This window comes from Bos grunniens, chromosome 16, assembly GCF_055505025.1.
Source record: "Bos grunniens cultivar Pamir isolate PY7600 chromosome 16, Bosgru_T2T1.0, whole genome shotgun sequence".
Lineage (NCBI taxonomy): Eukaryota > Metazoa > Chordata > Mammalia > Artiodactyla > Bovidae > Bos > Bos grunniens.
The window spans coordinates 7,229,840-7,660,294 of record NC_141180.1 but is presented as its reverse complement, the minus strand read 5'-3'; the positions used below and the strand labels follow the sequence as shown (position 1 = coordinate 7,660,294).

Sequence of the window (430,455 nt, the reverse complement as noted above, 5' to 3'; positions counted from 1 at the left end):
CTCAATATTGATGACATTTCCCCTCGGATTAGAATGCATAATTCTCCTCACCAACACTGCCTTTTTTTCTTTCCCCTTAAGTGCTCCACAAATACTAGTTGGGACATTTGTGTCATTACTGCTGGACAATATCATATGACTTAACTTTCCAGTGTTTCATATGGCTTCTTTGTTATATAATTTTACTTATTTATTTCTGGCTGCACTGGGTCTTCACTGCTGTGCAGGCTTTTCTCCAGTTGCAGTGAGCGGGGACCACTCTCTAATTGCAGTGCATGGGCTTCTCTTGTAGAGCATGGGCTCTAGGCTGTGTGAGCTTCTGCGGTTGTGCCACACGGGCTCAGTAGGTGCAGTTCTCTGGCTCTAGAGCACAGGCTTAATAGTTGTGACACACGAGCTTAGTTGCTTGGCAGCATGGGGAAGAGATCTTCCCCAGACCATGGATCAAACTCATGTCTCTTGCATTGGCAGGCAGATTCTTTACCATTGAGCCACCAGGGAAGCCCTCATATGGTGTCAGAGTTTGCTTAGCAGCCACTTGGAATTGAGATTTAACTTCTTAGATACTCCTGCAGTATGCCATGGGTTTGATACATTTAATTTGGGGAATGTCAATTATTTATAATTTAAATATTTCAAATTTTATCCATCACACATCCTACCCAATGACAAGACATTTTTCTAATTTTGACCATATACTTCTAAGTAATCTTTAGTGTATACACCTTTACACTGTAGAGGATGTTTTAAAAATGCTCATTTTAAGTTCTTCATTTTCCTTATTAATGAATTATTTGAAGAATAGTTTTCAAACATGTAGTGCAAGCAATTGCCCAGTTTCTTCATCATGTGTTGTGGAGAGATAGTTGGGGCTGAGATGGGAAAAGAAAAACAAAAGAAGTCAAAAGTAACTCCTTTTCTTTTGACTAGTAAATGGGAATATGTTTTTGGTATTTTAAGTTTCCACTCAATCTTTCACGCACATGATTTAAGATGATAGTTTGACTTATGGGAGGCCACAGTGCTTAATTATCCAGTGTGTGGCTGAAACATCCATAGATGAAGGTGTGAAGGTGAATTGTGTAGAAAGAACACCTCAAAGAGGAAATGAAAGGTAATTGTACCTATATTAGTTAAGTGGTTTTTATGTGCCAACAAAACAATCTACCACTATTAATAAAAATACTATCTTGATGAAGAGTCTGTTCCAAGTTACCAAAGTTCCCACTGTACTTCTAAGAACCAAATGATTTTTCAAGTTGGAAACTTCCTTTATTTAAGCTATCCAACTGAAAAAAATCAAAGCCATTAAAATAATGGAAAAAATATATCTAGTAATATATTTTATTCTAGTATATATAATTAAATAGATGCTTAATTCTAGTATTATGTATTACCTATATAAAAATGGAGTCTTAACAAATACCTATACCAAAAGTATATTTTGGAAAATTTAATGTGTTAATTATGTTGTCCAGGAATTTTGAGGGTTTGAATAAGAGAGATACTTTTGAACTTTAAGTTTTATTAGCAGTTGCAATTGTCTGAGAAGATGTAGCTGGATATAAGGACCTAATGAAAATCTAGTTAAAACCATTAATATTGCATTTCTTTCATGAATCACAATGTTGTGGAAACAACTATAATATTAGTTATTTACCCTGATAACTTTTCCAGTGAGAGCAACTCAACTTGAAGTCGCTTAAGTAAAATAGAAAGTTAATTACAAAGATATAAGCATAGAAATAAAGCTGGGCCTCAGCTTTAGCAATCTTGGGAACCTAAATGCTAACACTATATTTTCTGCTTCTTATCTCTAACTGTTCTGCATGCTCATTTTTTGCTTGCTCACCACAGGCTAACTTTTTCCCAATGATGGAAAACATAACCCCCGAGAAATCCCAGGCTTTATGGATTCTGCCAAATTTCTAGGTCTTAACTCCATAAATCCCAAAAAAGTAGAGTGTCACTAACTGTACTTAAGATAAACTATCCCAGTTGGCTTGAAACTCAACATTAAAAAACTAAGATCATGGCATCCAGTCCCATCATTTCATGGCAAATAGAAGGGGAAAGTGGAAGCAGTGACAGATTTTCTTTTGGGGGACCCAAAATCACTGCAGATGGTGACTGTAGCCATAAAATCAAACTAGGCTTGCTCCTTGGAAGAAAAGCTAAGACCAACCTAGACAGCATATTGAAGAGCAGAGACATTACTTTGCCAACAAAGGTCCATCTAGTCAAAGCCATGGTTTTTCCAGTAGTCATGTATGGATGTGAGAATTGGACCATAAAGAAAGCTGAGCACCAAAGAATTGATGCTTTTGAACTGTGGTGTTGGAGAACAGACTCTTGAGAGTCCCTTGGACTGCAAGGAGATCTAGCCAGTCAATCCTGAAGGAAATCAGTCCTGAATATTCACTGGAAGGACTGATGCTGAAGCTGAAGCTCCAATACTTTGGCCACCTGATGTGAAGAACTGACTCATTGGAAAAGACCCTGATGCAGGGAAAGATTGAAGGCAGGAGGAGAAGGGGACGACAGAGGATGAGATGGTTGGATGGTATCACTGACTCTATAAACATGAGTTTGAACAAGCTCCAGGAGCTGGTGATGGACAAGGAGGCCTGGCGTGCTGCAGTCCATGGGGTTGCAAAAAGTCGGACACGACTGAGCAACTGAACTGAACTTGGGACATATAAGGCTGAACAGGGGAGAGGGGAAAATGGTTCCTAGAAAGAGATTCTTGGACAGAGAAAGCTTGAGTGATGTCTGCAAGGATACTCTACTTCAGTACATTTCTCTGGGATTCTCTTAAAGCAAAGCTGTTCAAAAGAATTGTCTGAGATAATGAAAACTGTCCATTTGTGCTGTCCAATGCAATGGCCACCAGCCATATGTGGTTGGGTGTCTACTGTATCAGACAGCACAGCCTCAGAGCCACAGAAATGACATGGTGGGGTTCAGGGGGCACTTCCAGAGAAGATTGCTTAATGGATACTTGGTGGGGCAAACTGTGATGTCTCTAATGAGAAGAGAATGGTAATAACTTTCCATGTATTGATACTCTACCTGATGGACTGGTACAATGAGAAGTGTATCTGTCATGCTGTGTAGAGGTAATTAAAGATGGAAATGGAAAGAAAAAATAAAAGTAAACATAAACCAAAACAATTTTTTTTCTCTTGGATTTCCTCCACCAATTATTTTCTTCAAGACTTGTCACTTACTCCCCTATAGGCAGCAAAGTGATAGCTAAGAGAAAAAAGGAAATGTGAAGCATTCTAAAATTGTTTTTATGCAGTTAGATCAAATGGTAGTTTTCCTTCTTGCCCTCTAAAGCTTTAGAGCTATCACAAGCTCTACCAAAGAAAAGAGAAAAGAGATCTAATAGCACTGATACTAATTTACTACTCCACACTTACGTTCCATTACATTTTCTAAGCCTTTCATGCAGACTGAAGAGCCACCTACATGCGTCTTCCCTTCTGTCTCTAAATACGATGCTCTCCTGTATAAAATCTGTTATAATATCTTATTGATCAGTGAAGCTATTGCTGTTGGCTAAACGTATGGAGCAGTACACTGTGGTTTATTGACATCGTTACAACACAGCAGGATACTGGTCTGTCATTGTGGAGGAGTGAACACAACTTCAGAAAACATAGAGCAATTTTACACAAAAATGTTCAACAAGTACATGCTCAGTGGGATACAAACGAAATTTAACTCCAAGTTTTTTATTCACAACAAAGAAGTATATTACTTTATTCTACATAGGAGTACTTAAATATATTTAAATTTTTTTCACAGCTGGATGCTCCCATGATAATGACAAGGGACAGTTATATAACAGTTTTCACTCATAGGTCAAAAAATATGCTACAGACTGTTTCGATGATGGAACTATGTCACACAGCTGTAAATGCAGCCACCTACCATGTAGAAAGCAGAAGGCAACATGTAGCAGGTCTCAAGAACACACGTATGTGGGAAGGAAATTGAATTCTACGCAGACAAAAATAATTGATAACCTGAGTTAGATGAGAAAATCTGCTGTCACAAAAGCCATTCAGGTCTCCTTAGTTTATGGAACTATAAATATGTGGGCCTGATTCAGAGAGGGTCACTAAGAGCTTTGATTGCTTACATTTATCAAATACACAAATGACAAGCTTGAATTCTGTGTCAAACTCAGTGAAGAGTGAGGACCAAATTAAGTCATTTAAGGAATGCATGGATTCAAAAATTTATTCTCATGCACATTTGTTTATTTTTTAGATTTTAACTTGAAATAGCCCAACAAAATGAGAACAGAATCCTAATCCATGAATACAACGAAAAGAACCCATAGCATAACAGTTGAACATTAAGCCTAGAGAGCAACACATTTAAATTAGAAAAGAAAGTCTGAAGAGGATGTTCAGGGAGAAAATTCTTTCCATTCAACAACTATTAACAATATATTACAAAGCTGGAAGATATTATCATGAAAAAGGTTTATTTTTATATATTTATAGAAAAAAAGAAAGGCAATTAGGTAGTCAGTGGGGAAAGCCGTATAGTCCATGTAAAGCATTAAGTCTTTCAGTTGAGTCTGACTCTGCTACCCTGGGGACTGTAGCCTGCCAGGCACCTCTGTCCATGGAATCCTCCAGGCAAGAATACTGGAGTGGTTTGCCATTCCCTTCTCCAGGGGATCCTCCCGACCCAAGGATTGAACCTGGATCTCCCATGTTGCAGGCAGATTCTTTACCATCTGAGCCACCAATCCATCTGATCCTGACACTGGATCAGCACTCATTTAGCAATAGAAAATTACACTTTCTAATCATATAACTTGCATCACAATAAATAAATTTATTCAATCATAATATTATAAAATATCACTTATTTGTTCTAAGGGGTTGGAAAAGGTACAGAATATTTACCATAAAGAACAGAATGTAAATGTTAGCAATACTGACAACATCAAAGTAAAGATAGAGCCAATAGGAACTACCTGAAGCTAGAGTTTAGGGGCTTCCCTCACGGTCCAGTAGTTAAGGAGTCCACCTTGCAATGTAGGGCACAGTGTGGGTCTGGAGGGATCCCACGTGCTATGGAGCAACTAAGCTGGAGCGCTGCAACTACTGAAGGCCACATGCCCAAAAGCTTGTGCTCTGCAACAAGAGAGGCCACTGCAGTGAGAAGCCTGTGCACAACTAGAGTCGCCCCTGCTAGCCGCAACTAGAGAAGACCTGCACACGGCAACGGAGACTCAGCACAGCCAAAAACGACTGAGTAACTAAATGAATTTTTTTTTAAAGAATAGTTTTCAGTTCAGTTCATTCAGTTGCTCAGTCGTGTTCTACTCTTTGCGACCCCATAGACTGCAGCACGCCAGGCCTCCCTGTCCATCACTAACTCCCGGAGCTTGCTCAAACTCATGTCCATCAAGATGGTGATGCCATCCAATCATCTCATCCTCTGCCAGCCTCTTCTCCTGACTTCAATCTTTCCCAGCATCAGGGTCTTTTCCAATGAGTCCATTCTTCACATCAGGTGGCCAAAGTATTGGAGCTTCAGCTTCAGCATCAGTCCTTCCAATGAATATTCAGGACTGATTTCCTTCAGGATGGACTGATTGGATCTCCTTGCAGTCCAAGAGACTCTCAAGAATCTTCTCCACCACCACAGTTCCAAAGCATCAATTCTTTGGTGCTCAGCTTTCTTTATGAAGCTTTATGAAAGCTTTATGAAGCTTTCTTTATGAAGCCAACTCTCACATCCATACATGACTACTGGAAAAACCATGGCTTTGACTAGATGGACCTTTGTCGGCAAAGTAATGTCTCTGCTTTTCAATATGCTGTCTAGGTTGGTCATAGCTTTTCTTCCAAGGAGCAAGCATCTTTTAATTTCATGGCTGCAGTCGCCATCTGCAGTGATTTTGGAGCCTAAAAAAATAAAGTCTCTACTGTTTCCATTGTTTCCCCTTCTATTTGTCATGAAGTGATAGGACCAGATGCCATGATCTCCATTTTTTGAATGTTGAGTTTTAAGCCAGTTTTTTTTTTTACTCTCCTCTTTCACTTTCATCAAGAGACTCTTTAGTTCTTCTTCGCTTTCTGCCACAAGGGTGGTGTCATCTGCATATCTGAGGTTATTGATATTTCTCCGGGCAATCTAGACTCCAGCTTGTGCTTCATCCAGCCCAGCGTTTCTCATGATGTACTCTGCATAGAAGTTAAATAAGCAGGGTGACAAAATACAGCCTTGATGTACTCCTTTCCCAATTTGGAACCAGTCCGTTGTTCCATGTCCATTTCTAACTGTTGCTTCTTAACATGAATACACATTTCTCAGAAGGCAGGTAAGGTGGTCTGATGTTCCCATCTCTTGAAGAATTTTCCATAGTTTGTGGTCATCCACATAGTCAAAGGCTTTGGCATAGTCAATGAAGCAGATTTTTTTTCTGTAATTCTCTTCCTTTTATCTATGAGCCAATGAATGTTTGCAATTTGATCTCTGAAGAATAGTTTAGGGATGGTAATTTTTCTCACCTTACATAAAGCAGAATTAGAAGTTTTCATTTTTAATTGCTGGAAGATAATTATAATTTTATATATTTTTGATTGATATAAAAGACAAATAGAACATGTGTATATATTCTTTTATTATTCAAATATTGTATAGTATTGAATACATATTTAAGTATTAAATATGTATTCAATATTATTCAATATGTATTCAATATTCAAGTATTAAATATGTATTCAATACATAAATAGTATTGAATACATATTTAAGAGGAGAAGGCAATGGAAGAAAAGGTGGGAAATAGTACAGATAAGCCAAATTCCTCTTCTTTCATAAATGGGAGTAAGTAAATTTTCTCTGAACTTACAAATAAAAAAAAGAATTATAAATATATTCTTCCAAATTACGATGATAATCACAAGAATCGAAATCAGAAACATTTAAAAGAAGCTTACCTTTTAAGAATATGCTGGGTATATGGGAAGTCTCAATTAGAAAATATTTATTTTTATTTTGCTTTATATCATTCTATACATAAGTATGTTTTATTGAAAACAAAAGCGTAAGTTAAGTGGCTCCCACTTTCACTACTCTCAGAATAAAATCAATACTTACAAGGTTCTTGACAATCTAATTCTAAATGACCTTTTCAAGCTTGTCTCCCAGAATTCATGGATCTGATTATCTCAGTTTTTCCTGAATGTCCCCTGCTTTCTCACCCTTTCATGCATGTCTTTTGTACACAGTTATCTTTCTGTCAAGGTGGAAGCGAGAAATCTTCTTGGACAGGGAAATTTCTGTTAATCATTTAAGAATAAGATCAGCAAGAAATCATTTTAAAAGGAGAAATCAGACTAGATAAAAATTTATGACTTCTTATAGAAGAAAGACACTATAAGTAAATGCTCAGTTGTGTCCAACTCTTTGGACTGTAGCCCACCAGGCTCCTCCGTCCATGGGATTCTCCAGGCAAGAATACTGGAGTGGGTTGCCATTTCCTTCTCCAGGGGATCTTCCCCACCCAGGGATTGAACCCAGGTCTCCCACATTGCAGGCAGACGCTTTAACCTCTGAGCTACCAGGGAAGCCCTTAGAGGTAAATACAAACTGGGAAGTGGAATATTTGCAGCAGTTGGAAGGCAGAAAAGAAAGTGGTTCGAGCATGTCCTCCAGAGCTCGCATGTCTACCCCTAACCACTGGGTGCACCACTTTGCTCAAGGCCTCGGGCAGGTTGTTTAACTTTCATGTGCCTCAGTTTCTTCATCTGTAAAATAGCAATAATAATAGTACTGACTTTATAGCGTGTTTTTGAGGAATAAATTAGTACTATACCATTTAGAAATTGGCCTATACTGAGTGGCATATAAATTTTAGATACTATTATATTGTTGAGGATTTAACAGTGCACTTATTCTCCAGTAGGCAATTTATTTGCAACGCTTTGTTTAACTTCTGTCACGACTCTGTAAGGTATATCATGTTATTAGGTTAGTCTTACAAACAAGGAAACAGAAATTCAGAGCCATTTGGTGACTTATCAAGTTTACAACTCAAACCCAGGCCCTCTGATCCTGAAGCCCACATACTTAATGTCAATATAGGTTGGAGGCCAATTCAGATGCTTTGAGCCATTTATTTTATATAATAAAAATATGCAGCAATTTTATGTATCAACTTGACTGAGCCACAGGAAACCCAGATATTTGGCCAAACATTATTCTGTTTGTGTCTGTGAAGGTGTTTCTGGATGAGATTAACATTTGAATTGATAGACTAAGTAAAGCAGATTGCCCTCCCTAATGTGAGTGTACCTCACCCCATCACTTGAAGACCTAAATAGAACAAAAAGGCTAAGGAAGAGGAAACTCATTTTGCCTGACAGCCTTGGAGCTGGGACATTGGTCTTTTCTTACCTTTGGACTTAAACTGAAACATCAAGTCTCCTTGGGTCTCCAGCCTGCCAGCTTCTGGATTGGAACTTACACCATCAGCTCTCCTGGGTCTCAATCCTTTGGACTTGGACTGGAACTATATCATCAGCTCTCCTGGGTCTCCGGCTTGCCAACTGCAGATCTAAGGACATTTTATAATGATGTGAGCCAGTTCCTTACTCTCTCTCTCCGTCTCACTCTCATTTGTATTATATGGATAGGTGATACAGATAAAGATACAGATATCTGGACACACATACACACCATTGGTTCTACTTCTCTGGAGAACCCTAACACGTATATAATAACGCATTTTAAAGACACTGGAGTGTTGGACAGATACACATCCAACTGTTAACATTTGTCTCTTCCAGGGGCTGGAAGCATGGGACAGACTTTCACTTTATGTTTTGTCATTCTGTGGTCTTTAAAGGTTTCAGAAGGAGTAAGAATAGCATTTAAAATTAAAAGTATATCATTATATTCTGAAAGTTAAGTTAAAAATGGCTCCTCCCCCTCTCTGTGATGCCACCTGACTCTCTTCCTCCTCAATCAGAGGTAAGAACACTCCTGAGATTTTGCATTTACATTTATTATAAAAGTTAGAGTATCTCTTCATAATTGAATGGGCCTTAGATTGAGTCCTGCATTAGGAATGCTGTTGCATTCATCTTCTTGGCCCCTTTTCACTAAAATGGGAAGTTCCTCAAATAGACTTGGTTTAAGCTGGACAAGGCAACCTAGCCTGAGGGAGGAGGTATGTATTCAGCTTTGCCTGTGCTGTCCTTCTCTTTGTTTTCCTGGAAAGGGTTTTAATGCTCTCTGTTAGGGGCCATTCCCTTTTGACTTAGCCTCCTTTTATGTCTGAGGCTTAGTTACATAATCATGCGAAGTTCTTTATTTTCTCCAAATTTCCTATGTAGGGCTTTTCTTTTGGTGCTGGTCATTGGGGAGTTACTTAATGTTCTGAGCTGTAGCTCTGCAGGATGAGAGAATCTAGATCCAGGCAATAATTTTAAAGAAAAATTTGGACAGGGATATCAAGGATCCATAGCCCAAAGGAACCCCTGAGGATAAACACCTCCAAACCGGGAGCAAGGCTTGGATTCATATGTGTCTCTTTTCTCTCTTACTGTCATGCAAAGACCTAGGAAAGACCTCAATCGTGTATTCTGACCTCCCTCATGCTGACCATATATGACTGTCATTTTCCCCAGGGTACATTAAATAAGAGTATATGCGTGTGTGTTTGTGCCCATTATAAAAGTACTAAGTCTAAAACTCTGTAGTTAAAATGACCAACACCTGAACTAACTATCCAATCTATGTTCTCAGATTAGCCAAAGTGATCAACTGGAGAGGGGAACTGGCTAAGAACTCCACCCAGAATACTACGCTATTAGTCTCGCACTTGCACAAACCCAAAAGTGAGTGCCTCCTTAAATTTGGCACCCTAGACGTTTTGCTTATCTCCCTCTCAGTCCTAACCCTGGGTCCTGCCATCCCCAGTTTCCCTTGGTCACAGCAATGGGAGAGGATCCTGCTGCTGCTGCTAAGTCGCTTCAGTTGTGTCCGACTCTGTGTAACCCCATAGACGGCAGCCCACCAGGCTCCCCCGTCCCTGGGATTCTCCAGGCAAGAACACTGGAGTGGGTTGCCATTTCCTTCTCCAATGCATGAAAGTGAAAAGTGAAAGTGAAGTCGCTCAGTCGTGTCCGACTCCAGGACCCCATGGACTGCAGCCTACCAGGCTCCCTAGTCCATGGGATTTTCCAGGCAAGAGTACTGGAGTGGGGTGCCATTGCCTTCTCCGGGGAGAGGATCCTAGTAGTGATAAATCTTTCCCACTCCCACTGCCAAGCCCACAGTGGTTCCTCGTTAACAAAATGTATCAAATTAATTGAATGAAAACAGGAGAGATGAGACCTAGGTCAGAAGCAGCACAAGTGGAAAGGACATGGAGTTTTCATTGAGAGTTAAGTTTATATTTCATACACAGGGTACCTACTAAAATTATTAATGTGATTTTAGGCTGCTGTTTTAGATGCTTATTATCTATCATAAAGGAAGCAGTAAACCCACTCTTCTTTGCCCTGGGAGGAAGCTACTTGGAGTGAATCCAGCAGCAAGGTATTTCTAATTATACTCTATGAGAAAAGGTTAAAAAGCTGATAATGTTTAGTCTGAAAGAGGGATGACTCAGGGACTCCATGATAATTGTTTTCAAATATCTGAATGTTTGCCAGATGTAAAGGAAGCAGGCTTATTCTGCATGATCGCAAGGGTTAGAGCCAAAACCAGTGGGTGGCAGCTGCACAGAAACAGATCTTGGCTTGTTATAAACCCTGGTGCCCAGATGATTATTGTTACAAATAATCACTCCCAGTTTAACGTGTAAAATAATTGGATTTTTTTTACCACAGTAAACCAGATCATAATCATACCCTATAGACAAGCTCATTGGAATAGAATTATGCTAACAAAAACATGGGATGGATGGCAGATTTGAGAAGCTGCCTTGTCTCCTTCCTTCTGTCACTTTCCCCTCTTACTCAGTTGGCTTTTTTTCTTCATCTTGTGCAAAGTTTTCCCAGGTGGGCTCTTCCTGGGGAGTTCCCTGGTGGTCCAGTGGTTAGGACTCGGCCCTTTCCCTGCCATGGCCCACCCAGGTTCAATCCCTGGTCAGGGAACTAAAATCTTGCAAGCCAAAAGAAAAATGAAAAACCTCTTCCTGAAGCCCATCCCACACTCTGTCTATCCCTTCCTCTCCCAAAGTCCAATTCCCCCAGCAGTCTTCACTGTACCCCAGCCACCTGGGATAGAATGGCTTTGTCACATGGACAAAACCTTAGATTTGCATGCCTCATCCCATCCATTTCTATCTACCTCATCTCCCTTCTCTTCATTTATGCTTTTGATTTAATTCCCAAATATGCACCTCTAATCTCCCTAAGGTCAAGAAGCTAAAATGAACTAATGCCTATATAGAGACTTTCCATTTTTGAGATTCTGTGATTCTAAGAAAAGGCTGGGATATAAATGAACATGTTGTGCTTGAAGGATGGTGATATTTGCCAGATATAGGAGCTGTATTAGGGAATCATAAGGGTCATCTTGGAAGGTTATGAATGCCAGAGAGAGAGAGAGAACCCTCCCAAACCTTGTAGTTCCTTGCAGTAAGATGTTGTACTATGTTTTCCAAGCCCAAATATAGTATGACATCCAGTGCCCCAGTGATTGGTCCAAGGAATAGGCACATGGCCCAGGCCGGACAGAAATTAATAAGAATGCCTTACTGAGACTGGCTAAATTTAAAATGGAGGCCAAACAGTTTTTCTTTCTGCACATTGAGCTGTAGGCATGTGGCATCAGGTCTCTTCCTGGTGCCCAGCCTTGTGAAAAATAGAAAACATAGCTCTCCTCTGATAGAAAGAGTGCATTCTAGTACCACTAGTTTGCTGGTTCCAATTCCAGAGGTTCCTAGACCTGTCCTAGTGCCTGTACCACTTTCGTGGATTCTGTGAACTACCACTGGATCTTTCCAGCAAATTCCCTTTTTTCCTTAAGCTAGGTGGAGCTTCAACCCCATTAGGTCTGCTGCTCAGGTGCTCAGTCGTGTCTGACTTTTCATGACCCCATGGACTGTACCTCACCAGGCTCTTCTGTTCATGGGATTCTCCTGGCAAGAATACTGGAGTGGGTGCCATTTCATTCTTCAGGCGGTCTTCCCAACTCAGGGATGGAACCTGCATTTCTTACATTTCCTGCATTGGCATGTGTATTCTTTATCAGTAGCATGACCTGGGAAGCCCTCAATCCCATTAGCCCCAATCCAATTCAAACTCCATCATTTGCAAACCCCACCCCAAAACACATGACAGATACAGGATTAAGTACTGAAAAAAGCAAAATTAGTTCTAATTCTTTCTAATGTTAGAAGCATGAGGCCAAATTATGATATTATTCATAGAAATATGAGGATTAGAAAGATTTTATGGGAGATGATTGTGTTGCAAGATGATACTCAAATAAAAATGTATTGTAAGGTACTGAGGTTAATAAAGATTGGAGCCTTAAGGAGAGGTCTCAGGAATGAGATGCAGGTAAAATACAGACTTGCCACTTGGAATTAGGAGGTAAAATCAGTTTACTAAGATAGTACATTGGGCTTTTACTATGTAATGAGATGACCACTTCCTCGATTTTTATTTTGTATATATTTTATAGAATCAATATGAAATTGTTACTAACATACAATTTCTTTGTTACTGTAATTTGGCAATTAGTTCAAATTAACTATATTTTTATTTGTATGACAAAGGTTAAACAAAGTCAAAGCCAAAATAATATTTAACACAAACAATAGCATGTGCCCCCAGAGATGGAAGTGGCAGCCCACTCCAGTATTCTTGGCTGGGAAATCCCATGGACAGGGACCCTGGTGGGCTACAGTCCATGGGGTCACAAAGAGTTGGACACGACTAAGCAACAATTAAAAAAGATGTTGAAGTCAACAGAATAAAGAAAATAAATAAATCCATGGGTTTCAACAGATTATTTGGGTGTGTTTCAAGGATATATAAGAAAAATTTCCTCAGTGAGCTCTGAGCCCAAGTCGTCTGTTGCCACATCTTATTGGTCACCAAATTTTGTATATATTTCTTCTAATAACTACTAAATGTTTGGCCTTGACTCTAATACAAATGTTTCAATTATGACTCTAGTTCTTTGTCTTTTTTGTAAGTCTTATCTTCCTTAAAGGTCTTGATTCACTTCTTCACTGTGGTAGAGGAAACATGGGGTGGGAAAGAAATAATTATAAAACCTAATAAACACATGTTTTCCAAGTTAAAAAGAACCATGGCATGTACCTTAAATACTTCTGGATGTAATTACTTCAAATAATAATTTCATATATCTAAAAAATGTGAATGAGGAGCAAGAAGAAAGTATCCTCCTGATGTGTCGTTACAGCTTTAAAAAATAGTTAGGAAGAGGAGAAATTTGATTGCTAACTCATTCTCAAGCTAAGTCAGCAGTGACTTAAGTTTTTAAAATTTTTCCTTCATGAATCCCATTTCTGAGTCACAAGACAACATATATTTCACTTTTCTTAAAAATTTTAGGTTCAGAGTCATTGTTATAGCAGTGATACATTTGAAGACACAAAGAATTTTAAAGCATATGATTTCTCTTTAAGAGATAAGAAACCTCTTTCCCAGAAAATTGATTAGGCCAGTAGGTGATGAGGTGGCTGTGATAATTATGATACTGTGCCATGCCCTCAATGATTTGAATTCTCAATTTGAATTTTTCACAAAGAACTTTTGGCAGCAATCTTGTAAGTCTTGCCAAGAAGAGTTGTCCCTGGTGGCTATTCAAATAAGTGAGTTAAGTAAACTTAGGTATTAAATATTCAAGTTTCTTTAAAATACCTGCTTCAATGAATTCATGTATTTTCTTGACTCTTGAAATAGAAATCAGATTTTTCTTTTTGTGTGTAGCATAGCATGAAAAAGGCCTTCTCCACATGTGCTTCTTGAAGCATGGTTCTTAATTCTGTATCAGTACCAGCTGAGACTTGTTAGATACACAAACTCCCAGGCTCCATCTCACATCAGGCAAATTAGAACCTATGGAGGTACGGCCTGAAAATCCACGTTTCTTAAAGCCTGCCCTCGGTGATTTTCATGAGAGGCAAACCCTTACTCTATAAAGGCTGAGTTTTTAATTTTAACTCTTTTATTAGGTGTGATAGTGTCGGTCTTCCTCACGCTGGGGATCTCTGTCGCATCGTGCAGGATCTTTCACATGGCACACGGACTCTCTAGTCGCGGTGCCTGGGCTCTGGTAGCTGTGGTACACAGGGTCTCTGGTTGTGAAATGCAGGCCCCAGGGAGCATGGGCTGTGGCACTCGGGCTTAGCTGCTCCATAGCATGTGGGATCCTAGTTCCCCGACCAAGGACTGAACCCACATCCCCTGCATTGCAAGTGCAAAATCTCAGCCCTTAGATCACCAGGGAAGTCCCCGAGATTGATTTTATTTATTTATTTATTTTTTCCTGAGATTGATTTTAAATGCAGAATATTTCCCCCTTTCTAGATGACTTTAAGTTCAGGAATCTAACACATGTTGAAGTTTTTCAAATTTAAAAAGTACCAAAGAATACTTTCTCTATGCCTCAGAAAGAAAGACTAAGGGAACAAATCTTTTGGGATATCTTCCTATTCCATGACACATGTTCCCTTCTCTGAGAAGTTTTCCCAGCTAACAACGATGAGACCCTGGGAGTCATGCAGGTGTAGTATCCTTAATCTTTGGTCATGATTGATTGGGTCAGGGTAATACCTAACCCAGGTGGGCCAGGAAATCTCAGTCAACCTCTTTCTCTCAGTTGAACTGAGAAAGTAAAAGAACATAATAGTTGGCAACTGTCACCTTAAAGCTTAGAATGAAATTCACTGACTCTTGACACCAACGTCCCTATTCCCATCCTTAACTTAGGCCTGAGACAGAAGATATTTCAACTGTGAAACCAGAACAAAACAAAACATCTACAGTACACACACAAACATTTTTTTGAACTTAAAAATAATATAAATTAAGTCTCAATATGAGTTGAAAGATACAGTTGAGGACATATCCAGAAAGTTGAGTAAATTGACAAAGATACAAAAAATAGGGAAAACAACACAAGGGGACACAGAAGTCTCAATATACAAATGAATGGAGTTTCAGAAAAACAGAGATCATCAATGAAAAATCCAGGAAATTCCTCATATCTGAAGGACATGATTTTAAGGACTGAAAGGGTCTCTGAGTGCCCAGGACACTTGATGAAAAGAGAGCTACATGAAAACACATCTCATGAATGTATGGAATACTGAGGACAGCTAGACGATCAGAAAACAGACGTATCATAAGGGTAAATATAGGACAATCTGATTACATAATAGTTGCTCAATAAATTGAATCAGCTTGGCTTTGCACTTTGAAACAGCAATCCTATAAATTACAAGGAACTAAAACAATGCCTTTGGAATTCTGCAGAAAATATGTTTCCTAAACCTCTATATTCAACTAAGTTATAAACAAAGCAGAAAAGTAGAATGAAGATATTTTCAGACCTCTATGATCTCAAAAAAAAAAAATCTTATATCCTATGCACCCTTTCTTGAATAATTATTTGAGACAGTTCTCCAACACAGTAGTGAACGAAACCAAAACAAAAAGGAAGACATGGATTATAGAAAAGAGGATGTCTAACATGTAAGAGAAAGTCTTAGATCCCCGGGGGATATATGGACGAGCATAAAAGGCAATGAATTCTAACAGACCAAATCAGAAAACCCCAAGAGAGAGACTTGTTCATGAAGATGAATTTGACAGAACACTTTGAGTTGCCTGAATATCTTGAGAGGGTATTTAGACACTGGGACTTGAATTAGTGATAGATACATAGAAAATGAAGAAGTTTTGTTTTTTAAGTAAAAACAAGACAATGATCAACTTCAGTTTGCCGAAAAAAATGTAATCATTGTTTCCTACATTGCTTATCTCTGAATAGCAATCATTTAGTCATCACAGTGTAAACACTGAATATTGATCCAGCCAAAGTATAATTTAACCCTCTTGGAGTATAAAAACTAATAATAACCCAAGTCTCCTGTGTCTCCTGCGTTAGCAGGTGGATTCTTCACCACCGAGCCACCTGGGGAGCCCCTTATTATATTACAGAAGTCTTATATCATCTTTTTAAAAAAACTCTGACTGCACTGGGTCTTCACTGGGGCAGATGGGGATTCTCTTGCTGCAGTGCCCAGGCTTAATCGCCCCCACAGCGTGTGGGATGTTAGTTCCCCAAGCAGGGATCGAACCCACACCCCCTGCACTGGAAGGAAGATTCTTAACTACTGGACCACCAGGGAAGTCCCAGTCTTATGTTCTCTTGATATTCAGGGTCAGTTACCCCTGACAGATGGTGACACCCTTCTTTCCTGCTGACTCCTGGACACAGGAAGCCAAAGTACACAAGTGCAGTTTTCACTTATAGTTCAAAGGCCCTTTGGTGGGCCAAGGTCTGTAAACCTGCAAAGCCCAGAATTATGGGAGTAGGAACTGCAGAATCCCTCTGTGGGTCATGAGAAATGATGATCAGTGGGGCCACTTATGCTTCCACCCCTTCATTCCCAAGCCATAAACAGAAACCTGGTTCAGTGAAGTATACATATTGTATCTCACAGGATGTCACTCCCTCCTTGCAAACTGTTTCCAAGCTGGCATTTCAGTTGTAACTTCAGCGGGTCTTTCCAATGTGCTATCAGATCTGCTATTTCTGGATGATGGTGAGAGGTGATTCAAGCAGTAGGCCTGGTCGTCTTGGGCCCCCTCCTGCAAGTTCCTTGCTGTGAAGTTGATCCTCTGGTTATTGGTATACTGTGAGTGATTCCATGCTCATGAGTCAGGCACTCCATAAACAGTATCATAACGGTGCTGGCTGAGACTGCAGGCTGGAAAGGCAAAGCTGTACCTGGAATAAGTTTCTTTTCCTGAGGATGAATCACTGGCCCTTCTTGGATGGAAAGGACCCAGTGTAATAAACTTGAAACCAAGCAACCAGTTGGTCTCTCAACGAATATTGCCATACTGTGAGCTCAACATTGTTCTCTGTTGCTGATAGACCAGACATTCAGAGGAAGCGATGATTATTGATTATATAGGCCTTGACATGTGGGACTCCACCCTGCTGGGTTCACGCCTGGCCTCTACCTCTGACACCATGATCACTGCATTTACACGCCCACTGTGCCCGTTCTGGGATTCCTGATGGTAAAGGCTGGCTAATGTCGACTGGCTAAGTTATTTTATCTACTTAGTCATTCAGTGCTGCTTCCACGCTGGATGGGCTGCATATGCCACAGCTGTAACGTAAGGGCCATGATGAACTTTCCGGTTTCTAGTTTAACTTAGTGTCTTCATCCAGCAGTTCTCAAAATATCTGGGCGTTCTCCTTTCTCCAATGTACAGCCACCTGAGTGAAGTGGCTGAAGGTCCCTTTGGGAAGGCACTAAAAGAATCTTTACTGTACATTTCCCCTAGGGACCTATTCACCTTTTGAGTTAATAATAATTTGGGGGTCTGAAAATTGGCGTAAGACCAATTGGCTTAGAAATTGAGCAAAGGATCACAACTTTTTATTGGAGCAATCGCCCCGAGGCTTCTCTCACCCATTCTTGCATTCTTTTGATTGTATTAATATAAAGCAGCTTTGGGGGGGGGGTGTCCCATTTATTTGTCCCTAGGGATGTCATTTCACTAAATTATCTCCACAGTGCCCTTGTAGATTAAGTTCCCTTAGGGATCTCTCCAAATTTACCATTCTTACTTGTTTTCTCCTGGGTTCTGGCAGTCAGGTGCCACCAACCAGCCTCTATTGTTTCATCATCCTGTCATCCCCACTGCTATTGATGAGCCCGGTTCTGTGATTGCATTTCCTGCCATCAGCCCTGGTCTACAGAGAAGAGCCAATATTGATCTTGGTGATGCTGACACCCATCTCATGAGCAAATTACCCATAGTTTGGTATTTTGTGATGTGACTTTTAGACCCTTCTGTGGAACGCAATCCTCTGGTAGGTCTTCTTACTTCACATATTATATATATTCCAACATGCTCATTTCCCTGATACTTTTTTTAAATTAATTTTTATAGAGTATATGTGCTTTACAATGTTGTGTCAGTTTCTGCTGTACAGCAAAGTGAATCAACTCTACATATACACATATCCCCTCTTTTTTGGATTTCCTTCCCATTTAGGTCACACATAGCACTGAATAGAGTTCCCTGAGCTATACAGTGGGTTCTCATTAGCCATCTATTTTATACATAGAATCACTACTGTATATATGACAGTTTCAGTCTCCTAATTCATTCTACCTTCCACTTTTCCCTCGGTGACCATATGTTTTTCATAACTTCTGTGTCTCTATTTGTTTCGTAAATAAAACCATCTTATTCCTCTGATGGGCTTCCCAGTGGCGCTAGTGATAAACAACCTGCCTGCCAATGCAGGAGATGTAAGAGATGTGGGTTCGATCCCCGGGTTGGGAAGATCCCCTGGAGGAGGGCATGGCAACCCGTTCCAGTATTCTGGCCTGGAGAATCCCATGGACAGAAGAGCTTGGTGGGCTGCAGTCCATGGGGTTGTAAAGAGTCAGACACAACTGAAACGACTTAGCATGTGTTCTCTTATAGTTTAAATCCCTCTGTCACTTAGGTATTTCAACTCAACCAAGTCTGAGCCATCACTTTCTCCAGGTTTCTGAGAACCAACCACTTTTCCACTTAGGAGTGTCCTCAGGTTAACGAAATCTTGCTTATTTTCTGGCTTCTGTGATAGAGCACCCCAGATCCTGCCAGAACATGCTAGCTGAATTCTTGCAGCCTCTTTGGGGTATAAGCTCTTTCCTCCCTTTGCAGGTACAGTATGTACCAGCTGGACCTGCTAGAATATAAGCCTTGTGATTAACCTAGCATCAAGAAGAGGAAGGGGGAGTGCTCCTTGGGGGGCTCCTGTTGCCTCACTGAGGCAAGGACTCTGCACTCTCTTCCCACATGCGGCACAAGCTAGCTCTGAAGAGCTGGGATGGGTCACTTTAGCAGGCCAAGCCACTTCTCAGTTCTCTTTATGAGTTTTTTTTCTGATAATTTTCTCTAGAATATTGATATTTCTAAAATTCTCTCCATGAACTCACTTGATAACAAAATTTTTATTAAAAAAATTCTTAAAAACACCATGAGGATAAGAAGAGAGGAAATAAACTGGGAGCTAAGTAATTGTCATTGCAAAATACATTATAAAGGTACGTTCCTACTGATAAAGATTTTTCTGATTACCTCAGTACTCTGCTACCTGCTGTTATCTTATACCACAGTTGCCTAATAAAAATACTCTTCTTGGATCTTTGTTTTTTTAGCAATTCATACTATGACTGCTAGAAAAACAAATAGAATGCATTAGTACCAAGTATTCCTTTTCCTCCTCATCCTGCTAACTTGAACAGCTCTCTAGCAAACATGCATATATTAAACGACCTACAAATAGGTCTTTTTTTTTGCCATAGAAATAATGAACCAAAGTCAACATGACTGTGTGGTCACAGGGAATTCTGATGACCTGTCTTCCCAATGTGTGCAAGTGTATTCTGAGACAAGGGTAAAATAATATGAAAGTTTCACATCATATTCACTGGCCCTTTATCCCTGGTCCCGAAATTCCACTTTGCTTTTCAGTTTACAGTCATCATGACGTTAGCCCCGCTATCAAGAACTGGAATAACCATAGGTCATTATCGCTCCTGTTTGTCATCGTCCTTCTACTGGGGTAATCCCTGGGCCTTGTGGGGATGTGCTCTGAAATTTTAGTTCTCAGTGGGGTATAATAATAGCTATCATTTATTGAACACCTAATATATATTCCATCATTTAACTCTCAACACCACATAGATAATATCTATTACATCAATGAGGAAATAGAGGATCAGAAAAAAAAAATAATAATTTACTTGTTCAAAGATGCTTAACTTGCAGGTAGCAATCTAACTGACCAAAAAAGCATATGCTCTTAATTTTTTCAGAATATTGGTGCATATTATAAATGCTGCCAAAATAATCCAGCCTGGTCACTTCTTCGATTGGTTTCTGCCTGATGGGATTTAACCTTCCCCAGACCTACTATGGGGCTTCCCTGGTGGCTCAGATGGTGAAGAATCTGCCTGCAATGCAGAAGACCTGGGTTTGATCCCTGGGTTGGGAAGATCCCCTGGAGAAGGGAATGGCAACCCACTCTAGTATTCTTGCCTGGAAAATTCCATGGGCAGAGGTGCCTGGCAGGCTACAGTCCATGGGGTCTCACAGAGTTGAACACAACTGATCAACTTCCAGACCAACTATGAATCAATTATGGTCTCTTCTTTTCCCTCTACTACCTCTTAAGTACACACAGATAAAGAATAAAGAGATGGGAAAAGAACAATGATTAATAGTTACAGCTCAGTCTCATCTGATAAATGCCCATATTGCATAAAACAACATGTATATGTTGTTGTCCATACAATATATAGAAATATACTGCATTTGCCATTAACAGCATGAAGGAAGTGAGAGCAAAGCTCTCATGACAAAATGACTCCACATGGTAATTTGAATCCACAGGAACAAGTGAAGAGAACCAGAAATTATAAATAAGAAGACTGATATAACAAAAGTTATAAATACACACTTTCTCTCCTTTTTTATCTTAGCTTCATTTTAAAACACAAAATTATAAGTTAAAAATGATAACTATGTATTTCTGGGTTTACAACATTTATAGATGTAATATAGACTTATTATAATAATACCAAGAAAGGTATTATAACAATAAAAGGGAGGAAAGATAATAGAGCTAAATAGGATAGCATTCTATATCTCACTGAAATTGTTAGTACAAATTTGAAGCTGTTAAGATGTATATTGCAAGCCCTAGAGCAACCACTAAAAAATCCCTCGAAACAGTGTGGTGAAAATAAGTGAAATAAGCCAGACACAAGAGAGCAAATAATATATGATTTCACTTATATGAGCCAAAAATAGTCATATAGGTAGAGACAGAACAGTAGTTTCCAGAGACCAGGGGAGGGGCAGAATTATTGCTTATGGTACAATTTGCAGTTGGAGTGATGAAAATTTTTGGAAGCTGAAAGTAGTGATGGTTATACAGCAATTTCCGTGTACTTGATGCCACAAAACTGACTTCAAAATGGTTTAACTGGCCAATTGTATGTTGTGTGTATGCGTGACCACAATCTTTAAAAATTAGAGGAAAGAATGAAGTATCCATGCATGCTATCATCTGGAAGAAACATGAAAACTTTATGCTAAGAGAAAGAACCATTCACACACAATCCCAGAATAGGGAAATGTGTTTGTGAATGAGACAAAGAGTAGATTCAGTGGTTCTTAGGGCTGCGGAGGATGGGGAAGTAGGAGGATACAGATACAGGAGCTTCTTTTTGAGGCAATGAAATGTTCTAAAATGGACTTTAGTGAAGATTCCATATGTCTGTGAATATCCTAACATCTACTCAATGGCACACTTTAAATTGGTGAACTTTAAGGTATGTGGATTATGTCTCAATAAAGCTGCTATTTTAAAAGTTAGCAGTAAGGCGAACGTCCACCATCACCGCTTCTACGTGGCACTGCACTGGGGAACCTGGCGGTGGTGGCGGTTTAGACGCTCAGTCGTGTCCGACTCTTGCGACCCCATGGACCACAGCCCGCCAGGGTCCTCTGTCCTTGGGATTCTCCAGGCAAGAATACTGGAGTGGGTTGCCATTTCCTTCTTCAGGGGATCTTCCCGACCCAGGGATCGAACCCGGGTCTCCAGCACTGCAGGCAGGTTCTTTCCCAACTGAGGTATAAGGGAAGCCAGGGAATGTGCCGTAAAGATTGAAATGGAGGGACTTCCCTGGCGGTCCAGTGGTTAAGAATCGCCTGCCAGTGCAGGGTACACGGCTTTGATCCCTGGTCCAGGAAGATTCCACATGCTGTGGGGCAACGAAGCCTGTGCACCATAGCTACTGAGCCCACGTGCTGCAACGGCTGAAGCCCGTGCCCTCGGCCCTGCTCTGCAACGAGAGAAGCCCCGCACGCCGCAGCTAGAGTGCAGCTCCGGCTTGCTGCGACTAGAGAAAGCCCGGGTGCAGCAGTGAAGACCCAGCACAGCCAAAAATAAATTAATAAATTCTTAAAAAAAAAAAAAAAGATTTAAAGGGAAATATACTGAACTACTCTATAAAATTGCAAACTTCTCGAGGACTCTGTTTTAATCGTCTTTGTATCCTTGGAAGTGCCTAGAATTCAACATTTTGTAAGGTAAGCCTCAAAAAGGTTTGTGTTTAACTCAACTGAAATTGAAACCAGTTTGCAGTAGATTGTCCAAGCTAGACAATCTCTCATTTTTAACATTATTCTGTAGCCAAAGTTGACCAGATACGAGGTGCGTCCAAGATGCAAGGGAGACCTGCAGGAGCAGTGAAAGGAGCGCTGAAGGAGCACAGTGCAGAAAGCAGGGTTTTTAAATTCTTACAATTAATTTCTCAGAGAGGAAAGACACAATATTTATCTATAGGGGGAAAAAATAGATTCCTATTTAAAAAGTAGACCCGAAAAACAAGACAGAACTCTTGGAAGTTAAATATCTGATAGCTAAAACTAAAAATTCAGTATCATAACTGGAAGACAAATAGAAAAAAAAAAAAAAAAAATGATGAACAAAAGGAAAAAAAATTCGAAAATCAATCCAGGAGATCCAATTTGTCTCCTACAGGATTCAGAAACACAGAACAGAGAAAATGAAGAGAAAGAAATTATCAAGGAAAGATTATCATTCTTTAATTTCCCACAGTTAAAAGGGTTTTTTTTAATTGAAAAGGATCACTAAGTGCCTGGAGGGAAGGAAAGAAGAAGGAGAAAAGGAAACGTAAAGTAAAAGGAATAAAATGATGTTAACAAAACTTCACCAGGAATAACAGATCCTAAATTTCTCAAGAAAGAGAAAAGGTTCACATGCAAGGACCAAGTATCGGTGTTGTAGTTACCTACTGCTGCATTATAAACCACCCGACAACTAGTGGCTTGAAATCACAACAAAAATTTATTTAATTCATGAATTGGCTGAAGAGCTCACTTCCAAGATGGTTCACTTATGCGAACGGCAAGTTGGTGCTAGCTGTCTGACTGGAACTGAGGGCCAGAGACCTGGATTCCTCTCTGGGGTTGGTTTCCTTGTGGGCTGATCGGCAGCCAAACAGAGCAGTGGATAAAACGATCTCTATGTGATGTGATTGGAAAAGTCTTTGTACTTAATTAAAGATAATACCAACTAATTAAAAAAAAAAAAATGAATGGTGCTGTGCTCCCAAAGCAAGTGTCCCAAGACATAGGGAGTAAAGATTTCCCGTTTCTACTATCATACATGTCAATTCTACCACATTCTATTTGTTAAGAAGTCAAAGAGCTTGGATTCAAAGAGACGAAATACAGGTTCTACCTCTTAATAGGAGGGCTGTCAAAGAATTTGGGGCCCATGTTTTAAAACTGCCAAAGGGTCCTATATCCTTACCTGTGAACAAGGGAATGCCACTGATTGTTACAAGAGAGATGACATCGCCCTAACTAATTTAGAGTAATCAATTTGCATCTGGAAGTGGGGTCAATTTTTACAGTCACATGAGTGAGGAGGTAGGAAGAGGCTGGTTGCTACATGGTCAGCAAATGCCACCACACTGGGGGGGGTTTGTATTAAGTTGGCTTTCCTATTTTTAAAAAATTTTTATTTGCATTTGTTTTTTGTGGTGTTTATTCCTGGGCCAGAAGTTTTGTTTCTTCGGTTTCTTATGGAATACCTTTTCTTCTGTGCAATCTCCTCTTCTGGTTTAGGAACAATCTGTTCTTTTTCAGTAAGGGTCATCTCCATGGGGCAGGGAGAGCCCACGTATGGGTCGATTCGACCATGAGCTCTGTAAATCCTGCATGGCATCTTAGGGGCTTTGTTCACCTGGATATGTTCAACGACCAGAGAATTGACCTCTAAGCCCTAAACTCAGCATTACTCTGCATTTGTGAGCACGTGCAGGAGAAATTCAGCACTGCTTTCGTGCCACGGACCCTGCGTCCAGCCCCGCTGCTTGGCTTGTGCACACGAGCCGACTCCACCATTATAGTGTCACTAATTTAAAGTTACATCCTTCAGATACTTGGTGGCTTTTCGGATATGCCTACCCTTAATGGCCTGGGAAGTTTCACGAGTGTTCTTAAAGTGAACATGAAGATATGAACCTCTTGATTTGCATGATTTTATGGGGTTTTCTGGGTCAAGAGAATAGCATACCATTTTCAGAGGTCACCTGGGGAATATTTATAATCTAATTTCAAGTAGAAAACTGCAGGGAGTAATCCATTGTATAGATAGACTTATGCAAAATATATTCAAACAAAATGCAGATTTTATAAAAAATATACAGACTAGATTGTTTGATAGCACTATTTCAAGGCCTTAAGAATGACTCTAGTAATACCATATCATTATATTATAAAGCATGAGAATTTATCATCATATCCAGGATATAACTGAGACTTCTTTCCACTCACTGATTTTAAGTGACATATTAAATATTCCTCATCCTGAATTTGTTCAGATAATTAAACTTCTAATAGCCAGATATTTAGTTGCTATAAACTTTTATCTCCCCCAAAGAAAATGTAGTTATAGCTTATAATGATATTAAAAATAAAGCAAAAATAGTCAATTCTCTGGGATGAAAAATGTCTCAAGGAGGCTTTATTCATTGCTTGATGTATAATTCAGCCTATTAATTGAAGACCATTTTATCTTCTTTGTATAAATTTCCTTTCATTAAAAACTAATTGAATACTGTACAAAACTGCAGGATATAACTTTATATGACATTTATGAACATTTACATTTATTTGCAGACTAAGAAAATTAGTCCATGAATAAACCTTTGAAAAACTGAAGTAGCAACTTTTAAAAATACAGAATGTTTTGCAAGATGACTATTTTGTTCATTAGCATTTTAAGCGTTTTAATAAATTAAAATGATTCCTTCTCAGAAAAAGTTAGTGTTTTTCTATGTAATGTGAATTAAAGGATAAACAGCAATTCCATACCTCATTTTTTCTTTTATTTATAGAATTCCCGGCAGTAGAAAAGAAAAATAAGGTATGCTGTTTTGTGGTGCCAATTTGGCATATGCATTCTGGATTGGCCTCGGGGTAGTGAGGCAGTTTGGCTTGTTAAAGCTAAAAAATAGATGAAAACACAGAACAACACAAATATCCTGAGAGAGCTGCTAGAGAGCAGCTCCCCACACCATCCCTGCATTGGGCTATTTTTTAGGAATTGTAGTCCTGTATGTACGTACTCTTTTTTATTTTGCTTTGTGTTTATGGTAATGAAGACTATGAACTGTCCCTGTGGTTAGTTTTATTTTATTTGTTTGTTTGTTTGTCAGTATTTGCCTCCCACCACTCTAAGCTCAAGCCTTCCCTGGCCGCTCAGCGCTTAAGAACCTGCTTGCCAAGGCGGGAGACGCGGCTTCAGTCCCTGGTTCTGGAAGATCCGCTGGAGAGGGAAATGGCAGCCCATTCCAGCATTCCTGCCTGGACAGTCCCTTGGACAGAGGAGCCTGGCAGGCTATAGTCCGCGGGGTCACAAAAGAATCAGACACAACTTAGCCACTAAACAACGACTCCAAGTTCAATCGTAGTGCCCGTCTGAATCTCTGCAGGCCCCAGACCCAGGCGACACTGACTCAGACCGGCCTATTGCTGGTGGTGGTTTAGTTGCTAAGTTGTATCTGACTCTTGTGACCCCATGGACTCTAACCTGCCAGGCTCCTCTGTCCATGGGATTTCCCAGGCAAGAATACTGGAGTGGGTTGCCATTTCCTTCTCCAGGAGATCTTTCAGACACAGGGATCAAACTCAGGTCTCCTGCATTGCAGGCGGATTCTTTACTGACTGAGCCACCAGGGAAGCCCTGGCCTCCTGGGAATACCTGGAAAGAAACCCAAGATGAGCAGTTGACTCCAGAAGGCTTATCTGAATACACATCCCTAAAGAAACTGAGGAAGGCTGGAAAGCTGAGGGAGAAGGTGACCCATGGGGTCTCAGCTGATACCAGCAGGGAACCTGGATCCCAAATCAAGGCACAGGAGGTTGTCTTTTATATCCCCTCATTCAGCCAGTCACTGGTGATGTGCCACTCTAGGCAAGTGATGGACCCTTGGATGAGGTACTTGTCTGCAGCTGAGGGTACTTTCACAGTTTAGACAGTTCCGAGATAGCAGCAGCTAGTATGCTTAGAATAGAAGGCAGTGGCACCCCACTCCAGTACTCTTGCCTGGAAAATCCCATGGACGGAGGAGACTGGTAGGCTGCAGTCCATGGGGTCGCTAGGAGTTGGAAACGACTGAGTGACTTCACTTTCACTTTTCACTTTCATGCATTGGAGAAGGAAATGGCAACCCACTCCAGTGTTCTTGCCTGGAGAATCCCAGGGACGGGGGAGCCTGGTGGGCTGCTGTCTACAGGGTCATACGGAGTCGGACATGACTGAAGCAACTTAGCAGCAGTATGCTCAGAAGCTGGAAGATGAATCCCTCTGCCTTGAAGAGAGGATCCGGATGGAAAACATAGTATCCTACAACACTTCACTCCTAGCTTCACTCAGATTCCTAGAGGAGGTTCTCCCTGGCAACAGCTTCTCTAGAACTGATGAGTTACAAAGTTGTTAACTACGTACCAGAAAGGGTAAAAGAGATCTCTAAGGTACCATGAAGTGAGCAAGAGCAGGAAGCACTACCACCCTAGGGCTGAGCAAATGGAATATTTGAAATTATGAAATCTTAGAAACTTAGGAAGAGCGGCTCTGAGGATCTGAAGCTCAGACCTGGAGGAGACACTGCTTGACTAGTGCTGGGGTCTCTGACTTGGGGGGAGGGGCTTTGTGGGCCTTGGACCCAAGCTTGAGAAATCTGACTGATGCTGGTGTCTCTGAGACAGCTGTGATAAAAGCTACTCCCCAATTGTTGGAAAAACTGCAGACTGGGTATGTACACACACACACACACACACACACACACACACACACACACACACAGTGGAATATTACTCAGCCTTAAAAAAGAGTGAGATAATGCCATTTGCAGCAACATGGATGGATCTAGAGATTATCACACTAAATGAAGACGTCAGAGAGAGAAAAACACATAGATGATATAATGGACTTCCCTGGTGATTAGGAATCCACCTCCTAGTGCAGAGAGCACGGGTTTGATCCCTGGTCCAGGACAATCCCACATGCTATGGAGCAGCTAACCCCTTTCACCGTAACTGCTGAAGCACAGAGCCCGCACAGCAAGAGAAACCACCGCGACGAGAAGCCTGCACGCCGCAACGAAGAGCAGCCCCCGCTAGCCGCAACTAGAGGAAACTGCATGCAACCAAGCCGAAAATAAGGGAGTAAAGATTTTAAAACGCTATCACTGATAAGCAGAATCTAAAAAATAATACAAATGAGTCTATCTACAAAACAGATGCAAACTCAGAGACATAGAAAACAAACTGAAGGGCAAATGGACAGGAGGAAGGATAAGAGTATGGGATTCACAGATATAAACTACTGTATATAAGATAGATGAACAGCACCTAACGCAGAGAAAATAGTCACTCTCTTGCTATCTTGTAGTAGTCTATAATGGGAAATAAGCTGAAAAGATACATGTTTATAAAATTGAATCACTTTGCTGTACACCTGAAACTAACAGTATTGTAAATCAACTATACTTCAATTGAAAAAAAAGAGAAACTGTGAATTGAATTTAGCTACTGTTATGGGAAGGGACCTCTGCTGTCAAGGTAAAGTGCTGTAAGGTGATACTCACAGAACTTAAGCTCTCAAAGGCGGAAAGGGTGACTTTCCTCTCCTTCCTGCAGGCTTGGGTTCTCCATCTAGCGCCCCGATGGACAGAGCCCAACAAAGACCCAGCTGGCAAAGCAGAATGTGGTTTGCAGACTCCCAGTTCCAGCACCTCCGAGTGTAAACAGTGGGCTTGGAGAGAAAAGCAAGAGCTTAATAATGAGTACAGAAATGCATAGGGCGGGGTGGGGGACTGATGAGAGACACGTTCCTTGTGGACACAGGTTTTGGAATCAGACAGACTCAGGTTAAAAGTTCTGTTCTTCTGCTTGGTGGTTGTGAAGTTTAGTGATTATCTAAATTTTCTATGTTTCAGTTTCCTCATCTGTAAAACGGAGCTAATAGTATCTGCCTCATGGAGTTGTTTTGAGAGATAATGTCTATAAATCACCTGGCCTTATGGCAGTTTGCCTGGCTGGTGGTAGTTTCTCAGTAAATGAGTTGTGATTATTACCCTGGAAAAGTTTGCAGGCAGAGACCCCTGTGGGATACAATTTTTGCAGCACAGGATTTAGCATTAAAAACTGAACTAAACTTGTGGTAGTGGGAATAAAAATAATGAGATCGACGGAAGAGCCCTTTGAGATAAAGAATAAAAAGAATTCAATGACTAGATGTCAACACATTTGACATTGATTCCTGTGGAGGATGAAAGATGGGAGAAATCTCAAAATAGGTGACCTATTCAAATAGTCTCCTTATTCAAATGGAAATGCCCATGTCCCCTCATGAAGCCTTGTGGTGCTTTGTGCCAGCCTAAAGAGATAACCTCAGTAATCAAAGAAATACTTATGAAGCCAATGTGGAGGTACTGTTTTAATTATACTGAACCATCAATTATTTACTTAGCAGCTTACTTTTCTTAAGGGTAGTCAAAGTTGTGGTGAATTTGGTCTATATTGATATGTGTATGCTGCTGATGGCATGGTAAAATTAATACAGCTCATTTGAAAAGCAATATAGGATAGTTATCAAAAATAGTTTAAATGTTTATTGGATTTGCACTCCAGGAGTCTTGTTTGAAAAATCTCATGGGCAGAAGAGCCTGGCAGGCTACAATCCACAGGGACGCACAGAGCCAGACACAACTGGGCAGGCACATATGCATGCATGCTGTTGACAGTACTTTAAACATTAAAATTCATCAAAAGAAGTTAGGAAGGTACAGAGTGCGTCGATAACCTTGGATGATAATCTTAAGGGCAGCTACTACTGATCCATGAAGTGTCCTTCGGCAATGAAACTGGTTTGACCCACGATGCCATGTTTAATGTGCCCTTATCCTTACTTTTGACCCCAAGTCCTGCAAAGGAACTGATGACAAGCACTCTATTAAGCAGTTAGACAGCCAGTCTCCAACAGTAGGCACCCTTCCTCCAGCTTCTTGTCTGTATGATTAATCATTGCCCTGTAATTTATAAGTGTACAGGTTCTCTTAGTTAAACTGTATGCTCTCCTAGAAATTATCATGATGGATCCACTTTTAAAAAATCCCTGGATTGATGGTTGGTTCAAGCAGATGTGGTAGGGAATTCCCTGGTGGTCCAGTGCTTAGGACGCAGTGCTTTCACTGTCGAGCACCTGGGTTTGATCCCTGGTTGGGAAACTAAGATCCTGCAAGCTGTGGAGCACAGCTCCCCCCAAACGCAGAAGATGCGGATGGTACATATGATGGACTATTACTCAGCCATAAAAAAGAACGAAATATTGCTATTTGCCACAACATGGATGGACCTAAAGACATCATACTAAGCCAAGTAAATCAGACATGGACAAATATATGATACCATATGAGCTAGAATTTAAAAAATAATACAAATGAATCTGTATACAGAACAGAATTGCTGCTGTTAAGTCGCTTCAGTCGTGTCTGACTCTGTGCAACCCCATGGACTGCAGCCTACCAGGCTTCTCCATCCCTGGGATTCTCCAGGCAAGAACACTGGAGTGGGTTGCCATTTCCTTCTCCAGAAACATATTTACAGACATGGAAAACAAACTGATGCTTACCAAAGGGGAAAGGGAGGAGGGGATAAATTAGGAGTATGGGATTAACAGATACAAAGTACTATATAGAAAACAAAAAGGATTTACCATATAACACAGGGAAATATATTCAATAATCTTGTAATAACCTATAATAGAAAATAACCTGAAAATATATATATATAACTGAATTGCTTTGCTATACACCTGAAACTAACACAATACTGTAAATCAATTATACATCAATTAAAAATGTGCCTGAATGGCTCAGGCCCAGCCCTCACAGGCCAGCAGCATTAGGTCCACTCTGGGCTACTTCCTCCTTTTGCCCTCCTGGGGTTGCTTCTGCTTCTCTCATAGCAACGTGGCTTTTCTTTCTTTCTTTTTTTTTCAGCTTACAAAACCATCAGCTTCGGTACAGCCCGGAAACCTTTAATCAAAACTTCATCCTGACACCTTATCATAACTATTCTTTCAGCTGTTGCTCACAAACCTCTGTTGACACTTATGAAAAAGTAGGTCAAAGGAGTAGAAAGGATGCAGTAATCATCCAACACGGCCCAAGTATTGCCACTGAAAAGTTTGTTCGTGGAATTTTAAAATGTTTCTCAAATTATAGTGAGGGTACGGTGGAAATCTGGAAAACCTGCTTCTCTTTTTAGACGTGCCCCAAATCCCTGCCCTCTTATCCTGGCGCCCTGTCCTCTTCAGACGGTGAGAGGCACTGTCACTTTTCTCCGAGTGTGTAAGTTTGCACAGACCTTTGTTAGAGCAGTTCTTCTTCTGAAATGATGCTGTTCCTATATTTCTGTTCCCTTCTGTGCTACGAGCATCTCAAGGTACTGTCAAGGTAACATTTTACCTCTACCCCCTCAGGGCCAGATGAGTCTAAGAATTAAGTTGACATGGCAGGTTAACAGGAGTAGAGTGTACATGTTTTATTTAATATGTTTACATGTACATGGGGGTCTTCATAGGAAAATGAAGACCCACAAAGCAGTTAGGCTTAAGTGTTTATACACTAGGTTGAACAAAGAGTAGCAACTATGGGAGAGTAACCGAAATACATGGGAAGACTAAGGAAGATAAGTGTTACTTTAACAAGGGCTGTCGGTAAAGCTTTCTCTTGGCCCCAACTCCCCATCTCTGGGGATAAGGATGTTCTTTTCCTCCTGGTATAGGAAGGGCATCTTTCATATGGAGTTTCATCTACTGCTTTAAAGGAGAAAAAAAGGAAACCAGAGCACCTTTCTTGCATCTGCTCTTTTAAAAGTACCTTTAGCTCACTACAATCAATATGTTAAGGCGGCATATTTTTCTCCCCTTCAGTGGCGTCCATTAGGTACTGAATAAGTGCTTGCTGAATGTTTGTTGATTCCATTTATCTCCTTGTGCAACTCTAATACTCAGTCAGCTTCCAGTTATCCATGCTAGTGGAGGAGAGAGGAGGCTTAGGATGAAATAAAATAATTGACAGTTCTGAGATCCAAATCCTTGAGTTGACAGGCTCTGTATATTCAGTGATGCAATCACACCTCTGCACACAAACAGCTAGACAGCTAGGAAGATTTTAGAGGGAATCAACTGATTCAGACTCTACAGGGTGGCTTAGCTATTCACGGGAAACAGCGAAACCAGCAAGGTGGAATTTGCTCTGCCAGAACGCCTTTGCAGCAAATCCCAGTGGTCAAATGTCTTTTCCTGTCACAGCTGCAGACCAGCAGCTTCACTTCATTAAAATTGCAGGTGATTCGTTTTATCCTGTATGCTGCGGTGCCAGTTTAAGCCTAGGAGGCATGGAAAGTAAGGTTGAAGAAGTAAGCTGGCCTTGCCTGTGGGGAGGACTTGGAGTTGGAGTGGAGCCACTGAAGAGCAGGAGAGGAATGTGCAGAGAGGTGGTTTACTGAGCATCCATCCGAGGACAGCACGAACAGGGCAGAGGGAGGCAAGGGAAAGTCATTTGAGAAGGGGCTGAGACAACAAGTGAGAAAAAAAGTCTGTGAATGTAAGTAGGGTATCAGTTCAGTTCAGTTCAGTCGCTCAGTTGTGTCTGACTCTCTGCAACCCCATGGACTGCAGCACGCCAGGCTTCCCTGTCCATCACCATCTCCTGGAGCTTGCTTAAACTCATGTCCATTGAGTCGGTGATGCCATCCAACCATCTCATCCTCTGTTGTCCCCTTCTCCTCCTGCCTTCAATCATTCCCAGCATCAGGGTCTTTTCAAATGAGTCAGTTCTTCACATCAGGTGGCCAAAGTATTGGAGTCTCAGCTTCAGCATAAGTCCTTCCAATGAATATTCAGGACTGATTTCCTTTAGGATGGACTGGTTGGATCTCCTTGCTATCCAAGGGACTCTCAAGAGTCTTCTCCAACACCACAGTTCAAAAGCATTGATTCTAAAGCAGAAAGGGAAAAGCGATAAAGGACAGTAAATTAAAGCAAGGCTCGGAAGCAAAGAGAGCCCATTTTAGATGACCTCCAATTTCTCAGGTCTGGGGGAAATGTGAGGAGAGGAGCATAGGTTTCATCTTTGGATGGCAGTTTGGATTGACATGGGCATCATGGGGAATTTGAGGGGTCGACTGAAGTTAGTCCTCTGAGGCCTTTTTAAGCCAGCGAGCCCCGCCACCTCCCAGTGCAACCCAGAGGCATCTGCTTTGGAGAGGAAGTGAAAGAAGGCAAACAGCAAGTCTCTGGGACCAGACACGACGACTGTGCACCTCTCTGGGCCCCATGCATGTGTCTCTTTGCTTCTCTGAATGTCTTTCCCCCTTTTAAGCACACAGCAAAGACATACGGAGAGCTTTGCAGATACTCTGTTTTTGTTTTTCACAAATTGGAGATTTGTGGCAGCCCTGCAAAGAGGAAGTCTATTTTGTTTTTGTTTTTTTTTGCCAGCAGCTTTGTTTTTAATTGAGGAAGGTACTTTGTATTTGAGACATAATGCTATTGTGCACTTAACAGCGTACAGTAGACTGTGAACATAATGTTGACGGGCACAGGGAAACCAGATAATTTGTGCGGCTTGCTTTACTGCGATATTCAATTTAGTGCAGTGGTCTGGAACCCAACCTGCAGCATCTCCCAGCTCTGCCTGTGTTCAACATTCATTCATTCAGTTTGTGTTTATTCATTCATTCGTTCATGCAGTTTGTGCTTATAGAGTGCCTAGTATACACTGTTCAGGGTGCTGGAGTTAGAGCAGTGAACAAATCACACGGGTGAACCAATCTTGTTGTCCAATGTCTCAGTGGGGAGACAAGTGAGAAATAAAAAAAGAGTCACAGTTCCTCATCTCTTTTTTTTTGACCATGCTGCACAACATGTGGGATCTTAGTTCCCTGACGGGAGATGGAACCCATGGCCCTGCACTGGAGAGTCTTAACCGCTAGACCCCCAGGGAAGTCCCTGCTCATATTGATAAAGGCTATAAAAGGAGGAAGTCAGGGTTATTAGGGGAAAGGTTCGGAGGAGGCTTCGTTTGAGCTGGAAGGTAGGGGATGGCCTCTCTGAGAGACAGTCACTGAGCCAAGATCTAAGACAGAAAGCTCCAGCTGTGAAAACCCAAGGCAAAGCCCTGCTGGGTGGCAGGGAGCAAGTGCACTAGCTTCGAGGTGGGAATGAATCCAGACCCTGCAGACAGTCGCAGGGGAGCCAGTGCGGCTGGGATGCAGGCAGGGGTGGGCGTGGGGTGGGCAGGGAGGAGAGGAGGTGAGTCTGAAGCAGCAGGAAGCAGACAGGTGGGGTCACCAAGGCCCCAGCTGAGGCCTTGAAAGGTTGCTTTCTCCTGTGCGCTCTGCCACCGATTTCCTGTATGGCTAAGGACAGTCATCCTGGGTCTCAGTTTATTTGCTGCAAGATGAGAGGCTTTGCTAAGATGATGCAGCCGGCCACAGGGGAGCACTTCATGTTGTTTGTTTCAGAGGAAAAATCTTTAACGTTCTTGGCAGTGTGTTCTAGGCCCAGCGCTGCTCGGGGCTGATGACCACTCTCTTGCCAGCTGGCTCCAGGTTCCCTTTCGAACAGCATTTCCCCAAAGGTCGGCTGTTAGGACGCCTTTGCTGGGCTGCTCTCCCTGTCTCGAGAACACAGCATTCTGCCCACCTCCCTGGATCTGCTTATGCTCAACGCCCTCCTCACTGTTGTCCCTTTGTTCATCCCTCAGCTACTTTTGAATCGATGCTTTTGAACTGTGGTGTTGGAGAAGACTCTTGAGAGTCCCTTGGACTGCAAGGAGATCCAACCAGTCCATCCTAAAGAAAATCAGTCCTGAATATTCATTGGAAGGACTGATATTGAAGCTGAAACTCCAATACTTTGGCCACCTGATGCAAAGAACTGACTCATTTGAAAAGACCCTGATGCTAGGAGAGATTGAAGGCGGGAGGAGAAGGGGACAACAGAGGATGAGATGGTTGGATGGCATCACCGACTCAATGGACATGAGTTTGAGTAAACTCTGGAGGTTGGTGATGGACAGGGAAGTCTGGTGTGCTACAGTCTGTGGGGTCACGAAGAGTCGGACACGACTGAGCAACTGAACTGAACTGAATTGAACAGCTACTTTTTGGGCTTCCAAGGTGGCCCAATGCAGGAGACACAAGAGACACGGGTTCAATCCCTGGGTCAGGAAGATCCCTTAGAGGAGGGCATGGCAACCCACTCCAGTATTCTTACCTGGAAAATCCCATAGACAGAGGAGCCTGGTAGGCTGTAGTCCATAGGGTCCCACAGAGTCAGACGCCACTGAAGCGACTTAGCACATACCACACATCTACTTTTAAGGTCTAGATTAAACCCCACCCTGTTCATAAAGCCTTCTTTGAGCATGCATCCTCCTTGGAGACCCAGGTTCAATTCCTTGCTAGGGAAGATCCCCTGGAGAAGGAAATGGCAACCCACTCCAGTATTCTTGCCTGGAGAATCCCATGGACAGAGGACCCTGCAGGCTACATGGTCTTGGGGTCACAAGAGTTGGATATGACTTAGCAACTAAAGCACCAACCACCTCCTTAAATCCAAGACAGTTGATTCCCTCCATTTATGAGCAGTCACATGTTATTGGTTGTTTTCCTTTACACACATTTTAATCTTTCCAACATTATTCTAACCTCTGGGTGATGTATTAGTCAGGGTTATCCAGAGAAATAGAACCAATAAGGTGTGTGTATATGGTGTGTGTCTGTGTGTACTGAAAGATACTTTTTTTAAGGAATTGGCCCACACAATCTGGGGGGCTGGCAAGTCTGAAATCTGCAAGGCTGTTGGCAGGCTGGAGACCCATAGAAGAGTTGATGTTGCAATCTTGAGTTTGAAGACACCCTGGAGATATTAATAGAACTGTCTTTGTTCTTAAGCCCATCAGCTAATTGAATGAGGCCCACCCATGTTAGGGAGGATAATCTGCTTGACTCAATATCTACTGATTTAAATGTTGATCACATCTAAAAAATACTTGCACAACAATGTTTAGACTAGAGCTTGACCAGACAACTAGGGCCATAGCCTAGTCAATCCTAAAGGAAATCAATCCTGAATACTCATTAGAAGGACTGGTGCTGAAGTTCCCACACTTGGGCCACCTGATGTGAAGAGCTGACTCGTTAGAAAAGACTCTGATGCTGAGAAAGATTGAAGGCAGGAGAAGGGGGCGACAGAGGACGAGATGGTTGGATGGCATCACCGACTCAATGGACGTGAGTTTGAGCAAGCTCGGGAGATGATGATGGACAGGGAAGCCTGGCATGCTGCAGTACATGGGAACTTCGAGTCGGACATGACTGAGCGGCTGAACAACAGCAAATAGCCTAGCCAAACTGGCATGTGAAATTAGCCATAATAGGTGAGGGTGTAGCCTTATAAATCTATGTATTCTTCAGTAAACTCAGCATAAATGCATTGTGTGCAGTAAATACTTGATAAAGAGATAACTAAAGGGCTCTAATTAGTGTGTGTACCCCTTCATTTCACAAACACTGTGTTTAATGAGCACATACTTTGTGCCAGGGAAGATCCCTTGGAGGAGGGCATGGCAAGCCACTCCAGTGCTGTTGCCTGGAGAATCCCGTGGACAGAGGAGGCTGGCAGGCTACAGTCTGTAGGGTGGCAAAAAATTGGGACTAAAGCAGCTTAGCACCCATGCACTTTGTGCCAGGTACAGTTGTAAGGGGTAGGGAAATACCAGTGGGCAGAATTGAAAGTAATTAGATCTTGTTTTCTGTTCATACGTTTTGACATCTTGTAGACCCAGTCTGAGAGGGTTTTTATTTCTCTGCTTTTAAGTTTTTGTTTTGTGTTTAGTTAGCTGATGCTGTAAAGTTATAGAAAGTGAAATCCCTTTAAAGCTCTGGTCATCAAAGCTATCAGAGTAGAATCCTAAAAAGCTTATAGAAGTCAGGTAATTTGCTTAATTGTGTTAGGTGTGACAGGAAGAATTGTAAAAATGGCCCCTCGACATTCTTATCCTCTGGCGATTCAGTCAAACACTTGTCTAGGAAATGCTGAGAAAAGATTTTGCAGATATCATTATAATCCCAAGTCAGCTGACCTTGAGATATAGATATTATCCAGGTGAGCCTGACCCAAAAGACGCATCCTTTAAAAGCAGAGCTACAGAAGAGGAAGTCAGAGGCTCAAAGCATTCAGGGGAGTCGATAAACCATTGCTGGCTTGCAGAAGAAAGGGCCTGTTTTCCAAGGATGGGGGCAAGCTTAAGGACCTAAGAGCTGCCTGCCAATAGCAGCAAGGGAATTGGACTGAGTCTGGTCAACAACCTAAATGAACTTGGGAGCAAATTCGCCCCTAGAGCCTCCCGAGAAGAGTCTGTTGGCCAATTCCTTGGTGTTGACCTTGTCAGACTCCACACAGAAAACCCTGGTGGGCTCACACAGACTTCTGACCTATAGAAATAATAAACAGATGTTACTTTAAGCAGCTAAGTTCGTGGTACTAGGTTAGGCAGCAATAGAAAACAAATACAGAGTGCATTGCTAAGTAGTGATTTAGCCTGTTTTAAAATCTTATTTTTTAAGTGGTGGAGAAAGTAAAAAATTTTTCTCATTTCAATAAGCTTTGACATGTATTTGTATAAAAGAAGAATATTTTCTTATGTGGTCAGTAGTATTTATTTACGAAAATACCACAAATCTAAGACTTACCAGTGCTGCTTTGGGTGGGGAAAAAAAAAGTCTGTGGCTAAAGTATTAAGTTATTATGCTAAAAGCAAAATAAATTAATGAGGATCCATAAGCCGTATCTACTGTCATTTGTGTGAAATATTTAGTAGCATCTTTATCATGTGTTATGAGAATAAGTAATAATATGGTCAAACTCCTGGTGTTAAGCACCCTAAGGACTAAAGAACTTATGAAGAAAATGAATAATTTGTTAATGCTTTGGAAATGAAGGCTTTAGGCAAGCAAAGCTGAGTTTCCTGTTCTTAATAAATGTAGATGGAAGTGTTTCATGATAATTTAATATGTCTGGAATAAACTCCCACTTTGCATCTGGCAAGTTTCTCCCTTTTTATTTATTAGATTTTTGTTTTTTTCTCTCTAGACTCACTCATCTCCCAAAACCTCTTAGAACCACCAACACACGCTGAAGGCAATCCAAGCCCGAATACTGATTTGGACTATAAATAGAATATGGGAACAGGAAGGGTGTCAGGAAAGATCTGGATCAAACATCCACAGTTCAGGTGAGGAAATTGGGCCCAGAAAAGGGCCTTGTCCAAGTCAGGGACTTGGGTGGTGAAGTTGGGGCTAAAACTGTTTTTAAGATGGCAAGTAGAAATCCAAGGAAAACTGCCCAGATCAATACTTGTCAGAATTAACTTGGTTAACATGCACGAGCTACCTGGGCAGTTTTCAGTTTTGAATTCTGGGTCCCTAAACAAAAATAACCAAAAAAGTCTCCATCTTCCTTATATTTGTTAACTGTAAAAGGAATAGACTTCTGTACTAGGTCATCTTTGAGGGCTGTTAGATAGTATTTATGTATATGTACATTTAAAATTACAGAAGAGTCCCACAGTTTAGCTGATCTATGAAAATAAGGTTAGCTTTGATATGCAACAGACAAAGAAGCAGAAGGCAATGCAGAAAGTCCCTGACCTAATAATGGAGCCAGGAGTCCTGGCTCCGCAATGACTTCTGAACTAGGACTGTTAGATAACATGTATAAGAACCACTAGCCAAAAGGGGACAAGAATATCAGCTTTATTAATGACTTGGCAAGGATCCGATAATCTCCCCAATGTGGGGGAAATCTATGGTGCAACTTAGACTAGAAAATCTACTTAGAACTGATGCCCTCCCTTCTGCCCTGGACTCTGAGCCTTGGGAGAAGCAAGAGGATCCCAGGGGGCGCTGGGATGGGGGCTCTGGATCTGAAGGGAACCCACTGAAGCAAGGCTGCCAGGTGGAGGCCCGGATCACACACAGGACCGCAAGCAGGGTAGACAGCGCTCTTTGCTGCACAGACAAGGGCCAGGCCCTGGGCTCCGCTTCACCTCCGAGAACAGACATGGAGCCTGCACTCTGCAGAGGACCTCTGGACCCATGCTTGTTTTGGAGGCCGATAACCCTGCCCACCATAAAGAGTCAGGAATTAACCATTTTTTTCCTATCTGGGATTGAGCCAGGTGAGAGTTGGAGATTTGAACAGTTGGTGGCAGTTTCCTCCTCTGGGAAGAGGTGAGAAGGAAGGGAGTGTACTAGGGAGTCTCCCTCCAACTGAAAATGGTGATTCCTCTTTAGACAGGGTTTGAAATCAACTTTGTTTCAATATTTTAGAGACCTCTGAAGCAGAAGAATTATTGACTGAAACTTCTGAGAAATTGACAGAGCAGATAATTGCTCCTCACCTTGGCCTGGCATTTAAGATGCCTTGCCAGCAGAGCCTAGGGCCGGTGGAAAGAGACGGTCGGAGGACTCCACTGCTTGCGGGCTGTACGGCCCTTGGAAAGTTCTCTCCCCTCTGAGTCATAAAATGGGGACCAGCTAATCTGCCATAAAGGGTTGTTAGAAGATTAATAGTCCATAGTAGACACTTAATAAATGGCATTACTAACAGCTCCTAATTTTTCCACGGGTATGGATACTAAGAGAATGAAAGGAGAAAATACATTCAGGCTAACTGGAGAAGAGAACATTCTAGCTAAAGAATAAGATTAGGCTTCCCTCTGTCCAGATTTTAAAATAAAGACTCTTAGCTGGGATCTATGGGTCTCTCTCTGTCTATATGTACATGTATGTGTGAGAGTAGCTGCTCTAATATTGCTCTGATTGCTCTAATGAGAAATACTTAATGTATAAAAATATTCAGTACGTACCAGGTACATCAGTAAACACTGTGTGTATATTATTTTATTTCTACCAGGAACCTGGCACGTAGTGAAGACTCCGTAAATACATGTTGATGAAATAAATAAATGATCCTCACAAGAACATTATATGTATCTCTCTCTTGCAAATGAGAAAATAAAGTTAGGTAGGCAGAGTAACTTTTCCGAGGTCACATACCCATCAAGCATTAGAGCTAGGATTGGAAACCAGTTCTGTATGATTTCAGGACCTTGCACCACTGTATCACACTACCTCACACACACACACACACACACACACACACACACACACATGCATGCTTACACACGTGTTCATATGATAGAAACTCCTGACTTACACACATTTCTTTACTCACACAAAGGGACTCTCTTCATGCTGCTGTGGTATGCTAATATTGGTTTTCGTTTTTAAACCACTGCCAAGTTTAGACAGACAGACACATAAGGGTTCCATAAGGGATAAATAAGTATGACAGTTAATGTCATTTTTATCACCAGGTAAATATTTATTGTATTAGGCCCCATGGAAGATACAAAGATAAATCAGCCTGTACATACTGGATCTTCAAGGAACCTCCAGTTTAGTGGAGGAAATGATACCTAGATATTTATGGTTCAAGGTGGAAAGACATGAACGCCACAGAACAGACACAGATAAAGTGTCATAGAAGAAGAAAGAAACTGAATGCAAGTTAACCAGGAACATGAGATTAGAATTTGTGAAGGAAGTTAGGTGAATGGGCCTTGAGGATGTGTGGATTCAGGAAGGGAATTCCAAGATGGTGAACAGCATGAGCCAAGGGCAGAGGTAGAAAAGCATGAGGTCTGTCTAAGAAACTGCACTTTCAGAAGGGGCTTCCCTGGTGGCTCAGACGGTAAAGCCTCTGCCTACAAGGCGGGAGACCCAGGTTCGATCCCTGGGTCGGGAAGTTCCCCTGGAGAAGGAAATGGCAACCCACTCCAGTATTCTTACCTGGAAAATCCCATGGACGGAGGAGCCCGGTAGGCTACAGTCCACGGGGTTGCGGAGTCGGACATGACTGAGTGACTTCACTTCAAGAAGGAAAATGGAGAATGAAAATTAGGGAGATGGGGCCATATTGTGGGGAGGAATGACGTTAAATAGTAGGCCAAGAAGTTTCGATTTGGTGATGGGAAACTGGTGAAGGACTTTTAAAAACGAGAACTACTTGATCCTAATGCTGTTATAAGACATCAGCCTGACAGCGATGTGTAGGATGAACATCCCGGGGGGAGCCTAGAGCCAAAGGTCCAGCTAGGAGGTTCTCACAGCGCACTCAGTGGGCAGTCTCGAGGGCTGGGCATGAATGGGGCAGCATCAGGGGGACAGGATGATGGGGTCAAGTGGACAGGACCATAATCTGGGGGAAGAGGGCCGGGTTCCAACCTGTAACTGACATGAGACAAGGTATACCCAGTGATAGGTCTGGACACAGCAGCCCCATGAGGTGCATGGTATTATCCCTGGTTTACACTCAAGGAAACCAGACTCAGAGCAATCTGTCCGAGGTCATGCCCTAGACCTCCCCAAGGTCATGGCCTAGACCTCCGGGGGCTTCAGTTTCCTCATCCATGCAATAAATGAGTGATGGGCTAGGTGGAAGATTCTTTCTGCTCTCACATCAGGTGGAAGTATGGCTCTGACCCCGAGGGTGGTGGTTTCGTTGCTCAATCCTGTCCAACTCTTGCGACTCCGTGGACTGTAGCCCACCAGACTTCTCTGTCCATGTGATTCTCCAAGCAAGAATACTGGAGTGGGTTGCCACCTCCTTCTCCAGGGGATCTTCCTGACCCAGGGATCGAACCCAGGTCTCCTGCATGGTAGGCAGATTCTTTACTGACTGAGCTACAAGGGAAGCCCCTGACCCTGAGGGAGGTAACACGTAGAATCAGCAAGCCTTAGAACTAATTAGGCGTTAGAGCAGGGAGGGTTGGAAGGAAGTACCCCTTTAAGAAGACACATATTTCCAGACCTGGGTGACTGGGGGAATGGTGAGGTCAGTAACAGAAACTTCAGCAACAAAGAAGGCTCATGTCTGCGGAGGACCTGCTGCGTCTTCAGATTTGAACATGTTGAATCTGGAGTGCTAGCGGGACATGCAGACGTGCGTGCACTAGTGGGAGATTGCATAAGAGCACATACCTGCAAACGGGCTCATCTGTACTGTTGGCAGGGCAGGAACAGAGGCCTAGACGTAGAGAATGGGCATGTGGACACAAGCGGGGAAGGGGAGGGCGAGACGAATTGGGAAATTAGGATTGACATTTATACAGGGCTTCCCTGGAGGCTCAGACTGTAAAGAATCTGCCTGCAATGTAGGAGACCCAGGTTCGATCCCTGGGTCAGGAAGATACCCTAGAGAAGGGAACGACAGTCCACTCCAGTATTCTTGCGTGGAGAATCCCATAGACAGAGGAGCCTGGTGGGTTACAGTCCATAGGGTGGCAAAGAGTCAGACACAGCTGAGTGACTAACAGTTTCGCTGTAGACATGGCCACGTGGAAAAGAGATGGCAGGTGGGAAGCTGCTGCACAGCACAGGGAGCTCAGCTCAGCGCTCCGTGACTGCCTGGATGTGTGGGTGGGTGTGCGGTGGGAAGGAGATCCAAGAGGCGGGGATACGTGTTATACTTAGAGCTGACGCATTTCATTAGACAGCAGAAACTAACACAGCGTCGTGAAGCAATTACATGCCAATGAAAAGGTTCACACCTGTTCCTAACTCCTTCGTTAGTTGAACGTCTCCCTTTCTTTGTCTCTTCAGACTCTTTGCATTCACTCCTTCCCCTTTCTCCCTCCCTTCTTTCTGTTTTTTTTTTTATTTCCCCTCTCATTTCCTCTTCTAATCTTTTTAATCCTTTCCCTCTTTTTCTCAACTGAGTTAAAACATGCAGAAGTCTTTTTAAACTGAAAAGCTACAAAAATATAAGGAACTAATACTGATATTCTTTTTCTTCTCTAACAAGAAAAAGAATATTAGTATTAGTCCCTTATATTAGAGAACCACTCTCTAACAGTGGTTCTCAACTGGGGACGTTTTCCTCTCAGGGGACTCCTGGCAATGACTGAAGACATTTTTGTGTGTCATCCACTGGAAGGGTGTGATCCTGGCACCTCATGGGCCGAGGCCAGGAACACTGCTCTCCAACAATGCACACTCGCCTCCCCTCAGGTGTCAGTAGTGGCACGGTTGAGAAATCCCACTCTGTACCCTAGGTCTGGCAGTGACCACTGCGGCCTGGCTGAGTTCCACCTTGGCTCTAGTTCAAGCCAGGGAGATTGGCTTATTCAGTCAGAAGTCCGGCCGTTGTAGATGGAGGCATAGGAGAATCTGACATTTTTGTGATGGATTGTTTTTCAAATGTGAAAATAAGAACTAACCTTTATTGAGCACTTACTATGTGCTAGGCAATGGCAACCCACTCCAGTACTCTTGCCTGGAAAATCCCATAGACGGAGGAGCCTGGTGGGCTGCCGTCTGTGAGGTCGCACAGAGTCGGACACGACTGAAGCAACGCAGCAGCAGCAGCAGCAGCAGGCATTTTTCAAAATGGTTTATACATATTTACGCAGCTATTCTTCCCAACCATCCTTTCAGGTAGGAACTAATTCACACAGGAAGTAGGTAGTTAAGCCAGGAAACAAATCCAGCCTAGGTCCTAAACCACACTCTTAAACACGTCACCCTGTTGCTCAATATAGCAAAAATGAGACTCTTAAGATGCTTGGCCTATTCTTTTAATGGTTTTCCTAATAGAGGCCTAGATTATAAAACTCCATTTATATTTTCTCACCAAGGCTTGCTTTTCTTAAGCTACTTTTAATTTTACAGTGACTAGGTGGGCTATGCTTCCATGGTCATAAAAGAGAGATTTTCATCTCTGCAAAGCTAATTACTACTAAAGGATTTAATTCAGCCTCACTAGCAAGACAATTGCTTTGTGCCTCAGTTTCCTCATCTGTAGATAAAAATATTAACTACATCATAGGATTTTTCACAAGGGTTAAATGAGCTAATAAAACCTCTTTAGCATATGTGCTCTTCAACATATGGTCCTTAGGTGGGTGCCAGTTACTGGTACATAGGAAGATAAGTATAGAAATTAAGAGTAAGAACTGAGAAACTTTGACAGCAATTTGCCAGAGTAATTTTATCTCTGTTAAATCTAACAGTTAAAAAAAGCTTCATTTTGCAATTTTTAATAAAAATTTCACTTTTCTAATAATACATTTTTATTTTACAAAACTGTCCATAACAGGTAGGAAATTAAAAAAAAAAATACTGGTTCATCATCACAAATAGTATGCCAAGAACTGAATTAACATGTGTTGAACACTTAAAATGGCTCCCGACATTGAGGAAGCACTTAATAAATGTTAGTGAATAGTAATAATAGCACTAGATTCTAACAAAATGAGCTATCTATCCCAAAGATGTATGTTCCTGAGATTTATCTTCCACGTCATTGTAAGTTCATCCTCAGTTCTATTAAATCTCTTTTCCACAGTGTGAGCCATTAAAGAAAGTGCTACTCTACTCCTCACTCATTTATCATATATTATCAGACACTAAATATTTTAACAGCTAGTGTCTGCCACTGGTCCCAAGGGGAGCATCACCAGCATCCTACACAGCTATTCTGGCTGCTCTTCTGCCACAAAAGGTGACATAATCTTACACTGAACCCCAGCTGCCAAGGGATCTGTCTCCCTGACTCATCATCAGGCTGATGTCAGGAAGACCAGAGCTGGATGGCAGTCTGTTCTTGTTGTTTAGTTGCTCAGTCATGTCAGACTCTTTTGTGACTCCCATGGACTGCAGCTCACCAGGCTCATCTGTCCCTGGGTTGCCATTTCCTTTTCCAGGGGATCTTCCCGACCCAGGGATAGAACCCATGTCTCCTGCATTGGCAGGCAGATTCTCTACTGCTGAGTCACCAGGGAAGCCCCTGTGTTGTGCTGTTCTTGGTCGCTCAGTCATGTACTACTCTTTAAGACCCCATGCCAGGCCCCTCTGTCCATGGGGATGCTCCAGGCAAGAATACTGGAGTGGGTTGCTATGCTCTCCTCCAGGGGGTCTTCCCAACCCAGGGATCGAACCCAGGTCTCCAGCATTGCAGGCAGATTACTTACCATCTGAGCCACCAGGGAAGCCCCTAGACAGTAGTCAAAATAGATTCTACTCAGGATTATTGCAAAGTGAGAAAAGAGACCTTGGTATTGAAATGGGCAGCATTTCAAATACAGCATGGACAAGAGGGGATTTATAGTTGAGGAGCATTTGGGGGTCAGTGGATGGGAAATTACTAAGAGCAAACAGCAGGGGTCAGGAGATTCTGCTAAGATGACCTAACAGGATTCTTGCTGAAGACAAGTTACGTGATCAGCTATCACCTGTGAAAGCTGAGGAACATTCCCCACCCACCCCATCAGATATCAAAGGTGATCAGATGTTAAGGGCCAGGTGTTCTTGATAAAACTGGATTTTAGAAGGAAGTGCACAGACGAGCCTGGGCTTTCTAGGTGGCTCAGTAGTACAGAATCCTCCTGCCAACGCAGGGGAGGTGGGTTCAATCCCTGGGTCGGGAAGATCCCCTGGAAAAAGGAAATGGCAACCCACTCCAGTATTCTTGCCTGCGAAATCCCATGGACAGAGGATCCGGTGGGCTTACAGTCCATATGGTCGCAAAAGAGTCTGACATGACTTAGGGACTAAACGACAATAAGCACAGACAAGCCTAGGGAGAAGGTCCAGGATCCTGACTAAAGTTTGGTGGAGCAAAAAGTCTTGGTCAGAGGGAGAGCACTGAGTCACCCTTCCTTCACCATCCTGGCATGGTCTGGTATCCCCTCCTTGAGAAGCTACACTCTCATCAGCCCAGGCACTATTAGATCAGTGTTCCTCAGTTTCCGTCAATACGGCATCAGAGGCACATTTCAAATTCCTGAGTCATAGAAATATTACTGTGGAATAGTTATACCTCTCCCTGATGCTGTTGATTGCCTACCTATTTTCATTTAGAAGATAAATGAAAGGGGTGTGAGAAGTAAAAAGAGAAAAATCCATTGCACGCAAGTGGTCCAGCTCATCTGAGCAGAGTGCACACTGACTTCTTCAAATTAATGTTTGCTTCCTTCCCTGTGACCTACTCTGTGCAGCCTATTTTCTCTTAAACCATTACAGGCGTATCGCCTGCTCTTCTGAAAGCCCCAGAGGTTTTACAAGGTCACGGACAGGCAGGTCCTGACTCTCTCCAGCCTCATTGTTCTTCCAAATTAATGCTGCCTGATACCCTCTGCTTCAAGAATCTCTTGAGAATCTGGTGATGCCCATTAGGATAACCGAAAGTGTGAGGACTTATTGGATATCAACACAAAGGTCTAAAACAGCTTTCCTGAAGACTCTCGCGGCTCACCAGGCCAGGTGCCAAAATGAAACTTCTTACGGAAGAGTGTTATATGAGCCCTTTTCTCCAAGAGCTTTTCCTCTGGAGTGGGAGTCAGGGCCCTTGGAGAAGCAGGACGCAGGGCTCACATTTTCCTCTTTATTGAAGCTCCCAGGGAGGGCTTCTTCTCCGCTTAATCATTCACATCATAATAAAATCTCTTTGCCCCAGAGGAACGTGACTAGATTTCTTTTGTTAAAATCTCATTAAAGACTGCCTCAGCCTGTAATAATTTGTTAATAGATGGCAGTGCTACTTGGCTGCTATCGGTTTCCTTTCATCTCTTCTCTGGTCTCATAATTGTTGCCTTATCTCCAAGGCATTTGGTTGTCACTGTAGTGTAAACGACGCTACAGCCACTGCAGACCGGGGAGCCCACGTTATCTGTGAGGAAAGGGACGTTGCTCCTCTTTTTCCCTTTTTAAGAGCCTTCCTCTCCAGTTGAAAAATGTGTCTCTTCTCATAAAGCCAGGCCAGATGCCTAGTATTTCCCCTGTTCAGTGGTGAGTTAAGCTTACCCACTGAGGGTCTCTCCCTTGGGTTGTGTCTTCACAAAACCATCACAGGCGGCAGTTTAGATTTTTTTAAAAGGTGCTTTCTTAGTGTGCCTCCAAATGGCAGCGACGAATGCATTTCCAGAGGCATGTGACAGATCCTGTCTGTGGGTGGGGAAGTTAAAACCTCAGGGGGTCACGGTAGAAGTCACAGAGGGTTGTAGAGGTGGATACGCTTTATAAAATCTAGCCCCTGGAGATGGAGGACCATGAAATGATTTGGAGTACCTGGCCTCTGGCTGAATTGTGGGAGGCTCTGGTGCAGTAAGTTTAAATAGAGGCACAAAGTACTTGTACCCCACACCAGATCTACTGGGCTAAGTATTCCTTCATATTTTATAAAGCAGGGTGAGTGAGGAGGGATGGGTTGGTGTTCTCATTTGTACTGCTGTATCTGTTGATCAGTTCCTGCCATGAATGAAAACATAGACATGATGGCTGAGTCACATAGCCATTCCCCTCATCTCTCCAGTAGTTATAAGGGTAAAAATTCTTCTGATGATTTGATAGGGCATATGGAATTCCACAGAGAAGGAAATGGCAACCCACTCCAGTATTCTTGCCTAGAGAATCCAGTGGACGGAGGAGCCTGGTGGGCTGCTGTCCATAGGGTCACACAGAGTCAGACAGGACTGAAGCGACTTGCAGCAGCAGCAGCAGCAGCATGGAATTCCACTATTACTACTACTAACAACATCAATAGCTAACATTTACTGAATACTTCCTCTCCACCAGGCACTGTTCTAAGATCAAATATCTTTACTTGTGTTTATTCCTTTACCCGGGCTTCCCAGGTAGCACTAGTGGTAAAAGAATCTGCCTGCCAACGCAGGAGACGCAGGAGATACGGGTTCAAACCCTGGTTCAGGAAGATCCCCTGGAGTAGGAAATGGCAATTTGCTCCAGTTTTCTTGGCTGGAAAATTCCATGGACAGGGGAGCCTGGCAGGCTATAGTCCATGGGGTCGTAAAGAGTCAGACAGGATACACACACACACCCACACGGAGGTGGGGGGCATGGGGATGAAGCAGAAGAAACTGTCTGAGAAGGTTTCCAGGTTTGGCGTTTAAAGTGATTGGGTGGATGCTGGAGCCAATATAAATAATTCAGGTGGAAGAACAGAAGAGTCTTACTAAGTTCTGATTTGCACGTGCTAAGTGGGTCTTGAGTGGAGAACACTGAACTAAGACTGTTGAACCTGCCATTGGAGGTGAATATTTCTTGCTCAGAACAAGAGCTGAGACCAGAGACAAAGACTTGGAAGGTTTCAGCCTAAAGATGGCACAAGTGAGATTGTGTGATTATCCAGATCTGAGGCAAAAAGGGTACAAGGATTGAGCACTTAGGGAGGACAGTGTGTGGGACAGTGTGTGGAAGAGCTCATACAACTCTGGAACCTCTCTGCTAACGCCATGTTGGGAACGTCTTGGTACCCTGGTTGTTTCTTCCTGGCGGCAACAGGATAAAAACAAACAAAAGAGCCCTTCTGTTTGCCTTTGAGGATAGCAAGGAAGAGTGTAGTTAATGAGGAAATAACCTCCTAAGAAATCAGTCCTGAGGAGAAAAGAGGCCTGCGAAGACTAGGTATGAAGGACAGCTGGTAGAGTGTGGAGGGGCTTCTGGGAGATGAAGGAAGGGGATGCAAGGCCCCTGGAGCTGGGCTGAGAGAGTGCTTGCCTGGCGGGAGACCTCCGTGTTTTCTGACCTGGTGGTCTGAGCTGAATGGACTTATCGTCTTCCAGGCAACATGGATAATGTCGCCAGATCACGAGAAGCTGACTGCTATAAATGCCAAGTTGGTGCCAAAGGGACTTTGTTCTCTGGTAGACATGGCTTGAAAGGCCCACAGAGGAATGGGCAGTCATTCAACAAGATCACTTCGGGTCCTCTGTGCTGAGAAAGAAGAGGTGGGTTTATCTCACCTCAGAATCTTCACCTTCGTGTATGCTTTTTCTTTTTCCTTCTCAAATAGAAGAAAATCTACCATGAAGACACCCTGAAGGCTGTTAACTTGGTCTTGTGGAGACCAACTGTCTGGGCTGTGTGAGATGTACCATTCGGAGTGTGCAGGTTTGGAAGCTCCTTAATGACAAGGACTGGAACTTCTACTTACTAAATTTTCCTTTGTCAGACTATGAACTGGCAATATCGTCTTCAAACCCACTTTTTTTACTTTCTGGAACCACAGTCATCCTAACTCTACCACATCTATATTCTATTTTCACTGGGTCCCAGGGCCTCCATCCAAACTCATTTATGAGAAAGTCTCAAATCTCTTATGCTGATAAGCGCTTAACAGAGCTGCCATATACAACCTTGCAGACTGGCACTGTGCAATTCTAAGAGGCTTAATGGGTGACACTTCCTGGTGATACCTTGCACTAGGCAAAGGCAAATCTCCAGCCAAGGAACAAATCTGAAATGTGGGATCTTAGTCATCACTTGAGCAGAAGAGGGGCTTCTGAGAAGGACCAGGGACACCTCCCCCAGTCCCTGAAATCAAGTAAGTAGCTACTTCTTCCAATGACAGAAGACAGTTCTTGCTCCCAGAGTAACCTCAGAGGCCATTAAGTCAATCTCCTGTTGCCAATAAAAAAAAAAACAACAATTGACATTATGTTGGAAGACAGCGTGTGTCAGCCATTTGCCTTCTCTGTAGACCTCCAGCGTTTCTCCTCCACTAAGGCTAACTTTCCCACAGAGATTTTTATATAAGGCAAAGTCATTTTTGCTCATTGAGCTTGTGGGATTTTTCTACTTCTCAAGTAAATACTTTTGGTGAAATAGGTCCAGCTCTTTGGAATACAAATCCTTAGCTCGAGGTTGCTTGAGTGGAAATTTTTAACAAGCCATTCCCTCAGCTCCAGAGCCATGCAAAATGTGACTTTTCTTAATGTGTGTGTTCTTACAGAAGCTAATAAATGGACATTCCTCTGGTATGGACGCATCCTGTTACTCAGCTTGATCCTAATATCACTGGCAAAAGCCCATTTGCTGCACTAGCAAACAGCTGAATTCATTATGTCCAGCCACATGAATAATCCCCAGACAGATTCTTGTTGACACAGACAGAACGCCCGTCGCTGAGGGATGACAAGGCTGCCAGGTGGAGCAGTCTGTGTTGCCATGGTCCCTCCTGCTGCTCCTGAGGTGTCCCACTAATAAGAAGTCACCACTTGCTGCTGATACAGTGATGGATGGCAGACTCATGACATCTCATTATTTCTGAGACAAAGGGGGTGTGGGGGAAAGGACACTAGGAAGGAATGAATAATCTCCAGGTTTGGGCTGGGGGGTGGGGATTGATGATCAGCAGAAGATGAAAGAGTTGAGTTAACCATACGTGCAATCACTCAGGGAGCTGAAAAACAGGCCTTCAGTATGCAGCCAGTTGCACAGGGTAATCCTGGATTTTCAGGTTGATTGGGCTCCCTGAAGGACATCTGGTCTCCTCTCTGCCTTGGGGCTGAATCATCCCCACACCCACACCTGCCTAGGTTGGGAAGACTTCACTGAAAGGAGACTGCATGGTCACCCCATCACTCATTCAGCACATCCCATAGAACAAATTTGAGAAGGACTGCTGGATTCAAGCATGACAACCCTTGAGACAGAAAGCACACATCATGTCCTGGGAGAATTCCAACGGTCAGCTGAGCCTTGCCTTGTGGAGCATGAACAACCCTGCAGGCTACCAGGCAGTCTTCTCAGAAACCCTTTCGTGGCCCCAAGCTACCTCTATTTTCCAGACGATTCCCAGACTGGTCCGTGGAAGGTAAAAGCATACCACCAGTCCACACCAGCACATCTGATTGTACTTCCCATTGTATTCAAGAAGGAGTTAATTACTGGCGTCTTCATTCTTCTAAGTGTTACTGTCCCAGATGACTGTGTCCCTTGCTGGTTCTCAGGAAAGTTATTTTCTTCTTGGGTTGTCCTTGAACGTCAGGCGTCTAGTCCCCTACCTCTTCACTGAAAAACCTTCTCCATGAAGCTCTTTCCAAAACAAGCCTTCAGCCCAATGTAGTTTCCACCACCTTGTATTCCTATAGCAGTTTGTATGCTACTGCTACTCCACTCATATCCCATGGACAGAGGAGCCTGGGGGGCTACAGTCTATGAGACTGCAAAGAGTCGGACAAGACTGAGCATGCGTGCATGCACCACTGTTACTCCACTCATTCATTCATTCATCCAGCTAGTACCTACTGGATACTTACTATTTGTAGACCAGGCATTGTTCTAGGCCAAGGGGACATAGTTATGAATAAGACAGATGACATCCCGATCTCACGGAGCTTACAGTCTAGTGGGGGAGATCTTCAGTAAACAAGTCCCATCGACTGTGGCTGAGAGTCAACAATTTTTACAGCCAAAGAAACAAAAATTATAAGCCCTCCAAATTCTCTGATTCAGTCCTGGTTCAAATCATAACAACAGTTCACAGCAATGTTTGACAAGCCTTGGTTTGAAACAAATGTCTATCTTAATAAACAGTGTCTTTACACTGTTTGAAGTGCTTTCCTGAAGCTGCCAATCTCCAAAATTATTTTATGATCCCAAATTCCCCACTTCTCCTTCTCCAACCAGAATCTTTATTCTTAGAGGGCAGCTGCTTAACTAAGTATGAGAAAGCAAGCAAGTTTATTGAGTTAATTCTTACTAATGTGTGAATGACTAGTTTGCACATAGCTCTCAAAGTGTTTTTGACATTTTGTGATAATCTTTACTGACCCTAAATAATATCTAGACTTTTTCAGTCCTTATTATAAATTGGAACAGGGAAGGCAATATAAGCTGTGAGTTTTCTTGAGAACAGAAGCCATCTCATTTTGGGGTGCTCAGTTGTCTAGCCCAAATGATTGGGAATTAATCAACATTTATTGAATTCAAAAGAATGGAGAAACACAGAGAAAGATGATAGGAAGAGAAAGGCAGAGGGTAGGAGAGCAAGAAAAGTGAAGAGAAGGAGAAAAAGAAGAAAGGAAAGAGAGGAAGACAAGAAACCCAGAAGGAGGGAGAAAGAGAACCAACAGAGCCCAGATTATTTCTTCTGTGGTCAAGCCCCTCAGAGAAACTGTAGCAAGGAGGAGTCTATTCCAATAGAAAAGGAAAAAAACTGCTGCTGCTTCAGAGAGCCAACAGGAGAATGGAGCCAGGAAATGCCAAGCCCTAAGGATAGATATTGATCAAAGCCATAAATTTCTCTTTTCCAGCACGATACAAATGACTCATGACAGATGACTGGCCACTGTCAATTAGCCTCCCTGAGGGGCCCCTGGACCCAGAGGAATGGATCCATTATTACCTAACAAGCACAGGAACTCAGGAACTAACCCTGTTAGGGTTATAAAAATTGATCTCTGTAAATTCAATATAATTAAAGAGTCTGCATTCATCCATAGAAGGCCGCAGTGGAATTTTCCACTGAACCTGAACTAAAAGGGAAACTTGAGAGAGAAGTGGAAGTAAGGAGGCAGGGAGCCAGGACCACCAACTTTCTTTTGGATCTTAGGAAATAAGAGGAGAAATCATTTTAGACGCTAGAGAAAGAAATGAAGCAGCAGAGTCTGGAAACAGGGCACCCAAGAGAGCACATACTCCAGCATTCAGAAAGAGATGGGCTCAGGCACTCTGCACAAGAGAATCCTGGAGAAAGATGAGCCAAAGGGAGTTGCCATTGTCTTTGCTAAGATACACCTCTCAAAGTACAATCTGTATGGTCTGTGGTGGGTCTTCTCTAGACAGGTATACAAGAATAGGTCTGCTCAGTTCACAGCCAATGAAAGTATATGCCTTTAAATGTTCACTTCGATAGGCACCAAGAACGAAACCATGATGCCTGGATTTAGAGTCAAGTGGAATCCTGATCTGAGCACTCACTAGTTTTATGACCTTGGTCATAAAATTTCTCTGTTCCTTAATTTCTCTACTCCTCCATTTCCTCGTCTGTAAAATGGAGAAAATGCCCTCTCTGTCTACCATTTAATGAGTTTTCTACTGCCAGATACCACGCGGTCTAATAATCTTTACTCTTCACTACCACCCCAAGAGGTAGGTGTTATTATCTTCTGTTGACAGGCGAGGAAAACAAGGTTTAAAGAGATTGCAGCAACTTGTCCAAGGTCACAGAGCTGCGAAGTGTTGGAACCGATACTCCGTCTAACTTCAGGGTCTGCAGCCTCACGCTGGGTGGCATTGCCCGTCCAGTTGTCCCAAGACCATGGAGATGAATGAAGAGGGAGGTTATCCACATTTCTGTTTAAACACAGCTGAAGGAGTACCCCTTTCCCCCATCCCAGCAAGATCTATAGAAAACAGGGGTCCTCTCCTGCTTCTTTCTCAGTTAACAGATGGCATGGAGGCTTTTCTTCTAGCTGGCTTTGTTTTGGCTTAGTGGCACAGATCGTTCTAAACTTAAGGGCTGGGAAACATGAATCTCAGCCCCAAGGTCTCCAGTGAACAGAATTATTACGAGGAATTGCCATTTGTCAGGCTTCCTCATTACCCTCCACAGGGCGAGGGCACTGCTAAAGCATGGACCTGTTTCTATGGACCATAGGCAACTACAACCTTGGAATTCAACCTCTCCAGCTTATTAGGACAACAAATTACCCAGGATGAGAACTGCAGTGCATTCAGATGGAAAATGCTGTCTTCTTTTTAATGAAGTGATTTAATTAGGAGCCATTTCCCATCAGCTGGGGTGTCAGAGCACAGCTCGGGCAGCCACTGAGAAAAGCACCAGGCCTCTGCCTTGCCAGCTCCCTCCTTTCTGCTGCCGCCTCTCGGAGAAGGAGGAAATTGAAGTCACTTTAGGAAAGCACAGTTCAAGCTGGGAAAGGAGGCAGATCAGGCCTGAGGGCCATGTTGTACGGTCTTCGAGAGAGTCGATTGTCTCAGGCTGTGCTTCTCCAATCTGTAGCGCCCTTCTCCAGCACAAGGATTTTTCAAGCTTTTTTGCTTCTTGTGCTTCTGCATTCTGCTCCTTGCCCCTAGTCATGACCTCCTGCAGCTCTGGTGGCTGAGAAAGCAAAACAATTTGCAAAGAGATCCTTGCTGAAAGCCTATGACTCTGAAGGATGTTCAGGGTGGAGAACTGTGGGAGGTTGAATCAAGTTTGGTCTGTGCTGTCCAGAGCCTGAAAAGTCTCTAATGGCATTGGCAATCTAATTATAAGTACATATAAAAGCCCATGTTCCAGGCCTTCCCTGGCAGTCCAGTGGTCAGGGATCCATGCTTCCACTGCAGGGGTCACAGGTTTGATGCCCGGATGGGGAGCTCAGATCCTACGTGCCTTGTGATGCCCCCCACCCCCAGCCCCAAAGAAAGCCCGGATTCCATTCTGGACAAGCTTGACTTGCACATTTTTGGTGCACTGCCATTGTATTTTCAGCACTCAAATATGCAGAATTTGTATCTTTAGGCTATGTCATTCTGCATCATCCATCAGAGTCTCCAGCCGTCTCTCACAGAGCTGGGAATAAGCAGGGTGAGAATCTCCCAAACCCCAGTGGGAATTTTGTTTTCTTTGCAAATTCCTAGAAGGAAGAGGATAAAGATGAGGTTTAGGATTAGCGACCGCAAAAATGTACAACAGTGCTGAGAGGCTCAGAGCTCCATGAGTTTAGTCAGGAAAGAACTCATGGAGAAAGAGAGCTTTGAACGTGGTTTGAAAATCTTTGACAGATCTGTGGCTCCCTTTATGCATATTTAAACTTTTTTTTTTTTAACCTAAGAAAACCCAATAGTCCCAATTCTTTTCTGCTCACTTATGGAATGTGGCATACACATGTAATCTTTCAAAGGGAAATATTTGCTCACACTGTTGTAAGAAAGTATTCCTTTTTGTTCGATGTGCAGCTGTGATGGCTTCTGAGTAATGCTGTCACCTAGAGCAGTGTTTATCAAAAACTGAGCTGAGCTGAGACCTTTTAGTGGGTTGTAAAGGTCAACTGAGTGGGTCATGACCAGCACTCCTTAAAAGGAGATAATCGAATGGAGGAGAAAAAAATAGCAAATAATTTAGGACTGTAGGTGCGCTCTTGCACAAATACTGACTCACATTATAAAATGCACTTCTTACAGCCTAAATTTGGCATCAGAAGACCTAGGTTCTAATTTTGGTTCTTCTATTAACTGGGCTTTCCTGGTGGCTCAGCTGGTAAAGAATCTGCCTGCAATGCAGGAGATCCTGGTTCGATTCCTGGGTCAGGAAGCTCCCCTGGAAAAGGGCATGGCAACCCACTCCAGTATTCTTGCCTGGAGAATCCCATAGATAGAGGAGCCTGGCAGGGCACAGTCCAGAGGGTTGCAAAGAGTTGGCCATGATTGAGTGACTAAGCACAGCATTTACTCTGCAACCAGAAGCAAGTACCTAACATCCCTTCCCTAAACTTGACTTTCAGGATCTGTAAAATGAAGGGCTCTGGTAAAATTCTATGCTTCAGTAATTCCATAAAATAGGAAGAATAGAAATTTATTCCTGCACAAATGTACTACAGCCCAAAGTCAAGTAGAAATGGGTTGAAGGTTGTTTTTTTGGAGTATAGTTGCTTTACAATGTTGTGTTCATTTCTACCGTACGGCAAAGTGAATCAGCTATATGTATATATATATCCCCTCTTTCTTGGATTTCCTTCCCATTTAAGTCACCACACAGCACTGAGTAGAGTTCCCTGTGCTATGCAGTAGGTTCTCATCAGTTATCTATTTCATACATAGCAGCAATAGTGCATATATGTCAATCTCAGTTCTCCCAGTTCATCCCACTTCCTTTCCCCTCTTGGTATCTGTTTGTTCTCTTTATCTGTGTCTCTATTTCTTCTTTGCAAATTGGTTCATCTGTAACATTTTTTCTAGATTTCACATATATGCGTTAATATACAGTATTTGTTTTTTCCTTTCTGACTTACTTCACTCTATATGCCAACCTCTAGGTCCATCCATGGCTGCAAATGGCACTATTTCATTTCTTTTTATAGCTGGGCAATAGTCCATTGTATATATGTACCACATCTGTTTTATCCATTCATCTTTTGATGGACATTTAGGTTGCTTCCATGTCCTGGCTATTGTAAATAGTGCTGTAATCAACATTGGGGAACATATATCTTTTTGAATTATTATTTTCTTTGGGTACATGCCACCCAGGAGTGGGATTACTGGGTCATATGGTAGTTCTGTTTTTAGTTTTTTAAGGAAGCTCCATCCTGTTCTCCATAGTAGCTGTACCAACTGACATTCCCACCAACACTGTGGGAGGGCTCCCTTTTCAGTAGCAAGTGTTTTTAATTATCTGCACGTGGCTCCTTCAATGACATCTATATGGCCACTCAAGATTGGCTAAGATAAGCCTTCAGATCCATCTAGCCACACTGTCCAAGGAATGCTAAACTTACTGCAGGTTTTATGGAAAGATATCAAATTATGATAACATTTTAAAAATAAGTATGTCAAAGACAGAAATCCTAGTACAGGATTGCTTGTGGTCTAAGCCTCTCCTCTACCAAAACTTCATCTCCCTGAAAAAAGAAGCATAACAAGAAACTCAAAGCTTTGTGGAGCGGAGACCATGCCGTGTGAGGGCTGATACTCTCCCTGTCGGTCCCCTTTCACACGCAATGTCACGGATGCATTCCGGAATGAGAGCTTCCCTTTACATGTTCTGCACCCCGGGCTCCTCCTCAGTTCTCTGCAATTGACCAAGAGGCTGACTTTCACCGTCACTGGCGACCCCCAGGCCACAGTTTGTCAACCCCAAGTCTAGGTGATCCCCAAAGTCTCTTTAAGTTTCAACAGTTCCTTTAGGTTAGAAGTGAATTACTAGGATACCAGATACACAATACATTAAATGTAAGATCCTAGATGTAAGAACGCCAGCAGTTTACTTGTTTTTTAGATCGCTTTTTTCTCTGGCTGTCAGTCAGGCCTCAGGTGCAATCCGCCACGGCATTGCTCTGTGGATCAGTCCTAGCCTGAGTCAGGATTTTGCTGAGAATTCATGACCATCAGTTCTCACAGGCACACATTTCAGATGGCCCAGCCAATTTCCTGTATATCCTACACATAGAGCATTGCAATGTCCTTGAACCTGTTCCCCTCTAACCTCTGAAAATGAAATGTAATGGAACTTGATTTAAGTCCACATAGTTGATTACAGCACAATAATTGTAATGTTTTGTAATTATGTAATTGTTTATCTCTTTCATTACACGGTGAATAACTTGAGGTGCACAATTTTGTCACTCTATGGTGAGATTCCCCTCCAGCAAGAGCAGCTCTGGGCACATTCCAGGCTCTCAATAAATGCAACTGAAACTCAGCTCATCACTGGGAAGAGAAAAAATGGGATCTGAAAGAACAAGTAGACTACTGGAGTGCCTACATCTGGGATCTTACATTTAAATGCATTGTGTATCTGGTATCCAAGTAATTCACTTCTAACCTAAAGGAACTGTTGAAACTTAAAGAGACTTTGGAGATCACCTAGACCTGGGGTTGACTATGCCCTGGGTGTCAAATTCAGTCTCCCACTTGTTTCTATAAATCAGGTTCTGTTGGAACATAGCCATGCATTGTCCACAGCTGTTTTGTCCTACAGCTGCAGAGTTGAATCATTACAACAGAGACCGTATGACCCACCAGGCCTGAAATACTTATCTGGCCCTTTACAGAAAAGGTTTGCTGGCCCCTGATCTAGACAGAACACCACTCTAATTTTACATGCAAGGGCACTGAGGTCAGGAAGAGGAAGTGACTCATTAACAGCACGCTCTGTGTCTCCACACCCCTGTGTCATCTTCTTCATTATCTCACTCTTCCTTCACCTGAATAACAAGAACTCACTTGGGAGATTTGATTCAGAAGAGCCAGAAAACTGTTGTGAGTTCCTCTGCTTTGCCAAGGAAACATCCCTGAGCCTCTCAGAGCTGCCATGTGATGTCCTCTTTTCCCACGCGTGTCCATCTGAAGCAATGGTAGGGTTTCCACCTGAACCTGAACTCTGTCCACCCTGGATTCAGACAGTGTGAGTTTGGAGAATCACAGCCCTGGGCCTTCTAAGAGGGCTTAGAGTTTGAAGAATCATAGCATGGCCTCCCAGAAGAGAGTTCATCTTATGGGCTTCCCAGGTGGCGCTAGTGGTAAAGAACCTGCCTGCCAATGCAGGAGATGTAAGAGTCGTGGGTTCCATCCCTGGTTCGGGGAGATCCCCTGGAGGAGGGCATGGCAATCCATTCCAGTATTCTTGCCTGGAGAATCGCATGGACAGAGGAGCCTGCCAGGCTACAGACCATAGGGTCGCACAGAGCCGAACACAACTGCAGCGACTTAGCATGCATGCATAAGGAGCAAAGGGTAGAGTTGCACAAATCTGGGTCCACGTGGGAGGAATAGAAAACACAGGTGTTCTTCCCTCCAGGTACTCAGGACACCTGCCCGAGCTCCAGGGAGAAAGGCTGCAACAAGGAAAGAATTAAAACTAAGTGAGCAAGATTTCCTTGGTGGTCCAGTGCTTAAGACTCCATGCTTCTATTGCAGGGGGCACAAGTTCGATCCCTGGTCTGGGAACTAAGATCCCATATGCCACCTGGTGCAGTCAAAAGAATAACAACAACAACAACAACAACAAAACCCCTAAGTGAGTGGTTCCACAGCACCTGGCAGGGCACCGAGGGTGTAAGACAGACGGGATTTGTGACCCCACTGCAGGAGGCTGTGGCACAATGAGTGGTGGTGTGGTTGCCTCCAGGCAGCTTCATGGGCACATGTGAGCTCTCTCACAGAACCCAGCCCAGCAGGCTGGGGCAGGACTGGAGAAAAACTATGGATGTTAGTGATCACCCAGCGGACTCTTCTATCTGCGCACATGAGATGCCCCTTGGGGACCCCTAGAACCACGGCGGGGACTCTGATGAGGCTGGAGGGTTCATAGCAGCAAATGGGACTAAAAAGAAGAAATGCTATTGTTTCTAACCCTGGCCAGAAGAGCAGGTAGCACTGCGCGTGACTACTGACGATCCCCCAACCTGCCCCAGCTGGTGTGAGAGCGCCTTAGAGGGCGAGTCTGGACTCTTCCCAAGTCATATCCTCGGATGTGGACAGTTAAGCCTCCCGAGCTCTGCTGTTGAGTTCATTAACCCTGGTTCAATAGGGCAGGGATAAACTCCAAGTCATCTAACAAGCAATTGCCTCACTGTCAGTTGCCGCTGCCTATAAATATAGTCAATGCAGTTGATGGTATTGGCACAGCCAACCTAAACTTGAGTGGGATCCAAAGGAAATGCTGTTGGCCTGTGAGGGGAAAAGCGAAAGAGAACAAACACTTGCTTAACAACCGTGATTCCCATTTATAGTAGGACATATTGGCTCATAAATAGCGCTTAAAATAAGTTATTCACTCCACTTGAGTTTTTACTGCCACAAACTAAAGACCATGGAGGGAGGTGTAAAAATGGCAAGACTGAGGGCAGGGAAAGCAGGCAGCGTCTGCAGTTTGGGTTCGATATAATTTCTTTATATAACGCCTTTATATATATATACATACGGGCTTCCCTGGTGGCTCAGCTGGGAAAGACTCCACCTGCAATGTGGGAGACCTGGGTTCAATCCCTGGGTTGGGAACATCCCTTGGAGAAGGGAAAGGCTACCCATCCCAGTATTCTGGCCTGGAGAATGCCATGGACTGTACAGTCCATGGGGTCATATAGAGTCAGACATGACTGAGAGACTTTCATTAAGTCTTATCTAAGACTTAATGACTTGCTTTATATATAAAGAATGTATGTTCTTTAGGTATTCTTTATACATATATTTTATATTAAATAAAATATTTATTTAAAATATAGACTATGTATTTGGCTGCGCCTAGCCTTAGGTGCAGCACACGGGATCTTTAGTTGTGGCATGTCCAGATGATCTAGTTCCCTGGCCAAGGGTTGAATGTGGACCCCCCTCCACTGGGAGCATGGAGTCTTAGCCATTGGAACACCAGGGAACTTCGGGTTAGATAACTTCTGGGAACGATTTTCTAGGCTTACCCATGATCATATGTGGTGAGTTTATTTGTATGCAAATGATATGAAGAAAAATTACCTAAAAGTTGGAAATAAGACAAAAAATATTACACGTGCCCTTTAGTGTCATGCCATCACACTGTCTAACAAGCCGACCTAAGGGCCATCTGATGCTCAAAGAGAAGTAACCTAGTTAGACTTACGAATTATTAATGATCCAGGCCCAGATTCTCTAGGAGACATTAACTTCAGAATATTGCTAGGCTACAAATGGCTTGTATTCAGTAGAAATGCAAATGAATTCTGTCAGCTAGAAAATGTAACCTCAAAAGGTCTGATCTTATTGCCACACGTGACATTAACTAGCTTTATCTACTGTGCAAACTTACTTCCACATCCTTTCTTTTAAGGATCAGATGAAACAGCCCCTTGTATTCCCCTGTGATTGGGCTTTGTCATCCTGCTGATTCTCTAATGAATTATATAAATCTTTGACTATATGTCTGTATGAGAATCTTGGTTTTTAATCTATTTATTTTAATTGCAGGCTAATTATTTACAATATTGTAGTGGAAAATCCCATGGACGGAGGAGCCTGGTGGGCTGCAGTCTGTGGGGTCGCTGAGAGTCGGACACCACTGAGCGACTTCACTTTCACTTTTCACTTTCATGCATTGGAGAAGGAAATGGCAACCCACTCCAGCGTTCTTGCCTGGAGAATCCCAGGGACAGGGGAGCCTGGTAGGCTGCCGTCTATGGGGTCTCGCAGAGTCGGACACGACTAAAGCGACTTAGCAGCAGCAGCAGCAGCAGCAGTGGTTTTTGCCATACATTTTATAGAACCGCACCCCCCCCAAAAAAAAAATCACTGTGGGCTTCCCTGTTTGTAATTATCCATCTTACTCTTGGTGCATCATAAATTGGACTCATCTGGCTTTCACTTCTCAGCTGGCAGTTTAGACAAACTTTTTTTTGTTTTTTTAAAAAATGAAAGTTCCTTTTATTTCTACTATGAAGCTAATTCACTTCAGCAGGTTCCTTAGTGACCTTTTGGGCCCAGCGTTGTACTGGTTACTCCATGAATTACAGAAGAAAGGTCAGAGCCCTCTCCTTAGGTATCTCACAGATCAGTTGAATAGATGAATCTTATGCATTTTTAAATAGTCATCAGCGTTGAGACATGCCTGTGATAAGCTCAGACCAACTAGCTACCTTGAGCTCTGAGGCTAATCTAATTTTACTCAAGGATCCAGAAAAAAAGGTAGCAAGAAAGATGAGTGTGGCTGTGACAAGTTTCTGCCTCTCTTGGCTCTCGCCCAACTCATCGGCCTGGGAGATTGATTTCCCCTCCAGCCAGCATCTTGTTCAGCATTTCTGCTCATCATGCCCCTGGCACTGCTTCCTCAGAGGACTGTCCATCATCCCTAAACCATCACTGGTCCTCTTGATAGATCAGCAGACAGATGCTGGGGATACAGATGGAAATTCAGAAAATATCACCTGATTCACAGACTCATTCCTTCCTTCTTGTTACTTTGCTTGGCTTCTGACATCAGAGAGAATCATCAGGCAGTCTGGCAGTGAATCAGGAGGAGTGTGTGTGTGTGTGTGTGTGTGTGTGTGTGAAAGATAGGGATGGGAGCACCTGGACTAAAAGGGAGAAGATTTCTGGTATGAATTTGAAGGAAGAAAGCTTCTAAATGGGGTGTCCTCTAACTTCTCTGAATTTTTATAAGTCCCTCTTTTAGAAAGGTTTTAGAGAATGAAGCTGACAGTACAGTCTCTTCAAGGTCAGAAACAAAGGCCAGTGTGTTCATTGTTGAATCAAACAGAGAAGGGGTGGAGAGTGGGCTTCGGCACCCACATGTCCATTGGGATGAAAGGATAAGAACTGGGTGGGGTTAAGTGGGAAGGAGGCAGAGATACCACAGACACTTTTGGCCAAACTTCCATTAAACAACTTTATCAATGAAACCTAGCTGGGGTCTCCCAGTCCCTTCAGATCCAGATAAGGTCTGTTTGAAATGTCTGCATTATTCCAAAGTGGGAGCCCCCTCCCAGATTTCTGTGAACTATTAGGGGCTGTATACGATCTTGCCCATCTCTGGCTCTCACTTTCTGCCCCTGCTGAGTTCGTGTTGTCTGCCCTACCTCTTACGACTGTTCCTTCATTTTCACCCGGCTTTAACCCAAACATGGAAGAAGAACTTGGTCCCCTTTCCATAAAATAACCATTCACACAAGGAGATGAAAGAGATTTACAGGCAGCAATAGAAACTATTTAAAACTGAATAGTGAAAGTCCCTTGGCCACACTGCCCTATTGCCCTGCTAGCTCCTAAATCCTCTTGCTCTCTTATGCAAGGCAGTGTGGTATAGTGGTTTTAGGGACATGAAGGCTGCCTGCTGGAGTCCACATCCTAGTCTAACCCTCACCAGCTCTATACGTTAGGTAAGTCCCTTCACCTCACTGTGCCTCAGTCTTCTCATCTGTAAAATGGAGATAATAATCCACTTACTTCATAAAGTAGTGAGAGCATGAAGGAAGATATATATGCAAAAGCACACTGGAGAGTGTATGGCATCACTGGGTACAAGATAAATGTAAATCCAAACCACAAGGAGCTACTACTTCATACCTGGATGGCTAGAACTGAAAGTTCAGATAATAACAACTGTTGGTGAGGATGCAGAGAAATCTGATCACGTTACATCCGAATGTGATGTGAGATGGGTCAGCTGTTTTGGAAACCAGTCTGGCAGTTCTTCAAATGGTTAAACGTAGATTTACCACACGTCTCAGAAATTCTACTCTAAGAGAAATGAAAACACAATAGCTTGTACCTGAGTGTTTGCTGTTTAGTTGCTAACTCTTTGCAATCCCTTTGTCCATGGGATTTCCAGGCAAGAATACTCGAGTGGGTTGCCATTTCCCTCGCCAGGGGATTTACAGAAGCACTATTCATAATAGCAAAACGTGTAAACTATCTAAATGTCTATCAGCTGACGAGTGGATAAACAAAATATGGTATAACCACATAATGAGGTATTATTCAGCCACAAAAAGGAATGGAGTATTGACACATGCTGTAATGTGGAAGAATCTTGAAAACATTATGCTACACAAAAGAAGTCAATCACAAAAGCCCACATGCTGTATAATCTTTTCAAATGAAATGTCCAGAACAGGGAAATCTCCCGAGAGTAGATTAGTAGCTGCTTAGGGCTGAGAAGTGGTGGTTGCTAAAGGAGTTTAGAGCTAAAGGATATGGGTTTTTTTGTAAAGTTGATGAAATGTACTAAGATGACCACAGTGATGTTTCCATATAACCATTAATATTCTAAAAAACAACTGAATTATATACTCTAAGTGTGTGGATTGTATGGTATGTGAACTATATCTCAATAAAGTTTTTTAAAAAGAAAAGAGAGAGGATGTACATTTATATTTACAGCAGTACCTAGCACATAGGAGGGGCTTCCCTGGTGGCTCAGATGGTAAAGAATCTGCCTGCAATGTGGGAGACCTGGGTACGATCCCTGGGTTGGGAAGATCCCCTGGAGGAGGGCATGGCAACCCACTCCAGTATTCTTGCCTGGAGAATCCCATGGGCAGAGGAGCCTGGTGGGCTACAGTCTGAAAGGTTGCAAAGAGTCAGGCACGACTGAGCGACCAAGCACAGCACATAGGTGAGTCCTGAGAGGAAACCACGCAAACATTCAGATGAGTCGTGTGTGTGTGTGTGTGTGTGTGTGTGCTTGGAATTTTCCAGCTAAGAATACTGGAGTGGGCTGCCCTTTCCTTCTCCAGTGGATCTTTCTGACTCAGGGATCAAACCCATGCCTCTTGCTTCTTCTGCACTGGCAGGCGCATTCTTTACCACCGCACCACCTGGGAAGCCCCAGATGAGCCCTGAAGGACGGATTAATGACAGGTCGAATCCCAAAGACATAGAAAGGGGAACTAACCAGGTGGGGTGTCCCGTGGGCAAGAGGAGGGACTCCAGAGAGTGAGCTGTAGCAGCAGAGGGTGGCCAACAGGAGCTGTGGTTTTCAGAGCCAAAGCAGCCGCTGCCTCCCAGCAGCCCACCAGGGAGAGTCTGGGAGAGGGAATGCTTTCTCATGGTCACTTCCCATCTGCTGGGACTCCCCGTCATCGGCACCCACAGGAAAGCCTGAGACACCCGCTGAGGAGACCACAGATGCTGTCCATCCAGACTCAACCATGTGGACCAATTTAGCCTTTCCCCCTTTCCTGGTGCCCTCATAACAACCCCACCCTAGGACCCATCTTTTAGGACCCAGCTTTTCCCACTATTGGCTTAATAACGTAGTTTCTTAATGATTGTTTTCTTACTTGGCTACTTTTCTGCAGCAAAATACTTGCTGCCTTTTGCAAACACAAACTTGCTCTTAGAAGAGTTAGAGAAAGGAAGCGAGAGCGTGAGAGTGCTTCTCCCGGGCTAATCTCGAAGAGTGGGGCGGGGGTCGGCGGACGGAGACCGACAGGGCTGGCTGCTCGCCCACCTGGAGGCCCAGCGTGCTAAGTCGCCTTGGTCGTGTCCAACTCTCTGCGACCCCGTGGACTCTAGCCCGCCAGGCTCCTTTATCCATGGGATTCTCCAGGCAAGAATGCTGGAGTGGGTTGCCATGCCCTCCTCCAGGGGATCTTCCCCACCCAGGGATAGAACCTGCATCTCTGATGTCTCTAGCTCTGGCAGAGGCATTCTTTACCACTAGCGCCACCTGGGAAGCCCATGGCCCAGTGCAGAAGTAGCAAGCGTACCTGTTGAAAAGAGACAGATTCTCAACTTCCCCTTCTAGTAAGGGTACCTACAGAGGCCTGTATTTATGCTTCCCAGGGGCTATTTTCTCCCGGAGGTGTGGCCCCTTCCAGGTAGTCTGGTGAATCTATATGTGGATTAAGGTCGGGGCAGAAAGTGGGTATGACTACCTGCTATTGCTACGGGCTGAATTGTGTTTCCCCTCTAATTTATATGTTGAAGTCCTAACCCCCTTGTCCTTTACAATGTAACTAACTTGGAGACAGAGACTTTAAAAAGCTGGTGAAGGTAAAATGGGTTTTATCAGGGTGGGCCCTAATCTACTACATTTACATCCTTATAGGAAGAAGAGATGAGGACATCGGCACAGATGGGCCGTATGAAGTCACAGAGAGAAAAAACTGTCACCCACAAGCCCAACACAGCGGCCTCGGAAGAAACCAACCTGAAAACACCTTGATTTTGGATGTTCAGCTTCCAGAATTGAAAATAAATGTCTGGGTGTTTTTGCTGGGTTTGTGTTTTTGGCTTGTGATGGGTCTCCATGGCAGCGTGCGGGCTCTCTAGCTGTGGCTCACGGACTCAGTAGTTGCATCACGTAGGCTTAGCTGCCCCATGGCATGTGGAGGCTTAGTTCCCTGACCAGGGATGGAACCTGCTTCCCTGGCAGAAGGCAGATTCCGAAGCACTGTCGGTCCCTCCTGTCAGCCTTCATCCCTGCCTCTAACACACGCGCAGTGCGGACGCCTCACTGTGTCATCTGTTTGGAAGGCTGTTCCTTTGGCCCCTGTATATCTGCTCCCCTTCTCTTCCCTCTCTCCAAGCCACCTGAGGATCTGCTACCCTCAGACTGGCACGTACGGTAGTTACTCGGAGTGACAGGATCAACTTTCCTCTGCGCAACCTCCAAGGAGCTTTTCTTGGGGGTGAGGGGTGGTTTGGAAAACGCAACGAGGAGTAAGACAGTGGTTGTCCTCAGCCTCATAGAGAGGCCATGATTGAATCTGATAGTGAATTGTGACGATTTCACTGAGATGATCATTTGAAGGGGGCCTTCAAAGAGGAGTACGAGTTCAACAGTGGTGACTGGGCATTCTGTGCAAAGGAAACAGGATGGCCAAAGATCTCAGCGCTTTGACCTTGCTCCATTTTCTTCCAGCCACCACCTGAAATTGTATTTTAATCTAGCTTCTAGTTGTTTCTTTTCTGTCTCCCGCATGCACTCTAATTCCCTGAATGCAGGAAGCAGGTCTGTCCTACGCGCCCCAAAGAATTTCGGGCACATGGTGGGTGCACGGTGCCTATGTGCAGCATGGATGAATCAACAGGCAGTCCAAGCAAAAGGGAGGGAAGAGGACTTTGATGAGATCTACAAGTACTTATGTCATTTCATTTCATCTGCATAATTCCACTCCCGAAGAAAGACGGCATTATCTCCATATTACAAATAAGGAAACGGAGGTGAGACAATGGCAAGCAACTTGCCAAAGGTCACACACCCAGTAAAAGGTAAATCTGGGACTGAAGCCTAAACTAGCAGGTTCCAAAGTCTGGGCTATACCAGGAAGAGGCTAACAGAGGCCTGAACTAAGTAAAACTGTGGGAAGGGAGTTGCGTTCACACCTAAGAGGTGTTGGCTGACAGAGTGGACCAGACATGGCCACTGGCTGGAAGAGAGAACCCTCTGCAGTTTCACCTCCATCTGAGCCGCTGGCCCTGGCCTTCTCAATCGCATGGGGATGACAGGGAAAACCCGTGGCATTGGCCATTAAGCTGGTTCACTTCGGAAGACTTAGATATCTACCTTCTCAATGAATGTTCCCCCACAACATGGGGACAGACACCAGCTTTACAGTTGTTTTGAGATGATGCGGGTAAAGCACCCAGGCCAGTTCCTGGCCCACAGGAGGTGTTCAATAAACATTAATTCCCTTCTCTTTTCCCCATGGCCTCCTGCCGTCTTTTTATCTCCTGAGAGGAGGACCAAAGAGGGAGGATGCGTAAAGAGCACATCTGCTCTGGGGTGGGTGGGGAAGCGGGCAGTCTCAAGAAGGAAGGCAGGGACAAGCCAGGCCCAGAAGAAGTAGGTGGATAAGAGACCAGGAAAATACCCCGCGGTTTTCTCTCCAAGGAAAACTCTGACCCTCTAGAAGGAAGACTCCAACAAGCCACCAGAATCCTAAATTTTGTGCGCAATCCTCCAGAGCCTGCTGCAGGAGAAGCCGGGGACCATGTGACTTGGGCCTCATATATACAGATTTGGTTGTATTTCCAAAGAAAGTTATTCGCCGAGTTATTATAATTTGGGGTTTGTGTTTAAAATGTTAATTTTTAACAGTTATTTGTGAGTTTAATTATGGATTGCACCTGGCAGTGATTTTCCATTTCTTAAAACATAATGTGCACTGCTCTATAAAACCTAGTTCCTGACATAAATATACTATTTGTGGGATCGTTTTTAAAAGGTGTTAACTCATAAACAATTAAATTATAGCACAAGATTTTGTAAAATTGTTTTTGAATTTCCATATTTCCTCTGTGTTGGAAATGTTTTTGTTTTTTTTTTTAAAAAAAAAAAAGAGGCTGGGTTTTTCGTCTCACAGGACAGCAGCCTCTCAGAGGCCGAGAGGGGAGGCCAAGAGCCTCTTACTGGGCTTGTTTACAGCGCCACCTGGTGTTTGTAACTCATTAAGCTCTAACGCCTCCTTGTCCTTAAGCCCTGAAATTTGCTGAGTAAAATCTCCACAACGACTTTTTGAAGCACTCCCTCTCTCAAAATTTTTAATTTACTTAAAAAGAGTAAGGGTTGTAAACCAAAATGACAGCTGATGCACGACGACTTTTGTTTCCTTCTAGCTGGCACCCCACTCCAGTACTCTCGCCTGGAAAATCCCATGGACGGAGGAGCCTGGTGGGCTGCAGTCCATGAGGTCGCTCAGTTGGACACGACTGAGAGACTTCACTTTCACTTTTCACTTTCATGCATTGGAGAAGGAAATGGCAAGCCACTCCAGTGTTCTTGCCTGGAGAATCCCAGGGACAGGGGAGCCTGGTGGGCTGCTGTCTATGGGGTTGCACAGAGTCAGACACGACTGAAGCGACTTAGCAGCCGCAGCAGCTTCGTATAAAAGTGGGAGGGAAGGTCTGTTTGTACTACAAGTTAAGACTGACTGAGCAGTGACTATGTGCCAGGGAGTGTTCTAAGTGTGCTGCATGGATTAAGTAACTTCACTATTATAACAATTCTAGAGACAGGTATTATTATTAACATGCCTATTTTACAGATGCCGCAACTGAGACATAGAGCATTTAAGAAATTTGCCCAAAATCACACAACTAGAAATCAGCAAAGATTTCAGGTCAGGCAGCCTTATTCCACTGCTCATGATTTTAACTACTTTTCCATGCAAGTGCATGTTTCAAGAAAAGGTATCTTCTTAATTTTTATTTGGCCTGATATTAAAAATTTAATTTCTCTGGGTAAAGTTTGAGGGACCAAGGATAAACAGAGAAACAAACAAGGTAAAAAATAATGCCTTCAATAATCCTCTGCTATATGAGATATTAAGCTTCTCAGAAGCATAGATTGCCCTTTAGAATGTCATGCAATCCAGAAGGATGGTATACAGAACAAGTTCATTAGTGTTTGTTCATAACACCTCCCTGCACCCCAGTCAGGAAAGTATTATATTCTCCTCAGTCTTTTTAAGAGTTCAACAATTTCAAATCTCTCCTTTAAAAGGGTAATAATAACAATAACAATAGATAGTGTATTGAGTGCTTTTTCTTGGTTTTTGCTTTAGAGAAGCAATGATCTAGTGAAAAATAATGTGGATTTGAAGGAATCGTACTATCTGGGCTCAAATCTTAGCTGTTATTGACTGCACAAGTTCCTTCACATAGCTAGGCCTTAATTTCCCCTACAGAATAGGGAAAATGATCGTGCCTGCTTCAGAAGAGTGTGTGAGGATGAACTGATTTAATTCATGTAAAGAGTTCAGAAGAGTTTCCAGCACGTAATGTGCCAGGCGCCATGCTAAACAGACGGGTGACAAGACCACCTTTTAATGCAAGGGTCTCTCTGTATAAACTGTTGGCTGTTAAAATTATTAATGCAGAAAGGAAACTGAGAGGAAACATACCAAGATGGTAATCGCTGCCACCAAGTGGGTGTACTTTCATTGTTTTTCACTGTTTGACTTGTCTGCCGAATAAGCATGGGTTGTTTTCTAAAAAGAAGACCAAAACTAAAGATTAACGAAAGAAAAAAAAAAATTCATTGAAGGAACTTAGGATAATTGACTGGGTAAAAGAAGTCTCATGGAGGACACAGTGTATGTCTTCAAATTGTCATTTCACTTCAAACTGAAACGTCTTCAAATTGCTGAGAGGTAACAAGTGGAAGAGAAAGACCTGCACTTCAGAGCGAGGACCGATGGGTGGAAGTTTCAGTCCCTAGTGAGCAAAGGGGACTGAAAAGCCACAGGGAGTAGCTCATCCTTGAAACATTCACCCGAGGCTGAGAACGCCTCTAAGAGACAAGGAACAGGCAGGCAACTCACGGTCAAGTGGCAGACTGGGTCATGAGACCTCTCTAGTCCTAACCTTTCATTTCCTAATGTTGCTCTGAAACACACCTGAAGAAACGAAACACAGGCGATCACCAGCTCGCAGAGAGCTGAAGTCTGCGTTCTTGCCAGGTATTTGTGTCCTACCATGTCTCCATAAGCCCTGTGAGAAGACACGTGTCTTCCCTCTTTCTTAAGGACCCAGTTGGATTGGAGAAGATGAAAGCGATGGCCCCAAACCAGCGACACCTTAGCGCCCATATCCCACCAAGTGCCGGACACCAGCCCTGAAGCACAGTCCCTATGCTGGTTACTGCAGAGACGAGATCAAGGAAAGAACAGGCAGGCCTTTGGCCCCCGGGACTCATGATCCCATTTCTGTCCTCTGCAGCAGTTAGGAGTTGTGGACGATAGAGCCTGGCCTCGGCGGCTGGAACAAACGAGGGTTCAGGTTTTCACAGCAGAGGCTGCAGGGAGGAGGACACGCAGAGCTGTGATGGCAGCTTTGGGATGCGGCTGGGGAGCCAGGCTCCTGCTGCCTTTCGGCGCCACCATCTGTTGGGCACAGAAGATGGGCACAGGATATCTTCCTGGGGAGCTTCGACCGTCACTTCTGTGTTCCAGGCAGGAAACAGGAAGCACAAGAGGCAAAAGAGGTGTTCTTCTCAAAGTGCTCTCCTAAGAATCTGCTCCAAAGTTGAATGCTTGCTTCTCTGGCCACACCTTACCACCACGGGGATCGGGCACTCTGGTCACCCAGTAAAACCCAGGGTCCCATTACTAGGGAAGTAGGAGGCAAGCACAGGCCAAATAGAAGCAGTGTCTGCCACCGTCTCTCGCATCCCTGTCAGGATGGCAGGGCTTGTCCCCCACTTTACAAAGACGAGACAGCTGAGAGGCAGCCAGGAGGACCTGTGCAGAGCTACAGCGGGGCGGTGGTGGTGACGGTGCTGGCACCCAGCTCAGGGCCGCTTTTGGAAAAAGACGAACACAGAAGGCAGAGACTCACGAACATCTGTGGACCAACAGCAGGTGTGAGCCCAGGGCCATCTCCCTGCGGGGAGTCCAACTGGCAGACGAGAGGGGCTGCAGAGGGCAGCGAGGACAGGGGCTGCAGGACTCCACGCTCCGTGTCATCCCCTGGTTGGCAAGAGCTAGACAGCTCTGGCCTTGGCTCAGCTGGGAGAACAGATGGGCAGGGATTCAGCACAGCTTCCAGAGCAGCCAAACGGCAAACCTGCCTTCCCTCCCTGTGTCAGCCGAGGTTACGGTTCCCACTGGGTCCCAGCCAGTGGCAGAGGCTCAAGCCTGAAGACCCTGACAGCTGGGCCAGGACCGTGCCATTCCCCGCCCACCGTGGAGGCCAGGACGAGGGCCAGCGAGTGCAGGGGCTCCTCCGGCAGCAAGGGGGACGCACCTGGGCGGAGAGGCTCACCAGATTCACATTTCCCTGTGCAGGGTGAGCAAGCCTGCCGCGATCCAATCTCAGCCCGAACTCCTTTGGGGCCCGGGACTCCAACCAAGGAGATGGCAGCCCATCCGTGTGGCGGAGGCCTGGAGCTGTTCTTCCACGTGTTCTGGTGTCCCACAGGAAAGACGGCCATGGGGCCAGAGGTGTAAAGGGGAATCCAGGAATCAGTCTGAAAAGTCAGCAGTGCGCATCTGAAGAAAGGCGGGTCCTCACAGAAACAAGGAACACCATGAGGGGATAGGAACACATGTCCAGCTTCAGGGAAGAAAAAGACAGAAAACGCACCGCATAGAATTTTATTGCAGCTCTGGCTGGAGCGTATCGTGTAAGAGGAAGAGACACAAGTCTTTAGAAAGACATGAACTTCCTGCTGTCAGCTGGACATGGTGGATGCATGTGGAAGGAACGACTAGGGACGAAAAGAGGTGTGTGTGTGGGGGGGTTCTTTCACATTCCACAGACGACATCAATGTGGGATTATCGGTGTTACCTACTCCCAGTTCACCGGCTCTGACACTAAAAGCGGACTGAAACTTGTTTAGAATTCTGTTTAGCTGGAAAAGCTTTTTTGCATGAGACTGAAGTTTGTTTAGATTTCTATTTAGCCAGAAAAGTCAGAAAGGCTTTTTTGAATGGTATGAAGATGACGACCAGAATGCCTTTGAAGAGAGCAGCTGGGGAAGAGATGGGAAGGAGAGGGGGGGCCAGCGGCGGGCCCCACCCAAGAGGCGGCTCCCTGCAAGAAGCAGGCTGTGCATTTCCATCACACTCTTCCTCCGGGAGGTTGGGCACCCCGCAGCCACCTGCAGACTACACAGTGAGGCTCTTTGGATGGTTATAAAGAACTCCCAACCCTGTTCCCTTACCCCTGGCCTTCTGTCATCTCGAGATTCTGGACTCATCAAAGTTACGCCCTGCGGCCTGAAGGTCTGCTCGTGTGGCTGAGGGCAGGCTGGGCAGCAGGCGGCCAATCGGGCTCCCACCCCGCCCGCCTCCCCCCTCTGTCCTCAGCAGCCCCGACGAGGGCACCATCAGGGCGGAGGCTCCACGAGCCCGCCTTGGCCCTCTGGGGTGAGAGGAGTCAGCAGGGATGCGTACCCACCCTGCCGGGGCCATCTGCACTCAATTACAAGCCCTTTGGAAGCCGGCAGAGGGCTGTTTAGCTGCCGCTGGTTCTCTATGATTAGCTAGTTCTTGTCTTTTGAATACTGCATATGGTGCAGCCAGCTGTAGAGGGCATTCATGATTCAAAGCTCTTTTCCCCTCAAAAAGAAAAGTGCTAAGCTAGTTTTATTACCACGGGAAGAGAAAAAAAGTTTAGAACTCTTACTTTCGGGTTAAGATCCTCTTCCTTCCTTAAAATTCTACCTCTCCCCAGGATTGGGACCATTCCATGTTCTACCAGCACGATACAGGTGCTTGTTTGCTCAAGGTGAGCCTTGTGAGGAAATATCAAGATCGTGTATAATTCCAGCTTAGGCGTTTTTATCCACAGTTCAGTAGACTCTCTCCTCTCCCTTATTTTTTATGGGAGACCTGATGTGAAGGTATCCTTGTAATGAAACCACTCCAGATTCCGCCCTCTGCAATCAACTGAGGAGCCAGGGCCACTGCACAGGCTTACTTACCTTCTTTCGCAGGTGCTGAGCCAAGAACAGAAGCAATACGGCTTTGTGCACACTTGATACTCTCGGTGTTCTCTGTGGGTAAGAAGCAGTTAGCTGGCTATAAGCCAGCATTAAAGTCAGCAGGAAAGCTTAATAAAATGTGTATTCCAGGGGCTACATCACAGACTCGAAATCCAGGCTCACGTGTGAGTGGAGATCCAGAGAAGACGGAGATTTGGGAGTCTTGTGACTAGTGATAACGAAAGCCACGGATCGGCTACAATTCACAGGGAAAAGAATGTGGAAATAGAAGATGAGGGTAATCAGAGTCTCTTCTCCCTCATTTCTCTGAACCAGGCAAATAATTCTTTTCTCATAATACACAGGCTGTCCGGTAAACAGTGGCACAAATATGCCAGTGACCACAGGGCACTCTATGGATAAAACAGCTCTTTGTAGATAAACGTGCATGTGTAACTGAGTCTCTCTGCTATACACCTGAAACTAACAAAACACTGTAAATCAGTCTTGTGGCTCAGCTGGTAGAGAATCCGCCTGCAATGCAGAAGACCTGGGTTTGATCCCTGGTTTGGGAAGATCTCCTGGAGAAGGGAAAGGCTACTCACTCCAGTATTCTGGCCTGGAGAATGCTATGGACTGTATAGTCCATGGGGGTTGCAAGAAGTCGGACACAATGGAGTGACTCTCACTTTCACTTTTAAATCAACTATACACCAATAAAAATTTAAAATATATGTCTTTAAAAAAAAAGTTCTCTGTAGTATGAGTTTGGCTGGCTTAGGACTATAAATTTGCAAAACTTTAGGAGCCCATCTATATATGGAATGAATAGTTGTACTCTCCATATTGGGGAAAGAGAGACATAAAAATGCCTATATAAATATTTAGCAGTAAGAGTACCCCTTACTCTTACTAATTTTACTTTTTTTTTTTTTACTAAGAAATTTCAAGCAGGTCCAAGAGGAACAAACTGTTCCAATTGTGGACTGTTCCACTGAGGATAATGGAGCCACAAGTCTCACTGTCTGAGAAGAAAATTACAAACGTGGGAAGGGAGAAAACAAAAGGCACCCTGTGCTGTCAGTCTGAAATGGAGGTTCGGGATAAATTCGTGGTTTTCAATATGGATACAGAAATACATTTTGATGTCATGGGCACACAGGTATGTGCATACATGTACTCACACGCAAATATTCCCAAACTCTGACCGCTGAGATGACCTGGGACCAGTGGCTCCACAATAGTATTGAGCACACAGCCCTCAAATCTTAGTTTTAAAACAGTGTTCCACTAAGGAAAGTAGCAGTAAAGGATCTGCCTACAATGGGGGAGACCCGGGTTTGATCCCTGGGTGGGGAAGATCCTCTGGAGAAGGAAATGGCAACCCACTCCAGTACTCATGCCTGGAAAATCCCATGGACGGAGCAGTCCATGGGGTCGCAAAGAGTCGGATACGACTGAGCGACTTTACTTCAAGGGAAGTAGGGCCAGAGTAATGACAAGTATGAGACAAAACTGCACTGGCCTGCAGTGTCAGAAGATAAAGAGAAAGGCCACGTATAGGGGAGACATGTTGAGAAGACAGGAGTCAGCTTGAAGGGGATCCTGATGGCCACACCTGAGATGCTTAAGCATCTAAAGGAATAACCGTGATAATCAATTATAACTCACTGGATACAGAAATGATTCCATACTCGTTATATAGTATAAACTAATAAATACATGGGGAATGAGCGACCCTATAGTGACCACGGCTGGCAAGCAGCACCTTAAGCAAGTGGCCGGTCAGTGTCACAGTGACGAGACACGCGGGAGCCACACGCCACACAGCGTGCGGGGTCTGAGTCCCCATACAGGACCGGACCCGGGCCACACCAGTGAACGCACCGAGCCCTAACCACTGGATGGGTTCCCTAACACTGGTTTTAAAAGTGCAACTTCTCAGTATAACAGACAAGTGACTACGGCAATGACGAAGACAAGTGGTGAAGATGAATTCATAGCATCAAGAGTGTCACAAAATTATTTCTTGAAATAGAGGAGAAGTTGTTATTTTATAGAATATGATTTTTAGGTACATATTTTAACAAAAACACTTATTATTATGAGTTAAAGAAAGATCAGTGGATGAATATACTCTTCTAGGTTGAATTAAAATAGAATATGTAAGGTTTAAAAAAGTTTGGCTGGGGAAAAATAACAGTTTTGCAAAACCTGTGCGATCCAAAAGATGACATTCAACAGCAAGAAGGATTCCAGTTTCTCACCACCAGTTCTCACAAGCATAGAAATGTATGCCTCAGCGTAAGAAGGTGTCAAACAGAAACAGGCAAATCTGACAGACTTTACCAAGCAGGATAAATCTGAGGTATAATCACAATAAAACAATTTACAGCTTACAAAAAGATTCACAAGTTGAGGATTCCTTCTATCGACTTCTCAGAGCCCCCACGAGCTCCTCCTGTTCTCTCAAAGACAGGCTGTACCAAAATCTGGTCTATGCTGAACTTTTCAGGGATACATGACCTGAAAAGGAAGAAGTGTCTGGGAAGACGCTGCCTGGTGCCCCTTCCTGCTAGCAGCCCTTCTCTGTAGAAGCGATCAGAGTCGGGTCCAAGCAGTGCAGAGCATCAAGCATCACGTGTCATGCCAACACTGTTTGCTGTCCGGCCAGTTCTCATCTTTCTCCGGTAATGAAGAGATGGACGTTCTTCTTGGACTGCAGCATCTGGGCCGCCCGCTCCACCCCGACCACAGCAGCCAAGCGCTGGGCGTCGTACTTGGAGTAGAGGACGGTGCAGGTCCAGGCGGCTTCCTCACCCCTGCTGGTGGCTCGCAGCATGTTACAGACTTCACTGTAGAAGTGCGGGTATGTTGGCAGCTCATAGAAAATCAGGTTCCTGATGCCTTTTATTGTGTATCTGCCAGAAGGAGAAAGAGAGGCTATGTCTATGGGAGAAATTTATGGAGAAGCCACCTCGGGATTTTACAGGGACACAGTCACTCATACCATTTCGTGCTCAAGGAGGAAGAACAATAAGAGACAGACCAAGGGCTACTCTAATTTGAGCTGGAAGGGCTCATTTTTTGTGACAACATGTTTGAATTCCTAATGTTTGGTTTAAGATAATGATAAAATGAATTTGCCTTTCCTGAGCCTGCTCTGAGGAGAATGAGGTAGGCGGGGAAGAATAGAAGACAAGGGTTAAAACTCAGTCATCCAAAATTTAAAAAGTAGACAACTTCCAATTTAACACTATCCTTATAATCAGGGAAAACAATGTTCTGTAACGGAGATGAGGTCAGATCCAGTACATAAAATAAACTGCAAATGTTCTCCCATTAAGTCTTTCTTATCACTCTGACAACATGTTAACTCCATGGCAGATGTTCCAAGTTCATCCATTTATAACACTGTGCCCAAGGACCCATCAGGCATTCTGGGAAGGCAATTAGTTTCAGGAGCTTCCTCACTCTTTCCCTGCCCCACAGGGCTGCACCGTGGTGGTGGGAAGGCACACCCTAGGGACTCGCCCGTGGTTAGGTCGAAGTCAAGCATTCCCTAACAAAAGATTCCACAGGCTGACAAGGTTCTGATTCCGACACATCTGATGTTAGACTTCCTCAGGAATTTTATTTTATTCGTGGAGGATAAGTTTTCCTGGTCTTTTTATCCCATGGCTCAGCCTTATCTCTCTGGAGACCCTCCTCTTCCAGAATATAACTGCAGTCCATTACTTGGTTCATTTTTCCACATCCCCTTTCTATAAAGGAATTCTAGCGCTAACGAGTGAAGTTGACAAGACACAGTTCTGCCTCAGCAGTTATCAAAACAAAAACACACAAACCCGGAGTTTCGCTTCTGCTTAGTATGTAGAAAATTCAAGAGAATACTGCTTCCATGCTAACAAGAAAAAGACCATCTACAACAACATTCCTCCTCTTGAGCCTAGACAGCTGATGTCGTGAAGTAAGCAGGTGAACTGATTCAGCGGCGCCCTGGTGTGTGTTTAACTGGTTCTCAGTGGGGGAGGGAAGGTGCTGTTGGAAGCACTTGCCAATTTCCGTGATGTAAACCCTTCATTTCAAGCGACCAATGTCATGCTCCTGGACTTGGAAACAGGGAGAGATGTGTGACCAGATCTCAAGAGCAGGTATGAGCCAGCTTCAGCCCATCACTGACTGAATTCCAGAGCAACAAGCTCATCTGAAGAAAGAAAGGGCACTTCACCTTAGGCAGAGCGCAGTGGGAAAGGGGGTGGCTGCCATAGAAGTGGGAAGGAAGAAACAGCCACACCTTCAACACGTTCTCAAAGGGCAATCATGGGTTTGCATGAGAGTTCAGGATCCCTGGGATTTCCGGACGCACCTTTACTTCATTTTTACGAGGTCCTTTCCACAGGCCTCCACTGGGAGCCCTGAAGACAAGGCAGAAGACCTGAGAGACCCTGCGGGCGGCGCAGACAGGAAAACTCACTCTTTCCCCAGACCCATGCTGTGTATGAAGCTAAAGCCTGAAGCCAGTGAACAGGACAAAGGTCAACTGCTGGGGTGGGGTCAGATGAAGCAAAAATCCACTACCCTAACGGAGCGGGGTTTCCCTTGTGGCTCAGCTGGTAAAGAATTTGCCCGCAATGCGGGAGACCTGGGTTCAATCCCTGGGTTGGGAAGATCCCCTAAAGAAGGGAAAGGCTATCCACTTCAGTATTCTCGCCTGAAGAATTCTATGGACTGTACAGTCCAAGGGGTTGCAAAGAGTTGGACACGACTGAGAGACTTTCACTTTCAAGGCAGGGGCATTAACTCCTTCACCCCATCCTTCCCCACCACAAGACTCACACCCAGTAAAAAGCAAGAGCAGTCTGTCCCTAAGCAAACGGCATGAAGCCTACGGAGCCCAAGAGCCTGTGCTGATGTAAGCAGAGGTTCGCTGCCAGTGGGGAGAAGCAGGAAACTCTTTTCAAGACCCTCACAGAACAAGGCAGAGAGAGGTCTGCTGCTATGCAGGGTGGTGTAGGAACCCTGAGAAAGCCCAGGGTGGACAGAACCTGCCTGCACCTGAGCTGGACGGGTCAGAGGGCCCCTGCCCCACTTCAAGCCTGTGCGGATGAGCGAGCAGGAGTGGTTGGAGTGGGGGAACCGGCAGCAGTGCAGGGAGAGGCTCTCCCTGGGCACAGGGGTGCAGGGCTGGGGGAAAGCTGAGAGGGGAGCCAGGTCCTGAGACAAGACCCTCCAGCAGGGCCCCGCGCCAGGCCACTGTCTGCTGGAGGAACTGCAGTCTGTGGTACCTGGATGGTAACCATGGGAACAACCGAATCCTCACTAGGCTCCCAACCCCCACTCTAGTGGCCTGATTCAAGAGGTGTGTCCAGGCCAACCACCCACTCAGGAACTCCATTCAACTATTACAAAAAACACAGAAAAGCAAGACAAAGACATTAAAACCATGAGGTATCATTTTGACTATCAAATTACTGGCAACAGGCAGGGTTTTACAGAGATAGGTTAATGGAGTATAAGTTATTGTATGTATTTTGGGGGGGAAAGGGAGAAGACGGGAGTTGCAATGTACAGCAAACATTAAATTGTGTACAGTTTTTGAACAAACAAGTTTTCCTTTCCAAATTTATCCCAAGGAAAATACCTAGGCAACCAGGCCATCAACTACACAGATGGATGCTCATGGCATTATTGTACATAATAGCAGAAAACAACATGCTTGTTAAAAGGAAACTGGGTTAATTATATACCCATTCAAAGTATATAACACTAAGTTACCATTAAAACGGATACTATGTACACCTCAGAGATTACTTACAATTAAAAAGAAAAGGTATCTTTACAAGGCAGAGATCTAGCAGAACTACCTTAACCAGGGGATTACATTTAGCATCACCCAAAATGGGATAGACTGACACCCTGTGCCTTCATGTAGAATTCTTACCAAAATAATGTTTAAATCTATGATTCCCAAACTTGGACGCCTGTTGAATAACCTACTTGTTTTTAAAAAATATCTATTATATAATTGGTCCCCATCTCCAACACTATGATTTAATTGATACTGGGGTATGACATGGGCATTCAGATTTTTTAAAAGCTCTACTAGGGGATTCCAATGTGTAGTAAAGTTTGGGAACACTGATCTAAATAATAAGGAAACAGGCAAATCCAGACTGTGGGACATTCTACGGGAAACCGGACTGGACTTTTCAAAAAAAAAAGTCAGTATCATGACAAAGAACAAAAGGAAGAGAATTATTCCAGATGAGGGTTTCTTAACTACAGTATTACTGACATTTTAAGCCAGATAATTCTTTGTTGTAGGGGCCATCCTGTGAACTGAAGGGTGAGTAGCAGCACTCAGGCCTTGACCTGTATGAACCACTAGAATAACCTTCCAGCTGTAGCTACCAAAAATGTCTCCAGATATTTCCAAATGTCCCTTAAGGAGCAAAACTATTCCCAGCGTGAAAACTGCTAAAATAAGAAGCATGTTAACCAAATGCAATGTATGATACTCAACTAAATCCTAAATCCTGGACTGCTGGTGGGGGACAGCTGTGACAGTCACTGGAAAGCAACTAGGAAAATCTGAACGTAGACTACATTTTAGATGATGTTATTGCAACCATGTCAAGTGGAATGTCAATAAATGACAGAATTTTGGTTTTAGCCACTTTACATGCTGAAAGATCTAGAAGTTAAGTGTCATGAAGCCGCCTATAATTTACTGTCAAATGGTTCAGGAAGAAAAAAATAAGATGTGGGAGGAGAGAGAGGAGAGACAGAATGTTAGTGCATGTGAACAGGGCAAAATGCTAATAGCCGGCCAAGTCTACGTGGAAGGAGTTAGAGACGTTCACTGGGATGGCTTTACAATGTCTTTTGAAATGAAATCTTCCCAAATAAAAAGTTGGTGGGGGGGAGGATGTGACAGAACCACATATAGACTTAAAAAGACTTAAAAATCCATATCCATAACACACAAGTATACATGCCAAAATGCTAACTTGTTTTTTTTCAATGAGCACATAAAACACTTAAGATAAAAGAAAAAAAAATCCCTATGTGTATATGGGGATCTCAATTTTGGTATTTTTTTTTTTAATTGCCTGTGTCTGTGTGCATGTACACAAGTTTTTTGACATTAAAAAGTCAGGGAAGAAATATACCAAAATGAGTATTTGTATCAGTGGGATTATAGGTGATTCCATTTTTTTAACCTAGATTTTCCAGGTTCTCTAACAATAACACTCTTATAATGAAAGTATTTTTAAAACAAAATAAAACAAAACCGACTCCAATAGGTGTTATACTTAAGAACTAAGAAAATCTCTTAGTGCCAATTTGTCTACAGTAGAGACACAGTAGAGACTAGGGCTTCCCAGGTCAGCGGTAAAGAATCTTCCTGCAATGCAGGAGATGCAGGTTCAATTCCTGGGTGAGGAAGATCCCCTGGAGAAGGAAATGGCTACCCACTCTAGTATTCTTTCCTGGAAAATCCCATGGACAAAGGAGTCCGGCAGACCACAGTCCATGGGGCCTCAAAGTCGGACACGACTCAGCAACTAAACAGTACAACAAAGAGAGGCTAGGCATCTTCTGGAAATAAGAGAACGTGAGCAGGGCCTCTTCAGAGGGGCTGCTGCTGCTGCTAAGTTGCTTCAGTCATGTCCAACTCTGTGCGACCCCATAGATGGCAACCTACCAGGCTCTGCCATCCCTGGGATTCTCCAGGCAAGAACGCTGGAGTGGGCTGCCATTTCCTTCTCCAATGCATGAAAGTGAAAAGTGAAAGTGAAGTCACTCAGTCGTGTCCAACTCTTCGCGACCCCATGGACTGCAGCCTACCAGTCTCCTCCGTCCATGGGATTTTCCAGGCAAGAGTACTGGAGTGGGATGCCATCACCTTCAGAGGGGCAGTCAGTACCAATTCCTGTAACCTTCTGCACCCCTTCCCCTGCCCTCCTCCTCTCCTGTACATGTTTTGTGTCTTCAATGACCCCAACAAATATGGTCTAACACTCTGACAGGACCTAAAATTAAGGACATTCCAGGTATCTATGCTACCTGCCAACTGTCAATGATAAATGAGGCACCCACAACTGACTTGAAAGGCTGGTTCTCCGTAGTCTATAAAGACTCGATCTGCTACTTCTACAGCTGGGGTTCTCACTAGGGCAAGGAGAACCCGGAAACACCCTAGGCAGCCTTTCCCAACTCTAGAAATCCCACCTCCAGAGCTTCTGAGTGTCAATCCTTCATGCTGTGCTTTCCCACTGATAATGCTCAGAGAAGGAGCTGTGAACTGTCCTCACCTCAGGAGTATTATGACCAAAGGCCAATCCAGCCCTAAGATTCTACTGGTTTCATCTCCCCAAAGAAAACAAATCTTCAGGTTGAAAATTTTTCATTAGCTCACAAATGAACTGCAGTATTTCTAACACTGTCTACTTCCTCAGAGAATACAGACACAGAATTTTAGAGTTGGTTACTAAAGTTGAAAACACATGTACTTTTCCCCACGGTCAAACTAAAAAAATCAAATCACAAAGACACTGCAGATCAAAATACCTATCATCACCTTCATGACCTCTCAAGCAAAAAACTCTACAGCAGGGAACCTTGAGACAACTGGCAGTTGCAAATCACTCAGATTCACATTTAAAACCCAATAACCGGATAAGGGTGTAAAGCAAGCGGCACGTGTCAGGTCTGTCTTTACCGTGACTTTGGGAACAAAACCGTCTGGTCAGTAAATGAACGGTGTAAGACGGGAGACTGTGCCACCTACCTAAGAGAAGGGGCTCCTCTTAACACCACGCCCTCTCCTTGAAGATCTGCTCTTTGAGAGAGGTCCTCATCCCAGCTTAATTCACAGTTGTGAGAGACAATCAAGTTGGGAAGTTTTCCAATTCATCCACTTCATTCAAAGGACTTGCTCTGATGTGTCAAGCTTTTGGAAAACTAAGGGCTCTTAAGACCTGCTGAATGCAAATTCCCTCCAAAATACCACTTTCCAATGCTAATGAAAACAACAACTCCCTGGAAGGAAGCAAATAATGATGCCGGGAAGCAGGCATCTGTTAAAACTCTTGGGCCAAACAGCCAAGAATGAAGCCCCATCAACACAGATGCAGTCATGCCTCGCCTCTCCGCTGGCAGATAACCGTTGTCAGCAGAATGCCAGAGGTCATGCCTTGCCAGCCTGTTTCACCCGACAGGCTGCTGGGTCTTCCTGGTGAGGAGACGGTTTCTGGGGAACATCATCCAATACCAACATAAACTAAAAAGCAATGCAATGCCAAGGTGCACCAACTAATAAGCTCCAAAGCCTAGAAGATTTCTGGCTTAGCTGTTAGAGATTCTCTGAGGAAATGTGTCCCTCAGTAGTCTATGACTGAAAATTAATAAGACAGTAAAGTCAGAACTTAAACTCACTGAACATTACTGTGAATCAGGAAAGAAAAGGTTATAGGATGCAATTTCCCTCTCTCTCTAGCTAAGGGCTTAAAGGAGGCTTTTACACTTGGCAGTAGAGAGAATTAGCAAAACAAGAAAATCGCCGAGCTCTGGGTGCATGAAGGGCTGCAGCTATCCCAAACAGTAACAGAAGGATCAATATTACTAACACTCTAATTAAAAAAAAGGTCAACCCAACATTTTTGTCAAAGTCACATGGTGGGGAAGCTAAAGCAAATGCTGAAGCTCTTAAAGATTCACCTTTAAGGCCCTCGGCCTTTTGCTCTTCATAAACATCAAGTGTGCACACCATCTCTGGACACATGAGAACTTCCTGAACACTGACACTGCACTCAGCGTCCATCTCCACACAGTCCCCAATATTTCATCTGTGCTTCTATGACAGGCTCCATCCACCCTTTGCTGTACTCACTTAAGTTGTCCCTGTCAAGAGCTGCTCAACTCTGTAACATCTTCCTTGAGGGGCATACCCTCAAGAAAGCTACTTAGGAAGTACCCTAAGTATGGATCCACTCCACATCTATATATAACATGCTGCAGTCACTCATTCATTTCTACAACCTTTTCCAGCAACACCCATTTTGCAAGAAAACCAAACAACCCATCAAGAAAAGCCTGTCCAGCCCCTAGAACTCTGGCGTCTCTCCAGGAGGTGGAATAGGGAGGACCACAGCACTGCAAAGCCCCCCGTACACTCAGAAGCAGGCCCTCCAGAGAGGATGCTCGAAGCCCAGCCCTACTTCTCACCTTTTGTAGAAATGGAAGCGCTCGGTGAGCAGCAGGAACTGCTTCTCCCCTTGAAGGAAGAAGTGTCTGGCCCTGGAGACCCCAGACTTCTGGGTGTACTCGCAGATGTGAGCAAAGTTCAGTTCCTCCTTCTTGAAGTAATTTCGGAGACGCACAAAGTCAAAGTAGGAGGGGACATAGATAAGCGTGTGGGACATGACTGCATCCCGATACTGAGGCAAAATCTTGTTCACGAAAAAGTTGAACCTGATTTGGAAAGGCAAAGGGCAGAGTCAGTGGTCTGGAAGTGAGCCCGTAGGGTCACTGCTAACCGTATGGCCCTGGGCAAGTCGCAGTCTCCCTCCACCTCCGCTAAGAGGCCAATCCGGCCTACTGCACTGCAAAGAGATTAAACTTGTTCAACACGTTAGAAAGTAAGCGCTAATACTACGCATCATAAAGTATGGATGTGACACTGGTACATCCCAGAGAATTATTCTAGGAAGTATATAACCATATCGCTCATTCATTCAGTTGTCAGTCAGTCAACAAACAATTACTGAACACCTACCATATACTAAGCACCATTCTGCTACCAAGGGTCCCCTGACTAAACACAGTGAGCAAACAGGAGAAAATAACATAGAGAATTAGAAAAGGAGTTCTTGCCCTGAAGGGCTTACAATTAAGTTGCTGACATGCAGCATTAAGCAATTAATGTAATTTTAAAATGCTGCCGTCTAGGGGAAAGTACCCGATTCACCAACTCTGCCACTAACTAGATATCAGAACTAGGATGAGGCATCGCCTCTCTGGGCTTCAGTGTCCTCCTCTGTCAATGCCATGATGGAGGGGAATCACCTCATTTCATCTGGCAAACAGTCATCGATAAAGCCAACATGGAGTCCAATTCTAAGTTTGAACGGCCAGATAAAAGCCGTGTGACTCCCAGGGTCCAGTGGGAAGGGTGGAGGATGTGGGTACCTGGCATCAATCACAGAAGCAAGGCTTTCCACTTCCATCCTCTGGAAGACGTGCGGGAGCTGCACCAGGACCTGACTGATGGAGCCTGTCATCGGGACGTTCCTCACGGCCACCTGCCAGGAGTCAGGGAGAGCATCAGGAGGTGAGCCATCCCTGCTGCTGACCAAATGTAATCCTCCCCTTCTGCCTTGTGACCCAAACAACACCCGACACTTCCCGAAGGTTCAGAGAAAGGGGAGACCCCACCTGGCCTTGCACATTGACGCAGTACTTGTTGAACACGGAGTTGATCTGGGCATCCTGCAGGGCCCCGAACAGCAGGGTCTGGCGATAGTACTTGGACCAATTGTTGAGGCTCCACATCCGCACTCGAGAAAAGTCCACCCCATGTGAATCCAAGGGCAGCAGGTTCATGTGGTTCATCAAATGCTGCGAGCAGGAATACTACTCCATTAGTACTTACTGAGCACTTACCTGGAGGGCATTGCTAAGCGCTGCATAAGCCTTTTGTCTTACTTAACCCTGAGAAATGCACACTATCATCTCCCAAGTTACAGCAAGAAAACTGTGGCTCAGGCAGGAGAGTGACTTGTCCATAGTCAGGTAAACATTCCCAACACGAAAATAAAGCTCAAACTGGCTACCTCCTGGATCTTTCAAAAAGGACTGAGATAGTATCTATGCAGTGTATTTCTGAAATGCCACCCTGGTTACTTTATAAGCAACCTGGCTCCAGACTTGGACAAGAAGGAAAATGACACAGAAAACAGAACTGCTGTCCTTCCATGACCTGGTTCTCAAAAAAGCTAAGAGATTCCTGGAGTGACTACATGTCAACAAATTAAATATGACTCAACCATTAGCTTCCCTCGTAGCTCAGTCGGTAAAGAACCTGCCTGCAATGCAGAAGACCTGGGTTCAGTTCCTGGGTCAGGAAGATCCCCTGGAGAAGGAAATGGCAACCCACTCCAGTATTCTTGTCTGGAGAATCCCATGGACAGAGAAGCCTGGTGGGCTAAAGTCCATGGGATCGCAAGAACTGGACACAACTTAGCAACTAAACCACCACCACAACTATCAACATGCCTTTTCTATGTTAATCATATTTTTTACCTTGTATACTGAAGGGTAACAAATACTATAAATTGATTCCTTACTTTATAAGTACTCCCCTTTATTTGCTGCAAACTTACTCTAAGTCCTGGAGTTGTAGAAAAGGTAAGTTCTCACTTGCCTTATACTGTCAAAATAAACCTATGGTTCCATGACGGGGACTGTTCCAAAGCACAATCCTAAACTTAAAGACACTGCAGAGTATGTGGAGAGGGAGAAAAAAATCACAGCACTAATTATGGTAGGAGGACAAAAACACCTCACATTTATCAGTAAAACATCACACATTAAGAAATCATGAGCAATCTTTTCCCAAACTCTACCAAACACTGAACAAAAGCAAATGAACATAAACTGCAGGAGGAATTATTTTTGATAAAGATATCCTTGGTGAGGAGGGATTTCAACCAACCAACCACATTAAAGCAGCCTATTAGTAGAAGCCATCTTTATAAGGGGAAGAACTCTTATCTGGTGATTTGAAAAGATCGACAAGAATTTTTTATCTTTCTGGATACTGACCAACCTGCAGCTAGCAGGGGGGACACTTCTCATTTGCAAACTGGAATATGTGGAACATTTCCATTTCCAAACTAACTGAGTTTTAATCTGGACTTGACTAATCCTTTCAGACTCAACCCACTGAGCTTCTTGTCTCTAAATGTGAATGACCAACATTACCAGGACATGCTCCCAGTTCTGCATCAAGTAAATGTCAGCTTGATCAATGATGAGCAGTTCGATAGAAGACAGAAAGTCAAAATCTCTCTTCTTCTCTCCTTCTCCACCAATGATGGTCCTCAAGCCCAGAGGGGAGGCGATGAGGATGTCCGAGGAGTAGAAGGGGGCGTAAAGTCGGATGCTCCTCTGCAGAATCGCCACCCCTACACACGAAACAGCCAAGGACACGTCAGTTCTTTAATCACCACAAGCCACCAGCTTCCACCTTCTCAAAGTGCCGCCCGCCCTTGCACCTTCCACAGCTCCCCCTTAGCATATAACTGGACTCAAATTGCTTTCATTATTAAAATCATCATCACCCCTCTTTGCTTTGATGGTCCCTTCTAGCCCCCACTCTCTCTTCCTTTTCTTCATTGGCAGATCTTCTCAGAAAATCATCTCTACTTTAAAATCTCCTCTTCACTCCTCAACGCACTGCAGTCTGCCTCTGATTCTCAGGACGCCACTGACATGACTCTTGCTAAGGTCACCAAAAGCTCTGGGTTACCAACTCAATGGCTCTTTGTTGTTTCTTGTCATTAATGCATAAGCACGTTCTCCTTGAAATGTTTTTTTCCTTACTGGTGGTTTCCATGACTTCAACACTTACTTTTTTTATCACTGACCCGGTCCTTATCTATCTTTCCAGATTCAGACAGCTCTTCTACAAATCCCTGGCTTCACCTGCAAGTTCTCTTTCACTCTGCATAAAGCTCTGGATAAATATATTCACTAATGATGGTTTTAACCCTACTGTCACAAAATTTTATATTTCCTGCCCACATCTCATTCCAGTTTGTAAAGAGACCAAAGCGTACGTGAAGGAGACTGACTTGCCTAACTGAAAGCATGTACCAGAGGGGCAGAAGACTGCTGGGGACTCTCTCTGGGGGTGGAATGCTGGTGGAAACCACTTTTACAAATGCCCTCTACCCTGATGACACGGGTGGGCACCATTTCTGCACGCTCAGTCTAAGCTGCCCACAGTGGCAGGGGAGCGCCCCTCAGCCCACCGCCTGCACTGCTTGCGGGCCGCGCTGGCAGACACCGACAGCGAGCAGCCCCGCCGACCCCCTCCCACGCCACCTGCAGGGCACCACCAGAGCCAACGATCGCGTGCAGCCCAGACAGGGGACACCCCTTGAGCGCCAGGCTCAGGCAGATGGCGGGCAGACTGCGTTTCTGGACTCCATGGGAGTGAAACAAGCAGAAGTTCGTGGGACAACCAAGAATTAGGAAAAGGTTAAACAATACAGTTCATCTCCCACACAGAGCCACTCCTTCAAGACAGGGAGCCATAACTGCTTTGCATAATATACAGAAACAAACAGCCAAGCAAAATGAGGAAGCAGGGGAACGTGTTTCAACTGAAGGAACCAGATAGAACCCAGAACAAAACTGAATGAGACCGATGTCAGTAGTTTATTTGATAAAGAATTCAAAGTCATGGTCATCAAAATGCTCACCAAACTTGGGAGATTATGAATAAACAAACATATTGAGAAACTCAATAAAGAGGAAATATTGAGAAAGTTCTAAAAGAACACACAGAGCTGAAGAATATAACTGAGCTGAAAAATATACTAGAGGGAATCCACAGACTAGACGATACGAAAGAGTGTCAGCGACCTGAAAGACAGGGTAGTGCAAATCACCCCGAGAGAACGGCAAAGGGAAAGTAAAAAAGTTTTCTTTAAATGAGGACAATTTAAGGGACAGCATCAAGGGGACTATCATCAGCGTTAACGAGGCCCAGAAGGAGAAGAGAGAGAGAGTCACTAACATCTGCATTATAGGGGCCCCAGGAGAGGGAGGAGAAGAGAGAAAGGGGCAGAAAACTTATTTGAAGAAACAATGGCTGAAAATTTCCCTAACCCAGTGAAGGAAACAGACATTCAGGTCCAGGAAGCACAAAGACATGGCATTTTATGGAGAAAACCCTAAAGACTCCACCAAAAAACTGTTAGAACAAATGAATTTAGTAAAGCTGCAAGATACAAAATTAACATACAGAAATCTGGTGCATTTCTACACATTCATAATGAACTATCAGAAAGAGAAATTAAGAAAACAATGCCATTTACAACTGTATCAAAAAGAATAAAATACCTAAGAATAAATCTAGCCAAAAAGGTAGAAGACTTGTAGTTGGAAATTATAAGGTCTTAAAAGAAACTGAAGACGACACAAACCAATGCAAAAATATACCATGCTCATAGACTGGAAACATTAGTACTGTTAAAATGTCCATAGTACCCAAGAAGACTACAGATTCAATGTGATTCCTATCAAAATACCCATGACATATTTGACAGCACTAGATAATCATAAAGTATGTTTAGAGCTACAAAACACCTTGAATATCTAAACTGATCATAAGAAAGAAGAACAAAGCTGGAGGTATCCCACTCCCTGATTTTAAACCACACTACAAGTCTAATAGTATTCAAACTGTATGGTACTAGCACAATAAGAACAGAAATAGAGAGCCCAGAAAGAAACCCATGTTTGTATAGCTAATTAATCTATGAAAAGCAGGCAAGAACATACAATGTGGAAAAGACAGTCTCATGAACAAATGGTGGTGGGAAAACTGGAGAGCTGCATGCAAAAGAATGAAACTGGACCACAAGCTTACACCAAGTACAAAAATCGACTCAAAATGGATTAAAGACTTGAACATAAGACCTGAAAAACCACAAAACCCCTAGAAGAAAACATAGGCAGCAACGTTCTTGACATCAGTCTTAGTGATATTTTTTTTGGATCTGTTCCACAGGCAAGGGCAATGAAAGCAAAATTAAATGGGACTACTTCAAGCTAAAAAGATTCTGCATAGCGATGAATACCAACAACAAAACAAAAAGGTGATCTACTGAACAGGAGAAGATATTTGCATATGTGGTAAGGGGTTGATATCCAAAATATATAAAGAATGCATGTGACTTATTATCAGAAAAACAAACAATAAAAACGGGCTGCAGATCTGAACAGACATTTTCTCAAAGTCATAGGGATGACCAACAGGCATATGTAGAGATGCTCAACATCACTAATGATCAGGGAAATGGAAACCAAAAACCACAAGGAAAAAAATCAACACTGCAATGAGGTACTATCTCACTCCAGTTAGAATGGCCATCATTAAAAAGCCTACAAACAACAAGTGCTGGAGAGGTGTGGAGAAAAGGGAACCCTCTTACACTGTTGGTGGGAATGTAAGCTGGTACAGCCACTACAAAAACAGAATGGAGGTTCCTCAGAAAACTCAAAACAGAATTACCATATGATCCAGTAATCTTACTCCGGGGGATATATCTGGCCAAAACTATAATTCAAAAAGACACATATACCCTATATTCATAGCAGCGCTATTCACAATAGCCAAGACGTGGGAACAAGCTAAATAGCCATCAACAGAAGAATGAATAAAGATGCGGGGTGTGTGTGTGTGTGTAACAGAATACTACTCAGCCATAAAAAGAGCACAATAATGCAGGGTGTGTGTGTGTGTGTGTGTATATATATAAATAAATATACATAATGGAATACTAGTGTGTGAGTATGTGTGTGTGTGTGTGTGTGAGATGCAATACTACTCAGTCATGAAAAGAGCAAACCAATGCCATCTGCAGCAACATGAATACAACCAGAGCTTACCATACTAAGTGCAGGATGAGGAAAGTTAGAAAGAGAAAGGCAAATACCAGACGACCTCACTTACATGCGCAAACTAAAAGAAGGCACCAATGAACCTGTCTACAAAACGGAGAGAGACTCACAGGCACAGAGAACAGACTTGCGGCTGCCGAGGCGGAGGGACAGGGAAGGCCTGGAAGTTTGCAGTTAGTTGATGCAAACCATTACACTTAGAATGGATGAACAACAAGGTCCTCATGCATAGCCCAACGAACTATATCCAATCCCATAATGGAAGAGAATATTAAGAAGAATGTAAATATACCTGAGTCACTTTTGCTGTACACAGAAATCAGCACAACATTGTAGATCAACCACACTTCAATTTTTTCAAAAAACAAATAATGGATCAGGTGGCTAATAAGTGCGATGATCAAAATGAAATAATATAACAGACTATGACACTGGAGTTATAGAATTCTTATAGCCATCATGTAAGTTGGTATTATCCTCATTTTACATTTGAATAAATCAAAGCACAGAGGAAAAGAGAAACACAATGAAGTATCACCTCACACCTGTCAGAATAGGTTTTATCAAAAAGACAAGAAATAACAAGTGCTGGCAAGGATGTGGAGAAAAGGGAACCCTTGTGCATGGTTAATGAGAACGTAAATTGGTGCAGCCGCTATGGAAAGCAGTACAGAGGTTCCTCAAAAATTAAAAATAGGACCATCACCAAAAAGGAAAAAAATAGAACAACACAACTGAGCAATTCCACTTCTGGGTACTGATGCAAAGAAAACAAAAACACTAATTCAAAAAGATATATGCACTCCTCTGTTCACTGCAATATTTATAATAGCCAAGATATGGAAGCAACCTAAGCGTCCGTAGGTAGGTGAATAGATAAAGCTGTGGTATACAGATATATACACACACACATATCATGGAATATTACTCAGCCATAAATGAATGAAATCTTGCCATCTGTGACAACAAGGACGGACCTTGAAGGTATCACCATAAGTGAAATAAGTCAGATAAAGACAAGTATCAATACCATATGGCATCTCTTAGATGTGGATCTAAGAAACAAAACAAAAAAACTAGACTGATAGATACAGAGAACAGACCAGTGGTTGCCAGAAAATGGGGGTGGGGGGTTGGAGGGTGGGCAACATGCATGGGGGGTGATCAAGAGGTACAAAACATTCAGTTATTAAGTGAACCGGCCACCAACATATCCAACATATGAAAAGGATCCAATGTATGCCAAAAGAGAATATAGTCAATAATATTGTATGGCAACAAATGGTAACTATACTTACTGTTGTGATCAGTTTGTAAGGTATATAGACACTGAATCACCATGTCGTACATCTGAAACTAGCATGTCAGTTATACATCAATTTAAAAAAGAGTGACTTATCAGCTGCTTGCTGGCCACCTGCACATGTTTAAAACTACACATCAACTCTCACCCCCTGCACCTCACACCAGCCGTGCTAAAGCCTCTGAGTCCGAGGTCATGCTGTTTATTCATCCTGATGTCTCTGCAGTTTCCTGTCTGAAACTTTTTCCTCCACTCAGATCTCCCTACTTCATTACTGGCTAAATCCTATTTGGGTTTCAACTTAGTACAGACAGTACATCCATCAGTAGATCTTCCCAAACAGTCCTGTGTCCACTCTGAGTAGGGATATTTGCTTTAAATACTTAAAACGGCCACTGCATCCTCTAACCATAACACATCTTTTATCTCATACTGTCCGATTTGCCTTTAGGCTGGACTTCCTTAACAGTAACTTTTAATCCTTCTAATCCTATAACCCCAGCGACTTTACAGTGCTTAACATAGTAGATGCTAAATAATAAATGAGCATATGTGACAATAAGTAGTCTTCAAGAACTTTTTCAATGTACAACCAACCAAATACATGGGAGCTGAATGCAACAGGCACACACGTGAAAAGCTGGGTGGAAGTCAGTAAGTCTGGAGTAGAGATAGCTCCCTATGGAGGCCGGAAGGAAGTCCACTATGCACAAGCCCTTCAGTTAATTCATCCTCCCCAGACTGACGCACTCTGCCCCTTCACCTCCAACTCCCTTAGGACCGCTGCAGCACCGACGATGAGCTACCGGCTATGGGTGAGCCGAGACATCTATTACACATGTACATACGCTTTTCACATATGCCTTTGGAGACGCTCCATTTCATTAGCCAAGCGTCCATCCAATTAGCCAAGGCAAGGCTCTCCCCTGGCAGAAGAGATGTCTCAAACACACCTGGTTCAGCCAGGAGTCTACCAGTGACCCTCTGAGAGAATGTCTAATTCCAGGCTTCTAGCTCCCAGTTATGTGTGCCTCACACTCCAGGTCCCTCGGGGTTTCAGTCTGGACAAGGAGGAATTACCGATCCTGAAGTGGTCATCGATGTTTCCGACAAACACAGCTTCATAGTCCTCAGGCCTCTTCAGGTTGGGTGGTCTCTCCTCAGGATTGGAACCGTACTCTCCATTAAACCTCTTTTTGTTGCTGACAATGATTTTCTTCTTGCTGTCGCCCTCCAGGAGGCTGATGAAGAGCTGCACCACCCGCAAAGCAGCTTCCCGGAACGGCACCACGATGAGCACCTGACAAGGCAGAGACAGCGGCCTTGGAGGGGCAAGGGGAAGGACGGGCAGCGCGAGCTGAGCCCGCTGGGGACCCGGAGCTGGCGAGTCCCCTGTTCCTCGGCCCCGGGCCAGGGATCACATCCGTGTCACCCCCCTTACACAGGGCCTGGCTCAGTACTGCAGGCTGAGTATCTTTCAGATGCACAGCTGTGTCCTATGGACTTCCATCTTATGGCCCCTGGGGGACATTCTTAAGCATAATGTGGAAATACCTTTTAGGATAACTCAATGCCTTTAACAGAGATATCTACCAGCAAAAGCCCATGGACATAAACAGACAAAGTTCTCTGAGGACAAGAAATGTTACTCATTTCTGTCTCCTACAGAACTAGTTCAGCATTGTGATTCATAAGAGCCAAGGAATATGCTGAATAAATGAATTAGATGTATTGGTAGAGAACAAATAACCTATCATTACTTCTCTAGTACATTTCCGGGTACACTTTTCAGAAATAATGATAAAGTATTTCTAAAGCAAGATCATATTTCAATGGGAAATAGATGATTCAGTTTTCCAAACGTTTCCAAAAATGTTTAGTATTAACTGTTAAGAAACAAAAACAGAAGATGCTTAACAAATAATTTCTAACTACCCTTGTGTACATGGGTTTTTTTCCTAACTACACTTGGCTAAGGCTTCCCTGGAGACTCAATGGTAAAGAATCCGCCTGCAATGTAGGGGTCATGGGTTCAATCCCTGACTTGGGAAGGTCCCTTGGAGGAGGAAATGGCAACCCACCACAATATTCTTGCCTGGGGAATCCCATGGAAAGAGGAGCCTGGCGGACTACAGTCCAAGTGGACACAAAAGAGTTAGACATGATTTACTGACTGAACAACTCAAGCCTTGTGTAAACCATACAATCAGTGGAAATAACCCCAGTCAGATCTGGCAGTTCACCAAATTCTAAATTGCTTCATTTGGGTGTTCTACCTCATACTCTGTTTGGCAGTTCTAAATGGAAACAGATAATCTTTTTATCCTGATGTTCAAGATTCTGAGGTGGTTTCCCAGAAGGGCAACCAGCACAGCCAGAGGGGTGCAGTGACTCAGTCTGGTACAACTCGGGGATGACTGATCACTTTTGAAGAAGGCCAAGTTACTGTCCTGCTGGGACACTAAGAGTCTGGTGGTTTTCCCCAGCTATCAAACAAGAGGGCTGGACTAAGAAATCTCTTAAGAGCTGCGTCATCTTAATAGCTGAGAATCCTATTAAGCTCAATGAGAAGTATCTAAGAAGAGGAGGCTTCTTCAATACAGAGACATGGGTGAGAGGGTTGGGTGGGACGGGAGGTACAGTATCTAGCTACACGACATCATGAAAAACGTGGCAAGTCCCAAGACATTTTCTGTGTAAGCCCTCAATCCACTGGCGCTTAAGCCTATGAGCCCACATAAATGTAATCATCACTTTAAGTTGCAATAATGATACAATGGGAAAAGAGGGGTTTTGTTTTCCAAGGTTTACATATTTACATGGCTTAGTGAAGAGAATCCTTGGTTTTAGTCCTGTCTGTGCTACTGTCTCCCTGGTTCTCTTTAGCAAGGCCCTTTATGAATCTGGGTCTGTGTCCACAGATGTAATATGTAGGGATCGAACAAAAAGTTCTTTAAGGACCTATCCAGCTCTGACAGTCACAAAGAAGAGCTTTACAGTGCAGTGCTACTTACACAGAGGATCAGCGTTTATCTTTAGGGAGAATTATCACGCAGGTGCCTCCTACTCAAGTTTCAGGTAGAGCCACTGTTAGAGACAGCCCACTGAGCTGTCTGCTGCACTACTCTAACACCACCCGGCTGATACGCTCAGTCTTGGACTTGTTCTTTACTCCAAGCATTAAAGCACCTGAGAACCTTCTAAGTGCCAGGGCCTAGATGGTGGTGCCTTACAGCCTCCTTGAGGGCAAAGTTCTGGGGCCACTCACCTTGGGCCTTGTCAGCCCTTGGTCCCTGAAGTCATCATCGTCACCCACCCCAAGTTTCTGGCTTCGGCGTCTGCTGTTGTTGCCAAGCACCTGGGCATTGGCTTTGAGGATGTGATTTATCACATGCAGGCAGTACACGTGTCGGATCTCTTCCCCATTCTTCAGGGCCGTCCTTTCTGGGTAGAACAGGTCCCGGTAAGAATTCATAATTAAGAAGAGCTCTTTCTGGAGGGGTGTGAAGGGGCTATTTGATTTTTGGGGACCAGAGAGGAATTGGCTGTTGGTCTTGATCCAGGTGGATTCCAGGGGCTTTTGAAGATGAACTGACTTTAAGTCAATGTCCTTTGGGGGTTTAAAGGTTTCCAACTTCTGAAACTTGGATGAAAAGACAACCTGGCCCAGGATGGGCCACTGAGGGAGAAAAGAATCAAGAAGTTAGAAATGAATGACAGTACCTTACATTCATACAGTACTTCATAACTTACAAAGGCCTTTGATGACTTACAGGTTCTCTCACTTAATCCTCACAACAACTGTGCAAGGTAAATGCTATAATGCTCTTCTTACAGTTTAGCAAACGCTGAGATTCAGAGGTTACAGGATTCAGACAAACAGGAAAGAACAGAGCTAAGGGTTAGAGCCCCAGGTTTATGACTTTAGAAAACTTGTGAGCTCTTCACTCAGTGGGTCACAGACTGTGCTGTGGACCACACTGTAGGAAGTCAAAATTTATTCTAGACAAAAAAAAAGGTACAGGTACCCAATGGTCAAGTAACTTTGAAAACACTATAAAACCTAATCCCCCTCAGGGAGAGTCACAGCAGAATAGATATGAAGGTTCTGCTGAGTCTTGTAACAAGGACTCTGTTCCATTTTGTTTAACCCAGAGTTTTCCAAATTTACCTGGGCACGGAGCAAGGTTTTTTTTTTTTTTTTGAACAAGGTTTTTGTTTGGGATTTTTTTTTTGGGGGGGAGCGGGGATGTTTGCACTCTAACAAAACTGCTGATCTTAGCAGTAAAGGATGACCTCTGTGATAAAAAAGAATTAACTACTAAAGATATGCCAACAAGTAGGATGAATTTCCAGGGAACTGTACTGAGTGAAAAAAGCCAATTTGTATCACTGTATTTCTAGAACACTTTTGAGATAACAAGATGACAGAAATGGAGAACAGATTAGCGCTTATTACCAAGGGGAAGGGAGGTGGGTACAGTCATAAAACAGCTCCAGAGAAGAGGAGGGATCTTTGCAGAGCTGGAAATGCTCTGGCTGTTGGCTGTAGTGGTGGAAATGGGAACCTACATGTGATAAAACAGTGCAGAACTAAGTAACGCACATAAATCAACAGGAGCAAAACCAAGGAAACCTGAACAAGACAAGGAGACTGGCTCAATGGAAACTTCCTAACTGCAATACTGTACTATAGTTTTGCAGGACATTACCACTGGGGTGAACCAGGCATCGAGTACATGGGTATCTTTGCATTATTTCTTACAACCACATCTGTAAGAACTATCTCAATAAAAATTTCAACGAACACGGAGCCTGGAGGGCTACAGTCCACGGGGTCGTAGAGTCGGACGTGACTCAGCGAGTGAGCACACGCCCAGGCTCTTCCAGCGTTCCTGTGTCCTGCTCCCCAAGTCATCTGCCACTGGTGTGTATCACACATTTAGGGAGATCAGTAGAACCCAAGATCACCGCTCCTCCCCATCTGTGACTGTGATGATGGAATGACGCTTACTTTTAGCTGGTGGGTAGTTTTGGGGTTTGTGGCAACAGCCTGGATTTCTTTTTCTTTCAGTTTTGTGTTCACATGTTGTACAAATGGATCTAATTCAGAAATAAAGAAGATTAGAACAGTTAGAGCAAATGACAGGGATTTTTCAGTCTTCCCTTTTAATGACATGATGTTCTTCATGATGTTAACTCGATTTTTTCCTCCACCTACTTCCCCCATCATTTATCCCAGTCTAGAGCTTAAAAGTTTCTGACACGTTCACTTCCCTAAAGCATTTCTTTAGTCACGTTATTTCCGAGCTCAAAAACCTCTGAAGAAAATTCTCAGTCTGAAAATCAACACACATCTCTAACCTACTTCTCCAATGTAATTTTTGAATGACATGGCTCTCAAATTCTTCTGCCACTGTGGTTTTCCTTCCTTTAACTGAAAATTCTATCCTCTCCTTCACCTCATTTTCATATATCCAAACAGGATCAGTTGAGTGTTACCCCTGACTCATGGTAAACAACTACTTCCCAGGAGGTTCCTGTGTCAGGACAGCGCTGGCTCCATGAAGAGGCCACCTCTGGTCCCCTACAGACAGTCATCACGCTCCAGACCCCCACCATCCACCCCAACACACGTGTGAATGCCCTACCTCATCTAATTAGACCTTAAGATCCCTGCGGGCAGGTTTCGTGTCTGATTTAACTTGCACTGAAGACACCTAGACATGCTCAACACCCAACCGAGGCGAACAAAGGCTCCGACGGCACCACCTGCTCTCGGGGTCATCCTCAGCGCTCTGCTCTGGCACCAGTCTGCTCTTCCAGTCCCACCCATTTCAGAAGCAAAGTTCAACGACCTATTCAGGACCCAGGCAGTAAAACCTCAAATGCAATGCACCTAACAACAAAACCTAAGATAAGGGTGAACAATAGGAAATCAGAATTCAAGGTGCTAATATATCTGTACAGGCAAAACCACAAGAGAAACTTTATGATAAGCTTCCTTATGAAACATAAGGGTTTTTTAAGTTCAGAATGGGGTTCGTGCCCAAATTCTCCCTGCTATTTCTCCCTCTTCTCCAGAAGAGCTAACAGAACCAAATGAGGCCTAAAATTTCAACTTCAGTGGCAGACCTGGTTGAAGAATGGCACTGAGATCAAAAAAGGCAGTCAGGACACGGGACTGAGACCAAGCTGACTTGCCCATCCAGGCACACGCAGAGACACGGACCCCAAGAGATGGCAGAGACCTGCCTCAGCCTTCCACAGGCGGGTCTTATCCAAGAGACTGCCACAGGGGCACAGGGCGGTCAAGAGGCCGAGAGAGACTGAGCGGATAAGGCAGAGCGTGCTGGCTTCCGAGGTGCTCCCTCGTAGTAAGGACCAACTAGATCAGCCACCCCAGGGCTCACAAACTGTAAAACTGCTGCTTACAGGAATTGAGAAGTGACGGGTAGAGAGAAAAATGCAAAGTACTATTCTCCTCCTTCTCTGCTCAGGGAAAAGAAATCAGGATCTTCCCCTGATCCCAGCTGCGAGAATGTCAGGTCTGGGGAATGGGTCTTCCCTGCTATCATTCTTCAACTGTTTGTTCTCCTGAACACCCTCCCACTCCCAACAAGGCCTCAGCCCTGAAAACCAGAAAATACCTTGGAGAAACATTTCTTCCCAGTTCCACTTCTAGCCGCTAAACTATCTGTTTTTATTGCTGCCCATTCCAGTATCAGGAGATGTAACACACGTTAGCCCCTACTTGGAGAAGGCAATGGCACCCCACTCCAGTACTCTTGCCTGGAAAATCCCATGGACGGAGGAGCCTGGTGGGCTGCAGCCCATGGGGTCGCTAAGAGTCGGACACGACTGAGCGACTTCACTTTCACTTTTCACTTTCATACATTGGAGAAGGAAATGGCAACCCACTCCAGTGTTCTTGCCTAGAGAATCCCAGGGACGGGGGAGCCTGGTGGGCTGCCATCTATGGGGTTGCACAGAGTCGGACACGACTGAAGCGACTTAGCAGCAGCAGCCCCTACCTAGCATCAGGTGAATTCAAACAATGTACACCAGGCTCTGACCTTGTGATGCTTTCAGAGAAGAGTCACCGCCACTTTCCTCTTCGAGAAAATTGGTTTCTAGGCTGAAGAGTGACTCATGTTTTGCATCTGTAAACTCCTCGGGGGACTCCTCTGATGTGCCGGGTGGCCCGTGCCCGTCTTTTCCCTCAGGGTCAGCAGGTGAGGCCACACCTGCAATTTTGGGAAACATTTTATAAAATTATTTACTGCTCTTGAATACAATTACACTTCTGTTGACAAATGAAATCTAATTCCTCAGTCTATACTGACACTTGGAGAAGGCAATGGCACCCCACTCCAGTACTCTTGCCTGGAAAATCCCATGGACTGAGGAGCCTGGTAGGCTGCAGTCCATGGGGTCGCTAAGAGTCGGACATGACTGAGCGACTTCACTTTCACTTTTCACTTTCATGCATTGGAGAAGGAAATGGCGACCCACTCCAGTGTTCTTGCCTGGAGAATCCCAGGGATGGCGGAGCCTGGTGGGCTGCCGTCTATGGGATCACACAGAGTCGGACACGACTGAAGTGACTTAGCATAGCATACTGACACTGACACCCACTGCCATCATTTACCTTTAAGCCAACTCAGGTTCGAAGACAGAAGTTTCAAAATTACACTGGACTGTTGACCCAGTACGTGTAAGGATGTTCAAAGCAGCACTAATTATAACAAATAACTGGAAAAATTATTTCATCATTTCTATTGATGGGGTACTAATTAAATTATCTTACAGTATTCACAATGGAATACTCTGTGATTAAGCTAATGTGAATCCAGAGTTACAAACATTATTAACAAAGAATAGGAAGTTACAGGAATACATGAGACCATACTCACAAATATATGTATAGACTTGTATTCACTCATATATCCATAAAAAAGTAGTCTGGAAGGCTATATACAATGTTAAAGGTGTTCATCTCAGGGTGGTACAAATACGGGTGAACTATATTATATTACCCTCTTCAACTTTTACAGTAAATATATATTACTTTTACAATTAAAAAAAAAACAACCAACTTTTCATCTGTAAAAACCCAAAACAAGAAAGAAAGCTGAAAAAGCAACAAAATTAAACAAGAAATCCCTAAGTCTAAGACAATGATTTATTTATCCCAGTACAAATGATGAATTAAAACACTAAGACTGGTGTGTGACACCTTAAAGTATAGAAAACAATAGTCAGGCAAACAGGTATTAAGATAATAGGGTATAAAAAGCTACCCAGACATATTCAGACAATGGACTACTACTCTAGCAACAAAAAGAAGTGAATTAATAATATGAACTACACGGATGAGTCACAAAAACATGAGAAGCCAAAGAAGCCAGACACAAGAGGGTACTTATAGTATGCTCTCATTCATAAGAATTTCTAAAAAAGACAAAATTAATAATATAGTGAAAGAAAGCTGGTCAGTGGTTGCCTGAGGCCAGCCTGGGAAGCTGACTGCAAAGGGACAAGAAGAAAACTTTTTGTAGGTATTGGAAACATTCTGTATCTTGATTTTGGTGGTGGTAATACAGACATATACATTTGTCAAAAGTTACTGAATCACATACTTGAAATGGGTATACTTTATTGTATGTAAATCATGCCTCAATAAAGTTGATTTTAAAGTTAACTTAAAAAGTCACCTAGATGCCTGAGTGAAGCAGAGTCCCTTTGGGTTTTCAATCCCAGCTCTTCTCTGAAGCCTTCCCTCATTTACTCTGGCAGCAAGTGACCACTCTGTATCTCTTCACCACCTGGTATCTATCTGTTCCACCTAGATCTGCTGCTTGAAATGTTTTGTATATTTCGTGTCTATCTTCCAATACACACAGTTCCTCTAAGGGAGGGGCAGTAATCTCTTTAATAAATTGAGACTGTTAACAAAAACAGAATTATGTTCCCTTTCCTGACAATCACGGGAACTTTAACTAGGACTGAAGTCTGGAAATCATGAGCAAAAATGTCACTTCTCCATGTTTATGGCCAGAGGGTCCTGTGTTTTCTGTCAGACCTCAAAGCCCAGACCAAGCCCAGAAAGGTTAAGAATCTCTGCTTTGAATCCATGTGCTTTCACCCAGCTCGTATAGCACAAGGCACCATAGCCCTGGGGCAATCTGTCTGTGGTCCCAGCAAAGATCTTAGACCCACACCAGAGACACTTACTGCTCTGCATGTCAGTAGACTCTGCTGCCATATCTTCCTCCTCGCTGATGTCACTATCGCCATCTTCAAGATTCATTTCTGTCTCATCCATAACACTGTCTTCTTCCTCTTCCTCCTCCTCCTCCTCTTCCTTGGAAACATTCTTTAATGTGGCAAGTAATCGATGGTAACCAGACACTTGTTCTGGTTCACTCTCTGCTTCACTTTCAGAACTTGAAGTATCTGAACTCTCTGACTGGAAGGAAAATAGGGATTTAAAAAAAAAGAAGTATACTGTTCTCATGACTACCCCATCACTATCATCAGGTCCACAGGGGAACAAGTTCAGATTTTTCTAAATTAAAATTAGCTTTTCTGTAAATATGCAATATCTTGCACCAAATTTATTTAAAATAGCTAACCTAGCTATGCTTCTAAAAGCTCTTCCTCTTCTTTGAACTGCTAATCTTCTATATGGGAAGAAAGCCGACTAAAGACAGTGAGCGTTAGGTTATAAGGCAATCTCACCTGGGTCAGATATTTGGCACTTTTAAAGGAGCAAGAGAAAAAAACTACAATACAACAACAAAAAAAATGTAGCAATTTTTCTGAGTTTGTTTTAATGAGTTAAGACCTTTGATGATTTTCCACTCTATTTTATGTTAAGTATACAAGATATTTCCTCAGGATTTACTAAGAGCCCTCTGGTATGCCTCCTTAGTTCTAAAATGCTAATCTCTCAGGACAGTTTCAAACTCTGTACTGTATTAGTTATCACAGTGGAATTTAAACACACATCCGCATTCAGAACTAAGCAATATTATGAAAATAATAGCTTACATCTAAAATCAAAGAGCGGAAATGTATTCAAACTTTATTGTTATATATAATCTCAGAGAAGTAACAGCCCAGAATCAACTATCATAAGGAAGATATAAAGCATTACCAGTTGACAAGTCTGTGGTTTTGCTTCCTTTCTGGAAACCCTGAGAAGAAACAGGTAATGTTAAACTCTAACTACTGGTATGTAACAATTAGGAAAAAGTCTAATGATACAACTTTAAATAAGCATGGCAGACTAGCAATACATTGTAACATAAATACAGTATAACTATACATTATAAATACATTATAACCATAGTCATGTAAAAACTCCATATGCACTTGGACAGGGATTGCAAGAAAACGCCAAATAGATGATAATCGACAAATGTAAAAGTTTAACAAGATCACAGGACAAATACCCCAGTCACACAGTAACTAGCTCTCATCCGAAAGATAGGAACGTTTGGCAAATAAAAGCCCTTGGAGTTCACACTTTTCTAGCAAGTTTCTTAATTAGGCCGTCCCTCTTAACTTTTTGATAAAGCGGCCCGAAGTGGCGGGTAAGAACTATGATCATAACTGAGAGTCTGGACACTCACAGAGAAAACCCACATCTACCCATACATCAGTTTCCTCACGGTCACGGAACAGACCGGTGATGCCGAAGGCCCCAATGTGAAGTCGCTCAGTTGCGTTCGACTCTTTGTGACCCCATGGACTGTAGCCCCCCAGGCTCCTCTGTCCACGGGATTTTTGAGGCAAGAGTACTAGAGTGGGTTGCCATTTCCTACTCCAGGGAATCTTCCCGACCCAGGGATGGAACCCGGGTCTCCCGCATTGCCGGCGGATTCTTTACCGTCTGAGCCACCAGGGTAGCCGCAAGCAAATCTTTATAAACATAAAAAACAAAACGATCTCAGAAAAATCTCTGACCATACAAAAACCAACCCCGACACCCGCCCCACTTTAGGTGTGTAGGGTCTGGCAGAAAGCGACCGGCTCAACGAAAGGCAGGCAGACGGGAGAGCACCGCGTCTCGGGCGGGACGTCGACAGGACGCCCAGCCCTGGCGGCGGGGGCGCCCTGTCACAGCCCCGGGGCGCGCGCGGGCCCAACGCCGGGACACGCGGGGTCCCTCTGGGAGAGGGGGTTGGCAGCGCGCGTCCCGCCACGCCCCTCCACACCTGTCATAGAAGGGGTGCTCCTCGCCGAAATCCCGAAGATGCTTCTTCTGCTTTTTAGTCAGGGAGCCGAGCAGCTGGCTCTGGCTCCGGCTCCCACGTTTGCCCATGGCGAGCACCGCAAGTCCGCCCACCTCCACAAGCTTCACGCCTGGAAGTAGACCTGTCGACGCATTCACGCGCGACCGCCGGCGGCGCTTTACGGCGGCAGGGGCGTGCCATAAAGCAGACCCGCTTTACGTCGCTCTTGTGCGACAGGCGTTGGAACTTCCTGTTTCCCGTTTCGCCCTCTAGCGGGGTTCTCTGGAAGCACGTGCTCGGCCAAAAGTAGGCAGGCAGGCCTCTGGCTTCCCCAGATAGGTCAATGGATGGATGTATTTTGTGTATCTCTTGTGGTTGTGAGAATCAGCCTGCGTGAACGTGCAGTAGCGGAGGTGGGTGAATGCAGTGTTTTATATTCAGTTCAGTTCAGTTCAGTTCAGTCGCTCAGTCGTATCCGACTCTTTGCGACCTCATGAATCGCAGCACGCCAGGCCTCCCTGTCCATCACCAACTCCCGGATTTCACTCAAACTCACGTCCATCGAGTCAGTGATGCCATCCAGCCATCTCATCCTCTGTCATTCCCTTCTCCTCTTGCCCCCAATCCCTCCCAGCATCAGAGTCTTTTCCAATGAGTCAACTCTTCGCATGAAGTAGCCAAAGTACTGGAGTTTCAGCTTTAGCATCATTCCTTCCAAAGAAATCCCAGGGCTGATCTCCTTCAGAATGGACTGGTTGGATCTCCTTGCAGTCCAAGGGACTCTCAAGAGTCTTCTCCAACACCACAGTTCAAAAGCATCAATTCTTTGGCACTCAGCCTTCTTCACAGTCCAACTCTCACATCCATACATGACGACAGGAAAAACCATAGCCTTGACTAGACGGACCTTTGTTGGCAAAGTAATGTCTCTGCTTTTGAATATGCTATCTAGGTTGGTCATAACTTTCCTTCCAAGGAGTAAGTGTCTTAATTTCATGGCTGTAGTCACCATCTGCAGTGATTTTGGAGTCCCCCAAAATAAAAGTCTTCCACAGTTTCCGCTGTTTCCCCATCTATTTCCCATGAAATGATGGGACCAGATGCCATGATCTTCATTTTCTGAATGTTGAGCTTTAAGCTAACATTTTCACTCTCCTCTTTCACTTTCATCAAGAGGCTTTTTAGTTCCTCTTCACTTTCTGCCATAAGGGTGGTGTCATCTGCATATTTGAGATTATTGATATTTCTCCCAGCAATCTTGATTCCAGCTTGTGCTTCTTCCAGCCCAGCGTTTCTCATGATGTACTCTGCATAGAAGTTAAATAAGCAGGGTGACAGTATACAGCCTTGATGTACTCCTTTTCCTATTTGGAACCAGTCTGTTGTTCCATGTCCAGTTCTAACTGTTGCTTCCTGACCTGCATATAGGTTTCTCAAGAGGCAGGTGAGGTGGTCTGGTATTCCCATCTCTTTCAGAATTTTCCACAGTTTATTGTGATCCACACAGTCAAAGGCTTTGGCATAGTCAATAAAGCAGAAATAGGTGTTTTTCTGGAACTCTCTTGCTTTTTCGATGATCCAGCGGATGTTTGCAATTTGATCTCTGGTTCCTCTGCCTTTTCTAAAACCAGCTTGAACATCTGGAAGTTCTCGGTTCCCTAGTGTTTTATATTAGACTGTAATAAAAATACTAACCAACAGTTAAGGGTGCTGGCTCGTCTTGATTCATCCTCATAACAGTACACAAATGCGACATGTTAATAAACCTGATATTGGAGATGAGAAAGCTAATGCTTTCAAAAGGTTACATGTACACTAATAAGCGAGGAGATGGAAGCCCAAGTCTGTGGGATGTGACCACGGGCTTTTCCCACTGGGACCTGAGACATGCCTGTGCCGTGTCTTGACACAGGGACAGTGGGGACACAAGGCTGAGATCCTTGCCCTTACCCTAACCCCTCATTTTCTGAAAGTATTGCAAGGGCCCCTGATAACAAATCTGTTCTGACTTTTTTTCATGTTCCAAGAGCAGAAACACATCCAGAGAGGTAAAATGACTTTCCTAAAAAACCCAGAGAGTCATAATAGAGAAAGCAGTAAAAATCAAGAGCCTCAAAACTGAATTGGGGCAAAGCAGGATGGAACACTTTTAAAGGTGAAGTAACTTTTCTCCACCTGGATCACGGGGTTGGTTACACCTTGTATACAATTACCAAAATTTATCAAACTGTACATTTAAAATGGGTCCATTTTAATGTAAGTAAATAATAATCTCAATAAACAGGAAAAAAACGAAAAGCTCAACTGGACTTAATACTCAAGAGACATGCAGCATATATGCAGAGCTACTTAAAAACCACTTGATAAAAACAAAGAGATGCTTTTTTCCTAATGGTAACTTAAAATGTCAGTTATAAGCCACAGCATTCGCCTGAATATTTAAGGTAAAACAGGAGTCATTAAAGACAGTGTTCACTCGCTCTGTTATTACTGACGCTTCAGTGGGAGCATTTGAACTTTGTACAATTCCACGTCACACCTACAGAAGTCGCACCAGAACTTTTAGAATCCTATTCTTGTGGTTCTAAGGACCATCTACTACTTCTAATTAAATTCTGGGAGGCTGGGGTGAGAGGGGTGGGGATAGGAGGGAGAATCAAGAAAATATGCAAACAGCAGGTAGAACCAGCAGCTGACCCAGCCAAGGAAGCCATAAACAAACAGACATCTGTCTTCTGTCTAATTCCAAGATAAAAAGTACAGTCACTTATGTCAACAAAAGGCTGTTTGCAAAATGTCATCATTTAGTTTAAGGCACTAACCACAGTATAACCTGGCTATAACAATAAAGTCATACTGTTTTTTTTCCTCCCACCCTATTCCAAGTGCCCCAGCTTCCCTCCCCAGAGGCAACCAGTTTCTTGGTGTTCTTCCAGAGATCTGCTATAAAAAGGTATACTCTTGAGCACTTCAGGTGACTCCTTACTCTCTCCTGGTTTCCACGTCATTGCAGTCCTATGGACAGGTCCAGACTGTTCCCAGGTCCAGAGAAAACTGTGTCCTAGCTCCACCCAAGCGGTCTCATCATTGGCTCAGTGAGCCTGCTTCTGAAAATATTTATTTATATTAGCCTTTGACAACATAAAAGGGGATGCTTTGTGCAGTTTTAACCCGAGAGTTTAGAACTGAAACGCTTTTCCCCTAGCCCCCAGTGCAAGTTCCCTTAGTAAAACCCACACAAAGAAGATGCGTGTGCCAACAAGTGAGGGCCCTGGGAAAAGTGTAACGAAGGCAGAGTGTGTTCTTCCCCTTCGTCTTCCCACACTTGACTCTTCTTCCCCCTCCTCCAAGGTTTCTTTTACCCTTCCCCTCAGGCTCTCAGTATTTTCAGTGGTGAAAACAGTGCAGGAAGTAATCTTTTATCCTAGTTTGTAAAGAGAGCTTGATGAATCAGTGTCACTTCTCCCCGGGTCCTTTCCATTTGGGGAGACTCCCTGGGATATTGATCCTTGGGGGTAGACAAGAATGACTGCCCCTTAGGACAAGATTGTTAGAATATTCATAAAGGTGTTCATTTTTCTTTGTTTGAAAACCTTTTCTTTGGAAAATTTCAATTAAGTGCTAAAGTAGTCAAGACAGTATAAGACACTCCTGTGCTTCCTTCTCTCAATTTCAACACAGGGCCATCTTGTTTTATACAATCACCCACCCTCTACCCCTGACCCCTCCAAGCCCCATCCCATATTATTTTTGAAGCCAGTCTCTGACATCGTATTATTTCATCTGTAAACATATATTTTAAAATATCTAAATGATAAGGGTTATTTTTTTAACACAGCCACAATAGTGCTATTTTACCTAATAAATTATTTAGTACCATCATATATCCAGTCAGTGTTCAAATTTCTCATAAATGTCTTTTTTTTACACAATTCATTTAATATATTCTTATGTTCTCTGGCATCCGGTCCCATCACTTCATGGGAAGTAGATGGGGAAACAGTGGAAACAGTGTCAGACTTTATTTTTGGGGGCTCCAAAATCACTGCAGATGGTGACTACAGCCATGAAATTAAAAGATGCTTACTCCTTGGAAGGAAAGTTATGACCAACCTAGATAGCATATTCAAAAGCAGAGACATTACTTTGCCAACAAAGGTCCGTCTAGTCAAGGCTATGGTTTTTCCTGTCGTCATGTATGGATGTGAGAGTTGGACTGTGAAGAAGGCTGAGTGCCAAAGAATTGATGCTTTTGAACTGTGGTGTTGGAGAAGACTCTTGAGAGTCCCTTGGACTGCAAGGAGATCCAACCAGTCCATTCTGAAGGAGATCAGCCCTGGGATTTCTTTGGAAGGAATGATGCTAAAGCTGAAACTCCAGTACTTTGGCTACTTCATGCGAAGAGTTGACTCATTGGAAAAGACTCTGATGCTGGGAGGGATTGGGGGCAAGAGGAGAAGGGGATGACAGAGGATGAGATGGCTGGATGGCATCACTGACTCAAAGGAGGTGAGTCTCAGTGAACTCCGGGAGTTGGTGATGGACAGGGAGGCCTGGCGTGCTGCGATTCATGGGGTCGGACACGACTGAGCGACTGATCTGATCTGATGTTCTCTCTATCTCTCATGAACACATTGTTGGATCTAGAACTTGGATCACACGTCACTGTAGCTGGTATTTTACACTTCCATCAGGAAACATACAACATCTGGTTGCCTTTCATTTTGCGATAGTGTCGGTCATAGGTAATCGGTGTCTAAATTTGTTAATTCATTAGAAAAGTGAAAGTGAAGTTGCTCAGTCGTGTCTGACTCTTTGTGACCACATGGACTGTAGCCTACCAGGCACCTCCATCCATGGGATTCTCCAGGCAAGAGTGCTGGAGTGGGTTGCCATTTCCTTCTCCAGGGGATCTTCCCAACCCAGGGATTGAACCCAGGTTTCCTGCATTGTAGGCAGACGCTTTACCGTCTGAGTCACCAGGGAAGTAGAGGTCACATTCTAATTCTATCATAGGGGGTGATATTCTAATTCTATCGTTTCTTCTTCACTTCCTTGTTGGACTATTTCTCTGAAAACGGGCTTTTCCTTTTCCTAAATTTTGTTTACCCAATGGTGCTGTTTGTATCAGGGACTTCTCCAATGAGCCAACTATTCGCATCAGATGACCAACAGACTGGAGCTTCAGCTTTACCATCAGTCCTATCAATGTATTCAGAGTTGGTTTTCTTTAAGATTGGCTGGTTTGATTTCCTTACTGTCCAAGGGACTATCGGGGGTCTTCTCCAGCACCACAGTCCCAAGCCATCAATTCTTTGGCACTCTGCCTTCTTTACAGTCCCTGATGCTGGGAAAGATTGAGGGAAGAAGAAGAGGGCATCAGAGCATGAGATGGCTGGATGGCATGACCAATGGAATGGACATGAACTTGGGCAAACTTCAGGAGATGGTGAAGGAGAGGGAAGCCTGGTGTGCTGCAGTCCGTGGGGTTGCAAAGAGTTGGACATGACTGGGCGACTGAACAACAACTGTTAGTGTAGGAAAGGCAGGAAAAATGCTTGATTCCCTCCCTTCTTTTACTAATTTTAAACATAAGGAATCAATTCAGTGCATCTTCTAATGCTGACCAAGTTGTTTTTTTTTTTTTAATTTTAAGTATTATTATGAACTCATGGAATTATACAAATCGATGTGTTTAAATCCCTTGTAAAGATTGTGGTGTATACGGTTGGCAAGAGCTTGTTTGATATATAGTGATGTGTTGAAAAGACAAACTATGTTGTAAGGCAAACCACACAAAGTGAGCAGGAGTCTGCCCGAGATTCTCAACAGAGCAGGAAGGGGAGGCTGCTGGGGAAGCATAATTTGAGGACACAGATCAGATCCTGGCGATGTTTGGGGTTTGAAATTTATGTGATAATACAGTGATAAGAAGGGCACATGGCTTCAAGATGTATTGACAGGGAGCCATACCAAAGGTATGACTCTAATGATGAAAGCTCCTACACCTCAGCTACTGATTTGGGAGGATTCTGGAGAAGGGGAGTGTGTCTCCTCCCGGAGGCCTCAAACCAGATGGTTTTCTACATACAAGACCGGCTTCTCCACCACGTGTCCACACACATGTCTATTTACAGCCTGAAGCAATCTAGCCTCTCCCTGAGAGTGCCGGCAGGAATCAGTCTCTCCCTACCCTTCTAATGAAATGAGCTTGTTTATTCATTTTTAAAAGTGTACTAAACACCATGGGCCAGGTGCTGGGCTAGCAGCTGAGGCTGGGAGAAAGAAGAGGGTGCATGCCAGCCTCTTCAAGGAGTTCTCAACCTCAGCCAGGCATGGATAAGTATGCAGACCATTGCGATACACCGTGATTAATGCTGAACTGACAGATGCTGGGTGCTAAGGAAGCAGGTAGGTCGGTCTTTCGGGGCCTGTGGGGGTCGGGGGCCGGGGGCGGAGGGTCACTTGCTGCTGTTGAGCATTTCTCCGTCTGTCACATTCACTGAACGTCAGTATTGAACTTGAGATGACTCTAGATTCTAGATCTTAGGCTGTAGGAGTTGTTTCTGCTGACTTCATGAACAACATGTGTGTGTGTTCAAGACAGGATATGAGGGATATAGGGCAACAGGAAATTAGAAAGCTATGTAGTCATCGGATTCCTCGGCGTTTATTGTGTAAGAGCAATGAGCTCTCTAGGTGGAGCATATTTTAGAAAACAAGATTATGTCTGAAAAAAGAGAAAGCTTTGTGATGCATTTCGGTGCACTCCACATAACTTGAAAATGTAAAATACTACTGTATATAGTGTCTACCCTTTCTATTCATCCGTACCCATAAGAACTACCCATTATCAAACACAGAGCCTGGCACAGAATGACCTTTAAATATGCTTCCTCAAGCTTATCGGAGGTTGATTTATATTAGACCTAGTCTAAAACTGAGATGGTTTATCAGATTACATTCATTTATTGAGAACAAGGTAAAATGCTCCTCTAGAGGGGATGGAGGGACTTCCCAGGTGGCTCAGTGGTAAAGAACCCGCCTGCCAATGCAGGAGACACAGAGATGTGGTTCAATCCCTGGGTCAAGAAGATCCCTTGAGTAGAAAATGGCAACCCACTCCAGTATTCCTGCCTTGAAAATTCCATGGACAGAGGAGCCTGGAGGGCAATAGTTCAGGGGGTTGCAAAGAGTTGGACAGACTGAGCTCGCACTCTTTGAGGGGATAAAGTTTTAATTCCTCCCTCTAGTGGAATGTTGGTATAGCTACACTCTTTTTTTTCACATTTTCTGGCAAAGGCTCGGCAGGCAAACATTCATTCATTAATCATTTTCTAAGCAGTTACCATGTTCCTGTTACAGCATTAGGCATTGAGGATTTAAAAAACTCAGATCTCAGACTTTTCCCTTGAAGACCTCACCATCTAGTTGGGGAGACAAAGCATGGGCTAAAAGCTGGATAAGAAGGATGCACAAAGGATTTTGTTAGTTGCTCAGTGGACTCTTTGTGACCCCATGGACTGTAGCCCGCCAGGCTCCTCTGTGCATGGGATTCTCCAAGCAAGAGTACTGGAGTGGGTTGACATGCCCTTGTGCAAAGGGTTTTAGGAGCCCAGAAGACAAAGAAGTTCATCCTGCTGTGGAGGAGAGAGGAAAGGTCATGGGAAGTTGCACAGAGGATGCAGTGAGTCAGAGTTTCCTGAGAAAGGACGTTCCAGGGAGAGGGGACAGCACGAACAAGGTGGGAAAGATGTGTTTGGAGAACTGCTTGTGGTTCACGGTGCTGAGGGGGGGTGCATGGGAGGGGAGGGGTTGGAGAGATGGGCAGGTGAGAAGTCAGTCTTCTAAACTGCTTGCTGGGGAGTTGAGGCCCAATTCCATGCAGAGGTGAGGGGCTGTTAAAGGATTTCAAGCATGGGGGTTATGTGATCAGATGTGGATCAGAGAAATCACAATGATGTCTGTATGGGTGGCGAGGACGTTAAACCTTCCTCTCCAACGCCTTCCTGGAGCAGTTAGTGCGCTGTCTTTTTTCAACGTTTTATTAATTTGTTTTTGGCTGCACTGGGTCTTTGATGCTGTGTGCAGGCTTTCTTTAGTTGTGGCAAGCAGGGGCTGCTCTCTGCCGTGTGTGCAGGCTTCTCACTGTGGTGGCTTGTTGCACAGCACGGGCTTGAGGTGTGGGGGCTTCAGTCGTTGTGGCTCACAGGCGTAGTCTCTCTGCAAGATGTGGGATCTTCCCAGACCAGGGATCGAACCCGGGTCCCCTGCATTGGCAGATGGATTCTTAACCACTGGATCACCGGGGAGGTCCCAGTTAGTTCACTCTTGATGCTGCCCACCTCCAAAATGCTTCCTACCACTTGTCAACGTTTCTCGAACCTAGTATTTCTCGTCTCTCCTGAGCTGAGACTGTAGTGAATTCAGTCTATGAAATCCATGCCATCCACGCTAGTTCCTTGCAGGGTGTGGATACAACATGAAGGAATCTTATGGTGCAAGCTAATGGGCCCTGCTCCCCATCACTGTTTAGCTGTTTCTGTTCTCCCTCTGCTTGCTCCTGTGGCTCAGAGATCCCTGTATCCATGCTGACAGATACTAAATGAATGTCTGGGTCAATATTACCTTGATGAGAACATTTTTTTTTTTTTTGCATTCTCACAACTGTAAAGTTTCCTTTCCCATCATTTTAGTGACCGATAATCCTACTGTAAACGTATTTGGTTTTTTGAAGCTCATAGAGTGTTAACATAATGCTGGAGCAGTATGTAAACTTAAAGTCATAAACAACGTCTATGCCCTTGGTAGACAAAAAATAAATGTCAAGATCATTCAAGTCACACATTAAGCCTGAGGTTTCTATTAGACATCCAACTGGAGAATCCAGGAGGTGGATACATGCACGTCTGGGACTCAGGTCGGGGTGGAGGGTGGTAGTCCAGGATGCCAGGAGACCCAAACGGGAGTGGTCAGCAAGGGAATGAGACCGAGTGAGATCCCATTGTGTAAATGCAGCCTGAGAACTGAGCCCTGGGGCCTTGTAAATTTCGGGGTGGGAGGTAGATGAGGAAGAACCAGCAAGTGATGGAGAAGGGGCAAACATTTGGGGAACAGGAAAGCTGGTATTGTCTCCCACTTACTGATCAATCCCTCTCAGGAAAGGTATGTTTGCAAAGGGGTTAAGCCCGAGGATACTGGACTCAGCTGTGTCAGGATTCAGATCTCAGTAACCATGTAAGTACAAAATGAGGTTACGCTTCATATATGCCACTAGGGCTAGTGTAGGACCTGGAGGGTATTTATTGGTTGAGTAATCATTGATTGTGCCCTCCTGCACACCGGGCATGAATTGAGTGCCAAGGGAGTTGATGAGAAAGAGTGAAACAAAGGCCCTGGCCTCAGGAAGCTCGGAGTCCAGAGGGAAGGGGAAGGCTTAGAAGCCAGTGATTCTCCGTGACATCACAACATGATACATTCTTAAATGAAAGTATGAGCCATGCACTGAGAGAACAGAGGAGGAGTGATTAATCCAGCCGGCAATGGCCTGACTTAAATGTGATGCATTTTTTTTCTCGCTCATCTTTTATGTGCCATTTTGCCTGTGAAATTCACAACTCTTCTAAGCACTGGTAATTAACCTACACGACAATTTGAGAATGTTTTTCTTTAGAAGGAAAGAAGTGGGGAAAAATCCTCGGGATATAGACTATGGTCCTACTTTAAAAAAAAAAAGAAATTACCATCTTGAATTAAATTGAATTTATAATTGCCTATTAGTCCAAACCAACAGCAGCTGTTATGTTGTCCCACTTTTGACTGTTAGCAAATCATTCCCCACTGTGGTCCTCCCATCACAGGCTTAATGGCGGAGTCTATTCCATCTGGTGCGGGAGGCTTCGGTGATCTTCATCTTTTTCCTCGGGCAATGGTTTGCCTTTCATTTGAGGGGCAGCTTTTCTTCTTCACACAGTGAAGCCCTACGCGTGTCAGCCTTTCCCATATTTAACTACCATAGATTTCTCATGAAGAAGATTTTCTAGCATCTTCTTGTGCTTTCTATTTGTCCTTGTTTTCCTCTCTGTGCATTTATTCTGACTAGAACTAAAAAATTTAAGAAGTAAGGTTTGCAACTAAAGATGTCCTTCATGAGTTTACCATAAATTCTTGCATTGAAAATTCCACAAAGGCAGATTGCAAAGCTGCTTGTAAGTTAATACCGAGGACAGTGGGGGACTATCCTCATTCTGCAAACTTAGAGCTCCTCCAGCCCTGCCTGGACAGGGGATTTTTTTGAGTCAGATGCATGCTTGCATCATTGTGTCCTCTGATCCTAAAGTGACTGTAACTGCAGTCCCTTTGATGACTGGAGTGGATGACATGACTGTATTTGGGATAAGGAAAGGAGATGACAGCAACATGGGTGAGTGTTGAGCATTGTCAGGTGGGATCCACAGAAGACATTCTCCCAGGAATGCACCCAGGAATCAGTGTTTGTTCTTCTGAAAGCAAAAAGACCACAAAGACGCATTAAAATAAAAGAAAGTTAGAGACTTTCGTAGCCCTATTCAAAGATGAAGAAAATACTAGCCTTTTCTTTTAGAAAAGATAGTTAAGGTTTATTTTCTACAAAGGGTACATGTTAATCTGGAGAATAATTGTTCTTCAAAGTTGTCCCTGTGATTCTGTCTTTTAACTAAAGGGACTGAGTCTCTTTTAAAGTAGGTGTCTGATGACACTGAGTCATTTCGGTTCAGTCGCTCAGCCGTGTCTGACTCTTCGAGACCCCATAGACTGCAGCATGCCAGGCTTCCCTGTCCATCACCAACTCCCAGAGTGTACTCAAACTCATGTCCTTTGAGTCAGTGATGCCATCCAATGATCTCATCCTCTTTCATCCCCTTCTTCTCTCACCTTCAGTCTTTCCCAGCATCAGGGTCTTTTCTAAATGAGTCAGTTCTTCTCATCAGGTGGCCAAAGTACTGGAGCTTCAGCTTCAGCATTTGTCCTTTCAATGGATATTCAGGACTGATTTCCTTTAGGATTGACTAGCTTGATCTCCTTGCTGTCCAAGGGACTCTCAAGAGTCTCCTCCAACACCACACTTCAAAAGCATCAATTCTTCAGTGCTCAGCTTTCTTTATAGTCCAACTCTCACATCCATACATGACTAGTGGAAAAACCATAGCTTTGATTAGACGGAGCTCTGTCAGCAAAGTAATGTCTTTGCTTTTTAATATGCTGTCTAGGTTGGTCATAGCTTTCTTCCAAGGAGCAAGCATCTTTTAATTTCATGGATGCAGTCACCATCTGCAGTGATTCTGGAGCCCCCAAAAATAAAGCCTCTCACTGTTTCCATTGTTTCCCCATCTATTTGCCATGAAGTGATAGGACCAGGTGCCATGATCTTAGCTTTTTTTAATGTTGAGTTTTAAGCCAGCCTTTTCATTCTCCTTTTTAACTTTCATCAAGAGGCTCTTTAGTTCCTCTTTGCCTTCTGCCATAATGGTGGTGTCATATGCCTATCTGAGGTTACTGATATTTCTCCTGGCAATCTTGATTCCCGCTTCTGCTTCATCCAGTCTGGCATTTCGCATGATGTACTCGGCATATAAGTTAAATAAACAAGGTGCCAATATACAGCCTTGACGTACTCCTTCCCCAATTTGGAACCAGTCTGTTGTTCCATGTCCAGTTGTAACTGTTGCTTCTTGACCTGCATGCAGGTTTCCCAGGAGGCAGGTAAGGTGGTCTGGTATTCCCATCTCTTTAAGAATTTTCCCACAGTTTGTAGTGATTCAGATTCACACAGTCTAAGGCTTTAGCATAGTCAATGGTACAAAGGACTGAATGCTTGTGTCCCCACCCCCCACCCCTCATTCCCGTACCTAAAGTGAAAGTGAAAGTTGCTCAGTTGTGCACAACTCTTTGGGACCCCATGGACTATACAGTCCATGGAATTCTCCAGGCCAGAATAGTGGAGTGGGTACCCAGTCCCTTCTCCAGGCGATCTTCCCAACCCAGGGATGGAATCTAGGTCTCCCACATTGCAGGCAGATTCTTTACCAGCTGAGCCACCAGGGAAGCCACAGCACCAAATTCACATGTTGAAATCCTACCCCCCAGTGTGACGTTAGCAGGCAGTGGGCCCCTGGAAGATGATTCGATCCTTATAGTGGAGCCTTCATGAATGGGATTGGTGCCATTTTAAAAGGAACTTCAGAGAGCAACCTCACCTCTTACACCGTGGGAGGACACAGCAAGAAGATGGCCTTCTAAGAACTTAGAAGTGAGTCTTCAGGAGACATCAAATCTTCCTGGACTTCCCAGGTTCCATAACAATGAGAAATAAATGTCTTTTTTTTGTAAGCCAGCCAGTCTGTGGTATTCTGTTACAGCAGCCCAGACGGACTAAGAGACCAAGTTTCTCCACGAGTAGATTAACAAGAAGTCCAGTCTTCCCCCTTGTTATGGCCAAGTCTGTCAATGATGCTGATCCAGCCCGAAGAGACACTCCTGGTTACATTCATTAGCGGTCACTGCTAAAGCCTGGCTGTGCTCCAGGAGACAAGAGCAGACATTCTCCTTGGCCTTCCCTGTGCCCTCCCCACGGCCCCCCTCAATTTTTTATACTCATTCTCGGGCATGCAACTAGCTCCCAGTGGAGCTCTTTAGGGTCCAGATTCTTCACTTGACAACAGCAGAGTCGTTTCCCTCGGCATGCCCATAAGTCAAGGTGGGTGGGTTGGAAGGAGGCTTCAGCAACAGCCTCAGGCTCTTCCTAGAGCCAGCTCTTCCCTCTGAGGGGCTCCGGGCCCTAGGTCATCACTGCCTTGTGGTGAAGGTCATTGCAGTGGCCTTGTCACAGCTGTCTGTCACTGAGCCTCTGTCAGGCCCCCTTTATTCACCTGACATGCTCCTGTGACTCTGAATCTCAAAGAGACTAGATCTACAAAGCTCAGGGTGAGCGTCCCTGTTGTTGAGCATTGTTTACTGTCTAAGCACAGGTCCCTGTTAAACTGAATGAAACAGTGTAGGGAGGAGTTGACTCTGCTGCTCCCAGGTGAGTGTGTGTGTGTGTGTGTGTGTGTGTGTGAGTCTCTCTGTGTGTGTACATGTGTGTCTGTCTGTATGTACATGTATGGGAGAGGAACAGGCTATAAAGACCAGGCACTGACACCTTATTCTTCTGAGGTCTAGGACTCTAGTTTTCCTTCTTGTGATCTCCTAAGAGAGTCTGGGGTAGGACAAATACAAAATTTTTGAAGTCAGGTTTGAGGCGATAGGAAAATTTTATAACCTCTCACTGATTTGCCATCATCAGAGTCAACTGTCTAAATTCTTGAAGCTTCAGCCGGTTTGGGCAGAGGGTTGTACTGTCAACAGTAACAGCAGAAAACATTTCTGTAAGTCTTTACAATCATATAACAGGCCAGATAAAAATCATACGGTAGGTATGCCAGGAAACCCAGAGCTAGCTGCTAAGAGCCCTGGGAATTCAGAGCAAGGCAGACATCCTTCTCTGGTTTATCACAAACTTTAATTTGGCACAACCCAATTCATAATGCTGAGTCTCTCCTCCGTGCTACACCTTTAGAGAATGAAACGCTCTGGTTCTTCCTGTGCAAGAGCTGATCACCTCCTTGGGGAAAGCAGAAGGGTGCACTTCTAGAAATAAATAATTAAGACAACATACTCTGGGCATGACCTCTAGCTGCCCTGGTTACCACTGTATGACTAGTTACCTTCAGAAGGAAACAGCTTACACACCTCCTGTGTGGTCACGCGGCACAGCAAGAACCTAATTCCTAGAATCAAAAAAGAGTTTGCTCCTAGTGGTCTTTCGGGTTGGGAGGAGAGATGGCAGCAGCTAGCACCCCTTCTCTCTGGTCCAGAGCTAGAGTAGCTAGCTCCAGGCTTTACCGATCATCAAAAAGGCACAGACATCTCCCCAGAGAGGCGGACTACTGTGCAGGGACAGTCGGGTGTCTTGCAGTGAAAAATCATCTGAACAGGTAAAAAGATGAGTCTAAGTCAGGTTGGGTCTTCCCTGGTGGCTCAGGGTAAAGAACCCGCCTGCCAATGTAGGAGACGCTGTTTCAATCCCTGGGTCGGGAAGATCCTCTGGAGGAGGAAATGGCAACCCACTCCAGTGTTCTTCCTGGAAAATTCCATGGACAGAGGAGCCTGGCAGGCTACAGTCTATAGGGTAACAAAGAGGCTGCCACGACTTAGCAACAAAACAAAAATGAAGTCAAGTTAGGTGGGAGCAGGGACTGGGGCTGGCAGGGACATCTACCCCAACACTGGATTGGAAGAGGTTGGCCATTTCCTGGGAGAGTGAGGTATCGAAGTCCCCCAATTTCCTACAGGGCTGTGAGCAAAATTGCTTTTAATTACGTTAATTACAACAACCGAGCATTTCTCAGAAGAGCTTTTCATCTTCAAAGGGACTCCAGGATGCTGCATACCAGTTGACATGAAAGGCCCTGGAGTTGCAGAACTACAGTCTGAAGTCCGAGGGGCCCCAGCTCTGTGGGAAAGGCAGGGCTCAAGGAATTCTCTCGCTTCAGGGTGGGGAGCAGGGATATGTGTCCAGACACTGGCCCTGGCCTCCTTGAAATTGGAGACCCAGGGGCATGGAGTGTCAACCTCAGTCTAGTCCTCCTGAACCCTGCCCTCTCTACTGGAGTTGCCAGATAAGTAGAGGACACTCAATTAAATCTGAATTTCAAATAAGCAAAAAGTGCATGGGTTCACTAAACGATTATCTGTTGCTTACACACACACACGCGCACACACACACACACACACACACACACACACACATATACTCACAGGCGCATGCATGCGCACATGCAAACCCGGCCCAGTCATATCAGAGGCTGGGCTTCCTACCCCCAGAGACGCCTACCGGAGAGCTCAGCGAGCTGGGGCGTGTTCCCCCCGGGCCGTGGGATCGGGGCTCTCCAGACCTGCCCAGACCCAGCCTCTCCTGTGGGAAGGTCCTTCTTTTAGCGATCCGAGGCGGGACTCAGGGTTGGGCCGTGGGGCAGGCAGACAGTCCAGCCTTCCCAACTTCTCTATTTGCCTTGGATTTGGGGATGAAACAGCCTCGGGGATGGAATGTCTAGAGCTCCCCTTCCCTTGATGCCCTGCTATCGACCCCAGCCCTCCGTAGCTTGAGGGAGAAGCCCCGTGGCCACCCACCTGCCCACATCGCCCTGAACGGCTGGAATGGAAATTCCTCTGTGACAAACCCCAGAAAGAAATGGTCCCTGGGCACTGAGGAGCGCCCTGCCTCGGCAGTGGAATCCAGGCCGCCGGGACGGGTCTGGGCCTGAGCTAGAAATACCTCTGGTTTCCCGGGCTGGGCGGGAGCCGAAGGCGAGCTGGCACTTGCCACAGTGCAGAAGAGCACCTGGGAGGCTGCCGGGCCTGCTCCGAAACTCCCGAAACTCTCGGGGCCTCCAGACACTGACGCCCTTAGAGAGAGGTTCCCAGGCCCCTAGAAAGCCCCAGATCCAGCCCACGGGTTCAAGTCATTCAGGGTCAAGGGCAGAGCCTCTCGTGCCTTCTTCACGCCCCCAGGACAGACAGATGGTCCAGGAGATCACTCTGGGCCCGTGGAGGAGATTTAACATTCGGCAGCTCGGGTTCCCTTCCATGACCTAATGGAAAGGGCACGAGGTCAGACAGGTCGGGCCTGGCCAGCTTCCTACTCACCATGTACCCCAGCTGAATGACCTCGGAGAAGAAAGTCTCTTTTAAAAATTAAATTTAAGAAAACTCCCCCCTTGAGTGGACTTGAAAATAAATCCATTTAAGGAAAATGAATGTGTGCAAGATGAATTGACTGGCAAACAAGGCAGCAGAAGGGGGTTCTGGCAGGGAAAGCAGAGCACTGAGCCGCGACCGTGCTTTCAGATCCGAGATCCTGGAAGGAGTCCAGAAACTGGCGGATTACTCTAAGAATTGTATAGGGAACAACAACAGCTTTCCCCAGCCAACTGTAATAGTTGGTAAAACATGCTAGTGTTTCCTTCTCACGTTATCCTTAATAAACTAAAAGTGAATAAAGTGTGACACACTTAGGTCATGGGCATCATTCAAATGATTACCTGCCAATTATGGGAATTTGTTGAACACTGAGGCTATGGTTTTTCCAGTGGTCATGTATGGATGTGAAAGTTGGACTGTGAAGAAAGCTGAGCACCAAAGGATTGATGCTTTTGAACTGTGGTGTTGGAGAAGACTCTTGAGAGTCCCTTGGACTGCAAGGAGATCCAACCAATCCATTCTGAAGGAGATCAGCCCTGGGTGTTCTTTGGAAGGACTGATGATAAAGCTGAGACTCCAGTACTTTGGCCACCTCATGCGAAGAGTTAACTCATTGGAAAAGGCTCTGATGCTGGGAGGGGTTGGGGGCAGGAGGAGAAGGGGACGACAGAGGATGAAATGGCTGGATGGCATCACCGACTCGATGGACATGAGTTTGGGTGAATTCCGGGAGTTGGTGATGGACAGGGAGGCCTGGCATGCTGCGATTCAAGGGGTTGCAAAGAGTCGGACGTGACTGAGCAACTGAACTGAACTGAACTGATCAATAAGTGTTCCTTGACTGAATAACCAACCTATGGTCTGATTTGATGAAGGGAGGAAGAGAGGAAGAAAGAAGGGAAGGAAGGACTGATTTTATGTCAACTGAGCGCGTCTTAGCAGAAATCCTGACTCTGATTTTAGAAGCCTCCAACACTGATATTCTATTTCCCCAAATTCCCCTTCCCTGGCTCTCCTGTTTTCCCACCTCCTTTCATTTCTATGTATGCAGCAGCTCTGCCCAGCTCTGCTGATAAATGTTTGTAAATAGTGATCGAGAGCAGGAAAAGCCTTGAGGCTACCTGGTACCCTTAGGGATTTAGTCGGCCAGACTCCTGGCCAGCAAGATCTGATGGGTCCTTGTTTGGATCTGAAAGGCCCCAAAGAGACTGTTACTGCTGGCAACTCAACATTTTACAGATGTCAGTGGGCTGAGGAGGGACAGGTGGGGAATGGGCTGCCTCATCTCCGATTCCTAGGTCTGAACAAGAGAGAGGGAAAACAGTCCCAGAGAGTGGGATGGGGAGTTCCCCAGCGGGGTCGAAATCAGGTGGAGGTGCGTGTAGGACATGGGGCTGTCCCCACGACCTGGGTAGGGGCTGGGGGCTGGCGGAGGGGTCTGATGAAGAGCTGTTTCTACTCTTCTACTCTTAAGCCGTCTCTCTTACAAGACATTCTGCTGATTTCCAAGTTCAGAGATTTGGCCTTGAACGTGACTGTGGCCTTTCCCACACCATCTATTACCCTCCAGGAGCCTCAGTTTCCTCACTGTAAGATGGGAATCCTAATACATAACCCATGCACATGCACTCAGCAAATGTGTTTGAACACTGACTCACTGCCAGGCCCTGTGGCAAGCTCTGAGAACACAGCGGCGCTTACTCACACCCCAGACAGTAGTCCCCAAAGGGCAGCTCCTGGGGGGTGGTTTACAGGCAATCAAGATTTTTGAAAAACTTGTTGCAAACATATAAACTGTTGGAAGATTGTATGTACGCATCTGGATTTCCCAGTGGGCAAAACTGGGCCGCCTTTCTGCACAACAACTACCAACCAGACTAGGGCTGTTTCCTTTCAAAGGAAATCATGCTCTCCAGGTCATCATTCCTTCCAAAGAATACCCAGGGCTGATCTCCTTTAGGATGGACTGGTTGGATCTCCTTGCAGTCCAAGGGACTCTCAAGAGTCTTCTCCAACACCACAGTTCAAAAGCATCAATTCTTTGGTGCTCAGCTTTCTTTATCATCCAACTCTCACATCCATACATGACTACTGGAAAGACCATAGCTTTGACTACATGGACCTTTGTTGGTAAAGTAATGTCTCTGCTTTTTAATATGCTATCTAGGTTGGTTATAGCTTCCTGCTTAATGCCTCCCTATAAATGATGCTGCTGCTGCTGCTGCTGCTGCTGCTAAGTTGCTTCAGTCGTGTCTGACTCTGTGCGACCCCATAGACAGCAGCCCACCAGGCTCCCCCGTCTCCAGGATTCTCCAGGGAAGAACACTGGAGTGGGTCGCCATTTCCTTCTGCAATGCATGAAAGTGAAAAAGGACAGTGAAGTTGCTCAGTCGTGTCGGACTCTTAGCCACCCCACGGACTGCAGCCTACCAGGCTCCTCTGCCCATGGGATTTTCCAGGCAAGAGCACTGGAGTGGGGTGCCATTTCCTTCTCCACTATAAATGCTACATGCCAGCAAACTGCAACTTCCTGACCATTCTGTGTGGTGCTTTGTAGTGCTATTTTCTTTGACTAAAATGTCTTTTGCTTTGGTTTTTCTATGCAGATAATTGATGTTCATCTTCAAGGGTCATTTTAAACATCTTCCTCTCCCTTTGTGGGTCATTCCTGTGAGGCATTGCTCAGAAGGTCACACAGTCTGGAGACCCGCAAAGAAATCAAATGGTTCACTTGAGAACAAAGAGGTGTCGATGGTTCTCTATGTTATGATTGGGCCCAGGGACCTTGTCATTGGCAACAACTTGTAAAAGACCTCAGCTTTCCCAAGAAATAGGGACAAAATAGAAACATTAAATGAAACCATGTCTGTAAGTGAAATTAGACAACACTTAAATCAAATGGAATTATGGATGCTGGATAAGCAGCAGCAATTATTCTGGTTGTGACGATTATTTCAAGCAGAAGCTGCTTCATCAAGGGTGATAGGTCAGCAGCTGCAAAGTGTGTTTTGGGAAGAAGCATCGATTAGGGTGGCAGGGCAGTGGAATAGTAAGAGATGCGACTGGACAAACAGATGAGGGCCAGCAAGAAGCCTTTCAACTCATCTCTCTGGCCCTTTTCTCCTTTCTCTCCACCTGAAACACAGCAGCCAGACTGATCCTGCAAAACAAGTCACCCCTTACCACTCTTCTGCTCAAAAGCCCCTAGTGGCCCCCTCCTCTCTCTCAGAGTGAAAGCTGCAGCATCAGATCTCAAATCTCACAGCCCAACAACCTCTGTTCTCTCCTCACTCTCTGCCAACTTCGGGCTTCATTCCAACCTCTCTGCTCATCCTTTATTGGGCAAATGTGCTCTCACCCCAGGGCCTTTGCACTTGCCAGCCCCTCTTTCTGGAACCATCTTCCCTCTGCTATCCTCAGAGTTCACGATCTTAGATTTTTACTCAGATTGTCATCTTCTCTCTGGTGGGTCTATCTAAAATTTTACTTCCCCCTCACCCCCTCTTTTTCCTGAAAGTGTGAAAGTGAAAGTCCCTCAGTCGTGTCCAACTCTTTGTGACCCCATGGACTATACAGTCCATGGAATTCTCTGGGCCAGAGGACTGGAGTGGGTAGCCGTTCCCTTCTCCAGGGGATCTTCCCAACCCAGGGATCAAACCCTGGTCTCTCGCATTGCAGGTGGATTCTTTACCAGCTGAGCCACAAGGGAAGTCCTTTTTGTTTTTAGAACTTATCACCAACTGACTTTACTTACTGTATTTGTTTATCTTGGTTACTCTGTCTCCACCACTGGAATATAAGTACTAGGAGAACAGAAGATTTTATCTCTCTTGCTCAATGATGTATCCCCAGCACCTAGAACAGAGCTTGGCCCACAGTAGATACACAGTAAACATTTGTTGGATGAGTGAATCAAGGTTCTTGACTCAATAAACATTGAGGAGTCACAGAAATGTTTTTAAACTTTTAATTTTATATTGGAACATGGCCGATTAGCAATATTGTGAGAGTTTCAGGTGAACAGCGAAGGGACTCACATCATACATGTACATGTTTCCATTCTCCCCCAAACTCCCCTCCCCTCCAGGCTGCCACATAACATTGAGCAGAGTTTCTTGTGCTGTACAGTAGGTCCTACTTGATTATCTGTTTTAAACATAGCAGCCTGTACATGTCCATCTCAAACTTCCTAACTATTCCTTCCCCCTGGCAACTGTAAGTTCCTCCTCTAAGTCTTACAGAATGTTTTCAACGAGGAAAGTAAACCAATTAGAGCTCACAAAGGACCTTAGGAGAGATTAGGGTGGGGATGGAAGCTGGGGAGGGGTGCACAATAGTAGGAGGATATATAAGTGAAAGTTTAAACAGAGGTCTTCAGTAGGAGTAGAGGAAGACAATAGGAGGCAGTAAGTTTCCTGAGATGTGGTTCAGGCTGTAAGCGCCCAGGGACAGCCTCCAGATCGGATGACCTTTTTGAAAGTTATACAGCTAAAGTTTCAAGTGATGTAAAAAAAAAGTTAGTGTGGAAGGGAGCCCATAGTGTGGAAATCAGTGTGCAAGTCCAGAGACGCTCAAGAGAGTGGAAATCCCTGTGGACACCATCTTTACCTTTTCTGCAGAACCCCAAGTAATTGAATAGGAGGCTAATCTAGGTTGAGGCCGGGTATGTGGACTCTGCTAAGAGATTCCCACAGAGGAGGGGAGGAGGGATAGAGGGGTGGAGGTGGGGCAGGTACTTGGTCAAAGAACCTCTCATTTATGCCCTCCCTTGTCTGCCCTTTAGTTAACGACATCTCCCCAAAGGAATTATTCACTAGGCTCAGACATCCACACTTGGACCTTGCCTGTAGTCCAATCAACAGAAATGAGGTGCTTCACTGTTCTCTCTGCCCCAAGAATAAATACACTGTAACTCATTTCTGTCATAGCTCAGTCGGTAAAGAATCTGCCTGCAATGCAGGAGACCCGGGTTCGATTCCTGGGTCGGGAAGATCCCCTGGAGAAGGAAATGGCAACCCACTCCAGTGTTCTTGCCTGGAAAATCCCACGGACAGAGGAGCCTGGCAGGCTACAGTTCATGGGGTTGCAAAGAGTCGGACACGACTTAGCAACTAAACCAAAACCAAACCAAACTCATTTCTGAACCCTCTGGGTTTTAACTAAGCCAATGCCTGGTGCCAGATCCCTGCCTAAAGGTGGGAGGTGCAGCAGTGGAGAAAAGGAACACTTGCTGCTTGACTTATGTCATTGAATCCTCTTGCCAGGTCTGAGACATGGGCAGTATCCTTGTGCGTGAGCTGAGTAAACTGAGGCTCAGCCAGTTCACACAGCCAGGAATTGCAAGAAGGGAAATTCGAGACAAGTTTGGACTAATTCCAAAGTACAGGTTTTTCTGAGGATGTCAGTTATGCCCATAGAACTTACCTGTGCTGCTGCTAAGTCACTTCAGTCGTGTCCGACTCTGTGCGACCCCATAGACGGCAGCCCACCAGGCTCCCCTGTCCCTGGGATTCTCCAGGCAAGAACACTGGAGTGGGTTGCCATTTCCTTCTCCAATGCATGAAAGTGAAAAGTGAAAGTGAAGTTGCTCAGTTGTGTCCGACTCTTAGGCACCCCATGGACTGCAGCCTACCAGGCTCCTCCATCCATGGGATTTTCCAGGCAAGAGTACTGGAGTGGGGTGCCATTGCCTTCTCCAAGAACTTACCTGTAGAAGTGGTTAATTGTTAGGACTAGAAGGCAACTGTGGGATTTGTTCAGCCCCCTTCAGAGGAAGAGGCTTGGGCTCAGACAGCAACAGTGACAAGCTCTGCTGTGACCAAGCACCAAAGAAAGATTTGACATCCAGGTCTCTCCTGACTCCCTGGGGCCCTTTCTCCTTTCTTTTGAAAGAAGTCCTCGTAATAAAATGTTTCTTAAATTTTATGTCTTGTCTGCTTTAAAATCAAATAGTACTGAAAGCTTTATAATCAAAATATCAGACCTCCCCACTCCTTGTTTTTGTTGAAATAATATTTCATCTCGTAATATTTTCTGTTGAAATCTTTCATCCCATCTTATCTCCCTGCTCGTGCTTTTGTCCTCTCTTAACCTTGTGGGTTAATACCCTTTCTTTAAATTCCTTCATTGTCATTTTACTGGAATGGCCTGGGGAGGGAGACAAGATAAAACACATTCGGTCAATCAGTCTCGTTGAACAACAACAAAAAAAACCAGTTTCTCACCACATTGCCCCCCAAAGATCCTGTATCCCCAGACAACTCATTTTTCTGAAGTCAACACATTGTCCTATGCTCCTGGAGTTTACCCTGCGCCTGGCCCTGTGCTGGGAACTCGTGGCTTACCAGAGTTTCTGTCTGGCCTGTGCCTTGCTGCCCCCAGAGACTTGACTGAGGCATAGAGAGAATGATTTACAGGAGGAAACAAAAAATAGATAATGGCAGTAAGAAGCCCTCCCACCCACTTGTGAATTTCAGAGAGCTTTCATATCCAGGATCTCTTTCACAGCCACAGATAAGCACAGGATCGGTTGTTTGGTGCTGACTGTGAAGTTAGAATCACAGCATCGCTCTATCCCAGCAGAGCAGCATATCTGAAATGCGGACTATGAACATTCATGTTCAAGGTGCTTGTAACTTATTATTCGGTTCTTTTGTCTCCAGGTCTAAAGCTTCCTTTGCCAGGGGAGATGGAAGTGGACTCTTATACTTCCAAGGGAGTTACTGAGTCTCGTTTTTCCTCCTCCTGCTCCTCTCATACAGACCCAAGTTTGTAATAAAGAAGGCTGCTTCTCTGAGAACACTTACCAGGGCTCAGCTTGGTCCATGGATAAAAAGAGTCAGAAACAAATAATCATGAACACTTTCTTGGGAATTCTCCTAAAGTCTCGAGCCAAAGTCTATGTCATTGTCTAGGTTGGAAAGTGAGATTCATTTATGTATTTATTTCTGCTGCAGAAATCTCAATGCTTCTAGGATTTGGATGGCATTCCGGGGTGCAGTCTATGGATGGAGAGGGGACAGAGGAAGAGGCAACACCAAAATGCATTACAATTTAGGCTGTGGTTCAGACAGTGTGTTAGGCTCCTTGTAGCCCTAGTCCCTTGAGACCCTTGATGGAGCCAGAGATAAACCAGGACATTGAAAGGACTTGAGGGTAGACCTGATGGGCTCCAGAATTGCCTTCCAGAAGCTGACTGGGGTCTGAGTTCCTCTGACAGAGCAGAGAATCGGACTGTTTAGCTTGCAGTCCCCACCCCTTCTTTAGCAGCCCCACGGATGCTCAGGCTCGTCTCAGAGCTTATTTGCTGTCACTGCTTCCAGGAACACTCTCCACTGTACTGAGCCACTGGGAAAGGGTCCAGTTGCCGTGCCCTCTGCCCTGCCAAGAAAAGAGTAGGATTTGGGTCACATGGCTTTACTGTCATGTGTTTCATACTGTAGAGGCTAAAGCTTCAGGGTCATGAAAAAGACCCCACTTCACCAGCTAAGGGCTTCCCTGGTGGCTCAGTGGTAAAGAATCCACCTGCAATGCAGGAGATGTGCATTCGATCTGTGGGTAGGGAAGATCTCCTGGAGGAGGAAATGGCAACTCACTCCAGTATTCTTGCCTGGGAAATCCTGTGGGCTGAGGAGGCTGGTGGGCTACAGTCCATGGGGTCGCAAAAGAGTTGGACACGACTGAGTGACTAAACAACACTACCAGCTAAGAGTTGCCTGGGAGCCAGAGAGGGAAATTCCCCAATTTCCTATAGTTGTGAATCAGGGCGCCTGTGCTGAAACATACATCCCACTGCCTGAAACTCAGACTCATGAGTGACTCAGCAGTGCCTCACCTGAGCAGGGACAGAGGGCAAAAGCCTGGGAACACTGCAGGTTCAAGCCGCGTTGGGGATGTTTGAATCCTGAGAGTGCTCTTTTGAGATCACAGAACAGATTCCTCTAGAGCCCTCACAGTTCAGGTCATTTCAGTCGCTCAGTTGTGTCCGACTCTTTGCAACCCCATGGACCACAGCACGCCAGGACTCCCTGTCCATCACCAAATCCCAGAGCCTACTCAAACTCATGTCCATTGAGTCGGTGATGCCATCCAACCATCTCACCCTCTGTCGTCCCCTTCTCTTCCCGCCTTTAATCTTTCCCAGCATCAGGGTCTTTTCAAATGAGTCAGCTCTTCGTATCAGGTGGCCAAAGTATTGGAGTTTCAGCTTCAAAGCGCCATCACAGGGACTCATAAGATGTTCTGATTCCTCAGACCAAGCAGATAAGGTTATGTCTCAAGCAAAAGAGACCTCAGGATGGCCTCTTGCCAGCTCTCATTTGAAGAGCCAGGAAGTTCCTCCTGATTTCTACCTTAATTCTTCTTGCTTCATTCCCTCTCGTTGGTTCTTTAGTAGGGTGACACAAGAGTTGGAACCATGGTTTGTTCACCATAGTATCAACAGTGTCCAGACGCATGGGTAACTTGCAACCAGTGCAGCACAGTCAGAATGCACTCTGGCTAGGGTGCTGAACAGGATCCAGGAGGAAAGAGCTCTGGGCTTGAGCTCTAGTCTTGGCTCTGCAGCTAATTTACTATGTGACCTTAAGCAAACCACTTGACCTCTCTGGGCCTCAGTTTTCTCACCTTTAAAAAAGGGATATCTGGACTAGAGGTTGCGAGGTCATATGCCAGCAGGATCAGGCAATTAAAGTAAATGAGTGAATCCAGTTGGGCGGGGTTGTCCCGACTGTTACATGTAGACTCCCTTTAAATGGGCAGCTGTTGCCTGATGGAGCTGCCAACCCACGCTGTCCCAGGCATTTAACTCTTTAAGAGATGCTAAGACTCTGGATGTTTTGTGAAATCTCCTGATGTTTAAACAATTTTGTGGGTCAAACAACATCTCTAATTCCCCCCTAAACTAGAGGATTTGAAGGGCCCTCCCAACTCACATTCTCTGCTTCTAAAATATACGTCTTCTAGGGAATTCCCTGGTGGTCTAGTGGTTAGGACTCAAAGCTGTCACTGCTGTGTCCTCAGATGTTCAATCCCTGGTCAGGGAACAAGACCCTGCAGGCCATGCAAAGGAGCCAAAAAAGAAGAAAAAAAAAGAAAGTGCCTTCCAAAGAAGATCACTAAGAAATCACCTTAGTTATGGTAATTTCAGCTATTGCAAAAGTAAGTGTCTGTGTGTGGGCTCATGCTTTCAGCTTTTGGTTCCCCTCAAACGACACTCTTCTGGTGGTCTTCCCCCACATCCCACTTATACACCTGCAGGGGATTGTTTGTTTGGTGTCAGGAGCCCAGCCCTGGGCCAGATGGAAGGTACAGCTTGTCCAATGAGCTCACCAGTGGTAATAGGCTGGCTGTGCTGATGAGATAGCCCTCCCCTTTCCCTGCATGAAGGTAAGAGTGGCCACAAGCAGTGGCTGATTCAGGCTCTGGACCTTGCTGCCTTTTCAGGCCTTTGCTGGCTGTGTCCCTAGGCTGAACTGGGACTAGGAATCCAGTCTGCATTATTACCAATCTGGAGCTCTCCAACCTAGCTATATTAGTTTGCTAGTTTCCAAATTAGTTTGCATTTGGAACAATGGAGCACAGACTAGGGGGCTTAAACCACAGAAATGTATTATCTCACAGTTCTGGAGGCCAGAAGTTCAAAACCAGGGTCTCAGCAAGGTTGGTACTTTCTGAGGACTTCAAGGGAGGGAAGGGTCTGTCCCAGGCTTCTCTCCTTGGCTTGCAGATGGATGTCTCCTCGCTGTGTCTCTTCACATCCTCTTCCCTCAGTGTCTATTTGTCTCTATGTCCAAATTTCCCTTTTGTATAAGGACACCAGTCATATCTGATTATGGCCCATTCTAATAACTGCATTTTAGCTTGTTTAACTCTGTGAAGACCCTATCTCCGAGTCAGAGCACATTCAGAGACACGAGGGGTCATCGGACCTCGACATCTGGATTTAGGGGACACAGTTCAGTCCATAACACTACTTCACCATGGTCTCTAAGTGCCCTGCTTGTGCCCCTTCTTCCCTGTGACAGCCCAGTGCTGCAGCATCCCACGTGCTGCTACTCCGCTCACTGTAGCATGCACTCTGTAGGGACTGAGGTTCTCTGCAGTGGGAAAGGTGAGGGGACGTTTATCGGACACCCATTAGGGGACATACAGGCCTTGCATTTCAAGTAATAGTAAGAGATGTCCACCAGTGGTCCAGTGGTTAAGAACCCACCTGCCAATACAGGGGACACGGCTTTGAGCCCTGGTCTGGGGAGATCCCACATGCCCTAGAGTAACTAAGCCCAGATGTCAATGCTGTTGAGCCCATGCACCGCAATTACTTAAGCCTGTGCTCTAGAGCTGTGCTCCGCAACAAGAGAAGCCACCACAGTGAGAAGCCCACACGCTGAACAAAGAGTAGCCCCTGCTCGCAACTAGAGAAAACCCACATGTAGCAAAGAAGACCCAGCGCTGCAAATGGATAAAAGAAACAATTTATTATAAATGAACCATTTATAATAGCTTATAATAATCATTCATAATAAATGAAAATATGTATTTAAAAATGAATAAATAAATAAATAAAAATTAATAGTAGGAGATTCTGTTTATTCAGTGAGACACTACCTCTATGGTACTTTTTATCTTCACATCGATAAAAATGGTATTCCCAACTGCAGTTGGGAAGTGCCAAATATCATTCCAAGCACTTTATATGAAGTAATTTTTTGAATACTCACAATACCCTTTTGAGGTAGATATGATTATTTACATCCTTCTACACATGGGTTTCCCTGGTGGCTCAGCTGGTAAAGAATCCGCCTGCAATGTGGGAGACCTGGGGTTTGATCTCTGGGTTGGGAAGATCCCCTGGAGGAGGGAAAGGCTACCCGCTCCAGTACTCTGGCCTGGAGAATTCCATGGACTGTATAGTCTGCTGCTGCTGCTGCTAAGTCACTTCAGTCGTGTCCGATTCTGTGCGACCCCATGGACGGCAGCCCACCAGGCTCCCCCGTCCCTGGGATTCTCCAGGCAAGAACACTGGAGTGGGTTGCCATTTCCTCCTCCAATGCATGAAAGTGAAAAGTGAAAGTGAAGTCTCTCAGTCGTGTCTGACTCTTAGCGACCCCATGGACTGTATAGTCTATGGGGTAGCAAAGAGTAGGAAACGACTCAATGACTTTCACTTTTCACAGATAAGACACTGAAGCACGGACAGCTTAGGAAAACTTCCCCAAGTCTATGGTACTGATGGAGTTGGATTTGAATCCCAATAGTTGGCTGCAGAGGCCGTGCTTTTAATCATTACCAGACAGTATTTGGAAAAGACAGAAGTATTATTTTCATTGAATAGATGCGGAAATCGAAACCAAGCATCTAAGGAACTTACTCAGGGTCACAGGGGTAAGGGGCAGAGTAGAAGCAGAATTCCTGCCCTGGAAGCCACAGGGCTTTCCTCAGAAGGGACCAAGTGTCCTGGGTCCCCTCCCCACACCCTGCTCCACTTACACAGGCCCACAGGTAACAGGGCCAACCCACAATCTCTAAACCCTTATTTGTAGTTAACCGTCTCCATGCATGCGTGCTAAGTCGCTTCAGTTGTGTCCAACTCTCTGTGACCCTATGGAGTTGTAGCCTGCCAGGCTCCTCCGTCCATGGGATTCTCCAGGCAAGGATACTGGAGTGGGTTGCCATGCCCTCCTCCAGGGGATCTTCCTGACCCAGGGATTGAAGCCATGTCTCTTATGTCTCCTGCCTTGGGAGGCAGGTTCTTTACTACTAGCACCACCTCCATACGGAAGGGGTGATTATTGGGCAGAAGGGAAGGGAGGCCCCTTCTCGAATTAGAGCTAAATCTTCTCGACTTAGATTTCCTCGCAGTCGCTTCCAGTGGACAAGCACACGAGCCCCGAGGGGTCAGGTCGAGACCTGAATCCTGGCGTTTACTTTCTCAGCCTGAATAAGAAGCAGGGCAGGGAGGTGGGGAAGGCGCTGCGAGGGCCTGGGCCTCCCAGGAACAGAGTATCATATTTATCGCGACCCGCCAATCCCGGATGTGGGGGCGTGGCCACACCTGGGAGGCGGGCCTACACCTGGGAGGCGGGGCCGGACGGCGGAGGTGGGGGCCGCGGCGTCTCCGGGCGAGGCGTTGACGTGAGCCTGGCGCACCTGGGCCGGGCAGGTGAGGGCCGGCGCGGGGCGGGGAGCGGAGCCCGCAATCCCTACCAGCGCACAGCCAGGCGTTGCTCGCCCTACGGGTCGAGGAGCGCGGTGGCGGCGGTGATCGTACCTGGGGACTTGGTTCGGAGGGACGTTCGCTTCTGGCAGCCGGATTGAAGACAGGTGGGAACGCCAAAGTCTGGAGACTAGCTTGGGGAAGGGAGGGCACGCCCGCTGGTGAAGGGTCCCCTCCAGAGCCTGCAGGGGTGAGGAGAGCTTGCTTAGGGACATCCGTGCGTCGGCCGATGTCCTCTAGGGCTGGATGCCCGTCCCTGTGGCCCAGGTGGCTACTGGATGGTCAGTCCCAGCTTGGGATCGCCGGACCCTTCCCGACCCCTCGCTTCGGTCCACTTCCTTTCCCTCCCCGCCCAGCGGGAGTGCGCGGCTCCCAGCCTCCACCCACCCACCGTCGGGGCGCGCTACGGCGCCTCCACCCCTCTGGTCCTACCGGCTCGCCACTCCGCCGGCCCTCGCTGCCCACAGAGGGGATTTCCCAGGCCGGCCACCCGGCCAGCCGGCCCTTGATCTTGGTGGGTGTTTTGGAAAATTGCGGGTCGGGGCAACCAGTAGCTTCGGCCAGTTTGTTTTCTCTCCTGGAATTTGTTTAGCACCGTCAGGCCCCTCGCCCTGGGCCTGGGAGACACCCGCGGATTTCCAAGTAGCCAAATGAGGTGCTGAGGAGGGTGGCGCCGGGTGTGGTTGCTCTGGGGGTGAGGCTCTCTTCGCCTGAAGGGGCTGGAGGGCGGGTGTGGAGAAATGGGGAAAGTCTTCCAGGCTGGGCTGGAAAGCAGGCCCGGGGTGCCACTGTTCACAGGGAGCCTGCTGTGTGGTAAAGGAGTCATCCCGACGCGCCCCTGCTCTCTTGGTGGCTGTCAAAAGTGGAAGCCAGGAAGGGAGAGGAAGAAGGCGCGTTTGAGCAGGGGTTGGTGACGGCGGGGTGCCGACCCAGAACAGTACTTTAGGCTTAGATGTTTGTATAACACTTGACACCAGCACCCCATACAGGGTCGCTAGCTCTCTCCAGCCCCCAACTTCAATCAAGCAGGGGGGAAGGGCATAGGAATCATGGGTAGAGGTTCAGAATTTACCCCTAAACAGGGCTGAACTAAATGGAGGAAAGACTGGGGAACTCGGAAGATGGCATTTCAGGTCCCTCCAGGAGGAGGGAGGAAAAAAGCAGGACCATCGCCTGAGGCCTGTCTGCAAGAAATGAGAGTGTGTGTGTTTTACTCTGAGCAAAATCAATGACAGCTGAGTCTCGGCTTCAGGGTGTTCCTGGAAAGTAGTCTGGGCAGGGGCTGCAGAGATGGCAGTGCGGGTGTTTCTAGGGGGCCTGTTCCCTGGACTGGGGGTGTGAGAGAGGACAGTTCATGCCCTGGGGAGGCTGAAAGCATCTGTGCTCAGGGCCCAGAGTGAGGAGAGTGATTGGGTGAGGATCTTTGTTCTGTGGCTGGTTGAATACCTGTTGGAGACTCAGGCCTTGAATTTTGCTATGATGGCGGCTAGAGATAAACAGAGCTGAATTCAACTAGGCAAGGGTTGTTCTGTGGGCCTTGGGATTTGGGTGGCAAGAGTGGTTTGAAAGAAAACTTTGGTTTAGGTGTGTTTAAGGGTGGGTGTCGTGCAGTCTCCTCCCTAAGCACTTCACTGGCCCTCTGTGCTGCTTGGATCTTTGTCGATGTTTTTGGTTTACTCTCGGTGTACAGAAGAAGGGAGAGACTTGGAGGGCTGGGTGCAGTGGCAGGTTATGGTACAGCGCACTCTGACTCAGAAGTACTGGGTCCAGGCCCCAGACAAAACACTTTGCTGTGCCTCAGTTAACCCAGCTGTAAAATGGGGATGATAACAACACTACTTCTAGATCATGAGGATGAGGTCAGACACATTAAGTAAAAGCGTACATGAAAACTATAAAGCCTATGTAGATATAGAGGATTGTTGTTACCATGGTTTCTATTAGCTGAAGGCCATCATCTTTTTTACCTCCCAGTGGCCAAGAAATGCCTTAGCTTCCTGTGGTTTAAAAAAAACATATATATATTACTTGTAGTGTTCTGTTTTTAAGTTATGAATCAAAACATGTCATTGTAGGAAAATGTGAATCATAAAAGTATGTAGGGAAGCGTGAAAGTCACCCACAATCCTACCATCGCTAAGGTAACTACTGGGGTAACGACTAAGAACTTCTCGTTGCATCGATATCTTATTTCTACCCCCTTTAAAAATTCTATGTGCATATATTCACAAGTGCATGTTATGTTACAAGATGGAAGAGATACTACCCAGTCAATATTGTATGATGCCTTTTCCCTCTTAAGTACATATATAAAGATTTTCCTAAATCCAATAAAAATTCTTCAGATGCCTCAATGTTAATAGCTGCTAGATGCTGCAGCCTATGAATGTCTGATTAGCTGTTTTCCCCTGTTATTTTGGTTGCCTCCCAATTTTCCCTCTCTGCCTTTTTTTGTAGTCTTAGTTACTGGGTGGCAGGTGGAGATACTGGTCGGCTTTGAGAAGATGGGGAGGGTTAGCTGTGATGGAGGTGGGGCAGGGAGGAGGAGGCTGGGCAGGGTTGCCCCTGCGTGCTGCCATCTTGGGAGAATGCTGAGAACACAGGGTTCTAGATCTTAATCACGGATCTCTATGGGTGGCTACTTCTCCCTCCCCATCACTCTGTGTGCCGTTCCTTGTGTTGGCTTGATTGCCTTAATTTTTTTTGTGATGTGCCGTGGATCAACTAGGAGGAACTCTCTTCTTCAAAGCCTGCAATCCTTCAAGGGGTGGATTTCACATGTCTGCCAGTCCTAGACACAGGACTGACCATATTACAGTAAGTGTGTTAGTCGCTCAGTTGTGTCCAACTCTTTGTGACCCCATGGACTCTAGCCCGCCAGGCTCCTCTGCGCATGAGATTTCCCAGGTAAGAATACTGGAGTGGGTTGCCATTCCCTTCTCCAGGGGATCTTTCTGACCCAGGGATCGAACCTGGGTCTCCCACGTTGCAAGCAGATTCTTGACCTCCTGAGCCACCAGGGAACAGTATAGGAGGGCTGACCATATTGCAGTAGATCTTCTCAAAAGCCCCTTACTAGGTTGGACCCGTTTGCCATCCATTTCCAGTTCTCTTGGTTCTTCCTTCGCCCCATCCCCCCCATCATCACAGGCCAGAACTGAAGAAGGGAAGGCTAGAACTTGCCCTGCGGAGGATATGCATTCCCTCCTCCTTATAAGGTAAATGTTCTCCGGGGTTTGATAGCTTGATTTGCTGCCCTATGGAGCAACCTACACCAAGGCCAAGAACTTGGGGGAGGAGGGCACTTGAACAACCCATGCCACCTCGCCTGCCCACGGGGAGCTCTGCTCCCAGGGGGGCAGGTTTCAGTTGCAGGGCTTGGTAATTGGGTCAGAAGGCTCAGGTGAGGGCAGGCTCTGCTTTGCTCTTAAAGTGCTGGTGACCCAGCTGGGTTTGCGTTTTCCCATTTGTTTGCAGGCTGGCCTGGGAAAGAAGTGACGCATTAGGGGCCACCCCCTCAGCTAAGCTCCTCTGAGGGGGAGATTTAAGCTGACTCAACTGGTTTGATTTCTGAACCACAGCCCCGGTGGGAATCTTTCTGGGTGGGAAGGTGACTTATTTATCTTCCTTTTCTCAGGTTCTTGTGGGGTTTGAGCAATTCCAGTGTGGATTTCTTCAGGCAGTCTGATGAAAACATTGTGTTTAATAACTGACCTCGCGCTTGTCACACGGTAGCTGACGAACAAATATTTGTTGAATGAACGTTGTTTTGCAGGCATCAATTTCTCACGTGAAAGTAAAAACAAAGTGAGATAAGAACACCAAAAAAAAAAAAAAAGTCTAAATGCAACATCCCAGGCAAGCAGTTCTCCAGGGATTGCTCTTTCCTGTAGACACCCAGTTGGGACAGGCCTTTGTTTCCCCCGATGGCACCAAATGTTATCTGCTAGGCTGTGCCGAGCCCTTCTATTTTTATGAGGATCAATTGCAGACTTTACCCAGGCTGGCTCCTGTAGCCAATCAGTTCCACTCAGCCTCTGTGGGGGAGATAAACAGACCTAGGTAAGGAGGCTGTCCTAACAATAGGGAGCGTGTCTCATGACTGTTTTTCGGACTTTAGGGTTAGGCACTGTGATATTTGATTATTCCGGGGCTTCTGAGCTCAGTTACAGAGCACTGGATTGTTCTAGGGATAACCTGCTCACACTCCCCTTCCCCCCCTTTCCCCGCCCTGTACAGAACTTTTGGGTGGCTCAGAGCAAGGAAACCTGACTTGAGGCGCAGCTCTCAGATTCCTGTGGATACACTGCCTGCTCATCTATGTGAGTGAGGACTTTGCAACCAGGACCCACCCCTTTGCCTGCTTCTCTCTCATCACGATGCTGTCATTCCGTAGTTGTCTAAAAAAAGAGCGCGCGCTTCAGTTCTTGTCTATCCTTTGCTGTTTCCATAACTTTTTTCTTCCCTCTCCTAAGATGAGATTGAAAAGGGCAATTTCCCTTCTGTTCTCTTGGTACTTCAGGAAGGACTGTGTTCCAGCAGGGATGACATCATCTTTTTATTTTTCTGCCTCGGGATTTAAATAGAAGAAATGTGATCTACTTACATGATAAGTCTGATTTGGCTGGAGCATGAAAAATAAATGGCTTTGGAATAAGAATCAAAAGAACCTTTTAACCTCTTTTCTTTTCTTCCCCACCTGGCACAGTTTATTCCCATATTTAGTTTCTTTGCTGTAATCTAATGAAACTGTAGCTCTATCATAGGGGAACAGTGGCTGGGAACTTTTCCCAGGGGCTGGCCTAATTCTCCTCTCCCCATTTCTCCCCTTCCCCCCAGCCCAGATCATGGCCCTCCACCCCCGCAGAGTTCGGCTGAAGCCCTGGCTGGTGGCCCAAGTGGATAGTGGTCTGTACCCAGGGCTCATCTGGCTACACAGGGACTCCAAACGCTTCCAGATCCCCTGGAAACATGCCACCCGGCACAGCCCCCAGCAAGAGGAGGAAAACACCATTTTCAAGGTAAAGGTCTTCTTTTACGGTCTCACTCGAAACGTTTTCCAGTTCTCAGGCCTTTCTGGTTTTTATTGTCTTGTTTTCAATTTTGGCGTGAAGAAGGTGCTAGATCCAAGATGCTGAGGCAGCAGAATGTCGTTGATGCGGGTGGGGGGACAGACTTAGCAGGCAGAGTGATTTCTCTTGTTGGGGCATGTCTGTTATTACGGTCGAGGCCGTTTGTTCTTTCCCATCGGTCCAAGGTACTCAGCTCACATCCCAAGGGATGGCACGTGTGACTGGCTATGCTCCTGCTAATTGCCTGTATGCTGAGGCTGTTCTAGAGCTCTGGAGGGTCAGCCAGCAGTCAATCTTTCATTCACTCAAGGTTCTTGCTCTGGCCTGGAAATGGCTATCCAGACCCAGGCAGAACTACTGAGTGGTAGCAGGCTCCTAACAGCCTGTAGAATGGGTGTTGAGGGCCCTCTGCAAGTTTCTTTTGGAATTAAAACATTTTGCCTCATCCACCTATGCATGCGTGCTCTGTCGTGTCTGACTTTTTGCGACCCCATGGACTATAGCCCTCCAGGCTCCTCTGTCTATGGGATTTTTTCCAGGCAAGAGTATTGGAGTGGGTCACCATTTCCTCTTCCAGGGGATCTTCCCAACCCAGAGATCGAACCCCTGTCTCCTTCATTGGAAGGCAGGTTCTTTACCCCTGAGCCATCTTAAAAAAATGAAAGGTGATTTAATTACAGGTTTTTATTCTACAAATGTTTTCTTAACTAAAGAATAGCTTGGATGTGAGAGTTATTTTGCTTAACTGAAAACAAGATTGAATCACGTAACACTTTATAAAATGTGAGTGAAACCAAAATCTAAGATGGAAGTCAGTGAGAAGGTAGTTGTGGGAAGGGCTATTATGTGGTTTGTAACTCTGGAGCCTGTGCCTCCACTCCAGACCGACTTCTCTGTGCTGGTCAGTCTTCTGTCTCTTGAGTAACTTTAGTTCCTGCACCTCCAAAACACGGAGAAAGGAGTTTCTCCATTTTTTCCCTGACTAGCAGCTGGAAGTCAAGTGAAATCCAGTCTCTATCCTGAACCTCTAAAGATTGATGCCCCAGGTTCTGGCTGAGATTGGGCCAGGAGAGGTGGACTCATACCTCAAAGGAGAGCCATCCTAGAACTGTTCTATTGGGTATAGAGACAAGAGGTAGAGAAAAAATTGGCCTGTGAATACTTACAAAGTAAATCAGTGCTTTTAATTTAAAAATTTAATAATGATATAAAAGTGGTAAGGAAACCATCTGGAAACCAGCACCAATTATTGGAGCTGGCATCAAGGAGGATGGGCCTGGTCTGGCCTCTTGCCTTGGCCTGCAGCCGGACTTGTTACTGAAGTGCCTGATGGTGGCTGGCCATGGGGAAAGAGGCTGGTTCCTGAAGGTTCCACTCACGAGAATGTTCTGAATCCTTAGGGCTTGAGGAAAAGGTGGCTGCGTGCAGCTGCTCTGTCCTAGTTATATCTGTGCATCTGTTTGCGGCATGCTAAGGGGAGGTCTGGGTGTCAGGAGGAGAATGAGGGTGCCTTCAAAGATCCCAAGCTCTGGCAGGCCTTTGGCAGCATAAGGGTGTCGAGGTGATGACCAGAATTAAGAGGGTATCTGCTCCACACTCTAGGAGTATTATCTCATTTAGTTCTCGATGATGCTGAAAAGAGGATGTTACCCTTCTGTTGTAGATGTAAAAGCTGAATCTCAGAGGGGCTACGTAACTTGCCCAAATCACGTAGTGGTGGGGCCAGGATTTGAACCCAGGCCTATCTGCTGCCCCTCCATTATCAGACAGCCCCTTCTGACCAGGAGCTGTGAGTCCCGGCTTCATATCCCACTACCGGCACTCGCGTGTGTGGTCTCGAACAAGTCACATAATCTCTCTGGGCTTTAGCTTCCCCTTTGGTAAAATCAGGATAAAACCAGTCTTGCCTGCCTCACGAGATTGTTGTGAGAATTGAGTGAAATAAACGTCTAGAAAGGGACTCATAAATTGCCATAAAAATGCAGAGACTGTGTCCGTTTTTGGAAGAGAAATAGGGACCTGCCCGGTGACCAGAATCTCAGAATGGGTTTGAACATGGGTTGTTTATGAAGACAATGGCTGTCACGTGGTGGATACCACCCTCTGCTGCATCAGCCTCAGGTCCTCCACAGGGTCTGAATGGGCCCAGGAGTGAGGCTGTGCTGTGAGCAGAAACGGCTCTGGGTTAGTCTGGCTGCTGTCCATGGAGAGGCAGGGATTCAGGGAGCCACAGAAATTTGCAGACCTGTGCCAAAGTCAGCACTGCCCAAGCCAGCTGAGTGGGGCCAGAAGTGAGTGGACCTGGAGGTCAAACAAATGGAGGGGAAAATAGGGAGAGGTAGCCGCCAGGCACCGCCAGGTGCAACTGGAGATAGGACTCTCTGGACACTGGGGGCCAGTGAGGTGGAGATCGCCTACCCGGGGCTGGATGCAATGGAGCCTGCTACGCTGAGGGCAGCAGCCTTGTCAGCTCCCTTCACTCCATACTGCACAGCAAGGAGGGGAGCCCCCTCCGGCCCCAGAAGAGGGTAGGAAAAAGTGAGTGCATCAGAGGATAAGGATTCAGGTTGGCTATTGGAAGAAGCTTCCTCGTGACCGTGAGGCTCTGCAGGGAATGACTGAGAGAGACCAGAGTACTCAGAGGACAAGGCAGAAAAACTCCGTCTGGGCTTGAGGAAGAAGTCCACAGTCAGGATTGGAGGCGGGGAGGTGGGCTGGACGAGCGACGGGTCCTGTCAGCTTGAACAGGCTGCTGTGTCCTTCCCGATCTTGAGTCCTCGGCAGACGACACCCCCGTTTTCTGCACCAGGACGTACTAGACAGGCCTGAAGAAAGCATGGACATGGAGAATATGTTCACGGTGGGGAAGGGCGGATAGCCCATGAAGCAGAAAGCTGATGCCTCTTAGACCTGGAAACTGAAAACCAGAGCGGCGAGGCCACAGTGGTTTTGGCCCAGGCCACCAGCCACTGGTGTTTCCAGAGAAATGTTCCCAATGTGGGAGTTTGAGAAAGTAGGGAAAGGCAGGCAGTGTGAGTTTATTAGGACTTGAGGGCCTCCGCCGCCCGCTGCGGCGAGTTGAATTCTCAGAGTGCATGTCCTGCCCTCCCACAGGCTATTTTAGTTCTAAAGGCGCTTGGTTTCTGCAGTTATTTGTGCATCAGATTGAAGATGGAAGGGGAGGGACAGCAAGACCACACGCTTCAAATCATATGCCATCTTCCTTTTTATTCTTGTTATATAAGCAACTCGTCAAAAAAAAATAAGTAAAACAAATTATCTGCATTCCTGCTTTCAAAGTTACCATTAGTATCTTAGTGTATATTTGTTTCAGATGTTTCTTTATTTTCAGCCCTTCATTATGGCCATTGTAGTCACCAACTGGCACCAATGCTTGAGATAAGGCTCCTCTTTGCACAAGATTATATTTGCATCTAGTTTAATCTCACTCCGGCCCTCCCTCGCCTGGTCCGTCAAGGTGGTGCTTCCTGCTGCAGCCTCTGTACACTGGGGTTGGTCCTCCAAGGTGGTGCTCCCTGCTGCAGCCTCTGTACACTGGGGTTGGGCCAGGCGGGCCCACGTGTGTCCGTGCCTGCATGCGGGAGGGTGGGCACACTTTGCAGCGTGTCTGGGCAACAGCAGGCATTCACTGCAGTTTCCTGTTCTTCAGGCCTGGGCTGTGGAGACAGGGAAGTACCAGGAAGGGGTAGATGACCCCGACCCAGCTAAATGGAAGGCCCAGCTCCGTTGTGCTCTCAACAAGAGCAGAGAATTCAACCTGATGTATGATGGCACCAAGGAGGTGCCCATGAACCCAGTGAAGATATATCAAGTGTGTGACATCCCCCAGCCCCAGGGCTCGATCATTAACCCAGGTGAGGCCCCAGCTGCTGGGGAGAAGGTGGACAGTGTGCTGGTTCCTGGCTAGACCCTTCAAGAGATAGTCGACTTGAAAATTGCCTTGCTTAGAATGTTTATGACTGCTGAACAAGAAATTCTGTCTCTGGAAAGGCTCAGAGAACAAAAGATATAAACTCACCAAGGTGTTCCTGCTCACTTAGTGGAACACTGAAGCCTTAGAAAATGGAGGGAGCATAGAGTTCTGTAAAAATAGCTTCTCTCTGGGCTCAACACTGAGAAGAGAGGCCAGGTAGTTTAGAAGGAGGAGGGATTAAAACTTGGAAGGTCTGAGTTCTAAACCTAGTTCTTTTCACTTCGCTACCATGGGACTTTGAATCAAGTCCTTTGACCTTTTGAGCCTCAGTTTCTTTCATTATAAAACCTGGGCTCTCATCTTTCCTGCCTATTTCAAAGGCTGTTCTAAGAATCAATTAACATGACATTCTAAAAGCTGATAAGTTCTCTTTATAAATGATGGGTGGATGTCATTGAATTTGTAGGGTAAGATCCAACTGCTACTGCTAAGTCACTTCAGTCGTGTCCGACTCTGTGCGACCCCATAGACGGCAGCCCACCAGGCTCCTCCATCTCTGGGATTCTCCAGGCAAAATCACTGGAGAGCCAGATGATTTAGACTTGACCTCCAGTGAATCTAGGGAGGCCCTGCCATGAGGGAAGGTTCTGTTGTCACATTAAGTTTACAAAGGAGAGAAGCTGTGATCCTTGGTTCCTTAAAAGGGATGTTAATGCATCAAAGTAGGTTTAGAGTAGAAGTTAAAAGTTTTCTAGGAGAAGGGAATAGGGTGTGCAGCTCCTGGATAGTGGGGGGGATGAGAGCTTACATTAGCGTTCTAGAGAAGGAGCTGGAAGGTGGGGGTGGTGAACACCTTCGGTCCCCACACTTTGGCTAGGGCATTGGGGGTGCACGCTGAACCCCAGGAGCCTCTGTGCTGGCAGTGGCTAGCTTGAACAGTGGGTCAGCTACCAGGATGACAGTGAAAAGTGAGTGGCTTGCTTGTGGGCTTGTGTGTCTGTTTTTTGGGAAGGATCCACTGGGTCTGCTCCTTGGGATGAGAAAGACAATGATGTGGATGAAGAAGATGAGGAAGATGAGCTGGACCAGTCACAGCACCACGTCCCCATTCAGGACACCTTCCCCTTCCTGAACATCAATGGTGAGTGGGGTGACGGAGGGGTGCGGAGGGGTGAAGAGGAGGTAAGGGGCTTTCGTTTTGCAACTGTTGACACTATATCGACCGCTGCCCTAGGAGCAGTGACTGGACCCTGCGGCCAGGCTGCCAGTCTGTTAGCAAGTAGGGGTCATAGGCAAAGGAATTCCTAGGCCCAGTTATCCCTGTGGGGGTGGCTTCTAGGCATAGAGAGCATCTTCTGAGTCTTATGTGATAATTCAGAGAAATTAAAAAATGAAATTCATTCTCAGTCGTGCATACAAATATACCAGCTGTTATAAATTTTGCTGATTTCCTTCAGGTCAAAGTGCAGATATCATTTTCATGAATTGTAGGCCAATTCTTCTGGTGTTTGTCTTGCTATAAATTTTCTGTCACTCCCTTAACAGGGTCTACTCTGCTAAGACTGTATCATGGGACCCTTGTGGCTTCTACAGCTCTTAATACTAGGCTCTGATAAAATTTATCTACTAGAGAGACTTTTATCTTTTTTTTTTTTTTAACCTTTTGAATTCAGCTTCCCAGGAAAAATGAGTTGAGAGGTTTGAGGGTCACTGTGTGACAGAGCAGGTACTGCATTTTCCGTTGTACCGAGGATTCTCAAACACAGGGCGAATTGTTCTTCTGCAGCATCTTTGCTTGAACTTTCCACTGACACGCTCCTAGTCACGTGACTTGCATTCAGTTGAGCAGCTTTTCACTGCCTTTCTAAGTTCCATCTGGCTGTGCGTGTGTGCTAAGTTGCTTCAGTCTTTGCGGCTCCATGGACTGTAGCCCACCAGGCTCCTCTGTCCATGGGATTGTCCAGATAAGAATCCTGGAGTGGGTTGCCATGCCTCCTCCAGGGGATCTTCCCAATCCAGGGATTGAACCCGAATCTCTTATGTCTCCTGCATTGGCAGGCAAGTTTTTTTTTTTTTTTACCACTAGTGCTACCTGGCTGCTATGGGTCAAATGAGATAATTTTGCCACCTAGAAAATTCAGTATAGCAAGATGATTCCTTTAGGATTTTGGAATACCGTACTCTAGATGATGCCCCTTCCTCGGAGAGTCAAGAAATGACTCTTACCTGTCTGCTTGTCTTCCTTCACTTACCCTGTCATTTATAACTTTGCAACCAAGTGATGAGTAAAGACAGTCATCATAGAGCTCGCTCAGGCTAATATTGCCACAGCTACATTCCCATTTAGTGAAATTTTAAGATTTGGACATTTGGAAACGTGAGATCCTTTCCCAAATCCTTGGCTGACTCATTCTGTTCTTCTCACCCCTTAAAAGGATACAACTCATTTCCAAGATATATATACTTTTTTTTTTTTTTTTACTATTTAAAAAATGTTTTTCTGATTTCCTATTTGTTTTCATGTCTTATTCAAGATTCTGTTCTGTGGCCTTATGTTACGGGCCACCTTGGATCCTTTATGGAAACATGTGAACATATATTAAAAACAAAAGTAAAATGGGTACATAGATTTAACCAGACTTGTACACAAAGGATCAAAGAAACATTAACCTCTGTGATTTCAGAGCTGTTGGGCAGAGAAAGAAGAATTGTTGAAGAATAGATGCATAAAAGGTGAGGTTAGGAGGAGAAATCTGAAAACTTTGGAGTGAGCCAACTTTGACAATAGCAGGGAAATAGGATGGGTTTTTCATTCTCTCAAGTTCTTTTCACTTTGCTACTATGGGACTTAAAATCAAGTCATTTGACCTTTTGAGCCTCAGTTTCTTTAATTGGATACTTTGGAATAAATAATACTCTTACATGGTTTAAATTCATAATGTTACAAAAAGGAAATCAGCTGAAAGATTTTCCTTCCATCCTTTCTCTAAACAGTTCCTTTCCTGGAGGAGACAGATCTTACCAGTTTCTTGAGTATCCTTTCAGAAGTTTCATGCATATAAAGTATTTGTTTGTTTTTAAATGAATTTCTATGTATTAACACTCAAAGTTAATCAATCAGTTTAGTTGAGTTTATTTTACAGAAGACAACCAACTTCTATTTAATTGCTGGGCCCAAATTTTGCAACAGGGAACCTCACATTCATACCCATTCTAATTTAATCCCAGAGAAAACTCACTTGTCTGTTAGTCATCAGCAAATGTACATTGTCAGAATTATGAGTTGATGCAAGAACTCACAAGCAGTTATAGAAGCAGGAGAACCTTGTTTCTTTTTGGTGTTTGTTGGGGGCATTATTGATGGGCTGCTACACTGAGTTGTGGTCCAGTGTTAGACCTTTAAGGTTTTAGAGCCTCCAACCCAGGTAGTATGTGAGTGGTACCCCGCCAGCTCACCCACAGCCTTCTGTTTTAGGTTCTCCCATAGCACCAGCCAGTGTGGGCAACTGCAGTGTGGGCAACTGCAGCCCTGAAGCAGTGTGGCCCAAAACGGAGCCTCTGGAGATGGAAGTGCCTCAGGCGCCTATACAGCCTTTCTATAGCTCTCCAGAGCTGTGGATCAGCTCACTCCCGAGTAAGTAAGCCTTGGTTTCCTAACTGGATCGTCAGCTCCTATTATAGTCCATTTCCTGCCCCACCTTCTGCCTCCATTTCTTTGCCTTGTATAGAATAGTCCCCCAGGCAGCCTCTGTGTCTGGTTCCTGGCTGGCTGATGAGTCACTGGGGAAGAAGTAAAGAAACATTAGCCCATACCTGCTTGCCCAAGAAGATCCTCTGATTGGCTGCTGTGCAGCTCTGCGTTACTCACCTCTTAGGTGGGTGGAAGGCCTGGGTTTATCAGTTTGCCTAGGATATTTGGGGACCAGGTTAGTTGTGGGAAAGGGAGGTTAATGACTGTGGATTTGGTCAAGGAGGCTCTTGGGTTTTGAGGGGCTTTAGGATCCAGAGAATCTCTCTTTCTGAATTGTGCACAAATCCATCTCAGTGAAGAATCAATGTCCTGCCTCTCCCTTTCACAATACACACGGTAGGGGGCGGGCCGGGGGTGGGGGGAAACTACCATTTTGTCCAAGAGGCTGATAGCTTTGGTAAGACCTATAGCGTTCAATAGACATTTGCTGAGTGAAAATTTACTTTGCTGTGAACTGTGTCCTTTTGTGATGTATTATTAGAACAGATCGACAGTGTGTGCTCATCTGTGTACTTTTCAGAAAGATGGCTTGGTATTTTTTATTGTCTCTCTGGTTTCTTTAAAGAGTGAGTCAAAAATGACAACACAAACCAGATGCTGCCTTAGTCTTTTCAGCTCCTTCCAACGCCTATTGATGTAAAGACTCAGTACAAAATGGGGAGACTAGGACCCAGAACTTTGGTTGGAGGAATTCTAGCTCTTAGGGAGTGGTGATTGAACCAAGATAGTATAGATGGACTCTGAACTGTTTGCTTCAAGGCAGCCTTTTGAGGGAATACTCCCAGGATATGTTGATGTCTCCCTGTGTTGCAGGAAGGATAACTATGCCAGTGGCCTTCCTGGACGCTGGCTGAAAGATGGCTTGATCCTAATGGACTTGCACGAGTCTTAGGGATGGACAGGCAGAGCAGTGGGGCAGGACTCTCACCGTCCCGTCTTACGTTGCAGTGACTGACCTGGACATCAAGTTTCAGTACCGTGGGAAGGAATATGGGCAGACCATGACCGTGAGCAACCCCCAAGGCTGCCGGCTCTTCTATGGGGACCTGGGTCCCATGCCTGACCAGGAGGAGCTCTTTGGTCCCGTCAGCCTGGAGCAGGTCAAGTTCCCGGGGCCAGAGCACATCACCAATGAGAAGCAGAAGCTGTTCACCAGCAAGCTGCTAGACGTCATGGATAGAGGACTGATCCTGGAGGTCAGCGGGCACGCCATCTACGCCATCAGGCTGTGCCAGTGCAAGGTGTACTGGTCTGGGCCATGTGCCCCATCACTTGTTGCCCCCAACCTGATTGAGAGACAAAAGAAGGTCAAACTGTTTTGTCTGGAAACGTTCCTGAGTGGTGAGTCTTTTTTCAGAGGATTGATGGGTGGGAACAGCTCCCTGCAAGTATGTCTTCCTTCTTCCTGCCCCGCCTCTCCTGGCTCTGCAAAGTTCTTAAAGAAACAGTTTCTTCAGCAAGAAGTCAAGGTAGAAGAGAACCTTGATTCTGAAAAATAAAAGTGACCGGGGCAGAAGGACGTTCCACTCCAAAGCTACATATTTGAAGCCAGTTTTAGGTTGGTTGTAGTTCCTTTGTTGGCAGAAGAGGGAGACAGCCTTTCATTGCTCCCCAGAGTCCACCAACTTATTTATCCTTCACTTTAGAAGGTGACCCTACTCATCATAATTGGTTAAACATATAGTCTTTTTGTTTGGGACATATTTGAGTGGCAAATTCAAGCAGGTATGAGAGGAATGAGATGTAAATTTTCCAGTGTGATTTGATTCCCAAGTCTAGTTTAAGTGGTATCCAATAAAACCCTCTAAAATGATGAAAATCTTCTATATTTGTGTTGTTTGGTATGTTAGTCTCTAGCCACATGTGGCTGTTGAGTATGTAGATGTTACTAATGTGACTAAGGAACCATTTACTTTTAGTGAATTTAAATGCAGTAGCCACATGTGGCAAGTGGCTACTATGCCAGACAACATAACATAAAAGCTGGTATTTACTGAATGGATATGGAATGACCCAGTATACCAAACTGCCCTTCCATGTTCTACAGATCTCATTGCCCACCAGAAAGGACAGATAGAGAAGCAGCCACCATTTGAGATCTACTTATGCTTCGGGGAAGAATGGCCAGATGGGAAACCCCAGGAAAGGAAACTCATCTTGGTTCAGGTGAGGAGATAAGTGTCAACAACTCTTTGCCTTTTTATCAATGCTTTAGCCCATAGGTCTGGGGTTGAGCTCTGAGTTGAGGTATCCATCAGCCTGTGTGGATTTTAATCCTATTAGATGGAGTAGCAACAAAGTTTTGTATATTGTACAGTAGAACCAGGCTGGAGAATAGAGGGTTGTCAAGGCAAATTACTGATTCACGGGAGACTTTGTTTTCTCACTGACTTTAGAGTCTTGCAGAAGCCTAATTTTAGAAGTCTTTTGAGCTACTTTAAGGACGTATTCTGGAAAGTGGCAACAAGACCACTTGGGTTTGGCTGTGAACAGATGAAATTTGGGTAAAAGTCTTTGTCAATAAGCAGCTATTTATTTAGGTATGTGATGTGATGCTGCCTCTCGATTCTTTACCTTCATCTGAACCAAATTCTAAAGTGAACCTTGGCAGGATAGTCCAGAGAGATAAAAGCATATTTTGTGTCTAGACATTAAAGTTGGGGACTTCCCCATGGCCTCACTAGTCCTTCCTTCAACCTTGGGTCCCTCCTGCTGGTTTTCTTTTTTTTTTTTTTCTTTCTCTGAACTTTTTTCTCAGAGGATACCTGTGTGCTCTGTGTCCTGAACAGGTCATTCCGGTGGTGGCTCGGATGATCTATGAGATGTTTTCTGGTGACTTCACACGATCCTTTGACAGTGGCAGTGTCCGCCTGCAGATCTCAACTCCAGACATCAAGGATAACATCGTTGCTCAGCTGAAGCAGCTGTACCGCATCCTGCAAACCCAGGAAAGCTGGCAGCCTATGCAGCCCGCCCCCAGCATGCAATTGCCCACTACCCTGCCAGCCCAGTAATCATGAATGCCTTTTTTTTTACAATATTGTACATATGAATATTTTTTATTTTTCAGATTTAACCAGCTTTCAAGCCTTTCTTCTTTCTAACAGCATTAGTAGTCTCTGACTCTCCAAGTATGTCTAGCTTTTAAAGTTGATTTAATTTATAAAAAAAATCACCCTTCATACTTTCCTCTTCTTCTTTAAACCTCCCAGTATAATGTAGTATCAATAGAAGGAGATTTAGCCTGGAGTCTGGACAACAGGGTTCTAACTGCAGCTTTGCTTCCAGGGGGGTGACCTTGAACCAAGTCATTGAACCTCTGGGCTTCATATTCGTTACTGTAAAGTGAAGGAGTTAGAATGATGCCTGAAATAATGCCAGCTTTAAGACTCTGACTTGATGACTTCATTCTATTTGTACAAGGCAAAACTGCCTAGAACAGAACCCTTCTGCCTTGTTCTTGCGCCATTTTTTTTTTTTTTTTTTTGCTTTCATTAAAGTCCCCTGAAGCACTGATTTGTCCAGGATTGATCTCCGTTTGACCTGTTATGCTAGTATAGTAGGCTGGTTCCCTGATGGGGGAAGAAAGAGGGAGGGGTGCCAGCTGGTTGCTTAGGAACTAAGCTTGATATCTAAATAGAAATAGGTGCCAAAGTCTGAAAGTCACCCAGCTTGTGGAGTAAAAGCTCACAAATTGAGCTTCTAAAAGGAAGCTGTTGACATAGAAAAAGGTTAGGGATTCTGTGGTCAGGTGTTCAACTTGCTACCACATACAGGCATACCTCGGCGGTATTGCCAGGCTAGTTCCAAACCACCACAATAAGGTGAATATTGCCGTAAAGCAAGTCGTACAGATCTTTTGGTTTCCCAAGGCATATAAAAGTTATGTTTACATTATGGCGTAGTCTAAGTGTGCAATAGCAGTATATCTAAAAATACAAATGTGCGTACCTTAACTAAAAAATGGTAACCATCATCTGAGTCTTCAATGAGTCATAAAGTTTTTGCAAGCGTTACATCAAAGATCACTTATCACAGATCACCATAACAAAAAAAGAAGTTTAAGTATTGTGAGAATTACCAAAATGTCACACATAGACATGAAGTGAGCGAATACTGTTGGAAAATGGTGCCACTAGTCTTGTTTGATGCAGGGTTGCCACAAACCTTTGATTTGTAAAACACAGTATCTGCAAAGTGCAATAAAGCAAAGCACAATAATAAAATGAGGTATGTCTGTACCACTCTGTGTGTGAGAGAGAGATGAGAGTCTATGACTCAGTGAGAGCCTTCAGAGAGGATAAAGCTCCCTTGTTCTTCTTTCCCTTCTTTGAGGAAGACTTGACACTGAGCTGGGCCCGCAGGACAAACGCCTCTGACTACAGAAGAGACAAGGACAGTTCGTCTGTGCATGGAGACGTTTTCCTCTCATTTGGATTTTTTGTAGTTGGGAAAAACAGGGTGTTGAATATGTTAAGGGCAGGGTGAAGAAGGCCTGGGCAGTGCTTTTCTGGAAAAAATGCATGTAGTACAAACCTGCACGTTTCCCTCCTGGGTGGAGGTAGGTGGGTTTGAACAATTAAGGTGAAGAGTGGTGCAGAACACTGCAGCCATGGCTACCACAAACTGGTATTCGCTTTCACTTTGCCCTTGACCCTTTTACTCTTTTTACGGTGAAATTCTACATAATTTAAACTCCACGCCCCAAATGGAAAACAAGATGCTAGTCTCTGGTTGCAGGCCCCAATCCTCCTGAATACTGAAACCTATTTTGGGCCATATCGTATTAAGAAAGTCCACGTCTGCTCTGCTATCCTTAAAGCCACCTCCTACTTGCTACTGAAGTTGAGCTAGCTAAAAAGTTGGGCTACCTTTATTTCAAAAACCATAAGCTCCCCTCAATTACAAGTAGCAATGGTACTTGTTTATTCGGAATGCTTAAGCTGTGGTTTTCGGGTCTCTAAGGGACCTAGTCGATCTACTGTTACTAAAGTATGACCAAGAGAAATCTGAGTGCTCAATTGAGAGCAGAAGTTGGGTTTCTAGAGACCAGGAAATATGCAAGGTATAGAAACTTTATACTTTGGGAGCATTTGAGTGGGTGAAGTGAGGGATTTGGAATTGACATCTGGCTGCCTCTGTGTCTGTATAGTTCAAAGTTTAAAAAAAAAAAAATCCACAGTAAATACATTGGGAGGACAACTGTTGGATCTGGGCCAGGCCCGTCCCCTTTTTCTACGTGATGCTAACAGGCTGCCCATCTGGATGAGGGCCCAGAAAATGTGAGCTGGCAAAGGGTGTAGAGCATAGTGTTTAGGTGCCAAGAAAGACTGAACTTTTAGTATGTAATGAACAGCTTATGAATATGTCAGAGGAATGAATGAGTGGTTTTATGAGGCCTTAACCCAATAGCAGAGTTTGTTGTTTATCCTTTGCAGAACACTGGGAGAGTGCGTGCAGGGCTCTCCACTGGTCTCACTCAGGGTTCCTTCTCTGGTCCTGCTGCCAGGTGTCCTTTCTTGGAAACTGAGTCTGCTCTCTCTTCGGTTGTTCCACCTCAGCCTCCCTGGGTGTTTTCTGCTTCCGCGCCTTCAGGCGGTGTCACCAGCGTTTGGTTTTCTTCACTGTCTACCCTTCTCCCCATTGGGTTGGTCACAGTCTGGATCTGCACGTCCTGTTCAAAAGCAGACTTTGGAACTGCCTGCACGTGGTTTGGGACACAAACCACATTATATTGATAAGCGAAACAAAAAAGAACATTTCTTCCCTCACAACCTTGAGGTGAAATGGCGCATGAAAACTTCTCATGGTGTCTCACTGGGGAAAAAAAACCCCAAAACTAGTTGTAGGTATAAATGAGAGGGCAAATGCTGGATCTGGGCTGGTCCCTTGTCATATAATTAGGTCCCTGGCTATATGTCCCCAGAGCACCCTACACTTATCTTTCAGAATAATCAATTCCCTAGTAATTGCTCAGTATCTGTGTCCTGCATGACTGCAAACTTGCTGGAGGTAAGGACTGTGTGTCTTGGACTGTGCTGCCAGCCCCAGCACAGTACCTGGTACATAGAATGTTCTCAAATATTTCTTGTCAGAATAAATGAATGAACTAAATAAGTCTTTCCTTTGAGAGACTGACTGCTAACCACTACGGGAAAATAAACCCAGCGAGGGAAAAAATTCTAAAATTAGTTTCTACTCTGACTCCCTCTGAGCTAAGAACATTAAAATGGAAGCCCTATAAGCCGGTCCTCCTTCCAAGTTGGCCACGCCTCCACTCCACAGTGGTCTCTCTTCACAGTCTGAAGACCTAAGGTACAGCCAGGAGTGAAACTTCCAGGGTAGGTGCCCGCAGTTCCCCTTAGCCTCTACTCTGCTCATGTATCAACAAGTTTGGGCCATTTCTTTAGATGTGAATTTCTCCCAAGAAATTATTCCCCTTCGTGGTATGGGTCATATCGCTGGTAAACCTTTCAGTGAAATAACGTTTTCTTCTTAACGACCTGATTGAAAAGCTTCTCCATCTCTGACTCCCATTTCTCATGTGAAGTCAGCAAACTGAATTCCTACAGCCTGGGCTCCACGAAGGCGGGTTTCTTGCTGTTTCCTTAGCTGCCAATACCTCCAGCGCCTAGAAGCATACATAGCACACAGCTGTTGGGAGTGAAAACACTCATGCCCTTCACGCCCTATTTAGAGATGACGAACCTTGGCCAGGACACTTGTCCACCCACTTCTCGGAATTCAGCCTTTCAGATTCAGGGCTTAGGCAGGTCAAAGTGAAAAAAAGCTTTACAGCACCACCTACAAGTGAAGATCTGTAAAGCACGTCGCTAATCTTGAGATGTTTCGTTTGGAGAGGAAAGTGAACTTCTCCAGAAACAAATCAAACGGTGTTCCGGAGCCGCGTGCTCTGCTTCTGCCCTCCGGGTCAGGTGCGACACTGGACTTAATAACACACAACGTGGGGAAGCGGCGGGACGCTAGGAGAGGCGGCGAACGACCAGCTTCAGCCGCCTGCTTTCCTCCACTCCTCCCCTTTCGGTTCCTACGCTGACGGGTGGGGGCAATGCCTCTCTGGCCGGAAAGGGCTGGGCCTCAGGCGCCCACACTTCCGGCTGGGTGGTTCTAACGCGAGGCGCGGGAGCCGACTGGGTGACGTCACAGAAGGGGGCGGAACTGGGGTTGTGTCGGGCATGCGCAACAGGCCGACTTCGCCGACTTGGGCCCCGCAGGCAGTGAAGGACTTGCCCATGCTGAGAAGAATTTCCAGCTTTGTTGCTGCTGAGGGCACGGGCCTCACGGCCTTCCTGCCAAGGGGCAGGAAACTGGAAGGAGTTCCTGAGCCCGCGAGCCTGCAGCGGAAGTAGGAGAACGTAGGTATCAGTATGTGTGAGAGACAACTCTGCCTCCTTTAACAAGTCAGGATGCTATGTTCACGAAACGGCGTGGGGGTTGAGGTGAGCCCATTGTCCTGGAGCCCGAAAATGTCCATTAGTAGGGCAAGGCGGGATCGTCAGAAGTTAAATTACAACCTTCTTACAATTCTAGCTGGTTTCATTTGTTTACTTTTATGTCTCGGTGAGATGCTTGGTGGCTTCCCAGTTGGCTGCAATGCAGGAGACGCGGGTTCAATCCCTGGGGGGAGGAGATCCCCTGGAGGAGGGCAGGGCAACCCACTCCAGTATTCTTGTTAGGAGAATCCCATGCACAGAGGAACCTGGCGGGCTACAGTCCATGGGGTCAAAAGAGTTGAACCGGACGGAGCAGGCACGCAGCGAGATGGTTGGTAGGCCACATTCTAGTGTGTGTGAGTTTAATTAGATTGGTTTTCTTACAGCTGTTCTTGGCTGGAAGAGAAGGAGGAGTTGGAAATGAAAGACAATGCCTTTGAAACCCAGAACTTTACTCAGAAGGCAGTTTTGGGTGAAATGCTCAGAATTTTTCTCAAATCTGCTCGCTCTCTCTTCTGTGCCCCAAGCTCCCTTAAGTTTGAAGCAGAGGAAGTAAATTACAGCAGATCAAACTTAGGATGGACGCCAGTTACAATATAAATCTAACCATAGGCCAGAAAGACACAGGAATTTGGGACTGATGGAGACTTGGGTCAACGAGTAAATCAAGTAGCATTGGTGACCCTGTCTTGTCTGGGCGGGGTTAACATTCCAAAGCAGAGGGGAAAACGACCTCTGGAAGATGCTGTAAGACTTAAGGAAAAGCTGTTGGCAGGTTTCCTGCTGAGTCACTGCTGCTGCTCCTAAGTTGTTTCAGTTGTGTCCGACTCTGTGCGACCCCATAGATGACAGCCCACCAGGCTCTCCCGCCCCTGGTATTCTCCAGGCAAGAGCACTGGAGTGGGTTGTCATTTCCTTCTTCGGCTGAGTCACTAGCTGGTGTTAATAATCCTCTGCTTTGTTTTTAGGCCCTTCTTCAAGTGCCTGGAGGTTAGAGAAGCAGCCCAGGGGAGGGAACTGTGGCTAGTTAAGAAGGCCCTGCTTACTGTCGCTACCAGATCTCATGTCAACACCAAGTCCTCAGTTGCTGGTGGCAGCTGCTCAGCAGACCCTGGGCGTGGGAAAGCGACGGGGCCCTCCCAGAGCTGTCTGCCTTCATCTCGCTGGAGAGGTGCTGGCTGTGGCCAGGGGACTGAAGCCAGCTCTGCTGTACGATTGCAGCTCTGCAGGGGCACCCGAAATCCAGAGTTACCTGGAGAAGCTGCGGGGCCTGGGCTTCCCAACCCAGGGGCTTCACGTCCTCGAGATTGCAGAGAACAGCCTGATTGTCCATCCTGAGTATGTGCGTCGGCATTTGGAGCAGGTGCTGCTTGGTAGTATAGCCTTTGTGGATGTTTCTGGCTCTCAACCTTACCCTGCCGTCTGCTCCCTGGACCAGCTTCAGGACTTGAAGGCCCTCGTGGTGGAGATCATCACACATTTGCAGGGGCTGCAGAGGGACCGATCTCTGGCAGTCTCCTGCAGCAGGCTGTGTTCCTCAGCCTGGAATCTCTGTACTGTGTTTGGGATCCTCCTGGGCTATCCTGTCCCCTATACTTTTCACGAGAACCAAGGAGAGGACAACTGTTTAGCCCAGACTCCACTACGAGTGTTCACTGCCCGGATCTCATGGCTATGCTGTCAACCACCAGTCTTGCTGTATTCCTTTAGTGTGCCAGAGAGCCTGTTCCTGTCCTTGAGGGACATTCTAAATACTTGGGAGAAGGACCTTAGAACTCGATGTAGGACTCAAAATGACTTTGCTGACCTCAGCATCTCCTCTGAGATAGTCACACTGCCGGCTGTGGCCCTCTGACTTTAACTTTTCCCGTGTGGAAGGTGCTTGGTAAATGATCAGCTGTAGGTCAGGGATGGCAACTGGGAATCATTTCAAGTGTCAATTGCGAGTATCTCAAGGACACTAGGGAAGAATACTGTAATCCATTTATCATTTCTGTGCTGAACTGGACTAGGGAGAGTAGACCGGGATGCTTCAGGAATAAACAGAGTTCTTCGGGACAGACCATCAGGTGAAATTTATTTGTTTATTTTTACAGCAGGTTAAAAAATAGTCATAAATCCTAGTTGTGTTGGGAAAACCCAGACCTTAAAGTACCCAAACCTGAGGGGTTTTTTTTCTTTTTTTTTTTGAATTTCTTGTTTCTGATTTTCACCCAGGGCAGCTGTCACCAGAGCATCAGGCTGTCCTTATTGGCCAGCATCACTGCCACCGCTATAGCAGCCAGCGCCATCAGCATCAGGAGCCATCGGCCACACTGCCTCTGTGAGGAGGGAGGGGGAGAAAAGAGAAAGAGGCCGTGGGTTGGTCAGAGAAGACACAGGCAAAAATAATCTTCCTCCTTCCCCTTCTAGCCCAGTAGGAAACCTTGGGTTGGTGGAGGAGAGAAAGCTTTTTGTATCACTGTCTCTGTCACTTTGCCACCTCTCTTGGGATACAATCACTTTACCAAAGGTCAGTGGACCAGCAAACCACAGCCAGCAGGGGCCAGGTACTTAAAAACTGATAGAAATCAAAAGTGGAAAACAATTGAGCAAAATTATATTATTCTCTGTTTATATTCCTCTTGCTTTCTTCACTCTGTTCTTGCCACTGTGCTCAAAATAGACTGAAAGTACACCCTTTCATACTTTAGCCAGTAGTGAGTTTTTCCCTTCAGGCTCAAGAGTTCCATGAAAATTAGGCTTGGAGGCATGAGCCTGTGTTTCTTTTCATGGTTGCTATACTGTCAGTACAGTGTAAACCAAGCTGAGCGGAGCAGGCTGGCCAGCTGTTGGCAGGGGCTGGGCAATTTTACGGGCAAGACTTGGGGGAGGGAGGAAGCATCCCACCATCATTTGGGCTCTGTGGGAGGTCGGACTCTTACTCTGGGGGGCGGCTGTTGGCTCTGACTGAGCTCTTCTCGACAGTGCTGCAGCTTACGCAGGCAGGAGAGGTACTCGTCACTGAGGTTGTCTAGTTCCGAATGCAGTTCTCTGCACTGTGGGGGAGAATACCACCAAGGTCGTCACCATAGTTCTGGACAGAGACCAGGGAGGGGAGAAGGCCCTGTGTAAGCTACCCTGTCATTCATGGTCATTTTTACCGCCATCCTCCCTTCCCAGCCTTTGTCAGAGATTTCAGTTTGCCTTTCGACAGTCTCGCCTAGCTTATCCATGATGTGTTCATTTAAATGCATATTTTACATTAAGTGTAATGCATATTATATATGTCATATATAATGCATATTATATTTTGTACTATACGTGTAAGTGCTTTTGTGTGATAGTTGTTATGTGCAAGTGCTTTGTAAATAGGGACACACAAAAGGGAAGTTCCTACAGCACAGATGACCTGGAAGTGATCTTAGTGCAAGCCTCTTTGGGGGAGCGAGTTGCATGTGAATACTTCCGGACATATGTATTTTGTAAGTATGTAGGTAGGAAGAGTTCTGTTATTTAAAAGACCCTGTGTAAAGTTTTAAGATACTCATTGTACCACAGAGTTTGAGGAGTTAATGTATTTATTAAATGTGTTGGAGTTTAGGTTGACTTTCTGAAAAGTAACTCTTTAGTAAAACCTTGAATTAAGATTGGTATAAAGAAGGAAAAGATTGACAAGCTGAAAGCGAAGACGTTTTTATACAGGCCAAGGAATACCTACAGGCATCTAATCACGACTTCAGCTCTGAAATGCCTGCTGTCTCACTGACTTCCAGCAGGTTCCCTGTCGCCGGAGGATGAGTCCCTCCTGTTCTGAGGTCACCACCTCACCTCCTTTTCCTTGGCCAGGAGCTGCAGAGTTTTCTTCTGGAGCTCGTCTCTGAAATCCAAGTGTTGCTCCTTCCCTGGACCCTCAGGCTCCACTTCGTTATGGGAGGGCTCTGGGCTCCTCACAGGCAAAGCCTGATCTAAAAAAGCAGCCAGATTCTCAGTGACAGTGAGGCCCACACCTCTGAGGAAAGGTCCTGACACCGAGAGAACCCTTTGGGGAGAGGGAAAAGGACTGGGGGAACAAGGAGGAGCCTGTCGCTGGCCACACTGCACGGCTGGCAGTTCTCTGATTTTTAAAGAACTCTCATTGGGACCATGCTCAGCCTGGACAGAGCGCTGGAATTGGAGCCCCTCGAGGGCAAGGTTGGTATCTTTTCTCTATCGTTAGTCCTGCTTAATGCCAGATGCTTTTAGAAAATGCTTATTTAGCTTCTTTGGTTGCAGGTCACATCTTTTAGTCTAGTGGGTTTCCTGGATGCTTCAGTATAACTCCATTTTCCTTCTGTCCTTGTTTCAAAATGGTGAGAATGGCAATCATAACCTAGACTTCATCTTCATGTAGTTAGCGCTGGTTGTTCAGCCCCTTGGCAGTCTGCATCTTGGGGAAGAGAGCCCTGGACTGGGAGTCAGAAATTCTGGATTGTTGTCATAGCTGTAGCCTTAATTTGTACAACCAGCTACCTTCATTGACCTTCATTTTCTTACCCATCCTACGTGGGCATACTCATTTCTGCTTTATGTGTTACCCAGTGATCGTGATGAGAAAACAAAGGGCCACGTGCAGGGAGTAAGGGAGGAGCTTTCGCCCCCTCCAGGTGTTTGGTGAGTTCTCAGGAAGCTGAGGCAGCAGACTTGAGGGCTGAGAGTGAGGTGACTGTTGTATGTGACATAGTTTCTACCTGGGGAGCTGGATCTGGTTTGGAAAGTCAAGGGTAAAAATTGACATAAAATCCTGAGTTCAAAGTCAATTTATTGAAATGTTCAATACAGACATATGTTTTCAGAGGGAGTAGAAATCCTGTCCATAGTTTATATACCTCTCAGAATAGGAGGTTAACTAGCTAAAGTGTTCTCAGAGCCAATCATGAGTCCTTAAAGTGCTCCTTTAGCTCCCTGACCTAAGAATCCCTGACACAGGGTCATGTAGTCCATCCCTCTGCCTCTAGGAGGGCAAGGAAAGAGCAATGTCTTAGAATTTGTGGAAAGGAATTTGCTGACCTTTCTTTGTTAAGAGTTTCTCCTGTTTTTGAAGCTGCAAGGATTGATTCTGAAGCAGACCTGTTGGAAAACACAAGGAACTTGTCTGTGCTAGCACATTTACTGCAAAGAGTATCTTTTCAGAACTTTGCTGAGATCTTAATTATTATGTTCCCATCTGTAGTCGGTTGAATTGCGTCACTCCCCTCCATCCCAAATTCATATGTTGAAACCCTGATTTCCAGTACCTCAGCATGTGACCCTATTTGGAGATGGGTTCTTTGCAGAGGTAATCAAGTTAAAATAGGACATTAGAGTCCTATTTTAATATTGACTAGTGTGAAGGAAATGGCAACCCACTCCAGTGTTCTTGCCTGGAGAATCCCAGGGATGGCGGAGCCTGGTGGGCTGCCATCTATGGGGTCACACAGAGTCAGACATGACTGAAGCGACTTAGCAGCAGCAGCAGCAGTGTCCTTACAAGAAGGGAAAATTTGGACAGACGTGGATGGGATGGAAGATGTGTGAAGAGATGGAGAAGATGGCAATTTCCATCTTGGACGGAGAAGAAGGCCATTTCCTTCTCCAAGCCAAGGAAAGCAGTCTAGAATGAATCCTTTCCCCAGAACCCTCAGAAGGAACCAACCCTGCCCTCCACCTTGATCTGAGACTTCAAGCCTCTAGAGCTATGAGAAAACCAATGTCTGTTCTTTAAGTCACCCAGCTTGTGGTGCTTTGTTACGAACACACCCTCCTTATATCTCTTCCTACCGTGTACCTTTAAATTTCTGCGTAAATGTTACCCTAGAAGAAGGACATTCCCAGTTGACCCTGTGTGAAATAGCAACTGTTTTCTCTTTAACCTGCTGTATGTTTTCCTCTAGCAGTTGTTAATACCTGACACGTATTTGTTCATAGAAACTCCATACTTCACTATAGTGTCTGTTTAGAATGTAGGCTTCATTAGGGAGGAAACCACGCCAGTTCTGTTCATTACCATATCCTCAGTGTATCTTGGTGCCTGGCATTTGGTAGGGTTCAGTAAATAAGCGCTGAATAAATAAAGGCATGATTTGGAAGTGACTTGCCCATTCAGCCCTGACTGTGTAGGAGCCCAGCTTTTGCTGGTGTTCTTTCTCCCTGACCCCTGAGGCTGCCTGGCTTTTATACTCCTTGCTCTCGGCATGAAACTTCTCTGTCGGGGCATCAGAGGTTAAGGTGGGAGGCAACCAGCAGAGCTGTGCACTGTTTCAGGTTCTCTAGCTTTTCAGAAATTGCCAGCTTTTCTTTGGAAACACCCCTTTTCCTCTTTGGCCTTGACATGTCACTGGGAAGTAGACTGAGCTTATTTTCTGAACCATTCCTAGTGACAGGTCTGTGTGACAAACGTGCATAATAAATTAGAATATATAAAATAAGAACTGCCTTAGAAGACACTTGGTGAAATATGCAGTTCTGGGGGAAATGCAGGTGGTTGTGGGCATGGAGGAGAAAAGTAGAAACAAACGAAAAAGCCAGAGGCTAATGTGGAACTTGTGAAGGGCTGTCAGTGACCTCACTGCCCAAGAGGAGGGTCTGAACAAGCGGAGGCAGAGGATCTGCCAAGGACTGGGCTTCCCGTCGCTCCTCTGGATGCCTTTTGTGGGGCAGGGGCCCCAAGAATGCCAAAAAGCCACCTGTGCTACTTTCAGAATCTGGAAAGGGACTTACTCTGCAGCTGCTGTACCTTGGTCACCAGGGCAAGTTTCTCCTCCTCTGACCTCTTTAGTTGATCTGACAATGAAATAAAACAAACCAAAATAGAAGAACCTGAGACTTAAAGAGCTCACCCCTGAGGCTGGAAATTAGTAACAGATGCTGTCTAGCCCATGGCCTCTGACCAGTGTCAAGTGGAAGTTGCTCTTTCTTCTGCTTGTCCCAGTTCTGAAGAGGTAAACCAGAACCCTACTGCCTTGGATTTCATCTGGGTCGACAGTGGGCTGAGTTAAGGCTTGTATGTGTATATAGGGTTTTCCAAGTGGCTCATTGGTAGAGAATCTGCCTGCCAGAGCAGGAGATAGAAGAGATGCCAACTCGATCTCTGGGTCAGGAACATTCCTGGTATTGTCCGGAACAATATCAGTTGCTGTTGTAGAAAACAGCAACCTGCTCCAGTATTCTTTCCCCATCCCCCTCTCCCCTGCTGCAGTATTCTTGCCTGGAGAATCCCATGGACAGAGGAGCCTGGTGGGCTACAGTCCACGGGGTTGCAAAGAGTCGGACACGAATGGGTAACTGAGCACAGCACAGCAGCATGTGTGTGTAATTTGGGGTCAGCTGAGAGGGGTCTCAGCTGACAGGGGCCGTGACTGGGAAACCTCTATGCTTGGTGTTTCTGCTGACCTTTCCCTTTAAATTAGGAATGCGGTCTTGGCATGTGACTGCTATGGGAGTAACTGCTCTGGCTTAGACGGATAGGCTGATCCTTTGTGTCTTGGTCTTGGATGATTAAAACAGCCCTGCCTTTTTCTCAGAGTAAAATTAAATCGCCAGGTCAACCAAGCAAACCAGTGGAAGACTGACCCCTTTCCACCCAAGCCCCCTTTCTCTGGGCTCCCAGAGGCCTCCAAAGCCTCCAGGGCGATGGGTACCTTGTAGGTGCTGGGTGTCCGAGCTGCACAGGTCTCTGTCCTCCTGCAGGCATTCAATCCTGGCCTGCAGCTCTTGGTGCTCGCTCTCCAGAAGTCGTAGGGCCTGGTTCATCTGTGAGTCTCTGCTGTCTGCTCCCTGGTGGGAGGGGGAGGGGCAGACAGGCAGGTCAGCGCTAGCTAGGGTGGAGGTGGTGGGCAGATCCCAAGGAAGAAGAAAACTGTAGGAAATTGTAGAGTTAACAGAGACAAAGGGAGTCTGAGGAAAGTGGAAAAAATAGGAAAAGTTTTAAAATTCTTCAGTTTGCTCTATTCCTCATGCTTAACAACCAATAAGGGATTCGATTTTTGAAATTCACAAGGGATTCCTTTGGATAAATGCCCACATTCAGTAATACCGAATCATGGCTTTTCTAGATGACTTCACTTTGTCTTTACTTCTCATTCTCACGCTATCGATTTTTTCAAGGCGGAGGGAGTAGGTGCATTTTTCACAAAGAATTAAGGTTGAAAAGGAAAGGGACTTGGTGAGAGTTTCCTGGTAGGTGATTTGAGGGAGAGAACAGTGAAGGCAGTGGCCAGCGAGGTTCTCTCCTGTGATAAGATGATTCGCTTGTTGTCTCTTGCCAAATAGGTTGCCTAGATCCCTGCTTCAGTAAAGGTGGGTCCTCAGAATTCCAATCCAACTAAGTAAAATTGATGAAAAACCTCACAACAGTCCTGTGATAGAGTACTATTACTATCCTCATTTTACAGATGAGGAAACTGAGGCTTAGGTGGTTAGTTAACTTCTCCAAGGTAACAGATCGGAAATGGTGAAACCCTTGAGAATGCCAAGAATCCACTATAATGGCTTAAAAAACACATTGGCAAGATGTGTGAGTTGATACTCAACCTGTAAGTAAACTGGTGACTTTTGTTCTGTGCCAACAGTGGGCATTTCTGAACTGGATGCCCTCCTGGGATGGGGTGCAGACAGTGGGTTTTTCCAGTCCAGCCCTTTGCATTTGGATGCTGTCATTCCAGTGAACACTTAGGTTATTTGCTTGAGCAGTGTCCTCGCTAAACCCAGATTTGGGGCCCCCAGCTGAGCAGGATCTTCTCTTGTCACTGCTGTCGACACCTCCGTCCCCTAAATCCTGCCTTCCCTCCCCACCTGCCTGCCCTCAGGGCCTGGTACCTGCAGTTTGGACTGAAGCACGTGGAGCTGGCTCTCCAGCTCTCTGTGCTGAGTGCCCAGGGTCCTCCAGTCCTCCTTCAGAGCCTCGTACTGTCTCTTCCACTCTTCACACTTCTGCTCGGCTAGAGCCAGGGACCGCTGAGGGAGAACAGAGGGGAGGGAGATGCATCAGGGCTTCCAGGGAGTCATGCCACCGGCTCCCTTGTGGCCCGACCGCCCCAGGGCTCCCAGCCCCAAGGATCACGGAGCATTCCCACACCTGTGTGCTCTGCAGTTGCTGTTCTGCACTCATTTTCTCCTCCAGCACCTTCTGCAGTGATTCCTTGGCCTTCTGCTCATAGCTGTTTTTCTGGTCTTCCATCTCTAATAGCACCTTTTTCATTCCCCAGGGGGAATATTTCTGTAAATTGGATGCAATTCAACAAAGACACATGGAGCTAATGTGTTTCAAGCCCTGAGCAGGGATGCAGAAGTGAAAAGAAATCGGTCCTTGCCCACAAGGCAGAGATGTCAGTAATCTGGTGGACTGCCTTCCAGGCTGGAGGCGGGCAGGGAGAGTCCTTCAGGTGATGTGAGAAGTGAGTGGGGATGATAAACTGCCCCGGACACGCTGAGCATTCTCCCCGGGGCCTTCCACAGGCACTTGACATCCATCGTTTCCCAGAGGAAATCATCTTTCCGAACCTGCTCCTATCTCAGTGAGCAGCAGCATCATCTACCCAGTCTCCCAAACCCGAAAGCAGGGAGTCATCCTTGATTTCTCTCTCACCTTCTCCAAGCAATCAGTTGGTTTTCAAGCTTTGTCAAGTCAGCCTCTCTAACAGCTCGTGCCTGTATCCTCTGTCGACTGCCACCTCCTTAGTTCAGACTCTAGTAATACTATTATATGGGTTATATAGCCTCCCTATCTTCAAGTCTTGCCTCCCTTCAAACTCTTTTCAGTCCTGCAGCTAGAGGTTTCTTTCTACAACTTCTATCTGACCATGTCACAACCTGCTTCAATCTCTCATTGGTTTCCAGTGTTCTAAGGTTGAAGTTGAAACTCCTTGGCATGGCATGGCTTACTTATGAGCCTAGACTTTCATTCCATGCTGCTCCAACCAAGCTGAACTGCTTGTAGGTCCCCTAAGCACTGTGCTTCTCAGCCTCTGCTTTTGCCCGTGAAGCTTCTACTTAGAGTATCCTGACCCACCCTTTCCACCTGGTTAACTTCTGCATATGCAAGATTCAGCTCAAGAATCATAAAAATTCTGATAAATTTGGCTAACCAGGTCTATCCCCCAACTCTTTATGGATTAGGTAGTTTTATTGGTGTTCACATAGTATCTATATTTCTAATCCATTGACCTATTTGCCTCCTTTAAGGGATTGTAAATTCCTTTGACGCAGGGAGCATTTTTTAAAAAAATAAAATTGTTTTTATAGCCTCAGTGATCTGAACAATCTTCAGTAATCTTAAGTTTTAAAAATTAATACCCTAGCATTTTTTAAATTTCTCCTGGCTTCAAGATCAAAAAGACACCAGAGCAGCTTTGCAAATTCACTTGCCCTTCCCATGCTTTTCATTTTTATGCCCTGTGATTTTGGGAAAGCCAGAAGCTTTTACTGTTGATTCTGGGTTACCCAACTGAGTAAGAGATAGTCTAGATAATGCAAATTTAGAGTTCATTATGAAATCATTTCCATTTAGCTTTGGAATCATCTGAAAATTTGGATTTAAATATTGAGTGGGTCTTTTCTTGGAATTGTCATTAGAAGCCAGATACAGGAGTTATTGATTGAGATCCTATGTCCAGGTTATTGGACTTAACCATGCTGGTCACTGGCCAGCTTTATTCCCCATTGAAAATGAGTAGACTGGCATCCTGAATTGTATGTCAGTTTCTTACAAGCTTGTTTGGCATTATTTTTTTAGTTAAGAGTCTGACAGAGTAGGTCATGCTGCAAAAATGAAAGCAGTGAATCAGCAAACCTATAGACTAGATAAACTGTTCCCTGAGAAATTCTAACTACATGGCCGCCTTATTTTCCACACATCAAGTGGGAGCAGTCTAGTTAGTCCACCTCATTCTCTTAACTTATCTCTCTACCTGTCAGAAATCTATCATTTATTCAGTGTGAAAACTGATTTTTTTTTTCTATCTCATATAATCCAAGAGCAGGGCAATCGAGATTACTGCAGGTGGATAACAATGCCACAGAAAGCCAGGAGTCACAGTCTTTTACTTGCTCCCAGGGATTGTTGCTAGATAGAAGTTGCCCGTGGGATGAAAATCATTTTGCGAGACTTCACTGTAATATCTAATTCATCTCTTCTAAAATTAGGGCCTGTGGAGTGCTACCCAGATAAGCTGAATCTTTACCAAGGGCCTCTCCCTGCTTCTCCAGGTATTCTCAAGGTTTCCCTGGAGCTGGCAAAGCGCTGGTGCTGGGCTTCCTTTCCCAGGGTGCAAAGGAAAGGACAGTGGGAGAAAGGGAGAGGAGGATAGAGAGAGTGAATTGGAGACCAAAGTGAAAATGGTAAAGGCCAGAGCTGGGTGAATAGGATGCGTGCATTAATCTCTAGCAGGTGATGTTTCTAGACTAGGCTTGAGGTTCAAGCACTGTCTCCCTTAATTTCAGACTCCTGGGCTAGAGGCATCCTCCGGAATGCTTACCTGGGTACAGGCGTACAGTTGGTTTTCTAAGGATCTCAGTTTGCCCTTCAATTTGTCTTCATTAAGCTGGCCCTGGAACAAATGGAATGAATTAGTGAGTTTGGGCCAAAATATAGCATGCAGAGACTTTTGCTGTGTATTCCCAGCCTACTGCCTATAATAAACAGTCTTTGTGGAACTGGGGTCCTTTAGGAGGTGGGGAGGGGGAAAGATGGCAAGGGATGTTTGGAAAGAGGAGCGTCTTTTCCTCTTTCCCTGGAATAGGTGAAGGAAGGATCAGACTGCTCCCCAAAGTCACTGTGTACCCCAAGGTTTTCTGTCACACGGCTGAGGGTATCATTGCAGGGGCCCGTTTGAAGGAAAGCTTCTAAGCTCCCCTTTTCTTCCCTCTTCACCTCTCCCCGGTCTGTCTAGGCACCTCTACTCCTCACCTCCTCTCAGTGTAGTGCATCGTCCTTTACTCCTAAAGGCCAGTAAGACTAAAGGGGTCTCTCCTCCCGGCGGGGGGACATGCCTTCCCTCCCTTACCCCCGACATGGTCTGAACTGTGCACCTCTGTCCACCACCCCCCAGCATTCATATGTTGACATCCTAACCCCCAGTACCTCAGAAGGTGACTGTATTTGCAGACAAGGTCCTTAAAGAGGTAATTCAGTTAAAATGAGGTCATTAGGGTGGGCCCGTATCCAGTATGACTGGTGTCCTCATAAAAAGAGGAGATTTGAACATCGGCATGCACAGAGGGAAGGCCATGTGAGGACATGGGGAGAAGATGGCCATCTGCAGGCCAAGGGGAGGCCTCGGAAGAAATCTGCCCTGTCGACAGCTTAATCTAACACTTGCAGCCTCCAGAACTGTGGAAAAACACATTCTTGTTGGTGAAGCCACCCAGTCTGTGATATTCACTTGCCCTAGCAAGTGAATGCTGTCCTCTCCTGGCCACACGCACACACGCACACACACACACCCACACACCCACATCCCCCTGAAGATGAGAAATTCTTTTAAGAAAGCAGGAAAGGGAGAAAGGGTGTTAAGGCAGGTTTTGTACGCGTGTGTGGTTGCGATGGTGAGAGGAATTCCAAGAAAGCCACGTTTTACTTGTTGACGAGCTGGATCTGTCTGGTGGCATTTGGGACACACCAAGAGGGAAGCTGATCTCAAGGGCAAGCGTGGGGAAAGGCAGGCAGGAGGGCCCGTTATGTTCCTGGTTTTCAGTATTTCTGCTGAGCAGCTAACAGCTTCCTTGTTGCTTTTTTCATTTCCCCACCTGTAGAGGGCTCCCTTTTTCCCAGGTAGGGATTTTGTTTTTCCAGCCCTGAGTATGATTTAAGGTTGTGTGTGTGTGTGTGTGTAGATGGGGGAGGGAGGAGTGTGTGTGTGTGTGTGTGTGTGTGTGTGTGTGTGTGTAGATGGGGGAGGGAGGAGTGTGTGTGTGTGTGTGTGTGTGTGTGTAGATGGGGGAGGGAGGAGTGTGTGTGTGTGTGTGTGTGTGTGTGTGTGTAGATGGGGGAGGGAGGAGGGGGCATGCCGTGGATGCCAGTTTCCCAGAGAAAAGGCCGTAGGTCTCGTTAGTGGTAACTGGTTTTCATAGCCTTTCCCTGGGCTGTTCCAGCCAGGCCCGGTGGGACACTTGTGAGGTCTAGAAATTGCATTTCTCCTCAGGCCTGAGTTGCCAAGGCCCCTCAGTCGTGCGGCTTGGCCATTTCCAACTCTTGTACCGTTTTTGGTCTGTAATGGCCAGAGGAGACTGTTCTGTGGTCTGTCTCCTCAGTGAGTTTCAGGGCACCTGGGGGAGGCAGGAAGTGGTATCTCACAGCTCCTGTTTTGATCTTTTGGCTGATTCCTCTAACACAGGGAGCCAAGGGGCGCCCCCCCCCCCCCCTTTTTGCTTCCTGTATTCCTCAGCTGGGTCTTGCAAAAGCAAGAAGGCTTTGCCAAAAATAATTTTTCAAACTGCCTTCTGCTATTAATGTTTTTCGTAATGTCTCGTGTGAGAGCTGAGAGTCAGGGATTTGGCATCTACAATAACCACAGGGCTTTGGGACCAATAAAAGAGATGGACAAAGACTTCCACTGTTCCCGGCTTTGGAGGGACTGGGAAAACTTACTCCCCTCAGTGGCCTGTTCATTGTTAATCCGAGGGTCCTGAAATCGACTCCCTCCACCCGGCACCCCAGCTCCTCCTCCGCACTTCAGGTCGTCAGACTCTGTTTTCCCCTACACAGTGGACATGAGTTTGTGCAAACTCTGAGAGACAGTGAAGGACAGGGAAGCCTGGTGTGCTGCAGTCCATGGGATCGCAAAGAGTCAGACATGTCTGAGTGACTGAGCAACAAACTCTTACTATGCAGAATGCAATCAAACCCACTGAGCTTGAAGGTTTATCTTGCAATAGTTTGGGAAGAAAACAAGTCCGTGGCGGTATTCTTACATTTCCCCCAGGCTCCTACTCTTTCTGGGTAGCTCCTTTCTCCTTCCTTAGTATGGTTTTAATCCAATATTTTTGCCTCTTCCAGCTGTTTTTGTATGTTAGCCACACCCCAGATTACTTTTCCATTCATGTTGTAATAGAAGACAGTTCAGGCTAGCTCCTTCGGTGGGGATGAAGGGCCACCCAAGTCTGAGGTTTGAACACATCTCTGGCCCGCAGCTCTGCCTTCCTCGACTCCCCAAGTCAGGCAGGAAAGTTGCAGCCAAGTTGTTGCAAATGAGGTGTGCAATTTCCTGGTCTGAGCCCTAGGTCTCCCTGTATGAAGCCCAGTGGTAACAGTATGGGGGAAAAAGCCCTTTTTACAGGCCAGCTGTGGGCTTTGCATCCCAGGAACCTGAGTTTCAGAGAGCAGAGTAGCCCCGGGTGTAAAAGGGAACGAGGTGGAGGCCATACACACCTGGTGCCGGTCTGAGGCTTCAGCTCCTGCTGCTGCTGCTCTGCTTCCCCCGCCTCTGACCTGCTCTCCAGAAATACCACCACCTCACGGCAGAAGCACCAGCCCACTTCTCGTCTCTGTGTTCTAGCAGAGGTTGCTTAGGGCCAATCCCCCGCTGCACTGTCATCTGAAGATCTCAGTTTCACTTTGCAGAACTAAAAACCCAAGTGTGCCCTGCTCGGGCCTGTATTGCCCAATACTGTGGGCTCGCTTTCTCTACCGTCCGGACCGTTTCTGCTTTGAAGCTTGGACCCAGCTCAGGAGTCTCTGCGGTGCCCCAGGGCCTGTCGCATCCAAAAGACCCAGCGTCAGCTTGGAGGCTGGAGGCACTAGAGGGAGCTGGTCCCTGGTGTTCTAACAGTTTGCAGGGAGCTGCCTGTGAAGCTGGGAGTTTAAATTAGGGAGGCCAAATGGAAACGAAGGCCTGAACGTAGCTGAATGTCAGAGACCCTGTTATGGCCACACTCTTCTCGTTACTTTTCCCCAGTACTGCAGTCTGAGACTTTCCTTCTGTTGAAGAAGGGGGGTGAATTGTTTGGGGGGAAGCAAGAGCAGTTAACTGAAAATCTGAGATGATTTTTCTTAAAAACAGGAAGCTGAGGGTTGGTGGGGAGGAAGAAGACAAGAAGAGTGAGTATTACTTGGGGAGGAAGGAGGAAGGGAGTAAACCACAGCCCCGGAGGAAGCCCTGCACCCTCCCCTGCTGTTGGAGTGTGGAGTGGAGCAGAAACTGCCTGGGAAATGTCTCTCAGTAAATCCTCCCCGCCCCCAAGCTCTGGTTGTATCCTACCTGGGATATTAGGAGAGCTTTCCCCACCCCTGCACCCACTCGGAGCCTGAGTGCTCACTGTTGTCAGAGAACTGTTTAAAATGCAGAGCTGATCCATCTCTTTCAACTCAGTTCCGTGGCTGTGTTATTTATTTATTGGCCATGTGGGGTCTTGCTTCCCTGACCAGGGATCGAACCCTCGCCTCCCTGCCTTAGCAGCACAAAGTCTTAACCACCGGACCTGCAGGGAAAGTCCCTGGTACATATGCTGCTAAGCGAGCACAACTCCACAGCTACTGGACAAACTCCTTCTCAGGATGGGGCGGACATTTCTAAGTGTGGGACTTCAGACCTGAGGCAAGCACCTCCCATTGCTACCCTGGTTACTGCCTGCAGCAGTGTTTCTGCTGGGGTGTCGTGCATTCTCATGATACACACACACACACACACACACACACACACACACACACACGTCCTTTAAAAGCGAATCCATGACTATTTAAGTTCGACATACCCTATTCAGCAGAAAATTTAAGAGCCATAATACTAGAGACCTCTCTGAGGTCTTCTCTTTGAAGCTCCTCTGACACAATCCCTTAATTTCCGTCACACTCGACCCTGCCCCACGCTCTGTTACTCCCAGGCCTGTTGTCATTTAGATTGCTTTATCGTAAGCACCCTTATCCTTTCTACTTTCTCTCCCCCTTCATCATTCCTGCTACTCTCTCTGTTGGGCTTCCCTTGTGGCTCAGCCGGTAAAGGATCGGCCTGCAATGCAGGAGACCTGGGTTTGATCTCTGGGTTGGGAAGATCCCCTGGAGAAGGGAACGGCTTCCCACTCCAGTATTGTGGAGAATTCCAAAAGCCTGGAGAATTCCATGGACTGTGTAGTCCACAGGATCACAGGGTCGGACATGACTGAGCGACTTTCACTCTGTCGTGATAAACTCCTCCTTAGTCCTTCTAGAGGCAACTAAAGTGGTCCCTTGCCTCTGAAGCCTATCCTGTTCCGCCACAGGCAGAAGAATCGCTCCCTTCTCTTCTGTCTGGGGGGTCCCTTTGTAGAAAGCACTGTTAGAGCTTGAGCACGCAGCAGTTAGGTTTATTTATGACTTGTCTTTCTCTTCCTGGCTGCTGTGGGAAATCTACTGCCTTCTGTGCCTGCCGCACCCAACCCAGCACATAGTCGGGACTTATCAGACGTCTGCTGAATAAACGAATGAGACAGTCTCAGTTTAGTTCAGCCCCGGAAAGCACCTGGCATGCACAGCTGTCTGTCTCAGGGAACTACTCTGCTATGAAAACCACTTCCTTAAGCAGCAGGAGCCCTGAATACAGACACCCAAATCCAGGTACAATGACCGATGGGAAGAGGGCTGGCTGAGCCCTGGAGGTCTCTGACATCACTGCGGGCTTCGCAGTTTTGCCCCATGCCTTCCTGTCCCGGGTGGGCTGGCTTTCTAAGCATAGCCATCTGCGTGGACGGTCAGATGCTCACAGAGGCCCGCGAGGCTCTGTGTTCTGCCTGTGCACCTGTGGCTTTCTGCTCTGGTGGCATTAAACTGCGTGAACATGCAGTCTAGGAATTTCAGTGGACCCCCTGGAATCCAGGATCTGCAAGGTCTTCCCTTTTCCAACTGTATTTCTGTGTAAGGTTAGATTTTCCTCAGGTATTTTAACAAAACAATGTATTAACAACAGATTGAATGCAGATGCAAATGTGGGAATCTAGCTGTCTTCTGTTCAGACATTAAAAATATTTGCATAAGTGTAAAGCACGGCCACTTCTCTGATTCATTTTGATATTTGGCAAAACTAATACAATTATGTAAAGTTTAAAAATAAAATAAAATAAAAAAAAATTTTTTTCAAACAGTCTATAAGTTCCCATGTAATCTGTCTACTGTTATTTTAAACTTAGTGCATATTTTAAAATTCCTGTTTTCACTTCTAAATGGTAAATATAAAAATTCTTTGGATTTTAATATTATTTTTTAATAGTAACGCTAATGTGGGGTCTTGGCTCCCCAACCAGGCTTTGAAACTGTACCCTGTTTCACTGGAAGTACAGAGTCTTAACCAGCGGACCACCAGGGAAGCCCCTGGATGTTAATAATTTTTAAAGAATATAAAGGGGTCCTGATAATAAAAAGCTGGAGACTATATCATGCCTCTGGTTCTTTGCCTGTGCTGTATCCCCTGACCAGAATATAGTTCTTGTTGTCACATTTGCCTGGAAAATACAATATGGATAGTCAATGCCTTGAAATATAACTATAAATACTTCCCTGGTTCTCCCCTTGTATTCTACTATATCCTGAAAACACCTTTTATTTCTCATATCTCTTCACTGTTTAGGCATCTTGTCTCCCTGAGAAAACCACAAGCTTTCTAAAAGCAGGAACCCTGTCTGGTTAATCTCATTATTTCTAGTGCTCAGTGCAGGGAACATGATCTGTGAATATTTGTTGAATGAATTAACTAAAATCAGGAGGTCTGAATTTAGTTCCAGTTCTGCCTCTGACTAGCACTGTGACTTTAGCAAGTCACCTGACTTCCCTGACAGTTTCCTCATGGGCAAAATGAGAAAATTAGACTAGGTAATCGCTAGGTCCCTTCCTGCTTTCCCATTCATGTCTGGGGCAAGAAGTAGGTGCATGGTGGCTGAAAGTTAATATTGATATGAATTCCATACAAAAACAGTTGATATTTACCACAGTCAGTAACAGGAACTGTATTGAGACCTTCTTTTGTTTCTTCCAACAAATTAAAAAAAGGAGGGCCTTTTTTTGATTCTGGGTCTTCCCTGGGTGAGTGGCAACATGGTCCTCAGCTGACGACCCTGGATTCAGCCAAGCTCTCCCATATATCTACTGTGACATGTTGGATGTCTAACCCTACCTTCGGCCTCTTCTGTAGTGAGAAAGCTCCTTCTCTTGGTGCAATGGTACGGAAAGAAGAACGAGATGGGCACATATAGAAGCCCCCGAGCTTTGTTCAAACAAAGGTTTCCCTTACCTTCCAAGTGCTGTCAGAGGCCTGAATCAAGGTAGACAGCAGGTCTTGGAGAATCACCATTTTCTGTTTTAGAATCAGCTCCCTTTGTAGGGCCTCCTGAGGGGCAAAATGCAAGTGGGTTAAAATTAACCTGGAGGAGACGTGAGCAGACAGATGGAGGAGCTAAGGGGAGAGTTCATGCTACTTACTTTGAGGTACTCAGAAAGCTGGATGATTTCCTAGAGAGAAAGAAAAAGGGTGTTTAAGAAGATTGTGGCTTCCCCGAAATCCTAGAACATGGAATCTGAGCCAGGATTGGCTTGTGCTAAGTGAATTTTCTTCCTGGACTCAGGGTCCCTCCAGGCTTCCTTGTCTGTGCTCATCCAGGGAGAGGATGCCCCATCCATCCCAGCTGAGTTTACCAATGAATTCCAGAGCTTGGAGAAGATTAGATGCCATGTGATTCTACACCTCCACCATGAGGATTTTCTTACCTTATCTAGAACTGCAACTCCATAACTGGAAGAGAAGAAAAACAAAACCGGCAGTGGATTAAAGACACAGGCGCGTCAGGAGGCAGGGCATAGATTCCTTCTCTCATCTCTTCTGGAGAGCCAGTAGGGTGGGGAAGGCCCTCCTTTTTCTTAATTAAGGTGGATGTGGAAGTTCCTTGTGTTCCACTCCACAAAATGCTGGGGGAGGGTATTCAAGTGAAAGCTTAGAAGAGAGGAATGGATGGGCTGCGGGGGAGCTGGGGCCAGGAACGTGAAAGGTACTCACTTGGTTTGCTGACTGGCATCATTCTTGATTGTTGACTGTGTTTCTCCTGCCTTTGTCTGAGTGCCTGAGAGGGAGGGGATAAGATGATTCGGGAGGCCTGGGAGAGGCAGTGAGGGGAGTGGGGAGGTGAGGGGACTCTCCACTGCCGGCGAGCTGAGACAGCTGGGGCAGGATACTCTGCCGGCCCCAGTGAGGGCGGGAGGCTCTTACCACGGTGGTGTTTGGGTGCCTTCTTGGTGGGAGAGGCCTGTGGTGGAAGGCCACCAGCCTGGGTGGGGCAGTGGCCAGCTGGATCCCTCCAGGCGCCTGAAGGAGGATGGTGCTGGGTCGCAAAGACCTCGCAACTGGTCCCTGACACCTGGAAAGCAAGTGGGGAGGAGGGTGTTGCTGCGAGCCTAGATAGAGCGTCTTAGAACAGGGTTCTCTGGCTGACTGCAGAAACGTGAGCCAGTGATTAAGTTTCGGGTCCAGAACACCAAAGGAAGCCATTCTAGTCTTCACAGCCCCAAGCTTCCCCCTGCTCCTGCCCTCACTGGTCCTGGCTGGTGGGATCAGCTCCTCCTCAGGCCAGGCACATGGGGAGCGGGGCTGGTCTCCAGTTAAAAGCATAAAGGCTTAGTCACTCGGTCGTGTCTGACTCTGAGACTCCATGGACTCCTCAGTCCGTGGGATTCTCCAGGCAAGAATACTGGAGTGGGTAGCCATGTCCTTCTCCAGTGGTTCTTCCCAACCCAGGGATTGAACCCAGGTCTCCCTCATTGCAGGCAGATTCTTTACCAGGTCTCCTGTTACTTTCTCTCAAAACCATGATCCCAGCCCCTTACAAAGCCCCCATCATGGCGCTGTGGAAAGAGAACTGGTCTGAGGAGGGAGTGAGGGGGACCGGGGTCGGGTCCTGCCTTCCCTTGGTCTCAGGCTCCTGTCTGTGTAGCGATGAGTTTGGAGTAGATGGTCGCCAGGGTGCCTTCCATATTCTAGAGGGGACTGCCTTCCTCTCAGCGCCAGCTGGAAGATGGCTAAGGGTCACTGAAGAGAAAGTAGGCCAGCAACAGGGAGGAATGTGTAGCAGTCGTCACAATTAGTCTGCAAATATTTTCTTCTTACAAACTAAAATCTAGTAAATTCTATGTTTGTAATGTAACACAAAAAGGCTAAGGAATGCCTATGGCAGCTAATCGTGCAGATTAAATCTCAATAAACCTTACAGAACTGACAGGTTCAGGAGGAGTTCTTTAGGCAACTGTGTGTGTGTGTGTGTGTGTGTGTTTTCTTCTTAAAATTTTTTTTTTTTCCATGAAAGCATTCAGAAACCTTCTTGCCTTAGAAAGTACACCGCTGGTTTTCTTTTACAGTTGGACTCAAGGATCCTTTTTCTGAACAGCACCTCCTGTGTTGGATAACAGATGCACTGGCTAAGAAAGCCTGATAGAACACCTACTCTGGGGACGGGACAATATCAGGCACCTCCAGGGACGTTAGAGGACCCGTCCCTGCTGTCCATGTGCTCACGGCGTGGATAGGAAGACACAGATGGTTTGCTGGCTGAGCTCATTTCAACATACCCTAGTTTTTTTTGTCAACACCGCTCCTTCCCAGGCCAGACTGATGGGCCCTCTAAGAGTTATACAATCTTCGAGGATTCATAGCCTCGTAAGGACCACAGGGAGCAGAGGTGGCCTGAAGAAGCTAGGGCAGCTAAGGTTTCCTGGACCAGACGTGGCCTTAGGTGAGTGAAGTTAGTAGAACTGGGATTGCCCGAGAGAAGGTGGGCGATGCAGCCGCCTTATAGGAGAATGGAGACAAGAAACGTGTGTGTGTGTGTGTGTGTGTGAGTCAAGCGGGACATTAAGAAGATCTGGCTTGTGTCCCTGGCCCACAATAAGCATTCAGTGAATGTTTGTTGAACAATGATGAATGAATGCTGTAGAAGATATATCTAGATAGACTGAATTGGAACGGATACTAGGAATTAGCTGTGAAATTATTTTTCTCTTTCCTAAAAGGCAAGTGCAAAACAACAATAAAAAGTAGGTAAACAAGCCCCCCCTTACCCAGCCCCCCCCCCAAAAAAAACAACACAAGAAGAAAAACGTCAGAACAAGTAACTGGCTAAGGGAGACTCTGTGATGACTGAGGAAGGAGGGACTTCATTTAAATCAGTTTTCGGTGACCTTGAGCCCACCCACCGGCCTTGCTCCCGCAGCCCATCCGCTCCAGGGCAGTGTGTCCCTCAACATGGCCCACCTGCTGTCTGGGGGAAGAGATCCTGTTGGCCCAAGACAAGGGCTCCTTGAGGTCAGTGGCCTGGCCTGTCCTCCTGGAGGGGCCTGGCTCCCTGGCTGGCGGGCTCTGTGCCTCGCCTTTCTCCTCCACCTCCAGGTTCCTCCGTCTGAAAAACTGCTGCTGGCGCGCTCTCCGGAGCTGTTCCTTCTGCTGGGTCCTCGGGGCTTTCCCCACGAGACGGCAAGTGGTCACGTTGGGGCGGCAGCGGCGGCTCTCGCGGGTCTCCTGCCGGCGCTCGCTCTTAGCCTCGTAGCTCTCAGCCCACCGGGCCAAGCCAGGGGCAGGCCTGGGGTCTGGGCCGATCATGATGACCTCCTGAGCACCTGTTGTTGCTTGGCTTCCAGTTCCTGGAATAGCTGCCCGGGTCTGCCCAGTGCCAAGAGGGAGGCAAAGGGGAGGGGTCAGGAGATGGGCAGAAAAATGACCACTTCTCTAGATGAGGGGGCAGAAATAGCACTGTGTCCCATACATGTGGGTTGAAAACTGAGGCGGGGATGATGTCACGCGGGAATTCAGGACTTGTGGGTCCAGTCTCTCGACTAATCTCTGCTCTTCTCTGGCCTGTGCCTCCCCTTCTGTAAAGTGGCAAGATTCCTCTGGCTGCCACTTCTTCCTTGACCGAACATCTCAGCCTGCCTCCAAGTTAGGGGAACATGAGAAATAATTGATAAAAATCACCAAAAGCCTATAGCCCTTTGGATGGCAGATGCGGACGTGTGCCTTTTCCAGGAACTTCTAGAGAAGCAGTTAAATTGGCTCCCTCTTCCTCCATCTGAAAGGAAGGCCAGCATCTTTATGCTCTCTTGGCCTAGTTACTCAAGTACTAATAGGCAAGTGACTTTTCTCGAGGCCTGGACAGACAGCCAGACCCTGCAAGGTGCAGCCAGTCCATGAGCAGCGCCCACTGCCCTCTGCTTAGCCTTACGCAGCGGGCTCATGAGCCTGGTTCTGGGCGTGGTTTAGGAGGGAAACCCCGCACTATTGCCTCCAGGCATGGGATCCTGACATCGGTCCCTTGACATTCCACTCCTGGACCAATAAACTGAGCTCTGACTCTCAGGTTCAGATCACCCAAATCAGTATTGGCTGAGCACCTGTCCGTTACTGGCCAAAAGCCATTTCAGAGCTTTCAGCTCAGTATCTCTTGGAGCAGAGGGTTCCTTTGCTTTTTAGAATCCCCTCCCTGTTAGGGCTAAGTGTGGTGGCATGTCTGCTTTCCTTAGTCCGGAGCCAAATTGTGTCTTCTGCAACCACACGGGTTATACCTAAATAAGGCTGTGTTTCAAAAATGAAACAAAAGCAAACAAACAAACTCAGTAACCAGAAGTCCCCAGGGAACCAGGCTTGGAGTAGAGGCCACACTTGCTGTGCCTTCACACGCTCTTACCTGCTTGCTCACGTCACCCCCAGCCCTCGCCCCTTCTCCTGCTGTCTCTTTCCTACTCTCCCTCACCTACCTTGTGCAACTTTGTCTGTTCTCCCAGAACCCTCGGGGAGCTTGGCTAAATTGGGCCGGACTTAGGGCTTCCCTGGTGGCTCAGCTGGTAAAGAACCCACCTGCAGTGCGGGAGACCTGGGTTCGATCCCTGGTTTGGGAAGATCCCCCTGGAGAAGGAAATGTCTACCCACTCCAGTATTCTGGCCTGAAGGATTAATTTCATGGACTGCATAGTCTCTCGGGTCGCAAAGAGTTGGACACAACTGAGCAACTTTCACTTTGGCTGAGCTGGATTCTGAGCCCTGGAAATTCTGGTCCCTGCCTCCACTGGTCCCTGGAGTTAGCCCAGAGACTCATGAAGGGAGAGGGACTTCCCCTTACAGCTGCTGCTTCTGTCTATCCACAGCCTCACTCCCCACTGCCTTGGAAACCTAGTTCCTGCATCGTAGGTCAGAGAAGGGTTTCTCAGCTTCAGCCCACAGGTGTTTGCCGGCTCTGGCCCCTTGGGTCTTTTTAGAGGTCAGACAGACTCAACAGGTAGCAGCCTCTCTGCCCTTATCATTGGCACGTCCCTGCACCTCCCAGCTCAGTCTGGAACTCTCTGCAGGATTCTTGCTCTCTATCTGTGATCATTCCATTCCTTCTCGGGGGTCATGGGTGGGTGGGACAGGCTCACACCCTGAGTCGGGTAGTCTTCGTGTTCAGGCCCTGTCCGCTGTCCGGTGCCTGACTCTCCAGGTGTGGAGGGGGCATCCTCTGGTCTCAGGCAGCACTGAGCCCTGGCAGAACTGTGAAGCTGTCAGTGCCCGTCCGCTCGTCCCGTCTCTGGGTGTCTCTCCCGTTTCTTTTGGCTTTCTTCCCTGCTCCTACTCTGCAGGGTCCCCTTCACATCTCACCTACCACTTTCTCCATTTAAAGCTTAGGAAAGGATCTGAGAGGCCCATTCCTATTAAATGAAAATGGATGTGCAGGAAACTCCATGTTCAGAAGCTCTGCTTATGGTGTCCCAGGCCATCAGCCTTGGTTATTCTGCCGCAGATGGGGGAGGCGAGGACCCCTGGCCATGGGCTCAGACTCTGTGGACTCCTGACCCTGCTGCCGACCACCCGTGTGCTTTTGAAAAGCTATTGATTGTCTTTGTGTCTCTGTCTCCTCATCTGTAAAGTGGGAACCTGCCTCCTAAGGTTATGATGCTTAAAATGCATGCTAAGCATCAGGGCCGTAACACACAATAAATGTTAGCTTTTAATAATAGCATTATTTTTACTCCCGTCCTCCTGATCTTGGATATTGAAGACTCAGTGCTATACGACAGAGGTTCCAAGCCAACCTAGCACTCCAGGACCCAGAATGCCCAGTCCTCCAATCCCCCCCGCTCCCTTCCTCTTTGAGAGGTATTGTTTACCCCACGGAAGGGATGCTGGTCCCGGGTTGAGACTGTATTCACTGTTCCTCTGTTGGTCTGACTTCTGGGTGTGGGCTACAGGGAGAAAGGGCTGCCTTGTGGTCTAGAAACAGCCACCATCTCAGTTAGGCCCGGCAGAGAGGCAAAGGGGGGTGAGTGAAGAACCGGTGTGCCGCCTGCCTGCATCCCACCTTTAAAAGTGGGGCGCTAGATCCCCTCCCTGTGTGGTTCCAGGTTATCCCTCAGGCTTCGTAGAGGAAACTGGGCAGAACACCCCTGCCTCCTCCAGCTGTGAAGAGCAGAGGGCTGTGGAGGGGAGATAAGTGTACGGGCTTTGTCTGCACCAGTTCGTTGAAACACGTGGCTGCCCTGCTTTACTTCCTGTGGGGCAGACGTTGACACCTGTTGCCCAAGCTGGGGGTGGCAGTAGAAAAGGCTCCTCAGGGAAGGAGGAGACCCTCCCGGACCCCAGGCTCTCACAGCTGGGGGATTTGGTGTGGCACAGCTGGGTAGAATCATCCCAGCTCTTCGGGAGGTCTCAACTATTCTGATTTGCTCTAAACACAAGCAGCCATGTGGACGGCTGACTGACAGAGATGCGCTGTGGGAGAAAAAGGAACTGCTCCCCGTGTGGTTCAAAGAGAGGTCACTGGGCCACTGCCCAGGCAGCCCTTGGCAGCTTGACAGGCCTCAGCTGGAGCTCTGGGAAGAGGTGGTACTGGCCCGGGGGCTCTGTCCTCGGTGCCACTGGGGAGGCCAGGGCGCTGCCCTCACCGGACAGTGCTTTGTCGCTGCCCTTCCCAGTCTTGGCTCCTACTTCCTGGCTGCGTGTGTGATGAGTGGCCTCCTGCATGAATGAATGGTCAGACCTTCCTAGTCCAGAGCTCTCAGCACGAGCTAGGAGCGAAGGGCCTGCACCCACGCCGCTGGGAAGGCAGCTGGGTGCTACGGGGTCCCTCCGGGGAAGGGAGCTGTAAAGTGTACGGCCCATTCCTGGGAGCCTACAACCTCAGGTGTCTGACTCCCGGCTCGTCTCATCCAATGGATGGAGCAGAGGACACTGGGAGCTGGGCCTCCGGAGACCAACACGGGACACTTCCCTGGTCCACATCCAACACTCAAACCACTGGAGTGGACAGTGTCTCCCCCTTCAGCCCAGGGAAGCTGGCAGACAGCGTCTTCCGCCCCACCCCAGAGTCGGAGGTCCCCAACCTGGATGCAGAAGCCTCCTCCTTCTCAGTTACCTGAGGTCCCAGGCTCCAACCCCAGCAGCTCAGGAAAGCATCCCAGCTCCTGGGCAGGTCTTGGCTGTGGTCTCCACAAAGGGGCAAGATCTCAATCCATGGCTCGGGGCCCCCTGAGCATTTCCCTTCCTGGTACTGTCTTTCTTTTTGCACAGCAGCCTTGCTGAAACAGGAAACACAAAGCCACAATACTTGCTCACCCCAGTTCCGCTCTCTGGCACGATCCGAGGGGCCCCTAAACCCTTGAGGCCTCCAGGGCTGGGCTCAGGAGCTCCTCCCACCGGTGGGTACCCCAACTGCCCTTTCTCTTCCTATTTGATTGGTGTGAACTCTTGGACGGTTTCACATCAAAATTCCCTTTCCAGGATTAGACAAAGATGAATCTCTGGGTCAGATTCAAACCTTGCAACTTGCAGGGCTGGAAAAGAGACACAGACATAAAGAATAACTTGTGGACACAGTGCGGAAAGGAGAGGGTGGGACGAATTGACAAAGTGGGATTGATATATATATATATATACATATACACACACACACACACACACACACACACACACACACTACCAAATGTAAAATAGCTAGCTAGTGGGAACCTGCTGTAAAGCACAGGGAGCTCAGCTTGGTGCTCTGTGATGACCTAGAGGGGTGGGATGGAGGCATGGGGTGGGGAGGGAGCCTCAAGAGGAAGAGAATGTATGTATACATAGAGTTGATTCATGTTTTAGTACAGTAGAAACCAACACAACATTGTAAAGCAATTATACTCAAATTTAAAAAAGTATTCAAACCTTGTAGTTTCTACAAAAGGGGAAAAAGGCCTTTTTCATCCACAAGACAGGTTCCCAGTGTAGGTTTTTATCTGTATCAGGTAGTTTTCTGTGTAAGGATTTTCTCTTCCCTTTAGTTACCCCTTCTCCATCCTGGTATTATAAAGAGGTTCTGCTCCTCTAAAGTACTGGTATTTCTGCAGAACTCTGAAATGAGGCCAGGTCTGAATTTGCTCCTTTCTGAAACAATGGGATCGGGGACAGGGGAGGGGGAAGGTGAAAAGATGATGGTTGATTGATTGGGGGATAAAGGGAGCAATTGCAGACAGAAACTTATGACAATTTCCTAGTCCCCTGAACTAGGAAATTTGGGGGAAAACTAAAAGGAATTTGTCTGTGTGCCTTAAAAGGGAACTATTCCAAATGCAATAATCAGGAAATTCCCAAGAAGTTCAGGGTAAGACGATGCAGGGCACCGGCTTGGGACAAGTTAGCTGAGTAGCTCTGTAGCCTTGTGCAATGCACCTCGTCTGAATGGCCCATTCAGTGTCTGAATGGATGATTTATGTGGCTCCCACGAAGTCCAAGACTTCACATGCGAGGCACGTAATGAGCCTTTTAAACAGCTGTGATAAGATAACAATTAACAACATGCTGGGAGTGTGTCGCAGTCTTCTTGGTCGCCTACTACTACCTCCACTCTCTGAGGAGAAACGTGCTGAGGATGGATTCTCAAGCACGGAGACTGAAGGCAAACGACATTTCCTCCAGATGAGAGACCTGAGATCCTGTGCCTGAAGCTTGGCCCGTGGAGATGGGGGTGAGGACAGAGGGGTTGAGGAGCCCAAGATGGCAGGATAAGAGAATGTTATGGGTGTAGAAATGTGAGAGGGTTCTGGGATTTTAGGGCATAAGAACATAAGAGAGGACAGATGATGGCAGTAGGAGTTCCTGTGGGCCAGCTACTTGGGTTCCACTGAAAGAAAGAAATGAGTATGAAGATTGAAATCTCTTTTAGGGCTATGCATGCCATGGGATGGGCTTCCCTGGTGGCTCAGACAGTAAAGAATCTGCCTGCAATGCAGGAACCCCAGGTTCGATCCCTGGGTTGGGAAGACCCCCTGGGGAAGGGAATGGCTACCGATTCCAGTATTCTTGCCTGGGAAATCCCATGGACAGAGGAACCTGGTAGGCTACTGCCCATGGGGTCACAAAGAGTCAGATGCGACTAAGCACAGCATGACACAGAGGTAGATAGTTTAACAGTCTAATACACAGACAGTCTAATCATTAGCCTGCCTCTGCCTGAGGGTTCCCTTCCTCTGGTGGGGATTAGTGAGGAGGATGTAGGTCAGGCCCCTTGTTGAGTTGATCACCTAGCATTTACTGGTCAGCATTCTGTGCTTTTCCTCACTGTTTCCAGGTCCCTTTGTTGATGGTCAAATCCTGAACTTTGGAACATGATCTCCTTGCTGGATGCTGAGCCCTCTTTGGGCTCCCTTGAAGGGGTAAACACAGGATTGGAAAACACTGCTTTACCCTTCACAACATCACACGAGAATGTGTAGGACTATCAGATTTCATGGTAGGGTTGGGGTAACAAAAGGGAATCCCAATTTTGAAAGAGAAAAATTTTAATTATATGTTAATATAACTTTTCCTATACTCCAAGAAATAGCAAGAAGAAGTTAACCCTCTATAGGGTCCGCCCCCCGCAACCACCACCGCCATGGGAGCTACTAGTTCTAATCTTTCCCCCACTTCCACCCTCTGGATGACATCCTATTCATTTGTTGAGAAATGGCAACCTTGTCCATAAGAAGTTGTTCTTGCCTCAGAATTGCACCCTATGCACCCTCCAACATTTTCTCAGCAATGCATTCCTCAAGTCTAAGTTATTCATTTTAGAATAAGGTTGTGGACATTCGACAGCATAGTACCTGGTGGGCTTGGCAGTCCACATTCTGCAGAAGGTGGCTGGGGTGTGTGTGGGGGCAGTTTGGAACTCCAAGTCCTGCAGATCGGTCCTGTGGACAGACTTGTCTGCTCGCGTGCAAATTCTCCACAGTGCAGACTTTCCTCTTTAGTCTTCCAAGTGCGTAGCTGGTAACTGTTTAATCAGATGTCCATATAGACATCCCACGGACAAACATTCATTCTCAGAGATGGTACAGCCTAAACTCATCAGGAGAAAATAAATATTTTCTTAACTCCTCCATTTGCAAGCCTGCCTCTCTTCGGTAGTTACAACTTCATGTTCCTGGCAGGACAGAATTCTCAGTCCTCTTTGGTTGCTTTCTGTTATCATTGTTGATAGAGAACCTTCTTCTGCAATAAAACCTCCAAGTTATGCTGTAAGAAATGATCAGTACTGGCGTGAGATTCATCTATTGTATAGAGAATCTGAAAGGCTTAGCCCTAAGACACAACTAACAGCAGATTCATTCTTGTGGGTCCCAGCACTGAGCAGGAAGCAAGTTACTTTTCATCCAAGGCTCCAGAGAAGAACCATCTCACTGGCTTTGACCTAGAAGGGCCCCGACAGGATGCAGCTTCAAGCCTGGGATAGGATAGTGTGTGTGTGTGTGTGTGTGTGTGTGTGTGTGTGTGTGTGAAAATGGACAGATAGAAAAGCAAAGAGGAAGGTAACCCAGAAAAGAAGGGCCTCCCAGACACCAACCTCTGGACTAAAAGGAAAAACTGTGTTAATCTTTAGAGCAGTTTAGTCTCTCCCTTTAGACTCCATTTCAGATTGTATCCCCTTGGGCCTGCCAGAGTACAAAATAAGGCTTATCCTGAGTCAAATATCACCGTGACTTGCCCCCTAGGTATGTCATTCCCTGTTCTGAACTTTAAAAGGTACTATGCTAAGTCACTTCAGTCGTGTCCAACTCTGTGCGACCCCATAAATGGCAGCCCACCAGGCTCCCCGTCCCTGGGATTCTCCAGGCAAGAACACTGGAGTGGGTTGCCATTTCCTTCTCCAGTGCATGAAAGTGAAAAGTGAAAGTGAAGTTGCTCAGTCGTGTCCAACTTCTAGCGACCCCATGGACTGCAGCCCACCAGGCTCCTCCGTCCATGGGATTTTCCAGGCAAGAGTACTGGAGCGGGGTGCCATTGCCTTCTCCTAAAAGGTGCTGCTTTTTCTCAATTAAAAAGCACTGCCCTCCTCTCTCCAGGGGGAGTTGTCCAGTAACAAGACTCTGAGAACTCCTAGCTTATCACTAGAAAGTCACCTTACTGGTTTAAAAACAATCTACTTAACGTAAACTACTGAACTACCAAAAGTCATTTAAGAAAAAATAGAAATATGAAGCTTCTGTTTCTTAAAACATGCTTTCACTTACTTTACTTCATTTACGTATTGTTTTTTTCCGCGATAGCCTACCTTTGTCTTAAGCCAAGAATTCTGAGAGCCTCAGCAAGAGTAGCCGCGCTCCCCAGTGCTGTGATTCCAAAGACGTTTGCTCTCTGGTAAAATAGGTTATTAAATAGTGTTATCCTCTTTCTGAAATTGGCAATTTTCCTTCCTGGTTTAAACTGTCCTTATTTTTTGGCCACAGCTTCAGTTAAACGATCCCAATTATTTTGCAGATGGCCTCACATTCCAAACTATAATATGCTCCGGAGCCTTTTCTATAAACCTTATACATTTCTACCCTTACCTTTCTGATCTGTTTTATACTCAACACAATCTATTATCCATAACCAAGAATATTTGAGCTGATGCTGCAAAACCACCCTAGGCTAGTCTCACCAGAGCGCTGACATGTTAGGCTGCTGTCAGCCTGTAATGCAGAGAGCATTCCAGGAACCTGAAGACCAGTGATGAAGGCAGCTTGGTGGATAAAAGGGTCAGAAAGCATTCCGCTTTCCTTTCATTTTCTTTTTTTTTTTTTCAGTTTTATAAAAGTGGTAATCTGATAACTCTTAAAAGAAAGACCTCATCTTACTACCCAAACACAAATTCATATTTTTCACATTCCCTTCTTTTGGCCTGTATGCACCCATCTTTTTTTTTTTTTTTAAACACATGCTTTGTGTTGTGAATCTACAATTATGTGTTTGCTTTCCACTTGATACGGTGTTAAAACTAGTTTTCATGTTTTTACCTTTTTTTCATATTTTTACCTTTTAGTGTTGTCACGATCTTTCATAATGTTGTTTGTGCTCTACGATCTGTTTAATAATTTCCTTACTATTGAATGGTAGCTATGCCTCCCCAGCATTGCTCAGGGTAATGATTAACCACTGGTTAATACAATTTAATAGACATAAGGAAAAAAAAACATGAGTTATAATAATTTTCTGTAATTGCGATGGTAAATTCAGAACTGGGATAACGTTCAACTTGGGAACAAGATTACTTTATGTATCACAGCTGACACGCCTCTCCAGGGCTGTTGCTCACTGGGAAGCATTTTTCCTGAAAGGCAGCCTAGGGCAATAGAGCAGCAGGGTGCGCCCTGCCTGAGTTGTAAGCCTGGCTTCACCTTCGCTGCCTGTTTCAGGGTAGTAAATCACTTTACCTCTTTACATCTCAGTTTCCTCCTCTGTAAAATGACTACAGTGATGGGATTATTCAAGGATTACGTGGTCTAACACTTATGTAGCGCCCCATAAATGTTAGCTGTCACTGCTCTTAGCCCTTGTGACCTATTGACGGATGCGATGAATCCTCACTTGGACCTGCAGTTGTATGAATACGAAGGAGTGTTTTAGTGAATTTTCATCTGATATAATTTCCAATTATATCTACGGGGAAAAATGTTTAAAACTATCAAAAGGTTAATCAGGTTAATTAAACATTAAAAGGTTAATGTTTAAGCTATCAAAAGGTTAACTATCAAACTTCAAAAGGTTAATAAACACGTGACACCTGTCCATCCATGAAATGATGGCAAAAATTAAAATATGTAGCTTTTTAAAAAAAATTATTTTTAATTGGAGGAGAATTGCTTTACAGTGTTGTATTTGATTTCTGCCTTACAACACCATGAATTGGTCATATGTTTGCATGTATCCCTTCCCTCTTGAACCTCCCTCCCAAACCCCATCCCACCCCTCCAGATCATCACAGAACACCAAGCTGAGCTCCCAGTGTTACACTGCCGCTTCCCACTAGCTGCTTTCACACGGTAGTGTAAAAATACGTAAACTCATCCAAGTCAACTGACTGGATTCTTTTAAGAATATGTGTTACGCTAATCTATGTGGTGGAGAAGGGAATGGCAACCCACTCCAGTATTCTTGCCTGGAGGAGTCCATGGACAGAGGAGACTACTGGCAGGCTACCATCCATGAGGTCACAGAGAGTCGAACATGACTGAATGACTAACACTTTCACTTTTCAATCTGTGTGGAAGAAAATTATTTGAGGCATCTCACAGAGTTCCTCCAGAGAAGTGTCTGGTAGGCCATTTGACGTCTACACTCTACTGAACCCAATCGAATGTGTTAATATTCATACCGTAGAATAATGCCTGCACATAGTAAGTGTGTGGAAGTGTTTGCTAATACACGAAGGAAGGAAATGCATCCCAAAGCGTTGATCCTCTCTTTAGTTTTGCCTGATGTGATTGATAATTTGATTTCTATGGAGATTTACATGGATGAACTTTATGTGGAGATTTTGGTAACTCCTGACTTACAGCTTTTACTACAGTGTTGCCAGTGAGCGTCAACTTCATGCGTGAATCTATGAGTTTTCTTCTTTTAACATACTTCCTTGAGGATAAGAATCCAGGAGTGGGTTTGCTCACGAAGAAGTGATTTCATTCTGAGAAAGGTTTGCAAGAAGTGGGCAGGAGGGAACAGAGCCAGGGTACAGGCACTGCTGGAGATGGCAAAGCCAGGAGGGCGCTGAGCGGCGGGGGCCTGCCCACAGCGCGACGGCTCAGTGCTGCTGGGTGTTATCGAGGAGGAAAACCAGACAGGCGTGGTGAAAGAGGAATGGTCTGGAACCTGAAGAAATGACTTTTGGATCCATCTATTCCTGAAACGTAAAGTTGCTTTGTCTTTTTGGGTCTCGTTTCCTCTAAAATCTTTCCCAGTATTAGGTTCTAAGAGTCCTTTAGTTCTTAAATGTTAATTAAATACCTTTTACATGCCAAGATCTGTGTTCAGCAGGTTGCAATGCAGGATACACAGGCGATGCAGGTTCCGTCCCTGGGTTGGGAAGATTCCCTGGGGGAGGAGATGGCACCGCACTCCAGTATCCTTGCCTGGAAAATGCTATGGACAGAGGAGCCTGGCGGGCTACGGTCCATAGGGTCGCAAAACACAGCAACACGCCAGGGCCTGTGTTCTGTACAGTGAGTCCCTTGATGGAATTGCATGAGGCAATTAAAAGGTAAATTTAGAGTTGATAAACTCAAGTGGTAGACAAATACAGAAGCTTTTGGAAGCATGGGAGATGGGTGGGAAAGCACGCGTCCCAGTCTTGAGGTGTGGGCCCTGGAGGAAGTGGGGAAAATTTTCCTAGAGGAGGTAACGGCTGAGCTGAGTCTTAAAGGGTGAGCAGGAGTTAAGCAGACTATGGGGAGGGTGAAGAGCATTCTGGGCAGAAGAGACGGCCTGGGCATAGGCACCGTGGGAATAGCAGGGTGCCTTAAGGGGACCAACGGTTCTGTGGCCTTGGGGAGTCAGAAGCCCAGCAGGTGACCTGAGATGTGCACATCACGTTAAAGAGTTCAGGATTCCTACATTCCTTGTGGGTTTCCCTGGTGGCTCAGACGGAAAAGAATCTGTCCGCAGTGTGGGGAGACCTGGGTTCGATTCTTGGATTGGGAAGATCCCCTGGAGGAGGACATGGCCACCCACTCCAGTATTCTTGCCTGGAGAATCCCCATGAACAGAGGAGCCTGGTGGGCTACAGTTCCATTTTAGCCAAGGGTGGCTTTGGATATATGCCAGCCTCTGCTCGCAGCCAAGAATCTTGTCTTAATTTCCCCATACATACCTTGACGTTTCAAAAGCACCTTGCTTTTGAAGATGACCGCTAGCTGTCGCTGTTGAACAGATCTGGCTGAAAGCCAATGGTGTCCTAGGCTTCGGGGTTCCTGGTGGCCCCACCGGAGGCCGAGTGGCGCCTTGCCTCCTCTGGGTCTGTTCAATCGCCCCCGAGAGCTGACGCACAAGGAAGGCACGCGGTGAGGAGTGGTGGTAGCCCTTGAGCCGAACCTGGGCCCGAGCTGGGGGTAAGGAATCCTGGTGACGCGTAGTCCACCGTGCCCCTCACTCAGCCACTGGGTGGCGCTGCCGCCCCTGGCTGCAAAAAGGGAGGCCCGTGGAAAGGGTAAGTCTGGTTGGACTGCTTTGCTGCTTTGGGATGGGGTAGCTTTTGCAGGGAAGAGCCTGGTAGGCTGCAGTCCATGGGGTCGCTAGGAGTCGGATACGACTGAGCAACTTCACTTTACTTTTTCACTTTCATGCATTGGAGAAGGAAATGGCAACCCACTCCAGTGTTCTTGCCTGGAGAATCCCAGTGACGGTGGAGCCTGGTGGGCTGCCGTCTGTGGGGTCGCACAGAGTCGGACATGACTGAAGCGACTTAGAGGCAGCAGCAGCAGCTTTTGCATCACCTTGTTACCTGGAGTTCAGGTGCCACAGGCTGGTCAAGAACAGTGTGAGAGAGGTCCCAAAGCACACCCCCCACCCCCCACCCCTCACCAGTCCCAGGTCAGCCAACAGTGCCATTTCTTGGGTCCTTCAAGCTTCCGTCCTGGCTGGTGTATGTCTTTTGACTTGTCCCATTTCCACGCTTTGGTTCCAGGTAGTGCCATGAGCCACTATGTGCTCCCCTTTGACTTCTGTTTCCTTTGCTCCCTTCCCAGAAACTCCCATCTCTCAAGCCTCCCCACTCAGCAGATGCTCATTTGGTACCTTTCATCTTTTAGGAATCCATGTTCCCTTCTCCTTTCTTGGCTGAGTGTATCCTTACCCTGGGTGTCCTGGGATCTGTGCAGGCCGAGGTCTGCTTCTCCTGGCTCTTTTTTTTTTTTTTTTTTGCCTGTGGGCATTGTAGTTCTACGTCCTATTTCACCTTTTATTTAAAATTTCTCTTCTTTTTTTTCTCGTCTGCCTCTTCTTTTCACATTTGCCTGTCCTCGTCCCTACCTCCCACCCCCATCTTTAAAAACTAGAGAATTTAGACATATTCTAGATCTAACTAGGAAACTTGTCAGTCTACCAACTAGAGAAGTTAATGAAGTTAAAATCTAATAACGAGAAGGGGAGGATACAGCAGGTAAGGGGTGTCCTGACTTCCCCCGGCATCCTTCGTGAACTGGCGGCCCTCTGGGTGGGATGGAGACCCAGGGGTGCTGAGAGGCTGACACTGAGGCGCACCTGCTGGAGACATTGCGTGATGAGCATGGCTGTGTTTTTCTTTTCCCTTAATGTTGCAAGTTAGCTTGGTTCACATACCTCCCTTGAGAAATGAAGGGAGGCTCCTGAGACTAGGTCAGCACGTATGTCCCCGTGCTCTGGGCTGGGCACTGATGAAGAAGAATGTGGGCTCTTGCCAAAGTCCCTGGGCAGCCAGTAGGGCCAGAAGAAGGGGTACGGGTTCTACCCAATGTGTAACATCCTCAGAGAAGAATAGGAGTGCGCTCTGAGCCAAGGGAAGGTTGTAACTCAGGTCCCGAAGGGCTGGTGAGTAGTGTATGCTGACTTCTTCCTCTCACACAGCTTTATTTTATTTTTTAAAAAATGGGGTTTTGGCTGTGCTGGGTCTTCGCTGCGGGGCAGGCTGTCCTCTAGTCGCAGCTCGGGGGGCCCTTCTCTGTGTGTCCGCGGGGTTCTCACTGCTGTGGCCTCTGTGGTTTCGGTGCACAGACTCCCAGGTGCGTGGCCTACAGTAGTTCGGCACGTGGGCTCAGAGGTTGTGGTTCTGGGCTCTCGAGCACACGCTCAATAGCTGTGGCGCGTGGGCTTAGTTGCTCTGTGGCATGTGGAATCTTCCCGAACCAGAGATCCAACCACGGGTGTCTCCTGCATTGGCAGGTGGGTTGTTTACCACCGAGCCACCGGGGAAGCCCTCTCACACAATTGTAGAGCCATAGTCTCCCAAGGGGATGTGTTGCAGGGACTACTGGGGTGTAGGGAGAAAAATATTAGAATTTCTCTTTATTTATTTTTTTTAATCCTGTCTTTTAAAGATTTCTATTTTTGCATATGTTTTGTGTTAGTAAATATTACATACATACATTATATAAATGGGCTTCCCAGGTCGTGTCTGTGGCCAAGAACCCATCTGCCAGTGAAGGAGACATAAGAGACACGGGTTTCCTGGGGTCAGGAAGATCTCCTGGAGGAGGGCATGACAACCCACTCCAGTATTCTTACCTGGAGAGTCCCATGGACAGAGGAGCCTGGTGGGCTACAGTTCATGGGGTCACAAAGAGCCGGACATGACCGAAGCAACTTAGCACACATATAGCCTGCACACATTATATAAATAGTAGCTATATATCTATCAGAAATACATATGCCTAATCATGTTTTAACGATGAAGTGTGAGATCCGAACTTTCAGAGACCACCGCTCTGGAGAATCTCTGGAGCTTGCTGGGGACTCTAGGGGAGGTCTGAGGTGCTGGCTGAGAGCCGCCTGGCCAAGAAGAAAGGCCCACACAGCCCAGCCTGCGTGGACAGACTGGGTGGCGACGAGGGATGTACCTGCCCTTGGGAGGGAACTCTCCAGAAACAGCCGCTGGATGCCCGTCCCCCGTGGACGTGAGTCACGGCCTGTGAGTCACCCCAGGGCTCCCTGCTACCTGCTACGGAGGGCCTTTTCTTACATCCTTGACGGAGGAGAAGGAGTCACAGTTAGGGCCTTGCAGATGGCCCCTCCCGTCACCACGGTTGGGAGCCTGGCATCTGAGGGACTGTGTCCTTCTGCTCTGTACTCAGACTTGCCTCTGAGGTGATTCACGTTGTGACCAACACTCATGGTTGCCTAACAGAACCCCGTGTTTGTTTGAGGTGGACCTGTGCTCAGCTGAAAATTGCATTTCTCAACCTCTCGTGAAGGGAGGCATGGTCCCAAGACGTGGCTCTAGCCCATGGGACGTGAGCTGAAGTCCTGGCTGGGGCTTTCCCATTGGCTCCTTATTAGGGGTCAGGCTCAGTTGGTGCATGCTTTTAGCCTCTCACGTCTCTCTCTCTCTCTCTCTCTCTCTTTTTTTTGGCCTGAATCACAGAGTGATGCTGAAGGTGGAGCAACTGTCTTGGGACCCCACAGTGACAAGGAGGAGGATGGATAGTTGGAAATGCAGAAGGAGTCTGGCTCTTGGAGGTGCTGGCCTGCACTTCCCAGACTTCTTGTTGTTTCTCCTTGATGCGCCCACTGTCCGTGGTTTTTTCCCTGTGGCTCCAGGGGATGCAGTGCTAGCGTACGTGAAGGTGGACTCAAGAGCTCAGACACTTGGCTTCAGGCCACGACTTCACGCGAGATGCTGACACCCGGAGAGGTGAAGAATGTGGGTGTCCTCTGTCTCGGGGAGCCCTTGTTCCCTCTTCTTCTCTGGTAATGATAGAAGCAAGCTGTTCTGTTTCTTTCAAGTCCTGGGAAGAGGAGCGAGGCACTGAGCCTTTAAGAATAACTAATTCTGTCGAGAATGTGGAAAGTGAAAGTCAGGGTGGGTGCTGCAGCCTGCTCTGCACCGCTCTCTAACACACGGGCGGGGTGTCAACCGGTGGCTTTAGGTTGGCCATGGTGAGTGTTTGCATCACTGAAGTAGGCAAGTGTTATGTATCAGGCTTGCTTGCTTTCTTTTATCTTTTCTGGAGAGTCAGTTGTCAAGCCTTTACCAACACTCCTCTGGAAAGAGCAAAAGTTTAGTTCATTAACTACCTTAATATTGTCTCATAGCTTCTCTTGCTTTCCCCATGCCATCTGATACATGATAAGTTGAACAGAATCAAGAAGCAGCTGGTTTCTACTGAACACAGGCTGAAGTTTTCATATGTCTTTGGGCCCAAGGTTTGCCCTGAAAGTTCAGGCTGAAGGCAAAACTAATTTTATTACAACTTTGGCTATAAATTTTCATCTAATCACGCCCCTGCTCGGTGTTCATCTCCTTTCTTCCTTATCAACCTCCTGCCCCCATCTTATTGACAATCTACAGGGCCTTAGCTCTTGTGAACCTGGCTTATTGCCCCATTTGTGCTGCCCACTGAAGTCCCTGATTCTGGGTCTGTGACAGCAGATCTTATGATCTTCCTTGTCTCTTGGAGCTGACAAGGTGGCTGCACCCATATGGGTCCCATGCCCTATGCTCTTCTCACGATGTGACATGGCACTCGTCGGTTGAGCTGGGGGTCTGCCTGGTCTCCTTGAAGTGGGGTGGGTCACTACCAGCTTATGGTTGGTCATCATGGGTAATACAGCTTCCGCCTGGCTCTGTCTCTCAGGACACATGCTTTAGGAACCCAGAGACACCTTGTAAGATGTCTGGGCAGCCCTGAAGCTGCTATTCTGAGAGACCATGTGAAGAGGCCATGCAAAGCTAGGGACGCCGAAGGAGCCCTCAGCTGTTCCAGGCTCCAGCTAGTCAGTCTTTCCAGTTCAGACACCAGCCGCGGGTGTGATGGAGCCTGCAGATGATTCTAGCTCCTGGCCTTTGAGCCAGCCCAGCTGTGCTGAGTGGAGCACAAGTGAGCTGTCCTCCTGGAGCCCTGCCCAGACTGAAGACTCATGAGTGAAAATGCTTCTCTGAGGAACCGGAGATGAAGGCTTCAACCTATATCTAGGGGGGGCACGCCTCAACCCATAACACTGCCAGTACAAGAATCGCAGTCTGCTGCTCAGAGGGAAGCCATTCCTAATTTTGTCAGGTCTGAGAAGAGAGCTTCATGCAAGTTAGCCTCCTCATTCCATACACTCATCCTCACACATACATGTGCACAAACCTCCCCATTTTGTATATATATAATTTTAACATAAGTGGGATTATGTTATACATATTTGTAAGCAACTTGTTTTATACACTTAAGAGTATGTCTGGAAGGTCCTTCCATGTGAGTACATATAAATCTACCTCATTCTTGTTACTATGATACAGTGATTTCATAGTATTGACAGCCTGCATGCTCATTCGCTTCAGTCGTGTCCAACTCTTTGCGACCCCATGGACTGTAGCTCACCAGGCTCCCCTGTCCATGGGATTATCCAAGCAAGAATACTGGAGTGGGTTGCCATGCTCCAGGGGACCTTCTTGACCCAGGGGTTGAATCCCCATCTCCTGAGTCTCCTGCATTGGCTGGGGGATTCTTTACCCCTAAGCCATCTGGGAAGCCCATTGACAGCCTATGGGTAGATATTAAAATTGTTTTTGGTGTTTTGGTTTGGGTTAGCCCTAACCACGTATGTAATTTTTGGTGACTTAAAATTTTCCTAACAGTTCAGTAATTCCTTGTGGTAAAAGAATGTTTTTGCTAAAAATATATTGCTGGGTGTTCTCCAGATAGAGTCAGAATCCACTTTGCATGATAAATGGTGGGGCAGAAGGAGGGTGGGAGCTGAGCACTCTGGGGTCAGAGTTAGGGAAGAGATGGAGCCAGAAGGAAGCACTATGAAAGAGACCTGGCCCAGAGGGGCCTTTTGAGTTAAACGATGCACTCCCATTGAATGTAAACCCAGCCTTCCTTCCCTCCTCTGAAACATTGGGAAAAGATGACATTGTTCACTAATACATTCAGTGACAGTGGAATTGCTTTTGGAATCCACAAAGGAATGCTGAATTTTCATGTCATGTGGGCAAAAAGTGAGCAATGAACCTCTGGGTTCCACATAGAATGTGAAAACAGTCATTCTTGCAGATATATTTTTAAGCTTATTATGAACTGAACTAAGCAGGCCAGGTCCTTTTATGTGGATCTCGTCTAACGATAAAAACCGTTTTGCTGCTGGTTTTTGTTATTGTACAGTCACTCAGTCGTGTCTGACTCTTTGCGACCCCAGGACTGCAGCACGCCAGTCTTCCCTGTCCATCACCATCTCCCAGAGCTTGCTCAAACTCATGTCCATTGAGTTGGTGATGCCATCCAACCATCTCATCCTCTGTCATCCCCTTCTCCTCCTGCCTTCAATCTTTCCCAGCATCAGGGTCTTTTCCAGTGAGTTGGCTCTTTGCATCAGGTGTCCAAAGTATTGGAACTTAAGCTTCATCATCAGTCCTTCCAATGAATATTCAGGGTTAATTTCCTTTAGGATTGATTAGTTTGATCTCCTTTCTGTCCAAGGGACTCTCAAGAGTCTTCTCCAGCACCACAGTTCAAAAGCATCAGTTCTTCAGCACTCAGCCTTCTTTATGGTCCAACTCTCACATCCATACATGACTACTGGAAAAACCATATCTATGACTATACGGACCTTTGTCGGCCAAGTAATGTCTCTGCTTTTTAATATGCTATTTATGTTTGTCATTGCTTTTCTTCCAAGGAGCAGCGTCTTTGAATTTCATGGCTGCAGTCACCATTCACAGTGATTTGGACTCCAAGAAAATAACGTCTTTTCTATCACTGTTTCCATTGTTTCCCCATCTATTTGCATGAAGTGATGGGACCGGATGGCATGATCTTTGTTTTTTGAATGTTGAGTTTTAAGCCAGCTTTTTCACTCTCCCCTTTCACCTTCATCAAGAGGCTCTTTAATTCCTTTTTGCTTTCTGCCATAAGAGTGGTGTCATCTGCGGGGCCCTTGGCTCTGGAGAGAGTGGGCAGATATTCGAGGGGCAGGAGAGCCAGGTGAGGAGCGGGGTGAGGGCTTTTGAGAGGTCCCTTGGGAAGGGCTCCCTGAAACAATGCAGCCACTGCTCAATGAGACAAAGAACTGGGCTTATTGCTTACTCAGGTGAAAGGAGGTACTACCTTGATGGAGACATGCAGCCTCTAAGAATGGGAGGGCAAAACGGGGTGTTTGTGAAGTATTGGAGTCTGGTTTAACGTGGGCACTCAGTGAGGTGGTTTGATTAGAACTGGAGAAGGGTCACGATGCAAGCATTTCCTGTTGGTGAGCACGGTGAAGACAGGCTTCTGACATGAGGATTCCAAAGAGTCTTGAAGAGTAATAGCCTTTTGATGCTGTCTATTGAAAAACTGAGCATTTTTACATTGGCTTGTACCGTTTATCTTCCTGGACAGAAGCTGCTTGGAGCGGTAAAGTCATGCTGCTGAAGATGAGGGAATTGTAACGTCCAAGTTAGTGAAGACAGCAAATGATGAGGGTGTCAATGGCTTCAGATCTCAGACCTCATCTCTTTCCCTCTCTCTCTTTTTTAAGTTTGTTTATTTATTTTTGGCTGTGCTGCATCTCTGATGTTTCTAGTTTCAGCGCGTGGGGTCCACGCTCCAGTTGTGTTGCGTGGGCTTCTCACTGCGGTGTTGTGACGCACAGGCTCTAGGCACACAGACGTCAGTTGATGTTGCTCTCAGGCTCTAGGTCGTGGGCTCAGTGCTGCAGTGCTTGGGCTGAGTTGCCCCAGAGCGTGTCCACTCTTCCCAGACCAGGGGTTGAACCTGTGTCCCCTGCACTGGCAGGTGGGTTCTTCACCATTGGAGTACTGGGAAGTCCAGACCTAATTTCTGATATCATCCCTTTTGAATTCTGGGGAAAGCCTCACATAGTAAGACATACAACCTCTACTCAAGCAAATTCTAAGTCTCAGTCAGATTTCTCCTGCTTCCTTTCCCTGGGCATAATTTAAGGAGGTCTTTTCTTTAAGAAAAGTTCAGCCATCTTCACACTCCGGATCCAGCTCCTTGTCCATGTGGCTGGCAGCTCAGTGGACTGCAGTTTGTTTTGCTGCCCAGCAGTTTAGATTAAGAGACCAGAAAAGGAAACTTACCCTACATGTCTAGGCTCATGTCTTGTGTCCCAACATCACTTTCCATGGGAACCCTACATTTGGGAGTGCTGAGTTTGTGCTGGATGTATTCCATCTATCCCTCCAAAGCACTCCCCATCCTTCCCCACCTTGCTGTGTGCCTGGGTATGCTGACTTGTATGGTTTATATCAATCTGCACTTTGCCCCTCTGTTCACTTAGTTGAAAATACCAGCAAGGAATCAGAGGGAAGGTGTATTTATTTCTCCAGATCCCTCTTTTGTGGTCCTTGGAGGGCTGGTGGCGTCCTTTAACTGAGTATCATAGTTCCTGTCCTATGGCACTCTGCAAACATTTCTTACCCTCTGGGCTTTTGTAACAGTTCTTTCCTCTTGTCCCGATGGCGGGCCTGGGGTTGGAAATAACCGACTCGATGGGCATGTGTTTGAGTGAACTCCGGGAGTTGGTGATGGACAGGGAGGCCTGGCGTGCTGCAGTTCATGGGGTCGCGAAGAGTCAGACATGACTGAGTGACTGAACTGAGCTGAACCTGGAGATGCTACATTACCTCTGTGACTTCCCTATAGCCTTGCCCACACTTTGGTAAAGAATCTCCTTTTCATTGTACTCTACTAGAGTTATCCAGTTTTCCACTCTCACCTGTTGGAGGCCCTGGCCAATATGGGGCTTTGTGGAGTTGTTAGTGTTTCATATCCTCTTTGGTTGTAGTCAAGTGATACCTGGCAAGTGTTGGATAGATATTTGTTGAATGAATGAATGACTAAATGTGTGAGTGACATGATTTGAACTCCAACCTCTCCTCAACAAACGTCTAATATTGAGTGTTCACACGTAAATTATAGATGCTTGATGCACTGTGAGTACATCGAACAGGTGTAGATTCCGTGGCTTCACAGAACCACAGGGACCTCCACTTCTCTGCGTTTGCTCTGTTTATTCACGTTCAGATGTTCTCCTTTCCAGATGAACAGTATGAAAGAATATAAAGAGCATCTGAAATATACAAAATTGTGAAGATGCTATGTTCACTAAATGAAGTAGGATGATTTCTTCAACTCAGAAGCACGTAAGAGGTTCATATCACAAAATAAGAAATGTACACTAAAAATCTCACGTGTATAGGTTATAGTTTTTAATGGAATCATGCTGAATGAACTGAAGTTAAAGCCAATGAGGTATGAATTTACAAAGTTTATGTAACCTTTATCAGAATTAATATTGATTAAATATAGCCTTATTACCTTTGAGGTAAACTTGATGTAAGTATCTTGTAGTTATATCTATGGTTACAGTCAATTTCACAACTGTTGATTCATGGCATTCATTATGATCACCTTTCCACAAATGTTAGAGGGACTCCTTTAAATTGTGGGATGTGCTGTGTGACTTGCGGTCCCCTGGGGGCACTCACTTATCTCTCTGGGGAGATACCTTCATGATGGAGCTCGGATAAATACCAGGCTGGATTGTTCCAAGCTCCCTTTATGATGCCTAGCCCTCAGGAAGTGCCTAGTTGTTTATAAATCTTTCCATATTATATTTCTTCAAGAAGAAAAATTCCATGATCTTCCTTCCTGGATTTCTCAGCAGGAGAGGAGTCAAGATTGAACTGTCATAATATACTTCATCTTGGCGCAGAGTTCCCCCTTTGATAATCTCCAGGGCACATTCTTCCTTTGGAGATGCTTTTGCATTAAATATCCCAGCAACTGCCTTCATGGCTGTGTCTGTAGAGCGAGAAGAGAAGAGTGTGGTTATCCAAGACGAGTAGAGTCTATGTGATAGAAGGCCTGCAGACACCAGCAGCTTAGCTTTTATGGGCTGCTGGCCAGTGCTTGCTCGGGCCGTGTTGGGAATACATGGAGAAGACTGGGTATGTTGAGGGCCTATTAGGCAAAGAGAATCTTAGTGTTCATATGGACTTTGTCTTCCTGGATGGAAATTTGTGGGGGCAACTGGAGGTTACTAGTTGAGTGATTTGAATGAATCAGACTCCTCTCTTGGGTGTTTTGGTTGGAGTGAGGGAGTAATATTGGGGAGTAGAATGCGGATAGAAGTCATGTGATGGGAAGAGTCAATGAGCAAAACCAGAGTGAGGTGTGATAATGAGGACTGACTTGTAAAAGGAAGAGACACAGGAATCCAGGCCTTTGCTCCATTGGCAACACCAACCACTTTCACTTGGAGGGAAACTATTATTACCTGCTCTCTCCTCCTAGGATTTGTGTCCTTCTTGCCCAGCTTCTCTGTTTCTCCACCCCTTCTTGTTTCACTGTGTGTCTGTGTCTTTCTCTCTCTTTTGTTCTGTAACTACTACTCACTGTATTCAGTTTTTTAAAAAATTTATTTGGCTGTGCAGAGTGCGGGATCTTAGTTCCCTGATTAGGGATCAAACCCATGCCCCCTGCAGTGAAAATGTGGAGTCTTAACCACTGGACTGCCAGGGAAGTCCCTTCAATAAAGTTTTTAAAATCATACCTATCACATATTTTAGATAAATTTGCATTTGGAGTTACAGAAAAGTTTTAAAAATTGTGCAAAGTCTTTCCTTATATCTTTCAATCAAAACATCATACATAACCATTATACAACTATCAACAACAGATATGATAAAATTGGAACAAATTACTAATGAAACTGCAGACTTAATTTTTTCACTAATGTCCTTTGTATGTTCCAGGATCTTATCCAGGAGTACACTTAGTAGTAATTTTTTCTTGTTTTCTCTCTGATCTATGACAGGTTCTTACTCTTTCCTTGTCTCTCATAGCCTTGACACTTTAGAAGAGTTCTGTTCAATGGATCTGTATGAAAGAAAGTGAAGTCGCTCAGTCGTGTCCCACTCTTTGCGACCCTGTGGACGGTAGCCCACCGGGTTCCTTTGTCTATGGGATTCTCCAGGCAAGAATACTGGAGTGGGTTGCCATTTCCTTCTCCAGGGGATCTTCCTGACCCAGAGATAGAACCCGGGTCTCCCGCATTGCAGGCAGACACTTCACTGTCTGAGCCAACAGGGAAGCCACCAGGATCTATATAAACCCCCTCAATTTGGGGTTTTTTCCTGTTGTTCTCATAATTAGAATGAGATGATGTGTTTTCGACAAGAATACCCCCCCCCCCAAATGATGCTGTGTCCCTCTCAGCACCATGTATCAAAGGATTTGTGACATCTGTGACTTATTACTGATATGTTATTAAGGAAAAAAAACTCGTATTTAATAGTCTCACATAGGAAAGTAATGGCCGTTGAGTTTTCATGAGGGACATACGGTGTTCAGAATAGGGTCAGGTGAGGAATGTGGTGTTACTCAGCACAGTTGGCAGTCAGAATGGAGAGAAGGGTCAAAGAGCAGTCAGAGGCTCCACAGGTGACGGAACACTTCATCAAAGGGGGTCTAGTATTCTCGCCTGGAGAATCCCAGGGACGGGGGAGCCTGGTGGGCTGCCGTCTACGGGGTCGCACAGTGTTGGACACGACTGAAGCGACTCAGCAGCAGCAGCAATGCTGTCACTGGTTTTCAGTGCCTGACACACGATGACGTCACGGAGCTCAGCGCCCTCTTTACCCACCACAGTAAGACAGACAGTCCTGCAGGCCATTTATTCCAATTTCTTGACCTTACCTGTGTCGATGAGGCCAAGAATACAGAGGGTGATTGACACATTGACCTTGGTCGCCTCATATTCCATCCTGAGAGAGGAGAAGAACCCATCCAGAGCAAACTTGCTTGCAGAATACGCAGCAACAAGTGGACAAGCTATTTTCCCTGAATGATACAAAAGTGGGTTAACATGGTCATCCATTGCAGCTCTGACAAAGCTGATCTGTGCTTTATCTGTAGCAGGCTTTGTAACCTCCATGAAGTGCCTCTACCCTTAGTTTCTCTCTACTCCCCAAAGAGATTACCCTGCTGTGCTGAATTTCAGAAAGAAAGAAACATGATGGTATCAAAGAAACTCCCCTCCACGGACTAGGATACGGTGTACAGTGGGCTGCAGGAAAACTTTCATTGAAGAGGGATTAGTTAGATTTTTAGTAAAGGTGGTAAATAAGTAGGATTACAAAAGAGCCATGCAATTTCACACCTGGTAACTCTTCCACCTTTGACCCAAGAGCGCTGGAAAGCAGGTGTTTGGCAAGAGCTCTCTACCAGCACAGAGACCTGTCACTGGTCTTGCTACTCAAGGGGAATGAAAACTCCTGTCTTTATTTTCTATCCCAAATCACTTTTCTTACTTTCATCAGCCTGGTTAATTCTTAGTTAGTTCTCAGTATTTTGGAGGATGTGTAGGCATATGCCCGATCAGTTCAGTTCAGTTGCACAGCTATGTCTGACTCTTTGCGACCCCATAGACTGCAGCATGCCAGGCCTCCCTGTCCATCCCCAACTCCTGGAGTCCACCCAATCCCATATCCATTGAGTCGGTGATGCCATCCAACCATCTCATCCTCAGTCGTCCCCTCTCCTCCCGCTTTCAGTCTTTCCCAGCATCAGGGTCTTTTCCAAGGAGTCAGTTCTTCACATCAGGTGGCCAAAGCATTGGAGTTTCAGCTTCAGCATCAGTCCTTCCAGTGAATATTCAGGACTGATTTCCTTTAGGATGGACTGGTTGGATCTCCTTTCAGTCCAAGGGACTCTCAAGAGTCTTCTCCAACACCACAGTTCAAAAGTATCAATTCTTTGGCATTCAGCTTTCTTTATAGTCCAACTCTCACATCCATACATGACTACTGGGAAAACCATAGCTTTGACTAGACAGCCCTTTGTTGGCAAAGTAATGTCTCTGCTTTTTAATATGCTGTCTAGGTTGGTCATAACTTTCCTTCCAAGGAGTAAGTGTCTTTTAATTTCATGGCTGCAATTACCATCTGCAGTGATTTTGGAGCCCTGAAAAATAAAGTTGGTCACTGTTTCCCCATCTATTTCCCATGAAGTGATGGGACCGGATGCCATGCTCTTAGTTTTCTGAATGTTGAGCTTTAAGCCAACTTTTTCACTCTCCTCTTTCACTTTCATCAAGAGGCTTTTTAGTTCTTCTTTGTTTTCGGCCTTAAGTGTGGTGTCATCTGCATATCTGAGGTTATTGCTATTTCTCCCAGCAGTCTTGATTCCAGTTTGTGCTTCATCCGGTCCAGCATTTCTCATGGTGTACTCTGCATATAAGTTAAATAAGCAGGGTGACAGTATACAGCCTTGAAGTACTCCTTTTCCTATTTGGAACCAGTCTGTTGTTCCATGTCCAGTTCTAACTGTTGCTTCTTGACCTGCATACAGATTTCTCAGGAGAAAGGCCAGGTGGTCTGGTATTCCCCTATCTTTAAGAATTTTTCACAGTTTGTTGTGATCCACACAGTCAAAGGCTTTGGCATAGTCAATAAAGCAGAAATAGATGTTTTTCTGGAACTGTCTCGCTTTTTCAATGATCCAACGAATGTTGGCAGTTTGATCTCTGGTTCCTCTGCCTTTTCTAAATCCATCTTGAACATCTGGAAGTTCCTGGTTCACGTACTGTTGAAGACTGGCTTGGAGAATTTTGAGCATTACTTTACTAGCGTGTGAAATGAGTACAATTGTGCGGTAGTTTGAGCATTCTTTGGCATTACCTTTCTTTGGGATGGAATGAAAACTGACCTTTTCCAGTCCTGTGGCTACTGCTGAGTTTTCCAAATTTGCTGGCATATTGAGTGCAGCACTTTCACAGCATTATCTTTCAGGATTTGAAATAGCTCAACTAGAATTCCATCACATCCACTAGCTTTGTTTGTAGTGATGCTTCCTAAGGCCCACTTGACTTCACATTCCAGGATGTCTGGCTCTAGGTCAGTGATCACACCATCGTGATTATCTGGGTCATGAAGATCTTTTTGGTATACTTCTTCTGCGTATTCTTGCCACCTCCTCTTAATATTTTCTGCTTCTGTTAGGTCCATACCATTTCTGTCCTTTATTGAGCCCATCTTTGCATGAAATGTTCCCTTGGTATCTCTAATTTTCTTGAAGAGATCTCTAGTCTTTCCCATTCCATTGTTTTCCTCTATTTCTTTGCACTGATCACTGAGGATGCTTTCTTATCTCTCCTTGCTATTCTTTGGAACTCTGCATTCAAATGGGTATATCTTTCCTTTTCTCTTTTGCTTTTCACTTCTCTTCTTTTCACAGCTATTTGTAAGGCCTCCTCAGACAGCCATTTTGCTTTTTGCATTTCTTTTCCATGGGGATGGTCTTGATCCCTGTCTCCTGTACAATGTCATGAACCTCTTTCCATAGTTCTTCACGCACTCTGTCTATCAGATCTAGTCCCTTAAATCTATCTGTGACTTCCACTGTATAATAGTAAGGGATTTGAATTAGGTCATACCTGAATGGTCTAGTGGTTTTCTAATTGGTTTTCTTCAATTTAAGTCTGAAGTTGGCAATAAAGATTTCATGATCTGAGCCGCAGTCAGCTCCCAGTCTTGTTTTTGCTAACTGTATAGAGCTTCTCCATCTTTGGCTGCAAAGAATATAATCAATCTGATTTCGGTGTTGACCATCTGGTGATGTCCATGTGTAGAGTCTTCTCTTGTGTTGTTGGAAGAGGGTGTTTGCTTTGAACGCACCCCAGTGCATTCTCTTGGCAAAACTCTATTAGCCTTTGCCCTGCTTCATTCTGTACTCCAAGGCCAAATTTGCCTGTTACTCCACATGTTTCTTGACTTCCTACTTTTGCATTCCAGTCCCCTATAATGAAAAGGACATCTTTTTTGGGTGTTAATTCTAGAAAGTCTTGTAGGTCTTCATAGAACTGTTGAACTTCAGCTTCTTGAGCATTAATGGTCGAGGCATAGACTTGGATTACTGTGATATTGAATGGTTTGCCTTGGAAATGAACAGAGATCATTCTGTCATTTCTGACATTGCATCCATGTACTGCATTTTGGACTCCTTTGTTTACTATGATGTCTACTCCATTTCTTCTAAGGGATTCTTGCCCACAGTAGTAGATATAATGGTCATCTGAGTCAAATTCACCCATTCCAGTCCATTTTAGTTCGCTGATTCCAAAAATGTCGATGTTCACTCTTGCCATCTCCTGTTTACCACTTCCAATTTGCCTTGATTCATGGACCTAACGTTCCAGGTTACTATGCAATATTGCTCTTTACAGCATTGGACCTTGCTTCCATCACCAGTCCCATCCACAACTGGGTGTTGTTTTTGCTTTGGTTCCATCTTCTCATTCTTTCTGGAGTTATTTCTCCACTGATCTCCAGTAGCATATTGGGCACCTACTGACCTGGTGAGTCCATCTTTCAGTGTCCTATCTTTTTGCCTTTTCATACTGTTCATGGGGTTCTCAAGGCAAGAATACTGTAGTGGTATGCCATTCCATTCTCCAGTGGACCACATTCTGTCAGACCTCTCCACCATGACCCGTCTATCTTGGGTGGCCCTACACGGCATGGCTCATAGTTTCATTGAGTTAGACAAGGCTGTGGCCCATGTGATCAGATTGGTTAGTTTCCTGTGATTGTGGTTTTTAGTCTGTACGCCCAATAGCATAACTTATTCATTATACCCTTTGTAAGAGGAGAGAGGTGTCCTGAGACCCTTGAGCATTATTATAGTGAAAAGTGAAAGTGAAAGTTGTTCAGTCATGTCCGACTCTTTGCAACCCCATGGACTATGCAATCCATGTAATGTCTAGGCCAGAATACTGGAGTGTGTAGCCTTTCCCTTCTCCAGGGGATCTTCCCAACCCAGAGATCGAACCCAGGTCTCCTGCATTGTAGGCAGATTCTTTACCAGCTGAACCACAAGGGAAGCCCAAGAATACTGGAGTGGGTAGCCTACCCCTTCTCCAGTGGATCTTCCCGACCCAGGAATCAACCCAGGGTCTCCTGCATTACAGGTGGGTTCTTTACCAACTGAGCTATCAGGGAAGCCCATTGTTATAATATCTACTTTAAAATCCTTGTCTGCTGATTCTAAAATCTGGGTCATTTTAGTACTGATCTCCATTGATTGCCTTTCCTCTTGAATATGGGTCACATATCGTATTCTTGTATGTGCAGTGACTTTTCATTGTATCCTTGATATTGTTAGAAACTTTGGATTCTGTCATATTCTTCCAAAGAGTATGATTTTTATTTTTTGGTGGGCGGTTAATTTGGCTTCCCTGGTGGCACAGATGGTAAAGAATCTGTCTGCAACGTGGGCTTGATCCCTGGGTTGGGAAGATGCCCTGGAGAAGGGAATGGCTACCCACTTCAATATTCTTGTCTGGAGAATTCCATGGACAGAGGAACCTGGTGGGCTACAGTCCATGGGGTCGCAAAGAGTTGGATACGACTGAGTCACTAACACTCAGTTGGCTGAAACTCTGGTCTCTTGCAGTAGGTGCCAAGTGAAATCTCTGTTTAATTATTTGAATCTTAACTGAGCTTCTTGATGTCTACACTGCCCTGTGAGTATTTCAGGGGATTAGCAGAGATTTGAGAAAAGTTTATATATAGAATTTGGTGTTCTTCTACTGTGGCTCTTTTCTTTCTGGGATGTCTTTCTTCACTTTCCACCTGCTACAGAAACCCCAAACTATTCCTTTTGCTTCTACAAGGTAGTAAGATGGCAGATTTCTGGCCTAAAAATGGCACTGATTGGGACCTTCTCTTGAGCATAAGCTACAAAATTGGGAAAAATCACCCAGTGTCATTTCCCTCTTTCAAGTACTAACAGCTCTCCAGTTTCTGTCTTCTTTTTCTTCTTCTCTTCAGTGTTTTCAATGGTTGTTTTCTATATTTTTTCCAAGTTTGCTATCTGGGGAAGGTTGGTCTATTAGGTATTTCCCTGCTATTATAGTTAGAGAATTTGCCTGCAGTGCAGGAGACCTGGGTTCGATTCCTGGGTCAGGAAGATGCCTTGGAGAAGGAAATGGCAACCCACTCCAGTATTCTTGCTGGAGAAATGGCAACTCACTTCAGGATTTGCCTGGAAAATCCTATGGACAGAGGAACCTGGCAGTCTACAGATCACGGGGTTGCAAGAGTCAGACATGACTTAGAGACTAAACTACCACCACTGTTATTATTGGAATTGGAACCTCTATGTGTTTTTAAAAATAATGAAGTTGCATTCCAAATCAATAAAGATGTTGAGAAAGTTGGTTAACTAATTGGAAAAAAGATTGTCAACTCCTTGTTTCATATCATATATCAAAAAATGATACATGGAAAATTATGGCAGGTGATGTTGCCATGTCCATTTCCCTTTGTTTAATAAAAGAATCTAATTTTATTCAGGATAGCAATGTGTTGAGATAAAAATATTTACTTCCTCAAGATTCCCTTGCTCTTTTGGGTAGTCATGTGATCTCGACCTGGCCAGTGAGAAATGTAGCAGATGGGTCTCCAGGAAAGATATCGATTACCTGTTAAAAGAGATGGATTCAGGTGGCATGTAGCTTTTATGTTTTGCCCTTTCTTCTTCTTTCTAAGTAGACTACAGATTTGATGCCTAGAATTACAGTAGTCATTTATGAACTTGAGGAAATGCTATATATTAATTATGTAATTAAGGATTATAGTACAAAAATGTGGAATGAGCTTAGACTTTTGAAGATCTAGTACATCCAAAAAACCAGTTCTGGACTACTTATTGCCCGAGAAAAAGGAAAGCTTATTTAGTGTTAAATCATTGTAAATTGAGTTGTTACATGTACAGCAGGATGCATCTCCTGACTGATTAAAAATTTAATCATAGAAAGAGGATAATAGAGCCAAATACTTATCAGATTCTTATTTATGGAAAGTCATTCTAGCATAAAAGTTAAAAAATGTTAAGGCCAAGAATATTTGATTATAGAAAATATAAAATTTCTGAATGTCACAATGGTCACTATAATAATTTCACTATAAAGGTCAAGGGTAAAATGATAAACTAGAAAATCGTTTTCTACATATTAGGCAGAAAAAAGCTTAATATCCTCAACCTTTAATGTATAAAGAACTCTTAAAAATGCAAAAATACAAACAAATCTCTGTAGGGAACCACTCCATCCTCAGTCCTCAGTCATGAGTTTGGGGTTGAGATAACTCTGTAGTCAAGTTCTAGGAATGGGTGTGTGACACTGGATGTGCAAACAGGGAGGAGGAGCTAAGATGGCAGAGGAATAGGATGGGGAGAACACTTTCTCTCCCACAAATTAATCAAAAGAACATTTAAACGCTGAGTAAACTCCACAAAACAATTTCTGAATGCCGGCAGAGGACATCAGGCACCCAGAAAAGCAACCTATTGTCTTCGAAAGGAGGTAGGAAAAAATATAAAAGACAAAAAAAGAGACAAAAGAGGGAGGGACGGAGCTCCGTCCCAGGAAGGGAGTCTTAAAAAGAGAGAAGTTTCCAAACACCAGGAAACATTCTCACTGCTGAGTTTGTGCTGAGCCTTGGAAGCACAGAGGGCAACATAACAGGGAGGAAAAATAAATAAACAATTAAAACCCACAGATTACAAGCCCTATAGTAACTCCCCCAGCGGAGAAGCAGCGCAGACGCCTGCATCCACCATTAGCAAGTGGGGGCTGGGCAGGGAGGCGCGGCCCGGGCTGCATCACTTAGAGTAAGGATCTGGCCTGAATACCCCGAGCGCTACCTGAGCGAAATAATTTGGGCTAGCAAAGCAGACTGTGGGATATCTACCATGTGAAAAGCCAGCCCTAACCTAAGACACCGCCAGGCCTGCGCATGGAACAAAGGACTGTACAGAGATAGCTGGCTTCAGACGGTCCCCCTCTGGTGACAGGCAGCCAGAGCCGGAAGGGGGCAATCGCAGCCCCAGAGAGACATTATCTACAGAACTATAAGCAGGCTTCTTTGCTAACTAAAACTTCTTGGGGTTCTGGACAGTCAACATCCGCCTAAGAAGGTGCGCCGGTTGTACACCCAGATAACTGAGCGGCAGGGAGGCGAGCAACCGCGCTCGCCAAACACCTCATCACCTGAGCTACTTGGACCTGGGAAGGGCACAAAACGCAGGCCCAACTGAGTCTGTGCCTCTGAGGACTATCCGAGTGCCTGAACCTGAGCGGCTTAGACCTGGGAGGTGCAAGCAGCCCAGGGCGGGCCACGGATGGTTCCCAGCGGAGAAACCTACAGCCTGAGAAGTGTGGGCAGGGAGGCTACACGCGCCGTGAGCGGGCGCAGACCCAGTGTAGCCGAGGCACTGCGAGCACATGCCAGTGTTATTTGTTTGCAGCGTCCCTCCCTCTCCACAGCATGACTGAACAAGTGAGCCTTAAAAAAAAAAAAAAAGTGTCCACCACCGCCCCCTTTGTATCAGGATGGAAATCAGACACTGAAGAGACCAGCAAACAGAAGAAGCTATAACAGAGGGAAACGCCTTGGAAGTGACAGGCAATAGATTAAAACCCCGTGGTTAGTACTGACTACATAGGAAGGGGCCTATAGATCTTGAGAAATATAAGCTGGAACAAGGAACTAGCCGAAAATGAACTGACCCCACAATACCCACCCACAGCAACATCAGAGAAAGTCCTATATATATATATATTTTTACTATTTTTATGATGATTCTTTCTTTTTTTTTTAAATTTTTTAAAAAATTTTAAGTCCTCTATTACTCCTTTAATTTTCACTTTTATAACCTACTATTACTTTGCAAAAAAAAAAAAGAGACCCTTTTTTTTAAAAAAGCAAACTTCATATATATATTTTTTATAACTTTTGTGACCTTGTTTTTTTTTTTTCTTTTTCTCTTTCTTTCTTTTCTTTTTTTTTCTTCTTTTCTTTAACATTGTATTTTTGAAATTCCAAACTCTGCTCTAGATTTTTAATTTTAGCTTTTTGGTATTTGTTATCAATTTTGTACCTTTTTTTTTTTTTTAATAACTTTCTTGACTTTTTTTCCCTCTCTTTCTTTCTCTTCATCTTTTCTTTAACATTGTATTCCTGAAACTCCAAACTCTACTCTAGATTTTTAATTTATGCTTTTTGGTGGACGTGAGTCTCAGTGAACTCCGGGAGTTGGTGATGGACAGGGAGGCCTGGTGTGCTGCGATTCATGGGGTCGCAAAGAGTCGGACACGACTGAGTGACTGATTTGATCTGAACTGGTCAATTTTGTACCTATATCTTCTTTATAATTTTTGTGACTTTGTTTGTTTTTGTTTTGTTTCTCTTTCTTTTCCTTCTTCTTTTCTTTAACATTGTATTTTTGAAATTCCAAACTCTACTCTAGATTTTTAATTTTTGCTTTTAGGTATTTGTTACCAATTTTGTACCTTTAAGAACCCAATCTTCAGTACCCATTTTTTACTAGGGAGCGAGATTACTGGCTTAACTGCTCTCTCCCCCTTCGGACTCTCCTTTTTCTCCACCAGGTCGCCTGTGTCTCCTCCCTAACCCCTCTCTACTCTACCCAACTCTGTGAATTTCTGTGTGTTCCAGATGGTGGAGTACACTTAGGGAACTGATTACTGGCTGAATCTGTCTCTCTCCTTTTCATTCCCCCCTTTTATCCTCCTGGCCACCTCTGTCTCCTTCCTCCCTCTTCTCTTCTCTGTATAACTCCGTGAACATCTCTGAGCGGTCCAGTTGTGGAGTGCACATAAGTAAGTGATTACTGGTTAGCCCGCTCTCTCCTCTATTGATTCCACCTTATCTCATCCGGGTCACCTCTAACTCCCTCCTCTCTCTTCTCTTCTCCATGTAACGCTGTGAACCTCTCTGGGTGACCCTCACGGTGGAGAAACTTTTCATCTTTAACCTAGATATTTTATCAATGGTGCCGTATAGAAGGAGAAGTTTTGAGACTACTGTAAAAATAAGACTGATAACTGGAAGCAGGAGGCTTAAGTCCACACCCTGACTCCAGGGAACATTAATTGACAGGAGCTCATCAAATGCCTCCATACCTACACTGAAACCAAGCACCACACAAGGGCCAACAAGTTCCAGGGCAAGACATACCAAGCAAATTCTCCAGCAACATAGGAATACAGCCCTGAGTTCAATATACAGGCTGCCCAAAGTCACCCCAAAACCATAGACATCTCATAACTCATTACTGGACACTTCATTGCACTCCAGAGGGAATAAATCCAGCTCCACCCACCAGAACACCGACACAAGCTTCCCTAACCAAGAAACTTTGACAAGCCACCTGTACAAACCCACACACAGTGAGGAAACACCACAATAAAGAGAACTCCGCAAACTGCCAGAATACAGAAAGGACACCCCAAACTCAGCAATTTAAACAAGATGAAGAGACAGAGGAATACCCAGCAGGTAAAGGAACAGGATAAATGCCCACCAAACCAAACAAAAGAGGAAGAGATAGGGAATCTACCTGATAAAGAATTCCGAATAATGATAGTGAAATTGATCCAAAATCTTGAAATCAAAATGGAATCACAGATAAATAGCCTGGAGACAAGGATTGAGAAGATGCAAGAAAGGTTTAACAAGGACCTAGAAGAAATAAAAAAGAGTCAATATATAATGAATAATGCAATAAATGAGATCAAAAACACTCTGGAGGCAACAAATAGTAGAATAACAGAGGCAGAAGATAGGATTAGTGAATTAGAAGATAGAATGGTAGAAATAAATGAATCCGAGAGGAAAAAAGAAAAACGAATTAAAAGAAATGAGGACAATCTCAGAGACCTCCAGGACAATATTAAATGCTACAACATTCGAATCATAGGGGTCCCAGAAGACGAAGACAGAAAGAAAGACCATGAGAAAATACTTGAGGAGATAATAGTTGAAAACTTCCCTAAAATGGGGAAGGAAATAATCACCCAAGTGCAAGAAACCCAGAGAGTCCCAAACAAGATAAACCCAAGGCGAAACACCCCAAGACACATATTAATCAAATTAACAAAGATCAAACACAAAGAACAAATATTAAAGGCAGCAAGGGAAAAACAACAAATAACACACAAGGGAATTCCCATAAGGATAACAGCTGATCTTTCAATAGAAACTCTCCAAGCCAGGAGGGAATGGCAAGACATACTTACAATGATGAAAGAAAATAACCTATAGCCCAGATTATTGTACCCAGCAAGGATCTCATTCAAATATGAAGGAGAAATCAAAAGCTTTACAGGCAAGCAAAAGCTGAGAGAATTCAGCACCACCAAACCAGCTCTCCAACAAATACTAAAGGATATTCTCTAGACAGGAAACACAAAAAGGGTGTATAAATTCGAACCCAAAACAATAAAGTAAATGGCAATGGGATCATACTTATCAATAATTACCTTAAACGTAAATGGGTTGAATGCCCCAACCAAAAGACAAAGACTGGCTGAATAGATACAAAAACAAGACCCCTACATATGTTGTCTACAAAAGACCCACCTCAAAACAGGGGACACATACAGACTGAAAGTGAAGGGCTGGAAAAAGATTTTCCATGCAAATAGGGGCCAAAAGAAAGCAGGAGTAGTGATACTCATATCAGATAAAATAGACTTTAAAACAAAGGCCGTGAAAAGGGACAAAGAAGGTCACTACATAATGATCAAAGGATCAATCCAAGAAGAAGATATAACAATTATAAATATATATGCACCCAACATAGGAGCACCGCAATATGTAAGATAAATACTAACAAGTATGAAAGGAGAAATTAACAATAACACAATAATAGTGGGAGACTTTAATACCCCACTCACACCTATGGATAGATCAACTAAACAGAAAATTAACAAGGAAACACAAACTTTAAACGACACAATAGACCAGTTAGACCTAATTGATATCTATAGGACATTTCATCCCAAAACAATTTCACCTTTTTCTCAAGCGCACACGGAACCTTCTCCAGGATAGATCACATCCTGGGCCATAAATCTAGCCTTGGTAAACTAAAAAAAATTGAAATCATTCCAAGCATCTTTTCTGACCACAATGCAGTAAGATTAGATCTCAATTACAGGAGAAAAACTATTAAAAATTCCAACATATGGAGGCTGAACAACACACTGCTGAATAACCAACAAATCACAGAAGAAATAAAAAAAGAAATCAAAATTTGCATAGAAATGAATGAAAATGACAACACAACAACCCAAAACCTGTGGGACACTGTAAAAGCAGTCCTAAGGGGAAAGTTCATAGCAATACAGGCATACCTCAAGAAACAAGAAAAAAGTCAAATAAATAATCTAACTCTACACCTAAAGCAACTAGAAAAGGAAGAAATGAAGAACCTCAGGGTTAGTAGAAGGAAAGAAATCTTAAAAATTAGGGCAGAAATAAATGCAAAAGAAACAAAAGAGACCATAGCAAAAATCAACAAAGCCAAAAGCTGGTTCTTTGAAAGGATAAATAAAATTGACAAAGCATTAGCCAGACTCATCAAGAAACAAAGGGAGAAAAATCAAATCAATAAAATTAGAAATGAAAATGGAGAGATCACAACAGACAACACAGAAATACAAAGGATCATAAGAGACTACTATCAGCAATTATATGCCAATAAAATGGACAACGTGGAAGAAATGGACAAATTCTTAGAAAAGTACAACTTTCCAAAACTGGACCAGGAAGAAATAGAAAATCTTAACAGACCCATCACAAGCACGGAAATTGAAACTGTAATCAGAAATCTTCCAGCAAACAAAAGCCCAGGTCCAGACGGCTTCACAGCTGAATTCTACCAAAAATTTAGAGAAGAGCTAACACCTATCCTGCTCAAACTCTTCCAGAAAATTTCAGAGGAAGGTAAACTTCCAAACTCATTCTATGAGGCCACCATCACCCTAATACCAAAACCTGACAAAGATGCCACAAAAAAAGAAAACTACAGGCCAATATCACTGATGAACATAGATGCAAAAATCCTTAACAAAATTCTAGCAATCAGAATCCAACAACACATTAAAAAGATCATACACCATGACCAAGTGGGCTTTATCTTAGGGATGCAAGGATTCTTCAATATCCGCAAATCAATCAATGTAATACACCACATTAACAAATTGAAAAATAAAAACCATATGATTATCTCAATAGATGCAGAGAAAGCCTTTGACAAAATTCAACATCCATTTATGATAAAAACTCTCCAGAAAGCAGGAATAGAAGGAACATACCTCAACATAATAAGAGCTATATATGACAAACCCACAGCAAACATTATCCTCATTGGTGAAAAATTGAAAGCATTTCCTCTAAAGTCAGGAACAAGACAAGGGTGCCCACTTTCACCATTACTATTCAACATAGTTTTGGAAGTTTTGGCCACAGCAATCAGAGCAGAAAAAAAAATGAATCCAAATTGGAAAAGAAGAAGTAAAACTCTCACTGTTTGCAGATGACATGATCCTCTACATAGAAAACCCTAAAGACTCCACCAGAAAATTACTAGAACTAATCAATGACTATAGTAAAGTTGCAGGATATAAAATCAACACACAGAAATCCCTTGCATTCCTATACACTAATAATGAGAAAACAGAAAGAGAAATTAAGGAAACAATTCCATTTACCATTGCAACGAAAAGAATAAAATACTTAGGAATATATCTACCTAAAGAAACTAAAGACCTATATATAGAAAACTATAAAACACTGGTGAAAGAAATAAAAGAGGACATTAATAGATGGAGAAATATACCATGTTCATGGATTGGAAGAATCAATATAGTGAAAATGAGTATACTACCCAAGGCAATTTATAGATTCAATGCAATCCCTATCAAGCTACCAAGGGTATTCTTCACAGAGCTAGAACAAATAATTTCACAATTTGTATGGAAACACAAAAAACCTCGAATAGCCAAAGCTATCTTGAGAAAGAAGAATGGAACTGGAGGAATCAACCTGCCTGATTTCAGGCTCTACTACAAAGCCACAGTCATCAAGACAGTATGGTACTGGCACAAAGACAGAAATATAGATCAATGGAACAAAATAGAAAGCCCAGAGATAAATCCATGCACATATGGACACCTTATCTTTGACAAAGGAGGCAAGAATATACAATGGAGAAAAGACAATCTCTTTAACAAGTGGTGCTGGGAAAACTGGTCAACCACTTGTAAAAGAATGAAACTAGAGCACTTTCTAACACCATACACAAAAATAAACTCAAAATGGATTAAAGATCTAAACGTAAGACCAGAAACTATAAAACTCCTAGAGGAGAACATAGGCAAAACACTCTCCGACATACATCACAGCAGGATCCTCTATGACCCACCTCCCAGAATATTGGAAATAAAAGCAAAAATAAACAAATGGGACCTAATTAAACTTAAAAGCTTCTGCACAACACAGGAAACTATAAGCAAGGTGAAAAGACAGCCTTCAGAATGGGAGAAAATAATAGCAAATGAAGCAACAGACCAACAACTAATCTCAAAAATATACAAGCAACTCCTACAGCTCAATCCCAGAAAAATAAATGACCCAATCAAAAAATGGGCGAAAGAACTAAATAGACAATTCTCCAAAGAAGACATACAGATGGCTAACAAACACATGAAAAGATGCTCAACATCACTCATTATCAGAGAAATGCAAATCAAAACCACTATGAGGTACCTTTTCATGCCAGTCAGAATGGCTGTGATCCAAAAGTCTACAAGCAATAAATGCTGGAGAGGGTGTGGAGAAAAGGGAAACCTCTTACACTGTTGGTGGGAATGCAAACTAGTACAGCCACTATGGAGAACAGTGTGGAGATTCCTTAAAAAACTGGAAATAGAACTGCCTTATGATCCAGCAATCCCACTGCTGGGCATACACACTGAGGAAACCAGAATTCAAAGAGACACGTGTACCCCAATGTTCATAGCAGCACTGTTTATAATAGCCAGGACATGGAAGCAACCTAGATGTCCATCAGCAGATGAATGGATAAGAAAGCTGTGGTACATATATACAATGGAGTATTACTCAGCCATTAAAAAGAATACATTTGAATCAGTTCTAATGAGGTGGATGAAACTGGAGCCTATTATACAGAGTGAAGTAAGCCAGAAAGAAAAACACCAATACAGTATACTAACGCATATATATGGAATTTAGAAAGATGGTAACAATAACCCTGTATATGAGACAGCAAAAGAGACACAGATGTATAGAACAGTCTTTTGGACTCTGTGGGAGAGGGACAGGGTGGGATGATTTCGGAGAATAGCATTGAAATATGTATAATATCATATATGAAACGAGTCGCCCATCTAGGTTCGATGCACGATACTGGATGCTTGGGGCTGGTGCACTGGGACGACCCAGAGGGATTGTATGGGGAGGGAGGAGGGTTCAGGATGGGGAACACATGTATACCTGTGGCGGATTCATTTTGATATATGGCAAAACCAATACGATATTGTAAAGTTAAAAAAAAAAAAAAGGATGTGTAAACAGTTTCTGATACCACTGGGTTACTGACTAGTCTAAGGCTGAACCAAAGCAAGACCCAAGCAGGGCTTCAAGATAGGTTGTTGCCAAACCAGAGTTTAGTTTCTTTTTCTTCCTCTGTATCAGAACCCCAGATGAATTCATGTTTCCACCTGTTGCAGAAACTATAGTATTGTCTCCATGTATCTTCTGCCCCCCTTCCTTAGTGGTAGAATCCAAGATTTATAGCTGGGCTCACAGTTATCTGGAACAAAGTCCACATTTCTCAGCCTCTCTCAGCCAGATGTTGCCAGATGACTCAGTGCTGTCCAATAATTTGTACACAGAAGCATGTCATGTGATTTCTGGGATACATCCTTAAAGGAAGAAATCAGTCTCTCCCTTCTCAATCCTTCCTCCTTCTTGATTCCTCAAGAAGGAGGTTGTGACTGTTGGCTGTGACTCCAGAACTATCATGGATCATGAAGTAGAAGCCTCATGTTGAGAATGGCGGAGCATTTAGAGAAAAGGAAGGAACCTGGTTGACCGTGAGCTGCCATCCTAGCCCTATACTGCTTACCTCCAGACTTGATTTACCTTTTTAACTTGTTACGCCTGCTATTATTTTAGGTTTTCTGAGTCAGAGAGCCGCACTTCTCTGTTGAGAGTCCCTGTTGCTTTTATGTAGCCCATGCGCCAAAGGGAAACCGATACTATCTCTTAATCTAGGGGTGGCTTGTATGATTTATTTAATACCATCCTCCGTGCCCACAGTTGATACAGGGATGGGCATAGTCCCCATTTTGGACCAGTGAGGCTCGACGGGAATTTTGTTGGAGTGTCTGGGAAAGTTCTTTGTCCTTTTAGGAGAGTTTCTTGAAGTAGAAATCCTGTTTCTCTTCTGCTGGATGTTTTTGTGTATGGCTGAAATTGCTTCAGCTATCTCATGATCAGCCTGAGGGTGAAGCTGCATGTGGAAGAGCACAGAGCCAAGAGAGTCACAGGGACACTGAACTTGAGCCAAGTCAACTGTGAAGCCCGCCCTGCATCTGGACTTCCAGTCATGTCAATAATTTTCCTTATTGTTTAAGCCAAAAATAGACCCAAATTGCTTACAAGAATAGCATAATGGTTAAAAGTATGAGCTCTAGAGTGAGATGACTGGGGTGTGAAATCCCAAGCATACCATTTCTTAGCTATAATATGTGGATGATAATATTACTAAGCTGAAGTAATCCATGTATTAGATTTAGCACAAGCTGACACATAGAGAACACTTAGAAATGCCATTATTATTAGTATTTCAAATTGGTGAGAAAAGTGTAAGCTGTTCAAAAAATCATGTGAGAAAGAATAGCTAGCTACTTAAAGAAAAGAAAAATGCCATTCTAATAAACAGATTCAAATTATATTAGGCAGTACTTTGTGGAAACTAAAAGAATACAGTACGGGTGAATATATAATCTCAAGGTAAGAGATACTTTTAAAGCATGAACTTTAGGCATATGCTCTAAAGGAAGAGATAAAGAGATCTGAATATATGAGATTTAAACAGTGGCAGTGTACTAGAAATGCTCACCACTGCCTTCCTACACGGATCCCCTTCGAAAAGGATTTGCATTTCCATGCACAGAAGATCAGGCCAGTGGTGGTTAATGTGCACAATGGTTTGAACACGCATCATGTCTCTCTCAAGGAACTGAAATAAGAAACTCTAGGATTCTAATTAGCTGCTGTGGACTTTGAACTAAAACTTTATGTAAGACTGGGACTTGAGTAACCATTTACAGTCATGGAAAGGGCTAAGTAAACAGACAAACAAAATAGGCAGTGACATGGAGGAGACAAAGCAAATGAGCTTTAAAATTGGAGCTAAATAAGAGCTAAAGTTTATTTAGCTCTTATATATAATTTAAAGTCTCAAGGCTAAGTCATTGCCTACAGTTGCAGAATTGGAGAACTAGAATTCAAATCAGAATTCAAATTTGATTCTAGTGGCTCACACACATATGGTGGGGTTTGCTCTATAGAAGTCATTCTTCTTTATATGAGTGTTTCTTAGGAGCCATGTGTCAAATCCAACCTTTCCTGGAGTGGGTGAAGATGCTCTGTACTTGACAGTTAAGCCACAAACAGGCAAAATTTATGAAAAGCAGAAATATTTGCACTTTTAAGCTGGCAGCTGCTGTGAAAGTGCTGCACTTAATATGCCAGCAAATTTGGAAAACTCAGCAGTGGCCACTGGACTGGAAAAGGTCAGTTTTCATTCCAGTCCCAAAGAAAGACAGTGCCAAAGAATGTTCAAATTACCACACAATTGCACTCATTTCACATGCTAGCCAAGTAATGCTCAAAATTCTCCAAGCTAGGCTTCAACAGTACGTGAAAAGAGAACTCCCAGATGTTCAAGCTGGTTTTAGAAAAGGCAGAGAACCAGAAATCAAATTGCCAACATCCACTGGGTCATAGAAAAAGAGAATTCCAGAAAAACATCTACTTCTGCTTCATTGACTACGCTAAACCCTTTGACTGTGTGGATCACAACAAACTGTGGAAAATTCTTAAAGAGATAGGAATACCAGACCACCTTACCTGCCTCCTGAGAAACCTGTATGCAGGTCAAGAAGAAACAGTTAGAACTGGACATGGAACAACAGACTGGTTCCAAATTGGGAAAGGACTACATCAGGGCTGTATATCATCACCCTACTTACTTAACTTCTATGCAGAGTACATCATGTGTATTGTCAGGCTTGATGAAGCACAAACTGGAATTAAGACTGCCGGGAGAAATAGCAATAACTTCAGATATGCAGATGACACCACCCTTCGGCAGAAAGTGAAGAGGAATTAAAGATCCTTTTGATGAAGGTGAAAGAGGAGAGTGAAAAAGCTGGCTTAAAACTCAACATTCAAAAAATGATGAGCATGGCATCTGGTCCCATCATTTCATGCAAATAGATGGAGAAACAATGGAAACAGTGACAGACATTATTTTCTTGGGCTCCAAAATCACTGCAGATGGTGATTGCAGCCATGAAATTAAAAGACACTTGCTTCTTGGAAGAAAAGCTATGACAAACCTAGACAGCCTATTAAAAAGCAGAGGTATTACTTTTCTGACAAAGGTCCACATTGTCAAAGCTTTGGTTTTTCCATTAGTCATGTATGGATGTGAGAGTTGGGCCATAAAGAAGGCTGAACACTGAAAAATTGATGCTTTTGAACTGTGGTGTTGGAGAAGACTCTTGAGAGTCCCTTGGACTGAAAGGAGATCCAACCTGTCAATCCTAAAGGATATCAACTCTGAATATTCACTGGAAGGACTGATGCTGAAATTGAAGCTCCAATAATTTGGCTACCTGATGGGAAGAACTGACTCATTGGAAAAGACCCTGATGGTGGGAAAGACTGAGGGCAGGAGGAGAAGGGGACGATAGAGGATGAGATGGTTGGATGGCATCACTGACTTGATGGACATGAGTTTGAGCAAGCTCTGGGAGGTGGTGAAGGACAGGGAAGCCTGTTGTGCTGCAGTCATGGGGTTGCAAAGAGTTGGACAGGACTGAGTGACTGAACAACAACAGCAAAGCTGACAGGTGAGGGTACCCATAAATAGATAGGGCTAGTTACTCCTGGTCCTTTTGTATTAGTTTCCCAGTACTGCCATAACAAATTTACAGAAACTTGGAGGCTGAGACAACAATTTATTCTCTCATAGCTCTGGAGGTTAGCTGTCTAAAACCAAGGTATCAGCAGGGCCACATTGCCTCCAAAGGCTTTTGTGAAGAATCCTTTCTTATCTCATCAAACTTCTAATGTCTGCTCCTCATCTTTGGTGTTCCTTGGCTTGTAGATGCATCACTCCAGTCTCTGCTTCCATTTTCACAAATTTGGGTGTGTCTTTTGCTCATTTTATTAAGCCACTTTTCATTGGATTTAGACTCATCCAGATAATCTGGGATGACCTCATCTTGAGATCCTTAATTACATCTGCAAAGATCTTTTTTTCATATAAGCTGACATTCACAGTTTCCACGTGGACAATGTTTGCGGGGGGGTGGGGGGGGTTACCTTTTGGCCCTTATACTCTTGTAGATGATGATAAAGATATTGACTGTGGCATTTCTTAACGTATCTGTCCAGATAGCAACAGAAATGCAGGAGGAAGGGACCATGTGAACCTATAGTCTGCATTCTTGTAGCAGTGATATTCGTCCCACTAGTGGAGCTTAGTGTATCCCATTTTCTAGTCTTTTTCTACAAAATTAGTTAATTAATTAGTTTTTGGCTGTGTTAGATGTTCATTGTTATGCACAGGCTTTCTTTAGGTGGCAGCCAGTGGGGGCTGCTCTTGTAGTGCCTGTCAGCAGAGCATGGGCCGGAGAGTTCGGCTCAGTAGTTGGGATGCAGAGGCTTAGTTGCTCCGCAGTGTGTGGGACCTTCCCAGACCAAGGATTGAACCTGTGTCTCCTGCATTGGCAGGGGGATTCTTAACCACTCAACCACCAGGGAAGTCCGCACATTCTATTCTCTATTATGACTTAGGTAATGCTCAAAGTACAGAAAAGGATTCTAAATTGTTTTGCAGGAGAAAGGGAGACAGATTTTTGTTGTTGTTGTTGTTGTTCCTAAAGGGAAAGAAGAAAAAGGAGAGGGATAGGGAAGGAGCCAGACGTGGCAGAAGAGTTTTGAAAAATTCATCAAATAGATGTATAGTTTCAAAAAACAGTTTAAGAGGTGAAGGAAAATACTGAATTGACATACGGACGACCAAGAGGCACGTGAAAAATGCTCAACATTGCTAATTTTTAGAGACATGCATATTAAAACTACAATGAGGTATCATTGCACACTGGTCAGAATGGCTATCACCAAAAATTTAGAAACAATTAATTCTGGAGAGGATGTGGAGAAAAGGGAGCCCTTCTACACTCCTAGTGGGAATGTAAGTTGGTCCAACCATTATGGAGAACCGTATGAAGTTCCCTTAAAAACTGAGAACAGAATTACCATATGACCCTACAATCCCACTTCTGAGCATATATCCAGAGAAAACTAATTTGAAAAGATACTCATATCCAGTGTTCTTTGCAGCACTGTTTACAATAGCCAAGACATGGAAACACCCTAAATGTCCATAGACAGGAATGGATAAAGAAGATGTAGTATACATATACAATGGAACAGTCCTCAGTCATAAAAAGAATGAAATAATACAACTTACAGAGACATGGATAGACCTAGAGATCATCACATTAAGTGAAGTAAGCTAGGCAAAGATAAATTTCATGTAATATCGCTTATATGTGGAATCTAACAAAATAATAAAAGTGAACTAATTTACAAAGCAGAAATAGACCCACAGACAAAGAAAACAAACTTATGGTTACCAAAAGGGAACCATAAGAGAGGGAGGGATAAATTAGGAATTTGGGATTAACAGATACACTATTATATATAAAACAGGTAACCAACAAGGACCTACTGTATTAGACCAGGAACTATACTGGATATTTTGTAGTAACCTGTAATGGACAAGAATCTGAAAAAGAATAGATATGTATACATAGCAGAATCACTTTGCTGTACTCCTGAAACTAACACACATGCATACACGAAGAATACTGAATTATTAGATAAGAGTCAAGACTGAACTGACTACTGAAAGACATTTATCTTTATTATGAAAAATTATGCATGAGGTACACTGTAACCTAATTACGTATGGGAACTGTCAGTTTTTCAGAAGGCTGCAGCTGTCACTAACATTTATTATAACCATATTTCATCTCTCAAATTTTCTGGCCTGCCATTGATCTGCCAACTTTAACCCAGTAGTTCTCAGATTTAATTCCCACAAGGACTATGTGGGGAGAATCTGCAGATCTGAGTCCACCTCCTCCTCAGATTCTTGTAGTTGGTGTTCTGGGTTGGAGGGCTGTGCTGAAGGGTTCAGTGGGAAAGAGGGTCTCTATCCACTAATCATATCTAGGATGTTTTTCAGGGTGGTTATGGCAGAAGGAAAGCATGGTGACATAAGCTTACTGAACCTGACCTAAGACCTCACAGGAGAAATGGAGGGGGAGGTCTTTGGAAGGAGGAGCAGTCTCTCACAATGACAGTTGGACGGGCTGTCAGTAAACTATGAGTTGTTGTATCTCTTTAAGGCTCAAACTAGTACGATCGGGGTAAACACATGTCCAAAATCTAAAGCGAATATTCAGGTGAAGAAAGATGTTGAGCTAATTAGGAAACTTCAGCTGCAGGTGGTAAATTCTGAACTCTGATTTGATGAAAGAAAATTCAGGAACAGCCAGGGTGGTGGGGGAATGGCTTGTACAAAAACTAGAGATGAGAATTGGGTTAGTTACAATGAAAAGCCAACAGAGCAGGAAAAATAATAACAAGGTTTGTTATATTTTCTCCTCTGTAAAAGTATAGGCTTATAAGCACTTGTCCTAAACCCTTAGGGCCTGACGTGTTATGGAATTATTTTTGAAATTTAGAAGATGGTGCGAAGCTTACACTGTATATGGTGGTGGTGGCCGTGATGGTAGCTTAGTCACTAAGTCATGTCCAACTCTTTTGAAACCCCGTGGACTCAGCCCGCCAGGTTCCTCTGTCCATGGCGTTTCCCAGGCAAGAATACTGGAGTCGGTTGCCATTTCTTCTCCAATAATGTTTATTGGTGTATACAATATGAAAGTGAAAGTCATTCAGCCGTGTCTGACTCTTTGCAACCCCATGGACTATACAGTCCATGGAATTCTCCAGGCCGGAATACTGGAGTGGGTAGCCGTTCCCTTCTCCAGAGGACCTTCCTAACCCAGGAATCGAACCCAGGTCTTCCACATTGCTGGCAGATTCTTTACCGTCTGAGCCACAAGGGAAGCCCAAGAATACTGGAGTGGGTAGCCTATCCCTTCTTATCCCTTCAGGATAAGCCTATCCCTTATCCCGAATTGAAGCAGGGTCTCCTGCATTGCAGGCGGATTCTTTACCAGCTGAGTTACCAGGGAAGCCCGTCGACAATGTACAGTATTGTTTACTCTGTGTATAACACTTCTAGTAGAACCTGGGGAGGCATCCTGTAAGCAAACACAGAATTTCTGCACTGAGATATTTGAACGTTCACACTGAGATGAAGGCTTTAAGTAGCCTCACTTCAGTTCAAATTAAATTAATTTTATATAATTAATTATTTTTAAAAAGTTCTTGCTTTTCAGAGCCTTTCTCTTTGCCCCTCCCTGCCCTGCCGCCAGTTTTTGGGTTTTGAAACTGCAGATAAAGGATCGTAAAACAGTGGAGGCTCACTGAAGGGAAGCAGAAATGTATCAAAAAATAGAATAAAGAGGGAAAAGCCTCCCAGGTTCTCACTGTTCTAAAACAATCTGGGTGCATTTCACGGAAGTCTGTTTTTCTCTTCAAAGCACTGTTCTCACTCACTTCCCGACACCATGCCACTTAGCTGTGTGAGGAGACCCTTGCATTCGAAGTTTCAGAGAGCTGAAAAGGGCAGAGTCCCTTTTAAAAAACACAGACTTCTATTTTTCAGAAAGGATCTTTGAGCTAAGGGGAACTGGCCAAAATGGAATAAATAATACGTAAGAGGATGTTAAAATTTGACTTTTCCTGCTCTAGTTTCAGCTGAGGTTCAAAGATTGAGAATGTAATAAACTTCAAAGGCCTTCACCTTCTGAAGGAAGGTTCCAGGCTACCTGTGCAACTTATTTTGGATGTGGCAACATGAACAACAGCCGCCCCACCACCACCCGCCCTGCAAACCCTAAAATACAAAATCAAGTTTGCAACACGTAGACCCTTAACCATCCCGAGGGAATAAGAAGGGCCGAAGGTGAAGAGGTCAGAGAGGACAGGTATTAGGGCGAAGAAATGAACAGTGTCTCGCTGAACTTCCTAGAAGAAGGGGTTGATCCTTATAAAAGAGTTTCAGGGGCATCTCATGGAGACCTTGTCCACAGGAGTTTGGGGGGCACTCAGGGCTGGGATTTGACCCAGCCTGGGAGGCGCTGGTTACAGGCAAGGCCCCTGCAGAGCTAGTACAAACTGTCATACAAAAGGGCACTCTCCCTGTAGGGGCCTGAAATGCTGCCCAACTCTGCTCACTTCCCTATGGGCCTTGACCCAGGCCTCATCCTTTCTCCCCTGGAGTCATTTCCAGTTCCTGCCCAAAAGGACAGCAGTATGTGGTGAGTGTGTCTGCCTGCACTCCCACTGTGTTCTCAGAGTCTGAGGGAAATGACACAAGCAACTGCTGTCCAGCTCACTGGAAGAATTCAATATCCCAGCAGGGACCTCCAAAGAAAGTGCATGAACCTCCAAAAACCCACAAAAGCACCCAGTGACCGAGGCAGGTGTGGTCAGCCTCCCAGTCCAGAGAACATGAGATTTCAACATGGACCAAAGAGTCCAGAGGACACCGAGGCTGTAAGCTGGGCACCAGCCAGGGAACTCTCTATCCTGCATTGTCCCTTTGCTTTTCTAGGAACGGCCAGAGGGAGCCTGGTGAATAGGAGGAGACCGGGAGCAGGAGTTCAGGCTGAACACGTCTCTTTTCTATCCCGGATTTCCTAAGACAACAGGTTCAAGCTTGATGAAGAGGGAAACTTTTTTTCCCCCTTAAAAAAATATTATTTATATACTTAGTCTATGCTGGGTCTTAGTCGAGGCACTCGAGACTCTTAGTTGCAGCATGTGGGGTCTAGTTCCCTGACCGGAGGCCCCCTGCATTGGGAATGCAGAGTCTCAACCTCTGGACCACCAGGCAAGTCCTGGGAGAAGCTTTGCTTAGAGTTAAATTACAAACGGGTGGATGTTTTAATTACTGAAGTGAGGCCTTTCCTGAAACTGGAAGCAGCCAAAAGATCCTTTATTATTCTAGAGTGTTGCTGTCTACCCTTGATTGTGTCCAGGTTCAGAGAAGAACTCACCCATAGAACAGGTCTGAAGGAATGAATAAATTTGTTTTCTGATTGCACCCTACGAGATCCACTTGGTCAACTATTGTTCATAAAAAATAGGCTGGAATACGAAACTAGTTACATCAAATGGATAAATAAATAAATGACTGTTCTAATATGGGCTTCCCAGGTGGTTCAGTGGTAAAGAACCTGCCTTCCAAGCTGGAGAAATGAGTTTGATCCCTGGGTGGGGAAGATCCCCTGGAGAAGGAAATGGCAACCCACTCCAGTATTCTTGCCTGGAGAATCCCATGGACAGAGGAACCTGGTGGGCTACAGTCCATGTTGCAAAAGAGTCAGACATGGCTTAGTGCCTAATGGCTCAGCTGGTAAAGAATCCGCTTGCAATGCTGGAGACCTGGGTTCAATCCCTGGGTTGGGAAGGTACCCTGGAGAAGGCGAAAGGCTACCCACTCCAGTATTCTGGCCTGGAAAATTCCATGGACTGTATAGTCCATGGGGTGGCAGAGTCAGACACGACTGAGCGACTGTCCCTTTCACTTTCAATAGAATATGAAATGATGAAAGACATCTAAGATGAAAAAACCACCACCACCACTGTTCTAATATGCACTAAGCAGTCAGCAAGTGAAGGGATTAGAAGTCTGAGTGCTTTTGCTCAGGGTTAAGTTTTGGTTTATGTAGGGAGAATGGAGCCAGCAGTTAGATTTATCTTCTGGGAAGTTTTAGACCACAAAGAAACAGAACTATGGTGACCATATTTTCTAAAGCAAAATATAGGACATGGAGTCTGACAAGTAAGGGTGCAGACTTGGTGATAAATGGGCCAGCCTCTTTGCAATTAGCTCTGTCCCAGAAACGCAGGGACTCAGCCACTGTGGAAACAGCAAGAGCCAGGGAACTGGCAGCCTAGCTGTGTGCTGGAGCTGGTTAGCTGAGCAGAAGAAGAGGTCAAAAGCAGGCCTCCGTGCTTGATTTCAGACTCTTGGTCTTCAGAACTGTGAGAAAATACATTTCTGTTGACCTCAGACCTGGCTTATGGTAATGTAGCACAGCAGGTGTAAGGAACCAATAAACTGCATTCCTCACTTGTATGGTTATTTAGGAGAATGTCCTTACTTGTAGGAAATGCATGCTGACATATTCAGGAATGATGGGATATCAGGTCAGCAACTACCTCAATTAAAATAGCAATTACTCTCAAATAATTCAGTTACGGGGCGCCGGGGAAGTCGTTTGTCCTATTCTTGCAACTCCTCCATAGGTCTGAAGTTATTTCAAGAGACCAAAAAAAAAAAAAAATCCCTATCTTAGGGTTCTAGTGACCTGGAAGAAGTGATAGTGTATTTTGTGGGGCTTTTTATGGGTTCCTCAGAGGTCCCCGAGACTCCCTTGGCATAAGCAATGGTTCCTCTAGCTCACTTCCCTAAGCGCCCTCCTCGTTCCAGGGCTCCAGTCAGTCCAGCCTTCCTGACCCAGTCCATCCACCATCTCTGAGCAGGTGGCCCAGGCCAGTCCCCCTCACCCCTCCCAGGTCTCTGGGAAGCCTGCTATGTGTAGATATATTTGATCCAACGATGCTCGCAGCTTCACTCTCAAGTGAAAACAGTTTCAGTCCTGCCTCTTGCCTTTAGACTTGCAAGTATGAGTCAAATACCAATCCCCAAACTCCAGGGACACTTGTAAAGGTCTCCAAATAATCCTCTTGAAGCCCCTCTCATGTGACATAAAGTGAAGGCGACGCAAATGCCTACCCTGAAACCTTCGTGGATGAACCTGACCCTGGTGGATGAACACGTGTGTACTTAGTCGCTCAGTCATGTCTGACTCTTCCCAACCCCATGGACTGTAGCCTGCCAGGCTCCTCTGTCTATGGGGATTCTCCAGGACAGAATACTGGAGTGGGTAGCCATTCCCTTCTGCAGCAGATCGTTCTGATCGATCCCTGACCCAGGGATCAAACCTGGGTCTCCCGCATTGCAGGAAGACTCTTTATGGTCTGAGCCACCAGGGAAGCCCATGAATACTGCAGTGGGTAGCCTATCCCTCTTACCGGGGGATCTTCCCGACCCAGGAACCAAACTGGGTCTCCTGCATTGCAGGCAGATTCTTTACCAGCTGAGTTACTAGGGAAGCCCTGGATGAACACACAGGACACTGACAAGTCTCTCTAAGCACAACTATTTAGGCCGCATGTGGGAGATTTGGTGATGTTGGTGGAATTGGTTTGGGTCCACCCTTCAACTGTGGGGATTCTTAGAATCTCTTTTTTTACTCTTGTCGTGGGAGAAGTGCTGAGCCTCTAAGGCAATCGGAGGAGCCACGTTTCCCAGGCCCTCCTGTACCTGCACAGAAATGCTCTTGCCAAAGTCACCTTGTGAAATTAAGCAACAGGCTTTATCTTATCTCCAAAGGATTTTTGGGCTGATTCAACACCATGCACTGCCTCATCTTCAGCCAAAACCCTCCCCTGGGTTTCCTCCAGCTACTCTGACTGCCCCTTTCACTTCTCTCTTATTGGTTTCAGCCAGTCCTTCCAATGAATATTCAGGACTGATCTCCTTTAAGATGGACTGGTTGGATCTCCTTGCAGTCCAAGGGACTCTCACTAGTCTTCTCCAACACCATAGTTCAAAAGCATCAGTTCTTTGGTGCTCAGCTTTCTTTATAGTCCAACTCTCACATCCATACATGACTACTGGAAAAACCACAGCTTTGACTAGATGGACCTTTGTTGACAAAGTAATATCTCTGCTTTTTAATATGCTGTCTACTTTGGTCATAGCTTTTCTTCCAAGGACCAAGCATCTTTTAATTTCATGGCTACTCCATTTCATCTAAGGGATTCTTGCCCAGAGTAGTAGATATAACGGTCATCTGAGTTAAATTCACCCATTCCAGTCCATTTTAGTTCACTGATTCCTAAAATGTTGATGTTCACTCTTGCCAGTTCATTGGAAGAAAAGTTATGACCAATCTAGAAGCATAGTAAAAAGCAGAGACATTACTTTGTCAACAAAGGTCCATCTAGTCAAATCTATGATTTTTCCAGTAGTCATGTATGGATGTGAGAGTTGGACTGTGAAGAAAGCTGAGCACCGAAGAATTGATGCTTTTAAACTGTGGTGTTGGAGAAGACTCGTGAGAGTCCCTTGGACTGCAAGGAGATCCAACCAGTCCATCCTAAAGGAAATCAGTCCTGATATTCATTGGAAAGACTGACGCTGAAGCTGAAACTCCAATACTTTGGCCACCTGATGGAAGGACTGACTCATTGGAAAAGATCCTGATGCTGGGAAAGATTGAAGGTGGGAGGAGAAGGGGATGACAGAGGATGAGATGGTTGGAAGGCATCACCAACTCAATGCATATGAGTTTGAGTAAACTCCAATAGTTGGTGATGGACAGGGAAGCCTGGCGTGCTGCAATCCATGGGGTTGTAAAGAGTTGGACACGACTGAGCGACTGAACTGAAACTGAAAACTGTCACTGGGTTTAGGCCCCACCCAGGTAATCTTGGATGATATACGGAAAGATGCGTAACTTAATCACAACTGAAAAGGCCTTTTTTTTTTTTCCAAATAAGGTCACCTACACAGGTTCAAGGAGTTGGATGTAGATGTGTGTTCTGAGGGCCACTATTCAACCTCCTCCATCAACACTGATTTATCCCTTTCGTCTAATCCACAGGTGCCGTTCAAGTTTGTCCCAGTGACATTCTTTACAGCAGAGGATTCAGTCAGGGATCATATTTTGCATTTTAGTTGTTATAACTCTTTAGCTTTCTTTAGGCTGCAGAATTCTCTTAGTTTTCCTTGACTTTCGTGACTTTGACATTATCAAAGAGTACTGCCAGTCATTTTGTACCAGAGCTGGCTTATCCTGGATGATGAGTGCTGGTTGTGCAATGATCATGAATTTTGCAAGCAGGTTGACCTCCTGTTGATATGACTATCAAGAGATTATTTATACCATGGAAATGCTACAAATCAGAGTTCTTAATGTTCCCTTTCTAGAGAGCTAGTTGGTAACCATTTACCAGCACACTGCTGATGAATGTTCCTTAGTTTGGATTTCTGTTTCCTTATGATTTGATTCAGGCATCTATTTTTGACAGGATCATTACCAATTAACTTCTCCCCTTCACACTGTATCCGTCAGATGATGCGTGATTTCAGTTTATCCCAGAGCCTGGGATATTAAGTAACTTTGATCATTTGGTTCAGGTGGTGTCTGTCAGGTCTCTCCACTATAAAATTACTCATTTCATACCCCACCCCCCGTAATCAAGAAATATTTTGTAGGATCATACTTTTTGTTTCATTTTTCACTTTCTCATTTTTTCAAATGACCTTAACCATTTTAAAGCCTACAGTTCAGTGGTACTAAGTATTAATGCATTCATGGTTGTTGTGCAACAATCACCGTCTTTTATCTCCAGAACATTTGCATCTTGCAAACCTGAAACTCTGTACCTATAAACACTAACTCCCTCTTCCCCCTCCTCTGATTTTCTGGCAGCCACCATTTTACTTTTCTATGCGATCTGGACTACTTTCCATACCGCCTATAAATTTGATTATGCAGTATTTGTCTTTTTGTGACTGACTTTCTTCACTTAGAATAATGTTCTCAAGGTTTATTCATGTTGTAGCACATATCAAAATTTCCTTTCTTTTTAAGACTGAATTGTATGTATGTCATAACTCCATAATTCAGTTTGCTTATCTGTTATCTGTCCATGGACATTTGGATGGCTTCCGTGTTTTAGCTATTGTGAATAATGGTTCCATGAGGGTACAGATATCCCTTCAAGACTCTGCTTTCTGAAAATATTGAATCACTGTGTTGTACACCTGAAACTAATATCACATTGTAAGTCAACTATACTTCAATTTGAAAAAGGAAGGAAAGAAAAGAAAGACTCTACTTTCGGTTCTTCTGAGTATATAGCCAGGAGTGGAATTTCTGCATCATGCAGTAATGCTGTTTTTAATTTTTGAAGGAACCTCCATCTATTTTCCACAGTAGCTGTACCATGCTACGTTCTAACCAACAGTGCACAAGAGTTCTGATTTCTTCACATCCTGTCAACAGTTGTTATTTTTTGTTTCTGTTTTTGATTTTGGCCATCTTAACAGTTGTGAGGTGACATATTATGGTTTCAATTTGAATTTCTCTGGTAATTAGTGATGTTAAGCATTTATTATGCAACTCTTGGCTATTTGTATGTCTTCTCTGGGGAAGTGTCTATTAAAGTCCTTGCCCATCAGGACTTTAATAGACACTTCCCCAGAGAAGAATAGAATCAGGCTGTTTTGTTGTTGTTGTTGAGTAGGGTAGTACTTTGAGATAACATAAATACTGTATTTCTTATTAAATTTTACCCACTAGGTTTAGCATTGATTGATCCTTCTTGGATAAATGACTACTGTGATGGTTGCCAAATGGTTGCCTAATTTCATTATTCCTTCTGTATTTATCACTTGGCTTTTTATTGTATGGGAAAACCTTATTCTCTCCCTGCTTATTTACTCATGTATTTATTTATATCATTATGAATTCTTATTGTCTGTAATAGCTTATAATCTGTTTTTATCATTATTATTTATTTGAAAGTCCCAATGGTCCTAGATTTGTTTCATGGGAGCCCTTGAAAAGTTTCTATGTTCTAATAACATGTCATTATTCTTTGAGCAGTTTTTTCTTTATAGGCACAACACCATTTCTTGAGAAGTCTTGGTTTCTTTTAGTACAGAATGATATTTAGAAACTAAGATCTGGGTGCTAAGTGTGCTCCCAAGGCCTCTCAGATGACAGAGCTGGAAAATATATGCACACACATATAGACACATGTATCTCTATTTCTGTATCTATCTATGTAGGTTAAAAGTTATTGATTCATACCAACACCTCCAATTCCAATTGAACATCACATAATTCATTCTAATTTTCTTCCTTTTCATATTTATAACTCCAGAAATGAGAACCTAGCTTTTGTTATCCTCAACATACACCACTTATTTGATTAAGGTGGTTAATCTGCGGTTGCTTCTGTGCCCTTTACATGGATGTCCTTTCCAGTACACCTGGGCTCTGACGTCCCATGCCAGGACACAAGGATGCCCTCTGCAGTCTACGTTGGGCTGCCCCATTGCAGCCCCCTTGCACATACCTTCTCTGCCTCTCTCAGTTCTGAAGCCCCATGCCAGGTGCCGTACGGACACCCTCTGCTGCCCACTTGAGCTCTGAAACTTTACACCAGACCACCACTGCTGCCCCTGTGTGGACACCCTCCTTATCTCAGTCTCAGTATCTCAAGTTAGGCAACCACTGCTTCTCAACAGAAGCAGTATTTAAGAAAAATCATGCAAAGGCTAACTTCCTAGGTTGCACAGTTATAAAGAATCCACCTGCCAATGCAGGAGACACAAGAGACATGAATTTAATTCCTGGGTTGGGAAGATCCTTTGAAGTAGGAAATGGCAACCTGCTCCAGTATTCTTGCCTGGAAAATTCCATGGGCAGAGGAGCCTCATGGGCTACAGTTTATGTGGTTGCAGAGAGCTGGACACTGCTGAGCACACATGCTGCACGCACACCCAAAGGCTGTTAAGGAACTCAGGCACGTCTACAGCATTGCCTGCCTCGCTTCTAGTCCAGCTCTGTCTTCCCTCAGCATCGCCTCACTGTGACCTGAGTCAGTGACTATACGTCTCTAGGCTGGTCATCGTAAATGATTTGGGGGCTTGACTTATACAATTCAGCTGACCAGTTAGATACCTCTTCTCTGGAGGGAGTTTAGAGTTGGAAAATGGAGAGAGCAAGAGAATAGGCAATGGGGCTGAAGTCAAGGGTACGCTAAGGGCTGAGAAAGGACTGTGACGGCCAGATTGACTCTGTCCCAAGTGAAGCAGAGCTTAACAGGGAGAGCGGGAGGAGGAGCAGACATATTGAGGGAAGCAGGAAGGGCCTAGCCATGCTAGCTCTGGGAGAGCCTAGCCACAGTTCCCTCGAGGCCAGCTGGGAAGGACTGAGACTGATGTTGCCCAATGTGGGCGAGTGATTTGGTGCCTCTTCAAAATAATATTCTTTAAATATCATTCATTACATTTAATTATTTAGTGCGTGCTGGAAAAGTCTAGCTTTCTAATGCTAGAAATAAAGGATTTATGATATGCACTTATTACATGGAAGTTCCTGAACAAGACAAGTTCATGGGAAAATGTTAAATGATTTAAAACTCATATAATACGCTCAGCTCAGTCATATGTTAATTTGGAACCTGACTTCAGGCACATGGCCATTGGCTGTTTTCAGGTAGGTGTTGGTAGTTTTGCTTATAGGTGTATAGACAGGTTGAAAAAAAATTCTACAAAAAGTGTTTTGTTTATATATCTATGATTGGATTGATGATTATTCCTTGATAGATTCTTAGCATTGTATTTGTTGGGTGAATTTGGGACTCACCAGAACACTGCAGGCTCCCCCCTACCCCAGATACAAAATCTCCTCTATGTCTCCCACCTCTTGTTTTTAGAAAAGTTGAAGTCTCCCAGGATTCCAAGAGTTACGAAAGAGCAGGCTAGAGCAGTTAATGATTAGGAGAGTACAGTCCTAATAGTCTCGGTGTCTGATGCATATTCCTGAGCTGTGTTTCAGATGCTATAACAGCCACAAGGGGACATGACATAAGCTGTTCCATCGTGAGCAGCACTGACTCTGTGACTAATACAATTCTAAGAACTGGCCTCAAGAGAATAACATTAGTACTCATAATGATCTCTATCTTTCTGGGCATCAAAATAATTATAGCTTGCTCTGACCGTATTCACGAAAGCAGACGTTTAAAACTGTCAGCAAAGAGATGCTACAGACCCATGATGGCATCTTGAACTCAGAAAATATGGAGTCCTTTGTCAGCATAAAGAAATTAGAGAAGACAGACCTTCGCTCCTAAACCCGTAGAAATGGAATGATGTTTGACAGTGAGGAATTGAAACAGCTCTTTTGCGCCTTTCCTGTTTGCCCATTTCTGTTCCCCTCTAGCCTCAAAAGAACCTAACTATAGGAATGAGGTCACTAGGCAATTTAAACTAACTTCTGAGTTATGCTATCCTGAATGCATACCATGCCTGCCTAACTTGTAGATTTTTTTCCCTAGATTAAAAGAAGTAAGAATGAAGAATTATATATTTGAAGAGTAACTACCTAGCTTTTTACCCTCATTAGTCCCCTCAGTTATCCTGCAGGCAGATTATGGGGACAAGATAATCTCTGAAAGAGAGTCAGCCAGTCTGCATACAGTGGAGAAGGATGCAGAACTCAGCCTCCTGCCTTGATAATTCACTCAGATTCTTTCCCTCCTTTTCCCTTCAAAAACTGTCATGGCTGAGCAGAATCTCTGGAGTTGGTCTCAGGACATGGGTCTACTTTCTCCCAAGACTGTTGGCTCTTCTGATGGAAGTAACTTTCCTTTCTACTGACACTTGCCTCTTTTGAGCCAAAATTATTGGCTTTTGAGCAGCAAGCTAGCCGAACCAGAGCTCATTAACAAAATGATGGGAAAATTCAAGGCTACATACTGACTATAGAATGTTCATATTCTACATATGGAAGACACATTGCCAAATTGCTTTAGGTACAATGGAAACTGAAGGACAAGACTTTTAAAGATCAATAGTGAAAACCAGTAAGAGTGCCCATCTCATACCCACTTTGTAGAGTTAAATATAGTCTGCAACAGTGTTGTAGGCAAGCAAAAAACCAACTAAACAAGAAAGACACCCCCGCCTCTTCACGGTATTCAGTGTTTCAGTAGTCTCAGTCATCTGAGTTTATTTGTTTACTTGTGAGATTGAGCACAATCTCTGTCCTCCTAAAGTTCGCCATCCCGAGAGGTGAAACATTTCGCTTTTGCTTGTTGTACAGAATCCTCTCCCTTACTTTTCTTTAAAAGAAATTATTCTAACAAAATTCATACCCAGCTTGTTGTACAATAAGCAGCTCCAAAGTGAATAAAATGAAAAGTGAAAGCCCCTTTCTTTAAACACAGGTCAACTCACACTACATATACTGTTCCGTGAACATATAGTTCTTATAGTCAATACTCATACAAATTTACATGGCATTTCACTTCCACTTAGGAACCTGCCCCTGGTGGTGGGTATTCAGGTTTCTTTTGGTGTTTTTATGACCATGAAGAATGCAGTGAGGGTTGCTTGCACCGGGATGTGGGCTTCAGGTCATAGGTGCCTGGCCTTCCTCTCTTGCTTATGGCTGCAGCCCCAGCATCTGCAGCTATGCCTGGATCAGCGTGGACCCACCATTCATATTTTTTGATAACTGAATCGACACACTTGGGAAGCATTTATGCAAATTTACCTGTAGCATAAATTTCTCAGGTGTAGCGTTAATCTCTCTCTCCCCAGCCATTCCTCATTTTGAAGTACCTTTGAGTAGATTTCTTCTTTTTAAAATCAAGGCTTTTTTCAAGAAGAAACCTCCCTGGGTCAAGCTCAACCATCTAAAGCTATCTAATGTCACCAGGTCAAATTCACTTTTCACTTTATAACTTTAAATTCAGCTGTTTCAGTGATATACCTTTGTCAGACTTTGCAGCATGAAGCTGCATGCGACATTGATTCACTGTATTTACTGTTAGAAAAGTTTTGTTAATATCTTAATAGGCAATGACATGGAAAAACAGCTCACAGAATAGAAAATATAGATGACCTATAAACACACGAACATGAAATTCACTCATTAATTACCTGACTTTTATGAAATATCCATCACAGGCCAGGTGCTACTGTAGGAAATAAGTAAATAAGTATAACCAAAAATAGAAGGCAATGGCACCCCACTCCAGTACTATTGCCTGGAAAATCCCATGGATGGAGGAGCCTGGTGGGCTGCAGTCCATGGGGTCGCACAGAGTTGGACACGACTGAAGCGACTTAGCAGCAGTAGCAGCAGCAGCAGCTCTTAAGGGGACAGGGACCTCACATTCCATTCCATAAGTAAACAAAGAAATTCAAACTGTAACCACTGAATGCCTTGTTCCTTTACTTACAGAACTGTCAATTGCTGAAAACTTGGTTAACTCTCCAAAGCAGGTGTGAGATGAACACTCATATATACTCAAGGTGGGAATGGAACATGATGTTCATATTCATTTAAATGGGTTTTTATTTTTGTGTATTTAAAAAGTCAGGTCTTTTATTTTTCACTTTTATATAAAGCAATTTGGAAATACATACCAATAGCCTTAGAATCATCAGTTCCATCATTTCACCCAGTAAATCTAGTACTAAAAATTTATCAAGGAAATACTCATCAACCAAGTCACAGATTTATGTATAAGATTCTTGTTTTAGGGTTTTAAAAATACATTGAGAGTAACTACATCCAAGTCCTCCTAAAACAGAGTTCCCCTGCTGAGCTTATGATTAACATTTCTATTCAAAACTTTATTCCCTTTCTTGTCCCACCTTAGTTTCCCTCAGGATTGAGGTGTATCAAAGAAAAGGGGGGATTGAAACCAAGTAGGACCCTGTGGGGGCATTCCTGGGTTCTATGGGCCTTCCATGTCCTCTATTTCTTATCTGTAGAAAAAAAGGCTTTTGTCTCTTAGGCCTTCTCCAAGTTTCAAAGAACAAGTAGCTAATGATTAGGACAAGAGTCACAGGACTCCTATATCCTCCTAAAGGGATATAAGTTATAATCTGATGCTTATCTTTGATTTGTTCTGCAGAAACTGTGCCCGCCCCCCGACCCCACTCAGTAGAGGATGATGAGTACATGCTGATTACAAGCACATAGACCCAGACTCTTGAAACTAGAAGGCTGATGATTGAGATCCCAGAAACATCACCCTGTTACCTCACCATCAGCCAGTCAGAAGAAGGTCCTCAAGCTAATCCTATGACAGTTTCCACAGCACTGTCTTAAAAAACCCTTGTCTAAAAGTCAGTGAAGAGTTTGAGTCTTTTGAGCATGGGCTGCACGTTCTCCTTGTTTGGTGCCCTGCAATAAACGCTGTACATTCCTTCACCATAACCTGGTGTCCGTAGATTGGCTTTGCTGTGAAACAGTGAGCAGACCTGAGTTTGTTGTTGTTGTTGTTCAGTCACTCAGTCATGTCTGACTCTTTGTGACCCCGTGGACTGCAGCACGCCAGGCTTCCCTTCCTTCACCGTCTCCTGGAACTTGCTCAGATTCACGTCCATTGAATTGGTGTGGCCATCCAGCCATCTTGTCCTCTGTCATCCCCTTCTCCTGCCTTCAATCTCTCCCAACATCAGGGTCTTTTCCAATGAGTCAGCTCTTTGCATCAGGTGGCCAAAGTATTGGAGCTTCAGCTTCAGCATCAGTCCTTCCAATGAATATTCAGGGTTGATTTCCTTTTGGATTGACTGGTTTGATCTTCTACCTGAGTTTGGTTCCATAAGAATAATTGTTCTGTATTTATATGTATCTAGAAGTAAATTCTTCAAAATATTGGCACGATTATGGAGGAGTTTTATTCTCAGCTTTGTGCTTCTCTTCATTTTTCCCAATTTTCATACTCTGTGTGTGTGTGTATGTGAAGCTTTTATAATCACAGAAATATTTTAAAAAAGTGTTAGGGCCATTATTAGTTCCATTATTTTGTGCCTTTAATTTATAATCTTTTATGAGAGGTGTATTTCAGAATTTGCTTCCTATGATGCTTCCTTCTTTTGAATATAATCTTGTCTATCATTGATTCTGTTTTATTCCTTTTTTTGTCAAGAAACTCAAGAGTCAATTTAGAAACTTAAGCACAGCATCTATGTTGAGTCTAATTTTGGCATTTTTATATTCTTCTCTTAAAACCTCGTTTTTTACTTGGGTATTTCCAAATAAAGGGTATTTGTTATAAGCCTTTTCAAACTCTTTGGTGAGTGGACATAAAGGCATGGATGATGGTAGAACTCTGCTATTTTCGTCAGGAACAGTACTTGAATGAAAATAATGGTCTAGCAGGATTAAGGAGCCATGACTACTTAAGTTTTTCCAACCCACCCCTTTCAAGGGAGTAATGGTCACATGAATAGCATTATTTTTTCAACCTGCACTAATAGCATTGTTTTCAACCTTCACTAAATTGTCGCGGTCACAGCAGGGAGTCTTCTCCCCCACTTTAAAGTCTCCCCTCACCGCTCTAGGGCAGCAGATGCGACACTGAACTCCAATTCCAGTGTGCCAAGTTGTTTGAGTCCTCCGGATTCCGTCTGAGCACAGTCTCTTGAATTTAGGCAACAATGACTCCTGCAGTTTTTATGTGCAGGTGGTTGGTTCTTCCTCTGAACTCCTTTCGGTCTTCTCCCAGGCCCTACAGAGGACAAATCTACACACACACACACACACACACACACACACACACGCCTCACCTTCCTGGTGTTTCTCCCCACGCCCCTCGACACTGTTCAAACCTGCAGCATTCCCCTCATCACGTAAATACCTACATCTATATGTAGAAATACTTCCACTCACCTTGGCAATTGTGCACCCTGAAAATTATTTCTGAGGAAATCAGGTTTAAGAGTAAAGATTCATCTTAGAAAAATTAAGACAATTGGGTGAGGGATAAATTACCTCATTTTACTGTATTTGCTAGGCTTCTTTGCATCCTAGGCAATGGCACCCCACTCCAATACTCTTGCCTGGCAAATCCCATGGATGGAGGAGCCTGGTGGGCTGCAGTCCATGGGGTCGCTGAGTCAGACACGACCGAGTGACTTCACTTTCACTTTTCACTTTCATGCATTGGAGAAGGCAATGGCAACCCACTCCAGTGTTCTTGCCTGGAGAATCCCAGGGACAGGAGAGCCTGGTGGGGTTGCACAGAGTCGGACACAACTGAAGCGACTTAGCAGCAGCAGCAGTTTGCATCCTAGATCTTGGTTGCCACCCCCCCTGCTTCCCTTCAAGTCATATCCATACATTAAAAATGAGCCTATATTTCAGGAACAAATGAATGTCAGAGCTGAAGGCTCTGAGATTAACAGCTCTAAACTCTTCCCCTTGTCTGTATGCAAAGCGGAATTTTGCGTAATCCAAATCCTGTTAGCTGATCAGTTGAGAAACCTGTTTCTTTTTCTTCTTTGTAATGTAGAATTCTTGAAATAGGTTTAGACCACACAGCCAGTCCACAACCAAGTGGGTTAAAGTCCAACAAATAACTTCATGCACTGGTTTGAGTTTTCCCAGGAAAGCATTGTCTTACAGGCTATTTGCCTCTGGCTAGTCAGCTGTAATGTGATTGAAATACTACACGTATGTATAAAAAATAGTAGGAAACAATGCTGGGAATGAGTAAACAGGGAAAGGAATACACTTGAATAATTCTTATAAAATATATAGGAAGCTGATCTTTTTAAAAGATTTACTTGGAGAATAATGAATAGGTAACTGGAGACATTTTATGGAGCTTCCAAAGAGAGATATGAGAACTCAGAGGTTACTGACAAGGTTCTTTTACTCCTTTTGGTGTGTTTTTCATTTCGAATATTTGAAGAAGCCCCGTGTTTTATTTCGTCTAGTTTCATTTCAGAATAGGCCTTAGAGTTTTCTTGCTACGGAAGAATCACGACCCCTACCCTTATACTGGCCCAATGCAGTTAACATTTGTACTCTAATTATTGCTAATATTTGTATCACCAATGAAGCTGAAAAAGAGAGAGGAAGTAGGGTTTCTAAAGGTAACTTAGCAAAATGAAGTAGGTAAGAATAAAGAGGAAACATTGAAAGGAATCTGGTGAAGACTGAAAAGTCTTTACAGGAGATAATGTTAAATGGATCCTCAGGGGAAAGCCAGGGTGGCGGGGGCGGTGGTTTGTCCATGATTCCCTTGATGGGGCATAAAGGAGGGGCAGAGAAGCAGTATCAGATGCTGGGTGCCAACTGTCGTGTGTGTAGGTAACATGGGGTTCACAGAATCAGGGGATTCAGAAATGGAATGACTTTTACTTTTCTAAAATTGAACCTAAGATAACTTTTTTGACTCATGGCCGATAAGCTTTCTTCAGATGTTTTCAAATGTTCTCTGCCTAATTCAGTGATTTCCGCCCCCCCCCCCCACCCCAGTCATATTGGAGTATTAATCTTCCTGTCTCAGTTTGTTTCACAAATACCATGCAGGTATTTTCTTTCCATTCTTTATCCTACCCCACTGTCCCCTGTTTCACTGCCTGATCTTTTTGACTTCATGATGGATCTTGGATGTGACAGAGATTGGGTCCAGAATGTGTGTGTATGGTGTGAGGTACACGTGTGGGGTGTCCTAGAGGGAACACCACCTCTAGTCTTATACGCATGGGTGATGTAGGGGAGACTGTTTTTGTCAACATCAGTGTCTTTTATAGAAATAGAACCCCTGATTTTCAGCTGGACACAAGTCCATCCTGAATAAAGACCATAACTACAATTAGCTGTAGCAGAAGTGTGTGACATTCAAGTTCTTCTTCCTTGAAAGTGTTCTTCTTTCTTCATTTTCTCTAGCTAGAATTCTGACATGATAATGAGCCATTTTGGACACACAGGTGAGGATAATAATGCCCAGATATGCTGGTTTTGGGATAGAAAGTTCCCAGATGATTCCACAGATAGAACTTCTATTGCAGCTCTAAACTCTTCCCCAGGCTGTTCCATGTTAGAAAAATAAATTTAGATATGTTTAAGCCATTGTAAATTTGGGTTTTTGTGACACTAGTTCAACATATACCCAAACTAGCACGTGGTGAAAAGAGGGAGACTAAGCAATGTAACTAGATATTACACACACATAGAGACTTGAGCAGTAGGTGCCAGAAATGGTGTTGAGTGGTAGATGGATGTGGACAGTAAGGACCTTCCCAGAGGCGACAGTACTGTCTCTGATGATGCGAAAGAAGTAGCCAATGTTTTAGAGAACGTATTAAAAGTGTAGGATTTCTATGTAATGCAATACATGGAAATGCACTGGGGAGAAAAACAATTGCTGATTACTGCAATTCAATAAACCACTTAATGCAGTCCCTGGAAAGAATTATTAAAAAGCCATCCCAATGCTCTTTGGCTGACCTTAGGTTTAATCTGAGGTTTTGCATCCCCCTGTTTGTGGGATTCAGATTTTAAGGAGGAAGGATTAAGGAACACATTTGCTGACTGTCTGAAAGAACAACAAAACTTCAATTAAAAAAAAATATATAGTCTAGAGCAGGGAAATTCTTCAATTAGGGTGCGAAAGGAAAGTGCTTGTACTTTGCAGATTCAGACATTCTTCAAAACAAACAGGCTGGATTTTTGGCTATACAAACAACAGACACGAAGGACAGCAGTCCAGCTAGGTTTCTACCTCCCAGAGTCCACAGAGACCACGAGGCGACATTTAGTCATTGGAGAAGACGTGCAGAAACAGAGGTTATCAGAATTTCATCATGTCCCCAGCCTGCTGCGCTAATTCTGTTCCTTCTGAGACTATTTCGGCCGCATCTTACACAGAGTTAAACTCACCAGATAAAGCACACCCTATGTCCAGAGTGGCTGTATCAATCAACCGAGACCATAAAAGCCACCTACACCATGACCGACCTGCGGGTTTTGGCCGATGCCCGAGGAGGGGTTGGGGATGTGCCCAGCACCCTCTCACTCAGTATGCATCCAGATGCTCTCCCTTCCTTTCAGCGCAGAGAGAGGCTGTGTCTGGGGAGGGGTGGGGGAGTCTGTGTTGTCCAGGAAGCACAGGGATGCATATCAATCACTCTGTTTGGCGGGTAGCACAGACACACTGCCCTTTTATCCTATCACTATGCAGGCCTTTCCCGTCCGTCCGCGAAGTAGGACTCTTTACAATATAGATGGTGTTCTGAGTCACAATAATAACGCGCGTTTGTGAACTACTCAAGAAATTACAGAGCTTCTAGGTGATTCATTTTCACATTGCCAGGAGCCACATGCAGATGGCCAATTCTGATCCTGGTGTTTGCGTCTTCCAGCCATGTCCCTCTCACTGACTAATCAACAAATAATGTGTGGCAATTCTCTACTGCACCCATAATGAAACGGGCCTAGGAATCCCCAAAGTTGGAAACTCTCTGGCTTTTCCCTGGTGATCCCTTCAAATGCTGTCACCATCAAAAGCACAGGGGGCCTCTCTTGATTTTGCAGCTTTCTCTTTCTGAATATTTCTCTGGACACACTTTCTCCCTACCCTGTTGGTGGATTAAAATGAACTTTTGATGTAGCAAGTTCAGATTTTGGAGAACACCCCCGATATAGGCAGGTCTGTTATAATTTGGTTTATTTGTTTTCGTTGTTCATTTTGACTTGGCTTAACCCACTTACCAGTCAACTGTGTGTTGTTAAAATATTTCACCTCTCAGTTCTCCCTTTGCACCAACTAACTTCAGCAACCTATAGCTCTGGGTCATGGAAGAAGCAAAATCTTCTTTACGATGACCAAGTCTGTCTCTGAGACTCAGGACAGGCGGCAGCCTTTCAATGACCCTAGGACTCCAGCTTGTTGATCACAAACCACCTGGCGAGTTCAGGGAAGCTCTCTGAACTGCTGTTCTCTCTCTGTAACTTCCAGGAACTCTGTAGTCTACCCACTCTGAACAGTCCTCATCTCTCTCATCTCCCTTGTTCCAAACACTCTCTCTGTTTCTCAGCATGCACGCTCCTCAGTGAGTTTCCTTACCCAAGGCCCTTATTCATGTATCTGCCGGTCTACACATATGGGCAAGCTGTTCATCAGCTTTTGTTTAGTGTCAGCCTAAACATTTCAACTTCTGGTCTCTATTGTGTTCCTTCTCGGCATGCAAATGGGCAAAATGCATGTTCACGGCAGAGCCCTCAACGCCATCCTCCCTGGCACTCGGGCCGCTCCTGCCCTGCGCACTGGCCCCTGGCCCACTCACCGGCTATGGAGGAGACGACCACAATGCTCCCGTTGGTCTGCTTCAGCATGGGCAAGGCGGCTGTGCTCAGGACCACATAACTCAGAAGGTTGACCTCCAGGGTTCTGCGCAAGAGATGGATGTCATTGCTAAACACCCCCAAAGGCGTGTAGTGGATGTGGTTGAGAATGAGCATGTCAAGTCCCCCTGCAAGAGACGGCTGTGGTGAGAGAAACCATCTGAGGTTGATACCTCCCCCTCCCAGGTCTCAAGAGCTCCCTGGTGACCCCTAGGGCAAAGTCCAGAGGGGAGAGAGGAGACGCTGTCTCACCCACGAGCTCTCCAGCTTTGGCAACAAATTGTTCTGCGAAGGTCATGTTCTCCATGGTGCCCGCCACGTAGTGTGCTGAGGCCGCCCCCAGCTCCAGGCAGCGGGATACCACCTGCAGGGGCATAGTGGCAACTGGCGTGGGTCTTGGCTGCAGACCTTTGGTGGGGGCAGTCTCTGGCATAATGGGGGCTTAAATGAGAGGTTGCTCACAGCCCTGAAAAGTGTGTGTACGTGTGTGTCATTAAAGGCAACTGACATAGCATTTGTCCTCTGTTTGAAATACTGTCTGGAACAAGGTCAGGTTAGAGATGGATAAATCGCAGTGCTGGAGTTTAAGTCCATGGTTTGTGCTCATGAGTCTCTGTGAACAGATGGTTCTGAACACATGATTGATATGGATGCTAGTTTCCATGTGGGTAGTCTTAGGTTTGTGCGTATTTGTGTATCCTTGGATTTGTGAGTCTGAGTATGTAAGAGGGCGTGTGTCTGCATGGTGACCAGAATGTGAATTCTTGAATAGGTACTGGAATGTTGGTATCTAAGTACATGGCTATATATCTGTAACTCCATGTGTCAGTGTGTGTGAATGGGCATGTCTGTGAGCATGCAGAGCCCAAGAACTTTGTGTCTAGATATGTATGCATGAGAAGGAACACTTAAAAGCATACTTTGGTATTCCTGTGGGTGTTTGAATCCTGTGTGTGTGTGTGTGTATCTGTGTCTGAGTGTGCCAGTTCTGTTGGCATGTATAAGCGAGCATATAAAGGAATACATCTGGGCACATGAGGTACATATAGCTGTGGGCACAGGACCCTCACCTTCTTTAGACTTTCTTCTGACCTCGCTGTCACTACCACATGTGCTCCCATCCTTGCCAGGTGATAGGCCATTTCTCTTCCGATTCCCTTGCTGGCCCCCGTGACAATCACTCTCTTTCCTCGAAGCATCTCTGGGAAACCCCAAAAGGAAGTGAGGACCATGCATGGCACCAACATTCCTCCTCCCACTCTAGAGGTGGAGAGCTTTATCTCAGTGTCTGAAGGTTATGAGCCCACATCAGCTCATCCCAAGCTGCATAAATCAGTGAAGGGACAGACCCGTCTTTCGGAAACATTTTCTGAAATGGGAATTTGCTTTGGTGGCTCAAAAGCAAGTCTCCCTGCTGCCCTTTTTGAAAACCCCCATGGACAGAGAGTTTAGCTAAAACACTGGAGTTCCAGACGTTTCTGGACTCATCTGATTGCTCAATTGAAATAAAATTCAAAAAGTCATCAAAACACGTGCTCATAGAGATTCCAGGGATTTTCTCTCACTTCTATTTAGTCATCAACTCCAGAATTCTTTCTTATTTCCCACTTATCCACCCCTTCACAGAGCTCAATTATCTGGTGAAGTTGTGAATTTTGGAATTACCCTCATTTTTTTTCCTTTTTTTTTTTTTTGCAGGAGATCTAAAATTGCTTTCAATTTAATGTGCCAAATAAAACATGGATTATTTAGCAATCTTTTAACCTCCTCACATCCCATAAACAGAAGCATAGTCTTACCTCAGGGTCCCGTCTTGTCCAGCAACTCTGGGGATCAAGAACTCCTTCTGATCCTCAGAAACATTCCAGCCATCCCTGGGTGTTAAAATCAATTCCTCCAGCCATCCCTGGGTTTTAAAATCTTTTCCTCCAAAATTAAACACATTGGTACTTACCTGGTCTGAATTCCTCATTTGCAGAATAGTAGTAGTAGGCCAAGAAGATCCCCAGGATGGGGAGGAGGTATTTTTTCATAAAAGCCATCAGACAGGGATCTGGCACGAGGAGCCCTGTGGGACACACAGAGAGAACCTACAGAGCTTTCTACAACCTCCTAGGCAGGCAGCAGCCTCCGAATTGTGACATCAGGGACGGGGGAGGCTGGAGTAGTCTCAGGCAGTGCTAGCCAATTTCCCTGTCAGAGCCGCGATTGGCTTTGGGTGGGATCCCATTCGTCCCTGGCAGCCTGTGTGGTAGATTTCATAATGGACAATGTTTACTCCATTTCATTGAGCAAGAAGAGACTTCCAGATGGCCAGGCTCATGACTGTACAGAACTGGATTCCTGAGCATCCCTACCCCGAGCCCATCTTCCTTGTAACGCCATTTATGCCAGGAATCAACGGCCTTTCAAAAGTGGTATATCAAAGGCTAGAGAGAAAGCGTGTGTGGGGCTTCTGAGGGAAGTGTGACTAATAGCAAGGAGAGCCAGAGTCAAGCAAATCTCACTCTCAGCCCCACCTCCCAGTCAGAAGCAATTAAAAATAACAGCACAAAACAGAAAAATAAGCTTAAGAAAAAAAAAGGTGCACATCTTGGAGGGGAAAAAAAAAGCAAACAAGCCTTATAAACCCCACATTCAAGTTCAATGAACAATATTACAACATCAAAGGAGAATGCAAGCCAGCTAGAACCCAGATGGCGGGAAACCCATGACCGGTCAAGACTCTCAGGCAAGTGCAACGGAATGTGCACTTATTACTTTAACAGCAAATAAAGAAGAAATGATGAGTGTCAAGGGAAAAAAAAGGCACTAAGCTATTAAAGTAGGTCTTTTAAACACTATAGAGAACCAAAAAAAATGTGGAGAGGATAATAGGAAGAGGGGAACTTGATGTAGAAGAAAAAAGAATGAGCATCGTTGAAGCAAAGCTAGCCTGAAAAGCCCACATCCAGTTAAAAATTGATCTAGTTAACAATCAAAGGACTAGGGGGAGAAATCCCTAGTAATTTAGAATTTATCACAGAAATATAGAAATAGCCACGTTGGTATGTCTGTCATAAGGATCAATGCTCAAATAATTTAGGATATTGTAATTGTTAAGTTTTTCAATTTAAAACCCACTATCGAAACCATACCCACTATCCTATCACAGAGAAAATCCAGAATTTTGCAAGTTGCCAATGGAGGCAAGGAAATCAATTTAATATGGCAGTAAGGGTGGGTACCAGTGCTTTGGAGGAGGAATGTAGGTTGAGGGTGAAGGATTCACATAAGATTAAGAGAAATTGAATTATGATTCCCAAGTATAGTATCTGGAAACATTCACTGAATTTTCACTTCAGAGCAAGGAAAAATAATTTAAGACCCAGAGGAGATGAAATAATTTGTCAACAAAGGCCCACACCTGCTTTCCAGGAAACAGTTCAGATCTGAGAACAGTTGAGGGTCAGACAGTTCACGGAGAACAAAATAGAAAAAATATTTTTAAAATTCAACTGGAAAATTACATTACATAGTGTCAGAACTATAAGATACACACACACACACATATATGTGTATATATATATATATATATATATATACATATACATATTTCTTTTCTTGGTCACAGCCCGTGGCATGTGGAATCTTAGTTCCCTGACCAAGGATGGAACCAATGAAGTGTGGAATCTTAACCTCCGGACTGCCAGGGAAGCACCTGATGAAATAATTTCCCATCATTAAAATGCATTGATGAGAATGAGGATGCTACATAATGGTTGATGACTTTAAATCTTAGCAGTTTTTAAAAGTTTTGGTCTAAGGATCTTTTTTTTTTTTTTAATTGGAGTACAGTTGCTTTAAATAGTTTATACTGTACAATAGTTTATTTACTTTAAATAGTTTATACTGTACAATGAAGTGAATCGACTATATGTATACATACGTTCTCTCCCTCTTGGACCTCCCTCCCACCATCTCCACTGCACCCCTCTAGGTCATCCAGAGCACTGAGCTGAGCTCCCTGTGCAATGCCGCAGGTTCCCACTAGCTATCTCTTTTACATATGGTAATGTATCTGTGTCAAACCTAATCTCCCAATACATCTCACCCTCCCCTTCTCCTTCTGCATGCACATGTACATTCTCTATGCTTACATCTCTATTCCTGCCCTGGAACGAGGTTCATCTGTACTTTTTTCCTAGATTCTACATACATGTATTAATATTCATTTGTTTTTCTTTCTCTGACTTACTTCACTCTGTATGACAGACTCTATGTCCATCCACATCTCTACAAGTAACCCAGTTTTGTTCCTTTTTATGATAGAGTAATATTCCACAATGTATATGTTCCACATCTTCTTTATCCATTCCTCTGTAGATGGACACTTACATTATTTCCATGTCCTGGCTATTGTAAATAGCGCTTCTATGAACACTGGGGTATATGTGTCTTTTTGAATTATGGTTTTCTCAGGGTATATGCCCAGTAATGGTATGCTAGGTCATATGGTAGTTATATTTTTAGTTTTTTAAGGACCCTCCATTCCATTCTCCATAGTGGCGATACCAGTTTATATTCCTACCAGTAGTATAAGAGGGTGTCTTTTCCCCACACCCTCTCCAGCATTTATTGTTTGTACGTCTTTCGATAGTGGCCATTCTGACTGGTGTGAGGTGGTACCTCATTGTAGTTTTGGTTTGTATTTCTCTAATAATTAGTGACATTGAGCATCTTTTCATGTGCCTCTTGGCCATCTGTATGTCTTCTTTGGAGAAATATCTATTTAGATCATCCCCCCATTTTTCGATTGGATTGTTTGTTTTTTTGATATTGAACTGCTTGAGTTGTTTGTATATTTTGAAGATTAATCCTTTATCTGTTGATTCATTTGCAAATATTTTCTCCCATTCTGAGGGTTGTCTTTTCATCTTGTTTATGGTTTCCTTTGCTGTGCAAAAGCTTTCAATTTAATTAGGTCCAATTTGTTTATTTTTGTTTTTATTTTCATTACTCTAGGAGGTGGATCAAAAAAGATCTTGCTGTGGTTTATGTCAAAGAGTGTTCTGCCCATGTTTCCTCTAAGAGTTTTATAGTGTCCAGCTTTATATTTGGGTCTTTAATCCGTTTTGAGTTTATTTTTGTGTATGGTGTTAAGGAGCATTCTAATTTCATTCTTTTACATTTAGTTGTCCACTTTTCCCAGCACCACTTATTGAAGAGAGTGTCTTTTCTCCACTGTATATTCTTGCTTCCTTTGTCCTAGATTAGGTGACCAGAGGTGTGTGGGTTTAATCTCTTGGATTTCTATCCTGTCTCATTGATCTATATTTCTGTTTTTGTGCCAATACCATACTGTCTTGATTACTGTAGCTTTGTAGTATAGTCTGAAGTTGGGGATCCTGATGCCTCCAACTCCATTTTTATTTCTCAAGGTTGCTTGGGCAATTTGGGATCTTTTGTATTTCCATATAAATTGTAAAATTTTTTGTTGTGATTCTGTGAAAAATGCCATTGGTAATTTGATAAAGATTGCATTGAGTCTGTAGATTGCTTTGGGTAGTATTGTCATTTTGACAATACTGATTCTTTCCATCCAAGAACTTGGTATATCTCCCCATCTGTTTATGTCATCTTTGATTTCTTTCATCAGTGTTTCATAGTTTTATGAGTACAGGTCTTTTGCCTCCTTAAGTAGGGTAATTCCTATGTATTTTATTCTTTTTGTTGAGATGGTAAATGGGATTGTTTCCTTAATTTCTCTTTCTGATTTTCATTGTTTTAGTGTATAAGAATGCAAGATATTTCTGTGCATTAATTTTGCATCCTGCAACTTTACTAAATTCTTTAACTAGCTTTAGTTGTTTTCTGGTGGCATCTTTAAGATTTTTATGTATAGAATCATATCATCTGCAAACAGTGATAGTTTTACTTCTTTTCCAATTTGGATTTCTTTTATTCTTTTTCTTCTCTGATCACCATGGCTAGGACTTCTAAAACTATGTTGAAAAATAGTGGTGAGAGTGGCCATTGTTGTCTTGTTCCTGATCTTAGAGAAAATGCTTTCAGTTTTTCACCATTGAGAATTATGTTTGCTGTGGGTTTGTCATGTATGATCTTTATTATGTTGAAGTAGTTTCTCTCTGTGCCTACTTTCTGGAGAGCTTTTTTTTTCTTTTAAATGATAAATGGATGCTGAATTTTGTCAAAAGCTTTTTCTGCATCTATTGAGATGATCATATGGTTTTTATTCTTCAATTTGTTAATATGGTGTATCACATTGATTGATCTGCATATATTGAAAAATCCTTGCATCCATGGGATAAATCCCATATGATCATGATATATGATTCTTCTAATGTATTATTGGATTCAGTTCAGTTCAGTTCAGTCGCTCAGTCATGTCCGACTCTTTGCGATCCCATGAATCGCAGCCCACCAGGCCTTCCTGTCCATCACCAACTCCCGGAGTTCACTCAGACTCACGTCCATCGAGTCAGTGATGCCATCCAGCCATCTCATCCTCTGTCATCCCCTTCTCCTCCTGCCCCCAATCCCTCCCAGCATCAGGGTCGTTCCCAATGAGTCAACCCTTCACATGAGGTGGCCAAAGTACTGGAGTTTCAGCTTTAGCATCATTCCTTCCAAAGAACACCCAGGGCTGGTCTCCTTCAGAATGGACTGGTTGGATCTCCTTGCAGTCCAAGGGACTCTCAAGAGTCTTCTCCAACACCACAGTTCAAAAGCATCAATTCTTCGGTGCTCAGCCTTCTTCACAGTCCAACTCTCACATCCATACATGACCACAGGAAAAACCATAGCCTTGACTAGACGGACCTTTGTTGGCAAAGTAATGTCTCTCCTTTTGAATATGCTATCTAGGTTGGTCATAACTTTCCTTCCATGAGTAAGCATCTTTTAATTTCATGGCTGCAGTCACCATCTGCAGTGATTGGAGCCCAGAAAAATAAAGTCTGACACTGTTTCCCCTGTTTCCCCATCTATTTCCCATGAAGTGATGGGACCAGATGCCATGATCTTCGTTTTCTGAATGTTGAGCTTTAAGCCAACTTTTTCACTCTCCACTTTCACTTTCATCAAGAGGCTTTTTAGTTCCTCTTCACTTTCTGCTATAAGGGTGGTGTCATCTGCATATCTGAGGTTTGCTAATATTTTGTTGGGGAATTTTGCATCTATATTCATCAGGGATATTGATCTATACTTTTTGTGTGTGTGATATCTTTGGTTTTAGTATCAGAGTGATAGTGGCCTTGAAGAACCAGTTTGGGAGTGTTCCTACCTCTGCAATCTTTTAGAAGAGTTTGAGGAGGATAGGTGTTACTGTTCTCTAGATGTTTGATAGAATTCATCTGGGAAGCCATCTGGTCCTGGACTTTTGTTTGTTGGAAGATTTTAAATTACAGTTTTAATTTCATTACTTGTGATTCATCTGTTTATATTTTCTAAGTCTTCCTGGTTCAGTCTTTGAAAGTTGTAGCTTTCCAAGAATTTGTCCATTTTCCCCAGATTGTCCATTTTATTATCATATGGTTGCTTATTGTAGTCTCTTATGGTCTTTTGTATTTCTCCAGTGTCAGTTGTAGTTTCTCCTTTTTCATTTATAATTTTATTGGTTTGAGTCCTCTCTCTTTTTTTTCTTGATGATTCTGGTTAAGCCTTATCAATTTTGCTTATCTTCTTAAGAGAACCAACTTTTAGTTTTATTGATCTTTGCTATTGTTTTATTTATTTATATCTCATTTATTTCCTCTCTGATCTTTATGATTTCTTCTGCTGACTTTGGATTTTGGTTTTTCTTCTTTTTCTAGTTGCTTTATATGTAAGGTTAGATTGTGAATTTGAGAGTTTTTTTGTTTGTTTCTTGAGGTGAGATTGAATTGCTATATACTTACCTGCTATAACTGCTTTTTCTGTGTCTCATAGGTTTTGGATCATTGTGTTTTTGTTGTTATTTATGTCTGTGTATTCCTTTTTAATTCCTTTTGATTTCTTCAGTGATCTCTTGATCATTCATCAGTGCACTGTTTAGCTTCCGTGTGTTTGTGTTTTTTTTTTTACAGTCCCCCCCACCCCGTGATTGCTTTCTAATCTAATAGCATTGTGGTTGGAAGAGATGCTTATTATTATTTCAGTTTTTAAAAATTTTCTGAGGTTTGACTTGTGACCCAAGATGTGATCTATCCTGGAAAATTTTCTGTGTGTACTGCGGAAGAAAGTGTATTCTTCTGCTTTCAGGTGAAATGTCTTATAAATATCAATTAAATCTGGCTGGTCTACTGTGTCCTTTAAAGCTTGGGTTTCCTTACTTATTTCTGTCTGGATGATCTGTCCATTAGCATAAGTGCAATGTTAAAGTCCTCCACGGTTACTGTGTTCGTGCTGATTTCCCCTTTTATAGCTGTTAATATTCACTTGATGTATTGAGGTGCTCCTATGTGAGTGCTTAAATATTTACAATTGTTAATTTCTTCTTGGATACGTCAACTACAAATTGGCACTTGCCATCTACCTCTATACAAGTGCTTCAGCTGAACACCTGATTTTCAACACCTCCTGAAAAGAGTTCAGGTTGGGGAGCAGAAACAGGTACTCCAATTCTTGTATCTCCTCATTGTCTAGAGAAGCACTGAAATCCTTCCTGGTGACATCTGCTGCTTGTCACTAGCAGTGACCTTCATGAGACTGCACGCACTCCCCCTTCCTCAAAAATCACATATCTACTCACCTTTCCCCCTAATTTTTTGGAGCAGTTTCTCAGAGCTGTCTGAGGTGCTGTCTCCTGGGTTATTGTTCTCATTTTGCCCCAAATAAAACTTGACTCACAACTCTCAAATTGTGCATTTATTTAAAAAGTCAACAGATGAATACCTTGATCATTATGTAGTATCTTTCCATACCTCTTGTAGCAATCTTTATTTTGAAGTCTATTTTATTTGATATGAGTATTGCTACTTCAGTTTTCTTTTGATTTCTATTTTCATGGAGTATCTTTCCATCCTCTCACTTCCAGCTCACTTATCTGTTCTTCAGCTTCAGTTATTTTGCTATTGATTACTTTTAGTGTATTTTAAAATTTCAGTTAATGTGTTATCCATCATTGTTTGTTCTTTAGATCTTCTAGGTCCTTGTTAAATATTTCTTGTATTTTCTCAGTCAGTGCCTCCATTCTGAGATTTTGAATCATCTTTACTATCATTACTCTAAATTCTTTTTCGGGTATGTTGCCTATTTCCTCTTCATTTACTTGGTCTTACAGGTTTTTACCTTGCTCCTTTGTCTGTAACATAGATTTTTGTCATTTCATTTTTTTGATGGGTGGGACAGGGTGTTCCTGTCGTATTGGTTGTTTGGTTTGAGGCATCCAGCACTGGAGTTTGCACTCAGTTGGACTGAACCAGGTCTTGGTGCCAAGATGAATACTTCTGGGATAATTCATGCTGATTAATATTCCCTGGGGTCTGAGGTTCCCTGTTAGTCTAACAATTTGGACTTGGCACTCCCACCATAGGAGATCAGGCCCGGTCGCTGGCCTGGGAACCAAGATTCCGCAAGCTGCTCGGCATTGCAGAAAAAACAAACAAACAACATGTACACAATAACAAAGAATAAAAAATAAAATTAGAAAAATAAAAAAATACATTCTTTAGAGAAAAATAAAAATATAAATGAAACAACAACAATAAGGTGAAATACCACCACCACTACAACTATAAAAATTAAAAACAAAAATACCCCGAAGGAAAAGGCCTTGGCTATGGGGGTTGGGAGCGAGTCTTTGGTGGGGTGGGTCTTAGGTAGGGTGGGGGCCTAGGTTCAGGACCAGTGCTGCTAGGAAGGTCCTGGGGGGCAGGGATGGGTTTAGGCTCAGCACCACTGGAGAGGGCCTTGGAGAGCAGCAGTTCAGGCTGGGGCCCCAGTGAGCTCCTTGGGGCCCAAGGAGGCGGGGGATGCTGGCCAAGTTGCCTTCTCATCCTCCCACCCTGTGAAGGTCCTTTCCCTGCCCCCACTGACCCCCTTGCGGTCCGTGGGCCACTCCAATTGCGGGCACCTCTCATCTCCCTCCACCACTCCTCAGAGGCCCCGGTCCCGTCCACTTCTGCTTCTTTTCCTCCCAACCCCTCATGTCCCACTGGTTCACATGGGGGTTCCTCCCATCCCCTCAGGTGTCCAAGGTCCCTGGCCAGTGCCTAGTAGCTGCCCTAGTTGTAAGGAGACACGGACTCTGCTTCCTTCTATTCTGCCATCTTGACTCCATCTTCTAAGGATCCTCTTAATCTTAAAAATCATCAAGGCTCTCAAAGAATTTTTACATGTGTGGGTTTACCTATTGATATAGATGTATTAGAAATTGAAACTGAGAATTTCTTGTTTTAACTCAAGAATACAGAAGCATCCATGTATTAAGCTTTGTATTATTACGCATCTTGTAGGCTAGGGAAACTCAACAGAGAAGGAGAAGGAAAGAGGATGAATGATGTTTTAATACAATTATGAAAACAGTTGTGACCTTTCAAACTTCCAAGAGGGTCTCAGGGACCCATGGGGACCACCCTTGGATCCATTACTTGGATCCACTGTGTGTTTGCAGTTACACGGCTGGTCCTCTCGTTAGCTTGGGAACTCCTGGAGGCCATGGATTATGTCTTTTTCATCTTTGTCTCTCTTCATTGCCTTCTAACTTTGCTCCAAAATAGGCATTCAGTGAAATTTTGCTCTTTTAGTGTTTGCAAGGCACTGCAGCAAAGAGAACATTGCTATCTTTCTGGAGCCTGATTTAATCTAGGGAAGTCACTGAGATTTAGCATTTTGTCCAGAACTGATCAACCCCCTGCCCCCTAATCCTCTTCTGTGGTGCTCAACAATTTGAAAACTAACAAATAATAAAAATGAAAAAGACAAAAGGAGATATGAATGTTTCACCTAGCACTTGTTTGGACTAGATTTTCACAAATCAAGTAAAGTTTCTTTCACTGCCATAGCAACGAACCTGAACTGTTCATTCCTTCACGCTGCTCCTCCTTCGTAAGGCACTGACCACCTACACTTCAGAGTAGGCTTTCAGTGAAATGCCCTTGGCAAGACCCACGCATGGTCAAAAACCCACATAGAATGAGTCGCTTTCAGCGGAAGGTGCATGGCTGAGCCCAGCCAGGAATTCTCTCTGACTTGATTACCCCCATCTTAAATGAATGAGGTCAAGAAAAACACGGAGGGGAAAAGAGGTCAGGAGCAGCCACAGGGCAATTTCTGAGCATTTGGTATAACATGAAGATCACAAATGGAGCACCTGTCATTTCTGAGGCAGCCGCGGCCAGAGTGCTCTTTGGAACTCTTTGGTAGCTTTGTTAAGGAAGCAGTCTCTTCTGTCTAAAAACTCATCCTGCCAGTAGAACCGTGAATGGGCAGACCTTGGAGTAAAAGGTGGGTGAACTCTATCTGTTTGGAGGTTCTGCCTTCCCTGGGAAAACAGTACCAACAGGTTGAAATAGGAAAGGATCTTAGCATAATGTTGTAGGATGCATAAACTTCTCCCCTTCTCTCGGTTTTCCCACCCTGCTCCCCACCCCGATCTGGTTCCTCAGGTCTGATTTTTTTTTTTTTTTTCCTGTTAAGAACGGCTAGGTCTGTCCCATCAGGAAATTGCAACCTCACTCCAGTATGCTTGCCTGAGAAATCCCATGGACAGAGGAGCCTGGCAGGCTGTAGTCCATGGGGTCGCAAGAGTCGGACACGACTAAAGCAACAGCACAGCAAGTCTGTGCCATGGCTACCAAAATCTGTTCCTAGCCAGGGAAACAGCTGAGAAATAAAATTCATCTTTTATGGCAAGATGAGAAAAATTTAAACAAAAAAATCTTCTCCATCCTTTGGCCTCCTCTTTCTTCCCACTAGGCATTGTATATCTGCACTGTACATCGACCAAAACACCCCCATTGACATACATACCTGCTCAGCCGCAAAGAGCCAGTCTCCCATTGTCAGTAGGACAATTCCTTAAAGATAACATTTCTTCATGGCGCTTAGATCTGGCTTATGTAAACTGTCAATAGTGCATCATTCTTTGTACATCAATATAACATCTCTCTCTCAGAAAACTTACATAACTGTGCCTTGAATTCTAACAGGTGGAACAATTCTTAGAGCTTTCCGAGATGCTCTTCCCAGCTTATAATCCTCAAATTTGGCTCAAATAAAATTTTCCTTTTCTTTCTTAGGCCAGCTGATTATTTTTTTTGTCAACACAACTATCATTTTACATCGTTTTGTCTGATAACATGGACTTCCTGCCCTCCCCACCCCAACCCCCTTCTCCCTCTCCAGTCTCCCTAACAAGAGGGAAAGTTCTATTTGCCAGCACTTCTGCAGGACACTATTCCTAACAGACAGATTTACTCATATTTTCCAACTGATGGAAGCTCAGATGCAGGAAAATGAACTAGAGGTGGGATAACCTGCCCTGCACGCGCCGTCTTGACCCTGCTGGTCACATGTAGTCGGGTAGCAGGGGGACATGTGAGGCAGACTAGCTGGTGTCTGTTTGCCTAGGAGAGCTGAGAGCCTCTTGGGAAAGGAGGCCCGGAGTTTGGCTTGATCCTCTCCCCTCAGTGGGGCAGGCAGAGATAATTCTAAACAAGTCTTGCGGTTTTTCACGTTTTCCCCTGGCCCCTGGCATGTGAACTTGCACTGGGGCTCTCAGTAGCCTCACACAGTAACTAAAAATCACTCCCCAGGAAGTCTGGTGAGACACGGTAGCACTCAGGCACTGTGAGAGAGGCCCACACAGTGGAGAGCACTGACCGGCCAAGCCGCCACACAGCTTCGGCACCCCCAGCGTTTCCTCTTGGTTTTCAGCCTGGTTTTCAGGAGGCACGTCGGGTGGGCATAGGAGCCCCTGCCAGGCGGGGTGCTTAGGGTGCCCGTGACTACAGTGTTAGAGGGAGGCCACTTCCCTCTGGGGAGAAGTAGAGCTGCCACATGTAGCAAATAGCAAGTCAGGCCAGCCAGTCAAATTTGAATTGCAGATTGGCAACACATCCTCTTTAGGATCTGCATAATCTCAACTATTCCATGGATTATACTTATGCTAAAACATTATTCATGGTTTATCTGAAAGTCAGATTTAACTGGGTGTTCCGTGCTTTTTCCTGGCAGTCCTAGAAGTGGCCAGAACTTTGGGGACATTGAGAGATTGTGCCTTACGTTATGGACAAAGTATCTTTGATCGTAGTAGCTCCTGAGAGCAGAGGTGAGAACACCATGTGTATCTTCGTCACAGGCGGACCCAGCCACCCAGCCGCAGACAGCCCCCAAAGGGGCCAGTAGCAAAGGAGGAAAAGGCTACGTGCCACGTGGCGGCTGAGTGATTTAATCTACTAATATTTATTTAGGGCCTTCCACAGATCAGGTCCTGTGACCTCTGAAAAAGCAAAATGCTTTCCAAGCCTTAGAAGGAGACAGACATGGCAATCAATGAAATGGGATGCAGAGGGAGCTGTGTGAGAAAACAGAAGAAGATGTGGAAGAGAAGGCAGTGTTTGGGAAAATGCAAACAATTCCACACAGAGGGATCACTGAATTGCAAGGGGTGGGGTTACATGGGGAGAAATCAGTCCAGAGAAGCTGGCAGGAACCACACCCCTGAAGGCCATCCACCTAACCACTGGAACCACTGGTTCCGGCATTTACTTCCAGACGCGAAGCCTCTGCACCCTCGTTGCATCCCAGAACCCTTCCTGTTCAGTGGCCTTTTGTACCCCTCCCAGCCTTAGGCTGAGCATTCTGGTTCACCTGCCCACCTCAGGCTCATCAATCCAGCCTCACTCTCTCCATCAACACTTCCCTCTCCCGGTGCTGTTGGGGTGCTGGGTCTGGCTGTGTCCCTGGGTGGCTTGCAGCTCTGGAGCTTTGCGCCTGCTCCCAAGCCTCTTCTCCCCTGGACTTCTGTCCATGTATAGCCTCTGGCCTTTCTTCCTTCCTCTCTGACTGCTTCCTCTACCGGGAGGCACCCTGTAGAGGTCTGGATCCCTTGAATGTTGGGGTTGGTCTTGCTTCTCTCCTTATTCTGTCCTTCTCTTTCTATCTTCTCTGGGCATTTCCCCTCATTCTTGTGGTTCCGGTCGCTTTCTTTAAGCTAATGTGTATTAAAAATCTCTCTCTCCTGGACTGCCTTGTATCCTAAGCTTCAGGTTGCATAACCACCTGTTTACTCAACCTCTCCCTCTTCATGCCTCCTAAACACCTCAAGCTCAACATGCCCAAACTGACCTGATTATTATTTTTTTTAAACAGCTTTTGGGAAGCAGTATTTATAGACCAGAAAAGCATCTCATGATAAGTGTACAATTCAATTTTTTTTTTAAACAAATTTGCAGAGTTGGGAAAATATCAAAACAATCCAATTTTAAAACATTTCCATCACCCCCCAAAGATTCCTCTCGCCCATTTACGATTACTTCCTGCCCCTATCCCCAGGTGTGGCCAACCAGTAATCTAGTTTCTGTCTCTCATATTAGTGGAGTCAGATAATATGTGATCCTGTGCCTGGCTTCTCTGGCTCATGGTTTTGAGGTTCATCCTTGCATCCTTGCGGTAGCATGTAGCAGTACTTTGTTCCTTTTTATTGCCCAGTCGTTTCACATTGTATGGACATACTACATTTTGTTTACCCACTCACTGACTCACAGACATTTAGAATTTCCATTCTTTGGCCGTGATGAACAGTGCTGCTAGGAACACTGGCGTCAAAGTCCTTGTGTGGCATTGCTGGGTTAGGTGATAAATTTATATTTAACTCAAAGAAACTGCCAAACTGTTCTCTAGTGACTTGGTGATGTGTTTCAGTCAAGGGCTTCACCATCCCCCCAGTTAATGCTTCAGAACCTTGGAAATCCTTCTTTACTCCTTCCTCTCCATCTTCCCACATTCCATTTCTCACCAAGCCCAGTCGATTCTATCTCCTAGATATCTCTAGAACCATTTCCCCATCCTCACCCTCGCTATGACTCTCCTAACTTGGGCCACTGCTACTTCCTGCTTTAGCAGCCTCCTCACTCTTCTCTCTGCTTACCCCACCTTCTCCAATCCATTGATATATTTAAAAAAAAAAGCTTGTGAAACATTTGATATGCACAAAAGAATAGAAGAAGCCATAAATAACTTACGGGGCAATAATAAAGCAAAAGCCTTATTGGCCGACCATCCAAATTAAGACCTGACTGTTGCCAAAACTGTAGAAGTGCCCCGTGGGCCTTGATGCACCCCGTTCTTCTTCAGTGGCTCCTTATTGTTCGTAAAGTTCAAACTCATTAGCTTTGCAAGCTCTTTAGAACCTTTGAAATCCTTTCCCAGGATCCTCTCACCATTCCTACCCCTGTTTCTTCTTACCATTCAGGTTCTTCTCCCTTTCAAAGTCACCCTCCCTTGGACGTGTAAGGTGCTCCCTAAGCACTGGGTGTTTCTCTGATCACAGCTCCCAGGACTTTGTAGTCACAGTTGCTCATTTTTCCCCCCATTACACACAGGTCTGAGAAGCCAGTGTATCTCCCATGCTTAGCACAGTGCTTGCACATGTTAGATGCTAGAAAGCATTTTCTGAGTGTTTAATGGAAATTGACTCATACATAGAGATGAAGATGCTTGTTAGATATTTGAAGGTCAAGAGAAATGTCTAGGCTAGATATATTGCTTTGGGAGAATGAAATCATATAAACTAAAGTTAAAACCATAGTAGATGACACCCCATCTAGAGGGCGAAGGGTACAGTGGGATGTTACAGGAGAGGAGAACTAGTAGAAAGGGGCAAGGAGAAGCAGGGAGCAGGGGGGCCTGAGGCAACAGGGAGGTGGGCTGGGGTGGGCAGAGGGTGGTCTCTATGAGGTGCCAGAGGTCACAGCTTGGAAGCTTCTGAGAGGTCAAGGAGGATAAGTGACAAAAATACATTGGGTCTGGATATAGGAATCGCTGACCAACCTAGACAGCATATTCAAAAGCAGAGTCATTACTTTGCCAACAAAGGTCCGTCTAGTCAAAGCTATGATTTTTCCACTAGTCATGTATGGATGTGAGAGTTGGACTATCAAGAAAGCTGAGTGCGGAAGAACTGATGTTTTTGAACTGTGGTGTTGGAGAAGACTCTTGAGAGTCCCTTGGACTGCAAGGAGGTCCAACCAGTTCATCCTAAAGGAAATCAGTCCTGAATATTCATTGGAAGGACTGATGCTGAAGCTGAAACTCCAATACTTTGGCCACTTAATGCGAAGAACTGACTCATTGGAAAAGACCCTGATGCTGGGAAAGATTGAAGGCAGGAGGAGAAGCGGACAACAGAGAATGAGATGGTTGGATGGCATCCCTGACTCGATGGACATGAGTTTGAGCTAGCTCTGGGAGTGGGTGATGGACAGGAAAGCCTGGCATGCTGCGGTCCATGGGGTCACAAAGAGTCGGACATGACTGAGCGACTGAGTTGAACTGAGCTGGAGGCCTGTCAGGGCTCTGAAGGCACTGAGGCCGGAACGCGACGGGTTGAGGAGGGATGTATTTGAGGAAAGAACGTGTTTAGTGTGAGTGTAGGGGAGAGGAGCTTTTGAGGAGCTTGGGTTGGGGGATGTGCAGATCTGAAGGAAGGTTCTGATCTTTAGGACAGCAGTGAGCTAAGGTTTCATTCAAATGTTTTTGAGTATCTTCTCTGTCCCAGATACAGTTCTGGGGTGAGCGTGTTTTCAGCTTGTGGGAAAGATCCAACAAAGTCCCTGGCTAGAGAATCACTGGAGCGGCAAGATTTACAGGGTCTGAGGATTGGGCATGTGGAGACTCAAGGAAATAAGGTGAGGGTGGATATCGAACTCTTGCAGTCTCCTAAATTCAGCGAGCTTTTTAGCCTAATGTGTTTCCTTCCTTCGATTTTTGATTTTTGAGAGGCACATGGATCTGACTTCTCCATCTGTCCATTTCTGTTGGAGGGTGGGAGAGGAAGAAGGTGGGAAGTTGAATCGCTTAAGGTCTCCTTTCCCTCACGTTTAGCCACAATATGTAACTTTTATTCTCATTTCTGCCTCCCCCTGCTCTGTTCCTGGTCTGTGTACAGTCACACCTGTAAAGCAGATGTCTTTCCCAGGTTGGCTGAATTTTTCCTTTTCTGTCTGATGGGAGGTTCATGAAGTTTGAGGGCTTGGAAACAGCCTGGGAAAAGAGCCTTATAGCAACGGAGGGAGAATTTCTAGGTTTAGGACGTTAAGAGTTTTGACAGGTTTTTGCCAGCAGAGGGAGCCCCAGGGCTGGGCGAGAAAGCTCAGATTGCGTGCGTACACGCGTGATGACTCCATGGACCATAGCCCAGGCTCCTCTGTCCATGGGGTTCCCCAGGCAAGAATACTGCAATGGGTTGCCATTTCCTCCTACAAGGTATCTTCCCCATTCAGGTATCGAACCCGAGTCTCCTGCACTGGCGGGTGGATTCCTTACCACTGTGCCACCTGGGAAGCACAGACTCCTGGGGTTTAAAATTTCAGGAATGAGGTCCAGCAGTCCAGAGGGGTTTATGGGTTAAGATAAGAGAAGATGAAAGAGGGAAGGAGGGAGGAAGAAGACGGGCTCACAATACACCAACATATACACAGAAACAGTTACACAAAAATCACATAACCACACCCCCAACCCCTCCCTCCACGCACTCACAGTTTCTGCTTTACTCCAGTGATTCTTAAAACTTGCTGTGCAGTTGAATCATCTGGGGGGCGCTAAGGGAAGATTCCCAGGCCCCACCAAGGCTTGTTGAATGGGAGCCATCAAGGTTGGGACCCAGGAATCTGTATTTTTGCAAAGTGCCCAGGAGATTCTGAAGTAGCCTTTAGACAAACAGACTGGCAAACACCTCTGGGTAGTTAGGGAAATACTTCAAGTAGAGCTTGTTGGAGACTGAATTTAATGGCTCCAGCCATCAACATGTGGAGTGGCAATAGAATGTAATCCACGAATGCTGTTGTGACTGAGTCATTTCCTTTCTTTCTTTCCTTCTTTTTCTCCCCTCTCTCCCTTCTTTCCTTTCCAAGTAATTTTTGTATTCATTACTATAATACAGGAACAGTGTCTACAAAGTCACATGATATCAAAAGGCTTATAATGCTAACAGCCACCCTTGCCTCTCCCTTCCCCATGCCCAGGTCCCTTTCAAGGGCAGCCACATTTTAAAATCCTATTTCTTTCCTCTGAATAACTCCATATTTTAAAACATTTACCGCCATTCTTGATTTTGTAACATTAGAAATTATTTATTGATTTCCCACTAAGGAATATTAGGACTTGCCGTTTTATTTTACAGCACACGCAGACACTCATTCCCTTCCAGCTAGCTTCCTAACACTATTAAATCACAATTTTAATTAAATCATTAGTCAGTGTTCATATTATTATGACTGACTTTTTGCAGCTCAACAATTTGATGTACTATGATTGCATTTCTTTGTTTGTTTTCTTCTATCCGCCCCCTGCCTCCAACCAGGAGTTAATAATCGTCTCATTTTTGTTTGTTTGCTTACTCAGTTGTCATGTTCTCCAAATCCTCTGGTAAAAGCAATATGGCTCAAATAAATTAGTCAAATTAATTGGATAATCTATATATTTTTTCCTTTGGAGACATTCGTTTTGGAGCCCCTGGCCTTCCTGTTCCAATCCAGACTAGGAGCTTGATAGGCTGGTAACTGGGACCTCCCTTTACATCTACCTGACCACCCCAGCTCTTCTTGGCTTGCTTCCTCATGAATAACAGGGAACTGACTGTGGGGTGCTGTTTCACATCGAACACTTTTGCATGGGCTTTGATCCACCAGAGCCTGGTCACGTACAGGCCAGGATGTCAGCTCTGCCAGCGTCCTTACTTTACCCTCTTCCTGATTCATTGTTTGGCTGAGGAAGGATTTCAAAATTGGGGATTATTTTCTTCTGAAATTGGAAGACGTTGCTGTATTGCCTTTCAGTTTCTAGCTTCCAGTGTAGATACTGAGAAGTTCAATTTCTGTTTGGACTCCTGATCTGGCTTTGTGAGCTGTTTTTCTTCTCTCTAGAACTTTTGGGATCCTTATCCCCCCCTGGTGTTCTAACATTCCTAATTATGTGCTTTGAGGAGACAGTTTTGTGTTTTGTTTTGGTTCATTGTGTTGAACACCCACTGGGTCCTTTGAATATGGAAATGCAAATCTTTCATTACGGGGAATTTTGGAGAAATTCTCTTTCTAGTTAATATATTCCCCTCCATGTTCTCTGTGTTCTCCTTTTGGACTTAGAAGATGTCAGAGCTTCTGGATGGATTGGATCTTGTAAATTTCTTATTGTTTTTGCCCTAATTTTCATCTCTTAACCTTTCTGTCCTACTTTCTGGTAGATTTTGTCGATTTTATCTTCCTGTGTTTCATTTTAAGTTTTAAATTTCCAGTTGTATTTTTATTGTACAAAGCTCCTGTCTGTTCGTGACTACTTCTTTTTAAAACAGAACAGAACAGAACACTGACTGCTTCATCTTCACTGATGGATACACTGCCTTCTTTTCTCTCTGAGGGGCTACCAGTATTGTCAAGGGCTACTGTTAGTAATTTCTTCTGACCCTCAAATATCAGTATGTATAATCTTTTTTCCCTTTTGTTGTATAGTTTCTCCAAGGAGGAATGCTTCATTCCTCTGCCTACGGTGGACTGGAGTAAGGAGAACGAAGAGGCGTATAAGTTGGGCGGTGTGTGTTTGGGGAGCTAAGTCAGGATAAGGGGCTGGGCAATCTCATCTTTCAGTGTGGAGGCTTCCTCTCATCCTGTTCCCAGCTCTATGCCTGAACCACCTTTTGCTGTGTCTGATGTCCCTGAGCCTGGCACCTCTTTAGCCAATTTCTCCAGAAAATAAACTTTCCTTCTTCTTGGAGGGCCCATCTCTTCCTCTGCATCAAAGTTCCTGGTGCCCTGATCGCTGAGATTCTCCCGGGCTCTATGGCTTCTCATTGCCCTCCTCCTACCAGCGGCTGTTGGGCTTCAATAGTTTCCAGTTGGCTAAGTCACTTCTCCCTCATCTGTCCACTTTCCATTCTCTGAAAGGGCGTTGACATTTCTCATCCATTGTTTCCACGCTGGTTCTCTTTTGTCCTTGTCCCTTATAGCATGCACGTTATTCTACTGGGATTGGTGTACTTTGTAAGGGAGTAGAAATAAATGTTTGTTCCACTGGAATGTTTAACCCTAGGAGGCTCTTTTGTGTAGCCTGACAGGCTTTTTTGAAAAGCCTGTAGTAGTGCCAGCTTCTGTTCCTCCCAAGATACCAAAAATCAAGACTGTGGGAGGGAAACTGTTTATTAAGTCATTTGAATGGAAGAAAAGAAGGGGGAATCTTTCATTTGTTCACTCATCCTTTTTCCCCAGATATTTATTGAGCACTAGTAAATGTCCAATGAGCTTGGAATGTTCAAGCTGAGCAATGTCTGGTGTCTTCCTTCAAGGAGATGGTAGTTAAGTATGAGGAGGGTAGGCAAGTAAGTCAAAGCTCACAGTAGCATAATAATAGCTCTAGTACAGTAGTAAATCTAAGGTCACAATTGTGTAATAATAATGTGTATAGGGTGCTAACGGGGAAAGAGTAGGGTAGCCAAGTCAGCCCAAGGCGGTGGGAAAGCTTTCTGGAGGAAGTGATCCTGGGGCTAAGTTTTGAAGAATGAGTACAGTTTATGGAGATGAAGACATTGGGGGAAGGCTGTGCCCAGCAGAGGGAACTGTCTGTGATTAGGTAAGGAGTCTAGAGATAGCTTGAGATGTCAGAGCCACCTCAAGTAGATTGAAGTGGCTGGAGCAGGGGTCCATCTGGGGAGAGTCCTGAGTCACTGAACTATAAATATTCACATTAGCATGGTGCTGGGACTAGTAATGAAAGCTGCAAAAATCATAATTTCTTCTTCTCTCTGTGAATTTGAGCAAATTAAAAGAAATTATTTGTATTAATAAAAGGAGGATACCATGTGATTATATAAAGAGATAAGCTGACTCAATAGTAGGATTGTAAAGTATTCCAGCTCTTTTGTGACAAACCTGCCTTAAACCCTTCTACTCGCTCCAGTTTCCTAACAGTTATAAAACAGATTCTAGAAAAGCTTAACTATTAGCTTTAACTATTAAAATCTTTCCCCTCTTTCTGTTTCTTCCAGATCAGGATTACTTAAGCATCTTTTAACTGAATATTTTATTTTATTTAATCAGAAGATGCCGTGTTTATAAGTTCTTGGGTGTTTGGGGCACTTCTGTATAAAGTTTCTTGCAAGGCTCCTGGGTGGAACCAAGATAATTGAGTTCCAGTCTCCCTCTCCTCCACTGACATATATGTGACCTTGGACAGGCCCTGCCCCTGTCTTGGCTTCAGTTCCCTCACCTGGCAAACAAAAGGAATTAAATTAGATTACCTTTAAGATTTGTTCCAGCTTGGAAATTTGATGCATGGAGCTTTTTAGCTCTACTGAAATTAGTATCAAGAAAGAGCTAGGATTTTTGGATTTTATTTTCACATCATACATAAGAGGGAAAGGCAATTCCTTTCAAATTTTGGCAGGCAAGCAGAAGTGAGATTCTTCCATCTGTCCTCACTTCTCCCGCCCTTCTTTCAGCTTCTGTGACTTACTCACACAGAACCCAAAGGAAAATACTGGCACTAAAAGAAAAAACAATTCAAGTGTGTCTCTTTGAATTGGTAAGCTCTGTTGGAAAATTTGGGGGAGCAGGACTCTTCAAAGCCAACTGTTGTGAAAACACACCAGCGTCGTCTATAAGCACTTTCCAAAGCGTAGGTTTAGCAGTTTTTAATCCTCTCAACTGACTGGACCCTTCTGGATGGTACTGTCTGTTGATGGCAAGGGAGGATTTGAGTAAATGGTGTGGAGGGTGGGGAATTCTATTTCCTGCTCCTGTTAGATTTTCTCTAATGGACCTGAAACCAGGGGGTTTGAATTCTGTCTGATCAGATGCTTTTAAGGCTCAGAAGGTCAGTATCCCGAGCAGCAGGCTGGACTGGGATTAAGGAATAGAAGAACAGCACAGAAAGAATTTTGATTGATCACTTTAGGCCTCCCTTAGTCCTCTGAACAAGACTCCTTGAGATAAAACATGCCTTCTTCAAAGCTCTGGATCTCAATATTAAAAGTATTAAACTAGCTGATAACTGGACGCAAAAAGCAGATATCAGCACTGTTAGCAATTCCCAAGATACAGCTGAGTGTTTGTGCTCCGTCATTGCTTTAAAGCCAGTTTATAAAAACACAACCTGCAATCTTCGTATGATTTCAACGAACATGCAGACATTTTTAAAACTATTTTTGCAACTTTTGGTTCCAACTTAACTTTCTGTCCCAAAATGATCAGAATGTACTCAGTGCCAGTAACAGACATCTGGTTCCATCTGTGTTTTATCACATCTTTCCTCCTGCACATTGCAAAGCTCATCGGGCATTTCTTCGGGGTTTTTTGTTATCTGTTTTTGACCAGCATTTGACATTGAAATCTCTTTCAGCCCAGCCCTCCAGTTTATCCCAAATAGATGCATTATTTCAACAGCAGTTTTTTGAGGACCTACTATGGACTAGGCCCTGACACAAGTGGTGATGCTATTGTATATTATTGTGGTTTTAAAAAAGTCTTACCTTGGGGTTTCAACCAAATTTGACTTCTTTTTATTGATCTCGTTTTTCCTTTTGCTTCTTTTTCTCCCTTTCACTCCTCCTCTGCCTTCCCTTCTGCTTCATCTCTCTCTTCCTCTGTGGTTTCCCACTCTTTGGGGAGGGGCAGGATTTCCTGCTCAGAAGTTGGCTGGTTTCTGGGAGGAGCCAGAAGACCTGAATCGGGACTGGAACCAGCTAGTCTGCCACCTGATACAAGAAGGTGAAACATGGGCCAAGACGAAGGCCCTTGTCCTAGGACTGAGCTTGCAGCCAGGAGGCGCCGGGAGTCAAAACCCAAAGGTGAGCCAGAAGGGGCCAGTCCTGGGCATTGGGCATCAGGGCTCCCCAAAGGACAGAGGCCCCCCCGGCCGCACATGGTGGGAATGCTTGGAAGTGGTCCTGGCAGTGGTTGCCCTGGAGACCTGTCCGTTACTACTGCTAGCTCTAAACGTTACTACTGCTAGCTCTAAACGTGCCAGAGGCACGCCAGACAGAACCCGTCTCACCTTTAGCAAGCACTTGCTCTCAGATTCCTGGCTTTGCCTCAGGGGAAAGCATCAAAACAAGAACTGGGTTTGGGCGGATTTTCCTTTCCCACCATGAGAGACCAGCAATCGAATGTACTCTGAAAGGCTGTGTGCCTACATGTTTCTTAATTATCAACTCCTTAGGAATCATCGAGATGACTCATAGACCACTATGGTGATCACATCAGAGGAAGTGTGGCGTGGATGGCAGAGGGCAGACAGGGTGCACAGGGGCTGGGGACTGCACAAGCAGGGACAGTGATTCCAGCCTGATTCCCGCCAGCTAATGATGGAGAGTCGTATCCCAGTTCAGAGGTCTTCATTCTTTCGGACTAAGGCACGGGCAAAAATGTATCCACAAAAGTGTAATTTCTTCATCCGTGTATGTATTCTCTATTCAACAAATATTTAATGAACACCTGTCTATTGCCAGACAGTGGGTTGGAAACTGGTTGTGACCTGAACTGCCCTGGTGGGGAGTATAATTGACATGGGTTGTTGTACTCTGATCTCTCTGTGACTTGGGGACATCAGTTAGGAAGGACTGGAATCGTTGGGTTCTAATGTCCATCACTTCATGGGAAATAGATGGGGAAAGAGTGGAAACAGTGTCAGACTTTATTTTTTGGGGCTCCAAAATCACTGCAGATGGTGACTGCAGCCATGAAATTAAAAGACGCTTACTCCTTGGAAGAAAAGTTATGACCAACCTAGATAGCATATTGAAAAGCAGAGACATTACTTTGCCAACAAAGGTCCATCTAGTCAAGGCTATGGTTTTCCCAGTGGTTATGTATGGATGTGAGAGTTGGACTGTGAAGAAAGCTGAACGCTGAAGAATTGATGCTTTTGAAGTGTGGTGTTGGAGAAGACTCTTGAGAGTCCCTTGGACTGCAAGGAGATCCAACCAGTCCATTCTGAAGGAGATCAGCCCTGGGTGTTCTTTGGAAGGAATGATGCTAAACCTAAAACTCCAGTACTTTGGCCACCTCATGTGAAGAGTTGACTCGTTGGAAAAGACTCTGATGCTGGGAGGGATTGGGGGCAGGAGGAGAAGGGGACGACAGAGGATGAGATGGCTGGATGGTATCACCGACTCGATGGACGTGAGTTTGAGTGAACTCCAGGAGCTGGTGATGGACAGGGAGGCCTGGTGTGCTGCAATTCATGGGGTTGCAAAGAGTTGGACACGACTGAGTGACTGAACTGAACTGAACTGAATGTCTTCCTTGTAGTAGCATCACTGGGCAGATTTTGGATAGTCATCTGTTTCTTAGCCAAAAAGGAACATTGGTTCTTCTGAAGACCCGTCTACTCCTTCAATATCTACACGTATCATTATCTATGGGCTCCCAATTCTTAAAGGATGAGGACTTTTTAGTCTTATTTTTCTTTCAGGAGCCAGTTGTTTTATCCGGAGAACCATTAAGTTCTATTGATTTCTAGCTTGCTGCTGCTGCTGCTAAGTCACTTCAGTCGTGTCCGACTCTGTGTGACCCCACAGACGACAGCCCACTAGGCCCCCCGTCCCTGGGATTCTCCAGGCAAGAACACTGGAGTGGGTTGCCATTGCCTTCCCCAGATTTCTAGCTCACTTTCATTCTAAGGCTCTCTGAAACTGTCTGGTCACATACTGGGTATTTTCTCAACTGCCAGGTTTGGATTTCAATTATTTTTTTTCTCATTAAAATTCCTAATTCATATTTGATCTCATAAAAAAAAAAACAAACTATGAAAAAGGCAAGTCTCCTTTTATTTCAACTGTTGGGTCTACTCCAGAATGCTCTTTGAAAATTTCCTGAAGTCTGTTTTCATTTTTAATTTATTATTTTTAATTTTTTGTCCACTATATCTTTAAAAGAAAGGCTTTTAGAATTGTTTTTTTGTGCTATGTTTTCTTTTTTTTTCTTGCCTTCTTAAGGCACTTTCTTTTTTCATTTTACACAGTTGAGTTATTTAAATTTTTCCTTTCTTGGCCCTGCTATTTTTAAATATTTTTCTCCAGCTGAAGGATTAACAATTTACTGAACTAGTTGGTAAAGATCTAGTCCAGAACAACAAGTACCCAATAAAATCCTAAGTTACGTAAAAAATTTTTATGTGACTTTCTAAGATTTAGGAAAATCCTTAATTTTAACTCTTAATATGGCTCCAGGCCTGGATTTTAAATTTTAAGTTCTTTAAGACTGCCTTTTGGCTTAGCAAATTTACAATGTAATTATTTCTTTTTCAAATAAAACTCTGAAAAAAGGGCTCCTATAGAAGGTCAGGGAAAGGTGAGTGGAAGAGACAGAAATGAAATAAGGTTGCTTTCAGAAAATATTAGAGTCTTGGAAAGAGACCATGCTGGATTGGAATTTTGTTTTTTTGTCCTCAGCATACTAATCAAAGTAAACTATTGATTCTTTAAATTCCTGGAGTTCCTCTTAAATGTACTAATTTATTTAGGTGTTCCTCTAAAATGAATTAATTTATTTATTTTGATATGTCAAAAGTACCATGCTGACTATTGTTATTCTATACTCAAACTTTTTGCCCTTTATCAAAGTAAATACAAGAGTAGGGATTATAATGCAACAAGAAAGCGGGAATTCTTCCAAGAGAAGTTTGCAGATTTGATGTAGAAGAACCGAAGAACGGCTATTAAGGACGTGTGCCTCTGAATGGGTATCTTGGATTCCCTTTCTAAGCAAAAGTTAGGAAAGGGCCATGCATGCCACCTGACAATTTTCCACCCAGAATATAGACGAGAAAATGACTTTCTTTCACACCTTGGTGAGCAAAGGGTGCTTCCATGAAAGTTTTGAAGGGGACCCCAAGCCAGGTTTGATCATTTACCTTTTCCTCAACTGGTCACTAGGCTAATGGAGTTCCAACTATTGTCCCCAAGGATCAGCTTGGATTGAATGGTGACTTACTGGGCCATTCCAGATGGAACATTTCTTTACTTGTGTATCAGAAACAAGGCATTTCAGTACAAAGCAAAAACATGTAAAATAAACTTGACAATATTGATAAACAAAAGCAAAAGCAAAGTGAGAAGCAGGGGAATAGTAGTTTCATAGCAAATACAGTTATCAAAAGGTATGCCTCCAAAAAAAAAAAAAAAACCAAAAGAGTCTAATGAACTTATACAAGACTGATGTCTGATTGCTGCTGCTGCTGCTGCTACGTAGCCCCAGTCGTGTGATTACTTAGTAGTAAATTCCATGGACAGAGAAGCCTGGAGGGCTACAAGTCCATGGGATCACAGAGTCAGACACGACTGAGCGACTGAGGATACACACACCACATACCTTTCAGATAAAATGTCTAATGATCTTATACAAAGGTCCTGGTATAATTATTTACCAAAATGTGCACCTGTAAACTAATATTTCTAATCCCTTTACACAAAGACTGAGATCTAATGATTTTATACAAAGACATACTTGATTAGAAATTATAGAGGCAGCGAGGCCTCAGTGCAACCAATCAAATTCAGATTATTGTTGAGACTGACTTACCTAGAAGCAGATCTGAAGGACAGTAGAGTTTGGACACGAGGAAGCCAGTAAGTGTGTCTTTTGAATTTTGAGAAAGCATGAAGTTCAGAGCTTGGTGTACTTTCCCAGACCTAAGTAGGCTGACCTCATCTGTAGCAGCATATTTATTTGTTGATTGGTTGGCACTCTGAAATATATTTATGGAATGAGTCAGTTCCTGGTTAAATGATGGTCAGAAGTGAGGGACTGTTACTGATTGGTTGGCTTGAAAAAGCTTGTTACCTGAGGGGGAGTCGTGACGTATGGAGCCAGTGGATTTAATGCTTGGCTCTGTTTACTATAATTAAACAACAAATTTTCCCTAAGAAAGTGTGAAACTTTTAAGTATCTGTGCAGTTAATATCTGCTATTTGTTTTCACTAGAACATAGTACAAGTTCACATTAGATATTAGCCCCAAATTCTATATATATCTTTATTTATATTAATAGCACAAAACTATGTATATATATTACTTATGTTTTGTTGTGTTTTGTAAAGAGCAAGGTGACTAATAACTGTTTCACTAGGACTCACTGTGAGGAAAATTAGATTCAACTGTGAGGTTAAGGTATTTTCTAAGAGAAAAGAGCTTTAGTTAAGTAAACTTAATCAGGAAATAGTATATTTTTAAAGTAAGTAAATTATCAGGAAATCATTTATTTTTAATTAAATTCATTACTTTTAATAGTCATCCAGCAAGAAAGAAAGTATTTGTCAACATGCTAAGAAAAAGAACAAAGAAGCGTTGAAAACATAAAAGAGAGTGGTTTCTAGAGAAGCAGGCTGGGATGGGAAATACAGTCCCTATTTTGTGGTTATATCAAACAGAATCCTAGCATCATGTAACTGGATGGGGCCTCAGAAACCATATAACTGACCTCCCTCCAAGTTTAGAAATCTCCTGTGCAGTTTGCACCATCCCTTGCATCCTCTGCTTGGGCATTTTTAGTAAAGGGGAGCTTAATATGTATCACAAGGCAACTCACTATGTTTTGAATTACTCTGCTTTCTTAATGACTTATTATCTTCTCCCTTGCACACCTACTTGCTAGTTTTAGTTCTGCATTTTTCAAGCCATATAAAATAAGTGTATTTTATTGGACTTTGTTGGGCCGATATGGCAGCCCTTCACAGATTTGAAAGTGATTTTTATGTGACACTACTGTATTTCATTTTATCTACGTCCATTCAATTATTATGTATGTGATGGGGCTTCTAGACTTTTATCTGCCCAAATTACTCTGATCTAAGCAGGTTTTTCCCCTTCATGGATACCACCTTACCTGTCTCCTGAGAAACCTGTATGTGGAGTCAAGAAGCAACAGTTAGATCCAGACATGGAACAACTGACTGGTTCAAAGTTGGGAAAGGAGTATGATAAGACTGTATATTGTCACCCTGTTTATTTAATTTATATGCAGAGTTCATCATGTGAAATGCTGGGCTGGATTTCGGTTTCAAGCTGGAATTGAGATTGCTGGGAGAAATATCAACAACCTCGGATTTGCAAATAATAGCACCCTAATGGCAGAAAGTGAAGAGGAACTAAAGAGACTCTTGATGAGGGTGAAGGAGGAGAGTGAAAAAGCTGGTTTAAAATTCAACATTCAAAAAGCTAAGATCATGACATCTGGTCCCATTCCTTCATGGCAAATAGATGGGGAAGAAGTGGAAACAGTGACAGATTTTATTTTGGGGGCTCCAAAATCACTGCAGATGGTGACTGTATCCATGAAATTAAAAGATGCTTGCTTCTTGGAAGGAAAGCTATAACAAACTTAGCATATTAAAAAGCAAAAACAGCACTTTGCTGATGAAGGTCAGTATAGCTAAAGCTATGGTTTTTCCAGTAGTCATGTGCAGATGTGAGAATTGGACCATAAAGAAGGCTGAATGCCTAAAAATTGATGCTTTCAAATTGTGGTGCTGGAAAAGATTCTTGAGAGTCCCTTGGACTGTAAGGAGATTAAACCAGTCAATCCTAAGGGAAGTCAACCCCGAATACTCATTGGAAGGACTGATTCTGAAGCTGAAGCTCCAGTAATTTGGCTACCTGATGCGAAGAGCCAACTCATTGGAGGAGACCCTCATGCTGGGAAAGATTGAAGGCAAAAAGAGAAGAGGTGACAGAGAATGAGATGGTTTGATGGCATCACGGATTCAATGGGCATGAACTTGGGCAAACTCCGGGAGACTGTGAGGGACAGGAAGGCCTGGCGTACTGCAGTCCATGCGGTCGCAAAGAATCTGATATGACTTAGAGACTGAATAACAACAAGAACAAGGAGCCAAAAGACCTGTACTCATAAAACTATAAAATACCGATGAAAGAAATCAAAGATGACACAAACAGATGGAGAGATACACCATGTTCTTGGATGGGTAGAATCAGTGTTCTCAAAATGATTATACTACTCAAAGCAATCTACAGGTTCAATGCAGTCCTTATCAAATTGCCAATGGTGTTTTTCACAGACTTAGAATAAAAATTTTGACAATTTGTAAGAAAATACAAAATATCCCCAATAGCCAAAGAATCTTGAGAAAGAAAAATGGAGCTGGAGGCATGAGGCTCCCTAACTTCAGACTGTACTACAGATCGGTAGTAACCAAGGCAGAAATAGAGCTCAGTGGTATAGAATAGAATGCCCAGAGATAAACCCATGCACTTACGGTCACCTAATCCCTAACAAAGGAGGCAAGAACATACAATGGAGAAAAGACACTCTTCAATAAGTGGTGCTGGGAAAAGTGGACAACTAAATGTAGAAGAATGAAATTAGAATGCTCCTTAACACCATACACAAAAATACATTCAAAATGGTTTAAAGACTTAAATGTAAGGTTGGACACTATAAAACTCTTAGAGGAAAACATAGGCAGAATACTCTTTGACATAAATTGCAGGAAGATCTTTTTTGATCCACCTCCTAGAGTAATGACAATAAAAATGAAAATAAACAAATGGTACCTAGTTCAACTTAAAACCTTTTTCACAGCAAAGGAAACCACACACAAGATGAAAAGACAACCCTCAGAATGGGAGACAATATTTGCAAATGAAGAAACTTGCAAGGGTTTAGTTTCCAAAACAGACAAACAACTCATGGAGCCTATACCAAAAAAAAAAAAAGCAATGAAAAAAACGAGCAGAAGACCTAAATAGACATTTCTCTAATGAAGGCATACAGATGGCCAAGAGGCACATGAAGAGATGCTCAGTATCACTAGTTATTAGAGAAATGCAAATCAAAACTACAATGAGGTAATATTTCACACTGGCCAGAAAGGCCATCATCAAAAGCTCTACAAACAATAAATGCTGGAGAGGATGTGGAGAAAAGGGACCGTTTCCACACTGTTGGTGAGAATGCAAATTGGTACAGCCACTATGGAGAACAGTATCGAGGCTCCTTAAAAAACTAAAAATAAAACTACCGTATGACCCAGCAGTCCCACTCCTGTGCTTATACCTGGAGAAAACCATAATTCCAAAAGATACATGTACCCCAATGTTCATTGCAGCACTATTTACAAGAACCAGGACGTGGAAGCAACCTAAATGTTCATTGACAGAGGAATGGGTAAAGAAAATGTGATACCTATATACGGTAGAATATTACTCAGCCATAAAAAGGAATGAAATTGTGCCATTTGCAGAGATGTGAATGGACCAAGAGACAGTCAAGCACAGTGAAGTAAGTCAGAAAGTGAGAAACAAATATTTTATGTTAATGCATGTATGTGGAATCTGGAATAATGTACAGTTAAACCTAATTGCAAAGCAGAAAGTAGAGACATAGATGTAGAGAACACACATATGGGCACCAAGAGGGGACAAGAGGGGTGAGATAAATGCAAAGATTGAAATTGACACATATACACTACTATGCTGGTGGCTCAGATGGTAAAGCGTCTGTCTACAATGCGGGAGACCTGGGTTCGATCCCTGGGTCGGGAAGATCCCCTGGAGAAGGAAATGGCAATCCACTCCAATACTCTTGCCTGGAAAATCCCATGGACAGAGGAGCCTGATAGGCTGCAGTCCATGGGGTCCCAAAGAGCCAGACACGACTGAGTGACTTCACTTTCACTTTCACTTTCATGCACAAAACAGATAGCTAGTGAGAACCTACTGAGTAGTACAAGGGATAAAAGGTCCACTCTGTTTGTAGGACATGTATTAACCTTAAAAGTACATTCCAGTGTATATATACATAAGGTGCAGACAAATAACGTTTGATTCCACTTACACGAAGTACCTAGAATAGCCAAATTCATAGAGTGAGAAAGTCCACTGAGAAGGGATGGGGAGTTCATGTTTAGTGGGGACAGTTTCAGTTTCGGAAGGTGAGAAATGTGAAAGATGGATGATGGTTGGGAGTTAGACAACAACGTGAATATGCTTCATGCTACTGAGCTCTACAATGAAATATGGTTAAGATAGCATGTTTTATATTATGTGACTTAAACCACGTGCACAAAAAAAAACTTTAAAAATGTGAAAGACACAAAGAAGACTTAGAGAGATGACCACCTCCACAAAACAACAGGGACTACAAAGTCCATTAGTGTGTGACCCACTATGAGACCCAGGCTGAATGAACTCCGAGGAATGACAAGGTCAGTGAGCACAGATAAGATTTTGGTGGCTTGGATTTAACTGTGTTGGGTAGTTTCTCCATGTACAGACATGAGGCATAACCTTCAAAGCTAAAAATACACAGGCATTTCCTGTATATTTAGGGACATATGTAAAATGTATGTAGTTTTATGTATAGGCAAACAAAAATCATAGGCATTGCCTTCTAAAACAAAATCCGGAATACGTGAGTACAGTGTGACAAGAAGTGCAATATTAGAAACTATCCCTCTCTTGGGGAACCTGAGGTTTGTGGTTGCAAAAGGTGTGGGCACTGTGGGTGGGCACAGGAAGAGGGATGTGAGCAAAGGTGGGAAAAGCCAGAAGGGACGAGGAGGGTCCTGGGGGCTCACGCAGGGCATCAGGTGGGAGGGCTGAGATGTGGGTAGATCATGGAGACGCTGGAAAACCTTGGACAGGAGTTTAGGCGCTGATGCCTTCGATGGAGGAGCAGCAGGATGAAGGAAGGGCGAAACCCTGGTCCTGCAGTGAGTGTTTTGAGGCGAATATATTAGAGACTGCGGGAGGCGGTTTGAGATATTGACAGCTGGACCAAGGAGCGGCTGCATCGGTGGAAGTAATAGAGTAAGAGAGGCGCTTGGGAAGGAAAACGGGAAGAATAAGATGGGGTGAACTTCTGAGACCTTTTCTGGACATTTAAGACGAGGTTATGTCTCCTTCAGAGAAGGCAATGGCACCCCACTCCAGTACTCTGGCCTGAAAAATCGCATGGACGGAGGACCCTGGTAGACCGTCCATGGGGTCGCAGAGAGTTGGACAGGACTGAGCGACTTCACTTTCACTTTTCACTTTCATGCACTGGAGAAGGAAATGGCAGCCCACTCCAGTGTTATACAGGGCCAAGTTTCCCATTTTGAAAACTGGGAGAACAGTGGTTCCACTGCTATTCTTTTGCTTTAAATCCATGTCTTTTCTCTTGGTTAATCTCACTGCTCTTTTGTTTGGAGTGATAGATTTCAGGCAGACATGCCACTTGATGAGGGCCAGAAACACTGGGTAGGATGTGAGCTGGCAGAAATAAAGTGGAAGGGCATGTGTGTTGGGGGGGTGGGGGGAGCAGAAGAGGGTGGTAGTGGAGAGACAGTCTGGTCAGAGGCAATGGCAGGATCCTTGCTACATTTGGCAAAAGTCCACAGCCATGGATGGTGAGAGTGAAATGTCCGTACCTGGCAAGGGCAGGAGGAGAGTGGCTTCAGGCTCCTGCCCCTAGCTACTTCTTTAAAAGCCACTGTTAGTCACTTTTTATGCTGATATGCTGAGCCCTACAGAGCCACGGAGACTAGTTATTAGCACAAAGGAACCTCTGTCCCTGGAGGAAGGGGACTCAAGCCTGTGATGACCAGTCTTTCCCCCTCTTAAATGAGAGCTTCCCACTGTGATTCAGTTTGTGAGGAGGAAGGCTAGGTGGAGCTAGACATTCAATGAAATGTTCTTGGGAGATTGCCTTCCCTCTTCTCCTGGCAGCTAGCTAGTTTTCCTCCTTGCCCCCCTCGCCCCCAAATACAGTTAGGAGGGAAGAGCTGTTAACAGGGCCCTCTGGTGCACAGGTGTGAGATGGCAAACAGGTTCTCTGCCCTAGAGTTAAACAGCATCTCTCTTTCACTTACTCTAGCTTGTTTATCTTCTGAGCTTGAAATGCGAAGTCTGGTGGGACTTAGAAAAGCTTCTGTCTTGCCATTCTTAACACAAAGCAAAAATAAATTCTCAACAGGCTTACAAGCCTGTAACATCAATATCAGAGTCGGGGAGCAGTGAAGCGAAAGTTGCCTGGTCTTCAGTGGACGCTCAGTCCACTGGCCTTAGGTAAGACCCCAGCACGTCAGCCCTCCCTGGAGCCCATGCTAGGCAACTGTGCCCCCCTCCGCCCCCTCAGGAATCAGATGCTGAGATATATACAAAACGTTTTTTTATTTCAAAACGCAGTCACTGTAATAATAATAATAACAACAACAATAATATAAAAAAGCGTTTCTCCTCCTTTCACCCTCGTGCAAAATGCCAGATGCACTCAGGTGGCTCGAAGGTACCTAGCTTTGGACGTGGCATGTTCCTGCAGTGCTGCACAGCAGCGAACTCAATCCCAAGTTCCTTTTGGTGGATCCGCGTGGTAGTTCAGTTCTAGAAGTCGGTGGCTTCTCAGAAGCAAGTTCAGACAGCACAGGACGCCCGCTCGAGCCTGCCCTTCCGGCTCTGGCTCACTCGCCCCTCTCCGGGGTCTCGCTTCCCTTCCCTCCGCCGGCCCCCGAGCTCCTAGGAGGCGTGCAGCCGGTTGGACAGGGCCCGGCAGCCCTGGACTGCGTCCAGCGGCTTGCCTTGCTCCCGCGGGGCCGACTCCCCGCGGGCGGCCCGCAGCTCGGCCAGGGTCGCCTCGCGCTCCCGCCGGCGGCCGGCGGCCGCGAAGGGGCCGCACACGGCCTCCATCAGGCCGAGCACGGCGCCGAAGAGCGCCAGCACGCCGCCCAGCACGTACATTCGCACCAGCTTCGCGCTGGGCTTCTGCGCCATCAGCTCCTTGGCCAGGGGAATCAGCTCCTGGACCGTCTCCATCTGGGCTGCGGGGCTCTCGGGGTGGGGGGTGACCTGCGGGAGCAGCGGATCGGGGCAGGGGGACCTTCAGCCTCCGGAGGCCGGCTGCAGCTCCCGGCTCTCTCGGGGGGAGGCCTGCAGGGAGTGGGGGGCGCACCGGGGACCCCACGTCCCGCCGCGCTCCTCCGCGCCGCGCTCACCTACAGGGGCGCCGTCCGAGCTGGGACGGCGGTCGCCGTGTGCGTGGGCCCCGCGCCTCTGCGTTCCGCTTCTCGCCTTCCTCCTAGCCTCGGGATGGGGACTCAGCGCCCCGGGGCCGCTTATATTTGTTTCTCCGAGCCCCGCCTCCTGGGCTCCCGGGACACCGGCCAGAGAGAGGAGGGGGAGGAAGGGGAGAGGCGGGGCAGGGACCTTGGGGTAGGGGCCACGAGCTGTGCACGCCGCCCCGGCAGTTGCTAGCCCGGGATGCGGGGGGCGGGGGCCTGGGGCCGGGGGCGGGGAGGAGGGCCTGGAAGTACAAAGGTGAGGACCCGGAGCCCCGGGAGGAATCCGCGCCCATTCCCGACCTCTTTCTTAATGGTGTGGGTGGATCACAGCTTCCCTCATCCGGGGAGGTCTGGAAGGACCCCTGGTGAGAACACCTGAAAGTGAAGTCAAAGTCGCTCAGTCGTGTCCGACTCTTTGCGACCCCATCGACTGTACAGTCCAGGGAATTCTCCAGGCCAGAATACTGCAGTGGGTAGGCTTTCCCTTCTCCTGGGGATCTTCCCAACGCAGGGAGTGAACCCAGTTCTCCTGCATTGCAGGTGGATTCTTTACCAGCTGAGCCACAAGGGAAGCCGGGATTCTACTTAACTGAAAAATTAGTTTTCATAAAGAAAGTTTGTCATTTTCCCGCACGTATAGGGAATTGAGGTAGAAGGAAAGAAGAGGGATCCGGTTATGAAAACCGAAAGGGTCTCCAGGCTCTGCATAACGAACGAAGTTTGTGCTTATAGTTATATTTCTGTCTGGTCTAACCGGTTTAGTCATGGGTGCTTGCATTGCTAGGGTCACTTGATGGATAACTATTCATTGAGGCTGCCCTTTATGCACAGATGTATATGTGTGTGTGTGTGTGTGTGTGTGTGTGTGGTGTGATGTTTGTGTCCGTAGGGGTTTGTACTTCTGTGTATCAGGGAACTGCGATTAAATCCAAACTCCCCACTACCACTTAAGACGTGAAGTTGAGCACTGGGGCGAGGTGAGCATGGAAAGGTGGGCCTTGGGGAAAGTTTGCTGGCCTGAACTGCAAATATTTACTGCGTTCCTCAACAATTATTTGCCACTCCCCTGGACCTGGGGAGCAGCGCGACTGTACCAGCTCTATGTAGCATAGAAACAGTTTAGGAGCAGAAAGATGAGACTAGACCATTAAGGTAAGAAGCTAAAAAGTAGAGAATACCCTTGGAAGCATGAAGAAGGTAAGGTTGATTTTAACCAGGATTAAACTTCATCACCTTAGTGGCGTGGGGCGGGGGGGAGGGTGGGTGGGGCAGGGAGGGTTCCGGTTTAGCCTTGGTTATCCATAGATCAGAGTTAGTTAGCAAGTAGGGGAAAAGGAGAGACCCTGGGCCAAAGCCCTTCAAGCAGAGAAAAGGAGAGGGCAGGAAGAGGATGGGGAAATTGGACTGGCCAGACAATTGCAAAGGTCAGTGATGCAACCTTGCAATAGCTTGGCAATGTCAGTCAGGCTGAGCCCGAGGGGAGGGACCCGGAAAGGGCTGTTGCAGGGATTACCTATTGGGCTTGTTGGAAGTTTTAACAGTAATTTTTCTTGGGAGTCTGAGGCAATTTCCTGGACAAATGAGTTTAAAAAGACAACAGTAACACCTGCCCTTCACCCTGTAGTTCAGTTAGTAGGATTTGTGTGCAGCTTGGGCAAGGTTACCTAAAGAGCTTATTTGAAATTCTACATTTTAATCTGTACACAGCAGGCAAGGTGACCACGGGCCAAATGGGGATGATTCCTGGAGCTTGTGTCCCCTACTTATTATTCCTTTAACCTTGTCAGGCAGGAAGCTTCTGTAACCAGGGAGATGAATATCAGTCTTGGCATTTTCTTTGACTCTTTCTTACAATTTTGGAGAAGTCTTTAATAACCAACAGAAGTGATCTGTGAGCTTTCCCAAGAACTATGTGAGTCTGAAGTACTGTGACTTCTGAATGAGCGTGCGCTGTCATCTTAACATGAGGACTTTCACGTGGTTTCTGCTCTGAGGGTGAGTCAGCCCCTTGGAGCTTTGGCCCCCAAACTCCAAAATGGACACTTCAGTGAGCATTTCCGGTATTTCTGTAACTCAAGAGACACAAGCCGCATGTCTCCCAAGGTCAGCAAGCTGTAATTTATCTGGGGTTCCCCTTTCTTGTGACTAACCCTGGCACATCACGTCACCTCAGATGAGTTCCCCTGTTTCCCTCTCTGATAACCTGGCTTTGACCCCGAAGGCCTTACCAGCTTGCTGGCCAGGGCTGGGCAGAGGACAGGAGCAAACGGCAAGGACTAGGGTGACTGGTGGATTTGCTGTTCCTGGTTTAGGTGGTAGCTAGGGCTGAGTGCAAGATGGTGGGAATAGAAGGTTGAGAAATCCAAGGTCACCAGTGCTAGGAATTTCTGACTCTGCTCCTCTGTCTGGGTGGGAAAGAGGCCAACCAGGGTAGGAAATTTGTATGCAGGTCAGGAAGCAACAGTTAGAACTGGATGTGGAACAACAGACTGGTTCCAAATAGGAAAAGGAGTACGTCAAGGCTGTATATTGTCACCCTGTTTATTTAACTTATATGCAGAGTACATCATGAGAAACGCTGGACTGGAAGAAACACAAACTGGAATCAAGATTGTCAGGAGAAATATCAATAATCTCAGATATGCAGATGACACCACCCTTATGGCAGAAAGTGAAGAGGAACTCAAAAGCCTCTTGATGAAAGTGAAAGTGGAGAGTGAAAAAGTTGGCTTAAAGCTCAACATTCAGAAAACGAAGATCATGGCATCTGGTCCCATCACTTCATGGGAAATAGATGGGGAAACAGTGGAAACAGTGTCAGACTTTATTTTTCTGGGCTCCAAAATCACTGCAGATGGTGACTGCAGCCATGAAATTAAAAGACGCTTACTCATGGAAGAAAAGTTATGACCAACCTAAATAGCATATTCAAAAGGAGAGACATTACTTTGCCAACAAAGGTCCGTCTAGTCAAGGCTATGGTTTTTCCTGTCGTCATGTATGGATGTGAGAGTTGGACTGTGAAGAAGGCTGAGCACCGAAGAATTGATGCTTTTGAACTGTGGCGTTGGAGAAGACTCTTGAGAGTCCCTTGGACTGCAAGGAGATCCAACCAGTCCATTCTGAAGGAGACCAGCCCTGGGTGTTCTTTGGAAGGAATGATGCTGAAGCTGAAACTCCAGTACTTTGGCCACCTCATGTGAAGAGCTGACTCATTGGAAAAGACTCCGATGCTGGGAGGGATTGAGGGCAAGAGGAGAAGGGGACGACAGAGGATGAGATGGCTGGATGGCATCACTGACTTGATGGACATGAGTCTGAATGAACTCCGGGAGTTGGTGATGGACAGGGAGGCCTGGCGTGCTGCGGTTCATGGGGTCGCAAAGAGTCGGACACGACTGAGTGACTGATCTGATCTGGGAAACTAAGCATGTGATTTGACTGTGCTGATGTCCCTTGAAAGATGCAAAACCTTGTATTGAATCCTGCAGGTCAGACACAGAGTATTTAAGTCAAGGTCACAGTTGTAGCGCAACAAACCATCCCCATTTGCCTAGGGCTGAGGGATTTCGGTAAGATGCGGGACTTGCACTGCTGAAACCGCAACAGTTCCAGGCAATCCAGAGGCCCTTGCTGTTGTTCAGTCGTTAAGTCGTGTCCGACTCTTTGTGACCCCCATGGACTGGAGCATGCCAGGCTCCTCTGTCTTTCACTATTTCCCAGAGTTTATTCAAATTCTTGAGTTACTTTCATTTCATGTACCTTAATTTTAAACACCACTTTATCCTACCATTCCCTGACCAATGCCCTGCTTTATTTTCCTTCATAGTCCTTTATGCTTGGATTTATGTTGATGTAATTATGAATTTGCTTCTGTGTTTTCTTCTGCATTGTCTGAGGATAACCTTTATGATGACCAGAACTTTGTTTTATTCTTTACTGGCTCCCTTGGGCCCAGTATAATCCTTGGCACATAGCACGTCCTAAATAGGTAACTATGGGATTAATTGGAGAAGGCAATGGCAACCCACTCCAGTACTCTTGCCTGGCAAATTCCATGGATGGAGGAGCCTGGTAGGCTGCAGTCCCTGGGGTTAATGAGTGTCTTCCCTATTGGACTGGCAGGGGAAGAGACTATGGTTATTAAGTTTGCCTGCAGTCAGACTTTTAGTAGATACTCAAAGAAGCATTCAGGGTTTATTTGTGTATTTTTTTTTTTCTTTTGGGGCAGATTTTTTTTTCCCTTTGTTTGTTTTTAGTTCTCTGTTTTCTAATCCACCTCAAACACTACCACCAAATGAATCTTCCTAAAATTAAGTTTTTATTCTTAAGTGCCTCTTGAAAGCCTGGATGGTTTCTCATTGCCCACGTGATGAACTTTTGGATTCTGCATGTTCAGTTTATTTGGTCAATATTCTTGGTTCCAGGAACTCTACTGTCTGATCTTCCCTATTCACCCAACCTCATATCTCATTCTTCTTCAGCAAGTCGCCTTTGTTCCCCAGACGGGTTTTGCACAGCCCAAGAAACAATTCCTTCTTGTTGCTCATGGCTCACCTCTGCTGCCCCTCTTCTTCTTACCTGAAAAGCTCTCCTCTTTCTGCTCTGTCTTCCTCCTTCCAGGTTAGGTGCTCCAAGAGGCCCCTGCCGCCTGCCCTCTCCAATTCTGTGAATTCCAGCTGCCTTTGTGGCTGGCACTGCCCAGGTTGGCACTGCATTGTGTACTGGTTTGTAGAGCACTTGCCTTATGTCCTGGGGGCTTTCCCTGTGTCTACAGAAGGCCAGGCCTTTGTAACATTCACAGTCCTAACATCTAATAGGAGTCCAATCAATGCTAGTCGCATTGACCTGCAAGTCAGAGCAAGGATAATGGTTGCAAAATGGTCAGTAAAGACTCTTTGGGGAGGTTATTTTAGGGACAGTGTCTTGTCCTTGGCTCAGAGCCACGGGCTTGAAATTGCGCAAGACCTGGCAACTCGGCTGAGTCCCTTCCACTCTGACTCCCTCACCTTTCACTTCCATTTCCAACCGAGTGTCTGACATTGCAGTGATTGGCTCACTCTCAGGCACCCTTCCAACCTGCTCCCAGGACCCCAGGGCCTTGACAAATCAATACTGAGGAACAGACCGTTCATAGACATTTTGCTTTTGTCCCTCATGGCTTCTGGCCAAGCAGAGCCACTAGTTGCTGGAACCAGCAGCATGGGCTGGGAAGAGAAATGCCCTGCAGCCCACATAGCACACACCCAGTACTGTACTCTACAAGTTTTTTTTTTTTTTACTTTATCATTTTTTGTTGGAGTATACTTTGCTTTGCAATGTTGTATTAGTTTCTGCTGTACAACAAAGTGAATCAGCTATGTGTATACATATATCCCTTCCCTCTGGAACCTCTCTCTCCCCACATAACCCCTATACTTTACAAGTTTGAATCCATGCAAGGAACTTCCTTCAATCGCAAGTACTAGCTGGACTTAGTATGGGGTTCTGGGGTCAATCAGACTTGGGTTCCTTCAAGTCTGACTCCTCTTTCCGGGGTCTGATCTTGGACAAGTGACTTAACTTCTCCAGTCTCCATTTGCTCATCTGTAAAAGGAGGGCGATGCTCACACTAGGGCCCTATGATGGGCTTGGCGGTCTGGTGCGAATGAAGCAGGTGATTCAGTCGTTATTTACTCTTCAGTTCTTTGCCTCCTGCTCCATGTCAGCAATTCTCTTGGTCCTGTATCCTGGCCCAGGACATTCGTGCTCCCTAGGTGGTAGTGGCGGCAATAAGGTCCAGGATCTTTGCTGATACTTTGCTGAAGTATCAGCCATATGTCTGATACTATGTCAAGTATAGCTATAAAAAAAAGCAGAGCACAAAATCCTCCTTGTCTTCAAGCAGCTTATCGTCAAGCAGAGGACCCCAGACATTAAATAAGTTATGACAGTCTACTAGGATGAGCACAGTCAGAACTGTATGCCAGGGAAACAAACAGAATGAGAAATGTATGGATCCGATTTAGGGAGATGGTCAAAGAAGGCCTGAGAGTGGGTGATGTCTGAGCCGTTAGGGTGTTAAAGCAGGGTCCAGCAGGGTCCAGCAGGGTCCACGGCCTGTTAGGAACGTGGCTGCACACCAGGAGGTGAGCGGCAGGTGAGTGAGCGAAGCTTCATCCAGCACCCATCACTTGCATTACCGCCTACCCCATGCCCTACCAGCCCCGCCCCCATACGTGGAAAAATGGTCTCCCAGGAAACCGGCCCCTGGCGTCAGAAAGTTTGGGGACCGCTGTGTTAGAGGATACATAGTGTTCACCAGGTGATTCTGGGAGGGAAAGGAGGGGTTGAGGACTGGGGCTTCAGGATGAGAGAGGCCTGCACAGGAAAAAGGGAGGATGCATGAGAGACATCCCACGGTCCAAGAGGAGGTCCGCGAGATGGATGTTAGAGCATAAAGGCTGGGTTTGGGGACATGGCAGGAGAGGAGGAGGAAGTATTGGTAGGAAGCAGGAGGCCGACATCGAGCAGTTACATAAACGGTCACCGGCTTCTGCCATGCCTGGGAACGGTCGCACACTCCCTTCTTCTAGAGGCACATTCTCCTTGGCTTCCGTGGTATCAGATTCTCCTAGTTTTCCTGCCATCCTATTATGGACACTCTTTAGTTCTTTTCTCACTTTTGCTTTTCATCTAACCTCTCAATGTCAGCATTTCTCAGGACTTAGCCCTAGAGCCACTTTTCTTATCCTGCATGCTCTCTTTAGGTAATTTAGGGTGCTCCCAAGCCTTCTATTACTGCCTCTTTGTAGATGACATACAAATCTGAGCTCTAGACCTGTGTGTCTCCCTTCCTATTCTACATTTCCACCTGGACATCTTGCAGATATCAAGCTTACCATGTCTAAAGCTAAATTCAATATTTTTACCCCATAAACTTGCATAACTTTCTTTATTAATCTGCTGCTGCTGCTAAGTTGCTTCAGTCGTGTCCGACTCTGTGCGACCCCATAGACGGCAGCCCACCAGGCTCCCCCGTCCCTGGGATTCTCCAGGCAAGAACATTGGAGTGGGTTGCCATTTCCTTCTCCAATGCATAAAAGGGAAAAGTGGAAGTGAAGTCGCTCAGTCGTGTCCAACTCTCAGCGACCCCATGGACTGCAGCCTACCAGGCTCCTCCATCCACGGGATTTTCCAGGCAAGAGTACTGGAGTGGGGTGCCTTTGCCTTCTCTGTTCTTAATCTAGGCCTTACTATTTACTTAGCTGCTCAGGCCTAAGCCTGGGAACCATCCTTTGCTCCCCTCTCTCGGTCATCTCTCATATGCAAACGCTCAGCAAGACTTGTCATTCTACCCCTTAAATATCTCTTGATTTTATTTGCTTTGTATCCTCTTTGCCACCCTCCTAGTCAAGGCCCCCATCGTCTTAGCTGGACTACTACTGTGCTCCAAGTTTATCTGTCTGCTTTGGGTCTTGATCCATTCAATCCAATCCAGTCCAATCTAATCCAGTGTGATCTTAAAAAAAAATCAAACCATGTCACACTTTTCTTTAAAACCCTTCAGTGGACCCCACATTGCCCTTTGGGTAATGGCCCAGATTCTTGGAAGTTCACCCATGATATTGTCCTTTGTTTTTTCCCAGTTTCATTATATATATAATTTCCCTCAAGCTTCGCTCTCTCGATGCCACCCACACCGTTATGTTCTTTCACAACTTCAGGTCCTTCCTCATGTTGTTCGTGTCCCTTAGAACACTTTCTTCATGTTTCTCGCTTGACCTTGTGAACTCTTACTCACCCTTCAAGTGTCACCATCCCCCCACCTCCTCGTGGAGGCATTCCCTACTGCGCAGATGAGGCTAGTTCCCTTTGCTGCACGTGCCCACACAGTCACCTCATTGTCCCTGTCATAATTATTGTCTGTGTCCATTGCAGGACTGTATGCTCTGTGAGGGTAGGAATTATCTCTGTTCTGCTCAGGACAGTGTTCTCAGACTAGCACAATGCATCACTCCTCAAGGTCTTTAGTCATAGCAACAGTTTTTCCAGTAGTCACGTATGGATGTGAGAGTCGGACCATAAAGAAAGCTGAGCGCTGAAGAACTGATGCTTTCGAACTGTGGTGCTGGAGAAGACTCTTGAGAGTCTCTTGGACTGCAAGGAGATCCAACCAGTCCATCCTAAAGGAGATCAGTCCTGAATATTCATTGGAAGGACTGATGCTGAAGCTGAAACTCCAATACTTTGGCCACCTGATGGGAAAAACTGACTCATTGGAAAAGACCCTGATGCTGGGAAAGACTGAAGGCGGGGGTAGAAGGGGATGACAGAGAATAAGATGGTTGGATGGTGTCACCGACTCAATGGACATGAGTTTGAGTAAATTCTGGGAGTTGGTGATGGACAGGGAAGCCTGGCGTGCTACAGTCCATGGGGTTGTAAAGAGTCAGACATGACCAAGCAATTGAACTGAACTGAACTGATCAGTTTGTCTTAGATTGAATGGGTTATCTTATAGGAAGTGGGAACCATTGATGAATTTTAGGCAGCAAAACAGTTCTGGCACATAATATTGAGCAGAGGTTTGTGTGCTTTACAATAGGTTATTGTTTGTTATTCGTTTTAAATATAGCAGTGTGTACATGATCTTCCCAAATCCCTAACTATCCCTGACAATTGTGTTTGTTTTCTAAGTCTGACACAGCCACTTTTAAGAAAGGGAGATTATCCAGATAGACCTAAACTAGCAGGTGAGCCCTTCAAAGGAATTGGGCTCTTCCTGAAGAAGAAATTCAAAGTGTGAAACTAATTCAAAGTGAGGGAAAATCTCCTTTGTTAACTTTGAAGATGAAGGAGGCAATGTGGCAAGGAATGTGGGTGAGAGTGGCTCCCAGCCAACAGCCAGAGAGAAAATGGGATGTGTGTCCTGCAACCATAAGGAACTGAATTATCCTGCAGGTACATCAGCTTGAAAGAAGACCCTGAGCTCTAGATGAGAATGTAGCCACCTGAATATTAGCCTTGGGAGTCTCCGAGCTGCTGTGCTCAGACTTCTGAGTTACGTAAGTGGGAGCTTATAATTGAATATTATTTTAAGCTACTAAGTCTGTGAATTTGCTGTGCAGCAATAGGGAGCTAATGCAAGGAGCATGCTAGGCGCTCCCGCTGGGACGACGGGAGAAAACCCAATGAAAACTTGATGAGGATTGTGGAAGATTCCCCAGGATAAGGAGAATCTGGCTTCGATTATATGGCCCACCATCATAAGCACTTTCTGAAGACATCTTGTACTTCCTTGCCTTTCTCTGTTTCTGTCATGTTTACCCAGAAAGATTTAACCATGGTTGGAGTCAGCTATCTGCTCTGTATCTATTTGCACCCAGTAAACTGGAGACGTTTGTCCAATTAGGGTGTTTATTTTCGATAAATTTGAGATCACAAATTGAAAATGAGCAGTTAGCTATAAGTTAATGTTTTCCTAGTCATTTTTCTTATTCTCTAAAAAGACTTTCCCAGACTTTCTCCCCTCTTCTCAAACAGGCTATTATCCTCTTCTTTCCTCAGGCCTCACACCCTGGAAGGAATGAATAGGAGGAATCAGAGAGGAGCTGCTTCATTTTCCAACCACGAAATCTATCTGCGTCAACACATATGCTCTCCACCTTCTGTCACAGTACCAGGGAGGAGGCATCCTCAGTTCTTCCTATAGAGAGCTGCCCCTTCACTTCATCCTGGCTCACCTATTTAAGGTCTTGGGAATCTAGGAGTAACTTAGGTTGCTTTGGGCTGCAAGTGAGAATCTAATCCAAAACAGTTTAACAGTAAGAAAGCGCTTTAGTTTCACAAGACAGGGTTTCCAGGTTTAATTCAGAAGTGTGCATGCATGCATGCTAAATCGCTACAGTTGTGTCCGACTCTTTGTGACTCTATGGACCATAGCTCGATAGGCTCTTCTGTCCATAGGGATTCTCCAGGCTCTAGTACTGAGTGGCTTGCCATGCCCTCCTCCCGGGGATCTTCCCAACACAGGGATCGAACCTGCATCTCTTATCTCTCTTACATTGGCAGGCAGGTTCTTAACCACTAGTGCCACCCGGGAAGCCCTCAGTGGTGTAACATTATGAAAAAAACAAAACAAAACACGGTTCTTTCCCGTGTTCCATCTTCAGCATGGAGATTGCCACAGTCTGGCTCACAAGGTATTTTTAAGATAGCTTCCTCTGTTTTAGGCATCGTATTCACTATGACAACCCCTGGTGAAAGGACAGAGGCTCTTTGTTTTCTTTTATCACCAAAGAAACCTTTCCTAGAATCTTCCTAGAGACTTACTCTCATTGGCCAGAACTGAACTAAATGCCCATCCCTAAAACTGCATTAAATGATGATCTCCTGTATTGCAGGCGGATTCTTTACCAGCTGGGCCACACAAGGGAAGCCCAAGAATACTGCAGTGAGTGGCCTTATCCCTTCTCTAGTGGATCTTCCTGATCCCAGGAATCGAACCAGCGTCTCCTGCGTTGCAGGGGGATTCTTTACCAATTGAGCTATCAGGGAAACAAAAGCTACTTATGAAGGAAAGGATTACCGTCATGACCTTAGATTAGCGGTTCTCAAAGATTCTTCCTGGAGCAAGAACAGTGTTACCTGAGAACTCATGAGAAAAGTAGGTTTTTGTTGTTGCTGTTTTGGAGCCCTACTCCAAACCTACTGAATCAGAAACTCTGGATGCGGGAGTAGCTATTTGTGTTTTTAAAAGCCCTGTGGGTCATTCTGACCCATGCTAAAGCTTGAGACCCACTGGCTAAGGCTAATCTTTGAACTGGGGAAAGGACAACAGCCCTGGGGACTTGAAAAGCCCTGGGGATCTTTAAGCAAGTAGGAAGGAGGCTAGGGATTTTGGATAGGAAGTCAACTTCCTGCCAGAGCCTTCCTCTTATCTGAATAATCATTTTCTCCTTTATTATGGCATCCCATCAACATACAAACATACTCTAATATCTGTGTCTTAAAAAACCTAGTCCATGACCCCAAATCACTGTCCAGCTGCTACCAGCATTCTTTGCCCCTCTTCATAACTGGAACTGTTTACTAACAGTTGTCTACAATCACTGTATTTCTTCATCGACCATTCATTCTTTGACCCACTTCCAAATGGCTCCCATTAGCACCATCCCAACAAAATCTAATGGGAAGCTTACTAAATGAACTGAATTTTGTCCTTCAACAGATAGAACCATTTCTTCCTTCTAGAAACATTTTCTCTCTGCTTCAGGGTCACTGCGCTCTCTTGTTTTTATCATGCTGTGTTAGTTGCTTCTTCCTAGCTCTTCTTCGTTACATCTTTCTCCTCTATCAGCCAGTGGTTCTCAGTCTTGAATACCCATTAGAGTAACTGGATAGCTTCTAAAATTTCTGAAGACCAGATTGCATTCTAGGCCAATTAAATTAGAAATCCCTCCAAGTAGGACCCAGGCATTAGTAGTATTTAAAGCTGATTCCAGTGTTCAGTGAAAATTGAGGATCACTGCCCTTGAGATTGGGGTACCATAGGGTTCTATCACAACCTGCTTCTCCACCTGTATTATCTCCGTAGGTCTGGGGTTTTCAGCTCTGACTCTACTTTAGAATCATCCTGGCAGCTTTTAGAAATTACCATTGCCTGGAAGTTCCCCCAGGTGAACTGATTCCTAATTCCTGGGGTGATTCCAATGTGTAGCCAGAATTGTGAACCACTTCAAAGAGGATTTCCTGTAATTCCGTGGATTGAGGCGTGGTGCTTTCCTATAGGAATTTCTGTAGTGATGGAAATGTTCTAAATCTGCGCTGGATTTAAATGTTCTAAATCCAACATGGTAGCCACTAGCTTCATGTGGCTGTTGAGCACTTGAAATGTGGCTAAAGTGTCTGATGAACTGAATGTTTAATTTTATTCAATTTTAATTAACCTAAGTTTAAATTAAATAGCCTTGTAAGTGTGGCTAATGTCTACCATGTTGGATGGAACACTATATGCTGATTCTGAAATCTGAGCTCCAGGGTGACACATTAAGCTGTCTTGGTACCTCTTCTTGGGTATCGAATATAGTGTTTTTAACTTAATAAACACGTAAAAATGGAACTTTCTCATTTTCTTTTTCAAAATGTATTCCTCTCCTAGTCTTCCCAATCTTGGTAAAATTTTAACCACTTCCTTCCCAATTTTTAAAGTCCCAAACATGGAAACCAGCTTTTTGGTTTTGTTTTGTTCTTTTTAAATTTAAATTTATTTATTTTAATTAGAGGCTAATTACTTTACAATATTGTATTGGTTTCGCCATACATCAACATGAATCCACCACAGGTATACACGTGTTCCCTTCTTTGCCTCCTCTCTTTCAGCCAGTTTTCAGCAAGTCTTGTTTGTTTCCAAATATGTAATTTGGCTCTGTCTTTTCACCTCTAGCACCTGCCACCTGAGCTAAGCTGCCTTTATTGCTCACAAAGAGTAGTCAAAGCTAGAGTCATTGCATCCTTAATACATGCTTTCTAAGACTGTTGTATGTATTACCTCGTTAATCCTACAAACAACCCTACAAAGTGGGTAAACTATTGTCCCCACTTTTCAGATGGGTAAACTGAGGAACAGAAAGCTCAAGTAGTGTGCTTTGGATCACACAGCTAGTCAGAGGCAGAAATGGGATTCAAAACCAGATTGTCTGACTCGAGGGTCTGTATTTTTCACCTTCACTTTTCTCTTTCTCTAATTGGTTACAAGGCCCCATGTCAGTGGTCTTAATCCTGGCTACAACTTGGAATCACCTGAGGAACTTTCAAAAATACCAACTTCACGACCCCCCAGCCCATGTGTGTTACTCAGTCGTGTCCGACTCTTTGTGACTCCACGGACTGTAGCCTGCCGGGTTCCTCTCTCCATGGGATTCTCCAGGCTAGAATACTGGAGTGGGTTGCTTCTCCAGGAGGTCTTCCCGACCCAAGGATCAAACTCGGATCTCCTGTATTACAACAGATTCTTTACCATCTGAAGCACCAGGGAAGCCCCCACCCTCCTAGGCCTGGGGGCATCAGAAATTAAAAAAAAAAAAAAATAGGGAATTCTCCTAATTTAAACACATAACCCAGTGTTTAGAAACCACCCCCTGTCTGAGACATGCCCCTGTCCACATCTCCCACTGGTTTTAGCTCCCACCTCAGTCATACAGTTCTTGTCCCTTCTTCCTACCTCCAGAAGATGACACACTCTTTCCAGCCACAGGAATTTTGGACTTCTCTTTCTTTGCCTGGGACACACTTTTCTGTTATCCCCTAGGGCTGAGTAAGACTTCAGAGGTTCTAATCCCTGAAAATATTGAGGGCTCTAATCTGCCCTTGTAAATAAAAATAAAAACAGTATTAAACTTTAAAATACATGTAGGGGAGACAGAACTCTAATTCTGCCCGAGGTGCCTGTTGTTGCGTCTTTTAAAATATATTAGATTTAAAATTTTTCAAAATAAATGTTGTTGCCTCTACTTTGCCGGCACCTTAGATACGTGTTTAAAAAAAAAAAGGAACTCCATCCCACAGCTAACTGGGTCTAGGTGGCTGTGTTTGTCTCAGTCCATTCATTCACTGGGGCCCACCAGTGCAGGGCTGGCACAAGCTTTGAGGGGGGCATTGAGTCCTGCCTTGCAAAGTCCAGCCCTGTATCTCTCAGGCTTATCCCGAGGGTCACCTCCTTGGAGAGAATTCTCTTACCTATCCTTTCCAAAGTGATACTTCCAACACTCCGAGACTCCCATCTATCATATCACCCTGGTTTTTAAAAATTTTTAATACAAAGCACTAAAGCTTCAATTGTCGAAGTTTACTTCTTTATCGTGTGTCTCCTCCGGAAGGGAAGGGTCTATCTTGTTTGCTGGTTTTTTTTTTTTTTTTTGGCCTAGCCTAGTGCAATGCCCAGTATAAAATTCATGTTCAGTAATTATTTGTTTTTTTTTTAAATAACTGTACTTATTTATTATTTATTTTCGGCGTTTCTCTGGTTGTGACGCACAGCCTTCTCATTGTGGTGGCTTCTCTTGTTGCAGAGCCTGGGCTCTAAGGTGTGTGGGCTTCAGTAGTTGGGGCCCATGAGCTCAGTAGTGGCAACTCCCAGGCTCGGTAGTTGTGGCACACGGACTTAGTTGCTCTGAGGCACGTGGGATCTTCCCCAGCGAGGGATCGAACTCGTATTGCCTGCATTGGCAGGTGGATCCTTTCCCACTGAGCCACCAGAGAAGCCCCAGTAATTATTTCTGAAATGAAAGAATGAATGAATGCAGGCTGGTGTATGGGAAGTCGTAGTGAGTAGTTTCATCGCAAAGCTGATGGGTCATATTGGGTTCTTACCATGTAAATGGCTGTCTTCAGGGGGTGAGATGGGAGAAGTGAGTTCACAAAGAGAGGAGACTCCCGGCTGGTTAAAAGGAGGAAAGACCCTGGTACCAGCAACCCGGGGAAGACATAGAGCTAAGGAGAGAGGTGGCAGCGGGAACCGGCCGTAATGTTGGATGGATTCTGGAGACAGTGTAAGCTGAATGTTTCTTTTTAGGTTGTAATTTCCCTATGTCATCTTCATATTTTCAGTAAAACCTCTCAAACTCAGCAGCTGTGTCTTTTGTCTTTAGGAGAATGGAGAAAGGACCACACATTCTTGTTTGGGGCCAAAACAGGCTGGAGCGATCAGGGGCGGCATGAAGAAATTGTAAAAAGGAAGCTAAGCGTGCTTGAGAATAAGCAGCGACTAGAGAGAATTTGCATCATCTGTTAGCATCTCCCTAGAATTCTCAGAATTAGGGTTGTTTGCATAATAGAGGAAAGAGTGACTCGGATAGCGAAAGAAGATGAGATCCCTCTGGCTGCATGATTAATGAGTTGTTTGGCAATGATGTACTTAATGTCTGTGTCCCAAGAGACAGTAGTCGCCCTCTGGACAGGGATGCATCTGATTTATTTACTACGGGGTCCCTGGATGCCTGGCATTGGGTGGGTACTTAGTAAATGTTTATTTTGTGAATGAATGGCTCAATATGTCTTTGTGTTTCTTGGTCAAAAGTCAGAAGGGTTTGCTGAGACGTGAGGAGAAACTGGAAGAAAAGCTCAGAGTCTGAGGATGAGGACCAGGCAGAAGCTGTGGGCGGAGGGGGTGTCAGTGAGCAGGCTGCTGTGCCGGGAGGATTCAGACCCAAGCTCAGGCCCTGAGGATAACTGGTGAGGGGGACCGGGTCCTGTTAAGAGACCCAGGCAGAAAGGCCAGAAGAGCAGCTGTCAGGATACACAGAGGGATGTAAACGAGAGATGTCGCCCGCAATGCTCGTGCCAGCCCTGGGACACTGCTGGTCCCCAGTGAATGAATGGACTTAGACAAACTCATACACCTAGACTCAGTTAGCTATGGGATAGAGTTCCTTTTTTTTTTTTTTTTTAAGTTGCCAGTGTTTTAAAAAAAGATATTTTAAAAGTGTGGACCATTTTTTAATTCTTCATTGAATTTGTTACAGTATTGCTTCTGTTTTATGTTTTAGGATTTTTTTTTTTAGCTTCAAGGCATATGGGATCTTAGCCCCCCAACCAGGGATCAAACCCGCACGCCCCTGCACTGGTGAAGTCTTAACGACTGGTCCACCAGGGAAGCCCCTGGCCTGCACGCCCCTGTGCTGGCAAAGTCTTAACCACTGATCACCAGGGAAGCCCCTGGGGTAGGGTTCTTAATGGACCAGGCTTGACGCTCATCGGCCAAGGGTTGAGATAGGCCTGAAACTCCTGGCAGAAGGACAGGCAGGGGCTGACAGACCTCCTGCTACGCGTGTCCCTTGGCTCTGGAAGTGACCAAGAACCCTTGAATCGTGTTTAGTTCTTGCTTCCCAAAACCTCCCCTCCCTTGGACCCATATTTACTCAGGTCGTTACCTCTCAGGCTTCTTAAAGCTTGGATGTCTTGAGGACCCGGATCCATGGCTCAACTCCAGAAATATTTCAATGCCAAATACTGAATCTACTTCCAATTTGACTCCTGGCCATTCTGTCCCCAGCCATGGTGGACGGGGCAGGAAGCACAGCCGTGGAAGTCTGCTGATCAGTGGATCGACTCCTCGTGAATTTTCTCAGGTCCTAATTCTTAAGGGGATAAAAATGGTGTTTCTTTTTCTGGATGATTTTCTGTCTATGTTGTCTTGAGAGGGAGTTATAGGATGATATTCATGACATCATATTCATCAAACACGCTTTGGCAGGTTTTTCCTTGCATCAAGGATTCATACTAGTACATCATGCTGAGTTGCCTCAGTCATGTCCGACTCTTTGTGAGCCTATGGACTGTAGTCCGCCAGGCTCCTCTGTCCGTGAGATTCTCTAGGCAAGAAGACTGGAATGGGTTGCCATGCCCTCCTCCAGGGGACCTTCCCAACCCAGGGATCAAACCTCTTATGTCTCCTGCATTCCTTTACCTAGTGCCACCTGGGAAGCCCCACTAAGACATCAGGATACATGGTTGAGCCTTTAACTATGTGTGGACAATGGGTGCGCGTAACTCAGCAGATAAAAAGAGTGGCCAAGGTTTGCCCTTCTCCTTAAGGAGTTTGCAACCCAGATTTGGGAGCAAATCACAAAGTAACTAAATCTTGAATAGCCCTAAGTATGTAAATATGAGAAAGAAGGGATTTACAAGACAGATTAGAACTGGTTGTTAATTGAATTGTATCTGTAAAGTCTACTACTGGAGTTTGGGAAGAATTTACAGAAAATAGCAGAGAAACCATCACCTATCCAGAATCTAATCTGAATCTTGGATTTAGAATTTGGCCAAGTACACAAGAGGTGGGAAGGGCAATATAGACAGTCAGAGCCAGATGAAAAGAGCCTAAGAGTGGTCAAGGGAATGAAATGGCTGGATCAGAGCACTTGTGTAAAGCAAGGCTGTGTGAATTAGGGCCAAAAATGCAGCTTTTTTTCCAGCAGGACTCTGGGAGCCTGACTGTGGACTCTGGACTTTAACCTGGAGATGGTGGAGCGTGTATAGGTCAAAGTGCTTACCAAATCCAACTTCGCAAATGGAGCGCTAAGCCAAAACTCACAAAACAAAATGCAGTAGGAAAAAGTGCAAAGGCCTGTATGTGCTTCTGTATGTGTGCACCTGTGTATGTGTTTGTGTGTACATGCATGTCAAGAATAGCACAAATTCAAGACGACACCGAACGTGGATGGTTTTAATGATATTCGACTTGAAAAAGATGGAGGCGTTGATGCATCTATAAACTCATTATGAATCCTTGATGTTTGGCTGGGAAAAGCCTCCTGCACATCAGGACGCAGCAGTAGAAGCAGAGTCATAGTCTTTTCTTCCCCCAACTCCTCAAAGAGGACCATTTTGCTGAAGTGAGCCCATATCCAAATAGCTTCCCGAGCCCTTTCCTGTGGGAGAGTTTTATTCTCACATGCTATTTCCTCCTGGGTTTTTCTTGGATGTAGGGCCAACTTTACTTTCTCAGATCACTGTGCATTTTCATGCAGAGATGGCTGAACCACTTGAGATGATGTCTTCAGAAGCTGTCAGGGAGAAAAAGTATCAATGAGCAACCAGGTGACTGAGCATTTTTCTGTAACTGAAGGGTGTCCTGGGAAGTGAAACTCAGGGCTAAAGCGAGGAGAGTCCTGATGGACTAGGATGGTTGGTTAACAGCATATCAGAATCTTCTTGAAGATTTGCCCTCATCCCCAATGGGTTTTCCCTTAGAGTCTGGAGTGATGTTAATGTCTCAAAGATATTTACCCTCTGGGTACCACTTGTAGAGATGTCACTGCCTGTGCTTAAGGTTTTTCTATGAGGCCATCTTGTGATGCTTTGTTGCTGTTCAGCTGCTCAGTCGTGTCCGACTCTGCGACCCCATGGACCGCAGCACGCCAGGCCTCCCTGACCATCACCATCTCCCAGAGCTTGCTCAAACTCATGTCCATTGAGTCGGTGATGCCATCCAACCATCTCATCCTCTGTCATCCCCTTCTCCTCCTGCCTTCAATCTTTCCCAGCATCAGGGTCTTTTCCAATGAGTCAGCTCTTCGCATCAGGTGGACAAAGTATTGGAGCTTCAGCTTCAGCATCAGTCCTTCCAATGAATATTCAGGACTGATTTCCTTTAGGATGGATGGTTGGATCTCCTTGCTATCCAAGGGACTCTCAAGAGTCTTCTCCAACACCACAGTTCAAGAGCATAAATTCTCCAGCATTCAGCCTTCTTCATGGTCCAACTCTCACATTCATACGTGACTGGTTTTGCAAATCTAAAACATTCATTATGGCCATTTTCCCTACCAGTTTCCTTGAGGAGTCACAGTCTATAAATTACTCTGTCACGAAAATTCTTTTTTTTTTTTTTTTTATGAAAAGCAAATTCTGTCAGTTTGGGGAGGCCAAACATTGAGTGGGAAGAGCAGGGATTTGGGGAACTTAAGGATCTGCTGTTGGATTCTGGTTTCACCACATACTGGTTGTGGTGGACAATACTATGTGGTCACTAAGTCCTATTTCCTTTTCCTCCTGTGGACATGTAGAAAGATCTCTTTGGAGCCCTGTGAGTAGTTCTGCCCAGTAGGTCCTAAGCACATGACTGTGAAGCCTGGGGTAACTGGAGAGAGTTCCTCGGTGCCATGTAACCTTGTCGCCGAGGCTGTTAGGACCACGGTCCTGGCTGCTGCAGATACGAGATGGCAGCTGTCCCTGGGGAACTGTGTGGAGCAGAGGCCCCCTCCTCTCGCCGTCGTCTTGCATTGCACTCAGCGCAAGCAGCAAATAAACGTTTGTCGGTTGTGTTAAGCTGCTGAGATTTTGCAGTTAGTTTATTACTGCAGTGACCTCATGGACTGTAGCCTGCCAGGCTCCTCTGTCCATGGGATTCTCCAGGCAATAATACTGGAGTGGGTAGCCATTCCCTTCTTCCAGGGATCTTCCTGACCCAGGGATCGAACCTGGGTCTCCTGTATTACAGGCAGATTCTTCACTGTCTGGGCCACCAGGGAAGCCCATATTGGCTAAAACACTAGTTCTGTGTCTTCATCACTTCAGGCTGCTGTAACAAAATACCACAGATAGGTGGCTTAAGCAACATGGTATTCATTTTCACAGCTCTGGAGGCTAGAAGTCCAAGATCAAGGTGCCAGCAGAGTGGGTTCCTGGTGAGAACTGGCTTCCTAGCTTGCAGAGGACTGCCTTCTGGCTGTGTTCTCACTTGATGGAGACAGACCCTGGTGTCTCTTCCTCTTCTTCTAAGGGCACTAATCCTGCTATGAGGATTCCACCTTCATGACCTGATGTAAACCTAATTATTTCCCAACATCCCCGCCTCCTGATACCATCACATTGGAGTTAGAGTTTTAACATATGAATTTCTGGGGATACATATTTAGTCAACTGCATTTGGAAACCTTGAACAAGCTACCAAATAATGCTGAAGCTATAAAAAAGGGAATAATAATAAATCCTTCAAACAGCCACCCTAAAAGTCTGCTGTGATGCTTGAATGAGCTATTGTAGATGTGATGTTGAGTGATGCCTTACTTTCTCACACATTTACTAAGGAACTGCGGTAAGTGCTTTCTTGAAATAGATCTAACAACCTCAAGAAGCAACACTTCCTAAGAAGGGGAAACCACGTGTTATGAAATATACAAAGATGTAGAAAACTTGTAGATCACTGGGGCAGTCTGTGGGTTTAGTGGACAAGGTTCAGGGCAAAGGAGGGAGCAAAGAGAGGAAAGATGAATCACTTGTAGGTGGACAAAATCTCTCTCCTTCTGAAACATTTTACTTTTTATTTTTTACTGATTGTTCTAGTAAAATAGCCTTATTGTGGAAGATGAGAGCATCAGAGAACTGTAAAGAGATGAAAAATGTTAACATTTTGGATATTCTCTCCCTGTCCTCTGGGTATTTTTCCTTTTTCTTTTTTAAAATTGAATTATAGTTGATTTACAATATTGTGTCACACACACACACATATATATATGTACACACATATTCTTTTTTTGACTCTTTTCCATGATAGTTTATCACAACATACTGAATCTAGTCCCCTTCACTGTATAGTAAATGCTTGTTATTTTTCTGTTTTATATACAGGAGTGTGCATCTGTTAATCCCATATTCTCAAATGATCCCTTTCCCCTCCTTCCCCTGTGGTAACTGTAAATTTGTTTTCTATGTCTGGATCTGTTTCCATTTTGTAAACAAGTTCCTTTGTACTATTTTTTAGATTCCACGTATGAGTATTATCGTGTAATATTTTCTTTTTCTGTCTGACTGACCTTATTTGGTATGATAATCTCTAAGTGCATTCATGCTGCTGCAAGAATTTCATTCCTTTTTTATAGCTGAGTAATATCCCATTGTACATATGGACTTCTCGGGCTGCTCAATGGTAAAGAAACTGCCGGTCAGTGCAGGAGCCACAGGGGCCACAGATTCGATCCCTGGGTCTAGAAGATCCTCTGGAGAAGGAAGTGGCAACCCATTCCAGTATTCTTGCTGGGAAATCCCATGGATAGAAGAGCCTGGTGGGCTGCAGTCCCTGAGGTCACAAAAGCGTCGGACACGGCTTAGCGCCTAAGCAACAGCAGCAGAAAGCAGAGGCTCCAGAGGGAAAAAGTGCCTTTTCTCTGTCGCCCTCAGACTTGCTGGGCAATTGCTCCGAGGTAAGGAACAAGCTGCGGTCCAGACCAGCTTTGACTCCTCTCTTTATCAGGTGTTGGACTCTGGTTTTATTAACTCTTGGAGGCCATAAAACAATGTCGGTTATGCTCCAGCTTGCTCTTCTGCCCTCTGTTTGTAAACACCCCACCCCGTGTCTTTCCCTGTCTAGGAAGGCCAGAAGTGTCACCTTGCTCTCAAGGAACTTAGCTCATCTGGCCCCCTGAGTGGCCTCTCTTCCCTTCGGGTCCAGATCATTGCTCCTCGAGAATTTTACTTCGCCCCAAGGAACAGAGTGGAATGGGGGACCCGAGGCCTCCCAGTTGGCCCACTGTCTGGTAAGAGAGCTGTCAGACATCTGGATGGAATGGGGTTTGCTTTTGTTACAAGCAGCTGTGAAGACTGCTGCTCATACCCCAACGCCTGTGTGTGTGACGCACACGTGGGGACAGACTTTGATAGAGCACACGGCCAGCCAGGCACTTTGCTGGGAGTCCTGTATGCAGCGTTCCCTTTGATCTTTACAAGGATCCGTGAGGTGGACTGTTATTTGTCCCATTGGATGCAAGTAGCCTTGGCTGTGCGGAGTCACACAGCTGGTGAGTGAAGAACCAAGACTTTCCAACTTTTCTTTCACTTCCAACTCTAGGCTTTTAAGTGCTATCCTAAGCCACCAGCCCCGAAAGCAGGGCATCCTAAAGCTGGAGGGGGCTTCGAGCATGCTAAGTCGCTTTACTCGTGTCCGACTCTTTGCAACCCTATAGTCTGTAGCCCGCTAGGCTCCTCTGTCCATGGGATTCTCCAGGCAAGAATACTGGAGTGGATTGCCATGCCTTCCTTTAGGGGATCTTCCCGATCTAGGGATCGAACCAGTGTCTCCTGAGGCTCCTGCGTTCGCAGGCAGATCCTTTACTGCTGAACCACTGGGGAAGCCTGGAGGGGGCTTCGAGGGAGCTTTAAAAACATTGTCAATGTCCCTGCCCCTCTGCCCACCCATTAAATCTCTGGCTGGGGCCTGACCTAAGTATATGATTTTGTAAGTTCTGCAAGTAATTCTGAGGGCAGCCTGGATTGAGAACCGGTAAAATCCAACATGTCTATTTACAAAGGATGAAACTGAGGCCCAGAGCAGGGTTCTCCCAAGTCTGTGCTTTTGTTGAGAAGCAGAAGTGGCATTAGGTCCGGGAGCTGTTCAAGTCCATCCAGAGACCCTATGTGGCCACAAGCACTGAAGGGAAGTGCTGACTCCACACCTTCAGGTGCGGTTGATTCCAGACAAGAAGCCAGACACACCCGTGCCCACTCCCCCTCCAACTGCAAGAGGCTCATTTGTCCGTACTCAACCCTCAGACGCCAGTCTGAACAGTAGGAACCTGAGTTTCTCTTCCTGGTGGCCCTTTTAGGGATGACGTTTGGAATTTTAAAGTCCCCTCTGCTAGCTCAGGGAGCCGATTTCCCGAGGCTGGTTTCCCCTGCCCTCTGACTCTGGTCCCTCTTGGCCATGCCCAGTGGGTCCCGACCTCACCTGTGGCTGCATTTCCCACATCAGGTATAGCCTCTCTCCTCTCAGCCACGTGGCCAGCTCCACATGGCAAATTTGTGGCCAAAGTGCACAGAGGTTGGACTTAGGTTCTGAGAACCTAGTTCGAGGAGGGCAATGACTGGACCGTAGAGGGAGGGGCGGTGGGGGGTGGAGAGGGGCCGTGGTTTGAGCCAACCCGTCTGAGGAGGCGTGGGTGCTGAGTCACTCAGTCATGTCTGACTCTTTGTGACCCCATGGACTGTACCCCCCAGGCTCCTCAGTCCACAGGATTCTCCAAGCAAGAATATTGGAGTGGGTTGCCATGCCTTCCTCCTGGAGATCTCCCCGACCGAGGGATGGAACCCCCATCTCCTATGTCTTCTGCATTGTCAGGTGGGTTCTTTACCACTAGCACCACCTGGGAAAAGCTCAGGAATTTGGGAGGTCAGCAAAAGTGGCAGAGATGCTGAGATATTCCTCCTTCTTCTCGGGGGAGCTGGGAGCCAGCCTTCGACCTCACCACACTGCCGGCTGCACTGGGCTACCCCTCAGGAGGGGGGGACATTTGGCAATGCACCCTAGGACCTGGGAGATAGGACCTGGAAGAAACTGGGGCCCTGGGCTCAGAGGAGGGGATTCCCCTTCCTCTGGTGACAGGGGAGTTGTGTCATCCAGTCCTCACATTCTATCTTGTTTGTTTAATCTTGTCAGCAATCCATGCTAACCTTCTCTGTCCTCCCACCCCTTGTGGGGCCCTCCTGTCCTCACTCAGAGCAGCTTCCTGTTGGCATGATGGGGAGATCCTGCCCATATATGCCAGAGGCTCTGAGATGGGGCAGCTGGAGCCCAGTAACTTCTCCACCTGTGCCCACACAGAAGACACTGTCTGCATGGGAAAACAAACAGAAAGTCACCTTGTGGGGGGTGTTCTGGGTGTTTCTGTAGCATCGGTGTTTCCCCAGGAGTCTCTGGTCCATGTTAGTGCTCCAAAAGCACAATTTTCAGATATCAGGTCCTGATTAGGTTTGGGAAACATCAAGTTCAGAGGCTGGTGGACTCTGGTCAAGGCTTACCAAGTGTGGAGGCAGGGAGTTTGGGCCACTTTAAACTCTAAGTAGTGGTTAAGAAGTTGAAGCTCCAATACTTTGTCCACCTGATGCAAAAAGCCAACTCATTGGAAAAGACCCTGATGCTGGGAAAGATTGAGGAGGAGAAGGGGATGACAGAGGATGAGATGGTTGGATGGCATCACCAACTCGATGGACATGAGTTTGAGCAAACTCTAGGAGATGGTGAAGGACAGGGAAGCCTGGCGTGCTGCAGTCCATGGGGTCTCAAAGAGTCGTCCATGACTGAGCGCCTGAGTAACGGTGGTGAAGAACCTGAGTGCTGAGCAACTGGTCTGGTTTCCAATGACCACTTACTAGGGGACCAAGTTCTTGAAGATGTACCTCACTGTCCTCATCTTCAAAGAAAGGATGATAAGTATCCACTTCATGGGGACACGGTGAGTATGAAATATGGGGATACATTTACGAGCTTAGAACAGGGCCCAGCGCGCAGCGAGCTCGCCAGAGGATGTCAGCTGTGGTTAACTTCGGCCGACTGCCGGGTCTCTCCCAGACCGCAGGCCTGGGCTGATCGAAGTGCTGCAGGTCTGATGGCCGTTCAGGCTGGGAAGGGGAGGGAGGAGGAAGACGGACTCTGGAAGAGAGTCACCCTGCGATGGCAGCCCAGGGCCCTGTTCTGCCTTCTCCGGGTCCCCGCCCGAGGCTGGGCTCCAGCCTGAGTTCAGAAAGCCTGGGCCGGGCCCTGTTCTAAGCTTGTAGATGTATCCCCACATTTCATACTCACCGTGTCCCCATGAAGTGAACACTTATCCTTTCTTTGAAGATGAGGACAGTGAGGTACATCTTCAAGAACTTGGTCCCCTAATAAGTGGTCATTGGAACCCAGACTTTCTGAAACCCTGAGTTCAGGAGGAAGACAGACTCTGTGGAAGAGAGTCACCCCACGATGGCAGCCCAGGGCCCCGTTCTGCCTTCTCCGGGTCCCCGCCTGAGGCTGGGCTCCAGCCTGAGTTCAGAAAGCCCTACCTCTTCTCTCTGCGTGAGGAGTGACCGACTGTCTGGGCGGCTGAGCAGCTGTGGCCGGAGTGTAGACACGCCGGCTTTAGTCACTTGGCGGATCCACAGGGCCCTTCCTGGAGCTCACCCAGCCCCACAGACGAGGACTCAGCCGTGACTCACTGGGTCCAGGTGGTGCCCGAGCCGTGAGTCACCCGGTGTCCCTTCCTCTTACACCTGGGATTTGGCATTCACGGCCTGGACCAGGTTCTCTTACCTTCTCAATCTCTTCTCTTCTCTTCTCCCTCCTTCCCTCCATTCTTTGCTTCATAGGCCTTTCTCTCTCACTCATCAGACCCTGGCTGATCTCCCTGGCAACATGGACGGCTTGAGCCTGTCAGATGGGTGATGGAGATGGCAGCTTCTCAGGCCACCCCTGAGATGTCGTGAGGGATGGCGGACAAGCAGGCAGAGGGGGAGACTTGCCTGCCCTGACACGGTGTCGTTTCTGTAACCTGGGGGCGTGTGTGCGTTAGTCTCTCAGTCACATCTGACTCTTTGCGACCCCATGGACTGCAGCCCTCCAGGCTCCTCAGTCCATGGGATTTTTCAGGCAAGAATACTGGAGTGGGTTGCCATTTCCTTCGTCAGGGGATCTTCCCGACCCAGGGGACAAACCCGTGTCTCCTGCACTGCAGGTGGATGATTCTTTACCGCCTGAGTCACCAGGTTAATTCTGTCAGCCGCCTCTGCCTTTGGAAGGGGGAGCTAACAGAATTGCTGGATGGACAGACGTGAGTACGAGAGGAACAGGGGGTCAAGGAGAACCCCTTTCCTGAGCATCGGTTCTAATAAGCCAAGGCTCTGGGGAGCTGAGGGTGGGGGCTCTAGGGCAGGATGGTGGGTGGCAGGATGTAGGGGGCAGGAGAGGAATGGGATGTGGAGGGGAGGCTGTCAGAGCAGTGCCCAGCTTGCTTTTAGTCCCTGCCACGTCCTGCCCTTGCTTCTGCCTCTGTATTAGACATCTTGTCTCCGAACAAACTGAGTTCTGAAGTTTACGGCCTGTGCCTGGGGCCCTGCTGTCCTGGGGGCTGGGGGGTGGGGGCTAGATCCCCACTGGGAAGTGCTCAGCATCCCCGAGGGGTGAGGCTGGCTGGCTGGGCCCTCCTTGGGGTTTGCCAAAGCAACATCCTGGACTGGGCTGGGAACGTGGAATGGGGTGCAGGGGCCCACACAGAGCAATTGGCTTTCCCCTTTGTGAAGACAAACCACGCTGGGACCTGCCCTGGCCTGCACCTATTTACCTGGGCTCCTGGCCTCTTAAGGGGAGAGGAGGAGGGGCATTTAAAGGGCTCAGCCTCCTGCCGCCTGCCCGCCCCGCCTGTCTGGGGATCTGGGATGGCAGCAGCTGCTCCTTCTGCTGAGTTAACTATTCCTGAGCTCTTCATCACATCCTCTTCCTGGTGGTGGGCACAGGACAGAGCTCCACGAGCAGCCAGGCTTCCTGGAAGCCCTGCATTCAGGGAGTTGGCAGGGTGGAGAGAAAGAGACCAGGCAGGTGGGCTTAAAGCCCTGGGGGTGTGAGCAGTGACCTTTCCCTGCAGGGGGCTGTAGGGCTGTGTGTGTGTTCTTGCTGCAGAGGCAGGGCCCAGGAAGGCCAGCTGCTTGTACTGATCCTGGCTTGTTAAGCCAGATTTTATTGGAATGTTTACACGGGTCAAGACGCTAACATGTACGGCAATGTCCGTTTTTTCATCTAAACGGCTTATTGTCCATTTGCTACTTAGGGTATTTCTCCTGCCTATCTAAATCTCTTGGGCTATATGAAAATCTGAGGGTTAGAAATGCCCAGTTTACCATTTAATCCACAAAATCCTCCATTTTGCCCTGAAGGATTCTCAAACCAGTTTCTTGGACACAACCCTCCAGTTCCTGCTTAGGAGACACTGACAGGCTGGACTAGCTCAATTAGAGTCTCTTTTAATAGAAACTTGGAGGTGACCGTGTCCAAACAATGCCCAGGTAGGCTGTGCCCGGCCAAGATCTGGACTGGGTGTCCTTCCAGATCTCTCTAAAAACCCTCGGACCCTCGCCTGGTGGAGGGGAGGCATGTCCTCCGAGACCAGCCCCTGTCTCTGGTCCTGTGACTGTCATTACAGCCACTCGCAGCCCAAAGCCCCGAACCAGGAGCCGCCCAGCGTCCCACAAAGGCAGCTGTGTTCTCAGGCCTGGCGGGGGCCCAGGGGAAGTCGGTCCAGCTGTGCCTCAGCCCTCCCTTCCCACCCCTTGTGGTCAGATCTGTTTTCTGGCCCTCCAGGCAGGCATTCTTGCCCAGTGGGAAGGGCTGGGAGAGCAGCCTTTCCCTGAGCTGGGAGCCGTGACTCACAGGTAGTTACCTGTCCTTGGGCTCCCTGCCAAGGCTGCGAGGGAGCCAGAGGGGAAACATTTAGAGTTCATGCCTGTTGAGTCCTCCTAAGCTTTTCTTGGGTGGGTTGGGCTCTGACCCCTTCCTGATGAACCATAGCCTTTTAATCCCCCCCGCCCCACAAGAAGCAGGGGTTTTCCACTTTTTTTGCTTTCCCTTGGGAGGGGTCTGGTGCTTTCCAGGGTCCTCGATGTTTGTGTCTTCTTCCCTTCCAGCTCACTGACAGGTCTGGGGCTGTAATACCCAATATGCAAGCCCTGATCCTTCTGTTCTCTGCATGGTCTTCTGTCCAGGGTGGCCCAGGACCCCGGGAGAGGCTGACCTCTATGAGCCTTGGGAAAGCACCCAGCGCAGCGGCTGTCACAATGTGAGTGGCCATCACCCCCTCACCCCACCGGTCCCCAGGAATCCTGGTCTCCAGTCATCACTCACATTTCCCTGGTGCAACCCCCACCCCCCCACAGCAAGTAGGTGGGCACTGCCGATCTTGCCATGAGGCCTCCGGACCGCCTCCACCTGCCCAGTCCTGTCTGGGGTGGCGGGTGGGGGTGCTGTGACGGCAGACGGGTGTGCCAGCGGCCAGATTCCTGAGTCCCGCCCTGCAGCCGGCGACGCCCAGCCGGGGAGTCTCCAGAGGTGAGGCCGTTGTTTAAAAACTGGGAGCCAGGAGAGGAGACCCCCACATTCAAGGGGAGCGTCTCGGAGAGGTGATCTGGAGAAAGAACAGCAGCAGCACGGAGCAAGGTCTGTTACCTGTCTCATCTGCCCCGTGGGGGCGGGGTGGGCCCAGGCTTGTGTGCCTGGGTGTCTGGGGCCTGGCTGCAGGTCCAGATTCCTTCCTCTTCCTGGGAGCTTCAGCTGAGCCCACTGGGATCCAAAGGCTGGGTGTTGAGTCTGCCACTGTTTGGATTGCTTTCTCCCATCTGATAAGCGTCTCGGTGACTTAGAAGACAGCAGGTTCAGAGCTGGGGCTGGACACAAAGAAGGAAGGAGAGGGTGGGCTGGCCTCTTCTAAGAACTTCTCACAGTGCCTAGTTCCAGGCAGGGAGGGGGCGAGGTTGCAGCCCCTGGAGGAAGCCAGATGATGGGTCTTCCTCTTGGGCCACAGTTAGCTGTGTGAGCTCAGGCCACCTGTCTCTTCCCTGGGCCCCTGACTGCTCTGATAGGGGATTGGAGGGAGTTTGAAGCCTCAGGATGTTTGATTTAAAGATGTCAGGGGGTCCCCAGTCCCCACCTGCCCCGTCCTGCCAAATCCCCCATTCCTCCATCCAGGCCGAAAGAATGTGTGGCTGTTGTTGGAGCAGAGTGGGCTTCTGATCCGAGGCAGAGGTGGGCGCCCCATGAGCAGGGCGGGGCTTGCCTCAGCAGGGCAGCACCCTGCCTCTAGGACCCTTCGAGTATCACCCCCAACCCCAGCCTCCTTCAGAATCCCTGCTCTGTGACCTCCCAAACCCCAGCCCTTCTGTACAGCCCCAGTGCATCAATGGAGACATTTTGAGTTGCTCCCAGTTCAGATGAATTCCTCACTCACTTTTTAAACACTTCCAGGCCTCCCTCTCTTTCCCCGTTGTATTCCACAACCTGCTCAGCCTAGAGAAGCGGGCACCACAGTCTCACCCTCAGGGTGGCCGTGGCTGATACTGGAGACCATGCCAACAGCAGGAGAGGGCGCCCCTCCAGGCCACCAGCCTCTTTGAGCCACTCGCTGTTGGGCCTGTAGGTGGGCCAGGGCCTGAGAAAGGCCAATCCTCTTTCCTAGGGTGACATTGAGGCCACAGACTTCTCCTGCAAAGGGCCTAGTCCTTTCTGGCTCCCCAACTTGCTCTGTTGACCATGGGGGGCAGGGCAGGGTTGATCCCTCCCATCTGTTTCAGAGCGGGGAGCTGGAGTCCAGGAGGATGTAGTGACATTCTCCCAGGACAGCCTGGAAGTCACGTGCCAGCTGGGACAGGGGGCCAGGTCTCTAGCGTCTTCCAGGTTTTGGCTACAGATGTGCCTGCTGTTCAGAAGTGTCCTAGACCAAGGCCCTGAGTAAAGGCTTCTGAGAAAACTCGAGCCAGAAACAGCAAAGGGCTAGTGCAACCTAGGGGTCTGTGTGGCTTCACACAGGCTGCTTTGCTCTGCCCCAGGTGAGGTCCTGAGTGGAGATCGCCTCGTCAACTGAAGATGAGGCTGCTCCTTCTCCTGTATTTTGGTGAGTATCCCTTCCCGTCCTTCTGGGGACTGTCACACAGCAGAGAGGGGACCAGCCGTGGGTAGGAGGACAGTCTACCAAAGTGTGAACATCACCCATCACCCGGGGTCCTGGGGTTTGGAACACTTATCTACTGGGATGCCCATGAGGTTTCTCTGTCCTGGGGCCTCTGAAGAAGATGAGACTCTTGAAAGGCTCCCAAATGTCTTCTTCCTCCTACCTGAGGGTGGTTCATGGCAGCCCCAGTGCTCTGCTGCTGAATTTATTTTCCATCTTCTCACTCTCTAACTGGTCCCAGAGCCATCATGGCTTGAGTTCTTGATATTCAGGGAGCTGCAGCTGTGAAGTGAAAGTTGCTCAGTTGTGTCCGACTCTTTGTATCTCCATGAACTATACAGTCCATGGAATTCTCCAGGCCAGAATACTGGAGTGGATAGCCTTTCCCTTCTCCAGGGGATCTTCCCAACCCAGAGACTCGAACCCAGGTCTCCTGCATCGCAGGCAGATTCTTTACCAGCTGAGCCACCAGGGAAGCCCAGGAATACTGGAGTGGGTAGCCTATCCCTTCTCCAGGGGATCTTTCAGACCCAGGAATAGAACTGGGGTCTCCTGCATTGCAGGCGGATTCTTTACCAGCTGGTTATTTGCAAAGTGTGACAGCGTGAGTTTTAGAGATAAAGGAGCAGACAGAATGAAAGTCTCTCCCTGTGTCCCCCAGACGGCCAGCAGCCAGCGCTGTTCCATTAACAGGCGAGGAGAGCTGTGGCCAAGCGTGTGTCTGTAGCTCAATTCTAAAAGCCACATATGGATGCCACATTTCAGGATCAACTTCTACTTTTTTAAAGCTGAGAGTTACAGACTATAAAATCATCTTTTTAAAAAAACCAAACAGCACCAGGATTGCAACTGTTCCCACCACCAGCGGGTCAGAGCATGAAGGCAAGGAAGAGGGTCTAGCGTTGCTGATGGATGACTGCTTCCTTGGGGGGCACTGGGGTGGCCGGCTAGACTGCCCTCTCTTTAGGCTGTGCCCAAGCACCCCCTAAGCCCCTTGTGATTTCAGGCTTGCCCAGCCTCCTGTGTGCCCAGCAAGCATGCTCCCGTGGGGCCTGCTATCCACCCGTCGGGGACCTGCTCATAGGGAGGACCCGGTTTCTCCGAGCTTCATCCACCTGTGGCCTGACCAAGCCTGAGACCTACTGCGCCCAATATGGTGAGGTAGGTTCTTCCTCCACGGCCTCCAGGGGCTGGAAGAGGGCGAGCTGGGGGTATGCAAGGAGCCCGCCATCTGTTCACTGAACACTTAGAGTGGACTAGGTGTGGGCCCAGCCCCATGCGCTGTGGGGAATGTAAGCAAAGCATAAGGCAGGATCTCTGCCTCTCAGGATTTTCCACCTTTGATGGGCAAGAGAAAAACATACTCAAAATGACTTATAACTGAACAGCTCCTTTTCCTCTTTTGCTTAATAAAGCTGGAGTTTTTCTCAGCCCTTGGGCCTGGGCAGGATAGTCGCTCAAATCTGGGGCATAAGCAGTAGATCAAGACCAGTCCTTTAGGTGTGTGGAGGGTGAGGTGCCATCTTTGACGGACGGAGTCAAGGCTGGTGGCACACAGATGCTGGGATGTGCGCATGGCTTGTCTTCTTGCCAGAGCGGGAACGGAGCTGTGCCCTGGCCACTCTCTGCTGCCTTCTCTTCTGCCCATGTTGGGCTAAGGGTGGGGCTGGAGCTACCAGAAGACTGTGTGATTGTAGGCTGGAGGCTGTCCTTCTGGGTTTTCTAATTGTCATGTGTGAAGAGCCAACCTGTTTACCTCCCGTCTCTGCATGTTTGGTCTGCATGTTTCACCACCCTGGGTGAAGCGGGAGGCTTTATTTATTTATTTATTTTGCAGAATTTCCTTTTAATTAAAATTTTTTTTGTGTGTGTGGGATGGATTGGGAGATTGAGATTGAGACAGATACACAACTGTGTATAAAGCAGGTAACTGATGAGAACTGACTGTGCAGCACAGGGAGCTCTACTCAGTGTTCTGTGATGACCTAAATGGGAAGGAAATCCAAAAAAGAGGGGATACATGTGCGTGTTAATATCGCTGACTCACTTAGCTGTATAGCAGAAACGAACACAACACTGTCAAGAAAGCATCCTCCAGTGAAAATTAATAAACATATTTTTGGAAGGATAGTTGCTTAATAATGTTGTGTTAGTTTCGGGTTAGAGCAAAGTGATTCAGTTATCGTCTTTTTTTTAGTTTCTTTTCCATTATAGGCTATTTTAAGACATTGAGCATAGTTCCCTGTGGTATACAGTAAGTCCCTACAGTAAGTTGGTTATCTGTTTTATACCCATCAGTGTGTATCTGTTAATCCCAAGCTCCTAAATTATCCTTGCCCCTGGGAAAATATTCAAATTGCCATTAAAGGACACAGATCGGTGAGGTAAAGCAACGACTTGGGGTTAGCAAGAAGGTTCAGCGGTTGAGCTGATAAGGAGCCCAGCTGAGCAAATCCAGGCATTGGAACGCTTTGCTTATTTAAGCAACTGATTTGTTTTTCAAAGAGCCACTGTGATTTTCCTGCTTGGCTTCTGGGCCTTTCTGGTAGGAGCTTTGATTTTCTTTTCCCTTCAGTAAGTTTGAGGTCCTTCCTTGCTCCTTGTGTTGCCCAAGGTGGAAATCACCCAGTGTTTTCTTGTTTCCCAGCTGCCTGTCTCATTTGGCCTTTTTTTTTTTTTGGCCCTCAATACACAGATTTGGACAAAGGAAAGAGGGAGGGAGTCGTTTTCCCTCGAGTCCCTGCATCTTTGGCATTAAAAAGACAGAGCAAGAAAGGGAGTGAGCGGCTGATGGCCCAAAGGCAGCTTGGGGTGTCTGCGGTTCCCTCTCTCTCGGCGCTCCTTGTCCTCAGGGCCATGCCTGGCGTCTGACCCCACCTCTGGCCTCACTGCTCTCTTAGCCTCCTGTGTCCTCTTGGCCGCTTGTGATCATAGATGGCACTGGGTCCTGGCTTTGGAGGTGTTGCGCGGAGGTGGCTGTGGTTTCTGCACCTCACCCACTTGGATGTGAGAAAGCCCATGTGACAGTGTTGGGAAAGACAGCCAGCAGCAGGCGAGTCCTCCCTGTGGGCCTAGATTACTCCACCGGCATCAGGGAACCTGGCAGTGGGGAGCTCTCCAGACAACAGAATGAGTCCAGCTGCCTCCTTCCCACTCACCCTCCAATTTTGTACCACTGAGCCATGTCTAAAATTTTCAGGGTGTCCTCTGCTGGGTCCTCTCTTTGGGTGGAGCCACCTTCAGGGATGGGAATCAGGCAGGGATCTGAGGCTGCTGAGAGAGGCTCAGTACCAGGCCTGCCTGGACAGCCGCCCTCCCTCTAGGCCACACTCCATCCTGTCCTGCCCTCTGCCTCTCTCAAATGCCCCAGGGAGCCAACTGCCTCCCCTGCACTTAAGCAGCAGTTTGAGAACACGTGGGAGCTTGCAGAAGAGAAGGCTAGACTTTTGCAACCCAGGGGATGGATAAACCTCAGCTATTTTGCTGCTGTGAAAGTTGAGATGCATTGGTTCTTTCTTCCCCTTGTCTACCAGGGGGAATAGATCCATGTAACCTATCGGAAGAGGAGAGGATAGGGCATCTTGAGTGCAGTGTGTAGCCCAAAGTCTGCCACTAACTCATGGTGTGATCTTGGGCAAAAGATCACCCCCTCTAAATCTTGCTTTCCTCTTCCATGAACGAGTGTTAGACCAATGGTCTTTCGTGTCGCTCTTTGCTCCAGTTTTCTTTGGGAATGAGCTGACCGTGGGGAACCAGCTTCTCTCCCCCACCTGCCTCCTCTCCGCCTCGTCTGATTTCTCTTTCCTTCTTTCTCCCCGGCCTCCCCTCCCAGAGGCCATTGGTTGCCTGTAGTGAAGACATACATGAAGGCATGGATACTCCTCTGTCCGAGTGGACCCTGAACCCTCCCCGGGCACACGGGTGGCTGTGTGATGAAAATTAGGAATCCAGATACAACTCTGATGAGTTCTAATTTCAGTTTTTAAGTTTATTTTTATTACTAAACGATATTATCGTAAAGCTATAGTTTATTGAGCACATATTATATGTCTCAGGCATTAGACTGAGTCCGTTTTATATAAATTATCTCAATTAATTTTCACAGTGCTCCGTGAGGTAGCTCTTATTATCCCCATCCCCATGGGAAGTTCTGGGTGTGTGCTGGGATTCCCTGATGGAAATGCATAGGAACTGAGTTTTCTGAGTGGCTAGAGATGGTGCTGCAGTGGCCAGGCCCAGCTGGAGAGGAGGGCGGCATGGTACAAAGCTGCCTTGCCAAGGCCTGCCCCTCAGCCCCGACCTCCCCATCCCTCTCTGCCAGCCCCTCCTGCCACATATACACCTTAGTTAAGTCAGAGCCCCCGGTTAGCGCCTCTGTTCTAGTTTCTTGCAGGGGTGACATGGTGGGCCCTGAGCCCAGCAGAAATCACCCGGCCCCTGCTGCCTGCCTGCCTTCTGGGGTGATGTAAACGCAAGTGCACTAGGGATTTATGACTCTTGGACATTGTAGCATTGCTCGCTGCCCCCTGGCAACTCTGGGGAAACTCAGGGGCAGGGGGGACGCCTTCCAGTTCCAAAACGGCCTCTCCCAGCTCCTGACCTCAGAGCATGGCTGCTTTCTCCTGGGCCAGTCTTAGCCTGTCGGCCCATCGCCTCTTCTGCCTACTTTTGTCTCACTGGCTTCATCCTATTGGCCTTCGTGTCCATACTGCAGCCTTGACAAAGGACTTAGGACTCGGCCAGCTTTGCCTTGTCCCCCAACGCCCTGCCCAGCTTTGCTGTTCCGGGTCTCCCTGCCTTGACTACCCATTAACTGTCCGGACTTGAACCCAGACTGGTCTTTACCGAAACGGGCTCTCTCTCTTCCAGCTCCTAGGTAACCTCTGGGTAAACTCACTATACCCTTTCCCCCTAAAGCCCAAGGCATGGATGAAAATGTCTTCGATGTCTCCATACCCTCATTTCCTTCTGTGCTTTCCCCAAGCCGTCGATCCTCATTTGAAAAGTAGGAGGGATGATAGCACCCACTTCAGTGAGTTGCTGTGTTTGCGCATACTGAGTTCCTTCCGCCGTGTCCAACTCTTTGTGACCCCATGGACTGTAGCCCGCCAGGCTCCTCTGTCCACGGCATTCTTCAGGCAAGAATACTGGAGTGGGTTGCCATGCCCTCCTCCAGGGTTGTGTGGACCATGTAAAAAAGGAGCCAAGTGACCATGGGCCTGGTGTCTGGAAGGGGCTACATGTCCCAGCCCTTTGCCCACTGGCCTCCCGGGACCTGTGTCTGCATGCAGAGGCTGCCCCACCTGCCAATCATTCTCCTGAGCACTTCTCGGATCAGGACGTGCAGTTGCATAATTATTGAAGTCAACCTGCCCTTGGGCTGGCCCACTGACCACCGCGCATCTGATTTTCAGTCTGGCTGCTGGATAACCCAGAGGCAGTCATGGTTAGTGAAGTCTCCTGATGGGGGGTGAAGACTTTCTAGGTCTGATCCTGTCTCTGACACTTAGAAGAGGAACGTGACCTTGAGAAGGTCATGGCTTCTGTCTAGACCGCCATTTCCCCATTCATGAAATGAGGGAATTAGTCAGCCTTTGTTGGTTCAGCTCTCACACGTGTACCAGGCTTCTGGCTGGGCTGCATGTGACCCCGAGGGTCAGCCATGATCTGTGCCAGGTGGGCCCTGGCAGGGGCTGAGCCATGACCTTCAGTCCTCTCTGGGCTGGTGCACGCTGCTTGGGGACCAGAGGGGTTTTGCCTGGAAGCTTTCCAGCCCTGATTTCTGCTCTTGACAAAGTCTTCTCCAATGTTGTGTCTGTTCCCTTAGATGCTTTATTTATCCCCCACTCCCTCACTTTCTGGGGGAAAACTTAATTATCCAGCTGCCTTAATAACAGTCTTACACAGTGCATTCCTCAGGTTAATTAGCTGTGTAAACCAAACAGCTGTCATTTTTATCTCTTGGAAACAAGCTGAGGACCAGTAGCCAGTTGACATCCCTTCCTCTTAACACACACACACACACACCCCACATAAGCACACTCACACCCACAGGCACACACCCAACAACCACTGCCTTTCTCTGTTTGACAGACATCTGTTTTCTTGACCTCTGGCATGGCTAACGTGCACACACAGAATGTGAGAATGTGTTCATATCCATCCTGAGGTCCTTGTCCTCTGCTCATAGAGGACTTTGAGCCTGTCTCTGACCAAAATATCTGCCCTCCTGTTTCCCAGGAGATCTTAGCAGATCTGAAGCTTTCAAATCTCCTGCCATTGTGAATCTTCATTAGGATGAAACATCGTTGAGTTCTTTGTTTAAAATACAGATGCCCTTGGGAATGGCGTCATATTAACCTGTCATCATTTATATTTCAACAAGGGTTTGCTTATCAGAAAATTAGCTGTGGCTTTTGCAAAGGATCCCAAGAGAATGAGACCAAGAATGAGTAACTTTAGAAGAGATAGCAGAAAATGAAAAAGATCACTGCGGGAAAGAGTCGCTATCAGAGGGAAGCGAAACTTGGGATGTGGAACGTGAAATTTGGGGGTCCTGGTTACCAGCTTTGGACTGGGGAGTGCGTCTTGTGGGGTTAAAAGGAGGGAAGAGATTAAAAAGGTGAGATGGAAACCTGAACACAAACTTGGGCAGCCTCACGACTTTGTTGGCCTGGCCTCTCACACCGTTGCTTCTTGAATCAGGTCCCTAGAAGCTCTCTGCCCTTGCTCCTTTGCCCTCAGCGGTGAAAGGAATCACTGTCAATGGTAGAACTTTCAGAGGTCCAGGAATGCAAACCAACAGTCTGCACTCAGGTCTAGGAGGACACCTCTGTTTCTGGAGAAGTCTGGGCGGGGGGTGAGGCTGCCCTTACTAGGGGAGAAGAGAAGGAGCATCCTGAAAACCACCTCTAGTCCCTGCAATGACCCATGGTTGTCACGTGACTGCTGTGTCCCTCGAAGCCCTACAGGATGAGAAGGTTTGGAGACAGAGCGCCTGGGAGCGGAATTCCTGCTGCTTCTCTTCCTAGTCTTGCGGATTTGGACACATTTCTTAGCTTCTCTAGGACTTGCCTTCCTAATCTGTCAAATGAAGATACCCACTTTTGATCCAATATGCCTACCTCAGAGATTTTGGAAGGATAAAATGAGATAATGTATGTATCATGCTCAGGTCAGAGTCTCAGTTCAGTTCAGTTGCTCAGTCGTGTCTGACTCTTTGCGACCCCATGGACTGCAGCACACCAGGCCTCCCTGTTCATCACCAACTCCCAGAGCTTACTCAAACTCATATCCATCGAGTCAGCGATGCCATCCAACCATCTATCCTCTGTGGTCCCCTTCTCCTCCTGCCATCAATCTTTCCCAGCATCAGGGTCTTTCCCAATGAGTCAGCTCTTTGCATCAGGTGGCCAAAGGATTGAAGTTTCAGCTTCAACATCAGTCCTTCCAATGAATATTCAGGACTGAATTCCTTTAGGATGGACTGGTTGGATCTCCTTGCAGTCTAAGGGACTTTCAAGACCCAACTGTGGTGTTGGACTCTCCAACACCACAGTTCAAAAACATCAATTCTTTGTCACTCAGCTTTCTTTATGGTCCAACTCTCACATCCATACATGACCACTGAAAGAACCATAGACTTGACTAGATGGACCTTTGTTGGCAAAGTAATGTCTCTGCTTTTTAATATGCTATATAGGTTGGTCATAGCTTTTCTTCCAAGGAGCAAGCATCTTTTAATTTCATGGTTGCAGTCACCATCTGCAGTGATTTCAGAGCTCCCAAAAATAAAGTCAGCCACTGTTTCCATTGTTTCCCCACCTATTTGCCATGAAGTGATGGGACCGGATGCCACGATCTTAGTTTTTATCTGAATGTTGAGTTTTAAGCCAACTTTTTCACTTTCCTCTTTCACTTTCATCAAGAGGCTCTTTAGTTCTTCTTCACTTTCTTCCATAAGGGTGGTGTCATCTGTGTATCTCAGGTTATTGATATTTCTTTCGGCAGTCTTGATTCCAGCTTGTGCTTCATCCAGCCTGGTATTTCACATGATATATAAGTTAAATAAGTTAAATATAAGTTAAATATAAGTTGCATATAAGTTAAATAAGCAGGGTGATAATATACAGCCTTGACATACTCCTTTCCCAATTTAGAACCAGTTTGTTGTTCCATGTCCAGTTTTACCTGTTGCTTCTTGAGCAGCATACAGATTTCTCAAGAGGCAGGTCAGGTGTTCTGTTTTCCCATTTCTTGAAGAATTTTCCACAGTTTGTTGCGATCCACACAGTCAAAGGCTTTGGCATAGTCAATGAAACAGAAGTAGATGTTTTTCTGTACCTCTCTTGCTTTTTTGATGATCCAGTGGATGTTGGTAACTTGATCTCTGGTTCCTCTGCCTTTTCTAAATCCATCTTGAACATCTGGAAGTTCATGGTTCACATATTGCTGAAGCCTGGCTTGGAGAATTTTGAGCATTACTTTGCTAGTGTGTGAGATAAGTGCAGTTCTGTGGTAGTTTGAACATTCTTTGGCATTGCCTTACTTTGGGATTGGAATGAAAACTGACCTTTTCCAGTCCTGTGGCCATTGCTGGGTTTTCCAAATTTGCTGTCATATTGAGTGCAGCACTTTCAAAGCATCATCTTTTAGGATTTGAAATAGCTCAACTGGAATCCCATCACCTCCACTTTGTTCATGGTGATGCTTCCTAAGGCCCACTTGACTTCACATTCCCAGATGTCTGGCTCTAGGTGAGTGATCACACCGTTATGGTTATCTGGGTCATGAAGATCTTTCTTGTATAGCTCTTCTGTGTATTCTTGCCGCCTTTTCTTAATATCTTCTGCTTCTGTTAGGTCCATACCATTTCTGTCCTTTATTGTGCCCATCTTTGCATGAAATACTCCCTTGGTATCACTAATTTTCTTGAAGAGATCTCTAGCCTTTCCCATTCTATTGTTTTCCTCTATTTCTTTGCACTGATCACCGAGGAAGGCTTTCTTATCTCTCCTTGCTATTCTTTGGAACTCTGCATTCAGATGCTTATATCTTTCCTTTTCTCCTTTGCCTTTACCTTTTCTTCTTTTCTCAGCTATTATACTCATGCAGTGTAATTTTGCAGTGTTGTGGTATTCATCATTTTGGTCATCGGCTTCAGAACTGAGCTTTCTAAACTTGGTTTCGATGGAGATAAGAGCTGTACTGAGTTAAGGCTTTGGTCAAGATGTTAGTTCATGACAGTGCTTCATAGCATTGGGGCTCCACTCCCACCTGGCCCCAAAACAGGCCCTGATTTTTCACCTTTGCTGGCAATATCCATTGACATATAAATGATGAGGCTTGTGGATCAGAGGAGCTTCCCAGGTGGCTCAGTGGCAAAGAATCTGCCTGCCAAATAGGAGATTCAGGAGACGCCAGTTTGATCCCTGGGTCAGGAAGATCTCCTGGAGTAGGAAATAGTAGCCCACTCCAGCATTCTTACCTGGGAAATCCCATGGATAGAGGAACCTGCTGGGCTATGGTCCATGGGGTCGCAAAGGGTCGGACATGACTGAGCACGCACACACACACACACAGATCACAGTGGGAGTCTAGTGGAGACTAGTCTCGTCTTGCTGACCAAGGCCTTCAGGGTCCGTCTTTCCCTGCTCACTTTGCTGGGAAGAGTGCTTCTCCAGCACCATGTTTGGCCAACATCTTATTTTTCTCTTGCTTCTTTTGCATTCTTGTTTGGAGTGTCTTTAACCTCTGAGCAGATAAGCTGGAGTTGGGGAGAATTCTAATAACATGTTAGAGCAAGAAGGAGCTTCATTATCTCATCCCACCCCTGCACTTTACCAATGAGGGAGCTGAAGTGGAGGGAATGTCTTATATGCAGCTGCATTTTTTTTTTTTTTTTTTTTTTGGATTCCGGCTGTCTTTCTTTTGGCCCTGGCTGACAGCCATGACCCTGACTCCAGCTCCTTAGATGGACATAGGCCGTCTCTGACTTGCTCGGGGGGAGGGAGCTGGCCATGGCTAAGCAGAGCCTGTTTTCCCATTTCCCTCCAGAATTCGCTCCCTTTTCTGCTAAGACACAGAGCTTGGATTTGCCTTGCCTTCCTTGTTCCACCCTCTCCACTGTGATTGAGGCTCCCGCTGTCTCATTTGCCCTCCCGTAGTTCTCTGGTTTGTCTTCCAGCCAGACTGCTGAGCTTCTAGAAAGCTCCAGGATAAGGGAAGAGGCCCAGCCTTTCCAGACAGAGAATGAGCAGGAGCCAAGCTGGCTGGAGGCCTGACAGACTGAATGGATAATAACGCTGCGTCTCTGAGGTAGTCCAGCCAGGGGAGTGCTGGCCAAATGACCCTGGAGAGGGAGGCAGCTGCGGCTGGGAGCTTCCATCTCTGGGAGAGACAGAGGCATGTAGCACACACGAGGGGAAGGGCCTTGTGTTGAGAATCTCTCTCTCTTTCACACACACACACTCACTCATACTCACACACACACTCTTACACACATACTGCATGTAGACGTACAGGAATAAAATAGAAAGGGAAACTGAGGCCCAGAAAGAGAAGGAATTGGCAGCCTGTCTTCATGCGGGCTTGTGCCATAAGCCACCCTATTTCAGGTCTCCTTCCCTCTAGTTGGTTGACAAGCAGAGCTGCTTAAAATACCTGTCCCAAGCCTGGAGGCTTAGGCTGTGTCTGAGGATTGAGATAAATCCCTCCTTTAGCTACGTTACTGTGATGAAGGCACATAGGTGTTCAGCTCATGAGCCCATCTGATCCATCATCACTGTCTGTACATGTGGAGGCAGGTGGCGGAGGCCTGGGGTGCCCCAGACTGACTGTGAAGACAGGGAGCACACAGGGTGGCAAGACCGTGCTGAGTATCCTGGGCCTTTTGAGTTTGTTTAAAACAAGGCCTGGATATAAAAGTTAATATATATTCAAGGCATTGAAAGTTATTAAAAAATAACTAAGAAAAAAAAGTTACCTGTAATCCCGTTTCCCAGAGGTAATTAGGTTAAGCTGTATGCAGCTGCCATTTTTGTGGGTCAAGATAGCTCAATATTAGCCATTTCGTTTGGTTCAACCTAATATATTGGTGCACTGCCTTCTACCTACTGATTCCTTAAAAAATATGGATTTGTGATCATGATGTATATACAAGCTTCTGCCCAACTTTTTTCATAAAACATTATCATTTTTTTTCATAAAACATTGTAAGCATTTCCCCCATGCAATTAAAATCTTTCTGTCAACAGTCTTTTGAAAAGTTACATAATATTCCATCATTTAATATCAAGGGCATTTGCCGAGTCCCAGGTTGGGTTGTTCTAGCTCCCGTGTCCCACGGCCCAAGGAAAAAAAGAGCCTTGTCTCTGGCACTCTCTTGGCCAGAGAACAGGCTGGGATCCGTTCCCAGCAAGCCCAGAGGAGCTCGGATGACAGGTCACCGGAAGGCAGCTGGCCCCTGTCTCTCCACGGGACACGTGCTGAGCTCAGACAGAGGATGGGCGGTGGAGAAGTTTGCCTCTGGGAGGCCAGGCAAAGTGGGGAGGAGGGTGTGCCTGCTGCCAGGGACCAGAATAGGATCCTAGAGGAGACTCAGATGCCAGTAAGAGGCGGCTTTTGCCCAGAAAGGATTATTTTAAGTGCTCAGGTATTTGTGTTAGCCGCTGACATACGTGCAGTCTCCGCGCTGAGTGAGGTTAGCCTGACAAACTAGCTTTCTTCCCAGAGCATTTTCTCTGCTGTGGTCAGCCTCAGGGTGACCTGAGCCCTGTGGGTGAGACAGAGATGGTCACCCTTGACTGTACTTCCTTGCTGCAATGTCAGTGCACCCAAATGGTTTCCTAGTGGAGAAGAGAGGATGGCAGAGAGGGAGGGATGGAGGGGAGGAGAGAGAGAGAAGAGGAGGGGAGGAGGAGAAGAGAAGGGCGTGGGGAGGGATCCTGTCTGGCGCTGGTGCCGGCACTAGCCATCAGTCATCGGGAAAGTCACAGAGCCTCTTGGAGCCTCAGTCTTCTCACACCTGCAATGGGAATAATATTACACGTAGGGTGGTTGTCAGGCTTAAATAGGTTATTGCACTGAAACTCTTGATACAGTACCTAGCATGTGGTCAGCACTCCAGTCATTTCATGTTGATTTTGGTCATGTCCTCACTTTCTCACACCTCTCTTTAAACTCAGGAAGGGAGGGTTGAGCAATAATATAAATGAAAGTGCGAGCCTTTCCTGAGCATTTCCTGCTGCTGCTGCTAAGTCGCTTCAGGCGTGTCTGACTCTGTGCGGCCCCATAGACAGCAGCCCACCAGGCTCTGCTGTCCCTGGGATCCTCCAGGCAAGAACACTGGAGTGGGTTGCCATTGCCTTCTCCGTGAGCATTACTATTCATTCCAGAAGTATTTACACAGGACCTACTAAGTGCTGGGCACTTTGCTGAGCAACTGGAATACAGCATAAAGGAAAGTAAGTTCTGCCCTTGTGGAGTCCACATTCTAACAGGGGGAGGCAGATGGCAAATAAACACTGGGAGCAAACGCACGGACACTAAATGAACAGCTTGTCAAGTGGAGATCTTACTGTGAGGAAGAATGTAGCCCGGCAAAGGATGGACAGTGGCTGCTGTTTTATATAAGGCGCGCGTGCCAGCCATTATGTGAGCACTAAACATCTCCCCACAGTATTTTAAGTACTTCATAATCATTTAAAATTCTTTTTCATTACAGTTTATCGTAGGATATTGACTATAGTTCCCTGTGCTATACAGCAGGGCCTTGTTGTTTATCTGTTTTCTATGTAACAGTTTGTATCTGCTAGTCCCAAACTCCTAATTTAACCCTCCCCCCACCCCACCTTTCCCCTTTGGTAACCATAAGTCTACTCCCTATGTCTGTGAGTCCATTTCCATTTTGTAAATAGGTTCATTTATATCATACCAAAATTATAGTTTAATAAAGCACTTAGGGAAGTGATGAGGACACCTTCAAGCTCCAGGAAGGGGACAATCCTCTTGTTTTGCAGATTGGTGGTGGGAGCTGGAAAATGGGGTGGGAAGCAGAGGCTCACAGAGCCAGGACTCCTGGCTCCCCTCCAGGCTTCAGGCTTTGCTCAGTGGCGCTGGGGGAAGAGCAATGTTGGGTGAAGAGTTCCTGTAACTCAAGGCACAGACTTGGCACGTTAACTCTTCCCTTCGGGACTGAGCTGTCAGCTCCACAGGTTCAGCATGTCTGCTGAACATGTGGGTCATGTTCAGATGGTCCACATGTTCAGAATCCCAGAACACCCATTCTGATGGATCTGATGACTGAGCTGTCAGCTTCACAGGTTCAGCATGTCTGCTGAACATGTGGGTCATGTTCAGATGATCCACATGTTCAGAATCCCAGAATCCCAGAACACCCATTCTGATGGATCATCCTCCCCAGCTTAGGGCCTTCCCTGGATGGGACCAAGGTTCAGGGGCTGCAAAGCCTCAGAGACGGCTTCCTGAGCTTTCTCCTGGTTCTGCTGGGTGGAGGCTTAGGGGAAACAGAGGCAAGGGGTGTGGGGAGGTACCATCGCCTCTGCCCAGAAGGACTTGCGATTCAGGGAGGTTCTCGTCCAAGCCTTGCTTTAACATGCGCGTTAATCTGGAGCCCTCTGAAAAGTGTTCTTTCTGCTGGACACAAGGTTTGGGACCGTGGTTACTCAGAGAAAACAGGTTGCATGAAGAACCTAGGCAAGGTCATGATGTCTCAGTGGTGTGTGTGTGCGTGTATGCGCCAGGGCAAACACATGCAAACATATGCAAATGTATGCACATTCACACATTATGGACAAATTAAAAGAACAAGGGCCAATCCTCTGGCTGTGTTCTTTTCCTTGATGATCTCTGCCCTGCTCTGGAGCCCATGGGGTTCAGTTCAGTCTCTTGTCTCACTCCAGGGTATGGGCAGACCAAGGAAGGTTATGTTTTGGGGGGACCTCCCTGGTGAGGCTGTTTCCTCCTTGGCTGCCCACTTTAACCCAGATCTTCATGGGGAAGAGACCCTGCCTTCAGCCCCAAGGCTGCAGACTTCCTCTGCCTTCCTGACCTTGGGACACCTGCCTACAAAGCTCCATCTGGTTGGACATCCTGGGCTTCTCTCCTGTGGGTCAGTTCAGTTCAGTTCAGTCACTCAGTCATGTCTGAGTGACTGAGTGACTGAGTCATGTCTGACTCTTTGCGACTCCACGGACTGCAACGCCCCAAGCCTCCCTGTCCATCACCAACTCCCAGAGTTTACTCAAATTCATGTCCATTGCGTCGGTGATGCCATCCAACTATCTATCCTCTGTTGTCTTCAATCTTTCCCAGCATTAGGGTCTTTTCCAGTGAGTCAGTTCTTCACATCAAGTGGCCAAAGTATTGGAGTTTCAGCTTCAGCATCAGTCCTTCCAATGAATATTCAGGACTGATTTCCTTTAGGATTGACTGATTGGATCTTCTTGGAGTCCAGGGGACTCTCAAGAGTCTCCTCCAACACCACAGTTCAAAAGCATCAGTTCTTCGGTGCTCAGCTTTCTTTATAGTCCAACTCTCACATCCATACATGACTCCTGTGGGTAGGGGATGCCAAACTGGGAAAGATCCTAAAGTCACAGATGTCAAGTGCTGGAAGGCCTTTAAGATCATCTAAATGGTACTAGAATGTTGGCTTCCTGATGGCTGGGTCTTTATTTTGTTCACTATTACAACTCCAGAGCCCAGAGCAGGGTCTAGGACGTAGTATGGCCTTAATGAATATTGTCAAATGATTGAATGACTCTACTTCAATATCCACTCAATTGACAGAGGAGAACTAGGACTGAACCCCAAATTCCCTTGTCCTTTTTTCCTGTCCCCTTTCCTAATCCTAAGAAACTCCACTTTCCCCAGGCTGCCAGGATTCAGTGAGATGAGTGATAAAACTCTCTAGCCTACACCTAGGACGTGGTGGTGGTAGTTTGGTCACTGAGTCACGTCTGAGCCCGTGGACTGTAGCCTGCTAGGCTACTAAATCGACGTGAGCTTCTCCTTCTTTCTTCTTTTTGCCCTTAGCACTCTTTGCACATTTCTCTCTGAGGCAAGGTCATATACAAAAATTAAGTTTTTACAGCCTCATACCTCTCTCCCAATGACAGCATCTATTTACTATTTACCTAGCTATGTGTTGGGGGCTGACACAGAGGACTTAAATGGAAAAATGACCAGTTAGTCTTGTTTTGAGAGGCTGGTCGTTCTAAATGTATTAATGAAATCCATGAATCCCTTAGGGGAGCATTTCCATGGAGAGAATGCTCTGGGCTCTCAGTATACACAGGGAGAATTCCCAGTACACAAAGGCCCCACCTGTGAGTCTCTGATGTCTTCCGCAGTGGCAGATGAAATGCTGCAAGTGTGACTCCAGGGTGGCTCACAATTACAACAGTCACCAAGTGGAGAACGTGGTTTCATCCTCGGGCCCCACGCGCTGGTGGCAGTCACAGAACGGTAAGCGCCTGCCACCACCTCCACATGCAGGGTGCCCTGGGGCCCTTTGGGTTTTCCCATGGCTTTCTTATGGTGGTGGGACACGGGTGGCTGGTGAGCAGAACCTTCTGTCTTTGTATTTGAGGCCTTTCGGGTGTTGTAGGTAGAAGAATTTATTGGAGGTTAATGAAAAGGTAAGAAGAGAGAGAAATGCCTTCATTTCATCCTACTTGGTCGCAGTGGGCTTGCTGAAGGAACTGGGCTTTGGGAACAGATCTGTGTTGGGCTGAGGAGTTGAAAGTCTAAAGGTTTTAAAGACATCAAGGGACAGTGGGAAGGAAATTTGGCCGAGAAGACATGGGATCTTGAATAGGTGCTATAAGTAGAAATGTACTGGTACCACGCCTCTCTGAGAGGGAGATGGGAAAATCAGAGTTAGATTTCCTGGAGCCTGGGAAGGTAGACAGTCTCTGCTCTAAAGTTCCTGGGTTTTGTGTCTTTCCAGATGTGAGCCCTGTCTTTCTGCAGCTGGACCTGGACAGGAAATTCCAGCTTCAGGACATCATGATGGATTTTAAGGTGTGTTTCCTGGGTATGGCAGTGGATAGGAGAGGGGGACTCTGGGCCATGTGGGCTTGGACTCATGGGGAGCTCAGGCTGGAGGTGATGGTACCACATGCGGGGTGGGTCTCCCTTCCTCAGGTTGGGGCAACACTTAACCCTGAGCCTATATCATGGTGACAGCAGAAGTACCACTTCCGGGAGACCAGTGGCACCTCCAGGCCCCCTCTGTCCTCTACCTTTCTGCACCTCCCATCCTCAGCCCATCTAATTAATTCAGCTCTTCCAAGACCAATTCTACTTATACAGTTGTGTAATGACAGCTCATATGGTTGTGTATACTCTGTGTATACTCTGTTTTAATAACTTTGCTGATGAGATGGAGTTTAACCAACAGCAAGGAACTGGCCAAGCCACATGTGAGATGTGCTTTCAGAGCCATTGGTTCGTTCAGTGCCATTACTTGTCAGGTTTTGAGTCTAGCCTTTGGAGATATGCCTTTTGGAGGGCGCATTTTCATTCATTAGTGACAGGGTCTTTTCTTTTCCTTTACAGAGATTTGATTTTATTCCTTCTACGGGAATATTCAAATATTTAATGATAAATCTTGGTTGATGAGAATAGATGATCAGGATAGGTAATATTGAACTGGGAATATAAAGCAATAGGACCTAATTCCTACATGACTGAGGAAGTTGCTGTAAGAACCTCACCTCAAGAATGATAAAAGAGAAACTGTTAGTTGCTCAGTCATGTCCAACTCTTTGCAACTCCATAGACTGTAGGCCACCAGGTTCCTCTGTCCATGGAATTCTCCAGGCAAGGATATTGGCTGGGTTGCGTTCCCTTCTCCATGGGATCTTCTGACCCAGGAAAGATGCAGGGTCTCCAGGGAAGACCCCTGACCCAGTGCAGGGGTCTCCTGCATTGCAGGCAGATTGTTTACCTTCTGAGTCACCAAAGAAGCCTCAAGAATAGGTCTCAAGTATTTTGAGAAATGCTAGAGCCATTTGAATAAATGCCCAGTCCCTAATGGTGACAGCTTTGAGAGGCAACGTTCACTTGGATGGATACTCATGGTCTTATTGCTTTGTCATCACCCATTCATTTGTCCATTCTTGCTACACACGTATTGAACATCGATTATATGTTGCTAAACAGCTGAATAAAACTAGATCACAATCCTCAAGACAAAGAACCAGTAGCAAGACAGTGGGACGTGTGCTCTGATGTTGGTAGGAAGAAGTACTAGGGACATTAGCAAGGGGGCACCCAGCTTGATCTGTCTTTGGTGGGGATGATCAGAGAATACACCCACAGGAAGATGAAACTTCTTAGGCCGGTAATAGCCAGGAGAAGATTAAGTTCATTCCAGGCAAAGAGAATAGCAAAGTACAAAGACCAAGAAGCAAGAGACAAGAATGTATATAATTGGGGAAGGGGGCAAAAGAATGCACACAGGGTCTGGAAGGGCAAATGTGTGTATGGTGGTGAGAGGTAAGGATACGGGAGGCTACAGACTGAAGAGAGATGAGTTTACAGATGTGAATGGGGAGAAGGAGAGTGGATGAAAGATTCATGTATTCATTCAACAAATGTACTGAATGACTACTACGTGCTAGATGCTGGGGGGACAACTGTGAACCAGCTGGACAGGGGTGCTTGTGGTTTACTGTCATGGCTCTCAACCAGGTTGTATTTGGCCATTTATAGACCAATTTGTGGTTGGCACAGCTGTGGTCATGCTATTGACATCTAGTGAGTGGAGGTCAGGGGTGCTGCTAACCATCCTATAATGATGAGGATGGTCCCCATGGCAAGGCATTAATCAACTCCAGATATTAACAGTGCCAAGCCAAGGTTGGGAAACCCTGATCTGGTGGGAGAAAAAGAAAAAAAAAAACCCAGGAAACCAAGAGATAAGTAATGGGAAATTGTGGTGACATTTACGACGGCAGCAGATGAGATCCCAGAATAGGAAATGATGTGGTGGGTGGGCAGAGTGTGGGCAGAAGAACGCAGGTTAGGTGGGTATAAAAAGATCTCTGTGAGGAAGTGACATTTAGCTGAGAACAAAAGAAAGAACCCACCAGGGGAGAGGAGTATCCCAGGCCAAGGAAGCCACATGAACAAAGGCTCTGAGGAGGGAGCAAACGGGCTGTGACTGAGGGCGTGAGGAGATGGAGGTGCACAGTGGCATGGTCAGGAGTTCAGATTTATTCAGGAAGAGCAAGCAGAGGACTTGGATAGATAATCCTCTATCTATCCTCTATGCCTCATAGATAATGCCTCTAATAAAGGAGGGCGTACAGAGGGCCAACAGGTCCATGAAAAGATGCTCAGCATCGTTAGCCAGCAGGGAAAAGCAAGTGGAAACCACAGTGAGCTGGCACTTCATACCTGTCAGAATGGCTATCATCAAGATCAGGGTGGCCTAGCAGGTAGGATTCCAGGCTTTCACCGCCATGGCCTGGGTTTAATCCCTGTAGTCGGGGAACATCCCGCAAGCCGTGTGGTGTGGCCAAAATAAGACGGATGAGGTAAGTGTTGGTGGGGATGTGGAGAAAAGGGAACACTTGTTTACTCTTAGAGGGAATGTAGATTGGTGCAGCCACTGTGGAAAGCAGTATGAAAGTTCCTCAAAAAGTTATTAGAAAAAAAGTCTACCATATGATCCTGCAATCCCACTTCCAGTTGTATACCGGAAGGAAATGAAGTCACTGTCTCAAAGAGATGTCTGTAACGCCCATGTTCATTGCAGTATTATTCACAATAACCAGGAGATGCAAACAACCTAAGTGTCTATCAATGGATGAATGGGTAAAGAAAATGTCATGTACACACACACACACACACACACACGTGTATACACACACACACACACACACCCAGAGTCTAGAATATTCATCCATGAAGAAGGAGGGAGATCTTGGGACAGCATGAATGGATTTTGAGGGCATTCTGCTAAGTGAACTAAGACAGACAGATGAATACCACATGTCTTCACATATATGAAAGAAAGTGAAAGTGAAGTCGCTCAATTGTGACCGACACTTTGCAACCCCATGGACTGTAGCCTACCAGGCTCCTCTGTCCATGGGATTTTCCAGGCAAGAGTACTGGAGTGGGCTGCCATTTCCTTCTCTAGGGGATCTTCCCAACGCAGGAATTGAACCTGGGTCTCCTGCATTGCAGACAGACGCTTTACCGTCTGAGCCACCAGGGAAGCCCTATATAGGGAATCTTAAAGACCTGAACTCATCAACGTAGAGACGAAGATGGTGATTGCCAGGGGCTGGAGGGAGGAAGAAATGGGTATGGGGTGCTGCTCATAGGATATAAAGGTCCAGGTATAAGATGCATAAGTTCTGAAGATCTGATGGACAACGTGGTGACCATTATAATTATTAACACTGTACTAGACACCTGGAAGTTGTTAAGAGAGTAGACCTGAAATGTTATCATGACACAGGAAAAGATTATTATGTAAGAGGATAGACGTGTTAACTCACTTTATTGTAATAATCATTCTGTTATATATGACTATCAAATCATCACATTTGATATACCTTAAACTGGCGTATATTGCACATCCATAATATCTCAATAAAGCTTGGAAAGAAACAGAGTAGGGAAGCCATTGGAAGGTTTTGAGGAGAGAAGAGTCGTAGCCCGTTTTACATTTTAGAAAGGAAGTTCTCTTTGTGTGGAGGTTGGGTTTTTCAACCGAAAGAAGTTTTCCAAGCTGGAAGCTGTCAGCATAAAGACAACATGGAAAGCCATGAGAAATGGATGGAATCACTGAGGGCAGAAGTAGGCCAGTGCAGACCCATCGAAGGGTCTCATGCAGGGAGCCATGTGATCAGATAACCCTGCAGGTGAAGTGTGGGGGCGTGGCTTGGAAAGGCTGAGGTGGGCTTGAGTTCTAGGCTGTTGCAGGAATCCAGGCTGAGCGCGATCAGGGACCTGAGCTCTGACCATGGATGTGGGAGAAAAAAGAGGAAAGGACAGAATCAGTGTTTGGCTGTAGGAAGCCCGGTGGGAGAATTTTCTGGCCTGACTGCCTGGGTGGTGGACTGAGTAGGGATCGTGCCTTCTGGAAGTTAGATCTGCTTTCTGTTAGTTTGCAGAAGCAGGGAAAACCTGCTGGGGCCCGTGGTTTGCCAGCAGGATCAGACCGCAGTGCCCCTGAGCCTACTTGCTCCGTGCAGCCCTCCTTCTCCCTCCTCACTGGGGTTCTCAGGGGCCGCCAGCACTTAAGAGCATCTTTCTGTGACCGTGTCCCCCAGGCGGGGTCACTCAGGCCTCCCTCACCCCCCCCACCCTGTGTGTCCCTGCAGGGGCCCGTGCCTGCAGGCTTGCTGATCGAGCGCTCCTCGGACTTCGGCAAGACTTGGCAGGTGTACCAGTACCTGGCTGCTGACTGCGGCTCTGCCTTCCCCTGGGTCCGCCAGGGCCAACCCCAGGGCTGGCAGGACGCTCGGTGCCAGACTCTGCCCCAGAGGCCTAATGGGCACCCGAACGGGGCCAAGGTAGGAGAGGGCACCCTGAAAAATAGGCATGGGGAGAGGTTTCCCACTTCCTGTCACTCACGTGGTCACCCAGGCTTTGGGGAATCTGTGAGAACCCTCCCCCTCCTTCGGGCAGAGCCTTGCTATCTTTCCTGAGCTCCCCAACAGTGACCCCTCTAGGAGAAGTACATGTGAGTGCATGCTCAGTCATGTCTGGCTGCGACCCCACGGACTGTAGGGGTCCTCTGTCCTCGCCAAGATCCTCTGTCCATGGGATTCTCCAGGCAAGAATGCTGGAGGTGGGGTGCCATTTCCTCCTCCAGGGGATCTTCCTAACCCAGGGATCAAACCCACATCTCTTGCGGCTCCATGTAGGCAGGCATATGTTTGCCACCATGCCACCTGGGAAGGAGCCCTCTGGACACCCTCAAGACATTTGGCAGGGCATCAAATGGAAAAGAGGACTTCTGGGCTTGGCCACAGCTCACCTCTTCCTGGGTGTCCCCTTACTCCGCCTCTCTGCAGGTCCAGCTCAACCTTATGGATTTAGCCTCTGGGATCCCAGCCACACAAAGTCAAAAAATTCAAGGTCAGTGTGGCTACTCCTCTAGCCCGTGGGACTGTGGGTAGAGAACAAAATAGGCTTGCAGCTCAGATCATGGACATTTCCTAGTCTTTGCTGCCTCTGTCAATGTGGTTGGATTGAATACCGGCCCTGCTTAAGCTCGTAGGGGTATGGTGCTGGCCAGCCACTCATAAGGCCCGAGTCAGGGTTGTGGGGGGTCTTTTCTGTTGTAGGAGGGTTGGGGAAGATGGGTAGTGAGACCAGAGTTCCTTTCCTTATTGTCCTGCCCTAGGAGACTCTGTGTCTAAATTCTGGTTGTTTTTTTTTTCCTTTTCCCCCCATACCTGCCCCCTCCCTCCTTGCTGTTTGTTCTTCGCAGAGCTGGGAGAGATCACCAACTTGAGGGTCAACTTCACCAAGCTGGCGCCTGTGCCCCAGAGGGGCTACCACCCTCCCAGTGCCTACTACGCTGTGTCCCAGTTGCGTCTGCATGGGAGCTGCCTCTGCCATGGCCATGCGGACCGCTGTGCCCCCAGTTCCAGAACTCCTGCCAGCCCCTCCAGCGCCGTGCAGGTGGCAGCCCAGGGCAGGAAGGGAGAGGGGAGCGGGCGGGCAGACTGCGGGCATCCTCGGGACCCCTGGAGAGGGGTGGGGCACTAGATTGAAGACTTGAGTACTGACTGTTTTAGCGATGGCGAAGATGAGTGTAAATGGTTATCGTTTTCAAGGTCCCATTTGGTAGCACTTCTTTGGATCTGCTTTATTATTTGAGATGATTTTTATTCAGTAACATAGATGTAAGTATAAGTATACGTGTAAGTAGAAGTATATGCGTGGGTATTGCAGGGAGCTCAAGGCATTGATTCTTAGCCCTGGTCACATATCATAATTTCCTGGGGAGCTAAAAAGATCACCGGGATCCCTACCTCAGACACTCTCATTGTATTCCTATTATTTAAAGCTCCTGGTGATTCTAACAGCTTGCCAGGATTGAGAGTCCCTGGTTTGGGGGACTTTGAATTCCCTTTAGAGGTGAGATATGGGACAGGAGGAGAGAACAGAGGCTAACACGGATGCTGAGTTCACCCCAGAGCAGCTGAGTCAGATGCGTCAGGGATAGAAAGGGAAGCTCCAGCTTAATAAGTGACCCAGGGGCGTTTGCTGGGAAGCCAGGCTTGAGAGCCATCAGCAGAGGAGAGAGACCCTTGGACCAAGAAGCAGAGGGAGCTGTCATTTCACTTTCCTGCTTCTACAATATTAACAATCGGGAGCAGGATACTTGTTCTAGTGATAAAGGCACACGATGAAATCCTATCAGGTGGCCTGCTAGGGAAAATAAGGGGACAGGAACATTGCGCAGCCTTTTCCTTTCCACTTTCTGGGCCAGTGCTTCCCCCAGGCTGCAGAGGAGGCCAGAGGGAGACTGGTGCCAGGGATGTGACAGCCGTTAGGGCCCCAAAACACAAGACCAGAACACAGGCTGAGTGTGATCACTGGCGTATAAGGATGTAGAGGAGGGCGAGGGCCTGCCCAGCCCCGGTGGTTCTTAACTCTGGCTACTCCATGGAAACACCAGTTTATAAAGTACTGATGTCTGGGCCTTGTCCCTGAGATTGGATGGAATTGGGCCTGAGCATTTATATATATAAAGCTCCTCAAATAATGCTTAAGTGCGTCCAGAGTTGAAATCCATGGAGTTAGAGGGAGCAGGCAGGCCTGATGAAGGATGTGCCATTCCAGCTGGGAAGGATCTTGCTGGTGAATAGAGGGGAAGGGACTTCTAGGAAGGAAGCAAAGCATCAGTACAGGCCACAAGGTGGGGAGACGTGGGGCTTGTACAGGGAGCAGCCAGTTCAGCTCAGCTGTGCTGTTAGGGGCGAGTGCAGGGCGAGCATGGAGCAAACACAGTGCGGGTCCTGGATGCCAGCCAGCGGGTGGTGAGCTTAATTTGGAGGACGATTAGCACACAATTGCTATTCTATTTCTGCACCTTAATGAGTCTAGTAACAATTCATCATCACAGTCTCATTAGCCAAACAACTGCAGTCATAGCTTGTTGGAATATAAATCTCCAGAGGGCCCACAAGAATTGCAGTTTACCAACACGGCTGTGGGAGCAACCTTCCAGGCGCTGTTTTGCATTGGGCAGTATGGGGTTGGATACCATACCAAAATGCAAGGACCGCGCTTTTAAAAACCCAACAGGAGGAGCAGTGTAGATGTGCATGCATACAAACACACGTGTATGTACACACGCACACGTGCACCACACAAGCCGGCCTCTGGGAGTGTCAGAGGAGCTCAGTGCAGGCTGGAGGAGCTGGGGTCCGAGCTGGACCCTGGGGTCTAAGCCGAGCGGAAGGGTCAGAGAGGAGAGGGCAAGTCTGTCCCTGGGACGCTCCTGTGATGGTTCCTCCTGGTGACCAATGGCCCCGCCCCCAGGTCCATGAGGTCTGTGTCTGCCAACACAACACCGCCGGCCCCAACTGTGAGCGCTGCGCGCCCTTCTACAACAACCGGCCCTGGAGACCCGCGGAAGACCAGGACCCCCACGAATGCCAGAGTATGAGCCTGGGACCCCCCACCTCCCCTGCAACCACTGGCTGGGGTGCTGGCCTCTCTGGGCCGTGATGACCTCCTCTGGGACACGGGGAGAATCTCGTCTTTATTATTTAATATTTAAATCTAAACCGATTCCCCGTAACTAAAGCTCTCCTTGCTCTTTGGGGAAGGAGAGGGCCTGTGAGTCGCATCCTCCCACCGCCCAGACCTCACAGGGACCACGGGCGGGTTCATATTTTTGATGCCACATGTCGTTCGTGCTAACCCAGGTCCTCCTTCCTCCAGCCTCTCTAGTGCTTTATCCTGTGTAGGACACACTTGGTCTCCCTGTTGTCATTCTTTCTCTTTCAGATGGGCCCCCGGGGGCAGGGCCCTTCCCTCCATAAATGAGGACAGCCAGGGTCCCAGCCTAGAGAAGGACAGTGACCCAGCAGGAGACCCATGGTGGCAGTGGGGGAGGGTTGGCATGGGACGTTTGAACAGCTCTCTCTTTGGCCCCACACGGACATCATCCTGGGATGAGTCCCCACACTGGGAGTCGGGAGGCCTGCGTTCTCCGTTTTCCTTTCTTACTGTATGAACTGAAATAAATTAGACAAGCCTCCCTGGGCTTCAGTGTCCCCGTTTTTCAGACCTGGGCATCTTACAGAGTCACTGGGGATGCCAGCAAGTTAGCATGGAGCGTGCTTTGTAGATGCCAACGAGGCTGGTCTAGTGTTCAACCCCAGGAATCTCCTTTTTCAGGATGTGACTGCAACGGACACTCAGAGACATGTCACTTTGACCCAGCCGTGTTTGCTGCCAGCCAGGGGGCGCACGGAGGTGTGTGTGACAACTGCCGGGACCACACTGAGGGCAGGAACTGTGAACGCTGTCAGCTGCACTACTTCCGGAACCGGCGTCCTGGGGCTCCCATTCAGGAGACCTGTATCCGTGAGTAGGGGCTCATCTGTCTATTAATCTGCTCTGGGCTCAACAGAGCACACGTCCCTGAGGACTCACATGAAGTCCCCATGAAGACTTGGGGGCAATTGTTTTGACTTGGCTGTGCCTTCCTAAGCGAGTCACCCAGCCTCTCTGGGTGTCAGTCAATTGGTCAGTCGGTCATTACGTAGAACTTATTTTGAGTATGCTGCTGCTTAGTCACTTCAGTCGTGTCCGACTCTGCGACCCCATGGGCTGCAGCCCGCCAGGCTCCTCTGTCCCTGGGTTTCTCCAGGCAAGAATACTGGAGTGGGTTGCCAGGCCCTGCTCCAGGGGAATTTTCCCAACCCAGGGATTGAACCCGGGTCTCCTGCATTGCAAGCAGATTCTTTGTCATCTGAGCCACCAGGGAAGCCCTTTTTGAGCATAGGAAAGAAAAAAGTCAACATCAGATACAGTTGCTGCTGTCAGGAAACACACAGACTGTTTGGTAGTAGAAACCACACACGCAGGAAAATGAGGGTGCACTTGGCCCGTTTACTTGCCTTTACCAGATCCAACCAGGCCATTCTGAAGGAGACCAGCCCTGGGATTTCTTTGGAAGGACTGATGCTAAAGCTGAAACTCCAGTACTTTGGCCACCTTATGCGAAGAGTTGACTCGTTGGAAAAGACTCCGATGCTGGGAGGGATTGAGGGCAGGAGGAGAAGGGGATGACAGAGGATGAGATGGCTGGATGGCATCACTGACTCAATGGACGTGAATCTGAGTGAACTCCGGGAGCTGGTGATGGACAGGGAGGCCTGGTGTGCTGTGATTCATGGGGTCGCAAAGAGTCGGACATGACTGAGCGACTGAACTGAACTGAACCAGGTTGTAATGTGGTTTGCTTATTTTTCTGTTTCCGCCAGCATTAAGAACTCCTCTATGGCAGGGATTATTCTTGTATCCTTGGGCCCTAGCACAATGACAGATGAATAACTGATGCTCCAGAAATGTTTACTGAAGAAACATAAGAGACCCAGGAGTGACTAGACACATTCACAGGGGTCAGTGGGGCTTCCTGGGTGGCTCAGCGGTAAAGAACCCACCTGCAATGCAGGGGCCCCGAGAGATGCATGTTCAATCCCTGGGTCAGGAAGATCCCCTGGAGGAGGGCATGGCAACCCACTCCAGTATTCTTGCCTGGAGAATCTCATGGACAGAGGGGCCTGGCAAGCTATAGTCCGTGGAGTTTGAAAGAGTCAGACGCAACTGAAGCGACATAGCGCGCATACAGCAAGGGTCAGTGAGTTTGTACAATTCGAATCGAAAGCACTCTGATTCAGGTGGATTAATCAGGCAAAACTTTCCATAAGTAAGAGTCTCTATTTTGAAAGCTGTGAAAGGGGCCCAGGTGTTAGGGTGAAAGAAAGTTGGTTCACTTGCGGTTGATATGATCTGCTTATGGAAAGAATGAGAAAAGCTTGAGTTTGACTTCCATTTCCAGCACTACTTGCCGTATGACCTTGAGTATGTTACTGGAACATCTCTGAGCCTCAGTTTCCTCATCTGTACAATAGGGATAAGCATGGTGAATTCTCAGGGTTATGATAGGATTACATAAGGCAACACGTAAGAGTGCCCAGCTCAGTGCTGGCCACAGAGTGGTTTGTTCAGTATATCATGCCAACTGAAACTTTCGTACTACATAACATGTGCCAAGGACTTCCCTGGTCGCTCAGCTAGCAATGCAGGAGAATCCACATTGCATGAGTTCCAAAGAATCTGCCTGCAATGCTGGAAACCCCGGTTTGATTCCTAGGTTGGGAAGATCCCCTGGAGAAGGAATAGACTACACAGTCCAGTATTCTTGTCTGGAGAATCCCAAGGACAGAGGAAGCTGGCGGGCTGCAGTCCACGGGGTCCCAAAGAGTCAGAAGCGACTGAGCGACTAAGCACAGCACAGCACAGCACAGCAACACGTGCCAAGCCCTGTGCTACCTGCTTTATTCCTCATAAGAGGCCCTATGAGTGTTATATAATTATCCCCATTTTATAGATGAGCAAACTGAGGCACAGGGGACCTTAAATAACTTGACTAAGGTGGTCAGGTCGTAAGCCAGGAAGTGGGGTAGGGAGGATAAGAATTTGAACCAGAATGCGCTCCCAATGCTCTGCTTTTCCTCTCTGCCCCCCTGGTGCCGCCTTTGTCTTGCAGCCTGTGAGTGTGATCCCGACGGGGCAGTGCCTGGAGCACCCTGTGACCCCCTGACTGGCCAGTGTGTGTGCAAGGAGCACGTGCAGGGGGAACGCTGTGACCTGTGCAAGCCGGGGTTCACGGGGCTCACCTTCTCCAACCCGCAGGGCTGCCGCCGTGAGTAGAGGGTCCCAGCCTGCCGTGGGGCGGGGCAGCGGCCCTGGGGCCGGCCCTGCTCCCCATGCACGGTGTGCCGGGCCGCTGTGCCAGCAGCCTCCTGCAGGCCTGACTTGGAAGGGGGACAGAGCCCGCCCGCGGGAGGCGGGCGGCTGGCCAAGTGGCCAGGTGCTGGGACTGGAGGGAAAGCGTGGCGGCCTGGCTTTCCAGGTTTTCTGCGGGGGAGCGGCCCCGCCGGGTTCGTCTCCCTGATGCATGTCCTCTGGGGGGTGGTGGGCACAGATTTGGGTGCCCCGCCCCCAGCTCAGCAGCCCCTCTCCTGTGCAGGCTGTGACTGCAGTGTCCTGGGCGCCCGGCGGGACGTGCCGTGTGACGAGGAGACTGGGCGCTGCGTGTGTCTGCCCCACGTGGTGGGCCCCAAGTGTGACCAATGTGCCCCCCACCACTGGAAGCTGGCCAGCGGCCGGGGCTGCGAGCCCTGTGCCTGCGACCCGCACAACTCCCTCGGCCCCCAGTGCAACCAGGTACACTGCGGGCTGGCCCCCACGCCCCTGGAGAGCCCCTGTGGCTTTGGCAGGCCCGAATACGTGCGCCTGCGGCGGGGCGTCCTGGGTCTGACTGCGGAGCTTGTGTCCTGGCGGGAGCCCCTGCGGCTGGGGTGCGCCGGGGAGTCCCGCTCGCTGACCCGCTCTCCCCCGCAGTTCACAGGGCAGTGCGCCTGTCGGGAAGGCTTCGGGGGCCTGACCTGCCGTGCCGCAGCCATCCGCCAGTGTCCCGACAGGACCTATGGAGATGCAGCCGCAGGATGCCGAGGTGCGCTGAGTGGTGGGGGCTACGCCGTCGGGGGTGCGTGCTCGGCTGGGCTTGTGCTGGGGGGCGTGTGGGTCTGTGGTGTCTGGTCCACGGGGGCTGGGCCCTGGCAGCCTGTGAGAGTACTTGGCCCCTGCTAGCCCATCCCCATGTCCCCGTGTTTCTATGTCTCCATGTCCCCGTGTCCCCGTGTCCCGGTGACAGGAGGGCTGCTTTGCGCCTCTCTTCCCTAAGAAAGCGTCTCCCAGCTGTGGGGCAACCCCCTCCTCCCTCTCCACTGATGCGGAAAGTGAGCCCCGCGGTGGTCAGTTTGGCAAGTGGTGGCGAGAGCAGGCAGACCCCAGTCTGTTCCCAGCCCTGTTGTCCCCGGCGGGGTTGCTCCCCGTCTCTGGGCCTCGGCCTCCTCGCCTGGGAAGGGGCACCCTGCCTCGGGTGCTTGCGCCCGTGATGGTGGGAGAGCAAGCGTGCCCACCCCGCCAGAGCGGGTGCGGGTCAGAGTGCACGCGTGCGCTCGGGGAGCGAAGCTCGGGGCCGCGCCTGCACGAAGGGGCTGCTGAGTGAGCCCCGCCGCCCTCCCCGTGGCTCCCCGGCAGACGCGCGCCTGGAGCGCTGGCCCCTGACCATCCTTTCTCCCGCCCCAGCCTGTGACTGCGACTTCCGGGGCACCGAGGGGCCAGGCTGCGACAAGGCCTCGGGCCGCTGCCTCTGCCGCCCCGGCTTGACGGGGCCGCGCTGCGACCAATGCCAGCGGGGCTACTGCGACCGCGCCCCGGTGTGTGTGGCCTGCCACCCCTGCTTCCAGACCTACGACGGCGGCCTCCGGGAGAGGGCCCTCCGCCTGGCCGGCCTCCGCAACGCCTCCGCCGCCCTGTGGCCCCAGCCGGGCCTGGAGGACCACGGTCTGGCCTCGCGGATGCTGGACGCCAAGAGCAAGATTGAGCAGATCCAAGCCACCCTCGGCGATGCCTTGGTCACGGAGGAGGAGGTGGCCCAGGTGGCCAATGCCGTCTTCTCCATCAGGTCATTCCCTCTCCCCACCAAGCCGTTGGGGTCCACGGAGGGGCCCATATTGCTTACAGCCCTTTACCATGTACCAAGCCTTTTCCTAGGGCTTCCCTGGTGACTCAGAAGATAAAGAACTTTCCTGCAAGGCAGGAGACCCAGGTTCGATCCCTGGGTCGGGAAGATCCCCTAGAGAAGGGAATGGCACCCACTCTGGTATTCTTGCCTGGAGAATCCCATGGACAGAGGATTAGTCTGTCTAGGGCTAGTCCATGGGGTCGCAAAGAGTCGGATAAGACCGAGCAACTTCCACGTTTCACTTTCAAGCCTTTTCTTGGACACCTCTCTTTTTCACCGTCACTGCAGTCCTGGGAGGTTGGTGGAATGGGTGTTACTATGTCAGTCTTGCCAGTGAGGAAATGGGCACAGCTTGGTGACATGACAGAACCAGCTATCCACAGAGGGGCAGAGTGGGGGACCAGGAGTGCAGGCGCCAGCCCAAGTGCCTGGTGCTCCTGCGGGCGTCAGCTCTGGATGAGTCACCCTGATGGAGGGCATCCGAGAGGCAGGGCTCTGAAAATAACTTGTGTTTGCCTTTGGAATGGGAGCGGTCCCACCCACAGCCCCCTCCTACCAGCAGAGGCCTCTTCTCAGTGAGGTTTGGTTCCGAAGTTTTCATAATGAGTTTTGCCTTCCCTGAGCCCTCGCTGACTCGCTGACCGTGGGGGGCCCGAGCCACCCCGGTATGCGGTTGGCCTTGGTCTCAGAGCTGAGCAGGGAGCCTATGGGTATCTAATGGGCTGGGCGTGCCGGCCTGGAGGGGCCTCCTGAAGGATGGTGCACATGGAGCAGAGGCTGGCCACGGAGAAGGGGAGGCTAGTGGCAGGGACTGGTCAGGTGGAGCTGCAGAGGGCCGGGGAGGGAGGAGTCTCTGCAAACTCAGTGACCATGGGTCAGGGCAGGTGACCCCCTTCGGGCGGAAACAGACCGACAGGTCAGCAGCTCTGGGAGCCCTGGTGGGGAGAGGAGAGACCCGGGTGCCCGGGGTCCAGGCGTGGCTGATGGCAGCCTGTAGGGACCCCAGGAGGAGAGGATCAGGGAAGCTCCTCGTGGAAGCTGGTGTGGGGACGCAGAGGAGAGCTGGGAGCCTTAGGCTCACACCCATCCAGGAGAGAGAGGTTTTTCTGGATCTGCCTGCGTATGGATGGAGGGAGACGATGCTGGCTTTAGCGTGGCAGAATCCTCTCCCGTCTGCGGCTTTTCCTGATGGCCTCTGTTTCTCCTGACTCAATAGTTGTTTCTCCGGGGGCATGGCTGGGTCTGGGAGGCAGCCCCTCTCCTGTATTTTAGTGGAAACTTCTCCCCCTACCTTAGGCGGACGCTTCAGGGCCTACAGCTTGATTTGCCCCTGGAGGAGGAGACCTTGTCCCTCCCGGGAGACCTGGGGAGTCTGGACAGGAGCTTCAATCGCCTCCTCGTCGCATATCAGAGCAAGAGGGAGCAGTTTGAAAAGATAAGCAGTGCCGACCCTTCAGGTGAGCGGGTGAGGGGGAGCGTGGAGACCCCACGCCGGGCCAGGCTTCAGCTCCCCTCGGGGTGAGGGGGAGCGTGGAGACCCCACGCCGGGCCAGCTTTCAGCTCCCCTCGGGGTGAGGGGGAGCGTGGAGACCCCACGCCGGGCCAGGCTTCAGCTCCCCTCGGGGTGAGGGGGAGCGCGGAGACCCCACGCCGGGCCAGGCTTCAGCTCCCCTCGGGGTGAGGGGGAGCGCGGAGACCCCACGCCGGGCCAGGCTTCAGCTCCCCTCGGGGTGAGGGGGAGCGTGGAGACCCCACGCCGGGCCAGCCTTCAGCTCCCCTCGGGGTGAGGGGGAGCGTGGAGACCCCACGCCGGGCCAGGCTTCAGCTCCCCTCGGGGTGAGGGGGAGCGTGGAGACCCCACGCCGGGCCAGCCTTCAGCTCCCCTCCGGCTGGCCCTCCGCCTCCAGGCCTGGGGGGTCCAGGGCTGGCTCAGTGAACCTCTCTTCTTTCCCCTCCTGCACCAGGAGCCTTCCGCATGCTGACTGCAGCCCATCAGCGGTCATCCCAAGCTGCTCAGCAGGTCTCGGACAGCTCCCGCCGGTTGCTGCAGCTCAGGGATAGCCGGAGAGAGGCGGAGAGGCTGGAGCAGCAGGTGGCAGGAGGACCAGGAGCCGGTGGTCCCCAGCTCGCGGCCCTGAGGCTGGAGATGGCCTCCGTGCCTGATCTGACGCCCACCATCAACCAGGTGACGCCTGTTGCGGAGCCCGACTTTCCCCCTCTGGCCCCCTGGCCTGGCTTGTCACACACCAACGGCTGCCCCACCGTTCCCACCGGGGCTGTGTAGACCCCACCACCACCCCATCCATCCTGACCCTCAGCCCCTGCATGGGCTGCTCAGCAGCGACGGAGCCAACCAGTTTCTGGGGGCCCGGTTGCCACAGAGACGTCTGTTGGCTGTTGGCTTCCCAGGTGTGGGATGGGAGTGGTTGTTGCAGAGCCTTGGGGACCCCTTTTGACACCCCCATCTCTCCACAGCTCTGTGGGGGCTCCAGGGAGATGCCTTGCACCCCGGGAGCCTGCCCTGGGGAGCTCTGTCCCCAAGACAACCGCACGGCCTGTGGCTCCCGCTGCAGAGGCGCCCTCCCCAGGGCAGGTGGGGCCTTGCAGACGGCGGGGCAGGTGGCCGAGCAGCTGCGGGCCTTCAGCACCCAGCTCCAGCAGACCAGGCAGATGGTAGGTGTGGCGGGTGGCGGTGGGCACCCGTAGTCAGGGGAGGCAGAGGGGACAGAGCCCCCGGGCGAGTCAGAGCTCCCGTTTGGCAGCCAGGAGACACAATCCCAGAGGTGTCAGCTGACTTGCCCGCATGGCCCCACAGCCAGTGGGGCATCTCAGGTGACTCTAGTGGAAAAGAACCCGCCTGCTGGTGCAGGAGACATAAGGTACTCAGGTTCAGTCTCCCCTGGAGGAGGGCATGGCAGCCCACTCTAGTACTCTGGCATGGAGAATTCCCATGGACAGAGGAGCCTGGTGGGCTACAGTTTATGGGGTCACGAAAGACTCGGACATGACCTAAGTGACTTAGCAGGCGGCAGGCATCACGGCAAGTGAGAGATGGAGGCCAGTGTTTCTACATCACTTCTTGTGAGGCCAAACAAAGCTAGTTACACGTCTCCCAGGTGGATCCCGGGTAGCCAATGCCTGCAGACCCCCACCCCCTCCATGGGGGCCGCCGAGAGGCTCCCTTGGGGACTTTGACCCCCGCTGACCCACAGCGTGTGTCCGCAGATCAGGGCAGCGGAGGAGGCCGCCTCGCAGGTCCAGTCGGACACTCAGCGCCTGGAGACGCAGGTGAGCGCCAGCCGCTCCCAGATGGAGGAGGACGTCAGACGCACGCGGCTCCTCATCCGGCAGGTGCGGGAGTTCCTCTCAGGTGAGCCGGTCCTCACCCTCCCTTGGGCTAATGTGTCCATGCCTGCTGGCCCGCAGGGCCCTGTTTGCTGTCCCCCGATCCCCCACCCCCTACTTCCCATTCCTCCATCAGCGCCTCCTCACCCTTGACCAGTCCGCGTTTTCACCTGGGTGGCTGCTTCCTCTCCCATCTCCTTCCAGCCTCTTCTCCACCCAACAGCCTGAAGCATCTTTGAAACATGTGCAGGTGGGGTGGCATTCCATGCATACCTAACATCCTTCATTCCACAGCCTCTGTCACCTCCTGGATGTGGCTTGGAGCCCGGCTGTTTGACTCACGAACTGTCCTTGAACAGGCCAGCTCTCTATTTGACTCACAAACTGTCCTTGAACAGGTCAGCTCTCGCTAACCTCAGGGGTGCTCTCTCTCTTTCTCCGTCTGGGATGCTGTCTCCAAGGCGACTGATTCTTGCCCTCCAGGTCTGAGTGTACATATCTCCCTCAAGGGGACTTTCCTGATCACCTTCTCTGGTCAACCCCCTCCCCCAGCCCCCTCTGGAGTCGGCCCTTCACTGCTCTGAGCCTGTGGTTGTTGAATTCTTCTGTCAACGAGGGTGTTGCTTGTCTCCGCACCAGACTCTCAACTCCAAGAGGCCAGGGACGGCTGTGTGTCTTGTTCACTGTGTCCCTGAAAAAGCACCCAGTGTTGGCTGAATGAGTAAAGGAACCCGAGGCACTCCTGAGCTGCCCTGGGGAGTGGCAAAAGATCCCAGCACAGGGCTCAGGAAATTTGTTGAACTTTGAGCAAGTTGCTTTCCTCTTTGCCTCCATGTTCGCTTCTGCCAACCGAGATGAGAGTATTTTACAAGTTTATTCTGGGCATCAAGCAACTGATGGAAAATGTGTTTTGAAAAATGAAAGGTTCCTCAAGAATATGAACCAATATTACTATATTTCTGGTCCCTGACAGGGTATTTGCTTGGCTGGGAGCCAAGGGCCTGGTGTAACAGTATTTCCTCCTGCTATTATTGGGGTGCCTTGGCTCCAAGAGCCCAGAGCTCCCTCCTGAGTGCATGTGGCAGGTTGGAGAGAAGCAGGAAGGATCCGCCTGATGTGCCCCGAGTGGCCCCAGGCCAGGCTGCAGTCAGCACCCCCTGGAGATCCTCAGAATGGGGACGTGCCGCGTGCATGCTGGCCAGTGGGGCCTAACAGTGGACGAAGGGGCAGGCCAGAGTTTGGGGCTCAGCCTCCCAGATAAGGAGGCCTTGCCCCCGAGTGAAGCCGAGTAAGGCTGACCCCCTCCTCCTGCATCGACCCCAGAGGTGAGAGGGGGTCGGGAGCCTCTCCTTGGGGTGCTGCCCCAGCTCCTGTGAATGGGCAGGGAGCTGCCGGGCTGTGGGATGCCTGCTGCCCCCTCAACTCAGATTGAGTCCTGGGACAGGACGCAGGGCAGAGAGGAGAAGAGGGGCCTCAGCCAGGATGGGAAGGAGCCAGGGCAGTTCTTACAGTCTCCAAGGTTCTCGTGTCCAGGCTCCTACTGCAGCGGCATGCGTAGCAGCTGCTGTGGGCACGCAGGGTCACCCAGCGAGGGCGGGAGAGCGTGAGGCCAGCGGAGGAGGGAGGGGACCCCGTCTTTCCCAGGTCTTCAACGGGAGTGGCAAAAATAGTAAATCAGGTGTACGGAGTTCTTACTAAGCGCCAGGCACTGTTCTAAAGTGCCTCACGTGGATTACATTATTTAATCCTGCATGCCTGCCACTTTGTAGATGAGGACGCCAGACACAGGGAGGTTAAGAAGCCTGCCCACGGGCACCCAGCTTGGAGCGGGTGTGGGTAGGGCTCGCCTAACTCCAGGGTCCACACTCTAGATCATTGCACTCTGAGATGGAGGCCCCCCACCTCGCCACACACACACACACACACACACACACACACTTGCTTCCTTGTGTTTGCTCATATTCATCTTCTTGCTTTCTCTCCCCTGCTCTGCCTTGCACCTGCTAATTCCTATCCACCCTCTAAGCATCCTCTAAGTATCTCAGTCTCCAGGAAGCCTCTCTGGACCCGTCAGAGTGGGTTAACCGCCCCTCCAAGGGCACCTAAGTGGTTAGATGCCCCTCCGCAGGTGCCGCCCTCACACCCCGTGCTTGGCCCCATCACCCAGGGTTGCGCTCCCTGGTCCCGCTAGATTCCAAGCTCCACGAGGGCAGGGACCAAGTCCATCTGGTTTGCAGCCTCTGCGCCCCACGTCCTGCTGCTCAGAGCGGTGAAAGTTTGCTGAGCCCACCCTGAGACTCAGAAGCCCACGAAACTGTGTGACTCAGACCAAGCCCTCGGGTGCAGCTGAAGTGAAACGGAATGGAGGAAGGGCAGGCGCTCGGTGGGGGTGTGCTAGCCGTGGGCTGTTGTCTAGGAAGGCGTGTCTAAGCCGCATTTTGAGAGTAGGACTCTGGGTTAGGCGAGCAGTTGATGGTCTCTACTGGGAGGTCCTTGTGAAAGCAGGTGGTTGGGGAAAATCTCACTTGATTAAACTCAGCTGCAGTCATGCCCTGGGCTCCTGCGATGTGCTGCTCTGGTCCCGTAAGAACCCAGCAGCAAAGAGGCACGGTTTCCACCTTCCAGGAATGTCCTTCCACCTGGCACGGGGAGGGGATTTGGTCTGGGACCTGTGTAGCCACCTGGTGAGGAAGCTTTTGATTGCAGAATAAGGCTAGACCTGGGGCCCCCAGAAAAGTCCCAGTCACGGGGCAAACCATCTGGATAGGCAATGCCCTCTTCCTTCCCACAGCGGTACCAGTGGAATCTGTAGAGTGACCATGGGGAAGGAGACGCCACCTCTGTACATCTGATCTTACTCTCTGACCCGGAGGTGGTTTGTGAAATTCCTGATAATTTCTATCAGCTCCTTCCTATCAGCTCCTTCCACAGATTGGGAGACTGAGCTCAGAGAAGCTAGCTAACTTGGCCTAGGTGGCTTGAGTAGAAAAGGGGAAGCCTGGGTCTGGAGCCCCTTAAGCCACTCATTCGCTGTATACAGAGTGCCTCCGAGTGCCAGGCACCGTGCTCGGGGCTGGGCTATAGCCGTGGCTGAATGGCAGTCCCTGTCCTCACGTTGCTTACGTTCTAGTGGGGAGTCAGACGGAAGATCTGACAAACGAGTAAATTGTTCGGCATGTGGGTGGTGATAAACGTTCGGGAGAATGATGAAGCTGAGTATGAGGAGAGGGAACGTTGGCAGAGGGTGCAGATTACCACCCTCAATCAGATGGCCGGGGCCCGCCTCCCTCAGAAGGTGATGTGTGAGCAAAGCCCTGATGATCATCTGCCTTTGCACAAACAAGCACTCTGGCCCGAGGTGGAGGGGGCACGTGGCAGGGGTCTTATTGCCAAGGAAGCAGTTCCAGTTCCTGGCTGGTGTCCCCACTCCGGGGCCGCTTACGTCTGCGCTCCAGGCATTGTTCGGGGCCAGCTGCCTGGCACTGCCTCCTCTCTCCAGCCTGCAACTTCCTGTGGTGCCACATAGTTGCCACAGCTGTGCCAACACCCCTCCTCCCACAGCAAGGCGCCCGGAAATTCTCAGAGCAGGGTGCCTGGGAGGAGAGGGCGGCAGCTCTGTGGGCAGGCTAGTCGGAGATGCCACGGATGCCGCTGGGCCTGGGGGAGGCCTATGACCTTGGGGGAACATGGCTGGGCTCCCCCAGTCCAATGGGCGGCTTGTCTTCCAGATCCCGACACTGACACAGCCACCATCCAGGAGGTCAGCGAGGCTGTGCTGGCCCTGTGGCTGCCCACCGACTCGGCCACAGTCCTGCAGAAGATGAACGAGATCCAGGCCATTGCGGCCAGGCTCCCCAACGTGGACCTGGTGCTGTCCCAGACCAAGCAGGATGTTGCTCGGGCTCGCAGGCTGCAGGCCGAGGCCGAGCAGGCCAGGTATGGCTTGGCGTCCTGAACTCTTCTCCCAGGACTGGGCTGGCGTTTTGCTCCCTGGCTGTGTGGCTGGAAGCAAGAGAGGAACCTCTATAAATCAGGGGGGTCCTGGGAGACAGGAGGGGTGCTGACTGTGGTGGCAGATGGTCAAGTGATACCCAGCGTCCAGGCTCAGGTTCACTCAGTGTGGCCCCGCCTTCCATACTGGACACCGTCCCCAAGGGCCGCCTCAGCTCTTGTGGTTGGGGAAGTTCAGTTCAGTTGCTCAGTTGTGTCCAACTCTTTGGGACCCCATGAACCACAGCACACCAGGCCTCCCTGTCCATCACCAACTCCCGGAACTTACTCAAACTCATGTCCATTGAGTCGGTGATACCATCCAACCATCTCATCCTCTGTCGTCCCCTTCTCCCGCCTTCAGTCTTTCCCAGGATCAGGGTATTTTCAAACAAGTCAGCTCTTCACATCAGGTGGCCAAAGTATTGGAGTTTCAACTTCATCATCAGTCCTTCCAATGAATATTCAGGACTGATTTCCTTTAGGATGGACTGGTTGGATCTCCTTGTAGTCCAAGGGACTCTCAAGAGTCTTTTCCAATACCACAGTTCAAAAGCATCAATTCTTTGGAGCTCAGCTTTCTTTATAGCCCAACTCTCACATCCATACATGATTACTGGAAAAACCATAGCCTTGACTAGACGGACCTTTGTTGGCAAAGTAATGTCTCTGCTTTTTAATATGCTGCTAGGTTGGTCATAACTTTTCTTCCAAGGAGTAAGCATTTTTTAATTTCATGGCTGCAGTCATCATCTGCAGTGATTTTGGAGCCCTAAGAAATAAAGTTAGCCACTGTTTCCACTGTTTCCCCATCTATTTGCCATGAAGTGATGGGACCGGATACCATGATCTTAGTTTTCTGAATGTTGAGCTTTAAATCAACTCTTTCACTCTCCTCTTTCACTTTCATCACGAGGTGTTCATCACTTTCATCACGTGGTTGGGGAAAGCGCACCTTATTAAACTCAGCCATAATCATGGCCTGGGCTCCTGCAGTGTGTTGCGCTGGTCCCCAGAGGAGACAGCAGTAAAGAGGCTTGGTTTCCGCCTTCCAGGAATATCCTTCCATCTGGCATGGGGAGGGGGGCTTGCTAGGGTCCTGGAATGGAAAGCTACTACTGAGTTAGTTCTCAGCCTCTTTCCTTGGCTGGAGAAGGTACTGTCCGGGACTGGAGAGCGCCTTCACTCAGAGCTCTCCCTGAGTGAATTCTCCGCTGTCCCTTGTGCCCGTCCCGCCCCAGGAGCCGGGCCCATGCGGTGGAGGGCCAGGTGGAGGAAGTCCTGGGGGCCCTGCGGCAGGGCACGCTGGCACTGCAGGAGGCCCAGGACACCATGCGGGGCACCCGCCGCTCCATGCGGCTCATCCAGGACAGGGTCGCTGAGGTAAGTGTCCCACGTGGGGGAATGAACATTTAGACCTGGGCGCGAGACAGAGATAATGTCAGGAAGGGACCTGGCTGGGAGCTGAGATGGGGCCCTAAAGAATCAGGGGCTACAAGCCTTGGCCTGGCTTCGAGCTTTTAGTTTTCTGGCCTCGTGGCTGATGCAGAAGCAGGGGTGGCCTGTGAGCTCCGGCAGGAGTAAGGGGGGATGGTCAGCTGAGCCGGTGAAGGCTGGGAGGCTTGTATGCTGGGGGCAGTTAGGGGATTGGATGGGGGTGATAGTGATGCCCTGATTGGAGGCATCAGTTTTTGTGGCCCAAAAACTGGAAAGAAGACCGAAGGTCGCTGCCTATGAGACCCACCCCAAACCCCTGGTCTCTCTTTTTCCACAAAGGTTCAGCAGGTACTGGGACCAGCAGAAAGACTGGTGACCAGCATGACGCAGCAGCTGGGGGGCTTCCGAGCACGGATGGAGGAGCTTGGCCGCCGGGCCAGGCAGCAGCAGGCACAGGCAGCCCAGGCCCGACAGCTGGCAGAGGAAGCCAGCAAGGAGGCGCTGAACGCGCAGGAGGTACGAAGAGGGCAGAGAGAGCCCGAGGAAGCACTGTCAGTGGGAGCAGGAGTGGGCTCTGTACACTTGATAAGACCACGGCTCCAAAGCATTTTGCATGGGCATGGTCGCTTCAGTCCTGTCCAGCTGTTTGTAATCCCATGGACTGTAGCCCGCCAGGCTCCTCTGTCCATGGACATTCTCCAGGCAAGAATATTGGAGTGGGTTGCCATGCCCTCCTCCAGGGGATCTTCCTGGCCCAGGGATCGAACCTGTCTCTTATGTCTCCTGCATTGGCAGGTGGGTTTTTTACCTCTAGCATCACCTGGGAAGCACCTCCCCCACCAAAGCACTTTAAGTACCAGTTACTCTGAAATATACCTGGGGTGGGGGGTAGATGGAGCTTCTGGATTCTTACACCTTTGGCTGCTTTTGGTGGAGCCACTTTGGGGATGTTGCAAACAGCTGGTCCAGTTCCTCTCCTTTCACAGACAAAGTGGATTTTGTCCAGGCACAACGCTTGTCTACAAAGCAGGGCTCTTGACACCCGACCCAGAGCTTATCCTCTGTCTGTGGCTTCCCAGCCCAGACAGGCACTCTTGATTTAGCACAACCTGAGCCCCATCGCTGTCAGAATTAGATCAGAGAGAAGGTCAGAGGGCCGTTCTCAACATCTCCAGGGTACCGGTGGTCCTGGTACAATGGCCAAGCTGCCAGGCATGCTATTAAGTGACAGCCATGTATCCGGCCCTGTGCTGGCAGTGAGCTGGGAAGCGACAGGCGCTGCGGATGGAGGGAAGTACAGAAGTTAAGGTGTGATTTGTGGCCCAGGGGCTTTTATAGAGCAGACCCACCCCATGGGGGATATTAAAAGGCACCTCATCTCCGTGTCCAGATGTGGGTGATATCAACTCCTTTGGCCAAAGGCCTTTAGGACTTTGGACGATGGTGATGATGGTGATGCAGAAATGGTTTTTCCTTTTTTTCAGGGGTTTGAGAGAGTAAAGCAAAAATACGCTGAGTTGAAGGACCGGTTGGATCAGAGCTCCATGCTGGGAGAACAGGGCAGCCGGATTCTGAGTGTCAAGACGGAGGCGGAGGAACTGTTTGGGGAGACCATGGAGATGATGGACAGGATGAGAGGTGAGGGAGTGGTCCAGGGCCTTGGACCGCGGGGCATCCCTGAAGGCTGCTGCCAACCCAGGGTTTCTGAGGCCCACCCTTTGGAGCTAGCAGTACTAGGGGAGTGAGAGCAATTGGGATTTCCTGAGTGCCTAACAGGGACAAGGCCTAGAATGGGGCTGTGAGCAATGTGGTGATGTTCGCAAAACTAGGCCTGCCTTTGAGGAACTTGCAATTCAGAGGGGGGCATTTTTTCCTGTTGGCCATTAGCTTCATGAAACTGCATTTAACAGCACAAGGAGATCTGTGATGAAAGCCTGAATAATAGGCGCTTGAGGGGCTCAGAGGATACATAATGTCAGAGAGAAATGTTCAGTGACGGCAGTGTTCAAAAAAGATCAGATTTGAGGTGGGCCTGGAAGGATGAGGCTGTGAGGAGGAGGAGGGGCATCAGGACAGGGTGGTTAGGGAGGAAATAGAGGATATGGGCAGGACCACCCTCCTGGGGAGGAGAGTTGACGAGGACGAAACTCGTGGTAGCGAAGGAGCAAGGAGACACGTGGCTGGTGCCCACGGCCGACCCGCACGCCAGGAGGAGGGGGATAGACACAGCCCTGGAGGCAGTAGGAAACCAGCCAGCAAGTCGTAATGAATGGAGCTTTCAAAAGCGTTCTGAGGCTCCCCAGAAAGGCGAACAGGGGCTTCCAGGCTCAGTCTCTTAGGATGCGATGATGGGGTCACGGCCCTGGGGTGCCCTGTGAATGCCACGACCAGAGTTTCTTTGAATTTTGGAGAAAGCTTTTGACAAAATTCTGTTTGGCTAGCCAGACGGACGGAATGGACAAAGGTGGGCTGGTGAGTCGACAGTGAGTGGATTCGAGGCTGTGGCCAGCTGCACCTGAAGCAGGAGGTGTGAGGGGCTGACCCAGATGGAGGAGCCCAGCCCCGGGCCAGTGCCTGCCCTGCCCTTGTCCATCAGCGTTCTGTATGAAGACAGAGAATGTGCTAATCAAATCTGGGGATGGCAGGTAGCAGATACACTGGGTGACAGAACTAGCATTCTGAGTCTCAGAAGGATGGGCTGAAGCTTACAGGATACAATTAAGTGAAGAGAAACATTCTCTCTCAACCTGGCATTGTCTGCACTCAGAAGTATAGCTCAGGTAAGGCCGGGCTACTCAGGGGCTAATGTAGCTAAAAACTTTATGACTGGTAAGTGATAAATGCTTACAAATTGTTACTCACCTGAAAAAGATGCAGGAATTTTGATATAAGCCAGAAGTGCCTTGCTCCTGACAGAAGAGCTAATAAATGCAAAGCAGCCAAAATAAGGGGAGTAATGGCTCAAGGGCAATATTAAAAATATGTAGTAACTGGTGTGTCTTACGCCTACTACCAGCCAGGAAAAACTCACTGAAGCAAGCATTTACCTGCTTGCTGGAATTTACCTTTAATTGTAGGGTTATGGGGAAGATCATGCATAGGGAGCCCCTAGGAATGAGAACGGAGGAGGAGAAGAGCAGCTAATAAAATGTCACTACTTATCATGGCCCATAGGTCCATATGGGGGCCTACTGGCTGAATGTCAACCTGGTAATAACCCCTGCTACACTCCACTGATAGTCTCACCTGGGAGATGGGGTTCAGTGGGGGCCAGTACATCTCCAGAAGAGATATTGACGAACCGGTGTACATCGGGGCTCAGGGCGGGGGTGAGCAGAGTTGGGAAGTAGGGAAGGCCTAGAGATTCTATCAGGTGAGGCATGGAGGAAGGAACTAGGGCGATTTCCTCTGGGGAAGATGAGGCTCAGACATGTGAAGGACTGCCGTGTAGGAGGCATAGCAGATCGAGTCTTAACAGCCCAGGAGACAGACCCAGGACCACGGGGTGGAAGCAAGACATGCTCAGATTCTGGCTTAATGAGAAGATTTTGTAATGAGGACTGCCTGAGGATGGAGCCTTGTGAGGCAGTGACCCCCACTGCCACCCTGCTCTGGGAAGTTGAGGCTGAGGCTGAGTACCAGCTCCCATGAATGCCGAGCTGCCTAGGACAACAGGAGGGACAGGCTGGACCAGATCCCTTCGGAGTCCTTCACATCCTCCACACATAACCTGGGAGGTGGGATGCGTAATGGACCAGCAGGGCAGGGCTAGGTGTATCTGGAGTGTCGGGGAGAGAAAACGGGGAGGAATCCAGCCTTGCAGCTCTTCTGCCCTGGTGCCCACCAGGATCCCTGGTGGGATGGCAGCTGACCGGGTCCACCACAGCGAGTGTCTAACCTTGGTGCCAGGGGCCTCCAGCATCGGCCTGGGACTGCTCCGCCTAGAGCCGAGGAGAACCATAGGGGCAGGGGACCCCCGGGTCCAGTCCTGGCCTGGTTTCTCTAAAAGTGGGAGAAGGGGCTGGGGAGAGCTGCCTTGGGGGGCCAGGCTCCCCTCGGGGTGGAGGTGGTTTCTCGGGCAGGTGCAGCTCCAGGTGGGCGGGAGGGGACGGAAAGGTTGGGAGTCTCGGTGCATCTCACTGGCTCCTCTCCCCACTCCGGCTGTTCCTTCGGCCCTCAGACATGGAGTCAGAGCTGCTTCAGGGGAGCCAGGCCATCGTGCTCCGCTCGGCAGACCTGACGGGGCTGGAGCAGCGCGTGGAACAGATTCGGAACCACATCAACGGGCGCGTGCTCTACTACGCCACCTGCAAGTGAGGCGGGGCCTCGCCCGCCGCCCCCTCGTCTGCCCTCTCGGCTCCCGGGGCCCTGGCTGGCTGGCAGTTCTTTCCTGCTCCAGGAGACTCTTACGCAGCCTAAAGCACAGCCGGAACCATCCCCAGGATGCAGCTGAGCCTGGGCCGGTGGGGCAGCTACAGCTGGGGGACGGCGACCGTGGAGGCGGGCCCGTGTCACCATGACCAGCGGCTCTCGAGTGCAGGGCGCTTGGCTGGGCAGGGTCCTTGCCCTTCATTCTCCACTGAGGCTGAAGTCCTGGGCCCACACAGAATTGTAACTCAAAACGTTGCACAAGGGAAAAGTCCAATAAAAATCTTGGGAAAGGAGCCTGGAGGTCCAAAGAGGGGAAATAGTCTGTCTCCCTGTTACATAAACCTTTCTCGCTTGTTTCTGTCTCTGGTCTGGGGTCCCTGGGTGCTCCCCTGTTCAAACCCAAGGCCTGGTGGCATATGAAGCATAGGCTGACACTCTCTGCCCAGTCTAGCTGGCGCACCACCCAGACTGAGGGAGACGGGGCCCATTTGCTCCAGGAACTGACTGAATTCCTTCCTTAAGAGGCCAGAGGAGCTGTTTTCATCTTTGAACAACTATCCAGTTTCTCATTTGTAGATGGAGAAATAGAAACCCAGACATGGGGAGGAAGTTGTTCGAAATCACACAGCTCCAAGAGGCAGAACTAAGACTAGACTTTGTGTCTCTTGGGATTTTAAAAAGAAGCTATAAACGTGTGTGTGTGTGTGCGTGTCGGCAGATATGCAAGCGGCACGAATATTTGTGTGTTAACTGTGGTTCAGGCGCCATGCTGGTGTTCTGTCTACATTAACCGCGTGGTCGTTACGGATCACAGTATTTATGGAGCGTGTGCATTTTATTTCATGATATGGGTGGCAGTGTTGTTCCCATTTGATAGGCGAGGAGACCAAGGCCCCAGAGGCTCACAGATGTGGCAGGCAGGGCTGAGCTGAGCCTCAAACCCATGTTCATCTGTTACAGGCATTAGGATGGATGCTGGGCCGGGCTGTCTGGGTTCCAACGGCGCCTACTTCCAAGGGGCTGTTGGAGAGGAAAATGAGTCGATGTGTATAGCTCACGACAATGGGTGCCTGGCCCACCCCTCAGAGCTCCTGCCCTCGCCAGGTCCTGCCTGACCTCCAGCTCTCCATGCGTCTTCCACTCCGCAAAGCCCAGAAGCCCCTGAGCTGCTTCTGACTTAGAGAAGGACCAAAAGAAGTCTCATAGAGAAAAATATGTCCATTTTATTCAGCACAACACAGAGCAGGAAGCCGGAGGGGGCGGAGGACAAGAAAACAGGGGCGGGACAAGAACAATGAGCCTGATTTTCAGGGAGAGAAAGGAGCAGAAGCAGGATTTGAATGACAGGCTGAAAGGACAACAGTCGACTTCCAATTTTTACTTAATTGAGTGTGTGTGTGTGTGTGTGTGTGTGTGTGTGTGTAGGGCGTCCGGCCAGGACAAAAAGTGCTTACAGTACCTAGTGGTGGGTTTCTGTTTCATCTTGGAGGGTGTGGTACTGCTTTTGGATGGGGGTGGAGGCATAGGCCGATCAGAAGTGGATCGTCTGGGAGTTAGGGAGTTGGGAGGTGAATTCGGAGAGCTCACAGGCAGACTGTGATGCTGCCTGTCGCTCATGCAGACTGACAGGCCCCTCTGTCAAGGAGAGGCAGGAGCAAGTGTGTGCTGAGTGGGGAGGCAGGGTAGCTGCTCCATATGGCTTTGCTCAGAGATGGCAACACAGATGGGCCAGCCCGTTAAGCTTTTCACGACGACACAGACCTGGGCACGAGCTGTCTACGCACCCTGCACAGAGCCACCCCGGCAGGGGCGGGTGTGTCGGGGTGGGGGGCATGGAGCAGGCAGGCCCGGGAGGATGCCACTCCTCCTGCCCGCAGCTTCCCAAAGCTCCACCGAGGCTGGGGCTCGCTCCTGGGCCTTCAGGGAGGCTCTGGCCTGGGCGGCAGCCGGCTGCTGCATCCGATCAGGTCTTGGTCTGCTGCTCTCCCTCCCGCCGCAGGGTAGACTCCAGGTTTGGAAGGGCGAAGAAGAGTTGAGTATCTCTCCTGGAGAGGAAAGGGGTTGAGGGTTGGGGTTGGGGGGTGCTGCTGCCTCTAATACCCTCTGTAGCCCATTGTGGAGACTCCGGGGCAGGGCTCTCCCCCTGAGCTTGAGGCCTTCCTTCCTCTAGTCCCCTCACCTGAAAACTGTAGTGAGACAGACATGGGCCCTGGGGATCACATGATGAGACAGACTCCAGTCTGCCCCACCCGGCAGTGGGAGCTGCCGCCGGCTTTCACTGGCACCATGACTTCTGATTTGAAGTTCCTGGAAAGGAAACGTCGCAGCAGGCTGTGGAGTATTTGGAGAAGGGGGAAGGGCCGCGGTAGCCCTCTGTGCCTGTGGCAGCCACTCAGACCTCCCTTCATGAGGTGCAGAAAGTACAAGCCTTTACAGAGAAGATGGATGAGATAAGCAAGCCCTCTAGTCCTCCCAAAACACAGTGTCCCTGGAATCTAACCCCCACCACTCACAGGTACACACTTTCCTGCAGGCGTTTATAGTCCCTGATGCCTCACTAAACTCTGACAGCAACACTGTAGGGTTTCCCTGGTAACTCAGAAGGCAAAGAATCTGACTGCAATGCAGGAGACCTGGGTTCGATCCTAGGATGGGAAGATTCTCCTGGAGAAGAGAATGGGTACCTAGTCTGGTATTCTGGCCTGGAGAATCCCATGGACAGAGGAGCCCATTGGGCTATAGTCCACAGGGTCGCAAAGAGTCAGACATGACTGAGCAACTTTCACTTTTCCTGTGGGGCAGACTGAGCAGGTGTGATCCAATCAAACCATTTTACAGACGGGCAAACTAGAAATAGAGACACAGATGGACATGTCGGGGGCCACACAGCTGGTGAGGGGTGGGGACTGGGCTGGAGGCATCTCCATTGACGCCCCCGACCCTTTCCAGAGCTTTTCTACACCACGGAGCTGCTTCCAAGTGGGAGAGGCTCCCAGGTCTATTTTTTTTTAGCTGCATTGTCCTGAGTTCTTTCAGCCCCAGGTTGAGCAGGACTAAGCCTGGGGCTGGAAATACGTACTGTTTTTTGTTGGCCTTTTTGAGGAGCGTGGGCTCGGAGCAGTAGGAGGCGTTTGCTTTGGTCCCGACGTTCGTGCAGCTGGAGCAGCAGCCGCAGGGCCCGATGGCCAGGGGCCCCTGCTGCATGGGCACCAAGCTGCTGCTGATGCGGAGGGAGCCATTGACCAGGCAGTTGAGAGACCTGCCCCCGGGGGCCGCGGGCTGGGGGCCGTGCCGGCAGGGCAGCCGGGTCAGCGTGGGGGCCGCCGCGCTCGGGCCCGGGGCGGCGGCTGTCTCGGTGATGGTGATCTCCGGGGAGGTGGGTCTCGAGGCTGCAAGGACGGGCGGCCTGTTCTCCGCCTCAGGCCGGACTCCCGGGCTCTGAAGGTTCATGTGCAGCTTCCGCATGTGGTGGACCACAGCCGCTGCGTTGAAGGCTTGCTGGGGAGACACGAGACCCGTCTCTGACCGTCTCCACCCCCAGAGGGCCTCCAGCCTTCCCTCTGCCCCATGGACGCTTGAAACCAATGTGCACACCTCTCATTTCACAGAAGGGTCCAGGGAGCTCCAGCGTCTGCCGGGAGACCCCAAGGAAAGCCCCCCGCCCCAGCTGCCCCAGCCCAGCCTCCAGGGCCCAGACGGCCTGCCCGCCTCCTGGAGAGGACAACTCACCCTCCACTTGCTCTTGGCGAAGTTCTTCTGGATCTGGAGGCTGACTGATGGGTAGATGTCCCGGTGGAGGGCTGTGTTTCCGTTAATCCTGTGGATGTGGAGGGGACACCTGGCTAGTGGTGGTGAGGGGGACTCCGTCAGGGGTTGGGCAGGGGCTGGGCATGCAGATCCAGGGTAAGCTGCCTGGAGTTCCCCAGGACAAGGGCTGGAACCCCCTGGAAAGGTCATAGGGGGCCTATGGTTTAGAAGGGCTTCCTAGGTGGCTCAGATGGTAAAGAATCTGCCTGCAAGGCAGAAGACCCAGGTTTGATCCCCAGGTCAGGAAGACCCCCTGGAGAAGGAAATGGCTACCCACTCTAGTATTCTTGCCTGGAGAATTCCATGACAGAGGAGCCTGGTGGGCTACAGTCTATGGGGTCTCAGAAAGTTAAACATGACTGAGCAACTAACATTAGTATTACTACACTTTAGAAACTTGCTTTTGAGCTGGGTGGGCAACCTATAGCCTCATTGCCTGCTTTTGTAAGTAAGGTCTTACTGTGACACAAACACACCCATTCATTCAGCTATGGGCTATACTGCTTCCATGCTGCGAGGGGCAGATTGAGTAGTTGCCATGGAGACAATATGGCCAGCGAAGCCTAAAACATTTACTACATTTACTATCTGGCATTTTACAGAAATAAAATTTACTAATACCCCATCCCTTACCCCTGGCCCAGTGTCAGAGGGCATTTGGCTGTTACTATCCTTTGACTCTAAACTTTGCACAGAAGCCACCTCCTCTCGGAAGCCTTCCTCTATGAGGCCACCCCCACAGAGGCTGCCTGTTCCCTGTCCCCTGAGCCTCTTATCCGTCCATCTCTAAGTGTCCTCAGACACTTGCCGTGTAAACAGTATTTCCTAGGTACTAAGGGACCTGGAGAAGTAACAGATGTGGCCCTGCTCACTGGGGGCTTACAGTGCAGATTGGAAGCCTTGTTTCATGCCATGAACTAGAGTAATTCATGGTGAGCTGTGTGATTGTTAAAGAGAGATGGGAAGGTCTGTTTAGACTGCAGGAGCCAGGGCTTCAGAGGAGGACACAGACGGCTCTGGATCCTGAAGGATGCGCATCCAAGGCAGGGCCCTCGAGGTGGTGAACATGTGACCCAAGGTGAAATGTGGAAAGAGCTTGGGATGGAAGAGGGTAGGAGAAAAATAGTCATTAGGCCTTTCTGGAATAGAGAAGGTGTGTTGGGAACCCTGACAAATGAAGTTGGAGGTGACAGGCCAGGCCAGATTAGGGAAAACCACGGCTTGCTGCAGTAGGAACTGGGGAGCTTGTAAATTTTCCAGCAGGTGGGTAGCACACAAAAAAGGAAGTGTTTCAAGACTTTCTTTACCTGCTTTGTGTGTATGTGTGTGTGTGTGTGAAGCCGCTTCAGTCGTGTTCAACTCTTTGAGACTCTATGGACTGTAACCTGCCAGATTCCTCTGTCCATGGAACTCTCCAGGCAAGAAAACTGACGTGGGTTGCCAAGCCCTCCCCCAGGGGGTCTTCCTGACCCAGGGATCGAACTCCTGTCTCTTGCATCTGCTGTACTGACAGGCAGTTTCTTTACCACTAGTACCACCTGGGAAGCCCCTTACCTGCTTTACCAATTGGTTGCTTTGTGATTGTTCTCAAAGCGCCTCGCATGGAATAGGCTTTGATCCCAGAGTAAGATGATGCTCTTAAGCAGAGTAAAGTTGTCTATCTGGCTGCATCTGATTCCCGATTTGATGATCCAGCTGCTACTGTTGGATCAGAATCCACCTCATTAAATGCTGTTTATATCTCTGGCTTGATCTGATCTGTGCCCTTTGGGTGCTATACCAGTAAACAGCTCAGGGCAAGCAGACTCCAGGGAAATGCGTTGTGAAAAAGTCAGCGTGGTGTCTGAGGAGCAACAGCAAGGGTGTAGAGCCCACCCGTGCCTCACTCACCAGGGGTGCCTCAAGGCCTTCTCACAGGTGTACCGCTCATTCGGGTCCTTCTCCAGCAAGTGGCAAATAAAATCCTTGGCTGTGGGGAGCAACCAAAGACACAACAGCTAAGGACCAGATCTCATGACTGATGGAGAGTCACTTCCAGGCTGGTGGGTGGCACAGAAGGCATCTTTAGCTCATCTTCCAAAGAGGCAATTTTAAGAGTCTTGAAAGAGAAAAAGAATCCAAACCACCGAGCAGCAACCCACCTGAAACCACCAGAGTGGCTCCAAGCAGCTGTGTCACCCACACAGCACTGCAGATACATCTCTGGTCACGAGGCACCCCGTGCCTGACGCCACGCGGGTGCCCGCCTGCACCAGTCAGGGGCCAGCACCACACATGGGCACATGCGTGAATGCTGGCTTAGCTCTGATCCCCACTTAAATGGACCCAAGGACAAATACTGATGGCCGTCGCTCACACAGACCTTGCAGGCTCTCGGCTGGACAGGCGAAAGGCAAAACTCGGCCTTGGTTTTGTCCTTCCTGCCTGGAATGCGCCCCTGGGCTTGCTCTGTCCTCCTGGCCCCTCGTCTGAAGTACCTCCCTGCTTTTCTAGGCATCCCACGGTTCTGCCTCCAGGAAAACAAAAGCAGGAACCTTAGATGCGAATCATTTATTTGGCCTTTGAACCAGATGAAGATTTCTCCACTTTCCTTGGCAGCCTGTTCTGTCAGATTCCCCTGGGACCGTTAAGAGCCAGGACTGTCATCTGTTATTAAGCTCTCTTCTCTTGGCAGCCTCTGCCTTGAACCTGTTATTTTGTCTTTCCCTCAGACTGGTCTTACCTGACTCAGAAATGTCATCCCAGAACGGAGATTCAAACTCATAGTAGCCTTCCTTGATCTTCTCAAACAGCTTAGACTCAGTTTCTTCGTAGAAGGGGGGATACCCACACAGCCTGCGGTGGAACAGCAAGGTATATGCTGCTGAAGGACCCCGTCCTGGGCCAGCCGCTCCCCTCTGCCCAGCCTCCACTATATACACGGGCAGGCAACAAGGGTCCCCAGTCAGCAGCGTGACCAGTACATGGGTCTGCCCCTGATTCATGAATGATGCATGCATGTGCTAAGTTGCTTCAGTCATGTCCAACGGATGCAGGAATGATGCAGGTTCCATCAGATGTTTATGCAGGAACCAAAGTTTGGAACAGGTGGCCCTTTATATCCTACATTATATCCCCCAAACCCTCACTTTCTCCCTTCCCCTGACTCTGCATGGGTGCAAAGTCACTTCAGTTGTGTTGGACTCTTTGGAACCCTATGAACTGGAACCCACCAGGCTCCTCTGTCCATGGGATTCTCCACCCAGGAATACTGGAGTGGATTGCCATGTCCTCCTCCAAGGAACCTTCCTGACCCAGGGATTGAGCCTGTATCTCCTGCGGCTCCTACATCGCAGGGGTATTCTTTACCACTGAGTCCCTGGGGAAGCCCCCATGATTCTTGAAAAGTGAAAGTGTTAATTGCTCAGTCATGTCCAACTCTTTTCGATCCCATGGACTGTTGTCCAGCAGGCTCCTCTGTCCATGGGATTCTCCAGGCAATAATACTGGAGTGGGTTGCCATTCCCTTCTCCAGGGGACCTTCCCAACCCAGGGATAGATCCTAAGTCTCCTGCGTTGCAGGCAGATTCTTTACTATCTGAGCCACCAGGGAACTTTGACTCTTTAGATGATGTATCAACTATCTTCAAGAAGGATGGTAGAAATGTCTACTTGAATGTAACTTTCCAAGGGATTCTTTTTAGGCTGTTTTGTTCTTCATTCTTTAGAACCTAAACCACTGATTGGCACAGAGGAGACAGCCAATGACAATTTGTTGAGTATATCATTGAAGAGAAGACTTATTCAACATACTTTGAGGAAATAGAGAAATGCATCCATACTGAGGAGGAAATGATTAATTTCAGGTTATTTTCCAAGAGCAAAGTTTGCTATCAGTGAGAAGGGATGTGGGGCAGGGGGTGGTGAGCAGATTTGGAAAGGAGAGCCTGAGAACAAGAAGTCCAGTCTCCATTCGAATTGCGAGGGGAAGCTGGGGATTGCTCTCGAGTCACTGCAGGGCAAATAGACCTCATTTAGGCTTGTGGAGGAGGAACCATGACGAAGTTCATCCAGGCCATCATTTTGCCTTGGGCTGACGTTATCAGGAGAGAAATCTGAGACGCGAATATTGTGCCCCCTTGGCTTCTAAGTTTAGGATGTCTCCTCCTTCTTTAACTGTTCATTCTATAGAGTGGGACTCAGTACATTTATATACAGTAAATGGGGGTGGGAGACAGAAAGCGGGAGTGCCGTGTGGCTGCACAGTGGGTTCACACTGAACTCTGTTTTTATAACCAAGTGGCGATCAGGACAAGATCCTCTGGAGCTGTGTGCATTAGTAAGTGTGTGTGTGTGTGTGTGTGTGTGAATGCACGTGGACGTGCACATGCTTTGGAGGTGGATGCTGCTTGAGGTGCTGAGATGGGGAGGAGAGAAGAAAGGGTGAGCAGGCGCTGAGACTCCTCAGGAGCTGGGCCAACGCCAGCTTCTACTCACAATATGTAAGTGATGACGCCGATGGACCAGCAATCCACAGCCTTGCTGTAGGGTTTCTGGGCCAGCACTTCTGGAGCTGCAGTAAACCATAGGAAGAGTCAGGCTGAGCAGGAGCAAGAGCAGAGGGTGAGGAATGCACGTCAAAGGTCAGCAAGAGGCGTAGAGAAGAGGGTTAGGGTAGCACCTGGGATGAGTTGATGTTTAAGGCTAGACATTCTCCTACAACACAGACAGTGTCTCTCCCAGCAGGCTAAATCTTTCTCCAATACACGAGGAGGTCCCATGACAGGCCCCATGACTCTTCCATCAGACTGGGGATCTCCAGGGCTAGGTTTCCTCCTTTAGACTTAGTACTCTGGAGGCAGGGTCTGTAGCTTTCCACTCAGATGGGAGACCCCCAGGGCAGGGATCCTTAGGGAAATCTGCAAGGTAAGGACTTTTTCCTCTCACGAGATGGGGATCTCCCTGAAAACAGAGGTTCCATTGATTGAGGAACTTCCAGACGGCAGGTAGGAACTGTCCCATCAGTCTCTGTTACCTCCTAAGGGCAGGCCTTCATCTTCCCCATCAGCCCAAGAGCTCCATGAGGGAATGGGCCATGTCTTCCTTTGACTGGCAGCTCTGCGGCAGTAGTGAGCTGCCTTCGGTATTTATCCCAGATACCAGTGATTTGTATCCAGTGGACTCAAAACCTGTTGGTAAGTAACCACCTCTCTTTCAGGGAGAGAGAAGATTCCCTCTGTTGAGTCAGGGTTGTACTTCCTACTTCCAGCCCCAACTACTCTTGATGAGTGGCCAAGAGAGAAGGGGCAGACGTGGATGCTCTAAGCTTTGGCTTTCTCCTTCCAAGAGCCCAGGAATGCTTTCTCCTGGTACCCTGCCTGTTGGCACCTTTTGGGGGGCCCTGGAAGCCTACAGAGCTATGAGGCAGGGGGCCCCACTTCTGCCAGTTTCCTAGGCTATGTCCTTGGGTATATATTTGGGTGCCCATATTTAAGTTCCTCAGATTCAAACTCAACACTGCACCTCCAGGATACCAGCAGTTGGGGGGGCTGAGGTCTCCTCCAGACTGGGAGAAAGGAGAGAGGGGGGCTACTGGCCAACCCCTCTGCAATCTACAGATCTCTGGGTTTGTGGTCTTGTTTCTGTCCCTGGTCTAGGTGGAAAAACAAAAGCAGGAAGCCTTGCTGCAAAAATGAGAGCCAAAGTATAGACAGGGCAGTGGGAAGGCTCAGGGTAGGATGTCTTTAAAAGATGTAGGGTTTGGGAGCAGGCAGAGGCGTTTTAGATAGATTGAAAGTGAAAGTGAAAGCTGCTCAGTCATGTCTGACTCTTTGTGACCCCATGGACTATACACTCCATGGAATTCTCCAGGCCAGAGTACTGGAGTGGGTAGCTGTTCCTTTCTTTAGGGGATCTTCCCAACCCAGGGATCAAACCTAGGTCTCCCGCATTGCAGGTGGATTCTTTACCAGCTGAGCCACCAGGGAAGCCTAAGAATACTGGAGTGGGTAGCCCATCCCTTCTCCAGCGGATCTTCCTAACCCAGGAATTGAACAGGGGTCTACAGCATGGCAGGCAGATTCTTTACCAACTGGGCTACTCAAACCTTATACCAGATAGATTGGGTGGCCCTAAACCTCACACGTGACTGCTGTACTGGGATCCCACTGTCTCCTCACAGCAGTCTTTTTCTGTGAGTAATATCCATGTGGAGGGATGTAGCCAACTGGTCAACCTCCCTTCTGTCCCCAGACTCACCCACGTAGCCTGGGGTCCCACAGGCAGTGGACATGACACCATTCTGCTCCATCTTGGAGAGCCCGAAGTCTGTGATCATGATCTTAGAATTCTCCTCGGGGGTGAGGTACAGGAGGTTTTCAGGCTGTGAGGGAAGAGAAATATCATGTAATGTAGGATACAATCACCTGAAACACACATTTATTTCCTTTCCCCCATATCTAATTTCTTAGGAAGCTGTATCCTGGGCTCCTGACTTTAAGGCCAGACTTATTTCCCTCTGTTTTTCCTATCTTCTTCCTACTTGACCTTCATTCACCATAACTCAGCACCATGTATTTTGCTTTTGGCCCTGACTTTACTTAGCTTTATAGCTATTGATGTACTAACCCTTCCTTCTTCTCATCCCCAACTACTCCAAAATTGTTTTGTTTTTTGAGGAAACCAACCCTTATTTTGTCTGATCTTTCTAAACTCTGGTACATGTCTGGTGTGATGTTGACTCTCAGTAAGTATTTATTAAATACTGTATTCAAGGCTGTGTTCAAGGAACAGCATGGATTTTCTCGGTAACCTCGTAGGGGGAGGATAGTGAAAATCAGAAAAAGGCTGAGGTACAAATTAACAATGATTGTTCAGTCACCCAAGATTTGTTTTAGAATCCGAGAGTGAAAGGGACCTTAGGGATCATCTGGTTCAACTCTCTCATTTTACAGAGCTTAGACTGCCCACGATCCATGCAGTTTCCCAAAGAATCATTCCATGTTTCCCGGAGGGCCCCATCTCAGCACCTTTAAGTCTCTGTGGACGATGCCGTTCTCATGGAGGTATTTCACAGCTGACAACACCTGCTGGATCACCAAGCTGGCATCCTTCTCTGTGTAGACGCCCCGTTCCAGAATCCGGTCAAACAGCTCCCCACCAGAAACACTGTGGACACAGGGGCAAGTGCAGGAATCCAGCCCTTATTTAAAATCAAAGGGATGTGAATGCCTTTGTTCTCGAGCTCTGGGGACGTAGAGCCCTTTGATGGAGAAGGCAGGTTTCCACCCACCACTGTTCAAGGGGGGCCGGGGGAATTACTCCAATCTCAGGATACATCCTTTTGAGTACCTGGAGTGCTATCACTAGGGAGTCATTTCTTTTAGCCAATCACTGACCTCTCTCTGGAAACTCTCTTTTAAAATGGAAAATACCACTGTTTAGGGTTTCACAAGAAGTCAGTTTTCAACTAATACAACATTGTAAATCAACTATATTCCAATCGTTGCTTCCTGTGGACATATTTCACAGCTGCCTTCTTTCCTGGCCTGGGACACAGGGAGCCATGACAAAAGGGAGAAGTGAAGCTGAAATCAGACAAAGTAGGAAAGAGAAGGAAGTCCAGATGAGGCTAACTGGGCTTCTGCCGGGATTTCTTTCCTCATTTTGGAAAACTGAGTTCCCTGAAGCTGAACTTATGAGGTGGAGTCATAGCAGTGTTTTTAGGCTCGTGTGGTACAGTATCTGAGAGTTCACAGGCGCTTGAAGATCAGGTCCAACCTCACGTCTTGCTGTTCTCTAGACTACTTGCACCAAGTTTTCTGTCAGTGCTGGAACGCATCAGTGGCACAGAATTCCCTCCCTAAGACAGGTTGTTATATTTTTTGTCATCTTCTTAATATTTCTATGCATTATGATGGAACTTGACTCCCTGCAGTTTCTACAAGTGACATTGCTTGTGGATATCCACACACATAGGCACCATGCAGCAATAAGGGAGCAGAAATTTCTTTAATCAAAATGCACACCGTCCTGTTCCTTTTGTTTCTTCCTGAAGCTCTGGGCTCTGTTGTGGGAGCTGGAGGCTCATGAGAAAGATATTCTTTGTCCCTGACTGTGGATTCCTGACTCACAGCAGCCTGGGTCCTAGAGCTGGTGCTCTAGAAGCCTTGGCAGGACTTTGTGCATCTGTGCGTGCTTGACCATGTCTGACTCTTTACCCTGTAGCCTGCTAGGCTCCTCTGTCCACGGGATTTTTCCAGCAAGAATACTGGAGTGGGTTGTCATTTCCTCCTCCAGGGAATCATCTGGACCCAGGGGTTGAACCTGTGTCTCCTGCATCGGCAGACAGACGCTTTAGCACTTGAGCAACCTGGGAAGCCCTTGGCAGTACTTTGGTGACATCTAAACCTGCCCACCCTCCCACCTGGGTGACTTGTGCTAATTCTGTTGACTTGGTCTCATTAAGATGCCATGTGATCCCTGCTCACTTGTTCATGCTGCTCTGGGTCCCTCTAAGCTCATTCCCTTGGCTGCTTGCTACCACTATTCACTGGGCCTCACGTGAGTCCAAGAGTTAACAGCCTGAGTAGACTCAATAAAATTCCTGGGGAATCAGCCTATCAGTCAAAAAGACTGCATCCACCTTTGCTGAGATTGCAGGGTTAGCGTATATGTATGTGTGAGTGTGTGAGTGTGTGTGTGAGTGTGTACCTTATACACAGAAGCATCTCTGAGCCTAAGGATGAGCCCTCAGGGGCACTGACTAGCCCTATATCAGTCACTCTCAGGCATAGCTCTTATCTGGATGTTACCATCACATGGACACCTTTGTAATGTGGCACCATTTCTATCCAATACACGGACACAGGCACAGTCTCAGCTTATTTTTAACACTGGGTGGCTCTCTTTTGAGAAAGTCACTCTTTCTATTGAATTGCTATCTATCTACTTATGGCTTCTACTTCCATGGTAATTTTACCCTGGAGTGATGCTAAGATATTTAATACCCAGTTTAGAGAACACGGGGGGCTTTCCTAGTGGCTCAGATGGTAAAGAATTAGTCTGCAATGCAGGAGACTTGGGCTTGATCCCTGCATTGGGAAGATTCCCCTGGAGAAGGGAAAGGTTACCCACTCCAGTATCCTTGCCTGGGGAATCCCATGGACAGAGGAGCCTGGCGGGCCACAGTCCACGGGGTTGCAAAGAGTCGGATACAACTGAGCGACTAACACTTTCACTTCATTTTCTTTATGGACCATGGACTTATGGGTCAAAATGGACTCAAGCCACAGTGCCAGAGGAAGGTCCTGGAGGCCTCCTGCTATGCTAGGCACTACCCTTTCAATTGTAGGGTTGTGAGGCGGTCCAGAAAGTCTGAGAGGCATGGGGAAGCAGGGAAGGATGGACAAGTTAGGGCTACAGCCATTTTAACAAGTGGTAAGGCTACACTGGTTCATACCAACTCAATTATCAGCCCTAGTTTTAACTCTCGGTCCACTCAGAACACGTCCACAACCAGAAAGAACTCTTGGCATGTCAAAGCCTCTTGAACTAATTCTTGATTTGTCTTTTAATCACAATCCTTCCCTTACCACTGACAAACCTCTTCTAGGCTTCCAAGGCCCCACCAGACTCTGTGTCGGGGAAGAGGGTCGCCATGCACTTACAGCTGCATGACCAGGTAGTAGTGAGTGGTGCTCTCATAGATGTCCTCCAAGGTCACAATGTTCTCGTGCTTGATCCTGAGGAAGAGAGAGGGTCACCGTGAGTGACCTATGGTTCACGTGGTCCAGACAGAGAAAGCAGATCTAGCCTAGATGGACTTTGATTTCTTTCAGAGACTTCTGATGACAATGTTTAGGAAGACAGGATCCTTGTGACGCCTTCCTGATAAGTAGGCAGTCACAAAGAAATTCCAAAGAAAAGATTCCCAGCATGGTATTCAATTCGCATTTATGAGTGGGTAACTGATCCTCCTGACTTCAAGGAACAAACACCTCACTGTTACTCCAGGAATCTCTTTAAACTTTACCTAGAGAGAAAGCTCAAAGAGCTGAGGGAAGCTGAGGGATCTGTGATCATTAGTTTATTTTGAAAAATGGGGCTCCAGGTCTCCTTCGGAAACATCCCATCAAGTGTGATCCCTCAACAGCTGGGATGTAGGTTAGCTAAGCCTCCTCATGGATAACCTAGAAGGAAGCATTGAAGATGATTGTTCCAGGATATTGTGAGTAAGACAGATGCTCATTTTGAGGGTCAGTTCCATGGGAAGCCTTAGATCAGTGATTCTCAAGCGGGGGCTCTTTTGTCCCTCAGGGGATGTTTGACAATATCTACTGACGTTTTTGTTTGTCACAATTGGGGATGGGGGATGTGTTCCTGGCATTCAGTAGGTAGAGACAGTAATGTTGCTAAGCACCCTGCAATGCTTAGGAGAGCCCTCAACACAACAAAGAATTAATTGGTCTAAAATGTCAGTAGCACCTAGGCCAAGAAACCCTGCCCTGGACTACCTTTGTCTGGGATTACTCAGAGGCTGAGTCAAGCAGAATAATCATATTAACTGAGGGGTTGGTTTGCAAGCAGCAATTCTGTGCATGCCCATCCAGGAGGAAAGTCTCTACCCAGGGGAAGAGGTAGTTTTACCCAGGGCTGTGCAGTACAAGGTTTAACTTCAACTTGGAGACAGCTGGACCTGACTTCAGGTCCATTTGCTACTTGGCTAATCTTGGCTGGTTTACTCAAACCTTTCAAACCTTGCTTTCCTTGTCTATACAGTATATCCCTCGCATAGAATTATATCAGGATGAAAAGTGATAAGACATGTAAAATGCTTAGTACAGCACTTGGGGAATAGTAAGCACATAATCAGGAATAGCTAGCATCTTGAAGATGTTAAAAAAAAATACAGACTCCATGCAGTGACTGTGATGTATTCATCTACATTTATAAGCTGATGATGCTAACAGTAATCTATTGATGATTTACTCACTGAACAAACACTTATTGAATATCTATGCTGTTAGGGACTGGGATACAATGTAATGATAAGAAGGACCAGTGAGCCTATAGTCTCTCTCTACCCTAATCTCTCTGGAGCCCAGACCAACACTTCTACCAGACACTTCTATGTAGAGATAGCTGGATATATTTATTCAATATGTATAGAGGTAGGTGGATATTTATATTCAATATATTGCAACCCATTGCTATTTCGTCTCAGCCTACACATCCTTTCCATTTGCTGTCCTAAGCAATGAATGATATGCCTGTCCACAGAACAGCTCCATCTCAAGGTCTTTTTAATGCTTTTTTTCTTTTATACTCCTTCCAGCCAACCCCAACCACCTCGCTCTCTGAAGTATCTCTGGGATTCAGTCTTCCTGCTGCCATGTGATCTTGCCACCACCTCTGGTCCTCATCCCTGGCCTCGATGATTGAGAAAGTTTGGCAGTTGGTCTTCTGCCCTCTAGGCTGGCACCCTCCAATCCATCCACCACCATGCTTAAGAGGGATGGCTCTAAAATATAAACCGACCATGGAAATTTTGCCTTAAAACCCCTTGATGACTTTTCTCTGCCAATAGAATAAAGCCGATATTCTTTCTCACGGCATCCCACACCCTTTCAGGCCCCCTTCTCCGCTGCTTCATCTGTCCCTTGACGGCGCCCACTCTCAGTTCAGGGGCTTTTCAGCTCTAACTCTCCCCTCATGTCCCTTGCCCTTCCATGATCCTATGTTCATATTTATGCTACACTTGACCTGACTTCTCTTTCTGCACTGCCCTTCCTGTCTCCATAAAATGCTACTCACCCATCAAGGTCTGTTGTCTTTGAAAATGTACCTAAAATTCGTACTCACGAAGACACACATACAGGCAACACGAATCTCTGTCTCTTCTACACTCTGCCTTTTGCTAGTGTGGCTCACAACCAATGGGACTGGCATTTGTTATGGGCACCTCTGTCTCTGCTAACAAAGATATGAGTTCCTGAGGATAAAGCGTTTTTTCGACTTCATCTTTGTGGTCCTGATGCCTAATCACTTTTGGATTACTGTAGGAGTTCCGTAGGGGTTTGGTTTCTGAGTCCTGTTGTAAACATTTGATGACTTGGTAGTGTTGTCTCCATCGTGATAGTTGGAACACTGAACCTACATTTGCGTTAGAAGAAATTGAGGCTCATTTCCAAATCTTGTACTGCTGCTGCTGCTAAGTCACTTCAGTCGTGTCCGACTCTGTGCGACCCCAGAGACGGCTGCCCACCAGGCTCCCCCATCCCTGGGATTTTCCAGGCAAGAACACTGGAGTGGGTTGCCATTTCTGTACTACTTCCTTAAGTGTTACTCCTTTCTGGTGTTGACTTTCAATTGATTTTTGGTCCTTTGAGCTAATTACTTTGTGGTCTATGTGTACAAACCAGCTCTGCTCTCAGTTGATCACTAGTTGTTTTGATGAAAAAAAAATCAGCTAGGATAGCTGTCTGGCTAATATAGCTGATGGATCAAACTGACTCATCAGCTCGAGCAAAGGGAGTTCATACCTTTGGGGGTGGAAATCCCACCTCAGTCTCTCTCAAAGGTCATTTGTGAAGGAAAGGTTGTGATCCCCTGGTCGTCCTTGACCAACAGTAAGACCCACTCACTTTTTCAGCACAGCGATCTCATTCTCCAGGCTGCTGTCCCGGAAGGCAGGTGACTTTTTGATGCACTTCAGGGCAAAGAGCTTCCCAGTTACCCTTTGCTTCACCAGGAAAACTTCTGAGAACGCTCCTCTGAGTAGAAAACACCAAGAGATAAACATTAGTACTGGCAGGCGAGGGAACCCTGCTGGAGACAAAAGCAAAGGGCAGATGAAAGAAGGTGCGGCTGGTAATTTGCTTCATTGTCATCATGGGCACCATGGCAGATCCTATCTGACATGCCATTGTATTCTTTGACTCAGGGGCTAGAGGGCTGGTTGCTCTGGCCTAGTCCCACGATTTGGAAATGATTCTCAGAAACTCTGCTTTAGGTCTGCAGATTTCTCCTCTTGGCAAACCCTTTAAGGAGAGGCTACTGCTGATCTTAGAGAGGCAGCGTATGGCAAATTCTGTAAAGAAGTGCCCAACTATACGCTTACAACCCCAGCTGCTGTAGCTTCGTGGTTCCCCAGTTAGGGCAGCCTTCAGGAGCTCCTTAGTAAAGGACTCACTAAGCTGCTTTCAAAGCACAGAGCTCAAGTAATTTACACCAGAAACATCAATGGTGGAGACACTCTAGCTGCTGGTGAAGATGCGTGAACAAATGCTACAACTGTACATTCTGAGAAAACTTAATTTGAAAAAAAAAAAAAGAGAGCGAGAGAGGTCACTACAGAGTCAATTTACTTGTCTTCTCCCAACATGGTGTGGGCTTCCTTGATAGGAATAATTACTCCTGAATATTCATTGGAAAGACTGATGCCCAAGCTGAAAGTCCAATACTTTGGCCACCTAATGTGAAGAACTGATTCATTTGAAAAGACCCTGACGCTGGGAAAGATTGAGGGCAGGAGGAGAAGGGGACAACAGAGGATGAGAGGTATCACCGACTCAATGGACATGAGTTTGGGTAAACTCCAGGAGTTGGTGATGGACAGGGAGGCCCGGCGTGCTGCAGTCCATGGGGTCGCAAAGAGTTGGACACAATTGAACGACTGAACTGAACTGAACTGAAAGAATCTGCCTGCAATGTAGGAGACTCCGGTTCCATTCCTGGGTCAGGAAGGTCCGCTGGAGAAGGGATAGGCTACCCACTCCAGTGTTCTTGGGCTTCCCTTGTGGCTCAACAGGTAGAGAAATTCACCTGCAGTGTGGGAGACCTGGGTTCACTCCCTGGGTTGGGAAGATTGCCTGGAGAAGGAAAAGGCTACCTACTCCAGTATTCTGGCCTGGGGAATTCCATGGACTGTATAGTCCACTGGGTCGAAAAGAGTCAGACACGACTGAGCGACTTTCACTTTCAGCATGGTGTTGTCCCTGCTTGGCAGTTAGAAGTAGCACTGAGAGATGGGGCTCTAACCTGAGAGAGAAAAGACTCCTCTGTTAGTTTTAGAGGCTGATGACTACTGTGATCCAACCATCAGCGGCAAGGGGGCTGAGCATCTGCTTGCTCAGTAGTATCTGTGAGAATGAAAAACAGAGCCCAGCTGCTCTGGGCAGGCTGTCTGAAGATGGAGAAGTTGGAACCCAGTGAGAACACAGGGTAGGATTCCAAACTGCAGGCTTCTTGGTTTAAGGGCTGTGTCGGGGGCGCTGGTCCTCTAAAGACGAGGCTATAACAACATTTAGTGAACAGTGGATGCTGGGGCCTGATGTTAGAACCTCAGATTTTGGGTAACAAGTCATATACCCAGTTTCTCCATCCAAAAAATGAGAATGTCAATAGTATCTGATTCATAGGGACATTGAGGAGAGTATGTGAGTTAGCAGGTGTAAAGTGCATGAAAGTGTACCTGCCATCTAGTTAACCACACGTGTAAAATACTATTACCCTTATAAGTACTATTTTAGGGAGAACACAGGTTAGTAACGAGACGAGACAGAGTTGGGGGGGAAATAGCGGAGCCATCCTCTCCCTGCCATCTGGGGGTTCTAGCATGGAGGCTAGTGGCAGTCCAGCTTCCGGAAGGACATCCAGAATCTGCATTAGAAAGCGCTTGCTGTTTCCGGTGTCTGTTTCCTGCTTCCCCCAGCTGCACTTGGAACCGAGTTAATTAGAGCCTTCAGAGCTTGCTCTATTCATTCATTCACCCATCCCTCTAATCAAGATTTATTGAGCACCTACTGAGTCTTAGACACTAGAGATAAAAAGGAAAGTTTTTATTCTGCTCTTAAGCAGCCTGTAAATTAGTGAAGAGCCCAGACAAACGAGCAATTAGCATTCACTTTGAAAAATGCTGTTAGGCTTTCCATGATCGCTGGTTGAGCTGACAGAACCTCTCTGTGTCAGGCCCTGGGATTAGTACTGGTCTGGCTTAGAGTCTAGTGTCAGAAATAAGACACAGACAGATCCACAGGAAGTGCTATGACCCACAGGAAACAGACACTTAAGAGAGGGCCTTGGCTGTGCTTGGGAGGGTGGGTCACACACTGCACAACCCCAGCAGAGGCCGTCACCTCAGAGCCACTGTATCTTTTCATACAATAATTACGATAACATTTTTACTCTGGACCACGAGCTAGAGAAAAGGGCCTTTTTCCCCCTAATGTGTACAAAGTGACCTCTTGGGTCGGCTGAGAATCACATCATTCGTGGCCCTCTGACTTAAGAACATGCTGAGCTCAGTTTTAAGGGATCAGTGAGGGTTAGCCCAGGGAAAAAAAAAGTTGGAAGTGATGTTTCAGGTGGGGGTGAGGAAGAAGCAGGATTAAAAAGCCTGGAAGTGCAGAACAGCAGGGAGGGGTGGGGCCGCTGGAGGGTGGTCCAGCCCCTTTGTTATGGATGAGGCAGAGAACGAGGGGAGATGGATGTGGAGGGACACCGGGTCTTATGCCTGGCTCTGGGTGGAAAATGCTCATGTGTTTGTGTGATGGACGGATGGAGGGAGGGAGGTTGGATGGGTGAACGGATAGGAAATTTGGACTGGGATTATCACTGTGTTCCACTCATCTGAAGACCTTGCTTTCCTTATAAAGGAGAGTTGAACCACACGGCCTTAAAGATTCCTCCCACCTGTGATGTTCTCAGGTTTGCCTTCGGATTTCTCCTTTTGCCTGTATCTTTGGAACCGCACGAGGATGGTTCCCTGATTTCAAAGCTGACACCCCCTCTGAGTCCACTTGGAAAAAGAGATCCAACTAAGAGCTTCCTGGGGGATCTGTCCTGCAGTGAGTGGCATCTCCTAGGGTTGTGCAATGTTGTGGTAATTACTGCTCTTCTGCTCAGGCTGCTTTATGCATGGTGTGTGTGTTTATGTGTGTGTGTGGAGCAGGGGCAGAGGAGAGGGATTAGAGGACTTAATTGTGCCGTCTGCCAGACTGGGGAGCAGAGAGCTAGTTTTGAGTGGCCAAGGTTGCATGGGTCAGAAGGCAAGACGGCTGAACTTCAGTGCTAAGAGCACTTGCCGTGATAGAACTTGATTTGCGTTTCCTGCTCTGAACAGCTTTCTGTTCTTGCTGGGAGCAGGGGTGCTAGAAGAGGAAGGGAGGAACCAAGAAGAAAAATCTCCTCCTGGGCCTTGAAAAAAGGAGGCCTGGCGCTCGAAGACATACCCTCTGTAATGGACGAGTTTTGCCAAGTGTCCCTACAGCTGCCCAGGGCCCTGGAATTGTGGGTGATGTCTGGACAGATTTCACAAAAGTCTATTTTCCCCTGATGGGTGGTTCCAGGGGAGCTGAGGACTAGGGGGACGGCGCCTTCATTGTGAGATCCTGGCGCTTCCTGAACAGGGCAAGTCGGCGCTGCCTCTCTGCCGAGATCACCCGACCTGGGTAATGCCACGGGGTCTGCAGCCTGGGCTGCCTGTCCCCATCCTGAGCGCCGCAGGGGTGTCTTCTCCCGAGCTTCTGTTCGCCTTAGCTGCTGCAACAGCTGTGACTTGCCCCGTCTTGTCTGTCTGCTCCCCTCATATTAGTGCTGGGCTGGGTACGTGAGAGCCACCAACAACACAAAATATAGATGGCTGGCCGCCGGGTCCTAGCCCCTTTAAATTCCAGTTTAGTATCCTGAGACCAGGAAGCTGTATTTTTCAAAAATTCCCTAGACTGAAATGAAACTAGGAAATGATTCCTTTTCTTGACTGTGACAGTGGCACTGTGGATATAGGAGAAAATGCCTTCGTTCTCAGGTGGCGCAGACAGAGGATCCAGAGACGATGTGTCATGATGTATGCGACTTGTTTACAAATTGTGCGGTGAAGTGTGTGTGTGTGTAAAGCAAATACAGTGAAATGTTAACAATTGGATTTAGGTGATAGGTACAGCAGAGTTCATTGTACTATTATTTCCCTTTTACTTAACATTTTCATAGTTAAACGTTAGAGGCATAATAAGCTCCCCACGTGGCTCCCCTATCCCCTGGGGTTTAGAAGCTGCTTGGCAGACTTCACTGAGCTCCTTGAGGGTGGCACACCTCTGTCTCCGAATGTCCTGTAGCACAAGTCTGAGTAGACGGTGAATACACTCTTGTCAACCTGGGCTTCTTTTTCCCTCTTTCTCTGGATTTTCGGGATGCTTAGCAAAGCATTTTTGATTCACTCGTAAGTTGTCCTTTTTTCCTGCCCAAATGCCCCTGCTAACCACCCCTGTCTTGGCAAAGGCCCTTCATGGACAGCGGATGCTCTAAGGCCCAGGGTGGCCACTGAGACCCTCCTGTGTGCTGAGTGCCACGCCTGCCTGGGATGGGAGGGCCCAGAGGCCTCCTCTCAGGGTCGAGCTGGCTCCTCTCTGGTTTCAGAGACTGTGTGGGCAGCATCACTGCCTAAGGTCACTGCCTCCTAGCCAGGAGGAGGGAGCTAAACTTAGCCAGAGTTGGCTCAAAGGAAAGCTGGCTTGCGTGGACAGCCCACGAAGGGCCCCTCGCATCCCCAGCCCAATTAGCCTAGACTAATTAGCTGACCAGCAGGGGTTTGGAGGCCTCGAGAGCCGGTGGCCCGGAGCCGCTGCCAGCCTGCGTCAGAGGCCGCGGCCTCCTGGAGGCAAGGCAGGACTAAGTGGAGAGTCAGCCCCAGGCAGGCTGTCTCTGCTCCACCAGGCGTGCAAGCGCTGTCCAGGGGCAGGCACAGACACCCCAGAGGCGGGCAGGAGCTTGGCTATAACTCGACTTTATTTTTCCAACATGGTGCTTCAGTATGGAGCCAAGAAGATGGTGGTGGTGGTGGCCGTGCACGTGTGCTCAGTCATGTCTGACTCTTTTCGACTCCATGGACTGCAGCCCGCCAGGCTCCTCTGTCCATGGGTTTCTCCAGGCAAGAATCCTGGAGTGGGTTGCCGTGCCCTCCTCCAGGGGATCTTCCCAATCCAGTCATCGAACCCAGCAGACAGATTCTTTACTGTCTGAGCCACCAGGAAAGTCCAAGAATACTGGAGTGGGTGGCCTATCCCTTCTCCAGGGGAATCTTCCTGACCCAGGAATCGAACTGGGATCTCGTTCATTGCATGCTGATTCTTTACCAGCCGAGCTACCAGGGAAGCCCTAGAGGATGGTGATGGTGGGAGGCAATTCAGGTGTGTGTAACCCATTGGCTTCATAGCCTCAGAAGCACCACCTTCTGTAGACAGCAGACAGTGGGTTTGACCTGTTCACTGTGAGGGGAGTGGAATGAGGAAGCCAGGTGAGGAGGCCCAGGAAGGTTCAGGTCACTGGATCCCTGGAAGTGCTCCAGAACTCCTCTTCCCTGCAACCAGGGCAGGACTCACAAGTTGTTATGGATCTGGAAGCAGGGCGGGGTCTTGGGTGGGGGGTGGGAGAAGGCAGAACCTTGGGGAAAGGGCTGAATTGACCTCTGTATCGCCCCAGGGCACCTTTCCCTGAACCTCCCCTCGAAGCCCCTACTCTGCTCCTGCAACCTGTTGAGATGGTGTATCATCTGCTGCTGGCCCAGGACGGCTGTCTCCAACCCGCCCCCAACCAGCAGGCAGCCCCGCGCCCCAGCCTCGGCCCCTGGACTCACGATCCCAGCACTTCCATGAAGATGAAAGTTTTCCGGATGTTGGTGGTCTGTTTCTTCCAGGAACTGCAGTCATCCTCTTCCTTTCGACCCATCGCCTCCAGAGTTGAAGCTTCTGGGGATGCTTGGTTTGAGGAAGGGAAGAAAGGATCTGATCAGGTAATTTCTCCAATAGGATGAGAACAAGTTGTAAAAAGGATCTATAATACTCACATCCTTCATGTAACAACTAGGAGTAAGGACGGGGAGCAAAATCCGGATAACTGCAAAAATAGGTTACATTACCATGACGAATTTTATTGACAGGCCACTACATGCCTATTGAGTGTGTCCCATGCTCACAGGGCTTAGACTCTCATAATGGAAACTCCCCCTTGTGCAAATGAATTTAAGGACAATAACACATTTACAAATAGATTAACATTGGACTATCCACCTTGAAGGGATCTGAACTGTTTATGATACCGCTAGAGCTTCCCTGGTGGCTCAGACAGTAAAGAATCTGCCTGCAACGGTGGAGACCCGGGTTTGATCCCTAGGTGGGGAAGATCCCCTGGAGAAGGAAATGACAACCCCAAGTTTTTTTTTTTTTATTGATTCAGACTACCGAGTCAGCCGGACTTCTATTATCACAGCTTGGCTGCCTCCTCCAATCATTACTATTCTTAACTTCTCTCCTACTATTCTGAGTTAAATGAATGAATAGTAGATGAATGAGCATCGTTTTTCCTCTGCAACTCCCACAACATTTAGCACGGTGCTGTAAAAATAGTTCCTCATTAAAATCTGAATTGAAATGTGCCCTGAGTTTATATTAGGCTTCTCTCAGTACTAAATAGTGTATTTATTCAACGGTCAACACCTACGATGTGCCAGGGGCTGTATGTACCCTATCTGACTCCCCCTAGATAGTACCTTTGGGAAACCCTCTTCATCCGTCAATGTGTGTTTGTTTTCCTGACTGACGTAATGAGAACTGGAGAACCAGAAAAGTGGTCTTATATCCTAGTGTGGTACATAGAGCAGATCTCAAGTCTTTTATAAGGATGATTCAGGATGTATCTGAAGATCAGATCATGTAGCCAAGATTATAGGGCTAATGGTTTGCATTCTAGATTTCTTATTCAAGATTAGGAACAGAAGCTATGGATCTCCTACTATATTATACTGCATTCTAGCCTCTTGACACTTAGTTCTATGGTCTTCAGTCTTACTTAGTGTTTTTCAATGCATTTCTAGACAAATGGGTTCCTGTTACATTTCACTGTTAGGTAACATTGCTTATGGTACTCAGTGTATAACCCAGTGGTCAGATGAAGGACACTGGCTTTAAAGTGCCAGAAGACTGGAGAAGTCAGGAACCAAGCAAGTGAGCTAGTATGTACACAGTGATAAAGCCTGGATAAACCAAGAAAGAACAGAACCTGAGCTTGTTACAGAAACAATCAGGTCTCCCTGGTCTTCTTTAGGTGAAGGTCAAAGAGGACTCATGTCATAAAGTAGCTTCTAGGTTCTTCTCTGCCTTTAAGTCATACCTGGGGGGCTTAAGACCCTGGAAATAAGAAGAATGTGACCGAGCGTGGTTCTTGCTAGGAGGAAGAGGCGTGGAAAGACTGACAATTCTGGCCCAAGTGGATCCTGAGAAGGAGATGGGAAGACAGATGGTGTAGTTGGCAGAAGCACACATCTTGGTTTCTAACCCTCTTGGAGTAAGCACCCATCCAGGAACAGAGGAGATCAGGGACGTGGATGAGTGGGCTCCCCAGGACCCTGATGGTGGGAGACTGCAAGCCTAGGAGGAACTCTGACCGCAACCACATTGAACAGTCGCCTATGGGTGGCCAGGGGTGGGTGGGAAAGCAGGGTCACATGGACTGCAGGGACCCCAGAAGCTTCCCAGGGCCTGAGGGGGCTGCAGCTGGCTTGGACAAGCTCATGGTGTCTAACATGCTCCATGCTCAGTGGCCTCATGTTGTCAGCATGGAATCAGCCACCATGGGAATACTTACACAATGGAAACAGGCAAATGTTACCATCGGGACCTCTCTTCCACTCCTTCTCTTAGCCCCCAAGAGCCAGACGGTAAACATCTACCAGCTTACCTCTGCCCATGGCCCTGGAGAGGGGATATATAACTACCAGGGTGCCTGTCAACCAGAGTCCAGAAGAAGAGACAGCTACAATCAGGGCTTCTCAGATGGAAGCAAATGTCTGGGGTCAGGGCTTTAGTGGAAGGTGTCAGCATGACACCCTAGGGGCCAGATGGAGCCCGGTGCACTGCAGAGGCCCCTGGGCAGCCTCTGGCAAGATCCCTGAGAGCCGTGATGCGAGGCCCCTGATAAGTCTGGGTCCCCCTTCTCCCTGCCACTAGCAGGCTAAGTAAGTACCTTAAACACAGAAGGCCACCTTGAAATAGAACAGGGGGAGGAAAGGTCGTCGCAAGGCTGTGTGTTTTCTTCAAAGACACTGGATCAGCCAAATGAGACTCTTTATTAACCATGAGGTCATATGTTTACGGACAAGGTTATAATGGACAAGGTCAAATGTAAAGTTTCCCTTTTTGCTGTCTGGTAAGGCTGGAGTCCATGGGGAAGCTTTCATAGGAAATAAAGAAGCTATATTCCCTTTGTACATTTCAGTCTAGTGTGTAAATGTGCAACCTGGCTATATAATGCATGCCAAGTCACTTCAGTCGTGTCTGACTGTGTGCAACCCTAAGGGCTGTAGCCCATCTGGCTCCTCTGTCTGTGGGATTCTCCAGGCAAGAATGCTGGAGTGGGTTACCATGCCCTTCTCCACCCAGGGACTGAACCCACGTCTCTTGTGTTGCCTACACCTACCTCGGCAGGCGGGTTCTTTACCACTAGCGCCACCTGGGAAGCCCCATAGAGGCTCTTATTATGAAAGACACATGTGGGCAATGATAAGCATTCTTTAGCATTGGGTCCAACCAGATGTAGGCCCAGTGTACTCCTCCTTCATATCTCTAGGCCCATTGGTTGATTTATTCCTTTTGGCAGGATGGCAGCCAAGAGGGACCACAGCAGCTGAGGGTCCAGGCACTGGCCAGCAGAGGACCCACCAGCAATGTGATGGGCTGATCTCGAACTTTGAGAGCACAGTCGCCAAGGTGGAGACAAATGAACGCTGACTGGCAGAGACTGCTTTGGGGAAGATGAGATATTAGAATAGAGGGCTATCTTTAGCCAGGTACTATTCTGCAGATTCTTAGCCCCAAATCTAGCAGCTTCCACTTATCACAGTTATTGGCAGCTGGACTTGGACCAAATGCATCTTACTGTCTAGACACACAACAGCTGAGAAGTCTTGAAGGCTGTAGGGGTTGAGGGTCAAGGCTTGAATCTTACAAGGAGCCAATCAACGGTATTAGTTTGTGCGACTCCCTCTGTGTCTCCCCCTCCATAGAACAACAGGCCTTCAGACGCCCCTTTTCCAAGTAAGGAGCCAACCCAGAGCCTTCTTTCCAGTGCACGTCCATCCATCCGCGGGGCGCACGTCACTACCCTTTCTGGAGCCCCTTGGATTGATGGTCTCACTCTCCAGGAGGCATCACCGCCTCATTAGCAGCTCTGTACTCACTGTTCCTTCTTTCCCATTGCTCTTAAATAGCTTAAAAACACAGTATTCTTAGCCTAAGCTCAGCTATAAGAAAACATCTTTCCCGCCCACCCCTACTCCCATACACTCCATCCAAACGATTCAGTTCCATCTTCCAAGCCACGTGGAAAGCTCAGGGCCCCCGTCTGAAACCCCACTGAAGTCCCACTTCATTCCCTCCTTGATCATGGAGAAACCTCAGGACCTCGCTGCCCCTGTGCACTGGGGGCCTGACTGGACACTGAGCTGGGGCAGGGCGGGGGCAGCCTGCTATTGCTGCCTCTTGCTTCTTTGCCTGGAAATCCTCCCCCTCCTCTCTCGACTTCTGTAATTGAGGCCCTTTCAGTGGAGGAAAAAAAAAACCAAATTCTGAGGAGGTTGAAACTTCAATACTGTTTTCACTTGGTTCTAAAGTGATTCCTGCAGGACAATGCCTGGCTTTTAGTTCCTGCTCTGTGGTGTGGTCTTCCACAAGACTGATGGCCTTCCTGATCTCTTGGGAGAAAATTTCATAGCTTGGGGGAGTGGGGGAGCAAGGCGGGAAGACCACGGATGGAAAAGTTCTTCCTAAAGGCTGCACAACCTTCTGGTGGGCTCTGCCCCGGATCGTGACCCTTTCTGAGCTTCTGGGAATGGGCTGGTGGCATCCAGCATGGCTACTTGTGAGATTCTGGTGAGAGATCCTCAGGCTGTGAGCCTGGGAGGCAGGCATGCTTCACATACTTCTTCCATGGAACATTGCTGTCCTTCTCTCCTTCCCAGGCTCCATCTGGTCACCGGGGGCGGTGGCGGGGGGCAGTATTAGCCCCAGACAGAACTCGAAGGCGGAGGAAGCTTATTCTCACCATTGTCGTCACCATATCCCATAGGGATCCAGTCACCTCCTGACCCCACCCTGCCCTGGGCCCTCTCTCCCTGGACCCTCATTCCTGTCTGCCCTGATCTGCATGGCTTCCTTAGCTGAAGTTTTCTACTTTGAGTTATAGCCACTTAAGACTCTGCTCCGAGGTGCTTTAAAAAAAAAAAAAGAATCAGCAGGGCTAATTGCTTCAGAGTGTCACCCCACCTAATCGGATGTCCCAAAATCTCAGGGGCACCACGGTAGAATCCAGAGGCATTCAACGCAATCCAAATGTATATCTCCCAAACCAACAGTAGCTTTCTAAGCTGGACGTGAGTAAACTGGGGGAGATGGACACAGGGAAGGGGAGGATCTTTGAGCAGCAGGTCTGCCGCCTAAACCCACGGATGATGGCTCTCAACTCTGTCTTTGTGAAGCACTTTCTTCCCCAGGGTCTCACCTGAGGCCTCTGAGCAAGGATGTGTGTGTGCCTCTGGGGCATGCTGGGCAGGCCTCAGAGCCCTCCTGTGGGGCAGGTGTGGCTCTTTCACAGACCTCAGAGGGATCAGCCCACCTGAGACAGTCTCTGGGGTTTCCCACTCCTTGAGAGCATGACTCAGAAAGGGCAGTGGGTCTTAAGAGGGAGGTTATCAGTTGGCTCATCTTTCATAAGAATGTACTCTCTGTCTCCAGGCTGGGGCACACAGAACCAGAGGAATATATACATTGTTTGGCCATAAAGGGGCTAAAAGACCAAAGCTGGGACAGTTTCTGGCCCAGGCCCCACAGTTTCCTGGACTAAATTGCACTTCTCATCATCCCCTGGACTGAGAAGTGCACTGGAAAGAGGTCAGGTTCCGGCTCCAGTCTTGGCGTGGCACCAGTGAGCTGTGCAGCCCTAGGCAGAGTTCTGTACATCTCTGGGCTTTCGCCTTTTCCTTAGTAGAAACAGGAAAATGAACTAGATTGGGGTTCCTTGACTTTTTTGTTTTAAGAATATTCGTCCCAGGAGACTCAGCAACCAAAGTGGATTTGCTATCCCGCCCCTTCTTGGAGAGTCAAGATCCATGTTAGCTTATTAAAGGCTCTGAGAGTTTTAAAGACACCTGCTTCATGTTCTGTAAGCTGGCATCTCCCAACTTTACTAGATTGTAATTGTAAATTCTTTCCTTATGCAACTCCTACGAGCATCCAGAAGATCTAGGCTTGCTCAGAGCCTGCTGGGGAAAATGGGGACTGGGCCAGCTCTGATGCTCTGCGATTGCATACTTGAGCAATATATGACATTTCCAGCAGCGTGCTGTCATCACTCACAGCCCTGCTCTCCTCTTGGTGCACGGGCACGTGGCCGGGCCTTGTGTGTGCTGTCAGAACCTATCTCCAACCATGGGCTGCAGCTCAAGTGGCTGGTCTGCTTGCCCGGGCCTGGGCCCTGGACCCGAAAGACCCCTGGACACTTCTTGATGGACAGACTCTCCCAGGAACACCAGCTGCCTCCCCAGCCTTCTCCCTAATCTGGCGCCTCCAAACCCATCTCTGCACGCCAGCTTCTATCCCCCCCCAGGTCACTGAGGAAGGTTGTTTTTCAATTGCCTCCTGCAGTTTACTTCACTCTCAAACCCACATTTAGGTTTAATCAAACCCTGCTGCACTGACAAGCCAGAATTCACAAGCTGCTTGAGGTTTATTGTGTGACTCTTGCAGAGGAAATAAAGAGGAAATAAGGGGTTTGGGTTGGTGGCTGAGGGGTCGACACATGAGTCACTGGAGAGAGCTGGGCGTGTTCCTTACTCTTCGTGTGTTCGGTTTCCTCCTCTGCTGGATGGGACTAATAATCCCTACTGTCTCCATTTCCCAGAATTCCTGTGGGTGTCCAATACATCAATGGGCACAAAAGCATGCTGCAGCCTCTCAAGCCGTGAGCCCACTTTACAGGCACGGGGATGAATCGCTGGGGGTAGGAGGAGAGGGGAAACAATTGAAATAGGGGTGAGCGCACAGCAGGAGACATGAGTCTGCTGTTTCCCCAGCGGATCTCAGCTCCCACGTGCCTCTCAACTGTGACCCCTTCTCACTGTGATTCTAAAGTGCTTGAGGACACATAACGCTTCATACATCATGGTCCTGAAATGCAAACCAACGATTTTATCTGCTGCTCTCCCAAAAAGGGATCTACTGGAGCACAGAGGGAACCCTGCCCGAGCTGGGTTTCTCCGTGGGCTGATCTCCATCGGGGCTTCTAGTTCTAAGCAGCGCTCAAGGGTCTCATTATTTTTTAATTAATTAATTACTTTTGATTGGCGGATAATTACTTTACAATATTGTGATGGTTTTTGCCGTACATAACCAACATGAATCAGTGACAGGTATACATGTGTGCCCCCCATCCTGGAGCCCCCGACCCACCTCCCTCCCCACCCCATCCCTCTGGGTTGTCCCAGAGCACTGGCTTTGGGTGGCCTGCTTCATGCACCAAACTTGCACTGGTCATCTATTTTGCATACGGTAATATACAAGTTTCAATGCTATTCTCTCACATCATCCCACCTAGGCTTAACTGTGTGTCTGCCACACTTTGCCTTTAAGACCCATTTCCACACGGGAGGTGGGGGAAGTGGGGGGTGGGAGGGGGGCGTCGTTGGTACCCAAGTGGGGCTCACTCTACTGCACCCCTGGGAGGGTGAGAGGAAGGATTGCCGGGAGTGGGAGCAGGAGGAAGGACCATCTTGAGCTCAGGATGGCATGGGTTACACCACTTGAGAAGCTCTGAGTTATGCCATGCTTCCCCTTCCCCACCTCCCTGCTCCGGGGCATTGACAATCATCCACAGCCTGTGCAGCGCCCCCACCCCACCCCCCCAACCCCATCGCTAGCTCGCTTTCACGCAGGCGGCTGCCCAGCCCCAGGCCCCTCGCCCTTGACCACTCGTTTGTAGAGCCGGCTCGAAGCCTGTTTGCAGACAGACGCCCTCCCTCATTCATGCTGCAGCTCATTCACTCTGCTGCCTCTGGCAGGCTGCGGCTGGGCCCCAAGGCTTATTTATTTCTGGCCGCGTGTCTGTGTGTGAATGGGGGACAGGGAGTCAGGGAGGCACTGTCCTCCTAGAGGGGGATTCATCTCAGTCGCCACCGCCAGGAATTGCACCCAGACCCTCAGGTTTTCGCTGCTGCAGACTGAATCCCTGGGTGGGTGATGCCTGTGCTGGGCGCTTTACCTGCATTATCTTGTTTAATGTCTCTCAAGGTAGGGATCGTTAACCCTGTTTTGTAGTGGAGGTACTGACAGGTGGAGATATTAAGAAAAATGACCTAAATCTAACACAGGAAGGGACAGAGCAGGGCACAAGCCCCAGCCCTTCAGACCCCCACAGCAGTCTCCCTGTCCAACCCCCACCCCTCCCCACATGGAACCTGTTGCCTCTTTCCTGGAGGTGGTTGTCCGAATTTCACTTACCTCCAACCTCATCCTCAGGGTGCTCTCCTATAATCCCACCACCAGACTGATTGCCCCTGGAACATGTGGCTGGCTCCCGTTATCTGGGAAGCCTGGATCTCTCAGCTTTCTCAAATTTACGCTGAGGCTGGACATCTATCTAATGCTTAAGTGACTCCTGGCTCCAGCTCAAACCTTTTCTCACTCTAACCTTGAGCTTCTTTCCCAAAGTTTTGCCCTCTCTTTCTAAAGAGTGCTCTTAATACACATACAAACACTCACACCCACACCACAGCTGTCTGTAGCGTAGTATCACGGAAAGGTCTCTGATTATATCAGAAGATCTGGGTGCAAATGCCGCTGTCATCAAATGGATACGACCATATCCAGCTTTGCCTGGTGGAGCCTCAGAGGAAATGCGATTGGCCCCACCAACCCTATGGGCTTGTCTTAAAGATGATTAATTAAAAGCACATTACTCACTGTCAAGTGTGGTCCCCATATCAGGTATTACTAAGCACTTTGTGCTATGGCCTGTGGGGTCTTGTCTTTGGTCCTAGATAAAGCTTCAGCCAAGTAGGACTGCCCGGGGTCGGACTGTCTCCAGCCTCTGATATGAGAAAGATGGTCTCCTTACCCAAGAGGGAACCCTCTTGACTCCCATGACCCTTCTCAGAGATTTTCCTCTTCATCGGTTGATCTGATTCCAGAACAAGCAGCTGGCCAGCCATGCAGTGCCGCCAGGGCAGCGGTGAGAGAGCCCCGACAACTGCCTCCGGGAGCTTCAGGGTTAATGTTCGTGCGTCAAAGTTACGTGGAGAGAAGGGGCCCCAGTGCGGATGGGGGTGGTGGTGGTGAGTCCAGACCTCCTGTGACCATCCTGACTTGAGAACTGAACTAGGGAAGTTGAAAGACGGAAGGGGAGACAGAGGCGCCCCCGGGGAAGGCGAGGGAGGAGCCGCGTGACTGACAGCGGTGCCTCCGCCGGGTTCTGCATCCTAACGCAGCCGGGACTGGCCAGGAGGGACTGAGGCTGGTCTGCCTTCCTTGGGTCTGTGGAGCCACAGGCTGTTTACTAACCTCCTTTCCCCACCTCCCCGCCCCCGCTCTCCTAATCCTCACAACAACCGAACAGGTAGGGAGGACCAGAACAGGGCATTTGACAGATGGGTCAGAGGTTAAGAGATGCAGGAAGAGCAGGAGGGAGGGAGGTGAGGATGCTGGTGGTCCTGACACCCTGCACACGGACGGCCCCTCCAGGCACAGAGCCGACAGGGCTGCCCCTGGAACGCAGGCGGGCATGGCAGGCGAGGCACATACGAATATTTTGCTCCCCTTTCTCTGCCCAGAAGGGCAGAAGGTTCCCACTCAAACCAGCCCTGAAGTTATGGCCAGATGTCTGCCCCCTCACCAGAGATTCCCTCCCAGACCTCCATTCAGACTTATCTTCCCAGGCAGCTACAACTTCCTTCTGACACCTCCAGAGTCAGGCAAGACAGGACCTGGGGCTGAAATAAACACCCAAGTTGTTTCCAAGAGTGGCTGTTGAAACCCACTCTCTTGGTGCCAGCAGCCTCCGGCTAAGCGAAGAAGGCTCCCCGGACCAAATAAAGAAGCAGGTTCATCTTACCCAGGGACTCCAAGAGAATGGTCCTCGTGGTCCTCCTACTCCAGCTCCTACAGGTCTGGGAGGCTTAGCCGGCTCCAGCTCTTCAACAATACACCGAATTAAAGGGGAGGAATGCAGAGATTTTCTTTCCCAGGACGGTAACCAAGCAGTCTTAAAGGGGAGGAAAAGGAGCTAGGGCGGCTTGCATGTCTCCTTCATTTCCTCTGCCTTTCCTTCCCTCTGAACAGATCCAGAAAAAATCCTTTTGCCCAGGGCCCCTTTTATGCTGTGTGTGTGATTGTGTTTGCGTTGACATGTGTGATGCAGAGAGGGGAGGAATCAAAGGCAAAACAAAATGACAAAGATTGCCATCGGCCTGAATGCGGTGGTAACAGAAAATCAGAGACTGCTTGCCTCAGTCTCCCTCTTAACCACTCTGTAGCTGGTATATGTTGTCTCAGATACCTTCCTGAGCAATAAGACACCTATATTGGCTGAAGGTAGAGACAGTAGAGCCCCCTGGGTCTTACAGAACGGGAGGAGAAGCACTTGGGTGTCCCGCAGGGGGACACAGTGCTGGACGGCTTCACCCGGTATTGGTGGTAGGTCCCCTGTTTTTAGAAGTAAAGCATTCCGATCCCTAAGTCTGCCATCCTCTTTTCAGTCCTAACCTGTTGGCCCCCAAGGAGACCATTCCCCTCCTTCCGGAAACTCTAGGCTCTTAAATTGTGCCTTTGCAGTTTTTATCACTTGGGTTTTTTGAATAAACACCACATTCCTATGGGTCAGCAATCAGGATTCTATTGAAAGCCATACAGAAAGGCGTCTCACCCCGTGCACTCCACACCCACCCCTTGCCCCTACCTTCCCTCTACAAGTGGTCGCTTTTACCAGTTTCTCCTGTGTCTCTCCAGCGTTTCATGCAGATACAAACAAAAGAATATATATATCCCCTGCCCCCCTTTCTTATGTAAAAGGGGACATCTATTTTCATCTCCACAACCTTAATTCCAGTCCCCCTTCTCTCTTGGGTACTGTTGTAATAACCTAGATTCTAATTGGTCCCTGGGTGAAGTAGTCCATTGGGATAGTTAAAAGAGGCTCTGGAGAAGGCTTCTAGGTTGGATGCCTGGGTTGTCTATTAACTGGGTGTGTGACCTTGGACAAGTGGCTTAACCTCTCTGTGCCTCAGTTTTCTCATCTGGTCAATGGGATGATCACTGAACTTGTCTCACGTGTTAGTTGAGTGGAGCAAGACAGAAGGCTGAGAATGATGACTGGCACTTGGTAGGTTGTCGGTAAGTGTGAGCTGCTATTATTCTCTCTCCAACTTTAATTTTTGGTAGAATTATCACCTCAAAAATATCCATTCCCTACAGAATAAAATACAAACGCCTCATCCCGTCATGGCAGGCATTACAGGATCTGTCACGATACTACCCCGCACCCCACCCCATGTGCCCCTGTCCACCCAGCCGATGCTCCAGCCACATCATAGAAGACACTGATTTCTAACATGCCACTGATTTCCAGAGCTCCTGACCTTTGCTTCTGCAGCTCTGTCAGGGTAGAATGGCCCTTCTTCATTCTCTGCCTATGGAAATGCTATAGATTTTAAAAGCTCACATCAAATACCATCTCCTCCATGAAACCTTCTATTACTTCCTCACCTCTTGAGAAATAATCACTCCCTCCTCTGTGCTGGTTCCCAAAACTTTTCATCTACCGCTCTCTCTCTTACTCTTTTTCTGCCTTGAATTCTAATCTGTGTTTCCACTGCTGTCTCCCTTCTGGGACTGACAGTTTTTGCTGCTGCTGCTGCTGCTAAGTCACTCCAGTCGTGTCCGACTCTGTGTGACCCCCTAGACGGCAGCCTACCAGGCTCATCTGTCCCTGGGATTATCCAGGCAAGAATACTGGAGTGGGTTGCCATTTCCTTCTCCAATAGAGAGTTCTTAGCAGAGTGATTTTGCCTCTCTTCCCGCCGTCTTGACCTCCTTTCCCTAACCCTCCTGTGTCTCGCACAGGGTGGGCACTCAGCCAGTGTTTAGTGATGAACCAGATAGGTCCCACCAGAAGTAGAAATGCCTTTGAGAGTCAAATAAATAAGATAGAACTTCTCATGGCAGGTATACTAGTCAGTACTCAATAAATGCTAACTCATCAGTATTGGTCACGAGAATAACAGCATATTATTGCTATGGGTCTAGCTTCCGCTTAGTGCTTAGGTTCTCTGCATATAGCATCGTTGATGGCAGCTCTCCTTTTCCTGCTTGGACACTGGAACCAGGGAGTTTATCACTATATGAGATTGTCCGGTAAGTTCCATGGGCACCAAAGATGTCAGCAGCTCTGTAGGGAGCTGAATTCTGCCCCTCTGAAGTCTCCCCCCCATGCATATACATACCCTCACTCCTTAACTACTTATCAAGCGCTGACTCTGTACTAGGGATTGAAGATGGAAGTCGGACTCAGAATCCACACTCACAGAGCTTCTACCGTCCAAACAGAAGCCAGTCAGTTCTGTACTTTGTAATGCAGAATGTGTTGCTCTGTGGTGCAGAGTACTTTGCATTCTGATACCACTTTGCATCGGGCAAGGACCTGTCTGTGAGCATCCACTGGCCTCCTCCTGCCAATTCCCTCCCATCTCCCTGCACACTGCTGGTGCTGGCGAGCCACAGCGCTGGGACTGAGTTCTCAGCTGTGCAAACGCAAGTAGGTTCAGCAGGTGTTAGACTGCGTGGGGGCACAGTGTCACCTCTTTATGCCGAGTTCAGAAGGCAGGTACTGACTGGGTCACACGCCAGACATCAGAGGTCAGAGCAGGCACAGAGCAGCCACTGCTCTGGTACTGACAGAGGTGACTAGAAAATGTTTCCCAAGGAGGTGGAAGAGAGCTTTGTGTCTGATAACACACGCACACCTATGCACACACACACATGTGCACATACACATCCATGCTTACAGTTAGACCCCCTTCAGATTCTTGTAATGGCCTTATCACTGTTTCCCCCAATCAGCAATTCAACAAAATGTTTATTAAGCATAAACTAAAACACAGACAACAATTAGAGACAAAGCAACAGCAGCGAGGGTGCTATTAACTCCCAATTGTCACCAGAGATGCGGCCATGGGGAGCCAGCTGTGGGCTCGAGATGTCAGGACAGGTTTCATGGAAAAGTTTCATGGGAGTCAGCCTGGGCCTTAAGGACGAGTAGGCCCAGATCTGGGAGCTGTGGTGGGGGGGAAGGGATTAGGAAAACACAGAGCTTGGAACGTACAAGACGCGTGCTGGAGATGACAGCCTGCGGTGCAGCGGGAGATTAGATGGGCCGGGCAGGGTGTTGAAACAGCGGGGGCTTTGGGCTTGCCCACCAAGGCAGCAGAGCGTCGCTGCAGGTTCAGAAGCGAGGGTACTGATGGGAGCCCAGCGGCGAGGTGTTTGATGCTGGGAGAGATGAGAGCCTGGAAAGCCAGCAGAGAAACTGTGTGGTCACCAAGACCTGAGGCAATGGGGGCCAGAAGAGGGAGCGGGAGTGGGGAGGAGGAGGAATTGGCCTGAAGGGGGCGCCCTTGTCAGTCAGAGAGTGTCCTCTCGCCCCGCAGTAGCTGGTGGGTCTGAGCTTATCAAGCAGTTAAGTTCACAGTGACGTTGGCAAAAGCAGAAGCGGTCAGGTGTATCCCCAGGTCCTCACCTCTGCTGCTTCCACGTGGCCACACTTATCCCTCAAATGAACAAAGGGGTTTTCCTGAGGTTAGGGTCAGGAGGAGAAAGGGGAGGTGCACTCGTGAGGTCAGAGCAGTCCTTTGCCTGTCAAACAGCAGAGTCCTGCCTCCCCTTGGTCTGTGCTGTCTTTTATATTTTTTATGCTAAAATGGCTATTTTTAATTTTTGCTTAAAGAGTTAACATGCACCGTACCAACTCTGTTACTAAATTGCCTCAAATCACAAAATGAATTTACTATTGTAGGTAGAGGAATCATACGGCAAATAAAGGAAAAAGATAAATTCAAAAAGAGGAAATAACAGTAAAGGTCAAGAAATGAGATAGTGGGGGCCGTTCATTGCTATTTGCCTTTTACATTTAATTATATCTCAGATTGCGCTTTCTGGAAAACAAATGACAAGACATGATGAGGTGCCAGGGTGGAAAAGGGAAGGGAAAACAACCTCCATCCATTCGTTCATGAAGCGAATATTTGCGAGCTCCTCCTCAGTCCTGGGTGATTAAGCTAAGCTCTGAGCATACAGTGATAAACGCAATAGGCACAGCCTCCCCTAATGAATTCCGTGAATTCCGTGTTCCACCAGTAATGTCAGATATGGACAATTACAATTGTGATAAGTACTAAGAACAGTTTAGGGCATTAAGAAAGTGTATGTTAGGGGGATCTTACTGGCCCTGAGGAAGGGACTTTGAAACTGGAGTCAGAAGAAAGAAGAATGAGCTAAAAGAAAAGAACAGCCTGTGTCAAGGCCCTGGGGCGGGAAGGAGCCATACCTATTGGAAAAGCAGAGAAGTACATTGTGGCTGGGCTGGGGGAGCAGGAAGGAGAGGAGCCCCAATTGCTGCTGGTGGAGGCGAAAAGGAGGAAATTGTGTGAGATCTTCAAAGTATGATGGGAAGGATAATGAGCAGGGTGGGGCCGCCAAGGAACAAATCCCACTGACGTCATAACACATTCCCACTGAAGTTGGTTAATAGAGACCAGAACGAGCTCAAGGAGTGGGTATGAGGGGTGGGGGCATGTAGGGAGGGAATGGAAATGATAGGACAGCAGAGACAGGCTGGCACACAGGTGCGAATCAGTATGATACCTGCCACTTTAGTATTTATGTTTTAAAGATAAGACGCCAGATTTCTAGTGCTTCCGGGAACAGGCATGGGCTGCATTGCTCCTGCAGCCTGTGGTGTGCTCATTTTTTTCAATTTGAGGTGGGCTTATAAAAAGTCTCCTCATCTAAACACCTTTCTTTGGGTCCACAGGCGAAAGGGACCACCCTCTCTGTTCTCCCAAAGCCCATCTCTGCAGGGGCATCCAGCTTGCTCCATCTGATACGTGTCAAGTTTGGCCCGTAAGTGACAAGTTCTCTAGGGGTTAGGAGCCTTGCCTCAGTGACCTCTAGAATGACCCTACTGCCTGGCAGAGAGCCGGTTCCACAAAGGTCTGCAAAATTAAAGCACTGAGTAAAACCTAAAAGGAGAGTTTTCTGGTGTGTCCTGAGTTTGACCCCATTAATGATGGAGTTCAGCGCATTAGTAACAGGCTGCCATGAGCTGCCTTGAGCACATGCAGAATCCAAAAGAAGATGCCAAACAGTTCTTTTCTTCTGTTTTGTTGCATCTTGCAATTTCTTTAGGGTCCACAGAACTGGGTGTTGGGTGGCTTATTCAGTCAGCATCTCTGGCTACTTCCCCATTCCCCACTCCATTTCTGTATCCATAGCTGGTGGAATCGATCATGACTCTCCAAGGTCACCAGTGTGACCTTGAAAGACAGTAGGGGGCGGGTTGAGGGTAGTGGATAGGCAGTTATGCGTATCAGTTGCCTGATTCAAAGTTTTGTTAAGGCTGCTTACAAAGCACCGTATTGTGCAATTTGATTTTAATCTCCTTTTTCTGTTTCTTCTTAACCCTGCAGGGGATGGACAAATAGACTGGCGTATAAAAATTATGATGGTGAAAATTTCACTGAAGAATTCAGCCCACATCACCACATTTACAAACAGAGATGCCCTAGACTGGGGATTAGGTGACCAAACATTTGTCCCCAAAGCATTTTTTCTTCTTTTTTTTTCTATCTAAGCAAGCTGGGATTAGTGGAAATTTCAAGGATCTTCCTGTTCTGCTCTGTGAAATTGGGCTAACAGTGTCAGTCTGCCCCATGAGTCTGTCAGGGTCAAATGACATGAAACGATGTGTGTGGAATTTGAAAAGTAATGCTGTGTCTATTTCCGGTCGAAACAATGTGTCCGACGCCAGGTCCCCTGCCTTGGGCAGGGTTTCAGTACAGCAGGGGTGCTCTTGGCTTCTCCAGAGGAAGGTGGGGTAGCTGGGCCCCTCTGTCCCAGAGCGAGCCGCCACTGCCCTCTAGTGGCAGCCTTCTGCCCAGACGTGGTGTCCGCCCTCTGGCTGACGGGGAGAGCAGACCTCTTTCCTGGTAGGACTGTTTCTGACCCATCCTTCGTCAATAAATCCTCACCTCAAATTCTCCATATGTGTGCTCTGGGTGGGTGAGCCCTGATCTTTTCCTTGCTATTCTAGGAACTGACGAGTATGTGTCCGGAGTCTGCTATGGGGGTGGGCAGTGTCAGGGGTCTGCTACGGGGGTGGGGTGTGTCAGGGGTCTGCTACGGGGGTGGGGTGTGTCAGGGGTCTGCTACGGGGGTGGGGTGTGTCAGGGGTCTGCTACGGGGGTGGGATGTGTCAGGGGTCTGCTACGGGGGTGGGCAGTGTCAGGGGTCTGCTATGGGGGTGGGGTGTGTCAGGGGTCTGCTATGGGGGTGGGCTGTGTCCGGGGTCTCCTATGGGGGTGGGCTGTGTCCGGGGTCTCCTATGGGGGTGGGCTGTGTCCGGGGTCTCCTATGGGGATGGGCTGTGTCAGGGGTCTCCTTTGGGGGTGGGCTGTGTCAGGGGTCTCCTTTGGGGGTGGGCTGTGTCAGGGGTCTCCTATGGGGGTGGGCTGTGTCAGGGGTCTACTATGGGGGTGGGCTGTGTCAGGGGTCTACCATGGGGGTGGGCTGTGTCAGGGGTCTTCTATGGGGATGGTTGTGTCAGGGGTCTGCTGTGGGGGGTGGGCTGTGCCAGGCATGGAGATGATTCCCCCTCCCCCCCTGCCCATGTTCTGTCTCTCTGAGGAGTGGATGATCTCACACCAGTCATCTGCAGGATGTCAACCTGCTGGAAACTTTCCAGGGGTGATAACTGAGCCTCCCGCCATGTCCCCTGGCCCCCCGACCTGGAAAGGACCCGACAGGACCAAAGAGACGACCTGCTGATCGTCTCCATCCCCATGGTGCCCAGCACAGAGGCGCTCTGGAAGGACCCACCTGTTGAGGAATTTGTCTGCTGAATGCATAAGTTCACCTCCAGGAGTGCCTTCCTGGATACACCCTGAAATTCTCTAACATGTGTACATCTCCTTGAGCATCAGAGTGAGGAGGCTAGGCGTCAGACGGGAGAGCAGACTTGAGACTGCCTTTTAAGTGTCTGATTATGAGTGGCATGGTCCCAGGCACGTTTGTTAACCTTTCTGTTTCTCTCATGCAAAATGCACCTAAGGGAATCACCTTCCTCGGCTAGAGGGTCCTAAGAATTAAATGAGACAATGTACATGAACTCCCTGGGAAAGGATCTGCACTCAGGATGTGGACCCTTTGGGGGTGTGAGTAAGAGAGAGAGACAGGGCAGGGACCCCCACAGAGAGGAGGGCAGCTCAGAGGCTGGGCGGACGGGGAAGTTGCCATGTCCTCGTAGATGGTAGGTGTGACCACGTGAGTGTGCTTTGTAGATGGTAGGACCTAAGAGCTGGACAGCGTTCTGGGGACACACCCCCCCCCAGTGCCCACCGCAAAAGTCGCCACAGAAAAGCTCGCCTTCCGTGGCCCTCTGTCCACCCTGGCCGAGGGTAGCTGAGCCCCTTTGTTCTCCCTGCATCCAAAGTTTCAGAGAGGGAGGTGCTCCCAAGGCTGCTGGCAGCATCACCCTCCAAATGTTCTCATCTCCCATTGTTCCTGAGATAGAACACTTAAATAATAGAGCTGATGATAAATAGAAATCAGCAGAAATTGTTTAGTCCTGAGGAAGAAAGCCATTGGTTGATTCAGATGCCGGATCTCTTGTCCGACTGTTCCCAGTGCTGTGGTCCAAATCTGACCTTGGGAGATGCGCTGAAGCATCTTGTGGAAGGAGAGGCTGCAGGCAGGAGGCCGCCAGGGCTAGGTCTGCAGGCTGAGAGCAATGGCCGGCCTTGTCTCTGTCTCCGGGCCCCGCTCTGGGAACAGACACGATAAACTCCATGTCCAAGGCTAGTTTCTGTACCTCGGGCTGGAGGCGAGTCTGCACGCGGGGCGGGGGTGGGGGGAGCGGGCTGGCACGGATGCTTCGTGTTATGCGGTGTTTTGAACTCAGCTTTCAGCACTGCTACCTCCCCTACAGATGGGAGGAAGCGGGAAATGGTCTGCCTGGGCTTTCCAAAACTCTGGGGAAAGCAGCCAAACTAGAAGCTTCCGACAGAACAAGAGATTGCCTTCTGGTTGTGGTGGCAAGGCCAGTGTGCTCAGTGGCACTGGAAAATGACTGACTGATCTCGGGCTGCAGAGGTCCTCAGTGAGCCTAAAGGGTCGCGCTGGGGGCCCAGGTCTGCAAGATGAGAAGGAGGGTGGGGAGGAGGCATTTCTTCTGTTCCTCTCCTGGACGAGGGCACAGCAGATCCCGGGGACAGGAGGAAAGGGTAGAACCAAAGGCAGACCTTGTTCCTTGTCCAATCCTAGGAAGCTTTGGGAGGAACAACCCCAGGAAGGAAAAATCCCAGGAAGCTTTTTGAAACAAGGCAATGTCAGTCATTTTGAACATTTCTCTGTAAGGTAAGGTTGACCTCATGGCAGCCTGTGACCAGCTGAGAATGGGAGGATTAGGGAACAAGGCAGAGCTAGAGAGGGAGCTGATGGGTAACAGCTGGTATATCCCGCAAGAGGCCACGTGTGCAGGGCGCAGCAGTTGGGGTCCTGGAGCAGGCAGTTTTCTGAGATCATCCTGCCATATGCCTTCGTGTGGGCCGCCTCCTTTGCCTGAGTGTTCTCTCCTTTCCTGATGGGAAGATTAATTACTGACTGTGCTTTAAAAACAGCTCACATCTTACCCCTTCCGTGAGATCCTCTGTGACAAAGTGATTCATTCTCTCCACAGTGTTTGGCTATCTCTTATTCATTTTTGCTATCATTTTCAAAATGCTAAATTATTAGATGAACGTTATTTCATGAAATATTGAGCTCTTAGAGTAGATACTTGGTCTTTAAGTGCTTCCCATATAGCAGCTAGTAATTTATTAATTCATTCAGCAAACATAAATAAGGATTCAGAGAGGTCAGCTGGCTGGTAGCATGGGGGTGAGATTTGACGGGGTGGCTATCAGGGCAAAACCCGGAAACCCAAGATGAGGGTGGAAACAAAAGCAAAGAAGTGTCCTTGTCCCTCGGGAACTGGACACTGGGTAGAGTTCTGATGCAGGGATTCCAGCACAGGAATCCAGGTTGGAAATGAGGTCCAGGAAGGAGAATTCACTGCAGGAATGAAACAGGGACTCTGTCACTGAGTTGAATGTTTGCCCCGAGAAAGGCTGGATGCTGACTGAGTTTCAGGAGCATTGAGCAAAAGGATCTTCTAGGCTCCTTAATGGAAGGCAGTCCTGATGTCCAAGCTGGGATGGGTCTGAGTCTGCCGCTGGGGGCTCAGGGTTGAATGGATCTCAGCTGCAGTTGGAGGACTGATGCAGAGTCCTGGACCGTGGCTTTGCCCTCTCTTCTCCACAGAGGGAACCCAGGTATCCATTGCCAGCCCTCCAGCCTAGAGCAGGGGAACACTGGCACAGCCGATGGGATCCCTGGAGAACTGACCCCTGCTCCCTCAGATATTAGACATGCCACGTGCAGCATATGGAAACCACACCTGCAGAGACACGGACGCACCATCCACACCTACTCCCTGTCCATGTTTTCTGCAGAGCCTACATCTAGTTTTAAAATTCAGTAACAGTTCCATGGCTTTTCTCTTTCCATGGGGAGCATCACACAATTTTTCAATCCAGGAAAAATCTCCTAGGAGAGATCTTGCTCCTAATCCAGATTAGAGAAGGGAGGATTAGAGTCAGGTGTGCTAAACATGTCTGTGGGTGGTGGTTAATCATCACCAAAGCAACCAGAAAGTGAAGTGACAAGTCATGTAAGTTTTAGTCTTGAAGACATTTCAGGTCCTAGTAGCCCTTTGCAAATTCTCATCTCATAGACGAGGTTTTCATTCTAGGTTTGAGTCCTTGTGGGATGACTTCAGATAAATCTGAGCCTCAGTTTCTTCAACTCTACAATGGAGAAATAATCTTGTAAATTTTGTAAGAAATCTTATAAGTGGGCTTCCCTGGTGGCTCAGTGGGTAAAGAATCCACCTGACAATGCAGAAGATACAGGATGTGCAGGTTCGATCCCTGGGTCAGGAAGATGCCCTGGAGGAGGGCATGGTACCCACTTCACTATTCCTGCCTGGAGAATCCCAAGGACAGAGGAGCCTGGCAGGCCACAGTCCACAGGGTTGCAAAGAGTCAGACATGACTGAAGCAATTGAGCATCCAATCTTGTAAGTAAGTACTTGTCAGTAAGTAATCTTGCCTGCATTCAGGTTCTTATGAGAATAGAGGATACAGCTCCTGTGGGGTCTTCACAGCCCCCTTTGTCTTTTCTGGGTACACCCCTTTTTTTGCTGGGAAATTCTCATTTTCTTGTCATACGGCTCTGATGGGAGCCATTGTGAATATATAGAACCTACCCTTGGTCACAGTTGATGGATCAGTGGTGAGTACAAGTCAATCACGTTTAGTTTTGTTGCTAAATGAGCTTCAAATTTATTTTTTTAAAAACATTTTCTTTTGCATTTTCTGGGCTTTGTGGATTTTGTGATTGTAGATAATGGGTGGTGGAATTATAGGTAGTTGAGTCTACACATATTTAGATCACACATGTCTATTTTCTCTATTGGAATATATATTCTTTAGGGAAGACATGAACACCTCCCCCAGGGGTCCCACACCCTCAAGTTCATCATGACTAATGTGAAGTTAGGAGTAGGAAGCGTCAGGGGTGATAGGGAGCCAGGAAACCAAACGTGACATTGTCTTTCCACCTCTGGAAAGACAGGTTCCTCTGCCTGCATCCTGTGTTACCCTCTTGGTCATCCACCGGGTCCCCTGAGTCATCTGGGGTCCCCCAACCTCCCTCACGCTTCCGTATCCAATAAATCTCCTAGTCTTGCTGATTTCACTTCCTACGAATTTGCCCTTTGTTCTCTATTCTCTATTCCTTCATGACTTGACTCCACCACCTCTTGCCTGGATCATCATAAGAGCTCTGAACTGGTCTTACTTCCTCTAGTTTTGTCTCTCTCCCATCCCCATTCTTTGCTAGCCCTGCTAGAGTGCTTGATCTGTAAGGCAAACCTGAACATATCACTCATTAAGATCCGCCCACAGCTCCCCACTGCTTGCAGGACCAAATCCAAGCTCTATGGCACAGCACAGATCTGGCTCAACTCCCTGCAGGTACCTGATGTTTCGTGCTTCATGGACTTTTTCATGCAGAACCTCTCCTTTTGCTTAGGATGCCCGTCCTGTGTTCTTCACCTTTAAAAGTCATCTCAGGCTTCCACTCCTTGAAAAGCCTTCTTTGGACTAGGTAAAAAAGTCTGTGACACTTTATCACTCTATTTATGTGTCTTTATCACTCAGTACATGATTTTGTGTTGAAAATATTTTCCTAATGACTGTCTCCTCAGCTGGACTGCAAATCCTTTGAGAACAGGGACTGTGTCACATTCATCTTTGTAGCCTTAGTTCTTACTTAGTGCATGAATAGAACTTAGTAGATTCTTAAGACGTGCTGAGAAAGATGTGAGTGTGAGAAAGAAGCTTCTGGGCTCATCAGGGAACCTCATGTGGTTGACCTGCCAGTGTCTGCTTGCATGGAGGTTGAGTAGATTCTGAGAAAGCACCTCAATGTATGTCTGCTGATGGGGTCCAGATATAAGAGGCCACATCTTAGGAAACCAGGATTGTTCTATAGAAGCCCACGTGCAGGGGAGCCAAGGAATGCTCCAGGAGAAGGCACTCTGAGGCACGATCAGCTTGCTCCTGGGAAAGACACTGCTTGTTAGATGGGAAGAGTATAGACTGGTGGTGGTCACTGGGAATCACCTTTGGCTTGGTGCTAATATGTGCTCTCCAGAAGAAAAAGCGCTTCTTACTGAACCCAGAAAGTGTCATTTCAGCAAACTCTGTAAGCCATTAAGGCACAAAGAGCCTCTTAACAGTGTTCCATGAAGGGGAAAGAGCCATTTCTGACGGGCTCCTCTTCATTCTCAAACTGGCTGTGCACAACAGGATAGGTACTGAGAAGGTCAGGACACTGAAGACGGTGTGTGATGGATCAGTGATGGTCACCAGGGAGGAGCTGCGTGGCTCAAAGCAGGTGAGATCAGAGGGGCATGCGCAGAGTCCCCAGGCATCTCAGAGCAGCAGCAGAGAGACTCGCTCAAGGGCCGACATGAAACAGCCCCTGAGGATTTGCAGTAATACTTGGGGCAACTTTGCAGAAGGCTTCCGGTTTGATGAGAACTGGAAGGGTGGAGTCGAAAAGGAGGGGACATTTGGGTTATTACTCAGGGGGATTTCCACTCTGTACTGATAGGCAAGCTGGAGAAATTAAATCTAGAATCTAATTAATGGGTGGTTTCTTTTTCTCTTTACCCCCTGGACATGGGCACCCCATCTGGCCTGGCAGATGAGTTGGTGGTTGCAGGAAGGTATACCCTCCTGTTATGGGTTGAACTGTATTTATCTCAAATTCATATACGGATTTTGAGATTTCCTAACATACATCACCAACCACCACCCCCCTCCAATGCCAGTAACTCAGAGTGTGACTTTACTTGGAAATAGAATCCCTGAAGATGTAATTAGTCAGCATGAAGTCATCGGGGTGGGTGCTAATCCAATATGACTGGTGCCCTTATAAAAGGGGACATTTGAACACAGATATGCACACAGAAAGTACACCATGTGAAGATGAGGGTGGAGATTGGGAGGAAGCCTGGATAAGCCAAGAAACACTAGAGATTGCTGGCAAACCAGCAAAACTAGGACAGAAGCGAGGAAAAGACCTTCCTTTGTGACTCCCTGAAGAAATCAACCCCACCAACTCCATGCAGAAGGCTTTCAGTTTGATGTGAACTGGAGGGGTGGAGTGGAAGCGGTAGGGACATTTGCGTTACTACTCGTTGAGGTTTTGAACACATAGCCTTCAGAATTGTGAGATAGTACACTTCTGTTATGTAAGCCCCTCATCTGCGGTCCTTTGTTACAGCAGCCCTAGAAAATTAATGAGATTCCCTGGTAACTCAGTTGATAAAGAATCCTCCTGCAATGCAGAAGACCCTGGTTTGATTCCTGGGTCTGGAAGACCCCCTGGAGAAGGGATAGGCTATCCACTCCAGTATCCATGGACTTCCCTGGTGGCTCAGATGGTAAAGAATCTGCCTGCACTATGGGAGACCTGGCTTCGATCCCTGGCTTGGGAAGATCCCCTGGAGAAGGGAACGGCTACCCACTCCAGTGTTCTGCCCTGGAGAATCCCCATGGACAGAGGAGCCTATCGGGCTTCAGTCCATGGGGTCGCAAAGAGTCGGACACGACTGAGCGACTAGGCACAGCACAGCGAACTACTACACCTTCACAGGGACAGACGGGGCTGAACTGGGGGTAGGAAGCTCGAGCAGCTGGGCAGGGATGAAGCAAGGCAGTGCCGGACGCTCCTGCCTACCACCCTCCCCGCTCCCCCAACACGGGCAGGAATGCGAGCTGGGGAAGGTCCCAGGTCTGTCTCTGTGGTTTGTTCTCTCAAAATGTGAAATCCTCAATCCTCATTTTTTCATTCTCAGTCTGGAGTCAGAGCCCATGGGGTGCCCTCCAGGAGCTGTGTAAGCAACATGCTTTGCATGTCACAATTAGCTGACAAGTGAGTGGTTATCGCTTGTTTTTCACAGCCCCATTCCCACTGCCGGCCCATCTGACTCTTGCAGGAAAGGAAAGACATGATCTCACGCCTTTGACCACCTGGAGGTTCAGTCAGAGAGAATCGCTTTAGTCGCTGCTTTACAGCGCTGTGCCTTGGGAGTGCCAAGCACACCCCTGGGCAGACCGAGACCCTCCCAGCGCAGGCCTTCAGGGCAGGGTAGCTGACTGGAGCACTTAGTTGATTCTCAGTCGTCTGTCTTCTGTCAGACCCCAGGTTGTGGACAAAGGCTTCAACTGTTAGCAGAAAATGATGTCTGTTGAGCGAGTGTGTGTGTGTGTGTGTGTGTGTGTGTATGTGTGTGTGTGTGTATCTGTGAGTGAGTGTGTGTGAGAGAGAGGGAGATGGATGGAATAATTGGCCTTGGATCTTTGATAGCTGTCTAAACAAAATAGCCAGTATTTTTAGATCGCCTTGAAAACTGTAGCGTTTCAAAAATCATTGCCAGGGAGATTTTGAACTTTTATTAAGAAAAACAGGAAATGAGAGAATTGTAAACCCCAGGGAAGAAATCTGACATTTTGAGGCCAAAGACTGACTCCCTTTGATGCACTAACAAGGATCATTGAATATCCTGTGGTTGGGTTTAACAAATCCCTCTCGATGATGTAACCCTAGAAATACCAGGAGTGACTGCTGCTGCTGCTGCTGCTAAGTCGCTTCAGTCGTGTCTGACTCTGTGTAACCCCATAGACAGCAGCCCACCAGGCTCCCCCGTCCCTGGGACTCTCCAGGCAAGAACACTGGAGTAGGTTGCCGTTTCCTTCTCCAATTCATGAAAGTGAAAAGAGGAAGTGAAGTCGCTCAGTTGTGTCCGACTTTTAGCAACCCCATAGACTGCAGCCTACCAGGCTCCTCCGTCCATGGGATCTTCCAGGCAAGAGGACTGGAGCAGGGTGCCTTTCCAGGAGTGACTAGAGAAGGCCAAACCGAAGCGCAGAATTTGAAGCTCTGATCATCGAAAAAGCAAGAGAATCCCAGAAAAACATCTATTTCTGCTTTATTGACTATGCCAAAGCCTTTGACTGTGTGGATCACAATAAACTGTGGAAAATTCTGAAAGAGATGGGAATACCAGACCACCTGACCTGCCTCTTGAGAAATCTGTATGCAGGTCAGGAAGCAACAGTTAGAACTGGACATGGAACAACAGACTGGTTGCAAATAGGAAAAGGAGTACGTCAAGGCTGTATATTGTCACCCTGCTTATTTAACTTATATGCAGAGTACATCATGAGAAATGCTGGGCTGGAAGAAACACAAGCTGGAATCAAGATTTCCGGGAGAAATATCAATAACCTCAGATATGCAGATGACACCACCCTTATGGCAGAAAGTGAAGAGGAACTAAAAAGCCTCTTGATGAAGGTGAAAGAGGAGAGTGAAAAAGTTGGCTTAAAACTCAACATTCAGAAAACGAAGATCATGGCATCTGGTCCCATCACTTCATGGGAAATAGATGGGGAAACAGTGGAAACAGTGTCAGACTTTATTTTTGGGGGGCTTCAAAATCACTGCAGATGGTGACTGCAACCATGAAATTAAAAGACGCTTACTCCTTGGAAGGAAAATTATGACCAACCTAGATAGCATATTCAAAAGCAGAGACATTACTTTGCCAACAAAGGTTCATCTAGTCAAGGCTATGGTTTTTCCAGTGATCATGTATGGATGTGAGAGTTGGACTGTGAAGAAGGCTGAGTGCCGAAGAATTGATGCTTTTGAACTGTGGTGTTGGAGAAGACTCTTGAGAGTCCCTTGGACTGCAAGGAGATCCAACCAGTCCATTCTGAAGGAGATCAGCCCTGGGTGTTCTTTGGAAGGAATGATGCTAAAGCTGAAACTCCAGTACTTTGGCCACCTCATGTGAAGAGTTGACTCATTGGAAAAGACTCTGATGCTGGGAGTGATTGGGGGCAGGAGGAGCAGTGGGTGACAGAGGATGAGATGGCTGGATGGCATCACTGACTCTATGGACGTGAGTTTGAGTGAACTCCGGGAGTTGGTGATGGACAGGGAGGCCTGGTGTGCTGCGATTCATGGGGTCGCACAGTCGGATACGACTGAGCGACTGAACTGAACTGAACTGAGGCCGTAGACTAGCGCCCTCTGCTGGCCATTCTTGGATCAGCCGAAGGCCCTCTCTGCACCAGAGACCTACTCCGCTGGTGAGGGAAAATCAAACTCTCTGGATTTCCGTCTCCTAGATGTACTTTTTTCTAGCTCCTCCGTTCCCCATTTCTTATGAAATTGGGATTTAAATTTACATAGGGTTAAAGATCTATTTATTTATTTATTATTATTTTTGGCTGGGCTGGATTTTCGTTGCGGAGAGCAGGCTTTCTCTAGTTGTGGCGAGTGAGGGGGGCGACTCTTCATTGCAATGCATGGGCTTCTCACAGTGGCGGCTTCCCTTGCGAAGCGTGGGCTCCAGGCGGGGCTTCAGTAGCTGTTGCCTGTGGGCTTAGTAGCTGAGGTTCGCAGGCTCTAGAGCGCGGGCCCGGTAGTCGTGGTCCACGGGCGTGGTTGCTCCAGCGGCAGGAGGGATCTTCCTGGACCGGGAATTGAACCCATGTCCCCTGCGTTGGCAGGTGGATTCTAACCAGCAAACCACCAGGGAAGCCCGAATGTGGGTCTTTGATAAGACACAATAGAGGAACGGTTTTCACTGGCATCACCCATGACGTTTTGAGAGCCTATCACTATCAGTGGGAGAAAGGCTCATTTTTCATGTAGGTATTCTAACCTGAAGAGCTGTTTTAGTCACCACTCACTGGGATTGCCCTTCAACAAGGCTACGACTCAAAGCCTGCTCCTACGATGCTTTCAGATAGGAGCCGAGCTCAACAGTAGTGAGAGGAGGTGCTGAGACTTCCATGGTCACATCACAGCTGGCCATGTTCCTCCGGGTGGATCAGGGCCAAGGGGAGGGGTTGGGGGTAAAGAGGGACAGAGTGCGAGTAAGGACATCCCTGGGTCCCCATTTTAGGAGGACCTGTATGATCTGGGAGGCAATTCTATAAGAAAAGTCAAGAGATGTCTTATCTCATCCTTTTGATCACTGAAAAACTACTAGGAAGACTGTGTTCTTCTAGGGGAACTTCCTTGGCCTTCTGGACATTGTGGGCCATCAGTGAGGGCCTTAAAGACCTTCTGTTGGAACTGGATCCCATATTAATATATCCGGCTTGAGCCAACTCCATATATCAGTAGCGTTACTGGTGTGGTGTTGCTCTCTGTAGAACTGTTTATATTTAGAATAGTCTGAACTATCAGCTTATCCAGAAACTAGGCCTTCCCACTAGAGTCTCCTCTATTCTCTCTTCAAAAATAAAATAAACTGCACAGCGATGGGGCAGACAGTGGTTGAAAACATGGCCTCTAGTGTTGGACTGGCTGGATGGCAATCCCAGCTGCGTGTCTCACTACCTGTGTGGCCTGGGAAAACTACATCAGCACACGTTGTTTCAATTTCCTCATTCGTAAAATGGAAGCATAAATGGTACTTACCATTAGTGCTGTTGTGAGAGATAAGTGAGTTAACACACAGGAAGCACTTAGTTCCTGGTACATAGTAAGCACTCAGTGGTTATTGCCTACCATCATCACCACCACCACCACCACCACCACCACCATCATCACCACCACCACCATCACCACCACCACCACCATCACCACCACCACCATCACCACCACCACCACCACCATCACCACCACCACCACCATCACCATCACCACCACCACCACCACCATCATCACCACCACCATCACCACCACCACCACCACCACCATCACCACCACCATCACCACCACCACCACCATCACCACCACCACCACCATCACCATCACCACCACCACCATCATCACCACCACCACCAACATCACCACCACCATCATCACCACCACCACCATCATCATCGCCACCACCACCATCACCACCATCATCACCACCACCACCATCATCGCCGCCACCACTATCACCACCATCATCACCACCACCATCATCACCATCATCACCACCACCATCATCACCATCATCACCACCACCATCATCACCATCATCGCCACCACCACCATCATCACCATCATCACCACCACCATCATCATCATCATCGCCACCACCACCATCATCACCATCACCACCACCACCACCATCATCACCATGATCACCACCACCACCATCATCACCACCACCACCATCATCACCATGATCACCACCATCACCACCATCATCATCACCACCATCATCACCACCACCACCACCACCACCATCATCACCATCACCACCATCACCACCACCATCACCATCACCACCACCACTATCATCATCACCATCATCTTCCCATCATTACCATCATCGTAACCATCATCACCACCACCACCATCATCACCGTCATCACCACCATCACCACCACCATCACCACTATCATCATCACCATCATCTTCCCATCCTTAGCATCATCGTAACCATCATCATCGCCATCACTGCTCTATGATCAGCATGTAAGAAGCTGAAAGCGTGTCCTGATAACCACCGTTCCACATTGACGAGGTTGCACACGTTCCTGTGAGGGAGCGCATGTGCTGGACGGGCAGGGTTGCAGTCCAAGTGACCCGCAGCATCCAGTCCAACTCCCTCTCCTTCCAGGGACATGGCAGGCTTCTACCTGGAACATGGGCAGGGCTTTGTGAGTGGTTGTGGCTGGTGAAATGTGAATGCGCATAATTAGTGTCCTCACTTTTGGGCTGAGACAGTTAAAAGCCCAAATGTGATTCTTCACTTTCTTTTCCTTTGTCACAGCAGCTTAGAAGGTGAGATGTTCCAGCAATTACAGCTATAAGATGATGAGCCATCTGTTGACCCGAGTCCTCCAGTGACTGTGTGTAACGGAGATGCGCTGACTCGTATTCCATATGCAGCATGAACAAGAAATAAACTTTCATGGTGTGAAGCTACTGAGATTTGTGAGTCATTACTGCAGCACAGCCCAGCCTGGGAGTTCTCAGTCTGGTCTGCTCACCTGGGATCCTGTTAGAAATGCAAATTTTCAGGCTCCACTGCACACATACTGAATCAGAGGCCGAGGGTGAGGCTGGGTTTTAACAGCCACTCCAGGTGAATCTGACACAGGTCAAGTTTGAGAACCACTGCTCTGACTGATCCTGAATAGCACAAGAGGCAAAGGCCAGGGAAAAAGGAGGCCTGCTCTCTCAGCTCCCAGTTACACAGGTACTTTGACCCTCTAGGTGGCTGCTGTTTAGGATGATCCCTTCTGCTTCACCCTTTCCCACTGGTAGAGATATTAAAGCATTGGCTATCTCAGAGATGGTTGGATGGCATCACCGAGTTAATGGACATGAACTTGGGCAAACTCTGGGAGACAGCAAAGGACAGGGAGGCCTGGTGTGCTGCGGTCTGTGGGCTTGTGAAGAGTCAGACATGCCTTAGTGACTGAACAACAACATCTCAGGATAGTTAACATCAGATAGATCAAGGCCCAGGGTTTTACTTGAAGTCAACAAATCTCTTCATTTACTTGAAGTCAACGGGTTCATTGTTGCTTTAAGATGGTGAAGGCTTTCTAGTTCTTTCAGGTGTGTCTGAAACCCTGGGGATTTACTGCTGTCTTTCTCACTCTGCTCCACAGTCCTTCCTTTCCCCGGGGAGGACAGAGTCTGGTGGTCCCCATTTCACCAAGGAGGAAAATGAGGCTCAGCATGTTCAAGTTATTTGTCCACGGAACGGTGTCACAGCATTGCACTACAGCCCTGGCGCTCAGCCTCATGTGAGCAGGGGCTCAGGAAGTGGCTGTAACAATAAAGATACAAGGACATTAGCTCGCCTAATACATTTATTTAATTGTCTGAGCTCAGCTGCATCTCAGTCCTGGTGCCCATCGCTGTGCCTGGATGGGTCCCAACAGCACTAAGGAGGCATCTTGGCAATGCACAGTACAAGAGGGACAAAGCAGATGACTGAGCAGGAACAATCGGATCCAACACTTCGCGAGTCTTTTGCAGAAGAGCTGTCTCAGAGAAATGACAGCCTGTGGTCAGCAGAGGGCAGTATTGTTCTAACAACTACTGTGTGGGGAGCAGGGTGCCTGCTCCCATCCACCCTGGCAATACTGATAGAATTGACAGAGGCCAGAGGGTGCATTTAAAGAACAAAAACAGGAAACAAAAAATTCTATATACCCACCATATTATTAGGCAATTAGCATTGCTTATATAATTCTTTCAAATTTCTATCTGAAAATTTTCACATTAAAACATTAGAAGAAGAAAGAGGATAAAGCCCTAAGTTGGCCCAGCTCAGTCCCATGGCTAGTGAGTAGCTCACGCATCTGGACCAGTCCCACAGCTGTGGGATGGATGTGTTGGCATCGGCCTTCACTAAGCATCTTATTCTTAACATTCATCGTATTCTCGCCACTCCGAGACCTGCCCCCCAAGAGCTACCTTGCTCTCTTTCCTTCCCTGTCTTTTCTTTCTTTCTCTTCTTCCTCCCTCACACTCTCTTCTTCACCCCTGGTGTGAGTCTAGGCAGATGGCTGATGGGGTAGCAGGGCCAGGTACTGGGAACCAGGTGTGAAAAACACAACCGATCCTTTCCCTTAAGGATTTATATTCTTGGCAAGGCAAATCCACAGAAGCAGAACTTTGAGGAGGAGAAGCAGGAGAACATTTAAATCCTGTTCTCTGAGCCATAGGAGAAGCCTCAAACTCAAGTCTTGGAAAGAGGCTCTGAACTTCTTCAGGTCTTCATCACCATGAACTTCCAAGAATGTACCTCTTCCGTGTCTCCAAGCATCCTGCAAGGTCTTCCAAGGTAGAGCTTATCCCTATACCCAAGGGATAAAGGGACAGACTTCTTAATTTGGCCATGAGAGGGCAGCTCAGCTCACCCCAGAGGTTGCAGATACCCTTCTTCTAGGGTTGTTGGAATCCACTCTTACACCGCCTGAATCACTCCAGGGCTCCTGACCCACGGATGGCCTAGAATTGGGGCAGGCCTCCTAGGGCCACTCCAGCCAGAGGCAGGGCTCAGCCAGGTTCCACACCAGCCTGGCTCCCAGGTACTGGCTGAGGCCTCTGAGAAGGATGCTGTGTCCTGCTGTTTTGCTGCCAAAAGGAGCCAGGATGTCCCCCTGCCGCCCCCCGGGAACTGGGTGCTGCGAGGTGAGAGCACCATTAGCAGCTGTGGCTACACTGGCATTAGGGGATTAATGAGGCTTTTTGAATAAGGAATGTAGCTACAGCCAACTGTTGGCAATTAGTTAGAGCAAAGCCATGCTGTGCTTCGGATCTGTCAGCTGGGACCCCCAAAGGAGCAGAACAGCAGGAAGGGCTAGACAGAGAGGAAGAGTTGAAATTCCACCTTTCCCCTCCTAGGCCAGTGCTCTGGCTGTTACAACCCCAAGCTAAGCCTTCCATGACCGTAGCCGTCTGATATCTGCCATGTTGACTGGGGGCACACAGAAGGCAATGAGGGTTTTTAAGGGGTCATCTTGTCCACCAGCCCGCCTCCACTTAGGAGCACATAGCAACGCTTCTCAAGGTCGGATCTGGGTCTAGATGACCTGGGATCCTGGAAACCTTGCTCCCAGGTGATTCCCGATGCTTCTGGTCCAGGTTGGGCACTTTGAGTAGTATGGCCCAGAGCAGCTGGGGGACGGGGGCGGGGGCGAGGGAGAGCCTCTATTTCATTAAGCTGAGATCTTAGTGTTTATCCTTCACCCATCATTTATTTGTTCATTCAACAGTGTCCACTCTGTGCCAGGCAGCTGGATGCACAGGTCTAAGCACAGAGGTAGGTAAAAGTAGCCTGGAGTAAGCAGAGTGATGCCCTGGGGGCTAAGAAGAGGAGACGGGGGAGGCAGGGTGGGCGCAGGACTGGGCACTAGGGAGGGCTGTGGATTCTCGGGGAGCCCGTGCCCCTCCTCGCTGCTGAGAAAGCCTCCCTGGTGTTGCAGTGACTGCAGCCAGCAGCTAGGCAGGCAGAGGGGAGAGAGAAGTGATACTCACACCATCTTCTTTTTAAGAGAGGAAACGCATCTTAAAAGCAGTGGGAGCTAATTTGCTCTTCTGTAATCAATCACCCTGGACAGAAAACAAAAACACATCACAGCAAGCTGGGAATGGCTGAGAGCAGGCAAGGTTGGCAGGCAGGGAGGAGATTTTTCTTTTAATGGGTTTAAAGGAAAATGACTCTTAAGGACATTTGGTATACATGTTCACGTGTGTGTGTGCGGGTGTGTGCGTGTGTGTGTGTGTTTCTGTGACGATCTTTTTCAGACTTCTAAGCAGTCCATCCCAAAGGAAATCAGTCCTGAATATTCAATGGAAGGACTGATGCCGAAGCTGAAACTCCATACTTTGGCCACCTGATGTGAAGGACTGACTCATTAGAAAAGACCCTGATGCTGGGAAAGATTGAAGGCGGGAGGAGAAGGGGATGATGGAGGATAAGATGGTTGGATGGCATCACTGACTCAATGGACATGAGTTTGAGTGAACTCCGGGAGTTGGTGATGGACAGGGAGGCCTGGCATGCTGCAGTCCATGGGGTCTCAAAGAGTTGGACATGACTGAGCGACTAAACTGAACTGAACTGAAGCGATCTCTAGCTCTCCCCACTGTCTGGCCTCTTTGATGCATGTGTGGGCAGCGGGAGGTGAGGACTTCAGGTAAGGCTTCTCTGTCCCTCCTCCCACTTGGGAAGATGCCCTGGAGGCAGGGAGCTTCCCCTTACCTCTGCTGTCTGGCTCGTAGCTGGACAGATGCTGTTCCCTCTTGAGCCTTAGTTTTTCTCCCTGTAGAATGGGGAGGCCCACATTGCTAGGCTGAGAAAGAGGAGGGCCGTGACTGACACTGGTGAGGTAAACTCCAGGAGACCTGGTGCTCTGGCTGTTTCCATCCGGATCGTGGAACTGGGGTGGGGGAACAGCTCCAGCTCCGGAAAGAGCGCCCCATCGGGAGCACCGCGTTCACCCCATGCTGTCCCCAGCTGCCGCGTCTCACTGCTGAGATGTGCCCCAGCCAGCTCCTTTCCTAGCGTTCGCTTTCCTTCCCTGTCCTTTCTTCCTCTTCCTCTCCCTCCTCCCTCATGCTCTGTCTTTCACACCTCTATCTGTGCAGCTGCATTTTTCAAATGGAAGTTGAGATATGGTTTGACCATGGTTCAGAGTAGTTGAAATCTGGACATTCATGGGCATCCTAGGATGTGTCATCAGTCTGTTGCTGTTGTTCAGTCGTTCAGTCGTGTCTGACTCTTTGTGACCCCATGGACTGCAGCACGCCAGGCTTCCCTGTCTGTCACCAACTCTCAGAGCCTGATCAAACTCATGTCCGTTGAGTCAGTGATGCCATCCAACCATCTCATCCTCTGTCTTCCCCTTCTCCTCCTGCCTTCAATCCTTCCCAGCATCAGGGTCTTTTCCAAGGAGTCAGTTCTTCTCATCAGGTGGCCAAAGTATTGGAGTTTCAGCTTCAGCATCAGTCCTTCCAAGGAATATTCAGGACTGATTTCTGTAAGATGGACTGGTTGGATTTCCTTGCAGTCCAAGGAACTCTCAAGAGTCTTCTTCAGCACCACAGTTCAAAAGCATCAATTCCTTGGCACTCAGCCTTCTTTGTGGTCCAGCTCTCACATCTGTACAGATGATCACTCTAAACACTCTAATTTATACTTCCTCCTTTGCCCTACTGCTGCTCTGGGCTATAACTCCACAGCCATAACACTCTGAGTTGTGGTCAGCGTGATGCCAAACATCCAGATGTTTAGAAGTGTCCAGATGGTAGATTTAAGTTTTGCAGTTTTGCTTACTCTGGGTGCTTGAAGCCCTTTGGACATAATTCAGTAAAACAAACAGGTGAATAAGTAAAGATAACCTCTATAAGCCAAGCAGTGAGTTGTTTAGCATCTTGTTTTCAAAATAACTGGGATACAGATGGGGATTTTTTTCCTTCTTGCTGGCATTTTGGGTGCTGTATGTCACCTAAGCTGTCTCTGACCATGCTTTCTGGGGATTCTCCTAGAAAAGAGAGTCTTCCAATAGAACAATCTGAGAAAGAAACACCATTGCTTGGTTTTCTGGACCCACAGAGGCTGTAAAGAGTGTAGTTTCTCATCCAAATCCTTATCACCTCATCCATCCATCCACCCATCCACTCTTCTACTCATTCATCCCCTCTCGATCCCTTCATCTATCCACACAATTCCTGCCTTTCTTTCCTCTCTACTTTTATGCTTCCTGCCTTCCTTTCTTATTTTCCTCCTTCAAAACTATGTTCTTTGCATTGTACTTGGTGCTAGTCGGAGCCTGCTAGGCCTCATAGTGTATCGGGTGAGACAGATGTGAACACAGCTGTTAACACACAGTTAGTTGTAAAGCATGCACATTTTTACCCAGATCCGTCTCTGGACAATCCCACCGTTTATCTATCTCCCTTTGGCCTCACATTTCCTCTTCTTTCCCTGATGGGCATTGTCTTCAGGAGTTCACAGAGTCCTACAAAAGGGCTGCTCCTTTGTTAACTAGATCTCCTTCCCAACAAGTTCGGGAGGTTGGAAGGAGGAGTGATTTATATATAAAGGTTTGAATGGTGTCCTTTTCTCTCCTCTTCCTCTTAACTTCTTAATTCACGCTTCTGCACAGAACAGCAGCCCTTCCGCCAAGGAGCACAGTAAACTTCTGATGAGATGAAGGACTTTTCTTCCCTGCAAACGTCCTGCCCTCACATCACCACCCCCAAAAGGGAGCAGATGGGCTGGGAGGGACAGCCATTTATTCATTTCAGTTCCGCCTGGGGTCTGGCCTGGTGGGAGACTGTAACCAAAAGGAGAGAAGGCTTGTGGGTTTTGGAGCTTATTTAAACATATTTACAAAACCCAAGACTGGTTAACTAGGGAAGCAGAGAGACAGAGGTTTGTATTGGGTTATAAGATTAATAAACCAATTAAATAAAGATGGCAGCAGCCTCGCAGCCCCACTGGGGCAGGAGGCGAGTTTGACAGCTGCTCTTTTCTGATGATTTCCACACACTTTAGAAGAAAGACAGCCTGGGCTTCCCCCCTTCCATAAGAGAATACCCCAGGCTGTTGTCTTGTCTAATCACTCACACTGCTACTCAAGTTGTTTTCTAAGCCTGTAGGTCGAATGTCATGGTTAGCCAACTGGGAAAAAAAGAAAACAAAAGCTATTTCTTCTTTTCTAATCCTTAAAAAAAAAAAAAAAAAAAGCACCAGTATGAGACCATTTATTTCTCCCTGTGATGCACATTCCCAGGTAGGCAGGGGAATTCTGGGAGTATCCGTAGGCAAACCCCAGAGAAGTCTAGTCTGGCTCCCTCTCTGTTGTGCGAGAACACCTGTCCACAACTCAGGCTCCCCCAGGGTCAAATCTGGGTTTGGTGTTTTTCGAGTATTACATTAGGTTTAAATGTTCCTCCCGCCCCCCACCTCCCAGCCATTGCTTGGGGCATAATTAGTGGAAAAAAACCAAAAAGGCCCTTTTGCAAAGTCTAGTGGAGACCCTTCCTTTCTAAAGCAACAAGTACCCCTGTTCAGGCAATGACAGCGAGGGGTGAACCCCACACTCCTCCTTTTCTCGAGACCTGTAGGCACGCCCCTTTCTTGGCCTGGGGATGGAAGGCTCCTTGATTAAAACTGAGTGAGACTGTGGACAGACAGGCGCCCCCCACGGGCCGGGTCAGTTTGGAGCCCTCGCCTGCACTGCTGTCTGAGAGCACAGAGGGTGTGAAGGGCTTCCCGCCCGGCTCGGCTGTGCAGCCCTGCATGCTCTGGGGGCCCCGCTCCATCAGCTGCCTTGGCTTCGTTTTCACAGCCGTCAGATGTGTCAGATCTGGAGTCTGTCAGATGCTGGGGGTCCGGGCAAGTTTCAGGGAAGATTCTGGGCGGTTAAGTTTTCTCATTTGCAGGAAGAAAACAAAAAGTGAGGGGTAATAATTACAGAATGATGATAATTTAAAAATCAGTTATAAAAAAGAATAATTATAATAAAATCAATTCTGTCCACATTATGAAACTGGCAAAAAAAAAAAAAAAAAAAAAGAAAAAAGAAACTGGCGGAGACACAGGATGAATAACGTACGTGGAGAATTCTAGAAAAAAATGAGTATTTGTAGTTATCAGGAAGTGCCTGGATGCTTTTCTGGAACAAAACAGGGAGTGAATCAATCAGTCAGATTGACCTGGGACTTACCGATTTATCTCTGCCCAAGTTTAACCCTCTGAGCTTCGCTTTAAGTGGGTATGACAACACTTAAGGTCAGAAGTGTGGACTTTGATGTCATGATTGGGCTTTCTCACTTACTAGCTGTTGATTAATATTGAAAGATTTATTTGAGCCTTATTTTTCTCATCTGTAAAATTGGAATGATCATACCTCTTGCCCTGTAGGATTATTGTAAAGACTGATTCCCATCACTCATGTAAAGTTTACAATTTAGTGTCTGGTGTGCGTCGGTGTGTGTGTGTCAGTCACGTCCGACTCTGCGAACCTATTGCCTGTAGCCTACCAGGCTCTCTGCTTGTGGAATTTCCCAGGCAAAAATACTGGAGTGGGTTGCCATTTCCTACTCCAGGGGATCTTCCCAATCCAGGGATTGAACCAGTGTCTCCTGCATTAGCAGGTAGATTCTTTACCACTGTGCTACCTGAGAAGCCCTTTAGTATCCTGTACATAGTAAGTATTCACCATAATAACTATAACTATATATCGTAACCTTAATTATTCCTATTAATAAATGAAATCACATGTATATAAACATCCTGCACAGTATCTGGCACATGGTAGATGTTCAATAAATCAAAGTCCCCACATTCTCTCTTTCCTAAATAAATAAATCAGTCTATGCATGAAAATCCTGGCTTAGAGGGGCTTCCAGTTGAACAGAAAGACTGCTGTAATAGCCGACAGAGCCAGAAGGGGTCCCAAGCCTTTGAAAGCTCTTGGTCCAAAGAGTCACTGCGTTCTTTAGAAAAAAGAAGCCCTTAAGGAATTATGTAGAAGCACAAGGTAGCCAATCACGACTCTGCAGGAAACCTAGAGCTGGCGTCTGCTGCCAGGACCCCTCCCCACCCCCGGACTCAGAGGCAGTGCCATTCCGTTTTGCTCACGTGCCTTCCAAAAACGCATCCTAAAATCTAGGTGGTGCCTCCAACATGCTTAAGTAAATATTTACAATTTTCTCCATAAGTTGAAATCATTTCAGAGGATATCATAAATATGGACTCTTTAAACGAAAGTATCATCACTAGTTAAATACATTCTTTGGAATCTAAATACCATAATGATTTATATCTACCTTCATCCATTTAAAAAGCCTGTGAGTAAACTTTTAACAGTGAGAATTTTATTTCATTCTCCTTCTTACACTTGTCTTTCTGTTCTTTCTCAGAATTTTATTCTAATGTAGTAAGTTTTTGTATTGGATAATCCTTTATTGACTATTGAATATACATTTCTGAAATAATACTATGTATGTGTTACATATGTGTCAGAAATTAAAAAAAAACATTTTTAATTGTGATTAAAAAACACATAAAACTTACAACAATAACCATTTTTAAGTAGTGTTAAATATATACACATTGTTGTATATGTTTTTAATATAAAAATATTTCCATAAAGTTCTAAATATTAAAATTGTTTCTTGAATGAGTGATCATTATAATTATTATCAGTGTACCAAAAATCAAAATATAGTATATATAACATAAATTTTGTCAATAGTAAATTAAATAATAAAAATTCATTGTGGCTACATTTCTTAATGAGGTTAATGGGATTGTCCTAGTTGGATAACAAATATTACATATTGCTAGAATGAAAAATGGAGCCACATCAATGCTATGTTTTTTAATTTTTTTAAAAAATTCTATTCTTTTCTGAAGACTAGTTGCTTTGTTTTTCTTAGATGTGAACACTGACAGATCTTACTAACACAAGTAAGTGGATAGGAACAGGAGATATTTTGATAACTTCATTAATTATTTGAAATCTTTTTGGGTTAAATGCCCCAAATCACACAGTGATCCATCTTCAAAAATTATTTTCTTCTTTAATTTTGTTGAAAAAGAAAAAGCTTCCTAAGGCATTTGTTATCCATCATTAGAACCATTCACTTTTTCAATTTCTGAGACTATCCTAAAGACTTTTCTAAAATTTATTAAATGACTAATAACTACATCTGCTATTTTTTCACCTTGTCTAGTTCAACTTATTTATAAAAATTGGAAAATTAAAATATTGTTAATTTCAATCCACTTTTCCCAATGCAATTTTAAGAAATAAAATACTTGTATTTTATAACATGTTTAAATACCTTTTGGTTAAAACCTTAGAGCTCAGATTTAGCCCTTTTGACTTACGGAAAATGCATAATCTATTTAGAAACACTAGTCTTTCTTGTCAACCCAATCTGCAAAAGAGATTTACTTTCTCTAAGAAAAAGTCTGACAAATTTTTAATTCAGATCAACATTATAGTACATTTTGGGGGATATTATGAAACCTACTATTAAAAAAGACTGCTTCTAATCTTGTAAAAATGATTATTAAAAGCAGACAAGATGAAGGTCATGAAGAATATAATTAACCTATTTCCTAAAAAGTTGTAGAAACAAGAATAAACCCATTCGCTGTTTTTCATCAGTTTGTCGTAATTCAATGTTTTGTGCCCAAATTTAAGTTATTTATGAAACAAAAAGCATGATGAAAAAGTGTAGCATTTTTTGAGTAATTCTGTATGTACTGAACTTTAGAATTAATTTTTGGAAATAAATAAGAATCTTGTATGAAACACAGAAATAACTCCTTTAATTTCATAGACATTGAGATAAATTTTCTAACACATTTAATGAGAGGAAAAAGTATATATTGCTAAAAATGAGTTTGTCCAGCAGCTAGCATTTAATTTTCTTTCTTGATTAATAGGAGTTGTAGGAGGGAAAATATTTAAACATTTTATAAGATGAAGTAATCTCAGGATTGATTGTAATTGAAATACATATCTCACTATATTACTTGATAAAATAGATTTTAACAACCTACTAAATAATGCACACTGCATTCAAAAGAAATCACATAAAACTTTTATCTGTGGGTTATAACCAGTACAACTTCCCAACTTCAGTAGCCCCTGAAAAAGCTTCTGCTGCTGCTGCTAAGTCGCTTCAGTCGTGTCCAACTCTGTGCTATCCCGTAGACGGCAGCCCACTAGGCTCCTCTGTCCCTGGGATTCTTTAGGCAAGAACACTGGAGTGGGCTGCCATCTCCTTCTCCAGGAAAAAGCTTCAATTGTGTTTAAAAGAATCGGTGTTACAAACCTGTGCTGGTGCAGCTGCTCAGAGGTTTTGTTGTTCTTTGCTGTTTTGGTTTTGGCTCATCCTAGAATTGAGTATTGAGAGAAGTTGAGAAGGATCACTTTTCTTTGCTATGGTGGGTGAGGGAAAGCCATTTTTAGCCTTCATTAGTGCTTACAATGTTGTCTTTCCTTCACTCTCCCCAGACTCTGTCAAAGCCATGAGGTTTTGACAAGACTTAAGGAATGCAGAGCTGCTGTCCTTACCCCGAATGCCAACATACTCACTGTGTGTCCTCCGTAATACATCTGACGAATGCCACTGATGAACCTGTCTGCAGGCAGCACCAGAGACACAGACAGAGAACAGACTTGTGGACACCGTGGGGGAAAGAGAAGGTGGGACGAACTGAGAGAGTAGCGTGGAAACATACATGTTACCTGTATGGCGCAGGGAGCTCAGACTGGTGCTCTGTGACAACCTAGAGGGGTGGGATGTGGTGGGAAGTGGGAGAGAGGCTCAGGAGGAAGGGGACATATGTATTTCTGTGGCTGATTCATGTTGATGTATGGCAGAAACCAGCACGATAGTTATTGTAAAGCAGTTATCCTCCAATAAACTTTTTTTTAAAAAAGGCACTTCTCTAAGGATCCACCATGTAGAATGTGGCTTTCTTTTACCTAAAGAACGGATGAAACGGAAGGAATGGAAGTCCCGAGGTGGGGTTCTTGTGCCTTAATTCACCAAAATAGTATCTTTAACTGTCCTTTTTGTTTGGTGTGCTGAAGGATTTTACATCCTGGAGAGAACACCATAATGGAGTTGAGAACGGGTGAAGGAAACACTTTCCTTTTGTAAAAACAAAAGAAGGGTGATTAAAATGGGGGAGGATGAAAAAAGGGAACCAGAAATTTGAGGACTTGCAACTGATAAAATTAACCATATCTGCGGACCCCTAGGAAAATCCATACATGTTGAATGTCTTTTTCCAACATCTATATGCATATGTATACATATACACATGCACACAGCCTTACAAGCTCATATCCGCTGTATACTCCCAAACGTTCTCTCACACACCTTCACACTTACACATACTCTTGTGCTCACACGCATATAGACTCACAGACTCACAAACGCAGAAAAGTCCATATATTCTCACAGTCACTCACACTGACTTACATAATCACATACATCCGCACACACCTACACTCACACAAAGTATAGAAGTTGGTACCAGGCCCAGAGAGGTCTTTAAATTGCCTTAGGTCACATAGCACATGGAGAAGGAAATAGCAACCTACTCCAGTGTTCCTGCCTGGAGAATCCCATGGAGGGAGGAGCCTGGTGGACTGCTGTCCATGGGGTCGCAAAGAGTCAGACACGGCTGAGCGACTGAACCACCACCACCACCACACAGCACAGCTGTGTGCTTCAGCTTTAAGGCTGCTTTTCTAAGACATCATCTGTAACTCTCCTCACCTAGGCTGCAAGTTTGGCTTGTCTTCTAGGAGACTGGGAGTGATCGGATTGTTGAGATGTTTGGCCCCTCACCTTGCTAGGATAATAAGGTGCCAGATCTTGGCAAGTTGAACTGAATCCTGTGCTGTGTCAGTCTGCTTGCCCTCGGAATCAGCAGTGTTTCTCTCGGAGGTAGTGCAGCCACGGAGACCGGTCCTGACAGCATAGGAGTCCAGGAATGTCGCTAACTGATGGTTGGTTCTGGCATCAGTTGATGCCTCTGGCATCAGCGAGAGGCAGCCTGGTTGCCTGGATGGGGTGGTCACCTTGGGATACGGTCCCAGGCCTGCCCCAGGTGTGCTGTGTGACCTAGCGCAGGTCAAACACCTCTCTGGACGTCCCACCAACCTCTGTAATGTGCCTGGGGGTAAGCATGTGTCTTAAGTATGCAATGCCTGTGAGTGTATGAGTGTGTGGATATGTGTCTGAGCATGAGTTTGAGAGTGTGTGGCATGTGTGTATGTGTGTGTGTGTGAGTGTATATGTGTTTCAGTGCAACAGTGTTTGTAAGTGTGAAGTTGTGTGTGTGATCAGTGTATATGTGTGTATGTGTACATGCAGATGTTGTACAAAAGAAGGGTGAGACCAAGGGGAATCTCTCTTGGGATTTTGAGAGATTCGGGAGTTGGTGAAAGACAGGGAAGTTGTGAAGTTCCGGGAGCTGGTGATGGACAGGGAAGCCTGCAGCCCATGGGGTCGCAAAGAGTTGGACACGACTGAGCGACTGAACTGAACTGAACTGAACTGAGCGACTGAACTGAGCTGAACAAGGGATTTCAGATCATCATAGTACCTCCCAGTAGTGGGTGAGGACGCATGAGATTACTCTGTTTCCTTCAACAGACACTGATTGATACATGCAATATATGTCTGCTGCTGGGCCCAGAGTAGGAGCTCAGTGCTACACCAGGCCAGGGTGGTTCTTGTCCTCACGGAGCCTGTGGTCTTGGATTCAGATTAGAACACAGGCTTTAGCACTTCCATGTGAGAGTGACCACAGGGGCTGTTAGGGACTGTGGGATCACAGAGGGGGCTCCTGGATGCAGCTGGAGACAGTGCCCTTCCTGCTGGGCCTGAAGTGGGCACGGTCCTAAACCGAGTAGAAGCAGGATGCTCTGGTGGCGCTGCCCACTACGCTGTGCTGTGTTCAGTTGATTAAGTCGTGTCCGATCCTTTGCGACCCCGTGGACTGTAGCCCAGCAGGCTCCTCTGTCCATGGGATTCTCCAGGCAAGAATACTGGAGTGAGTTGCCATGGCCTCCTCCAGGGGATCTTCCCGACTCAGGGATCGAACCTGCATCTCTTATGTCTCTTGCATTGGCAGGTGACTTATTTACCACTATCATCACTGCTAGCTAAATGTGGCTGTTGAGCACTTGACAATATGACATGTCCAAATTGACATGTGCTATAGGTGTAAAATCACTGCAGATGGTGACTGCCGCCATGAAATTAAAAGACACTTACTCCTTGGAAGGAAAGTTATGACCAACCTAGATAGCATATTCAAAAGCAGAGACATTACTTTGCCAACAAAGGTCCGTCTAGTCAAGGCTATGGTTTTTCCTGTGGTCATGTATGGATGTGAGTGTTGGACTTTGAAGAAAGCTGAGCCCTGAAGAACTGATGCTTTTGAACTGTGGTGTTGGAGAAGACTCTTGAGAGTCCCTTGGACTGCAAGGAGATCCAACCAGTCCATTCTAAAGGAGATCAGTCCTGGGTGTTCTTTGGAAGGACTGATGCTGAAGCTGAAGCTCCAATACTTTGGCCACTTCATGTGAAGAGTTGACTCATTGGAAAAGACTCTGATGCTGGGAGGGATTGAGGGCAGGAGGAGAAGGGGACGACAGAGGATGAGATGGCTGGATGGCATCACTGATTCAATGGATGTGAGTCTGAGTGAACTCCAGGAGTTGGTGATAGACAGGGAGGCCTGGCGTGCTGCAATTCATGGGGTCGCAAAGAGTCGGACATGACTGAGCGACTGAACTGAACTGAACTGAACTGATAGGTGTAAAAACATACTAGTCTTTGAAGATGTAGTGTGAAAAAGAATATAAATATCTTAATATTTTATTATCTTAATCGCATGTTGAATGTTGGATACATTTTGGATGTTGTCTAGTTGTTCAGTCGTGTCTGACTCCGCCATCCCATGAACTGTAGCCCATTGGGCTCCTCTGTACATGGAGTTTTCCAGGCAAGAATAATGAAGCAGGTTGCCATTTTTCTTCTCCAGGGGATCTTTCCCACCTAGGGATTGAACCTGTGTCTTCTGCATTGGCAGGTGGATTCTTTACCCCTGAGCCACCAGGAAAGCCCAACATTTTGGATAGATTGAATTACATAAAGTTTATTATTAGTGATAAGATCAGCTATTTCTACTTTTTTTTTTTTTCAATGTGGCCACTAGAAAATTTAAGATGGTATAAGTGGCTCGAGTTCTTCTGGCATTTTTCTACTGGCCAGCAGCTCTAGGCAACAAGAATGGTTTGTGCAGAGATCCAGAGGTTCTGCGGTCTGTGCAGAGGTTCAAGGGGTTTGGAGAACTGGAAGGGTTTTCTCATTGCTCAGATTGGGGGTGGGGAGAGAGCTCGTGAGAATGGGAGAGGTTGCGGGGCAGCAGCAACATGAAGGGGCCCGTGAGCCCTTTCAAGGCATCACTGGAGGAGCGTTCCCTGGTGGTCCAGTGGTTAAGACTCTGTGCTTCCACCACAGGGGTCACAGGTTCCATCCCCCTGCTTGGGGAACTAAGATCTTCCATGCTGCATGGCATACCACCCCAAGAGCATCACTGAAGGGAACAGGGAGGATTTTTTATTTTGCTGCACTGGCTCTTCACTGTGGTCTGCGGGCTCTCTAGTTGTGACACGCAGGCTTAGTTGCCCTGCAGCGTGTGGGATGTTAGTTCCCTGGCCAGGGACTGAAACCACATCCTCTGCATTGAAAGGTGGATTCTCAACCGCTGGAGCACCAGGGAACTCTCAACAGGAAGGATGTTAAGCAGGAACAGGCCTTGAATGGGCTACCTGGAGGCTCATCAGTAAAGAATCTGCCTGCAAAGCAGGAGACGTGGGCTCGATCCCTGAGTCAGAAAGATCCCCTGGAGGAGGGCATGGCAACCCACACCGGTATCCTTGACTGGAAAATCCCATGGCCAGAGGAGCCTGGAGGGCTTCAGTCCATACAGTCGCAACGAGTCGAATGTGACTGAAGCGATTTAGCATGCGTACAGGCCTTGAACAGATGGACATACTTTAGAAATTCTCCTCTGGCTTCTTCATGGAAAATGGAACAAGAAGTGGAGGCAAAATTGACAGCAGAAAGGCCATGAAGGAGGTTCTAGTGGTGACCCAGACGCGAGAAGTCAGTGGCTGGGCTTGGGGGTTCCCAGCGTGGATGCAGAAAAGGAAGCATGAGTATACTTACAACAGTCACAGAATCACTTCTGTAGGGAACTCTACAGGAACCGAAGTCTTCAGCGTTTGCATCTGATATACGTGGAATCCTAAAATCACAGACTGATGGGGGCAGGAAGTTATCTGGCCATTCTTCTTTAAAGCTTCTGATAGAATGAAGCTGTTTAGTCCCAAACCTGAGGAACTCCACAACAGGTGGGTGATTGCTTCCTGGGCAGGAGAGAGAAGGTTTTCTTCCCAGGGGAGGTTTGTCAGAGCGGCAGCTGTGTGAGTATCCCCTGGAGAGCAGGCCCCATGCATCTCTGAGAGGTTTGTCTGGAGGTGGCGGTCCCCCCGAGCAGCTGGGCCCCGCGCGGCCCTCTTTCTGCAGAGGTCACTGCTTTGGCAGATGCTTGGGAATTGCCAGGTGCCTATTAAGAGCTCCTGGCTCCTTGGTGCTGCCCACAGTCTCACACCCTCAGGAATTTGATGGCCCTGATGTAGAAATTCAGCCACTACTTGGCAGCTGTCCTTAACACAGTCTCCCAACTGGTTCCCCCATCGATGATTTTGTGCACTGGCTCCAGCCTCGGATTCTTTGTGATGCTGAAATCTAGTTACTCTCCACCCCTGCCTCAAAATCTTCCAAGGTGCCCCACGTTCCAGAGATGGAAGCCCACACACGCATGCATTCTAAGTTGCTTCAGTCGTGTCCGACTCTGTGTGACCCTGTGGACCGTAGTCCGCCAGGCTCCTCTGTCCACGGGATGGTCCAGGCGAGAATACTGGAGTGGGTTGCCATGCCCTCCTCCAGGGGACCTTCCCGACCCAGGGAATGAATCTCTTAGGTCTGCCTGCATCAGCAGGTGGCTTCTTGACCACTGGAGCCACCTGGGGAGGCCAACACGCCTTCACAGGCTCTTCAGGGCTCTCCACAATCTGGTCCTCTTCCTCCCCTCATCTCATTCTTCTTTCCAAGTCTCCGACCCTCTAACGGTGCTGACCATCTGCTAGTCTCAGAACATCCCCTAGTTTGACTCACACTGGTTTCTACCTGCTGTCAGCCTCGCAGCTTCTCCCCTGAGATGTAGTCTGTGCATTTCCCAAGGTCATGGAAGGCTAGTGCCTTCTTGAAGCCTTCTCTCTGCCTCACCGTCATTCACCCCAGGCTCTTCTGCCCTTCCACATATCCCTCTGTCAGGCACATGTCCAAGCCAACCTGTTTACACGCTTTCCTTCCCTGCCGTACTCTGAATTGCTTACAGGCAGGGACTCTGCTTTCTTCGTGCTTGGATGGATAAGAAACACTAATGTCGTTTTGAGGCCTTGGGATGGATGGACTCCTACTTTCAGTCTCACACAGGGGCCTGCCTGGCACAGTCCTTGGATCAGGAGGCCGAGCTAGGACCAGAGTGAGTGAGGAGCCTAAGGTGCGAAATATAGAAAAGCATGCAAACAAAAGAAAGCATGAACTCTCAGGCGCCCACCCTGCACTGGCCTGATGCGGGGAGTGAGTGTCTCCTAGGTGCCTCCCTTGCCTGATCCTAGTCTGAGCTCTGGCAGGAGGAAGGGATTGGAGAAGTCTTGGAATCTAGAATGGGTCCAACTATATGGACAGGCCAGATTCCAGAGTCCAGTTCCTCTTCTCACACTGACACACGAAGCGATCAAAATGAGCCCATGCCCACGGGGCACGGAACTCCCAGTGTGATTCCAGAGCCCACTGGCACCAGGCACGTGTCAGGTTCCCAACAGATGGGAGGGCCTAGGGATCCTGGAATGACTGATGCTTGGAACACTCCTGAGACAGATAAGATGACAGCGCTCGAGTGACGCCCCTCTAAGGGAGCAAGGTACCAGCTGTGGGCTGGGGTGTGGCACCAGGGAGTAGTCTTAAGACGTAGAGCCAGTCAAAGCATATGAACCAGCAGGGCCCCTAAGTAGTGACTAGGGTCTAAGGTTAGATCAGGGACTTGAGGTTAATTGATTAGAACTTATGAGTTGCTCCACATTTCCACGGGCCAGCCTCAGTGGGACTGAGTGGGGAAGAAGGAATGGAAAGAATTACACCCTGGCGGGAGTGTGGACAGCGAGGACAGCCAGCCTGTGTGCCAGGAGCACCAGGCCCTGTGGCCGATGGCACTGGAGCACGGGGGTGTCACAGGAACCCCGCCCTCCTCCCTGGAGCCGTCTCTCAGGGTGTGGGCAACGTGAAGAAAGGGGACGTGGAGGGGAGGCGAGGCAGAGAGGCAGAGGCTGGTTAAATATGGCCCAAGCCGCATCTGTACTGGTTTGTGGATGGAAACAGAGCGTTCATGAAGAGTAGCCAATGGTGTAGTTATAGAGCTCCAGCAGTGCTCCTCTGTGGCCGGGTCATGGCCTCACTGAGTCAGAAAACCCAGGGAATCATGCTGTAGGTATAGCTTCATGGGCTTCAAACCTGGGAGTTTCTGGTTCATAGGTCGAGAGTTCATTTCAGATGAGCTCTCAGGGTGAGATGCAGCCCGATTTGGGAGCCACTACTGGGAGCTGAGTTGAAGGAGGCCAAGAAGCTGGCAGTTCATTTGGAGTTAGTCTCATGTTTTTCTTTAGGCCTCCTTTAAGCCATGAAATTCTCCCCAGAGTGCACCGCTGATATTCAAACTAGAATATTAAGGACAAGATTCTGAGAAATATTAAATATTTCTAGCTGTTGTATTTTCCTTTCCTCTGTATCACTCCTTTCAGATGTCCTGATGGTCCTTTTCTTGCTTTAGTGAAGAGGTTCTCAAACCTCGGCATGCAAAAGAGTCATCTAGAGATCTTGATTAAACACACATATCTTCCATGCCAGAGTTTCAGAATAAATGGATCTGGGTTGGAATGGAGCCTGATAATTGCATTTTAAACGACTTTCCAAGTGATGTTGATATTACTGGTCCAGGGACCATACTCTGAGAACCACGGATCTGATGAAACAAAAGGTATAACACACACATAATTAGAATTCCAAAAGGAGAAGAAAGAGATACACGAGCAGAAGAAATATGTGAAATAGTAATGGCTGCGAATGTTCTAAAGTTGATGACAGACACTAAGCCACAGATTCGGGAAAGCCAAGCCTGAATGAGTGGGGCAGTATTATGTGGACACCTAAGTTAGTGACGATGAAGGAGCTGCTAATGGAAGGTGATTTGTACCCTCCCAGCTCTGCCTGAGAAATGGGCTTGCCAAAAGAGTTTTACTCTAAAAGTCAGTTTTTGGGCGGCCTTGATTTTTGTTTGTATCCCAGGAAGCCTTCCAGGCAAGCCAGAGTGAGAAAACAGGTCAGCTCACTGCATGGAGCTGAGTGAGAACAGAAGGCAATGGGGAGTGGTTTGTTGCTGGAGGGAGAAGGCTCACCTAGGCCATTCTGGCTTTGGGTTGTTGTTGCCATTTTCTGAGAAGGACGCTTGTGACTTTGCCTCTCCAATGTGCCAGCAACAAAATGGAAAATACAACATTTCACTGGCTGTTTTGTCGCATCTCTTAGGAAACATTTGATTGATATTTTGGACTGAATTGCTCAGAAGTTGAGTGTTCTGGAATTTAATGCTCTGATGTCTGAGATGATCAAAATGCAGCAAAGAATATCAGCTTCAAGCAGTATTAAAAGATGCTCTATGTGTCTGTATTGGGTAGGTAGTGCTGTGGGAAGAGGGTGTGGAGAAAGCCGGGTTCTGAAATGCCTTCAACAAAGTGAACAGGTTTCTTTGTTATGAACCTTTAATGTGAGCAAATGTGCAATGGGAATTCTTTTTTATTGAAGTATGGTTGATTTACAGTGTTGGGTTAGTTTCAGGCGTACAGCACAGTAATTCAGTTATACACCTATGTATTCTTTTTCAAATTCTTTTCCCTTATAGGTTGTTACAAAATACTGAGTATATTTCCCTGTGCTATACAGTAGGTCCTTGTTGGTTGTATATTTTATAATGGGAGTCTTGACAGACAAGGTGGAGAACTATCTTGTGGTGTGAAATATTTCCCAAACTTATTTGAACAGAGACACTTCCTCCCCACCCCACAGAATGCCTGTACTAGAGGCGAACAATTTCCAGTGTGCTGTTTAAACAAAGTAAAGTTTTTACTTCCGTTCAGATGAATGAAATCCAGACGTTGGCAGTCCAGGTGACTAACTGTGATATCCCCTGGGGCCTCATGCTCCTTTCATCTCTCTATTCTTAGATTCTTGGCTTATTACTTCCATCCCCCAGTCACTACACAGTTCCTGATGGCTAATGCTGAGCTCACCATCACATACCTGTTCCAAGCAAAAAGTTGGGAGAAGGGTGAAGGGCATGAAGTTGGTCCCCCCTGTCAGAGCATCTCCCTTGGGATTTCCTGGAAGTCTCATTCCATAAGTTCTATCTGTATCTCATTTGTTACGTTTAGCTGACATGGAGACTAGGAAATGTGGGCCCAGAGCTGGGCACATTGCTGCTGTAAAAATTAATAAACAAACATCTCAATTAAAAAAATCAGGAGATCAAAAGAGGTAGCTCTTATGTCTTGTGATGAGAGCAGAGCCCAACAACAGGAAGAAAGGCTTCCTCTTCTTGCCTGGCAAGAACTGAGTCAATGAGAGGCAGTTACAACTCAACCAATGAAAAACCAGCCTGGCAAGAACCCAGCCAATGAGAGACAACTCAGCCAATGAAAGCCTTCATGCTTCAGACTTTTAATTCCTCCAAGGGACCCTTTGTTTACTATATCCCTCCAATTTCCTTTTCTCCTCTCTAAAGGAGTTATCTCCATTTTTGCTGGAGATTTGCATATGGCTCACCATGTGCAAACACTGAATTGCAATTTTTGCTGATCCCAAATAAACCCTCCCCCCACCCCCCTTTTTTTTCCTGGAGAAATAATTGGCAGTCTATTTGTTTTAGGTCAACACTGCTCTGAGTTAAATCAGAGGGTTTTTTCTTTTTTAATTGGGGGATAATTGCTTTACAATGTTGTGTTTGTTTCTGCCATACATCAAGGGGAATTGTGCATAAGTATACATGTGTCCCCTCCCTCTTGAACCTCTCTCCCACCTAAGTCAGAGTGTTATAGCCAAAGAGGAAAAGAAGAAAAAATGTCAAAGAGGCAAACAGTCTCTATACAAACATCCAGCCAAACAAATCTCAGGGCTAAGTTTAGGAAATGTTGATGTGTATTGATTCCTCAATGGTGTCCAATGTTTTGTCTTACAGGCTACATGATCTTTTTTGTTTTCTCTCTCTCTCACACACACATTCTGTATCTCCATTTATCTTTGTCTCTCAACACACATATAAGTATACAGAAATTTATATATCAATGCAGGTATGTCTTAGATTATCCACAGACTATAAATGACTAATAGAATTAGAGCAGGAAGGAAATTTAGAAACTATTTAGCTCAGTGGTTCTCAACTGTGGTAGCATGTTAGAATCAGTTGGGGGAATTTATAAAAATATTTATGCTTGAGTCCTACTAGTTTGAACTATAATCTTTGGGGATAATGCCCAAATATTCACCTTTTTTTCCTAAGTCTTTCTTCCCAGTTAATTCTACTCTGTAGCCAGGTTGGAAATATGTGGTCTAGACTTACTTCATCACTTTATAGGAAAATTATCTATGAAATTATTTCTTTCATGTCTGTTTACCCCATTAGACTGTAAAACCTATGAGAGCAGTACCTATTATGTTAACACGATATCCATCCCCAAAGCTTAGCACAGCCCTGGCACAAAGTTGAGTGAATTAATATGAATGAATGAGTCAACCAAGGCTCAGAGAGGAGAAGGTCCTCATGCAAGGTCATAGAGCAAATACACACACGGCTGAACGAGGATTGGAAATTTTATCTCTCAACTTCCTGTTCCGGGCGCCTTCAGGTATCCCATGGCTTCCATAGTCAGACGGTCAGAACTTGGAGCTCTTTACTCCAGATGTGCTTTAGTGTTCCTGCAGTGCTTATTATATGCTGTTGTAATTATTTGTGAATCTCAGGTAAGGAGCTGTATCTTATTTCTTCAAGCATCATCAGCCACATACCTTGCCCGGCTCACCATAAATAACTCATGATAATAGCTAACAGGGAAAGAAAGAAAGGAAGAGCCAATGCAAATTCACTCCTTTGGAATACCATAACTTATTTTCAGAGTCTTTCTTGTCAAAAACCACTTCTTCAACCTTCCTTTTCTGTGCCTTAAATCTGGCTTTTACCTGGTCTCTAGCCAATTGTTCAATTTTAATTACCTGTCTGGTTAAAAAGTTTTGAAAACTAATTCACAGTAAGGTGTTAATGATTGATAAGGTTTGATGGAGCACACCTTTTTGGGATCTTTGCATATCAACCAAGAACAGTGTCCTGACTTGAAAAAGGAAAAAAGTCTAAGTATAATGATCAGAACTCCTGAGGGACAACTAGGGATGTAAGCAGAGTGACCTTCCAGGAAAGATATAATCACATCAAAACACTTGTCATGTAGCAGGCAGCTAGGTTTTCCTCTCTGAGTAAGGAACCTGGAAGGTACGCCTAGGGGTCAAGTCCTCGAGTCTGCCTTAGTTAGAGATCTGCCTTGATCGTGGGGTCCTCACTGTAGATACATCATGCATGCAATGGTAAAGACCAGCAGCTTCCCTGGGGTGAAGTGGGGGCTTGGCCACAGGGGCTCAGACCCATATGGTCCAGGAGGAAGGAGATGCATATTCAGTGCCTGAGGCAGAGCTCTTAATAAATGTTAACTCTCTTTCTTCTCTCAGCAGGCATTGCTCAGTCAGCAGCCCCAGAGGGAACAATTACATTGTTTATCCAAACCTCAGCCACTTTGCTATGTAATTGATTTTTCATTGAGTGTATTTAAGAAATGGTTATTTACATGAATACAGGCACACCAGGGACATGGTAGCATCTGATCATAGGAAATGGGAGGGAACCTAGATCAAAGTAAGGAATTTAGTGGGAGGGAGGGTGGGCTTTGGAGGCAAACAGCCTTGGCTGGGAGTCTGACTCTGGTTGCTGACTTTGTATATTTGGGCAAATTATTAACCCTCTGAGCCTTGGTCTCCTCATTTGAAAAGGGGGTAAATGTACTTGCTATGAGAATGAAATTGAACAATGCTTATAAAATGCTGAGAGCTGGGGCTGCTGCAATGCCACAGTTATCTCTAGACCATTGTTATTATTACTACTACTGTTAGCTTCCGTGCCGGGGAAGCTCTCAGCCCACCACTTAACCTGCCTGACCCTAACCATATCCCACTGCTTGCCCTAAGTCTTACCTCTTCCCCAAAGCACCCGCTGTTGGTTCCGGTCCTTCTCTAGTTACCACCCTCTCCCATGAACATTTATGAGATTTAGTCTGTAGCATCATGTTTTAAACCTTAGTTAGAAGCCATTGTGTCATCTTTTTCCTCATCTAGACAAGGGATTGGCTACAGCACAACGGCCAAATCTGGTTGGTTCTTGTGTGGGCTCTAAGCTAAGGATTCACTGGGGGCTCAGCTCCTGCAGTGCGGGAGACCTGGGTTCGATCCCTGAGTTGGGAAGATCCCCTGGAGAAGGGAAAGGCTACCCACTCCAGTATTCTGGCCTAGAGAATTCCATGGACTGTATAGTCCATGGGGTGGAAAAGAGTCAGACACGACTGAGTGACTTTCACTTTCACTTGAGCTAAGAATAATTTTCACATTTTTAAATGATTGAAAAAAATCAAAGGAAGAATAATATTTTATAATACATGAAATTGATATGAAATTCAAATTTTGGTGTTTGTAAATAGAGTTTTATTGGAAGACAGCCACACCCACTCATTTGTATATTCCCTATGGCTGCTTTTGGGCCACAGTGGCAAAGCTGAATAGTTACTAGAGATTGTTTGGTCCATAAAGTGAAAAATATTTAGTATCTGGAGAGGGGTTTAGGGGAGAACAGATACATGTATATGTATGGCTGAGTCCCTTCACTATTTACCTGAAACTACCACAACATTGTTAATCAGCCATATCCCAATACAAAATGTTTTTGGTGTTAAAAAAAAAAAAAAAATAGTATCTAGTCCTTATAGGAACATTTGCTGAACTCTAGACTATGAGCTCCTTAGGTGGGCAAGATGTGCCATTCTTGTTTGAATCTCCATGGCACAGAGCAGAACACTTGTCATATAGCAGGTGCTAGATAAATCTGCTGCATTCCTGAAGCAACAGATCAGTCTTGCCATGTAGGGTCTCCTGTCCATCCTCCCTCTGCTCTTGCTTTTGGGGTGCGAGTGGAGGATTATTTGTACAGCAGGAGTGTGTGGTTAGCTATCCCTCTTGTGGATTTGAGGTCTTTAAAGGCAGAGAAACCAGTTCTAAGTGCAGTGTCAAGAGAAGGAAATGAATATTTACGGGCACCAATATGCGCCTTGCATGTGCTGCGTCCTTTGGATGCCTTATCTCGTTTAATATTCATTTATTCAAAAAATAGTTATTAAGTGCCTACCACGGACCAGGCATTGTTCTAGACACCGTAAATGTAGCTGGGAACAAAACAGACAAAACAGTTTCTTCTATCATTGAGTTTACTTTATATGTTGAAATGGGCAGGCATTCTACATAAATAAGCACAGTATACTGTATTCTTGTTTTAGTTGCTAAGTCATGTTCCACTCTTGCTACCCCATAAACTATAGCCCACCAGGCTCCCCTGTCCATGGGATTTCCCAGACAAGAATACTGGAGTGGGTTGTCATTTCCTTCTCCAGAGGATCTTCCCCACCCAGGGATCGAACCCGCATCTCCCTCATTGACAGGTGGATTCTTTACCACTGAGCCATGAGGGAAGCCCAATATATTGTATAGATAAGATCATAAATGATAAGGGGAAAAATAAGGCAGACATGATACTTGCCAGCTTTTCATTTTTGATGGTGGGGGATTCTTAGAATTTTAGATGGAGAGGTCAGGGGATGCCTCTCTGAAAAGGTGATTTGATTTGAGCAAAGACTAAGGGGGTGAACTATGCAGATATTTGGTGAGAATATTACAGTTGACCTTCAAAAACACAGGTTTGAGCTGCAGGGGTCACTTATATGTATGTTTTTCAACAGTGGGTACTATGGCACTACAGGATCTGAGGTTGACTGAATCCATGGATGCAGAACTGCAGATACAGAAGAACCATGGATATGGAGGGCTGAATGTAAGTTCAGCTCAGTTCAGCCACTCAATCATGTCCGACTCTTTGCAACCCTAGGGACCGCAGCCCACCAGGCTTCCCTGTCCATCACCAACTCCCAGAGCTTGCTCAAACTCATGTCCATCGAGTCAGTGATGCCATCCAACCATCTCATCCTCTGTCGTCCCCTTCTCCTCCTGCCTTCAGTCTTTCCCAGCACCAGCGTTACACACAGATTTTCCACCATGGAGAGTTGGCACCCTAACCCCTGTGTTGTTCAAGGGTCAACTGTATAGGCAGAGGGGCAGCAAGCGCCAAGGCCCTGAGCAAAGAGGGGACTTGGGGTCCAAGAAATAGCAGCGAAGCCTGAGTGAGGAGAGGGAGAAGAAAGGAGGAGGAGGTGGCGAGCTGAGCAGGGAGGGGAACGGGAAGGAGAAGGACCATGGAAAGTGCTTCCTATCACCTAGAGGGCTTCAGTTTTCCTTCTGGGATGGGAAGTCCCTGAAGGTTTTGAACACAGGATTGAGGATATCTGACTTTTATTTTAAAATAAGAGCTGTATGAGGTAGAGCTGATTTTTGTTTTCATTCTACGGATAAAAACATGGAAATTTGCAAAGGCCGGGTGGTGCGTGGTTATGCAACCAGTAAAAGGCAGAAGTGGGATTTGAATAATGTCTTACTGAGATTCCACTGTCCTCTCCGTCTGGCTGGCTGGCACGGAGTAGAGCCTCAGTAACTGTCATTTAAGTGAATTCAAAGTGGCTTCTGAGACTCGGGCTGTGGATTGAGCTGCACAGCCCCACACGCTGTCCCTCTGCTTAGCTCTGCCCTGTCCCCTGCGGGGACAGCCAGGAGCATGGCCTAAGTGCTGGCCACTGAGCCCTTCTGTCTTCCTGAAACTTGCGCCAGCCATGCAGTGGCCGAATGACAAACATTAATTAAAGTACGAGGGAGCAACTTAATTAGCTCCTAATACTCACATGCTGCCAATTAAACACCTTGATGACTGGTTTGCCCTGGAGCTTAATGAGGTGTTTCCAAATAAACCTAGCCCTGTGCCACCACCTGTCAGCCTCAGAGCCAAACCTTCCCCTGGATGTGCCCTCTCTTCCTCAGGAAGGAGTAGGAGGGCTGGTTTGGGTGGAGAAGTGAAATCAGACATTGGCGTCTCTTGAGATGCTTTCATGGTCCTCTGGCGGATTTTTAAACTTGGCAAAAATCACTGTGCGGGTCATATCTCCATCCCCTCCTGTGCTCTCTCCAGACTTCAGGCCACAGGACCCTTTAGCTAAGGGGCCTGTGAGAGAGGAAAATTCTAATGTGTATTGGGACTTCTCCTTCCTGTGGGTAACATGAAGTCCCACTGTTTCATCCCTACTGTCTGCTCCCTAAGCACAGGCTATTGTGGTGGTTCAGTCGCTAAGTCATGTCCAATTCTCTGCAACCCCATGGACTGCAGCACGCCAGGCTTCCCTGTCCTTCATTATCTCCCAGAGTTTGCTCAAACTCATGTCCGTTGAATTGGTGATGCCATCCAACCATCTCATCCTCTGCTGCCCTCTTTGCCTTCTGCCCTCAATCTTTCTTCTGATACTGGGAAAGATTGAAGTACAGATTATCCTCCTAAAAATTGTGGAATCGCATTGTTCTGAATGAGAGGCCAGAGTTTAACAGCAACACAGGAGAGAAGTCTTCGGGCTCTGGCAAACTCAAGTTGTGTTAACAGAACCAAGAGATGGCTGGAGATGCCAAACTGCACATCATTTGATCAAGGGATGACACTACAATACTTGGTGCTGGAGAGGGACACAAGTACTGAGGGAAGGGTAGCATTTTACAAGGACATTGTAACATTGACAAATAGACATTCCCTATGGACGCTGGTCAGTGTGGTTAGTGGGGATGGCGGGGGGAAGTGCTAGAAATCAAATCAGTCAAGGAAGAGATGAAGAAATTGAGAAAACTTTGTCCAGAGCCCTGGCAATTCTTGGGACTGGGGACTGGGCATGGTGGCCATCATTCAATCTGTGAGAGCTGCTGTAGCATATTCTGTGTTGCTCTACAGATCAGTGCAAATTTCCAGGAGTGACAGTACCATAACCCACATTTTTATCCATAATACTTTGCAGAAGGAAGGCGAGGGATTTGCTCGATTTCACTTACCATTCTCCCCATAGCTGAAGCCATTTCTTCCCAACTTGAAGTCTGCAGATAAAAAAAGCTGAGTACCAAAGAATTGATGCTTTTGAACTGTGGTGTTGGAGAAGATTCTTGAGAGTCCCTTGGACAGCAGGGAAATCAAACCCTTTAATCGTAAAGGAAATCAGTCCTGAATATTCATTGGAAGAAATGATGCTGAAGCTGAAACTCCAATACTTTGGCCACCTGATGTGAAGAACTGACTCATTGGAAAAGACCCTGATGCTGGGAAAGATTGAAGGCAGGAGGAGAAGGGGATGACAGAGGATGAGATGGTTGGATGGCATCACTGACTTGATGGACATGAGTTTGATCAAACTCCGGGAGTTGGTGATGGACAGGGAGGCCTGGCATGCTGCAGTCCATGGGGTCACAAAGAGTTGGACACAACCCAGTGACTGAACTGAACTGAAGTCTGCAACACTTTTAAAACATGATCCCCAAATCTTCAGCTCTCCTCTCATCAATAGATGGAGTCTTTGTCCCCTTTTCTTAGATCTGTGACTTTTTCACCACTAGAGTATAGGGTAAGTAGCAGTATGGTAGCTTCTGGGCCCAGGGATTAAGAAACTGGCCGCTTCCACGCCTCCCTCTTTGGTTGCTCCTTCTTCAAATCCAGCCACCGCAGTACAAGGAAGCAAGCAGGTGCCTGGACAGCCACATTCAGGTTGTTCAGCTGAGAGCCCAGCGGATGGCCAGAATTAAACACCGGCTGTGTGAATGTGATTCTCTGCATGGAGCGGAAAGGAACTGTGCTCACTGAGCCCTGCCCCAAAAGCACATTTGTGAGCAAAATAAGCGATGGTTGCTGTTTTCAGCCTCGTATGTGAGAAGGTTTGTTCAATAACTGGATCACAGGCAAGGCAGGCTTCCAATTTTTAGAAACAGTCCCAACTTGAATGTCAGACTGTCTATGCAGAAAGTCAGGTCAGCCTGACCCTGGGTAAACAGTAGTGACTCGGAGCATTTGCTGAGTGAATGAATGACTATGTGTTCCGGTCATGGAAACTGAACCCTTGCCCTAGTTCTGAGACCCAGTCTTCCTCTAGTGGCCCGGTTCAGTGTATGGTTTTTTTTTTTAACCTTTTATTTTAATAATGATGTCCATTTTTAAAATACAATTTGAAACAATCTGAAGGTGTTTCAAATACATAAAAGAAGTAAGTGAGGAGCTGCTCTGGGTGAAGTGAGACAATGGCTGTCTGCCCTGCCAGCCCACCCTGCCCTCCCCACCTCACAGGGACCCCGAGACACTTGCTTTTGTGGAAAACCAATATCCCCATTCCCCTGTGTACACTTGCCTTTGGTGCCATGCTGGAGTCTGTCCTGACCACGTTTCTCCCCCACATATGGGACCAGGCATTGAAACGGAAACTGAACTGCAGGATTACTCGTGGTAACAGAGGCCTGGTTGCCCACTAACAGCCCTGGTGAGCTTCCTGAGAAATGAAGGACTAAGGTATTAGCAGATAAAAGCAAGGCCCTTGCTGGGGCCCTGGAGCCAATGAAGCAGGCCCTCCTTGTGGGGAGAGAGGTGAGGCTGGCTGTGATCTGCCTGGCCACCGTGAGGGAAGGGCAGGGTCAAGAGGGTGTCTCTGCACGTGGGTGTTAGGTTGGCAGTCTATGGAGAGGGTCAGGACACCCACAGCTGGGCTGAAGCAGATGCCATAGGAGCCATCACCAGTGGGAAAAGCTGAGTACCCACCAGATCTAACGGGAAGTATTTAAGTGTGATGGCTCAGTAGTAAAGAATCCATCTACAATGCTGGAGATACAGGAGACCTGGGTTCAGTCCCTGGGTTGAAAAGATTCCCTGGAGGAGGAAATAGCAACCCACTCCAGTATTCTTTCCTGGAGAGTCCCATGGACAGAGGAGCCTGGTGGGCTACTGTCTATAGTGTCCCAAAGAGTCAGACAGGACTGAGAAAGTGAATGAGTCCAGTCAATGAGTTTGGAAGGTGGAACATGAGGCTTGAATGGACAACAGAGGACAGTCCACTTTCCCAGGGCCCCCTGGACATGGAAGGCTGGGCCTGGGGTGGTTGGGGTGAAGGCTGGAGTGCTGGAGGGGTGCTGAGACGTGTGCTCAGAAGGCAGGAGGACAGGACCCAGTGAGGCTGGCAGAGACCAAGGGGGAGGTCAGGGGAAGGGCTGGAAAGGGCAGAGCCAGGACTCAGGGAAAGGCAGCTGAAAAAAGAAGCTTGTTCCACAGAAAGGACCTGATGTTCAGACACATGGGACAGAGAAGTGGAGAGGGCTCCAGTGAAGAAGCCAGGCTTCCAGAAGGTTCTGAGAGGATTGCTCAGTTTCCAGTGAACTGTGATGGGCGTTGGGGTTGGGGGTGGGTCCAGTGACTGAAGCCTAAAGGACCGTTACTTCTTCAGAAAATCAGTGTGATGTCATGAAAAGAACAACATCTAGGAGCCAGGAGGTCTGGCTTCTCATCTGACTTAGCTGCTGAGAAGTCATTTTGGTTTTCTGGGCCTTTCATGGCCTTAGCTGTAAAATGAGGAAGTTAATTGCAATTGATTGCCAAGTCCCTTTGAGTTCTAGAAGTTCTAGACTTTGTAAGATCCCATCCAACAAACATACATGGGTCAGGCGTGGTGCTGGGCCCTGCTGAAGGGGCAAGAGGACCGGATGCCCTTCCTTCAAGGGACTCACACTGTAGGAGGGAGAACAGGAGTTTCTGCAAGTAGCTGGGCTACAGTGTGAAAGGAAGAGAAAGCACTGATCTGTTATAGGCCCAGATTAAGGTTTAGGGTGACCTAGTGAAGAGAAGATGGCAAGAATACACAGAAGAACTGTACAAAAAAGATCTTCACAACCCAGATAATCGCGATGGTGTGATCACTCACCTAGAGCCAGACATTCTGGAATGTGAAGTCAAGTGGGCCTTAGAAAGCATCGCTACGAACAAAGCTAGTGGAGGTGATGGAATTCCAGTTGAGCTATTCCAAATCCTGAAAGATGATGCTGTCAAAGTGCTGCACTCAATATGCCAGCAAATTTGGAAAACTCAGCAATGGCCACAGGACTGGAAAAGGGCAGTTTTCATTCCAATCCCAAATAAAGGCAATGCCAAAGAATGCTCAAACTACTGCACAATTGCACTCATCTCACAGCTAGTAAAGTAATGCTCAAAATTCTCCAAGCTAGGCTTCAGCAATATGTGAACCATGAACTTCCTGATGTTCAAGCTGGATTTAGAAAAGGCAGAGGAACCAGAGATCAAATTGCCAGCATCTGTTGTGTCATAGAAAAAGCAAAAGAATTCCAGTAAAACATCTACTTTTGCTTTATTGACTATGCCAAAGCCTTTGACTGTGTGGATCACAATAAACTGTGGAAAATTCTGAAAGAGATGGGAACACCAGACCACTTGACCTGCCTCTTGAGAAATTTGTATGCAGGTCAGGAAGCAACAGTTAGAACTGGACATGGAACAACAAACTGGTTCCAAATAGGAAAAGGAGTACGTCAAGGCTGTGTATTGTCACCCTGCTTATTTAACTTATATGCAGAGTACATCATGAGAAACGCTGGGCTGGAAGAAGCACGAGCTGGAATCAAGATTGCTGGGAGAAATATCAATAACCTCAGATATGCAGATGACACCACCCTTATGGCAGAAAGTGAAGAGGAACTAAAAAGCCTCTTGATGAAGGTGAAAGTGGAGAGTGAAAAAGTTGGCTTAAAACTCAACATTCAGAAAATGAAGATCATGGCATCTGGTCCCATCACTTCATGGGAAATAGATGGCAAAACAGTGGAAACAGTGTCAGACTTCATTTTTTTCTGGGCTCCAAAATCACTGCAGATGGTGACTTCAGCCATGAAATTAAAAGATGCGTACTCCTTGGAAGGAAAGTTATGACCAACCTAGACAGCATATTCAAAAGCAGAGACATTACTTTGCCAACAAAGATTCGTCTAGTCAAGGCTATGGTTTTTCCTGTGGTCATGTATGGATGTGAGAGTTGGACTGTGAAGAAGGCTGAGCGCCGAAGAATGGATGCTTCTGAAGTGTGGTGTTGGAGAAGACTCTTGAGAGTCCCTTGGACTGCAAGGAGATCCAACCAGTCCATTCTGAAGGAGATCAGCCCTGGGATTTCTTTGGAAGGAATGATGCTAAAGCTGAAACTCCAGTCCTTTGGCCACCTCATGTGAAGAGTTGACTCATTGGAAAAGACTCTGATGCTGGGAGGGATTGAGGGCAGGAGGAGAAGGGGACAAGATGGCTGGATGGCATCACTGACTTGATGGACATGAGTCTGAGTGAACTCTGGGAGTTGGTGATGGACAGGGAGGCCTGGTGTGCTGTGATTCATGGGGTCGCAAAGAGTCGGATACGACTGAGTGACTGAACTGAACTGAGTGAAGAGAAGTGGAAAATCTCAAAACTGGTAACTGAAGGAAAACAAAAAGAGTCAACAAAAGAGTTCAAAATGCAGTACTTGGGTGCAATCTCAAAAATGTCGGAAGGATATCTGTTTGTTTACAAGGCAAACCATTCAATGTCACAGTAATCCAAGTCTATGCCCCGACCAGTAATGCTGAAGAAGCTGAATTTGAACAGTTCTATGAAGATCTACAAGACTTTCTAGAATTACACCCAAAAAATATGTCCTTTTCATCATAGGGGCCTGGAAAGCAAAAGTAGGAAGTCAAGAGATACCTGGAATAATACGCAAATTTGGCCTTAGAGTACAGAATGAAGCAGGGCAAAGGCTAACAAGAATTTTGCCGAAAGAACGCACTGGTCATAGCAAACACCCTCTTCCAACAACACAAGAGAAGACTCTACACATGGACATCACCTGATGGTCAACATCGAAATCAGATTGATTATATTCTTTGCAGCCAAAGATGGAGAAGCTCTATACAGTCAGCAAAAACAAGACAGGGAGCTGACTATGGCTCAGATCATGAACTCCTTATTGCCAAATTCAAACTTAAATTGAAGAAAGTGGGGGAAGCCACTAGACCATTCAGGTTTGACCTGAATCAAATGCCTTATGATTATACAGTAGAAGTGACAAATAAATTTAAGGGATTAGATCTGATAGACAGAGTGCCTGATGAACTATGGACTGAGGTTTGTGACATTGTACAGGAGACAGGGATCAAGACCATCCCCATGGAAAAGAAATGCAAAAAGGCAAAATGATTGTCTGAGGAAGTCTTACAAATAGCTGAGAATAGAAGAGAAGCTAAATGCAAAGGAGAAAAGGAAAGATAAATCCATTTGAATGCAGAGTTCCAAAGAATAGCAAGGAGAGATAAGAAAGCCTTCCCTCAGTGATCAATGCAAAGATATAGAGGAAAACAATGGAGTGGGAAAGACTAGAGATCTCTTCAAGAAAATTAGAGATACTAAAGGACATTTCATGCAAAGATGGGCTCAATAAGGGACAGAAATGGTAAGAACATATCAAAAGAAGAGAGATTAAGAAGAGGTGGCAAGAATACATAGAAGAACTGTACAAAAAAGATCTTCACGACCCAGATAACCATGATGGTGTGATTACTCACCTAGAGCCAGACATCCTGGAATGTGAAGTCAAGTGGGCCTTAGGAAGCATCATTACTAACAAAGCTAGTGGAGGTGATGGAACTCCAGTTGAGCTATTTCAAATCCTAAAAGATGATGCTGTCAAAGTGCTGCACTCAATATGCCAGCAAATTTGGAAAACACAACAGTGGTCACAGGACTGGAAAAGGTCAGTTTTCATTCCAATCCCAAAGAAGGAAAATGCCAAAGAATGTTCAAACTACCACATAATTGCACTCATCTCACATGCTAGCAAAGAAATGCTCAAAATTCTCCAAGCCAGGCTTCAACAGTATGTGAACTGTGAACTTCCAGATGTTTAAGCTGGTTTTAGAAAAGGCAGAGGAACCAGAGATCAAATTGCCAGCATCTGTTGTGTCATAGAAAAAGCAAAAGAATTCCAGTAAAACATCTACTTCTGCTTTATTGACTATGCCAAAGCCTTTGACTGTGTGGATCACAATAAACTGTGGAAAATTCTTCAAGAGATGGGAATACCAGACCACCTGACCTGCCTCCTGAGAAATCTGTATGCAGGTCGAGAAGCAATAGTCAGAACTGGACATGGAACAACAGACTGGTTCCAAATAGGAAAAGGAGTACATCAAGGCTGTATATTGTCACCCTGCTTGTTTAACTTATATGCAGAGTACATCATGAGAAACGCTGGGCTGGAAGAAGCACAAGCTGGGATCAAGATTGCTGGGAGAAATATCAATAACCTGAGATACATAGAAGATACCACCCTTATGGCAGAAAGTGAAGAGGAACTAAAGAGCCTCTTGATGAAAGTGAAAGAGGGGAGTGAAAAATTTGGCTTAAAACTCAACATTCAAAAAATGAAGATGATGGTATCTGGTCCCATCACTTCATGGCAAATAGATGGGGAAACAATGGAAACAGTGACAGACTTTATTTTCTTGGGCTCCAAAATCACTACAGATAGTGACTGCAGTCTTAAAATTAAAAGACGCATGCTTCTTGGAAGAAAAACTATGACCAACCTAGACAGCATATTAAAGAGCAGAGACATTACTTTGCCAACAAAGGTCTATCTAGTCAAAGCTATGCTTTTTCCAGTAGTTATGTATGGATGTGAGTTGGACTCTAAAGAAAGCTGAATGCTGAAGAATTGATGCTTTGGAATTGTGGTGCTGGAGAAGACTCTTGAGAGTCCCTTGTACTGCAAGGAGATCAAACCAGTCAATCTTAAAGGAAATCAGTCCTGAATATTCATTGGAAGGACTGATGTTGAAGCTGAAACTCCAATACTCTGGCCACCTGATGCAAAGAACTGACTCATTGGAAAAGACCCTGATGCTGGGTAAGATTGAGGGCAGGAGGAGAAGGGGACGACAGAGGAGGAGATAGTTGGATGGCATCACTGACCCGATGGACATGAGTTTGTGCAAGCTCTGGAAGTTGGTGATGGACAGGGAAGCCTGGCGTGCTGCAGTCCATGGGGTTGCAAAGAGTCGGACATGACTGAGTGACTGGACTGAACGGAAGGAAGAACTGATTGATTTAAAGTTAAAGCAGGAAGCTCTGGGAGAGTGTACTCAAGGCTTCAGAGCCAAGGGCAGAAGCAAGGGGATGAGGGCTGCCTGTCTTGGGCCCACCCTGCACCCAGGCCTTCTCAGAACAGCTGAGGCCCAGTGCTGAACACAGGGCTGTGGGAAGACTCTGCCCCGGTCCTCTCCTCCATGGACAGGGACAAGAAGTGCTCATTTCATTCCTTTCAAACATCTCTTTATTTTCATTTTAGAAAAGTTAGAGAATTGAAATAGCAAACGATTCATAAGTTTAGCAGCCAATTAGCTTAGTGTAGCCCAGGTCTCCCACCACCCCTCTCTCTTTCTCTCAGCACACCTGCACACACACACACACTTTTATTCAGCTACATTTCGCTTTTCTCATTTGGCAATACAATCAAACATCTCCCTTTGTTTATAAATACAGATTGATATTGACCGAAGACTGCAGGACTCCAAGATGGCGGCAGCCACTCCAGTGAAAAGAAAGAAACTCACAGATGTCAAAATAGGGGAGCTGCCAAGCAGGATATGGATGTGGGATTTCACCCCAGAGACACTGTTGGAGCGTCTCAGAGCAGTTACTACCGGTTCTACAACAGGTATGTCTAGTGAGGAAAAAAAGGTGTAACTGGGTTTTTCTGGTCTGGCAGCTTACATGGTTTCCAACTATCGCCTTTCTCACAAAGGAGCTCAAACGTGAGCAGCCACGCAAATACCTCTGAGGCTTGGAGGGTGCCCTGTGAATCCCTTACCATGACCTTCGTTGCCTGGCGCCCCTGAATCCTTTCATAGCCTAACTGAGAATTAACACCCGACAAAAGATGACTGGTAAAAAAATATATATCAACATCCTCATTTTTAATGGCTTCATAATAATTTTATTGTGTGAAAGAAGCATAAATTACTTAACAATTCCCTATTGTTTGAAGTTTAAATTTCTTACATTTTTTGTTCTACTATTATAAACAATGCTTTAATGAAAACAGTGTTCTGCATAGATCTTGGCACACCTACCTAATTATTTCCTCGAATATAATGATTTCACAGCTTCTGATGTATATTACCATGTTACTCTCTGGAAAATTTGTTCCTACTTATTCCCTATGGGAGCATATAGATGTCATTCCCCCCTACTTGCTGACTCCAGGCATTATTCTTTTTAATTTTTGCCATCTGAAAAGTGAAAAGGGCATATCATTGTTTTAAGTCGCATTTCTTTTATTACCGTCGAGGTTGAACATTGTTTATATTTTAAAACCGTATTTGCATTTCTTTCATGATTTACTTTTTCAATATCACTTTGCCATTTTACGCTCATGGTGTGTATATTAGTTTCCTAGCACCGCCGTAACAAATCACCACAAAGTAGGTGGCTTAAAACAACAGAAACTTATTTTCTCAGAGTTCTGGAGGGTGGGAGTCTGAAATTAAAGTGTCATCAGGGCCAGGCTTTTTCTGAAGACTCTAAGGAAGAGTCCTTTCTTGCTTCTTTTGGCGGGGAGACCACTGTGCTGTGCTTTTCTCCCCCTATTAATTTGTAGCAGCTCTCTACTTCACCCTTTAGCTCTTTTGACTCACACTTGGCCCTCAGCTCAGCCAGAGAGAGACAGAGATCGGATTAGATTTGAGGAAGGGAGGTTTTGATACCTAGACACCACGTGAGTCATGAGTCCTGAGGGTCTCAGGAGTTCTGTATTAATGAGAAGCTAAGAGATGGAGTTAGAGAGGTTATCCCCTCGGCCCCGCTGTGAGGGACTCTTGGCAGCGCCCTCACTAGAAGCTCTTGAAGCTAGTTGTTTAGAGGCATGGTGATCAGGCTGGGAGAGACTGAGCGCTCAGTGACAGTCTTTGAATCATAAGTAAGTAAATGAATGACCTCTGGGGCTGGGAAGAAAGTCATCTGGCTTTGCTGGGGCTTCCAAGCTTGTACGAGGCTGTTTGACTAACACTGGTTTATTAAGAGGATCATCTGGCTGTTTTCCTATTTCTCAAGCATTTAAGCATTTCAACCCTGAACTTATAGTTTCCTTGCCCCTGAAAGGATCCTGTTCATCCTAAGAAGAAAAACTGTTACCAAATTAGAAGACTGTCCGCTCTCCATGGCCTTTGCAATGTCCTTCTCTAGATGGATAGGAAGGTGGAGAAGAATTGGCTCCACTTTCCAGATGAATTAAGTTGGAGCCATAGTAGTCTAGTGGAAACTTCCACAGGGCTCAAACCCAGATCCTTCCTTTCTGCAACGTCACCTCCAAGGAGCAGCTCTGCAGAGTCAAGAGAAAGACAGGACTCTGGAGAGGTTCTGGGGTCTCTGAGAGTGGGAAGTGCCTTGTCCCAAGGTGGTGCGGGGGCAGTGTGGCAGGTCAACCTTCCCTCTAATGGGCCTGGGGACAAGAACCACTGTGGTTGGAAAAACCTTTATCTTTCAGTGGGACATCAGGTACTGTTGGGGCCAGAAGTGAGTGAGGATGAAGAAAAGTGTGTCATGCCCACCACTGCCTGTTCCTGCTCAGGAAACAATACAAACATCAAGACAAGTGTCTTCCAGAAGGCAAAGGCCAACCATGGGAAGTGTGCTGAAGTAGAATACTCCTGAATTTAGGGAAAGTATAGGTGCAGGTTTGAATCTTAGCTCTGCAATTTACTAGCTGAGTAGCGTGGCTTAATTATCTTAAATCTTTCCATTTCAGTTTTCTTTTTGTAAAAGTAAGACAATCTTTTGGTAAGTTGTTTACAGGATAAGATAAAATACTATATGAAGAAGAGTCCTTCGCGACCCCATGGACTGTAGCCCACCAGGCTCCTCCGTCCATGGGATTTTCCAGGCAAGAATACTGGAGTGGGTTGCCATTACCTTCTCTAGGAGATCCTCCCGGCCCAGAAATTGAACCTGGGTCTCCCACGTTGTAGCCAGACGCTTTACCATCTAAGCCACCAGGGAAGTCCATGGCACATAATAGGTATCAAATAAATGTTACTTTACTTCTTCTCTGTAGCAAGCCACCCCAGTAGACTTGCTTGGGAAATTCCACAGACAGGGGAGCCTGGCGGGCTATAGTCCATGGGGTCCCAAAAAGTTGGGACATGACTGATCGAGCAGCAGGGCATTTTTGAGAAGCCAAAGCAGTTCCAGGAAAGCTGAGGTGCTTGCCAAAGGCCCCACAGCTTTTGATGGCAGAGCCAGGACTGCGGCTGAGGACCTCCCTGGCCTCTTGATCCTGGTCTCTCTCACCAGATACGAGTGTGGAAAACGAGAACGTAAAATGTGCCTGAGGACTTCTCTGGCGGCTCAGTGGTAAAGAATTCACCTGCCGATGCAGGAGACTCGAGTTCAATCCCTGGTCTGGGATGATCCCACATGCCATGGAGCATCTAAGCCCGTGTGCCACAACTACTGAGCCTGTGCTCTAGAACACAGGAACTGCAATGGCTGAGCCCACACACTGCAACTGCTGAAGCCTCTACGCCCTAGAGCCTGTGCTCTGCTGCACAGGAAGCCTCTGTAATGGGAAGCTTGTGCAGCAGAGCTAGAGAGTAGCCCAAGCTTGCTGCAACTAGAGAAAGGCCCAAGCAGCTACGAAGGCCCAGCACAGCCAAAGATAAAAGCATTTTTTTATCCTACGTAATTTTATTGGAGCAATAGCACTGAGTGATTCTCCCTAAAGAAATCCCTTCATCCGTCTAGGTTGATAAATTCTCTCTCATTCTTTGGGCTAAGGCACTCTCCCTTAAATAGGCTTTGGAAAACTTACTTCTGTGTTCACCTGATCAGAAATATGCATACCATAAGATCTGGCCAGGCCTTATTGGGACACGTTGAGCAGGACTCTGATGGGGAATGTGGGGGAGAGAGCTAGAGCTCCACCCTGTGGGTGAGCAGGTGTGAGCGGCTCCCTGTGGGTATATGCTGGATTGGAGATGGGAGACACAGGGCAGGAACCCCAGGACCGCCTGGGAGACACATCGCTCTCCCTGGGAGAAGGTTCATCACACAGGCTGTCCAGCCTCCCTTCTGGGCAAATGGGAACCTGGGGGAACCGGAGGCTCTGGGTAGAGTGTGAAGATGAAGGCATTACCTGCCTACAGGTGAGGAATATGGGACTGAAGGGAACACCTTGGGGGAATAGTTGGACCCCAAATCTACACAGACTGTTGAAACAAGTCATCAGTTTGAAAGGGCAAATCAGAAAAGCAGAGTCAGGTGGGAAGACCAGTGGACAGCACCCAAGGAAATCAGAGTTGAAGATGTTGAAGGTTCGAAGCCAGGGTGGTCATGGAGATTGAGCTGTGCTTTGAGACGGCAGCTACAGAGGTGTCTCTCAGCCCCGCACAGGAGCCATGACGATGTGGTAAGATTTTCCCTGCCGTCCACAGTCAGAATCTCTACTTCCCTGCTCAGTTTTAACCCCTCTTCTTGTCTTGCACCTGAGGGGGAGAAAATACAATTCCTAAAGCAGGTGCCAAATCCCAGCTCCTTCTTCCCACCTCGGAAGCGGGAGTGAAGGATCTGCCAAGAAACAAAGCCACTTCAGTGAGTGTCAGATCGATGGATGCTTCTGGAAACCGCTTTATTGCTTTGGAAGAAGCCTTTGTGTTATCATTGCTGAAGCTGGAGCCTCATTTAGGGCAGTTGAGACACTCTGACCTCAGGCTCAGCTCCCAGGGGCATTGTCTCCCACAAGTCGGTCTTTTGAAGGATTAGGCATTTTCATCACCAGCGGTGATTAAACACCACAAGGACTGCCTCGGTCCTCTTCCCAGGAGGGTCGTAATTCCATTGACTAAGACTCTGGCTCTGTGTATGGAATGATGGACATTATCCTCTGTGTGACTGAATGTGTGACTCATTTGACACTGAGAATAAAACCAGGTTGAATAATAAGAAAATATAAGCCACAGAGGATCTGAAGAAAATCCTTGAAATCATTGTCAAATTGTAAATTAACACCCATAACGAGACTAGAAATTTATCTTAAATTTAGGACATTCTGTTTTTATTTTTTCCACTGAGTTTAAAAGCTTTCCATAAATCCTAAATATTTGGAGGCTGTAAAATTGATTAAACACCTGAAATGTGGTTCCCTGGGACATAAGGAGAAAAATATTAAGCACTTTTTTAAAGTCCATGAGTGAGGACTGAGTTATGGTTTCTTTGAATAGTGAGACTTGTGCCTTCTCTAGTGAAGTCAAGAGGAAATGAAGAGAAAGGAAATCAATAGGAAAATGACGCTCATGCTTGAACCATTATTTTCTTCTTCCACCAGACACCTGCCATTGGTTCACATAATTAGTAGTAAAGTGATTAAAAACATACTAAAACCTTGAAACAGAGCGTGGGGCAGTAGCCTGAGCAGAAAGATCCTTGCTCCTACATCATTCCATCATTCTGCCTCTTTGACGCCCCCCACCCCCAGCCATGAAATTAAAAGATGCTTACTCCTTGGAAGGAAAGTTATGACCAACCTAGATAGCATATTGAAAAGCAGAGACATTGCTTTGCCAACAAAGGTCTGTCTAGTCAAGGCTATGGTTTTTCCAGTGGTCATGTATGGATGTGAGAGTTGGACTGTGAAGAAGGCTGAGTGCCGAAGAATTGATGCTTTTGAACTGTGGTGTTTGAGAAGACTCTTTCGAGTCCCTTGGACTGCAAGGAGATCCAACCAGTCCATCCTAAAGGAGATCAACCCTGGGATTTCTTTGGAAGGAATGATGCTAAAGCTGAAACTCCAGTACTTTGGCCACCTCATGTGAAGAGTTGACTCATTGGAAAAGACTCTGATGCTGGGAGGGATTGAGGGCAGGAGGAGAAGGGGACGAGATGGCTGGATGGCATCACTGACTCGATGGACGTGAGTCTGGGTGAACTCTGGGAGTTGGTGATGGACAGGGAGGCCTGGCGTGCTGCGATTCATGGGGTCGCAAAGAGTCAGACACGACTGAGCGACTGAACTGAACTGAACCCCCACCATCCCCAATGCTTTCATCCATCTTTTGAACATGACTCATGCCTTAATGCTGCTATGATGTTACATATTTCTATGGTGATTCATTTTTCAAGAGAGCCTGTGTCTAGCCTTGCAAATGGTCTAGCAGTTTACATTTTATCGGCTCTTCCCCCAAGCACTGACCTGTGACGTCTCTGGTACCCAGAAGCTCTGTGTTGGTGGGCCTCCCACTTGCTGTAAGTGGGACCTTGCCTACAGCTTGATATCCTTAGTCAAGTCAAGTCAGTGTGTTCACTGAGTACCGGTTCTCAGGTCCTACTTTTTGACATGTGAGGGCAAGGAGGAGCAGGCTGGCCAGTTGGCATCCAGTGACTGGGGGTAGAGGCCTCTGATCCACAGAATTTGTTATCTCCTTCCTTTGGGGAGGTTAACTTACAGAAGGTTCCAGACTACTAAGTG

At 46.5% G+C, this 430,455-nt stretch overlaps 8 protein-coding genes, 1 long non-coding RNA gene and 1 pseudogene across 37 annotated transcripts; 3 read left to right on the top strand and 7 right to left on the bottom strand.

Annotated features, from left to right (window-relative positions):
• Positions 1-23,821: 23,821 nt before the first annotated feature.
• LOC147356108 (large ribosomal subunit protein uL22 pseudogene) lies at positions 23,822-24,393 on the bottom strand (annotated as a pseudogene).
• Positions 24,394-73,849: 49,456 nt separating this feature from the next.
• Positions 73,850-101,265, bottom strand: UTP25 (UTP25 small subunit processome component). Of its 2 annotated transcripts, XM_086342295.1 has the most exons (13): positions 101,054-101,265; positions 100,469-100,757; positions 99,991-100,030; positions 99,066-99,300; positions 96,905-97,075; positions 94,843-94,931; positions 93,097-93,507; positions 90,909-91,128; positions 84,815-85,017; positions 83,267-83,449; positions 83,021-83,133; positions 82,058-82,303; positions 73,850-74,745 (listed from the first exon to the last, which is right to left on the bottom strand). In XM_086342295.1, exons 2-13 carry the CDS (start codon positions 100,489-100,491, stop codon positions 74,502-74,504), a joined length of 2,178 nt encoding a protein of 725 aa, XP_086198421.1. In that variant the 5' UTR covers positions 100,492-100,757; positions 101,054-101,265; the 3' UTR covers positions 73,850-74,501. The 2 variants fall into 2 exon arrangements, with proteins under 2 accessions (XP_086198421.1, XP_086198420.1); XM_086342294.1 differs by lacking the exon at positions 100,469-100,757.
• A 27,747-nt stretch (positions 101,266-129,012) lies between these two features.
• Positions 129,013-146,054, top strand: IRF6 (interferon regulatory factor 6). 8 transcript variants are annotated; one of them, XM_086342274.1, is made up of 10 exons: positions 129,013-129,175; positions 131,797-131,885; positions 133,308-133,390; positions 133,908-134,089; positions 137,811-138,015; positions 139,087-139,215; positions 141,550-141,708; positions 142,774-143,166; positions 143,873-143,991; positions 144,615-146,054. In XM_086342274.1, the coding sequence occupies exons 4-10, from the start codon at positions 133,916-133,918 to the stop codon at positions 144,837-144,839; spliced, it is 1,404 nt and encodes a 467-aa protein (XP_086198400.1). In that variant the 5' UTR covers positions 129,013-129,175; positions 131,797-131,885; positions 133,308-133,390; positions 133,908-133,915; the 3' UTR covers positions 144,840-146,054. The 8 variants fall into 8 exon arrangements, with proteins under 8 accessions (XP_086198400.1, XP_086198397.1, XP_086198398.1 ...); XM_086342271.1 differs by having other exon boundaries at positions 131,797-131,975; XM_086342272.1 differs by lacking the exon at positions 131,797-131,885.
• Positions 146,055-147,193: 1,139 nt separating this feature from the next.
• LOC147356105 (uncharacterized) lies at positions 147,194-148,979 on the bottom strand. Of its 2 annotated transcripts, none has more exons than XR_015142637.1 (3): positions 148,534-148,979; positions 148,329-148,456; positions 147,194-147,499 (listed from the first exon to the last, which is right to left on the bottom strand). It is a non-coding gene; the product is annotated as an uncharacterized LOC147356105 (long non-coding RNA). The 2 variants fall into 2 exon arrangements; XR_015142636.1 differs by having other exon boundaries at positions 147,194-147,526; positions 148,534-148,968.
• A 56-nt stretch (positions 148,980-149,035) lies between these two features.
• C16H1orf74 (chromosome 16 C1orf74 homolog) lies at positions 149,036-151,342 on the top strand. Of its 2 annotated transcripts, none has more exons than XM_086342290.1 (2): positions 149,036-149,201; positions 150,248-151,342. In XM_086342290.1, the coding sequence occupies exon 2, from the start codon at positions 150,343-150,345 to the stop codon at positions 151,132-151,134; it is 792 nt and encodes a 263-aa protein (XP_086198416.1). In that variant the 5' UTR covers positions 149,036-149,201; positions 150,248-150,342; the 3' UTR covers positions 151,135-151,342. The 2 variants fall into 2 exon arrangements, with proteins under 2 accessions (XP_086198416.1, XP_086198417.1); XM_086342291.1 differs by having other exon boundaries at positions 149,036-149,285.
• LAMB3 (laminin subunit beta 3) lies at positions 149,036-339,907 on the top strand. 4 transcript variants are annotated; one of them, XM_086342261.1, is made up of 29 exons: positions 149,036-149,201; positions 150,248-151,348; positions 257,311-257,483; positions 289,055-289,375; positions 289,543-289,708; positions 291,165-291,285; positions 295,677-295,750; positions 297,513-297,577; positions 298,641-298,795; positions 313,009-313,123; positions 313,608-313,681; positions 318,004-318,195; positions 318,700-318,763; positions 319,119-319,312; positions 321,182-321,302; positions 322,046-322,234; positions 324,426-324,581; positions 324,909-325,105; positions 325,283-325,394; positions 326,033-326,411; positions 327,768-327,928; positions 328,436-328,656; positions 328,947-329,144; positions 329,697-329,841; positions 333,545-333,752; positions 335,048-335,189; positions 335,583-335,759; positions 336,728-336,881; positions 339,424-339,907. In XM_086342261.1, exons 8-29 carry the CDS (start codon positions 297,550-297,552, stop codon positions 339,558-339,560), a joined length of 3,519 nt encoding a protein of 1,172 aa, XP_086198387.1. In that variant the 5' UTR covers positions 149,036-149,201; positions 150,248-151,348; positions 257,311-257,483; positions 289,055-289,375; positions 289,543-289,708; positions 291,165-291,285; positions 295,677-295,750; positions 297,513-297,549; the 3' UTR covers positions 339,561-339,907. The 4 variants fall into 4 exon arrangements, with proteins under 4 accessions (XP_086198387.1, XP_086198386.1, XP_086198385.1 ...); XM_086342260.1 differs by having other exon boundaries at positions 150,248-153,452; XM_086342259.1 differs by lacking the exons at positions 149,036-149,201; positions 150,248-151,348; positions 257,311-257,483; ... (2 more) ...; positions 291,165-291,285; positions 295,677-295,750 and adding an exon at positions 295,994-296,127.
• On the bottom strand, positions 151,345-174,835 carry TRAF3IP3 (TRAF3 interacting protein 3). Of its 6 annotated transcripts, XM_086342262.1 has the most exons (16): positions 174,597-174,835; positions 170,471-170,875; positions 168,437-168,584; positions 168,227-168,290; positions 167,941-167,965; positions 167,656-167,685; positions 167,468-167,563; positions 160,751-160,822; positions 158,353-158,493; positions 158,094-158,231; positions 156,917-157,052; positions 155,997-156,059; positions 154,308-154,367; positions 153,090-153,226; positions 152,204-152,317; positions 151,345-151,600 (listed from the first exon to the last, which is right to left on the bottom strand). In XM_086342262.1, the coding sequence occupies exons 2-16, from the start codon at positions 170,813-170,815 to the stop codon at positions 151,505-151,507; spliced, it is 1,665 nt and encodes a 554-aa protein (XP_086198388.1). In that variant the 5' UTR covers positions 170,816-170,875; positions 174,597-174,835; the 3' UTR covers positions 151,345-151,504. The 6 variants fall into 6 exon arrangements, with proteins under 6 accessions (XP_086198388.1, XP_086198390.1, XP_086198391.1 ...); XM_086342264.1 differs by lacking the exon at positions 155,997-156,059 and having other exon boundaries at positions 174,597-174,765; XM_086342265.1 differs by lacking the exon at positions 170,471-170,875 and having other exon boundaries at positions 174,597-174,760.
• On the bottom strand, positions 191,324-261,376 carry HSD11B1 (hydroxysteroid 11-beta dehydrogenase 1). Of its 6 annotated transcripts, none has more exons than XM_086342284.1 (7): positions 261,217-261,376; positions 236,460-236,573; positions 235,576-235,706; positions 234,758-234,869; positions 234,448-234,633; positions 193,837-193,980; positions 191,324-191,940 (listed from the first exon to the last, which is right to left on the bottom strand). In XM_086342284.1, the coding sequence occupies exons 1-7, from the start codon at positions 261,293-261,295 to the stop codon at positions 191,723-191,725; spliced, it is 984 nt and encodes a 327-aa protein (XP_086198410.1). In that variant the 5' UTR covers positions 261,296-261,376; the 3' UTR covers positions 191,324-191,722. The 6 variants fall into 6 exon arrangements, with proteins under 6 accessions (XP_086198410.1, XP_086198411.1, XP_086198414.1 ...); XM_086342285.1 differs by lacking the exon at positions 261,217-261,376 and adding an exon at positions 257,166-257,298; XM_086342288.1 differs by lacking the exon at positions 235,576-235,706 and having other exon boundaries at positions 261,217-261,351.
• On the bottom strand, positions 267,789-268,721 carry G0S2 (G0/G1 switch 2). The gene is made up of 2 exons (XM_086342292.1): positions 268,626-268,721; positions 267,789-268,479 (listed from the first exon to the last, which is right to left on the bottom strand). The coding sequence occupies exon 2, from the start codon at positions 268,444-268,446 to the stop codon at positions 268,150-268,152; it is 297 nt and encodes a 98-aa protein (XP_086198418.1). The 5' UTR covers positions 268,447-268,479; positions 268,626-268,721; the 3' UTR covers positions 267,789-268,149.
• Positions 339,908-340,817: 910 nt separating the features above from the next.
• On the bottom strand, positions 340,818-371,770 carry CAMK1G (calcium/calmodulin dependent protein kinase IG). Of its 6 annotated transcripts, none has more exons than XM_086342278.1 (14): positions 371,550-371,609; positions 371,331-371,427; positions 362,032-362,152; positions 356,045-356,173; positions 353,069-353,143; positions 350,429-350,567; positions 349,659-349,782; positions 347,898-347,973; positions 346,144-346,256; positions 345,312-345,390; positions 343,344-343,431; positions 342,694-343,112; positions 341,794-341,921; positions 340,818-341,659 (listed from the first exon to the last, which is right to left on the bottom strand). In XM_086342278.1, exons 2-13 carry the CDS (start codon positions 371,353-371,355, stop codon positions 341,831-341,833), a joined length of 1,479 nt encoding a protein of 492 aa, XP_086198404.1. In that variant the 5' UTR covers positions 371,356-371,427; positions 371,550-371,609; the 3' UTR covers positions 340,818-341,659; positions 341,794-341,830. The 6 variants fall into 6 exon arrangements, 5 of the variants coding, with proteins under 5 accessions (XP_086198404.1, XP_086198407.1, XP_086198406.1 ...); XM_086342281.1 differs by having other exon boundaries at positions 371,350-371,427; positions 371,550-371,608; XM_086342280.1 differs by lacking the exon at positions 371,331-371,427 and adding an exon at positions 362,242-362,291 and having other exon boundaries at positions 371,550-371,598.
• Between the last annotated feature and the right edge of the window lie 58,685 nt (positions 371,771-430,455).

Bases quoted from the DNA above. Each gene is read 5' to 3' on its own strand.
- LAMB3 (XM_086342258.1), top strand. From the start codon at position 297,550: ATGAGGCTGCTCCTTCTCCTGTATTTTG. The intron at 324,582-324,908 runs GTGAGTAGAGGG...TCTCCTGTGCAG, and splicing joins CAACCCGCAGGGCTGCCGCC to GCTGTGACTGCAGTGTCCTG. The intron at 326,412-327,767 runs GTCATTCCCTCT...CCCCTACCTTAG, and splicing joins AATGCCGTCTTCTCCATCAG to GCGGACGCTTCAGGGCCTAC.
- TRAF3IP3 (XM_086342262.1), bottom strand. From the start codon at position 170,815: ATGATCGGCCCAGACCCCAGGCCTGCCCCTGGCTTGGCCCGGTGGGCT. The intron at 158,494-160,750 runs GTAAGCATTCCG...TCCAATTTACAG, and splicing joins AACTGTACGCCTGTACCCAG to AAATATTCCCCCTGGGGAAT. The intron at 157,053-158,093 runs GTACCAGGCCCT...CCCTCCCACCAG, and splicing joins TGCTTCAGTCCAAACTGCAG to GGAGCAGACAGCAGAGACTC.
- CAMK1G (XM_086342282.1), bottom strand. From the start codon at position 370,650: ATGGCTGGCCAGCTGCTTGTTCTGGAATCAGATCAACCGATGAAGAGG. The intron at 350,568-353,068 runs GTAAGTGCATGG...CTGTGTCCACAG, and splicing joins TACTACCTGGTCATGCAGCT to TGTTTCTGGTGGGGAGCTGT. The intron at 349,783-350,428 runs GTGCTGAGATGG...CTTCCCTCACAG, and splicing joins TCGTCCACAGAGACTTAAAG to CCTGAAAACCTCCTGTACCT.
- HSD11B1 (XM_086342284.1), bottom strand. From the start codon at position 261,295: ATGCTTTCTCAAAATTCAAAAGACACACTTACTGGCTTCCTCGTGTCC. The intron at 234,634-234,757 runs GTGAGACAGCGT...CGTCTCTTGCAG, and splicing joins CAAAGCTGGAGAGCTCGTGG to GGGGACTTGACATGCTCATT. The intron at 193,981-234,447 runs GTGAGTGGGCCA...TGTATCATTCAG, and splicing joins GGTCGTCTCCTCCATAGCCG to GGAAAATAGCTTGTCCACTT.
- G0S2 (XM_086342292.1), bottom strand. From the start codon at position 268,446: ATGGAGACGGTCCAGGAGCTGATTCCCCTGGCCAAGGAGCTGATGGCG.
- UTP25 (XM_086342294.1), bottom strand. From the start codon at position 101,160: ATGGGCAAACGTGGGAGCCGGAGCCAGAGCCAGCTGCTCGGCTCCCTG. The intron at 93,508-94,842 runs GTAAGCGTCATT...TTTCTCCCTCAG, and splicing joins AAACTACCCACCAGCTAAAA to TGGCCCATCCTGGGCCAGGT. The intron at 83,134-83,266 runs GTGGGGTCTCCC...GACTCCTGGCAG, and splicing joins GCGTCAATGTGCAAGGCCAG to GTGGCCGTGAGGAACGTCCC.
- C16H1orf74 (XM_086342290.1), top strand. From the start codon at position 150,343: ATGTCAACACCAAGTCCTCAGTTGCTGGTGGCAGCTGCTCAGCAGACC.
- IRF6 (XM_086342269.1), top strand. From the start codon at position 132,756: ATGAAAACATTGTGTTTAATAACTGACCTCGCGCTTGTCACACG. The intron at 133,391-133,907 runs GTGAGTGAGGAC...CCTTCCCCCCAG, and splicing joins TACACTGCCTGCTCATCTAT to CCCAGATCATGGCCCTCCAC. The intron at 141,709-142,773 runs GTAAGTAAGCCT...CTTACGTTGCAG, and splicing joins GTGGATCAGCTCACTCCCGA to TGACTGACCTGGACATCAAG.